General features: G+C 38.6%; 11 protein-coding genes across 25 annotated transcripts; 6 read left to right on the top strand and 5 right to left on the bottom strand.

Annotated features, from left to right (window-relative positions):
* The first annotated feature begins 25,727 nt into the window (after positions 1 to 25,727).
* Positions 25,728 to 35,859, top strand: stc2a (stanniocalcin 2a). The gene is made up of 4 exons (XM_051657585.1): positions 25,728 to 26,129; positions 30,054 to 30,196; positions 31,760 to 31,971; positions 33,992 to 35,859. The coding sequence occupies exons 1-4, from the start codon at positions 25,991 to 25,993 to the stop codon at positions 34,347 to 34,349; spliced, it is 852 nt and encodes a 283-aa protein (XP_051513545.1). The 5' UTR covers positions 25,728 to 25,990; the 3' UTR covers positions 34,350 to 35,859.
* A 13,843-nt stretch (positions 35,860 to 49,702) lies between these two features.
* LOC127417570 (homeobox protein Nkx-2.5-like) lies at positions 49,703 to 52,382 on the top strand. 2 transcript variants are annotated; one of them, XM_051657580.1, is made up of 2 exons: positions 49,703 to 50,117; positions 51,160 to 52,382. In XM_051657580.1, the coding sequence occupies exons 1-2, from the start codon at positions 49,871 to 49,873 to the stop codon at positions 51,759 to 51,761; spliced, it is 849 nt and encodes a 282-aa protein (XP_051513540.1). In that variant the 5' UTR covers positions 49,703 to 49,870; the 3' UTR covers positions 51,762 to 52,382. The 2 variants fall into 2 exon arrangements, with proteins under 2 accessions (XP_051513540.1, XP_051513539.1); XM_051657579.1 differs by having other exon boundaries at positions 49,703 to 50,210.
* Positions 52,383 to 52,619: 237 nt separating this feature from the next.
* On the bottom strand, positions 52,620 to 56,862 carry bnip1a (BCL2 interacting protein 1a). Its single transcript, XM_051657586.1, has 6 exons — positions 56,770 to 56,862; positions 56,260 to 56,352; positions 56,083 to 56,174; positions 55,848 to 55,952; positions 55,634 to 55,752; positions 52,620 to 55,022 (listed from the first exon to the last, which is right to left on the bottom strand). The coding sequence occupies exons 1-6, from the start codon at positions 56,851 to 56,853 to the stop codon at positions 54,826 to 54,828; spliced, it is 690 nt and encodes a 229-aa protein (XP_051513546.1). The 5' UTR covers positions 56,854 to 56,862; the 3' UTR covers positions 52,620 to 54,825.
* A 3,850-nt stretch (positions 56,863 to 60,712) lies between these two features.
* On the top strand, positions 60,713 to 63,129 carry chrm1a (cholinergic receptor, muscarinic 1a). Its single transcript, XM_051658074.1, has 2 exons — positions 60,713 to 61,444; positions 62,452 to 63,129. Exons 1-2 carry the CDS (start codon positions 60,713 to 60,715, stop codon positions 63,127 to 63,129), a joined length of 1,410 nt encoding a protein of 469 aa, XP_051514034.1.
* Positions 63,130 to 67,432: 4,303 nt separating this feature from the next.
* On the bottom strand, positions 67,433 to 77,393 carry dpf2l (D4, zinc and double PHD fingers family 2, like). Its single transcript, XM_051657578.1, has 11 exons — positions 77,276 to 77,393; positions 76,537 to 76,697; positions 76,345 to 76,452; positions 72,300 to 72,496; positions 72,076 to 72,168; positions 71,708 to 71,792; positions 71,406 to 71,540; positions 70,294 to 70,425; positions 70,091 to 70,203; positions 68,599 to 68,680; positions 67,433 to 67,717 (listed from the first exon to the last, which is right to left on the bottom strand). The coding sequence occupies exons 1-11, from the start codon at positions 77,305 to 77,307 to the stop codon at positions 67,635 to 67,637; spliced, it is 1,221 nt and encodes a 406-aa protein (XP_051513538.1). The 5' UTR covers positions 77,308 to 77,393; the 3' UTR covers positions 67,433 to 67,634.
* A 2,032-nt stretch (positions 77,394 to 79,425) lies between these two features.
* hnrnpa0a (heterogeneous nuclear ribonucleoprotein A0a) lies at positions 79,426 to 85,162 on the top strand. 3 transcript variants are annotated; one of them, XM_051657584.1, is made up of 4 exons: positions 79,427 to 80,822; positions 84,326 to 84,456; positions 84,547 to 84,611; positions 85,019 to 85,162. In XM_051657584.1, exons 1-2 carry the CDS (start codon positions 80,000 to 80,002, stop codon positions 84,397 to 84,399), a joined length of 897 nt encoding a protein of 298 aa, XP_051513544.1. In that variant the 5' UTR covers positions 79,427 to 79,999; the 3' UTR covers positions 84,400 to 84,456; positions 84,547 to 84,611; positions 85,019 to 85,162. The 3 variants fall into 3 exon arrangements, with proteins under 3 accessions (XP_051513542.1, XP_051513544.1, XP_051513543.1); XM_051657583.1 differs by having other exon boundaries at positions 79,428 to 80,822; positions 84,550 to 84,611; XM_051657582.1 differs by having other exon boundaries at positions 79,426 to 84,456; positions 84,550 to 84,611.
* Positions 85,163 to 85,422: 260 nt separating this feature from the next.
* klhl3 (kelch-like family member 3) lies at positions 85,423 to 101,050 on the top strand. Of its 5 annotated transcripts, XM_051657573.1 has the most exons (15): positions 85,423 to 85,691; positions 86,208 to 86,330; positions 86,625 to 86,731; positions 87,839 to 87,960; positions 88,849 to 89,011; positions 89,136 to 89,245; positions 90,165 to 90,281; positions 90,416 to 90,565; positions 90,645 to 90,762; positions 90,843 to 91,040; positions 93,039 to 93,140; positions 93,450 to 93,578; positions 93,728 to 93,868; positions 97,925 to 98,068; positions 99,135 to 101,050. In XM_051657573.1, exons 1-15 carry the CDS (start codon positions 85,678 to 85,680, stop codon positions 99,161 to 99,163), a joined length of 1,767 nt encoding a protein of 588 aa, XP_051513533.1. In that variant the 5' UTR covers positions 85,423 to 85,677; the 3' UTR covers positions 99,164 to 101,050. The 5 variants fall into 5 exon arrangements, with proteins under 5 accessions (XP_051513533.1, XP_051513534.1, XP_051513535.1 ...); XM_051657574.1 differs by lacking the exon at positions 86,208 to 86,330; XM_051657575.1 differs by lacking the exons at positions 97,925 to 98,068; positions 99,135 to 101,050 and adding an exon at positions 95,147 to 95,237.
* Positions 101,051 to 102,999: 1,949 nt separating this feature from the next.
* fam13b (family with sequence similarity 13 member B) lies at positions 103,000 to 157,913 on the bottom strand. 4 transcript variants are annotated; one of them, XM_051657568.1, is made up of 24 exons: positions 157,751 to 157,913; positions 147,702 to 147,863; positions 146,945 to 147,125; positions 144,740 to 144,952; positions 143,409 to 143,586; positions 142,836 to 142,983; positions 135,851 to 135,966; positions 120,207 to 120,248; positions 118,405 to 118,524; positions 118,163 to 118,259; positions 117,230 to 117,333; positions 114,747 to 114,801; positions 114,554 to 114,656; positions 113,892 to 113,957; positions 112,238 to 112,448; positions 112,020 to 112,158; positions 111,485 to 111,566; positions 111,010 to 111,159; positions 110,334 to 110,554; positions 109,685 to 109,768; positions 109,503 to 109,598; positions 108,914 to 109,179; positions 107,850 to 107,951; positions 103,000 to 106,391 (listed from the first exon to the last, which is right to left on the bottom strand). In XM_051657568.1, exons 3-24 carry the CDS (start codon positions 147,093 to 147,095, stop codon positions 106,268 to 106,270), a joined length of 2,868 nt encoding a protein of 955 aa, XP_051513528.1. In that variant the 5' UTR covers positions 147,096 to 147,125; positions 147,702 to 147,863; positions 157,751 to 157,913; the 3' UTR covers positions 103,000 to 106,267. The 4 variants fall into 4 exon arrangements, with proteins under 4 accessions (XP_051513528.1, XP_051513529.1, XP_051513530.1 ...); XM_051657569.1 differs by lacking the exon at positions 120,207 to 120,248; XM_051657570.1 differs by lacking the exon at positions 113,892 to 113,957 and having other exon boundaries at positions 157,751 to 157,910.
* A 12,198-nt stretch (positions 157,914 to 170,111) lies between these two features.
* On the bottom strand, positions 170,112 to 175,845 carry LOC127418282 (C-X-C motif chemokine 14-like). Its single transcript, XM_051658799.1, has 4 exons — positions 175,524 to 175,845; positions 174,455 to 174,560; positions 172,294 to 172,407; positions 170,112 to 171,279 (listed from the first exon to the last, which is right to left on the bottom strand). Exons 1-4 carry the CDS (start codon positions 175,585 to 175,587, stop codon positions 171,264 to 171,266), a joined length of 300 nt encoding a protein of 99 aa, XP_051514759.1. The 5' UTR covers positions 175,588 to 175,845; the 3' UTR covers positions 170,112 to 171,263.
* Positions 175,846 to 218,408: 42,563 nt separating this feature from the next.
* On the bottom strand, positions 218,409 to 453,774 carry LOC127418211 (slit homolog 3 protein-like). 2 transcript variants are annotated; one of them, XR_007893387.1, is made up of 38 exons: positions 453,396 to 453,774; positions 452,995 to 453,164; positions 428,351 to 428,422; positions 424,665 to 424,736; positions 418,413 to 418,484; positions 316,981 to 317,052; positions 308,204 to 308,275; positions 297,409 to 297,480; positions 294,955 to 295,118; positions 291,242 to 291,386; positions 289,228 to 289,299; positions 287,443 to 287,514; positions 279,216 to 279,287; positions 276,043 to 276,186; positions 275,561 to 275,724; positions 271,781 to 271,931; positions 268,176 to 268,250; positions 267,481 to 267,624; positions 264,740 to 264,883; positions 259,980 to 260,143; positions 257,321 to 257,456; positions 256,810 to 256,878; positions 256,154 to 256,225; positions 255,913 to 255,984; positions 254,610 to 254,681; positions 252,986 to 253,149; positions 250,046 to 250,170; positions 246,206 to 246,303; positions 243,795 to 243,934; positions 240,928 to 241,021; positions 240,574 to 240,711; positions 238,421 to 238,664; positions 233,213 to 233,343; positions 221,218 to 221,372; positions 220,487 to 220,772; positions 220,104 to 220,309; positions 219,639 to 219,933; positions 218,409 to 219,401 (listed from the first exon to the last, which is right to left on the bottom strand). XR_007893387.1 is itself a non-coding variant. In XM_051658665.1 (37 exons), exons 2-37 carry the CDS (start codon positions 453,153 to 453,155, stop codon positions 219,692 to 219,694), a joined length of 4,548 nt encoding a protein of 1,515 aa, XP_051514625.1. In that variant the 5' UTR covers positions 453,156 to 453,164; positions 453,396 to 453,773; the 3' UTR covers positions 218,409 to 219,691. The 2 variants fall into 2 exon arrangements, 1 of the variants encoding a protein (XP_051514625.1); XM_051658665.1 differs by having other exon boundaries at positions 218,409 to 219,933; positions 453,396 to 453,773.
* A 64,394-nt stretch (positions 453,775 to 518,168) lies between these two features.
* LOC127418312 (rho guanine nucleotide exchange factor 37-like) lies at positions 518,169 to 543,900 on the top strand. 4 transcript variants are annotated; one of them, XM_051658855.1, is made up of 14 exons: positions 518,169 to 518,338; positions 522,700 to 522,932; positions 525,557 to 525,825; positions 526,563 to 526,692; positions 527,083 to 527,230; positions 527,417 to 527,616; positions 528,168 to 528,298; positions 528,508 to 528,612; positions 528,919 to 529,032; positions 531,369 to 531,686; positions 532,396 to 532,527; positions 534,007 to 534,202; positions 535,867 to 536,039; positions 540,289 to 543,900. In XM_051658855.1, exons 3-14 carry the CDS (start codon positions 525,592 to 525,594, stop codon positions 540,496 to 540,498), a joined length of 2,091 nt encoding a protein of 696 aa, XP_051514815.1. In that variant the 5' UTR covers positions 518,169 to 518,338; positions 522,700 to 522,932; positions 525,557 to 525,591; the 3' UTR covers positions 540,499 to 543,900. The 4 variants fall into 4 exon arrangements, with proteins under 4 accessions (XP_051514815.1, XP_051514814.1, XP_051514813.1 ...); XM_051658854.1 differs by having other exon boundaries at positions 525,509 to 525,825; XM_051658853.1 differs by lacking the exons at positions 518,169 to 518,338; positions 522,700 to 522,932 and adding an exon at positions 523,040 to 523,137 and having other exon boundaries at positions 525,509 to 525,825; positions 532,399 to 532,527.
* The last annotated feature ends 32,816 nt before the right edge of the window (positions 543,901 to 576,716 follow it).

Raw genomic sequence — 576,716 nt, 5'->3', positions numbered from 1 at the left:
TCAACCTGAATAACTTGGGTTACACCAAGAAAAGAAATTTTAAAGGTTAGATCAAGTAGAAATAGCTTCTTAAGGTAACAATTTTAGGTTATCACTATTTACAGTGTAAAAAGGTTATGAAGAATTAATAAAATGGAGACGTCACATTAAAATAAATGATCTATGATTCCCTCACAAATATTTACCATAGTAACCATGGTATTTGTAGTAAAATTATTGCAACCACAAAATTAACCATGCTTACAACAGTCATGGTTACTACAATATTCAGGGGCAGGGCCGGAGTGGCAATAGGGAAGATCGGGAGAATTCCCACTGGGCCGGTCAAAAATTGGGCCGGTTAGGTCCGCATGTTGATTGACAAACTTTCATCATATGTCACATAACAATTGCCAACAGTCCATAACATCCGGTATTTAAAGGATCAGTCTGTATTTTATCATCTCACACCCAAACAAATGAGAGAGTAGCCTGTGAGAGACGAAACTGATGTGCTTCACTTGACAGCGCGGGAAGGATCACGGAAGATCCATCGAGAACAGATAGGCTACTAATAGCTGAATGGATGAACGTGCTTCATGTAGCCTACAAGATCATCACAAGTTTAATACTGACTGTATTAATCTCTGAAATCCTCTTCCCTAGCAGTGCAGAATGATAATAGCAAAATTATTTTTTGTCACAAAATAACAGAATACTTAAAGTAAATGAATACAGATGCAACAGCATGACACGGTACGAAAATAATGGGACTTTACAGTTCTCAAAAGATTAAACTCAACGAAAAACAAACTGCACAGAATGCCTTCAATGTTGTATAATGCGATAAAACCCTCTTAAAGAGACAGTAACCATTTTGCCTGTCCTGAACATTTACATTCCAAGTAAAAGAAAAGTACAAATGTGTTATTTTTATTCCTTTATTTCATTCTTATCATTGTAAAATGGCACGTTTTTGAATGGCATGTAAAAAAGTAAAAACAATCATTCAACCTTAATTGTTTCACTGGATCTGTTGCTATTTTAATTATCTAAAATACAAAGCACTGACCATTTAAAGTGTGAGCCTGTACATCTTGAAAGAGTTATAAACATTTACAGTTCTATAGTGTTATGTGCCTAGATAGTCTTTAAAATAAACTTAGTTTACCCAAAAATTTAATTTCTCTCATCATTTACTCACCCTCATGCCATCCCAGATGTGTATGACTTTCTGTCTTCTGCTGAACACAAATTAAGCTTTTTAGAAGAATTTCTCAGTTCTGTTGGTCCTTTCAATGCAAGTGAATGGTGATCAGAACTCATAAGGTATAGAAATCACATAAATGCAGCATAAAAGTAATCCATACAACTCCAGTGGTTTAATCTATGTCTTCAGAAGTGATATGATAGGTGTGGGTGAGAAACAGATCAATATTTAAGTTTTTTTTTTTTTTTTTACTATAAATTCTCCTCCCTGCCCAGTAGGGGGTGATATGCTTATGTAAATCACCAAAAACAGAAGAAGAACTCTTAAGAGAGAAGAGTGCTTATGAAAATGACTTAATTATTGATATGTTTCTCACCGCTTCTCATTTACTTGCATTGAATGGACCAACAGTTCTTCTAAACATCTTCATTCATGTTCTGCAAAAGAAAGTCATACACATCTGGGATGGCATGAGGCTGAGGAAATGATCAAATATCCCTTTAACATTCACTTATTTTTACAACACATACAATGATGTCTTATGACAAAGTGAAAATCTTAGTGAATGCCTTATGTGGTATAATGATATGGAGAGCTTAAATCATTTTCAAGTAATTGCATATATTGCATATTTTTGCTGTGATCTTGTTTTATTGTTATCATCTTCACCTCCAACCCCCCTTTTGGGTGTGGGCTGACTTGAACATGACATCCCGGGCTGAATATGAATCCCACTCTGGCCCTGTTCAGGGGTGTAGCATCAAATATTTGGCCACAGGAACTATTTTAGGGCTGCCTAAATAATTTTAGTGTCGTGGGGGTAATATTTAAACGTTTTTTAGATGGAAATATAACAGTGCTATATTATGTACAAGTAATTCCTCAGGACTTCAGGAAGGTGGTTCTTAAAGGTCAAGGGGGTGGCCGCTTCCAATATCAAGGGGTGATCGACCTTCGGATCCCTGCAGGGTCGGCGCCACAGGGGGCACCAGGGGGCAGTGCCCCCTCAGCCAGACCACTGTGCCCCCTTTGTCAAAATGTTGTATTTGAGCCAATTTTTATAATTTAGTTTTTATCTTTTAAATGTGTTTTACTTTTTTGACAGCCTAAATATTCAACTCAATTGTACAATAAATTAAATAAACAAAGCAAATTAATCCTAAAACTATTTGTGGTCTTTCAGGTTACTGCTCTCTTCTTAAATAGAAAAATGTTGTCTGCCATATAATTCAGTCAGAGCTCAGAGCCTCAATTGCTAAAAGAAGGAAATGGATTTAAGAAAAGGAATTTACCTAGGATAAGGATTTAACTAAAAAGTGCAAGCATAAGTAGAGAGATCCTCAAGACAAGAGGACACTCTGTGCGTTCAGTTGTTCTAATTGTGAGTACAGCGGTTTACTACCTTTTGCTGTGTTTTGTTAATGAATTTACATTAAGTTGTCTAAAACAATTATTTAGGTTGATAAATGGATAGGATTTCATGCACTCAAACAAACAAAAATCATAACAAAATTCCATCAAATTGAATTAAGGTTGATAAAAAAATAAATAAATTATATATATATATATATTGAGGTTTAAATCGTTTAATTTTGTTTCAGATTACTCAAAATTCATGGAATTGTGTTATGAAATGCGTAAATCTTAAATATAGTACATTTTCTGGAGTGTGCGCTCCAGGAGATCATTTGATTAGACATTTATTAGACAAAAAAAATTTAGATTTCGCTTTTTGTTTATTTTGAATATTTGTGCCATTTTTTAAAGTGCTGACATGCCACAATTTCAGACGCATGTATACAGGCGAGGGATAAAGAAGCGTCTTCTGGCTGCAGTGTCTGCTTCACAGCAGTTACCATGAAATGAACATCTGCTTTAGGAGGTGTTTAGGTTAGTGTGGTTTGCAAGCCTCAATCCAGTTTTTTTTCGATGGTATGTGAAACTCTCATTAATAATTTTAGTTACTGTTTGTTTTTTAATTAACATTTGCCTCATACTTATTTTTAAATAATTAATTATTAGGAAAGTGAGAAAATGAGCATACAAGAAATTGTAACTGTTAAAGCTTTTTCATTGTAATAGATTTAATTTATTTAGAACGTTTGGTGATGTTTCATTTGAGCTTATGCATGTATCATAACCATGGCTCGCATTGCCTTTCAGACGGCAATGACAATATTGTGGGGGGGGGGACTTAATTTTCAGCAACGTTACATCTTAGGATAAAGTGGCAAATCTGTGCCCCCTTCGAAATTTCAAATGCCCCCTCGGGTAAATTATCCTGGCTCCGACTCTGGATCCCTGGGACACCTGTTCAGCGTTTCCACTGGAGGGATGCCCCGAGCTTAGTTTTAAATTCTTACAGTATGTCTTATTTTCTTGTTTTTGAGTGATATATCTTTTATTTTCTTTATCATTTCCATGTTAAGCACTTTGAATTACCACTGTGCATGAAACTGCTAAATAAATAAACTTGCCTTGCCTTACCTAATTAACTTTTTATTTTCAAACAAAAATTATACTTTCAATCAAGAAATAAAAAAATAAAAATAAAAAAACACTGCCTACTAACAAAATAAATTATACATGTATACATTTCTGAGTTTTCTTGTTCACAAAATCACCATAAGGTCTTTGAAATGAGAGGAGTGCCAGGTTGCTCAGACTATCCTGATGCATTATTGCTTCAAGGCAATTTTTGCCATTTTTGGTGGCTTAATGTGAGTAATATTCCACATGTATCTAATTGAGTTCTGCTAGGGAAAACAACATCATACTTTAGGCATCATACTATAGATAAACCTCTGATTGTAAATTTTTTACTGAGGTAAAAGATGTTTGAAGATTTGCAGCAGATGTTTCCTTTCACGTCACTTTATTTAACAATGGTCAGATTATTGTTCTCACAGTTTAGTGTAAATCATGTAGTTGCTAATAATGTTGCTGGCCAACTGGTGAATAATTCCATTTTATTTACTTGCCAAAGGCAATTTTTTTCATTGCACTTGGCACATGATGAGTCAGTGTTAATTTCACATTTATCAATATACTGAATATCAATATTGCCTTTCAATGGGCTCCCCTCCAGTTGGGGGGGGGGGGTTGGTGGTACAATACCCCCGTCTGAAACCCTTGACAATTGAATCAAAATAATGGTTTCCGCCCAAACACCATGGTTACTATGGTCAGGGTAACTACAGACATGGTAACTACAATGTTACTATAGTAAAACTATAGTTTCCATCAAAAAAAACTTGGTTACTACAGTTATGGTTGCTAAAATATTACATAGTAAAACCATAGTTTTCATAGGGGTTAAAAAAAATAGGGTGACAACATTACATTGAATATTTATAGCCTACTTAAAGGATTAGTTCACCCAAAAATGAAAATTCAGTCACAGTTTATTCACCCCTGTGTTGTTAAAACTAAATATGACTTTTTTTTTCTTAACACAAAGGGAGAAATTGTGAAAAAAATGTTGTGCTCAGTGATGTCATACAATGGAAGTTTAGTAGTAGTGCCTTCAGCTAACAACTGTTTTAAATCTAAATATGACATTAAACTTGAATGTTCCACTTCAACTCAAAAAGAATGTGCAAAATTATTGACAGGCAGAAAGCACAAAGTCTTCTGATTTGCCGGTCAAAAAATGTGTCTGTGACCTGTGGTCACATTTTTGTTTGCTGTCACAGACACTGGTAAGATATCCCTGGACATTTATTTCAGTGATATTTTTCAGGGAGATAATATTTTTGCATACCATTCCGTTAAAAATAGCTTACAGCACCTCTACTCTACACTTATAAACTAGAAAACACCCTATTTTATAAAACTGAATCGAAATACACTATATTTATATACTATAAAGAGCTGCAATACACTAAATATTTCACTTTAAAAGAAGGCAAAGTACCTTTAAGGCTGTACGGGGCTCAAGTGAATAGTTAATAATTTATGTGAAATAGTTCAGTTACATGAACCGTCCGAAAGAAACAAATTTCTAGTTCCAAACGCTAAATAGAAAGACAATGTTTATTTTAACTGATTCATTTACATTAACTGGCTGATAGAACAGTTTCACATGATTTGGACTTCCCCAGTGCAACATATGAGAGAGAGAGGACAGTTTAGGTGAGTGCAATTGATTTCTCCCTCGGCTTCATTGCTGCATTCACAATACAAATGTAGTATTTATGGTGCTACACCGCTAATCGTCAGAAAATATAGCTTGTTACTGTATTTCATTTATTATTTTTCCTTGCAGAAGTTTGTATTCACAAGTGTAAATTCTCAAAGAAAAAACCTGCATTCTTTATTTTTTTTAAGAAAGATGACTTTGACTATATATATATAAAAAAGAAAAAAAAAAAGAAAATACAAAAGAAATCTGAGTATGCTATTGAAAATTTTAGTTAAGCTAGCATCATTAGTTCATTACTCCCCAACACTGGATATAACAGTAATTGTTTCTACAATAAAATCTGAAAAAAATGTAAAATGTATAACACCTAGTGTAGCAAAGCACCAACTCATAAAACGTAACTTTTCAATAAATCAATAAAACTACATCTTTTCCATGTAAATCTGAGTTTTTGTCCTATCAAGCTACGACAACAACAAATGATGAGCGAGAGGATGTTTGTGCTGTTTAATTTGTGAACAAATCTGTGTTTTTGAATGAATATTTTAAGGTTACAAATCGTTCTCATTCACAACGCATTAACTCAAATGAACTAAAAACTTTTTCATTAACCTCTTGTCCGCTTGATTTTTGTTTGCACTGTTATTTGCACTCTCTGATTGGCCAGCATTCTGTTTGGCTGCTCCCATGACTTTTTAAAAAAAATATGCAGAATCTAGTGCTGTCAGACATAGATGTCATTTCTCAGGACACTTATTGTAGTGATATGATATCAGTCACATATTAGGGACATTTTATAAAAATATATACAATTGCTTACAGCACCTTCAAGCAAGACAAATTAAACCTAAATGTGCAATCAAATATTTAAAAGTGTGCCTTAGTACAGAAGTAGACTGAATGCCTTTCTTTATAGTCTGGACTATAACAAGACTCTGTGACTCAGTGGATTCCTGTCACAAGTGTCAAGCTCAACGAATGACTCAGAAACCTTAAAATAAGGGCTTTACTCCTGTGTCATATCCAGAGTTGACCAATGCCTTTCATTTCAAGCCGCTGGCTTGGCAGACTAATATCAAAATATATTACTCACTTCCAAGGCATTACAAAGTATAGAAAGGCTAATTATACATACACAATTAAGCCAAAACAGCAACTGATAATGCAGTATATCATAAATAATTCTGAGTACATATAATTGGGTCAGAGTAAGTACTTACATTTGGCTAACCAATGCAGAAGAAGAATGTGTCACATGTCTCTATTTAAAACAGTGGTGACATGATCTTAACACTTACTCTGGTGACTCTGGTGACTTTTCCCTGGAAAAAATACAAATAAAAAAAATCACTCTCTCATGTACACACAGACTCACACACAAACTCATCATAGCACCGATGTGCTTTTGGTTTAATGGTCAAGAGCATGCTGCAGCCTGTATAACTCAGAGAGGAGCACTCTGTTGATACTACTATTTTATATGTCAATAAGATATTATTCAGAATCACTGGGCTCTTGTATGACTTGAAAAGCCACACCTGTGGACTAGTGATCCCTCATATGAGGGCGTGGGGAATAGGTTCAAATGCTATGCTGAAGACCCCCATAACTTGAATATCTGAGAAATCTGCTGTTTCTAATGAAACCCTTTGTTAGGTACCCAGATCAATTTTGAAAGAAGCCCTGCTAAACCTGCAAGTTTAGGTTCTGGGTCTAGTAGGGGAAAAAGCAAAGAAAAATTATACATTCTCTACACTATATATTTTTGCAGTACTTTTGAAAATGGCCTCTGATATTGATGTTCAGTTGCATGGATCTGAGTTGTAACCACCATAGACACTGAGGGGGATATATATACCCCCATATTATATGATAAGTGGTATTGGTTTTATAATGACACATTCTTCAAGGTGCACATAGAAATTTTTTCCTCATTAAAAAAAGATTTACTCCCAAAAAAATTGAATACTAATTTTTAAACATGCATTAAATCATGAGCCCTCACATGCGATCAAGACTCCAGTCATATTAACCAAGTACCATAGTAACCTAATAAAAGCTCCTTTATTCTAGATGGAGAGGTTCCCCTCATGGGGGAAGCCATGTTAGGATCACATGAGCAGCTGAATATTAATTTCTATTAATTTCTTAATTTCTGTAACCACCCTGTTATTGGACACAAACACTCATGTATTAAATTAATAATGGCTGGTGAATAGTGAATTTCTACAATGATATTAGTATCTAAAAAGTATTGTGTTTGTATGATGCTGCATCCATCAGTGTAAGTCCCAGACGACATATTAAAAAAGTTACTGAGTGCACATTTTAACTTTTTTTTTTTTTTTTTTAGTCTTGAATATTTGGTTAAATCCATGCATATTGCCTACTAATACATTTTCAACATTAAAAGTTGTATACGATCAGTGTTAGATTGGCCTGGGGACGGATGTTTGGGGTCTAATTAGGGTGACAGGTTTTTCTTTGATGCATTTGTCAGCTTTTTTATATATATATATATATGTATATATATATATATATATATATATATATATATATACAGGTGCATCTCAATAAATTACAATGTCGTGGAAAAGTTCATTTATTTCAGTAATTCAACTCAAATTGTGAAACTCGTGTATTAAAGAAATTCAATGCACACAGACTGAAGTAGTTTAAGTCTTTGGTTCTTTTAATTGTGATGATTTTGGCTCACATTTAACAAAAACCCACCAATTCACTATCTCAAAAAATTAGAATATGGTGACATGCCAATCAGCTAATCAACTCAAAACACCTGCAAAGGTTTCCTGAGCCTTCAAAATGGTCTCTCAGTTTGGTTCACTAGGCTACACAATCATGGGGAAGACTGCTGATCTGACAGTTGTCCAGAAGACAATCATTGACACCCTTCACAAGGAGGGTAAGCCACAAACATTCATTGCCAAAGAAGCTGGCTGTTCACAGAGAGCTGTATCCAAGCATGTTAACAGAAAGTTGAGTGGAAGGAAAAAGTGTGGAAGAAAAAGACGCACAACCAACCGAGAGAACCACAGCCTTATGAGGATTGTCAAGCAAAATCGATTCAAGAATTTGGGAGAACTTCACAAGGAATGGACTGAGGCTGGGGTCAAGGCATCAAGAGCCACCACACACAGACATGTCAAGGAATTTGGCTACAGTTGTCGTATTCCTCTTGTTAAGCCACTCCTGAACCACAGACAACGTCAGAGGCGTCTTACCTGGGCTAAGGAAAAGAAGAACTGGACTGTTGCCCAGTGGTCCAAAGTCCTCTTTTCAGATGAGAGCAAGTTTTATATTTCATTTGGAAACCAAGGTCCTAGAGTCTGGAGGAAGGGTGGAGAAGCTCATTGCCCAAGTTGCTTGAAGTCCAGTGTTAAGTTTCCACAGTCTGTGATGATTTGGGGTGCAATGTCATCTGCTGGTGTTGGTCACTGCACCCGTTTACCAAGAAATTTTGGAGCACTTCATGCTTCCTTCTGCTGACCAGCTTTTTAAAGATGCTGATTTCATTTTCCAGCAGGATTTGGCACCTGCCCACACTGCCAAAAGCACCAAAAGTTGGTTAAATGACCATGGTGTTGGTGTGCTTGACTGGCCAGCAAACTCACCAGACCTGAACCCCATAGAGAATCTATGGGGTATTGTCAAGAGGAAAATGAGAAACAAGAGACCAAAAAATGCAGATGAGCTGAAGGCCACTGTCAAAGAAACCTGGGCTTCCATACCACCTCAGCAGTGCCACAAACTGATCACCTCCATGCCACGCCGAATTGAGGCAGTAATTAAAGCAAAAGGAGCCCCTACCAAGTATTGAGTACATATACAGTAAATGAACATACTTTCCAGAAGGCCAACAATTCACTAAAAATGTTTTTTTTATTGGCCTTATGATGTATTCTAATTTGTTGAGATAGTGAATTGGTGGGTTTTTGTTAAATGTGAGCCAAAATCATCACAATTAAAAGAACCAAAGACTTAAACTACTTCAGTCTGTGTGCATTGAATTTATTTAATACACGAGTTTCACAATTTGAGTTAAATTACTGAAATAAATTAACTTTTCCACGACATTCTTATTTATTGAGATGCACCTGTATATATTGAGAGGCTCTTGGTTTATCTGGACATGTACATGAATGATTGTTTTTATTAATTCAGTGGGTTGTAATGCTGCATTCCAGACAACTTGGACCCCAGAATCTTCCCACCTCTTACTTGAAAATAATCACTGCAAAGCCACTCAAAGTCAGATATCCGACTTTTTAAGTCGGGGTAGATCGATCAGTGAGATGGTGGCAGCCAAAGAGTATAAACTGGAGCTGGGTTTTGTGAAACGTAAAAACAAACTTTTAAGTATTTTCACTGCAATGAAATGTGTGAATATGCAATATACAATAAATATACAAGAGGATATTAAGAAGAATTGGTTGTGAATCAACCAATTCCTTCATTTTTACCTATTTTGCTCTTTAAATAGCTACTAGATAGTCAGCTAGTTAGCATCTGGAAGGCTGTGCATTTGACATACAAATTATGGTGTAAATGAACTGTCAATTTAAGAGGTTTAATTTTTAAATTAAGTCTAAATTAGAATATTTCAATTAAAGTTCAATTAAAACATTTGAATTAAGAAAGCATAATGTAAACAAATAACTGCTGGGGTCCAAATAGGCCTGTGAGTATTGATTAAAACAAATTTGTCTTCTGCATACCATGGATCAGAATCCTGCGGGCACCACAGTTATAGGCAACATATCAAAACAGAAAATTATTCACATGCACAAGGAGTTGTTTTTCAGTATACCTTTTTTTGCCTTCAAGGGATCACACATAATTTGGCTTCTTAAATGGTAATGTCTCAAAATGTGAATAGCATGATATCTGGTGTCTTTTATGTCTTGGTTTATTGCATTTCAACAAAACAGAAGTAATTAGTTTGCTGCTAGAACGGCCAAAACTGATACACATTAGTCTTTATGAGAGAAACACACAAATAAAAAAAAACAGGCTAATAAAACCAGTGCACAGGCATGCAAATATCGAGTCTAATGACATAATTTGTCCTCCAGATAAAATATGAGGTATGGGAAGTTTTCAACTCGTTTTATTTAGGAGCCTTGAAGAATAATGTATGAATGCATGAACTCACGTTTATATCTATGCTAAAACTGAACTTTAAAGTTCATATGAAATTGCATTTGCTCAAATTTTACTTTTGTATTGTGGTGTAATTCTAAGTGAAATGGGATATTTATTGATACAAAAATATTGGGTGGGATTTTTTTATCCATCAGAGATTGATTGGATTCTGAAAAGTAGGCATTCAATAACAGAATGGAGCCAGACCCGAATGCTTGTTTGCAGTTGATTGTGGATGGCTAATCCCATCCTGAAACTTTATAGACATTGGTTATCATTATCCAATAACCAACAGTGGCCTAAGTGATGTCAGCTGGAAAAGGTAAGTTGTTTCGAAGGCAGAGCAAGTTATTACATTTTGATGAAAGATTATAAAGACAAACTTTCTTCGAAATAACGTACACTGATGAAACATGCATAATAAGACCAGGCATATTTATTAAGACACTTTAGTAAAATAAATACATAAAGCCTGCATGGACATTTTCTTTTGATAGTCATGCCACATTGTTTGGACTAAATGCCACTAAGACTCACTTGAATATTGCGTGCTGATTTTGTGGGTGTTAAACATACACTTTGCTTCTTTTAGTGATAGGATAATGTGTTGCAGCTCTTGTAAATGAATCAGACAACAGGAAAAACATGCAAGCTACAAAGCAAAAATACAGAAAGAGGTAGACAATCATTTCTGAGGTTAGACCGTTAGTATGTTTGCCATCACACTCAATGCCCCCACAGACCCACGCACCACCAGCATCGGCCAGGGAAGAGGTGCTGTTGGCCACACCACCATCCTCTAGGCACCAAAAAACAACAGCCTTGAACCCCAATAAATGCTCCATCTCACCAAGCCTCACAGCACTAAGAATGTGGGAGCAGCAAATAGCTGGAGGGGAAGAGATGACAGATGGCCATCCTGAAGATAATAATTACCACATATTTCTCACTGCTATGCATGTCTCTGGCATGTCCCCCCACAACACCAGGAGTCCCACAGAGAAAAAGAGAAGACAGGAAGTAAGAAATAGAGAGCGAGAGAGAGAGGGACAGATAAATTGATGGACACAGGAAGAGTTAATAAAACAAGGAAAGTAACAAGGAAGATACTGAAAATCAACTTACTGTACCTAGTGTTCATTACAAAAGTGATGTGTATCTTTTTTATCCTCAGATTTATATACAGGAGTATAACATATACTTCACACATAAAATTCATGACCACTTGCACCACACTGAAAAATATGGTAACCTAAAAAATGTGCATCACGATCACATGAGACGTCAACACATTGCTACCGAATGTTCCAGTACCCTGACATCGCCGAGTTACTGACAAATGGCATCTCCCATAAGACATTTTTGCATCAGTTCAAATGTGTTTACCTTTTCTTGAGGTGCAACTGATAGAGCGTTTTGACAGCAGCCTCAGAGATATGGGTTCTCGTTCTATGTTGAATTGGACTTACATAATCAGTGTCAAGTGTGATTTGAAGGCTGCATTTTTCCTTTACTCCACTGATGGTTAGGTTTAGGGTTTGGGGATAGAGTTAATAAAATATGCATTCCTCCTCACTGTATTACATCATTCACAGCTAAAAACACCTCTCTTTACAGCTCGCTTTTGCCGCCTCTTTGTTGACATTTCACCCAGATACAGGAGCTCACACATTCAACAAGACTTCCAGTTTCGCCCACTGGGGATAGTGGTTCCAATTTCGGTAAGCAGAATCTAATTTCAGCTTAAGAACTTTCAACCTATGTTTCCAAATTCACTGTGAGATCTGTGCCGCATGTGGTAACATCAACATTTTTGATTCAAGTGTCGCAGGGTGAGCAAGAGACAGACACAGTGGGTGTGGTGTCAAGCATCAGAGAGGCATTTATTAGAAATAATAAACATAAAATGTTCATAAAAGGGGGATAATGTGCCCATTGGGGAATTAGTGTCCAAAATAAAGGGGAATCTGGCGTCCTTGCAGTGAAGGGGGCTTTGTGAAGGATCAGGAGTAACAAAAGGAATGGTCCAGGATGTGGACATGGCATAAGGGGTGGTGGCTTCTCTGGCGGCCTGTCTTCCCAAGGGCCGCGGCGAGTGTGAGGGGAAGGCGGCCCAGCATCTATGCTTGTTGGCCGCGACGCAAGTGGAACTCCCCGGTGACTCATCTAACCTGCGCTGGGGTTCCGAGGGAGCGGGTCTAGCGTGCATCTGGGGCATCTAATTCAGCTGGTAATTAGCCAAGTGACCCTGACATGTCAGTACTTGTTCTGCTTGATTCATGTGGCATCTGATATCAGATTTCTCCTTTATTAAGTCTTCTCTTTCAAAGCTGTGCCATGCACTTAGTAGTGGAAAGATTGCTAGAAACCACTGCATACCGCCTGACCAATAACCCTCATTGCAAAAGAGTGTCAATCTTGATCTGTTTATAACTACCATGTATAAACCACATTTAAGATTCCACACATAAAAAGGTTTCCCCTTTATATGCTGACACCACAAATTGGCAGGCATCTATTGGACCCTACTGGACATGGCGGTACAATGTGGTAAAAATGAGGAGACAGTGTCAAGAGCACCTCAGATGTCCTAATTATGAGGTAGCATTCCCAGAATTCCTCTGGATGTTTGCCTCGCTAGGATCTTTCTATCTGTCTTGATGTCCAAGTTTACTGCCTTCGGAAAAATACGACATGTGCCAACAGACAAAGACGAAAAATAGATAAACAAAGGTCTGGGAGATCAAGATTACAGAGTCAGTTTCCTCAAGCCTTGGTAGAACACTCTGTAAATAACATTACCACCATTATTGCAAGGATGCCATACTTTTTATTGAGCTTTTATATCATTAGGGTGACTTGCAATGCATTTTGGAATCAGGCTGATATGACTGACCTATCATTATACAGAGCCAGTCTGGACTCTTATCAAGATTTTTTGCCCATCATGAATTGGCATACATTTGATAAATTCCTATCCATTGTGAAATTACATCTCTGCGTGGAAAACATTCTGGAAAACCTTCTTCTCTGAGAGCTGATGTGAAATTGAATGCTTGTGCCAGCATAGCTGGAGAACACTTCACTCTTATTTTAAAACTGATGTAACTTTTTCAATGTTAAAAAACTTTCTCCCTCCTTAATATTCAGGGACAACTATAAGTAAGCAATTCGTACGTAGGTTAATTTTTAAAAGATTCTTTGCTTTTTTGTCTAAGCACCCTTGTCGCTCCACAGTAACATTGTCAATGGGGTGAGTTTTAGGCGAGACTGTCTGTTTGTTCGATCAAGAGCAGATGGGGAAGTATTCGGGAAAGCTATTTGACAACAATGTTTATGGTAGCACAGAAATTACACACTTCCAACAAGATCACAGGGGAAGTTGACATGTTGGTACCACATGTTACAGTATCCTGCCATCAACCCAATTCTGCTGAGTTACTGATAAGCGGCATCTTGCATCAGATATTTTTACATCAGTTGAAGTTCAGTTGCTTTAGCAACCTCAATGACTCAAGCTGTGTCTCGTTTTGAAGGCTACGAGCTAGGTAGGATGTGTCCTTTGAAGCCAGCGGTATACCCTGTGTCCTCCTTTAAACAAGCATAATTTAAACGAGATGGCCTTCGTAGGACAAATGGAAACAGAACTTATCATGGTTGCTATGACAGCATGCCACTCTTTAACAAGTGTGAGCACTTTGAGTGAGAAGGAAACAAAGTCCCTTTGGAAGGGAATGTATGAGGTAAATTTAAGGAGAGTTAAACTGATGTGGAGAGAAAAGAAAATAGATTTTACAGGTGTACGTTTAGTCTATAATACTTTATATAAATTATATATTACTATAATTATACATATTACTATATATACTCTGCACCCATCTACTGAGATACTTCAACTTGGGAATTAACATTACTTGCTTTTGAACATTATATTTTCGGGCAAATTGGCATAATTTTTTAGACAAATTATGTTCTTTTCCGTTGAAGCAAAGAATTGTGGGTTGTACACCTCATGCATTCTCCGAATTCCCGTGAAAGAAGTTCACATTCGAAGGCTGCATTCGGAGTGTACTACTCGCTTTTCTGAAACGAGACAGCCTCAATGACGTATGCAGCCGACAAATGCGACCTCCGGAGGACGCAGCCTTCGAAACGAGACACAGCTACAGTCTCTTGCCCCACATTGAAACCAGGAAGTAATCACGTCCACATAATCAATGAGCACGATTTAGAGGTTGCATTTTACCTCATATTGCTTTTTCACTCCAGTGACAGTTAGGTTTAGGGTTGGGGTTTGGTTTGGTTTAGGGTTAATGGATAATAAGATATGCATTCCTCTGTTACATTTACAACTAAAAACAACTCGCTTTACAACTAGCTTTTGGCATGACCAAATGTTCAAAAACACTTCCCTCTTCGGCTACTGGGGGCAGTGATTAGAATTTCAGTGAGTTTAGAGCAAGTTTAGCTGAAAAATCTTTCAACCTAAAGCTGCTGAATTCACAGGGAGATCCCTCTGACACTTCAGCTTTAAGTTTTTGAATAAGAATACTTTATTAAATCTGTGTGTTAAATCTTCCTTTGAAAATTCAGAGGACATGAAGGGACTGGTTTAAAATTGGTTTAAAACAGCATTCAATACAAATCTTCAATAAGTCGTTTTCTTTGGTAGCAAGCCTGGTGTTACACAGTTTTCAAATGATAAAGCCAGTTCTAGTGAGGCACATGAACAACATTTTTTGTTTTTACAAGGAGGCAAACAAGGGTTTGTTTGTTCTGAAAGGGAAGAAAAAAATCTTGAAGTCAGGTTTGGAGTTTCTGGGAATTACAAAATGCTGTATCAGAGGGACAAAAATAGAACTGAACAGTCTTCGCCCACCTTGATTAGAATGAACTGTTGAAATTGTTGAAGCTATTGTTAAAGACCAATAACTGTACAAGAGTTTTAATGGCCTGACCACAATATCAAAGTCTACAATTAAAAGGAAATTTCACCCAAAAACCCACTTTCACTGGTCATGCACATAAACCCACTTTCACTGGAATAAAGATGCAATGAAAGTGAATGGTGACTGAGGCTAACATTCTGCCTTACTTTTCCATGGAATAAAGAAAGTCATGTGGATTTGGTACAGCATGAGGTAAAGTGAAATATTACATGCTTTTCATTTTTGGGTGAACTATCGATTTAGTTTCACATACACTTGCCAGCCATTATTCAGTCATAGTCACTTTCACACATACAGGCTTTTCCAGAGAATTAACTGCAATTTTTAGTTTAGAGGTCATGCATGAACACGCACCATTCGAAAATACTGGTAAATTTCGCAGTGGCTTTTTCCCTGAACAAAAGTTTATAACATTACCTGAAAAGTTCAATTTTGATGCTATGTGTGAACAGAATCGTAAGATTAACGGTTTGAGCACGTACAAGATCAGGAAGCGCTGACAAAAGACGGAGAGGATTCAGTTACTCTGGAGTAAAAAAAAAAAAAAGTAATCAAAAAAGTGAAATTATTTCATTTAGACAGAGGATATAAATATATTTGATATTTAGAGCAGACTGTAGAGGAAATCTCGTAGTGTATGATGCTCCACAACTCAAATACAAAGTCATACAGTGAGCAGGCAGTGGAAATCGGCCACAACAATGGACCACGAAGAAATGGAGAATGCAAACAAGCACTCAGAGTAAGGAAAACATTTAACGGCACTGACTTTCAACTCGCATTGCAGTCTCCACTTTGTTTCTTTTGAGACTCGAAACAGAGTACCAGCCACATAAATGGCAGCACTCCCGTTCTTCCACGACTCCTTGAACATGGTTGTGTTTCCACGTGACTTTGCGATCGGATTAACTTGACAGCCAGAGTGATCCACAGTCGTTAAGTGTGTGATTCCCAATATTTATCCATTACAAAATGGATAAGATTATCCATTTGATTGTATCCATTTACAAGATCGGTGTGTAATACCTAGTATTTTTAGATTATTTTCATATTTTAGAAGTGGTGTAGTGTAATCCAGCCTTAAAGCACAAAGAAATTTGTCAACTGGTAAAATAAATAACTATATCTCAGAGTTTAACAACATTTTGGTGCTGATGTGTGAACGGTCGCAAAACAGAAACAATTGCAAGTGTGAATAGCATATGTGTTACATTTACCAGTAAAGGCAATCCAGCGATTTTACTGCAAATTACCAGGTAGCACGTGTGGAATGGGCTATTGATTAATCAGAAAGATCAATAAAAGAGGACTACATATTTTTTCAAATTGTGGTACGTTACATTAATTTACCTGGTGGTGACGTACAACCGAGCCAAGTTTACTCAAGGTGCACTTTATAAGATTAACCAATCATGACATGGTTGATTGGTTCTAACATAAACTCTCCAATCAAAGGTCACAGATCAATCATTCATTTTTAGAAAAGAGTTGTGAATGGGGGAAGGTGCGGGAGAGAGAATAAACCACACTGCTGCCTAACAAAAGGCCTGTAATTTGATTCAGCCCCCTGTTAAGCCTCCTCTTCAAGGATCCAGGTGGGAAGCAGAGTAAAAAGGGTGTCTGTTGTTTCCCTTCCTGTCCCTCAGGCAGGGTCAGAGACCACCCCCAATTAGGCTTTATACGATCACACACTCCCAGTCACATATACAATGCAGGCAGAGGAGGAGCCATTCATATTGCATTGCCAGCTTGCACATGTCTACTTTTTAGCCATAAAACACACACATAAACAAATAAGCATCATCAAATTCTTGACCCACATCCTCGACACAAAAGTAAGGGAATTAGGGTGTAATCATTTCTTCAAGCAACCTCTATAATGATCTTTATTTAGTAATTTTGTGAATCTGCAAAAGTTGATCATGTTACCGATGCAGCTGTCATGAACATTGTAAATCCTGTTTGAACAAGTTTGGTGAGAAAAAAAAAATCCCAATGACCTACAATATAGCATTTGTTCACCTTTGCATTCACTGGATTTTTGCAAAATGGGTGGAAAATTACAGTATTACTCGACAGCTGTGTTCATTCCAATATGGATTCATATAATTCTCTCAGCCACATGAATGTGAACCAAGCAGAATCCCTGCTCTCAAAAGAGAAAGACTCTTCAGTCTTACTCAACATGCTCTTTCCTGAGCATTGTCAGTTATTTCCCCAACCGGTGGCTACACATAATCGAATGTAGGTCATGAGGAACACAATCTTCTCTTGATTGACAAAGAGTAAATACAGCCTTTGAGGAAAAGGTTTTAATGATCCTCTGAGATCTCAGACCCACCACAATGTGCTATTCATCTCTAATGAGGAGTAAGTGTGTCACAGTGCATTGGCTTGTTGTCTTTGGCCCTCCACAGCGATAAATTTAGCATCCTTTGGGTGCACTGCTGGGATCAAATGAAAAACAGCATAATCCAGGAGAGGCTTCAATTGCCTCCCTGAAATGCAAATCTTTTCTTACATAACAAAAGCTTTCTCCTAATTCATTTCAATGACCCGAATCGCTCCCTCTCGTTTGCCCTCCAGTTCTGCCAGTTCTGTGCTCGTTATGGGCGCCCATTGTGTCGCATCATTGTCCCACCTCCCACACCGAGAGTGTGTCCATCTGTAAAACACTGTAATGAGCTGGAGGGTTGGCTGTAATGTGCCAACACTGCTGCAATATAAATCACAGCATAAAAATACACTCTATAATAGCACATTGTTCGAGGCCAGTAAAAGCTGGGGTTCAAGACACTATTTTCACACGTTTGGAATGAAAGTGCATTTTTGCCACATTGTGCTCGGCTTGTAAAAATGCTCAGAGTCAGGTGAGTTTATGCACCAGAGCATGCTTACATGTTTCAAAGGCAGTGTGTCTCTTTCCAGCATAGTACAGGCAGTGCTATATGACTTGCTGAAACACACGTTGATATGTTGTGAACACACATATACGCGCACACATTTTTCCTCCGCAGTCACAGTTCCTAGAAGAAGCCCTGACGTTCCAAGTGTCCTTTGCTTCAAGCACCCTTCTCTGCTTCCCTCTTGCTCCATCTCCATTTCACTTGCGATCACTCTGAGCCCCCGGTATGTGGGATTAATGGCCCTGCACATAGTGCAGGCGCTTTGGGATATGCGAGATGACTCGTACTCCCCAGCTCCACACAGCATATGCTCCCTTATCAGTAATAGCCAATCAGCATGGTGTCAGGGGCACATTAGGAATTAAGATGACTGAAATCACTGAATACAAACTAATTTTGAAGAAGGACTAGAGAAATCATCAGTGGGGGATCCTGGCACATCGCAATGGGATTAGCAAGGCAAGCAAAACAGAAATTGATGCATTTCATCATGATGTGTCACATTTTTACTGGCACATCACTGTGCCAAGTATGAATTAATAAGCACTCTTGGTAACAACCCTCGTGCAATCTGTGAGCAAGGCTGGCATTTACCAACAACACAGTGAAAGCAAGGCATAAATTGCACATTCTTGCATGATTGAAGACTCTGGTAACACTTTACAATAAGGTTGTGTTCCTTAACATTATTTAACTACATTATTTAATATGAACTAACAGTGAACTATACTGTTACAGAATTTGTTAATCTAGGTTAATAATAATTAACTAATAATCTACTAATGCATTTTTAAAAGTCAAAGTTGTATACATTAACATTGGTTAATGCATTAACCATCAATGAACAAGTGTATTTTCATAAATTAACATTAACCAATATTAATAAATGCTGTAATAACATATATTGTTCTGCAATAAACTAATGCATAAACTAATGTTAACAAATATAAACTTATTGTAAAATGTTACCAAGACTCTCATCAGAGATGTTTGTGTATTTTATGCATGGTTTTGTGTATGATCCCGTAAATCCTCATATGCATTTATATGATTGCCTTTGATATGCAAGATGAGATGACTCGTTTCTTTTAAATTATGATGGACACGTCACGTTGAAACGGCATGAAAATAAATAGGCTATATCATTTTGTTCAGTAATAGCACATTATGGGCTGCCGAGACACGCTTTTTGGGCATCTTAAACGTAAAAAAATATATGGGTAAATCCTCACCAAGTATTTTCGGCGCGCTCCAGTCGTCTGTGTGTGGTGACACGCGTCATAAGATGTTGCGGTGTGTGAACGCGCGCTGATTGGTGGAGGTTGAGGGTGTGTGCGCATTATGGGCTGGCTTTCCTATAGACAGTGATTCAATAGTAGTGCAGTGCAAGCAGTGAGGTAGGCACAACTGCACCAAAACAAGAAAGGTAGACTTTGTTTCAACAGAGAACAAACTCTCCTAATATGCCATATATCCTCAGTATAGTGATATTGACCTTATTCAGACGAGCGCATTTTAATTTTTAATAGGAATGAATTTAGCTGTGAGAGATGGACTTACAGTCTCTTCAATGGCATGGCCTTTATAAAGCTTCTACGTTACATCTAATTTGTGTTATCTGAAGGGTTTTTTGTGTACATAAATTGTATTTTCAGTGTTTAATTAGCTGATCAATCAGCACCAGTTCAACCCATTGAATACACTGCAAGTCAATCCCTCACAGCCTTGTTTTCATTACCATCAAAAATGTATAAAGCACTACCCTGAATAAGGTATATTGGCCGGGCAACAGTGTTGGGCAATTTACTCAAAAAGCTACCAACTACTCAACAGCAAAATTAGATAAACTAAGCTGAAAGCTACAGTGCAAAGTGTAGTAAAATATAGTGCAATACAAAAACTGTATACAGTATGTTGCAATAAAAAAATTAATGTGCATGGTAAATTCATATTTATACATGCAACCTATACAAACCCATGTGTTCATTATGCAAAATCACTATTTTTACATTTTATTTTTCATATTTATACTACTACTTGTACAAACCCATACACATTTGAACATCATTTTCTTTTGCACATTACTCTATATAACACCTGTACTCAGTACATACATACTGTATTCTATTACTGTATACATACTGTATACTATTCATCTTGTTCAGTAATTCTGTGTCTACCTGTTGTATTTCTGTGTACTGAAAGCTTCTGTTCAGAGGCCAAATTTCTTTTGTGTGTGAGCACACCTGGGCAATAACACTGCAATATCAGATGGTAATACTCTGATACTTTGATATACAACTACCATATTTATGTACCATTCTGTATTTACAGTAAATGTTGCTTCAAAGTCATTAAAAAAAATACAACTTTGATATATGGTTCCCATATTTATTCTATTGTATTTACATGGTGCCTTAAGGCAATTCAAAGAATACCATGTACAACCATTGTACATCGACATGTACAATTGTATTTAAATGGTGCTTCAAAATACTTTAAAGAATACCATGATACTATCGTTGTACTTTGATACATGTTTACCAAATTCATATACTACTGTATTTACATGGTGCTCCCAGGAAATGGTACATGTCCTAAATACATGGTAATGCCATCGTACTCTATTGATGTGTTTTCATGTAGGCTACTAAGTGTTTTGATACTATTTTGGTTGGGAAATGTCTTTACCTGCAGTAGTCGTTCACAAGCTGCACACATAAGATTTTTTGGTTAAAAATTAACAAATTGCCATTATTGATTGAGTACATAAACAATAAGTGTTCAAAACTATGTTCTTACCTTACACTGATACACCAAGGTAAGCCTATAAACAATTATTTGTATTTTGAGCTGTCGGGTTCGAATTGGCGCGAAATCGCTAGCTTATGATGTACATCCTTGCGTCATTACGTCATGTCCGTGAACATAGGAAAGAAGAGCCGGCTGTCTCGTTCCCATGTAAACAGTAGATGGCGGTAATGCACTGTTTTGGTTTGCGAGTAGCCGTTAAAAAGAAGAAACTACAGTTCAGTCACACTCTGGATGGATGTTCATCTGTTATCCGTCTGGCAAAGTTAGTTACCTGTTTTAATGCTTGTATATGTTGTCTGACAGGGTTGTTGAAGCTAATATTGCTTGCCATGCTTGTATGAATAGAACAATACTCGTGTGTTAACCGGTCGTGATGTATCTGCGTTATCGGAGGGAGTTACTGTGACATATTTACTAATATTTATGACTTCTGAAATTGACTGTTAGCTGTTAAATTGCATTTTAGGCATATTATTTTCATGTTTAATAAAGTATATTTTATTCCCAAAATTATTTAATCTTCATTTTATGTTTTTAGTTTACTGTGTTATTGTGTGCATTCATAGACATACTATTTTAGTATTATGGTTCACTTGCATTATCAACTGAGGCTGTACAATATAATACCAAAATAATAAAGTCTTCCATTGAACTCGTATCAGCTATATCACAAGTATCACCTCTTAAATTGATGTGTAGTACAACACAAACTTTAATAGTAGATAAAAAACTTGAAAATTATATTAAAATATACTGGTAGTGATTAAGTCCCCTGTTCTCTATGTAAAAGTGCTTTAAGTGCAGTGTCAGAAAAGCGCTAAGTGTGTGAATACCAGTGTTTATTTTCTTCAAAGCAAATAATATTTCAGTTTTAAATGTTTAATTGTATAACATTTTATCAACATGAAAATACTACGTTATGACTCCGGCTCTGAATATCTCCAGTCATGATCACACACAGGCAAAGCTCATATCATGAGATTCATCCGCCAGAAGAGCTGTGCCAAAACACGAATCACATTTAGTGTTCTTCCGCAAATTACTTGCAATATTAAGTTTTATTCACAGATGTCGCTAGAGAGCACAAAGTTACGTAGTGCAGCTTTAATAAAGATTTTCTTCAGCACTGGCAAACGATTGGACGCATTTGCAGGTTTAGTTTCCATTAATTGTATAACCAGCATTATCGTTGTTTTTTGTGTATTCAAGTATTCACTTAGTGTGTTGGCAAGTGATAAAGTGCTCCAAATGATTCAGCAGCGCACATATGAGCTTCCTGAGTCATTTAACCGACTCAAATGAATGATTCATTTGTGAATCAGACATCTTAAGTTCTGATTCAGAACTGGAGACTGTAAACACTCGGTGCATGGCATGATGTAGCGGTGTAGATTTTGTCAATTTTGTATCAAAAATATACAATTGAAGTCAGAAGTTTACATACTTGTCATTAAAACTAATTTTTTTAACAACTCCACAGATTTCATATTAGCAAACTATAGTTTTGGCAAGTGGTTTAGGACATCTACTTTGTGCATTACACAAGTCATTTTTCCAACAATTGTTTACAGACAGTTTGTTTCACTTTTAATTGTCTATATCACAATTCCAGTGGGTCAGAAGATTACATACACTAAGTTAACAAGCCTTTAGGCAATAAGCCAATTTGCTTCTGATAGGCTAACTGGAGTCAATTGGAGGTGTACCTGTGGATGTATTTGAAGGCCTACCTTCAAACTCGGTGCCTCTTTGCTTGACATCATGGGAAAATTAAAAGAAATCAGCCAAGACCTCAGAAAAAAATGCCTGAAGGTACCACGTTCATCTGTACAAAAAATAGTACTTAAGTATAAACACCATGGGACCATGCAGCCATCATACCGCTCGGGAACGAGACGCATTCTGTCTCTTAGAGATGAACATAGTTTGGTGCCAAAAGTGCAAATCAATCCCAGAACAAAAGCAAAGGACCTTGTAAAGATACTGGAGGAAACAGGTAGACAAGTATCTATATCCACAGTAAAATGAGTCCTAGATCGACATAACCTGAAAGGCTGCTCAGCAAGGAAGAAGCCACTGCTCCAAAACCACATAAAAAAAGCCAAAGATGTTACTTTTTGGAGAAATGTCCTCTGGTCTGATGAAACAATAACCAAACTGTTTGGCCATAATGACCATTGTTATGTTTGGAGGAAAAAGGGTGAGCTTACAAGCCGAAGAACATCATCCCAACCGTGAAGCATGAGGGTGGCAGCCTCATGTTGTGGGGATGCTTTGCTGCAGGAGGGACTGGTGCACTTCACAAAATAGATGGCATCATGAGGAAGGAAAATTATGTGGATATATTGAAGCAACATCTCAAGACATCAACCTGGAAGTTAAAGCTTGGTCGCAAATGGGTCTTCCAAATGGACAATGACTCCAAGCATCCCTCCAAAGTTGTGGCAAAATGGCTTAAGGACAACAAAGTCTAGGTATTGGAGTGGCCATCACAAAGCCCTGACCTCAATCCGATAGAAAATTTGTTGGCAGAACTGAAAAAGCGTGTGCCAGCAAGGAGGCCTACAAACCTGACTCAGTTACACCAGTTCTGTCTGGAGGAATGGGCCAAAATTCCAGCAACTTATTGTGAGAAGCTTGTGGAAGGCTATCCAAAACGTTTGACCCAAGTTAAACAATTTAATGGCAATGCTACCAAATACTAACAAAGTGTATGTAATCTTCTGACCCACTGGGAATGTGATGAAAGAAATAAAAGCTGAAATAAATCATTCTCTCTACTATTATTCTGACATTTCACATTCTTAAAACAAAGTAGTGATCCTAACTGACCTAAGACAGGGAATGTTTTCTATGATTAAATGTCAGGAATTGTGAAAAACTGAGTTTTGTATTTGGCTAAGGTGTATGTAAACTTCTGACTTCAACTGTATCTTTGCTAGTTTTTAAATCAAGTAGCTTTTCAGTAGCTAAACATCATTCAGGTAATAGATTCACTATGTGTAGAGAAGTTACTGCCGGTTGAGTGCCTCTCGAAGCCTTGAAATAATTTCTCTGTAATATTTCCTGGAAAGCAATGCTTAGAGAGCTAAATTACCAGATTGTTGTATTTATGGGCTTTCTGTTGTGAATAATTACAACAATAGCATTTGAAGTGCTTAAAGCCTCTAAAACCTTTGACAGTTTTATTCTCTTCTTAGCATGAGAACGTGTTGACCAAATATTTGTCTCCAGCTTCAACACTGTTCATCTGTTTTTTATTTTGTATTTTATTTTGCCTATGAGTGGCTGCACAAGAAACCAATTCAGTTCACAGTTTCTCAGTAGTCTCAGAGCCTTGAGGATGGTCTGCATCCCATTTGAGTTGTATATTTCTCTCATGCGATGGATCTGCACAACTTGAAGTGAATCCCAAGTCAGTAAATCAAGCTGGATACGTTCTGTGTAATTCTCTTCAAATTTCATAATTAGAATGGGTGGTTAGTGAAATCTGACCACAGTTATGGGACAAATTTGCTACATGGACTTCATTGGAGAATTTGCTGGAAACAATATGAAATAAGACTCAACAGAAAGTCTGAAACAGATTGCAAAGAGACCAGAGAGACACCAGACAAATCAAAAATGTTTCAAATGGATACCATGTTTAAACACACTATAAAAGTTAACTTCTCCTGTAACTATATGTAAACTTTTTGGTGAAGGACCCCATATCCTAGCCCCTGTGTCTGTATATTTGTGTGTCAGAGTCAGATGTGCACACATGTCTATGTCTCTATGCTTTTAGTGCTGCTTTGTCTGAGTATGGCAGCTGCCTAGAGGGGGTGGTTTGAATGATGCAATCCCTGCCATCCATTAGCAAATTTGTCCTGATTTCTGCACAGCATGGACATGGCACATTGTGACAGTGGAACTATATAATTAGCTCTGGTGACTGTTTTCAAATATGTAAAAAAATTTAAAAAATCACATTATCAGCAGTGCATTATTCATCAGCTACAGTCACCAATATTCAGGCAACAAGCATAATATTGTCCATGCATTTTTTTTTTTTTTTTTTTTTTGAATGGGTTTGAGTATCTTGTCTCACTGTATTTCCATAAACAATTAATCAACAATATGTTGATGTTGCTATGAATTGTTATAAAAACTGTTAATCAACAATATGGGGGGGGGGGGTGTTAATCAACAATATGGGGGGGGGGGGGGGGTTAGAGAACAGTATTACTATGCACGGAAATACCCCTGTAGACAAAAGGGGACATGAGTCCTCTTTCTGACTCGAGTCCTAGAAATACATGTATTCTAAACGCTCAATATAATTTTCTTCTTGATTTGTGCAATAAATATACATAACATCCGAACAGTCTCCCATCTATTTACTCATTTACAGTGTGAATAGACATGCATGCTGAATTATGACATGCTAAAGACTCTTATCTTCACTCACATGCTGTTGTTCTTAGAGCAGAGCCAGTCTGAAACCTCATACCACGCACTTACAGAGTAAATACCCTCCCACACTAACACATTTTTCAAGCTTAGTTTATGGCAAGTAGGGACAACTTTCGCCAGACACACCCCTAAAACTTGGACGTGGTGGTCTGCGTCTCTGATTGGTCGGGAAGCACGACTAACAACACCTGCTTAACTCCTTCATCCAAATTGACACCCGGACTCTGGGAAATATATCCAGCATCCATCCCGTTGCCATTCTCACTCTTTCTCTCTGAATCACCTCGATCAGTATCAACATCAGATCCCGGGTTGACAGATTACTATTTATTATTTATCGAGACAACTGACTGTTACATCAAGTCTAAAAATGTTGATCAAATTTGTACTAGCCTTGCTGCTTGTCTCGGTCATGGGGGAAGTGGTAGGAACGGAAAATGTTGACGTTCACGAGAGTCACCCCGAGAAACCGGCGAATCAAAAAGGACGTCTCTCCTTGCAGAATACAGGTAAGAAAATGGACGTGCAGAACGCGGTTTTCACACTAATTAGGGGCCGTTCGAATAGAACGCGTTATTGCGCTTTTTGCGTTCTTGCCGGGCGCAGCACAAGGAATCGATCACAACGCAGGTGTCTCGAGGCGCGTTTTTAAAAGTTGAAGTTCTTTTCAACTAGACGCTTAAAAAAATAGCGAAACGCGGCTTAACGGTCAAAGACGTCTGTCCAGCGCGCATGTAATCATTTAAAAACGCGTTCTGTGTGAACGGCCCCTAAGACGCCTTCTGAAGCCCGAACCGAGTCCTGTGTGTGTGTATGTGTGTGGAGTGGCACGTGCTACGCCTATCAGACCTGTCCGCGCGCTCCGCAAGCTATTACAATGCAAAACTTGCCAATTCACATCTTGTTATACGCAGCGCTGCGTTTTTCGATTACAAAGGAAGGTAATATCACGTAAATACGGAACACACGGAGAGAAATTCAGTATCTTCGTAAACTATTAATAGCATGGCATAAGGTAGGCAAAGATTGGTAATGTATACGGTGGCATTTCAGGTTCGTGTGTGCGTACATACGTGTGTGTACATCTTATTTGCGAGCGCAGAGTGGATTTCAGTTTAAATACGACGTCCTCCGCGAGTATACTATAATTAAGTGGAGATTACTCCCCAGCAAAGTGTTTGCATGATAAATATATCCAGAGCATCCATATGCAACATTTGAACGGAAACATTGTGACAAGCAAGTTAAGCATGTAATGTGGATTTTTTTTGAGTAATGCAATGGCTCTTCATGTTGCACTAGAGGTATGTCGACACGAGAGCAAGGTTATTCACTTACATTGCTTATGTATAAAAGATGTTAATATGGCAGTGTATCCATATAATTTTGACTTGTGCTGTTAAGCTTTGTTATGTTACCCTCCATAATTGACAGCTGATAGTGGATTTGTATAGTAGCATGGCTCAGTGGGTCACACCGCTGTGTAATTCCAACTCCATTCCCGCAACAAATGCCAACACAAGCACTGCAGGCAGCAGCTCACTTTACCTTAGCGCCTCCACTGAGTTTCTTTTTTAGAATCTTTAGGAATACTCTAAACTGGAATATTTAGTAATACTATTGAAGTTAGAATCCTTAAGAATACTTTATGAACTGGAATCTTTGTCTGAAATGAAAGTATTCTCATCAATTTAGCATTGCCTTAACCTTTTTCCTGTTGGGGATGTGTTTCAAAAGCTGGGATTCCATCCACTTATTTTTATGTGCATAAAAATGCTGGATGGAAACACCAGGATGCAAATAAAATCTCCATGTGCATAAAAAACCGTATGCGCTCACTTGAGGTGGATACAGTTTCTATTTGATAGGAACACATGCGCATAAACTATGATGGAAAAACACTTACCGAATAAACCCCTGTTAAATTTATTAGGAATACAAGATGCACAAAAAAAGTCATTTGACTGAATAACTCGATTATAATTGGAGTAACCATAAGACCAATCATCGCATCTGAAATGTTGCTCTAGTCATCCTGAAAAACGGTGTACAGAAAATCCACAGCCTTGAGTTTGTAGAACGAATACAAACTTGAACTGTGCCAAAGAGCAGGTTTATTAACACTTTTGAAAAATATCTTAAAGATCTGCAAGATAAGGACATAAGGATGGAGGAACACACACACACACACACACACACACACACACACACACACACACAGTGCTCACAAACTGTGTGACGCGCTGTCGCTCCCAGACATGAGACAAAGCTCTTTAGAGTGTTTTGTCTGTGTGTTCTAAGTCGCGAGTACTTTATTAATAAAAGAGTCACAGTGGCTACAGTTTCTCTGAAAATGATGATTTTGTTCTTTTGAACAGACGGGATGGAAACGCAGCTTTATTCGCACATGGTTTGTGCAATATTATAGTTTTTCACATTAAAGGGTTAGTTCACCCAAAAATGACAATTCTTTCATGATTTACTTAACTTTAAGCCATCCTAGATGTGTATGACTTTCCTTCTTCAGCAGAACCAAAATGAAGATTTTTATAAGCAGATTCCAGCTCAGTTTGTCTATACAATGCATGGTCCAAAAGGCATATTTAGGCAGCATAAAATTAATCCACACGACTCCTGTCATCAATTGATGTCTTATGTAGCAAATTGATCGTTGCTTCCACTCAATGCTGTATTTGTGTTTGAAATGAACTAACTCTCGCGTGACGTTCATTCCTCTGTTGTGTACAAAGTGCATGCTTCCAACTTCTCGCATGAACACGGCATTGCGCTTATGTCACTGATGCGTCGACTGCTGGCAGGAAGTGATTTTTTTTAAAGTTAATAAAGTTTTAATTATCAATGTATTTTTTACACAAACCTATCGATTTGCTTCACAAGACATTAATTGATCGACTGGAGTCGTGTGGATTAATTTTATGCTGCCTAAATATGCCTTTTGGACCACCAAACAGCCAGCAGCCTAACGGCACCCATTTACATGCATTGTATGGACCAACTGAGCTGAAATCTGCTTATAAAATCTTCACTTCGGTTCTGCTGAAGAAGGAAAGTCATATACATCTGGAATGGCTTAAAGGTAAGTAAATCATAAGAGGATTTTCATTTTTGGGTGAACTAACCCTTTAATTAAATTCGCAACTTGGGTGGAAACATGGCTACAGTAAGACTGGCACACAGAATGTAGAGATGGACCAACAATTAGGTTGCATTTAATTTTGATCAGCAAAGTCCTTATAATACCATGAATGGGAAGAGAAAAACTGACTGATGTAAAACTGAAGTAGCCATCGCATGACCCTAGAAACAAGATATGTTTTAAAATGGTGTCATTTGTAATGCAATAGTTCAGAGAGCTGTTTAATTTTTCACAAGCCATTTTGCTGATATAATGGGGTTTAAATATCACATTACATTTTATTAACCATTCGCCATGCATTCAAATAATGTTTTCATTTACCCTCTGGTTGCAAACTAAAATGTTTTATTAATACAGTTCAAATCTGGACTCACCTTGGACAAGCAGGCAACCTTTATCTCACCTTTGTCCTGGTATAGGACATGACTAAAAGACACATGTCAAACTCTTTTGTGATGAGTCCTGAAGTGGCCATAATTAATTTATATAATGTATCTAATGTCTGTCATAGTTCTCATGTTCACTAAATAGAGAAATGCACCTCTGCAGTTTAGCAAATTAGTTTTCATTAATACTTGAAATGCCTTGTGATTAAGTACAACTGATAAATAAGGGTTGCAGTTAAAAGATGATACACTTGAACGTTGCATTCACATATCTCTTCTTTAAAAATGAAAAAGGCCTACAATGAAACCCTTTATACTTATAAGCATAAAGTTACAGTTGAATTTGCAGATACATTTGTATTTGTGGGAGAATGACACTCACTCATATTCAGGTTTTCAACCCTTTCAGCTCTATGGCCCTTGTTAGCAGTTAAAAACTCACTTCTAATCTCTGCAGCAAGGTAAAAGCAATTTCTTTCTGCCCTACAAAAAGTACAGTTAACCTTGCTTTTTCTACATCTAAGGCAGTCACTCCAAGATGCCTCCCAGTTTGATGGACTTTAATAGCATACCTTAATTACCACAGTGCTCTCTCTGCTAAATCCGTCCCCTAAATACAGTTCTTCAGGAGAAAAAATGCTGAAAATAGGTTTTGGCATTCATGTGTGCATGATGTAAAAGGTTGCATCAGTATATTTCTAAACCAACTTAATTTCTTTTTCAAGCTTCGACAGCAGGAATCATATGTGAGAATAGGCCTGCTGCAGAATGGGCCTATTTTGATTTGGAAAGGATATCCGAAACCAAGTACTAATTGGGGTCTGTATTTCAAGAACCATTGCACTCCAAAATTATGTGCATTCTCTTTCTTTCTCTATCTGTGGCTACAGCTGAGATCCAGCACTGTCTTGTGAGTGCAGGAGATGTGGGCTGTGGTGTGTTCGAGTGTTTCGAGAACAACTCCTGTGAAATCCGAGGCTTGCAGGAGATTTGCATGACCTTCCTGCACAATGCTGGCAAGTTCGACTCGCAGGTAAGCACTGCGCCACACATGGCTGCCCCAGTCTCCCACGGGGTTCATGTCCCTTTGATGCAGCCTGAGGATGACCCTGCAGCCTGCTAAACCAGCTGGCACTGCCTCCTATGCAGCTCCTGTTTCACAAGGTGCAGGTGGATTTGGGTTTAAAGCTTGTAACGCAGTCTCAAGATGTGGATCTCTGCAGAATCAGAGAGGTTCCCTTAAGGGGTTAGTTCTGCCAAAAAATGAAAATTCTGTTATTATTAACTCACACTAATGTCATTCCAGACCTGTATGACTTTCTTCGCAGTCGCATATTTTTCATAAGACTGGGCTCAATGAAAGTGAATACTGACTTCCGCTGTCAAGCTCCAAAAAGGGCAGAAAGCACCACTAAATCACTGTGAAAATAATCGATACAATATTCCAAGCACTATATTCCAAGTCTTCTGAAGCCATAGGATTACTTTGAACAGACTAAAATTTGTACTTCACTCTCTCATCAAATTATTGATCAACTCTCAATGGCAGCACATCATTGGTCATAAGAAATGGAAAAAAAAAATGACGTCCAACATTGACATTGACCTCCAACCTGCTCCATAATCGGCATATTTAATTTGGGCACTGCCGAAACAAATACTTTTAACTATTAAAAAACCAAAAAACATATACTGTATAATGACTTATGTTGCACAGACCTTGGCTGCATTTCCCAAAAGCATTGTAAGCCTGAGTAGATCGTAGAAACCATTGGCATCAATTGTCTCTACGATCAACTTAAGTTTGCGATGCTTTTGGGAAATGCAGCCCTTGCTAGTTCATGTTATCTTAAAGGGATATTTCACCCAAAAATGAAAATTCTCATCATTTACTCACCCTTATGCCATCCCATTTGTATATCTCTTTCTTCTGCAGAATACAAATTATGATTTTTAGAAGAATATCTCAGCTCTGTTGGTCCTCACAATGCAACTGAATGGTGACCAGGACTCAGAAGGTCCAAAAATTACATAAAGGAGGCATAAAAGTAATCCGTATGACTCCAGTGGTTAAATCCATATCTTCTGAAGTAATATGATAGGTATGGGTGAGAAACAGGTCAATATTTAAGTCCTTTTGTACTATCAATCTCCACCTTTGACCAGCCCCAACCATTAAGTGGCTGAATGTGAAAGTCACTTTCACACCAGAATGTGGTAGTGAAAGTGTAGATTTACAGTAAAAAATGACTTAAATATTGATCTGTTTCTCACCCACACCTATTATATCAATTCAGAAGATATGGATTTAACCAGTTTAGTCGTATGGATTACTTTTATACTGCCTTTTGTGCCTTCAAAGTTCTGGTCACCATTCACTTGCATTGTGAGGACCAACAGAGCTGAAAAATTCTTAAAATCTTTGTTTGTGTTTTGCAGAAGAAAGAAAACCATACACATCTGAGATGGCATAAGGGTGAGTAAATTAAGAGAAAATTTAAGTTTTGGGGTGAACTATCCCTTTAACAGAGCAGAACAACTGTTTTTTAAGGGTTTGTGGCTGCAGATCTAACAAAACTGTCTTAAATGCTTGCAGGGCAAGTCCTTCATCAAGGATGCACTCAAGTGCATGGCGCATGGTTTAAGGCACAAGTTCAGCTGCATCAGCCGAAAATGCCTGACCATTAAGGAGATGGTCTTCCAGCTTCAACGGGAATGCTACATGAAACACAACCTCTGCTCAGCTGCTAAAGACAATGTCAATGTCATGGTGGAGATGATACACTTCCAAGACTTATTTCCTAAAGGGTAGGTGCCCGCTTTCCGTATTTGTCTCCCTGCTCTTGTTTGCACATACTACTTCAAATGCTATATGTTTCCAGCTTGTGTACTTCAGCATTGTTAGATGTTTTGCAAGTCAGGGGACTGAATAAACAGAGGGTCTGAGTTGCTTTTTAAATACATGCAAATTGGTTACATCAAGTGGACATTCAAGTGATCCCATTGTCTTGTTTTTCGGTTAGCTGCATTTTTTCCGAGCAGTAAATGTACTTTTCCATTCGAAAGTACATTTGGAGGTACGTAAAATTCCCGCAAAGGCACAATGTTAATGTTTGGTGGCATTTATTTATCCAGCCACAGGGATTAAATAAAGTTCAGGTGTGGACTGAGGGCTGTTAAGGGCAGCTATTAAACATGTCTTTGTACAGTCTCCTGAAAGGTTGGTGTGTCCACACCACCACAGTAGAGTGACATAACCTTTCATTGCATTTGCTTGCACCTCTCTTTTCATTTGGCACAGCACAGGCCTATGATGCAGCACATGTTAGCAATAGGTGCTTTTTGGCCAGTGAAACAGGACAACAGGGAATGAAATTAAAGACTGAAGACAGTCAGAGCTCTTAAGTAGAGCAGCAGAGGTCCCTGCTTTAGTACACCACGTATCTAGGGCCTCATGAAATCTGCCTTTAATCAAATGGAAAGATAACAGAACTTACAGTTGCTGTACTCATTTATAGAAACACTTCTGCTCTGATTTAGCAAGTTTGAGTTTTTTCACTAACATTATTAGAGAATGTAGCCCCGTAGCTACCATTCTCCCCCTGACACAAACATTACTCTCCATTCAAAAACAGTCATTGAGGGGCCTGGTTAGCTCAGCGAGTATTGACGCTGACTACCACCCCTGGAGTCACGAGTTCGAATCCAGGGTGTGCTGAGTGACTCCAGCCAGGTCTCCTAAGCAACCAAATTGGCCCAGTAGCTAGAGTCATATGGGGTAACCTCCTCGTGGTTGCGATTAGTGGTTCTAGCTCTCAATGGGGCACGTTGTGCGCAGATCGCGGAGAGTAGGGTGATAAGATGCGTGGATTGACGGTCTCAGAAGCGGAGGCAACTGAGACTTGTGTTCCGCCACCAGGATTGAGGTGAGTAACCACGCCACCACAAGGACCTACTAAGTAGTGGGAATTGGGCATTCCAAATTGGGAGAAAAGGGGATAACTTTGTTAAAAAAAAAAAAAAGTAATTGAATATGACAAGCAGAGAACTGACATTTACAATAATTTATGACGGCTTTTTATTCATTCATCCATGTTTTCCGCATCGCCCAAATCATTGGGCCCTACGCACCAGTACTAGGGACAGGAATTGTGAAGAAATGAATGATTCCAATTCCTCTTAATGATTCCGTTTCCTCAACTCCATTAATGGTTTCCATTATTTGGAAATAAGAAATGCAGTTCTTAAAAAATGTACTGCCCTCATCAGACTGTTACCAAATGATTCCAAATGATCATTTCATATTTTTAACAGAACAGATTCTTGAAAATGGTGTGATTACACAGACCTTTTATTTAAGATATTTTATGCATTCATACATTTTTATAAAATACCACTAATTACAACAAACTCATGTGTATCTTTAACCACACATTGTCATATAGACAGACAACCATCATGTAATTACTCTGAATTCTTTGTTCATTTCATTTCTAAATGAATGACGTTTTAGTAAGTTTTGGTTTGACTAAAAAGAACTGGCTGATAAAAGTCATTTGTTCGGTAGAAAGCGTTAAATGTTTTGCCGTGTAGATTCAGTGGTTGTGCTGTTTACTTTGTGTTGTAGATTCAGTAGCAGCGCAGCGCTGCTGCTGAGTGGTAGTATTTTAGCACAGTGTTGCACGTTCAAGAACCGTTAACGGAACCAAAAGTCATAAAAAACATTCGGTTCTGGTATTTTGAATAAAATTGAACCAGTTCTGAAAAAGAATCTGTTCTCGGTTCCCGACATCTACAATGACTGACTGCTCTTATCCCGTTTTCTTAGGCCGTATGTAGAGTTGGTGAACATCTTGCTGAGCTGTGGAGAGGAGGTGAAGGAAGCCATCACTCGAAGCGTACGTTTGCAGTGTGAGCAGAACTGGGGCGCTCTGTGCGACAGTCTGAGTATCTGTTCATCGATAACCACGGCTCCAGCATCAGGGTCCGCAGGCGGCCTTGAACGACGTCCCTCTCATTCAGAGGGAGACCACCCCAAAGGCACTCGACAAGGAGACAAGGACAAACCTGGCAAGGGTGGGTTCAGTTCCCACACGAGAAGTCGGAGCCAAGGTCCCCATCTTGCCAGTTTAGATTCCGGTGTTGGCGAGCAGGAAGACTCTAAGATCACTGACATTCGGAGGTGAAATAACAGGATCATCTTTCTTGACCATGACACCATTACACCAATCCCCAAATTATCAGACTGAGCATGATGAGAGCAGACCTCCAAGTTCAACCCATCCACTTCTCACATCACTACACACCTTTAACAGTCATTCCAGCACTCCAAGACTGTACATTTTGCAGGGTACATGTGGTGTATCTTTTTTTTGATACTCCAGATTTTATGACAGATTGTTAATTTTATAGATTTAAGAGTACACCATTGCTTATTTTGTGTTTTAATACAGCATCTCTATTTCTCAAATCATATCCTCCTCAAGATTCAATCACTTCTGTTATTTATTTTATGCTATATGCAGTGTTTGAATATAAAACATGTACATATAAATCTGTGTTTATCTATATTTATATAAACATGTCTAAATATAGCCTCCATATTCAGTACTGATATACTATATGTAATATAGTTCCAAGAACGCTTGCTGTTGTATTAGTCACATTATTGCACCAATTATGCATCTCACTGTAGATATGTAAGATATGTTTGTTTGTTTACTCATTTGTTTCAAAATCAGAAATGTTTGTGTGTGATTTTTATTTGAAATACTTTATTAGATACAAGCTGTTCAGGACTGAAGTCTAGGTCTAGCACATATGATGGTTTGTGCTTATTAGAAGAGAAAAAGAAGTGATGTATACAAAAGAATGTCTAGTTACAAGCTTATTGTGCCTTGAGAATATAATATAGAGGATTTTCCCCACATTAGACTAAAGAACCGGAGCAGATAGATAAACCAGCCACCCCAAGGGAATCTATATGTAGTTACATAAGGCATTATATTCAGATTTGCGCTTAGAAATATGTTGAAATATATATATAAGCTGTAGTATGTCCCAGTATGAAATAGTGCCCTGATAATATCACTTAAGTTTAATGTGTATGCTACACATTGTTGGGCTTCGCCCAAACAGATTAGTTCAACACAAGAACAACTTATGATCACAGTGTCTCATGGAAAGCAGGTCTGCCACTGGTGCTTCCAAATAAAAAAATAGCCGTTTTATCCCAGAGCCACTGAGAAGAGCTAGAAGCTGGAGCCCTAGCCGACTGGCCTTAGATCCAGGAACGTGGTTGAGTCTACACAAGAAGCTCAGGGTTTTACTGACAATAATATTGAAATGGTTATGTTTACTATAGCTAGGGATGATTTTGGGGGTCCTTGCCACGTGATTGGTTAATTAATGCAAAGGTTGGAGCTGACTGTTGGTTTGAGAAAAAGGCAATGACCTGTATAGTACTATTCATTAGCCGAAAGATCACAGTAGATTCTTTGACCAATCATATTATTTTAAGTCACTCAGGTATTTCAGTGAGCATGTGGGCAAAACGTGATCAGCTTTGGGTTTAACCCTTGAAAATATATTTAGGAATTGTCACAAGAATGGAAGGAAATGTGTGTAAAACTATTTTAATGGAGTAATGGTTTCCATCTCTGTACAGATAGCATGTGTTCCAATTGTTTTAAAAAAATAAACACTAAAGTTAATTTCTTACTCGGATGTGTCATTTTGGATTATTTTTCCACTGTGTCACTGGGCCATTATTAAGAAATGTTAGAACTTAGATTGTATTTTCAGTAAATATTATTTTATTACCCAATTTAGATGAAATGTAAACATTTAAGACAATAGAGCTGTTCAGTGGTGACTTCAATTTGTAGGCAACACCAAAAGGCTAATTTCCTATGGGTATTTAAAATGGGGTTTTTCCATTTATGAGTAAAATGAGGTCTGTGGTAAATATTACTTGAAGATACTTCAGATTAGGGTTAGGACGTTTTGTTCTACAACATAAATTACACCCTTTCAATGTTGCTAAAACACGGCAACTTCAAAATTCACATTTGAGGTATCACTGTGTAATTGTTTTAGAACAAAATGTCCAAGCATCTTCAAGCAATGGTTACCACAGACATTAATTTACTCATAAATGCAAAACTGCCATTATAAAAACCCACTGGAAAATCCTGAGGGTACCCATGGCTCAAGAATGCAAATTCTCTTCCAGGTTGGGCTACAACCTGAACAGCTCAGTAATGGAGATCTTCCCAATTGCACCACTGTTTCAGTTATTGAATGTTACTAAATACTATAACTCTTTCAAAAATTACTAATATTAAATGCATTTCACATAAAACTACTTTCTGAAGTTGCTTTCAAATGTGTGTACTGTCACACAGTGCTGGGTAGATTACTTCTGAAATGTAATTGGTTACTGATAGCAAACTACACAAATCAAATTGTAATCTTGTGTAATCTTTTAGATTGCATGTTTTACATAATCTAATCTGATTACTTTTGGAATACCCATTGCATATTTTGATGGAAATCTAATCATTATTTTATATGTATTAAGTAACAATTAACAATACTTTCATTAAACATTAGTAAACATCCAATCAAAACTGAAACTAGTTATTTGTCAGTTGCTGAGTAAAAAATGTGTTGTTACAATGTTTCTCAAAATAGAAAATGAGAACATGCTTGTATTTTTTATTTTTAAAAGAAATATTACTTAAGAAATTAGGAACAGGGATTAGGAATAGGAAATTTTTATTATCCATATTTGAAATCATTTATGAGAGAATGTCTGGATATGATGCAGATATGTACAGTTTGTACCTCCTCATAATTATTTAGGAGAAGGTGTGGCCTTACCCTAAAACAGGTACTTTTTCTGCCATCCTGAAGCATGGGCCTATAATGTACATTTGCATGGTGCGAAAGCACAAAGTTTCATTTGACCAGAACATACGTTTGAAGTACATTATTTTCAGTGCAGGGTGCAAATACAAACAGTTTGACATTTATTTGTGCATTAATTTAGAAACTAAATTTTAAACAGAAACCAAGTGTTTGGTGTGTAGATTGTATTAAGCACTTGCAATGCAGTCTTTCAATTCCCATAGCTATACTGTATGCACACATAGCTAGATGTTAATTAAAATATTTTAAATATGGACCGCTCTTATAAAATTTAAATGCATAAATAGTAAATTATGCACTATTGACTTGTAACTATAATCTGAATACACACAATATAAAATTTAATGTAATCCAATCACAAGTATTCAATGTTTGTAATCTGATTACATAATCCAGATTACATTTAATCTGTTACTACCCAGCACTGCTTTCATAGTATGTACTACATGTACTGGCCGTTAAAGAAGTATGTTCTTTAGGTTTGCAGGTGAGTATAAATTCCCAGACATACGTCATATGGGAACGTGAGCAATGTCCCGTGACCTGAATATATGACATAGTAGCAATTGCAAAAATAATTTACTCTGGTTTTGTTAAACAAGTACAGTTTAATCACAAGGTACAACTTTCGTACTATATGTCCAACTTATAGTTGAAAAGCCGCACGACTCGCAGTTCTCCGCCTTTGCTCTCAGCTCCTGTGGGATAATGGGGTAGTAAAGTGTCCTGTGGATGCACGCTTCAGGATCTTGCCTGATGTAGTAGGTCATCCTGGTAGTTCTTGTCTTCTCTTTTATGAATACTGAGGATTCGGACACCCTACTCCATTGGCATACTGTTTTTGGCATACTACAGTATATAATAGGGAATTATTCACATTCGCAGCCATACTACATTTGGCATACTATATATTAGGAAAGTATGCATATTCAGACGCAAAGTAAGAGTTTATTTATAAACATTTAGCTTTATTTATATTGACCTGTAATTAACATAAGCTCAGGTTCCTGTTGCTCAGCTGGTAAAGCATGGTGCTTGCAATGCCAATATAATGGGTTTGATTCCCAGGGAACACAAAAACTAATAAAACGTATACCTTGAATGCACTGTAAGTCACTTTCGATAAAGGTGTCTGCCTAAATGTATAAATGTAAACAACCAAAAAACAGTCTAGACCTTGTCCTTGCAAACAAGAACTTCTGCCTCTTGATTTATACAGTGAAGGTGATGAGTCCACATAATGCTACACAGATATTAATCACAGAAAAACTCAATCCAGACAGCCCTGAATTTCTAAGAATCTGGTTTCTCTAAAAGAAAAAACAGCGTTAATGTTGGTTAGGTCCACGTTGGCTGAAGCCAGCTCTGATGATCTGAAGAGTGTTCCTCTTGACAGACACATAAAGCTGTCAAGGCGTGTGGCATGGGGCTGGCGCCAGGCTGAGCTGCAGCTGCAGCGGGCACCTCCACCAGCCTCCTGCAGAAGCACTCAGCTCATCACAGCAGTGGGAAAAACACTCTCTCCTTCTCGCCCGAGTGGAATGAGACCACCGCACCATAAACAAGCTCCCCTACACTCTGGCTTGGTCTCTCCTGTCATAGGGCTGAAAATCTATAAACAAGCTTTATGAGGCCCTGGTGGCTGCGGTCGAGCAGCAGGCAAACTGGTTCTCAAGCTGGGGCACTACACCTAATATATGAAAGATTCTGAATGCTGATGGATTTACTGAGCTGAGGTGTGGGTGATCTGGTCAAGCAGTCACAGATGAGTAGTCAGGCTTCCAAAGATCTCCGGAGCCCAGTTTCAGAGATGGCTGGAACAGCCATAAACAGTTCATAATGAATAAAGACATCATAACGTCTCTATGCTGTTTCACCGTGAAGATACTGCCAAGTTACCACTACTTTCCATTTAAAAATAAAATAGAGAAAGATGCTAAATATAAAAAATAAAAAATAAAAATAAATATTTTGTTTTTTTAAACAGGTTTTTTTTTCTTCCCTGAAAGTCTTTGGCTCATTTTTTATTGCAATGATGCATCATCATGAAAAAAGACCAATAGCTTGTAGACTCATTCATAACAATGGTAGGAGAATTAAAAACAAGAAATAGTAACTATTAGAAGAATATGATCATCTCCAAATTCTAAATTTGGTTTAACGTGCTTGGATCAGTGTAAAAATCACCATCAGGCTCTGTTCTCGCACAGCCTCGCTCTTTAATGTAAACTATTGCGTTACTGCCCTCTAGCGGAAGAAATATTTTATTTTATTATTTATTTTATTTAATTTTATTGTTATTAATTTAGCAAGAAACATACATAAATATAATGAACATATTAGGGGATGCAAAACAGATCTTCACATTTTGCATAGAATATTAATGTGAATTTAAAAGTGAATTTTTTCTTTATTTACAGTCATACAGTGTAAACATTTTATTAAACAAATTACTGAAATTTACACATTTTCCTTGTTTACAGTCATACAGTGTAAAAAAAAATAAATAATAAAAAATGTTGAGATGTTTTAGTTGATTTTATATTACTGGTCAATGCAATCACCGAGTCATAAAACATTTACAAATCTATGCAAAATAATTTAAAACAAGGTTTAATAGACATTACTTTAACTTTATGCAAATTAAATTTCCCAAGAAGAGTTAATAATTTTTGAGTATCATTAATTATGGGAGAGCCAGTGCATGAAAGAAAATATTTTAGCCAACTAGTACATAATATATATGCCATTCTGTTATATGTCCTGTTTTTTGTATGTTATTTATACTCTTACCTTGTTTTATATTCTGTTTCACTGTAATGTTCTGTGTGCAAAAAATAAAAAAATAAATACAAATACAAATAAAAAAATTCCTTGTGTACGTGAGAACATGGCAATAAAGCTCATTCTATATATAGGCCCTAACCCTATATATGTAGGCCATATACAGTATACTGTATACAGTATATGTCTAGTTTAAGTGATGGGTAATTTTGGTTACCTCTCATGTCAGCATATTAGTTGTGTACTTTCTTCTATTATTAAAGTTGATTCGTTGATTTGCCAATTCCTCGAGCCTCGTTCTGAAGTTACAGTGAGAACAAATGTAAAATAACATTAAGTGCAAACACTGAGCTACACATTTATGGAAATAATTATATGAATAATATTTTCTTGCACACTTCAAAAGAGTAATAAGGCATAACATATGTTAGGCAATTACATTTGCATTGTTCAACTTCTCCCTTATTATTCTTTATTAAAGACGGAGAAACTTTCTCACCTTGGCTACTCTGTTGTAACACAACGCTCAGTACCGTTCAATCAGCCACCAGAGGGCCCTTACCTACTCAGGAAAAATGACAGATTACGAAAACGACTCTTATGTGTGTAAATCTGTGTAGAAATGTAGGCAAAGTCTCATTTAACAGGTGAAATCAACTTATTGGTATTGCCAGGGAAGATCCTGGAAATGATCTAAATGTATGAGCAAAGCAGCATACCGAGGATACTCAACAAATCAGTATTAGACTTATTTATATACCATGCAGACATTGTTTGATCCACTCAGTTTACCACAAAAACGTCTCAAGGTTATGTTATGGGACAAAATGCATGTGGTCTCCATTTACCAACCAGGGAATGGCCCTGACTTTCTCCACAGCCAGCGGCATTTCGAGAGCACAACTGCAGGTCCTCTTTAATTATGATTAATATATATAGCGACAAACGCTTTTTGAAATGTGAGCATAGAACATCGTTTCAATGTGAGCAAGTAGTCAAAACTATACCGAGACATCCACAACAAACAGGTCATCTGGCTCCCATAGGGAGCAATCATGTTACTCTCTGCCCCCGACTAATCCACTGCCAAAGCTCTGAACATGAGTTGACAAAGAAACTTGTTATTCCCTGAGAAATGGATGACAAATGATGTGATGACAAGAGGCACTGGTTTCAAATCACCGTAATGATTTTCCCTTTCTCCCTCGTGCAATGTTTTAGAGATTATCTGATTCTGATCTGTACATAGGCTACTTTATGATCATTTAAACGTATGTCATCGATAATGCAGACAGAAGTTAGTTAATAATTTGTAGTTTTGATTTTGGGTGAATTAAACGCCATGTAATGTACAACAAAAATAGCTGTTTGGTGGGTTTGAAGCTTATTTCTTATTGAATAAATTGTTTTAATTAAATCTGACTTCCAGGTCTTATTTGAACGACTAAATAGCCTATTACCACAAAATGAGCACGAGACTAAAAGAAATACAGAGACAAATCAGTAATGCACTCTTCTTTAAAATAATGCCTCTGAAAAACTTTCCTTTACTTCTTAGCATAGGTGAGTAACTCCTGTATTAAGCCTAAATTAACTAAAAAATAATAATAATTTAATGACTAGATAAAATGGCTATACATCATCACACAACATCAGCTTTTAACCCTAAAAGGTTTTTGTATCCTTTGTACAAACATTTGAGAGGATGTGTGGAGGAGCAATGAGGGAGTTGGCCAAATTTCTGAGACAGTTATTGAAAAGGGTTATCTGAAAATGCTGATGTCATGTGAGTTTGTATAAAATCTCTGGCATGAACTCACAATCTTTACCTAAAAGTAACAAGCTATAAATTTGATGTAAATTTATGAAAATTAAAGCAATAATTTGAAGAAAAGCAAATCTATTATATGGGCTCTTATGTTGTACAATAGCCATGAGTGATATAGCCTATATATTTAGCTTACTGCCCTTTTAAGATATAGTCTATGGGAGGGCTGTATTAACTTATCAAAATAAATTACTGGTGATCAACTAATGCCAGTGTTGCTAAATATCAATTAATGGAAAGTTGGAAACAAATAAGAATGTGACCTTAGCTTTCTTAAAGCGTGATGATCACATAAAAACATTTACATTTATTGCAACTGAAAATATAAGAAGTGTGAGGTGTCCTTGAATTTCAGGTGTTATGTCATTTTAACTGGCATATCAATTTGCTATCTGGAAACAATGTGTTTTTGGACTGTCCCCATTCACTTATATTTTAAGTGCCTTTACCAACTGGAGTCGAATTATTATTATCATTATTTTTATGGTAATTAACATTATGCCACATATTCTGTTGACTGATCTTAAAAATTTTCGCTTTTCTATTGGGAAGGTATTTCTACTTGACCTGACCCTTTAAATTGAGTTTTGTTGACGTAACCTAATGTAGTCAAAAAGATTCAGACATACACTGGAGGCCAAAAGTTTGGAATAATGTACAAATTTTGCTCTTATGGAAAGGAATTAGTACTTGTATTCACCAAAGTGGCATTCAACTGATCACAATGTATAGTCAGGACATTAATAAAGTGAAAATTATTTTTACAATTTGAAAAAAACAAAAATAAATAAATCTGAACTTCTTAAACTACTTCAAAGAGTTCTCATCAAAAAATCCTCCATGTGCAGCAACAACAGCTTTGCAGATCCTTGGCATTCTAACTGTCAGCTTGTCCAGATACTCAGGTGACATTTCACCCCATGCTTCCTGTAGCACTTGCCATAGATGTGACTGTCTTGTCGAGCACTTCTCACGCACCTTACAGTCTAGCTGATCCCACAAAAGCTCAATATGGTTAAGATCCTTAACACTCTTCCAATTATCTGTTGTCCAATGTCTGTGTTTTTTTGGCCACTCTAACCTTTTCTTTTTGTTTTTCTGTTTCAAAAGTGGCTTTTTCTTTGCAACTCTTCCCACAAGGCCTGCACCCCTGAGTCTTCTCTTTACTGTTGTACATGAAACTGGCGTTGAGCGGGTAGAATTCAATGAAGCTGTCAGCTGAGGACATGTGAGGCGTCTATTTCTCAAACTAGAGGCTCTGATGTCATTATCCTCTTGTTTAGTTGTACATCTGGCCTTCCACATCTCTTTCTGTCCTTGTTAGAGCCAGTTGTCCTTTGTCTTTGAAGACTGTAGTGTACACCTTTGTATGAAATCTTCAGTTTATTGGCAATTTCAAGCATTGTATAGCCTTCATTCCTCAAAACAATGACTGACTGATGAATTTCTAGAGAAAGCTGTTTCTTTTTGCCATTTTTTACCTAATATTGACCTTAAGACATGCCAGTCTATTGCATACTGTGGCAACTCAAACACAAAGACAATGTTAAGCTTCATTAAACGAACCAAATAGTTTTGGCAAGTGATTTTCTAGTACCAAATTAGCAATTTAGCATGATTACTCAAGGATAAGGTGTTGGAGTGATGGCTGCTGGAAATGGGGCCTGTCTAGATTTGATAAAAAATTATTTTTTCAAATAGTGATGGTGCTGTTTTTTACATCAGTAATGTCCTGACTATACTTTGTGATCAGTTGAATGCCACTTTGGTGAATTAAAGTTCCAATTTCCTTCCAAAACAGCAAAATCTGTACATTATTCCAAACTTTTGGCTGCCAGTGTATAATAGCCTACTTTTGACTTGAATCAAACCAGTTATTTATTTATTTATTTTCTTGCCAACCAGAGGCGGTTCTAGAGGACATGTGTCCCCCACTCACAGACCCCAGTCAGATGACATAACACTTGAATTATCGTTATGATAAATAATTATAAAACGAATTTTTAGTAGGTAGGCTACACTTGAAAATTAAACATATGTGAATGTTTCAAAAATAACAAGAATTTTTTTATCTTGATATTTAGAAGAAGATGATAAAGAGAAGGAAAAATATAGGCCTATACAGTACATAGATATTGTCTCTGATTGAATGCAGTGAACCAAATAAATCACAACTGCCTTAAATTGTGAATATTAAAAATCCCCAGATCCCCTGACATGAGCTGAATTCCATCAGGGAGGTGTTATACTTGGAAGTGATTGACAGGGATGAAAAGTGGCGGAAAGACCCAGGTCCTGTTTCCAGAATGTGTGTTGGTGTGTGCTCTCATCACTGGAGCAGGAACGAAGGCAGACTCATTTAGATAACACTCATCTCACCCCTTTGCCCCATCATTTCCTAAACAGGTCGGCCTACAGGAAGTTTTCAAGAACACTTATCCAATTCTTTATCTGTTCCAGATGCGCTGTTGAAAGGCAAAACTTCAGATGCAGTTGCTTTGCGATAGATCTGTGACTTTGCCTCTTCTTCTCTAGACCGTGTAGCCTGCCATAATATTTAATTTAGAAATGCATCAAACAAGACAAATTATACTAAACGGGTTCACGTAACAGAAAACATGGATGTGTGTATTAAAAGTTTTCAGCTCTATCCGTCACGAAGATTGTGTCACTAACTCAGAGCAGACATGGACTCCATTTACTCCGCAGCATTAACCGTTCGAGATAAAACAAATGATAATGTCTGTCTCCTCTGCAAAAGCACAACTAATGACTAATAGGCTTCAAGCTCTTTTCTCCATTCAGAGAAGGGCAGGCCTACCAGTCCTTTCCTTATTTACCCCCTTTTGTTGCCCATTAAGTAAAAAAGAAAAAAAGAAAGAAGGAAAGAAAGCTGGACGACACTTAACATTAGTGTTCACGAATGGACAGTGTAAATGGACCTTAAAGTGTTTAGCCTATTATAGTAACTATACACTGAAAAAAGTAAAATGATTTAACTAACAAATTAATCAGAATCAGAATGAGCTATAATGCCAAGTGTGCTCACGTACACAAGGAATGTTTTTTTTTTTTTTTTTTGTTTGGTGATAGGAGAAACAGTGAGACACAGAATATAAAACAAGAGTATAAATAGATATACAAAAAAAAATAGGACATATTACATAGAATGGCATATGTACATGTGCAAGTGGTAATGTATGTGCAAGGTAGGGGTATGTACAGTTATTGAATTAAATATGAGTGAATTTACATACGTACATTACATATTTATACATTATTGCACTATGGGGGAGTTCTGAAGGCAGTTTAATTGTTCATGTGTTAAATGGCCTGAGGGTAAAAACTGTTCTTGTGCCTGGTTGTCCAGGCACTCAGTGCAGGCCAGAGGGCAACAGTTCAAAAAGGGAGTGGGCAGGGTGTGTGGGGTCCAAAGTGATTCTACCTCCACATTTCCTCACTCTGGAGACATACAGGTCTCGGAGGGTGGGCAGGGGGGTACCAGTAATACTCTCAGTAGTCCTGACTGTCTGTTGTAGTTTCCTTCTGATTTGGTGGCTGAACCAAACCAGACAGTTATAGATGTACACAGGACAGACTCATTGACAGCTGAGTAGAACTGAGATGGCAGCTCCAGTGGCAGGTTCCTCAGCTGGCGGATCTGAATCTGAACAGGTCTGAATCAACCTTAGGTTACTACAATAGGTTACCAACAAAACATGCCTCGGGTCTAATTCAAGATAAGCTCAATCATCAGCATTTGTAACATAATGTTGATTAGGGCCCGTTTCGTCCCTGTTTATTTTAAAAAAGCAAAAATTCTACAGCAAGGCACTTACAATGGAAGTGAATCGGGACCGTCCATAAACATGAAAATACACACTGCTTCTAAAGTATAGTCACCAGACATAAACATTACGTGTTTACATGATTTTAGTGTGATAAAATCAGTGATTTACCAGCCTTATGCGGTTACCGGATTTAGCTGTGTTGCTAGATTCTGATTTCCTGCTACCTCATTGGCCCTTATCCTTAAAGCCCACCCCAAACCCTAACCTCATTGGTCCGTACCCCTAAGGCCCATCCCTACACCTACCCCTAAATACTAGGGAGTCAAAATTCGGCACTGCACCAACGTTGGAGTTATTTCGTCATTGCAATGAAGTTGTAAAATTGCATATAACATTACACACAGAAAATGTTAGTAAGTGATTTTATCACACTAAAACCATGTTAACACACACATATTGTTTACATCTTGTAGCTACAGGCCTATTTTGAAAATTAAGTGCCTCACTACCCAGATTTTTTAATTTTTTTATTTAGTCCTATTTTTTATTATTATGATTATTTTTTTTTTTTAGAAAAGGGGCAAGTCTAAATTAATTTTTGTGGTAATCAACATTATGCCACAAATGCTGTGGACTGAGCTTAACTAGCTAACCTGGAACATTCCTTTAATTTTTTTTTATATTTTTTTTTTTTACATTAATTGAATATATATATATATATATATATATTCAATTAATGTAAAAAAATAAATAAATATAAAAAAAAATTAAAGGAATGTTTCAGGTTAGCTAGTTAAGCTCAGTATATATATATATATATATATATATATATATATATATATATATATATATATATATATATATATATATATATATATATATATATGTTCCATGTTTAAATGCTACTAAAACAACGTAAATAAAAAGTTTTTTATGTACAAACATTTATTGCTTCGTTTTTTTTTTCCCCACATGATCTCTCGCTGAAAATTACTGCAAATCATACATGTTTCTAAGTTTTAATGCAGGGATTTTGTGTGTTTGCTGGGATTCTGATTGCCAGTTTACAGTATTAGTCTTGTATATTCAACTGAGCAGGGGTGTGCAATTATTTTGGTACAGTGGCCACATCAGCCGTTAAGTAGAACATGGAAGAGAGAAGATAAAAATGTCTGCATAGTTGTATCTTTTAAGCCAGAAGTATTGCATTCATGCACTCAGTGAATGATGCACAATTTTCTGAAGTGTATACAGACTGATGGGACCGTTCTGGGATTGCTTGAAGTTTTGCTGCTACATTTCTATCATGTGTTAGTAAAACTGAATAAAGGCTGAGTATCATTATTAATTGTTTATTTGACCATACTTCAATGCAGTGGTAATTTAGTATACAATTTAACGCTCTACATCATGAGTCTGGTTTAATAGTAAAAGAAAATATTCGGAAATAATAGATTCTAAAAGCTTATTTTAATGTTGGCCGTAAAGTGGACCAGTTTACTTGTTTTATTCTCAAAACATTATCAACCCGTTTACAGGCTCGTGGGTCATGATGTGGGTCTTGTCAATGTTTTTTTTTTTTTTTTGGCATCCCATTCAGCACACAACTGAATAAAAAACATGTTACAAATAACACAAAGAACAAACGTATTCCTCTCTTGCTTGGTTTTGCTCGGGTGTCCCCTCCGTGTGCGAATGATGCGAAGATCTATTGGGAAGGTTTGCTCTCAGACTTGGCACTAAACATCGCACGCAGCCTCACGAACGGACACGGAGTGGCTTTTTTTTTTAGCATAATATTGCACTATTGAGCGGGGGGTTCGAAGAGGAGAGAGAGAGAGAGAGAGAGAGAGAGAGAGAGAGAGAGAGAGAGAGAGAGAGAGAGAGAGAGAGAGCGCACTCGCATGCATGACTGTCAGACTGCATAAATTAAGTATGACATAAGGCGAAATATTTCCAATTTGTGTAAGTATAAATCTCTGATTGGGGTGTTGCATCTGTTAGCTGGCAACCCTGAGCATATTAAAAGCTTCTGGATGCGCAACAGGTCCCAAAGTCAGATAAATGAAAGATCAAATAAAAAATGTTCATGAAAAATCGACCCGCGGGCAGCAGTTTGCCCTGGTCTGCAACTGAGGGTGCTTAAGGTAAAACATCATATAATGCTTAGTTGTAGTGGTTTCAATATAGGAATGGGGGATTATAATTTACAAATCACTACTTTTTTTTTTATTAGCACTTTTCATACTATCCCAAGTCAAGTAGATTCAGACACTGGCGGCCAAAAGTTTGGAATAATGTACAGATTTTGCTCTTATGGAAAGAAATTGGTACTTTTATTCATCAACGTGGCTTTCAACTGATCACAATGTATAGTCTATTACTATTACAATTTGAAAAAAAAATGTTCAGAACTTCTTAAACTACTTCAAAGAGTTCTCATCAAAAAATCCTCCATGTGCAGCAATGACAGCTTTGCAGATCCTTGGAATTCTAGCTGTCAGTTTGTCCAGATACTCAGGTGACATTTCACCCCATGCTTCCTGTAGCACTTGCCATAGATGTGGCTGTCTTGTCGGGCACTTATCATGCACCTTACAGTCTAGCTGATCCCACAAAAGCTCAATGAGGTTAAGATCCATAACACTCTTTTCCAATTATCTGTTGTATTTCCAATTATCTGTTGTCTGTGTTTCTTTGCCCACTCTAACCATTTCTTTTTGTTTTTCTGTTTCAAATGTGTCTTTTTCTTTGCAACTCTTCCCACAAGGCCTGCACCCCTGAGTCTTCTCTTTACTGTTGTACATGAAACTGGTGTTGGGCGGGTAGAATTCAATGAAGCTGTCAGCTGAGGAGATGTGAGTCATCTATTTCTCAAACTAGAGACTCTGATGTACTTATCCTCTTGTTTAGTTGTACATCTGGCCTTCTACATCTCTTTCTGTTCTTGTTCGAGCCAGTTGTCCTTTGTCTCTGAAGACTATCGTGTACACCTTTGAATGAAATCTTCAATTTTTTTGGCAATTTCAAGCATTGTAAAGCCTTCATTCCTCAAAACAATGATTGACTGATGAGTTTCTAGAGAAAGCTGTTTCTTATTTGCCATTTTTGACCTAATATTGACCTTAAGACATGCCAGTCTATTGCATACTGTGATAACTCAAAAATAAACACAAAGACAATGTTAAGCATCATTTAACGAACCAAATAGTTTTCAACTGTGTTTGATATCCAATTTCTTTCCATAAGAGCTAAATCTGTACATTATTCCAAACTTTTGGCCACTAGTGTATATATGAGAGAGAAAACATTCTTATGCTAATCAACATTATGCCACAGATGCTGTCAATTTAATTTAATTTGTATAAAACCTGGAATACTCCTTTAAGGTAAAAGTTGCACACACTTTTTACACTGGATGTCACTAAAGTAAAAACATTAAGGCTAATTTAATATGCACGCGTTCAACCAATAATTATCGGAGTTATTTTAGCCACACTGCAACTTTTATAGAAGATGTCTATATTTTAGATGAATTGCCATGTGTTCCTCTTCTGGTGCGGCTGTTCGGCGTGGGTGTTTCTGGTTTGTTGTCATCTGTTATCACGTCTTGATAACAAACCCAGTGGCACCAGAATCTTTCAGTGGTTGACAGTTGGGTTTGTCGTTGCAGGTTTCAGGTTCCAGCAGTGGCACTGTCCAGTCCCTTGGAGAAAACTCTTCTTTGGCCTGTAGCTTCCCCTTGGATTAAGCAATTAAGAGGAAAGCAAACAAACTGAGTGCACAATTTTGCGCTCCGTTGTAGACAAAAGGGCCAATTACAGCCTCTTATAATGAAGAGTGGTGATTCAAATTAAACTGAAGAGCTGAGAGAGGGAGAAAGCCTCAGCCTGGATCGCTAATGCAAGCATGAAGACTCATGCAACATAAACACTAATAAGAAATATTTGATTGTTTGAATTATCAGTGTATTAGGACATTTAAAAATAACCTGACGCGTTTCTGAGAACAACAAAGTTATTTACATGTGTTCATAAAGTTGCTATAATTGGTGGATGTTTTTATACATCTACTTGTATGGAGGTCTTAAGAGTGATTTTAATATTTGTCACTGGAACTTGTCTGGCCAATGAAAAGCTCTGAAATGTTTAAGCGGAGCTAACCCCGCCTTTCTGCCTCCCGGCGGCATGCAGTCACTCCGACCTAGACCCCGAAAGTACGTATTGAGGGGTCTATTAGAAAGATGAAAGTGGTTATATACCTCCAAACACTACAGATTATCCCCATTCATTAAACGACTAGACACCCTGATGAATGCCAACTGGATTGTTAAAGGGTGAGAAACTAAAGAGGATTCTCATTAGTCCATGCAATGTTTTCCAGTCAGATGACTTCCACTCCTTTCTCAGTGAGGGACATATTGAACCTGGAGCAGAATCAAGAGGACATGGTCTCTCTGGACATGTCTCAGCGGCTGGACAGTGCCCTTATTCCGACCTCATCCTGCATGCTGTCCACTTTCAAACAAGAGCAGTTCATGGACATGCCATCAGGAGCCTCTCTATTCGGCGAAGACCTTCAGGATGACAAAGCCAACAAAAACAGCTCAATGAACTTCGGTACTGCTGCCTTTTATGGGAAACATTTCTTAGACATTGACTATGTTAAAGACACAAAGACGGATGACACGTTTGAGGAAAAGGAGAAAAAAGGTGATATAACGAGTCTTCCCAAAATAGCTACACTAAATATAATTAGATTTTTATTTTATTTTTCTCCCCCAGGTAACCCAAAATGTGCTTCCAGTGGTAATATCTACATCAGCTGGGTTTTATTCAAGTCAATAATGTTATTTAATCTAACTTAAATTAGTTTACACCAATAGAAGCCATTTTTATAGATAAAATAGAAAAGTAGAAATAGACCCTTGAGTTAGCAACCGCAGATTACACTTTTTTAAGTGTAGTTGGAAATGTACTAAACTAGACGTCAATACGTGTTACTTTTGTGTTACAAATAAGAATTCTTACAACTTTAATTCAGAGTACAAATTTGTTTTAAAAGAACGTTTAAACTTTTGCGTCTTTTCGATAGATTTTGCACTTCTCCGCAATTTCTTACTTAAGAGACTTAATATTTAGGCCTATATGTTATAAAATGTTACGCAAATTGTAAATGCGTCATTTTAGACATGAAAAAAAGAAGAAGAATAAAACAAAGAAAAATATGTAAAAAAAAAATTAAATAAAAATAAAATGTTTCTTGGCTTTGTTCTAAGGAATAAAACTATTAGCTAAAATACATTTTTAAAAAGGTTTATGAGTTCTCAGTTGATCCTGATTTGACAAGTAGCCTATTATATGTACTGTGTTAGACATAAAAATATCTATTTTTATATTAGCACAAAGTAGGTCCTACCCTATGCCATACACTGAAAAACTGTTCATGTGCTTCACATCTAAATTAACTGGTTTTATTCAAGTGAAAAATATTATTTAACCACTGAATCAACCTGAATATATTAGGTTAGCAACAAAACTTGAATTTTAAAGGCTATCAGGTAATCTTTAAGGTAACAGGGTACCACTTTTTACAGTGGAGCCAAGCTATTTCCGATTAGTCCCACTGAATTCTAACTATTTAACCTGTTTTTCTTTTTAGACATCAACTGTTCTCAAGAAGAGCCGAGTGGAGATCTAAAGCTGGATGATCCTGATCGCCCCAAACAGAGAAAGAGGAGGAAGCCTCGCGTTCTTTTCTCTCAAGCACAGGTGTACGAGCTCGAGCGACGCTTCAAACAGCAGAAATACCTTTCTGCACCAGAGAGAGATCATCTAGCCAGCGTTCTTAAACTCACCTCCACGCAGGTGAAAATCTGGTTCCAGAACAGACGATATAAGTGCAAGAGACAGCGTCAGGATCAAACCCTGGAGATGGTCGGCATCGCGCCTCCGAGACGCATCTCGGTGCCGGTTTTGGTTCGTGATGGGAAACCCTGTCTGGGAGACACGTCAACTTATAACACCTCATACAATGTGGGGATCAATCATTTCACCTATAACACTTACCCTGCCTTTAGTAATTTCCCAAGTCAGGGCAACACGAACTACTCATGCAACTACCCATCGAGCATGTCTGCCATCCAATCCTCACAGTCAAACAATAATTACATGAACTTTGGAGTTGGGGAGCTAAATAATGTCCAGGCATCATTTCAGTCCAGCAGTGGGGTATCCTCGTTACATGGCATTCGAGCTTGGTGAAAAAGACACTAAAAGACGAACTCTACTGCATGAATGGTTCAATTGCCAGTTTTTTAACTGATGACTGTAATCTGCTGAAAATCACAGATTCAAGGCTGGGTTTAGATTTGCCTGTGAAATGGTAGATCAGATATAAACTCGTTCATTTTCACGCTTCTTTAGTAACTTTCCGTATGCACTGTTTTCATTAAAAACTGCCTGAATAATTTGCTTGCACTTGAGTTAAATTATGAGAGATTAACAGCACGTGAAATATGCAACATGCAGTTTATTTATGATTTTTCACTAGATGTGTTTTCAGCCCTGTCTATAGCCTACAACTCGGGAAAAGTTAGCAAGCTTTTCTTTCTTTCTTTCTAGATCATTATTTTCTTTCAATTCAAGATCAATCTAATTTTTTTTAACACATTTCACAAGGGAATAGACTGAAACTAAAGGTAGCAAGGAAAAATATGTTAAACATTACTGTCATTAAAGCAATTATTTTCTTTGTGTAAATAACCAGATTGTTTGAGGATGATCGCACAAATAATACGGCAAAATATTTTGTTATTCAGTTGCCTGTGTAGGTTTGATATGTAAACTTTTTGAAAAAAATAATAAAATAAAGGCTTTGCAGAATTGTTTGCAATCATTATTTGTTTTGTATAACAGCATCAGTGAAATAATAGTTAATAAAAATATAAATAATAATAAAAATAATAAAAAGTGCATTCGTAAAAACTACTTTTATAATAATAATAATAATTATTATTATTATTATTCGCCTGTTATTAATATTATTCACTACAGCCAAATAAATCGAAGGCTTTAAATTCCCAAAATTAGAGACAAAATACTTTAAACAAACAAACAAAAAAATATTTTGAGAAAACAAAAACTTTAATTGGAGGATTTTAAACAACAACAACAATAACAACAACAAAACTTACAATACAAGTGTTTATTCTAGTCGTTGTTTACAAACTGTGTCTACGCATGCTTTACCAAAGGTTGAGTTTATTTGTTAAGCTTATCAAAGATTTATCCACTAAAAATCAATATGATGTATTAATACAACATCTAAAAATTTTCTGAAATAACAATATTTAATAGCCTATAAGTTCCGTGTTTTTTTATGTGGAGGAGTAATAGACTATTTTACATTACTTAGACAGGTAAATATTTGCGCTGCAAACGTCAAGAATTAAATATTTGAAGTAATAACATTTTAAAGTTGCAAATATTTCAGGTAAAGTGATCTGTCACCTTGTTGGTGTATCATGTGAATTGATTTGACGGGTTTTCAGAGTAAAACACTCTGACCTTTAAATTAACTTGTTTGGGGTGGGACTTTGTCATCATTGTGATGACTGATTATCCAATTACGTGCAGTTTATCGCCAGCTGGCCTCTATTAAAATGTTACTACACATCCACTTTTCGTGAACTTTTCGTGTTTTGTGTTTATAATACATCCTCATAAGCACTTTGTATGGTTTTTGTATTTTTATATAAGAATTTGTTTCACCCTTGATTGACAACACTAAAGTGCTGTGCTTAGTGTGTAGAATGGCACAACTTGCTTGACATAGAGAGGTAAGGGTGCATGGTTGTGCATGTAAAGACTTGTTTGGAGGAGGGAAGGAGATCTATATTTGCTGCCACTTAAAATGAGTAATAGTTTGTCCTTGGGCATCTCTCTGGCCTCTCCACACATATCTGTAAACACAATTCCCCCTCTCAATAACAAATATCTACCACTGAGCTAACATCTGCTTATAGATAAAACATATGTATTGCATTAACACAGTAGAGTAGTTAGTTACAGTGAAAATGACTATAATTTCACATCAAATGTGGCGACCCTGAGAGGTAGAGAGAAAGGTCACACAGTTGCAATAGTGGTCCACTCTTCAGAGGCGTTGAAAAGAACAAGTCAGATAACATGGATGCACATCTCTAAAAATAACAGACCTTGTCCTCCAGCCACAATGGAAGGAGAATGACAGAGAGATGGAGAGAGCGAGGGAGAGAAAGAGACCAGGGATGGAATAATCAGCCTATCCGGGTCTTATCGGAGGAAAGACAGGGTTGCATGCCTTTTTATCAGTAGTGCTCTGATTATGGCCATAGCTTTTCTGAGCTTTTCCCTCTGTGATACTCCAGTTCTGTCCTGCCCAGCAAAACAGCTGCTAGTTCATCGCAGCCCAGGATGTGAGTTTAACTAACCTAAATTGCCTGTCATACTGTAGGTGTCCAAGTGACAGCATCCAGTGTCTAGCCTGGGCTCAGCTAGAGGCAAGAAACTGAGAAACTGGCAGACTACTTTAGCGCTAACACCATGGGGTTAGATTTTCAGACCTTAATTCAACTTTTTTTTTTTTGCTAAATAAATGTTCCATGGTGTTACCTCTTATTGATTTTTTTTTATTTTTATTATTATTATTGAAAAATAAGACTTAAAATTAAGTCTTAATTTAATGTCTATTTCTTAACTTTTAAATGTAAAGACAATTTTTTACTTTCACTATTTATTTACAAAACCACATCTACTACAACAGCATTTTGATATAGAAGACCGATGTTTTATCACTGGAAACTATAACTGGATCCTGCCTATATTACACATTTAAAACGTAAAACTTAAAATGTTGGTAAAACAGAGACTATTTTCAGGCTTTAGAGGAGCAATAAACATCTATTTACACTTGGGAATGTTTAAAAATGTAGAGATTTTATTGGTAGTACACTACTACATTATTTGTTAAACACTTCTGCTGGAATAAAATAGACTTGCATTTTGATTATTCACAATTTAACTCACTTTAGTTATGTAATAATTTTATCATAAATATTATAAATGTTAAAAGATAAAAAATAAATGTAAGTAATGACACAGAATGACAGCACAAATAAGTTACGGCTTCTCTTCTGCAACAGTATCTCAAAACAGAAACTTGTCATATGCTTTTTCATTCTTTGTGGAAGAATTAACAATCTCACAAAAAGGAGAAATGTCTTCTATTTTGAACAATGTTGACATTTATCCATCATTTTTTTCAAAATTATAGTTTGGTCAATGCTCAAAAGAAAGGGAAGAGTCTTTTCTTTAGAATATACACGACTGTAGCCAAGAAGAGAGCAAGAGCAAGAAAAATAAGAAGCTTATCAGTAAGTTCCCGTCGATTATATTTAACGATGAGTTTTCTACCCAGCTGTATGGTGCCTGACATGGCTTTAAACTCTTCATGGGTTTCCAGCACTGTCCTTGAAGATGTCACTACAGGGAAACAAACAATAATACCTTGCTTTTACAACACTTATTTCCAGTCCTCGAATTTTATTGGTCAAGCAGCATTCCAAGAGTGCTGATATTTAGTATAAGAGCATTTGTATCACTGTTTGCGCCTTTCAAAATAGTTTTCATCAATTCATTGTTCATTATGTTTTCATTCACTGAACATTTCTGCAGATTACATCTTTACACCAGAAGGTGTCAGCAAATAAGTGTATTTCATTTTATGAGTGAGTCATTGAATCATTGACTTAAGTGATTAGTTAAACAACACCAGTTGTTCACGACCAAAACAATGGAAGTGAACAAGAACTATTCGTTCACTTAAAAGATTCGTTCAAAAGCACTGAATTGTTTACAAATTAAACTGATTTTAAAAACTAAAACATAAGATCCATGTGTTATTTCATAGTTTTGACTATTTTACTATTATTCTAAAATATAGAAAATAGTGATTTCAAAGAGTCGTTTTTCTAAACTTTGACTGGTATTACACAGTGTCATGCTTTAATGTAAATAACAAAAGTTAATCAACCAAGTGTACTGGTGCACAGCGTTCTCACTGCACCCTGTCTTTAGCTAAGATCTGAACTCACCAAGTGAGCTCATTGTCTCTTCACTCTGCTGAACCTGCTGTGACACCATCCGGCTGATGCTCATTAGACTCTCTGTTATGTCACTGGAGGTCTGAACCTGGCTCTCTTTCGTCATGTTTCTAATAAAATGGACAGGGAATTCAGTAATTTACCAGTAGCAATAGAAAAGCATCTTAATTTAGCATCAGTGAAGAAATGTTGCAAACAAACTCACCTGTGCCTTACAGACATGCTCTCTGAATTTAATAAATCTTCCTTCTCCAACTTATCAATGGAGAGTTTGCATGCAAGATTTGCCTTCCTCCATGCTGTCTGATCACTGCAAAACGAAAATTCTTTATTTGAGATGCAATGCACGCTTTTCCAAGGCATGTATATAGAAGATCAGCATGCATACCGAACAGAACAATTTAAGTGCATTACTTCAGGTTTGTCAATAGCGGCATTACCTAAGCATCTGTTTCTGATGCCCTTCAACTTTATTGAGAAGGGTCAACTTGTCTGACTCTTTGTCCTGTTCTTTTCCCATTTGTTCTAGATCCTGTTTGGAAAAAGCCATCTCAAGATGGTCATAGAAATGATTACAAGCCATAGAATTGATTTACTATTAACTCATAGTTTCTCACCTGGATCCGTTGTCTAAGATTGTTGAATTTCTCTTTAACTTTACAATTTAAATCTGTGAGTTTGCTTTGTGGTCCTGTGCAGTCATTCACATCCTGCAATGTTTTAAAACATGTACATGTATGGATCAATTTGCAAAAGTTGATACATAAGAAGAACACTAAATCTTGTTATACCAAAAAAAAAAAAAAAAAAAAAAAAATTTTTTTTAAAAAAATGTGGAAAAATATTATATTGTTTATTTTACATAACATATGGTCTACTTGCAAAGTTCACATTTGTAGTCACATACCACAACAATAATATGCTTGGATTACAACATTGACTAACACTAAAATCTTATTCATTTGCATTTTATGGCAACAGGCATCCATTGTAAATCATTCATTTTACCAGCTTAATTTACATTTTATCAAAAATATACACTTCTCCTAAAGCAGCAATATTGACAGCTGGTATAATGTTTTGCTTCACAAATATGAACGCAGTGGCATTTTTTGAATCATTCATACCTGAATGAGAGCTTTTATTTCTAAATCATACTTGATGATTTCTTGTTCACATATTCGTACGTGGACATCTACAGATGCTGCCATCTCTGCATAGTGTACCGATGACTTCCGGGTGCAATCTGAGTGCAAAATTCCAAAATAAAAGTCCAACAGCCAGAGTACAACAGAGGAGCTGATGTTGGACCGTTGCTTCATATATCCTCAACGACATACAATGCATGTTTATTTGCTAGCTTGTTTGCTTAGTTATTTATCTTCAGAGGACTGTATGGTTAAAAAGAAAAGTCTGGGGTCTATTTAACACAGAGAAAGTAGGTCCTACTGAGCTACTACAGAACAATAAATAAACCAGCTTTACGATCCTTTTTGAAAACCACAATGTAATCTTTGACAAACAATGCTGACGAAATCAATGTTTTTGTCGCTAAAAGAATAGGCAAGAAATAATGAACTAAATTGGCACTGCAAGCCAAAATTAACAGATTATAATAGACGATTTGCCTTGTTGTTTAGCGACCCCTGCTGTTTTTATTTAGATCAGTCAAGTAGTGATGTTTAAAGGGATAGTTCACCCAAAAATGAAAAATCTCTCATAATTTACTCACCCTCAGGCCATCCCAGATGTGTATGACTTTCTTTCCTCTGCAGAACGCAAACAAAGATTTTTAAGAAGAATATCTTAGCTCTGTTGGCCCATACAAGGCAAGTGAATGGTGACTAAAACTTTGAAGCCCCAAAAAGTGTCTAAAGTCAGCATAAAAGTAATTCATACAACTCCAGGGGTTAAATCCATGTCCTCATAAGCAATATAATAGGTGTGGGTGAGAAACAGATCAATATTTAAGTCCTTTTTTTTTTTCGTCATTCACTCACCCTCATGTTGTTCAAAACCTGTAGGCCAATGACTTTCTTTTGTGCAATATAAAACAGGATGTTAGCAGTATGATCGTTATCATTTATTTTGAATACATCCTTTTTACAATGAAAGTGAATGGTGACTGAGACTACGCTATAACACTGCCTAACATCTCCTTTTGTGTTCCATGGAAAAAAATGGAGCCATACAGATTTGGACCGACATGAGAGCAAGTAAATGATGACTGAATTAACATTTTTGGGTGAACTATCTCTCTAGTCTTTACACTTAATTTCTCAGGTGTTAATGGTTTGAAGTGAGGTGCATGCAGCCATATTTTATTTAAAAACTTTATTGCAGTTTCAAAATGCTTGCACATCTTTAAATATGAATGAGACCGTGTATGTCTGGGAAGGTAAAAAATCGGGCATTTTGTATTGAAAGTGAGGAGTGGCAGCAGTTGTCCAGCTTCAGAGTTAATCTTTGTACTGTTCAGAACATTGAATATTTCCTGCACTACAGGTGTGGTGGGCAGTTCAGAGACACTTGAAGAGTAGTACCAAGATGATTAAACATCTCTATACCACGGGTAAGTATTCATTTTTTTTAACAGTTTTATGAAGCAATGCATTACAATAACATTATTTTCAGCCTCTGAAATTTAGAAATGACTCGCTAAATAAAAAAAAATTATAAAACAATTTGAACTGATAGGCAAAAACTGTTTTTTAAATAAAGGGAGCTGCTAATGAAAGACAAGATTATCTGTGTACAAGAGATTTTGAGCACTTGAAATAACATGCATTTAACTTAGACAATTTTACCTTTATATGTTTTAATTGTTTTTATGTTTAATCTAATATTTGTGTACAATAAAGTTACTGGTTTTGGACTGCAGTTCACCATCTTTTAATGTGATTTCAAAAGAAAAGGGCCACCTTGACCCTTATATTCTTTGCTACCCTAAAGATATCTGCGAATATTCGGTCTAATATTGTTTTAAGTTGCTGATTGGATGGCAATGACCAACTACTTTGTTCTTGAGACAATCTTGACGCCATGTATTTCCTTTTTCTGTTGAAATAATTATTGGTGCACATTCATATTCATGTATTTACCCTTGGACTGCACTGAAGAGTGGACTGAAGGACTAAGACAAAAACACCACACATTGAAAATGAAATCACAGCAATTAATGTAGATCAATTGTTGCAATAAGTTACCTGTTCTGTGAATGGCTTTGGAAAGATTCAGCTAAATTATCTTCTAATGCATAACTATGCTTGAATTTCCTTTAAGTGATACTTGCATGACTGGTGGCTTCCTGCGCCACGTTTACAGATTTTTTTTCCCCTCAAGATTTGGGGAAATAATTGGCAACATTTTGGAAGTTGTCATTCATTTTAGCAGTAATAAATAATAATTGTGTTTTGGCAAACAGTGTAGGTACAGGATGCTTCACTTTGACCCAGTTTTAGCTCTTTAACACTACTTGTTTTGTTGATCTATACATACTTCTTTGCTGAGGGTGGAGTAAAGATTTTCTTTGGTGTATGATTTTTCATATTGAGGAACCTGTCTAAGGGGATTAGCAACAGCATTCGGAAGAAGGATCTGCATCCGTGGACCAGAAAGTGCTGTTTGTCACGTACTTCAAATATGACGGACAGTAGTAACTATATTATAGTGTAACCCCAGAATGTATATTCTTAATGCCAGTGTTTTTGAGACTCATTTACTTTATTGCCAACATTGCCCTTTCAATAGACTGACTCTTGCAAACAGATACTCAAGTAGAGATTAATTCTTGTTGCTTTTATCCAAAGCGACATACAGCATACTGCACAGTGTTTGCCATACATTGCTATATGTTGTGCCTTCAGTTGCTACAGCACAAGTAAATTAAATACACATAAAGGGTTGATTTCAGGATGAGTATATTGACTTTGCATTGCCGTTTAGCTTGTAGTTCAGGCCAGTCATTTATTAATCAAGCTAACATGATCAAATTCACCCCTTACGTTTGTAACTAAGGCCAGCACTGTTCAGAGATTTTTGCATTATTTTTGAACAGTTATTGTTGCAACTGTAATGAACAATCAAACTCTGTTGAAAATTTTGTAACAGATTATGCACAGTTTCAGCAAGGTCTAAATTGCCTGTTCAAAAATGTATTAATAACCTTATGGCAATTTTTTGGAGGTCTATAGCCTACTTCCAAATGTCCACAAAATGTACTTAGCATCACATGGGCAACCTATTTGGAACCTCTTTAAAGGTGCACTCTTAACTTTTGTGTTCGTGTCACCTTGGACTTACAATGACACCTAGTGGTGTGGATGCAGCATCATTAAAAATCAATAGTTTTCAGTTACAGATGCCATTGCAGAAATTCACTATTCACAATCAGCCATGATTAATTTAATCCAAGAGTAAAAGTGTCCAATAACAAGATGGTTACTGAGATTAAGCGAGTAGTATTCAACTGGCCATGTGATTCTAAAATGGCAGTCCCCATGAGGGCACCCCTGTCCCATGTAGAATAAAACAGCTTTATAAGGTTACTGATATGACTAAAGTCCTCATATCATGTGAGTGGTCATGATTTTATACATATGTTTCAAAATTACAATTAATTTCTTTAGGAGTAAAATTTTTTTAATGAGGAAAATAATTACTGAGTGCACCTTTAATGCACAATGAGTAATACAATACCATGCATACATAAAGACCCCTTAAAAAGGTCATAATACATCATTTAACAAATGTAATTATAAAGTAATCCAACATTGATGAGGGCTTTAAATATGTAGAACATTAATGACAAGTAATAGGTTTACTTATTTTTCACTTTGTCTCTTCGTTTAAGTACACTTTGAGAGTTTTTACCATACTATGTGGTATACCTGCACACAATCTTGAGTTATAACTATACAAAGTAACTCAAAGGCACGTATTAACCAAAATGTCTTATTTGTCTACAGAGATGAAGCAAACATCAGGAATCCTAAAAAATGCCATTGCAAATCATATGTCCGGCTTTTAAAGACAAAGATAATCTCATTTTTCTGCAGTCTTCAGTTCATGATGAACATCACCGCATTCACTCTGAACCTCTCTGTCTCAACTAATGGGACAGATGCACCTGGTCCTGTCACCTGGAAAGTGGCCTTGATTACTCTTGTAACAGTCCCACTCTCCCTCATCACCATCATAAGCAACATCCTGGTCATCATCTCTTTCCAGGTCAACCCACTCCTCAGGACAGTAAGTAACTACTTCCTCTTGAGCTTGGCCGTGGCTGATGTCATTCTGGGAGCCATCTCAATGAACCTCTACACTACTTACATCCTGATTGGCAGATGGACTTTAGGTAACCTAGCCTGTGACATTTGGTTGGCTGTGGACTATGTGGCCAGCAATGCCTCTGTTATGAACCTGCTGGCCATTAGCATTGACCGCTACCTCTCTGTCATGCGACCTCTGACCTATAGGGCCACTAGAACCCCCAGAAGAGCAGCAGTGCTGATTGGCCTAGCATGGGGCATCTCGTTTGTGCTTTGGGCGCCGGCAATTTTGTTCTGGCAATACATAGTAGGTGAAAGAACTGTTCCAGAAGGTCAGTGCTCAATACAGTTCTTATCTGAGCCTGTGATCACATTCGGAACAGCCATCGCTGCATTTTACCTGCCAGTGAGTGTGATGGTTGTGTTGTACTGCCGGGTCTACGGTGAGACCAAGAGACGCTCTCAGCAGCTTGCTGGAATGATAGCATCACAGGGAGCATCACAGGGCAGAGACACTGGAAACACGCATCAGGTGGGGTTTTAATGAACACTTTTAAGTCGTATGCCATTTGTGCCAAAAAACAAACACAAAACTTTTATTTTCAAGCCTCAGGCCCAAAGTACTAATATCCATATTTTTGTCTATAGCCCATTCCTAAACTTTAACACCTAATGCTAAATACTGTATGTGGTTATAGCCTTAACATATCAATAGCTATTTATCGTTACTAACCCTGAAGCACTACATTATTTCAAACCCATCACTGTAAGTTTGGAATATATCATTTGAATAGAAACTTACCCCAGTTTAAATCATATATGGTCAAACATGTATTATGATGTCACTGCCTTAAAGCATGACATTTAAAAAAAAAAAAATAATAATAATTCAAATATCTTTATTCCATAAAACCACATAAAAATGTAATGGTGATCAAAGGGGACATGCAAATTCGTTGATAATCTGATGAAAGTTATTTTGCATTGTACACTAAAAAAAGAGTTAAAGGGTTAGTTCACCCAAAAATGAAAATTCTCTCATCATTTACTCACCTTCATGCCACCCCAGATGTGTATGACTTTCCTCTGCTGAACTCAAACAAAGATTTTTAGAAGAATATCTCAGCTCTGTTGGTCCATTTGTATTCTTTGTGCATGTTGCCACCTACTGGGCAGGGAGGAGAATTTGTAACCAAAATTTAAGTTTTGGTCACCATTCACTTGCATTGTATGGACCTCCAGAGCTGAGACATACTTCTAAAAATCTTAATTTATGTTCTGCAGAAGAAAGAAAATCATACGTACATCTGGGATGGCAAGAGTGTGAGTAAATGATGAACGAATTTTCATTTTTGGGTATCCTGTTAATTATATCAGTTAGTCATTGGGGCACACAAATGGCATTGTTTCGTGAGCATGACCCTAAAATCCTTTCAAATGATGTGAACTGCTAATAGTAACAAAACAAAAATACAAATACATATTTATGTTGATCAAATAAGCAATATTTAGGTTTCTAATATGATTTCTGTCTCCCAGAGTTCTTGTCGTAGCAATTCCAGCAGTGTTGAAGATGTCCAACCACAGACAGAGCAGAACTCGCAGAGGCAGAAGAGACTGAGGACAATCTGTCCCACCATCACCCACCAAAAAGCAGCATGGTGGAAGAAACGAAGGGAGAGGGACAAGACAGCCAACTCACAAACTATTTACAGCACTCCAGAGATGGAGACAGACCACATTTCTCAAAGAACAAATGTGGGTGACAACAAGTACATTCCACTTGTTCGAATGGACCTTCATGTTCACCCTGATGCCACCATGAGGAACTCTCAATTAGGCAGCCAACATTCACTTAACCCATCGATCAGTCCTTTAACCACACAACCCCCTCCACGGAAAGCCCGAACCGTGTGTCTGATCAGGGAGAAGAAAGCGGCCAGGACCCTCAGTGCCATTCTCCTGGCTTTCATTTTAACATGGACACCCTATAACATCATGGTCCTGGTGTCCACTTTCTGTGAGCACTGTGTTCCTGAGGGGCTGTGGCAGCTGGGATATTGGCTCTGTTATGTGAACAGCACAGTCAACCCTGTATGCTATGCACTCTGCAACAAGCACTTCAGGGTTACATTCAGGGCACTGCTGCTCTGTAGGTGGAAAGGGCAAAAGAAGGGGATCAGATGGACCCCAACAGGAAGTGGCTTAGTACAGTAAGTGGCTGAACTAGGGAATGTTTATTAAAACAGTTGGATTCTCTTATCATGAATTATGCTGTCCAATCATGAGTTCAGGTCGAATTACTCATATTTTTTTAAGATGCCAGAGAACATGTGGGGTCTTCGAAATCCAAAAGATCTGAGTCATGCATCCAATGTGGCTCCTCATAAAATCAGGTACCGGCAGTGCATGTAGCAATTTTGAAGTTTGAATTGCCCAGCATATCCTTACTTTGCACGTCAATCAAAGTATTTGAACTTTATTAGTGTAGTTGACATAATTCCAAGCATGAAAGCAATTTCAAGTGATAGCAGAGTGACATGCTTACTTAATCTAAACATTTTTCTAATTCTTGTATAATTCCACATGCTATTTTATGACCTTGTATTAATTGAGAGTCTACATAGAATAATTGTATGTTCAAAAATCATTTGTCACACCTCAGGACTAATTTAAGTGGACTGCAAAAAAGTTAAAAGTGCATTAATAATAGTGAAAAGTTCATATCACCTAAAATATACATTTTAAAGGAATATTCGAGGTTCAATAAAAGTTAAGCATTTGTGGAATAATGTTGATTACCACAAAAATTTATTTAGACTCCATCCTTTTCTTAAAAAAAAAAAATTGAAAATGATTGCTCAATTGGAAAAATTTTAATCTCAGATCACGCCCTGGCGAGTTTAGAGGTGTTGCCACATATGGAGAAAAGGAAATCATATAGTTGGTGCTTTAATGTATCCCTTTTACAAAATCCTGAATTCCAACAAATGTTAAAGGCTGAAATCAGTGTTTATATGGAGGCCAACTGGTCCTCAGTATCCTCTGTGGGCATGGCGTGGGAGGCACTTAAGGGCCAGATCATACAATATGCCTCATTCACCAAAAAATCCAAAGCACAAGAACTTGTGGAGTTGGAAAGGAATATTAAAAGTGCCGAGGCAGAGCTGAAGTGCTTAATGTCATCTGATGGCCTAAGAGAATTGACCGGATTGAAATACAGATATAATACTATTTTGTCACGGAAGGTGGAGTTTTGGCTATTCAGGACAAGACAGTCATACTTTGAGTCGGGGGACAAGGCAGGAAAACGCCTGGCTAGATATATAAAGCAGAGAGAGTCATTTTCTACCATTCTCTGATGGCTGAGCAAAAAAATTCTCTTGATTCTGAGATAACCTTGGAGGAGCTTGGCGAGGTAATTAAGGCCTTACCTACAGGTAAGGCTCCAGGGCCAGATGGCTTTGCCGCTGAGTTTTTTTTTTAGATCTTATGCTACAGAATTGGCTCCACTTTTGCAAGAAGTTTATACGGAATCTTTAAAGAATGGAAAGCCTCCGCCAACCATGACGCAAGCCCGGATCAGTCTGATTCTTAAAAAGGACAAAGATCCAAGTGAGTGTAAGAGTTACCGTCCAATTTCCTTGATCCAGTTAGATGTTAAAATATTGTCAAAAATTTTGGCTAACCGATCAAGTAAGGTTATGACATCTCTTATACATATAGATCAGGTGGTGTTTATTCGAGGTCATAGCTCTTCTGATAACATTAGGTGTTTCATCAATATCATGCGGTCAGTGGCAAATGATCAGTCTCCAGTCGCTGCCAGCTCACTTGACACTGAAAAGGCATTTGATATTGTAGAATGGGATTATCTTTTTAAGATTTTGGAAATGTACGGGTTTGGGAATACTTTTATTGGTTGGACTAAATTACTTAATAGACACCAGGTAGTGGCAGTTCAAACAAATGGATTAATTTCAGATTATTTTACTCTTTCCCCATTATTGTTCTAACTTGCCATTAGCAGCTGTGATAAGAAAGGAGGATGATTTTCCAGGGGTGGTGACAGGAGGTGTGGCGCATACGTTTTTTTTTGCTTTACACAGATGATATTTTATTATTTGTCTCCGACCCCATTAGATATATGCCTTGCCTCCACAAGATTATTAATTCCTTTTGTAAATTCTCAGGATACAGAGTTAATTGGTCTAAATCCAAAGCTTTGGCTCTAACAGCGTACTGCCCGGTAATGGCTTTTCAGCCGGGCGCCTTTCAGTGGCCCAAACAAGGTATTAAGTATTTGGGTATTTTATTCCCAGCAAATTTGGGTGATTTATTTAGTTCATTTAGACCCTTTAATAAAAAGGTTTTCGAGCGATGTGGGCAGGTGGGCTTCATTACATTTATCTTTGATTGGGAAGGTTAATGTTATTAAAATGAATTGTATTCCAAAATTTAACTACCTGCTACAATCTCTCCCTGTTGATGTCCCCCTTTCTTATTTCAAGCAATTTGATAGTATAGCGAAGTCCTCCATTTGGAATGGTAGGCGTCCCAGGTGGGCTAGGCCTACCCAAGATTTTGTTTTATTATTATGCATTCAGTCTCAGACATTTGGCTCATTGTTCGCTTACACCTGAGAGAGTCCCTCCCTGGTTTTGTATTGAACAGGAAGTTCTTGCCCCTATTTCGCCATTGCAAAGCCTTTCTATCAAGCTAATCGGAGTTACACCCCGTTATCTCGTATTTGCACTCAGTATGGACAAAAGTGTCCAGAGTGTTTAATTCAGAAATTTATTTAAATGTAGCCTCAAGCATATGCCTGAACCCAAAATGATGTATTAATAAGTCCCCTTTCTGCTGGTCAGAGTGGATTATGAGTGGGGTTAATACGCTCGGTGACCTGTATGAGAGTGGAGTGTTGAGATCCTTTGAAAATATGGTTCAACATTTTGGGATTCCCAGATCTCAGTTCTTTAGGTATTTACAGCCGCGCCACCAGGAAGGGTTTTAAGTTCATATAATTTGATTCCGTATTTTCTGTCATGTTTATTTAATCTGTGACTGGAATCAATATAAATTGTTAATAACATAAAAAGCAAAAATCAAGGTTACAGTGAGGCATTTACAATGGAATAGGGCCAATTTTTGGAGGGTTTAAAGGCAGAAATGTGAAGCTTATAACTTTATAAAAGCACTTACATCAATTCTTCTGTTAAAACTAAGAGATAAATTTATTATTTATTATTAACTAAGAGATAAATTTATTATTTGAGCTGTTAAGTTGTTTAAATGGTCATTTTAGGGTTTGTTGACAACATCGTCATGGCAACGAAGTTGTAAAATTGGCTATAACTTTACACAGAAAAGGTTAGGAAGTGATTTTATCACACTAAAGTCATGTTTACACAAATATTGTTTATGTCATGTGACTATACTTTTTCAAAAGTGAGTATTTTAATGTTCAAAAATTGGCCCCCATTCACTTCCATTGTAAATGCCTCACTGTAATGCAGATTTTGCTTTTTAAAGAAAAGGATCAGCAAATCAAAATTAATTTTTGTGGTAACAAAATATTATGCCACAAATGCTGTCGGTTAAGCTTAACTTGTATTGAACCCGAAATATTCCTTTAACCTGAATTTTTATGTTGAACAAAAAAATTACATTTGATATACAGTATTTGTCAACTACCCATTATCACAATGCAATGCAAGCATACTCTAATATGTGGATGTGTTTCTAGGACTTTGTGGATCTCAGAGCTATAATACTGTATTTAAACTGAGGAATCTATATTTTATTTACTGGGCTGGCAGCTGTAACAACAACAACAAAAAGTATACACAAAATTAACATTTATCTGTTACATGTATGTTTATTATGGAAAGGCCAATATGAAAAATGTAAATTAAAAAAAAAAGACTGCAAAATACATAATTTACATTCAATACCATATACGAACCGATATGAAATACCAAAACTGATACAGTACTCACAATAATTCAATGTGGCTAGTGAACAATAATAGATATTGAATATATCATATACAAAATTGTACTACAAAAGATAACTCGTCTTGTGAGAGTGTTTTTTGTATGATTAAAACAAATGAGTGAATCCAGAAAATGTAGCAAAAACAGAATAATAAAAATACAGCACCTGCTTCTGGTTTTTGAATCTGGACCTTGGCACAATTACTTCCTGAAAGAACAACTTACAAGTAATAATTATATACGACAAAGATAAACAGAGATACACTTCTCATATTTACTGTAAATCCATAACATCCTTGAATTAAGCCATATGTAAACAAATGTGTCTTAAGTGAGCAAAAACAATAATATATATATGCATAAACAAATGCTGAATCATCATTAAGAAATGTGGAATATATGGCAATGCATAACCAGATGCTGAATCATCATTAAGAAATGTGGAAATGCTGCAAATGATACATGAAGTGTATAGAAGTTCATACTTTCACCTTTGTGTGCTCCGTTCATTCAAGACCCTGTATATGATGTGTAGATATGTGTAACAGTCACAATGACATTATAAACCCAAAACAGTGGGTATGTTAGGGCCAATGATTTCTTTGTCTTTCCATTTCCAACAATTGTATCAACCATGCTGTAAATCTCACGACAGTCTAAATGTGTTTCTGTGTGTACGTGAGAGTTTGTTCTTCAAGCTACGCTGTTGTCATGGTTATTCGGTCACTCCATTGAACTGTTCTGGCTCTGATAAATGGAGGCCTTGTCCTTCAGAAGAGCCAGACATAGGTGACAACTCCAGCTTCCTGTAGACATGATCAAACCACATATGAATCATCAGTGCTAACTACTTACTCTAACTTCAGCTACTACTACACAGGATGTCTCATGTTTTTGGTTATGGTAGATTTTTTGAAAAAAGTTTTTATCTGAAACTATCACTCCATGTTTAAGGACCATTACATTGCTGGAAGTATTAAACAAATAGAACATTCTGATTCTATCCTTCTATCTGACTCCACCTTAATTCATATGTAAAAATATACAGAGAAATGTTTCATGAAGAGCAGGCTTTTAAAACGATTTTAGGGCAGTCATAAATTCATACCATCTGGTCAGTGACGTTGCTTTGGATGACTGCAAAACATGCTGAAGATACTGTATTAAATGCACTCTACTGTGGATGTGCTTTTTTGATTTTTTGAATGTCCAATTCCCAATGTGCTCTTATGTCCTTGTGGTGGCATAGTGACTCGCCTCAATCCAGGTGGCAGAGGACGAATCTCAGTTGCCTCCGTGTCCGAGACTGTCAATCCGCGCATCTTATCAAGTGGCTTGTTGAGCGCGTTACCTCGGAGACATAGCGCGTGTGGAAGCTTCACGCTATTCTCCGCGGCATCCACGCACAACTCACCACTCGCCCCTCCGAGAGTGAGAACCACACATTATAGTGACCACGAGGAGGTTACCCCATGTCACTCTACCTTCCCTAGCAACCGGGCCAATTTGGTTGCTTAGGAGACCTGGCTGGAGTCACTAAGCACGCCCTGGATTCGAACTCGCGACTCCAAGGGTGACAGTCAGCGTCTTTACTCGCTGAGCTACCCAGGCCCCGCAGGATATGGATCATTTAAGAATTCATTATTTACTGTCAAAGAATCACATTATTAGAACTGTCTGTTTGTACCTTCTGGAGGGTCAGACATGGGAGGGCTGAGGCAGTACATGTGGTATCCTCTGTCACAGTCATCACAGAACAGAAGCTGGTCCTAGAGTAGAGGATTTAAATACATTAACAAGTCAGCTACGATAATATTGCACATAGAGAGGTTTTTGTGTTGTAATGGATGCGATAGGCCACATGGTATTCACAGTCTCAGGTAATCCAAAACAACAGCTTTAAACTTTCCCAGTTAGCTCCAGCTTTAAAAGGAAACAAAAATAAGAAAAAAATTAAAAGGCCATACATGCACGAGACTTCACAGAAGATGTTGGATATGCCTGGAATCTACATGCAGTGACAGATAATTCGCTTTGGGCAAAAACATCTGCTGACTGAATAAAAGTAGCTCATGTGAAGCACGTAAATGCAACTGCTTGACTAAGGCCATGTAAACACTTGTCCACATGTTGTCAAGTTTCATAAAGCCACGGTCACATGGACTTTGAGCATGCAAAATTGCTTTGGACCATGCAACAAATGATATGATGTCACACTTGTCGGCTTATGTTTTGATAAATATTCAATTTATCAATCTGTGACATTTCAATCTTCTATTTGTATTGTCATACAAATGCAGTGCAGTGTGAATTTTCATCATATGAGCTTCTGTTTCTCGTCTCCCATGTTTAGACACTGTACGTTTGAATGGAGCAAAGTCTAGTGTGTCCGCACCTTAAAGGGATAGTTCACCCAAAAATGAAAATTCTCTCATCATTTACTCACCCTCATGCTATCCCAGATGTGTGAATTTCTTCTGCAGAATACAAAGATTTTTTGAAAAATAACTCCGCTCTGTTGGCCCATACAATACAAGTCAACAGAGTCCAAAACTTTGAAGATCAAAAAGCACATAAAGGCAGCATAAAAGTAGTCCATCCGAGTTCAGTGGTTAAATCCATGTCTTCAGAAGCGATATGATAGGTGTGGGTGAGAAGTACTTTTTTACTATAAATGTCCACATTCTTTTATTTTTGGCAATTCACTTTCTTCGTGCATATTGCCACCTACTGGGCAGGGAGGAGAATTTATAGTAAAAAAGGACTTAAATATTGATCTGTTTCTCACCCACACCTCTCATATCGCTTCTGAAGACATGGATTTAACCACTGGAGTCGTATGGATTACTTTTATGCTGCCTTAATGTGCTTTTTGGAGCTTCAACGTTTTGAACACTGTTTTGTTGACTTTCATTGAATGGACCAACAAAGCTGAGATTAGATTGTTCTAAAAATCTTTGTTTGCATTCAGCAAAAGAAAGAAAGTCATTCACATCTGGGATGGCATGAGGGTGAGTAAATGATGAGAGAATTTTAATTTTTGGGTGAAATAATCCTTTAACGTCATCGTTTAACAAATCTAGAATGGCAAGTTTTATACATGAGAAACTAATATTAATACCAGATGTAAGCAGGGCCATAGTGGAAGGACAGGGGGATATGTGTGATTCATAACTCACATCATTCTCAGATGTGCCACAAACATTGCAACACTTGCACTCAATGCACTGCCAGCGGTAAGTCTTCACAGCTGCCATCATCACGGCAGTAAACTGCAGGCATGATGGATGTCCTGAGGAGGAATGCAAGATGAAGGGCATGTTTGAGTCATCTGCATTCAAGTGCAGAGATTTTAAATATGGCTGATGTCTCTGTTTCATACCTGAACGTCCACAATCAGAGCAGGAAACCAGCTCTTCAGACTGGCCTGTTTTCTGATTCATGTTTGAGTCACCCAGGCAGAAGTCACAATAGTCATTGGGTAATGCCAGGCCATTTGGCCCTTTCTTAGGGGCTGCACAAAGACAGAAGATCAGATCCTTTGTAAGCTGTTGTCCTGCTTTCATTCATGTAGCAATTTGACTATCTAAAATCAAAGCTGTAATCTATGTGGTTGTGAGAGAGTGTCCAATATTTACCTGGTTGCAATGTCATGTCAGCCCAAAAATGAAAATTCTCTTATCATTTACTCACCCTCATGCCATCCCTGATGTTTATGACTTTCTTTCTTCTGCAGAACACAAATTCTGATTTTTAGAAGAATATCTCAGCTCTGTAGGTCCATACAATGCAAGTGAATGGGTGCCAAAATTTTGACGCTCCAAAAAGCACATAAGGCATCATAAAAGCAATCCATACGACTCTAGTGTTTTAATCCATATTTCTGAAGTGATATGATAGGTGTGGGTGAGAAACAGATCGATATTTAAGTCATTTTTTGCTTGAAAAGTTTCTCCCTGCCCAGTAGGGGGCGGTATGCATGAAGAATGTGAATCATCAAAAACACAAGAATGTGGAAGTGATCTATTTCTCACCCACAGCTATCATATTGCTTCTGAAGATATTGATTTAACCACTGGAGTCTAATTAATTAATTTTATGCTGACTTATGTGATTGTTGGAGCTTCAAAATTTTGGCACCCATTCACTTGCATTGTATAGACCAAAAGAGCTGAGAAATTCTTCTAAAAATCTTCATTTGTGTTCAGCAGATGAAAGAAAGTCATACACATCTTGGATGGCATAAGGGTGAGTAAATGATGAGAGAATCATCCTTTTTGGGCAAACTATTACTTTAAATGTCATAAATACAACAATGTATGGTGTGGTTATTAACCTGAATAATAATGCACAACAGTATCACTGGTGTGTCAAGACTTTGTGTTCGTTTTGCACTTTTCAGTCATTCTTTATACAGTTTTAGATGGTCACACAGCATGAGGACCTTCTCATGAGTCCTACCCTTATGATTGAGTGAATAACATTGAAACTCACTCTTGGTTTCTTCTCGTGGTGCAGGTGTGTGAATCTCAGGTTCTTCTTTGCTGTCCTCTCCTTCCTCATCAGCCAGGTGAGAGTGAGTGTAGTGGTAACTCAAACCTGGTCTGTTCTTATAGCGTTTCCCACAGACTAATAAACAAGACAATTATTTAAAGTTAAAACAGCCTGTTTTATTCTAAGGGTCAGAAAGAGGTCAGAAAAAGGTCACATAGAACTAAATTATGACTGTTTTTCATAAGTGGACTTTACGGAAAAAATAAATTGCCACAAAGGTGTAGAACAAGGCCCGAACTTACTGTCACAAGCATATGGTTTGTCCCGATCTTCCTGAGCAGCTGCAGCGGCTTCCATTTTCTTCTTTCCATTCCCAACTCCTCGACTCTGACAGAAAATGGCATCTTTCACAACATTGTCTCTCTCGACCAGTGACCAGTTAAAGGATAATCTCATCAGGGTAAAACTCAAGTACTGTATGATATCTGGTTTAATACTTTGCTAAATGTATTGCTACACTATTTGAATTCAGGGGTATGATTCTCGCTTGGGGTTGTGAGAGGTCCCGGGTTCAGATCCCAGATGAGCCCCCAATTATGTTTTTTTAAATCAGATAATTATTATATGCACAAGTATCTAGTGTTGGTAATAGCAGACGCTGGCATGTTACCTTCGACTTTCCTTTTCCTCGTCTTTTTGGAGTCTCTTCCTCAAAATCTTCATCGTCCAGATCATCTAAGTAGTCTTCTGGCTCAAGGATTCTCTGAGAATGACACAAAACTATCAGCTTATACGTTCATCTAGGAGCACCCATCTATTATGAACAGAGTCCAAAGTATACAGTACAAAAGTAGATGCAATATTGAAAAAAAAAAACCCTCTACTGCTGTATACCTTCCTGACGCGTGTGGAGCCACTGTGGCTGCTGGCTGCACTGGTTCCAGTGATCTCAGCCAGACTGGTTTCTTCCTCTGGTGGTCTAAGCTCTGTAGGGGCTCTTTTATCCAGGGGCTCTCCTTTCAGTAATGCTTCCAGACTACTACCATCCAATGGGCCCAAGACATCTTTCTTCACTCCCAAGTCAAGCTCAGCTTTGGAAAAACACTTTTTTTACTCATTTAATTTATAGAATTTGATTGATTAGTTCAGATCAAGTCTCGTTTGATTGGTTTATTTTCAAACTGGGGTAAAATTCTCTCTGATTTAAATACCCCTATGTAACAGTTCTAAACTTTTTGATGAGTGAATGTAACACAACAAAAGATAAAGCAGTGTTTCACATTAATTACCTAGAATGTGGCGGGTCAAATTTGTCCCGCCACAGTTTCATAATGAACCGAAAATATTTTTACACTTTTCATAATAACATAAAAGTTCTCTAACGTTGTGTTTTGCAACGTTGCTTCGGCAAAGCATCTCTCACTCCCAGGGAGTCAGCCTCAGCCCCACCACGTGTGCAAGCTCACACACACGTGCACTGGAACCAATTATCTAACGTTAACGTTATTACCAGTGGCTCTGACAACATAACTATTTTCAGCATCTGAGGAGCAAGTTCAACACAGGTAGCCACTTTTGCTTCATTTCTTTGATGGCTCAAAGGGCTCGACATTAACGCTTGTCCAGGACAAGTGGCTTTTTGAAGGGGCAAATGAAAGAGAATTTTATTTGCCTGACCAGATAAGCAGACTGATTAAAACGTCAATGACAAAAAAATAACCAGCTATATTTGTGATAGCCTAGGCCTGTGTCACTTATTAGAAAGTTCATATTCTTATTCTGCTGTTGAAAGTAATCTAGAGCATGTAATATTATAATTTGCAAGTGATCTAGTAACAGCTGCGCCCTGTTTGATTGACAGGCAGTGTATGTGTGTGCTGAACATGCGTGTGTTCCGGAAATGCTCGCGCTAATGCGCACCTGAACAGTCAAATAAATGTCAAAATTCTGCCAAAATGCTTGTCTTGGTGAGATATTCATGTAAACACAGAGAGTGATGTCTAAAGTGAACGTAAACAGCAGAGAAAAAAAAAAGGATTTGTATTAAAATGTCGTACTTGTAAGTATAAATGTAAGCTAACAGACCTGCTGCCGTCTAGTGTGTCATTATAATAAAACAACCATAACAAGAAAACACTCACTGCTCTTGACTGGGTAACTTTAGTAGCTTCAAAAATGATTAATGTATATTAATGTATCATACAGTAAATACAAGTAGCAGTTTTATGTTGCATTTCATTCTGAATGTTTACTTGAATACTTGATAGTCTACTGCTGTTTAAAACTTTTACGCTGTTAAAAAAAAAGCACTGAATTTTCTTAATTTGTATTTGTTGTTCTATTATTTTTAATCTATTTCTATTTATTGATGTTTTTCATTGTTATTTTATTACTGACTGTTTACTAGTCTTGAATAATAACTTAAGAACTTTAAACCATTCTTCCATAATTAACAAATTAGTTAGTGTTATTTGTTGTGGTATTAAAACTGCTATTGAGAATCGTCAAATTTCACTACAGACTACTTAAATTTTGGTATTGTGATAATGTACAGGTGCATCTCAAGAAATTAGAATGTCGTGGAAAAGTTCATTTATTTCAGTAATTCAACTCAAATTGTGAAACTCGTGTATTAAATAAATTCAATGCACACAGACTGAAGTAGTTTAAGTCTTTGGTTCTTTTAATTGTGATGATTTTGGCTCACATTTAACAAAATCCCACCAATTCACTATCTCAACAAATTAGAATACATCATAAGACCAATAAAAAAAAAAAAAACATTTTTAGTGAATTGTTGGCCTTCTGGAAAGTATGTTCATTGACTGTATATGTACTCAATACTTGGTAGGGGCTCCTTTTGCTTTAATTACTGCCTCAATTCGGCGTGGCATGGAGGTGATCAGTTTGTGGCACTGCTGAGGTGGTATGGAAGCCCAGGTTTCTTTGACAGTGGCCTTCAGCTCATCTGCATTTTTTGGTCTCTTGTTTCTCATTTTCCTCTTGACAATACCCCATAGATTCTCTATGGGGTTCAGGTCTGGTGAGTTTGCTGGCCAGTCAAGCACACCAACACCATGGTCATTTAACCAACTTTTGGTGCTTTTGGCAGTGTGGGCAGGTGCCAAATGCTGCTGGAAAATGAAATCAGCATCTTTAAAAAGCTGGTCAGCAGAAGGAAGCATGATTTCTTGGTAAACGGGTGCAGTGACTTTGGTTTTCAAAAAACACAATGGACCAACACCAGCAGATGACATTGCACCCCAAATCATCACAGACTGTGGAAACTTAACACTGGACTTCAAGCAACTTGGGCTATGAGCTTCTCCACCCTTCCTCCAGACTCTAGGACCTTGGTTTCCAAATGAAATACAAAACTTGCTCTCATCTGAAAAGAGGACTTTGGACCACTGGGCAACAGTCCAGTTCTTCTTCTCCTTAGCCCAGGTAAGACGCCTCTGACGTTGTCTGTGGTTCAGGAGTGGCTTAACAAGAGGAATACGACAACTGTAGCCAAATTCCTTGACACGTCTGTGTGTGGTGGCTCTTGATGCCTTGACCCCAGCCTCAGTCCATTCCTTGTGAAGTTCACCCAAATTTTTGAATCGATTTTGCTTGACAATCCTCATAAGGCTGCGGTTCTCTCGGTTGGTTGTGCACCTTTTTCTTCCACACTTTTTCCTTCTACTCAACTTTCTGTTAACATGCTTGGATACAGCACTCTGTGAACAGCCAGCTTCTTTGGCAATGAATGTTTGTGGCTTACCCTCCTTGTGAAGGGTGTCAATGATTATCTTCTGGACAACTGTCAGATCAGCAGTCTTCCCCATGATTGTGTAGCCTAGTGAACCAAACTGAGAGACCATTTTGAAGGCTCAGGAAACCTTTGCAGGTGTTTTGAGTTGATTAGCTGATTGGCATGTCACCATATTCTAATTTGTTGAGATAGTGAATTGGTGGGTTTTTGTTAAATGTGAGCCAAAATCATCACAATTAAAAGAACCAAAGACTTAAACTACTTCAGTCTGTGTGCATTGAATTTATTTAATACACGAGTTTCACAATTTGAGTTGAATTACTGAAATAAATGAACTTTTCCATGACATTCTAATTTATTGAGATGCACCTGTATAGCCTTTATTGTACATGGTAGATCTTGCTGCAATAACATGATGAAAAAGTAGATCTCATTCCATAGAGGTGTGAGCATCCTTGCTGTTAATGGTGGCAGTGGAGGCTTTCCTTTATTTGACTACCATACACAACAAAATAATTACCATTTGACAATAGCCTCCTCCCCTACCCAGTGCAGTTTACATTTCTGTGCAGAGAAATGAGTTGATTGCATAGGTACACTATTAGGTTGGGCATCAGTCATAATTTTAGAAAAATATACAACATAAACTATGACATGTTACTTAAGCATGTAACTTACATGTCCTTTTTTCTCTCAGGGCAAGTAACTTTTTACAGAAGCAGAAGTGAATGACCAATTTACTTGTCCGGAGGACAAGCACATGACAATGCTTAATGTCGAGCCCTGGCTCAAATGTATGCTTTAGTCGATTTTGTGTTTTGAGCTTTTGTGAATTGCGTTAAACTCTGTCTCGTTTATGCTTTGTGGGTGTGACTTTTTTGCCATGTCATCACCATTCATATCTATACAAGCAATGTGTTAATGATTAAATTACTACTAGAGCACAAAAATGCTTCATAGATCTAGCCTCTTAATTTTGCATCAATCTGGTGCACTTTGAGAGCATTTAACTTTAAAATGTACAACATTTTCTTACAGGGGACCATGCCCCCAGACCCCCCAGAGGGTCCGAGGTCCACCCACCACAGTCTCACAAAATCCTGTGGGAATCACTGGATAAAGAGAGTCATTATGACATGATATCTGCTCCAAATGTAATCGAACAATTCTATAATAGAATACCAGCTTTGACAGGAGGAAAAACCAAAGCGGGATCCTCTGGTGGATGAGCTCTTCTTTTCTTCCTCCAACGGCGTGCTGGATATGTGTACAGTTGTCCTGGTGCGGTCCCTAAACGGCAATCATAAATCGGGTATGTTACTAAAAAGAAGTAGACATAAAGTATGGAGTAAGTGCATAAGGTCAGAACTGAACCTGCACTCCTATGTCTCTTCTCCATCCAGATGTAGCAATTGCTTTGAGCCACTCCAGTCTGGGAGTCCAGGAAGGGCATGAGGATGCTTCTCTCTGCGCAAAGTCGGGCATTATAACTGTGACACTGTTCCAAAGCATCTTTATAGTACTGCTCTCCAAGCCTGTTGTCCAGAAACACAAACAAACAGCAAGAGGGAGTAACATTTAATACAAAGTTCTGATACGGACACGTGATTTAGATTACAGACAGACCAGAAAATGTTAAACTTAGTGCACTTATCCACTAGTTATTTGCTAAATCCTTTTCTTCTCTTAGGATCTTAGGAACATGACTGGTAGGCTTTTTGTGTCAGATTTGGTGCGCCACAACGTGCTGATATGCAAACAATGGGCATCAATGTACTATAATGAGTTGCACCAATATTTATTAGTGTTACAAAACACAACTAAAGCATAGACATCCGTCTGCCTTAACAACAGGACAAGGAAAGGGGAACAGAGGAGTAAGAAAACTATCTAGTGATTTTAAAAGAAGTCACGTTGTAGCGCGCTTTGATCTCATGGAAAACAATGAATGAACGCGGTGCAGATCAATACCGCAATTTTCATTATGAGCAAACCAAACACCATCGTTGTAGTTAGGTCCGACCATCGATAACGAAATCGTCCCAATTCATCAATAATTTGAAAGTACCAGAGGGACATTCATTCAACTGGTTAAAAAACTACATGTACTCACACTTTAACGATGTTCTCCACGGCAGTCGCCATTGTTTTTCTGTGGCGAGCTGTTGTTGTCTGTACTGCACATGCGCATTGGTTTTCCGTGGAGCCAGCGTTACCATCTGTCTCTTTAAAAATGAAAGATTTGACCCTAATAGCGCATATGGAATTTAATTAGACTGAGATTTTTTAATATTTTACAAATATGGTACAAAATGTTTTAAATGGAATTTACTTAATGTTGGGCGTGGTTACTTTTGCATGACATCATCGCGCACCGCGAATTTCCGTCAAGTAGGATGGCTAGGGAAGTGGACTCTCCTGTAACATTTTGCGATTTTTAATAAGGACTAAAAAATCCAGTCTGGACACTCTTGTTACCTCCAGCAACTCCAAAGCCCTGAAAACCATTTCACTCCTTAAACTTTATGATGTTTTTACACTTTTATAATAAGAATGTTTTCATGTGCAGAATGTTTCCCCTGGCATTGATTATTTTTTTTATATTTTTTTTGCATTAATAATAATTTTAAAAAAGCGGTCTCTCTCTCTCTCTCTCTCTCTCTCTCTCTCTCTCTCTCTCTCTCTCTCTCTCTCTCTCTCTCTCTCTCTCTCTCAAGGTTAACCCTCTGGCAGCCAAAGTCTCGCGAGAGTCTCATTCGGCGTTATTAGGTTAGGGATAGATTTACGTAAATTATTATTATTATTATTTTATTTTATTTTTTTAAATGCTTTATTTAGTAACAAATCACACAATAACCAAATACACAATAACAATAATTGCAAGAAAATCAGTAAAAATAACATAATACAAATAAATAAATAAAATAAACAACAAAATAATACAAAAATTAAGAACTATATACATAGGGTATTGAAATCAAATCCATATCTCTAACTGCAAAATAAAAAAAAAAAAAAACAAAATTAAAAAAAAACCTTAAAAAGGATCATATTTCAAGGCTTTACAACAATCTATAGTCTTTTTTGCTTTGGTGTTCCTTACACCCTCCAGTGCTTTAAGATACTGACAAAGCTCAAACTTAAATTGTATACTAGGTGTACTTTTTGACCATTTATGAATGTGATATTTCCATAAAATAATAAACAAATTAAGAACAAAACAAATGTTCTTTTCTAAAGGCTTATCGTAAAAAAAATATATATTTTTGTTCTCCAAAGTAATATCAGATCCAGAAATCTCCTTAAAAAAGACCTTAAAATCACACCAGAACAATTTAGTGCAAATACATAAAAAATAAAATAAAAAAAGATGACAAATACTCTCTTCATTCAAATTACAAAACACACATTCCAAATCAATCTCTTTCTTAAATCTTTTTATGACCTGATTTACTGGGTAAATACAATGAATAATTTTAAATGAAACCTCTCGAATCTTATTGATGACATAGTATCTCCTGGAAACAATATAAGCCTCCTCCCACTTAATGTCCTGGAAGCGTGAATTCCAGAAACTTTTAGCTGGGGGTATCCTAAATGACCGACAAATCTGTCTAAGGAAACTACTGTTGCATTTTTTATCAACAATACTTATACCATCTAATTTTAAATTGAGGTCAATAGTTATATTCAAATCAACAATATCAGAAACACGCAACAACTGAAGGAGTCCAGAAGGTATAGCATCAAAAACAACTGCGTAATCCTTTGCAGATATTGGAAGTTTGAATCTATCTAGAAATTCTCCATGTGAAAGTAAGTGACCATCATGGCGAAGCAACTGCGTCACCAACAAAACAACAATTATTTCTAAACCAATATATATATATATATATATAAGAAGTGTTTTATTCTAATATTTAATATTTTTATTATTCCAAATCAAACATTTGTATGGAGAGCAATTGTGTTTGTACACCAGCAACCAGGATAACAGAGCTTGTCTAGATTTAGGTTAATGGGTAAAGGAATTTTTTATTTATTTATTTATTTTTAAACAATTTATAATATCAGTATAGTAAGTATAAATAAATATGGGGGGTGGTTCAATACAAACAGTATTATGTTAAATTATACAAATGAAAGATGTTTACAAATCTTTTGGCTTCACTATTTTTACAGCGTTTAATCATGTTGTAATATCTTTTTAAGTTTATCAAAAATAGGTTCATATTGGGTTTGTTTTCTGACCATTTCAACTTATGTAAAAATAATCATCCATAATTAATTACAAAATTTACAATAAAAGAAAAGTTAACATCTTTGTTATTGTGATGAAAATAAAGTAAAACATTGTTTTCTTCAATGGAAAAAGTACTTTTCGTTTTTCTACACAGAAATTGACCGACATCTTTCCAGAATCTTTTGACAAGATGACAATTCCAAAATAGGTGGGATAATGGGTAGAGGAAGGTGTAGGTTTTTGTGGGACTCCAAATAAATACAATAAACGGTGTGTAAAAGTCGCATGCAGCTCTCGCGAGACATTCGACAACTGGCGGGTTACCTTCGAGACTTGAAGCGTTTTCTAATCCTAACCGATATCTGATTGGACGATTCAGTACTATACATCAGGAAAACGCTACCTTATTGGTCGGAGAAACTATAACCCTTCCCCGAAACCTTACCCTAACCAATCAGGTTTTCTGATAGCTTTCCTCATAAATATGAATGAGCCTTCCCTAGCCATCTTACGTATCGGAAATGCCGCACCGCCGCCATTTATTCACCACCGCCATTTTACAGCAACCATACAAACACAGGTTAGATTACGAAGATGACGGCTCAAATGGAAAACCAACTGTGCAAGCTCTTTGTCGGCGGACTTAACGTGCAGACCACCGACGATGGGCTACGCCAACATTTCGAGCAGTACGGGCAGCTTACGGATTGCGTGGTGGTGCAGAACCAGCAGCTGAAGCGCTCGCGTTGTTTCGGTTTCGTCACCTACTCGAGTCCGGAGGAGGCGGACGCGGCCATGGCGGCCCGTCCTCATATACTGGACGGGAACAACGTCGAGCTGAAGAGAGCCGTGGCACGCGAAGATGCGGGTAAGCCCGAAGCCCTCGCTAAGGTGAAGAAGATATTCATCGGCGGACTGAAAGACGACATCGAGGAAGATCACCTCCGCGACTGCTTCTGCCAGTTCGGCGCGGTGGAGAAAGCTGAGGTGATCACGGACAAAGAGACCGGAAAAAAGCGGGGCTTCGGCTTCGTGTATTTCGAGGACAACGATTCGGCCGACAAAGCTGTGGTACTGAAGTATCACGTTATTAATGGACATAAAGTGGAGGTGAAGAAGGCCCTGACCAAGCAAGAGATGCAGGCTGCCGGTAGTCGTGGTGGCCGCGGAGGCCGAGGTGGCGGACGGGGGATGGGGAGACCGCAGAACGGCTACGGCGGACGAGGCGGTGGATACGGCAACTACGGAGGTGGCTACGGGGGGAATGACGGCTACGGCGGAGGCTATGGAGGCGGATACGGTGGCGGGTATGGGGGAGGCTACGGGGACCAAATGGAGGGCTACGGCGGTGGTAACGGCTACAATGACTTTGGCAGCGGCTATGGACAGCAGTCCTCTGGCTATGGCCCAATGAAAGGTAATTACTCGGGCAGAAGCAACGCTCCTTACTCCCGAGGTGGTGGTGGTGGGTACGGCAGGGGGGGTTACGGAGGCTCATATTAAGAGCGTTTATTAGATATTAAGTCTGATATTAAGAGTAGCCCCTTCCCCAGCCCACATCACAATTCTGACCACACATTATCCTCAGCCAAGTAGCCAGATTGAGCCATTTTAATGTGGCTTGGCCTTGACTGACACACCGAAGCTTCAATTCATGCAGGAGCTCATAACTAAATCAAGCCTAGCAGATCATAGGTAGGGGGTTGCCTATCCAACGTTTCTCTACTACTACTACAACACATCCTTTTGCTCTAAGGCACTCGTCTTTTCCCTAAAGTACTAGGGAGATTTTTCTCAAGACATAAGACTACTGCTCTGGATCTCTACGTATTATCAGACTGACCAGCGGTGGCGGCCTGTTTGCAAAACTGTTTCTTCCACGTTTTTGTGCATTGGAATTAAGTTAAGATTAGTCCTTTTGCTTGTTAGTGTAGGCATGTGTTTTTCTCCTATTAGCACATGTATTGTATCTTTGTCTTTTTTTTTTTTTTTCTCCTTCTGTTCAAAGACGTATTCAAATCTGCCTTTGATTAGAGCCAATCACAGTTAACCCCTGTAGCGATTCAGTCTTTTATTGGCTGGCAGCAGGCTCTTGCAGATCACATGACCTGCTGGTAAATTCTGCTGGTAGTCAGGAAAAGCTTGGACTTTTAAGGTCGTGTCAAGAAGGGATCCGTCTTTTGTCAATCTCGCGAGATTATACACGGCGTTTGAAGTCGCACCGTAACAATGAGCGCTAGTAAAATATTATTTTAAACTGTCTGTTTTGATAAATAGTCATTCTTGATGATCAATTCAAGCTCTAAGATAAATATTTCACATAATATATTTGATAACTTCATCTCTATGTGTGCAGCTGTCGGTCATGCGATATTGTAAGTCAGCGGAGAAGTACATCAATCAGCGCCGGTAGTAGGAGTCTAGTGGTAACTAATTCGCCCCGTGCATAGGAGGCGTATGGTTCTGATCCGCCCATAGACTGTTAATTAAAATATAAAACTAAGATTGCATCCACACCTCAGTGGATGTATATCTTGAGTGGGGACACATTTGTTTGCATTTTCTATGGCATTCGACTGGAAAATAGCGCGAGCTGCGACACTCGCAGCAGCGAGGAGCGCTCGCCGCCCATAATCGATTCCTCAAGTTCATTCACTGCGGCACAAATGTTGCCTTAATGCTGTATAATGAAGATTTAAAAGCAGTTCATGAGCATGCCGTTGTTATTTTGCTTGCCATCTTGACTGATCTTTAACTTTATATGTCGTTCTTTTGATAAACATAGCTAACCGATGAACTGCGCATGTGCGAGAAGAGGGCTCCCTTCTAGACACGCCCTTTGTTTAATTAGGCTCGCTGGCAACAAGAAGCGACAAGGTTTCTGTTCGTCCTGACATAAGAATATTGGAATAACATATTTCTGTTACGTGTCCGTGAAAACGAAGCAAGTTTAAAAGGACTAGTTTAACATTTAAGTGTTAAGGCTCACAAAAAAAAAACAAAAAAAAACGAAATATCCGTTATAGTGACTAGCGTGTAACTCCCAATTAGTATTATTTGTTTAATAGTTCAGACTTCATTATGAAAATATTGTCATTGCTATTACAGTGAACTTTTTACTCGGAACTCTTAAAGGAATAGTTCACCCAAAAATGAATATGCTCTCACCATTAACTCACTCTCAAGCTATCCCATATGTGTATGATTTTTCTAAAAATTTCTCAGATCTGTAGGTCCATTCAGTGCAAGTGAATGGTGGCCAGAACTTTTAAAGCTCTAAAAAGCATAAAGGCAGCATAAAAGTAATCCATACGACTCCAGTGGTAAAATCCATGTCTTTTAGAAGCGACATAAGTGTGGGTGAGAAACGGACCAATATTTAAGTCCTTTTTTTTTTTTTACTATAAATGTCCACTTAAGCAATTGTTCTTTTTCACTTCTGAAGACATAGATTTAACCACTGGAGTCATATGGACTACCTTTTAGAGTTCACTTGCATTAAACTGACCTACAGAACTGAGAGATTTTTCTAAAAATATTTTTGTGTTCAGTATAAAAAAAGAAAGTCATACACATCTGGTATGGCATGAGGGTGGGTAAATGAGGATTTTTATTTTTGGGTGAACTATTCCTTAATACAGCCTTGTTGTTTTAGTTTTATCATTTAGTAGAAGAATTAAATGCAATTGTCTCATTGTATTACTGCTTTAACGGAATAACCTATTGAATATTGTTTATTTCAGATACAACTGAACTGTATGTATTTCTATTAATAAAAGTTATTACTCCGTAGCCATTATGGTTTATGACCAGCTGCGCTTTATTGGGTGGTTTTGACGTATATGGAGGCTCGTTTAGTGATTGTTTGGCCATCTAGGTAAGACTAAAATTGGAGGCACAACAAGCACGGTTCAAGTGCAACATTTTAACAATATTTATTTGCATCAGACGTGTGGGGATGTTTAATATTTTCCCAACCATGCAAGATATGTTGTCTTTATTCTTAAAATATGTTTAGAGCTTTGTTCCAATACTTTTAGTGATCAAATAAGATGGATCTATACCTTAGCTGTGTCCACTACTACGTCATTGGATTCTCCAGGGGTACTCCAGAGATGTAGAAACCCAGCTGAAAATCCATAGGATAATCGCACCAGGTTTCCAGGTTTGTAGAAATACTTTATACACAAGACATTACATCGGGTGTGTCTTAAACATGCTTTGGATCCACCTGGAACAAACTCCTTAAATCAGGTATTTGTGAGTCGACAGTGTAAAGCGTGCATGCAACCTTATTTCAGCATTTCCTAATACCAGCTTAGCGTTAATTGGCGGTGATCATGTAAAATAGGGGAAAATTGGAAATTAGAACATGTTCTGTAGTTCAATGTGTGTGAAGCTGTGGTGATAGTGGTCTATGTAGTTATGTCTTAATCCAGTATTTTAGACAATTTTCAGTTTAAGGTCAAACCGGAGAATGGTGCTTATAAATCCTGTATACTTGATGCATTAGTTCCAGATATTAATGACATCAAATGCAAAGGAGATCAGCATGTATTAAGCAAGGTTTGTGCTTTCCGTTATTTACTTTACATCTTATCAATCCCTTCCCCTCCTCATCATGGTGTTTTGCTCGTGTTTTGTCCTACATTTCTGACACGCTAAGAGAACAGTGGGTGGTTTGTTTGATAATTCAGTGAGTCTAGTGAAAGATGCAACTGTAAACCGCTTCCTTGGTATGTAAATTTGTGTTAAAGAACACATCTACATAAACCTTTCTTTGAGTCAGCCTTTCTTACAGGCAGTCACAAATGTGTAACTAATGGGCTGTATCTAGACTGGCAGTAGATATGTTTCAAGAAACCATCTTTTGTTGACTTGACACTTAAACGCATCTCCATCTGTCTTCTTTTTCCACAGAGCTGACACAATGGAAGTATTTCAATAAAATCTCACTTCATAAGGGCTGCTGCTTGAGCTTCTGCTGCAACTGACAATGCAGTTTAACTGTTGCTCTGATAAATGAAGTGAGAACTCCATCAGTGAGTCTGGTAAGCAGATTTGTAATCGCCTAGTTAGTATACAAACAGCCCGAACAAGTGTTGACATTTTTTTCTGTTTTGAACCTCTTTTGAATCTAGCAGAGATTGCATATGGAACACACATGCTAGCTTCCTGGGGATCTCCAAGAGGCAAGATGCCTTTGGTAAGATTTTTGTCATTTGTAAACTGTTATTGAATGTACTGGATTGCAAGTTTTCAGTCACATTTTAAACTGAGAATTCCTTTTGAATTATCTAGGGCAATGATTTGCAAACTAATCGCTGAGGGAATTAATTGCTTAATGTATGTTTACATTCTGATTGTACTGATGGAATACTTGTCATGATTAACATTTATTAATTCCAAAGAATTTCTCCTGAAAACAATGCAAAAATGCCTTCTGGAGTCATGCATTAATCATGATCCATGCACTTGTCAAATTGAGGGGGTAGGAGATGACAAAGTGTTTCTGCTTGGTTGTACGGGACAAAGGGTTATTTTTTTTATTTTTGCACATTGAAATCTGATAAATCAGAACTGTGTAGAGCTTGGTCTCTTATGTTTTTACAGAGCTGGTGCCAAAATAGGATGCCTGGATGAGGGTCCATTGGCTGGAACAAGCGTGGAATGCCGCGGAGTGAATGGACTCATTTCGCTAGTGCACAAGAATAAATCTGTTGAGTGTTGTTCAATAAAATAAATAAATAAAAATTACTTTGTGTCTGTTATTAATTTTATCAATAACTAGTATCTTAAAGGTTGACAAATAAACAAACTTGTTATTTTAATCATTTTACCTAGATTTACATGCATTCCAGAAATTAAGTCATAGCGATAGGAATGATTAACTTTTCATATAGCTGATAAGGGCCACAACAGCACGTGTTGCAGTGGTGTGGTTCTGTCATGCAGAGTGACATTGGTAATTCTGGAGAGATTGTATCGCTGTTGCCAGGCAACGTGCTGATGATTGAAGACCGTTGCGACGTTTACTGGTGGAAACCCAGCGATAGCCGTGAGCTGCTAACCAGTTAGATAAACAACAGCGACCCTCTCTTGAAAGACAGCTCTGACCACGAAACAGACTGATGTAAACGTTCAGTGTTCGACTCAAAACTATTAAGGACCACAAATGTCAAAAACGGAATAGTTGAGGCGTACAAAAACTGCACGAAAACGATGTAGCAAGCTAACTTTAGCCAACTGCCTCGCGCGATACTCCTCAAACCATGGACTGTGACGGGTAAGAGTGGAGAATATAACTTATAGACGTTTATTAAAAAAAGAAAAGCGATGACGTGACAAGAAACAGTTAAAGCTGATATTTAACCCGTGAAATTGACTGGAGAGCGAGGGTGCTGGTGTAATTCTACCCGCTACATTGCTAAGATGTCTCTTGTATACATTCAGTTAATTTCTCTTATTGTTTGCGAATTGAACATTGATTATTTTGGTGTCACACACCATGTGGTGGTGTTAGTTCTAAACAGTTTGAATAATAAAAAAAAAAATTAAGTACAAATATCGCCTTACTAGCAGGCCAACGGCTCACGAGACATTCAAACTAATCTAGCGCCAAGTGTCTCGTGCAGAAATTTGACTCCTGATTAATTTATGTACAGTATAAACGGGGGTTTATAATCAAAATAATGCAGAATGTTATTAGTTATTTGTCTTAATAGCGAGAGACACGTTATTGGCTAATGGTTTAACATGTTGCTTGTAAAGGTTCTTTAAGTCTATTTGATTCATTCACTAGGTGTCGATTCCCTTGTCCCCTGCCTAGTTTGGGTACGCAGGACGATTCCCAAGATTCAGGCTTTTACACCTTTAGTCACACACACATGACGAAAGCCTTTGGGTTTATGAATGATTTGAGAAGGTGGGTAAACTGATAAAACTGACCCAACACTGTTTTTGATGTTCCCCAGGGCCATAACCCCCATAGACTTAAAAGGCAGCACGTTTTCCCGAATATTTCGATTAGATGTCAACCAAAAATGGGTTTTCCAATAGTCATTTATATTGTTATAGTTCAGTTTTTAAATTTGCACCTCCCAGTGTTGAGTATGTAGTAACAGTTTTGTTGTGAATGTAGGCTGAATGCTCAATAGATAGAGGATATTTCTATCTAAAACTAGATCTTTAGTTTTTCTCATATTCTTTGTAACCAAAGCCGAAGGATGCTTTGTGATGTTCTGCTGGTGGCGGGAGAAGTGGAGGTACCAGCACACAGAATAGTTCTTGCCTCCTGCAGTCCGTACTTCTGCGCTATGTTTACAGGTACTCCTCTTTATATGATGCTATTCCTATATAAAAGGGAGCTGCATGTCCCATGGCCTACTCCGCACTCTGCTATTTTTAAATGCATAGCAAAGAGACATCCAATGGCTTGCTATGTATCTGAAGCTATAGTAGTAAGTGATATAAAGTGTTTATGCAGATGGTTTGTTCTGGCTTATTTAAGTCTCATATGCAACAATTCAACCTTTACATCTTGTGCAAAAACTTGTTTGCTTCAGCTGTTGTGTATAATGATCAGGGCTGTGTTTCCCCAAAACATTGCAAGCTGAATCGGATAGTTCACCCAAATATTAAAATTCGCTCATCATTTACTCACTCTCATTCCTTCCCAGATGTGTATGACTTTCTTTCTTTTGCAGAACACAAACAAAGATTTTTAGAAAAACATCTCATCTCTGTAGGTCCATACAAAGTAAGTGAATGGTGATCAGACAAATGTAGCTCCAAAAGTCACATAAAGGAAACAAATGTAATTCATAAGACTCCAGTGTTTAAATTCATATTTTCAGAAGTTATATAATAGGTGTGGAGGAGAAACAGAACAATATTTAAGTCCTTTTTTACTCTAAATTTCCACTTTAACTTTCAGATGTGAAAGTGAATCTAAACAGGCACCACATGATGTGACATTAAAATGTAAATGTGAAAGTGAAATCTGAGATTTAGGGTGAAAAAGGACTTAGATTTTTATCTGTTTCTCATCAACACCTGTTAAATCACTTCTGAAGATATGGATTTAACCACTGGAGTCTTATGGATTACTTTTATGTTTCTTTAATGTGATTTTTGCAGCTACAAAGGTCTGATCACCATTCACTTGCATTGTATGGACCTACAGAGCTGAAATATTTTTTTAAAAATCTTCATGTGTGTTTAGCTGAAGAAAGAAAGTCATACACATCTGGGATGACATGTGGGTGTTTAAATGATGAGAGAATTTTCATTTTTGGGTGAACTATCCCTTTAAGTTGATTGTAAAGACTTTTGGCGGCAATGGTTTCTACAGTCTACTTTGGCTTACGATGCTTTTGGGAAACGCAGCCCAGGATGTTTAATAAAAGTGTTCATTCTGTTTTGCTTGCCCAGGTGACATGAGTGAGAGCAAAGCTCACCATGTCGAGATCAGGGATGTTGATGGAGAGACACTCATGAAGCTGGTGAATTATATTTACACCGCAGAGATTGAAGTGTCTGAGGATAATGTTCAGGTGAGTCAAGGCACATTTCTGTACTGCCTCAGACTGTACAGGGAGACTGTGTATGCCTTTGCCCCTTTCCTCTAGAGGTCAGCTTTGTTTTGAGTGTGGGAGGCAGGGTATTTCCTCTCATTATTAGCAGAGGAAATGAGCAGAAAGGGAGAAGAAGTCTTCTGTGATGTGCAGGAGCGATACACTTTGCCCTTTATATTGCAGCTCTATTGTCCCAGTGCATTCTGTTTTTGTGTAGGGGCTTATGTTTAGGTGCAAAGAGAGCAGATGATCTAAAAGGCTTCGTGCCATTTGCAACAGAGAGCTGGGAGCAGCATGAGGTTGGTAGAAGGCCTTGTGTTGAAGTCAAGCTGTGGCCTAGTTTTCATCTGGTGAGGAAAGGCAGATGCTCCAGTGGGGGCAGCAGCTGTTTATGGCTTAGTTGGCCATTGGGGCTTTCAACAATGTCATGCAGTGCAGTGATTCACCCTATAACTTCCTATAGTCTGTTTTATTCCTTTCTGATTTTCTAAGAAAGTGGCCCTGTTGTCAGAATTTGCAGATGCTGCTTTGTAATTCATGTTTGCCTAATGAACCATTACTGGAAAGATTTGTTTTTTGTTTTTTGTAACGAATAACAAATTAGAGGAATTAGTCTTGAGGATAAATTAGTAAATCACATTTATAAATTGTAAATATGTGAAGCAACAGCATGGTAGATTTAGATTATTTATAGTGTGTCAGGTAAAACACCACTCTTTTGCATCATTAGTTATAATGCTAGTCAACACTATGTAACCTTTACTATGTTAGTCATCATAAATCTATTCAACTGGCAGTCTGTTTACCACTATGTAAGGTGTGTGATATGTCTTCCATTTGTCTTTGTGGAATTGTTGCTGTGTCCAGGTGCTGCTCCCAGCTGCCAGCCTGCTGCAGTTGATGGATGTTCAGCAGGTTTGCTGTGACTTCCTGCAGGCCCAACTCCATCCCACCAACTGCCTGGGCATCCGAGCATTCGCTGACCTGCACGCCTGCACAGGACTGCTCAGCCTAGCCCATGCTTATGCGGGTGAGCTATCTTGATTCATGTTGAACTACACTGAAATGAGCTGTGGCAACATTATGGTGTGTAATGCAAACTTAGGTTGAGTTTTTTTTTTTTTTTTTTTTTTGTCTATGTGCATTTTGAGCAGAGCAGCACTTCACAGATGTCATCCTGGGTGAGGAGTTCATGGCCCTATCCTTGCAGCAGGTGTGCAGTCTGATCTCCAGTGACAAACTGACCGTGTCCACTGAAGAGAAGGTAACACATCACACCAGCCTTAGGGGCCGTTCACACTGGACACATTCTTGAGGATATTTTGTAATTGTCAAATTATTCACATATATATTTTCTAAATGTCTATGTAAACATGTCACTATGGTCAAAGGCGTCGTTCTAGCACGTGTCTCGCTTTTTTCCAGTTGAATCTTTTTTAAGCATCCTGTGCCTTGAACGCAGTGAATTTTTCCAAAAACAGAGCGTTTTTTCCTGCCAACATCTTGCGCCTGGAACAGGGCGTATATTTTCCGGCATCTTGTGCCATGAACGTAGTGTTTTTTTCCAGCATCTTACGCCATGAACACAGCATTTTCAATGCAACATCAATGCAGGGTTTTCCCTTAATCTTGCGCCATAAGCGCAGCATTTTTTAAATGTTTTGTTATGTTAAAAAAAATAATAATCTCAAGACACCTGCATTTTGTTTCGCTGCACTCTATCTAGCTTTTTAAAAATGCAAGTGTGTGTCCTTTTTCTCATACAGGCCTTTTTGGCACTCCGGATGTACACCCAGTTGTTGTCGTCTCTAACTATAACCATCTGCATGTTGTGCTTCTCAATTTCTGTCCCATCCATCTCATCACTTAAAACCTGCACTTAGCTCAGCCTTGCATGATTTGTAGACAGCAGACGGATGACTGGTTTTTACATTTCTGTGCTTGTGTGTTGCTGAAGGAGACAAGCCATCTGTCAGTCACAATCCATTAGCTGCTCTCTGCTTACCAGTACCTTGTGTCTCAAGTTTGTGCTCACACCCCCTCTTGATGGCAGCTGTCATCTGTCAGATGGCTCTGTGTCATCTGAGCAGTGATGTCACAGGAAGATGTGGCAGCCTTGCCTGCTGCGGCTGTGAGCTGTACTGATACAGTACTGATACAGTTCATGTCTATTACTCCCACAGGTTTTTGAGGCCATGATTGCGTGGATAAAGCACAATAAAGAGGCCCGTTTTGAGTACATGCCAAAGCTAATGGAACATGTTCGACTGCCTCTGCTGTCCAGAGATTACCTTGTTCAGGTATTACTGCTCGTAGTTCTTTTATTTATCCAGTGCCTTAGCAGGAATTTGTTACTGCAGAAAAATGAGAAGTTAGCTGATTTATGTTGTTCCTTTGAGCATTTTTTTAGTATTTAAATGTGTATTTTGGACAGATTGTAGAGGAGGAGCCCTTAATAAAAAACAACAACATTTGTAAGGACTTTCTTATTGAGGCGATGAAGTACCACCTTTTACCTGCAGACCAGCGGCATCTTATAAAGACTGACAGAACACGACCACGCACACCCGTCTGTCTACCAAAGGTATTAACACTGTTTCATCATTGACTGTCTTCTAATGTAAGCACAATGGATAGATTGATTTTTGTGCTCAATCCTTCAGGTGATGATGGTGGTAGGGGGTCAGGCTCCTAAAGCCATCTGCAGTGTGGAGTGTTATGACTTCCAGGAAGATCGCTGGTACCAGGTGGCCAACTTACCCTCCAGACGCTGTCGAGCAGGTTGTCCTCTATTCTGAGCCTCGTGTCTTCCGTTCAGGTGTTCTTTTCTTGGTTTTACCCCCTCTGTGTGTGTAATTTAGGTGTGGTGTATATGGCTGGCAAGGTGTATGCAGTGGGGGGGTTTAATGGCTCTCTGCGTGTGCGGACAGTGGACGTGTATGATGGGTTGAAGGATCAGTGGAGCTCTGTCCCCAACATGCAGGAGCGTCGCAGCACTTTGGGTGCAGCCGTACTGGGTGACCTGCTGTTTGCTGTCGGGGGATTTGATGGAAGTACAGGTATACCTTAACTCACTGTTCTTGTCCTCATCTCCATGTAACAAATATCCTCAGTCCTCAGTCTCCATGAAAAATTAACCCTAAATGTTATTATGTCTTACAAATGACCATTGTGCCAATCAGTGCTGGGAAGAAGACAAGCTGTTATTCTTTAAGACATCATGAAACAGCATTCGCAATAGGGCTGGGTATTGATACAGATTTCCAGATTCAATTCCGATTCACAAGCATTCGATTTGATTCTGATTCATTTGGGTATATTTCTGTTATAATGTCCATTTTGCATACATATGAAAGAAATTCTCTCTCAACTAATGCTGTTAATTATACAGGGGGCCTTCTAACTTGGTACGCCACTTTTTTAAAATTAATTTTACACATTTTATCATTCGTTTTTCATCATTTTGATCACATTTAAAAAAATCACAAATCCATGAATTCCATTAAAAAATATGAAGTCTTGAAGTTGCATGAATTATATAATTGTTTACATGTTTATTGTTTACATGCATAATTTGGACTATTTACAAGTATTGACATTAATTTGTAGAACACATGCTAAACTGATACTGTCTCTTTAAGAATAGCAGCAGTTCAGCAATGATCTGACAGAACAGTGTTTCGGTTCGTTTGATTCACATCTGTGCTATGTGTAATTAGAATGAAATGTTTTTATTTTTGTTACTTTTGGTCAACAACTTACTGTAAAGAACAGAAAGAATACTAAAAGAGACATTATTCAATGACAAATGGACTGCATGGATCTTGTCTTTAACGAGTCAAACCAAACTTTCACTCTCAACACACAGTGAAAGAATCTCGGTACTGAACTTCTTTTCTACTATACTATTCAATCAATGGTGAGTGAAATCTGAAAATTTACGAGCCAGTGACTAATCACAGACATTTTAGCTGCATAGTGCAAAATTTGGTCGCATATGCGAGTGATTTACTTAATCGGAAAATCAATATTTTTTACCCAGCCCTAACTCGCAATGCATTTAACTTCCATAATGTCACTTATTTTTGAGTGAAACAGAATATTCAGTGAGGAATAATGGAGGATTAAACTTTATTTGGTTTATCAGCATTTGATTAGGTCAGTAAAAGTAAAACAAGTTATGATATTACTGGTTAATATTATTATACCCCGACCACACATTCTTGATTACATCAAGAGAAAATTCACTCCAGAAGCAGAAATGTATACAGTTTTCTTTGTAATAACATTCACTAATAAATCATACTCAACAAGGCCTATTAAGTAAATAAATTGGATCAATTTTTATTTCATGCTGTCTTTAATGATCATTCTGCCTAGTTTTAGCACAAATATAAGTACTATCAGTCCTTTTTCTCTGCAACACTCATTTATTGGCTGATGAACATATATGCTTAAAGGAAAGGTTCACCCAAAAATGAAAATTCTCTTATCTTTTACTCACCTTCATGCCATCCCTGATGTGTGTGACTTTTTTCTTCTGCTGGACACAAAAAAGGTTTTTTAGAAGAATATCTTAGCTCTGTAGGTCCGTACAATGCAAGTGAATGGTGGCCAGAACTCTGAAGGTCTAGATGGTGCTATAGGAAGTGTAATCAAGCTAGAAAACATGATCACCAAGGGGAATGCTGTCAAGATTTATAGTGAAAAAGGAATTACATTTTGGTCTGTTCTCACCCAAAACCGATTGGATCACTTAGGAATATATTGTTTCAATTTAAAATGTTGATCGCGGCGAGAAATCACATAGAAAATTCACTTTTGGTGTGAAAAGGCCTTTAGAAGACATCGATTAAACCATCCTTTACACCCTTATATGATATTTGGACCTTCAGAGTTCTGGCCACCATTCACTTGCATTGTATGGGACTACAGAGCTGAAATATTCTTCCAAAAGTCTTTATTTGTGTTTAGCACAAGAAAGTCATATGGCATGAGGGTGAATAAATGATGAGAGAATTTTCATTTTTGGGTGAACTATCCCTTTAATTCTACAGGCTTGTCGTCAGTGGAGGCGTATAACCCCAAGACTAATGAGTGGATGTTTGTTGCTCCCATGAACACCAGGCGCAGCAGTGTTGGGGTGGGCGTTGTTGATGGTAAGCATTTTGAGTTCATGTGTTGTGAAATGTGCTCACCTTATTAAGAAACCAGTTCAAACATGTTAATACAATTATGTGTGACTCAGTAGTGTTTTTATTGGAATGATTATGCAATAATGTATATATGAAAATTTAGCATGTATATTGAAAATGTATGTTTTGCCTCTGCTGCTCTTGTTGTTTTGTTATGTCTTTATATGTGTGTAATTTAGATACATACTGTAAAATGTGTAGCTGTGATTGCTTGGAATTTTTTGTGTGGTAATATTGCATTTTGTGCATGTGTTCTTGTTCTGTGCTGTACAGGGAAGCTCTATGCTGTTGGAGGTTATGATGGAGCATCTCGCCATTGTTTGAGTACTGTAGAAGAGTATAACCCAGCCAGTAATAAATGGTGCGATGTGGCAGACATGAGCACCAGACGGAGTGGAGCAGGTTAGATCCCCTATGTTAAATCTCCTTCATTGTAGTTCAATATGCATTTTTGAGACATTAGCTTGTTTATTCCATTGAAGCAAATAGTTTAGCGCTCCATCTATTCACTAGCTGTGATTTAATAATGTTGTGCTTGTGTGTTTGTGCAGGTGTTGGAGTGCTCAATGGACAGCTCTATGCTGCAGGTGGGCATGATGGTCCTCTGGTGAGAAAAAGTGTGGAGGTCTATGACCCCAACACTAACACCTGGAGACCAGTGTGTGACATGAATATGTGCCGGAGGAACGCAGGTGAGTTTTTTCACTTGAAGAAACAATTTATTTACCAGTGGATCTGGGTAAAAATATAAATTTTCCGATGCATTGCAGTCTTCATTTGAACGATCTCGATATCAATTCTTAAATCCCATGATCGATCTTTTACTCTATGTGCAGTCCTTTACTACAATGAGAGGAAATCACTCATATTTGCCACCAAATTTAGTGCTATGCAACTAAAAATGTCTGTTATTCGCTACTGCCTGGTAAATGTTCAGATTTCACTCACCAGTGATTGGGTAGTATAGTGATGAAGAAGATCAGCACTGTGTTGAGAGTGGTTTGACTCGTTCCATGTGTATGTCCAAAGACGAGATCCATTTGTGAATAATGTCTTTTTTAATAGCCTTTCTGTTCTTTACAGTAAATGTAAATGTAAATACTTATAAATAGTACAAATTATACATGCAAACAATAAACATGGAAATAGGGATTCACAATGTATCGGAGACCAATATATTATTGGCCGATAACCAGGAAAATCAAAATATTATTACCGCCGATATTTTTGCAGATAATTTGTTACAGTTCGCTTGCGGCTGAAATTCTCTGACTGCCAGCAGCTTCTTTCCTTCAGGCAGGGACTTGGGCAGCCACAAGCCACAGTGCGTGTGTGTTCATACACAGCGTGTCTGTGTGAGTAAGGGTGTGTTCACACTTGGCAGGTTTGGTTAGATTAAAACGAACTCTGGTGCGATTGTTCTGTTAGTGCGGTTCATTTGAACCAAGTGTGAACGCTGCCATCCGAACCTTGGTGCACACAAAACAAGCGGACCGAGACCGCCTGAATAGTGGGTCTCGGTCCGCTTCCAAACGAACTCTGGTGCGGTTCGATTGATATATGAACGCAACATGGACCAAAGACGTCTAAACGGACCAAAAACAGGAAGTAATTTGCCTAATACTGACCTCAATCATACCTGGTTCTTCTCATCATAGGAGCTATGTTGCCCATTATAGTTCGGTATAGGTGTCGGAACAGCCGTCCTTGCAGCATATCTTCATTTGTGTGTGCAACGGAGGAATTCCTGGTGCTGTTTTGACTTCTTTACACATTTTATTAGCTCTTTGTTTGTTCTCAGCTAGTAAAAAATACCACCATATATACATATTTAAATCCAACGAGTGCGTTTAGCCCAACAGCCAGCATTGTTTTGGATGTTCGGCAAGTTCCGTTGCAAAATATACGTCATAAAAGCTGTCCAATCAGGTTGTGACTTTTTCCTGATGCCTTTTGCTTCGTATCTTTAGGTTCGGTGTTAAAAATGCCAGTATGAACGCTAAGCGAACCAGGACTAAATGTATCATTTTCTTTTTTTGGTCTGGACCAAGAGAACCGAACTACAAGTGTGAACACACCCTAAGAGATGGTGAGAGCCAAGCTCATGTCACTCTGTGAGGATTATTTCAACATCTCTGCACCTTGTTACGTTGTTTTGGAGCTGGTTTTAAGTCATCTTCTGTAAGTAACGACATGCCATTTCCCATAGTGTTTCAAAAGGCAATATACAAAAATGTGACAAAAACAAGTATGTATGTTATTTGGGGGTAATCATTTTCGCTTATTACTTAATGAAACATAAACAGAATGTGGGAAATAGCACTTTGTTACTTACAGCACAGCATTGTGATTAAAACCAAAGTCCATATACAACCTAACATGGTTCATTTTTGTTGAAACAATTCTTACAGTACAATGTACCATTGAAGACAGAAGTTTACATACACTTAGGTTGAAGTCGTTAAAACTCATTTTTTAACCACTCCACAGATTTCATATTAGCAAACTACAGTTTTGGCAAGTCGTTTAGGACAACTGCTTTGTGCATGACATGAGTAATTTTTCCAACATTTGTTTACAGACAGATTTGTAATTGACTCTATCACAATTCCAGTGGGTCAGAAGTTTACATACACCAAGTGTAACTGTGCCTTTAAACAGCTTGGAAAATTCCAGAAAATTATGTCAAGACTTTAGGCAATTAGCCAATTAGCTTCTGATAGACTAATTGGCTAATTGGTGTCAATTGGAGGTGTATCTGTGGATGTATTTTAAGGCCTACCTTCAAACTCAGTGCCTCTTTGCTTGACATCATCGGAAAATCAAAAGAAATCAGCCTCAGAAAAAAAGAAATTGTGGACCTCCACAAGTCTGGTTAATCCTTGGGAGCAATTTCCAAACGCCTGAAGGTACCACGTTCATCTGTACAAACAATAGTACGCAAATATAAACACCATGGGACCACGCAGCCATCATACCTCTCAGGAAGGAGACCCGTTATGTCTCCTAGACATGAACGTAGTTTGGTGCGAAAAGTGCAGATCAATCCCAGAACAACAGCAAAGGACCTTGTGAAGATGCTGGAGGAAACAGGTAGACAAGTATCTATATCCATAGTAAAACGAGTCCTATATTGAAATAACCTGAAAGGCTGCTCAGCAAGGAAGAAGCCACTGCTCCAAAACTGACATAAAACAGCCAGACTACACTTTGCAAGTGCACATGGGGACAAAAAGCTGTGAGGCTTGCAAGCCGAACTATGAAGCATGGGGGTGGCAGCATCATGTTGTGGGGGTGCTTAGCTGCAGGAGAGACTGGTGCACTTCACAAAATCGATGGCATCATGAGGAAGGATATTTATGTGGATATATTGAAGCAACATCTCAAGACATCAGCCAGGAAGTTAAAGCTCGGTTGCAAATGGGTCTTCCAAATGGACAGTGACCCCAAGCATACCTCCAGAGTTGTGGCAAAATGGCTTAAGGACAACAAAGTCAAGGTATTGGAGTGGCCATCACAAAGCCCTGACCTCAATCCGATAGAAAATTTGTGGGCAGAATTGAAAAAGTGTGTGCAAGCAAGGAGGCCTACAAACCTGACTCAGTTACACCAGTTCTGTTTGGAGGAATGCACCAAAATTCCAGCAACTTATTGTGAGAAGCTTGTGGAAGGCTACCCAAAATGTTTGACCTTAGTTAAACAATTTAAAGGCAATGCTACCAAATACTAACAAAGTGTATGTAAACTTCTGACCCACTGGGAATGTGATGAAAGAAATAAAAGCTGAAATAAATCATTCTCTCTACTATTATTCTGACATTTCACATTCTTAAAATGAAGTAGTGATCCTAACCGACCTAAGACAGGGAATGTTTTCTATGATTAAATGTCAGGAATTGTGAAAAACTGAGTTTAAATGTATTTGGCTAAGGTGTATGTAAACTTCTGACTTCAACTGTACACAAAGTACGTGTGTAGGCTAAACTCTTTTTCTGTTAGTATTAAACTGATTCTTACAGGTCCAAATGAAGTTATAAAAATTAGCTTACAATGTTAATTATAATGCCTGCCTATCACGTCTGTATTTGGCTAAGGTGTGTGTAAACTGACATCAGCTGTACGTTGTTAGAAGGTCCCCTGTATAATTAACAGCATATGCTGGTAGAGAATTTCTTTCAAAAATAAGTAAAATGAACTTTATAACTTAAATATATCCATATAAATCGATATTGAATCGGAATCGAATCGAAAGCTTGTGAATCAGAATAGAATAGAATCAGGAAATTTGTATCAAAACCCAGCCCTATTTACCAGTTTAAGACCATTTATAGAAACTGAGCTGCAAAAAAAAAAAAAAAAGACGTTAGAACCACGACAGGTCAATGACATTTAGAAGTCCAAAAAATACAATCGCAAATACAGCCTGTTAAATTCTAATGGTCAAAGAGAGGGTGGAAAATGGTTGTTTAAAACAAAAATAGTGACTTTTTTCGGTGCAAGAATCCTGGTGGACTACAAGGAAAAATAAAAAGCAAAAGTGTGGAATATCTCTTTTAAAGCAGTCACGTATATGGTTTTACATCTTCATGAAAACAACTTCATAGTGGTTCCTGACTGCCAAAAATGACTCATGTTGGACTTGTTTCAAGACCTTTAAAATCATTATTTATAAAGTCAGAGCAGGAAAAGCCTGTTAAGCTTTGATTTTATTAATAATTTTCAGATAACAGAATTGTTTTTGACTCCAGGGGTGTGTGCCATAAATGGGTTACTGTATGTGATCGGAGGAGACGATGGGTCGTGCAACCTTTCCTCTGTAGAGCACTATGACCCTACAACTGATAAATGGAGTCTCATACCCACTAACATGAGCAATGGCCGCAGCTATGCAGGTTTGTTTCACATGATTACTTGATTACACTGTGTAACAAATGTTTTTTTTTTCTTTTTTTCTGGGTAGTAAGTGTTATTTCCTAATTGTTTATGCCTCAAAAGTATAGAAAATGGCTATTATTCCCCACAAATTTTGCTTTTGTGACCAGGACAGTGATATTTTGAAATTTACCTATTTCCAATGAGAAAACGGGTGAATTTGTGTCTTTTCATTCACATAAAGACAGAAAAAAACAACATATGAATCCAAATTAACATGTATTTATACTAAAGTAATATTCAAAGCCGTGCTGTTCCACAATGGTAACAAGTACCCGTCTCTTCCCCTGGCTCACTCGGTGCACCTCAAAGAGGATTACAACAGCATCAAGACCTTGCTGGACGCCTTGAAGTATGATGAGTACGGCTTGGAGGTCATAGGAGACTTCAAAATGGTGGCATTCCTGATGGGTCTCCAAGGCGGTTTTACCAAGTTTCCCTGCTATCTTTGCCTTTGGGACAGCAGGGACACCAAGGCGCACTACCACAGGCAGGACTGGCCATAGCGGACCGAGTTCTCTGTGGGGAGGATCAACGTCAAGTGGGAGCCACTGGTGGACCCCCGGAAGTGCTGATGCCACCACTGCACATCAAATTGGGCCTTATGAAACAATTTGTCAGAGCTCTAGATAAGGAGTCGGCAGCCTTCAAGTACCTTCAAGACTTTTTCCCTAAGCTGTCTGAGGCAAAGGTCAAAGCTGGTGTCTTCGTTGGACCACAGATAAAGAAGGATTTTGGATTCATATGTTGTTTTTTTCTGACTTTATGTGAATGAAAATACACAAATTCACCCGTTTTCTCATTGGAAATAGGTACATTTAAAAATATTACTGTCCTGGTCACAAAAGCAAAGTTTGTGGAGAATAATAGCCATTTTCTATACTTTTGAGGCATAAGCAATTAGGAAATAACACTTACTACCCAGGAACAAAAATTGTGTTACATAGTGCAGTCCATTTATAGTCCCCAAACTGGATTAAAATCAACTGTAACCTCATTAACTAAATTGGTACCTGTCTGTTTCAGGGGTGTCAGTCATTGACAAACCATTATGACTAAAAGTCCTGGGCAGCAGGTCTCTCCATGCCTGTCGAGGGAGCAGCTGTGACAGACAGACAGAGATTTAAAGCAAAATCCAGATGCTGATGGAGCTCTGTAGGACCTTTCTGCCCTGCTCACTATCCTCTGGATCCAAGTGAAGCTGCTTAAAACTCATCTCAAATCTGACTGCCTCACACAAACAATGAGCCCTGACATCTCCCAGTCTCCAGAAAGTGCAATTTAGCTCTGTTATTTTTTTTTATTTTTATTTTTTTTTAAATGAGCCCTCATATGAAGTGGCCTAGTTGGACTAAATCTGGCTGGACAGAGCGTGTAAGGATGGATTGAGGAAACAGTTCCCTGTGCGGACTGACTGGCGTGGGAAAATTAAGTGGTAGTGTAGGTGCAGGTGAAGACTGTGCCAACAGAGGGCCCCCTGCCTGCTTTACTACTGACTCTGAGCAAAGTCACTGATTTACTTACATTGACAGTTCCATTCACAGGTTAAACATGATCATATAATGCAGTGCCAGTCTTTGGTTATTTTGGCTTTAGCTTGATCTCTTTGAGGAGATGACACAAATGTATATCAAGGCATATCCCTTAAACTGGATCAGGACTTACTCTACACTCTCACAAAGGGATCTTGCTCTGAGTGTATATCACTAACTTCCGATTTTTGGTTACAGGGTAACTTGTTTTAAATTTGTATTAAAAGTATTATGGGAACAAGACTGTAAAAAACTGAACACTAGTTTGAAAGTTGTTTTAACCAGCTGCTTTTGTGCCATAATGTATGTAATATTGATTTTATTTCAACTGGTAAACAGGAACACCATATAAATCTCACAGGGTTATGTGCCAAATGTAACACTTAATCATATGCATAATACTGTATGTTAGTTACTTGTATATAAGCACTTTCCATGATGCAATTTTGTTGTGAAATCATCCACGTTGGACATACAGAGCCTAAACATGTTGATTAACATGTCTTTTAACTAGGGCTAAAATGACAACGTTGACAATAAAGAATTGTCGACAAAAATTTTCATTGTCGAATAGTCGTTTGATCTCGTTTAACGTGACATGAGATCACATTAAACTCTAATGATGACTCGTGAGAGCAGCACTGCAGTTTGCACCTGACAGAGGAGAGGAAGAATTACATAGATGCACTCAGCTTGTGATCTAGATCGCAAAGTATGAGGAAATTATAATGCAAAAATACAAAATAAGTAAATACAGAAGCACTCTCATGGAATAAGCGGAGCCAGAGCTCTTTAAAGGAAACACCCCGGCGTTACATCTTAAATGCAGTTATGTTTAATGCGTTATAGCTTTATTAAAGTTCAAATAATACGGAAGCAGATCATGTAAATAACTACAAACTCTGAAACTGGCATTTCTGTGTGCAGTCAGCGCCTCTTCTATGAGTTGCACGAATGTCCCGATCTAAGGGGGAGAGATTGAACTGTCGCTGGGACATTCATCCCTGGAGCGTGCACGCTTAATGCAGCCAGATTATAACGTGATGGCTCGCGACTTATTGAATCATAATATATGTCACTGTGCATTTCTTATCCTGAAGAAATTTGGCAAAATGCAGCTTTATTAATAAGAGAGAGTTTGCTTTGAGAGTTAAAGATGGATTGAAGTGAACATAAAGGTGAGAGAGGGTAGTCTTCGTCCCATTATACACTGAAACAAAATACATTTTTGATTTGTTTTTGTTTTGGCTTGTTTTCCAATATAAAACTCCTTTAAAACAACATAAATTTTCTATAGCAGCTATACTGCAGAAGAAAAAAATATTATCTGAAAATGTTGAATATAATATTAAAAATACAAATATTTTAAAATATCTAAAAATCCTTTAGAAAAAGATGCATTCACCTGAGAAGCAGTATATAAGATATTTAGACTTGCTTTTAGAGAATAGATCTTGAATATAAGTATATTTTGTCTTTACTGCACTCGCAGAAGTATAACCAAGTGAAAAAATAAACTTAAATACAAAATACACTTATATTTAAGATACATTCTCTTAAAGAAAGTCTAAATATCTTATATGTTGCTTCTCAGATAAACGTATCTTGTTTTAAGGATTTTTAGACAATTTTAAATGGAAAACAAGACAAAACACTTGATAACAATAGGATTTTTTGCAGTGAATTTCTTTACTGAATTAAACAAGTATTTTTTCCCTTCGGTAAATGTCATTTAGAGGTATTTTTAAAAGATGATTTTATCCTCTTTATTGTTAGTAAGCATGTTTAATACAACATATCAAGTCGGGGCACAAGCTGAATAATCGGTTAAAAGCTAATGATTAATCGTTGCAATAATAGCCGAATAATAGTTAGATTAATCGATTATTAAAATAATCGTTAGTTGCATCCCTACTTTTAACATCACAAGTCTCTATAATTTATTAATTTTCATTAAAATAGCACTGGCTTGAATATCTCTCAGCCAAACATAAACAGAATCTTTGGTTAAATGTAACTGTACAATGTACATCTTATTAAACAGAGTGCAGGTAAACAACAAGATGGCACAGGTTAATATTTTTCTAAGCACAATTTATTTGAAGCACACTATCCTATTTTAACCTGGCATGGGCTAGTTCATTGGATATTTGACTCAATTATTCAACAAATCTGGAAATTTGACTTTTATTTCCTAAAGGAATATTCCAGGTGCAATACAAGTTAAGCTCAGTTGACAGCATTTGTGTCATGATGTTGATTACCACAAGAATTAATTTCAACTTGTCCCTCATTTAGCAAAAAAGGAGGTTACAGTGAGGTGCTTACAATGGAAGTGAATAGGGACAATTTCTGGAGAGTTTAAAAGGCAGAACTGTTAAGCTTATAATTTTATAAAAGCACTTGCGTTAGTTCTTCTGTTAAAACTTGTGTATTATCTGAGCTGTAAAGTTTAAATTGTTATATTTGTGGCAGACTTCTGTTCTAGGCGAATGAACTTCTAGTTATCCGTCACTGACATTACGTTTTCATGGCAACGAAGCTATAAAATTGGATATAACTTTACACAGGAAAGGTACGCAATTTTATCACACTAAAATCACGTTAACATGCATATTGTTTACGTCTTGTGGCTTTACATTTAAAAACAGTGAGTTTTTAAATGTTTATGGATTGGCTCCTTTCACTTCCATTGTAAGTGCCTCACTGAAACACAGACTTTTGCAAAAAATAAAAATAAATTGTAAGAAAAGGACGGAGAAGTCAAGATTAATTTTTGAGGTAATCAACATTATGCCACAAATGCTGTTGATTGAGTTTAATGTGTATTAAACCCAGAATATTTATTTAAATAATAGTAAGCCAGTCCTAAACATGTTCATTATCCCTTTTCTCATCTGAGAGTTATAGGCTCATCTGGCTGCAGAACTTTGTTTACAAAATGGATAATTGTAGAGTGAAATGCAAAATGAACTGTGTTGTTGGTAATGAGTAAGATTCTATCATTGACAAAACATCAGTCTGTTTATATTTCAAACACACATATAACAAATTATTTGACATTGACTTGCCTAAACTGCTGCCTCCTTTAATTTATTAATGATATTGATATTACAGTCATACTATGCAGGAAAACATTGCTTTATAAGGTTTTGAATAGACCTGGAAATAATGTTCCCAGCGACTCTGAGCTTATTGTGTGCTATGGCTGGTATAACCGCAACCATTATCATTCATGTCTTTACAAATCAAGATCCACAACTCTAAAACTATTATGACATTCCAATGTGGTGCGTCATCAATGAAGTATGCACAAATGTGGTTTGTGAAAATAAAGTATTACTGTTTTTCTAAACAAATATATTCATGAATTAAACTTTATTAAGAGGATTAATTGTCATTTTGTCTTAATTTGTGAGAGCATGGCTGGTTTTAAAGGGGCCAGGGCCCCCTGGATTTTCCTTGTGCCCCGCCAGTTGAATGGGGAAATGACAAAGGAGGTCCTCCCTGGTCAGACGAAGAGAGACGCCATTGTCCACACTGAAGATAAAAATGCACCCCAAAGACCACATTCTAGTATAGGCCCTGTGTGAGAAGTGACATGTTCTTTGTGAGCTAGTCTATGAACTACAATTGGAGGGCAGCAGTCAGTCATGATGCCTCATAACGATGTGGAAAGTTGAAAGTGAAAATAATTTTGGACCGACTAGTGAACTAGATTGCATAAATGTAAAATATAAATGTTGAGAATTCTGACCAAGGAGCTTCTGTGCCAAATTATATAGGCTATAGAGGGAAAACCTACCTCAAGCGGGATATCAGAGCAGGGCCGTAGCTAATGGGATGAAAGATGGTAATGATTCTAGGGGCCCACAGGTCCAGGGGGGAGGGGTCCCACAACAAATTCTAACCTGTATTTTTTAATAGGAAAGGGGCACTGAACAGTCACAGTCAGGGGGCCCAAAATACCTTGCTACGGCCTTGTACCAGAGCATAATGTAACTAGATTATCACATTTTCTGAGGAAAGCCCATGCAAAGCTTTTCAGTAATGCTTCTCCAGGGCCCTCCTTTAATGTAAATCAATTATTAACACAACATCGATTGCATAGAAAAAAAATTACAGTTTTGTAAATCATCCATGGTCCTATCTGAAAAGATCTGTGACCCAAAAGGGTCGTGACTCACCAGTTAAGAACCACTGATCTATGTGATTTCTTCCCCCCACCCATTTCTTCATCCATCACTAGGTGAAAATTCGGAGGGCTTAGAAAAAACCCACCTCACACCTTGAAGAGTCCATATCATTAATTATGAGGGGCTAGTTACACGCCAATGTTTAAAAGGTTAGTTTAAAGCAGTTAACACAAAATGAGACGATAAGCAGAATGTTTACGCTGCTCTTTTCTGTCCAATAAATGTGACACCTATTACAGTAAATCTGTCAGGTATTAAAAAAAGAACAACAACGCTTAAAGCAGATTTAACACACACACAAGCATCAAAGACAAAGTAATTAATACTCACAAGCTGTTTATTGAAAATGCACATACTGGATACAGGAGGCCTCTCATTCCATCGATACAGGCCTCGGGTGCTAATTTATTGCTTAATTTTCATGGCACAAAAAGAGAAATACAAATTTCTGCCATGCAAACCAACTACTGACAAGCTTATACAAAACAGAGCAAAGCAGGAACCACACTGTAAAGATGTACTGCAGAAAGTGAGATGAGATATATATATATATATATATATATATATATATATAAAACCAGAGTAGAAAATGATGGTCATAAAAAAAGGACATTACACCGCACTGACACCACACAGTGATAGATGGAAGTAAACGTGTAAAATAACTTAACCTGCACTCACATTCTTCACGAGCAAGTAGTGCTTGAATAAACAACAAACAATTCGAACAAACAAAACAGATTGCATTCTCCGAATGCTGTGCAAATCATCTCTATCGCCTCCTTCGGCTGTCAGGAACTCACCCTCTCTGTGCATGCTGTTTATCTGAAACCTGTAACCTTTCCGACCATGACATTTCATGCAATCCAAGTGATCCTGTTAACCGCCAGAGATCTCTTATCTTTTTGATAAGACTTTGATAGTGTACTGCAAGACCAATTGCATAACAAAGCAATTATGCTCAATGCCAGCAGCATCGTTACTGGATTGTAAAAACTGATACTGTATGAAACGAGTTGCCATCTGAAAACTGATCGTGACTCATCAGATGATATGTTGAAGAGTGATGCTTGAAGCATGACTCCTGATGCCACAGAAGCCTCAACCGATCCTAAAGACACATGACTTGTGATATAAGACACACTCAGTGGTCACAGTGATGCTGCATTTTCTTAAAGTTTAAGTAAACCTAACAGAAGAGGTCTGAAGTTAAGCAATTACATAGTCATTTAATGCCCTTTAACCATGATGATGATTTCTTCTGTTTTGCAGCATTTTTGTCACGAATGGATGCTATCAGAGATTAACATTGTTTGATGATTGTGGATGCACTGGAAAACGAGTCTGGAGGTGGCGAGAAACAGATATGGACACATTTACTCTACAAAACACTCCAACAAAAGTGGGTCTATTTATACTACCTGCTACAGCATCAGAAATTAGTGACCTTCCTCTCTGAAAACCTCATTGATATCTGACATTGAATTTTTACCCGTTACCTAACACTGACAAACCAACTACATCCCAGTTTGGCAAATATATTCACTTTCATTACATCATCCATTAGTCAAATGCATATTATAGATGAAAGCCAAGAACACAGTAAAGTTACATGTAGAGTACACATACAGTTATGCATCATTTACATTTGAATCAGTAATGTGGCCAGACAACAAGGTTTACAGCAAAAGAATGTGACAGTCCAACTGGTTTGTTGGAGTTGATTTGTCAGTCTGATCAGCTTTAGGTGATCCATGTGTCATTACAAAAAAAAAAAAACCCAAACAAAAATAGCACCACCTTGATACAAGAGTCCTCTGATTTGTAACAGAAAAACTGAGTGGTGAAAAAAACATTATTTAATTCACTGTGCCGACAAATCTTCATCAAGATAAAACACAAATACTTTTGCCTACATATGTATAGATCTATTCAAGTTTACACACACAGAAACGTCTGACCCAAATCACACCCTCAAATAGTGTAAAGAACTCCTAGAATTCGGGAAGAGGAGGAATATGACATGGGTGCTTGAAATGATGACCATCTCTGTGGTCTGAGGAAGAGTTCAGTGCCAAATGTCAATATACAAGTAAAACTGATATGATTACTCAACTCAGCACATCCCCTTTGCAGATTTCTCAGTATGAGAAAGCTAGGTCAATGTGGGGGAAAAAAGAAAGAAAAACAAAAAGGAAAGAGAAACAAAATTCTGAATATCAAACTCAGAGAAGGGGACAGAATGTTTTTCCACTTTTAGATGACAAAGAACAAGAGCTTTTCTTAATTCTCAATGGTTGGAGAAGGCAGTGCAGGAGTCGATGGAAGTTGACCAGCTAACGTTGAGGCATTAAGTTGAAAGGGGTTTTGGTCGGGCTTTCGAGATGCTACAAGCCCCGTCTGATCTGATTAGCTCCCAGCCCTGGGAGCTCTAGATGGACTTGGATGAATCCTGCTTGCTGATGAGGACCTCCAGAAGTCGCAGTTTGGCTTTAATACGCTTGTACTCCTTGTATTCGTCCATCATGGGTGTGCGGTCTTCCTTCTGAACATTCCTGTGAGGAAAAACACCACTTTGAGCGAGAAGAGAGGGTTGATTTGATGCTGTCGTCTATCATTTAATCTAAAGAGTTTGAGCAGCACGCTTTAATTCTCCTCACTAAGGGGCTGTTCGGACCGAAAGCGTACTTATGGTAAAAAAGCTAGACGCAGCGCAACGAATGGAACAGAATGCATGCATCTCAAAATTAGTTTTTAAAAGTTAAAGGTTTTTAACCCTTCCGTGTTCTTGCAGAACTTATGGACCTATTTAGAACCATTTTAAAAATGGGTCAAAATGACCCACAAGACCACAGGAGGCTTCAATCGACATGCCGTCTTAAAAACGTGGCACTCGTGTGAGACACTAAAAAAAAACAAAAAACAGCGAGATGTGATGGAACGATTAAAGACGTCCTTTTAGTGCATGTTTACATAGAAAAGCAATAAAAAAAAACAGCACAGACGGACACAAAAATGCATATGTTGTGAACGGCTCCTAAGGGGGTGTACACACAGGATGTGTTATTACATTCAAAAGCACCTTGATGGAGCAACACAGTTGAAGACAAAAAAGGGCTCTCGAGCATTTTTGACAGGCAAGCTTGTAATGCCTCTCAGAGATATACAGTATATCTCCAAGCATTTTCTTAAAAAAAAAAAAAAAAAAAAAAAAAGGTTGAGGTAGTTTAGGTGTAGGATGATTTTAGTCATATGAAACTTTAACTGACATTGATATGCTGTGCTGCGTAACAGAAGTTTAACTATTAACTCAACATGGCATCTTGAAAAAGAAATGCTCATGGCTCGAGACACGAAGCAGCGGTCAAAGTCGCCTATCTAACTGGGGGCCTGGGTAGCTCAGCGAGTAAAGATGCTGACTACCACCCCTGGAGTCGCGAGTTCGAATCCAGTGTGCTGAGTGACTCCAGCCAGGTCTCCTAAGAAACCAAATTAGCCCGGTTGCTAGGGAGGGTAGAGTCACATGGGGTAACCTCCTCGTGGTCGCAATTAGGGGTTCTCGCTCTCAATGGGGCATGTGGTAAGTTGTGCGTGGATCACGGAGAATAGCATGAGCCTGCAGTGCTGTGAGTCTCCACGTGTCATGCACAGCGAGCCACATGATAAGATGCGCAGATTGAGCATCTCAGAAGTGGAGGCAACTGAAACTTGTCCTCAGCCACTCGGACTGAGGTGAGTAACTGCGCCACCACGAGGACCTACTAAGTAATGGGAATTGAGCATTCCAAATTGGGAGAAAGGGGGATTAAAAAAAAAAAAAAAAAACATTAAAAAAAGACGCCTGTTTGATGCGTATACATAGACCAAAAATAAAAAGACATACTAGAGTTAGAATGCAAGGGACGCTTCCTGTGTGTATGCCCCATTCTGAAAAACATATTAGCTTTGATCACCTACAGTATATGCACGACTTTTGTTAGCCAGTTCACATTAAACAAATGCGAGTGGCTTACCTGCCATTCTGCTGGTAGAATTCATCTTCAAACTCTCTGATGGTCCTCCTCAGTTTCTTCTTCTCTGCTCTGGCCTTCCATAGCTGTTCCAAGAGCTCAGGCCTGTATGATATAGGTGGCGTTAAACTTCTGGATCTCCATATATGGAGCTGTAACTCTAAAGATATTCAATACTATAGCAACGAAAAACGGTGTACTTGGGAAACTGCCCAGGGTTTCTCTGAGCAGGAAACTACCGTTGTGTAGAGTGTGACATACAGAGGTCAACTTGGGTCAATAAAGCCGATGGTGACATGGAAGTCTGTGGCACCCAATACATTTAACTCGACTTAGACCTGGGCTGCCTTGCCTCTGCCAAGCTCTATAAATAGACCTCATATGACGGGAGTGTGAGCTGATTGCTGCTCCTACCTGGTAAACTGCGGGACTACGTGCGCAGTCATGCATGCATATAAATCAAGGTGTAGAAATCAAAGTCTCATTAATTCTGCTAATGTAGGCTGTGACATATTTCCAAGTGAAACAGAATTTTCAATGAGAACAAAAAAATATTTTATCCATCAGGAATTGATTGGATTGTGAAAAGTGGGCGTTCATACCAGAATGGAGCAGACCTAAAAGCAATGTTTGCAATGGATTGTGAAGCACTACTCCCCACCTGAAACACTGCCAGCACCCGCTTTTAATGCAGCCTTTGACCTTTTTTTCAACCTCAACTGCATATTGTCATTGCAAATGTGGGCTTCTCTTTTAAATGTATCATTATTTGCTATTATTGCCATAAACATTATTACATTAACCTTAAGCGGCATTAAATTACTTAATCAGCTATTGGCAAGAGGCCAAATAGCTATTTGGTTATTGGTTAACATTAACCAATAGCCTGCACGTTGAAGGTGACATCAGCCAAAAAGGAAATTTGCTTCAGAGGCGAGATGAAGACAAACATTTCTGTCTTTGGAACAACATGCACTGATGAATCGTGCACAATAAGACAAGGAATGGGTATTAAGAAATTCCATTTTTACTTCATGTTGACTTCATGCAGGCTGGTGTAGACTTACATGGAGGAGGCGTTTGAACTGGACAGACGCAGATCAAGAGTGAGCTTCCCAGAGCTCAGGATGTTCTCTTGGGAAAGCTGCTGGGAGCTGGGCTGGGCCACTGGGTCCATGATGATTTCTGACCCCTCGCTCTGCATCTCTACATTTTCCTGCAGTCCCCTGCTTTCTTCCTCCTCCTCTTCTTCGATCTCACCACAGAAGTGGGCAGTTTCGCCCTCTATGATGGGCTGTAAAATCTGATTGCGGCGTTTGCTGGAAGGAGAGGCCTGTGAGAGAAATGAGGGCCTGGTTATTCTGGTTTCTCTGGCCCAATGTCAAACATGCACAAATGTCTCACCAACGTACCATACAATCCTAAAACAACACAAGCTCCTATTTCTGCTCGACAAAACATCATCGTCGTTAGCCTATCAGATTTCAGCCACTTAAATGTGTCAATCAACTCTATCACTCTTAAAATAAACACTTATTAAAAACTTCAGACATGGTTTCAGATTGCATACACTAATTATCCATTATTTATTTCTTCTAATCAAAAAGGCTAATGCTGATTCAGGTAAGGTAAAAAAATAGGAACTGAGAGTCTTACTATGATGGGGGTAATGCTGACACGGGTGAGCATCTGTTTGACCAGCCGATATCTGTCATACAAGGGCTTCACAATCAAGCGTTCCTCTCGGGTGACCTGCAGGAAAGCACATTTGTCAGAGCACTGAACAACAGAGCATCAAGTAGAGTTCTTGTGTGTTTCTCTGTGTGCGAGACACCTACAGGGCGCCCATGGAGTCCCTCATAATACAGAAGGTTCTTCTGTAGCACTGTTTTCTCACAGGAAAGCTGCTCCTTGGTCATTTTCTGAACAGAGGGACAAATGAATGATTCTAACCTCTTGAGAACTGTTTAGATTGTATACGTTTGAAGCCTCTGGATAAAAGGACTGTACACATAAAATTTTTTATTGAAAACAATGGATCTCTATGAACCCCTTCGGTTCAAGTCTGCAATATTGTACTGCGGCAAAGTCATTTTCAGATAGATGTTTGTTGTTCAGATGCCAAGCTTAACTACCATTCAATGGCATTCAAAGAGAAAGACGATAATTCTGCATCAAATTAGTTTGGGTGCGAGAAATTGTTTTTGATTTGGCATTAACGGACCTTAAGGCCCTTTAACATGATGTGTGTCAGGACTTTAATGCACCTTTCAACACAAGTGTCATGCACTGATTTGACTTTGAATAGGTCTGCTGCAAATTGGGTCAAAGTTTAAATGGTTTTGTGTTTATGTCAATTATGTATTTGAACTTCAAGCTTTGTATTACAAAGATTGATCAATAGCTTGACCCCTTGCTCTTTATGTAAAAGGGCCTTTAAGTTGCTGCAGTGTTGAGATGAGAAATCAATGAAAAATTGGAACTTACTCTAATATCCTCGGGCCAGCCTTCCTCTTCTCTCTTAGCTTTGATGCGGTGCAGAATGAGCTCCAACGTCTCCTCTCGGGTGGGCCGGTGACCCCGTGCCTCACTCTCTACAGGGCCTTCATGGGTCGACTGCTCCAGCGTGGATCCAAAGCTCTTGGGCAGAGTGTTACTGCGTGGACGGGTTTGTGGAGTCAGCTCACTCTCCGCCTTGTGTTTGGCATCTGGTTGAGAGAGAGTAAGAGAGATTCAGGAACGCTGAGAATGTTTAAGATTTGTGGAATTGGCCACACCAACCAAAAGAAATAAAACGTGATTGAACTCACTCGATATCACCAAAATCTGTGAAAGAGTGCATCAGTAGTGTACTGATAATCTCAAAAAGGAAATTATCAGAGGACCAATGAAGATGTGACCCATGCAAACACTGCAGAAGAGTGCGAGCATGGTGACTGGGAACGGCGTTATGCCTGTGGGCTCTAAAACCTTGAACACCAGCATTTTTCAAAATGACATTCTTAAAAACAAAAAACAAAAAACAAACATTTTTAGATGACAAAAGAAGCTGAGAGCGTCCCGTAGAGCAAATAAGTCTTCGAGACCACGGTCAGAGAGAGGAGAGAAGAGAGGGTCAAACTCAAGTGTTGAAGGCTACTTACTGCTCCTTATGTGTACTTACAGAAGTGAGGTGCCTGTCTAGAGGCACTGAGGGGGCGTGACAGAGTAAAATGGGGTGTGTTCGGGATGAAGGAAGAGGACAGGTAGCGTCTGTGTGACTGAAGCACAGCCTGGTGCCTCAGGGAACCTTTGGGTAAGAGGTGCTGTCGTCCTGCCGATGTGGGCCATCCGAGTAGATTTAGTTAAAGAGAGAGAGAGACTTTTTTTACGACACTGCACCTCTGATGGGGGGCATTAAATGGAAATGGATGATGGGGGGGTGGTGGAGGGGGCTTTAGTAGAGTATGAGGGTGGTCCCATGAGAGAGCCTCAGAGCCTCTACAAACATGCAGTGAAGTGTGCACTTCCCCTTTGTCTAATAGTGGACAGGGGTAGCTGTCCAGGACCAGGCTGCCCGATAACGGCAAGACACTGACCATCAAAAACCCCAGACGTGCTCACACGTCCACTCGGTGCCTATATACGGTGGCTCTTACCTCTGAGCTGTTTGCGGATTTTGGTGAGGTCAGTCATCCACTTCAGCACCTTTGGATCAGCTGCCTTATCAGCGTGAGATGGCTGCAATTAACAAACATTTATGCAATTTAGTGTTTATTGTCTTTTTGTGTAATTTTGTATTGAAATTCTTAAATGCATAAAGGGGTGTTCACAATAAAAGCTTAAATAGCTGGAGGTTGTCAGGTTGCTGGACAGTTGTTTGCTAGCAGGTGTTCCTATTTGACTGCAGTATCCAACTGCATCATGAGGCAGACCACGTGAGCTTCACTGTCTGCACTCCCATCGGTAGTCACCACATCGTTACACAGTGCATTTGCAAAACGTTGAATTATGCTCAAATTTCTTGCATCACTGCTCTCCATCACTTAAAACTGTCAACTCTCTTTGAAAATAAATGACTTCCAATTTCCTTGAAGCTGCCACTTGCTATCTGTGTGAATGCCCCTTAATGTGTATAATTATGCAATTATGAGTTTGTAAGGTGCTTTGAAGAGACTGATTAAAACCTCTAACCTTGTAGTTTCTCTCTTTTTCAAAGTGTTCCTCAAACTGCTTGATTTTCTTCTTGAGGTTCTGGAGTTTCTTGGTGAGCTGTTGGGAGATGGTGTCCCCCTTTAGACTGTCTTTGGAAGAGAGGGAGGCACGGCGAGGCCTGAAATAAAACACAACCGAGAGAGTTAATTGGGATTAAAGAGTTAAGTATTATAAGCTACTTTGATTTCTTTGCCCACCTCCCACAGGACAGAGTTTTGGTGGAGGATGTGGCATCGTGGTCCTGCTGAAGGAACCGTTGACTGTGGCCAAAGTCGAGGAAACGTCGGGCAAGTAAGGGTTGAGCATCCTCCTCTAGGGGCAGAGGCACCATGCGGCCTGCCAATGGGGATAGCTGGGCTTCTCCTGACTCGGTCTCCTCTTGCCATGACATGAACACTGGCACAGGGTCTGAAAAAGATACACAAATGCGTGCTGTTATAAAACCAATAACATCATAATGACAACAAAACCAATATCCAAAACCAACATTCATCCGACCCTCTTAATCACCGAGACCTTTAACACAGAGAGTTAAATGGTCAAAATAGCTCTGGGTTACTTGGATAGAATGACAGGATATAAACCTCTGGACTAGGAGATTGGTAATTGAGGGTCCAAGGGGTTAAGTGAGGTCAGGCGCACACAGAGGGGGCTTGATACACTACACTGAGGTCCTGGTGAGTGAGCTGGACAAAACATAAACCCAAGTTCTGCTGTTACTGGGGGTGACTTCACTGGGCAACAGTTACAGAACACAGTGTAATTCGGAACCCATTCAGGCAAACATTCACAAACACCCGGCACACACATTTTGGAGACAACGTTTTTAGAGAGCTTCACTGCTGCTAAATCAGCAATGGCACCAGCCGTTGTCTATCATCCCTGATACAGGGAAAATGCTTAAGAGTAGAAGTCACGTTGCGGGCACGAGGTATTTACAGCTTGCATTGAAGAGACGGGAAGAGAATGTACTGGACTGAGGCCAGTCACGGACACTTAGCTGATCAAATTTGCACTGCCTAGATGTCTGGCAAGGCAGTTGATTGTGAGAAAGCTGATGCATTGGCTGATGGCAGATGACAGAGTGGGAGTCAGCAACTGGGTTTATGTGAGGAGCTGAAGAGTATGCTTAGGTTAGTCAGAGTACCAGAGAGGGGTTTGAGGACCAGTGACTGAAGCCATTTTCACACTAGAGCTTTTAGTGCAGACCTGAGTCAGAGTTTGGTTTGTCTGGTTGGTGCAATAGATGTACTTCGAGCTCAGGTGTTCACCCAAGTCCACTGGAAAATGGGGATCTTGGGTAAAAATTACGTGCATTCCAAGTTTCGCTTTTTGTATGAAAGCAAGCCAGCCTAATTTGTGGATCTAAACCACTACTGTAATTATACAATATACAATAAATAATAATAAACACCATAAGTAGTACTTGTCTATTATAGTATAATGTATCTTAAGAGTATAAGCGTTCCTATTGCTGCCTGTCACAGGCTCAGCAGATATTGCTTTTGGTGAGCAGCTTACACCATTTGCATCTCTCACATCCACAAGTGCTGTTTTGTGTGTTATGTTTTTGTAGTAAAACCAAAAAAAAAAAAATTTTAAAAATAACAATTCTTTCCTTTTTTGGTGCCTTGTCCTCATTACCTAGCTATTGCTGCAGCTAAGACACTTGTTTAGACAATGCAAACGTACCGTGATTCTGATTCAAATAAAACTACGTGAAAAGAAAATTGTGGAATTGAACTTTGGTTCAAACCAAGCAATTGAGTGAAAACAGAAGTGTGAAAACAGCCTGAGAGGAGCAGCAAGTGATGGATGAGCAGGTGCGGGTGCTATAGAGATGCAACTTACCACTCCCTTCTCTCTGCAGGTGCATACATGTGAAGTCAATGAGTGGGAAAGTGATGGGGCATGATGCTGTCCAGGCATGGGCAGAGAGAGAGAAAGATAGCAAAGAAGAGTGCGATGAGCTGTGAGCCTCTTGCTCTCTCACACACATAACCACACACGCACGCACACACACATCTCGGATTTCTTTTAAATAAAATCAGTAAAAACTAGCAAACCATCAGTCTGATCACATGAAAACCATAACCATAAGCCTTATGTAATTCAAGCTGCAACAAAAACAAGGAAACAGAACAGAGTATGCTTGTGGTTTATGAATAATCCATTATAGCTCTATTCACCACATTGAACTAGTGCAATAGTTGATCTATTAAATTCCTTAACCTATATTATTAAGTTTCAGGGTCAAAAAGTCAATAAGCCACTGTTTACGCACCCAGACAGATCCACTGAGTCTTATATTAACTTAAACTACATACTGACGTGCCCTTTTCAGGATGTGCCGTTTTTTTTTTTTTTTCAAAGTGCTTCGCATAGGGCTAGTTTTTGCATAGGAATATCTCATGGTATTCTGTCTTCTCCACAGGATTTTCCACATTAAATATAAGCAGCTAATACACAATGAGGCTTAAGACCCTAAATAAAGATAGAACTGAGAGATTTACCTTCCTGCTCACAGTCCGTGAACATGCTTCTGGTCAAAGACTGAGGGTTGCTGGATGACGCAGTGGGCTCAGTATTAGCATTCAGGTCAAATTCGCCGCACTCCTGTAGGTTATTGGTAGGGTTTGGTTAGAAACTTCTGTCTCGCAATATAGAAAAACTGACAGACTGGTGGTATTAATCAAATATACTCACACAGGTGATAACATTAGCCTCGACCATCTGCTCACAGTCTGGATAGTTCTCCAGTCTGCGTGAAGATGGGAAAAAAAGAAAATTCCACCCGATGACAATTGTGTGACCTAGCTCCACCAGTCAATTAATAAACTATTCCATGCAAGTTCTTTAAATGCCTGGCTTGGAAAATATTCATGTTTGGTCATATGAAAAGGTAAAACAAGCAAAGCTGGCTTTAAACTAGATTTCTGTGCAGCATGACAAACTGTGGCAAGTTTAAAGTGTATCCAAATTTTACTAGTCTAACTGCACATACTATAGTGGCTTAAAGGCTAGTGGTCGACGATATATCGGCAAGGCCGATAAATCGACTGATATTCAGAATTTTTTAATTATCAGCTTCGGTCAATACATTTCTGCATTTGGCCGATTAGTTTCTCAAGCTGCGAGGATGCCCAGAATTGCCTGCTTGCATGTGAAGGAGCCATCTGAGAAATGCAAACAACCACAGATGTTTTTGACGTTTAAAGTGCTTATGTGTTTCATTCTCTCTTTCTACTCAATAGTTCCCTGTAAATTTGAACTTTCTAATGATATAAAAGCAAATATCAATAAAACTTCTGTCAAATACAGTTGAAGTCAGAAGTTTACATACACCTTGGCCAAATACATTTAATCTCAGTTTTTCACAATTCCTGACATTTAATCGTAGAAAACATTCTTAGGTCAGTTAGCATCACTACTTCATTTTAAGAATGTGAAATGTCCGAATAATAATAGAGAGAATTATTTATTTCAGTTTTTAGAAGTTTACAAACACTTTGTTAGTATTAGGTAGCATTGCCTTTAAATGTTTAACTTGGATCAAACATTTTGGGTAGCCTTCCACAAGCTTCTCACAATAAGTTGCTGGAATTCTGGTGCATTTCTCCAGACAAAACTTGTGTAACCGCATCAGGTTTGTAGGCCTCCTTGCTCGCACACACTTTTTCAGTTCTGCCCACAAATTTTCTATCGGACTGAGGTCAGTGCTTTGTGATGGCCACTCCAATACCTTGACTTTGTTGTCCTTAAGCCATTTTGCCACAAATCTGGAAGTATACTTGGGGTCACTGTCCATTTGGAAGACCCATTTGCGACCGAGCTTTAACTTCCTGGCTGATGTCTTGAGATGTTGCTTCAATATATCCACATACATTTCCTTCCTCATGATGCCATCTATTTTGTGAAGTGCACCAATCCCTCCTGCAGCAAAGCACCCCCACAACATGATGCTGCCACCCCCCCATGCTTCATGTTGGGATGGTGTTCTTTGGCTTGCAAGCCTCACCCTTTTCCCTCCAAACACAACGATGGGTATTATGGCCAAACAGTTACATTTTTGTTTTATCAGACTAGAGAACATTTGTCCAAAAAGTACAATCTTTGTCCCCATGTGCACTTGCAAACTGCAGTCTGGCTTTTTTATGGCAGTTCTTCCTTGATGAGCAGCCTTTCAGGTTATGTCGATATAGGACTTGTTTTACTGTGGATATAGATACTTGTCTACCTGTTTCATCCAGCATCTTCACAAGGTCCTTTGCTGTTGTTCTGGGATTGATTTGCACTTTTTCCACCAAACTACGTTCATGTCTAGGAGACATAATGCATCTCCTTCCTGAGCGGTATGATGGCTGCGTGGTCCCATGGTGTTTATACTTGCGTACAATTGTTTGTACAGATGAACGTGGTACCTTAAGGCATTTGGAAATTGCTCCAAAGGATTAACCAAACTTGTGGAGGTCCACATTTTTTTTTTCTGAGGCTGATTTCTTTTGATTTTCCAGGCCTTAAAATACATCCACTGGTACACCTCCAATTGACTCCAATAAGAATCAGAAGCTAATTGGCTAATTGCCTAAAAGCTTGACATCATTTTCTGGAATTTTCCAAGCAGCTTAAAGGCACAGTTAACTTCGTGTATGTAAACTTCTGACCCACTGGAATTGTGATATAGTCAATTTAAAGTGAAACAATCTGTCTGTAAACAATTGTTGTAAAAATGGCTCGTGTCATGCACAAAGTAGATGTCCTAAACGACTTGCCAAAACTGTAGTTTGCTAATAGGAAATCTGTGGAGTTGTTAAAAAATGAGTTTTAATGACTTCAACCTAAGTGTATGTTAACCTCTGACTTCAACTGTACAATCTACAAATAAGCAGATACCTCAATTAAACAGATGTCATTTATGAACCTCACAAAACTTGAGCAAATCCAGAGTTTTCTTCCTGTGAAGCGCTCATATATCTTACTTTGAAGTGTATATTCTATCAGCCTTGATCAAAACTCTGTTCCTCTGACTCACAAATGTTGCATGACAGTCAGTCTGTGACACTCCAAGCAGGTGATCCAGGCCATGTAAACTGAAAGCTGACAATGATGCGTGAAATTGTGCTTACATAGCTACAAGCTGTTTGTGTTCACGTTAAAGTATGTTTCAGACCTAACACTTCAAAGCTGACCTTTCTGTGTTGAGATTCTCTGCATCTATGATAGCCTCCATGTCAAGGTCCATTCCAGAACTTTCCTCTGTGATGGGGCTGCTGAGCTGAGAAGCTTCAGATTCCTGGGGGCAAAAAAGGGTTATACCATAACTGCGTTTAAGAAGAGAAAAACAACCAATATGTTTTGGCATTACATTGCAAAGTATTCTTGAATACTTTGCAATGTATTCTATTGTGTTTTAATACACAATACTCAAATGTATCAGGACAAGAGCCTTGAGTGTGTTTACTCATTATTGTATCTCAAGGTCGGCAACTGATAAGATCAAGTATGGGGATGGCTATCCAAGGGAGGGTGTTTTTACATTGCCCAGGTGCTGCTGTCATTCCTCAGAGTAGGCTATTAAAAGAAGGTGACCCAATTCATACGTCCATAACTTGTGGCCAGGCCACAAAAACTCTGGCTACGTGTGGAGGGAAGAGAAGCTTTCCAATGAGGAAAACAGGACCCAAGACAACACTAATCAATTTACCACACCTCACAGCACAGTGGCTAAAGTGAGACATGAGACAAACACATTTATCTTCAGCCCTGGCAGTGGTTCTTCTGAACACAGCCACTGAAAAGGCCTCATCTTGTTACTTAATTAGCTACTTGAGGAAAGTCCTTTATCAGAAATTTTTTTCTCACCGAGGCACGGTGTTAAACGGAGGCAAGATTGCTTGTGTATGCTGAGAACAGTGGATAGTCTGTTTATTTGATAGGAAGGCCCTTGTTTCTCACTCTTCTGAGGAGGAGTGGCTCTGCTGTGTATGAAATAACAGACCTTGCTGATAGCAGAGATAGCAAATATCTTTATGGCCATCAAAGTTTCTTGACAAAACCTGTTCCTCTGGCTAGCTTTGTTCTGATGTGGAGATCCAGGCAAGTTTAACCCCCTAACCACTTACCTCTGTAAGTTTCTCTGGAAGAGTCTCTGCTTCAGCTTCTGATTCAGACTGCACATCTTCATGGTCCTCAGGCCCTGGTGTCTGAGTAGGGCTGTTTCTATGAAGACAAACATGCACTGATTTGCATCAACAGAACAAGCCAAACATTCATATTCAAACTTCTCTCCAAAGACCTGCCAAGTTAAGATATAAACAAATTCTGTCTGTCTTTATGTAACCATTACATATATTGTCAAACTCACCCCTGGATGGGTTTGGAGTCCAAAACCTGACTCTCATAGCTGCTGAGCTCCTTGTCAATAGAAGTCTGTAATTCCAGAAAATGCTGTTCCACTGCGGCACGGATGGTCCTCTGGATTAAACTGCAAACAAACACATCCCAGATTTCAAGACAGTTGACATAAGTATAAAACAAAACTGCTTCCAATTGAGGCTGGAACAAACAGTACCCATGTTTATCACTGTCTGATCTATTTGCAACCCAGCAACGCAACTTAAGGTCAGCCAAGGAGCTTTCACCGCAAGCTCAAAGTTCTAACAAATAACCCTCCATACGGAGCACCACGGATTCTCATGTTTGAAAATAGATGTGTTTTGAGCTTACTAGACCTTCACTATGAAAATAGCCAAGTCTCTGATGTTGACACGGCAGTGTCTGGCACAACTGAGGCTCTGGCTTTGGCAGTCATAGGTTTCTTTACTTTTATGTGAAACAATGGAACCCCAGCATGCCTTCCTAACTAACCCCCATGTGCCCATCTGGGCCAAAGGCTTGTTGGGTCACGCCACCAATGCGTGCGCTACATTTCCGACAACAAATCATTAGAGTACAGCTTTGTGCTCTACACTGAACTGCTGCAGCGTCTATGTTTAGATCTGCATGTAAATTGCGGTCACATTTACCTCTGAATGGCGAAATTCCGCAAGCGAAGGAGGCATGGGTGGATGTTGAGCGTGTGTGAAACCAGCAAAAAAGAACTACCAAGTAGCCTCTTTTTAATGCTGCACTTTATACTCCGTGTGAGTGAAGTTAAAAAGAAACTTACCGCTAAAATGATATCCTTATCCATTGTAGCAGTGTACGAAGTACTGCCCACACAGAGGTCACTGCCAAACCAAGCAACTTCCTATTGGTCAACATGGTGAATTCGCCTGTCAAAGTTCGCGTGAAATTCATGATCGTGCATATTCCCATTGAGCTGACTGTATTCTGCCCACGGAATTCTGCTTTGCAAAGTTAAATGTGACTGCACCTTAATGCGGCATTGCAGTGTTTCAGGGCCAGATGAACAAGCCTTGCATGAAGCTATTCAGCTGAAGATATATTAATGCATTTGTCTGCTCTGAGTCCATTTATAAATGGGATAATATTCTCCCTGTTGGGATAATTAACAGTTAATGGTGAACATTTCAGTTGAAAAGCCATTCCCCAGTATGAAACTGAAAGCCATATGCCAAAAGAGGCTAACTGTCCACTAAAACCTCAATTGAAGCATTAGTCACAACTTTTTTGTTACAATGATGTCATTTTTTAAAACCGAACATTCTGTTCTTTTCATCACCACAACAGATGGTGGGTTTTGTTTGCTTTTATTACGAACAAATCCCCTTTCAGCGACACACCCCATTCAAAATAACAAAAATTTCAGCTATGGGTAACAGTTTGGCGACATTCCATTTTCAATTCTCTCATTTTGAAAGCCACTGTCTCAAAGTCAAGACTGTCTCTCTGTCAGGAAGACAACATCAAGTTTTATTAACTTTATGATCATAATCACATTTGTTCAGCCAAATTTTACCTTCTGCCCACCTAAAAGATCTGTTTATTGCATTCGTTCGCCCTTTGAGACTACAAATCTGATTCAGACCAAAGGATAATTTCATAGAGTCCAAAGTAATGGACTTTCAATGAGATTTGACTTATTGGTCAAAGACAGGCCTTGTTTGCTGTTGCTCTCAAAAGGTTTCAGAAGAGCAAACCATCAATGATTTTAAAAGATATTTGCCATAGTGTCTGTTAAAAAAATGATAAGTAGACACTTACTCTGCAGATCCTGGAAGAATACTGATGGAAGAAATGTGCGCACTAAAAAAGGAAAGAGAGGAAAAGCAAGGCAACATTAGGACAATGTCAAATCAGACAAGCACTGTGCAAGATGTTTGAACTTATCTAGCAATGATTTTGAACAGCGATCTTACACTATAACCCCAACATGAATCATTAGGGAAAAGAAACAATATTTAGTGTACATTTTTAAGTCATGTACACTGTACAAAAACATGGTTTTTCATGAGGAGGGTCAGGAAGTGGGGATCTTAGAGGAATTGGGGGCAGGGTGACTTGGCAGTCCAATAAACAAATTCAGGCATGTTAGGAACGCTTGCTTACGTAACACTTGCTGCCCGCTGCTTATCACTGTTGTTAGCACCCATGTCAGATTCTGGGTTAGGAACAAATAAGGGCCTGATAGACACAACAGGTGCTCTGCTATATGTTCTAACAGGGCAGGACACCTCAGCACGCAAACAGCCATGCAAATAAACGGACACAGAAACAGGACGGGCGTGAGTTTCATATCAACTATGAAAGTCCTCTGTGTCATTTGGCTGCAGCTGTGTGGTCTATGGTGCAATGTTCTGACCTCTGGGCTGATAAGAAAGCTTGTGTCCAACCAGTCATCCATTGAAAAAGGAAAGACACGACACATGTCACGGTCTAGAAACTTCAGACTATTTCGCCCACAAAAGCCTAAGTGGGTATTAAAAGGCAACTCTAAGAGGGCAGAAGAGGTACGTGGTCCTTCAAAGCTGTAAGAGGTAAAAACAGCAGGCGATTTCCAAAATTTGAGCATCTCCAAACAGAGATGGCCTCTTAATCAGACCTCAGTTTAGACTTTAAGGCTATTTCACACCAAACCTGATGTGATAATGAGAGGCGAATGGCACTTTCCCATAGAAAGCGAAGCGAATTACCGCCGCTAGCATATTCACACCTTTCCAATCCACCTTTTTCCTGACTTCTTCATGGGTGGCGCCATTAAGGTGAGCTACATCCTCTCGGATGCTCCACACTTCCGTTTAGTTGTTGTTATTGTATGCTAGAGCTAGACAAACGTTATTGGTGATGCTGATCATCGTAGACTCTTGAGGAATATGTGCTGTTAGAGGATGTTATAGCAACTACAGGTGGCTTAAAAAATTACTGGAAAATGAATGTTACAACAATAAACCCACCCAAAAGCTGTTAATGCCTGAAACTTTGAGTCGCACCAGATGCAATAAGCAGAGGTTGCATTAACATAATTCTCCATCATTTGCCTATTTTTTAAAACACTGACGGATAATTCCAATCCTCCAATCTGCTGATTTTTAAATGAAACCTAGGGAGACCAAACGTCCTCTTTTCATGTACACGTCCTCTTTTCTGGACCTTAAAAAGTGTCCGGTCGGATTCAGATTCCCAGATTTGTCTGTTTTCAAATTGAAGTGCTTTCTATCATCATCAACATACATTGTGTGTGCAATAAGAAACCCAGTGAAATATAGCGCACCATAAATGTGAATTCTCTCTCTGCGCGCTGAATGTCTGTGTCTCTCTCTCTCTTTTACACACACACACACACACACACACACACACACACACAGGGCGTGTGCAGAAAGCGTGAGAGCCCAGTGTAGTAATGTTACCATGTAAATGTGTGTGATTGTGTACTTATTTATTCAGCGATTGCCGTCGAAAGCGTCCATACGCAGATTTTAATGAGAAAAGGATTTACGTTAAGTAAACTGAGAGTGTTCCATCATTTTTGATTGTTGTTAGTGATTATTTCAATGCTTGGTAATGTGAGTAAGTTGCGAACCGGAAGTCTGTAGCATCCGCGTTGGGAGAACACGCCCATATTGGGCGATTACCATAATGGGTAATTTCGCCACCCGTGAAAATCGTGGATAGGTGGCGCTAATCGACAACCAATTTTACCCCGGTATGGTAGGTGGCTCAGTGCACCTTTGAGCTGGTCTGCCCTCTGCCCATGATGGTCCAAGAGAAGAAGAGGTACTTCACAAGCAGATCGAAATAAGAAAACTGATTTCTCTACAAGCTGCAGAAGTCATGAAGAGTTTGTTGAGTTGCTCAATGAGAGAGAAAACATTCGAGGCACTTCACCTGCTGGATGAGTTGACTGGCAGTATTATCATGTGTACACAGTCTAAGGGGTGATTACAAAAACTTTGAGTGTAAAAAATTATAGTAATGGTTAAAAGATGTCATCATTTGAAATAAGAGTGATTATATGCCACTGCCACGCATGTATGTTAAGTAAAAACATTATTCACTGCGTAATGCACACATATAATGACTGTTGTAACAGCTGTTGTCAATTTGAACTATACAGATTGTATCTTATTGCATGTGTATCGAAACACATTTGCTCAAAACATGTTACTAATTAAACGTGACTGCATTAAAATGGCCAAAGTGTCTAAACAATGCAAGAAATACAACACCTCACCCAACAAAACCATCTTCAGTCTGACCCATTATTAGATACTAATACTTGTCAATGACAGCTGTTAATGACTATTAACAATTGCACAGAAATAACGATTTTGAGGAGACAATACCACGTTTTTGGTATACATAGGCATTTTGATACAAAGACATACAGTGCACTGCAAGTCACAGCATTAATTTTATTAATATTTGGCGAATAAAAACACTTAAGATTCGTACAGTTGTTTCTTTAAAAAGGTGATACAAAGACAAATATGCCGTGATATGTTTTATATTAGAGATATAAGAGAACTCACGCAAGATTAAATGCAAAGAAACAAATGCAGCAATATATGAAGACAATCCATGTAAGATCAGAGAGCTTTTTAAAGGGGTTGCAAGGCAACGATGTGGAAATATCATTTACATGTTAGGAGAACCCATAGGAGAAAAAACTGTTTCCATTTTTAAGGCATTTGATGCAAATGAAACACACATCCTCACTACTTTAGTGTTTAATATCGTTGGTCTTTCTGTGCAAACAGCTTTCTATGCTTTAGCGCCACCTGTTTTGCTGGTTTTGGGAACTGCAGCAGGTCCAGAAACGTGATTCACAGTTCAAATTCTATTGGTCGGGTCAATCGACACACCGTAAAAAGCTTCGCTTTGTTGGTGCGCGATTCGGTGCGAACGTTCGTTCCAGGTGTGAAGAGCTCGTTAGGAATTAATTATTTCCATAAACAATGTTAATCGTGGCAAGAAATCGTGGTGAAGGTTCATGTTTGGTGTGAAAAGGCCTTTAGAATTCTGTAGCTTAACTACATCAGTCTGAATTGTGCTATGTAACAGACTAAGATTTCACAGTTGGCCTCTTTTCACATTATATGATTTATAAACCACCCCTAAATATCTGAATTTCACTTTTGACAAATCTGGTAAAAGAGTCATTGACAATTAAACTTTTGAAAAAACATTCATAGCATTTTCTACAAAAAGAAAATATTTAAAGACTTTAAAAATGTCATGTGGTATAAAAAGGTATTAAAATACGTTTTTTGCACCTCGAATACACGAGTGTCTACGCAACTTAATCATTAATTTAAAAACAATTACACACTATACAAGTTTGAGTTTTTGAGTCATGAATATCAAGAATTTTTCTCAGGGTTACACCAAATTACCTAAACAAAATGTGCCTTTTCATGAAGATCTCAAAATATTGATATTTAATGATATGAAAATATACTTTTTAAAAAAAAAAATTTTTTTTTTATTTTTTTTTAACTTCACACAGTCTTGAGGGTTTAAAGGGGACCTCTCTGTTTTATATATATATATATGTAGAATATTGATAAGATTCACTGCTTATTTTTGCAAGAAATAATAATAATAAAAAAAGATTGTTCTGGACTACTCATGCCAACATTTCTTTTTTCAAGAATTTCACCATTTCATGAGACAATCTTTTTTAACTGTCTCAGTTACACCATATGACATTTTAAACTTTAAGTCCCAGAAGAATATCAATATGACTTTGAACTCAGTAATAGTGTATTAAACTCTCAACTCAGTGTATTCAAGAAATTGTTTTGTGTAAATTGCATTTGTAATGTTTATTAAATCTGAATAATTTAGGCATCATAAAATTGAATAAGAGCATAACGCCATTGGCCCTAAAATGACGCACATGGATTAAGATTCCATATCAGTGGCCTAGAAAATGCATTTAGCCATGTTGAGATCACATGACAAGCCCAATACTAATAACGTTATCTCCGTAATTTCTCTATTATTGGGCTGCGGAACAAAGTTATCACGGGTGACACCTCTGAATAGGGGTCATTCTACCATGGCATCAGTAACAAAAACTGTTGCTTTTGCATGATGTTGCATCCACGCCGATAGCTGTTTGCATAAGTAAAAAAAATAATAATAATAATAAAAAAAATGTTTTTTGTATCAGCCAGTGAAACAACAAAAAATTACTTGGTTAATTATTTTAACCTGTTATGAGCCATATATGCATCGAGAATTTGCTAAAAAGGTAAAATTATGTTACATGGAAACAAAAATAATTCAGATTCATTTAGAGCAAGCACACATGAAAATGATGTTACCTATTTTTAAATAGTAAAGCCATTAAAAGAGGAAGTGTCATGGAGGAAGAGGACTGTTACAGGGGAAAACAGACTAGAGAAGCACTTTTTTGAAAAATGTCCCTATGCTGTTTTTTTTTCTCTTCTAGTCAGCACTGAAAGGTGCATCATTCTATATTACAAGCGAGAACAAAATGAGCCCTGTTTTAAGACATATTCAGTATCTTCCCACACACACAAGGACTGAGGCAGTACGGAGAGATCAGTTACTGTAATGCATCCACATTGGCCAGGCATAACTCAGCAAGAACAACTCTAATAAAGAACCTACTGTACCAACTTGTTTCCACTAATTTCCTCTGCAAGCCATTTTCCCCCCAAACCAATCTTACCCAACTCTTATGTCACTGATTCTGAAACACTGGAGAGTTACAGAATTTTCATACACAGTCTGAGAAAGAAATTGAACCTAGGGATGCACTATATAAACATTTTGGTAGATAATAATAGATAATTCTTATATGTTATGGCCGATATTTTAAATCTATACAATCAAATTACATTAATAATGTAAAATATAACTGTATAAATATATAAAAATAAAACACACTAAGTGAAACCACATTCTTCAAAAAATATTTGGCATCAAATTTTGGCATAAATTATAATTTACAGTGGAATAAATAGTACATTGTTTAGTTAATTGTTCCAATATTATCTACTCCCAATATCGGCATATGATGCTATACTTTAAAAAAAACTCACACTAGTTATTAAAGCTACACTAACTTTTTTTTTGTTAAAAAATAACAAAATGTTATTAATGAGAGAGTGCAACAAAAATCCATCTTCCAAACCATGTCTTTACTCAAATACACTTTGATAAACCTATAATAATGATTTCTATTTTAGAGCTGTCGTATGGATTTCGCGGGAAATTGCATACACACGTCATTCGCCCGTGCGTGTTGATGTCATATCCATACACAGAGAAAATAAGCTCCGGCTACTGTAGCTCATGTATGGTGTGGGAGCAGCGTGAAGCTGAAAGTTTGCGGTCACAACAAATGAGAAAAATTGACCATGGATCATTCAAAACCACAAACCTCCGGCAAACATCTGTGTGTGTGTAGTGAAATACAATAATTATACTGTTATCGGTGCAGAACTTTTCACTTGCTAGCACACGTTTATTTTTCTTTATAAATGGCAATAATTTATATAAATAAATCCTTTAGTCCTAGGCTTGCCAAGGACATGTGAGTCTTGAAATGATGTTGACCACTGGTTGGTAACAATGGCAATCTATAAATTAGTTACTACCGTGGTCTATTTGGCCAGAATATCCTGCAGTTATAAAAACGTTACAACGTTTGACCTTATCAGATCATTGTGTCTAATGTTAACAAACGTTGCCTAACTTTTGTAACGTCATTTATTTCAAAACATCAATGTTTCCAATAAGTCAAAACAACAGCATAAGCTATGGCACTTATCTGCTCAGATGACATGTTTTCGGATATCCGTCTTCTTTCTTTTGTTATTTATTTGTCCATTCGCTCTGATAAGACGTCCTGTATCCTTGTGTACACCGGTGCCTCGAACCACATTCATCCGCGTAGAGAACAATGTTCTTCCGCAAGACACATACAGTTTTATTTAACCGCTAGAGGGCCAAAAGTTACTTAGTGTAGCTTTAATATATCGGTGCTTTCTTAATCAAAACGAACTAATTTAGGCAAGTAATATTAAATGCCAATTTGTCATATGATGACAGCTCTTTTTAAAGACAACACAAGTTCAAATCAACCTTATTTATTTTCTAAATAAACATTTCTGGTCTTGTTGTGCACAATTCATTAGTGCACATCGTTCTAAAAAATTGCTTTCATAAACTTTTAACAAAATGTAATAACTTTCCCAGTCCCTGAAATAATATTAACCAATTACATCATAGCCCAACATCTTTCATGTTGTCTTTAAAGAACAATAATTCATACAGGACTGAATTGTGAATAATAAAGCAGCCAAGCATAAAGAGTATGTAACTATTGTAGGTCTCCCTTGTAATAGTTTAATACGCTGTTTCACTATGAGATAACAAAGGCTTTAAGAGGAATAAAAGCAGCTTCCTCTGACTTGGCACTTTTAAGAGTGGCCAAAACGCAAGCACTCTGTCCCTCCCCCCACACAGAAATGGCACACAGTGTGTAAATAAAATGCAGCATCATGCTGAGATTCAGCCATTTATAGTCTACTTCTCTCTAATTCGCAAAAGCATCATATTTCAGATCTTTAGCAGTGTTACACGATTTATTAAGGCTTTCCAAAATACTGTGTTTACAAAGATCTGAGAGGCGGCAAGTAATCAGCCCACAGCCTCACTTAAATGCCACACGCAGCTTTGCCCAGACAAATTAAACCCTTGAGACCATGAACAAGACATATAAACAGCCACAAATCAACATCCCTTCTGATCATCTTACATCCATGAAACGCAATCTTTAGCAATTTTCTTCTCTGGTACATTACCTGTGGAGAAGGACTTGACAAGCCATTTTCTTTACGTCAGTGAGCTGCTTTGGTTCTTTCTGTAGTTGGGCGTGTGGTTATCCTGACTGGGCACTTTGTGGTGCTAAAGTCTGGATGAGCAGGTCAAAGAGCAAACACAGGCTGTCGGTGCTCATTCTGCAGAGTCCTGTATGTGCTGTCTGCCTGCGTGTGGGACTCGGCACTCTGCTAAAAAAGTGCTGCAGTGGATGTACTGGACCCGCGCTTAAATACACGGCTGTATGACGCAGCCTCGTTGCTAGTGCTCTGGGCCAATCGCCACTCCAAACATACACAGCGCACCCCTTCCCTCCCTCAACTCAAAGCCAAGCCTGCACAGCCAAACACCTGTTAGACTTTTATATAACCTAGTCACTATCCACACATCAGTCACATTTTACCACTTACTGGACTCTGTATTTACAGTTGGGCACCTTGCACTGCTGGTCCATTATCTAGCATCACAAAATTATATATAATCACATGAATACTGAATACCATTTTAAGTGCAATATGCTGTAAACTAACTCTCCCAGACAGGTCACAGGCTGGTTTAATCTGGCTGGGGTAGATCTCACACTACCTGGCAATTAAAGAACGTGCAAGTGTATCAATTATCAGGAAACAAAATAAGAAACCACTGCAGGAACTAGTGCAATGACCCAATTGTCATTAATGTAACATTGGTGAGCTAAAATGAATCCTGATGAATGAAGAAACCGACGGAGCATGGGAGATACAGAGAGTGGTGGAATGAGACATTGTACTCATGGAAGGTGCCTTGATAGCAAAGTCACAAGCAATATCAAATTCCACAGCATGTTATGCATGCTATTTGACATAATCAGGTGGTAGGATGATGAAAGAATGGTGGACGGGGGAGGAAATGAAACCCAAGAAAAGTAGATGGATGCCTGAACTAACGCTTAAAATGAGGAGTGGAAATGAGTTATGGCACTTTCCATGTGTGGCTGACCTAACAGGCCAAGAGTTCATGTTGAGTCAACAGAGCACTTGTTTCGATGGCTCAGTAGAAGAGCACGTGGGAAAACGGGGGGAATTGATCCTGCGCTTCTGTTTGCAGTGATGACAAATGTGTTGACACAGATCAGTGGAGGGGGATTGTGTGTCTTCGCACTGGTTCCAGCATTTCTCATAGCACCTGAATTATCTAGTCCTCAAACTGAGTTGTGCTGTAGTGTTTAAAGATGTGATAGGGACCAAGCAGTCACAAGGAGAATCAAACCAGAGAGAAGGAATGGTGTTCCAAAAATGTTTATTTTTGAAGATGTTTATTCCATCAGAGGTGCAAATAAATAGTGTTTAAAAGCAATCATAAAAACAAGGTTCAGCTTTAGTGTGTCAATAGGAAAAATACATTTTAGACTCCCAAACATTACTTTTGCAAATAGAAAAGATTAGAATAGAAGAACAGGGCACTCTGCAAGAGATGGCATTGCCCCCACAAAGCCCCCCAATGAACATCAAGTCAGTCTGGGATTACATGAAGAGACAGAAGCAATTAAAACAGCCTAAATAGATAGAAGAAACGTGGCGAATTCTCCAAGAAGCTTGGTACATCCTATCTGCCAACAACCCAGAAAAACTGAGTCCAGGTGTACCTAGGAGAATTGGGGCTGTTTTAAAGTCAAAGGTGGCCACACCAAATATTGATTTAGCTTTTTTAAGTTTACTGGACTTTGTATGACATTAAGTGATAAATGAAAACTATTTATGGCATTATTTTTGAAGACATCCTCACAGCAACATTTTTCACAAGTGCCTAAAACTTTTGCACAGTATTGTATGTACTGATGAAAAAACTGTATAGTTTGAATGAACTGTAAATCGCTTTAGATAAAATCAATTGCCAAATGCGTAAATGTACATGTACTGTAAGTCACTATGGATAAAATGACTGCTATCTGCTAAATGACTATCTACTTTAAAGTGCACCTATTATGGTTTTTAAATGTGCCTAATTTTGTTTTAAGGGTCTCATACAATAGATTTACCTGCATCCAAGGTTAAAAACACTTTAATTTGCTCATAATTTAAATTGCAGCATTACCTTTTTTTCCCCAGTGTCAAAAACGACTCCTACAATGATCCGTTCTAAAGGATTAATTCTAAACTCCTCCTTTCAGAGAGCCTACTCTGCTCTGATTGGTCAGATCCCCAGTCTGTTGTGACTGGTCTACTGCTTACAGCGCATGTCGGAAAGGAAACGCCCCCACTACCATATCCAAGTTTCAGCTCCGTCTGAAAAAATGTCTGTTTTACCTTACCAATTTGAGCATGAGTCCGACAACGATGCATCGGAAGATAAACCCGAACCACCATTGCGACGAGAACAGGATTTTTCTCAGTGGTAAGTTTATATGTAGTTTGACAATAACGTGAGTTAGCCTGTTAACAGAGGTTAACAGCTAACAGCGTGCACTGGCTGTACATGTAAACAGACCAGAGGCGGGTTTTTTGTTACCAAATTACATGTTAGTACAGGAAGTCTGGAATTACTAACGACTCGTTTCAGGTGTTCAGAATCGGTTCTTTCTTTTGGGTATCAATAACTCCATATTTCGGATCTAATCGCACTTTGATTTTTGAAACTTTGCAGAATTTTTTGCATTCACAAACAGCTATATAACACATTACATGAAAGGTAATATTTGAAAAACCATAATAGGTGCTCTTTAACATTTCTTTTCATTTGGGCACTTTGGTTGTGTTCTTCTCAGAACACAGGTGAGTAGTATTAATCCATTCCTAGACAAACTTCATCCAGGAAAGTGAGCTCTGTCTCATTACCAGAGTATACAGTATGATGTACTAACAATAACTGTGAAAATAATCACATTTACATTTTACATTTATGCATTTGGCAGACGCTTTTATCCAAAGCGACTTACAGTGTACTTATTACAGGGACAATCCCCCTGGAGCAACCTGGAGTTAAGTGCCTTGCTCAAGGACACAATGGTGGTGGCTGTGGGGATTGAACCGGCAGCCTTCTGATTACCAGTTATGTGCTTTAGTCCACTACGCCACCACCACTCCTGTCAACAAGTGGTTAAATTTTTGTACCAAAGTTTCTTTGTACTGTATATATAGCACTTGCAGTTGAAATGACTCCTGACACGCAGTTCTCAGCGGTTTATTTTTTTATCCAGCATTTTAAATGTGACATCTCCGCAGCTCCTATGGCATTATGTGATGGTAAAGTGCCCAGTGGATGTGTACTTCAGAATCTCGCCAGATGTAGTAGGCCATCCGGGTATTTCTTGTCTGCTGTTTCATGAATACGGAGGATTCTGAGACCCTACTCCATTGACATACTGCTTTTGGCATACTATATAGTAGGGAAGGATGCATATTCAGATGCAGTCTTTTATTTATAGGGACAGAGGAGACAAGACTAGCAATAATGGGGAGAAGATGGCGGAATCAGATCAGGAAATGTTGTCGCTTTTTGCAAGGTGGCGGATCACTCTCTACACTCTCATTGGTCGTTGTTGCATCTTGTTGCAACACATTTACTGTAAATTAATTTGAACTCGGTTCAGCTTAGTTGTATTGCCAACTTTAAACCCAACTTGAACTGGCAACTTTATTTGTCGCTCATGTAACCTAAAACGGTCAATTCTCAATGAAAATAAATAACTTGCAGCCATTTTGTCATTGCACGTCGTTGTCAGTGTGAACGCCCTTAACTCAAACTAAAGTCTTAAATATGGCTATCTGTGAGGAACTTTAAGTGGTGATGAAAGTGTGATGGGAGATCCACTCCAACTATAATATGAAAGTGCACTGCACTGATCAGGCAGTGTGCTCATTAAGAGCTATAATAGTGATTCAAAAGCTGACCCTTCCACCTACAGCAGACTGACACAGCGTCAAAATCTGTTCACACATTCCAACACCGGCACAACATGTCTCAAGAACTGCTGCTTATTTTAGGGCTGCATGAAAAGTATTTTCCATAGCTGGAGAAGGATATATTTCAGGGCTTATATTTAGCTTTATGTTCGACAACCTTTCAGATTCCACAAAGAGGGCAAGTAAAATAACTGCTTCAAGAATCCGACGTAAACAAGTCCTGCTGCTCTTAAAACACCACTCAATACTGCAGATGTGACCTTTTTTCCCCATTCTCACATCTAAATCATCCACGCTTTCATGTTAACCTGTTATGATTCTAAGTGTATGGGGCCATAAATCCACTGAGGATTTGATAAACATGCTGAAATTACATGGCAATAAAGCAATTTTACAAAACATGAAAATTTTATATAATTAGAAACTTAAAACAGCCTCAACTATCAGAAGGTATTTATAGCACATTGTTCTGGGTAAATTGCATTCTTTTAAAGTTAATAATTGACCACTTTCTATCCTGACAGGGCAAGAATGCAACTTGATTTCCTTATAACATATAAAAGCCATAAAATGAAATCTGTATCTGCTGTGAATGGCCATTAGAGATTGTATAACAGCATAAAAAAAAATAAATAAAAAAAACGACATTCCTTTGTCGTGACACTGCCCATGTCTTTGAGATTGATTTATGATTTAAAAGTCATTTTGGCCTTAAGACTGTTAACAAAATAGGGGCACAATCAACTCTAAATAGGGCTGTCCCAGTAACACAGATAACAACCCTTTTCAAAATTGTGCCTGTTTTGCATGGTGATTAGGAAAGCAAATTCATTTCCTAATGGTTTCAAATATTTGCTGAAGCTAGAGGAAATAAAAGGCTTCATACTAATTAGAACTGTGGACAAATCTAGTAACTGCCTGGCACTGGTGAAGAGCATATTAGATCCAGAGCAGGCATTCAATGCGCTTTTATTAATTTGCAGGTTTACTCCTCCCATTTCCCTGCAGATCATGGTATTTAATACTGAGTGCTTGAGCTGGTCTTTGCCTTAATGTAGCAGCTGTCATCCAAAGCTGTTCATGCAGAGACTAAACACTTCAAAGTGGGTAGGATTAGCAAAGTTTAACTAAGATAATTACACTGCTAGACAGACAGGGAGTCTGGGGCTTTGTCTCACACTAAAGAGAGATGGTTTGTATGTTTTAGTGAGGATACAATAGCTCCGTTTCAAAACCTAGTATGCTGCCTACCTAGACAGCATCATAGGTGCATTCCTGAAGGAAAAGCTGATACAAACAGTAGGCAGCAAAATTTATGCTGCCTTCTAAAGGCCAAAATATTCTTTAGTCTTCGGTGTTGCCGACTGCAACGTGCACAGTATGCGTGACGCAAATTTCGTCATCAGCAAAGTCTACGTGGACTGTCCGGGTGTGGCCCAGATTTCTCGACATATGGACAGTTCTCTTCTGTGCACATTTTCGGCGCATGTGCCTGTCATTGACTGTACTAAAAGAGTATCACAAAGCAGTAAAAGTGCACATGCATCAAACGCATTCGTATTAGCTTGCGGTCATTAGTTTACTTTAAAAAGGCACCGTGGCTGACCGGGCGCGATCCGATCCGGAACATGTAAAAATTAAGAATACCCGGGCCTTAAGGCCAAAATCACACTTAGACGTTTTCGTTTGAAAACGCATTATTTCGCTACGTTTATGTCTCTCATCCATAATGGAACGCCGTTTTCCTCCACCAAAAATTAAGCGTTTTGAAAATGCTCTCCATTACCGAATACTTTGGAAATCTATGACGTTAGCAAACTGAAAACAGTTTTGAAATGAAAATTTCTAAGACAGCATTCCAAGCATCCTTCACAGAAAGGGCCATTTCAAAATGCATTGCGACAAGCACAGTGGAAAAAAAACAACCATGATGGCAGACTCAGTTGACACAAAAGTTGACTAAAGATATGCATTTTATTTTCTAATTTAAAAGTTACTACTTCAACCATTGTTTTTGTGTGCTATACATATGCTCAGAGTAATGCACTGTTAGCTTAATGGCATGCTAATGTCTTAATCTACTGGAATCGAGTCTTGTGCGCGTCATGTAAGGAGCGCTTTTTTTGTAGTGTGCAAAGGATGTGCGTTTCAAATAATTCATTTACGAGTTTCCACTTCGGTAGACAGAGCTAGTGACAGCAGCTATAGCATTCTTTTAGAAAGAATGCAAGAAAATAATTAAATAGAGTTATTACTCGCTTCAGTAACGTCAAAGATTTTAACCATGGATGTTGCTTTGACATGTGCCAACTCTCATGGCTGTCTGTTTATTAGGATTAGAGGTCAAACCATTTAATTAACTAAAACACAGGCCAAACATTGGTACCTTAACATCACTAATTTGAGTCACAAATGTTTCACATTCTCTCCATTTAGTCTCGATCCAAAACTCAGTTAAAACATTTTCAATTTAGCTTGTGTCTGACAGAAACAGGGTAGACACCTCTAAGAAGACTGCCCTATGTCTAATGGGAAGAGTTACATGCTAATGACAGCCATTAATCATACTGTCCACACCCTAACTTACCATGTTTAAAATGTGGAGCACATCTAAAAAAAAAAAAACAGCCCCACATAAAAAAAAAATCATGTTACAGGCATTGACTTGATATGGCTCTAAAGTACCAGCTTTAATGTGGCATCAAGGCAAAGAGGCATGACATTTAGGACACCGAAGTTTGAAGCTGCCCTCTGAAAGTGTGTACCTATTAACTTGAAGGCAGGTGCAGAGGAACAAAAGCCAAGTGAAATCATGGCTCAGAAGGCTAACAGATCGGTTATGGTCTAGACCTCGAAAGCGCAACCCAATTCCTCTTCAAACAGGATATTGTCCTTTAAGCTCAGCGGGAAACCATGGAATCAGAGAGGCTTGGAAAGAGAGGGGACACCAGTCCAGCCATGCCATAAACTCCTCACATAGGAATTCACTTTTAATGTGTTAGGCTCTACATTTTCTGACTTGCTGACTGCATATTAACAGAATCAAATAAATGGAGAAATACACACACACACACACACACACACAAAATCACACACAATACATATTTGGAAACTTTAAAATGAATGAACGTCATTGCACAGGTTGCACAGGTAATGGAAAAAAACTTGGGTGAAGAACTAACTTCACTTTTCTTTGAAATTTGCAATGTCATTTTAGTGGATCAATGAAGTACATTTCTTTCAAGTTCACAGTCTTAGTAGAGTAACCGCAGTAGTAATTCATTATATCAACTATGGACATATTCAACCAAGTCTGACTTCCAGAAAGTGTCCAAATACTTTTCATCATAATTTTGAAAGGCATTTCTATTGCTTTATAATTCAAAGCCTTACAACTTTCTTCTTGTTAAATGTTTTGCTTGAAATGTATGCCTGTTCTAACTTTAAATAAATGCTGTTTGATTTTATATATTTGTCATCTAATGCAAAAACATTCATACATTTTTAAGTGTGGCTTCAGTGTCCAAATACTTTTTGGGGGCACTGTATATTTACAGTTGAAGTCAGAAGTTTACATACACCTTAGCCAAATACATTTAAACTCAGTTTTTCACAATTCCTGACATTTAATCATAGAAAACATTCCCTGTCTTAGGTCAGTTAGGATCTCTACTTTATTTTAAGAATGTGAAAAGTCAGAATAATAGTAGAGAGAATGATTTATTTCAGCTTTTATTTCTTTCATCACATTCCCAGTGGGTCAGAAGTTTACATACACTTTGTCAGTATTTAGTAGCATTGCCTTTAAATTGTTTAACTTGGGTCAAACAATTTGGGTAGCCTTCCACAAGCTTCTCACAATAAGTTGCTGGAATTTTGGCCCATTCCTCCAGACAGAACTGGTGTAACTGAGTCAGGTCTGAAGGCCTCCTTGCTCGCACACACTTTTTCAATTCTGCCCACAAATGTTCGATCAGACTGAGGTCAGTGCTTTGTAATGGCCACTCCAATACCTTGACTTTGTTGTCCTTAAGCCATTTTGCCACAACTTTGAAGGTATGCTTGGGGTCACTGTCCATTTGGAAGACCCATTTGCGACCAAGCTTTAACTTCCTGGCTGATGTCTTGAGATGTTGCTTCAATTTATCCACATAAAACCTGAGGTCTTGGCTGATTTCTTTTCATTTTCCCATGATGTCAAGCAAAGAGGCACTGAGTTTGAAGGTAGGCCTTAAAATACATCCACAGGTACACCTCCAATTCAGTACACCTCCTATCAGAAGCTAATTGTCTAATTGTCTAAAGGCTTGACATAATTTTCTGGAATTTTTCAAGCTGCTTAAAGGCACATTTAACTAAGTGTGACCCATTGGAATTGTGATATAGTCAATTAAAAGTGAAACAATCTGTCTGTAAACAATTGTTGGAAAAAATTACTCGTGTCATGCACAAAGTAGATGTCCTAAACGACTTGCCAAAACTATAGTTTGCTAATATTAAATCTGTGGAGTGGTTAAAAAATTAGTTTTAATGACTTCAACCTAAGAGTATGTAAACTTCTGACTTCAACTGTACATGCTCATATTGGAATGTACAAGGAGATGCCTGAGACGGCCCCAAACTGGGCAAGAGCAGATTATAGAGAAGTTCTAAAACTGGGGCTGCTTTTACCTGGAGGAGGGGGTGACGTCGGCATGTTTGGGTGACAGTGAGGAAGGACCGTCCTCGCAGTCTCGTGGGAGCTCCTCGCAAGCCTCCAACTTTTCTTCCTCCAGAAGCTCAGTGATCTGAAGGGGAGATGGGGAGAGACTTTAATATTACAGGGCAGTTGCCATCACTTTACCAACATTTAATTCCACTCATCAGTATTATTTATCATCAGTATTGCACTACACGTCAACATCATTCGCCCCCTAGTGAGAGGCACAAACTATGCAATGCTCTGCACCTATGCAGTTTATCCACAGGGAGCCAGAATTTTGCCTAATTTACACGCTTGCATATGAGATCACACACACACATTGTGGGTGCAATTAGTGACTCATGACATCACAGGTACATTGGTGATGACTTTGGGATGTTATATAATGCTGCTATCTTGATGTAACATATGAAGTGGATAAAACCTTTTCTTTGGACTACTTTTTGTACCATATTTTTACTATAATTATTACTTGGCAAAACAATGTAATATAAGAAACAATCTACATTAGGACTACACATATATTTCATAACATGAGGTAATATAATTGCTGCATCTGACATAACGTCTATTTAAATCATATCACTCTGATTCATATCTTCTTTTATGTATCATCGAGTGCTTGTTTGTATTACTAACTGTGGTTTTCCTGAAGACACTGTTAAGAGAGACTGGGTTACATAACACAAGCATCTACAGCACATATGAAAATTAAGCCCGTTTTGTCTAAAATTTTGCAAACAGTCAGCCAGCCAGTGGAATTCAAACTATGGAACATGCTGCTTTGGGCTACAAATCAATGTGTAAATCTATCTTACAGTATTTTATTTCAGACAAACTTTGGCACCAACACAAGTCTAAATGCACTCTGCATCTGCTGCAGTATTGGTGCCATGTTGCTATGGCAACCACTTCTCTCAGTGTCTGATTGGCCAAGTGTGGTTGCTGTTCCTTGTGAATGCAGATATGAGTCATACACAGTGGGCAAAATGGCTGCTGAGGACTCGGAGGATGACTGTATTTTCACACATCTCAATGAGCTTACAATCATTTATCTTGTAGACACAGGAGCCCCAGACTCTTCAGTTTAATAACATCTTATTTCTGGATCATTTTTACACAGGAAGGCATGCAAAAATATAAAAATAAGTCACCTTTCATACTATATTGCTTCAGAATAGGGGACATGTCAATTAAAGAATCATGCCAGAAGCAAATCGGTATTGGTCATATAATATTGTGAATGTACAGTTCAGTTTGTATGCAATTTGTGAGCTGTTGATGAAGACCTGCTATCGAGCATTTCATAAAATAGGCTAACACTCATTTAGCGGGTTTATGGGGCGACAGGGTTCCACCACAACACCATTTCCCATAACTCTTTGAGGCAGCACAAGAACGATAAAATACTTAAGCCCCGTTCACACATGCATCCAGGTAAATTACAAGAAAATCGCTGGGTACTGGGTATCACACATACTGTCAATATGGAAATTTATGGGTAATGATACAACTTCTCATTAAAGTAAATTGCCAGAGCAAAATTTACCAGTGTTTTCAAAAAAGGTTGTGTTCATACATGAGATCCAAGCTGAAACATGCAGTAAATTTCCTGGAAAAGGCTGTATTTGTGAAAGGGGCTATAGATAAGGCATCAATTACATTCTTAATGTGTATCACTTGCTCTTCATTATGTTGCACCAGCACTAAAAAAGCTCCCTGTCTTTGTCGGGAAGTGTTTTTTTTTTGTTCTGACCAAAATGACTTGAATGCAAATCATGCCATAATAACTAGGACTGCGGAAAAAATTTAATTCTGTTACAAATCGCGATTCTTGAGCCAAACGATTTTAAAATCATCTTCCTGATGACAAACAGGAAACCGTCCCCCACGCATCTTATCACGTGGCTTGTTGAGCGCATTACCGTGGAGACATAGCGCGTGTGGAGGCTTCACGCCATCCACCGCGGCATCCACGCACAACTCACCACGCGCCCCACCGAGAGCGAACCACATTATAGCGACCATGAGGAGGTTACCCCATGTGACTCTACCCTCCCTAGCAACCAGGCCAATTTGGTTGCTTAGGAGACCTGGCTGGAGTCACTCAGCATGCACTGGTATTCGAACTCCAGGGATGCTAGTCAGTGTCTTTACTTGTTGAGCTACCCAGGCCCCCATTAGTCATTAATCTTAAAGTTCATAAACATTTTTTATTTTTATTTTTTTAACACTGAACCTTAATGCTTACTTAATATACAAATTTTAAAACTATGACCTGCACTGCACATAAATAACTCATATTGGCATTATATTCATGCTGGTTAGCCAGAGGGGAACTGGCCCCCTCAGTGAGCCTGGTTTCTCCCAAGGTTATTTTTCTCCATTAACCAACATCATATGGAGTTTTGTGTTCTTTGCCACAGTCATCTTCAGCTTGCTCACAGGGGTTCTAAATACAATTATTAATTATTTAATTTTTATACACAATTTACAATCATATTTAATAAAACTACACAATGATCACTCTAAGACTTTATAGATATTACAGTTTCATATTTTTGTTAATGCATGATTTCCTGTAAAGCTGCTTTGAAAAGATTAAAATTACTTGACTGGTCGATTGGTAGTTTTAAATTGGTAGTTTTGCACATCCCTACCTTTTACCTGCAAATTATATATTACAGAGTGTAAACAATTGTCATTTCAGACACAACTGTTCTTCAATAGTCATTTATTTCTTAGAAAGAGGAGTTAACAAAGTTTCCCTTTTGTAGGACAAGTTTTTAAAAAAAATCTTTTTAAGAAGTTTTACATCAAAACATCAAATCATAATACTTGCAGAATCACAATACATATCGAATCGGCTAGGAAATATCATTGTAATATCGAATCGGGAGGTCTGTGGCAATTCCCAGCCCTAATAATAATGATTTCCGAACTCTTAAATAGTAACTTCCCAGCAGGACTTGAAAGCATCATAATATGATCAGCACAACAAAATCTAACAGCTGTGGTTTCTATCAGTCCAGCGGATGAAAGATGGAGATGATTCCAAAGTCACTGTCTGACTCAAACAGTCCTTGCCTCTTCATGGGACTTGCTTTCAAAACATCAGTACAGTACAGACACTGCAGCCAGGGTGGTGAAAACATCTTCAAGGGTTCATCTGTGATGTTTTAATTCCTCCAAGAGGCTAAAGAACACACAGCCTCAGAGGTTTTGTTAATGTGTGGTCTCCTGATTATACAACAACATCTGCATACAAAAACCAACTGCAGAGAACTGACCGAGACTCTAATTAAAAGCGCACTTCATTAATTAGTTAAAAAAAAATAATTATCAAGCATGTGCACACAAACCAAATAGGCAAAAACAACCCATACGACTGCAGAAAACATCTCACACCCTCCAAGCACCAGAGCGTGTGCTGAAAAATCTGCAGCCTTTGCAGGATGACCATTTTTGTTTTTTGGGCAGAAACAGGGATTTGAACAAAAGGGCACAACCTTATTACATTTGCTTGAGTTTGAATGAGAACACATAACAACCTAGTGTTGCTAAGGAAATAAGGGCCTGGGCAGCTGCCAGTCATAGTTTGTCATAATGAGTTGCTTTCCTTAGATGGGCAGGACACAGCCTTCAGGTTTCTGAACAGAAGATTATGTCACTGTTAACAAATCAGTGCCTTAGAGAGAGGGCAGGTATGCCAGACAGGTGTTACACCTACATAACTGTGACCATTCCTTTCTAGGAAGAAACTAAAATATTTATATAAAAAGCATTGCAACTGGATGGGCAATTTGTTATTTAGATATGGACGAGCTCCTCGTCCAAATCTACATCATGTGCGAGTAATTTTGATCATCAACCCGCAACAGGCGGGCGACCTGTAGGACGTCTTGGAGTGACACATGACAAGAAATGCTGTTAGTCACAAAGACATGCGCTTGAAGAAACACACTTTATTATATTTTTAAAAACAGACAAAGGAAAAGCCGTCAATGCTCGTGTCTGAGTCGCTGTTTGTTCAGAGGCATGCAGCGCAAGCCTCTCCTGTGGAACATGTGCATGTAAAGAGTTTTCACTCTTTTTTCTCTGTTTCATTCGTCTGAAAACTGTTTGCAAGAATAATGTTGTCTATAAGAAAGCTGCAAATAATCTCCGATCGAGGTGCTTAGTGTGAGTTTAGTTTGCTTTAGTTCCACGGACCAGTTCGCAGTTAACATGCATTGTGAACGCAACTCTGCAGGTTCAGTAATATATATCTTTGTATTTAAGAAACAAAGACAAAAGTGATTAAATCATAAAATAATACAAGACACGTTCACCTTGAACCTAAAATTGAGTTCTATTTTCTTTTCTTTAGACAGCATCAACTGTATTACCAAAACACAAGGGAATTTATTAGACTTTATTATTATCTTTACGTTTATAATTGTTTTAGTTCTTAATCTGTAGGCTATTAGTCATTTTCCACCTGTTGTCATTGATGGATGCTTGCGTGATGGCAAATGGAGCCGTTGGAGACAGTAAATGTTTGGATTTGGGGAGGTGGTTAAATACGATTTTTTGATCACTTCGTTGTTTTAATTGCTTTTTTGTTTAGTTTAAAGTGCAATTTGAATTTAGAAATGTCTTATGTTTTTCATGTTTCAATAAATGAATTACATTTTTAAAGCAAAATCAATAAAGCAAAAATATTCACGACCCTCGGCAGCGGGGTTGACGATATAATCGTATCCTTATTCAGTGCAATTCTACGATACATTCTTAATCATGTTATTGTCCGCTTGGCAAAAATCAAAAGTCTGATCACATAGAAAAGCGATTATCAAATTTGTTTATCTTTGGGATGGAACAAAGGACTTTAAAACACATCATAATATCACCCTTATTTATGCAACAAAACCTACCAAGACCAAACACTTAATTCAGGCCAAAAAGCGGGCCATTTGTCACATGTCAACCCATCAACTCTATCTCTTCATTTCAAATGAGCCTTGAGTAAGACATAGAACCATAACGTGGGAAAGTCTCCATAAGCAGGAGCTGCTGAGAAAGGAATCTGTGATTTATGCCCATATTCATTTCAGCATTTGCAAGCTCCTTATGCACTGGCCAACATCCAGATAGGTCACCCTAGACCCTTCCGCCCACTGCTTAAATTTGTATCGTCCCACTCTGTCATTGTGCACTACGCAAGCGGTCTCTTTCAAGTATGATGCAAGACCTTCTCAGCAGTGGGAGCTCCAAAACTTCCAGTATCTCCAAGTTTAGTGTGTTCCAAAACCTAGTGAGCTGCCTGACATGAAGGCTGTTTCAAAAAGGTAAGACATCTTATTTTGGCCAAATTCAAAGGCAACATTGCATGCCTTTGCAGCACATTCCAATGCATTACGGTGGATAAAGCTGAGAGAAATAAATATATGCATATTTAATTCAATATTGAAAACTGTCAATTCAAAAAATGCACTTTTCTACCCAACATTTGTGTGTGCTTGGTATTTTTTTTTTTTTTATCCACATCAGAGTATCAAGTCAGTAGCTTGGTAACATGCTAGCATCAAACTCTATTAGAATCCACTGTGAGTCACATCTCGTGAACTTCATGCAAGTAGAGTTGCTATTGCAGAGCATTCCAAATCAGTCACTTATGACGTTCAATTATGTTTATAAGGCAGCTCACAGCAAGGTAGCTGAATTAGCTATGGAACAGAGCTTTCAGTTAACTTGGGATGTCTGTATAATTCTGCTTGTTGTCCATTATGAAAACGAGACAACCCTGGAGAGAAGGGCAGGTGCTAGTACATAACTTACATCAGTCAGTTATGTAACTGTGGTTAGTGGTTAGTATTTTGTCATTACAAAAGATCTGTTTCCTTTTTTGGCCATTGTGACACAAGGGACTGCAAGAGAAGGCACATGGAAAGAATTTATGCCTTATTATTGGCTATTTCCAGTGTATGTGAGAGAAGCAGATATTTCAAGTCTGAAACCGGGATTGTGGACCAACTTTTTTCACAATGGGTTATTTATGTGCTGGAATTGTGAAGAAGCAAAAACTGTGAGGTCCTTAAAAGGATGCAGAGCGTCATACATGTAGACAACCTGCACTTTCAGTGAAAAAAATAAATCACTGTCATTTCTTTGGTGTGAGTAAATCTCTCAAAGACACACTGAAATGAGTAGACACGCCTTTGGATGGATTTCAGTGCATTACATAACACTGCAGACATAATAACCTTCTAGCACTGCTTCTCTTTTCTCTGTGTTTAACATCTGCTTATGTAAAGCTCTGCCTCTGACTAGAACTGGGATGGGCGGTTCACATTTTGAAAGCTTTAAACAAACACCAAACAAAAGCATATAATCGCCTTACAAAACTCAATCGCAATATTACTTTGATTTGGGCGAATGTTGCACGAGGCACACAAAGCTAATACCATCTAACACTAATCAAATGAATCTCTTACACAAACATACAAATGCCCCCATCTGTAACCGTAGCCACAACAATAAGGGCACACAATAAGGAAATCTTTGGACAATACTAGTAACCAGTGTTTTCAAAGAGACCATTTTATCACCCTTTTACAAGTGAAAATTCACTACACTGTTTATGTTAAAATTACAGACAACCATTCACATTTTGTGGAATGTCAATATTTATGTTAATATTAATATGAACAGTTCTCTTGTCACTGATGGTGGTGTTCATTACAAGTGCTCCACATGTGTAAATTCTTACAAGCAGCTATTTAAAATATCTGCCCTGAATTGAAGCATAATGCCTGTCTATGATTGCAGGTTTAAGGCGTACTAACAATCAAAAACTTTTGAGGATTTTGAATGAATAAGATTCTCTCAAAATCCTGTGAGAATATAGAAAAGCAGCACTAATTCTGATGACAGCATCATCAAATCAGAGGAAAGAAAGAGTGAACTGGTCACCTGGTCATTAATGGAGCTATAGTCATTGGTGTTGGAGATGTCCTCCTCCTCCTCCGAGTCAAAAAACTCCTCCTGGTTCTCCAGCAGTTCTGCGAGGATACGGCTGACAAACTCCTGCTCTTTTAGATCTTCTACATCAGTGTCTAAACTGCAGTAAGCAGAGAAGGGAAATGGATTTAATAAACCTTACCAAGTACTATGTCACGACTAAACCTGCATGGAATATGCGCCCAAGGAATTCCGTAGAAAGATCTGCAGATTCCCACAGTATTGGAACTCCTGCCATTCAAAAAGTTAAACATATTCGCAGACCCTTGTGTGTTTGTTTATTCGATATTTTGAACAATTGAATATTTTGAGCAAAAAGCAATTGCCATCACTTGAAAACCTTCTGGAGATTCTGCTCCAAAAAACAAACAAAAAAAAAAAAGTGTAGATTGTTGGGCCTAGGCGTGGCAAAAAAAGTATTTTACTGGGAAAAAATTACAAGGTGATTATTTGTATACTAATTATATGCAAACTGCAAGCAAGATATCAAAAATGTTATTTGGTAGAACTGGATAAGTGTCTTACTGGAAAATGTCTGGCCCAAAGACGGCAGCGAGAGCTCCTATGCTCCAGCTCTCCTCCTGAAGAGATGCCACACCAGACAGAAATCGGCACAGGAAGCGGAGCAAGCTGTAGTTGACCTGCGGCAGCTGCTGAAGGAAGTATTTCATGTTTCTTCCCAACTCCTCCTCACTGCTGTAGTCTACAGGAGAGCAAACATTTCAGCGGTCAGAATGAGGAGAAAGTTCAGAGCCACTCATAATTATCACTGTTATGCAGAGGTGGGAGGGGGGAGGTGAACTGGCTGATGCAAAGGCGTGAAAGAATAGGCATGCCTGAAGATGATGTAATTACATTACTGCGTGCAAAAGTTCAAGAAAAAGTTGTGAGAATGTTTATGCAGTTTATGAACTCTACAGTCACAGTCTAAAAATTACAATCGCTAAGCGCAAGTAAAAAGGGGCTTTGATGAGTAAATAAAACCTAGTTTCTAGCCAGGTGGCTGTTAACCTTTTTAGGAATTGCAAAATAATTATGACCTGTCTGTCAGTCTGATGTTTGATGCAAATATGTGAGAAAAAATAAAATAAAACAGCAAAATGATTCTTTTGCAATATTTGTTTGTCATATTCAAGAAATTCTGTTACATGGCTGGCAAGAAAATTAATGGTCGGTAAATTTTCTCAATTTATCCGCCATTGGCAGGTGTGGTCAAATGTTCATTTTGGACACTGCACATTAGGTTATTTAAGTGGGCTTTCACACTGGCAGTTTAGTGCAAAGTGGACTGTTTTGCAGACCGGGGAGCAGACTGTGGTACCGAATCCGAGAACACCTGTAGAAGTTAGTCTAAACTTGGTCGCAATGGAATTGTGGCACGGTTTGCATGAGTGAGAGAGTAACCTGTACTCAGGTCCGCAGTTGTTCAGGAAGTAAAATAACTTGTGCGTTTTTACCGATTTAAGTATGACGACATAATCAGTTGCACAAAAATACATACACATGTGCACCATGAGTGGCAGAGGAACATGAGCAGCGCTGCAAATACATTGCTTGCAACCAGCTGTCTCCTCAAAAAAAGCATCAGATATAGTCACCTTCTCCTGGACATGCATATCTGCTGAATTATGGCATGCGAAGCACAGAGGCGCAAGTGTAGTTCACTGTGGTGCGCATAATGCCAACAAATTAATAAAAAACACAAAAATATAGCGACCCACGTTGTGTTCTTGGTGCACCGGGAACAATCGGATTCGAACAGCAGTAAACGTGCCCGGTATAAAAACCACCTAATATAAGGAGAACTGGTAGAATAATAGACTGCCAGATGAAAGCGGTGCAAAAGGTTCACCGACCCTGATAAAGCTGCAGTATTTGTGCCTGTAAGCCTGCAGGGATGATGGGCTCTGGGAGCTCCTGCAGGAAGAGGCGTAGCAGGCTGATGGCAGATGCAAGGTCGGCCTCCTTCTCCAGATCCACTTCCACACCGTTGTCATAGCGCTGCCTGAGCCATTCCACGCGTTCTGCGTTACCGTTCACAAGAAACAAGCCCTCCAGGTTCAGCCCTCCTACAACACACATAAACACACCTCACAAACACTGTGTGGCCAGAGACTTTTAAAAATAGTTGAAGAACAACATATTTAAAAAATTTCAGAGAGCAGAATCTAATCTAGCACCCAATGACGGCATGGAGCAGCTGACTATGCAGAGGAGTTGCTTACTAAACTCTTAATCCCTTTTATCAGATCTGTTAGTATGATAACATCGGCTACACTCCCTCCGCCTGCCGTCTCAGAGCTATTGAAATGTTTTTTTGTTTTTTTAAATAACCCTGGCATACTTTTATTGAAAGCCACCTCAAGCTAAATATGAAGTTTACATTTTTCAACCAGAATTACAAAAAAAAAAAAAAAAAACAATTGACATTTCTTTTACGTCTGACTTCCTGTTAAATATCTTGATTACAATACTTACAAAAACTCTCGTCCTACTGCTGGTTTGAACAACATTTTTTCCAGAGCAAAATCAGAAGATTCCTAAAAGCATAATTCAGTTGGCAAATCAGCAGCACTAATTGGTCTGTCTCTGTTGCCATTCCTGGTGTTCTGTGTGTGTGTGTGTGTGTGTATACATAAGACCTCTCTACTGCAGGATGGGAAGCCGCCATGTCGCTCGCTGTTATGTCTAAATTGGCCTCAGTACAAAAACATCCTTCCATATTAAGCAGGGAAGACGACGTGCCAGTGAGCAGAACTCACAGAGGAAGAGCTGGTGTTTAGAGATGACAACACCAGCTAAACCCCTTTCAAGGACTTAACAGCTCTGCCAACATATTTTCAACATCCTGCCCTTCCTGGAGTTCAAACATTGGGCTGTAGTCACAGCATCTTTTTAAAGGGCAAGCAGGGAAATTAAAATATTTGAACTGTCTGCATGGTGTGCTGGTGAGAGTTCAGTAATTTACAAATACCAGTAACTGAAAAGAATAAAAAGTGCTTAGCATTTATGAATCTATATGTGGCAGTTAATTATTAGGTATGCGTCTTATAGTAAAAATACTCTGTCATTACAAAAGCCTCCGGATGAGTTATGTTCCTCTTTTCAGCTTTTAATTCACCAGCTTTTGTAATGTTACACAATAGAGGAAGTACATCATTGATCTGAGAGTACGGAAGGACTTGCTTCTCATACAATCAGATCAAACAACATTTTTGGTTTATTATCATTCCAACCTATTTCTTAAAATAGTTAAAATGCTATTTTTGATCACCTTTAATTGCACAACTTTGCCGCAAGTTTACTTTGAGAAATGTAATGTGAAATAAACTACTTAAATAACCATTGTAAAGATAAGCTTACTATTAATTTTAACCCCATCTTTATTAAAATGCTATTTTTGATCATTCATAATTGCACAACCTTACTGCAAGTTTATGGTTTATATAAAGAAGACTTTTATGGGGCTTTGAAGTAATTAAAATGTAACGTTTATGACATTCAATCTCAGTCCAAGAATGAAAAAGAACAATATCCTTCTCGATACTACAGTTTTCTGTGAGAATTTGCTTGGGCAATTATATGAAAAATGCAGTTTGATTCAGTAACTATAACACTAGAATACAGTAGTTAACTCCAGTTAAAACCCTTAAATTATTGTAATTTAAAAAATTTCAATAGCATACCTTTTTGACTCCACTTCTCTGGATACTATCGTCTTCATTTAACATCACGGCTGGACAAGTTTACATTCATTGACCCTAAATGCTTTGTTTGAAAAAATTATGGATATTTTCATGTCTGACTTCCTGTTGAATATTGAAACACGTTCCTCTTCCCACTGCTGTTTTGAACTGCCACTTTTTCGCCTAGGCAGGTTAGATCTTCCCAAAAGCATGATTCAGTTGGCTAATAAGCACAAGCTGGTTTGTCTGCTTTCGCATTCCTGGTGTTGTTTCAGTAGCTAACGCTACAATAGTTGACTATACTGTAGTTAAAATAAAGACATCAAAGACTGAAACATGCATCTTCAGGGTCCACCTCATGCAGAAGTTACTCACCATGCTCTTCAATGTACTCCACAATGCTCCTGACCAGCAGAGGGACCTCATGTCCTGGCTGTCCGCTGTGCTGCACCTCCTCCAGGGGGATCCCGAACACTCTGGCCGTGCTGAGGGAGTCGCTGAGGGAAGTAGAGAGGCCCTTCCTCATCGCCTCCACAGCCTAGCTGCTTCAGTCCGTCTGCACACAGAGACGCCGAGAACAAGGTCAAGTTGGCCGACCGACTCGACACCTCCCTGCACAGACACGCTATCATGGGTGGGGCGGGAGCTCAAACGACAAACTCCGGACAAAAAGAACAAAACAAGCTGAGCGGGACCTCTCCCATCTTGGAAGCTGTGGTTTTTCTTATTATGCGTGAGCATAGAGATGAGAGCTTACATAAGTGAAGCGACAGTCATGTGCAAAGACCAAGACAGCCGTCAGATGCGGCACACCGATTCTGATGATGGTAGCAGGTGTCTCACTCAACATATAAATTCCAATAAAGACAAACTTCCCATCACAAATAACACATTACAGTGACTATCAGCTGCAGTGCACAAGCTGTTAATGTTGTAAAGGAAAAATCAGCGACTAGATCTGATTAGCATGAAGCATGCCCAGAAATGCACATGATCGGCACTTGAACTGTCAAGATAGCTGATGCTTTGGTGACAACTTGCAGCTGGTCTCATGAATCTTATTTGAGTTTCAATTCTTACAGCATAGAGAATGTTTGTGTGATATTTTGTGATATTTCACTGCAGAACTCACCTTGTTATACTTCAAAAACCCAGAAGTTCACTTTATATCCTGCTCCACTCACTAGTAGTAAATGAAATGGTCATCTATGGTTGCTTCAGGTTATGGCAGAAGATGAGCCTGTAGTTCCTCATTGACAGACCGCAAATCCTATTCAGGACCTTAGTGGTTAAGCTGCAGGAAAAACAAAACAAAAAAACAGAGGCATCAGCAAATGCAATGCATTTCATAGCTATAATAACTCTTCTGATTAATATTAGCATGGGCAAAAATACAATCCACTTATCCAGTAATTGGTCATCTGCAGGCTGAATTAAGTATCTGATGAAGTTTAAATCTCAACATTTCAATCTGTTGATTAGGAACAAAAACTGCTCGCTGCGCTTCATACTGCATCACATGCACAGCATTTAATACAAACGTAAAAATTTTTAATCCAAATAAGGTTCCTAATAATCATGTTACTGAAAAGCCTGACAGTACATTTCTCAGAAAATAAATGTTAATAAAAATGTTCAAGAATTTATACAAGGAAATAAGAATACTTATGAATAAAAAATGAAAAAGTTTATATGACAAATCCAAGTAATAGCTTAAAATCCAACATTTATCAAGGTTAAACTACCTCTATCCCAACAGTTGAACCTTGGTGTAGCCTGTACTACTTCGGCTTTCAAAATAATGTTTTTTTCTAAATAAACTGTTATAGTTCATTACATCTACTCCATTACATGGACTATACCTTACACAAATGACTTTTTAAGAGCATTTTATGGTGTTTGAACCACTGCCAAATTACAGACCACTTTACCATTTTAGGCATGACAAGCCCAACATTAGGCATGTGGAACGGGAACAAAATATCCCCAAAACTGAGAGGAATGATGTGTGAATTGACCCCTATTAGCAGATGCCTTGGTTTGCAGACTATGGTATGATGACCTTTCACACAATATTCACCATTGTAAGTGAAGACACACAAAAAAAAAAACAACAAAAAAAAAAAGCTGTCTACCACAACACTGAGATGCCTTGTGTTTTTCTCCTGATTACCTAAGAGCACCATGACAATTCCATTACTGCCCAATTCTTCAGTGCTTCCACTGTTAGCAAAGAGCACAGTATGACCTCTACCTGTTCACGAACGCTCTGGAGGATAAAGTGTATATACTGGAATTTTCTGCAGCCAAATCTCTCAGCATCACTTTGGTGACATCCTGTTTGTAAAGCTTAGATGTCTCACTATGGTTACCATGCAATTAGTGTCAAGGGGTCAATTTGTAGATACAGTCAACAAGCTGAGTCAGAGAGAATGGTATGCCATAGATACACAAAGAGCTGCTTCAAACATTCCAGAAAATTCCAGGGGACAAGGACCTTTTATTAGTTACAGTATACAGGCCAAATCTTAAATGTGAATGATTAACTAATAACTCAAGATTTCTTTAGGGAGGTCTTTAAAAGTAATTTATTATTATATTTATTTATTCCCACTACTTAGTAGGTCCTCGTGGAGGTGCGGATACTCACCTCAATCTGGGTGGCGAAGGACAAGTCTCAGCTGCCTCCGCTTCCAAGACCGCCAATCCGCGCATTTTATCACGTGGCTCGCTGTGCATGACACCGCATGTGGAGGCTCATGCTACTCTTCGCGATCCATGCACAACATACCACGCGCCCCATTGAGAGCGAGAATCACTAATTATGACCACGAAGAGGTTACCCCATGTGAATCTACCCTCCCTAGCAACCGGGCCAATTTGGTTGCTTAAGAGACCTGGCTGGAGTCACTCAGCATGCCCTGGATGCGACTCCAGGGGTGGTAGTCAGCGTCAAAACTTGTTGAGCTACCCAGGCCCCCTTTAAAAAGATACACAATTAAGAGAAGGTCATAGTTAGACAAGATCCGAGTGTTCTCCCTGTAATTATGACAAAACACGCCATTTATTATTGTAGGTGGCATCTGAGTTTATTTACACACTCCGAATACAACTCAAACAAAAATATCGCTTTTCAGCGGCCGACATAAAAACTGCTGCTTTTCAGCCAGACAGTGAAGCTTCCATAATACACACACTGTACTCAGGTTCAGCTCTCTCTCTTTCAGAGGATTGGGCCATCTTTTATCTCCCCTGACTCTCACTGTGAACACAGAAATGGTAATTAGCCACAATTCATCTCAGGTGGATGTCATTACCGCTTTCTCTCTCCCCAGACAGGCGCTCGACCATGCCCTCACCTCCACAGAGCTCAAACTGCTAAAATGTGCAAAGTACAAACTCAAAGTACAAGTGTGCTATATATGTTATATATATATATATATATATATATATATATATATATATATATATATATATATATATATATATAAAATTAATACTTTTAGAAATTTAAGATTAAAGTTTGAAATTCTCCCTGCGATTTACACTGAATGTATTCCATCCAAAATATGGCTACCAGTGACATCTTTAATATCTGCATACACAGCTGCAACTGGTCCTCTTTCGTGCATTTATTTGCATATGAAATTGCAATATTTTCTTCCTTGTATAGGCTATATTTAACCATATAGCTGCCTTTACACAAAGATGCAAAGACGGTTGCATTATGTGTTTTTACATGCACAGCCGACAAAAAAAAAACCCAACAAAAACAAGATGCATGCATATCTGAAATCTCAGTATCGGCCGATACCGATCCGATACCAGTGTTGTTTTTTCATAATCAGTTTAGAATATCTATACCTCACTGAGTGATGCTAATTATATGTAAAGAAACACAAACTTTTAACTACACATTATTTCAATATAAATGTACAAACTATTAAGAAAATCGTTATTGTTAACTAGTCTACTGGATAATGCTGCAGCCAAATTAACAGTAATTCCAGTCTAAGTGTTCACTAGAAAAGAAGGCAGTTGTTTTTTTTTGTTTTTGTTTTTTGCAAAAAAAACATTAAACTTGTATCTGGACTTTAAAAGGATTCAATCTCTTTTTTTCTTCTTCTTTTTTTTAATTTAGTTGTAAGATATCATCAGTTCACTTTCATTCACAGTTATTTTTTGGAACCCATTAAACTTAAATATTGTTATAATTTGTAAACAAATAATAATAATACATTATTATTATTGACTTTTAGAATTTTAAATACAACAGTAATATATTTCAATCGTACACCTTTAACTTTAAAACCTTCTGGCTTTTATTTTGACATTCTGAACTCTCCAGGAAGTTCTTTACGTGTCTGTTTGTTAGCAAGTTCACAGTAGTTTAATTCACTTCTTATTCAAATTCTGGTAAAATGCACCTCCGGCACCATTCTAGATGCATGAGTGAACCGAACTATTGAGCATCTACATCCGAGATGTTGTTTGCGAGTAGCGCTCAAATGTTGCGCAACACTTGAAGGCTAAAAAAAGGCATGAGTGTTTCAACAGAGCAGCGCCATTCAATAACGCGCTGGCGCTGCACGTGCATATTATATATTTACTTATTAAACACAGCCTTTTGTGATTCACAGAGCTATCGCACGTCTTCAAGTGGCTTTGAATAAAATGCACGAGTCATATGAACTACTTTAATTGTGTTTTTATGGTTCTTTTATGTCATTTTTGGAACTTGACAGGAACGAACATGACTAACACACAGTATCGGATTTGGAGCGGGCTCGTCGGAGCGATACCCGATCCATCTAAAAACATCAGTATCAGAGCCAATACCGATCCAGGTATCGGATCGGTGCATCCCTACCCCCAATCAGGCTAATCAGCTGAGGAGAGGGATAAATGCAGTGGGACGCGGCAGTTCGGGAAAGAGAGAGAGCCACATGCAGCTGTAGTGTGTGCGTTTGTGTTTTGTCTTTATGTTTTAATTTCTCATTAAACATTATTTTGATGGTTTGTCCGGTTCCCGCCGCCTCCTTTCCCATTCTTAACCTTGTTACAATGGATTATTTAAGTTTCATTGGAGCCAAAGAAACAAATGCAGAAAAAAGTGAGAAAAGGTGTTGAACAGGTCTCATTGCATGGATGAGCCAGATTAGTTTGTAAGTCTGCATTTAGCCATCACAACAGACTTAACACCTCTGATCTGAAATAGATTGAATGCAAGGAAAAGAGAAATAATGGAAACTAAAACAAGAATCAAAACAGGGCAAACAACACAGAATGCAACTCAAATTATTAGGACGCAAACAAGAGAAACTGCAAATTTAACTAATCAGATGCTGACAATGTTCGGAAGGGACCTCGAGAAAGAGCAACAGAGGTAAGAGCGCAGATTAACTGCTTAAGAAAACAACTTCATAAAGCCTACATCTATCTATTAAACTAATATCATATACCATCTGCAAATATGCATATATCTTGTTTAAACAGGTGTAATAAACAAACCTCACAAAACTTGAAGATCCAGCATCCTGTGGAACGCTCATTTATTTACCGATAAAGCACGTATTGTATCAGCCTCTCCTCAGCAGTTCACTGTCACCTTTAACTTTTCTAATGATAAAAGGCAAATATCCGTAAAACTTCTATTACATACAGTTTGCAAATATGCAGATATCTCGTTAAACAGATGTAATTTATGAACCTCACGAAATCCACCATTTTTTTTCCCGTCGAGCGCTCATCTAATATCTTCCTCTGAAGCGCATATTCTATCAGCCAGAATCAAAACTTCAGGATCAGGATCAAAAGTCTGATTCACAAATCATGACGGTCACTCAGTGAAAATCCATGCAGGCGATCCAGGCCGTTTAAACTGTCAGAAGAATGCTGCTCGCGCTGGATCCGCACGAGCATGTGAGTGCAACTTCAAAGTAAATGTGCTTCACGTGTGCTGTAGGCAAATGTCTTATTCACTATGCACTGTAAGTACAATTGATTTGATTCGGTATTTTTTGAGAAAATGCAATTGCTAACATGGACATGCTATCCATGGTTGCTGGACTACTGTGTGTATTGTTATTTCCTTTTTCCTAATATATTAACAATTTCTTCATGTGCAAATAAATTACATAAATTTGATGACTAAACAGAAATCAGAAGAAACTGCTATCTACCATTTAAAAATACATGACAATTTTTTTTCAAAGTTTTATGTGAAATTGAGTAAATATAGTGTCTAAATTATTTTTTTTTTAGCAGTTTTTTATTTTATTTTATTTACTATATTAAATTGTGTGATATATCAGCATTGTATCGGCCAACCTGCTCTCTGGATATCGGCCATTAAAAAACCCATATCAGTCGACCATTACATGTCAAAGTCAAATGTCAAAACAAAAGTACATTTTAACATTGTCCAGAGAAAATTTGAGTGGCGTTTGCCCATGCGCATTGCTAGGATGTTATGGGTGGTTGCAAGGGTATTGCTATGAGGTTGCTATTAGGGATGTGCCAGGGTGGTTGACTAATCAACAAGTCGTCCAACAACCGACTAGTCAGTAAGTGGGTCGACTACTATCATTAATATTTTGGTGGTGGTTTTATTGGGAGATGCAATTAGCAAATTAATTGAGAGCCATGCAATTTTTTTAAAGAGCTTTTCTGTGTGAAGACAGCTTGCTGTGCTTAACAGTGAATAATAGTCAGCACGGTAAAACCTTCTGCAAGAAGGTTTTTCCTCTTTAATACTTTAGGTTTAGTCTTTTTATGTGCTGTTACAGCAACAATGCGCCGCATCAACAATACATTTCAAGAAGATCACTGTCGTCAAATCCTCTGCTTTGGGTAATATTCCCGTATTTGACCCCATTTACACCTGGTATTAGAATGTGTCTCAGGTGATCCGATCACATGTGGTCAGGTGAGACACATCGCTTAAATGCATCTACTGTGATCACTTGAGGAGAGGGACTCTGTTTCATGACGACATCAATCACTTTGTCAGTGTGAGAATGTCAGAAAAGAAAAATGCCGCACTATTTCTCCCTGTTGCATCTGAAATTTAATCTAAGCACAAAAGCAACATTTCGAGTAGAAATGTCCCTTATTTTAGTGGATTACCTGTATTAACCTGAGATGCAGATGTTCGTGCTTCTAATAAGTGACCATGTTGATATCAGACACAATGAAGAAGATCTGTGAAGTTCTCATGCTTGTTCATGTATCCGCTTTTCTTTTCAGAATCAGAATCAGCTTTATTGCCAAGTATGCTTACACATACAAGGAATTTGTCTTGGTGACAGGAGCTTCCAGTGTACAACAATACAAAAACAATACAAAAACAGCAGCAAGACATAGATAATAATAAAAAAATAAAACTAATTATACACATATGTACAGACATACACATACATACATACACATGGGTAGTGCAAATCTAATACAATCTGTTATGTACAGTGCAAATACAAATCTGTTATGTACAGTGCAAATGTATTTTTTTTTTTTTTTTCCCAGAGGAATGAAATGACAGAAGAGGTTGGATGTGTTGGATAAATGTAAAAAAGACTAAACTGTGTATTGCACATAGTTATTGCTCAATGGGGCAATTTAACTGTTCATGAGATGGATAGCCTGAGGGCAAAAAAACTGTTCCTGTGCCTGACAGTTCTGGTGCTCAGAGCTCTGAAGTGTCGGCCAGAAGGCAACAGTTCAAAAAGGTAGTGGGCAGGGTGAGTGGGGTCCAGAGTGATTTTTCCAGCCTTTTTCTTCACTCTGGAAGTGTATAGTTCTTGAAGGGGGGGCAACCAATAATCCTCTCAGCAGTCCGAACTGTCCTTTTTAGTCTTCTGATCTCCCGAATTTGGAATGTCCAATTCCCAATGTGCACTAATGTGCACTAAGTACTCACGGTGGCGTAGTGGCGGAGGACAAATCTCAGTTGCCTCTGCGCCTGAGACCGTCAATCCGTGCATCTTATCATGTGGCTTGTTGAGTGTGTTACCATGGAGATACAGCGCATGTGGAGGCTTCACGCCACCCACCGCGGCATCCACGCACAACTCACCACGCGCCCCACCGAGAGCCAACCACATTATAGCGTTCATGAGAAGGTTACCCCATGTGACTCTACCCTCCCTAGCAACCGGGCCAATTTGGCTGCTTAGGAGACCTGACTGGAGTCACTCAGCACGCCCTGGGATTTGAACTCGCGAACTCCAGGGGTGGTAGTCAGTGTCTTTACTCGCTGAGCTACCCAGGCCCCTGGCCTATTTATTTGTTAAATATCCTCTAGTTACCATGTTGAAGTGCTGTGCTTAGCATCCGTATATCCCTCTGAAATGCATCTGATATACATCATTTCAGTCTAGTTAAACATTATTATCCTTAACACCGACTAGGCTAGTCGTTCAAACAACCAAACCGTCCGACTATTTGATTATGAAAATTGGTAGTTTTGCACATCTCTAGTTGCTATGGTGTTCTTGGTGACTGCTTACTGGCCCAAGTCAAAAGAGCCCGCTCCACAAGATTTCCTTGCCCATTTTTATATCAACCAGGTGAGAAATCTTAAGCCGGTCACTCCTCAACAGGCAACATTATTTGAGAGATCACTCATGTCTGCTGCAAGTAGAGTGGAACAAGTTATGCATTCAAGTTAAGCACTTAGCATAATTCAGTCTTTTTCAACTAGCGTGTATAAAACCTCCAATCACAAAGCTTTGACGTGGGGTGATAAGGCGAGTTCAAGAGAGAAACAAGTTGAACTTGTTAGTAGATGTTTTGCCATATCAGCTATAAACTTGGGCTGAAAAATAGACCAAACAAAAGGTTGTGTAGATTTGTTTAACCTTCCCAAGGGAGTCCCATTTGAATAACCTAAATTTGCAAATATTAATTAATACTGACCAAAAAGACAAATGAGGTGGACGTACCACTGCACCATGATGCATCACTTCTGTCACGACAACCAGATGACTATTATGCAACATGTTCAGGAGCTCTAAAGTTGTAGGCTATTTAAACAGAAATTGGTCCCGCACATCAGGCTTTTTTACAATATGCAAATACTTAGAATGTTTCAGTTGGTGCATTGGTTTGGTTATTGTGGTTTCTACTATTCACACCACCACCATGGAATGAAACCGAGCTGTTTTCTGCTTAGATCTTATCTCATAGCTCTTCTTCGGCTACACTTCACACCCATCTTAAAATAAGAACCCATTTTCTTAACAAAGGCAACAGGAAGCAAACACAAACTTTCACTTTCACTATCTGAATGAAATTCAAACCAGTTTCACATGATATGACTGTCATCACTATAGCAATAATCACTAAGTTCAAGGTTCAAGACCTGATTTCCAGCATGGATAATTCTGTTGTTCAGTACAAACTGACATACTGCAGTACATATTACAATACTGAAGCACAGAGTTACAAATGAAAGCATTTAACCATAATCTAGCTTACAGAACACATGGCGCTCCAACTGTTTTCATGACATGCTATTGGATGAATCTGAAAAAAGGTCTGTCAGCCAAGCAGCAGTGAAATCTCCTCAAGGACAGGTGGGTTTAGCTGTAATCTCAACAAGACACATTCAGCATGTTTTAAAGGGCAGGTCACCTTATCGCTGTATCCACTGCAGGTATGGGGGGGGTAACAACCCCATGGTTACAGAAGGCTATAAGTTATTCAAGTGCCCACTTTACTGTTTTGGGACGCTGCTAGCAGCCTGGTTTAACTCTGGTGTGAACGTAAGGGTTTGTCAAGTTTTTCAGACAACCTGTCCATGGCTCGTCTTGTTTTTGCTTGGCCTCGATGCACTACAAAAACATATATCACAACAATCTAATAGGAGGGACATAGTCATTGACTTCATATTTCGGTATCACACACGTAGGCCTGGGAAATGTGGTAAAAATCTAACATTATCTCAAAAGAAATAAGATGTCTTTTAGAGATCAGGACACCAGAATTAGCTTTTTTTTTCTTCTTTCTTATCTTAGTGTGTGGTACAACAATACACTGCCAAAACCATAAACATGTTCACAATAATTTGGGCAAAACCAAATTAGGGACTGTTCAAGTTAGGACAGGACACATACTAATCTTGCAAGACCAAAACGCACCAACTGAATGGTCTTTTGTGTTTAAGTGTAGATACATGAAATAGCATATGCTTACACAAAGTATAGCATTACAGTCTATTATTCAATGAATGAATAGTTGCCACAAATCTAAACACAAACGAATATAAAAGTACTAGTTTTAATGTTATATCCATTCTAGATAGAAAATGAAATACATTTGCTTCACTTCTGTTTATACAATTCAAATAAAACAAGGTCAACGAATCATTTAAATCATTAAATTATTTAACAGGCACAATTCCCCCTCAGCTGCTGTTCCAGAAACAGCTACATACAGGAATCAAGTTTCACATCCCAATTAAACGAAACTGAAGCTATTTTAAGAAACCAACGAACAAGAGGACACACATTTATTTAAAAAAATGATTGGACAGCTCGAACCCCATTAAAACACCGACTTACTATTATTTGCAGTGAATATACTGACAGGTTAGGGTGCATGTTGAACCTTCAACTGTACAGGATTTAACCCAACATAAAGCTTACAGCATCTTAAAGCGAAAATACACACATACACACATACACATATACACACACACACACACACACACACACACACACACACACACACACACAAATCCCATTGCAAATGAAATGAACCTATTAATAGATGATGCATCTGTTTTTGTGCTTAATACAAGACCCAAGTACACACACACATTAAATATTTAATACCTTCATAAACCACCTCATTAATAAGAAATACGTGTATTTCTACGCTATCGTGTTAGCTTGATAGCTTAGCACTGTCAACATCTATTCCTGCTGCCGTACACATCAGTCGACGCACAAAACAGCTTTGAATCCAGAATGAAAACAATTTATTCTCATTAAATACAAGCAGAAAGGAATTAAATGTGTAAAGCATCCACTAAAAATATTATACGACCGCAAAAGCGATGCACAATTAATAACATATTGTTTTAAATATAGGTTGAGTCTCTCTTATGTGATCCCTCAGCTGGCTAACCAGACAACTAGCATCCGCTAAAGTCACTCAATCGAAACAATCCGCACTTACCAGGTCAAATCAGACGATAACCGACACCAAACCGACTGATTTCACAAGCCGTTGGTCCAAAGCGAGGCGATATTAACGATGACAGCAACGGAGACTAGCTACAGTACAGTGTTGAACTGTCTGTAGATTTAGAGGAATGGAGACAGAGTGATAGTTACACACCCACAGCGGTGCCAAAAACACACTGACCACGCCCCTAAATTCAAATTCAAATTCAAATTCAAATTGGCTTTATTGGCATGACTGTATACCATGTTGCCAAAGCACTGATTAATAAACATATTACAAACATAAAAAAAAACATGTATATACAATAATAAATAATAATAATAATAAAATAAAATACACAAATGACAAAGTAAAATACAGAGAGCAATGAGAAAGGGAAGAAAAAAGGAAATTAAAATAGTAGTTTCAATAGAGCTGTAAGCTGTAAGTGCAGCTCATCCTCCACGACTCCTTCAGTGCAGTGTGAACACAGTCTGACCTCTCTGAATCTCCAGTTCTGTCTGTGTTGGCCCGTCTCTACAGACAGACTGTGCTCACTCAGACAAGACAGTAGCTTTCTTTGTTGATAGTCTTTAATATTGATCAGATATGGTGACAATTTATAATCAGTCTTGATTCTGTGGAAGCAGCTTAATTTATGTACCTGTGTGACTTCGTGCTGCCATGAATGTATTCATGCTGGGTTATTCTTTCTGTCTGTTTCAGTTTTGCCATTCTTAACTAGATGGATGAATTTAGTTGATATTTTTCTACTAAACAGTGCAAAGGGTCACTCTCTGGGTGTCCTGTCCTGTGTGTAAAGGCACAGTGATGGTAGTTATCTGGAGGTGTGTCTGACAAATGGAACCAGAACTTAGCTGGTCTCTTCTGGATTTCATTGAGGAGAGGGAACCGGCCCAGTTCTGCTCTACAACCCAGACTTGAAGCGTTTCTGTGAATTCCCAGGATGTTTTTGCAGAATTCTAGCTGGAAAATTTAAACAGGGCTTTTATCCCAGGATTCATAATTACATTTATATTTGGGGCCCCAGATTTCACAGCCATATAGAAGTATAGGTTTGATGATGCTGTCGAAGACTTTCAGCCACAGTTTCAGTGGCGGGTTTAGGCATGGGCAACATGGGCAGTTGCCAAGGGTGGCATCTTGTGGGGGAGCGGCACGAGGCACCCACACAGACCCCCAACCTCAAAAACTTTTGGGGGCGTCTTGAAGCAGGTTTCACCCAGGGCGCCATACAAGCTATAACCGCTACTGCACAGTTTAATGGGAGGGTTGAATTTAAATAATGATTTTCTTATACTGTAATATGTCTATGGGCTTCGTCAGTCAGATCTTTTATTGCCAAATCAAATTGTCCTGAAGCAGAGATTGTAAGACCCAAATAATTATAGCAGTTGGCGTGATGAAGGATTGTTCTCTTTCTCTCTTTCTCAGTTAAATTAAAATCAGCTTTATTGGCATGACAGTTGGAGTATAGTATTGCCAAAGCATTATAAGTTTATGTAAATACAAACTGTTTTAAAAAAGATAATAATACAACAATTAGTAGTAATAAAAAAAGACAATTTAAACATTTAAATACTAGGAATGATTAAATAGAATAAAAATATATATAGTATATGCAAAATAGGAGAATATATACAATATGAATGAAATGTATACAGTGAATTAGTCATGTCTAACAGTGTGAATGGCAGACACATATTTAGCAGCTAGTGCGGCTGTGCTGTCGTCCTCTCCAAGTATATAGGGGATTTTCTCTGTATCACAGAGTATAAGGGATGATGGATTCAGTGTTTCAAATTTGGGGAAAAACATTCCTCTCACAGTGTGGTACTTGGGACAGATGAGAAGAAAGTATTTCTCATCCTCTATTTGCTTTAGGTCACAGTGTCTGCATATTCTCTGCTCTCTTGGTGTCCATGCTTTCTTATGTCTTCCTCTCTCTATTTCTAGATCATGATCACTTAAACTGTATTTTGAGAGGAGTTTTCTCTCTTTAAATTGTTTAATTGATAAGTAGTTTGCCAATTTTGTGGTTCTGTTTAGGGCTGAATAACACTGGAGTTTGTTTTGGAGGTCAAATTGAGTTTTTAATGTTTTATCATGAGTATCTTTTAGATTTTTCTCAGTGTCTTTAATAATGATTTTTGGAGTCAATCACGGGTTGATTTTCATTAACTATTTTAAGAGCCAGTGCATTTAGAGGATGATTTTTTTTGATGTAATGCAGCACAGTTGTGTTTATTAAGTGCCATTTTAATATCTTAATAGGATTAAAAAATAAACTGATTTACAATTTAAATAATACAATTCTCAGTGTTTTAAAGGGGAAAACTTTGTGTCAAAACAGTCAACTAATTTATGTTAGACTAGAGCGCCACCCAGTGTTTGCTCACACACTTGCAAATAAACTGAAACTTGCATTTATTTTTGCTATTCTATTCTGCCTCTTTGTTGAATTTCTATTTTTTATTTGATCTAATTTTCTTCTTCTTCTTATTCAAAGTACATTTCTCCCCTTTTCCCATCTGCATGTACCCTGTTGTTTACCGCTAGGCCTATGGCTATTTTTAGGCCAAAAAAAGGTGTTCAGATTAAACTTAATCTTGACTATAAATTGCATGTTTTTCAGAAGTACGGTTGAGTAGTATATAAGTATTAGTCTATATCCTGTATGCCATGTGACAGATCTTCAGAGCATGTTGAATTTATTCTTCACCCTGTCTTCCTGCCCCTGAAATGCTGTCGATTGAGCTTAACTTGTACTGAACATGAAATATTCCTTTAATGTTACTTACATGGTAGTGTGGTTGACCATGTCTTGAAAATTTCTTCCCGTTGGTGTTCTGGGCCTGGATCTCATTTCCCAAAAGCATTGTAACTTAAGTAGTACTTGAAAATGCTCGTAGATTTACAAGTGCTCTGGAGTAATCGTACAGCGCTAAGAGTATCGTAAGCACACAGACTTATGCAGACACCTGCAGGACAAAATTACACTTTATACAATTTAAATACCTATAGCTATACTTTATGCTAAAACTTTAATATCAGGATACCTTTGTTTTATTAATTTTAATAATATTTATAAATAATAATAATTTAATAATAATAATAAAGTCTAATAATAATAATAATAATAATAATAATAATAATGAAATGCATAAAATAGATAGTCTATAGAAATAGATGAATAGCTTAATTGGTAACAGCAACGTGGTGGCATGATTGTTGCAGACAACTGTTAAAATTAAAATCAGAGAGAGAAGAGTCAATAACTGCATGAAAATTGTCAGTATATATTGGCTAATCATCCTTGTCTCCTCTTCATATCTGACACCCAAAGGCCCTCTGGCCAGCACTACAAGTTGTGTAGCACCACACATGCATCATTGCTGTCACCATTATCAATTTTGGGAGTTGGTGAATGGCCCTAAAGCACATCTTCTAAACATCTCCTTATTTGCACTGCATGATAACACAGTGAACCTCGTAATATTCAATGAATGCTTGTAATTAGCAGGATCATACATTTACATTTATGCATTTGGCAGACACTTTTTGTCCAAAGGGACAAAACCCCTGGAGCAACCTGGAGTTAAGTGCCTTGCACAATGGTGGTGGTGGTGGTGGCTGTGGGGATCGACCAGCAACTTTCTGATTACCAGTTATGTGCTTTAGCCCACTATGCCACCACCACTCCATTGCATTGGATTTACCAATCCTGGAAGCTTTCGAGAGAAATGTGTGAAAACAAAATATTACACATGCACTCCTGGTTATGGAAGCAGACTGTGTAAAATAAATGTACTCAAAATTCTGCACAAAATTATTGTATAACAATATGTTAATATGTAGTAAATTAGGTCGAATATTTAAGATTTTTTTTTTAAACAGATATTAGCGAGGAAAATTAATTAAGTTACAATGACGAGCAGCACTATACATTCACATTTCAGCACTGTCGCACGGACAGCGACTCTCTTAAGAAGCACATAAAGTGCGTCCTCGCACTTAAGTGTTTCGTTACGGGAGCTGTCCAGTCCAGTATGTCCAGGTGTTTGTCTTCTCAAAATAAAAATAAGGTGGAAATACTAACAAACATGGACGTTGTTTGTAACCTTGTCGAGGCGCTGAAATGTATTACCTAACTATTACAGAATTTAATGAAAGAAATCATTATGTTTATTATGTTTATTACTTATTTAGTAAGACAGTTTCAGATGCATTGATGCTCAAACATAGAGATTAATGAAAGTGACGCAAAAAAAATGCATGTAACGTGAATGTACGCTATGTGAATCATAAGGGGCTCACAGGTAGCCTAAAGTTTTGTTACTTTGGCTGGAAACTGAACAAATGCACATAGAATATAATTAAAATGACGGGCATCAGTACTGAACTACTCATAGACTAAATATTAATAGATCATCTGGTTAGTTGAAGGTACTGTGTACTTAGCCTTACTGCCATTGTGCACCATGCAATTTGTTACTGCCTTGTAAAAAGACTATAGGCGAGCCGAACTGAACCAGCCACTGGAGGAAGAAAGAAGAGGAGGATGAAGAGAGAGAGAGAGAGAGAGGGAATCTCTCATTGCACACTCTCACTCTAATATGTTAACCATATATGTATATATATATGTATATATATATATATATATATATATTTTTTTTTTTGATTTTCTCCCCTTTTTCTCCACAATTTGGAATGCCCAATTCCCAATGCACACCAGGTCAGATAATTCTGAAAGAAACTTACATACCACATTCCATGACAGAAGGATCTAAAGTTCTATTTTCATTTTTCAAATGAGTCTTTGTGTGTGCTTACATACTGTATATACATACAAAGACTTAATTCATGCCTTTCTATTTTTTCATATTATTTTATTATTCACACATATATCTTTTTTATATAATAATTTTTTTTAACTCATTTTTCATATTGTTTTTTGTCAAATTGTTAATTTTATGTTGTGTGCTATATTGTCTCTTCAGTTGTTTCAATTTCAAGGTCTTCAATATCATGGGACGATGTTGTGAAGAAGTAATTGTCCATTGACTTTGTATGATACAGTAACAATTGTTGAATTTGTGCTGGTCAGTCAAAGTCAGACTGATTATTCAATAAACTCTCATTTTTACCATCACTTCATCTCCTGCCTTCTTCTGTATTCCCCCTGCTGACTCTTGGGCTGGCAGGAGAGTAAGTTAACATAACAAGCTGTTGATGTTGACTGGTTTTGGGTAACAGACAGAACACTGATATATGGACATCTGACAGAGAGAGAGGTCTTGTGTACACTAGATCTAACATGCATTTTCACTGCCTCTCGTGTTTTCATATTCTAAGCATATCATTGAATACTGTACATGGCATCACATCTCTATAGGCTATATACATAGGCAGTGGGTGAATGAATTGCAGGGTAAGGGTACATAAAATAAAGTAAATAAATAACATTGAAAATACAAATACATTTTTCCCATCTGAATCCATATCTTAATTGCAAAATTTTCAAATTGCAGGTACTGCCTACTGTACAATGTTCACACTCCATACAAAACACTCCAAATTAATAAATTGATTATTGTTATTTGCACAGACACCAATTTTCATACTGATAATTATACATCTCAAATTGATGCCTAGCAATCCATCATTCTTTATATATTCAGTCTCTTTATTAGGGCTGGGTATCGCCAGGCACCTCACGATACAATACGTATGACCATACATGTCACGATTCCATATTTCATGATACATCACAATATCATGGTTCAATTCAGTTACGATTCACAAGCTCTTGATTCAGTTCCAATTAATTTAGGTATATTTCAGATATAATGTCAATATTTGCTCATATATGAAAGAAATGAGGAACCCCACTCTTATTTAAACAATCTGCTTCATCTTTATTGAACTGTTGGACATAATATAAATTAAAAATAAATAAATAAATAAATAAATAAATAAAAATATATAAAAATATTGATACTGGGATTGATACAATAGCATGAGAAAAAGTATCACGATATATTGATATTTGATTGTATCGGCACAACCCTACTCTAGATATCCTGGAAGGAGGGATAAAGAGAATCTCCAGATGATGTCATGTGCAGCTTAAGAGAGACTTTAGAGCCTTCTTTCACAGTTTCTTGGCCAGACGACCTTCTCCTGGATCTTTTTCTTCTGAGCCTTTTGTCTGTAAAACATATTCATCCATTCCCCCATTGTCTGTTGTATATTTATATTTACGACATGTTTCCATCATTGGTAACATTTCTGTTAAACATTTCTAATCTACGTATATATTTTTATATTCTAAAACAGGTATATAATAAACAGTTTAAAGCATTCCAAACACTGTTTACTATTTTATCTTATGGGATTACACACAAAAAAAGCTGTATAAGGAACTATCTTGTATCACCAACAAAGGCTCACTTTTCAAGGTTAGGTCTCAGTTTCAGTATTATTCTACAAATTAACAAATTTACGCCATCTTCTGGACACTCAGAGGTACTATATTATAAGTATTTCAATTAAGGAAAACTACATCAAACTTGTAAGTCATAAATGGTATAATATCATAAGATAAAATATTATAAACTTGTCATTTTATGTATAAGGAAAACATTTGAAGCTTATATTAAACCAAATCTTATATTATTGCCTACTTAGGATAAATTGGTTTTGCAAAGTTCCTCACTTTTAAGTTGCTTTAATTTACAAGTAAATGTAAAAAAACAAAACAAAAAACAAAAAACATGGTCCTTGCATTTTTAATTATTCTGTATATATATATATATATATATATATATATATATATATATATATATATATATACACACAGTTGTGCTCAAAAGTTTGCATACCCTTGGAGAACTGGTAATATATGTACCATTTTTAAAGAAAACATGAGTGAGCAGGCAAAACACATTTCTTTTATTTCTTATGGGATTCATATTCAACTGTAGGTTATAACAGAATGGCACAATCATAAAACAAAACATGGTAACAAAGAAAAAAATGACCCGTTCAAAAGTCTGCATACCCTTAGTTCTTAATACTGTGTATTGCCCCCTTTAGAATCAATGACAGTGTGCAGTCTTTTGTAATAGTTGTCTATGAGGCCCCAAATTCTTTCAGGTAGTATAGCTGCCCATTTGTCTTGGCAAAATGCCTCCAGGTCATGCAAAATCTTTGGTCGTCTTGCATGAACTTGCATGAGTGGCTCAATGATATTAAGGTCAGGAGACTGTGATGGCCACTCCAGAACCTTCACCTTTTCCTGCTGTAACCACTGGAGGGTCAAATTGGCCTTGTGCTTAGGGTCATTGTCATGCTGGAAAGTCCAAGAGCATCCCATGCGCAGCTTTCGTGCAGAAGAATGCAAATTGTCTGCCAGTATTTTCTGATAACATGCTGCATTAATCTTGCCAACAATTTTCACAAGATTCCCCGTGACTTTAGAGCTCACACCCCCCCAAAACAATAGTGAGCCACCATTATACTTCACAGTGGGGATGTTATTCTTTTCACTATAGGACTTGTTGACCCCTCTCCAAACATAGCGCTTATGGTTGTGATCATAAAGCTCTATTTTGGTCTCGTCACTCCAAATGACAGTGTGCCAGAAGCTGTGAGGCGTGTCAAGGTGTTGTCGGGCATATTGTAACCGGGTCTTTTTGTGGCATTGCCGCAGTAAAGGCTTCTTTCTGGCAACTCGACCATTCAGCTCATTTTTGTTCAAGTATCGTCGTATTGTGCTTCTTGAAACAACCACACCGTCTTTTTCCAGAGCAGCCTGTATTTCTCCTGAGGTTACCTGTGGGTTTTTCTTTGTATCCTGTACAATTCTTCTGGCAGTTGTGGCTGAAATCTTTCTTGGTCTACCTGACCTTGACTTGGTATCAAGAGATCCCCAAATTTTCCACTTCTTAATAAGTGATTGAACAGTACTGACTGGCATTTTCAAGGCTTTGGATATCTTTTTATATCCTTTTCCATCTTTATAAAGTTCCATTACCTTGTTACGCAGGTCTTTTGACAGTTCTTTTCTGCTCCCCATGCCTCATTATCTAGCCTGCTCAGTGCATCCATGTGAGAGCTAACAAACTCATTGACTATTTATACATAGACACTAATTGCGATTTTGAAATCCACAGGTGTGGGAAATTAACCTTTACTTGCCATTTCAACCTGTGTGTGTCACCTTGTGTGTCTGTAACAAGACCAAACATTCAAGGGTATGTAAACTTTTGATCAGGGCCATTTGGGTGATTTCTGTTGTCATTATGATTTAAAAAGGAGCCAAACAACTATGTGATAATAAATGGCTTCATATGATCACTATCCTTAAATAAAAGACAGTTTTTTTTTTCAGTCATATTTTCAAAATCAGTGCCAAAATTTCACAATTTCTGCCAGAGTATGCAAACTTTTGAGCACAACTGTATATATATAATATACATATACATATATATATATACACATAAATACACACATATATGTACAGTATATATATATGTGTGTATATATATACACACACACACACACACACACACACACACACATATATATATATATATATATATATATATATATATATATATATATATATATATATATATATATTCATGGAATGTGGTAGGTAAGTTTCTTTCAAAATTATTTATCAGAGAAAGACATGATAGGCAGGTGGTAGCTTTTTTTTTATAGCTATCAGTTTATCACTTATAATGTCTTAGAATAACCTACAACACCTTTCTCTAAATGCTTATTAAGGGAAGTACAGCAGGACGCAGGAAAAATGGTTGAGTATTGTTTTAGGTATAAAATATCTACATCTAGTGCCTGTATTGTCTATTTATAGTCTTTAAACAACAGCTTGGCTCCTTACCTAGTTAAAAACCAGCTAATTTTGAGACGTTGACATCACGTCAGGACGACACGTCCAGTGAGACGTTCAGTGAGACGCAAAAGGACATGTTCTGTGACACGTTCAGTGAGTTGCAAACGACACGTCCAGTGAGACGTTCAGTGAGACGCAAACGACACGTCCAGGGAGACGTTCAGTGAAACGCAAATGACACGTCCAGTGAGTCATTCAGTGAGACTTTCAGTGAGATGCAAAGACATGTCCAGCGAGACGTTCAGTGAGATGCAAATGACAAGTCCAGCGAGACATTCAGTGGGACGCAAACGACACGTCCAGTGAGACGTTCAGTGAGATGCAAACGACACGTCCAGTGAGTCATTCAGTGAGACGTTCAGTGAGATGCAAAGATTTGTCCAGCGAGACGTTCAGTGAGACGCAAACGACACGTCCAATGAGACGCAAACGACACATCCAGTGAGACGTTCAGTGAGACGCAAATGTCACGTCCAGTGAGTCATTCAGTGAGACGTTCAGTGAGATGCAAAGACATGTCCAGCGAGACGTTCAGTGAGATGCAAACGACACGTCCAGCGAGACATTCAGTGGGACGCAAACAACACGTCCAGCGAGACATTCAGTGGGACGCAAACGACACGTCCAATGAGTCATTCAGTGAGACGTTCAGTGAGATGCAAAGACTTGTTCAGTGAGACACAAACGACACATCCAGTGAGATGCAAACGACACATCCAGTGAGATGTTCAGTGAGACGCAAATGACACATCCAGTGAGTCATTCAGTGAGACGTTCAATGAGATGCAAAGACTTGTCCAGCGAGATGTTCAGTGAGACGCAAACGACACGTCCAGTGAGACGCAAACGACACATCCAGTGAGACGTTCAGTGAGATGCAAAGACATGTCCAGCGAGACGTTCAGTGGGATGCAAACGACACATCCAGTGAGACATTCAGTGGGATGCAAACGACACATCCAGTGAGACGTTCAGTGAGATGCAAACGACACATCCAGTGAGACATTCAGTGGGATGCAAACGACACATCCAGTGAGACGTTCAGTGAGATGCAAACGACACGTCCAGTGAGTCATTCAGTGAGATGTTCAGTGAGATGCAAAAACTTGTCCAGCGAGACGTTCAGTGAGACGCAAACGACACATCCAGTGAGACGTTCAGTGAGACACAAACGACACATACAGTGAGACGTTCAGTGAGACGCAAACGACACGTCCAATGAGACGTTCAGTGAGATGCAAATGACACGTCCAGTGAGTCATTCAGTGAGACATTCAGTGAGATGCAAAGACTTGTCCAGCGAGACGTTCAGTGAGACGCAAACGACACATCCATTGAAATATTCAGTGGGATGCAAACGACACATCCAGTGAGACGTTCGGTGAGATGCAAATGACACGTCCAGTGAGTCATTCAGTGAGACATTCAGTGAGATGCAAAAACTTGTCCAGCGAGACGTTCAGTGAGACGCAAACGACACATCCAGTGAGACGTTCAGTGAGACACAAACGACACATACAGTGAGACGTTCAGTGAGACGCAAACGACACGTCCAATGAGACGTTCAGTGAGATGCAAATGACAAGTCCAGTGAGTCATTCAGTGAGACATTCAGTGAGATGCAAAGACTTGTCCAGCAAGACGTTCAGTGAGACGCAAACGACACATCCATTGAAATATTCAGTGAGACGCAAACGACGCGTTCAGTGAGACGTTCAGTGAGATGCAAACGACACGTCCAGTGAGTCATTCAGTGAGACGTTCAGTGAGATGCAAAGACTTGTCCAGCGAGACATCCAGTGAGATGCAAACGACCCGTCCAGTGAGACGTTCAGTGAGATGCAAACGACACGTCCAGTGAGTCATTCAGTGAGACGTTCAGTGAGATGCAAAGACTTGTCCAGCGAGACATCCAGTGAGATGCAAACGACCCGTCCAGTGAGACGCAAACGACACATCCAGTGAGATGTTCAGTGAGATGCAAATGACAAGTCCAGTGAGTCATTCAGTGAGACGTTCAGTGAGATGCAAAGACTTGTCCAGCGAGACATCCAGTGAGATGCAAACGACCCGTCCAGTGAGACGCAAACGACACATCCAGTGAGATGTTCAGTGAGATGCAAATGACACGTCCAGTGAGTCATTCAGTGAGACGTTCAGTGAGATGCAAAGACTTGTCCAGCGAGACATCCAGTGAGATGCAAACGACCCGTCCAGTGAGACGCAAACGACACATCCAGTGAGATATTCAGTGAGATGCAAATGACAAGTCCAGTGAGTCATTCAGTGAGACATTCAGTGAGATGCAAAGACTTGTCCAGCGAGACGTTCAGTGAGACGCAAACGACACATCCATTGAAATATTCAGTGAGACGCAAACGACACGTTCAGTGAGACGTTCAGTGAGATGCAAACGACACGTCCAGTGAGTCATTCAGTGAGACGTTCAGTGAGATGCAAAGACTTGTCCAGCGAGACATCCAGTGAGATGCAAACGACCCGTCCAGTGAGACGTTCAGTGAGATGCAAACGACACGTCCAGTGAGTCATTCAGTGAGACGTTCAGTGAGATGCAAAGACTTGTCCAGCGAGACATCCAGTGAGATGCAAACGACCCGTCCAGTGAGACGCAAACGACACATCCAGTGAGACGTTCAGTGAGATGCAAATGACAAGTCCAGTGAGTCATTCAGTGAGACATTTAGTGAGATGCAAAGATATGTCCAGCGAGACATTCAGTGAGATGCAAACGACACGTCCAGCGAGTCATTCAGTGAGACGTTCAGTGAGATGCAAAGTCTTGTCTAGCGAGACGTTCAGTGAGACACAAACGACACGTCCAGTGAGACGCAAGACACATCCAGTGAGACGTTCAGTGAGACGCAAATGACACGTCCAGTGAGTCATTCAGTGAGACGTTCAGTGAGATGCAAAGACATGTCTAGCGAGACATTCAGTGAGATGCAAACGACAAGTCCAGCGAGACACTCAGTGGGACGCAAACGACATGTCCAGTGAGACGTTCAGTGAGATGTAAACGACACGTCCAGTGAGTTATTCAGTGAGACATTCAGTGAGATGCAAAGACTTGTCCAGCGAGACGTTCAATGAGACGCAAACGACACGTCCAGTGAGTTATTCAGTGAGATGTTCAGTGAGATGCAAAGACATGTCCAGCGAGACGTTCAGTGAGATGCAAACGACACGTCCAGTGAGATGTTCAGTGAGATGCAAACAACATGTCCTGTGAGATGTTCAGTGAGATGCAAACGACACGTCCAGTGAGACGTAGACAACACGTTCAGTGAGATGCAAACGACACGATCAGTGAGATGTTCGGAGGGAAAGGAAAGCCATTTTCTTATATTCTAGGATTTCAGTGAATGCTCCTTGAGTCTATAATTTTAACCAAAACACAAAACATAAATAACAGACACCCTTTGATTTACTTAAATGTTTATTGCTGTGCTTTAAGATTACACTCCTTTAAAAAGTTGTGTTTGGTGGGTCAGTCCAAAGACCCAAACATTTCTATGATTTATTACTTAAATAGTAAACCAACAATTCTGTGATACAATACATAGGCTCCACTAATAAATTCTGAACAAGCTAGACTAGGCAAGGTGGTCTTTACACAAGAACCTATTTTCTGTGCTTATACATACAATTTGATGTACAAGAAGCGACAAGAAACATTCCATTTAAAAAATAAAAATAGTCATACCAAACAAATTAAAATAATAGCTTAAGAAACTCCACAACTCATAGAGGAGACACATGTAGTTCATAATGTGCTTATAGAAGGGTGAGTATTAAATAAAAAACCTCTTGTTAAACATGATCCACTGTAAGCTCCAAAGTTCATGTGCTTGTAGTTTGCCAGTACATTTCCACAGCGGAGTAAAGTATATGTGTAAATTAAGTAAAGGTATGCATTTTAATGGTTTATTTTATTTTATGCTGCACTTGTTCACTTCACCATATTGCATTACCAAAATCCAGGGTAATAACTGGACAAGTAAAAAAAAAAATCCTCTGACACATTTGGGCATGGTCAAAAGCCTATGTGAACACCTTTTGAAAACCAAAATGACTGTGAAGAAAAACACGTTGCCTCCTTTTACCAGTTGAATGTTGGAATGATAGCACACATTTCTCTGGAGATATTATTTACACATCAACTACATTTTTTTTGTGTGTGTGCTGTGAGAACCCTAAGTTCCAAATGACCCCTTTTATATGCGACAACACAATTTATCAGACCAAGAACTGATACTTTAGAAAACATTACACAAAAATGTAATGATCACGTCTTACAGATGGCACTGATCCACAGGGAATATTCGCTGCCATAACTGACACATTTGGCTTATGATTACACTGTATAATAAACATTTTGTAGGACTATAAATTATTCCACTTTAATATAAATAAGAAAATGGACTGATGTGCTTTATTACAAGCTTGTATGGGTAAATGCCTTGTCATGCTCTAAAAATATTGGTCCTCTGGTCATCCACAGTACACTAGTAGTGTTGCGCATCCCACATTGTTTTCAGCCTTGTGCATAACGTACAACATTTAGGCCTCATACACCCTAAGGGAAAAGAAACAAGCACATACATTTGTGAGAAGTGTGCTATTTAGCAGTATTGTATAGCCATATAGTAGTATTGTAGCATACACAAGTATAGAAAAACTGTGGTGTAGGCAATTTGATATATTAGTCTTTATCAAAGTCAGCATACCATCAAAATTGACCGTCTTTACTTTCTTAATACACTTTTTAAGTCTTATTATGCATGATTCATTGGTGTACGGTATGCCAAAAAAAAAAAAAAAAAAAAAAAAAAAAGAAAAGTGTTAATCTTTTATTTTGAAAATAACAACACCTTAGATTCAGAGGTGCAAGTTATGGAAAAAAGTGTTTTGAAAAAAGAAAGTATAACTGCACAACTCAAAATAAAGGCTCTTTCATGTATCTTTCTCTTTTTCTTGCCTTGATTGCTGAAACGTTGGTAAGAAAAATAAAAGATCCTTTATTTTGAGTTGTGCAGTTATACTTTCTTTTTTCAATAGTCTTTTATTAAAATGTAACTTGCCCTGCATCTGAAACGACTTTCGCTATTGGCTGACGTTACAAATCTCTCTTACTTTTTCACCCCCTCCCCTCCAACCATCCTTTTACAATCCAATTAATTCCTGATTACTGAAGTCAAGCTCTACATTTTTTCTCATTTAATTTTCTGTTTTATAAGGGGGCGTGTTACTGTGCCTCTAGTAGTACCAAATGGAACTGCAAAACTAATGACAGTCTTCCTGTCCTCCATTAGTGAGCACAACTAATATTCCGACCCCACTCTCACACTATTGATTAAGTCTATGTGGCTGTGTCGGGCCAGTACAATAGCGCCACAGAGTTACAGTGTTTACACTTTTCAGGGAAATCAACCGACAAATGGATTACTTATATTGGTTTCTGTTTACAATACTCAGATAGGAGCATTTAAACATTGAAAAAATGATACACTTCACTTCACTTTAAGACACTTGCAGGCAGACGAGAACATTTAGCAACGTACAACCCATGTTTTGTTTGACAGAAGCCTACCTGTGCTTGTCCTTCCAGATTTTGAACCACTTGACAAGGTTTTTAGTGCTCTGGAGTCTGGGATGCAGGCAATACTCCTGACCTTTGAAACGGGACACATTCTCCATGGTGACACTATAAACACATGTAGAAAAATCACAGATGAGTGGATGGGAAAAGGGTAAAAAAAAATTTTTTCAAAAACATATGGTAATTGTATTACTATTATGAAGATTCTCTTACCATTTGTTACCAGATATACCTCTGTTTACTAATAAGGGTTTTAAATAATTACTCCGAGTGATTATGAGGTGACTGACAATGACCACACAATGCTATGGTAAATACTAGACTGTTCAACAAATAGAAATCCAAAGCAGAAGATTTTTCATTTTTTGCCTATTCAGAAGTTGTTTTCCAGATGCATTTGTTGGAATTATGTGATGTAGTCAGTGATGTGACTCTGAACTCTTTGCTGGACTCATAAAATAGAGCAGGAACTGTTGCAAGACTGGAGAAGCTTCTAGAATGTTAAACTCGCAGACGGATTCCAGTGCCATGTGCTGGAGAGAAGGAACATTTAGGGTTTGTTTTTCTCCAAGGCCAGAGCTCACAAATATAGCAAAATAGATGCTGAAGGATTAACCAAAATGCTGAGTTGAAAAGACATTCGATTGAACCACAGGCTAATAAATTGAGAGAAAAAATGATGGTTATATGTGTTTACTATAAGAGTTAATGATATACTAATATGCATTTCAGTTATTCATAATATGTGTGATATCCAACATACTCAATATAACTACAAACATCAACACAATGGCAATTATATTATCTTTAAATTAACACATGTACAGCACCTGAATCGAGGAGGTCTGTGCTCTTGCGATATTTTTTTAAGTGACTAACCGTTTAAATAAGGAACAAGTTTCATATATGAACGTGATTTTAGCACATTTCAGAGAAAAACAGGAGTAGAAGTTCTGCTTCTAAATGTGTAATGGAACTGCACAAAAGATCTGTGTCAGATCCATTTCTAATTGAAAAGAATGGATTTTTCTTATATATATTTCATACTATTCCCACCATAGCGACTGAATCTAAAAATCTCCGGCTCTTTACACAGTCTTGAGCACATAAATTCAGCTGCAATTTCTACAATGTCCAGCAGATGGCATATTATGGTATTGTTCATGTCTGCTATTAAAGTGGAAAAAACCTTCATCACCAGCACAAGTTTTCTATACTCCAGAGAAAACACTTTTGGATCTTATTTGGGCTTCATAAACAGAACACAATGTTGTAACATAACCACGCTGAGACATGTATCTTGCCTATTCTAAATTTAAATCAGAATCCTGCTGGAAAATCCAAATAAAACCAGCTTCTGATGGCAGTTTTACAGGGTTTCCAGCTGCTCGAAGCTAGTCATTTATGATCACTAGCTGGTTCAAGCTGGTTTAGGTAGTTGATCAGCTGGACTATAAGCCGGGGGACCAAGGTCAACATGGTTAGGGCTGGTAGACTACCTTAACTAAGCTGGTGGGGACTGGAATGAACTGGATGACCATGCCAAACCACCTCAGGCTGTTATGACCTGTTTTTTCCAGCTTGCACCAGTGGTCCATGCTTTTATGAACTGCACTGACATTTACACAATGAGGAAATCTTAAAACGAACACAACTATCATGTCTAAAATATATACTCATACTCATTTGAAAATGGTTCATTTATTGACTTTGTAAGTTCTTTAATACAAGCTTTACATTTCTGCTTCAGAACCTTGAATACCTTTGTTCTATAGATTCCCGTTGTACATGCATTACTGAAAACATGATTTTCATTTGTTTTTGCAAGCTGAGGGTTAAGTTGAAATCATTTTCAGTGGTATTCAAGAGCATACCACATGTACTGTCAATAGATCATAATTTATATTGAACCCGGAATACTCCCTTAAACCCCTTTTGGAAATATTACTGTTCATAGAGTACCAAAGATTATCCAGTGCAATAACCTACAGTGCGATGGAAAGTCATCAACACATTCATGTACTGTAAAACAAACACACTTTACAGCTCCAAACTATTAGTCACAACTATAGAATCTCAATGCAATAATTTCCACAAAAATGGTTTTTGATACGAGGAAGTGCGACAAAAAGAAATCAGTTCTGGAACTCACAATATCATCTTTTCTTGGCAGTATGGATGTTTAGGCTTGATCTCCAGCTTCTGCACATCTTTATATCGAATCTTCGGGCCTTTTCTCGTGCATCTGCACTTATAGGCTGAGAAAACAATAAAAAGCATGGTTTAGTCTTTCCAACATCCTGCAGCAGATGGATACATTTTAAGAAAACTGTCAAGAAATGTTGAGTTATTCACTCCAAACTCAAAAGAAAGAAAGAAATCAGAGGAAAGTATATTTGCATTAAAGATATACAGCTTATTTCTACTACCATAAAGACTTTTTGCATCATTTTCATGTCAATTAAACTGTCAATTGTAATGATAAAACATCTCATTCTCATTACTAAAATGCAAGAAGAACAAATCATATATTTGTCATATTCTAAGATATAAAAGACACATTTGAATCTTAATGGCCCTAAAATAGGCAAAACACAAAACACTTCCATTTTGTTGTATATGTGCGCACAGAATCTCAAAACTAACATGAAGATGGCGTAAAATAACACACAAGCCAAGCCGGTTACTAGCATGGTGATTTAACTGGATTTTACTGTTTTCACTCTCTTCCAGCATGCTGGCTATGAGGCAGGTGAGCCACTGAAAAGACGTGTGACCTACATCTAATCCCTCATCAATCTTCTCCTGCTCCATTCAGCATCATCTCTAAACAGCCTCTCAGAAGGTCAGAAGCCAATAAGAACTCATCCAGCAAGCAAGACAAAGAGCCACTATTTACTATCACTTGCCAAGTTTAGCAGAATGAACTAGACTGAATGGGGAGAAGGAGAGAGAGATATGTTGGACAGTTGGACCAGCATACGGTGCTATTATTCTGCTGGAAATAGGTAAACATTTGATCAAGCAGAAGGTTTAAATGTTTGCCAGACTCGAGAAAAAAAAAAAAAAAAATATTCTGCATTCCTCTCTCCTTTGGATGCGACTGCAATATAACAAGTGTGAAATAGTTCAAATCAATAAATCCACTACACTGGGAAACACTAAAGAGCGAAATTGTTTCTATATTTATAGTTTTAACATTAAACACCTTCGCAACTTACCCTCTGTGTTCAGTGAATAAACGACGATGACCAGCAAGAGTAAAGCGACTGTACAGCGATTCATCCCCAATAGTTTGATAAGAACCTCCAGCAGCAGCCTCAGATCTGTTTGTAATCCTTAAATCCAATAGTTTTCAAACAGTGTCCGTCTTATGTGATAAAACCTGGTAAAACAATGTAAACAATCTCTTCTTTTTCTTCCAGTCTCTGGCAGTAGCGTGAGAAATCGGCAGGTTGAATACACTCCGCGACACGTCACGCGCACCGTTCTCGAGCTGAGGAGACGCTCTCGAGAGCTGCTGTGAGCTTCTATAAACACGCTCAGTTGCGCCTCGTTGATATGCAGAACCCGCCGACGAATTAACAAGGGCGGTGACTCAAAACCTTGTGAGTCAACTAGCTAGACAGCATTTTTTGGGCCACACAGATGGTGTCGAGGCTCTGACATGCTGTCTAGGTAGACAGCTCACTAGGTTTTGAGACAGCTTTTATCTATCGTCAATGAGAGGTCCAGGTTAAGTACAGAAAAAGATGAAATTGAGTTAAAAAAGTTTATTAAGGGAGTCTGTACGTTGTCAGGGGAGATAATTACATTGGCTTTCAGAACCTTTTGTTAAACTCTTCTCTTAATTTGTTCTCTTGAGTTTATCCGTGAATAAAGACTCAATTGAACAAACTCTGTCCTTTTTTTCTTTTTGGGATTCAATTAAGTAATTAAATCTATAAACTATTTTAACGGAGGACATCATGAAAGTCTTTAGAAGAAAAATCATGTCCTCAGAACATTTTTATTTATTTATTTATTTATTTTTACAATATGACTTTAAATAAAAGCCTGTAAAATCTAATAACTGCATAACTAAATGAAGTAGGGTACAATAGGGCCAAAGGCCCCCCCGGGATAGAAAACACATTTGAATTTATTTCTCCCCAAACACTAAATAGCAAAAAACAACAACTACCACAGTACTTTCCTAAACACCTGCCACTATACATTGCAAAGTATTCCTGATCCATCAGATTATTGCGTGTAATGTCTAAAGGTTGAATTTGAGGGCATTTTATCTAATATGTTATCATTTTTAAAACACTGCAAATTTATGTAGCTAATGAAAATCCCTGATTTTCACATTATCACATTTATTTTGAGACAAAACACTTACTTGCTATTTTCAGTTTTGTTCAAGTTTACACATGATTTTCTTAAGCGGGGCGAATAGATTTGTTATGAAATATGTTTAAAGTGGGCTCACATTGACTGATCCAATCACAATAGAGATTAATTTGTTTATAGAATACTTGAGATATTATGAAATGCAAAATGTGATTGAAATGAACATGAAATGGTGCGCCCTTTTCTGAAGTGGTTATTTTGAATGAGCATTATCTTAATTTGTTACTTAAAAAGCATCTTGCTGTCTCAAAAGTATTTGCATTAGTTGACACATTTCCCCCTATAACTATTGCCCCTGTATATATACAATATCACTATAAACCCCCCTGTGGGCCTTTTACCCCAAGTGTCACCAAAAAAATCACCTTTATTATAAACTGAATTAGAATAAAATCAACCTTCTGTTATTATTTCTTTTCACACAAATTATGTTGTTCCAGCAATAATCAATTAGAAGATTTTGTGTGTGTGAGTGTGTGTGTGTGTGTGTGTGTGTGTGTATGTGATCTTGACACATTTTGTAACCAGAATTTTTAATTTTCCTTAAGGTGTGCCTTTAGCCCCGTTGTACCCTACAAAATTTTGTGGAAATTATTGGGAAATTTCTAGAAATAAACTGGCCAAACCAACACAAAATTTTTTAAATGACCTATGAACCCACTTATTTACATTTTATTACCTGATTTTTTTAACTCTTTCAGGATTCTCACGTTTTAAAATAGCTTTCATCAGATTGGTTATAATGGTGTAATGCATTGCATTATTTACTTTGGGATGTCCTTTATGTAACATGCACAACAAAAATGTGTTATGCTTCAGTTTCGCCATAAGCTGCACCTGACGAATAAGGTTTCTGTCAGGTGAGTGCTATTCTGGGCTTATAACTGTTGCTCATCTAAAGCACTGAGCCTACACACAATTGCACCATGGTGACAACTGCTCGGAGTTAACATTATTATCCACCCTTATATTGAGTCATCACTGGCATTTTCAGCATATATACATTTTTTGATAACTATTTACAATTACGTTGCACTCGTTTACAATAGTTAATGCATTAGGTATCATGAACTAACAATTAACAATATCAATCAACAATGAACAGTTTTAAATCTTTGTTAATGTTAGTGTACAAAAATACAATTGTTCATTGTTAGTTCATGTTAGTTCATAGTGTATTAACTAATGTTAACATTTACAACTTTTGATTTAAAGAAATTATTAGTATATGTTGAAATTAACATCAACCAAGATTAATAAATGCTGTAAAATTACTGTTCATTGTTAGTTCATGTTGAGTAATGTAGTTGATTAATAAGTGTAAAGTGTTACATTTTTTTAATTACCATCATAGTTACAAACAAAACAACCATTAATAGGGCATGCATTATATAACCTAATTTTGGGCAGCCTGGAATCATCTTTAAAAAATGTGTAGGACTGTAATTTTTGTGCAATCTGTAAGGTTTAGAACACATAGTCAGTTACTTATAGTATTTACCAAATATAATACAAATATTGGATGACATAAGATTGGCATCACAGAATTTTTATTTTATTTGTTTCAACAAAAAATAGTTAGCCACCAGTGACTTTATATGCTTGTCAAACAAAAAACAAATAATAATAATAATAATAATAATAATAATAGTAAATACACTGAGTAAGCAGTGCATGATCAACTACAGATTTACAGGACAGAACCTGTAGAATGGCCTATACTATACTTTGCAGACATACTATATCCTTCCATAAATACTTAATTAACTTTTCATTAATGTTACATCTTCAGTGATGAAGCAAAATGTCTCGATAAAAGGATACAATTGTGTTTTTATACTCTTTTTTTTTGTTTTTATTCCTTTTTCGAATTTTGTATGGCACAGGGATAAAACTACCTACTGTTCTGTTCACTGGCACCGTACTGTGTTTGGGTCTGTAAACGATACTCCTGAGAAGGCTGTTTCTGGTTTCCACCTCAGGTCTGGATGATTGGAGGGCATGAAGTGAATCATCTGAATTGCTTTGTCTGTGGACATGAGCCTCATCCCAGCTGTCATCAGTCATGCCCCAGTCCATTTCATGTCTGTCTGTGGCCAATCCAAAAGTCTGGGGGAACTGGAAAGCATACAAATCATATGACAAGCTGCTCCATTTTATACTGGATGTTAGAGACTTAACAGTAACGGACTATACCAATGCCCCTATTTAACCCAAATCAACTAAAATTGTCAGTTGCAGTTAATGTTATGAGTCATACCAAAAACTCAGGCTGTAATCTTTAGCTTTTTATTATTAAAGCTGAGACTGTTCACTGATAACTGCACAAAGGGATGAATGGAATAAGAATTGCAGAAGCAGTATGGAATTTTTTGATCAAACAAACAAGTGTCCACAAAGAAAGTGCACCGTGCTTTCAATACAAATTTACTGAAAAATCTTGTTTTGTCAAACTATGCTCTATACCTGTGTATTTGAACATTCAGAGGTGCTAAAGAATTTGCATTTGATTAGTAAAAAAAAAAAAAAGAAAAAAAAAATTAAACCGAGTGGCATCTGCAAATAAATGCTATACCAGTATATTGAATAGTATATATATATATATATATCTTTCTTCAAATTAATGCCACTTGAAATTATATTTTGACATCTAATGCAATGACATTCCTACATTTTTAAGTGTGGCTTAAGTGTCCCCACCAATGAAATGTTTATTGGTGAATATGTATATATTAAGAATACTACAACAAGCAGGTTACCTAAATAAGGAGCCAAAGTGCACATAGAAGGCCTTGGTCTAGAATAAACATTCCCAGTTCTAGAGACCGCTTTAATGAATCAAATCTGCTACTTTCCTCTGCTCCAGCCACCTGCTGACAACAGTACAAAGCATTCTCCATTGATCACTGGCTCACCTTCCTTCAGCGAAAGCACCCAACTGACCCTTCAAAATATGCAGCTCATTCCAGACAAGCATATTGGAGCAATTACTCTTGGTATGTATATAAGACATGTCTAGACCAAATGCCATTTTTGGCATACAGTCCTTCTTTCTTCTCTTTAAAAATATATATTTGGTTTCTACAATGATCAAATGAGAGAATATCCTATCACTGAAATCTGCTGCAAGATTTACCGCAGCTGACGTTGGCATGGATGGAACAGTATCTCTGCCGTTTTATAATTGTCTGGAAAGGGAGAACTAAAGATAATCTTGTGTTATAATTAAATAACAGGGCCTTTGACTGTGTGCGATAGCGTGACTGTATGTGAAAGTGTTTTATTTCTGTTTAGGAAGAAGCCATTTTTCCACCCACACATTCTCATTTTAACATAATGTTGTTGTTGTTGCATTAACTAATGCATTCAGCCCAAACCTTACCTCTGTGTTGCATGATGACATAGGCTATCAGTCTATCATGATGAGCAATATTTTCTGTATTGTACTATATTCAATGCACTGCTTATTATTAGCACTAATCTCTGCTATTAAAAGGGAAGCACCATAATACAACAAAGCATAAATCTGTAAGTCAATGAGCATCAAAGCGGCTCCCTCTTTCCTGAGCAGACATGTCTGTGCAAACTGCAGCCACAGAAGGGTGGTGTTTGTAACTGCTCGTAATGATTTTACAGTAAGTCAGGTTAGCCAGTAGCCTGCGGGTTCTCGAATTCTTCATGTTTACTTGGTCTGTGAACTGCTCCGTGAGAGAACATGCTGGATAATCGCAGTGTAGAATTCCAGCATACAGTACTAGTTTGAATGTGCTGAAAGAATCAAACAAATGTCTGACTCAAACAACATGCAAAGGGAGGCATTCTTAGCTGCTTAAACTAAGACAGAAAAGAAGACACAGAAGATCCCTAAACTTCTCTTCCAAGGCATATATTATGACTTGCAATGTCACAAGTCATTTGGTTTCATTAAAGTTTATTTTAGCAAACACAGTTAAGAGCAGCCTGATCTCACATAAAATTCGGCAAGTGTGTGCCGACTTTTCTTTAGCCAAAATATGGTATACGTTGACCGAGTTTAAAAACACTGCCTCCAGAGGTGGTGATCCTAGGGTACTGGAACTTTCGGAAACAGCATGCCGACTTCCCGTGTGATCATGTTGTTTAGAGTTTGGTTGCAGAATGTTGTCTCCATATTTGAAATAACAAAATGAGCATTAGCACATACTGTACCAGAATCCTGCAGAGTTTATCTGTTCTGCGTTGTACAAGCAGAGAGGCCAGACCCATCCAGCCAAGTTTTGTGTATACCTCCATCCATCTCTATATTACTCTCTAAGAGTCTTGTTCTGGCTGTGTTTCAGCAAGTAGATAAATATGTGATGAGAACACTAATCGCTGATAATGTTACATAACACCATTATTTGGTGTTGCTGCGGATTTATTCTTCACCTGTCTGTGGTGGATTTGACATCTTCTTGGTCTGGGACATTTGCATGTTATTCAGGGCAGGTTAGTTGTTGTGCTTATGTAAGTTTCTTCACCACAGAACTAATGCTCGTTTGAGACAAGATAAACAGCTAGTATGTATACAACAGCATTTACAAAGTGCTTTAAAAAAAGACATGCAGACAAAACAAGTGGTATCTGCAAACAAAATTTCTAGACCGTTTTTTCTTAGAACAACTTCACTTTTCTGAGTCATTTCTGCAATACTTTAAACCAACTGGTCCCAAGGTCATTTTTAATGGATGTATGAAATCGGTTCCCCTGAAATTCACACAGGTCCTGGCTGAGTAACCACAGGTATAGTTCATACATTCACTATGGACATGCTCCACGAAGTTTGACAACCAAAAATTGTCCAAATGTGTTTTGTCTTCAATTTCAGCAGTACAATATTTGCGTGAAAATATAAAAAAATACAAACTTCTTAATGTATATTTTTTTGTTTGAAGTGTATTTGCGCTGTCTTTAAAAAAAATAAATAAATAAAAAAAAAAAGAAAAAATGCCACATGGTTTTATGTTTTATGTAATGCAAGGACATTCAAACATTTTAGGAGTGGCTAAAGTTTCCAATAATTTTTTGGGTAGATGTTAAGAATCAGAAGAATCAGAATCAGAATCATCTTTATTGCCAAGTATGCTTACACAGACAAGGAATTTGTCTTGGTGACAGGAGCTTCCAGTGTACAACAATACAAAAACAATACAAAAACAGCAGCAAGACATAGATAATAATAAAAAATAAAAAATAAAACTAATTATACACATACATACAGACACACACATACATACATACACACATACACATGGGTAGTGCAAATCTAATACAATCTGTTATGTACAGTGCAAATACAAATCTGTTATGTACAGTGCAAATGTTTTTTTTTTTTTTTTTCAGAGGAATGAAATGGCAGAAGAGGTTGGATGTGTTGGATAAATATAAGAAAGACTAAACTGTGTATTGCACATAGTTATTGCTCAATGGGGCAATTTAACTGTTCATGAGATGGATAGCCTGGGGTAAAAAACTGTTCCTGTGCCTGACGGTTCTGGTGCTCAGTGCTCTGAAGCGTCGGCCAGAAGGCAACAGGGAGCCACCAATAATCCTCTCAGCAGTCCGAACTGTCCTTTTTAGTCTTCTGATGTCTGATTTCATAGCTGAACCAAACCAGACGGTTACTGAAGTGCAGAGGACAGACTCAATGACTGCTGAGTAAAACTGTATTAGCAGCTCCTGTGGCAGGTTGAATTTCCTCAGCTGGCGAAGGAAGTACAACCTCTTCTGGGCCTTTTTCACAATGGAGTAAATGTGGGTCTCCCACTTCAGGTCCTGTGAGATGGTAGTGCCCATGAACATTCCCGTAACCACAAGAAAAATAAGAGAGGACAAAGAATAAGAAAGTAAAATGCTAAAATTTAAGAGAATAAATAGAAATAATAAAAAAAGCTAAATACGAATAGAAGTGTTTGTGGTCCTTGTATTAGCAGTTGTCAGTTGTAGTCTAATACCGCTTGTGGTCCTTTTAGTATCAGATTTTGTTCACAAAGCCTGCCTTTTCAAAATGTATAGCACAAAATAAATCTTTAGACAATATAGTTCATTATAGCACAAGTCAATCAGGTTTCATTAATCTTGTAATGTAGAAGAGGCAGCAAAGGGGGACAACAATAATCATTTGAATCAGCCTACCGTATCTGCTGTCATCAGTCACATAGAAAACCACGTATCTGGGGATCCAGAAGCTTTGATTTTGCCCACTTCTCTGGAGTGAGCTTTCTTGATATTTCATACAGGTCAAGTGATTTCTATTTATTCAGCACATTTGAACACAAAAAATGTTGACCAAAGCGCTGAACAGTGTTGGTTGTAACAAATTACTTTTTCCTTGAAAAAGTGAAGTAAGGGATTACTCTTAATTTTTTAGTAATTTAAGTACAGTTACTTATGATGTACTTGCATTACATCCTGTATATAAAATTTGTTTTCTAATTCAATGTGGCCCCTTTGTATGCATTGGCAATGTGCCTGCCGGTGTGAGCTGTACCACTATGTTGAGAAATCGCTCAACTGAAAAGATGTCAGAAGACAACAATGGCTGTTTTGCTAAATGGAAAAATCCCCATTACTATGAGTTTACGAAAAATGCAGATAAGAAGACAAATGCAGATCAGAAGCACAAGTACCTACTAAAGCACTTGACAAGGCAAAATAGATATAAACGTTTGAGAGATCGAAGGGGCTGTTCACATCGAACGTGTTTTTGCACACGTCTGCACTGTTTAAATTGTTTTCTGATGTAATCATGTGCTAGACGGAAGTATTTGACTGCTGCAGTGCTTCTTTCTGTTTCTTTCGAGTCTCGTGCAGGACAGACGGATTTTAGACACCGTGTCACGTTAAAAAGAGCTTCAATATTTAAAAATACTCCTCAAGACTCCTGCGTTCTGTTCCATGTGTCGCGCTGCATCTAGCTTGTTTTTAGCACAGGTGTCACTGAATTTCAGTGTTCTGAAGAAGTTCAGGTGTCAAAGAGGACTTCATGTGACTGATGCATCATTACACATGAGTCCAGATTGTAAAGTTTCAGTCCAAATAAAGTTTCACTGTGTGATAAACGGTAAGGCAATATTTTTTCCCTTCTGCTCTGGTTTGCTGAGGGGTCGCTGTAACTTGTTTAAACTGTTAACTGTAACTATACTGTTACGATGCTTACTTGAAATACAGCCTTTTGCAACAAATGTACTGTTTTTGGGAAGAAGTTATATAGAGAGTGATCGATTTTGAGTTACAGATTTGTATTAACCATTTAGGAACTGTTCAAGAATAATTTATTTGATGTTATAGGATTTATTTGAAAGAATTAAAATAATAATTTGATGTCTATCCTTTTATTGTCCATCGGTCAATGTTTAGAAAAGTAAATAGTAATGAGTATTTAACTACTTTTCAGACAGAGTAATAAGTACAGTAATCTAATTCCAATGTAGAAGATGTAATTAGTAGTTAGTAATTAATTACTTTTTTTGAAGTAACTTACCCAACACTGTTCTGAACAGTGGTATAAATCAAAATTACAATACTAAATTAGACAAAACACTATTACACAACAAATAAATGATTCAACACAACAATTCAGACAGTCTAAAAAGGAAATCTAAAGACAGTATTTGAACATATACAGTAATAGCAAAGTATCAAATGCACACTGGTACACTACTCTGGGAATCTACTCACCTCTGGGAAGCAATAGAGACACTTTTAAACTTTAATCAGGACTTTGAGGTGGACAGAAGTAATTTGTTTTGAGGATTTAATCTGCCTGGAGGTTTAAATGAAGGTTAAGGAGGATGGATATTTAAAGTGGTGCCAAACATTTTAGAGTTCTAAAGACAAATCAACTGAAATCTACACTGAACTGATAGCCAGTAAAGATAGGCCAGAATTAGGGAAATATTTTCCCTCTTGGTTATTTCCAGTCAAGAGCCAATAGCAGCTGCATGTTTGACTGTCTACAGGCCACAGTGAGATGAATGACAGATTCCCATTTGCAGAAATCATTAAATGAAATCAAAGTATTTCATTTAGCAATAGCCCTGAGCTGAAAGAATCTTCTTTTACCACCACACTTATTTGTCATATTTTAAAGCTGAATCAAAGACAAACACAAAGATAACACAGGTTTGTATAAATGTGTTCATTTGATGGCCGAGTCTTGTTCACTGATAAAGACAGGGCCAAATAAAATATTAGTGTCAGTAGTTTTTAGCCAAGGAATATTACTGTAAAAAGATAAGTATTCAGAGTTTCAGTGAAAGATACAACTGTGCACTATTATTGGGGCAGTGATGGCTCAGTGGTTAAGGCTCTGGATTACTGATCAGAAGGTTGGGGGTTCAAGCCCAAGCACCACCAAGATACCACTGTTGGGCCCTTGAGCAAGGCCCTTGACCCTGTCTGCTCCAGGGGTGCTGTATCATGGCTGACCCTGCACTCTGGCCCCAGCTTGGCTGGGATATGTGAAAAAAAAGAACTTCACTGTATATGTATAATATGTGATAAATAAATATAATTAATTATTATGATACAAAAAGTATTATAAATTAGGCCCCTATGCAAGAAAAAAAAAGAAAAGAAATACAGACAGAACATTCTATCTGTAGCTGATACATGCCAAAGTAGAGATTTACAATCATAACAGAAAATGATCCAACTTTAAGGTAGGAAGTAAACCACTTTAGTGCTTGCTTGAGATGATCCAGGAGATTGGAAAATTGGAAATCACTGTCTGGAGCCAACAGTAAATCACTGGAAAGCTTGAGCTGAGTATGCTATGATGTGCGCTGACAGCCCAACACAGTAACAACAACTTGTAATAATTTGTACAAGACAGTGCAATTTTCTCCCCAATTTGGAATGCCCAATTCCCAATGTGCTCTAAGTCCTCATGGTGGTGTAGTGACTCACCTCAATCCAGGTGGCAGAGGACAAATCTCAGTTGCCTCCCCGTCTGAGACTGTCAATCCACACATCTTATCACGTGGCTTGTTGAGCATGTTACCGCAGAGACATAGCGCGTGTGGAGGCTTCAAGCTATTCTCCATGGCATCCATGCACAACTCACCACGCGCCCCACCGAGAGCGACAACCACATTATAGTGACCACGAGGAGGTTACCCCATGTGACTATATCCTCCCTAGCAACCGGGCCAATTTGGTTGCTTAGGAGACCTGGCTGGAGTCACTCAGCACGCCCTGGATTCAAACTCACAACTCCAGGGGTGGTAGTCAGCGTCTTTACTTGCTGAGTTACCCATGTCCCCAAGACGGTGCATTATTAATACGACTTGGCTTGTACGAAAAGGTACATCTTTTACTCTCATAGAGACCAACCAATCAACAAGCAGAATTACAAATTGAAACAATAAAAACATCTAATGTTAGCTTGCATCCTATCCAAGACTTTTTTTGGAAAGGAAAGGTCAGTGAACAAATTTGTATTTCTCATTTCATTCATTTTTGCACAACAAATAACCGATGTGTGTCAATAACCTGAAAAATTCTTCCCTTGTCCAGCCCACTCATTTCCTGTGTTGGGGGTAACGTGCTAAAAGTAATGTGCATTACGTAATCAGATTAATTTTTTCGAGTAACGAGTAAAGTAACGCAATATTTTTTATTTTTGACCATAATATCGCAATTATTTTTTAAAATAAGTAACGCGTTGCTTTTGTACACCTCTCCTTTCCACATATTGTGATAAATCAGGAGTAAAAGTGTGCAAACTTTTAGGAGGGGCATGATGGGCATTGTAGTTCTAGAGAGTGGGAGGCTTACTAGAGATGTTCAGTGAAGTTGTAATATGTGTGTGCATGAAGGGTATTGTAGTTCTATAGAGTATGAGCCATGCTTATCAGCGATGGGCAGAGCACAACAAGTCTTCTTTTAGCCCACCCTGAGATTTATGTTTTAAAAATGGCAAAATATTACTGGTAAAGGAATATAAATCTGAACGCTTCAGTGGAATCCAGTTGTACTCATCATTTGCAGCGGTGGATTTTTTTGTGCCCTGGAGCTTAAATGAGCAGCTGTCATAAACATTGCCGTTGTCATGACAGTCACAGCAAGAGTTATGAAATGTGTTCTCATATGGCAACATTTTGTCAAAAATTTAACATTCGGGTAAGTGTAACTTCTCATGATTGATTCATGTAGGCTGCATTTAAAACTGTATAAACACATTTTCTTGGTATAATATAGCACAGGCAGAAGCCGGAGAAGTGATTATATAGATACATACAACGTGGAATGATCGCTGACTGTTTGTGCATCTGAATTGCTTTGTTTTAAATGCCCGTAACTACTTCTCTAGGATCAGTTTACATCCAAACTTCTCTGTGTCAAAGCATTTAACATTCAACATTCAGTTGTTAAACGCGATTGATTCATGTGTAAATACACGCTGCATTCAAAAAGTCAGTAAACGCTTTTAGGCAGAAGGAGTATAAGACTAGTCTTCCACTGGCTACGGCGTGATATACAGGGTGAAATGCTCGCTCAGTTCACTGACTTATGCAGCCGAACTGCTCTGTGTTAGAGCTCCCTGTAACTGGGAGAATGGGATGAGAAAAGCTGTCTCTGGATCGCAACTGCAAGCAACGACATCGATTGTGTATGCAGAGAAAATTTCTCAATTTCTTAAAATATTCGACATTTTTGTTCCATAATAAACAAGTAATTTGATTCGTGGAACATAAAAGTTTTGAAGACATTTTGGTAGCATTAAAAACGATTCCATTCAAGTTGTATCAACATCAACATGTTTGCAGTTGTATGCGATCAACCAGTGGCATCTGTACACACTGTGGATCAGCTCAAAACAATTGTGCACTGAGATGACTTAAATGAAAAATATTCATTTATTCATCAGACTTATTCCTTGAACATGTTAGGTTGGCATTCCCCACTGAATCTTATCCTGACTTCTGAAAAACATCTCAAGTTGACTCTGGCATTGTCGATGGGCACCGCACATTATGACATATATGATGCAGGTTCAAGTGTTGGACTTTGCTGCTTTAGGTAAGACTAGGTTATTTTTCATTATTCATATTGGCTAACATGTCGATGGAAAAACAAATCATGCATATTCCAGTTATTGAGCCTTTATTATAAATATGACATGAAGACCTACTGATTGTAGACTTTATAAATATATGTTTGTTTAGTATGTTGTTTTGACATGAATATTGTACAGTATCACTTGTATTTGTATTGAATACACAGCAGAAGAGAGAGTGGCGGTGAGAAAAAATAACGCAAAAGTAACGTAACGCTTTACTTTCCCTAAAAAGTAACTTTTTAGAATTTATTTAGTTACTTTTTTAAGGAGTAACGCAATATTCTATCAAGTTACTTTTAAAAGTAATGTTACCCAACACTGCTAATTTCTAAACCTCATTATACCTGTGGTAGCTAACTCAAAAGTTATTTTAATATTATTTGAATCATTGTAAGGTTTAAGGTTTGGCTAAGGGGCTAGACTATATGGTTAGGTTTAGGTTTGGTTTAGGGGTTACACTTAGGAAAAAAAGTAGTGACATCCTTTATTGGTTCGTTTATTTTTCTCTATGGGAGTAAAGGTCGTACGTTTTTGTATGAGCCAATTTGTACGATTATTAAGACTTCTAATGAGATTGGATTAGACAGTCAGTTGAAATTTCCATAATATGTTGTTTTCTTTCTCACTGATGGACCTCTAGACCTTTAGACAGACCAAATAAGGTGACACTTTGGGAGAAACATGTCTTTTGTACAAACTTGGCCCAAAAGTCAAGCCCACCCTTCTTACTGAGACCTCACTGTTGTTTTTCCAAGGATGATTGCTGTGTCGGAGCCAGCAGGATTATTTGAGCTGGGTGAGAGTGATGTAATACACCTGTAATAAACTCATGTCCATTAAAAACCTTCTGTCCAAACATCACATGCTGTACTTGTCAAAGCTGCCAAAGCAAGGAAAAAAATGGATGGTAGTGAAGAAAACTACCTGTACAGCACTGATGTTTGCTTGAGAGAGGCCTACAATAATCCAGATTGCATGTGTCATGAGTTTAGTGAAGTTCCTGGGAAAATAAAAGCCTGGCAGATTTGAGCTGTCAGAGAGTGTGGCCCAGATCATCATCCAACTTCAGTGTAAATAAACAGCAATTAAATAACCTGATTAATCCCACTTAAATTGGTTATAAATTACAAAATAAAATAAAATTAATAAAAAATAAAATAAAAAACAATAATAAATAATAAACAATAAATAATATATTATAAAATAAATGTAATTCTTTATAAAACATTTGGATTCTCACATGTTAGGGCGTCATGTTTGAACTTTTACACTATTACAAATACATGTCATTTTTTCCAACATTTGCTCATCTGAAACACAATATTGGTTGTTTATATCAGGCAAACAATGGCACTGAGCACATGCACATATTTTAGAGAGCTGTTAGCTGTAAATAGAATATAGGTCACTCTGACATTTTGTTTTAAAGCCAGTATAACACAACAAAGGAATAACGTGACTAAAGTCTTAAATAGTTAAAGTGACATGTAAATGAATATCTCCCTCAGTTTGAAGATGCCTATGTAATGTATACAACCCAAACAAAATGTGCTGCCATCCAAATAAATAGCTTTTGGCTGTGTACCAACTCATTGCAATGGGGTATTAATGTGTATGGTGAATATTTAAAATCTTCCCATCTTCTCATGAGATGTTTCTGTCAACACAGTGATCGGAAACACAACAACTTTTATTGGTTTTCTAACAAGTCTCAACTTCTCTGCCGTGACATATCCAAGCAGAAGATAAGTACTGTCTATTACATATGTCTATTACAGTAAATACGTTGTAAATCCTATTATTATCTTCCTGAATTTTGTTGACATGTTTCAACTCTATAGATACTTTTATCACAGAACTGCTGCAGCAGGTAAAAACTGTGCAAGTCCCAGAGGAGTGGATTTTTGCTCAGGCAGAAGAAGCAGGCACCTTCCTTTAAACTCAGGGCTCAACCTTGGCTGGGAAGTTGAACTGGTAATGGGCAGCCAACCAAGCATCTTAGCAACTGCCATTGACCTGCTGCGGAAACTATGTGTGAATGAGGCACAAGTCCTGAGACAAGTTTGCACCCAGGGTATAGGGCCATTTTTTCATGGGCCATAATAGTGGCTTTGTGCACACATTATCTGCTAGCCTGGAGCACCCTACTTGGGATGAGAAGCACGGGAGACAAAGCAGATGCCTGCTGGTGTAATTGCATCAACAGCGGCATACCATAATCCACCAGAGCTCTTGTGTAATGGAAGACATGACAAGGATAATTATTTTTCTTTGGAAAGTGATATTCCCACTTGAAAACACTTGAGCCTGTTTTAAGGGATAGGAAATAAGGCAGAATGTAAGCCTCAGTCACCATTCACTTTCACTGCATCTTTTTCCAGCCTGACCTCCTGAAAATAATGAGACTGTGGGGACGTTTTTGCAAAATGATTTTACGTGGTTCCTTATACGCATCAGCATTTCAGAGGTGAAATGTCCACTGTGTGGTGCTAAAATCGAGTTCTACCAAACAGTAAGAGTAATGCTCTATTAAGTTTTAAATCAACAAAACCAACCTCCCTACCCTAAACCTTAAACCTAAACCTAACCGATAGTGTCATAAAAAGCTAATTTGACATGAAAAATGTAATTGCTAAAGCAACCACATTATTTTGTGGTGCTTCTACATTGCAAAAATGTAGGTATGGTAACGTGAGTCTATGAGACCAGGTTGTCTTTTTCCCACACAATGAATAACAATGGTGACTGAAGCTGTCAGTCCCCAACATTTTGCTTAACACCTCCTTTTGTGTCATATAGGTTTATGACATGACTCATGAGGGTACTGTAAATGATTACAAAGTTTTTGGGTGAACTAACTCTTTAAAAGTCAGCCCTCTTTACCCTCTGGGTTGGTTATGAACAGCACTAATCACCATGAGGCATCTTTTAAAACATTAAAAGACACTGTTCAACATCCACTGACAAATCAGCCCCCTTCTCTGTGTAATCCATGTTGGGTTATGACAGAAAAATGAGATAAATCCAAGACAATGGTCCTATTGTACTGATTGAGGAGGCGGTGGCATATTCTGAGTCACAAATCATCCCGGTTATTACGTGCAGAGGCGCATGACATGGTTACAATATGAATAATAAACGGCACATTTGAATAGTGACATTGGAAACTCTTCTAGAACAAACTTCTGAATTAACTTACTGTGGCTTTCCACTAGAAAATGATGGCAGATGCTAGTATTTTGACCGAACAAGTTCTGGTCATTATACTCTAAATCACTGAATAGAATGTGAGATATTCACTGGAGCTTTAGTAGCTTCTAGATAACTCCTTGAAATCCTCTTAGTGATGACATCAGGATTCATTTGCACGTGGTTATGGGAAATGTGCAGAGGTTCTTATTTTCTGAATCAAGAAAAACAAACAAACAAATAAAGCTTCACCACAGCTTGGTAACTGAAACACAATGCCATAAGGGGGAGAGATCACGGAGGAGAAACACAACTGATAGACTGTTGAGATTTCTAGTTTTGAAGATCTGTTCTTAATCTGTATGTCTCTTGGGAGAACAATGCAAAACAGAGATATTTCATAAGTCACTTCAAGCATCATTGTTCTAAAGAGACAGTGCGTCACAGCTTGCCGGAAGCCGTTAACCCAGTCAACCCACATATTTGATAAAGTAGCATAACATATTGGCAATTTCATTGCAAAAAAAATAATAATATATTTTTCTTCTATTCTGTTACCATTAGGGAAAGCATGCATTAAAGGGGTAGTTCATCCAGAATGAAAATTCTGCTGTCATTTACTCACATAATTTACTTATGTTGTCATCAAAAAGGAGAGTTTAGGCAGAATGTTAGCTTCAGTCACCATTCACTTTCATTGCTTTTTCCATACAATGACAGTGATTGGCGACTGAGGCTAACATTCTTCCTTACATCTCCTTTTGTGTTCGACACTGTAAAATTGTTTTGTAATATTAACGGAAAAAGAATGTAAAAATGCTACAGTGAAAACCTGTTAATTGGTTAACTGGTAGCATATACAGTGAAAAATGATATCGATTTGTATACTCAAAACATGTAATTTAACATTAAATAAAAAATAAAAAAACTTTTTTAGAAGTAAAAAGTTTGATTTATCTTATATTCAGCAGTGAAATATTATATTATGTTTTAAGTTGTTTAGTTAATGTTTATTGCAATATTTTAGTGTCATCTACACACACTCACCGTATGATGTTTTGTGTTTATGAGGGTGACTCTGTGCAGCATCTTCTGTACATGATTATTACCAGTGCTCCTGAAAAGGTCTCTCTTGATGACCTTAGTCATCATGTGACTTTCTGTTGTTACATTGATTAACAAATCATTTTAAAGTACAAAGCAGATTTATTGTAGTTTCAGTTGGTTGGTAAATTAAAATTGTATAATTTGATGATATATACGGCCGTGAACTGTAAAATATACAATCAATCATTCAATTGAAAATATACAACACCACAATGATGTCCCGTAATGCCTGAAACATGGTCACTGTATTTTTACAGTGAATTTCTGCCAACCACAGCTAGCAGTTTTTGTACCATCAATTTTCTTCAGTGCATGTAAAAAAAAAAGACTTGTGGGTTTGAAAGAACATGAGGGTGAGTAAATGATAACAGACATTTTATTTTGGGTGAACTATCACTTTAGGAGTATCAAACAAAGTTAGGTTTTTATTACGTTAGAAAATATAAATAAAATAAAAAATCCTTTAAAACACCAGTTCAGAAATTTCCAATGAAAAGGGATAAATGATGTCTCTGCAAACATATACCATGTGCGGTAAATCACTCAGAAGGTAAAAATAGGACTCGCCACACCTTTAATCAACCCATGTTTCCACGCATCATCACAACACAAACAGAGCAGACCACATTTTTCCCTGGTGGAGATTATGTTACATCAGCAGGGAAAGGGCATTGTTCCCTGAGTCTTTGGCAAATCACACTAAAATGTCCATCAGTGAGAGGAACAGGTGGAAAAATCACAAATGACAAGGCAGGTTTGACACAGAAAGTTTCCCCATCCATCTACCAGAAGGTCTTTTGTATTGACGCCATTTTTCGGAGATGAATCATACATGATAATTCTCATAAAATCCTCAAAAGAGACTCCCAGGACAATAAGTGTCATCAAGAATCCTCTGGAATGTTATGTAACCAAGCATGATGTATCAGAAAAGGTACTGCAAACAGGAACAATATGCCTCAATTTCCACAAATGTAATTTTTCTACATACACAGGATGTTTTGTTTGCTGTTAGATACAATTCTGACAGTAAAGATATGGGAATGAGGTCCTATGGTACAGCAGAGGTCTGTCCATCTGACCATGTGTGTTAGGGTGAGGCTGGTGGCAGGGTGTCTATACCCTCTTGCACACAGCAAGGGAGGCTCACACAAAGGTGCCAGCCTCAGCAGGAGGCTAATTACTGTCTCTTTGCCCAGCATGGCAGGGGGTGTGAAAGAAATGTGCCTCCAGAGGCACTGCAGAAAGTAGAGCAGCGGAGATGGAATGGCTGTCCTCTCAAGCATGGGAACCTGATTCACATGTACACGCATAGGCCTCTCTCCAATCTAAAAGGTCCCCTAGAGGCCCATATCATTTACAAACACATGCATCCTCCTAAAATTCTCTATATCTTGCTGCTTTAATATGCCATCATTGCACCCTTGTGCAACATTTATATTGTGGAGAATTCAGGTGAATCATGTTTTCCGCAGTTTTGTGGATTCAATCCGTTACACTGGAATTACAAAGCAAACATGGTAATGGCACATTTGGTCAGCCGATAACCATTTGAGTCCGCTGACATTAGTTTGTATACTTCTTAGGAAGTCAAATTGTGCCTCTGGTGTGAGTTCTGTAGGCCTAAGATAAATGTAAAGCGGTGAGCAAATCTTTACCATCACCGCTTTCATTGCACCTAAAAGTGACACAAACTTACTAGTAGTTTTTACTAACTAGTTTTAAACATGTTGCTTTTAAGTTGCTAGGCTGTTCTGGGCCATTGCTAGGTGTTTGACTTCAAAAGAGCCCAACCCCGTGTCTCTATGATATTCTGGTCCCTAGATATGGCTCAAGTCCCTCCTTCAATGTAAGTCTATGGTGGTTTTTTTTTGGTGCCAGTTTTGTTGTCTACCAGGAGATTATCATAAGTCTTATTTCTTAAAATAGTAATAGCACAGCTCCCCATTACAAACCGCACAATTTTAGGTATTATTCATTGACATAAATGCTACAGAAGAGTTACAAGCTGAAGTTTAATACTTAGGGATAGGGACCCTAACTCTAAGTATTTGTTTGCGTATGAGCAATAGTAATAGTGATGCCTGTCTTAATATGCCTGGGGATGCCTGGGAATATGAAAATAAATTAATAAATATCAAAGGGAATATCCCTTTAGTTTGGCTTAATTGACAGCATTTGTGGCATAATGTTGATTACCACAACATTTTTTTGACTCTTCCCTCCATTTCTTAAAAAAAAAGAAAAGAAGCAAAACTCGAGGTTACAGTGAGGCACTTATGACCCCCACAGTGAATGGGGCCAATTATCTGGAGGGTTTAAAGCAGAAATGTGAAACTTATTATTTTATAAAACCACTTACATTAATTCTTCTGTTAAAACCTGTGTATTTTTTTATTTTTTTTGAGCTGTAAATTATCATCACGCTCAAATCATGTTAACACACATATTGTTTACGTCTTGTGGCTATACTTTTGAAACAGTGAGCTTTTTAATGTTTACAGACTGGTCACATTCACTTTTATTGTAAGTGTCTCACTGTCACCCAGATTTCTGAAAGAAAAGGACAGACAAGTTCAAATTAATTGCTGTCGATTGAGCTTACTGTAACTTGCATTGAACCTGGAATATTCCTTTAACAAGCAGCAGTAATTATCACATATTTGCAATAAATAAATAAATAAAAAACCTAAAATTCTATCAACAAAAATCATCCTAATCAAGGTCAAGGGGTGTCATTGCTGTTGCCATGTGATTGGAAGGTTGTGTTGTGCAGTAAAACAGTTGCACAACATGCCGTGCAAAAGAGACTGTGAGTCAGGATGCTTTAGAAAGTATTTGTGCCAGCGGTGAATGAGAGGTTGGAATGTTAATTTTTTTTTGTGAATGGTGTGCTGAATATTGTGTGAAAAACACTGGGTAGGGCTGTTGTGTACCCTTAGACAACGCCCCCACCAACTGGAGCTCAGCAGTATTGGCAAAATACTTCCTCTCTTTGCTTTCAGGTACTTTAGGTGTAGGGATCTAATAATGAATGACCATTATTCAGTGGTGCTTACTAAAGCAAGCATCACTATTTCTATTGCTCATACTTAGGGACAGGGATTTAAACAAACCTCTAAACATCAGTACTGCACTCTGGCATATCACTTGATGCACTGTTTGTGTTATGGACATGAATGATACCTAAAATAATGTGCTAAATAAAGGAGAGATGAAGTAAAGGAGAGATGTGCTATTAAGTTTCTAAGCAATCATACATACAATATTTGTCTGAAAGATGACAAAATGGGCAAACCCAAAGGTGGACTCTTTTCACTTGGGCCAGTAAGCAGCCACCCAGAACAGCCTAGCAACCATATAGCAAAACACTATAAAATAATAACACCTTAGTAACCACGTGGCAGTGCCCTGGAAACCACCCACATCTCCCTTGTGGCGGCAACTTATGCATGGTCAAGCATCACTTACTTAAAAAAAAGAAAAAATGTAAGGCTGCAGGACAGGTTAAGATAATATCTCAGTGAGTGTGAAATATCTGGAGAGTAAATAGATAATTAGTGCTTTACTCTGATAATCTCTGCAAGCATCTATGATTCAAAAACTCTCTGTGGGTGTAAAAAGAAGAACAGTTATGTCTGCCCTACCCATGAACTGAGATTTGTTGCACATCATTAGAGGCAGAGGCCAGTCTGGCACTGGAAAGACTGACATTTACTGCAGTACCTTATCATGACTGGAACATTCCTTCTTGGCTTCAACATATGTGCTGGCTGGTTAGGGGCTGTCCATTTACAAGGATCAAGGACAAGGTATTGCCCATCAATCCAAACCTAGATTGCTTTGAATAGACTGTAAAACTGGTTTCAAACTGGTTAGCAATGAGATTTGTAATGAGAAGCGTCTCCTTACACATGTTCTGGAGCATCTGTTATTTTTCAGGGTTCTGGTGTACATCAAACCCATACCATTCTATTCTTGCATGAAATAATACAGTTTCAATGTAAAACAGTGGTTACAGTGCACTGAATTACATGCAGAGCGGTGTAGTTAAAAGGAGAGTTTATATGCTGTAGCAGGTTCCAAGAAATCCAATATCAACAGACGCATTCCAAGACAAACATGTTAAATGTTGAGTATTATCACATCATATCTTATCTCATCTGGAATATCCTGTTTCAAAGACCACCTAAATGCAATCACAGTGTAATGCTTGCTACATTCCCAATGCTTTCTCTTCCTTTCATATCTCCTCTCATGTCAGTGTTCTCTTCAGACAACACACAGCTGTCACTGCACATTCAGCCATGACCATGAAACATGTCCGATTATGCCCGAGGCTGTTGTAGATAAATTTTTCTGTGCTGTATGCCCAACGCATTTTCATGAAATTAGCCTTAGTCTGTTACACTCCCTGACCATTCTCAGTGATTTACCATCAAATGTCTGGCAGACTTGCTGGACAAAGTTTATATAAAAAAATAAATAACATGATTTGTAGTGTTTAAAAAAAAAAAAAGAAAATCTCCAGAGGAATGTAGGGCAAATGAGGAGCCACAGGAAGAGATCAAAGAGTTATGCAATCTGACTCTGTGATGATAAAACCATGGAAAAGACCCAAACCAGCTGTTATACTCTCCCAAAGTGATCATCAGCTGCTGTGTCCTCACAAGTTCAGCACTGCAATCATAACTGATAAATGGCCCCACAGTGACCAAAATCTGAACCAGAATTGAATTGAGGCCAAGAATTTTGGCACTTAAATCCATATCTTGCTCCCAAGGTCACAATTTACATAGCCTACATGTACAGTGAACCTACAAGAACTTATGGAAAAAGAGGAAGCACATTGTATATTATAAAACACATTGTATATACTGTATATTGCAGAGTATTGTTTTGGCAATTGTATGATGTACAGTACATGCCATTTGGAACCTGCAACAGAATGAAAATAAATAAAAGAAAAATATCCAACATAAAAAGCTAAATATATACAAAGAATTCAATTACATAGATCATATGGAGTTTCATAACAAAGTTCTGGAGGAGCATGTTCATTTAATCCAACCAATCACATCACCAGAGTTAGCGTATATAAACAGCTGCTTACATCCATGCTGCGACAATTCCTCCAGCATTTGGCTCCACCCACTTACACACAACAGATCCATGCGACAGTTTTGGATGACACACTACTCTGCGCAAAGCATTTGCCCTCATCAGATAAGCTCTTCCACCGCAGTCGTTACGTTATTCACCAAGCTGCCGCAGCAGCCACTATTCATATTTCGTGGCAACGCTGGCTGCCAATTTAACCGTTCTTTTTGCACTGTCTTTCTTTTATTCTCATCTTTCCTCACCGAAGCAGACCTGGCATTTAGGCTGCCTCCTCACAGGCCACTGCTTCGCTATAAACATGTCATACATCCCCCTATGGCTGTACACAGGTCCTCTCATCCTATTTTTCCACCCGGAGCGGTCCATATAGTGTGAGGCTGCCTCCGCGAATGGGCGCTGCTCCGGCTTCATGACACTTGAGCTCTATTACAGCTTTAATTTAAAAAGATTAACAATTTTATTGTTCTCCCTTCAAAGTGCCCTTCAGAGTGTGATTTTTTCCCATTTGGAACACAGGGGCAATCATGCAAAAGCGAACTTCCTTTCAAGCGACCACTCTAATTTCAAACATATTTCCAAATCAGTGCAGACATTTTAGCGTGAGCTCGCTGCCGCAGCAGCATCCCCACTGACCATGCTACAGCTCACTACGAACAGACATGAGCCAAGTTCGTGCTCCGCGTCACAACTCGTTCATGAATCATTCCACAAACGTGTCTCGCCTCCTCGCAGCATTCGAGCTCTGATAACTATGAAGCAAGCGCTTCTACAAACTTCTATTCATCTCTAGACTATAACATGACTTTCTCTCCTCCTGCCCAGGACAAATGTTTCACGCAGGTGAAACCAATCCATCATTTTAATTTTACAGACATGTCTTCTCTACTTTTGCCCAAATCTTTGGATTACAAACTCTTAACAAGCTTGACCATAGAACCTATCACCTCTACCTATCCTGTAGCTTTCAGTTTTCTATCCCCCATGCAGACCCTAGCGTGAGGCTGCCTCAGCAAGCGGCAACTGATTGTTCTATCATCTGTGGCACTTCTGCCCATCTCACACACAGGAAAGCCTGCATTATCAGGTCAAGTCTCGAGCCTCAAGCCCTCCTTCAGGGACAGCAAACCTTACACGTTTACACTATCCTCATGGCATGATTACATTAACTTGCGAACTGCTGAAATGGAGTTTCATAACAAAGCTCGGGAGGAGCATGTTAATTTAATCTGACCAATCACATCACCAGAGTAAGCCTATATAAACAGCTGCTTACATCCATGCTGCGATGATTCCTCCAGTATCCCTCCACCACCCAAACTCCTCCCATCAATTAATTAATAACATATCATATATAAACAGCTGCTTACATCCATGCTGCGACGAGTCCTCCAGCATCCCTCCACCATCCAAACTCCTCCCATCTATTCATTAATAACTCAACAAGTTCAGGTGGGGTTTTCGAGCTCGAGTCAAGTCTTGAGCCACGAGTCCTCCTCCAGGGACAGTGAGCCAAACACGTTTACACTATCCTCATAGTAGGATTACATTAACTTGCAAACTACTAAAACAGTTTATGAGTTTTAGAGACCACATGAAATCAAAATGAAAGTTTTGTTACTTTTAGCCCATGTCCATTAGCTTTAAGCTCTAAACATCAACAAAATTTTCTTTCAGCAGATATACGCATTAAAAAAATATGCAATCTCTCTCACAGTAAAATTTTTGATGTCACAAAGAAGCTGAGAAATCAAATGCTTTCTAGAACAAGAACACACTCTACCCCTACATCTGTTTAGCGTGCCTGTCTGTGTTCAACATGATCACACGGGAAGTTGGCATGTTGTTTCTGAGAGTTCTAATAATGTACAATCTGCCAAATTATGCCGACTCACTAAAAAGCGGCATCTCCTATCAGACATTTTTAATTGGCTCCAGCATGTTTACCTTCCCTTGTGGTGTGACCGGAAGTGCGTTTCTTCAGCAGTGTGGGAGATCCGTGTTTGGATCCCAGGTTGAAACCATGAAGAAATCACATTCACATTATCAGTGTGGAGTGCGATTTGGAGGTTGTATTTTTCCCTCTAACATTTTTACTCCACTAATGGTTAGGTTTAGGTTTGGGGTTTGGGTTGGGGTGGGTACAGTTTTTTTTTTAAATAAGCATTCCTCTTCACTGCCTGTACAGCTGAGAAAAAAAAATCGCTTCACAACTCACTTTTGGTGCCCCTCTGTGGATATTACACCTGGGAAATGGAGCTCACACGTGCCCATATGCCCAATCACCCTTGCTGCTTTGGTCACTGGTGGCAGAGTTTCGAATTTATGTAAGTACAGACCAATTTTAGCTATAGAAATGTCAACCTACTATTTCCTGTTTCATTGTGAGATCAGTCTGTGTTCTAGTCGCTGATGATGATGCCTTCACAGGGCACTTCGAACGAAGCTCAGTCCATGCTGTAGGGATGTTCCAGACAGAATTTCCAATAAGAATCACTTAAAAAGTGAGAAATAACCATTATCACTCTTCAGGCCTTTGAAGCTCTCACAGTGGAGAGTAACTGTCTTCGAAGGGAATAAGGCATAGGAATTATCACTTTTGAATCGAAGCAGGAATTAGATGCCACAAAAGTGGCTGGAGTTTATTCTTATTTTCCCCCCTTTTTTTTCTCCCCAATTTGGAATGCCCAATTCCCAATGCACTCTAAGTCCTCGTGGTGGCATAGTGACTCGCCTCAATCCAGGTGGCGGAGGACGAATCTCAGTTTCCTCCGCATCTGAGACTGTCAACCCGCGCATCTTATCACATGGCTTGTTGAGTGCGTTACCGCAGAGACATAGCACGTGTGGAGGCTTCACGTCATCCACAAATCACCACGTGCCCCACCGAGAGCGAACCACATTATAACGACCACGAGGAGGTTACCCCATATGACTCTACCCTCCCAAGCAACCGGGCCAATTTGTTTGCTTAGGAGACCTGGCTTGAGTCACTCAGCACGCCCTGGGATTCGAACTCGCGAACTCCAGAGGTGGTAGTCAGCATGTTTACTCGCTGAGCTACTCGGGCACCTGTTTATTCATATTTTAATGCAAGCGTATTTCAGAAGTTTTTTGGGATGTACAGCATGTGTATTAAATTGAGGGCCAGTTGAATATGTTTGTACTACCACCTAGTGGCAATGTAACAGTATAACATCCTTATTAGGATTTTTGATTAGGCAGTCAGTCACTTACCTATAACTAGGACCTATCATATGCTAAGGACCCAGTAGTGATGATGCAATTCTGTTGTACCTCATGTGCCATTGCTTTTGATACTGTGGATAATCCCAGTTCATCAAAGATGTTCTTTGCAAATATTGTTAACTGGTATCAGGTGTGCGTGCATCAAATAAACCACACACCTACATACCTTGAAGCTACTCCACTGAATATCTACATTTAACTATCAACCTGTGAAGAATAAAGAAGGTTCATTTTTCTATAAAGAGTGGTCTGTGAGTGGTGCACTAATATATCTCCTCTTCAATCGGACATAAATAATTTGTTCTAACCGGACATTCTCTGGTGGTGGCAAACTGATAGTAATCAGCACCTAAGTCAAATCAAATCAAATCAAATCAAATCAAATCACTTTATTGTCACACAGCCATATACACAAGTGCAATGGTGTGTGAAATTCTTGGGTGCAGTTCCGATCAACATAGCAGTCGTGACAGTGATGAGACATAGGTGAGACATATACCAATTTACAATAACATCAAATTAACACAGCACAATTTAAACATCTGATATACACATAATTACACACAACAATATACAAATAATAACATACACTGTACAGTATACAATACGCACAATATAGATACAAATTATTCAATACAAATAAAAAATATATAAAAAAGTATATATAGTAGTATAAATAGAATGTACAGTAGGTTGTATTGTACTGTATTGACATTCAGGCTGTCGGTTGATAGTCAGTTGTTAAGAGAAAATATAATATAATAATAATATAATTTATGACAGTCCGGTGTGAGATATAAGAGTAAGAGTAGTAATAATAATAAAGTGCGGTGCTGATGTATTTTGATCATGGGAGATCAAGAGTTCAAAAGTCTGATTGCTTGGGGGAAGAAGCTATCATGGAGTCGGCTGGTGCGGGTCCTGATGCTGCGATACCGCCTGCCTGATGGTAGCAGTGAGAACAGCCCATGGCTCGGGTGGCTGGAGTCTCTGATGATCCTCCGAGCTTTTTTCACACACCGCCTGGTATATATTTCCTGGAGGGAGGGAAGCTCACCTCCGATGACGTGTCTGGCAGTTCGCACCACCCTTTGCATTGCTTTGCGGTTGTGGGCGGTGCTATTGCCGTACCAGGCGGAGATGCAGCCAGTCAGGATGCTCTCTACAGTGCAGGTGTAGAACCGTGAGGGTGTGGCGGTTCATTCCAAACTCCTCAGCCGTCTCAGGAAGAAGAGGCGCTGATGAGCCTCTTCACAACGACTTCAGTGTGGATGGACCATGTGAGTTCCTCAGTGATGTGGACACCCAGGAACTTGAAGCTGCTGACTCTCTCCACTGGTGCTCCATTGATGGTGATGGGACTGTGTTCTCTGTCTTTTCTTCTGAAGTCCACCACCAGCTCCTTTGTCTTGCTGACATTGAGGGAGAGGTTGTGCTACTGACGCCAGTGTGTCAGAGTGTGCACCTCCTCTCTGTAGGCTGTTTCATGCAGCTAAAGTGCCTTTATAGTATAGCTCAAACACTACAATCTACCACAGCATGAGTAAATGTTCTTTATTCTTTGTTTATTCTTTATGACACACACATGTCCCGATGTTCGATGTTCGACATGTCCCACCACAACTTCACGTTTCAGTAGGAAATACATCAACAGACAAAAGAAAACTTTTAGAAAACGCTTGTCAAATCACTTCACGTTGTGAAGTGCAAGGTGCTCAATGCCTGGTTAAAGTTTTATGGTACATTGGCGGTACAACAAAAATTTTTAAATGGTACAATACAATGGTACATAATTTTGCAAATATCAGAACCACTAGCCAACATACTGTTTATGAAGTGATAGAAATAATTCAAAATATGTAGTTTGCTGCTTTTAACTCATTGAGAAGTAGGGTTGTAGAAGTGAAACATGGCATTACATTTTCTGTTTAATTTCATCAGTAGTCTGATTGTTTATTTGTTGCCTAAGGTATCAATTTAGTATTAATAACAAGGTACTGTACTAGAGCTGGTCTTGTAACAGAGCCAAACTTTTGCCAACCCTAGTAGTATGATGTTGTTCATTTGTTAAGGATGGCTTGATTCAGAATTTCTTCTTTGAAGTTAGAGAAGATGACCAAGGTATGAGGGACTGCTGATGGTCTAAAATGCTTTCTTTTATCAGCAATTCCTAACAGCCTGCATCACTACCAGACCCACATACAAACAAATCATAGCCTAACCACCTAGGGGATAGAAAGAGATAGCAAGTACCTTTTAACCGGACTGTCAATGATGGTTAAAGATAAGGGATGTGTTGCAGGACATGATGGCTGTCTTTGGTATAGAGACCAATTCCTCAATGCCTGGAAGCAAAGGACATGGAAAACTCATTAATACATTTACACCCTGATAAATACCCCCTAAATAAATGCCATCTGGTGGGACAGAAAGAGGTCAGGATGAAGAAAACAGGGAGAGGGGAAAAGATTGGTGTGTTCTCTTAGCATGAGTTTGAAAAGAATACATGATACACGTATAAGACAGATTGCAACTATCACAGAAAACCTCTCAGAATGCAACGGCACATGTATGCCAATTTAAAAAGCTGAAAAAGGTGAGACCTAAAAGTATACGTCAAACAAACAGAGGCCCCATACTGTGTGGCCCTCGCCTCCCTAAATGCACTGCACACTCTTTCTCCTTCCGTTCTACAAGCATTCCTGCCTCTGCCTTGGCCAACATCCTAACAACCAGCAACCAATATAACTTTTTTAACTTTAATCTGCTCTCGTTTGGAGTTCTCGCCTGGCTAATTATCCCATAGCATGGAGTTTATTAGGTGCTTTGTGCCTTCCTGATAAATGCACTTGAGTGGGTTTCAGTGGCTGGGCCAGATGGCTATGCCTCAGAGGTAACGTGGAATCACTGTGCCCCTTTCTCTCCAAATCCAGCTATAGCTCAGAGCAATATCAGAAACACATTCACAGTGTCTCGCACTACACACACATTTACATGCACACAAACATACACATGCATGCAAGCATGCCTGTAAATCTGTTCCTTTCAACACCTGTGGAGAAAGCAGGGCTTTCAGTCTTTCAAACTTATCATTGAGGATTTTAATGAATGCTTGGAAAATATACAAAAAATGTATTGGCATTTGAAATGCTTTAGTGCATCAAGATATTGAGCATGTCTGGAAACGTTCCGTATCAAAGACGATTAATATAACCAGAGGGTTTTTAGCCTCGATGCTGACAGATCAAATACTTGTCCTGACAACTAAAAAAACAAAATAGATTGGGAGTCTGTAACAACAAAACTTTTACTATTGCCTTCTGCACATTTGTATATTAACATTCTGAATATCTGAAAACTAAAGAAAAATTGTAGGTAACTTTTTGCACTCTTTGGGGATTTGTGAAAGTTTGTCTCAGCTAGCACATCAGCTGCACACCACACATGTATTTAATCACATACTTGCACAGTGGGGATAAAAACAGGTAAAGTGGGATGGACAGTTTCTGATTATTTGGCATTGATGTTGTTTTAAATGATTCAAATGTCAAAGTCCCTCACATAATACTATTATAAATAGCAAAAATAAATAAAAATTAAAAATTAAATAATAAAAAATACAAATATAAGGAAAAAGGAAGAAATATTGAATACAAAATGTTGAAATGTTTCCCCAAACAAATAGACCCCATATTACAATTTTACACGGATTAAAATTCCTTGTAAAGTGGAACAGCTCAAGAACATTCAGAACTTCCCCTGTGAAAGTATTTAAAAATAGCTTATTTAAAAATATTTAAAAATAGCTTAATGTGATTTTAAGAAACTCTCAGAAGTCTTTGTCATTGTACTTCACATAGGTTTCATTGCTCTCTATAGAAAGTATGGTGGGTATTTTTAGAACGTCTTAAATGTTTTGTGATATAATTGTGCTATGAAAATCTGTAATAAAGTTCTAAATAACAACAGTAATTTAATTATTTAGTCAGTGTATCATCCAAATTGATTATAATAATGGAAAACGCTCACGCAGCAACTGTTTTTATGGTAACCTCCTCAGGGGAACGTGACCTCTGTTCGTGAGTGTCAGTTTGGCGCCAGGTAAAAATGCATGCTCTCACTGACATGTTATTAACATTTGCGGTTAGCTTGGTTTATACTTTGGAAGAAGCCAAACATTTTCTTCTGGATGAACTAAAGCAACCTAGGCGAACGAAGCGGCGTTTATACTTCAAGCGACGTTGTTTTAAAATTAGTTCATTTAGGGTGATGTCACGGTGTTTAACGTACTGTTCCAGGCTTCCAGCCACAAGTAAAGGCAATAATTCAGGTTTTTCTCTCCGTGGACTGCCGCTTTTAGTGCTGTGTCGCTTCTTTGCTTTATTAAACTTGTCACGGCCCCTTCCACTTTTAAAAACTCCAATCACGGGGCCTGGGTAGCTCAGCGAGTATCGACGCTGACTACCACCCCTGGAGTCGCAAGTTCGAATCCAGGGCATGCTGAGTGACTCCAGCCAGGTCTCCTAAGCAACCAAATTGGCCCAGTTGCTAGGGAGGGTAGAGTCACATGGGGTAACCTCCTCGTGGTCACTATAATACAGTATGTGGTTCTCGCTCTCAGTAGGGCACGTGGAGAGTTGTGCGTGGATGCCACGGAGAATAGCGTGGGCCTCAACACACGCTATGTCTCTGTGGTAACGCACTCAACAAGCCATGTGATAAGATGTGCGGATTGATGGTCTCAGACGCGGAGGCAACTGAGATTCGTCCCCCACCACCCGGATTGAGGCGAGTCACTATGCCACCACGAGGACTTAGAGTGCATTGGGAATTGGGCATTCCAAATTGGGTAGAAAACAAATAAAAAAAAAAATTTAAAAAAAGTGTCACGTCAAAACCACACCCACGAATAGTTTTTTTAACCAATCATCAGCACTCTTCAACGAGCTGAGTTCTCCTAGGTCAAGAATTTTGAGAAGGGTATAGCAGCAGGCATTGCTCCAAAAAGAAGGGCATTCACCTTATTCAGCCCCGCCCCTTATTCGCGCTCCACTCTTCTGAATTTTGTCATCTAACTTCCTGTTTAAATTGAAGATACTAAGAAGAGTCGACCAAAATGGATTACGTGTAGGAGTACAGAAAGTATTTTTCACCAAGAGTTGATGGTGTGAGTCTACAGCAACCCTTTACTACGTAAAAATGCTGGTGAGGTGTTTTTTCTGTCACTCTAAATGTTCATTTTGCAGGTAAATTGGACCTGGCAGATCATGTTCAGACAGCTATGACACACTGCACTTTTTCATAATACAAGCGTTTAATTGTTATACGAATAATTCTCCTTCATTTTTAGGTTTCAGCTTGTGTTAAAATGTGTAGTTGATATGAAATGTCCAACTGTGACAGCTCGTATTATTACAGATGCAAGAAAATTACAATTGTACTTTTTAAAATTAATTTGTCAGCCTACATTTTTATAGAGGCTTAAATGTGATTTAAATTGTTGTAAACGGAATGTAAAATAAAAAACACTTTCATGCATGTGTGTGTGTGTGTGTGTATTAGTATAGTTGCACCCCTTCTCCCGTCCCTTAACTATAATGTGATGGGTGAATGACATGAGAAGATGGTCAGAGGTGTCATACGAGATATTTTTAATGACTTTGAGTTTAATGAGCACAGATGCACACCAGTAGGCTATGTCCACAGCTTGAAGGTAGGATCTTGTGTATTTATGAATGAAGAACTCTTGTTTTAAAATCTCCCCACTCTGCTTCCAGTTGTTATGACATCCGCTGAACACTTTAAATTACTCATGATAGCTTATGACATCTCTAAACAGTAAGCCCACTTCGCTAGCTAATTACACTTTGACATCAACACCATAGATATCTATATAGACCTGATAGAACGGAAGTTCTGAGACACAGTTTTCAAAATGGCTGTGCGCTAGTTTCTCTGGCGCATAAGGTGAATAGTTGCAGGCATTGCTCCAAAAAGGAGCGGTCGCTCCAAACCGCCATTGAAAATATAGGGAGCTCCTTACCTAACCCTTTCCCTAACCTTAACCGTGAGTGGAAGTGACACCTCCTTTTGGAGTTGGCGCAACCCCCTTTTTGAGTAACCACGCCCCCTTTTGGAGATTCCGCCCCCATATAGCCTGCAAATATATCTACTTGCCAGCTTCCACAGAAATTATCTTGGAAAGCTGGTTATGATGCATGCAGGTATCCTGAAGGTTGCATGACAAGTTTTGTTTAGTCAAAGTTGTGCATGCTTTTCAACATGCTGACATGTATTTTTTTCCCCCAGATGTTTAAAAGAGCATAGTGGCTTCTGCAAGGTTACAATGCATTGATCAAAGTACTTAGTTAAAACAATTAAAATTTTCCACACAAATAATTGCTGTATATCTATGTATTTTAGCTAGCAACTTAACTTAACTCACTCAGATCACATGGTTGCTTGTCATATGGGGATACTATCATCCAGTATGACTTGTACTGTGATCTGTAAGCCCTGTGGGTCATGAACCTTGTAAGTCATGATAATTTAGAAGATGCATGTAAAACAAGATCACTTTATTTTCACCTGCACAAATCAGGAATGAACATATACTCAACAAGCACAGAGAGCAAATTACCTTCTTGCACAATATGTTGTTTAAACTTCATGATGCATGTTTTTTCTCAAGTGCACTTGATGGGCTGTCATAAGTTAATAAAACAGGTCTCCTCTCCATGCCAATTCCCTAAGAGAAAAAGTGGAATCAGGCCAACAAATCAAACAGAGCAGAGCCCTGCGGTGGTGACGTGACTGGACCTAACAACCCAAACTGTGTGCCATGTTTTCAAAGTTGTTTTGCGGTTATGTCAGGTAACTTTTGGAATAGAAAAGTCAATCACAGAAAATTAGATGAATTGCAACCCTAAAAGCCTTATTGGACCACACTCTGGAGCACAGATTTAAAACCTGGAAAGATATCTGAATCCCCAGTATCTTAATTCATTACGAGCATGAAATGCAAACACTGTGGAACATGACTCTGCATGTTCGGTCGTTACATCATTAAAACAAATTATTTGAATATTTGTTTAAATAATGTAAACCTGAAATTTGTTTTAGTGTATACTAACATGTACAGTTGCAATTGATGTGGCTTATAGAAATTTGACATTTGAGCCAAAAAAATTTGTTGCAACTAACAAGTGATAATCAAAGAAATGTGTGAGCAATTCTGCTTCTCTCTTTGAGAAAACTTTCTTTTATATCCCTAAAATGAGCCATGACAACCTCTTTTCTTGGTATGTTAGAGCAGCTGGATGGATGCCTGACAGCCAGCTAAAAGGATTAGAGGGTCAATCAGAAAAACGACGAGGGGTAACTAATAATCAGCAAAGGGGATGTGTGCCTCGAGGTCACGCACAAAGAGAGGGTATTGTATCCTTGAGTAAGGGTCATACCTGTTGCCAAACGTTCCTCAGATCTCCTCTAACTACTGACAGCCAGCACCCTACGGCTCAGTCAAGATGATAATGTCAGCAAAAGGTCAGTTGAAGAAAGGGTTGCCCTTTATTCATTAGAGAAAATTAGAGACCTGCATTTTTCAAACACGAACGCAATGTTAAATAGAATTTTTTTAATCAGAATGTTTTTTTTTCTCACACTGATCTATACAATTGTAGCAGATTTAGGCATGGGCGACATGTGCAGTTGCCCAGGGCGTCAACAACTTTGGGGGCATGTTGAAGCGGGTTTTGCCCAAGGCACCATACAACCTAGATCTCCACACTGCAGTGGTCATTAAGACAAATATTCAAGGACCTGAACTCCTGTAATTACATCTAGATGCATTATGCTGTGTCATGTGACATGGATTGAAACCCTTTACTGTGTTAAAGTTCTCATGCATGTGACCTTCAAAAGAAGCAGAATATTTCTAATTAAGTGGATGTTTTCTACACTTCTTTCACCAACAGCTATACAGTTAAGAAAGGTAATGAGAGATGAAGCAGCTATATGTCTTTCAGCAAATACTGTAGTATTTTGGCATTAGGACTGTTAATATCATCAGCCTGTTGGGGATATGTCCACACAGGCTGTGGTGATGGGGGCGTGGTCGTGTGTCTGTCTGCCGGTGAGAGAGAGCGGTAAGGATGGTCACCTGGGTTATCATTATCTCTAACACCTGTTTCTTTTTGTAGTGATGGCGGAGGGAGACAAAAAGGCACTCAGTGGCTAAGTAGTCTCTCTCTCTCTCACTCACTCATACACAAACACAAGCCTTACCGCTCTCTCTCTCCCGCAGACAGACACACGGCCACGCCCCCATCACCACACAGGCTTTTACAGGTATTGTGGTGATGTATGAATGCCTTGATGAATAGATCTGCTCGGTGAGTATTAATGATCTGCTATATTTGGTCAGAGATTTTAAATGGCTTATCTGGTTTGTGCTATACTGCACATAACCATAGTTCAATTCGCCAAAATATAGGCCAAGTAACAAATGTGTGCACAGGGTTTCAAAAGAGAAGATGAGCTTCTTGTGGGCAGAGTAGAAGGCGTCTCTCTCTCTTTCATAGTTAATAGTTACTTATCAGTATTGACACTCAGACCCTATAAGTGCTACATTTCAACTGTCACAATAAGTTTGGAATGTACATTTGTATAATTTGAGTAATTAACTGACTAGGGCTGCAACTAACGATTATTTTGATAATCGACTAATCTAACGATTATTAGAACGATTATTCGACTATTCAGGCGATTATTGCAACGATTAATAAGCTCTAAAACGACTATTCAGCTTGTGCCCCGACTTAAAGGTTGTATTAAACGTGCTTGCTAACAATAAAGAGGACAAAATCTACCTCTAAATGACATTCACTGAATTAAAGGGAAAAAATACTTTTTATTATGTTTAATTCAGTAAAAATTTCACTACAAAAAATCCTATTGTTATCAAGTGTTTTTGTCTTTTTTCTATTTAAAATTGTCTAAAAATCCTTAAAACAAGATACATTTACTTGAGAAGTAACATATAAGATATTTAGACTTGCTTTAAGAGAATGTATCTTAAATATAAGTGTATTTTGTATATAAGTGTATTTTTTCACTTGGTTATACTTCTGTGAGTGCAGTAAAGACAAAATATACTTATATTCAAGATCTGTTCTCTAAAAGCAAGTCTAAATATCTTATATACTGCTTCTCAGGTGAGAAGCAGCATATAAGATAGAGAGATTGTAGAATATATATATATATATATATATATATATATATATATATATATATATATATATATTCTACAATATAGCTGCTGAAGTAAATGTATGTTGTTTTAAAGGAGTTTTAGATATTTATATTGGAAAACAAGCCAAAACAAAAACAAATAAAACATTTATTTTTTTGCAGTGTATAATGGGGCGAAGACTACCCTCTCACCTTTCTGTTCACTTCAATCCATCTTTAACTCACAAAAAAACAAATTCTGTCTTATTAATAAAGCTGTATTTTGCCAATTTTCTTCACGATAAGAAATGCACAGTGACATATATTATGATTCAATAAGTTGCCATCACGTTATAATCTAGCTGCATTAAGCGCGCGCACTCGAGGGATGAGCTTCCCCACAACAGAGTGTACCTCAGCCGGGTGCAGTTTCGATAACATCGACTAATCGTTTCAGCCCTATAACTGACTGAATAGTAGTATCATCCAGTTCCGGTGTGCCTTATACTGTTATAAATCACACATTATAACTGAAAAAAAAGAAATAACTCATGACATTTCTCTTTTAAAGCCCTGTTACATACAAAATATTTAGCAAAAATGTTTAATAATAGCCTTAGCTTATTATTACAGGGGGATATCATGCAAATTCCATACAGAAAGGCCCAGTTGAGCCAGGACTCGAACCCGGGACCTTCTTGCTGTGATGGACAAATACTGTTGACTGATCTTAACTAGTACTGAACCTGGAATATTAATAAGTTAATTTATAATATTAATTTATATGTTGTGACCGATCAGCCACAACATTAAAACCACCTGCCTAATATTGTTTAGGTTGCACTCTTGCGGCCAAAACAGCGCCAACCCGCATCTCAGAATAGCATTCCGAGATGCTATCCTTCTCACCACAATTGTACATTGTGGTTATCTGAGTTACCATAGACTTTGTCAGTTCGAACCAGTCTGGCCATTCTCTATTGACCTCTCTCATCAACAAGGCATTTCCATCCACAGAACTGCTGCTCACTGGATGTTTTTTGTTTTAGGCACCATTCAGAGTAAATTCTAGAGACTGTTGTGCATGAAAATCCCAGGAGATCAGAAGTTACAGAAATACTCAAACCAGCCCGTCTGGCACCAACAATCATGCCACGGTCCAAATCACTGAGATCACATTTTTTCCCCATTCTGATGGATGATGTGAACATTAACTGAAGCTCCTGACCCTTATCTTCATGATTTTATGCACTGCACTGCTGCCACACGATTGGCTGATTAGATAATCACATGGATGATTGTTGGTGCCAGATGTGCTGGTTTGAATATTTCTGTAACTGCTGATCTCTTGGGATTTTCACACAAAACATTTTAGACAGAAACTGCCTAAACGAAATTCCTGGTGCTTTTTCCATAGTTCATTACAGGTTGTGAGAAGGACTGGCTGTTTACAATGGCATCAAATGACCCAATAGATCACATGCTCAAATTGTCTATTATATCACTGTGGGATTTCCTCCTTAAACAAAGAATTCTCCCCATGACCTCTCACTGACTTTGAACACCAACTCAAGTGTTTCATCACTGACCGGGAGCTGTGAATGAATGATGAATTGCCCAGAACAAAGTGCTGTCATCCAGCACAATCAGACTGTTGAAAAGTACTCTCTGCTGACATGTTTACTTTGCAGTCAAGGACGTTACTTCTTCCCAGACCCAAATCTCCAGGAAAATTAAGCTTGCGTTGCACAGTGATGCCCAGGCGTTGTGCGCTGGACTGTGAGATTGACGGACAGCAGGTGGGTTGGTGACTGAGGAGCAGAAAAGGGCAGATGGTGTTCTGTGGGGATGTGATTAGGTGTCTTCACAGCAAACTGTCTGCAGGCAGGTGAGCTTAACTCCGCTGGGACAGCTCGGTCTTACTTGGGTTTCAATTAGAAAACTTTGAGGCCCACTTTCCAAGTTCATGTCCATCAAGACAATTTGTCTGATTGTTTTTCACAAGTACAGTGCATCCGGAAAGTATTCACAGCGCTTCACTTTTTCCACATTTTGTTATGTTATAGCCTTATTCCAAAATTGATTAAATTCATTATTTTCCTCAAAATTCTACAAACAATACCCCATAATTACAATGTGAAAGAAGTTTGTTTGAAATCTTTGCAAATTTATTAAAAAAAAAAAATCAAAAAAAAAAAAAAATCACATGTACATAAGTATTCACAGCCTTTGCCATGACACACAAAATTGAGCTCAGGTGCATCCTGTTTCCACTGATCATCCTTGAGATGTTTCTACAACTTGATTTGGAGTCCACTTGTGATAAATTCAGTTGATTGGACATGATTTGGAAAGGCACACACCTATCTATATAAGGTCCCACAGTTAACAGTGCATGTCAGAGCACAAACCAAGCCATGAAGTCCAAGGAATTGTCTGTAGATCTCTGAGACAGGATTGTATCGAGGCACAGATCTGGGGAAGAGTACATAAAAATTTCTGCAGCATTGAAGGTCCCAATGAGCACAGTGGCCTCCATCATCCGTAAATGGAAGAAGTTTGGAACCACCAGGACTCTTCCTAGAGCTGGCCGCCTGGGCAAACTGAGCGATCGGGGGAGAAGGGCCTTAGTCAGGGAGGTGACCAAGAACCTGATGGTCACTCTGACAGCGCTCCAGCATTTCTTTGTGGAGAGAGGAGAACCTTCCAGAAGAACAACCATCTCTGCAGCACTCCACCAATCAGGCCTGTATGGTAGAGTGGCCAGACAGAAACCACTCCTCAGTAAAAGGCACATGACAGCCCGCCTGGAGGACTCTCAGACCATGAGAAACAAAATTCTCTGGTCTGATGAAACAAAGATTGAACTCTTTGGCCTGAACAGCAAGCGTAATGTCTGGAGGAAACCAGGCACTGCTCGTCACCTGGCCAATACCATCCCTTCAGTGAAGCATGGTGGTGGCAGCATCATGCTGTGGGGATGTTTTTCAGCGGCAGGAACTGGGAGACTAGTCAGGATCGAGGGAAAGATGAATGCAGCAATATACAGAGACATCCTTGATGAAAACCTGCTCCAGAGCGCTCTGGACCTCATACTGGGGCGAAGGTTCATCTTCCAACAGGACAACGACCCTAAGCACACAGCCAAGATAACAAAGGAGTGGCTCCGGGACAACTCTGTAAATGTCCTTGAGTGGCCCAGCCAGAGTCAAGACTTGAACCCGATTGAACATCTCTGGCGAGATCTGAAAATGGCTGGGCACTGACGCTCCCCATCCAACCAGATGGAGCTTGAGAGGTCCTGCAAAGAAGAATGGGAGAAACTGCCCAAAAAATAGGTGTGCCAAGCTTGTAGCATCACACTCAAAAAGACTTGAGGCTGTAATTGGTGCCAAAGGTGCTTCAACAAAGTATTGAGCAAAGGCTGTGAATACTTATGTACATGTGATTTTTTTTCGTTTTTTATTTTTAATAAATTTGCAAAGATTTCAAACAAACTTCTTTCACGTTGTCATTATGGGGTATTGTTTGTAGAATTTTGAGGAAAATAATGAATTTAATCCATTTTGGAATAAGGCTGTAACATAACAAAATGTGGAAAAAGTGAAGCGCTGTGAATACTTTCAGGATGCACTGTAACTCCACACAAGAAGTCTAAATCACTTCCATTTTCGCATTCTTGCAGTCTAAGCAATTTCTAAACCGTCTAAATCTCTCAAGTGGCGGGTCATTCAATCTCATGAACAGATAAAACTGCCCCTTTGAGCAATAATTAATGTGCAATACACAGCTTAGTCTTTTTATATTATTCAATACATCCTACCTCTTCTGCCATTACATTCCCTTGCACTGTATATAACTGATTTGTATTTAGATTTGCACTACGTATGTGTGTGCATATTCATATATATGTATGCGTGTGTGTGTGTGTATGTATATGTATGTATATATATGTGTATGTGTGTGTATATACACTACCGGTCAAAAGTTTTGAAACACGTGACTGAAATGTTTCTCATGATATTAAAAATCTTTTGATTTGAAGGCATATGATTAAATGTTTGAAATTCGTTTTGTAGACAAAAATATAATTGTGCCACCATATTAATTTATTTCATTATAAAACTAAAATGTAATAATAAAAAAAAGTTTTTGAAATTGATGACTTGGACCAAATAATAAAGAAAAGCAGCTAATAAGTGCCCAACATAGATGGGAACTCCTTCAATACTGTTTAAAAAGCATCACAGGGTGATACCTCAAGATGTTGGTTCAGAAAATGTCAAGAGTACATGTCTGCAAATTCTAGGTAAAGGGTGACTACTTTGATGTTGCTAAAATATAACACAGTTTTGATTTATTTTGGATTTTGTTTGGTCACAACATAATTCCCATAGTTCCATTTATGTTATTCCATAGTTTTAATGACTTTACTATTATTCTAAAATGTAAAAAAAATAAATAAATAAATAAATAAATAAAAAATTATAATAAAGAATGAGTGTTTCAAAACTTTTGACCAGTAGTGTATGTGTATATATATATATATATATATATATATATATATATATATATATATATATATATATATATATTGTCTATTGTGTATTCTATATATACTTTTTTCTTTTCAATATTTATTTTTTATTCAATTGTAATTATTTTTTAAATGTCTTGTTGCTGTTTTTGTATTGTTGTGTACTGGAAGCTCCTGTCACCATGACAAATTCCTTGTATGTGTAAGCATACTTGGCAATAAAGCTCATTCTGATTCTGATGACCCAAAAATGAGACAGTCATGTTTTAATAGGGTTTCAGATAGAGAAAAACAATGCTAAATGCAAATGCTAAAATGCAACTCACCAAATAATCCTGATTAGGAAAGCAAAATAAACAGCCTTATCAACTTTCATAAGGGTGGAAAAAAAACAAACACTTATTTTGTCAATGATGTGAAAGGCTGTATGTCCAGTCATATTTTATGGTATGTTGCTGCAAATTCATCAGTCACTTGGTAAAAGCTAGACAAATTACACAGATGCCAACAAGGACAGGTGGCATGACATCCCCTCATCGTTGAAAACCATGAACAAAACTATTCAAGCTACAGTAAAAGAAAATAAGACCCATAAGGGTTCATCAGCAAGAAAAACCATGGTTTGTGCCAACCACAATGTGTTTAATTTGCTAAATTATTGGCCAAAGAGAACTTAAAACCATACAAATTTTGTATGATATGCAATTTTGATATGGTGTTGGGTCACCACTTGACGTCTAATGTAAAATCTAGGTCCTGAAGCAAAACAGTTTAGAACAACTAGTCTAAATTACTCTTGTAGCTGGTGGTTGTAAAGAAACAACACAGGAGACAAAAATATATTTTGGGGTTTTATTATGATGGCTGTTTATTAAAAAAGGACAGCGGTTGATGGGGCTGTATTGAAAAAGGGAATACTGCCTTTCCAGGAGACCTGTTCATATAAAAGTCAATCACACGCATTCACATTTTACATTTAACCAAGGTGCGATGTGTATGAATAATTACTGTACCAGCGCTCATGAAAATGTCCAACAATATTTATTTTTATATTTTATGAAGATGTGAATGGTCTTTGCCTGAGCAAAACTAGTTTTCTGGTGGTTGCTAAAGTGTTATATTTGCTTTATACTACAGTATGTGGTAACTAGGATTTTCTGGATAATTTTTCTAATAATTTTCTCACCCTCATTCGATCCAAGATGTGTATGACTTTCTTTTTTTTTTTTCCTTCTGCAGAACACAAACGATTTTCAGAAGAATATTGCTGTTATGTAGGTCAGTTCAATGCAAGTGAATGGTGGCCAGACCTTTGAAGCTCCAAAATGCACATAAATGCAGCATAAGAGTAATCCATAAGACTCCAGTGGTTTCACCAATATCTTCTGAACGGATCCAATTTGCTTTGGGTGACAATAGACCAAAAACTCCTTTTTGGACTATAAATCTTGACATTAGCAGTCTCCTTGGTGATCAGGATTTCAAGCTTGATTACACTTCCTATAGTGCCATCTAGGGCTCTGCGCATGCGTCAAGCACTAGAAAGTGAAATCAAGCTTGAAATCATGATCGTGCCTTGAGATTGCAATGGCAAGTTCTCACCCATAACCAACTGAATCACTTCAGAAGACATGGATTTAACCACTGTAGTAGTATGGATAACTTTATGCTCTCTTAATGTGCTTTTTGTAGCTTGAAATATCTGGCCACCATTCACTTGCATTGAATTGACATACAGAGCTGAAATATTCTTCTAAAAATCAGAATCTGAAAGAAAGTCATACACATCTGGGATGACATGAGGGTAAAAAAAGTAAATGATGAGCACCACCAATCAAATAAACTGCCATGGGTTTAATGAACTGTTCAGTAATTTATGCAATTTACTTGTACTTTTGATACTTGTAAATTTAATATCAGTTACTTTAATACTTTTACTTAAGTCGTTTTCTCATGAGCTACTTTAACTTTTACTTGAGTCCATTTCCATAAAGGTATCTTTACTTTTACTCAAGTATGACATATGGATACTTTATACAACACTGTAAAGTATATTCTGTTTGACAGTGCAAAACGTTCTGGCAGGTAGCTGCCCTGCAATTGGGCACCATCTGTCTGTTATATCAGCAGGATTATAAGCAGCTGTGTGTTGGGAACTTTCTTTCACACAGTGTCATGCTATCTGTCAATGCCATACTGCACTATCACATCCAATGTGGTCAAGATAGCCTCATCTTATGAAAAAATGTCATTTCCTCGGAAAAATGAAAAATATGACAGTTATTTTGAAATTTAACTCAACAATAAGTAAATATCAGAAGAAAAACAGCTAGGAATTTCAGGATGTATGCAAACAGGCCTGGAGTTAGTTCTTGGCACATCTTTAAAAGTATTTCCATTCATTTCCTACAGTACATCTGTGTTTGAACTATGAGGCAATTTCCACCCTTCTTCTGCCTATGCAGCTCTTCCTCATATAACCGCAATGTGTGGCTAATGCGGAGGAATTGTAAGCATTATACTGCCTCAATAATGTGACATGCCCCAACAGTTTACCTCTTCAAACTGTTACTCTTACTTTACTCTTCCACTCACAGGAGGAAGAGCTGCATGTGAGGGAATCAGGGTTAAGAGGCAAGCTACTGAACATAATGACTGTGCACTTGAAAGGATTTGAATGGCATGAAAGAGGCGCAGATCCATCCTTTTGTAAACACAGACTCTCACGGGGACTAGACTTATGGAAAGATTAGCCCCTTCAATAAATAAGTGGATGTATCACGCCGCAAGCGCTCAATGCAGCTGGGTATTACTGCTACATTGTTCTGGGTAATTTGGGATGCTTTCCATTTAATCTGAATGCTATTAAAATCACTCTTTTCCTGTGGATTACTAAGAGAGATAACAGAACTAGTAGGTCATCCTGACCTTCACTTTAACTGTGATTTCCCAGAGCTCTGCATAGAGTGATTTGCAGTTTACCCGTTTTCATTAACCTTGAGAGAAAAGATGTGGATCAAGTTATTCAAAAAGGTCACACATGTTTTGTGGTTGGTGTGCTATGATAAAAACATCTCAGTTCACTAAATGCATAGAAATAGTAATTAAAAACATAAGTATGGAAAGAATCACCTATTGTGGCTCAAGAACATGGCTGTTATTGGAGCCTTCCATTGTATGCTTATCAGACAAGGCCAAACCCTAACCAAAATGATGAATGGTATCCAGGCAAAAACCCCTTAGTGCCTGTATGAGTCATTGACATTAAAAACAAACTACTGTCATCTAGTGGACTACACTACTAAATGCATCTTCTCTTTACACAGATTATAAAGGGCTAGTTCACCCAAAAGAGTGAATTCTGTCATGATTTACTTAAAGTTATTGTTCACCCAAAAATGAATATTCTATCACCATTTACTCACAAAAGAAGATATTATGAAGAATGTTTCTACTGTTTTTGTCCATACAATGAAAGTCAGTGGGGTCTAAAACCACACTGGACCCCACTGACTTTCAGTGTGTGGACAAAAAAAACAAAAAACACTGGGACACTTTCAAAATATCTTCTTTTGTGTTCCACAGAAGAACAAAATCCATACAGGTTTGGAGTGACATGAGGGTGAGTAAATTATGACAGAATATTCATTTTTGGCTGAACTATCCCTTTAAGGATTGGCCTCAGAAACATTACAGTCATCTCAATGGAAATCTGCATGATCCTGCTGGAGGTCCAGCAGCAAAGAATTTCCAACACACTCTCATGGTGAAATCATCAGGATTCGAACGACTTTTCTGAATTTGGCTAATTCGTATGATATCGTGCGACTGCACTCGTTTGAATTCCTATGACTTTCACTACAGCCAATAACATCGCTGGACATCCTTTCCATATAATACGCCCCCCCCGGCCATGTTTGTAACCTATATTACTTTCTTCCATAGAACACAAAGAGAGATGCTTGGCAGAATCATAGCTTCTGTTACCATTTACTTTCATTGTTTCTTGGAGAAAAAACAAACAAACAAACAAACAAAAAAGATGCAATGAAAGTGAATGATGACTGGGGCTGTTTGGGTGAACTATCACTTTAAAGGTGCCTGTATGATAGACTTCATTCTTTAAAGGTGTAATTTTATCCAAGTTTCATATTGGGGCACAAAAAAGAATCACACACAAAAAAAATCCATCCCGTATTTCATTACAAGTTTAATTCAACATTCACTGTAAGTAATTATCACTCTCTAATTCATATTTAACTAAATATTATTCGAAAACACAACTTAAAACCACCAATCTTCTGATTAGAGGTGCTAACATAACATCTTGCACTGGGGATTCCTATTTCTGCTTGTACCTTATTTAACAGTATGTGACGAAACGAGGTGAGACAAAATGAGGCTGAATATTCATTAACACTGCTTAATTTCTTTTGGAAATCCTATAGACCTCTTGCTCTCTCTATCTCTCTCTCTATTGCTTTAAGACATCTATAAAGTGTTACTTCTCGAAAATAAAAATAACAGCAACAAAACAAATAAACAAAACAATGGGTATATATAAAACAATACAGTAGTAATGGGTGTAATATATTTGCATTTAATATTTTAGTAAAGGCCGGTTATGAATGGAATACTATGTCAGTATGAAGTGCTTTGCACTAGAGATGCGGTCACATGTATCACCTGCCGACACTGTAATCATGGGAAATGCATTTGGATTTTGCAACTGTACAAGTTAAAACAGGTAGACAGCAGGTGAACTATCATAGTTCCTACAATAGCTTTACTGCCTTTACTTACAAGTTCACATTTCACTTTTCCATGCAGTCATGCAAAAAGATTCAAACTCAGAGTTGCAGCCTTTAAACCAGTAGCTTCTCCTCTCTGGGATGGGCAAAAGCAAACAACAACCACAAAAAAACACTAAAGTGATCCGTAGAGCACATAAGTAACACCGCATTCCACTGGAAGCTTTGTGGATTACGGCTCAAATCCTTGGATTCTGCAGGTAAACTCATTGAGGTCCATTACAAGGCAGGTGGGTTAGGAAGCAGATCATATGTCACCGCCAGGGCACAGGAAGTAGGCTCACCAGAGTCTATGGTTTTTCCTCCCCTGATTGGCTTCATGGGCTCATTTCAGTCTTGTGCCCACCTGCTTGTGCCCAAGTGTCTCTCCGCTCTCTCACTTCACAATAGACATGCAACACAAATACCAAATAAATTCTGAAGGTTAGTTCTTATATAGATTTATACATATTTATATAATTCATATATTTTCAGGAATGTTAATCTGTGTGGTTTTTGTTCAATGATACAAAATTACTTTTCATATGACACATAAGCAACATCATAAAAACAGTCTCTTCCTTAAAAAAGCACCCCTTAATAAAAATAAGTTCTATTTGTGTTTTGTTTATTTTACAATATATTTTCTTTTCCGCTCCATCTTCTTGTGGTTTGGGATTGAGGCTATTATTACAATGGGCACTTTGTGCAGCCGCACTCCACGGTGGTCTCCATCTCTTCGGAAAAGGAAGATCCATCCGAGCACTTGAAGCCGATCTTCCGTCTCCGGCTTTTGGTGGGGGCGCAGCAGAGGCCCGAGTGGCAGGCATGAGGACACTCCACCCGTGGGATTTTACTGGTGGAGGTGCAGCTTTTATGACCCATTTGACGCTTGAGTAGCTCTCGAACCATCTCCCCTTGGCACGTCAGCTCTGTGAGGAACAGAGGACAAGGCAACAGATAAAGCATCAATATAATACATTAATACAGATGTTGACATTACTGATTTACTGTTCTGGAACGTATGCCAAGTAACAGGTGTTCCATTCGTTATATGCAATCATAATAAGTATTATATTATTAAAATGTTAAGCTGTCTCACCTGTTTCACAGGTCAGCCCGGTATATCCAGGCTGGCAGTGGCACACCGGTTCTCCACTCTCCGTCACTCTGCACTGCCCATTCGCACAGTGCTGCCCTCTGCAGGCAGCTGGCTCTTCTCGCTTCTCACAGTACTGACCTGAGTATCCTTCTGCGCATGTACAACTGTAGGAGGAGCCCTTTGGTACACACACACCATGCAAACACCTGCAAAGGAGAAAGAGAGCCTTACTCTGTGCTAAATGTTCAGGTATAACAGTTATAACACAGAGTGTTTCAGTTCAATTTTAAAGTGAATGGGTGTTATATTTGGAATATAGTGTATATAGTACTGTATATATTTTGTGTCAATAGAGCTGTTTTTGTGTGTGTTTGTTTGTGTACCTGTTGCTCTGGCAGGGTCTCTGAGAATTCCTCTGTTCACACAGTGGGCCGCTGTGGCCAGTGGGACACTCGCAGGTCACGCCTGCTTCTCTCTGTCTGCAGGCACCTTGAGCACAAACTCTACAGGAGTGACAGCCTGGGAGGATGCCCTCTACCCCTGCCAGTCCACTACCCAGGTCCTGCAGCTCCCCGTTGAGCCGTACATTATTGATGCAGCCATTAAAGGACTGGAACGGACGATCTGGACCCAGTCGCAGACCTGCAGTGCCAATTATAGAGGGCACACCTAAAAAATAAACAAATATACATGTATTATATTCAAGTGTAGAAAAATAACATATAATACAATTACAATCAATATGCAGTCTTTACTTTGCAATCATCATCAATTCAAACGCATTTTATACAGACACCTATACACCTTTACACAGTCGGTAAGGGGATTTGAGCTTCTTCATTATGAAATTAATATAAAATACTATTAGTAGGATCTCTTTTATTGAGAGCATTATCATATTTTATATCTTTATTTGTTTGGTAGTCTCTTTCATTCAAAGATGCTTAAAGCGCAATTAATGTTTTCATTTTATCAGAATGTATGTTCCCTGGGAATCAAACCAATAACTGTGGTGTTGCTAGAGCCATGATCCACAGGAATAGCTTTGAAATGCTTTGAAACTTCTGAAATTCAGTTTAGTTTAGATACACATTAAGAGGATCTTTGACCTTACCACCAATATAAAGCTGTGTATTGAGATCCACTGAAGGAGGGCGAGGGAGTTTCCCCAGGCTTTTAGGTGCCCCTTGATCCACCACCAAGCTCAGGGTCTGATTCTGGATCAGCACCTCCACCATATGGAAAAGTCCATCATTCACTGACTCCACACTGAGAGAAAACAAAGAGACAGTACAGGTTTACCACTTATAAAACAACAGTTCACTGGAACAACACAAGGAGACTTACCATCTCCTTTAGTGTTCCAGGAAATAAAATAATACGAGTTTGGAGGTTAAATGATGACAGTTAAAATTTTTGGATAACCATCCCATTTAAATTCACATTTAACCTCGTGAGACCCCGCGTCCACATGCGTGGACATTACGTTTTGGCTTTGCTATAGACCAGGGGATGGCAACCTTTGGCACACGTGCCAGCATTGGCATGCAGAAGGGTAATCACTGGCACGCCAGCAATGGCGAGAGAGGAGTAGACTATTTTATTTATATAAATTCCGCACCTGCATTCCAATCTACATCTTGATGTAATCCTTCCTCATGATCATGCAGCGTGTTTTCATGAGCTGAATGGGAGGCTAAACAAAAAGCTAAAATGTGATGAGACTCATCACTTTTGGTTAATTGCGTGAGAAAACGCACATACTTTGCTCCGGTCAGTCTGCACGGATGACATACATTCCATGTTTAATTTGTTTCTTTTTGCTTTCAGAACAACACGTCATGTAATAAGGAAAACACCACTATTAATCCTTGAGATTTCCAAACCAGCATACAGGTACACCCTCCTTAAACCATGGTCACACTGAAATTACATTAAACGATTAAAAGAGAAAACATAAACGCACATCGTGGGATTCAAAAAACACACATGGCAAAATATAAATTATTCAAAATATAAATTAAACCTGGAAATAAAGTTTTAGGATTTTGCAGGTGCGATTCACCATAAAGGGCTGAATAGTTGATCGGCTTGTGATGCGCAAATGGCTTGCACGTGCAGCGTGAGTCTCGTCACACTTTAATAGTGTTTAAGCTCCCATTCAGCTGATGAAATCACGCTGCGTGATCATGCAGAAGGATTACATCAAGATGTAGATTGGAATGCAGGTGCTTCATATAAAATAGCCTGCTCCTTTGTCGCTGTTGCTTGCATGCTAGTGATAACCCATCTGTGCCCTGCTATAGACTATGCTTAATTAAATTTTTTTAAAACCAAATGATCAGGAGATTTTAGGCTGTCATTAAAGGGTTAAGGTTTTAGCGCACCGAGTCATGTGACAAAACAACATGGTGCCAATCTCAGCCGAGTTTGTCTTTCAGAGAAATGGCAACAAAACTACATCTGGTAAGAAACCATCTTAAGTTTTCACATTAAAACCTGTTTGAGTCAAAAGAGTAGAGTCTCTAGTTCCATCCGATATGCCATTTTAAAACTTGCAGCAATTTATCGCAAAACTATATGCTGTTAAACACAATGTCTACTTACGTGGACGATAGGACTAACATTCCATAAACAATCCTACATTCACTGTGCATTATCACACTGAGAATGAATGGGTTCATCCAAAATGTTGCTTTCAGAGGCTGTATACAGAGTTATGTTCTGAGACTGTTCTGAGACCAGTGAAGACAGACAGCACACTGGAGGTTAAGTCATTCACTAATTAGGGAGCAAGGGAGCATCCTATAGCATTCCTATGCAGCCTAGTGCATTCACTTCTAACATCTAGTCAAAAGTTTAGCTTCATGCTGTAGATGACGTTTGGACCACTCAACATGATTGGCAGACATGGGACATTGATAATCAGTACATAGATTTTATAATGCTAAATTTTATTTTAACATGGTTGGCAGTGATTTGATGATGCTCGCTATTACTTTTAATCAGAATTATTTATTCAGCTTCATAGAAAATCAGCTGTAATGTCTATAATGTCTCAAAAACATTATTAACCAACACTCCTGGACACATAATAAACTGTTTGATGAAAAAAAATCTGACTTTCTATATCTTGAAATTACTTAACATTTAACAACTTAATCCCGCTGTCCACATTTGTGGACATACATTTTTAGGAAAACTATTTGCTCAAGAATGTAATTTTTTTTTTTTTTTTTGCTTGTTAATTAGGTGCTATTAGTCAAATCAAAAAGGGAAATGGAAAATGGACAGCAGTCACGCGGGGGTTTTAGGAGGTTAGAAGGTAACATGCTTTCGACCACTCAGCCATTCTGGGTAAATATAGTGCAGGTTGGTTGGTTAATGACTATTTTGACTGATTGCAAAAATGCCACTGCTGAGGTAAATGGACTTTTACAAGTTACATTTTAAGAGTAAACAAAAAGCCTTAATGTGCCGTATAAAATCTCCACACTGCTTAAAAATGACATGGTTTCCACATTAGCCTCTGTCAGGTGTATTTTCAGTGAGCCGTAGTCTGGCACCGATGTGGGTAGAGCTGAAGTTGTGGGAAAAGAGAACGCTTGTGTTGGCCATGAGTTCTCTCTTTCTTCGAGTTAGCGCACTCAAATCACATCCTGCTGAGCTTGGCACAGTGACTGTGTGAACTCCTGAGAGCGATTCCGTTTCACGTGCTCATTTTTAAACCATTGAAGAGTGCTATTTGTTCACCGCTCCCCAAAACTTCTATGACACATCTCGTTGACTGTGACAGTGTGCTCTCACCGGCAGCCAGATGATTTTCGCCCATTTCTTCCTTAGTTTCTTGCATTGCACTGCATGCAGCATGATGATTGGCCCCGACTCTGCTGACTTCTGGAATTGTGAGTTGTTTAAATGTGATTCTGCAGTTGTTAGGGTTATGAACTTATCAGTATCCGCTGAACTAACTCCAGATCATGAGAAAGCTGTCCTGTCAGGCTGTAGAAACCCCCGTTCTGTATTGTAGTAGTTATTGCTGGATGGAACACAAGCAGTTACAGACAGCTAGAGACAGTGGTTTGGCAAAGGAGGACAGAGACCAATAGGGACAGGGAGAGAAGGGGGGAAGAGGGTGAGAGAAATGATATTGTGGCGGGTAGAGTGTATCTTAATCTTCACCTCAGCCTAAATAAGGTTTTCTTTGGTAGAGTAGAAAAAACACATACATCCGAAAAACAGATCAAGTAATTCCTTCACTCTAAGAAGGGAGGAGACTAGGTTCAATGACAACATGCTGTCAAAATGTGTAAAACTCTCTCTCTGAGGTGTGAATGTAATATTTACCCAGTGGAAGCTTGACTCAACCATATAACCTCATTACTTAAAAGGATAGTTCAACATGAGGGTAAGTAAATGAGCACAGAATTTTTATTTTCGGGTAAACTATCTTTTCAATTAAAAACTCAAAATACTATAGGACACTGAAAGAAACAGGCATCTAAATAGGGAAAACTCTATAGGTCACATTAGGTAAACAGTGAAATCCCCTTTTTTCATTCGCTTCAAACATCCACCAGATGAACATATCTATACAGAAAGGTAAAGCAAACAAACAGACTAACATTAAAAAGTTCTTGTGGGTAGTGAGTTAATATTTGCGCTGGCTCACAACTGTATTTTCCATTGCAAAAAAGCTGAGGCCAAGGTGCGGATAGAGATCAGTGTCCCCATATATAGGGGGTACAGTTCATTGAGGTCTTGGCAAAACAAAGACCCAACACAGTCACATGTGTGGTTTGCATTACAGGCCCATAATTCAATTCCTGTTTTAAAACAGGCTTTTGCAACAAACACTGCAGTCTGTTGGCTAGACCCCCCAAACATCTCCCACCCGTCCATTTGATACATCAGTACCACCATGGACGACAGGCTTTATTATAATATAAGGACATTTTCATCCACTGTCTCTGGTTTTGACAGCCGTCTTTCATTAAGTCGGTCTGAGGGCCTACTTGCTGGCTGGGAATGAAAATGGGAAGAGTATTTTGCGGAGAAGGTGGCGATGGTGGGAATATAATGGAACAAAAAATAAGGCTGTATTATCAGAATGAAAACAGACAAAATCAAAACATAAATCTTACCACGGGGGAGAGCAGAAATCACTGGAATTGACAACATTTTCTCGAATGTCGTGCTAGCACCACTAAGGGGCGCCAGAGATCAGCATAGCATTTGCAACCATTGGTCTTTTGTCTGTATTTTGACAGACAGAAAATGACCTAAGGCCATAATATTTTTAAAATGGGGGGTGAGAAGGTGGAGTGTCTTTGATGTGCACCTAGCCTACATATTAGATTCAAGTCGCCTATTCTGGAACTCAATAAAAACAAACAGAAACCTGTGGAAGATTTCAGCAACCTCAAGTCACCATCTTGCATGAGGGGAAGTCAATTTCCTGTCAGCTGAAAATAAAATACTCTGTTTTTCCTTGAGCGAAACTGCATTATAAATGACACATACACAAAGTTAGGAACTATTACCCGTTCCTTCATCTTGGAGAGTTATCTAGATCAGCAAACCTGTAGACATATTTATGTTTTACAGATTCAATTACGTGGCACAATCATGTGCTTACAAGAGTGATATTGCACAGGCAGCATGACGGAGTTACAAACTGCAGCTGTAAAGTCAATTATGCATCTTTGGAACATGAATAACTAAGAGAGATTTTGAGGCTGAATTTCCCTAAGATTAAATTTTTACTCCACTGATGGTTATGTTTAGGGTATACAGTACTGTGTCATAGTCACATAATATTTTTCACAAAAACATTTGTCTTAAGATGGTTATATATATCTTCAGCTTTAGTGTGTCAATAGGAAATATACATTTTAAACTCCCGAACATTCCTTTTGCAAATAGAATAGAATAGAATAGAATAGAATAGAAGAACAGGGAGCTCTGCAACAGATAGCATGGCCCCCACAGAGCCCCCCACTGAATATAGAGTCAGTCTGGGATTACATGAAGAGACAGAAGCAGTTGAAATAGCCTAAATTGATAGAAGAACTGTTGCGAATTCTCCAAGAAGCTTGGAACATCCTATATGCCAGCAATCAAGAAAAACTGTGTCCAGGTGACCTAGGAGAATTCGTGCTGATTTTGAAGGCAAAGGTGGTCTTTGTATGACGTTAATTGATAAATGAAAACTTTTTATGGCATTATTTTTGAAGACATCCTCACTATGCAACATTTTTCACAAGTGCCTAAAACTTTTGCACAGTACTGTATGTTTAGTCAAAAATGCATTCCTGTTGACTACATTACATCATTAACAACTTAAAACAACTTCCTTTACAACTCGCTTTTGCCACCACTCTGTGGATATTTCACCCGGAAACTGGAGCTCACACTTGGCCATGTGTAGTGCTGGGCGGATTACTGTAATCCTCTACTGATTACAAATGATATGTCTAAAAATGCAAACAGTAAAGTAATCTCATAGATTATATTTTTGGGGTAATCTAATCTGATTACTTTTGGATTACTTTCAACCTAATTCTATTTTACTTTGTCACATGCATTTGAGTAGGATAGTCATTTTAACATAAAAGTACAAAGAGAAAGAATATGTATTGCATTCTTCATTACCAACAAAAAGCCTCACAAAAAGAGCTCCTTATGACATTTTTAAAAAGTGCATTAAACATTACATAAACATTAAATCTAACAGCAATGACAGTGCATAGCGAAAGTTTATAATTCAAAACACTGAGATATTAAATTCATTTTAAGTGCATAAAACAATAGCAACATTAAGAACAGTAATGACCATAAAATCAACAGCAACAACGGTGCTAGGTCAAAGCTTTCATCTAAAAACACTGAAACACTTTTAACCCTTACTGCTTACTGGTAGTTCATCACCTTTCCAAAGCTGAGGTGCAAGATATAATCTTTTGAACAGCAAGAATAATCAAAAAGAGCAGAATATTATAAAACAGCAGAGTTCCACCGAGCCACACAAGGAACAATTGCATCAAGTTTCATGCAGTGGACTCTACTGCATCAGTAGCAACAGCAGAGCGATGGGCTTTGTTTCTTATTGCTGCACATTTTGCAGTTGAACTATTGTGTGCCCTTAGAGATGGCATCCACTAGATCCTTTGAAGCAACTAATTTCAATGTGTGAGCTGCACACCATTGGTGTAATTTCATTCTTAAAAATGAAATTATCTCTGTACATCCAGTGGTTAAATGCTGAGGTGGACCATACCATCTTCACCTGGTGAGTATCAGTTCTGTGTGTAATACACACAACCCCCCTGAAAATACTCAAAGACTTACCGAACGTATATCAGTGGTGTGCTGATTTAGAAAGAAAAATGTAAAAGATTGAAAAAAGAGAATGATTAGGATGATCAATAAATTATAAACAATTTACTGCCGTTGCCTTATTAATATGTAATCATGTAATCTATAAAAAAATAACTGCAGTCCAATGACAAGTATTTTAAAATGTAATGTAATCCAATTACAAGTACCTGATTTTTGTAATCTGATTATATAATCCAGATTACATGCAATCAGTTACTACCCAGAACTGGTCATGTGTTCAACAACACTTCCAGTTTAGGCCACTGGGGGCAGTGGTTTGAATATTAGTAAGAACAAGTGGTGGGCCGTGCATTTACAGTCTAGGCCATCAGTGTGATTCATGCCATTAAGAAAACACAGTTTCACAATAAATAAGACACCCTATGCCTTTGGGCATCATACATTATGTTGCAGCTAACTAGTAATACCAATTGACATTTTAAATACAGGTCCACAAACGAAAGCCAGAACTTGAAACGACACTTAATGCTCAAGCAAGCCTAATTTTAACTGCAGCATGACTGTTTTGTGAAATGAACATCTCCCGAACAGATGTTCAAAAATCATAATTTTTCATATGAATCTACCAAGGAGGTCTATAATACCTGGAAAAATCTATCTAATAATATTTGCGATTTAAATGTTGCTTGCAATAAATTTCATTTCGTCAGGGTACACGGTTATGTTACGTTCCATTCAAGTTGGATGTGGGATATTCCTACTTGATATCTCCGACCATAAATGCATTCCATTCAGAAGATGAAGTTTAAGGAAACAAAACTGCAATGCTCCCGTTAGCTTAGCAGGGGTTTGACTCTCTTTAGAGATGTCTCCTAGCAACCCAACTGATAAACAATGCTGCAGCGCTAGCATTTGTGCTTCAGGTATACGATTATCAAAAGAGATTGTAATTTACCATGTTTTATACACCTGTTTCTGCAGGCGTTTGTTAAACAAGGTTTAATATCATGTAATGTGGAAACAAACTTATTTATCGATATTATTTAATAAAGTGAATGCTTATCACTTACTTTGTATATCTCCCTGAGTGTCGACATGTTTGTGTGACATCATGCACCTGCATCTCGGCGAAATCGGAGTTGAGAATTTCTGCATGAGCCTACAAGTTGTAATTCTGACTTCAAGATGCATTCCATTGCACTTTTCCTAGTAGGAAGTTGTAAAATCTGACTTGAGTTGAATGGAACATAGCACTACTTTTCAAAACTTGATCCAATACTGAATGCTCAAGCAGCCTAATTTACACTTAGAAAACTCCTGATGTTGCTATAACAATGCAAAAAGCACTTACCAATTTACTTGATGTGAAAATCAGTCCTCCTTTCCTGTTTAATAAATTAAGCAATCACATGGTCATGCAGAACATCTCGTATTTTTAAATCCATAAGGATCTCTTTCTCAACGGCAATAACAGCAGTGATGACAGCCGACTCGTCAGACAGCTTGATTTTATGCTTTTCGCTCTTGAATAACGTACATCACTTAAAGCTTGACTGCGTCACTCAAGGCCAGCTTGAAGGCCTCAACCGGGACATATCCTAAAGATCACACCCACCAAGAACAAATAAATCAATCTGATTGGCTGATGAATTTGACAATCTGACTTTAGTTGCCCATTCATTTGCACTGTTGAGGGATTCTGAAGAAATTCTGAAGGCCTGAGGGGGTGGAGCTCAGATTCCCATGCTGCTTTGGATTCGGGCATGTGATTTGTGAAACAGCTGTTAAACTTTGTTTGTAAGCATCAAAGAATAAATTCTGACTGGATAAACTTTTCATTTTTCTCTATTTGTTTGTAGATTAATTAAGAGTGGAAAGCGATTAAAAATACATAGGCAAAAAGGTGATTAAGAATGAAAGGATGAAAAATATTTATTTTTTGGCATGTTAGGCCAGCAGAGAAGGCTTTGCTGGCCCTGAGAATTCGCCACTGGTAAGAACAGACCGATTTCAGCAGAAAAATTCAGTGGCACAGAATTCACAGTGAGATCAGTCTGGGTGATAATAATTTTTGAGTGAATTGTCCTTTAAAATCTATCCTTACAGCATCACTTCCTTTTTTCTACATTCAAATGCTTTACTCACTCAGGGACTGCGAGGGAACGAAAACAGGCCGTAAAATCATACCCTGACCTCTCTTCCCTCACCCTAGTGCTGCTCAGCATTAAACCCAGTTAACATGCCAAACATTAGCTGCTTTTGGAAGGCTGTGGTTAGGCGTGGTGCAGGATGGTGAGTCCACACTGAGCAGGACAGAGAAGGAGGAGGGGCGGGCGGGGGAAAACGTCAATTCGAACATTCTCATTAAATTTCCTGCAATGTTTCCTCAAACCACTGTTTCTGCCGAGGAGCTGCCCACGCGGCTGCTTAAACTAATACTCAGATTAGCATGACATTTAGTAAAGGGCAGCGCATTAACACGCTGCATGGGCCCAAGCATTCGTCTCATGGTAATAAGGCATTACTGCTAGTGAAGAGCCTCTTCTGCTCTCCTCCCCAGTGCATCTTTCTCTTGCTCCATCCCTCCCCTCACCTCACCCACACCTTCCATTGAGGCATGATCACATTGCAGAGATAAGTGTCCTGCACTCTACTTTGGCATCTTCATCTCTCTGGGGTCTGATCTGTCTTTTTTCCCAGTCTTCTGTGACCTCACTGCTTTTCTCTCATGTTTCTGCTCTCTTATCACTCCATCCTTCATCACCACTTCCACATGACCACATTATCTCTCCTTGTTTTCCCTGGTAGGGATCCCTTCTCTCACTGAAGTTCAGCAGAGACAACATGTAAGACTTGTAGACAGTGTGGGAATCTAGCAAGTTTTTCCCTCTGATCTTCGCCCCACAGAGTCTTTATGACCCAGTTCCACATTTGAAGTCAAGCACCCACAGAGAACCACTGAACCAAACCAAGCCTAGGAATGCTCCAACCACAGTCTCAAAACTCCAGCTTCAATGGTGGGAAAACTCAAGCAAGTGAGCTGCCCAGATGCTGCACCAATGTCCAAGCATTGTGGCATGGGTACAGGTTACAAATTGAGCACCAGGCTCTGTAGGAGCTCAGTCCATTTTGGTTCCACACAGTTAGTGCTAACAATGACATAGTGACCTCAGGAGTATTTTCGCCAGACTTGGGTGTGCCGTGCAGTGCCATGGCCAAAATCAGCTAAAAGAATGGCAATCTTCCTTCCTTCTCCCTCACACTTGCTCTGGCAATGTGAACTGCATTCTTAGCCCAAAAACAATGGGATTCAGGCATGCCAAAGCCACACAGCACAATGTCATTAGAGGAGAAAGAAGCTAATGAGAGGGTGACTATCAGGCCACATCCACACCACTCAGTTTCAGTTTTCAAATGTCATTGTGTTCCAAAATGTTTCTAAATGGAATGTTTTCGTAACACTCAGTTTTCAGTTACAGATGCCATTGTAGAAATTCACTATTCACAATCAGCCATGATTCATTTAATCCAAGAGTAAAAGTATCTGTAGAGCCGAGGAGGGCAGGGCCGGGCTGGAATGACGCACGGTCACCAATCAGCCTGATGGGGCACGTGCGGCCGGGGACGTCAATTCGAGAGAGAGAGAGAATTACAGGCAGCTGCCCTGTGTGTGGTTATGTTTGTGTGTTCTTGGTTAAGTTGTTCATTAAATTATTATTTAAGTTGTCAAGCCGGTTCTCGCCTCCTCCTTTCCACTGAACCCCCTTACAGTATCCAATAATAAGACTAAGAATAAGATTAAGTGAGTAGTATACAGCAGGTCATGTGATTCTAAAATGGCAGCCCCCATTTCTGCCTAAAAACTTTGGCCCCGTTCACTTCCATTGAAAGTGCATCACTGTAAACTCGACTTTTGCTTTTTTTGATTTATTTATTTTTTAAAAAATGAAAATTAGAGTCGAAATTATGCCACAAATGCAGTACACATAGGAGTTTGCAAGTACAGTAGGAGTCATGGCCTAGCAGTTAGAGCAATATCAGTTGTTGAAGCATCACATTATAGATGGTCTAGGGAATACACAGTCATTAAAACAGAGCCAGGTTATCAGAGCCATGGTTTAGTGGTAGTCATACATGCTCCAAACATGTTGAGTCATGGTGCTCATGTGGGAAATGCAGGTTCGAATCTAGCCTGCATTGTGTCCTGATCCTGTTCCCCCTTTACTAATAAAAAAGTGTTTAAAGGCCAAACAGTCTGTTCAAGTACTCTGAATGGACTCTTAATTGATTGGGCCCTTGCTGCAGGCAGAAGGGAATAGGGGAGCTCTGAAGCGGGAATGAGATGAACTTGATCAATACAAAGTCATCAAGCAAGCAGGCAGGCAGGGCTTGAGCACCCAGCACACTGCTGTTCACCTTTCCTGCCTGCTAAAACAGCTGCCAATCACGAATGTTTACGCTTTAATTCTACAGACCCAGATGAAACAGAGGCTCAAGGGGAACCCTGCTTAACACCACATTCCCTTTCCAACCAAACATGTGGATGGACACAGATCTCTATCTAAAATCCTTTGAAACTAGGTTATCATTAGGTCTAAAAGCCTGAATCTGGGCTCTTGAAACCCATTACAGAGAAGTCTGTGCTAGATTAATGACATCCGCATTGACCCACTAGGCCGGAGTCAGGCACCATCTGCTCCAGACTCAACAAGCTTGTTGTCTGCTGGAATGGCAGGGGGTGATGGCAAAGAGCTCTGTGTTTATGGGGGCTCCAATGAGCATTGAAATCACGCCGGCTGCAACGCAGAAGTGTTCGCATGAGAACCAAGCAAGAGACGCAAACCATCGCCTGAGGCAGACTCAAGCAGGTCATGTAAACCCAGGGCTCCTTTATGGTTTTATGATGTGCCATGAGCTTACATGGATTAAACTTTCCTGAGAATGGGGAGAAAACGTACCCGCAAACACCCCTGTTTCACCCTGACCTATTTTGAGCAAAGGTACGGGGCTCCTTTGAAAACACAGACATTTTTAAAAAAGATGAATGAGTTTCTATGTTTGAAGGTTTAAAATAATTTAGTTGGTATCTGCGTGTTTAGATTATGCTGCAGCTAAAACGGCACACTTTATGTTTACTGTGAAAACAGAGGTGTGATTGTGTTTGTGGCTCTGTTCCAGAACCTAATGAGCTGAATTGCTGCCTACTGCCTTCCAAGGCAGCATCCTTACTCAGGGCATGCCCAAGTTTGAAACCTCCATTTTCAGTTTCCTAACATCACTGTTTTTCAAAGTATTCGATTTTGGAGAGTGTTTCCGAAAGTCTGCATTTCATACAACTCATATAAATAGAGCTCGTCACACAAAGTTCACAGGAGATTCAGTTTACAATTGATTTCAAGACAGTTAGCATGTTGCTAAGGCTAAGCTAATGACATGATAGCCAACTTTAACAAGCATAAATGTACACAGCACAGTGATATTGGGTAAAATAGTCCATGTTTAACAGTATTAAAATATTTTTCTGAATGAAGTATACAGTCCTTATAATTGACATTTCGCTTGAGTCCGCCATTTTGGATTTTTTTTTTTTCGCAGCATGAAATATACAATGCTTTAAATATAGCCAAAACTAGGTGTCTTAAAGGGTAGCATAATTATGCTGTCTACCTTTTGGAAGAGTATTCATGTTGAAAGTGTGCCTATGATGCCGACTGAGGCAGCATTTTAAGGTTTTGGAACTAAGCAAGTGTGTATGTCTGTATCCTCACCTGTACACAGTAGTAGGAGGGTACTTGGCAATGTCATAGATCAGACGGATATGTCCCTGGTACAGCTCCAGGGCAAGTGGGTCATGGTCCTCCTTATACAACAAAATGCCATTGTCTTTATCTGTGGCTACCTGAAAAAAGAAAGAGAGAGAGAGCGAGATAAGGAGAGAAATATCAGTCGAGGATAACTGCAAAAGGAGTTTTGACAATACCCAAAACAAACAAGAGTACATGATAGCAATCCGTTCCTTTCTCATATACTCAGCATGATACACACACTAAAAGAGAGAATGGCTGTAGGACCAGCATTTAGCTCTCTTTTTAGTCGAGAGTATCAAACGGTACGTCTGCGAGCAAATTGTGACAGGAAACAGCTCACATTTATAGAAAAGCACTGGGATAGGACGAGAAAGAAAAGGAGCAATTGATGGGTTATCCTGCACATCAGTTGGGAAAAGATTTGACTGCTTTCTTGTGTTGAATTGCCTGGAGGCATATGTGCATTCAGCACATACACAAGTCCCTGTTTCTGTCAGTGGGAATTAAATGGGAGGGCCAAATCATTAGTGCTATTAAGCACAGTTTTACTGAGAACGCTGGAAATGAACCTAATTTGATTGCTTTACTAATCTTGCCATTTCCCAGGTGCCAGTTCTCTGTGCCTTGCCTTTTAAGACCTGTCTACTGACACCAAGTCTGATGTGGCTAAACGACATGAAAATGTAGGGGCGGGGTTACGATTTGCAGGGCCCCAAGCAGCCGTCCAGCCGGGGCCCCCCTTTTGACATACAATCGGGGGAAATTACATAAAAGTGATTTTATGTTATAATTATACAACCATTTATAACAGCCATTGTAGCCAAGACCATTCAAATGTTTAATCATATTTAATTCTATATAAAGAATTAATGCATGTTTTCCACAGATTTTCCACTAAATGAACACAAGGAAGAAAGGTATTTAAATTTATAATATAATAAATATATTTTATATGCACCAATAGAGTAATAAAAAAAATGTAGTTCTAGAAATCATTTATTTATTTTTTGTAAATAAACAGGGTGTGTATAAAGAAGACTTGAAATTAAGCAGGTCTAACTGACAACTCTTATGTTTTTTATTTGTTGTTGTCATTTTTAGTACAATTATAGCACTTTATTTATATTAAAGTTCCCATTCCCTGGTGTCTGTTCTATGTGTCTTGCCTTTAAATGCCTGTTCACACCAAGTCTGATGTGACTAAAATGTGTAATGTGCACAGGAGAATCAACTCATTTCAATAGTTTAATAGACATTATCATGTAGCCAAGTTAATGACATGACAGCTTACATGACTAAGTGTAAATATTAGGGTTGTCAATTTAAAAAGTAACTAAATTAATCATGCCCACTGATGCAGACATAAATTCCATATAAAAGTACAGATTCTCCTACCATATGAGCACTTCAAGCTTGAAGTTCATCTGTTCTTACGAGCCACGTCTATGGACCCTTTTCACATATCCGGGTTGGAGAGCGGATGTAGACGCATGGCAGGGTAAACTTGAATGGCGGTGAATGGGAGACCACAGCCAATTACATTTTTGCTTACCCGTTTGCTCCAACAGCAAAATAAAAAAATCAACTATTATGCTTTCACAGCTTTGCAAACGAAGATAAAAATATACAGTGCTGGATAGCAGCAGTAAGACGAGAGAAATAGGCCACATTTCTGTCACTCCCTCAGCAGCTGTGTTAGACAACCCATCGCAGCTGTGGTAACTGATTGTTTAAAATGTATTCCAGGGTAATATAATACACAGTACAATGTTATAAATTTACACTAAATATTTCTAAAATTAGAAATATAAAAAAGTTTGCTACAGTTACTTAGTTAAAGAAGGTGGAAACGCATCATAACAGGTCTGTGAAAAGGGCCCATAGGTGGCAGCGTGCCTCAACAAACCTCACAAACAGCGCAGCTACAGAATGAGGACCACTGAATACAAGAAAGAAGCTCCAAATGCATCCTTCTGATGCATGCGCATGTACATAGAACGACAATTAAAAAAAGTGCAGAGGGAACGCAAGAACGCGTACTGTGAGAACTGGACACATTGACAAACTCAGTGCTGACAGATTGCAGTCATCTGTAGGCAGGGTTCCTTTGAAATGTATTCCACTACAGATTACAGAATACATGCTGTAAAATGTCATTTGTAACGTATTCCGTGAGATTACTCAAGGTCAGTAACGTATTCTAAATACTTTGGATTACTTCTTCAGCACTGGTAGATTTTTTCACTTGTTTTGACTATAAAAACTCTGCCAGTACAGTAAGACAAAATACACATGTTAAAAATACATTCTCTGAAAAACCTAAATATCTTATGCTGTGTTGTTTCTAAAACACGATTGATCAAATTGATCTTGTTTTAAGGATTTTTAGATATTTTTACAGGAAAACAATACAATTTTTTTTATCAAGAATATGATTTTTGCCCTAATATCAAAGGTCTTACTAGAAAAAAAGAAATTATGATCCAACGTGAATTTTCTTGATAAAAAATATGATCGTGCCTGGTAACGTGCATGTAAAATGGCTAGAAATAGCATTTTAGCTTAGCGTAAAGCTGACAATTTACACAAGGTTTATTTCTATTTCTTCTGCTCCAGACTTACTTCAAACTTACTTCTCTGTCTGCTCGTATGAATGTAACACATCATAAGAAAGTGTTTCACCGCTGTTCAAATGCACTTTGGATCGCATCATTTATATGTATAAATGTTTTCCATCTGAAAGGACTAAATATTAAATGAAACAAATGACAATAAAATGCAAAGTAATCTCTTCAGTAATCAAAATACTTTTTGAATGTAACTGTATTCTAATTACCAATGATTTAAATTGTAACTGTAGTGGAATACAGTTACTTATCTTTTGTATTTTAAATACGTAATCCCGTTACATGTATTCCGTTACTCCCCAACCCTGTCTGTAGGCTTGTTCAATGATATGAAAATAAAACAAACAATATATTGAGTTCTTTTTGTATTGTCTAATCAATGCTTTATCCATCTGCCAGAATAATGCAATTTATTTCAAACTGAATTTTAATCTGTATGATATATTTATTATAGGCCCTAACTATTATATGTATAAATATTTGAATTATTATGCATTTATATGAATTTTCTTTATTTTGGGGGCCTTTCTCAGCCAAAAAAATAAAAAAAGATGCTTGCGATTAATTGCGATTAATTTGATTAATTAACAGCATATCCTGTAATTAATTTGATTAAAGAATTTAATCGATTGACAGCCCTAATAAATATACATAGCATACAAATATTGGGTAAAATAGTTGTCGTTTCGTTGTGCCTGTTCTACGTGTCTTACATTTAAGGCCCGTTCACACAACTAGCATTGATTTCAAAAGACTTTGAATTTAGCATGTAGCTAAGCTAATGACATGATAGTCTACTAAATCGACATGAAATTGTAGTCATAATTTTGTACACCAAAAATATTCACACAAATTCTGGTGCCAAAATGTTGTCATTCTATAAATGGTCGGTGAGTATATTTCATTACCCAAACAATAAAATGAAATCGACCTAGTCTCTGGAAAAAAAACAAAAAAACAACAACATATCATTGCTGTACATTTTGAACTTGGTGTGAAGAACTATTTATTTCATGTTTTTTTATGTAAAAATAAAAATAAAAATCAAAATTAGTTTAAACAAGCATTTAGAAAGCTGAATACTACCATTCCTAGAGCTTGTAGACTCATTACAACCGTCATTTAACTCTGAAAGGCCTCTCAGTCTACAGATGTGCTGCACTGGCATGCAGTGTTGGGTAAGTTACTCTAAAAAAGTAATTAATTATTAACTACTAATTACATCTTCTAAAGTGTAATTAGATTACTGTACTAATTACTCTGTCTGAAAAGTAACTGCATTACTTATTACTAAAACCCTTATAGGGGGGCCTGGGTAGCTCAACGAGTAAAGACACTGACCACCACCCCTGGAGTCACAAGTTCGAATCCAGGGCATGCTGAGTGACTTACATGGGGTAACCTCCTCATGGTCACTATAATGTGGTTCTCACTCTCAGTGGGGCACGTGGTGGGTTGTGCATGGATACCATGGAGAATAGCGTGAAGTCTCCACATGCACTATGTCTCCACAGTAACGTGCTCAACAAGCCATGTGATAAAATGCACACATTGACAGTCTCAGACACGGAGGCAACTGAGATTCATCCTCTGCCACCCGGATTAAGGTGAGCCACTACGCCACCACAAGGACTTAGAGTGCACTGGGAATCGGGCATTTCAAATGAAAAGGGGAGGAAAAAAAAAAAACCTTATCAACCTCAACCAGATGAAAAATACAAGGATAGACATGAAATTGTTCTTTTAATTCTTTCAAATAAATCATATAAAATCAAATAAATTATTCATGAACTGGCCAAAGAATTTAAGGGGCCTGCATTAAATTAGAAAACATACATTTTAACATTAGATATTCAAATTCATTATTGTTTTATATAGAATTGTTCTATAGTCTATACAGTATTTAACACAATTACATCAGAAGTAACTGTAATTAAATTACTGAAAAATTAAGAGTAATCCCTTACTTTACCTTTTTCAATGAAAACGTAGTTTAATTACAGTAATTAACTACTTAGTAATACATTACACCCAACACTGCTGGTATGAGATGCAGAAAGACATTTGCTCCTTGCTTACTTTCACAGACAGATAAATAGTTACTGAGCAATTTTTAATTTCTCCTACTTTAATTAACATTAGTGTGCCCTCCAGACAGCGAGCCGATGGGCTCATTTCTAGCAGATCTAGCAGTGACGCAGGGCCCTGATTGCAACGGATAACATCCCGGCTCAACCTCTATTACCATAATATATGTCCTCAGGAGAGGCATTATTCATATTGCTGGACAAGAGGTGACATTCTCATAATGTCAGTGAGGCCAGAGCTGGCTTGGATTGTGCACCGCAGATGAAAAAAGATGTTACAGGGGTAGATCACTTTTCATAGCTTCGGTATATATAGTTTTTTAGGGGGCTATTGTGAATGTGAATTTGGGTGATATGCTGACATGAGGCTAGTGACATGTGAAGTCTATATTTCAGTTAGAAGAAACTGATCTGGGATCCATTGTTAAGCATATAGAAAGCGGTTGCAGGAGTACCTGGAGGGATATGTGCATGGGTGGTCGGATCTTGGCGCCGGAGAGTTCCATGTAGGTATCTTTTCCAAGGAAGTGTACAGTGACTATTTTATGGCACTTGTTGCCAAAGAAGCCAGGCAGACAACGGCACACAGGCTCCCCCTCCATGACCAGACACTGTGCTCCATTCTGGCAGTCAGAATGATCACATGGACTTGTCTTCTGGAGCAATATCATTGGTGGAGTGTGCTCACAGAACAGCCCACTAAGGAAGGACGGGAAGAGAAAGAGATTGAGAGGTCACTTTCATTGCAATACATACATATACATCAAATTTTTATATTTTAAAGATTGTTTTTATGTTTTTTTTTTTTCAGTAAAACTATCTAAACATCCTTAAAATAAGATACATTTACTTGGGAAGCAAAACTGTGTTAGATAAAGATTTGTTTTCCTTAAATTACCTTTTTATTTTTCTTATCCCAGTGACCAATTGTTTCTTTTTGTAACATTTTAAGCATAAACCTCAATAAATTTTGTTAGATTTGTGCTCTTTCTTTTTTTCTTTCTTTCTTTCTTTAATAAAGGTACGTCACACAAAAGGTGGAGATAGAGTCACAATATTGATAGAGTGTCTGAGGTTAGATGGTAAGCCAGATTAATGCTGGGCTCAAGACACCATCAGGTCCTTAATTAGTAGCTGTGGTGGGGTGAGGAATGCTGTGTAGAGAGCTATTGTTCTGTTCAATGCCACACACACACACACACACACACACACACACACACACACACACACACACACACACACACACACACACACACACACACACAGAGAAAGTGTTATAATTAGCCATATGGAGATTCATCTCCTGTGCCTCTCAGATGTAACGGTACACTGACAAATAATTAAGCATGCCAACAGTGGCTCTGAAGCTTGGGGTGTAAGTGTGTATGTGTGTTGGCTCAATTTATCAAGCACTTCATAATCATAATGAAAACAGATGTGCATGTATCCTGGTTATCTGAAAAATATGCGTTTTCTTAGGTCTATCCCTAAAACAAAAAATAAAAATATAGAAATATAGAACAGTGTTAAAGACCCCATGAAGTCAAAATAGGAGTTTTGTCCATGTCTGTATACCTTTGAGACTATATGCTAGTGTTCTCGTAAAAGATTGACAAAATAACTTTAATCAGATATTTACTTTTAATTTTCCCTTCCTCCTAATACCACCTGCAACTGACTAGCAACAACAAGTAACAAATCAATAACTTCCTGTTTCAATAGGAATATGGACAAAAAACAAACAAACAAACAAAAAACAAAACAAAACAAAAACACGGTTAGGGTTAGCCTATTTTATTGTAAAATTATATATACTGTGTATAAAATATATAATAATACGTTTATTTTATATAGCACCTTTCTTGAACCCTAGGTCGCTTTACATGAGAGCAAATACATGAAATACAGCAAAAGGACAGATAACACATTCACTCATAAAAAAACAAAAAAAACAAAAAACTGCCTAACAAGCAGCCGAGAGATAATACTGATTGAAGAGATGAGTTTTTAGATGTGATTTAAAGGAGGAGAAAGTGGTGAGTTCCCGAAGGGGTTGTGGGAGAGCATACAAAGTCTAGGAGCAACAGTTATAAATGACCTGCCTCCCATTAAAAACAACCTGAACTTCGGGACAAACAAGAAATTTGCACCAGTAGACCATAGAGTGCGAGTGGGAAAATAAGGGCGAAGCAACTCAGTGATGTACTGAGGAGCAAGTGTGTAAAGAGCCTTGAAAGTTATCAACAATATCTTGTACTGAATGCGATAGGTAATTGGTAGAATGGGAATGATGTGTGCAGACTTTTTACTGGAAGTAAGCTGCAGAATTTTGGATGTATTGTAGGTGATTTAGGGTCTTAGTCGGTAAACCAAAGAAGGGTGAATTACAATAATCCAATCTAGAGGAAATTAATGCATTCGTATTGAGTACTGGACGGAGACGGGCAATATTGCGTGAATGAAAAAATTACGTCTTTATAATAGTAATATAATTAGCCTAAATGAACAACAATAGAGTTCAATTGGAAGTACCCAGTTAAATAGTTATTTAAAGATGTGTGTGTGTGTGTGTGTGTGTGTGTGTATCTGTGAACAATGCGTGTCTTACCTAAATCCTTCCTTGCAAACACATGTGTAACCATTGATGGCATCAACACACTCTGCCCCATGTTGGCATTTGTTCTCCAGACAGTCATTGTAATCCTGCTCACAGTGCTGGCCAACATAACCTGGTAAACACTCACACCTGACAAGAACACAACAAGAACACAGTTTAGACATTGAAAAAGGCCAAAGGTAACTTCTACTATTGCTACAACTGGCAGAACAACAACTTCTACTGTATGAAAAATTATTTTGCTATGGTGTCAAGGAGGTCATGCTTGTCTTTCCAGTAAAGTTCTCAAATGTTCTGACATATATACCAGGCTCTCCCATTTCCCAATGGAGCTCACACACTCACCTGTAGCCCTTACTGAGGGGAACACACTTGGAGTCATGTTGGCAAAGGTCAAAACCAGGCAGGCAGGGGTCAACCACCTCTTCGCACAGATCGCCTAAGACACACACAAAATGAAAGAACACACACTGTCAAATTGCTCCAACAGTTGCCCTCTCACAGCCGTCAGAGGCTGATCCCATGCTGAAATACTCAAAACCTTGACTGTCTGAGGGTGAAGCTCACAGTTGCAAAGCTAAAGGAAAATCTTTGATAGAACATACAGCATGTGTGTCACAACCCCCCTTGCGATCCACTGGTGTTTACGCTGCTCTTCCCATCTGCCAGTGTTTAGACTGTGTGTGGCTTTTACTGAAAACACATCTTTGTGTGATGGAAAAGCCCTTGTAGAACTTGCAGCTCAGCGGGGTCCATATGAAGGCACTAAATCACTGCCAGCCAGACTCTTCAATACATTCCCTGTTCCTGTCCACCTGCTGTAGAATGTCCGGCTCTGCAACAGGCCATACTGGGTCTGATTCAACCTTATCCACCCCCAACCCCCCCAAATATACACACATCTCACACCCATTCACCCAATTTTCAGTACTTCCTGAACAGGGACCAAGTGAGCTTTTTTGTTTTGGTCTAGTTCGCTGTATGGCACAACAGCAGCTCAGAAACAGATGTACCCTCTCCATGCTCTGGCCCTTGAGACTGGGTTTAGGCAATGGCTGCCAGGCCAATTTCCTCTGGAACCTTCCTGGAGCAACTGTGTTTGTTTGTGTGTCCTAGGGGAATCAGTGCAATCGGGTTTCTACTGCTCATTCAGGACTGCTGCACCTCACAAGATTTGTCTGGGGTCTGGCAAAGAGCTTAGGCTGTGGGTTTTTAAATAAAAAATGGATGTTGGTAGTAAGACTAGTACTGATCAAACTGAATACGGAACAATCCTCAGTAGAACATTCAACAGAAACATAGGGTTTTAAGGTTTTAAAGTACATAAAGTACAAAAGTAAAGTTTACGAGAGTTTGACCTTTGTCACAGTGTTATTTGTGATGATTTGACACTGAAGGAGGGCTAAAATTTAAATCTTTCTGAGATGGTGCACGGTGGCACTTCACAAATGCATATGGCAGACTTAATTTCAAGCCATACATTTTCTTAGTATGTGCACTTCATGGGAATCAAAAGCATGACATTTTTGTTGCAATAATCTACCAATTGAGCTAGTTGGAAAAATGCATGTGCAGACGACACAAGTTTAAATCTGGTTCGGGTCATGTCCCGATCCCATGATTCGCTCTCAGACATAAGCCATCTGCCGCTGAACGCTAGAAAAAATAACACACAGTGAACCACACAATGGTTTCAGCTTCCATTTTCATCTCTATTTTGCATAAATTTCCCCAGAGGTGACAATTTTGTTCTCTCAAACACATGGGATGGAAACGCTGCTTTATTTGCAATTTTTTTGCGATATTCCAATTTTGCTCATAAATTAAATTTGCTACTTGGATGAAAACATGACTAATGACATTTTGAAAAATGTTCACTGTCCAAGGATGAAGCTCAGCCACCCTGTCTTCACACAGCTGGAGATCACATACTGGACATCTCCAGCCAAATACATGAATCTCAGTGTAACTCATAAATTAGCAGTGAACTATGGCCACCCTAAAAATACAAGTCCCGGTGTGCCTAGGGGTACTAAGTTAAAATAGGAGAGATAAAAAAACATTAGTCTGCTGGAAATGTAAGCGCAGTGTAGTTCTAGCAGGAAGACAAGCAGTTGTACATCATCACACCATTAGCTAGGTAACTCCTAGCCAATCACATATAAGCCATCGCTTATAAATCTGCTCACAATCTATCACATTGCTGTTTCAGCGTGCTAACACAGCAACCTCCACCACCCCACCGACACCAGTTGAGTCTTGTCCTGCACAGGGGTAGGCTCCTCGCCCCTGCCTCCTATTTCTGGCAGGATCTGATGGTTCCGAGTACAACTTCTTTGGACCGCCAGATGGGGCTTATGCGAAAGAGAGACATTACATTCCTGTTTTATATTCATCAAATAAATGTAATCTAAAATTTTACTCAAATCTGCGAGTCTTCCTGATAGAACTCCTTTTCTTTATTTCATCTAAAGCTAGCCCCATTCACTTACATTTTAAATGTCGAAATTACTTTTTGTGATAATCAACATAATGCCACAAATGCTGTTAATTGAGCTTAACTTGTAATGAATCCAGAACATTCCTTTTAGAGTAACCTCTGAGCAATGCATTTTTTCCCACTGGGATGGTTTAAGACTTGGCAACTAGATACTGTGAATTTAAGGATGTGGCCCAAAATGTCAAGCTTTTATCACAGCAAGTACACACACAGTCTACACCAACTGTACCCACGTCAAGGGAGGTGGCAAGGGAGCATGCAGCTTTAATGACAGGGCCTGCTAGGAACACTTGCACTTCCTGTCTTCCTAAGAAGAAGAAGGAATGTAGAGAGGACAAGAGCAGTGGTATCACCAGGCGGCACTTGGCTAAGGCGAAGTGGAAAGGAGCAGACGGTTTTAACAACAGCTGTGCTGAGTCAGGAATGATGTCAAAAGCTGGTTTGTTTAGTAAAACTGCCCACTACCAGCCTTAAGATGTATATTATTTTGGTTTCCTAATGTTTACTTAGCCACCTCAGTTGTGGCTAGTGGACATAAATGCAATTGGCATAAGCGGACAAGTATAATGACCTCATTGCGGTACAACTGAGAAAGACAAAGAGGGCAATATAACTAAGGAAATGGAAAGAAAGCATCTGAAGCACTCTGAATGTGTTTAGAGACTCAACAACTGTTAGTTTTATTATTTTTTTTTAAAAGTTGGATTGGTACCTTTGTAGTTAGGCGGGCAGACGCAGGTGTAGTTGTTGATGCCGTCCACACAGGTGGAGTTATTCTCACAGTCATTGTCTTCACAGTCATCAGGATTCACTTCACACTGCTGGCCCTCAAACCCAGGCGGACACACACAGCTAGAGGAATGGGAAGGAGGAAGGCAATGATCAATACTTCAAATGTTAGAACAAAAGGAAAGACAATGCACATGGTTTTCAGTTATTCAGCTCTGCTGGTTGACACCCTGATACAGAGAGAGAGTGATTTTCATTAGATCCACAGCCAGAACAATGTCATTTGTCTATTTCATCGTTCATTGTTTAGTCTCTAAATCTCAAACCAACACCCGTCATTAGCGCGCTGCTCATTTGAGCTAACAGGTCGAAACATTGATTTCTGCTTTTAACACACAAAACAACAATGTTAACACCACATTAAAGGTATTGTTCACCTGAAAAAAGAAAAGTCTGTTATCTAATCAAACTGTTTGGTCTCACACAAAGCTACCGTATGGCCAGGGTTTGGAGGGTTACTTTTGAAATATATTCCACTACAGATTACAGAATACATGCTGTAAAATGTCATTTGTAACGTATTTCATTAGATTACTCAAGGTCAGTAACGTATTCTAAATACTTTGGATTACTTCTTCAGCACTGGTAGATTTTTTCACTTGTTTTGACTATAAAAACTCTGCCAGTACAGTAAGACAAAATACACATGTTAAAAATACATTCTCTGAAAAACCTAAATATCTTATGCAGTGTTGTTTCTAAAACAAGATAAATCAAATTGATCTTGTTTTAAGGATTTTTAGATATTTTTACAGGAAAACAATACAAACATTATTATCAAGAATATGATTTTTGCCCTAATATCAAAGATCTTACTTGAAAAAAAAAGAAATTATGATCTAACGTGAATTTTCTTGTTAAAAAAATATGATTGTGCCTGGTAACATGTGCATGTAAAATGGCTAGAAATAGCATTTTAGCTTAGCATAAAACTGACGATTTACACGAGGTTTATTTCTATTTCTTCTGCTCCAAACTTACTTCTCTGTCTGCTCGTATGAATGTAACACATCATAAGAAAGTGTTTCACCGCTGTTCAAATGCACTTTGGATCGCATCATTTAATATGTATAAATGTTTTCCATCTGAAAGGACTAAATATTAAATGAAACAAATGACAATAAAATGCAAAGTAATCTCTTCAGCAAACAAAATACTTTTTGAATGTAACTGTATTTTAATTACCAGTGATTTAAACTGTAACTGTAGTGGAATACAGTTACTTATATTTTGTATTTTAAATACGTACTTCCGTTACACATATTCACGTTACTCCCCAACCTTGCGTATGGCTGTAGAAGAATGGAAATACAGTGCACACAAGTACTATGGACTTTTATGATACTTTTATGTTCTTTTTTGAGCTAATTATTGGTCTTTTAGAGTAAATTATCTCAGAATTTAGATTTTTGGGTAAAGGATCCCTTAAAACTGAAGGCAGAAGTGGGACAGAGGCGATCATGTGATGCTATACTGATATTCATAGTTTCTATTTTCATTTCCACTCCTCTCTGTTTTTCTCTTTCTCTCTCAATCCTTTAAATTCTCACAGATTGGCGAAAGCCCAGTGTTTGATAAACCTCCATCTCCATGGCTACTACATGATTGAGAAAAGGCAGTAACACTTATCTCACACTGTAGAAAGACCTACGCCCGGCTCTACCCATCCACCCTGTTCCTGCCCACTGCCTGCCATTTCTCAGGGGCTGTGCCAGAACCAATCAATATCACCCCCGCATACATAAAAACACACAAACCTCGACAATAACACGCACACAACATCACTTCTCCAGGCCAGCCCAGTCAAATCTCTGGACTCATTTGCTGTTTTTTTTTTTGTAATGTAATTGGGATCCATTCCTGCTGCACAGCATGTGAAGCGGCTGCCTTCAATTACAATAGAGGCTTAAAGTGACAAAAGTTGCCGGGTTATATATAAGACACAGGGGATGTTTACTGTTCCCTTACTATGGTCTGTTTGTTTCTTGCTTGTTTCAAATGGCCCTGGGTAATACAAGCTTTGACATTTTAATTTACAGATTTTCTCAAGATGTGCATTTTAAAACTAAACTAAATCAAATTAACAGGCAATTATTTTGGCCTGTTAGCTACTTTTACTGATGGGGATAGCAGAGACAGGACAGGAAATGAAGGGGAGAAGAGTGGAAGATGGGAACTGATGTAAGCTGGACTCAAACCCACATCACTGGCATAAGCAACATGGCCTTTTAGATATTTTTTCAATATTTTGAAGCATGCACGCTAGCCACTTTCTCGCGGGTCCAACAAATGTATTTATTTTTTATGGCTGACAGAATATAACAGATACTCTACCTGTACTGGCCCTCATGTCCAGGTGTGAGGTGGCATGTTCCTCCGTTACTACAGGGCAAACTGATGCAGGCGTTAATGGGGATCTCACAGTTACGGCCCTGAGAATAAAGAAAGAAAGAAAGAAAGAAAGAAAAAAAGCGGCAATGAGCATGAACTGAGAGAAAAAAATAGGTCAGGTTTAAAGGGATAGTTCACCCAAAAATGAAAATTTTCTTATCATTTACTCACCCTCATGCCATCCCAGATGTATATGACTTTCTTTCTTCTGCAGAACACAAACAAAGATTTTTATAAAAATGTCTCAGCTCTGTAGGTCCATACAGTGCAAGTGAAAGGTGATCAGACTTTTGTAGCACCAAAAATCACATAAAGTTAGCATAAAAGTAATCCATATGACTTCAGAGTTTGAATCCATGTCTTCAGAAGCGATATAATAGGTGTGGGTGAGAAACAGATAAAAATGTAAGTCCTTTTTTACTCTAAATCTCCACTTTCACTTTCAAATGTGAAAGTGAAACTAAACAGGCACAACATGTGACTTTCAGATGTAAAAGTGAAAGTGGAGAGTAAAAAAGGACTTAAATATTGTTCTGTTTCTCCCATACCTATTATATCATTTCTGAAGATATGGATTTAAACACTGGAGTCTTATGGATTACTTCTATGTTTCCTTTTTGTGATTTTTGGAGCTACAAATGTCTGGTCACCATTCACTTGCATTGTATGGACCTACAGAACTGAGAAATTATTATAAAAATCTTTGTTTGTGATCTGCTGAAGAAAGAAAGTTATATAGATCTGGGATGGCATTAGGGTGAATAAATGGTGAGAGAATTTTCATTTTTGGGAGAACTATCCCTTTAACACAGGCTAGGTACTGACTACTGTATACTGCTTACTATAAAAAAAAAAGATTAAGTATAGTAGTGGGTGTAACTCCACGATAAATCATTCAAACTACGTTTGTCACATCATGACCTCATCGCATTACATGTTTAATTCAGTGAGTGTTTTAATACATTTTTGCATAAAAAGTCCACATTTGGTAGTCTGATCAAAAAATGAGTCACAAAAAAGATAACACTTGATTTTACTTTCAGTTCATCTATCACATTGGAAAAGGAAGGTCAAGTCAAGCGCATTGCATAGTGAGAGTTAATTTTGTTTTTATGTAATATGCACTTTTGTACTGTTTGTTTTAGCAAAAGTAGAAAATTTACATGCAGACAGTATATAGACTATCTTAATTCTGCAGCAATAGTAAGAGTAGTAAGCTAGTATGCTATTCCAAACAAAGCCACAGACTGCTCCTATCAGACTTTACATCATGAGTCAAAGGTCACAATCACAATGGTTACCACAGATGTCAGAAATGGAGTTTTAAAATGAATAAAATGCCCATAATCTACAATTTAACATGATGAATTGTAAACACAATGACAACTCAAATGTTAATTGCAATTTACCTTTCAAACAAGGTTAAACATTGGCTATTAATGCTGGTGATTTGTTTTCTGTTGCTATATTGCAGTCCAAAGAAGACTTTAGTGTAATATCGAGGTTTATAGAAGTACCCATATTCTTTTTGCACTGGGCTGGATTTCTATGACTAACATTTCAAACACTTCCATGACTAACACTTCAATTTCAAACAAAGGATTTTGCCACCGATATGCCTGTTTCTTGTGCTCTTCCCAAAGCCCCCATATGTCTCAACTTTGTCTCTTTCTGTCCCTCTGTTTTATCTCTCTCTCACCCTCCAACTTCAGTACTCTTGAACATTCTAATTAATCTTCACTTTGAGGACAGACTTGTACACAAACACACCTGCACTGACCTTGGGAGCAGAGATTTTAATTAAAAGACAGACCATTGGTTTCATCTTGTAGAGGGCAAAGGGTCAAGCTCTTATCTGTTCTTCAACAGAACAACTCTGACAGGAATCCCATAACCAAACAAAAGGTTAATGATTGCATGCTGCAGCCAGGACACACACCACACCACGCACACACACACACGCACACAAGCACACAAGCACACACACGCACATGTGCACCCTCATGTACAGTATGGAGAACTAACCGTGAAAGCTGTGATATACTTAGAGTAGCTCAGGAAGATGGATGAGTGGGGCTGTCTTGCATATAATGATGTGCATAACTCAGAGGAACATTGTGTACAGGTGCATCTCAATAAATTAGAATGTCGTGGAAAAGTTCATTTATTTCAGTAATTCAACTCAAATTGTGAAACTCGTGTATTAAATAAATTCAATGCACACAGACTGAAGTAGTTTAAGTCTTTGGTTCTTTTAATTGTGATGATTTTGGCTCACATTTAACAAAAACCCACCAATTCACTATCTCAAAAAATTAGAATACATCATAAGACCTATAAAAAAAACATTTTTAGTGAATTGTTGGCCTTCTGGAAAGTATGTTCATTTACTGTATATGTACTCAACACTTGGTAGGGGCTCCTTTTGCTTTAATTACTGCCTCAATTCGGCGTGGCATGGAGGTGATCAGTTTGTGGCACTGCTGAGGTGGTATGGAAGCCCAGGTTTCTTTGACAGTGGCCTTCAGCTCATCTGCATTTTTTGGTCTCTTGTTTCTCATTTTCCTCTTGACAATACCCCATAGATTCTCTATGGGGTTCAGGTCTGGTGAGTTTGCTGGCCAGTCAAGCACACCAACACCATGGTCATTTAACCAACTTTTGGTGCTTTTGGCAGTGTGGGCAGGTGCCAAATCCTGCTGGAAAATGAAATCAGCATCTTTAAAAAGCTGGTCAGCAGAAGGAAGCATGAAGTGCTCCAAAATGTCCTGGTAAACGGGTGCAGTGACTTTGGTTTTCAAAAAACACAATGGACCAACACCAGCAGATGACATTGCACACCAAATCATCACAGACTGTGGAAACTTAACACTGGACTTCAAGCAACTTGGGCTATGAGCTTCTCCACCCTTCCTCCAGACTCTAGGACCTTGGTTTCCAAATGAAATACAAAACTTGCTCTCATCTGAAAAGAGGACTTTTGAACACTGGGCAACAGTCCAGTTCTTCTTTTCCTTAGCCCAGGTAAGATGCCTCTGATGTTGTCTTTGGTTCAGGAGTGGCTTAACAAGAGGAATACGACAACTGTAGCCAAATTCCTTGACATGTCTGTGTGTGGTGGCTCTTGATGCCTTGACCCCAGCCTCAGTCCATTCCTTGTGAAGTTCACCCAAATTCTTGAATCGATTTTGCTTGACAATCATAAGGCTGCGGTTCTCTCGGTTGGTTGTGCATCTTTTTCTTCCACACTTTTTCCTTCCACTCAACTTTCTGTTAACATGCTTGGATATAGCACTCTGTGAACAGCCAGCTTCTTTGGCAATGAATGTTTGTGGCTTACCCTCCTTGTGAAGGGTGTCAATGATTGTCTTCTGGACAACTGTCAGATCAGCAGTCTTCCCCATGATTGTGTAGCCTAGTGAACCAAACTGAGAGACCATTTTGAAGGCTCAGGAAACCTTTGCAGGTGTTTTGAGTTGATTAGCTGATTGGCATGTCACCATATTCTAATTTGTTGAGATAGTGAATTGGTGGGTTTTTGTTAAATGTGAGCCAAAATCATCACAATTAAAAGAACCAAAGACTTAAACTACTTCAGTCTGTGTGCATTGAATTTATTTAATACACGAGTTTCACAATTTGAGTTGAATTACTGAAATAAATGAACTTTTCCACGACATTCTAATTTATTGAGATGCACCTGTATTTGCATGCAGGAAGATAGGCAAGCCTTTAAACAGCTGATATCCCAGGATGCTTCTGGGGAAAGAAAAATGTATTCACCTTGTTGCCAAATGGGCAGGTGCAGTGGTATGAGCCAGTGACATCACTAACACACGTCCCGTTGTTCTGACAAGGGGCTGCCAAACAGGGGGCGCACTTGGACATCAGATTCAAATCTGCAGGACCTGTATGACAAACACCACAGATGTAGTGAAATATAAAGGTGTGAATGTTTTTGCTGTTTCAAAGGGGGTGTGACCAAAAAATAAAACATTTGAGAACCACTGCCTCAATTCATCACACAACTTCCATAATGCAACATATATTTTGAGTGAAATAGAATATTCTGTTGGAAGAAACAAAGGATGGGACTATTTTTTCTCTATCCACTTGGCCTTGGTACATCATCAGAAAACAAAAGTTGTTTCAGAGGTGGAGAAAGTTATAAAATGTAGATTTTTTTTTTTCTCCTTTTGGAACAACCTGGATTGAATTATGCACAATAGAGCACAACAATGCCCGCTCACTTTTTTCTGCTATCTTGGTTCCAGAAGTATTACATTTTTTCCATAAGGATTTCATAAAATCCTTAATAAAAGAGTTATAAGCAGTAATTCGAACCAACCAGCTCCGAGGAGAATCACAAGATTACAATTTTGTTTTTAAATTATTTATTTGAAGAAAAAATATTTGAAAATCGGACAGAAAAGGTACAAAAAGGTACAACTGTGGGCATGAACTATTATTCATTATCAGGGGCGGGTTTACGATTTCTGAGGCCCCAAGCAACCAACCAACACGGGGCCCCGTTTCGAAAAATTTTGCTAAAATATGACAAAATTAATTTAAATCATCATTTTAAATTCTTCCTATCAGCCGTTGTAGCCAAGTATATTCAAAATATTTAATGAAATACAAATCTATTTAAAGATAATTAATGCATGTTTTCCAGTTTTTCCACAATACAGTGATTAAAAAAGCAAAATGTACCTACATATATGTTTACAAAACACTTTGTGTGTGTGTGTGGACAGGTTTAAGTGGTTTATGAAGACTTTTAATTAGGTTACAAACTGGTAATTACAAGGGTATTATGCTATAAATATGGTTTATGAGCATATTTCTAGTGTCCCCATAATTCAAATCGCTTAAAAAAACATACTAAATGATGTTTTATTGAAAATGTAAAAAATGCAGAATGTTTTTTGTGAGGGTTAGGTTTAGGGGTAGGGTTAGGGTTAGGTTTAGGGGATATAATCTATAGTTCGTACAGTATAAAATTCATTATGTCTATGGAGAGTCCTCATAATGATAGCTGCACCAACATATGTGTGTGTGTGTGTGTGTGTGTGTGTGAGTGTGTGTTGTGTGTGTGTGTGTGTGTGTGTGTGTGCGTGTGCGTGTGAACAAGGTGTGCAAAACACTACTTCACCCAGTAACATTTTGAAATTCAGTTGTTACACTATATATTAATATTATATCCCAACAATTATTTATTGTTGTCCAGACTGTCATTATAATATGATATAGTATTATTATTATTACTTTAAGGATTTGTTGTATACAATAGTACTATAGTTCTGTCTTATATACTTTCACCTGGATCTTATATTCCGATGCTGCAGTGTATTGTTCATCATGTTGCAAAAGGCTGTATTTTATGTAGGCTAAGCATCGTAGGCAACATTCGTTACAGTACTGTAACAGTAAACATACAAGCCACGGTGACCCCTCAGCACACTACAGCATAAAAAAAAAAAAAAAAATTGCCGTTTATTAAGAGCTGAAACTTTGCTTGGTTCAGAATAATCTGGAATAATGTTAAAAATTGTAACAGTCACTTCTTTGCAGCCTGAACTTGTTCAGAACGTTAAATCTTTGTGACACCTGCGCTAAAAACAGTGTAGACGCAGCACACCTACTGAAACAGAACGCAGGTGTCTCGACATGCGTTTTTGAAATCTGAAGTTATTTTTAACTTGACACGGTGTCTAAAAATGTGCCGGTCCTACATGAGACACTGAAGAAACAGTGAGACGCGGTACAGCAGTCAAGGACGTTCGTCCAGTGTGTGTTTACATACAAAAACAATGAAAAAACAGAGTAGAAGCACGCAAAACGGCCCCTCATCCGTTTGTGCGTATCTGTGTGAATGAGCGCACGTGGGCGAAACAAGTTTGGAAGGCCTGTATATTTTTTTTCATAAATTACAAACCCGAACCCAAAGTCCTACTGACCCGAACCCGGTGGCTTCGTGAACCGCTCTGAGACTGCAGACAACAGCGTATTCGCGTGTGTACCCAGAACAACATGTCACCCCTCAAGTGGTTTTTGCAGAGATTTCCTACTCCGGCTAGTGGGCCGCCACGCAATTGCGTGGTTTGCATGGTGGTTAAAACCGCTACTGTTCATTATATTCCTATATTGTTTGAGAATGTATGGAGACTTGATTGTATAATTTGCAGTGCTTTGTTTGCTGCGATTCTCTGGTTGATCTTTCTTTGCAGGATCATGGGTTGATTAGTTGATAACCAGAAATTCTGCTATTACACACATATTTTTTTTTTAAAACTAAGTTGAATTATTGCAGGCTGATGGATTCAGCAGAAGCACATACCATCGATTAACAACCTCAGAGCTCATGGTGGGTCTGTCTTCAAAGGTGTATAAATTATTGTTAAAAATCAGTTAATCTATGGAGAAAATGAATATGATTTTTATATCTGGGACCAGACTTTTGCACTCTATTAGACCAGTGGCATTTAGTAAGGAAGTAAATAAGGTCAATTTTGATTTCATGTTGTAGAAGAACTACTAAGAGTGGCAAGTCTCATTGAAGCCATGTTCGCTCTCACTCTCTCTTTAAACGGACTCCATTTTAAGGATTTTTTCTAACCTGACATGATCTTTAATCAGTCTCTGCTGATTGGCTACTGAAGAGACAGAGGTGTAAAATATCTAGCTACTCCAGTCCATAGAAGACAAGGTGGACAGAGTCACCTTTGCACTGGAAGCGGTTAAGGGGGGTGGTGAGCAGCAGTCGGTCCGCCATATCAGGTGGTCCAGTGCAGCGGGCGATTCCAGGCTCTTTAAACCCAGCCTTCACCCACTGAGACAACCAGCGTAGCTCACAATCACAGTATAGAGGGTTAGCACCCAGAGCCCTGCATGGCAAGAGATGAGTGTCACACACAAACACACACATTCAGGATACAATGCCAACCTCTTCAGTTTATAAAGACTTAATATAGGCTACCTTTTTATTTGCCAGTGTTGAACTCCAGTGAGCAAGGTGGGTATAAATCCACCATGTATAACATAATTTAATAATAGCAAATAAGATGTACACAGAATTTTACTCCTAAAGAAATGAATTGTAATTTTGAAACATTCTTCATAAAATCATGACCACTAACATGAGATGAGGAGTCTTGTCATATCAGTGGCCTTATAAAAGCTGTTTTATTCTACATGGGGCAGGGGCACCCTCATGGGGGCTGCCATTTTAGAATCACATGACCTGCTGAATACTACTCGCTTAATCTCAGTAACTTGTCTTGTTATTGGACTTTCACATGGGTGATTGTGAATAGTGAATTTCTACAATGGCATCTGTAAATTAAAACTATTGATTTTGAATGATGCTGCATTCACACCACTAGGTGTCACTCACTGTAAGTCAAAGATGACACAAACAAAAAGTTACTGAGTGCACCTTTAACTCGCCCTCATGTTGTTTAAAACCCATGTGACTTTCTTTTTTCTGTGGAATTCAAAATGATATTTTAGGCAGTATGTTAGTCTCAGTCACCATTCATTTTTATTGCATTTTTTTCATACAATGACTGTGAATAGTGACCAATGCATTCTGCCTAACATCTCCTTTTGTGTTTCACAGAAAAAAGAAAGTCATATGGGATTGGAACAACATGAGGGTTAGTAAACGATGACAGAATTTTCATTTTTGGGTGAACTATCCCTTTAAATCATCACTTCTTTTACACAGTATTAACTCTAATTTCACTAAAATATTTTAAAACAGAAAATGCTTACTACTCATTGACAAAGTTCGATAATCTTAAAATGACCAAATATCAGCTAATTAATCACTTTTAAAGATAACCCAAATGCATTTTCCTTCAGTTCTGTCTGTAATGAAACACAGAGCCCTTATTTCTCAATGGTGATTTTTTTCCCTTAAAGCTTTCTTCTTCTTCAATGAAATAACAAGGGACTACAGTAGCTCCACTCTGGAATGGCAGCAAGAACTACAGCCAGAGGGGAAAAAAACAACACAGCCATAAGCCTCTATAATAGATGCCTTTTAGCAGTAATAAAATTTACAAAGATTTCCTGTGGGCCTTGGTCTCAGAGCGCAGAGCACAAGCCTGCTCTATAGCAAAGCTGCATTCTCTCTACAGGTTGCACCTGGTAATGAGGTAAACGTACATTGAGTCTAAAGACCTGAGCTGGTCTCTTAGGCTGAGGCTGGGAGTCCATCATTAATAGAGGCAGCGAGACCACACTCTTACACTGGCACACACACACACACACACACACACACACTCTCTCACACACACACACACACACACACACACACACACACACACACACACACACTTACAGATGAGACAGAGATGTCAAGTGGCTGAAGGCTCCCTCCGGAATGGTTGAAAGGTCATTTCCGTGGAGGGTTCTTAAAGAAAAGACAGAAAAGATATTGAAAAAAGCATGAAGCATGGGGAGTTGGCTTCATTGTTTTCCACACTATAAATGATGAGAGAGAGAGAGAGAGAGAGAGAGAGAGAGAGAGAGAGAGAGAGAGAGAGAGAGAGTCATTCACGGCATTTAGCATGGATTATAAAAAAGTGCTGCTGTTTTGTGAAACACCAATGGGGATGCTAGATTTGCATTGAGATTTTATTGCATTTTGTGTCATTTCTGTTTAATAATTTCTCCTGTTCTTTTATGGGGAGCTCAACCCACACATATACTGTACACTCAAGCAGCAATCTGAGCCCCTGGTTGGACAGCTGCGTCCCTTTGAGGCCCTGGCAGGGACAGCCCTGGGGCATTCTTGGAAATTAAAAAGTGACAATGACTGCATAGCAGACCTGGCTTAAATGGGGCTGGAATAAGGTGGGTGTAATTTCGTCTATTTAACAAATATATGCACGTAGGGTGTTGATAACCTACCCTGGAGCCGCAGAGTACACGATCCAGCTTTATACAAAGGAACTGTATATCTACTGCTTTTTTCCTTCAGAACTGGCTGACGCCATGAACATGGTGTTCTTTTTAGCATAAGTTGCTCTGTTCAAGCAGTAATCTTTTGAATTTAAGTTCAAAAGGTTAAAGGTTTTTGGCTTGCTCTATTGGTAGAGCAAGACTACACATTTTCAAAATCAAGTTAGCAGTGGGTTGTCTACACAACTAGTCGAGTAATCATCTAAAGAAAGCACAAAATAATTAGGCTGGTTCACCTAACCCAATCAGACAAGTTTCTTAGTGGGCGGTCAAATGAGACACATTTTTGTGTTCAAAAACAGCTTGATAGAAAGCAACAGAATGGAAAACAACACATGGAGAACTACTTTTAACTTAATACATCCTCTTAAAAAGGTCACTTTCATGTCACCAAACTGTCCAAGGGGCTGTTCAAGATGAAAACTTTTTTTCATCCGTATGCACTGTTTTTTTTTCTATGTAAGCATGCTATGTGGATGTCTTTGAATCAACATGTAATATAAATGAAATAAGTGAAAAAACAAAACTAACTGACATCAATAATCGATTATTTGACCATCGTGACTCATCTCAGAGAGGTGTTGGGAGCATTGGGAGTTTCTTTGTGTGTGTGATGTGTGATTTATATGGCTGTGCAGCAGATCATTTGTCCATCAGGTAAAAACAAAAGGGAGTCTTACAGCAGGCGGAGAGACCGCAAGCCATCAAATGCATGAACCGGGATGCAGCGGATTTGATTATAACTCAGGATACTGCAAAAAAGAAAGAACAGACAGAGGGAACAAACAGTCATTTTAATGTCAACAGTTCTCCAAATAAATTTGGTATTTTTAGTCACGTTCACATGACAACACTGACAAACATACATCTGCATACAAACTCGTGCCAGTGTTAAATTGTTGGGTTATCAAGTTAACTTACAGAGTGGCAAGCTGTGTCATGTTGTTGAAGGTGAGAGGGGCAAGAACATTGATGCTGTTGTTACTGAGATCTCTGCAGAACAGAGGAAACACACATAAACAAAGTATATTTGATTTGATACTCGACATATGGCAACAAAATTCCTTTACAATTGCAGCAAACACAACTAAACACAGTCTTGAGATTTGTACACAGGTGGTAATTATTTCCTGATTTATGAACATTCCTAACATTTACGTGTTCCAGACCCTCACCAAGTTTGAAATCTTTAAAGGAGAAGAAACTTTATTCAAATGTATTGATCTTTTAGTTGCTGATTTGTTTGTTAATTTACCAATTCTGTTGAAAAAACATCTAAAACCAGACTAAGCTGGTCAGGCTGGTCTGTTGGCTGGTTTTAGAGGGGTTTGGGGCACTTTTTAGCTGGTCAGGCTACTTCAGCAAAAATGGTTAAGCTAGTTTGAACTGTTTTAACCAGCAGGGTGATGTGCTTCTGTAGCTCAACTGACAGACCAAGGTTTTGCAACACCAAGATCATGAATTTGATTGCCAGGGATCACACATTAAACTGTATACTTTGAAAGCAATCTAAGTAACTTTGAGAAAAAGCATCTGCCAAATGAATAAATGTAAATGCAAATAGGAAAAATACAAACAGCAGTGATAGTTGTTTTAGATTAGCCAGCTCTTTGGGCACGGATATGAGGAGGTTTCCTTCCAAATATCTGAAACAACAAGGCATAACCTGTTTACAGACAAATAGTCAAGTTTTCAATCCTTAGACATGTTAAAAAGCAAAACAAAACTTCATTCCTAATTTCATTTTATTCTAAAACCAAAATTTGGGGTCTAAACCAGCCAAATTGACTTTCAACTGACAAGTGGACACTCAACTCGCAATCCAATCCAATAGAGTTTAACGTTAGCTTAGCATGTTGCTAAGCAAATAATACTATATGCAATGACATTAAACAACGAAACTATTGAAATAAAGTCAAAAATCCTTTTTTTGGAGTGAGGTGAATTTTTAACAGCACTGGTTGTGCAGAGATAAAAAAGATTTCACTCTAAATGGAATAAGATAAAACAGTATGAGTTATCCATAACAGGTTTACAGTGACGGACAAGAAGAGAGTCAGAAAAAAGCATCTAGAAGGAAAAACTCACAATTCAGTAGTGTCTTTCGGGATACCCTTGGGCAGAGAATGCAGCCCCCGGTTACTACAGCGCACCACTGTATCTGAGCATGTGCAGGAATCCGGACAGCGAGGGGCTGACGGCAGACAGCCATTCTCTTCAATACCTGAGAGAGAGATATTTAAATATTTTATGCTCCTTTACATCATGCAAGAGAAAAATTTAATATGTGTTGCTAACAGCTCTAATATAGAAACTCATCAATTCTTCAGAAGGAAGTAATAGACGACAGAGGAAAAGAGTCAGAATGGATGAAAAAGCACAGGTGCTCTGTGCACCCTGCAAAAATGAACCAAATTTCACTATTGCATTGGACCTTTTCCAATTGTATGAACAAGCCGGGTATCATTATTGCAGCACACACTTGCTCATAATAAGTGATACAGTGCACAGGAATTTTAAATCAGCATCTAAATATTGCTTTTGGCCCCACTTGGACCCCATTTCCTGCAAGCAATACTTGTAGCATTCCTCCCGAGATGCTTTCATTCAAGCTCTGTAAAATGCTATCTGTAAGAGGCTGAATTACTCTGCAGATTAAAAAGAAACAGCAAATTAAGCCATAAATGGGAGGTAATGGAGATCGTGATATGCTCCGACAATAACACACAGACCAAGTCTGGCAAGGAGAAAACTGGACCTGAAATTGCAAACATAGAATAGCCAGGGGAGCCGTGGGTTTGTTTTACAATAACTGGACTTCTTCAAACTACAAAAAATATCTTCCCGTAAATCAATTTAGCTTTACTTTGTTAGTCTTAAGTGTAATTGCAGAGTGCTGAAAATAGCTGAATGTTGTGGTGGTGAGATTTTTGGAACTGAAGTGTTGATGCCCTCAACCCTGCTCAAGAAGGAAGAAAGCAAACTAAGCTTTGCCTCGCTCAATGAAATAACAGCGCATGAGCCCTGACTGACAGGCTCCTCTAACTATTGCACCTCAAGCTAGGGTGATTTCTCACACTTTGAACCTCTGTATTTCAAAGTGCTTTGCTGTCTACAGTTGAGCAGGCTCTCTTAAAAAGAGCAAAAGAGCTGTTTCTACCCACAGCACCATAGTATTGACAGGGAGGACTTTCCCTGGCCAGAAAGAAGCCAAACCGCAGTTCCTGTTTCTCTGTAAAACTTTTTGTCAGTCTCAAGGGGTTCTGTTTCCAACTTTGCCTTTATGGACACAAGTTCTTCTCTATGAAAACCAAAGTGAGGGGACATTGAGGCCTCTTCGCTCAGCATTTAATTTGCCCTAATGGTGCCATCTCATTGCGACCTTGTGCAAAGTTGGCCCGGTGTGATTTACACTGATGCTTGAAGCAGGGAGAGTGGGATGAAGGTATGGGAAATCCGAGGAGTTGGAGCATTGAGCAAGCCTCAATCTGGAATTTGTGGCCTGATCTGAACAGTGTGATTTCATGGGAACAGGAGATGGATGTGGTGTAAATGGCACAGGCTATAGAGAAAAAAGTAGCTGAGGTCTGCAAACCCTTATTAATACACAGGCAATGGTCCTCTGCTTTAAATGTGTGTTTATAACCTTAGGTCAGTATCAACAGAGGAGTGGAACAGTGTGGAAGAGAATGAACACTAGAAAGTTGGACAAATGGGAGAATGGATGGATGACAAAATGGGTAGAGAGATGGGTAGATTGGCCTGTAAATAATGTCATATTTGCATTAAATATAAGGATATTTTAAAACTCATTGGATAAGCCAGACATTTTAAAATAGCTGATATACACTGTAAAAAGTGTAAAGGAATAGTTCACCCAAAAATTTAAATTCTCTATTCATTTACTCACCCTCATGCCATCCCAGATGCGTATGATTTTTTTCTGCTGCTGAACACAAAGATTTTGGTCCAGTTAATGCAAGTGAATGGTGACCACAACTTTGAAGCTCCAAAAAGCACATAAAGGCAGCATAAAAATTAATATGACTCTATTGGTTAAATCAATGTTATTAGAAGCGATATGACTTGTGTGAAGGAGAAACAGACCAATATTTAAGTATTTTCTACTATAAATTCTCCTCCCTGCCCAGGAGGTGGAGATATGCACGAAGAATGTGAATCACCAAAAAACAAAAACAAAACAAGAAGAACTCTTAGGATAGAAGAAAGTACTTAGGAGGGCAGGGGAAAGTGGTGATTTATAGTAAAAAAAAGACTTAAATATTGATCTGTTTCTCACCCAGACCTACAATTTAACTTCTGAAGACATGGATTTAACCACTGGAGCTTTTTGGAGCTTCAAAGTTCTGGCCACCATTCACTTGCACTGTATGGACCTACAGAGTTGATGTGTTCTTCTAAAAATCTTCGCTTGTGCTTAGCAAAAAAAAAAGTGAAAAGTAAAAGTGAAAGGTGACCGAGGTTAATATTCTGCCCTTTGTGTACAGTTGTACAGGTTTAGAACAACATGAGGGTGGGTAAAAAATAATTTTTTAGTGAATTATCGCTTTTAGGTAACAACTACACACTTTCAAATTTTACAGTGTGCGATGCACAACCTGTCATGGCTTACTGTTTTACAATACTCTCTTTGATGCAGGCACTTACAGAGTTACTGAGCCATCAACAGAGCGAACTCATGCATAAGATATTGCGCAGGAGGAAGTGGCATAAAAAAGTGTCATACCATCACAGGTGAAATCAGGCATGGCCACATCCTGTATGGGGATCTCCTTCAGGAAGGCAGGTTTCTGACAGCGTGGGTTGCCACTAACCACCCTGGTCTTCTTCAGCCAGACTCCCAGCCAGGCTAAGTGACAGTCACACATGTAGGGATTAGACAGCAGGTTACTGTACACAAACAGAGAGAAAACACAAACCTCATTATAATATAATTACACTGGAAAGCAACCAGCAGGGTAAAATTACCACATAAACTATTGAACCCTTGTGTGTCAATTTAAAAAAGTTACTCAGTGACAAAAAACTGACATAATAATATTAGATATTAATATTATTTTCCACTTTCAATGAGTTAATTTTTTTAACCAACATCAGTCCTGAACATAACTACCAAATATTCATTCATTTTCAGGATTTTAACCCTTTAAACACCAGTTTGTTTATATAATGTCACTGTTGTTTTATATGAAAAAAAAAAAAAAAAAGAATTATTTTTCCATGTACTAAATGCAAAGGGGATTTTTTTTTATTTATTTGTATTATCACAGTCTGGGATATGTCAATGATTAGCAACAACATAGATTTTGATGCATTATTATTTTTGGTGCAGTGTCAGATTTAAAACAAAAACAGTACCTTAGAGGACAAAATGTCTGCGTCAAAAAACTGCCATAAAAATATTATATATTAATATTATTTTCCACTTTCACTGACTTATATTTTTTAACCAACATCAGTCCTGATCATAACTACCAAATATTCATTCATTTTCAGAATTTTAACCCTTTAAATGCCAGTTTGTTTGTCACTGTTGTTTTTACACACACACACACACACACACACACACACACACACACACGCACACACACACACACACACACACACACACACACACACACACACACACACACACACACACACACAATTCTCAATACACACATACAAAACACACTGACATCCATACCAACACACCCACACAATTTTAGCTGCATCATTTATTCAGTTGGCCTGCAGTGCTCTACAACACAGCAAACAGAAAATAGGAAAAAAGCATGTATTTGCTCCATAAGCTAAACATGAGAAAAATGGCACCATCTGATGGAAAATATTAAAAATTAAAATTTTGAAGCCAGGGCTCCAGAATGAAAGCATAATATTATAGAATTCATGATTTTATGCTTTAATGGCACTGGGATCAAATATTGCAGTTTTAATGGGTTTCAATGGGGACATTTTTGTCCTTAAGGCCCTGAGTGTAACTATTATGTGTACACAGTGTATTATAGATGTATTACAGGAACTGAGGTTGAAATTTCACCTTTGGCAAAATTGATGCTGTTGGCATTAACACAAATTCGAAAAACAAAAATGTCCCAAAGGTCGCACAAGGGTTAACATCCATCAATTTAACACAGCAGGAAAAACGGCATGGTTGGATTTGCATTTAAACAGCAATATAATTACATATTACGACTGCAATGCAACCTGCTGACAATCTTTGCTGAAATCTCTGCAACTTTTTGTTGTAGTTAACATGTAATAACGTGGTTATAACAGCCACTTAAAGCAAAGTGCTTCAAAAATAAGATGAGGGCTGAGGAATCAGACACAGACACATTTTCGTCAAGTTTGGGTACAGAGTAATCCATCAACCGAGGGCTATAGGGACCGCTGGAGTAGAGGCTTCGAAACCCACTTATTGTTCCATTTTTCATGCGTCCTCCCTGAGCTCTGAATGTTCAGGCAGTGGAGCAAGGTCCTAAATCGTAAAAGTTTAGCCTTGAGATGTAGACGCCACCAGCAATGACTCTAGAAGGCCCACCAGGGAAGCAGTTGACGGCCCACTCAGATGCCCGTCTGACTGATACATTGCCGAAACACATTAGATATAAAGGCACATAAGAGCTCTTTAATACAGTGTAGGAAATAGAGTGGCTGAGAGTTTCTGCTATACTATAGCCTGTGGGATAAATTAATGATGTATGCTGACCTTCCGCTGCTTTGTCAATAGATGCTTTTCAGCTTAAGAGCATGGGTACATGTTAACACCACCCTCTATCTGACTCCAGCAATGTGTTTACCTTTAATTATTACTACACCACTTTCTTAATACATGACTGCATTTAAAGGGCAAAACAGCAAGACAGTGACTGAGAGAAATAATTTCTGTAGCAGTCAGTACTACTGCCAAACGTAGGGCCATTTTTGGATTTCAGCCGAAAAGGGATAGCTCACCCAAAAGTCTTTATTTACTTACCCTCTTGTTCCAAACCCATATGACTTAAAAAAAAAAAAAAAGAGATTTGCACCTACAAGCATGCTAGTATCAGTTCTATTCACTTTGATTGCATCCTTTTTCCATACAATGAAAGTGGTGACATTCTGTGTTTGGACATTCTGCCAAACATCTGCTTTTGTGTTCCAGTGATGGAAGAAAGCCATATAGGTTTAGAATAGAATGAGGGTGAGTAAATGATGACAGAACTACTAGTTTGGGGTCTATCTATATCTTTAAGTGCAAGAGGTCACAAGTTTGAATGTTGTTTGACTGACAATTTTTATGAATAAATTGCAGGTGGTAAGATTTATGCATCTAAAATGAATAAACGGGATGCAGCCGTAAAAATAAACAGCTATTTGTATGGTGATAATCACAAATCTCAGCCACAAAAGTATCCTCTGTCCCAACTGCCCACTCCAGCCCTGCAAACTCTCTGCCTCCTGGAAACACTCATCCACTCTGCTCTAATTTCAGCAGAGGTGGAGGGATGAATGATGGAGTGAGACAAAGAAAAGGGGAATGTGTGCTCAGCGCTCCTGCTGCACTAATACGGGAAAAGAACAGCTGGGAAGGGTCTCTCTCTCTCTCTCTCTCTCTCTCTCTCTCTCTCTCTCTCTCTATCTCTGGATATTTTTAGCTGCCCTGTTCTGTAGTGGACATGGCTGTGTCAGCCGCTGGATAATTAGAGAGTTGGCAGAGCAAAAGGAGAATAAAAAAGAAGAAGTGAATAAGTCTCAAAGCAAAAACACAACAGATTGATGGGAAAAGTTGTCTTTTGGCGGAAGAGAGTTCTACAATTTTCCACACTGTTATAAATTTCCATACAGATTTCTTATCAATCATTTAATGAAAAAAGAAACCAGAGGTATACAAATGAAGCAAATTAATTTTGTGTTGTATAGGGTGATGTCATTTGTTCAATGGGGAATTTAGAACATTTAAAACATTACAGCATGATTTTCTGTAAAGCTGCTTTAAAACAATGTGTATTGTGAAAAGAGCTATACAAATAAAAATGTCTTGACTTGATATGTAAACTGCAACTTTGTTGGAGCTGTGGTCTAACATGCTAACATGTAACATGCTCTGACACATTGAGGCACAGCGCTCATGCGGGTGACACTTTCACATTTTGGCTTGTGACATTTTTGTTCACCTCTTTTCTCCCTACCATTATTCCAAAAAAAAAAAAAAAAAAACTCTACTGACTACTAAGCTGTTCTATAGCCATTAGCTACAAAAAGGACGTGTAGGTTGTGAGAATTTGAAGATATTTATGCCTTAATTAAAAGGGAAATGTACTTTATGCTGGTTATATGTTTTCATTGTGTAAATCCTCCCTGTTATTTATGCGTGTTAAACCTGATTAGGTGCACAGAACGAAAACCTCATGCAAATAAGAACAAGCCTCAGAATCTGCTCACCTATTTCGGTTAGTAGGGAGGGTTCACTGAATAAAAAAGTGAACAAACCATGTGAATTGGTGCACGTTGTGATGTGTGCCATGAATGCATATGATATGATAATTCAACTGGTTACAGATGCTCACTCTGTTGGCAGTCATCATTTCCATTATTTTTTTAAATTATGATTCCACTTGGTTATTTTGAATGCTTAACAGCATCTGTTTCTCTATGAACATCTGTGAGATCTCTTTCAATTTTCCCTGTTGATCTTTCTCTTTCTTGTCATTTCCCCAAGGCTGTAATAGACTCTTATGATTAGGATTAATTTCTGTTTAGCAGTTCTTTGTTTACTTCCCCTGCAAAATGCTATGCCGGTATTAATCTGACTTAAAAATGTATTGCACAACATTCTGTCCAGCTGTTCCCAATTTTTTTTTTTTTTTTTTTTTTTTACAGCATATAATCAAAAACAAAAATGTGATGGCAGTAGAGTGTATTCAGTAAATTTGCCTTTGGATGGACATTATCATTGTTCAGAATATTTTGTCAGTGCAGCAATTTTCTTTTTTAGCCATTTTTGAATAATTCTCCCTGCCCTCAGGGGCAAGCCAAAGCTTTCTCATCTGAAGTTCAAGAACAACCGTTTTCAACCAAGACAAGAAAACATAACCTCATAATTTTGAAAAACATCTGCAAACAATAACGCATTAGAAAAAAATGGATTCTTTTGCTTGAACCACTTCCTCATCCGTATTGCATATGGAGAAATAATATGCAACTGATTGATGGTGATAAGCTGTGTTTGACTTCCTGCGTGTTTGTGCACAAATTAATTGAATTTTTAACCAAAGCTTGTGGGTTTGGTAAAGACACTGCAACTTTGATGAATAGTTTTATCAGGCAGTGATTGTTTCGCTATAAATTCTTCATAATTAAGTACTATTATTTCCATTTTTTTAACACTAAAGAATTTCAGTTGGTTATGGGTGCATAACTGATGGACTGAGCCCATTATTCCGAGGAGCATGAAATTACCCAATTTCTTAGTACATCTGTGTGTGTGCTTGTAGGACTCACATGGTAGAGAGGGAATGCAGGGTGTTGAAAGCTCCTGGGGCGATAGTGGAGATCCGGTTATCGTAGAGGGAAAGCAGGCGCACGGAGCTCAGGCCGGTGAAGGTGGCGTTATCCACACAACTGATCTGATTACTCCTCAGCATCCTGACAGGAACACAGAGGCAGGTCAGAACACATTCACTTTGACAGAGAGCCACACTGAGCTTGTATGGAGGGGGGAAATGGAGAGTTTATTAAGCTATATATGGCTGCTGTAATGCATTCAGTAAATAGTGGTTTTAGGGTATGATTGCTAACATACCTGTTCAGAAGCATTATTTTGAGAGAATGTGGAAAGCATGCAGAGTGTGAGCGCATGTGCGCACACACATACACACCGTTGTTGCATATGGGGGGAAAGTACAGTATATACATACAGAGACAGGGGTCTAGAATGAGATTACATGATGGACTGGCAGTGTGTGGTCAAATAACAGGAGGGAAATTTAATGGACTGTTAGCAGATGGCCATTCTGGAAAGAATGTGTATTCACTGTGTGTTACTGTGTATTCACATGAACTATTGGTTAACTACAAACTATATTAAAGGGACATTCCACCCAAAAATGAAAATTCTCTCAGCATTTACTCACCCTCATGCCATTCCAGATATGTATGACTTTCTTTCTTCAGCAGAACATAAAGGAAGATTTTTAGAAAAATATCTCAGCTCTGTACGTACTGTAGGTACATACAGTGCAAGTGAATGGTGATCAGACTTTTGTAGCTCCAAATATCATATAAAGGAAAAATAAAAGTAATCCATATGACTCTAGTGTTTCCATATCCATATATGGATCCATATCTTTAGAAGCAATATAATAGGTGTGGGTGAGAAACAGAACAATATTTAAGTCCTTTTTTAACTCTAAATCTCCACTTTAACTTTTACTTTCAGATGTGTAAGTGAAGCTAAACAGGCACCACATGTGAGTGAAAGAAAGCGAAAGAGAAGATTTGGAGTAAAAAAGGACATATATTTTTTATCTGTTTCTCACCCACACCTATTATATCTCTTCTGAAGATATGGATTTAAACATTGTAGTCTTATGGATTATTTTTATGTTTCCTTTATGTGATTTTTTTTGGAGCTACAAAGTTTTGGTCCCTATTCACTTGCATTGTATGGATCTACTTGTTCTAAAAATCTTTGTATGTGTTCTGCTGAATAAAGAAAGTCATACACAGCTGGGATCCATGAAGGTAAGTAATAGATGAGAGAATTTTCATTTTTGGGTGAACTATTCCTTTAATAACATTTTGTGTGCATGTGGGACAAATTTATTCTCGAAATTGAGCAAAATCTAACATTTCCTACGGTAAGGTTAGGGTGTGGGTTATGGTCAGTCATAATTATAATTACGTACTGTACAGTATGTCTAAAAATTAAAAAAGGTTTCTGTAAGGGATAGATTAAGGGATAAGGGCAGGGTTAGGGTATAACCTAAAAAAGTCAATGGAAAGTCCCCAAATGAAATAAAAACTGTTTGTGCATTTCTAATCAAATGATCCTTGGAGAACAAAATTGCTAAAAATGTCTTTAATAAATAAATTGTGATTTTTATTAAAAAAAAAAAAAAAAAAAAACATTTTATACAAAAAGGTTTTTTTTAATGCTAGGGTCTACGTAGTGTTAGTGTGTAGTAATTATAATCAGCTTTATTTACAAACAATAGAAGTCTTTTGTTTAGTCTATGGTTTTCTAGTCAATCAGACAGTTAGGTAAATGTGTTTGTTTGTTTGTTTGTGAATGATGTCATTGGAGAGTGGTCTGTGCTCTAACCATGTACATCTGCTCTCTGAGATTCTGTCTGCAAAGCAGACACAGGCCGCTGAGGCAGCTCGCTGCTTGACATGAGATACGATTAGAAGAGTTTATGTGTGTGTGTGGTTGGGGAGGGGTGAGGTGCCCAAAACAATCAGGGTCTCCTAAAGGCCCTCAGCAGCACAAACGAGCTAAACGCAAACCAGAGCCTGCTGATGAAAACCTGAAAGCAGCAAATTCGGCAGTAAACTCTGACAAACAGGGATATGAGAAGAGCAAACTCAATTTGGACACATACTCCTGGGATTTGAAAGCCACTAAATCCAATATTGCAGGACCATGATTTCATTCATTTGCTCCTATGCACTCCTCTCTCTACAATTAAGCTAATTAGAGAAAGAGCAGACCTTAGGAAACCTCTTTCGAAACCACCAGTCTTCGGAATATGCATTGTATTATCATCTTTGGGCCTGATAGCACACCATCATAGAGGACATTCATGCGGTCAACATCTTGATTTTTTTTGTTTTGTTTGGAAAACATTTACAATGCTTTAGAGGAATAGTTCACCCAAAAATTTTAATTCTGAAATTTACTCACTCCCATGTCTTCCCAAACCCATAGACTTTCTTCTGTGGAACACTAATGGCAATAATTAGGCACGTTAGCCTCGGTCACCATTCACTTTCATTGTATGGAAAAACTATGAAAGTGAATAGTGACTGAGGATGAAATTTTGCTTAACATCTTTTATGCTTCATGGAAGAGAGAAAGTCATTAATGTTTAGAACAATATGAGTAAATGGACACATAATCTTAATTTTGGGGTGAACTATCCCTGTCAACTCAGTGTTTGTGGGTTTATATTCAGAATCCAACAGTAACATGCTTTTCTTTTTTGAAAAAGGCTCAAAGGTGAAATGGTGGTGATACTCACAGTGTTTTGAGGCCGCTCAAACCCTTGAACATACGTCCGTTGACTGACTGCAGTTTGTTTCCTGTCAACAGCAGTTCCAAAACCCCTCCGGCCCCATCAAACGCCCCTTCATGGATGTCCCGCAGTTTATTGTTACTCAGGTTTCTGCAAAGATGGAATTGAAAAAGACGTCAACTCCCCTTGAGCTCTGGTACACATGCACTTCTTATAAACCAAGTAAGACACATACTATTTATTACTTTGACAAATGACAGAAAGCTGCAGGGCATTGCTACAGTGTGCAAATATCTTTGTTTCATTATCAGAAATGAATATGTTGTCATTGAATCCTAAACACACATTTATGATGATTCACGGCTACATTTTAAATCGTGGTTCAGTAAAATGTAAGGTCAGACTTTTAGATCTGCCCAATTTATAACTGTGCTTGATAGTAAGCAATTTCATGCATGCTAAATCACTGGCTCTCTTCCTTAGCGAACACAGCTTTTTCCATTCTTGGAGTGGGCCGCAAATATTGTCTGACAATAAATCACTACATGTTTTTGCATTAAAATTGAATATTCCAGAGCCTGTTCTGTCCTTGCTGTCCATTGCATTCACTGCATACAAAACTGTTGACCTGAATATCCCAAATACACAAATTTAATTCAGCAGTCCAACTTTTTTTTAGGAGCAAATAAACAAATTTGTACATCTTGCGCAGGTTTGGGAGCTTTTTGAAGGCTCCTGTAGTTTCCAGGATGGAGATTTCATTGTCGTTCAGCCGTCTGGTGTAGAAAAAGAGAGACAGAGAGAGGTTAATAGTTCAGCAGTAAGAAGAGTACTCCCAAAGCATAATAAGGACAAACCTCACTGAAGCATGTAAGAGTGAGATGAAGACAAGACAAGAGCTGTGAATAATGGTAAATGATTGTCATTCAGACTCTGTGTTTCATTCCCAACCATATCTTTTATGAAGAGACGGTGTATAATCAACACTGTGATGTCATAATAACAAATCAGTATCGGTCTCAAAGTGTGAGCCGTTGATATGTGACTAATACACATTCATCTCTGGAACTCATCACCAGTCATATCGACATGCAAAGAATAGCAATGGATGTGGAAGCGGGGATAATGATCAGTGAAGAATAATTGAAGTGGAGAGTCAGGCCTAAAAAAGAAAAGAACATGACAGCATAAAAAAAGAGGGTATGTTTTAGGAATGGTAAAACACTATAATACTCATACAACACGGTATGTATACTATGTATGCAAACTGCATGGAATGCCCAAATTGTGTAATGTATTTGCCAAAAAGTGCAGTACATAACCAGAGCACACTGCACCGTATAGCGTATCCCGCAACCAGTGTTGGGTAGAAATGGATTTAATGCATTCTGGACTATGTAATCAAATGACAAAATCAAACACTTAGATTATATATATATATAAAAAAATAGATTATACTTTAAAATGCAGGTAATCAGATTAATCCAAAGTTAATTACCATACAGTATGTGTAATACAAAAGATTATGTTACTGATTACAATTTAGTTATGTAATTTGTAATTAGTACCAAATTAAATTTGAAAAGTAATCTACACAACACTGCCCACAACATAATGCCAGAAGTGATTTCAACTAAAATTTTTAACATATTTTTCTTGACTCATGGACAATGTTGGGCAAGTTACTCAATGAAAGTAATTAACAAGTAATTCACTGCAAATTACAAATTACCTCTTAGATTATATTACTGATTACTTAATTAAAAATTAATCACATTACTAATTAATTTATAATTTAGTTACTTTCGAAAACATTCAAATTATATCTATATTTCCTGGTCGCTCTCTGTTGCACGCAAGCCACACACTTTTTTCTCACTTACAATGACTAGTTAGGGGGCACACACCCTTCAGCTGTCAAACGGATGTACATATTAAAACGTTTTAAATGTGTTTTACATAAATAATATTTTTAGACATTTGTGTTAACAAGTAATGTACTTAAAAGTAATTTAATTAATTGAAAGTCTGTAACTGAAAACTGATTACAAGAATTTAAAATGTAATGTTACACTACTTTTTGAATAAACTGTATTGTACTGTACTGTACTGTAAATAATTAATTTGTAATCAGATTACACCCAACACTGCCCTTGGACTTCCAAAGATTAAGATATTTTCACACCATTGGTTAAAAAAATGCAAATAACTGGATAATACTTGCAGACACTTGCAGAGGTGAGGTAATGTGACAACAGTAGTCGTAGCATAATACTGTTTGAAACATTTATCATTGCATAGTGTTTCATATACTGTTTTTTAAAATTATTATTATTATTTTTTTTTTTTGTCTTTATTGGGACAGGTAGAAGTATAGAATTGACAGGAAGCGATGGGAGAGGGATTGGAGAAAAAAATGCTGTATTCAAACTCTAGTTGCCCATCACCTCAGAATGTGTTGGAGCATGTGCATTGGCTGCCTGGCCATGTTTTCAATGTCCTTTTTTTAATTAAATGTAAGAACCAATAAATTTTTTTTGTACTAATTAATCTCATATTTGTTTCTGTGATTCATCACGATTAAATTATGGTACAAGATACATTACAACAAACATAAAAAAAAAAAAATCATCATAAATATATTTACTTTATACTTTGTTTAAAAGAACTTTGGAGAAATTGGTTAGCACTGTTTATTTTAATTATATAAATATGTACATGTTAATAAATGTGTGTGTTTTTTGCTTTTGCTTTTTGCGGATTTGCTTTTGCGGATTAATATTTGTATATGTATACATGCTATAAAATCAGTGGATATGCTGTAATTACAATTTGGGCAAAATCTGCTGCCATTTTCCAGGGGACATTTATAATAATAGGATGAAATGGGCAGATTCAATTCATATAAAACTTTATTGGCAAGAGAAACTTAAGTGTACATTGCCAATGCATTATTAGACATTGTACATAGAGATATAAAACATACTGAATGCTAAACTTTAATTTGCTTTAATCAGAACTATTATTTTCTCTGGCTGCCGTTCAGGCAGTAGCTTGCTGAGAGGCCACGTCCTTCTCAGTCTCTATTGCACACACACTGGGTCTCATGCGGGCAGTTTCGCTTTTGAAATGGGTTCAGATGAAAGTCAGTGAGCGTTTTCGTGCAATGTGAAGAGATACAGCAGCTTGCCCATATCACTCGTCCGTTTATGGGTGAAATCTCCATTCTCTGTACAGTAAATGCACTCCTGTATTTATTATGGCATGCATCATGCGCAATGAATAAGCGTGTACTGCTTCACACAATTAGTTTCTATGCGAGGATGTGCAGTTGAGTCAGCTGTATATATGCCAGTGTTAGCCACAGAAAATGGGAGAAAACATTGCCTATTGTACAAAAGTGCTTGGGTTTGTTCCTAGCAGGCAGCAGATGTCCAGCAGCCTGCCAGGAACAACTCAGGACACCTTGCTCCTATCACGCATAGTTTCAGGAAGTAAAAAAAAAAAATGGATACTGCATGAATTGTGTAAAAAAAAAAATTTAAATCGTGAAACAAAAAATATTAATCACAGAAATTAACGAGTTAAATTTCCCAGCCCTCATTAAAAGTAGAAGAGAGTATCCAGCAGTAAGAGGCATGCTAGCATTCCATTGCGAACACAGCTGGAGTGACACAGGCTGGTGCAGATAAGGTCTAGATAAGGTTGAGAGCAACTCTTCAAACATTAGGAAGAGAAGAGTGTGGTACAGTAAATGCACCATGGCTGTCATTTTGCTTCCCCCCAGGGCTGGTTTCCCCAGCGGGGCCTGCCATGGGAAAGCACATGAGACATAAAGTGCTGGTTCCTGGTTGCTAGCGTTTCCGCAAGGGCTCTATAAATAAGCAGCTGTGCTAGTGGGTGCAAGCTGTAGTCACTGAGTAAAAGAAAGAGAGAGAGAGACAAAGTCTGAATGTGACAGATGACTTGAGTTGATGGGACAGCAGAGGGAACACCATGATGTGTCCTCTACAGATGAACACAAGGCAAATGCATTGTCACCCTGACTAACACTGCCCAGGGAACAAAGCGGCTGAGTGGCTAATGGTCTGGGAGAGGCCCCTGACATTCCTTCACCACAGCTCAGCCGGGGATGGAACCTTGATAATCAGAGGACAGAAAAGAGAGGGATGAGGCCTCTGAGACAGAGGGACATAGAAGAAAGAGTGTAAGGCCACGTCCTTACAGGCTGTAACAATGGATTTTTTCAGGAATGATCGATGGGGACAGTAGGTGCATTTGTAAGTTGTAGTGAGTGTGTTCTTACAGGTCGGTGGTGTGTTCAGGCAGGTGAGGGGGAATTTTGGTGAGTTTGAGGTTCGAGCAGTCCACAACCGTCCCTTCACACCGGCAGCGCTCGGGACAAACCAGATCCTGGAAACACTCGCTGCTAAGACGGCTGCGGTAGTCCTCTGAACCTAACAAACATGTCAAGAGAATGAAAACCTATCAAACAGCTTATTTAGACATCATAACATTTGTAAATAGCAAGAAACCTTGTCACAGACATGTCTAGATCATATTCCCCCCCCAAATAATAAATTCTGTTGTAATAATTATATTTTATATTGGCATAAATAATTATTGCATTAAGAAAAAAGTTTTTTTGTATTTCTTTTTTGTACTTTTTATTTTTTTTAGAACCAATAAGTTTTGTTGCATTGTGACATTATTTTCATGGCAGTTAAGCACATTTCCCCCAATTATCATCACTGTAATGCAAGAAAAATCTAATACTCATTACCTTAAAGTGAATTATAATGTTTATAACATTAATGTTAAATTTTAACGTTTTTCTTTATCAGTTGTAAAGTTATTTATACATCATAAGAGCATTTGTTGTACTGCCTTTAATTTATGCTCATTTAAATAAATAAATAAAAAAAATCATTGTAATACAGTAATTTTTTTTGTTTTTTGTACAGTATTATGGGAATAACAAAAAATTCAAAATTAAAACAAAAATTATGGTAATTATTGTTTTTTGATTTTCTCCCCTTTTTCTCCCAGTTTGGAATGCCCAAATCCCAATGTGCTTTTAAGTCCTCGTGGTTGCATAGTGATTCGCCTCAGTCCGGGTGGCGGAGGACAAATCCCAGTTGCCTCCACATCTGAGACCGTCAACCCATGCATCTTATCACGTGGCTTGTTGAGCACATTGCCACGGAGACATAGCATGTGTGGAGGCTTCATGCCATCCACCACGTGCCCCACCGAGAACGAACCGCATTATAATGACCATGAGGAGATTACCCCATGTGACTCTACCCTCCCTAGCAACCAGGCCAATTTGGCTGCTTAGGAGACCTGGCTGGAGTCACTCAGCACACCTTGGGATTCAAACTAGCAAACTAGCGAACTCCAGGGGTGGTAGCGTCTTTACCACTGAGCTACCCAGGCCCCCATGGTGTCACAATGCAAAAAACTAAAATTGTCCTAAAAATAGGTTTAATTTTCCTCATGTAAAATATAATATCTTCTTTTTTTTTCTTCATTTTGCAGAAAAATATGACCCTGGAATGTTTTTTGTGAGATTCACCCACACAGTCTCATACACATAAAATAAACAGACATTTTATATTGGTAATGAAAATTATATTTGGTTTAAAGAAATGAAGCCCATTTAGAACTAATACAACTGGCTGTATTAAGACATTATTTTCATCTAATTCTCATTACAGTAATTAGAAAAAACAAAACAAAACTGTATATAATTTAAATTGTAATTTGTAAAATAATGTCACAATGCAAAAGATCTAAAATGGTCCTAAAAAACAGACTTCATTTTCTTCATACAAAATATAATTTCTTATATTTTCTGTTCATTCTTTGTGAAATTCACCATAAGCATAAAATAAACAGATTCACACAGCAAAATCTTTTACAATAATGAGCTCAAAATCATTGTGCTGTGCACCAAACACAAACACAAATACAGGCACTCATGTCTGCTTGTTTACACACTCGTCATATTTCTTTGAAGACAACGGCGCCATTTAGCGAGAGGTCATGTACTGGAGGTCTGGCGCTAAGATGTGTTTTAACAGGAAATCACAGGCAGTTTCTGCGTAACACAAGGGTTCTGGCCGCCTGTGATAAGTCTGCTTCCCATCAGCCATCACCTGCATGCAACTGTTTATCTTATTGCCAACATCTCTGTTTGGACGCTCTGATGCCGCCAGCCAAATATCCACAGACTACAGGAGCACCACAGATTGAACTTAAGCCCCTTGAAACACACAGACGCAGGTGGGGGAACATAGCTAGAGCTCTTCAAAAACGTTCCATTGTTCCTGGGTTAAAGAACGCCACCTTCTCTCCTCATGGTGGCAAAGAGAATGCCATGCTGTGTGCGAGTGTGTCCAGCGGTCCATGGTGCTTGACGGAACCATGTGAGGCTTGTGTAGGCGGCGGCACATGGTTAGATCAAGCACAAGAGACAGCTGCACCAGAGGCCAGAGTGGAGGAGCGGAGCGGGATGGAGAGGCGGGGAGGAGGAGGAGGAGGGAGCAGCCGGGACACAGCAGCCAGGAAGCTACCCATAACACTGGGCCACCATGCACAAGGGCGGGCCTGCCCCTTTCCCTTGTCCCAGCATGGTCATTGGGACAGCAGCCCCACCGGGAACACAGGGCCAGAAAATACAGACAGACAGACAGACAGACAGACACAAACAGAGACGAAAAGGAGTGGAGCAAAGCCCTCTGCACAACACGTACACACATACACACATAAAACACAGATTTTTGAGTGCAAACACTTGTTTTGCTGGTGGAACCACACACTAGGGACCAGTAGCATGTCTGTGTGCTCTTGTTGTGCACTTATTATTGTGCTGCTACACTGACTGAACTTTAATGAGAAAAACCTGTGGCTTAATATCAAAGCAAACATCAACTGCAGACTTCATGCACTTCTCCCACCAAATAATTTCCCTCTGGGGCCCCTGCTTTTGAATGCGTGTGGGGGCCCTGGTTCACACTCGTAAAGCTTCCTCTACAAAGCATCTTCATTCTGGTCCAGAACAGTCAACATTGTCCTATTAGCACTCTGAAACCTGGCAGTGTGTGAGAAGAACTGCTCCAGGCCAGACTATGCCACACACACACACACACACACACACACACACACACACACACACATAAGAAGTGGAGAGGAATGCCTTTGAGTGTGAAGCAGCGTGTGCTGTGGAGAGCAGCTTTTGGTGGACCGGAACTCTAAGACATCGAAGTCACAGTGTATTAGATCAAACTGCTTCAGGCTCACTGTGGACGAGATGGGTGGGTGACAGTGGCTGAGCTTTGATTCTTTCACTTGATTAACATTCTTTCTCATTGTGTAATGAGTTTGTTTGACACCTACAGGTGTCTGTGATCACCTGAGCTGACTGAGCATTTTAAAATTATTGTACATTGTTCTTGCATTATTTTTCCTCTTGAATTCCACGTAAAATGTCAGACAAAGTTCCTCGCACCAAAAAGTTATAATTTAGTTTTCCAATTTCTACACTCACTCTGATGCATTATATAAAGCTGTTTTCGATACAGTCCCTGCTGAAAAGACCAGCATAGCAGATGACAAACTTTGTGTTGTAACAAATGTTATGTTTTAGATAATGGTGTGCTAGAGTCACAAAAAAAATCCAAAAAAAAAAAAAACAAAAAAAACAAATATGATTGTTGACTAGCTTCATCAGTTACATTTTGCTGGTCCACTAAAAAAACAGTGCCAAACCAACATAAACTGGTCTAAGCTGGTCTTTTTTTTTGCAGAAGGAGTACCTTTAAGACATTTTTGGTAAAATTGTTTGTAATGGCTAACAAACCTGCCAAGTTGCTGAATACTGAATGGGTGTTGATATGTAAACATGAGCAGCTTAGTTTCCATAAATGTTTGTGTGGATTGGTGAGGGAATTTTGCGGTGTGAAAATGACCGTATATAATTTTTTTTAACTGATTTATTTAAAAAGAGTAAGGAAAATCCTGTTTTGCAAGATATGTCCCCTTTAAAAAGTTTGCAAATGTGTGTGTGTGTGATAAACTCTACCTGTGCAGCGGAATTTCTTGCCCTTGACCTGACTGATGCGCTTGTTGGCGAGGCGCCGTGGGTGGCTGCATCGAGCTCCGCTGGTCTCAATCGGGTTGTCAAACAGGTAGTCGGCCAGCCACTTCAGATGGCAGTCACACATGAAGGGATTTTGAGCGAGATGCCTGCGGAGGGCAAAAACAATGATAAATAACAACTCTTAATTAGAGTCAAGAGAGGCTACATAATCAAGCAGTAATATTCTGTGATAACAATATAATTGCCATGCATTAATAAAGGTCTTCTATTTTCAGTGCAAGCTTTTCATTTGTTTAGTTCCCATTTATCTCACTGCCATTAATGGTGTTGTTGTTTTGCCTTCTACTTGCAGCTAATTAATTACGAGGTGAAGTCAGCTCTGCTCAACAGTTGCTTAGAGACTGAAGTCTGGACTGAGTGTGGGTTTGAAGGATGTAGCATTTGTTTGTGTGTGTGCAACTCACAGTGTTTTGATGGAGCGCAGAGGAGTGAACAAGCCTTTACTGATGGTCTGGAGCTTGTTGTCATATAGGGAGAGCAAGTTGAGGTTCTGCAGGTCTTTGAACGTGTTCACTCGCAAACAATTGATCTTGTTGGCATTGAGCAGTCTGGAAGATCAAACAGAGGTTTATTCTAATTGCACAACCCACTCCTTGTATTAATTCTGATACAGGGAACAACATATCACATACCGTCTAAGGCCACACCCACACTGATATGTTTTCAGTTGAAAACTCCATTTTCCATTCCCTAACATCACTGATTTTCAAAGTATCGAGTGCTAGAGAGTGTTTTCATAAGTCTATGTTTTTGGTGGAGGAAAATGCTGTTACAGTGTGAATGAGAGGCATAAATGTAGCAACTTAAACATGTTTTCAATCAAAAACATATTAGTGTGGACAAGGCAAAATTACTAAAAAAAAAGGCTCAAGGTTACACTTCAAAAACCAAAGAAAAAAAGAATACGAGAATCCTAGATCATGTGAAAATAATGTTGATACTGTCAAAATTATGCAAACGAAACAAAACAAAGCAAAGCAAAAAAAAAAACAACAACAAAAAAACAAATCAAAACATCAAAACAAAAACAAGACAACAAAACCAAAACAAAACAAAAAATTGAAGTGAAATAAAACAAAAACTGTACATACTGTAATTACTGTCATTTTGCCATCGTGTCATGTATGGTATTCTCGTAAACCTGTTTGGACTTTTGATTTATTACATTTGCCACTTCTGATGTAATCTGTAAGTTCAATGGGTTCTGCTGAGTTGTGTGTGGCTGTTATACAGAGATAGGCCATTTTCTTCCACCCTATAAAACCTTCTTTTCTGTAAGGCAGTGCAGCATGTCCAAGGGCACATTTCCTTCCTTAAGAGACAACAAGGACTCTTTTTATTTTCACTCTGCCTGACTGAGCAAAAAGCTGCTCTGTTTGAAAACTTTCATGTTTTGGTTTAGAGTCTCATGGGGACAGCATGATGGTTGCAGTAAATTCAGTATCAGTAAGATTTCACAATGCCACAAAAGGCAATAGGTAAAGTGGTGTTATACTGTATAACAAAATATTAAACCAAGTAGTATTTTTAAGAAGGATAGCACAGGCACACTTAGGCAAAACATAAAAAAAAGAAGTTTGATTGGTTTCAAATGATAAAACAACAGATATATTGTACAAAAGACTAAAGTATTAGGGCACTTTCTGGTTGTCAAGCATAGTGAAACATGAATTTTGTACAACTGTGGTTACTCTGCTAGAACTCTGCTAGGACTTGAGTAAGAACTTGAGCCGAGCTGGCTTCAAACCAGTAGTGTATTCTAGGGTATAAGCAGGCATATGCCGTATGCCCACCTATCTTTCTTAGGATTTTGCATATGCCCACCTAAAATAAGTGATGATACGTATGACCGCCAGTACAACGAGTAGACTTTTGACCCGGAACTTTTTCAGTCTAATAAGGCGATGCTGCATCACCGTTGAGTGAATTGTGTGTTTTTAATATTATTATTTTAAAAAGTGTATAGAGATTCTCTCTAAACACGCATGGAGCAGCGGGAGCGCAACTGATGGCACTGGCAAGACAGACAGTTTGAATAAGCTGATCCACCAATCAGAACGTTCATTTCAGACACGATTGGATATTTGCTAACCAACCATATTTTAAGTTTCAGTAAGGGGCGGGACATTTCCAGCGTCTAATGCTGATGAACAAGCAATCCTGGAGTAACCATATTTGCGCTGTAAATTCATAAATTTACAGTATGCCCACCTCTTCAGACACTACTACACCACTGCTTTAAACATCTTACATAACTCAAACATCATTCAAATGACCTTGGTGCAAGACGGTTAAAGGTAATGGTAAAAATGACGAATCATTGCATAATTTGTACAATTTGACATTATGTTATCTAATACAATGACATTTGTAAGTTTGATTTAAGTGAACAAAAGTGTCCAAATTCTTTTTGGGGCTACTGTAACAAATAGAATGGGATTCGAGTTCAAGGTGTTCAGAAGTCATTCATATAATCATTAAACTGTCCCACACATTCAAATCTATAGATGTAATTTACTCAGTTTACAGCTCTGCAATAAATGTTTTTCCTGTTGATGCATTGCTGTAGTATTCAGCTGCTGAGTTAGATCCATCACTTCTGTTATGTCATGAGTTCCTCCCTGACTTCCTGCCACCTCTGCCTCTCTCCTGTTCAGCCCGCCTGACAATTGACTAACGCAGTCATGTGCTTAATTACTGAAAGCCATTGTAATCAGGTTTTGTCTTGGAGAAAACACATTCATCGTTAGTCTACTCACAGGGTGAAATAATTAGATCTGAGGATCTCCAAAAAAATAAAAAATAACAAAATATACAGAAAGTAGAAAATAACAAAGAGTGAATTAAATCCATACACAACAAAAACATGCAGAAACCCCCAAATAGTTTTGCAGAATAGCTGGAATTCTCTTACAGTAGGTGTTTCTTTGAAGAGGCTTTATTAAGAAAATCCATTAGCGATGAAGAACTCTAACTGCCGAAAACATAGATAATTTGTGTCATTATGGCAGTTGGCAGCAGAAACATGAGCTTGGCCACTCCAGTGAATCTATGGTTTAAGAACCATAATAACTGATGATGTAAGCTTATTTATACGCTTCCACCATTCGTACATGAGAAAGAGCGCAAGCCATTGGAATTTCTCAAAATCATTAGAGTAAGCCCAAACAGGCCCATTAGAGCCAACAGACTCACCTCAATTTAGCCCATTAAATACGGAAATTATGTTCCCATGTCTGCACAAACATAAGTAGGTGAGAGGGATATGTTTAGCACTCAGGTCCAATTTACATGCTAATGATGTTAAGAGTGCTCCCCAGAGGAACCCAGAATAAACTTGGTACCACTTTGTCCTAAAACAGAACACACCCACCTCGCTTCATTTTGAGCTTGATTTCCTTTTACAAGGAAAGAGGGAATTGTTCTACCTCCCACAGCCCAAAGTGCCCAACTGTACTGCAAACACTTATTCTCATTGTGGGGGGCACACACCCTGCACACACACACATTTAGTCACACACAGAGGGCTTTATCTTCTTGACATTGCAGGCTAGTGAGCCCTGTATGCGGTACTCACAGCAGTTGCAGAGAGACCAGGCCATCAAATAGGTCTTTTGGGATCTCAGCAATCTTGTTTCCATACAGGACCCTGCAAATACAGAGATACAATGTTAAAGGATTAATTCACACAAACAGGATTCTGTTTCTGTCATTATTTAATCATTTTGGAATAATCTTTAGGTGTCTCTTTCCATACGGTTCATAGTGACCACATCTGTCAAGCCCCAAAAAAGGACAAGAAACACTTAAAAGATGTCTATGTGCTTTATTTCAGGTCATCTGGGTAGGGCTGCACCAGCTGTGCGTAAGGTCTCACTTAAGTTGAGACGTAAAGTTCACACTAATGGCTTAGTAACTACTAGTTTGTTTTTAACTAAGTCAGAGCTTAATTTGGTTGCACCACCTGTTCTTTTTTTTTTTTTTTTTCAATTTGGAATGCCCAAATCCCAATGTGCTCTAAGTCCTCGTAGTGGCGTAGTGTCTTGCCTCAATCAGGGTGGCGGAGGATGAATCTCAGTTGCCTCCGTGTCTGAGACCGTCAATCCACGCATCTTATCACGTGGCTTTTTGAGCACATTACCACTGAGACATAGCACGAGTGGAGGCTTCACGCTATCCTCCGCGGCATCCTTGCACAACTCACCATGCGCCCCACCGAGAGCGAGAACCACATTATAGCGATCACGAGGAGGTTACCCCACGTGACTCTACCCTCCCTAGCAACTAGGCAAATTTGGTTGCTTAGGAGACATGGCTGGATTCACTCAGCACGTCCTGGATTCGAACTCGCGACTCCAGGGGTGGTAGTCAACGTCTTTACTCGCTGAGCTACCCAGGCCCCACACCACCTGTTCTTAAGGCAAGACTTAACTAGTAGGTTGTAAGCTCTCCGTAAAGTGATGCGTAGTCACTTAATATGATGTTTACCTGTATTTATCCAATAAGCAGCCTTGAAATTTGTACACAAAAGTGTTAAAAAGCAGCAAATTTCAATTTGATCTTGTTTAAACCTTGTTTGCTCACGTAACTGTCATCTGTAATAAATTATATCCCCATTGAAATACAATACGTAATAAAACAATATTTAATTTATTATATATTTAGCTTATGTAAATAACAATATTCAATAACTGTATCTAAAATGAATAAGGTACAATAAATAAATAAATACTAATACAACAGGCTGGAAAAATAGACATTTATTAATTTTAATATCTATTTCGTAAATGTTGAAACACCGGGCGGTGTAGGCTATATAGGAAAGTGCACCATGAGATTGGTTTCATGCTGAAGAAGTAAGTTTTTTACATAATGTTTTCTCCTGTAAATGTAAACATGTGTTATGCAACATCATCATATACGTCAAAAGGACTGAAGCCTGTCAACCAAAAACATGAGCTCATTGATGCCATTAAGTGAGTCTGCTTTTTTATTCCATCCGTTACTCCTGGTCGGAGGCTTCTGTAAATATTTAGTTTATACGTAGGTTTATACCTACGTTCTACCTAAGTTTAATGGTGCAATGCTCAAATATTTAGTAGTGCATAAATTGTGACTTAGTGCCCATTTACGCCACAACTAGGCTAAGCTGTAACTTACGTATAGCTGGTGCAACCGGCCCCTGAAGTCTAACAATGGATTTTGTGAGGAACAAGCAAAACTTTTGGATTAACTCTGCACTTCTGACAAAGCTTACACCTATCCTGCATTTATGTCTAGATTCAAAACTGCCACGTTGACGCCATTGGTACCAGAACAGCATTGGTTCTTGCATGGGTAGTGACCGAACATTACACTGCAAAAAATCATTTTCTTAATTACTGTAGTATTTTTGTATTTCCTGTAAAAATATTGAAACACCTAAAACAAGATAAATTTACTTGACAAGTAAAAATGGCATAATATATATACAGTATATATATATATTATGCCATTTATGGCATTACGAGCCACTGGTAGAGAAGCCCCCTGCATTTCTCCTTTCTAGGAACATTTTATTTTTGCAGTCAATTACAACAGCGATGGTCAAAAAACTTTTCCAAAACAGGCACTGTTTGCAGACATCGATCGACACGAGTGCCGTATACTGGTAATTTATGTCAATAATGTGTGTGAGGGTTTATTTAAAACATGCAGGCAAGTTCTTCCTGCTTCCTCGTGCAGCTGTAATCTATAGCTAGCCTCAAAAATGTGCTTTGATTAATGGCATTAAGATGCCGTTCTAGTAATACTACATTGATACATGATTAATTTTTACACCAACATCACCCAGGGAAAGAGCCGCAGGTGAGCCGAAATGGCACACACTCCCTTCCAGTGCTAAATCGGACAGACATGAAACAATAACTAAAGCACTATTAAGTTAAAATGTTTATTTTGTAATTAGAGAAAATGTTTTTTTAGTTAAGGATCCTGATGAAAATGAACCATGGTTTTACTAAAGTAATATTGTGGTAACCATGACTGCTGTCACCATGGTTTCTGAACAGAAATCATGGTTTTGATACAATTAACCATGGTTAAGGTATTAGGTATTAGGGAGGCCAGCAAGGGGTGCTCACCCTGCAGTCTGTGCGGGTCCTAATGCCCCAGTATAGTGATGGGGACACTATACTGTGAAAACAAAAAAAGGCACTGTCCTTTGGATGAGATGTTAAACTGAGATCCTGAATCTCTGTGGTCATTAAAATCCCAGGGCACTTCTCATAAAGAGTAGGGGTGTAACCCTGGTGTCCTGGCCAAATTCCCCCCATTAGCTCTTCTCAATCATGGTCTCCTAATAATCCCCATCCATTAATTGGCTCTATATACTTTCTCCTCTCCACCAGTAGCTGGTTTGTGGTGAGCATACTGGCATACTATGGCTGCCGTTGCATCATCCAGGTGGATGCTGCACACTGGTGGTGGCTGAGGATAGTCCCCTCTTCATTGTGTAAAGTGCTTTGAGTGTAGTGTCAGAAAAAGCGCTATATAAATGTAACATTCATTCAACATTCATTATAACAGTAATACTAGTAGTTAATAAGAGTAGTTTCTATATAGTAACCATGATTTTACTATATATTGTAACCATGACAGTAACCATGTTTATATTGTGGTTACTATTATTTTACTACAAATGTCATGGTTAAACTATGGTCAATGTTGCAAAACACTGTTGCAAAACAATGATTATTATTCAAGGGCAAACTTGCTGAAGTGTTTACCAATTAGATTATTCTTTGGATTTGGCAGTAATATTTTTTTTCTGAATTAAGCAAATACCAAACCGTACCGAAAACGTGACCCTAAAACCGTGATACAAACCGAACCATGAGAAATTCGAACCGTTACACCCCAAATATATATACAGTGCATCCTGAAAGTATTCACAGTGCTTCACTTTTTCCACATTTTGTTATGTTAAAGCCTTATTCCAAAATGGATTAAATTCATTATTTTCCTCAAAATTCTACAAACAATATCCCATAATGACAACATGAAAAAAGTTTGTTTGAAATCTTTGCAAATTTATTAAAAATAAAAAACGAAAAAAATAAATAAAAATAAAATCACATGTACATAAGTATTCACAGCCTTTGCTCAATACTTTGTTGAAGCACCTTTGGCACCAATTACAGCCTCAAGTCTTTTTGAGTATGATGCTACAAGCTTGGCACACCTATTTTTGGGCAGTTTCTCCCATTCTTCTATGCAGGACCTTTCAAGCTCCATCAGGTTGGATGGGGAGCGTCGGAGCACAGCCATTTTCAGATCTCTCCAGAGATGTTCAATCGGGTTCAAGTCTGGGCTCTGGCTGGGCCACTCAAGGACATTCACAGAGTTGTCCCGGAGCCACTCCTTTGTTATCTTGGCTGTGTGCTTAGGGTCGTTGTCCTGTTGGAAGATGAACCTTCGCCCCAGTCTGAGGTCCAGAGCGCTCTGGAGCAGGTTTTCATCAAGGATGTCTCTGTACATTGCTGCATTCATCTTTCCCTCCATCCTGACTAGTCTCCCAGTTCCTGCCGCTGAAAAACATCCCCACAGCATGATGCTGCCACCACCATGCTTCACTGTAGGGATGGTATTGGCCAGGTGATGAGCGGTGCCTGGTTTTCTCCAGACATGACGCTTGCCATTCAGGCCAAAGAGACCAGAGAATTTTGTTTCTCATGGTCTGAGAGTACTTCAGGTGCCTTTTGGCAACCTCCAGGCGGGCTGTCATGTGCCTTTTACTGAAGAGTGGCTTCCGTCTGGCCACTCTACCATACAGGCCTGATTGGTGGAGTGCTGCAAAGATGGTTGTTCTTCTGGAAGTTTGTCCTCTCTCCACAGAGAAATGCTGGAGCTCTGTCAGAGTGACCATCGGGTTCTTGGTCACCTTCCTGACTAAGGCCCTTCTCCCCCGATCGCTCAGTTTGGCCGGGCGGCCAGCTCTAAGAAGAGTCCTGGTGGTTCCAAACTTCTTCCATTTACAGATGATGGAGGCCACTGTGCTCATTGGGACCTTCAATGCTGCAGAAATTTTTCTGTACCCTTCCCCAGATCTGTGCCTCGATACAATCCTGTCTCGGAGGTCTACAGACAACTCTTTGGACTTCATGGCTTGGTTTGTGCTCTGACATGCACTGTTAACTGTGGGACCTTATATAGACAGGTGTGTGCCTTTCCAAATCATGTCCAGTCAACTGAATTTACCACAGGTGGACTCCAATCAAGTTGTAGAAACATCTCAAGGATGATCAGTGGAAACAGGATGCACCTGAGCTCAATTTTGAGTGTCATGGCAAAGGCTGTGAATACTTATGTACATGTGATTTTTTTTCGTTTTTTATTTTTAATAAATTTGCAAAGATTTCAAACAAACTCCTTTCATGTTGTCATTATGAGGTATTATTTGTAGAATTTTGAGGAAAATAATGAATTTAATCCATTTTGGAATAAGGCTGTAACATAACAAAATGTGGAAAAAGTGAAGCGCTGTGAATACTTTCTGGATGCACTGTATATATATATATATATATATATATATATATATATATATATATATATATTAGGCTAAATTTAGTGAGGTTTATGCTTAAAACAAGAAAAAACTATTTGCCAATATATAGTAAGAAAAATAAATTTATTTCAAAGGGAAAACAAGTTTATTTTTCTTACCCAATGGCAGATTATTTTTTCTTGTTTTAGTTTACTAAATTTTGTCAGATTTCTCTGAAAATAAGACTTAATATCTTATGCCATTTTTCTTGTCAAGTAAATATATCTTGTTTTAAAAATACTTATTTTTACTAGAAAACAAGACAAAAATACAAATGTAGAAAATTATTATTATTTTTTTATTTTTTTATTTTTTATTTTTTTAACAGTGTGGTAAACAGGATTTTTGAACTGTGGACGTCAATGCGGGCTGGAAATAAGCTTGGGGGTCTCAAGAATCATATGGACTACTTTTATTATATTATTATTATGTTTACTTTAGAGCTTGAAAACAGAACAGTTGTTGTATGAAAAAGAGCTGCGCAAAGATCCTTCAAAAATATTAATAACAGCATATGGGTTTGGACACCATGAGGGTGAGTAAATAATGACAGAAATGTCTTTATTTGGGTGAACTATCCCTAAAATAGAGTTCAGTGAATCAAACCATGATGTCTCCATATGTGTGATCGATGTGGAACTCATCAAGCATTTTAATATTCTCTTTTTTTTCTGAGCAAATGTGTGTTTGTGTTTATGTGTCTTCTTGTGTGTCCTTTTCACTTTATTCCTATTCCCTGTGAGAATGCAGCCCATCTTTCCTCAGTGTGTCTTTAATCATGCAGTGTTTGTAAATGAGCTGGCGGCGGGCTGAGCTCTGTCTCGTGTACAGCTGTGTAGGCCGTCCGCAGCGAGATAGATCTGACCAAATTCATATGCGCACGCTGAGTCTTCTGTCTTTTTCTGGCTTGTTAAGGTGATTTAAATGAAAGCCCTCCCTTGTGTTCACACTGCTGCGGATGTCAGCAAACACACACACACACAAACACACACACACACACACACACACACACACACACACACACACACACACACACACACACACACAAAGAGACACGCGCTCGCAGGCAGACAGTGGGTGTCTCGTCTCCATTCTGTCAGTCTCCTGTCAGCTGATTTATTTGACACATGTCCTGTCACCTGACTGTCTACATTTACGCACATCCTTTATCGTTAGCACTGCATACAAATTTGAAATGTATTACTATGCATCTCAGGAGTGTGAATTTTTATATCTCTGTATCATTTGAGAAATATTTCCCTGCTGAAAAGACCTCCCCCCCTCCCCCCACTATATAATTATTAGAGAGTATTACTTTTTACACAAAAAAGTACAAATTAACATATAATACATCCTAATGTGTATAAACCCAAACTAGCAAAACATTAATTATAACAATGTAGGGAAGAAATATGCAAGTGCATGTTATGGCTTCTTAAGTAGGCATCATAAATGGGTATCACTACATATAGGAATAACTTTAATGTAAAGTGCAAGTAAACCAAGTCAAGTGGTCTAAGATGTTAAAAAAAAGGCACATTGCCCTAAAGATCTTTGCACATTGTACAGTATATTTCACAGCTGACACATTTATAGGCTTTCACCATTACTGGGGAGTCTGGGGCCCATCAAGTACACAATATATTGTATTATGATGTTGTAGTGGGGTTTAAAATTATTTATTTTATTTATTCATTTTGCAAAAACAGCAGCAAAGCATTAATTTCTGGTGATTTTAGGAGCATCATTTGAACATTTTCTTTAGTAGCCTATATATATTGTGTAGCATTAATGAATGGACTAAAAACATATTGTCACCTTTACACATTACACAGCACAAGATGGAAGTTTATAAAATGTACCTTCCTCAAAAGCCTGCTGTGGCAGTATCATGGTACAGTGATGGTACAATATGGTAAAACCTTGGTATTTTTATTACATACAGTAGGGCTATATCATGGTATTTATATGGAAGGCTCCAAGGCGTAGATTCCGGGAACCAAATAATCAAAACAAGCAAGTACAACCCCACCAATATTTATATGATGGAATCATGTAAATGCTTCAAGTAAATTCAAGTATGCTTTAAGTAAATATTCACTTTACTTCACAGCATTGTTTTTGTTCTGTGTCTTCTAAAGCATCCCGTTACTGTTTTACTGCATGACAAAGAGCTTCAAACGATTCAGCCCGTACATTAGACAAATTCTTTGAGAAGAACCGACACAAAAGACTGATTAATTCACGCATCGGGTATCACTTCGATTCACGAGCCCCGCACTCGTGAGTCTATGGCCGTGTTCACAATGGCAGTGGCAATGGTAGTATGGCATTTAGTACACGTCTATTTGTTCCGCGGGGGGCACCACAACACGTCATCGGAACACACAGGGTGCATTCTGTTTGACACAGATTGAACACATACTTATTGGCTTGGTAGATCGGCACCCCAGAAGCGATGTCGCCCTAGGCGCTCGCCTATGTCACCTAATGGGTTGACCAGCCCTGCTCAACAGTTAAGTTTTGCTGGTAAACAGCATTGTTATGGTGGTCCACCAGCAGCATGATCACATGGGAGTCGGCATGTTGTTTCCGAGAGTTCCAGTACCTTACGATCGGTCACATTATGCCGACTCACCGAAAAACGCCATCTCTGATCTGACATTTTTGCACCAGCTCCAGCATGTTTACCTTCCCCTGTGGCGCGACTGGAAGCGTGTTGCATCAGCAGTGTGGTAGCGTCAGTGACGAGCATGATTCGGAGGTAGAATTTTTCCCTCTAACTTTACATATTTTATTCCAATAATGATTAGGTTTATTGGGGGGTACAGTTTATAAAATAAGCATTCCTCTTCAGTCTATTATATCCTGTCCAGCTGAAAACAACTCCCTTCACAACTTGCTTTTGGCGCCCCTCTGTGGACATTAGATCCAAAAAATAGAGCTCATACGTGCCCATACGCTCAACAACACTTACCGCTTTGGCCACTGGGGGCAGTGTTTCACATTTCGGTAAGCACAGACCGATTTTAGCTAAAGAAAATTTAATCTACTATTTCTAATTTCACTGTGAGATCAGTCTGCCACCAGCTAGACTAGCACCAAGCCAGCACTAACGAGCATAAACCAACCTTGACCAGCATGGAAATCCATGCTAGTCTAAGCTGGTCTTTTCAGCAGGGATATGTGTGTGTGCATGTGTAACAGATTGAACACTTACAGAGATGTGAGGGAGCGCAGGCCACTAAATGCATCTTCTGCAATCTCGGAAATCTGATTTTTGCTCAGGTCTCTGCAATAGAATTAAATACATACAAAAAGAGATATTACAGCAGACTGTTAGACCAACAAATGGAAAGTTTGCACATTTGTCTGACAGGATGTCAATATTCCATAAATACCTACCAAGGAAAAAGAACAAAAGAAACTGACTGACGGCCACCATTAGCATCTAATCTTTAAAGCTGAAGTACGTAATTTCTGTGACATTAGTGCCACCGAACAGAATTGCAAAAATAAACAATGTTTTTAAAACAGCTTTCCGAATACGCCCCTCGTCTGCTGTTGTTCGAAACGTCAGATAGTGCTGCCTCCAACTCAAGCCATTGGTTGAGTAACGTTGTTGGAGTAAGTCTAAGCGGGACGCTCTAAACAAATACAGGAATTTTAGAGTGCCACAGAAACAAAGTGTTTACAGTTTTCGAGAAAATGAACCTCTGAATGACTTACTTGTAGTTGTCTCTGCATAATAAGCTAGGATAGAAGGAAGTATTTTAAAACTGACTGCAGATTTAAGGTCTTCTGTTATGGAAGTTAGATATTAGTGTTTTCCAGTTTTGGGTTGGATCGAGTTTCAGTGGTGTGGGGGCTCATTTCGAAATGATTTACTAAAGGATTCACTGTACAAAAAAAAAAATCAATGCGAAAAATATCCAAACTTCCTTTATAAATCCACTTTAAAATATTATGTTATAATGTATTAAATAGGTTTTGTATGCTTAAAGGGGTAGTTTACCCAAAAATTAAAATTCTCTCTCATGCCAGCTCAGATGTGTATGACATTCTTTCTTCAGCAGAACACAAAAGAAGATTTTTAGAAGAATATCTCTGTAGGTCCATACAACGCAAGTGAATGGGTGTCAAATTTTGAAGTTCCAAAATGCACATTAACACAGCATAAAAGTAATCCATATAACTCAGTGGTTAAATACATATCTTTAATATTTAAGTCAGTTTTTAACATAAATTCTCATTCCTGCCCAGCAGATGGCAATATGCACGAAGAATGCACATCATCAAAAACAAAAGAAGAAGAATGTAATAGTGAAAGTGGAGTGTCAGAAAAAAGCATTTAATATTGAACTGTTTCTCACCCACACCTATCATTTTACTTCAGAAGATATGGATTTAACCACTGGAGACTTATGGATTACTTCTATGCTGTGATTATGTGCATTTTGGAACTTCACAATTTTTACACCCATTCACTTGTATTGTATGGACCTACAGAGCTGAAATATTCTTCTAAAAATCTTCATTTGTGTTCTGCAGAAGACAGAAAGTCATACACATCTGGGATGGCATGAGGGTGAGTAAATTTTTGGATGATCTATCTCTTTAGTTAAACTGCTTTAGAGAAGCAGTTTTTCTTATCAGGTACACAAATGAATTCATCTGCATCAATGCAGGTGTGTTTTCTTCAGGAAGCCTAGTTTTGTTAGAGTATATGCCTCAAAATCCTGAGCCGCTTATGTCAAGGCATAGGTTCTGACATGAAATTTGAGAAGTTCTTCATACATGTCTGAATTCATGTCTAAAATACAGATTCTCTGGGCATCCTTGTGCAGGGTGACATCCCTCTAGAAACCGCAGTGCATGTTGTGATTTTCTGCTACTTATTTGGCAGGAGACCACTTGTAGCTAGTACAGAGTTCACAAACAAGGTGAAAATTCTAAAAGTATAAAACACACTAGGCTTATGTTGTGTGCAGAAATTCATGCTTACATTCTCTTCAGTTTCTTGTAGGTGGAGAACGCTCCAGCTGGGATATTCTTGATCATGTTCTGCTCCAGACGGCTGCATGGGAACAGACAGATATGTTTTGTTACACAATGCTGACTTTTCCATTACATTAGTAATTGTACATTACATTTTAATGTACATAACATTACAAAACAAATATGGCACAGCACAGAAAAGAAAACTATTTAATATTACTGTATGTGTTTTGCAAATGCACATGAAGCATATCAGATTTATGTCACTCACAACAGATCATCTGGCAGTTTCATGTCTCTGTGTATATCCATTCTAACAAGCACAAACACTCATCTTTGTGCTGAGAGTAGACCTGCACACTTAAAATAAAGATTCCTGTCTGAGATACGGCCTGGCAGGTAATGTGCATACTCTGAAAGTTAATGCTCCTTTAGGAGGGCTACACAGAAAACCAATGGTTTATGGCTAGTCTGTACATTGAGTGTTCAATTTGTGTTTTGGCTCTGGGATCAGACCGCACTCTGCCTAAGAAATAAGCACAACCCTACTGCATGCTCCAGGTTATACATCATTTCATTAGCCCAGTTTGTTTTTGACCATGGACTCGGTTGAGCTAATGTGTCCTAGCCTGCATATAAATTTATTATGCAAAGGTCATACACTATTGACATAACAACAGTGCAGTGGAACAGCACATATCAGGGCAATTACCTACCTGTCCTTTAGTGCAAACAAGGATCTCGGAATCAATATGGATACCAAATAGTCTGACCAAGACGATATGGACGCTCTCCAATGCAAGAGAACATTCAATCTGCCTGAGGCAATACCCACAAAGCACATACACAAACTCAAGTGTTTTCTTTGTAACAGTACGCATAGATACGAGTGTGTTGGTGCATTGCTATATGATCATTAAACACAATGTCCCAGTCCAGATTCACAATGGAAATGTCATTCTAGATTTGTTTTCCCATGCACAACCATAACGTCTCTCAATGGATTTTTTAACCTTGTTTCAGAGGACTCTGTAATGTTTATAATGTAAACATGTAACACAGAACTAACTCGAACGATTATAAGGTCAGACATTTGAAGTGCCTACAGTATGAATTATATTAGTATATTTGTTGTTTACTCACATTTACTTAAAATAAACCTTAGCAATATGTAAGCTAGCATACTGTACATTACACAATGCAACAAAACTCATAAATAAAAGTTTACACACTGTAAAAAGCTAAACTGTGCAACTGTTACCTTAAAGAGCTATTTATGCATGATCTAAATCTTAAAAATTGCTTTTCTTGGTGTAACCTGATGTAATCAGGTTGATTAAGTCATATTAAATTATATTTTTGACTTAAATAAAAGCAGATAATTCAGATGTTACCACATAAAGCATTACTAATTAACCTGACAAAATATTTTTTACAATGCAAACTGAGGTTTGCACTTAAAAAATGAAACCAAATCACATAAAAAGCCACAGCCGTCAAAATCATCCATAGATAACCAAGGCTTTATGGAATCCTTTGAAACGTGGTTAAAATGCCCATTTCGCTAGATTGACATTTTGTTGTGAGACTATGTAGCATTGTCGTTTTAAGTATTTCATATCAAATCACAGAAGACATCAGTTGAGCAAGCCTGAATCTGTAACTGAATAAGCTTAGGACACACTGCTGGATTTTTAGATCCGACTCAATGTAACTTGCCTCATTCTGATCCATTGTCTGGCTGTCTAATTGCCTAAACCCTGAAGACAGATCGCTAGACCAGCGGCACTCAGATATATCTTAAACCACGGCACAGCGTTAACATGGTCGCTAATGAGGCTGCTCCACTGCACTGCTAATGGCCTTTGTTACATGGCAGAAGAAAAAGTCAGATCACTGCACTGAGGAAACCAGCAGTAAGTACTTATCACACAGGCAGATTTTACACAAATAAAGAGCGGAAAAGAAACAGAGAGGGGGAAATTGCTTGAGGGAGTGATTTTGAGGAGTGGAATCCATACATTTCCACAATTCCTTCAGGCAGGTTGGCAGGAATCTCAGTCAGGCCTTTTCTTCGGCAGTCTATGATGTTGTTGTTGCAGGTGCAAGCGGCAGGACAAATTGATGCCTGAGGGGCGCATGACCTGGGCTCTGTCTGAGCAGGACCTGGAAATGAGGAGGTAAATTGACTAAAGGCAGCAAAAGATTTGATGGAACAAAAAAACAAAAAAACACTTAAGCTAGTTTGCTGGTCTTAGCTGGTCTTCCAGCCTGGTCTGGCTTGTGTGTTTGATGATTGTAGAAGGGTTTGGGGACTCGTCAGCTTGGCCACGCTGGGACAGCTAGAGAGCTTAAAGCAGCTAAGACCTTCTAAGGCCAGCAAACCAGCTTAGGCTGGTTTAAGCACAGGGTTGGGGAGTAACGAAATACAAGTAATGGGAATACGTATTTAAAATGCAAAATATAAGTAACTGTATTCCACTACAGTTACAATTTCAATCATTAGTAATTAGAATACAGTTACATTCAAAAGTACTTAAGTATTTTGATTACTGAAGAGATTACTTTGCATTTTATTGTCATTTGTTTCATTTAATATTTAGTCATTTCAGATGGAAAACATTTATACATATAAATGATGCGATCCAAAGTGCATTTGAACAGCGGTGAAACACTTTCTTATGTTGCGTTACATTCATACGAGCAGACAGAGAAGTAAGTTTGAAGTAAGTTTGGAGCAGAAGAAATAGAAATAAACCTTGTGCAAATTGTCAGCTTTACGCTAAGCTAAAATGCTATTTCTAGCCATTTTACATGCACATGTTACCAGGCACAATCATATTTTTTATCAAGAAAATTCACGTTGGATCATAATTTCTTTTTTTCTAGTAAGAACTTTGATATTAGGGCACAAATCGTATTCTTGATAATAATTTTTGTATTATTTTCCTGTAAAAATATCTAAAAATCCTGAAAAACCTAAATATCTTATGCAGTGTTGTTTCTAAAACAAGATAAATCAAATTGATCTTGTTTTAGAAACAACACTGCATAAGATATTTAGGTTTTTCAGAGAATGTATTTTTAACATGTGTATTTTGTCTTACTGTACTGGCAGAGTTTTTATAGTCAAAACAAGTGAAAAAAATCTACCAGTGCTGAAGAAGTAATCCAAAGTATTTAGAATACGTTACTGACCTTGAGTAATCTAATGAAATACGTTACAAATGACATTTTACAGCATGTATTCTGTAATCTGAAGTGGAATACATTTCAAAAGTAACCCTCCCAACCCCGTAAAAGCAGTTTTTATTTATTTTTATTTTTTTTTACCAGGGAAGAAAGCAATTAGAGAATATGGGGAACATTGACATAGATTTGATACCATTTTCAGTCAAATAAGAACTGAATATAATCCTTTAGTCCTTATAACTACTGTATTATGCAGCTTTCATTCAGGACTATGAAAATTAACTCGGGTCCTAATAACAGCATGACTCAAGACTGGTGAAAATAGTTTTTAATAAGTACATAATCAGCAAGAACAGACTCCCTGCTGTTTTATTGTCTTCCTGCATGTGCAGCTTAATTAAGATACGCTTTCTCTTGCAGCGTGTTTAGTATTTGTGTGGCAGTATATTCATTCAACAGTTGATTTATCAGAGGGGGAGGCAGAAGGGCCTTAATTAACAAGAACTGAATGTGAACTTTTTCACCAATGAAACTCAAAGATCCATTAAGAAGCAGTGTATTTAATGGGCTTCTACATAAAACAACAAAATGAAAAGGCCCTCTGTGTTTACTTGTTTTAAAAAGCAAATATTGGCACATTAATTATTAGTACATCTGAGAATATAGAGGCACGGCAGACTGAAAATTCTCATAAAAACTGTCAAGAAATGTCCAGGTCATCTTCCACACCAAAATCGAAAGAAGAAATTATATTTTGCATTAAGGAAATTGAGCCTTTTTGAAAGACCATTCATATATTTTGCAACATGACATTCTTTTAATGACAATTATGCACATGTAAATGTACTTCACAGTTAATTATACATTAACAATATATTAATATAAACAATAAAAATATATATCTATATATAATCAAATTAATTGCAATTAATCACATACACTGATCAGCCACAACATTAAAACCACCAGCCTATTATAGAAATCCTAGACACTGTTGTGTGTGAAAATCCCAGGAAATCATTAGTTACAGAAATATTCAAACCAGCTCGTCTGGCACCAACAATCATCCATGCAATTATCTAATCAGCCAATCGTGTGGCAGCAGTGCAGTGCATAAAATCATGCAGATACTGGTCAGGAGCTTCAGTTAATGTTCACATCAACCATCAGAATGGGGGAAAAAAATGTGATCTCAGTGATTTGGAGCGTGGCATGATTGTTGGTGCCAGATGGGCTGGTTTGAGTATTCCTGTAACTGTTGATCTCCTGGGATTTTCACGCACAACAGTCTCTAGAATTTACTCCGAAACATGTAAAAAACAAAAAACATCCGGTGAGCGACAGTTCTGTGGACTGGTTTGAACTGACAAATTCAACGGTAACTCAGATAACTGCTCTGTACAATTGTGGTGAGAAGAATATCATCGCGGGTTGGTGCTGTTTTGGCGGCACGGGGTGGACCTACACAATATTAGGCAGGTGGTTTTAATGTTGTGGCTGATCGGTGTACATCATTATTGGCCTACAGTCCACAGCATTCCATATTGTACTGTAATTGACTTTGTTTTATATTGTAAGGGCTTTTTATGTACACGTGTATTTACATTTTGGTTGTGTTGTGTCATAAACACAGCATTTTAGGGTGCTGTGCCAAGTAAAACATAGTTTGAAACATAGAAAACACATCTCGAGACCCCTGCATTTTTACTTGCGTTCCGTCCAGCTGTGGTTGAATGCAAAAATGCATCTTCACCTTGTACTGTCTGCTGTCATGAAGTGTGGTTTGTTGCCTGTACAGCTGCAGTTGCGCTTACTGCCCCCTGCTGACTGGGAATTGTAAAAACATAAAGGTGGTACAGTCCTTCAAGCTTGAATTGCTCTGATGGTAGGAAAATCCCTTATTACGGTCAGGGGGAATGATTCATTGTTATTTTTATTAACATATAAAGTGTATTTAGAAAGTGAAATTGTAAGTATACATCATGGTAGAATTTTGTGTACTGATTTTTAAATTATGCTGATTTAAATTTTAAAAAAAAATAATTATTGGGCCTAATTCATGAAGCATGAGCAGAACGCATTTCTGTGTAAATTATTTGTAAAAATATTCTTGCGAAAATTGTTGCATTTACTTGAATTAATGATTTAAATGAATTCTGCTGGTGTTTCATGAATGAGGCCCATTGCATCCAGAGAGGATGATTTTCATAACTGTATTACAGTATTAAAAAACTGATATTTTCCCATTCCAGTGATAACTTGAAGAAAAAAGTGCTTAATTGTCATGAAATAATGTCACAATGCCAAAAATTCTCAGTGGAACTAAAACAGTCCTCATTTTCATCATACAAATTATTATTTCTTATTTTTTACTTTTGATTTTGAGCTGAATTATTTCATATTTCTTCATTCACCAAGACAGGCACAGAAACTGACAAAGAATGCTATTTAGCAAAGAAAGAGGGTGAGAAAGAGCATTGGAGAAAATAAGAGAGCAATAGAGAGAAACGGAATGGCACTGAATGGCAATTCTGCTCCATACCTGTGCAGACAAATTCTCTCTTCTGAACATCAGGGACATTGAGACCTCTCATATGGGCGGGGGCCATGCACTGCGTGAAAGGAGCCAGCCCCCTTCTCTGCCGCAGCCAATCAGAGAGCCAGGACAGGTGGCAGTCGCAGTGCAGGTTGTTGGAGTGCAGACGACTGGACAAGGGAGAGAGAAGTAGAAAAGATAAGGAGGGACAGATAGTGAAATAGTATCTGATAAAGGTCAGAGGCAGTTTGTATATGTGTATATGTCATATATGTATATGGCATGTACCATTTAAATGCATAGGGCGAAGGAAATAGCTGCCGAGATCAAGTAAATATTCATACAGAGAATCTCTATAAAACTTTAGTAATGCAGACTCTGAATAACACATCTAAATTAAAGTGGCAATATGAGCGATACTGTGTCATTCTATTGTACAGCATCGCCACCTCCGAGACCATCGTAAACCATCACAATTCCCTCGAGCTTTAACCCTCATTTCATCAAGGTCTTCAAGAATATGGCACAATTCCCAATAACACCTTTCACATCATAATATAAATCTCTCAAGGGCCATTACACGAAGGGTAGGAGAGACACCGCTCAAAGGAAGAGTAGTGTCATCAAATCAAAAGGTGGAGCTATATGGTCACTGATGTCTGTAAATGAAATAACAGTCCAAATCCTGTTAAGGCGACAAAAACGCTCATTGACAACTGCAGCAGGGAGTGATGGTTTAATAGAGCTTTTCCCATTACAAATCCAGTATCTGGCCCCCTGTCTTTGTGGATTAATTACAGTTGAGTGGGATTACAGAGATGGATGACATGCGGAAAAGGGTCACGGCTGCCTCAGGTGTGGATGGGCACAATGGGGCACACCCGCATACACACCACCTATCGACCGTGATGCACAGAAAATTACTACTTGTCTAGCTGTGGGAGTCTTTTTGTGCTTTTCATTTATTTGAGTTATTGAATGACAAGCACCATGGGGGTGATATCATTTGATCTAATTGAATGCACAAAGATAGAAACTCAGAAAAAACGGGGGAGGGGATAGGAAAGGTGAGTTAAACTGGACTATTTCATCAGGAACCTGGACCATCCCCCATACTCCTACAATAAATGGATTACCGACATCTCTAAACATTTGATTTAATAAGTTGTTTTTCTATGAGCAACAAATTCAATACAGATATATCAGGGATATTACACACAGAAAATTCAATCCAAAGGAAGTGGGTAGCAATGAGAGTCTCGCTGTGGATAATTCAATACTGCCCAGGGAGCAACGCACTCGGCCATCCGAGCATCAGCAAATTCAATCCCACATGAGGGGGCTGGACTGTCTGATGGGCTGACTGATGGGAGGGAGACCAGACTGCTCGGCTGTGGAGCTTGTGCTATGCATGACTCCAGGGAGAACGCTTGGCAGCCATGACAGAAAAAGGAGCATTAGATGGAAAGACAAATGACTGATTGGAGGAGGAAGCTCCTAACATCTGCAACAGGGTCACAATAACCCCAAACCCTTGTGATTCAACAAAAAATCAAGCTGTTTTTGGCTTTCCACAATCCAGACTCTAAAATCAAGCATAACTAGTCTTAACTGCTGCCATTTTTCTTTATTTATGTGGCCTATGCTAGACCCAAAGTTCTGACAAGAATGACCACACTCAAATAATAACAAAAGCATCTCTTAGTTTGTATTAATACCATAGGTCAGCCACAGATGGGAGCCATTCAGGCGAGGTTTAGGAGCTGTGTAATTATTTGTATCAATTGTGGTTTTGGTCCGACAGTGCAAACAGAGCGCAGCTAACCTACAGCCTCTAGCATCAGATGCTAGTGCGCCTCTTGAGGCCAGGGGAGTGAGGTTTACATACTGCACAGCTACCTACAAGCAGGCTACTGTTACACTCACTCCCCTAATCCTCACTCCCATCGGGGTCACGGCACCACTGTAACTGGTCATACTCGACCCGCTCCAAGCGGGATTCGAACCGGCGTCTCTGGCATGGGAGGCAGGTGCGCTAACGAGGCTAAAGGCCACAGCCTCTAGCGTCAGTCGCTAGTGCGCCTCTTGAGGCCAGGGGAGTGAGGTTTACACACTGCACATCTACTTACCAGCTGGCTACCATTATACAGTGACACAGGCTATATGTAAGAGAGCCATCACTCCATCTTCAACCAAGACATTGTCTGCTGCGCAAACAGACCGCTGCTTTTAAAACTGGCACTGCGTCAACACAGAGCCTGGAAAGGGGCTCACATGAAGGAGAAAATCCCCACAATAAGACTTAAGGTTTAGCGTTAACGTCACTGAATGTGGATGTGTGAATGTCTGAGTGTGTAAGTCCATGTGAAAAATGGTGGGCTAACCTCTTTTGACAATCCCCTTATGTATTATGAAGTACTGTAAAAGCATGCAATGGAAAAGAATGTTCTTATTACTCACAGTGTCCGCAGCTTTGGCATGTGGTTGAAACTTGACAGCGGGATAAGGGTGATGTTGTTGTTATTGAGAGTGCTAGGGAAAAAGAGATGCACATATAAAAAATTTAAAAACGGCATTTACCTCATTTCACAATATGTTAAAGGGATAGTTCACCCAAAAAATTCAAATTCTCTCATCACTTGCCATCCCAGATGTGTATGAATTTCTTCTGCAGAACACAAATTAAGATTTTTAGAAGAATATTTCAGCTCTGGAGGTCCATACAATGCAAGTGAGTGGGTGCCAAAATTTTGACGCTCCAAAAAGCACATAAAAGCATCATAAAAGTAATCCATATGACTCCAGTGTTTTAATCCATATCTTTAGAATTGATATGATAGGTGTGGGTGAGAAACAGATCAATATTTATGTTGTTTTTTGCTAGAAATTATTCTCCCTGCCCAGCAGGGGGTGGTATGCATGAAGAATATATATCAACAAAAACAAAAGAAGAAGAATGTGAAAGTGATCTGTTTCTCACCCACACCAATGATATCGTTTCTGAAGACATTGATTAAACCATTGGAGTCTTCGGGATTACTTTTATGCTGATTTATGTGATTTTTGGAGCTTCAAAACTTTGGCACCCATTCACTTGCATTGTATAGACCAAAAGAGCTGAAATATTCTTCTAAAAATCTTCATTTGAGTTCAGCAGATGAAATAAATTCATACACATCTGGGATGGCATTAGGGTGAGTAAATGATGAGAGAATTTTTATTTTTAGGTGAACTATTCCTTTAAAGGGATAGTTACCCCCAAAATGAAATTCTGTTATCAGAATGTTAGCCTCAGTCACCATTCACTTTCATTGTATGGAAAAAATATCCAATGAATGTGAATGGTGACTGAGACTAACATACTGCCAAACATCTCCTTTTGTGTTCTATGGAAGAAAGAAAGTCAGGTTTGGAAAAAAATAAAATAAAATGCAGACAGAATTTTCACTTTTGGGTGAACTTCTTTTTGAATAACCACAGAAAAAAATTTGTGGTTTGTGTTCATAGAAATGTGTAATATGCTTTAAAAGTATGATTTCATCAATGATGTGCACATTTGTAGTTATTGACGACAGACCTCTCTGTTTCCTGTCAAACCGGCCACAGTTCTGATTAGCGCCACTTAGCAGACCTAATCTTGCAATCAATCCACCCCACCCTGTATCACACACATACACATCTCCACCTCCTGGAAAAATAAAGCAGGTCTGGAATTTCTCAATTAAGGACTTTAATGGTTCCTGCCTGGTGAGGAGAAACTGCTGAATCTTGCCGACTATGCCAGCTCAGTTTTACAGCGTAGGTTAGGGGTGTTCCTCCTTATGAAAAGTTTAATGACATTTTTAGAGTGAACCCTCTAAAAGGCTCTTTAGGTTTTAGAGTGCATCCACATTTAACCAAACGTTGCGAAAACATTTGCGCTGATCGCAACCCATGCTGACACAGTATTGGGCCAAATATTGGCCTTGCTTTTAACTCCTGGCCAGCAAATTCAATCTAAACATTCTGGTAAACAAACAAGGAAAACAGTTATGATCATTCAGTTTACCATGTATGTGATTAAATTCATAATTCCAACAATGGAAACTTCCTCAGCCGAGGTCCATTTCTTGAAGGGTGCAATAAAATTGCACAAATCAGTGAAAAACGAATCCCTCTAGCATTCTTGTGGAACTTTAAATGATATCCGAATATTGATATTGGCGTAGATCTCTGGTGGATGCTTTATTACGAGTGCGGGAAAGAAGAAAACGAACTAAATGGAATGGAAAATTATTGTTATTCTACACATACACACACAGAAAATTACACACAGGGTGAAGGAATCACCCTTGTGAGCCATTGACCAAATCCGCACCAGAAAGTGATCCTCTTGTCAAGGCCACTGTGGCTCAGAGGTTGCATTGCTTTTCTCTTATGCACTATGGAGATGTAAATAGATGAAGCTCTAAGGGAGGAACGCCCTGGTAAAAGCCTGTAATACCAAACCATTACTAAACGAAAATGCAATTTGGCTAGGAAGGACTTACTCCTGTCTGTAACCCCATGTTGTCCTGTGGGAGTGTCCTCCAAAGTTAGGATATGTGGTAATGTAAGCAAAGAACAGAATGAAAATGTTCACCACACTGAGAATAGGAAAATAAATAGGGAAGGCATGTATACAGCCTGACTATTAAAGGGATAGTTCACCCAAAAAAAGAAAATTCTGTCATCATGTACTTACTTCCATTTTAGGGTGAACTATTTACAGCTTGTGTTTGATGTGTTAGTGCATGTCTTGCTCATTCATATTTCAGCCATTCGGTTTCCAGGATTAGAAGCCCATATAGTCAAAATAATCTCATATAGATTTCATTCATGCAATCGTAATTTGAACAAGCTGGAACTGGATTGCACGTTGCAGTAATGTTAAGTCGGCTTAAAACTGACGTGTTCCCTGCTAAGAGCAATGACCTTCAGTGTCAGGTGGATAGACCACACCTGTTAATACTGGCCATTCTCTGGCTTGATTTAAAGAGATAGTTCACCCCAAAAAATGAAAGGTCTGTAATCATTCACTTCCCCTCATGTTGTTGCATACTTGATTTTATTTCTTCCGTTGGACACATAACGAGATGTTAGGGAAAATATGAGCCTTAAGCACAATTCACTCTCAATGTATGTAAAAAAAAAAAAAAAAAAAAAAGATTCTATCAAACATCTCCTTTTGTGTTCCACGAAGAAGAAAAAAAATCATATGGGTTTGGAACAACATGAGCAGTGGCGTAACTTGGGTCTTTTGGAATTCAGGCAACCTTTTTTCTTCCGGGGGGGGGGTGGTTGTCCCATCATTTATTTGATTATCTTTGGATCGACCATCATGGGTCCCCTTTCACCCCAGGCCCTAGGGTGGCTGCCCACCCTGACCTCCCTGTAGTTATGCCACTGAACATGATGAGTAAATGATGAGAGAATTTTCATTTTAGGGTGAAATATCCCTTTAAGCCTTGCCATAGAAAGGAAGGTAAAACATTGGAGCAAGGGTCTTTCAACATGAGCCCACCGGAGAAATACTATCTTACATAAAGTTAGCCCAAGACTGTCAGTCTTCCCTTTATCTGGCACTGCAGAAGGTTGCGTACTGCTGCAGCGTGGGATCTCAGCAAATAAAAGCACGGCATGACTGGCCCTGGTTAAAGCCACTCGTGATAATTGAAGATCACCTTGTGTCGTTTTAATTCCTTTGTCTTCATTGCAGGCAATATTAAGTTATTCTGCCTGTGTTGCCTTATAGCTGAACATAAATCAAAAATGTGTTAAGAAAAATCAACCACTGTAGGAGGAGGACCGCATCCATAGTGTCTCCCGAGAAAAGTGCATCCAAGCTGAAACAAAATTAAATCAGTGCTGGATCCTGACAACTACCATGCTGTAAAGCTTGACTGTGTAACTTTATGATTTTATTTAAGGCTCTATTGATGCAGGAGTCAATAGAATTGGGCAGCTGTTAATTGCTCATAACGGTTAGCCTTTAGATTGCACAGAAACACTTTTTCTTTTTAGCTACTTTTACTTTTTCCGACCATGTCAAGAAAGGTTTCCCACAGTCATAAAAAGCTCGACAGTGGGGTCTTGAGTGCTCTTAGGCTTTCTTTAGGCCCTAATTAGGGGGACTTGTAGAGGGTCTGTGGATACTTCACTCAAAGATGGCTGAGTTTTCAGAGGCATGGCATTTTGAAATAAGAGAACAGTTGTTTTGGTGGATGCAGGGAGAAGGAGGGAAATGGCTAAAGTGCTCCCGGCATCTGACTTAGTGTCATACACTAACACAAGTGAGAAATCGGGGGGCACAGACACTGTTATTTGAGATGACATGCTCAAGGAAGAGCATTGCTTTTCATCGTGAAACCTCTCGGGTACTTTGAACTTTATTCTACTTTATTCTAAATCACTTTGGTAAAAAAAGAAAAAACATCTGCTAATAACATAGATGAGAATGTGTAAATGCAATATACGTGTGTGCGTGGGCCCCATGTTTCTCACTTGCAGCCATTAAGAACCTTTTACTCTCCTCAAAGAAAAAGGTTGGGAGTGATGTGGTATTGGCACCTTCTGTAGGGGTGACGTTTCCCACGGTCTTGTACCATGCCAGTACTCTTAATCAACATGGACAGGTGCTCGTGTGTGTGTGTGTGTGTGTGTGTGTTTGTGTGTTTATTGAAGTAGGGGTAAGTGAGTACACTAAAGATTCTTCACATTGGCAAATATAAAAAAAATATAATTTTCTTTAGTGTTATCCTCTCAATCTGACAGTTGGGGTGTGTGGAGTATTGGGGGAGGGGGGTTGTCCCCCTAAAATACTGGACACTAAGCATTTACAGGACAGTTGGCAACCCTACTTCCAACGCTACATACAAGTTAATCTGTGAATCGTTTCTATTAACTGATTCACTAGGAACTGTCAAAACAAACCAATTCACTACTTATGTTTTAGACATTACATATTGTATGAGAAAGGTATGTTTAGGTGAGCATGTTTGATTATTGCTTCGCAAAGCTACATTGCTGCATGAGCGGATCAGTGTGACACAAATGTGTGATGTGGCACTGCTACTCTTTGGAAAAAGTAGCTTGTTACTGGAAACGCTTTAGTGAATAGCTGAACTACTGTCATGCAACTGAAAAAATATAGTTAGGTTAGTAGCATCAATACTTGTTAGTTACTCCACAACACTGACGTGTTCTACAGTTCCCTTGCTGTCTTTTGATGTGAGGACACTTGTAGATGTTGCCATGGTTCCATGGGAAATTATTTCCGCTCTTGAAGTACAATAGTGAATTTGCGTTGCAAGCGTCCATCCGAGCAACTGTAAGTTTACAGGCAGTCCCGCATCAGGCCCTTGAGTTAAAATAAATGAGCAAAGTGCCTCAAGATGGGGCTTAATTTCATTATGAGTGCTCAGACTCCTCCACTTGTTGCAGTGTAATGGAATTCATGCAAGTGGGAAGGAAATGTTTGCCTTTGTTTTGCTTAGCGCCGAGAGTTCAGGTACAGCACAAAGCCACAATCAGATGCTACTCTGCTATTTCAAATAAACCCAGCGAGGATAAACAGAGAAATAACATGATCTGCCACACAATATCCCGTCCATATGGTTTGCGTCTTATTAGAAAGAGATAAAAAAAAGACTACACTAGCGCTTGGCATTTGAGAGTGAAAAAAGGTTTTCAACAAATGGAGAGAAGCTTAACGTCTGTACAAACCTCCAACGAGAGTACAGAGAGGATGCAGAGTCAGGATGGGAGGAATGGAGAGGTAAAAGAAACAGGTACTACTCCAAATACAGACACATGCCCCTTGTCATTGATGAGGCCATTATGGCGCAAATGAGGACAGATTGAACCTAAGCTATTCCGTCATTCTCCCTCCTCTCTCTGACCATCGAAGAGTGAATGATTAATTGCATGGGTCCGGACTGCTGAACCACATGATTTCCACCCCCCACCTCCCCACCCCCTTCTCCCTTCACCTGCCTGTTGTCTGTCACATAAAGACTCGTCTATTGACTAAGGACAACCTTTCAATCAGGCCTTGCAGAAGTAAGACTAATTTGTCCAGAGGCCAAGCCGTGTTAGAAATTGAAGATGCATGGAATATCTGATTCAAGGGAATGTGCTCTCCCACAGTGGGACTGCCGATGCATACTCTAGTTATAATTCTAGAGGACATTTGTTAAACCTGAAAAGAACTAATGTTTTTTACGTGAGCACAGGGGTTAGAAATGATTAGGATAAGGGGTGGCAGGGGCCGAAAAAGAGCAAAGCTCAGTTTTATTGTTGCCAAGAGGAACATTCAAAAGGCTTTGCTTTGAGAAAATGACATTCTGAAGGTAGAAAACAGCCAAACCAAAAGCCCAGAGAAGCAGAAATTACACTTTTTGACCCTTCCATATGAAATACATGACATTTCATTTTTAATACTTTTAGGTTTCAAACACCCACTTCGACATCAACGTAACCACAGAAATGTGATAGCCTCTCACAATCAGCATGTTTCCAACTTCTTCAGTCTGACGGCCTGCATTTTCTAACCAGGATTAATATTCCTGCCTCTTCATGCTTCTTTACACAATCAACATTGAGTCTAACAATACATTGCAAATCTCAAGAAGGTCTGCCATTACGGCCCCCTAGTTGGTATTTTATGGTATGCCACTGAACTACAAATGAAAGAGTCTAAATATAAGCGTGAAAACATCATTAAACTGCAGTTTGGGTTAGGAGTACATCTGTGAAATCAAAAGGAGAAGAATGCCTTTGGTGAGACTCAAGTATGGAGTGGTTCATATCGACAACGCCTGGTGAACCGCAAAGACATCCCCTCTGGGGCGCAAGCCCGTGCTATCATGGTAAACTTGCTTTAGTTCGATCAGAGCTGCCTGTGCCAAGCTGTCGAGAAAAATGTGCAGCACCCACATTGACAAATGACAGCGTTAGGCAGGAGGGGAGGATGGAGCTAATGTGAAAATTTGGGCCTTCTTATCAAGGCATAGTGGAGAGGAAAGTCACCTTCAGGAGATGGCATGGAAATGTCTCTGCGCTTTCCTGGTCATAAAAAATGACACAGCGGGGCAAAAAATTTCACATGATTTGACATTTGATTCAAAGCCAGAATTTTCTGTACAAAAGTGGTTATAAAATATGCAGAGGCACCAGAGCTTGAGAGAGTGCTATGTGTGTGTGTAAGTGTGCGTAAAGACAGGGTTGAGCAGGGTATGGGGATTTTCCGAAACGCTGTTTCTCACAACACTAAAAACTACCATGTCACATTTAAACCACATTTAGCAAAATAGCCCCAAAAGACAATTTGAAATATTTTTTAACAATCCCACAAAAAAGCCAGCAAGAAGCATGAAATACATACATATTTGTCTTTGGGCAATTTGCAAAAGAGTGACTTTTGCACTTTCTTTTTGTGTTTATTACAGACTTTAACACATATATCAGATCAAAATGTGCTCTGAAACTGCTGAAAAATAAATTTACTCAAATACATGACCAGTTGGACAGTTTTTATGCTCTCTTTGGCCATAGAAGTATTTATATATTATTTGGCCTTAGAACTGTAGTCTGAACATTAAGATTTTGAATTATACTGTTAGCTTTTTGCTCTCCTTATAGGTTAAAAAGTTTAAAAGTAAGAAGTTCCTCTTGCATTAATGTCCCCTTCCCCTATTTTTATGCAGGAATATCGTCTTTCTCCTGAATTTATGTGGCTTTCCAATTTTATTATTAACTACATTTTTTAACTCACTTAACCAAATAAAAGGTGTTCTTTATATTTAACGGTGATGTGTGTGTGAGGCACATACCTTTTAAATTATTCAGTTATTCTCACAATACTTGAAATCTCATGTATATATTATTTTTGAAATTTGATTAGATTTGTCTTTGGAAATTAGAAAGGGAAAACACCGCCAATGTTCTCAGTTATTAAAACCACCAACTTGAATTTCATGAATATAATCAAACAAAAGATAAGGCCTCATAAAGTTATTATTATAACCTTATAATGAACAATTCCAAAAAACTTGTGCTGTCAATCTCAGATAACATTTAAAGCATGAATGAAGAGACGAGAGGGCCTGCTTATCTTTTACAAAGCGATCCATATTTTAAAAAATTAGAGCAAACGCTCAGCGCTACCTTCTCATTTCATTTGTCCTAAGTATTAAATGTAAAATAATCAAAGAGGGTGCTCCCTATTAGGCAGATTTATGTGCTCTGCAGATGGAGAGCTCATCAGTGTGCTGCTTACAGCACTTCCTTCAGCTCATTGGGATGCAAGTCACGTCCTATGTGAGAAAATGTCCGAGATAGCTTTGAAGTCATTAGTTCAGTCATTAGAACAGTTATGTTAAATATAAATTACAATTCATCAGCAGAAAGGGCCGATCATTAATTCTGTGTAGTTTGGCAGGCATTAAATCACTGGCAGTCATTAAGTAGTGGAGGAGGGTTAGCCAGGAATCGCTCAGTCTGGTCTTCACTCTGATCACCAATTCCAAATATGATGGAAGTGTTTAAAAAGCTCTCTGCTTTGGTATTTTGCTAGTTGTTATTTACAGTGATCACTGATATATACCACAATGTGCATGGAAAAGGACACTCAAATTTCTCAATTATGCTGCAGTGCACCATCTATTTGAATAGGCCTTTAACGATCATTGTGATGAAAGGAATTGGTTGGCCTTTGGAGATGCTTACCAAACCACACTCCCCAATGCATTAAACATGACCTTTTAATTTTGGATTGCATAAGGCTTTTAAAAGAAACACATATTAACATCACATTTTTTAAATGTTTCTCATTCATTTTCCAGTTATGACTCAAGTATCACATTATACTAATCAACATTTTAAAAAAAGTCACACGCTCAGTTTTCTATTATAAAACACTGTTCTTAGATGAATGTTACAGGTTCAATACATTAAACTCAATTAACAGCATTTGTGGCATAATGATAATTTCCACAACAATAATAACAATAATTTCATCTTGTCCTTCTTTTATTTTTTATTTTTTTTATAAAACAATCATTGCGGTTACAGTAAGGCACTTACAAATGGAAGTGAATGGGGCCAGTGCAGACACGCTAAAATACGTTTAGAAAATATTCAAAGTAATAAACTCTGAACATGTTAATATGATTTTATTGTGATAAAATCAAGGATTCACCAGCGATAAGGCTTTTACCAGATTACAAGGTTTACCGGTGTTATGGTGTCATGGCAACAAAGTTGTAATTTTGACTAAAAATTACACCAGTTAGGTTAGTAAGCAATTTCATTACACTAAAATCATGTTAACATGGAAAATGTTTACGTCTTGTGGCTATACTTTTGAAACAGTATGTACTTTAATGTTTATGGACTGGCCCCATTCACTTCCATTGCAATGATTTTTACTGTTTTTTAAATAAATGAGGGAGGAGTAAAAAAATTTTTTTTTTTTTTTTTTTTGTGGTAATCAACATTTTGCAACAAAAGCAATCAATTGAGCTTGTATTGAACCTGGAACATGTATTAAATCTGAACCCTTGAAAATTCTTGAATGGAAATAAACATAAAACTGTATTTTTTTCCCTTTCCATTATGACATCCCTTTTACCATTATGACATGATTGACTGTCATTATATTTTTTGCCGATACTATGCATGAGATGGATCTTCATCTGCTGTGCGGCCGTTCAGATTGAGGTTGGGCTGATAAAACAGTCATAGATAAAGGTTAACCCAGGCTGCAATACACCTCATGCCGTAAAACAGTGGAAATCATTACACTCGCATTGAGACTCACCGAAGCATTAATACTGGTGAAATCGCTAAAAGGCTGGACTAAAGTGCAATCCATACCCTAATTTCGCCAATCAATTACCTAGATGTGTCATATTCTTACAAACTGGCCCTGAGCACTATAGCACAACTGCCTGTGACATTCAATTAGCTATATGTTAAATCTGATAGCCCCTTTCAGACTGGATGTGAGTAGTACATTGAGCTTGTTTACTGTGCAGTGGGTTATTTGGTGATACAGTCTCATTTGCAGACATGTGTGTTGGAGCCTCTCCATTGTGGTGGAGAGATGGCTCAATGAGCAGGAAAGTGATGTGTATTCATGTTCTGCTGCTCTCCTTGGCTCGTTGGCTCCGAAAGATCTTTGGTAGGATCTGGGTATGTTCTGTATTATTAATGAAAATTGATTCCCGACTTACAGTACTCACACTTTCCCGTGTCCGCGACTCTGATTTATAAGGTCATTTTATGCCATATGAACAGTGTAGGAGAGGGCACAGGACACAAAATGAAAGGTGTCTCTTTCCTTCTCTTTATCTCTCTTTCACACTAATCCTATCTCTAATTCTTCAGTCTCTCCATTCACCTCTCACATACCCTACTAACACTGGTGGAAACTTCTCCCTGCCTAACGACAATGTAACACTGTGTTCCCGTGTCCTCCAGAATCAGGAATTAATGGAGGAGGTGGCTTGGCTCTGAGTATCTAGTGAGCAGTGCTCATTTGGAGGATGAGTTTGACACTTAGCGCTCTGCCAATTGGCTTGATGGAGATGTGATGGTTAGACCCCCCCGCATGCCATGCACTTCCAGTTTTACATGGTTTACAGTTTAGACTGGGACAGTTTACCATTAGTAGACTGGGTCAACCAATGAACACTCACAAAAATATCAAATCTCTCTTATGCTATCAAAGCATTTGCTTTGGATTGACTAAACCTGCTGTTGAATCTTTATACACTCTGAGCTCAGAGAGAAGCTACTGGCTTATAAATGTTAGTGTTGAAGGAGAACGCAGAGCACCAAAGACTTCACAGCAGGTGACAGAGGAGAGATCTGCATGCCTAAGTGGGTCTAACACCAGGATTAATGTAGGAAACATGAATCTGCACACATCATAAGACGTTCTAGACAGATACTTTAAACAGTGAGGCGCACTAAAGGCGGAAAATTCAAGACACTTTTTGAAGCGGCAATAATGCACCACACAGTGACAAACAAGCAAGTTTCACACATGCATGCTCACACACATAGGCAGCAGTGACCGGACAGGCTATGCGCCACAGGTCCAGTTTTTCCTTCACAAACAATCAAGTAACACTCAGACAGAGACAGAGTTAGAGAAAGAGACAGCATTGGAGTGAAGAGAGACAGAGAGGTGAGGAGAGGACCCCGCAGAGGAGGTGGGAGTGGGACTCACAGTATTTCCAGATCGCGCAGGGCTCGGAAGGCTCCATCTTCGATGCAGCTGATGTGGTTGCTGTCCAGTTGCCTGCAGATGAGAGACAGGAGTCAGCAGCAGGTCTGCAGACGAACGGGTGGGGGCTGAAGGGAGGGGTGGATGGGTGGGGGGAGCGGAGGGGGCTGCGGAGGGGAGGTAGACATCTCATATCTGATCCCCTCTCCTCACCGCATTCAGGATAAAGGACCAGCTGGCTAAAAGTGGCCTGGGTGGCTATAACCTCTCTCTCTCTCTCCTTCTATCTTGCCTCATTTTCACAGGCTCTCTCTCTCTCCACACTGCTGAATGTGGGGGCAAAGAGAGGTAAGAGAGAAAGAGAGGCAGAAGGAGGCTGGCTATAGTGCACAGCCCACCCCGTCTGTCAGTTCTCTGTAAATATTAATTGCATTTTCTACCCCACCCCAACACCCACCCTCCCGTTCACCCCCCTCTCCTTTTTTAAAGTCAGAAAGGGAGTAATTTCATTACATTAGAGCAGCCAATCCATTACAAGCTTTTACCGGCTCTGTCACAGAAACAATTTCATTAAAGGAAGGGGGTTCATAAATCAGCCGGGGTCACAGAGCTGGGGGAGCAGACGTGAGGGGCGCTTCTTCCTTTTTCAGTCTTTTCCCTTTTACTCTAATTTGCAGACTATGGTATCCACCCCTCCTTTTCTCTAGTTACCACTCCCTTTCTCTGTGTTCTTTAGATTTAAAAGAGGCTTGAATAAAGAACAAGGATTCTGAATGCTTTTCTTAAGTCATTTGTTCGGCACACAGGGCTCCGGTGACATCTGACCCCCGACAGACACGATGTCTTCGCATCTTTAGAGATGGGTAATAAAGAAGAACTGGGCATCTCTGCCGCCCCTTTCTTATTTCTCTCCCTCCCTCCGTTTTAAATGACTTGCATCTGTCTTCATAAGAGGCTAAATGGGAGCCACCCATTGCGGATGCAATATCAATTAATGTGTAAATTAAATAACCTGTATGTGCACAACTTAATCGCCAGTCTTTTATGATGTTTGCATTGTTTTTTCATTTAAGATATAACAAGACTTTTAAGAAACCACTCCTCTTGAGAACAAAACAGTCAATGGATGCAAGGAATCTGTTGCAGGATAATAAAAGTGCACTGCAGTGTGGAGCATTATGTCGAAGTGTGAGTTGATCTCTAGGGTAAATCAGTTTGATCTTGTGCAAGAGACTCTTAACAAAGATAATAATTATCATAGTCAAGGATGAATAGCTGCCTTAAAATACGTAAACGAGTGTACAGTGTGTGTCCATATATGTGTGTCTGGTGAGTGTTTTGCGAGGTGGGACACAGCAGTAGTGGGTAATGGAAGTCCCAGTTTTAATTTCCCTGCTCTAATTACATTGGCCTTTAATCAACTCAGTCATGAGACGTATTGGCACTTTAGAGTTCCCGTCCTGCCAGTGTCCCATCTGAAGAAAAAGTGACATGACCAGAAACAGATAGAGTATGTCTTCCTTCCCTTTACCAGACTATTAAACTGTCATAGTCAGTCTGCTAACCAGCAGCCACACGGCTGTATTTTATTTACACTCGATAGCTAATGCAACAAATGACTCAGAACTGAGTATCAGTACAGCCAAGGCGATGCATGATCAGAGCTGTTCAAAATATGAATCTGTGATGTCCAGATCTGCCAGTCTTGATAGGCTGTTGTGGGGTCAGCTTTTCCTCACTGCTCTAAGCATGAGGTGTACTGCGTTTCAACACCAGCAGGGCACATCAAAAGCTGAGCTCTGCCGTCTACATAGCCCCGTCTGCTAGGTGCAGGAGCTCGTAAAGCAGCCAGCGTCTGCTCCTTGCCCTTTTGCCCATAATTCAAAACCATGCACAGACAGTGCGACATTCTGCATAGAGAAGCATGAAGCAGGACAGGTTTTTTATTAGCACCCAGATGAGTGCCTCCCACAAAGGCAAAAAATGAAACTGTGCATGAATCTGTACTCAAAGATGGTTTATCGAATTGTATGCACTGCAGCCAGAGTTATGTTCTTGTATCCTTTTGACAACAAGCCACTGAGCTCTTTTAATTATACCTTGGCTTCCGGTGATATAGTATTGTGTACTCTACATGTGCCGACAAGTAGAGCAGTCCGGCCTTTTCATCCGCTATGAATAACAATGTCAACGGAATGAATGTGTGTAAGCCTCAATTCCCATGAATTTGTCGCTCATACAGAACCTCATATAATGAGATCCATAACCTGCTGGCATAGAGATCATCAGGCAAGAGTCTGTGTGCTTTCATCAAAGGACTCACGGTGTCTATGATGAGCGAATCTACAACAACACCTGCACCTGATGGTAACATGGCCAGCATAGCATGTCTGGCAAACAGTAGGAGGGAACAGCTAAGGCCATAAACTCAGACAGAGATATTATGTCTGGTTTAATAAGGTGCAACATAGACTCTCGTTAGCTGGAGGACCCATCTTGACCATATTAACCAGATGGCCCTTCTGTAAAAGGTTGAGGCTGGTTGCTGAAGAGGGGATGTTGACTCCAACATGCTGTAGCCAGTAAAACTAGCTTTGTTTCCATCCACGTATTTTGAGATATTGCACAAAACTGCTCGATGGAAACACTAAGATGCAAATAAAATCCACCTATACGCTCGCTTGAGGTGGATTCACTTTTTATTTGATAAAAGAAATGCGCATAAACTATGATGGAAACACATTTACAGAATAAACCCCTTTTTAATTTATCAGGAATACAAGATGCACATCAAAAAAGTAATGTGACTGAATAACTCATTAATAACTGGACTAACCAGCGGACCAATCATCGCATCTGAAATGTTGCTCTGGTCATCCTGAAATAATAGTGTCTAGAAAATCCAAAGCCTGCAAAGAGTTTTCAGTGCAAATAAATCAAATACAAACTTGAACTGTGATGAAGAGCAGGTTTATTGACACTTTTGAAAAATATATTATAGATCCGCACGGTGAAGTCATAAGGATGGAGGAATGCACACACACATAGTACTCCCAGAACAGTGAGATGCGCTGTCACTCCCAGACATGAGACAAAGTTGTTAAGTGTTTTGTCAACGTGTTCTAAACTGCAAGTATTATATTAATAAAAGAGCCACAGTGGCTACAATTTTTCCGAAAGTGACGATTTTGTTCTTTCGAACACATGGGATGGAAAAGCGGCTTTATTTGCACATTGTTTTTGAGATATTATGGTTTTCTGTACAGATTAAATTAGCAACTTGGATGGAAACATAGCTATTGTTGAGAAGTAAGGACAATTTAAGAGATGGAGAAAAGAGACTCAACTTGCCTCAAAGCGTGTATAGCCATTTTTAAACAGAGGACATTAAGGTAGAAAAAACATATGAGAAAATCAATTCATTCCTGGAACAGTTTTTCTCTCTCCTTCTATGCCGTTTAAACACTGAGGGCTGGACTATTTCAGAAATTAAATCAAGAGTCACCTTGCAGAGAAATGGGGAGGCAGTGCAACTGCTTTTTTTCTCTCTCAATCCTTGTTAGTACTTTTCTCTTAAAACCTCTGGCTGAAGAAATGAGTCTTGCCTACCTGTGCCTATCATTCATCCATTGGAGTGTGACGGTACACATGACAGTGATGTGATAGGTGCTTAAACACTGTATAACAGCATAGACATCACTGCAATAATGTCTGGGGAAAACATGCTTCACCAAAAAGGTGTATATGTGCATTAAGAATTTGAAAGCACAAGTTTGTACAGTATGTATACGTTACATGTGATTGCAGGGACCCAACGACCTGCATAGATGAGCGACGGTATGTCTGCAGCCTGGGATTCATTTGACAGGGGTCAGTGAGGTCAGAGTCGGTACTGACACTCAGTTAACTCAATCTAAATGGGTGGGTGGCAGAAGCACACATTAGTAAAACATCCATCCATCCACCCATCCATCCATCCATCCATCCAGCCATCCATCCATCCATCTACCTACTGTATCTTATCTATATGTCCATCTGTCTATCAATATCTACCTATCTATCTTCATATCTGTCTGTCTGTCTGTCTGTCTGTCTATCTATCTTTCTATCTATATACCTAGTGCCTTAAAAAAAGAATTAAAAAATGATTCTGATGATATATAAACACCTAATGAGATGCATTGCAATGGTTAAATATCTGGGTTTGTAACTGAAAGGTTGAGGGTTCGAATCCCACAACGGGGAATTATGACCCACATTACCATTGTCAGCATTTAACCCAGTTTACTCATGAGGATTTGGATACATTGTAAACTTACTGTGCCTTGCATTGGAAAAAAAGTGTTTGCTTCTTATTTGCATACTATGATATCAGAAAAACTACTGCTTGAAATATTTTGGCCTCTCAAAATCTCACCTCTCTGCACTTAACAACTTTGCTTATATTTTCCCCCTTTCTTCTTCTTTCTCTCTGGCTAAAAGGCACAAATCTGTCTTCAAACAAAAGCCAACTATATTTCCATAACTCTTAGAGATAGTCTACATGATTGTCACAGGTAAGTCGTGTCTAGGTGTCGTGAGGAGGATGTTCTAGCACACTCAGAGGCATGGAGACAGGATTTCATCAAAGATGGGATTTTTATTTGTTTCCCAAATTAGGCCAAAAGCAGGATAAAGTGTAATAAATAAACTGAAATAATGAAACTATTTACAAAACAGAAAACAATATGACATGAAAGTCAAAAAAAGAAAACAAGATGAAATTCAAAACAACAATATTCTGAACTGACTTCTTTCTAGCCATCAGTAGTTTTAACCTCACATGACTGAGGGAGAGCAATATACAGACATCTGCATTCAACCACATCTCTCGAGCAACTTTCCTCCTGCCTATGTTAAATAGGTACATTTCCATCAGCACTGGTTGGACCAAACCATTTACATAAGCACTGCGGGAGTGTTCAAATTCACATCACAAGAAAAACGCTAATAAATCAGCAAAACAAGAATATAAACTTCTCAAACAATTTGCAGGGTTTCTCCCATAAAACGCTTTTGTATGTAGAACAACTTTTTGCACCACTGTTTAAGCACCCTTCACTCGGTGTGTGACAGTGAGCGAACGATCTAGGCCAAACCTTTTTCATGGTCATAAAATGGATTCTTTTCACAAAATTAATCATAAAATACATTAACAGAGGGTAACAGGTGCATATTATGGCCACGTGTAAGGGTCAATGACGTAAGACTAATTTCTTTTGTCCAGATATATTACATTAAAAATACATAAAAAAATGCAAAACATTTACTTGAATACACCTCTTCTATGATGAGCATATTTTCAATTTCTGAGTTTTAAGTCATATTGATATTTTTTCTGAGACTTAATGAAGGCTTGCTATGAAGGTTTTTCAAACATTTATGAAACAAAATTGGACACAGAGATTAAAAATAATAATAATAATATTAATAATAAGTTTAATTTATATAGTGCTTTTCCCGAGCTCAAAGTGCTTTACAAGCAACAACAAGCATAAATACATCAAAACAAAACAATAAAACAATACAGTATACACAAAGCAAGGCAAGTTTACAAGCACAACACAACGAACCAGGAGTCAAACGTATAGTTCGGAGTGAAAATGTGGATTTGCACATATCCGACCAAACAGTTAAATGAGGGTAAAACCGTTGGGTAAAAAATTACATGACCAGAGTAGTCCCTTGTTGAGTGGGGGCACCAAGCAACCCGCATCGACCGAAACGAGACGAAACGAGCATAAACTCCAGGACACCAAATGCCGAAAGGGAACACTCGATGATGACCGGCACCACAGCATGAAACCTCTCCATCAGAGAATGCAACCGCACCATCCGCAGCAATCACGGCACATGGCAGGCAGGCCTGTGGAATCAGATAGGCTTGGCGAGACACCACAGAAGGCCGGCGGAATCAGGTAGGCCGGGAGAGACACCGCAACAGGCCGATGGAATCAGGCAGGCCGGAAGAGACACCACAGCAGGCTGGTGGAGTCAGGTAGGCCAGGTGAGACATCGCAGCAGGCCGGTGGAATCAGGTAGGCCAGGCGAGACACCGCAGCAGGCCGGTGGAATCAGGTAGGCCGAGTAAGACACCGCAGCAGGCCGGTGGACTCAGGTAGGCTGGGCGAGACACCGCAGCAGGCCGGTGGAATCAGGTAGGCCAGGCGAGACACTGCAGCAGGCCGGTGGAATCAGGTAGGCCGGGCAAGACACTGCAGCAGTAGCGAAGCAGCCCGCTCCCGCGCACCAGTGGGAAATCACGAAAACAGGCAAAAAACCATTGGAATGAAATCCAATAATGTCAATTTTATGGGTGTATGAAATGAAAAGTAACATACACTGGTGGCCAAAAGTTTGGAATAATGTACATATTTAGCTCTTATAGAAAGAAATTGGTACTTTTGTGAAGTGGCATTCACAATGTATGGTATAGTCAGGACATTAATAACGTGAAAAATTACTATTACAATTTGAAAAAAAAAAAAAAAATGCTCAGAACTTCTTAAACTACTTCAAAGAGTTCTCATCAAAAAATCCTCCATGTGCAGCAATGACAGCTTTGCAGATCCTTGGCATTCTAACTGTCAGTTTGTCCAGATACTCAAGTAACATTTCACCTCACGCTTCCTGTAGCACTTGCCATATATGTGGCTGTCTTGTCGGACACTTCTCATGCACCTTACAGTCTAGCTGATCCCACAAAAGCTCAATGAGGTTAAGATCCATAACACTCTTTTCCAATTATCTGTTGTCCAATGTTTGTGTTTCTTTGTCCACTCTAACCGTTTCTTTTTGTTTTTCTGTTTCAAAAGTGGCTTTTTCTTTGCAATTCTTCCCATAAGGTCTGCACCCCTGAGTCTTCTCTTTACTGTTGTACATAAAACTGGTGTTGGGCGGGTAGAATTCAATGAAGCTGTCAGCAGAGGATATCTGAGGCATCTATTTCTCAAACTAGAGGCTCTGATGTCATTATCCTCTTGTTTAGTTGTACATCTGGCCTTCCACATCTCTTTATGTCCTTGTTAGAGCCAGTTGTCCTTTGTCTTTGAAGACTGTAGTGTATACCTTTGTAAGAAATCTTCAGTTTTTTGGCAATTTCAAGCACTGTATAGCCTTCATTCCTCAAAACAATGATTGACTGATGAGTTTCTAGCTAAAGCTGTTTCTTTTTTGTCATTTTTTACCTAATATTGACCTTAAGACATGCCAGTCTATTGCATACTGTGGCAACTCAAACACAAAGACAATGTTAAGCTTCATTTAACAAACCAAATAGCTTTCAACTGTGTTTGATATAATGGCAAGTGATTTTCTAGTACCAAATTAGCAATTTAGCATGATTACTCAAAGATAAGGTGATGGAGTGATGGCTGCTGGATATGGGGCCTGTCTACATTTGATCAAAAATGATAGTCAAATAGTGATGGTGGTGTTTTTTTACATCAGTAATGTCCTGACTATACTTTGTGATCAGTTAAATGCCACTTTGGTGAATAAAAGTACCAATTCCCTTCCGAAACAGCCAAATCTGTACATTATTCCAAACTTTTGGCCGCCAGTGTACATTTAAATGTACATTCTATCTACAACGAGATGGAACAAAACAAAGACAAACAAACAGCTCCGATGTGAAGTGGCAGCCAAACGCGCACAGCGTACTCACACTGGATTACAACTTGACACAAGTGTTTTAAACTAGAATTTTAAAAGACTCTTATTTTTAACACCTCAGACAACCTAATTTGTCAATGACCCATAAGCATTAGCAACCCCCCCCTCCACAAAAAAACAAACAGACGTTTGACACCACCATCCCCATTGGAATTTTTTTACGAATCGACCACTGCATACAATAGGTTTTGGTGAGAAATGACCCAAAAATCTGTTGCGAGTGCATGAGAGAAGTTCGTTCACAGGGGCATGCTTATTCAAGTGAGATTTATTTATTTATGCAGTTTTTAGAGCTAAAGAACTCAAATCTTGCATGAACACAACTGGGATATTAATGAAAAATTCTACTTTTGTGTTCTGCATAAGAAAGAAAGTTGTGCAGGTTTGGAATGACATGAGGGTGAGTAAATTACAACAGAATTTTACATTTTGGGTGAAATATTCCTTTAAAGCTTTAACCCAGAGGAACCAAGAAATTTGGGTGATGTTTCAAATTCATTGGACATTGATTTATTGATCGGTTTCTTGTAAAAATTAAATTTTTCATGAGGAATCAGACTCTAATTCGTAGACCACAGTTGTGAGATCAGCCCCTGAATCTGTTACAGAGATTTATCAAAAGCCATTACTGTAATTGCAAATGGCTGTGGAACATTCCTCACTGGCAATATCCTGAAGATATTCATCTTATTGAACCATACTGATTAATTGAATTTTCATCAGTGCTAAGCTTATTAACTGTTATGACAAATGAATCAAGGGGCATAGATGTAGGACACCAAACACATTTATTTTGAACATTTACCTCTTTCACCAAGAGAGATTATTATCTTTCATTTCAGTTATCCGTCCTTCAAATAAAATGTAAAACTCATTAAATGCAAAGGACAACTTTCTCGTTTGCAGTTTAATGTGGGAGTACAACACCATATCTTAGTAGTTCAGGGAAAAGGAAAGTTTACCGAAGCCTTTAGCGTTTGTACTAACGTACGTAAAATCATGCAAACCAATGACATACTGGCTATTAACATAATGGTTGCCAGGGGAAATGTGGGAGGAACACTTACAGGTTCTTGACAGCGGTGATCCCTCGAAAAGCCTTACGAGGAATAGCCTGAATCTGATTTTCGCTCAGGTCCCTGGAGAGAAAGAGAAAGAGAGAGAGATGAGGATTTTGTTTGAAGCCACTTCACATTTACTATAGGATGAAAAAAGCATCTCAGAGAAGATAGATAGTTTGCTGCCACCTTTCTGGAATGATACGCCTCAGCTTTGAAGTCAAAGACCAAATTGTTCTACTGACCATAAATGTCACATCCTCCTTTATTTGTCTGGCCTTTTATCACTCTGTGTGTGTGCTGTGTGTCTCTAATGAAAAACATTTCTATACCAGTACTTTGCAATTAAAGGTTCCATAGAAGTGTACCCCACCAGTCTTGCTTTACTCCTGTAGAAAACAACGTAATCATATGCACTTTAAGTAACCTGAGAAAGCAAAAAGAACCCCTACACACAAAAGCATGGAATTAATGCATGGTTTCTTTAATGCATGCTTATGAGTCAAATGATTTTTGACATGTCAATGGTTTTGCTTAACTTTATTAAGCTTGTTTGTTTGTAGACTCACGCTGGCAAACATAATTTGAAAACCAGAATGCAATTACTGGCCAAGAAGGAAACAAATGAGATATGGAATATCTGCCCAGCTAATCAGAGTGTCTGCTTTAGAGTCATGCCTGCTTCACATAACATGAAGAGACCACCATGTGGGTTAACCCCCCTGACCTTGCTACAACCAATTTCACTGATAAACAATCAGGCATGGATCCAAACACAGCGAGGAATTCTGCCCGAGCTCGTGCGTGGGACGTAATGATGTTTCAGCTGCAGTATTGCCAGCAATTTCCTCTTAGGGACATTAAAAACTGCTGTTATTGGGCTCTCCTCTCAGTAAGCCCCTCTTCCAAAACTGGATATGTGTGTTTTCTTTTTTCTTAAACCAATCAAGTTTTATTATGGCAAAAAATCTTAATAACTATGTTGAATTGCATTGCAATAACGAGATATGTTATTTCATCTAACTACTCTTAAAGGTTTTAGACATGTTCTGCAATCATGCGTTTTTTTTTTTTTTTTTTTCCTTTCTTTTCTTTATAGCACTCTGGGTGCTTGGCTAGCTTGATGTTAACATGAAGTTATTTTGTGTATCCTTCAAGTCAAACTATGCAGTGCATGCACAGAGGAGGGCAAACATTGGTACAGCAAAACTCATAACATCCCATGATCATATGCCACAGAGTGGGAAAATAGAGCCACTGTTTATACTATCATCATGCTGGGCAAGAGCGAATGTATCTCGAAGTTACCTCCCCGCCGTTAACAGGACACGTTTGATGATTTAAATGTGAAACAGATAAAATGCAGTGAGAGTTATGAGAGTTCACGTGGGCTTTGCATTTTAATTCTTCATGAATGGCAAAGCACTGTCCTCATACGTCCTCAGCATTCACAAAAAGCTCAATGGTGCTCTTATGGAAAAGTGACAGAGAAAAACTCCATACCTGAAGAAATCAAGGCCCCATGGGTATTGTGTCGAATTATTAGATGATTTCTAATGAAGAATTACTTGCAACTATGAAGAGGTTTATGAAATATGAGAATCATAGTGCTAGGTTAAGTTGCAATGGACATATTCCATCTGCATTGGTGACATTTCAGTTATGTCTACATAATATAGCTCTGCAAAGAATCTACAAAATACAGGTCAATTGTTCAATTTAGATAATTGTAGGGATGCAGTGCCATTCAATTCACTGTATAAATTCATCCTTTTCTAAGGCACTTGGATGAGTATATTGACTTTCACAGCTAAATTGAATTGAATTCCTTCCTGGTATATACTGCTATCATTAGAGTCAAATTGACCATCTTAACAGACACGGGAATGAGCACCTTTAGTTAAAGATACAGATTCAAACCAGACAGGCACCTAAATAGTGTTTGTTAAAGCAGAGAGCTGCACTGGTCCCCCTCCTCTCACAATCTGCTTGCAAATTTCATTAATTTCATTTGGCTTTGGCCCTGCACTCTCTGGCTGTCAGGATGCCTGCCATAAATCTCCCTTTGATTCCATTACGGCTCCCATGTCCAGACAACCTGGCAACGCCAAAACATATTACAGATGAACACTCAGCAACACACAAGGATATGGGTGCAGAGCAGCAAGGAGGATCTATCCTCAAACACACACAAATGTAGACTCACATAAGCGCACAGACTCTCACGCTCACACACAAATGTTAGAGAAGCATTCCGGGTATGTTTGTCAATTCTATTTCTTCTCATGCTTTTCGAATGCCACTCTTATCTATGTGCTGAAAAATGGAATTGTGCAGTTTTACAAGAGGGTTAGTTTGTTTGCTCTGCTTTTGTTGCTTTCACTATCTGCCTAAAGCACAAAGGAAAAGTGTGACTGCTTAAGTCAAGGAAACTAAACATCACTTTGCAGTAACCTACAGGAAAATGTTATTGCTTTGAAATTGTTCCTTGACAGCTCAGGAGACAAGTTCTTAGTTATGCTTTTTGCAAGTACCAACTTCGTCTTTGATGTTTCTTCAACAATTCCTTAGGAGAATCAAAAATAGACACAAATGAGACAATTGCTGACATGTCTATTAGTATAGAGCTACAAATTGAATGCAGTTAGCAGAGCTCAGATACAGAATATTGTAATCTCTGACTTTGGCAAATCTGAGCAGAGTTTGAGACATACTGAGATCTCTTCTGAAATTCTAGAAGAAACAATTGTGAGATTACTGGGGTCTTTCTCTTAAATATACACCGATCAGCCACAACATTAAAACCACCTGCCTAATATTGTGTAGGCCCCCTCGTGCCGCCAAAACAGCACCAACTCGCATTTCAGAATAGCATTCTGAGATGCTATTCTTCTCACCACAATTGTACAGAGTGGTTATCTGAGTTACCGTAGACTTTGTCAGTTCGAACCAGTCTGGCCATTCTCTGTTGACTTCTCTCATCAACAAGGTATTTTCCACCCACAGAACTGCCCCTCACTGGATGTTTTTTGATTTTGCACCATTCAGAGTAAATTCTAGAGACTGTTGTGTGTGAAAATCCCAGGAGATCAGCAGTTACAGAAATACTCAAACCAGTCCGTCTGGCACCAGTAATTATCCATGCGATTATCTAATCAGCCAATCGTGTGGAAGCAGTGCAGTGGATAAAATCATGCAGATATGGGTCAGGAGCTTCAGTTAATGTTCACATCAACCATCAGAATGGGGAAAAATGTGATCTCAGTGATTTGGACCGTGGCATGATTGTTGGTGCCAGACGAGCTGGTTTGAGTCTAGAATTTACTCCAAATGGTGCCAAAAACAAAAAACATCCAGTGAGCAGCAGCTCTGTGGACAGAAACACCTTGTTGATGAGAGAGGTCAACAGAGAATGGCCAGACTGTTTCGAACTGACAAAGTCTACGGTAACTCAGATAAACGCTTTCTACACTGCACACTGTTGAATGATGATATGAAACGAAAGGAAACACACATAAATACATTCACATACTCACAGTGACGTTACCATTTAGCAGTAAAACAAAGACTGTTTGTGAGTGTGTGTGCACAATGGAGAAGCAGGATAACCGACAAATTCACCATGGGATTGCTCATAAATTTAATTATCCCTGGATGTTCCACATTCATAATGCGGGAAATTCCTACACACTTTTAGTCACTTAAACATTTAGCTGAGAATCGGTAAACCAATCAAAACAGATGAAAAAATTAAATCAATAGTCTTGTCTTTGTATCAATCTGTAATTCCAGAATGTGCGCAAGTAAATCAGCTCTACCGCATCCATCTATCCATCTCTCGTGCACCTCAATGAAAGCTTGTTGAGTATCATGTAAGTGCATCATGTAAGTGCACGCAGAAAGGCACAAGTAAGTTTGTTGCACGCTTATCTCCTGAACTTAATATCTGACATGCGAATGGTGTTGTCTCGGCAAGCAATGTGATAATCACTCCTGTTTATAATCAACAAAGCAAAGCTGTTAACAAATAAGCATGCTACGTTGGAGCTATCTAGTTTTTGCACCTTTCATAACGCCGCATTTTCATGTTGCTCCCACATATTACAGCACCTTGACAAAAAAGGCAGAAACAGCGAAAATGCTTTGTGTAAAATGCTACCAGAACTACTCTGGGTTAAGAAAACCTACTGCAGGGAGAAGAGAAACACTTAAACACCTGTTACATCTGTCATCTCCATATTGAAGTGCCACCTGACATGTAGACGTTTTCTCTGGCATGTGAATCACTCAGTTTGGTAAATATGAATATTTATATATTTTAAGTATGTAAAAATATGTATAAATAATATAGTAATTTAAATACTATAATATTAAGAATATACATAATATGAAAATATATTGATATCAATCTTTAATATATATAGGCCTCTATATTTTATATATAATTATATGCACTGTAATTATATTTTATAAGCAAGTTCTCTCTCAGAATTTCATCTGTTAACATTTTCAGTACACTTTGTCAACATTAAAAGGCCATTTCATGTATCTGGTGAGTACTGAATTGTACACTTAAAGTGATAGTTGATAGTGAAAACTTTTATGACATTCTTTCTTCTATGGAACACAAAAGGAGATGTTAGGAAGAGTATAAGTTTCAGTCACCATTCACTTTCATTGTAAAGAAAATAAATAAATATGCAGTAGGGCTGCAACTAACGATTATTTTAATAATCGACTAATCTAACGATTATTAGAATGATTATTCGACTATTCGGGCGATTATTGCAATGATTAATCATTAGCTCTTAACTGATTACTCAGCTTGTGCACCGACTTAAAAGGTTGTATTAAACGTGCTAACTAACAATAAAGAGGACAAAATCATCTTTTAATAACCCCTCTAAATGACATTCACTGAATTACAAGGGGAAAAAAAATATTTGGATTTTTATTGTTTAATTCATTAAAAAATTCACTGCAAAAAATCCTATTGTTATCAAGTGCTTTTGTCTTGTTTTCCATTTAAAATGATCTAAAAATCCTTAAAACAAGATTCATTTACTTGAGAAGCAACATATTAAATATTTAGACTTACTTTAAGAGAATGTATCTTAAATATAAGTGTATTTTGTATATAAGTGTATTTTTTCACTTGTTTATACTTCAGCCAGTGCAGTAAAGACAAAATATACTTATATTCAAGATACAGTACATTCTCTGAAAACAAGTCTAAATATCTTATATGCTGCTTCTCAGGTAGATGTATCTTTTTTTAAGGATTTTTAGATATTTTAAAATATTTAAATATTAAATATTATATTCAACATTCTCCAATAACATTTGTCTTCTGCAGTATAGCTCCTTTTTTTTTTTTTTTTTTTTTTGCATTATATAATGGGCTAAGACTACACCCTCTCACCTTTTTGTTCACTTGATTTCGATTTATCTTTAACTCACAAAAAACAACTCTCTCTTAATAAAGCTCGAATTGCAGATTTTCACGATAAGATACACACCGTGACATATATTATGATTCACTATGCCATCACGTTATAATCTAACTGTAGCAAGTGCGCACGTGTGACGAGCGTCTCCGCGCGAGACAGTGTGTCACACATGACAAGAAGAACATGAATAACCCATTTCTAATGATTCAAAAATCATTTTAAGCCATTACTCTACCAAGTGTAAATACACTGAAAAAAATTCTAGGGGAAACATTGAGCTTCCTTCCTTCCATCAAACCATCCATCCATACTTTCTTTCTTTGAAAGTAAATTCTATAAAGTCAAAACAGACATCTGTCTCCTTCCATGTACCTTTTAAAGAACAAACCACAGCTGGGTGACTGGACCGCTGATATTTCTCCTACCATGCCCATGCCTCTCTCACTATCTATCAACTGCTTTCTTGCTTTCGCTCTCACTCTTGGCAGGGCCGTTATCTGCATGCCAGATTGAATCTGGAGTGTAAGATCCTTGCAGCGGCACTGATGCCTGTCAGTGGGTTCCTTCTTGCTTGTGTTAAGCCCTGCCAGAAGTGAATGATCTGCACTGAACACGCTTGTATGATCACAAACACATGGGCCGAATACTGTACGTTTGCTCATACACACCTGATCACAAAGAGTCAGGTGAAAGGTTATTAAAACCCTTAGGCTGATCTCGCCATATATATTACATTACTTTATTAATTTAAAGCATGCACTCATAACTGGGGCCAATCACATCACTTTCATATTACTGTACAACTGACCAGACTGCTTCAGGGATGACCAATTACAAAAGGTGTGTGTTGATGTGTGTGTGAGGGGCTACATCCAGAGATCTGTTAAGCACGTCCGGTGACTGTTTTGAAGTAAAACCCTCAAGTCTACACTCAAGGGGAAAGAATTACAATATGTCCTTGGCTTGAGGTTTCAGAGTCATATTCACAGGCATATTTGTTTTTCATTTGAGTGTCATGGTGAATCAGGCCCTAACTGTGACTCCATAAGCTCAAAGGGTTAAGACAGCAACCTGGCCAGGTCGGATGCCGTTTTCTCAGGTTATGAGAAGCACATTTCTGATTTCTTTCATTTAAGACACAGCCAGAAACGGGGAGAAAGAATACCCCCTTTGGGGTCTCCATAAGCATTTTGTTTTATGAAATCTGAGATGTTCTCAGTCCATGTCCATTTGAGCAATGCTCTCACATGATGAGCTGCATCTAGACTAAGAAAACTGATAGTGCTGGGACCTTGACCCTACACTGTAAAAAACGTTATGTCAAATAACATTAAAATATTCAGTCATTTTGTCTGAATTAACTGGTTTAATTCCAGTCAAAAATATTATTAAATTCAACTGATTCAACCTGAATATACAGAATTAGCTTACACTAACATAAAAAGTAATTTTTTTTATAGGTAAGGTCAGGTAGAAATAGCTCACAATTGCACAACCACTTTTAACAGTCAATGTGGGGGCCCCCTCACAGCGTCATGAGCCAGTTTTATTATGTCTATATTTTCTGAACAAGAGCTGTTTTACACTGGATAGAAGCTGCATCTTAACTGCAAACATTACACAGATGCACTTAGCAGGCATACATTTATTGATACAGACATACAATAGTGGTAAACAGGACTGATTCACATGCACAGTGGACAGAAAATAAGACACATGCTGAGTGTTGTGACAGAGTTGCCGTAGTTTGTCTTTGTAAAGATGCTATTGGAGCAGATTTGAAGGAGTGTTCTGGGTTCAAGTCTAACCAAGTTTAGCTTAATTTTCAGCATTTGTGGCATAAAGTTGATTTCCACAAAACTAATTTCAACTCATCCCTCATTTATAAAAAAAAAAAAAAAAAGGAAAAAATGACATTTAAAAAAGACACTTGCAATGGAAATGAATGGGGCCAGTCCATAAACATTAAAATACACTCAGAAGAATAGCCACAAGTCGTAACCATTATACATGTTAACAAGATTTTAGAATATTGGATATGATTTTTACAGATATGATTATAAGCAATTTTAATTACATGAAAATCATGTTAACATGTATAATATTTAAGTCTTGTTGCTATACTTCTAAAACAGTGTGTATTCTGATGTTTATGGACTGGCCCCATTCACTTCCATTGTGAGTGCCATTCTGTAACCCCAGTTTTTGCTTTTTTTGTTTCTAAATAAACAAGTGACAGGTCTGAATTATATGCTGCTGACTGAGCTTAACTTGTATTGAACCTGGAACATTCCTTTAAATCTTGACTGCAAAACCGCTGTAGACTTGCTAAATTACAGAATTCTAGAAAGATGAACTGAAGACATTTCAGCACAGAAAAAGGCAAACCCCCCCCCCCCCCCCCAAAAAAAAAGTATTCAAGAAAGAGAGTGCTAAATTGTTTCCATTCGCAATACATTCAACTCCGATACAAACACTTGTGGGTGGGACCCGATATGGTTAACAGGAAGGTCTCCAAAGATTTGTGGTAGACCACTACGCATGCACTCTTTTCCCATTTCTTTGCCTTATTAATTTTTTTTTTCCCCCACTGGACCAACAATTCATGTAACACTTATTCTGTAAAGATATATAGAATTGTGCATAACAAGTACTGACCCCCTTGCAGCCTCATATTTCATTCTTTTACAGCCACAGTTATAGCTGTGATGGGCGGCCTTCTCTTACTGCTGGCTGGTGTCTCTTTGCTGCTTTATGGCCACTTTTAAAAATGGAGGCAAATTAAAACACTACGGATTTCTGGCCTTGAAAGACTGCATAGTGTAATTGGCCTTAATGATGACAGTAGTTCTTAATTACACTGACTATAGGAGCTTTTTCATTTGATCTAGGCTGTGCAGGGGGAGGGAGTACATGCTCTCTCTTTCTATTTCCCCCTCTCCCTTTCGTTAACTCAATCTCATTCTGTGTGAACTAGTATACTGTACACTTTCCTAGCTTTCCATTAATTGAAATTATGATTGCGGTTTTCAAGCTGAAATATATCTCTTGAACAGAGAAGAGCGGAGGTGAATATTGCATTCTGGCAGGTGGCACAGAGCCAGCACTGAATCACATGCTGGCTGTAAATGTGAAACTCCGTTCTTCACAGAAATCGTGGTGGATCTTTCGACCATCACATTACCACTCTTTAGATGGAGGTTCCACCTGCTGTGTGGAGGATGGGGGAGGGCAAACGGTTGTGAAGGTTAATACTTGCCTGCTAGTTAAATCAAATCATACATCATCTTCTGGAGTGTACCAACAAAGGCTGGTGGTACAATTTAAAGCTGATATGTGTAATTTTGTCAGTGTTCAAATACTTTCTCCTATCCCATCTTAATATGTAAAGATAACTCTACATAACTCTACTCTACATAAGCCATTAGCAGGTTGATTTCTCTGAAAAGTGTAAACACTGTGGCACTACAGTGCTTTCAAAATTGGTTTGTTTGAGTGGCCTGTCCAGCCCCATACAGCAACATTGACTCAACCAATGGAGTGAGTTTGGGGCAGGATTACATTATTTTTGCAATTCTTTTTGGTGATGCTAGTGTCGCAGAAATTACACACTTCTGCTTTAAGGTAGTTAAACAGTCAAGCTACCCAAGTACAGTCAAGCTAAAAAGTAGTTACCTACACTATAAGTTTCTAACAAAAATCATTAAAGTATATTGAAGCTATTAATCAGAATCAGAGTCAGAATCAGCTTTATTGCCAAGTATGCTTACACATACAAGGAATTTGTCTTGGTGACAGGAGCTTCCAGTGTACAACAATACAAAAACAACACAAAAACAGCAGCAAGACATAGATAATAATAAAAAATAAAAAATAATTATACACATAAGTACATACACACACATACATACATACATACACACATACTTAGTGCAAATCTAATACAAATCTGTTATCTGTTATATACAGTGCAAAATACAAATCTGTTATGTACAGTGCAAATGTTTTTTTTTTTTTCAGAGGAATGAAATGGCAGAAAGGGGTAATATCATTTTTAGTTAAATATACTGTATAACTATCATTATGAGATTATATAATTTAATATTGCAATCAAAGCAGTATTTATCTAGCATAAAAATAATGGAGATCTCAAGCAGGGTAACAACATTAAATTGAACAGATAAATTTACTTTTCACTCTTCCTTCCTTTTCTTTAAAAAAAAAAAAAAAAAAAAAAAAATGGGGCCAATTTTTGGAGGGTTTAAAGACCGAAATATGAAGCTTATAATTTTATAAAAGCTCAAACATGAATTCTTCTCTTAAATCTCATGCATTATTTGAACTGTAAAGTTTTTTAAATTGCACTTTTACAGTCATTTAGGGTTTTAGGGTTTGTTGACAACATTGTCATGGCAATAAAGTTGTAAAATTGGCTATAATTGTACACAGAAAAGATTAGTAAACGATTTTATCACATTAAAATTCATGTTAGCACACATAGTGTTACATATTGTGGCTATACTTTTGAAATAGTTAGTATTTTAACATTCAAAAATTGGCCCCAATTCACTTCCATTGTAAGTGCCTCACTGGAACCCAGATTTGTGCTTTTCTTAATTTTTTTTAAAGAAAAAGAGGGGCAAGTCAAAATATTTTTTGTGGTAATCAATATTATGCCACATATGCTGTTAATTGAGCTTAACTTGTACTGAACCCGGAATATACCTTTAACCGAATCCAAAGCTTATGTAATGAACAGCAGTATTTAACTGGGGTCAGGGAAGTCGAACTGGTAAATGGTTTATTTGATCTGTTTCATTTCTATGATTCACTAAAATGATATGGACATCCCAATGCGACAAATGAGAAAAAGAGGACATTTTAGTGAACATCAGGACTAGTGAACATCAGGACACTAATGTCAGACTTTGTAGGAAGAAAGGGAGCATGAAAAATGAAAAAATGAAAAATGAAAGAGAGAAGTAGAAGGACATGAACATAGCGCACTTGTGTGCTGATCAGTGTCTAGCAGCGTCAGCTTTGTATTCCTCTCCAGTCCTATAACTGCCCTTGCTTAGTGTCTTACATGTAGCCCAAAGACTCCTTGATTTAATTAACTCAGTGCTTTATGAATAAAAATATTTCACTATTGATCATCTTGAGAGCTGACGCAGGCTAAACTGGGACAGCGCTCGCTTCATTACACTGTCCTGTACTTGTTTTTTTGATGGCAAGGGAGGAGGTGAGGTTGAAGTCTCTATGGGGGGGGGGGGGGGCTTCTAAATCAAAGTAAATGAGCTCAAATGCTCCCTTGGGTGTCTAATGCTTTGCTTAGGCTTCTACATTCCTCTGCTGCCTCCAAGAAGGAATCTGTGTATGGATATTATAAATAGAAAACACCCCCCCCCCCCCCCCCCATTGCGTCAGTATCTATTATATTTTGTCAATGCTTTAATTAAATTGGGTCGCATAATGTAATTTATCCCGATCCATACACTTTATGGTTCTAAAAGCCTTTTTGGCTCATGGCCCAAAAAATGTCAAACAAATTTAGATGAGTTAGTGAGCAAAAAAAAAAAAAAAGAGGAAAAGGGGAGAGGCTGGGCACAGAGGGTGATTTGTTATTGGCTAATTCACTTTTATTCATTGTGTGCCATTTGGCTTAATTCTCTTTCTTCTGCATTGCCTTACCCTGAACTGGGCCAGAGATGTATGGCAAGCTTTTAGAATCATTAATAGTTGCAATAAAATGTCAGTTATAGAGATGAGAAGAACGCGTGCAGACGGCAGACCTATCGCTCTGTCTGATTTTGAGATGGGGCATCTTTAGAGACACAGATTCTCTAATGTCCTTTACCAAGTCCTCATAAAAGGCTTGAGAGCAAAAGCTGTGTAAAAATGAGAGGGGAAATGTTGAAGAAAGGATGAAGCTGCTAATCAGACAATAGGATTTAAGAGCTTTTAAAGTGAGTGGTTTGGAGGTAACAGCTGACTCGTCTCTTCTATCTCCATCTATGGTTGGGGACCTCTATGAACACATAAATAAAACTAGGAGATAAGCAGATTGGCTGGGGACGGGTGTGTTTTTTGAGCAATGGCAGGTATGGGGGCTTTCTAGGCAAATGTTTCCATCCATCTTTCAGCAGGTCACTGTTACCACAGAGACTAGGAGCCATGCTGTCCAATTAACTCTGGGGCCAGTGGTGCAGGTGCCTTAGTGGTGGTGATAAAGGGCATTGAGAGCAAAGCTTTGTATGTGTATGTCCACATAAATATATGAGAGCTCAGAGAAATACGCACTCCACAGCGATGCAGTCTCTTAGTGGCAAGATACAAGTCACTAAGGGGGTGGACGGATGAAGAGAGACAGTGTAATTACCAAACAGCTGTACACCACTTTCCTCTTTGATGAAAACACAGGTGAGGGGGTACTTTGTGTGTGTGTTTTGACCATAAAACTTCCTTCCTTCCTTCCTTCCTTCCTTCCTTCCATCCATCCATCCATCCATCCATCTTCACATGTGAAAAGGATTACTTCCTATCCTATGCTAAAAAGGTGTTTATATATTTTTGTAAATCAAAAACACAGCTAAGCCATCTCCAGAATTACATAAAAAATCCATCCATCCATCCATACCACTTGTTTCTGTTTCTGGGCAAAAGAGCTCAGGTAAGTGCAAAAGCTTTGAAGTATAAAACAAACAATTTGGTGTTCTTCTAAGACAACAAGAGAATCACACGGTATAGCTGGGAACAAACAAAAATCAAAAATGTAATCCACCTGCACACCTTCCTCACAGCAACTCATGACAAAATTATCACCCAGATCAGATTTGTCTGCAAGTTACCAGAATGCGTTGGGTTGTAGCTAAATAGATAGACGTGTGACTGCTCGCTTTTGGTGAGCTAATAAGCCTAAGCTCTTTAAAATGAGACTAATCCAGTTAGGGTCGGTAAATGGCTAATGTCTGGTTAATTGAATAAGCAGCAAAACTGGTTTAGTCGGCCATCTCTGGCCAACTTCAACCTGCAATCCTCCTAACAGTCGCAGATGACTGATAATAAATGCGCGACCTGCATAGCGTTCAATTTCTACATCTGATTGATGACTTAGGAGCTCTCAATCATGTGACCACACCTGTGACAAAGTGGTGGATGAGTGAATATATACAGAGGGATGACATTCACCGATATTCAATTAAAGAAATGAACAGAATTCTCATATGCAATAACACAACATCACAAATCATGTGCCTGGCCATTTGTAGCTGCAGGGAGGAATGAATGATTATGTGGTATAAATGGGGGGTTGTTAAGTCTATTGGGCCCAGGAGGTTTCCTCCTAAATCTAATAATGGGAAACATGGAAATGGAAAGCGTGGAATATTTTGAGGGGTTACGGGGGCAAGTAGGACACTGTAGATTCCATGTGAAAACCTCCATGTTTCAAATGAACACAGATCTGAATAGTGAAAAAGCAGAGCTCTGTTGTCAAATAGGCTTTCGTGCTCTGTAATTACTCAACATATGAGTCTAAGAAGGTCAACACAGCATGGTAATTAACATGTAACCTGACCTGAGAAAAATGTAATTGTGTCCATAGAGAGGAAAAGAGCCTGAGAGAACAACATGGAGAGAGTACATGAGGCCAGGCCCCTCGAGGCCCCAATCAGCATACGTTTCTTTTAACATGTTAAAAAAAATATATATGTCCTGCTTTCCAACAATGGTCACCCAGCAGAAAATGATAAACAAAGGTTTCCAGGTCTCCAAAGTGAGAGAAAAGAGCCAGATCATGGCTTAAGCTCTTAGTTCAAAATTTTCATGATAAATACTGGAGAAGAAATGTATTTACAGTTCTTTTTTCTGTGAAGGTTTAATTAATACACATTGTGCAGGTCAGAGTTGTTCCATTTATCTGAACTCTCAGTATATTTGAATCTGTCTCTCAATTATTACTCTCTCTGCAAAGCTCATTGAAAGTAACATGAAAATGTGTGTCCGACAGAGGGGGAGGGGGGAAGAGAAACAGACAGAGAGAGAAGCAAAAGATGCAGATTCCTTATCTACCACAAGATGGAGCCCCCAGGCTTCTCTGCACCCTTCACCCAACCAATCAATAAATTAATCTCTGGAAAAGGGTGCCACAGGCAGCCATAACCTTACCCCACATGTTTTGATGTGAACACATTAGTACATGAAGTCTGAAAGTTCCTAACCACAGCAGTCAAGAAAAACCAGGATACGCTAGCTGCGGCAAACAGGCAAAAATAATAGCGAATATCTCACAATGAGTTCTAAAGCAAGAGAACCTCTGAAAACACCTTTGCCGATGGAAATTTCCACATGGGAAATGACTTTGTCCCACACTGACATTCAGGTGTATGCAGGCACTGTAGTTCAAAGGCATTTCCTTCCAGTTTTATATAGTATTTACATTTTATTTCTATAACTCAACTGTCTGTGCTTCATTTGCCCTGCCGCTGAGCGCAAAGCATTCCCTCTCATTTTCCCTCCAATTTGACGATAAACAAAGATCTGAGGTTCTGTTCACTATCTGGCCACTAAAAACAAGAAATCAGCGGGGGAGAGCAGATTGCTGCCCACCTATGCAGTAGGCTCTTTAGCATGGACTGCCCATGTGAACCACTAAGTTTCCTCATAAGGAATAAGCATTTCATAAAAAGGTGTACTGAAATTTCCATTTTATAAGGAAGCTGGTGAGCGCTATTGGCAGCACTTTCCTTTATTCACAGCGGGACAAATGTACTTTGGGGGAATGGGTGACATAAATGTCTATTGTCAATAGTGCCTCCATTATGGAGACAGTGACAACTGCTTTCTGAGATCAGTGTCGAAACTCAGTTTATCCAACTTCCTATTAAAATCAGCCTAGCTGCCACATGCTGACCAAGCAACCGTCTCCTAACTGGGTGCTCTCTGTGACACTGAACATCTCTAATATGTCCCAATGCCATCTCCCACACCAACCATCATGTTTCCAACAAAGTCCTGCACTAAGCAAGGAGATGAAATGACAATTCAACCTAATCATGGGGTATTCTATTTGTATTCTGTCTATTTGCTCTATGCCAGTTTCTATTTGGGCCTCATATATGTCTATATGTTATAGTTCTGGTACACTAGGATCGGCAACATTATGCTGACTCACGGACTGCCATCGTCTTCTATCAAATATGTTTGCATTGGCTCAGGTTCCATTGATTACCCCTGTGGCACACCCAGAAGCGTGTTGCATCAGCAGCAGGGGGAGACAAGGGTTCAAATCCTGCATCAAGACCAGGGAGTAATCACAATTGCATAATCAGTGACAAGTGTGATTCAGATGTTGCATTTTCTCCTCTAACATTAAATTTTTACTCCACTAATGGTTAAGGTTAGGCATAGGTTTAGGTAGGGTGGTATACTTTATAAAACAGACATTTCTCTTCACTGTATTAATGCCTGTACAGCTGAAAACAACTCGCTTCACTTCTTGCTTTTAGCGCCCCTACGTGGACAGTGCACCCGAAAAACATGCCCATACACCCAACAACACTTACTGCTTTGGCCATGGGGGGCAGTGTTATGAATTTCGGTACGTATACACCAATTTTAGCTAAAGAAAAGTCGACCCACTCTTTCCGATCTCACTGTGAGATCAGTCTGGTCTCACTGTGAGATCAAACTGACCATATTTCCTGTGCTTTAACCGCTATCCTGAAGAGCTCTGCAGTTACTACCCCCTTATTTATGTAAAACACCTTCTACGTACATAAACACAAGATTTCCTGTGCTGCCATCTTGGCTTCCTCTTTCACCGCCTTTAGCTCCTGTCTGTCCAGTGTAGGTGATACGCTATCATCCGTCCCTCATGGTTATTGTTTGTTTTCTAAGCGTCACTCAAGGGCCAAAGCTATCCCTTCCAATGCAACACATTCCAATAATAACTGGTCTGCTTTGGTTTGTGTCTCTCTAAGAGCCAAGAATCTAAAGCCTACAGGATGGTTAGGTCCTACACACAAGCCCTCCAGCTGCTAAATGTATAAACCATAAGAAAATACACATGGAACCTTGGACCTTTAGAGCTGATCAAATATAAGGCTGTGTGATGATAATTTCCCTAGAGAACCCTGAGCTTCTGCCAGCACCTCAGACTGTGAGGCCCAGCTCTTCTTGTCCTCCCTGCAAGGCTAAAGGAAACCTTCTATTATGGCTCTGATGAGCAAGAAATTGGGCTCTAAGTACACAGAGAAATATAAATGGTCATTTGAATTTTAAAAGCAACTGATGAAAACCCTTTGTTTCATGACTTGGAAATTGGAAATTGTTAGTGTATAAACTAATCACAAAGTTACGAATTCTTTGTTGCGCCTAACGGGCGTATTGTGGTACAATGAGGTAATGTGCAGCCAAAAAAAGCTTGGTGCCTTCCATCCACAGGGGCACGGTTGGTTAACATGACATTTGACTGTGGCAGAATTCATTTGTAATGGTCTGATTTCACCATACGCCAGTTTGATCTGTGTGTGGCTCTGTGGATGCTCCCCAGGGCTGTAAGTGAACCCCATCTGTGTTTGAGCCTAAATGGAATGTTCCATAGATGGCAAATTTTACCTCTACACAGGGGATGATATCAGCGATTATGACATCATGAAGGCAGGTTGATTTGTTAAGTATTTAAATAAACATCAGCATCCTTTCCAAAGTTAAAGATATTGTTCCCCTGGTGTTAAGGAGGAAGTCAAGTCGATTCATTTTAGCGAGAAAGGAGTCAATGACTTTAACACTTTGCCCCTGTTCGAACTTATCTGCCCCAAGACGATCTCAACCAGGTGTCGGTACTGGCATGTGGGGTAGGGGGTGGGGGGAGGGTACTGGGGGTTCTCGAATCACCAATGCAGATTACTGTAAGAACAACAGCCCGTGGTGGTGTTAAACCTCTGCTAAATAGCATGTCTACCCTTGTTAACACCCAGGCCCAGGCTGAAATTGAGTTCAGCTGTGGTGTGGCATTACTGAGCATTTTATGTGCTGGATCATAAATCAGGGCCCCCTCACACTGGCTGCAGCCCCTCAGGCCTCATTTCCACCTTCCTTAGACCCCATTAGCTCCTACATATTCTGCCTTTCTGGGGCAGGGGGCTGAGCAATCGGGACCTACCATCGGTATGTAGCAACAAGTGTCCCAATTGCCCAACCTCAGAAAAGCGACTATATTTTATTGTGCTTCCATTTTTTTCCAATGACATCTGGTAATGCTGTGGGTACATCTCGCTGGTGGGGGTTGCCATGCTTTGACTACTATGAGTGTGAGCTTTTTATATAGGCGTTCTCACGGTGAGTGAATATGGGAATTAAATTAATCATAGCTTAAGGTCCAGACATTTACAGAGAAGAGAGCAAGAGCCAGTGATTACATCACTCAGGGAATTGAGATCTGAGTACTGAGGTTATGGGGCCTGCTCACCTGCAGTCTAGTTGCAGATGCGCCGCCATTGCATTTGAATAACGAACCTGAGGGGAATATGGCGTTTTTGTGAGTATAAATAATGACAAAGGAGGGAGGATTTTTTGTGTGTGTGCATAATGAAAGTGTAGAAGGAATATATTAGTATGATTGTGTGGTGTGTGTGTGTGTGTGTGCATTATGTCGAGTGGCATATGCTTGTGTTTTTATTCATAGAAAAAACTTTATGATCAAAGATGTGGTTTATTGAAGTGTTTGCCCAAAGAGAGTTAAATTAGGTGATGGAGTAGAAGTAAACTTCACAGGTTAAAGGGGTAGTCTGCCCCAAAATTAAAACTCTGTCATCATTTACACGGCCTTATGACTTTCTTCCTTTAATGGAACACAAAAGGAGATGTTAGGCAGAATGACAGCCTCAGTCACCATTTACTTGCATTGTATCTTTTTTCTATACAATAAAAGTGAATGGTGACTGAGGCTAATATTCTTCCTAACAACCCCTATTGTGTTCCACAGATCTAAAGAAACCCATGAGGGTGAGTAAATTATGACAGAAATCTTAATTTTGGGCGAACTATTCCTTTAAACTCTAAGAAATTTGCTGGACTTCTTAAGCGCCATTTAAGTTTTGTAGCAGCTGGAAAATTAGATTTGCTATTAGCACTATTGGTGGCTAAAGTCAGCAGTCAAGGTTATCCATGATCACAACACCAGCATCCAGCCTCCTGCTGTTTTAGTAGGTCACATGCTTTCTCTTCCAGCTAGAGAACTCAGTCCCACCTGGACATCTATGAACTCCGCTGGTTCACCAGACTAGTAACCCACTATACAGTATATATTCTACTATTCTATCGCTGTCAATAAAAATAAATTAATTAACAAAAAATAAATAAAAAAAACCCCGTCAGTTTGGCTGAAGAGAGAGAAAAACACAAATCTGCTTGCCTTTCAATAATAGAGACATTTTACATACAACTTACAGCAACAGTTCACACAAAGATGACAACTGTGTCATCATTTCCTCATCATTTACACACCTATGTATGACTACATTTCTTCCGTGGAACACTAAAGGAGATGTTAGAGAGAATGATATCCTTAGTCACCATTTACTTGCAATGCTTTTTTTTTTTTTTCATTTAATAAAAGTGACTGGTGACTGAGGCTAACATTCTGCCTAACATCTCCTTTTGTGTTCCCCAGAAGAAACAAAGTCATATGGGATTGGAACAACATGGCAGTAAATAAATCATGACAGAATTTAAATTTTTGGATGAACCATCCCTTTAAATATTTGCCACTTTAAAGTGTGTAATTGACTCAATGGTGTGAGTTTGTGATGGGACTATAGTCATTATTTTTACAATTCTGTTTAATGCCACTAGTGGTGCAGAATTTACACACTTCTCCTTTGTGTATGATCACAACTGAAAAGAGCTTAGTTCTTGAGCCTTTAAACGTTTGCTTTAGTGTGAAACTAAAGAGGTTTTAGTATGTCTAGACACATGTACAGGCACAGGGACAAACCTCCTCAGTACTGCCTCCAGGGCCTGGTGCCCTTTACCAGATGGCCTTGCAGAGTTTTGCTAACAAAGTCATTAAAATGCCTAATTTAATTTAAATTTCATCCAAGACAAATCTCCCACCAGTCCAAACCTCACACATACAACTGCCCACACACACCCGGTGACTCGCACCCACACACAATTTTCAAGTGTCCACTTTTCTAACCCTTGAAGAGTGGGCCCTTTCAAATTTCTTGGGATCAAATTAGCTGTCTTGGTCCTTTTTTGGAAGCAAAACGAGGATCTGTTAGCACTTATAGGGATGACAGACAGCTACCCATGTCTTCTGACCAAAGTGAAAAGGAGAGGGTCTTTCTCTCCCAGTTCCCCCTTCTGTCACTTAACCACAGCACTGCAAGCTAATGTCAATTTTAGCCAAGAAGATTTCGCCACAGTATTCGCATTGCCTGACCAATTCACCTAAACCCCCCAACTACAGCCTTCAATAGCAACTGTAGTTTTACAAAAGACTAAAAGGGCCCATCTCTCACATGACAAAACATGAGCTGTTACAAAAAGGGCCTCCAGTCACATTCACTTATGGATTCCCTTGATCGGAATGACTGATGAATGTAATTAAACAAATTCACTGCAAGGTCTTCCTGTTTTTTAAATTGCTTAAATTATATTGTAATTCTCAGAAACAATGCTATATTCAAAACCTCTCATCAAGACCAACAACACCACCAAAAAAAAAAAAAAAAAAAAAAAAAAAAAGCAAGTCCAAGTGTCAACATTGGGCAAACTTTTTTAATCATATTGCCACATCAATGAGGTTATGCAATTAAAAACAAAACACACAATTCTATCATCATTTACTCATTAGCATGTTGTCTCAAACCTGTAAGACTTTCTTTCTTCTGTAGAACACAAAAAGAGATGATAGGAAGAATGTTAGCCTCAGTCACCATTCATTTTTATTGCATTCATTTCCCCATGCAATGACAGTGAATGGAGACTGAGGCTGTCATAATGCCTAAACATATCCTTTTGTGTAAAATGTGAGTAAATGATAACAACATTTTAATTTTGGGTGAAGTATCCCTTTAAACATTATTGGTTGTGCGTAAAATTTAGAATGGTCTGTAAAAATCGATTTATATTTATATGTGTAATAAACACATAAAAAAAAAATAAAATAAATAAAAACCAAAAGCATTTAAACACAAAGTAGTGTGAGTCTGGCACACAATCACACTGATTGAAGAACATCAACTTTAGATTCACCACACACAATTTTAAACAAAATAAGGAAGTTTGCTTTAGTCAGGCAATGGCTGTCTGGTTGGTCCTTCCTTTGTAGTGCTCTCACACCACACAATTTGTTAAAAACACTTTCCAGCAAGTTAACTGTGGCAGGTTTTAAACAGACACCGAACCCTTGAGATCGCCTTTTTGATTGTCTTCTGAAAGATCTCAAAGCTCCACCCTGTGAATTTGAGTCTGTTTTGAATTTCAGATCCTTGTGTGTTTAGCCATTCAGTTTAGGAAATGTGAAGCAGCTGATTCTTATAAATAAAAGAACAAAATTCGAGTTTTGATATGATTTTCACAAAGTATCTCATTCACCTTTGAGTCTGTTCTGCTCTCATTTTTAATACATAAGCATAAATACACTTGTTTATGACTGCGGTAACCATTCCCTCCAACGCCATAGGGTCCAATTCACTACTGGTAATTGGAATGATGATATAAATAAACTCTCCAGGTTTACTCCCTGCCCTCCTGGTTGCTGCTGCGCCAACCTGTGCATGAGTGCATGTGGGATTTTGTTTGGAAGCCAATAATTACAATATCAGCTGCTTAACTCTGCGGTAATTGAGGTCGTCGGATCGTTTAACTCTGTTCCCACTTGGCGGCAGGATTGGGCCAGAGGCTTAATTTTTCAAACACCTTTGAAATGATAATGAAACACACAAGATGTATGGTGGGATTATGCACTGCAGTGCCTCATTGATGTGGTCAATGAGAAAGATTGTTTTCTTTTAGCTGGAGACAACAGCAAATGCACAAACCTGCCCAAACATCAATGCAAACCATTAGGAGTTACTAGAATCATAACAGTCCAAACAGAAATCACATCCAAATGACTCTTGTTTTTCCTCGCAAAACTGGACATATTTATAGGAAATTACAGGCAAGCTCCTAATAAATTGGTGAGGTAAGCATAGGAAAAGACACATTTGCTCATTTGTGCTAAAGCCGGCATGGCTGGTATAATGAAGTTGATCCGTGTATATTGTGCAGTGCTAACCCCAGGCCATGTGTTCCTGATCATCAGCTCTTATGGGAACAATAGGTGCAGTTTCAATGGCAATAGTTTCAGTTACTAACCCTCTGCTTTGCCAGCGCTGTAATTCAGAGGTGATGTACAAGGGCATACAGTACATGATAACAGGGGCCTGGGAAAACTGTCCATGCTAATAAACCAGCAGATAGCTGCAAGATGTGCAGGGGAGACTGTGAAAGTCCATGGGAGCAGTGAAGTCTCCCTGGCTCTAATGTTTTTGACACCGTTAATCGGTTAAGGAGAGCTCCGTAAGGGGATCACATCCATAATAACCCCCAAACCAGAGCTCTGCCCGATGCACTTAGCCTCCAACTTCATCACAATAGCACAGGTTTCTTTTATCCTGCCGTGTTTGCCAACCGCAGCTTTGAAAGCATTTTAATAGTTTCCACCACATCGATTTACAGCTGAGAGATGTCATACTGAAGACTTCTTTACCCTGTTCTTTATCGCTTTGGCTACTCTCACGAGGCAGCCATCATGCCAGCCCAAACGCTTTCGCCCACAACACTGCAGAGAATTGCTACTTTGAGATGACCCCTTCCTTTCCCCCTTATTCTTCTCCTCATGCTCATCACATGGTTGCACTTTTCCAAGATATGGATTTCTGGCATCTGCTTAGCGTTAAAGAACTCCTTCCTTTATGCATACCCAGCAGGGTGCAACTTTTTCCGCTTCACAATGAGCTCCATATCCTAAAAAACCGCCATAAACCCTCAATTTATTTTCAATTATTTTTCAAGGGTATCCTGGATTTCCGAGAGACTAAAACAGGGCATTTTCTAGTGCTCTGAGGATAAACACAAATCCTAGACAGTCTCACAAGACTTAAGCATGTTTGACAAATAAGGAATGATACATTTCATTAGAAATGTCTGAAGTTCTGCACTGCTGAATGTACAAAGCATATACATATCTATTCTTCTTACAAGTGTTGTGGGAGTTAAGCTTGATAAGCTTTCACCAGCGGTATTATATATTGGTATTGTGATTATTTAATTGGTTTTGCATCAAGTAGCACTGAGACCATATGTGAATAAATAGTAGTGTGCATGTCAATGCTAGTGTGGGTGTTAATATACGAGCGGGTGAAAGTCTGTGTGGGTCTGTGGGGGATAATGGACTAAGAGACTGTCTGCACTGTAAATATTATCTACCCTTAAATCAAAATGTGATGAAACTGGATGGGGGAGACCCTCTCACAGCTCATGGCCATCTGATAGACAGATGTACCACAAAACAGCTTCTCACAGTTCTATCCACTATCAATGCTCATTATACTCAGTACTGCTCTGCAGTTACAACTGTTATACAATGATGGTAAGGTTACGCTAGAATAACGGAAACTTGGAATACGAGTTTTTACTAAAAAACTTGAGAATGTGCACATAAGTCCAGAACATAGCTTGGGTTGAAACTCAAGAACCAGCCAAGGACCAAGCAGAGAAATATGCTAAAAATGTCAAGACAGAATGGTCCAAACAAATGCAAATGTAATGTCAATATTATAATAGCAATTGTGCAGCAAATATGTAATGTAGATTACCCATGGTAGGTACAGTGATAGTATCAGATGTTAATACCATGCTATTTTGATACATTCCAAGGTTCTACTGAATGATTACCATATTCTCATGGTACAAACATGGTTTTCCAAGGTACCATGGAATTACCATTGTACATCCCTCCCCAAAAAAACATGGTAATACCGTGGAACTTTTTGGTATAATTTGTAAGTGTAGATCACAATAAGTAAGTGAAATCAATAAATGTAGTACTAGGCTCGAAGCTCAGTACGCTGGTATCAAGCACAGTATATAGGTCTAGGGATAAACATATTAGCAATGCAATGGGGCTTTTCCACTGCACGGTACGGCTTGACTCGTCTCGACTCGACTCTGCTCGCTTTTTGGGGGTTTTCCGCTGTGGATAGTTCCTGGTACCTGGTAATTTTTTTAGTACCACCTCGGTTGAGGTTCCAAGTGAGCCGAGCCGATACTAAATGTGACGTCAAAACCCTGCAGATCACTGATTGGTCAGAGAGAATCGTCACTACCAGCGTCACTGGATTTGCGACAAGGGACATCAACCTGCTAGTTTTCAATTTAGCAACAGCGATAGCAGTATCATTTGAACACGCGACTTTCAAATTGTAAAAGGAAATGGCTGTGCGCAAAACCACGCCGTGGTCAATAAACGAGGTGCAGACGTTCCTCTCATTAGTAGCCGAGGAGAGGATCCAACGAGAGCTGGATGGGACGATGCGAAAAGAAAAAGTCTTTCAGGAAGTGTCTCAGCAGCTGTTGGCCGCACATGGCTACCACCGTACCTACCAACAGTGTAGGGAAAAGTTAAAAAAAAATTAAAAGTGACTACAGAACCATCAAGGACCACAACAGCCGGAGTGGTTCAAACAGAAGAAAGTGGAAGTGGTTCGACCAAATGGACGCTATCTCTTGCAATAAACTGGTGAGCAATGGGAGGGAGAGTTCCCTGGACTTGGCCATGGCGTTGTTGGAGTCCACGATGGAGGATGGTACGGTTTGTTATGTTAACTCTATATTCTGCTTGAAAGCTTCACTTTATTTAGTTGACCAGCTACTGGAAAGCTTGCTTCTAAAACAACCAGGCCAATTTAACTGTTACACTTGAGTAAAATCACTATGCAACAACTGCTTTATGCAGCACAATGAGCTAGTAGCTAACAGCTAGCAGTCGTTCTATTGTTTATGGTCAGTAATGTTCTTGAGTTGTTATTGCTAGTTTGATTTGTGTCGCAGTAATTCGTGCAATACAAGCAAATTGTAAAAACTTTCTGTTTCAGTTTCAGATGTGTTTGTGTCGCGTTTAAGATGATGTCACGGCAGTAGAGGTGGCGCAACTATGAGGATCAGCCTATAATCCCACCCACATTGAGGCTGCACTAAACTGCAGTGGAAAAGCAAGCTCAGAAAAGTAAAGCGAGCAGAGTCGATTCGAGTCGAACTGTAACATGCAGTTGAAAAGCCCCACAAGTAAACCAGGTGTTGTCTGACATTTGACTTTTTGTATAGGCAAAAATTAATTTGAGCTAAGTTGAATTTTAAATCTTGACCTGGTCTGATTAGGGAACACATGAACCATATTCACTGTGCTGAGCTCTGACTATAAGCAGGAGATAATATGTAATGACTCCTAACAGTGCCACAGAGACCGCTGATTAAGCCAGACCAAAAGGTAGGGTGACCATACGTCCTCTTTTTCCCGGATATGTCCTTTTTTTCTGACCTTAAAAAAGCATCCGGCCTGGATTTCTAAATTTGCGAAAATGTCTGGGATTCGGCTTTAGTTGCATTATGATGTGCATCTGGTCCAATACTTCATTGTGTGTGCACACATATTTGCATTGCTTTAACCCCTCTTTGTAAGTCCCGCCTTCTCGCACACCAATTATTACAACTATTGGCCAAATTCCTGCCTGTCAATCTCTCCGCGAACGTGCGAAGCGCTGTTGTGTTCGGCATCAAACAGTTGTTTGACAGTAGCAGCAAATGACAGCTGAGTGGAAACAATGCCCAAACGAAAGTGCAAATTTACAGAAGATTTGTTCAAAAAATTCCCATGCTTTCGTCCAGGTCGAGATCCGTGGGAAGCAGATTGTATGACATGTAAAGCTGGCACTTATGTGTCAGTTGCTAATGAAGGTGCAATGATAGAAGCACACATTAGCTCTGCGAAGCATAAAGGGTCAGCAAAAGGTGAAAGTTCATCAGGTAAATTAATGGACTACTTTTTGCGACCAGGTAAAATTGTTATCACATTGCTTCATTTTCCATGGCCAAAAAGGAAAAGGTGTCCTCTTTTTGGAAAACCAGAATATGGTCACCCTACCAAAGGATTAACCCTGATATTTCCTCACATAAGAGTGAATTTCCTTTCTTGGCTTGATGCCTCTACAGGATTGTTTTGTCTCTGAATTTGCTGAGAGCTAAATAAGCCTGGCCCATAATGGCAAAATTAATTGATATTATAGAGCATGTAATCTTATTTAAACAGGAGATCAGAATACATTGGCCACAAAAAGTATTTGGATACTTAAGTTGCACAAACAAATACAGCACATTGTAATTTGTCACTGTGCAAATTAACCAAATATCAAACCAAGTTACATTTCTTTTAAAGACGGATAGTAGAAACACAATTTTCAAGCAAAGCATTTCACAAAAAGAGGTTTGTTAGGTTTTAAAGGATAAAATTATAAATATATTCAAAATTAAAACAGTATTTGGATGCTTTATGCTTTCTTTCCAGAATTAATGTAAAGAAGTACACCTGTGGTTACTCAGCATGGACACCTGTGTAAACTGACTTTCATATGTCTGTTAAAAAGAACCAGCTTATTAAAAGTAATTACAAAAATAGCTAAAAGTAGTGAAGTTAAGCAAAACATAATCTCTTAACAGATGAGACTTAGTTTGACATTTTGTTATCTAATGCAATGAAATGTATACATTTAAAGTGTGGCTTAAGTGCCCAAATAATTTTGGGGCCACTACATATCAGAATCAGTACAAATACAGTCTGTATAGACACTGTATGTCTGCAAAATGTCACTCTAATGTGGGTCTGTGTGTGCTTTGTTTAACATGAACATGATATAGCATGTAGTGGTATAAAGTAAAGCTTTCCTATTGTGCCTAATATGCAACTGTCCTGCACAAATAAACACATAGCATGAGGTTGCCAAACACATGATGATGCATTTTTTTTAATGCTTAGAAGTCACCAGTTCACTGGGCTTACTGAGCAAATCCAAAATATACAAACTACAAAATATACAGTCCTTATGTTTCACCATAGACACAGACTACACTAATAAGGTTGTGTTTGAATATGGCTGAGGTGGACAATGTGCTGATTATAGATGCCTTATGCTCATGGCCATATCAATTATGAAAGTGTGTCTGTTTTTTTGTTGGAGACATTATATTCACGGAGAAATGAAGCATGACAGGACGTGATTAAAATACCAGCATGGTAACAGGCTTGCTGTTGGGCTGTCCCTGGAAGGCAGTACTGTCCTCTCTCTCTCTCTCTCTCTCTCTCTCTCTCTCTCTCTCTCTCTCTCTCCTCCTCCTCCTCCTCGTCCTCTTGAGCAGACATAATGAGAGTCTGTGCCAAGGAAACACTCTGCTCATTTTCAGAGGCTTTCCAGGCCATTGGAAAATTGAGCCATTCTGCCATGTCTCATTAGGACTGAGATTAGAGTCAGTGGGTCTCCAATGATTGGGATGATTTGTGCTGTAAGGTGCCTTCTGTTTGACACATTTGTATGTGTATGTGTATGTGAGTGTGTGTTCAAAATTATTCATAACACTTAGCACTTGTGGTGTACTATACAGTATGTATGTTTTTGTATTTGTGGAAAACTAGTTAACATACCACAGTTTCTTCTGTTTATACAACAATTTCCCCACTGATAACACCAAAGACATGCTTTCATGACCAAACTGATTTTACCCAGGGCCAAATCCTGCCTCAATGGCTGATTCCGAGGTCACTCCTACCCTTGAGCTACACATTAGCCAAATTACACCACCTGACAGTGGGACGATTATTTTATGGAGCAGAACAAGCTAAGAAAAATGTAAGTTGAGTGTGGGGTGAAGTGTGTGTATGTATAGAGCTCTAAACATGGTGCTATTATCCTGTTAGTGCAGTCTGCCGGGTCTCTAAATACCTCCCAACTACAGCTGAAACCCCAAGCTTTCTCGCCGCCTCTATTGTCCAGTTCTCTCCACCCCATCAATAACACACCCCGTCAATCCATTCACACACTCCTCCTGGAACAGACGTTCACAGGTTGTTTCATTTCCAAAAGATGAGTAATCAGCCCTGGACATAGACCTGAGTGCTGGGGGTGCCAATCAAAACATCACAAAGGCTTTTACTGGAAACCGAAATAAATAAATCTGTGCCCTGTTAGTTGAACTCCAAGTCTCCAGCTGTGCCTGGAGGGTGTAAACATCCAGTTGGTTCACACTGTCTATGCAGTGGCACAGGGTAACATGTTTCCAGATTTGGGTGTCTAACTGATTTCACTGTGAATTCGGCAACAGTAGGTTAAAAGTTCTTCATCTTAAATTGGTTAGTGTTACCGAAATTTTAACCACTGCCCCCAGTGGACGAAGCTGACTGTTCTCTAGTTTCCATGGGAATTGTCCACAGAGGGGCACCAAAAGCGAGTTGTACTTTATGTAACACAGTCAACAGGAATTAAATTTTCATTAACCATATACCCTAATACAACTCCCAACCCTAAACCTAAATGTCAGTGAAATAAAAATGTAATCATAGAGGGAAAATTCAAGCTCCAAATTATACTCATTACTGATTATGTGAGTAAGATTACTTTCTGTTTTCCATAGGACCAATACCCATGTCTATGAGGCTGCTCACATAACGTGCTATCAGTAGCACCACAGGAGAAGGTAAACACATTTGCATCATTGCAAAGATGTCTGATGGGAGATGGCACTAGTCAGTAACTCCACAAAATGGGGTTGATGTCAGGGTACCGAAACATTCGGTAGCAACATGTTGAGATTCCATGTTGTGGGTGGTGCATCTTAGTGGAGTTTTCAGGTGCTGTGGACTACATGTGGGTGGGTGTTTCCCATCATTGGGATGGTTGAAAGATTTATACTCCCTCCTCCTCCACAAATAAGACTCTGCCCATGGGCCATCGTGGAATCTGGTGTCTCTGTGTACCAACACTGTGGCGATTGCACTGCATGAACGCAAAAGCAGGAGGTTTTTGTGGCCATGGCCACTGGCCGGAGGAAGGCACCTCCTGCTTGGAGCTCAGGACAAACACTTTAATGAGCTCAGGGCAGTGTGCTTGTTTGTTTGAGTGGAACAGAGACCTGAAGTGTATGTGTTAAATGGTGCCCTTGCTCTAGTATTGGTCTGTGGCGACACCACCACTTAACCTGTTCAACATAAGTCGGTCAGACCTCTGCAAAGTGCCTCTTAAGCCATTAAAGCCCCACATTCCATCTGTCTAAGGGCTGCCCCGTGAGCCCAGAGACCTGGAGCCCCAATCACAGAGCTTCTGCTCACATCATTTATCCTTTCCCAGGGACTGCGTGGTCCCAGAGTAATGTGTAGAGCAATAAGCCAAAAGCTGCCAAGCTGTTTGATGGATGACACCAGTAAGAATAGCACAGCATTCCACGAGGCAGCATCCCCAGTGGATATGACTTTGGTAAATGATAGCGATTGTACATAAAGGCCTAGTCATTAGTCTTTCTCTGGACATATTAAAGGGTTGAGAGGAGGGCAGTGGCAGAATGAGAGGTTGTACCTACAACATTTTCAAAATATGGTTTTGCAGAGAGGAAGTTGAGGCAAGGAAGGAGGCATTTGAGCTGGAGAGGCTCCAAATGATGCTATCAGAGCTGGTGATTGAAAAAAAAAAAAACACCTAACACAACAAAATCAGTGGCTGCATTTAGAAAACAAAGAGACGCTTCAGCTTTCAGTTTCAGCCCCTGTTTCCCCTAGCAAAAACCAGTCAAGGTGTTCCATTCCAGACAGCTGGAAGGTTGTTCTGTGGTTGTCTCTGGTGGAGATGGTGGCGCCCTAGTCTCCTGCCATAGGCACATAGTCTGGTCCCACTTTTAATACTGGCATTACCCCTATTATCCTAACTACTTCTATCTCTCTTAATAGACAGTTAAAGCTGGTTTAACTTAGCAGCAGTGAGAGATGGGGTTAGTGTGGCAAGACGCTATCTACGATCCCAACCCGCAGGGGCTGTAGGCATCCGGGAATCGATAGCTGGGCTAAGTGAGGCATGAACAGTGTGAAATCAAGAAGAAAAGGGGTTACCTCTGGCCTCTAACAACCAAAGAGCTGATTGGGACCTGAAGATTTGTGTTAACTCAGGCCCTGAGTCTAGACACAAGTGCATCAACATAATGAAATGGGGCTCACGGTGCTGAAGCACGTTCAGTGATTTGAGTGACTCTCAGGACAATGTCAAAAAGACAAAGCACTCTATGTAATTCCTCCTGATTCACTAAACAAAAGAAGCTTACAATGAGCAACAAGCTTCCCTCAGGCAGTAAGACACTCACAAAGAAACACGTGAGAGCTCTAAAGCCACGGTTACACATGGAGTCAGATCTGGGCAGGGGAGTCAGCTTCTCTATGGTTCAGACCCTGCAGGTAATGATACTATGGCACAACCCTAATGAAAACCAAGGCCCTTGATTTAGCTGCATCGTCAAATGGGCTAGAAGTCTCAGGAAATCTGCCTAGAATGAAACCTAATAAAATCCAATCATAAATCAGCTGGTCCATTGAACAAATTAACTGGTCTCAAGAACCAGTTTGCCCCTGTTTCAGTCTAAATAGCAAATCTTATAATAGTCATTGTATCTCCATTATTTCCATTGGTAATATCTGTGTATACACTGTAAACCCTAAAGTTGTCATTACTGTAAAGATCAAATTGTCTTAAGTATTACTTGAAATGTCATGTTTTGGAATCATATTTCAAATATTTAAGTTCATTGAACTTATTTTTCTTAAAAATCCATCGACTTAAGAAATAACTCAAACTATTGAGTACAAAATTGAGGCTACGGGGAATACCCGCAATCTTTTGCTGCTTGAATTATGTTTCCTTGGTCAGAGCTCTTTTGTTGTATTATTTATTCTTTGTTGCAAATAGATGTTTGGTGTAATGTCACCATTAGGGTGATCTGTGTCTCTTTGGTCAAGTTGGACCCTGGTCACACTATCTCAGTTCTCTTTGTGCATGTGCAGCTGAAGTGCATATATGCATTTCTGTAAATAATTATTTAATAACTGACCTAGAATCAGTTATCATCTTTATTTGAGCTGTGCTGTTGTTTGATCTAAAATTGAATCAATTCAATTAAAATGTACAACAGTAGAAACAACTATATTTAAATTCAAATCCAAGTTAAGTCTACTTGCAAGTAGTTAACTCAACTTAAATAGTTAAGTTCACTCTACTTGAAAACCAAGTTAATTGAACTTAAATACTCAAGTTTTGGGAGAACCCATTACTCAGTGGAATTGAGGGAACGAGTTTACTCAATCAAATGAGTGCAATGAACTTATTAGGGTTTTCAGTGTAGAAAAGTTTCTCAGCGCCTAAGACACAAACACATCTTTTGACTATTTTCCAACATTTCTGTTTGAAGTGTGCATTTATATTCCATACAGTTACACTGAAAGGTGAGTGAGGCTAATATTCTGCCTAACACCACCAGAACTAACACTTTACATAATCATCTGACTCTGTTGGACTTTCTCCAATTACACATTATACTGTGTATTAATTTCTTTAATTTAACTTGTGCTAGTGATTACACCTGATTAAAAATCTAGTCATCTTCCACCTTCAGGTATTAATCATCTAAGCCTCTACATGACAATGTGTGTTAATGGGTCAGTCTTTTTAAGAAAGCTAATGCTGCTGATTGTGGCTCAGAGCAGTTGACAATACTAAAGCTTGACAGGATGCATAATCTAATATTAGCGGGGCTCCAAAGGCCAGAAAAGGCTCAGACACTTAAAATAGTATTGCTCTTGTCAGACGTCACGTGAAGCTCTGTGTTCAAAACAGGCTGGCTGCAAAGAGCTATTCCAAACACATTTGACAGTGTGGCATCTCTACTTGCAGCATTATGTGTGATTTTGAAAGCCTTCTGTGATGTGTTCCAAAGAGCTCTAGGCATATAAAAATGCCCCCTTTATGAAAAAGGATGTTAAAAAAGAGAGAGCTTTTGCTATTGATGGCTTTTAGGTGATAAACCTGAACTAAGGGGGAACACTTGGGCTGTCTTAATTTATAATTGTTTAATTAATAAATAATTATGTTCAATAACATCATTTGGTAACACTTTACAATAAAGTTATATTTATTATTTAATTCTATAGATTAGTTTACAGCATTAGTTAACATGAATTAACAATGAACAATACTTTTACAGCACTTATCAATCTTGGTTAATGTTAATGTAATGTGAGAATATTTTAAAAATTAAAAGATGTATACATTAACATTAGAAAATGCATTTTGAACTAACAATGAACATTTGTATTCTCATAAATGAATACTAAACAAGATAAATAAATTCTGTAAAATATTGTTCATTGTTATATGTTTATTGTTATTTATTGTTATATCAAATATAACCTTATTGTAAAGTGTTACCAATAATATTAATAAATAATACTCTTATATAAACATGGCTGATTAGGGGCTGGGTAGGGTGGTACTTTCAGTACCCTACTATGGTTTCACTCACAAATGGAAAAGAAAAAGAAAAAAGAAAAGAAAATGTGCTTGGCTTTTTTGGCTTTTACCTGAGGCATCACAGGTTGGCTCTTTAGTTCTGAACTGCAATTTTCCAGTAGAACCTGATAGTGTGCAAAGGGGAATCTTGGAGCAATTTATTCATATTCCCACTCTTTATGATGCTGACTGCTAATTTGAGTTGTCATGCACCTGCAGCAATTACGACTCGTGGCTCGTTTCACGTTTGATGCCGACCAATTGCTGGAGTAGCTCTTTAATGCCAAACAATTTTTCAGTGATGAGAAACTGGAAGAATGTGGCCTGCCTTGGCCAGCTGATTTATCTACTGCCGAGATGGTTTTATACACTCACAAGGGAAAAGAAAGGGACATGCGTGCTGGATTAGGTGAGGTTCTGCCCAGTTTAATATCAGCTCCGCCATCTGTCACTGGTCAATTTCATATTGATTCAATCAGCATGCCTTGCTTTAAAACTTTTAATATAAAAAAGGGATCCGCGGCATGCTTCTAAGGGCATGACGGAAAGCTGCAGTATCCCCGGACCCCAGGTTCTGAGAATATGCCTTTCTCAGAGGTCCTGAGATATGTATATATGTATATATTTAAGCCTTGTAACAAAAAGAGATGAAAAATATACAGTATATTGTTGGGCTTGCAAAGGAGCCCGCAACAAAATATGAAATTCATGAGAGACAGATTTCAATGTCATGCAGGACGTAATCTGCCATGCATCTTGAAAATACATGGTTAAAAAACAGACATGAGGGAAAAAAGACAGAATGAAAAGGAGAAAGAAGACAGCTTGAGAGCCACAAATATGTTGACTAAGATGTATTCAACAATTACCAAACCAAATAAGCCCCTGTTTTTCAGAACATATTTTGTAAGGCACGGCAGTTTGACGCTGGGTCTGTATAATATTAAACATGTTGCTACAGCAGGCCTTTGTCTGCAGAGCAAAAGCACATTTGCTTAATTAACTGCTGCGGTATTAGTCTACAGCATTATTTTCCATCTTTACTGCTGTTCTAGGGGATCCATATTACCCAGATTTAGGAGTAACATTCATTTTGTTTGGCTCCAGAGAAAGAAAGAAAGCAAAAACAATGCGAGCTTCCATGTAATGATTTCAGCATTGTCTTGGGCCAACAGATCTGTTAGCCCCAGATCCCTAACATCCACACACACACACACATAATTAGACATTAAGCAGACATTAAAGCTTCATACAGTTCTAAAAAAACTCATGCTGAATGAGTATCCCGAAAAAGCACATTCCCCCTCCACTTCAATCAATTCGGATCTTTCACAGGACATCCCTTGTCTCTCAATATCTCAGAGTGAGACTTAAACACTTTAAATATCCCATCTTGCTCTAGTCTATTTCCCAGATGTGCACCCTGTGCCCCATGTCTTAGTGCACTGGTTGCCTTGAAATGAAAATGTTTGTCTGAAGCCACCTGGTTCTCATCAGTGCTGGTGTCCCAACAGAACCTCTCATCTTGACCTGTCCAACACCTTCCCTCCAGACCTCGTCCCACACACAGAGAGAAAGAGAGAAGCAGTGCATAGCAAAATATAATTTTCTTAATCAACATTTGGTCTTGTTTTATGGAGAAAAAAAAATATCTAATCATTAAAAACAAAACCTTATACAAAGCCAAATTTACTTGAGATGCAAAATATAATAAAATATTAAGACTTAAGAGATATTTTTAATTTAATTTAATATCAAATAGGTTTTTTTTTCTTGTTTTAAGCCTAATTCTAAAAAAGTGACAGAGGTTTATGCTTAGAACAAAAAAAAAATATGTTTCCATGGGGTAAGAAAAATCAATTCAAGATATCTTCCCTAAAACAAATAAATAAATAAATAAATAAATAAAATTCTTTATTTGTTTATTGTACGCTTATCTTGTAAAAGCTAAAATACTGATTAAGAAAATTACTGTATGTCATCAATAGACAGGAAAAAGAGTTGCCAACTGTCCCATATTTTGGCTAAAATGATGATGTACAGGATGCCTATTGTCCCTCGAGGGGGACCCCACCCCTGCTCAAATGATGAAACGCTTGAGGAGGACCTCTGTCCCATACTGAAGAGCTCAAAATGCTCAAGCATCCAGGATAAAGCTTTTATAACTTCAGATCACGTGTCAGTCTTTTATACCCTATTTGTCCTACATTAATTTTTCCTCTTTTTAGTCAAAGGTCATAACATGGAAAAGTTATCTTTTTACAGAAGAAAATGTGAATGGTGCTTTCCTATGCAAAACAAGCCATCATAATGCTACACTGATGTTTAAAACAACCCTTAGCAACCAGCCCTAACAAATACTCCTCCCATAAAAAATAAATAAATAAATAAATAAATAAAAAATTAATAAAACTGATTAAGAAAATTTTTTTTATTGGAAACTGTCATCAATGGACAGGAAGTGACATACTAAGCTTTTATAAAAGTACTTCAGATTACGTCTCAGTCTTTTACACCCTATTCATCCTACTGCATTATTTTTATTTTAATAAAAGTCATAACATGGGAAATTTGATTCGTACATTTTCTAAAGAAAATGCGAGCATTGCTTTCCTATGCAAAACTAGATGTCATGATGCTATAGTTAGCCACATTGCTGTTTAAACAACCCTTAGTAAGCACTGCTAAAAAATACTTCTCACATAGATGCTTAGGCTGTTTCAAGTCAACCACTGATGTACAAAATGAAAGATGTTTTATAGGGAAAAATATTGCAAAAATGTAGCAGTTATCAAATAATGTGTTCCTTTGTTTAGCAATTGTTTTTAAAATCTTCCTTTAAAGGAATTGTTCACCCAAAAAATTTCTCATCATTTACTCACCTTTATGTCATCTCAGATGTGTGTGACTTTCTTTCTTCAGTCAATGCAATGCAAGTGAATGGGTGCCAAAATTTTGAAGCTCCAAAAATCACACAAGTCATCATAAAAGTAATCCATATGACTCCAGTTGTTAAATCAATGTCTCCAGAAGCGATTTCATAGGTGTGGGTGAGAAACAGATCAATATTTCAGTCAATTTTTACTATAAATTCTCCTCCCTGCTCAGTCAGGCTGCATTTTAATTTTTTAATTTTCTCCCCCTTTCTCCCCAAGTCCTCATGGTGGCGTAGTGACTTTCATTAATCCGGGTGGCGGAGGATGAATCTCAGTTGCCTCCACATCTGAGACCATCAATCCTCGCATCTTATCACGTGGCTTGTTGAGCGCGTTACCGCGGAGACATAGCGCGTGTTGAAGCTTCACGCTATTCTCCGCAGCATCCATGCACAAACTCACCACACACCCCACTGAGAGCGAGAACCACATTATAGCGACCATGAGGAGGTTACCCCATGTGACTCTACCCTCCCTAGCAACTGGGCCAATTTGGTTGCTTAGGAGACCTGGCTGGAGTCACTCAGCACACCCTGGATTCGAACTCGAGACTCCAGGGGTGGTAGTCAGTGTCTTTACTTGCTGAGCTACCCAGGCCCCCTCTTCTTGCATTTTTGGTGATTCACATACATCATGCACACACTCCCTACTGGGCAGCAGCGGCCAACCCTAACCAACCCATACCCCCGTCCATCCGTCTGTCTGCCTGCAGCACCCCCTGTTCAAAATCCGTTCCCGCGGCCTTGTTCCTCACCCACACCTATCATATCACTTCTGAAAATATGGATTAAAACACTGGAGTTGTATGGATTACTTTTATGATGCCTGTATGTGCATTTTGGAGCATCAAAACTTTGGCACCCATTCACTTGCATTGTACGGACATACTGAGCTGAAATTCTCTTCTAAAAATCTTAATTTGTGTTCTGCAGAAGAAAGAAAGTCATACACAACTAGGATGGCATGAGGGTGAGTAAATGATGAGTGAATTTTCATTTTTGGGTGAACTATTCTTTTAACTCAACAAAGCTGCTGAAGATTACGTTCAGCTTTCTGTTCCGAATAACATTTCATAAACAATTATCCTCACTAAGCTGGCAGCTGCCAAATTTAAACCAAAGATTAGTGATTACAATAAAATGGAGGATTTACAGTTGTGTCCACAATGTGTACACCATGTCGGGCCTGTGTAACAGGATGGTTTGTAATCTGCCAATTAGACACTTGGGGTAGGAATAACTTTCACCAAAGCTCTACATGAGAAGAAACAAGCCTAGACACCCTATATCAGCAATTTGCCAATATTTTCAATTTGCTGGCCACAACCATGGACTCTCCTTTACCCCGGGGGCAGGGCTACAATACTCACAAGTAATTCCACATTGATAAACTAACAAAATGTAACAATATAGTTGCTCCCTAGTGTTTAGGGAAACCCTGTTGTAATAATTCTCCCAGAAAGACACTCATTAAAGACTGCTGGGGCAAAGGCTGAACAAACGACCAATCTGGGTATAACGACTGGAAAATCTGAAAAACGCCATATATGCAATAGCAGTTCTAATGTTGTCTTGGCTTCTTTTTTGAGTTATAGAGACTGATGCGCCTTAATATTGATCAATAAATTCAGACGTCTACTTTTGGTGATACACTATGACATTCTGCAGGTACGACTCCCTGATGTCCGGATAGGGCCAGTTTAATTGGCCAGGTTCTTGAGAGCTTCTGGATCAAGGTTTAGCATAATGACTTTCACTGAAGATCTCTAAAGCTTTGGACCAGTGGTCCTTGCTAACAGGCTCTCTAAGGAGCTCCTACTCCTTTTCATTCTTGTATGATCTTAATAAATTGGCTGAGACAAGTGAAGCTTCAGCCTTCTTATGGAAACAAATCACCTGACTGTAAGATTATTAGAAAACCTGGAGGATGATGGGAAAGCCATGCCTAATAGTAAAATATATGTTATAACTGTCTCCTTTCTGTTGGACATGGTAGCTTTGAACTGGACAGGGCACAAGGTGAAATAAATCATCTGACTGTGGATCATCCTTTGTAATCTGGCACCACAGATTATTAAAATTTGTCCCACGCCGAGCTAGCCCAGAATGCTGGATTTGGCCTTAAGCTCAGCTCATCAAAATGTCCTGGGTGAATTATTGTTTCTGAACATCAAGAAACACAGGAAAACGTTTCTGCTTTTGCTTAGGCCCAGATGAGATGCCATGTTTCAGTCAAGTTTGCTTTTAAAAACATCAATAACATGGCTGCCTTGTGTCTCTGACAACACCCTCTCGAACCCTCTGTGTCAGGGTCTCCAAGGGTCTCTTCTATTTGCTAGCACATCAAAAGCATCAGGATCATGCCTGAATAATTACATCTTTTTACAGCCTTGAAATGGGTTCTTCCTCCCCTTTTGAGAGACTGCAGATCATCAATAGTGGGCTTGCACTGACAATGTATGTCTTTATATAATTGAATCTCCTCACCATATGTTTGTTCACAATTTAAGAAAGGGACAGTATTTGGTGTCAACAGGGGCCTTTGCAACATCTGTGAGTAATTACATCTGCCCAATCCAGCAGGCAGGTTAATTAAGATGCGACAGGTAATCAAGCTCCCGGAAGCCAATTAAAGCTGCCTGAGCTGGGACACTGTCTATGCTCGACCCACCTGGCCCACATCTTCAGCTGTGGGCCATCTCAAAGATTTCAAAGAGGTCAGACAATGAACTGAAACTACTAGATATCGTCACCAACATCACTGACTAGCTTTACACCATGTGTAAAGGGAATATTATGGGATTAAATGTTGTAATGTAGGTTGGAAGATGGCAGAACAGTGGCAAGAAAAAAGTCCCCTGCACATCTGTGAGTCATCCCCCGTGGCCACTTGGCTCGCTCACAATTGAAAGACTGGAAAAAAAATCAGTGGCATCTGTGTCCATGGTCCCAAAAGATTTATGCTGACAGCACATTTGAATATGTGGTGACTCAGAGGCATGCACGTGACTCAAAGGGTCAGATTAGCAGGTGAGGAGAGGGGTTCATGGAGGGGGAGAGAGTCTTTGTGTATGGCTGAAGAGGTAGGGAGGTAATGTTGCTGTCAAATGCAGGAATTTTTTAATCACATTCAAAATGCACTAGAGAAAATACAAAAAAATTTTAACTTTAAAATAACTAGAGCAACTATTTTTGATCCATAAAATGTAATATTACTATTATCCAGGTGCTTGATGCCAGGACTCTGAAACGGGAATATCTATCTATCTATCTATCTATCTATCTATCTATATATATATATACACACAGTACTGTGCAAGATGGTTATTTGTATCTTCAGCTTTAGTGTGTCAATAGGAAAAATACATTCTAGACTCCCAGACATTGCTTTTGCAAACAGAAAAGATTAGAATAGAAGAACAGGGCGCTCTTCAACAGATAGCATGGCCCCCACAAAGCCCCCCACATCGAGTCAGTCTGGGATTACATGAAGAGACAGAAGCAATTGAGACAGCCTAAATAGATAGAAGAACTGTGAATTCTCTAAGAAGCTTGGTACATCTTATCTGCCAACAACCAAGAAAAACTGAATCCAGGTGTACCTAGGAGAATTGGGGCTGTTTTAAAGGCAAAGGTGCCCACACCAAATATTGATTTAGCTTTTTTATGTTTACTGGACTTTGTATGATGTTAATTGATAAATGAAAACTATTTATGGCATTTTTTTTGAAGACATCCTCACTATGCAACATTTTTCACAAGTGCCTAAAACTTTTGCACAGTACTGTATATATATATATATATATATATATATATATATATATATATATATATATATATATATAATCACGATTGCATTATGGTACATGATCCATTACAACAAACATAAAAAAATCATCATATACACTGGCGGCCAAAAGTTTGGAATAATGTTCAGATTTTGCTCTTTTGGAAAGAAATGGGTACTTTTATTCACCAAAGTAGCATTCAGCTGTTCACAATGTATAGTCAGGACATTAATAATGTGAAAAATTACTTTTACAATTTCATTTTTTTTTTTTTTTCTTAAACTACTTAATAGAGTTATTATCAAAAAAATCCTCCACGTGCAGCAATGACAGCTTTGTAGATCCTTAGCATTCTAGCTGTCACTTTGTCCAGATACTCAGATGACATTTCACCCCAAGCTTCCTGTAGCACTTGCCATTGATGTGGCTGTCTTGTTGGGCACTTCTCATGCACCTTACAGTCTAGCTGATCCCACAAATGCTCAAAGGGGTTAAGATCCATAACACTCTTTTCCAATGATCTCTTGTCCAATGTCTGTGTTTCTTTGCCCACTCTAACCTTTTCTTTTTGTTTTTCTGTTTCAAAAGTGGCTTTTTCTTTGCAATTCCTCCCATAAGGCCTGCACCCCTGAGTCTTCTCTTTACTGTTGTACATGAAACTGGTGTTGAGCGGGTAGAATTCAATGAAGCTGTCAGCTGAGGACATGTGAGGCATTTATTTCTCAAACTAGAGACTCTGATGTCATTATCCTCTTGTTTAGTTGTACATCTGGCCTTCCACATCTCTTTCTGTCCTTGTTAGAGCCAGTTGTCCATTGTCTTTGAAGACTGTAGTGTTCACCTTTGTATGAAATCTTCAATTTCAAGCACTGTATAGTCTTCATTCCTCAAAATAATGATTGTTTTAGAGAAAGCTGTTAATTTTTTTTGCCATTTTTGACCTAATATTGACCTTAAGACATGCCAGTCTATTGCATACTGTGGCAACTCAAATACAAACACAAAGACAATGTTAAGCTTCATTTATCGAACCAAATAGCTTTCAGCTGTGTTTGATATAATGGCAAGTGATTTTCTAGTACCAAATTATCAATTTAGCATGATCACTCAAGGATAAGATGTTGGAGTGATGGCTGCTGGAAATGGGGCCTGTCTAGATTTTATAAAAAAAAAAAAAGACTTTTTTCAAATAGTGATGGTGCTGTTTTTTACATCAGTAATGTCCTGACTATAATTTGTTAACAGCTGAATGCCACTTTGGTGAATTAAAGTACTAATTTCCTTCCGAAATAGCAAAATCTGTACATTATTCAAAACGTTTGGCCACCAGTGTATATATATTCACTTTAAACTTTGTCTCAAAGAATTTGCAAGAAATTGGTAAGTCATTCGTTTTAATTATTTAAATATGTATGTGTTAAAATATACCTTTTTTTTTTTTTTGCGGATAGAGTTAATTAGACACATTTTTACAGGCATTAATCTTTGATGCAAGTATATGTATACATGCCATAAAATCAGTGGGCATGTTGTAATTAAAAGTTGGGCAAAATCTTGTGTTTTACAGCAGATGATTTCTTTTAATAATAGGATCAAATGGGCAGATTAAATTCATATCAAACTTTATTGGCAAGAGAAACTTAAGTGTACATAGTCAATGCATTATTAGACAATCTACGTAGAGATATATAACATATTGAATGCTGAAGTTTAATTTGCTGAAATTTAAAATCTCAAAACTATTATTTTCTCTGGCTGCCGTTCAGTCTCTGCAAGTATCCCTGGCTTCAGCTTTCTGAATGGCCGGGTCCTTCCTTCTGTCTATACCATGCACATGCCGGGTCTCTCTTTCGTGGTTTCGCTTTTGACAGTGGTTCAGACGAAAGTCAGTGATCACTTTCGGGCAATGCGAAGAGATTCGGCCTGTATCTCTCGCATGCCTGGTTTACCACTTGCGGGTGAAATCTCCAGTCTCCGTTCAGTAAATCCGCTCCCATGTTTATTTTGCATGGGACATGTGTCGCGTATAATGAATAAGTGTGCACTGCTCCACACCATCAGTTTCTGTGCCAGGATGTGCAGTTGAGTTAAGCATGTACCTCCTGAAAATTTATTCATATATATATATATATATATATATATATATATATATATATATATATATATATGCGCCACATTTTGCCACAGAAAGTGGGGAAAAACATTAATGAAGTTACGTCCATTGTTCAAAGGTGCCTGGGTTTGTTCCTGGCAGGCAGCAGATGCCCTAACACCGCCCGCCTCCACCCTAATTGGAGCCTGTAAGGCTGAGTAACCTGCAAAGAAAAACACGGGACACCTTTCTCCTATTGCGTGAAGTTTCAGAAAGTAAAAAAGAAACGGACAATTACATTTCTCAACCCTAAAGTGTGTGTGTATATATATATATATATATATATATATATATATATATATATATATATATATATATATATATTGTATATACACCTTTATATATTGTGTAAATATATTGTAAAGCAGTGGTTCTCAACTTGTTTTACATTGGACATCATGTGGCGACCCACCATAGTAAAAATTGTAACCTGTATGTATTAGTTTTGTTCATAGTTTTCAAGTATAAGCTTTAATCGCACCAGGAAAACGTTGCAGTGCAAATGAAAAGCCTTTAGCTGAATGCAAGATTATCATTAAATTTACATCAGGAGCCCTAAATTTCACTTGGGTGGCCGCCAAGATATTTTCAATGGGAGAACCTTGGCATTGTTCTCTCCCTGCTATCTGCGTCCCAGTCCCAATATACCTGCGACCCACTTTTGGGTCGCGACCCACCAGTTGAGAAACACTGCTGTAAAGTACATATATTTATATATACTGTATATACATTTTCACACCTATATTTATACCACAGGTCTGCTGAATGTTTGATTCTGATTGGTTGACAGTTGTTCTAAGGCAGGGGTGCTCACACTTTTATGTTTCATTTATATTCACGAGGACAGTGATACCTGACTGGACGAGTCAGTAATATTTATCAGGAAAGCGCTACCTGATGGGACGGAGGAACTATAGCCCTATCCCTAATCGTAATCGTAATCAAACTGGTAGAGCTTTCCTCATAAATATTAATGAGTTTTCTCCTGCGATACTAAGTTTTGGAAATCCACCCACACAGGAGCCGAAGTTGTAAAGTTCTTACATTGGCGACTGTCAGGTTGTGTGCGTTCATTTGCGGTTTCGTCAGATATCATCTTGTGAGTTTTTGAATACATCTTTAGAGCGCGCACTGTCTCGCGCCGCTTTTCATCTGTTCTGTTGTGACGAACTCGCTGCACTGCACGCAACAACGAACCCAGCGCGAGAGAGTCGTGACCAAATGACTCTTTTGAACCGGGTCTTTTTCATGAATCACTTGAAAAGAACTGAGGGTTTGAACTCAGGAGCTCAGATTAGCAGTTTGTATCAGATTCACTTTCTCAGCGAATCAGCCATTAGTGAGCTCACAACTGAGAGCGCAGACATTTTAAAATAAGAGTCCCATGTATATTTCGGGGTTCTTTATAATTAAAAGTCCCGTATTGTGTAACACTTTTTTCTTCTGGTAATTATTGTTTGGGATTGGAGTAGCACAATAAACTGCATCTGGGATTTCATTCAATATGCACTCTTGTAGTCTCTGGCCATCCAGTGACAGTAAAGAAAGACTAAGGCAATATATTAAAACAATTTAAATTTTATATATATATATATATATATATATATATATATATATATATATATATATATATATATATATATCTCAAACTTTTGACACTTAGGACAATTGAGGGACTTGTACACAACTATTACACAAGGTACAAACATTCATTTGTCCTAACATTGGTAGATGGTGAATTGTTAGTAACTAAGCAGTTTGATCCAAAATAATTGGATGAGGCTGGAAATATTTGTGTAGTGTTTTGAGCACTGGATTACAGTGAGCTATCTCAACAAGCCCCTGACATGATAGTGGATGGCCAACAGAGCAACAAGCCTATGGTGTATCATGTACCTTGGCACACTGTCTTGGTCTAAACAAACTCCAGAGAGGTCCTGGATTAGATTTACTCAAGTAATATTTCTAAATTTGACAGAAGTGTAGAGATTACGCCAACCTCCAACCTCATGTTTATCAGAAAGGCTCAGACGGCAAGTCACAATCTACTCTCTCCAAGGACTACCTGCCGGAGGTCTGGCACCATTCCTCAGCTCGTGGCAGTCACCCCAGGGGGCAGAAAACAGAGTAGCAAAACAAGCCATCCAATCCAAGAGAAGTGCTATGTAAGCAACTGGGAATAAGGGAACACACTAGCCAAGCCTCATTAAAGGAACACATTAGTCCTTTTAGAACGCAAGGTTGCAAAACAAGCAGAAAGGCAAAACCTGTCAATCTGAGAGAGTTTGCTGGTAAAAACAAACTTTGATTGGTCTGATTCTGAGGTGAGGGACTGGCAGAAGTTCTGCCTTAGTAAATTGGAGCCCGGAGAGGCAGGCGGACTCATGAATCACATCGGTGGCTGACTTCTCCTTCCTGGATATTTTCCTATGCACATAAGTTGAGTGTATCCTCCGATCCCATGCTTTTTTAATGCCGGAAGGATGTGTTAAGCTGGCAGGAAAGACCTGTTTCTTTGGCATACAGCACTCAGTGGTCTAGCAATAAAGATTGCACAACGAGACCATAAACTCTGCGAACAAGATGGTTAGATTTAGTAACCACATTGAGGATTTAGCATTTACACATTCATTAAAGGAATAGATCACCAAAAAAATTATTTACACTCATGTACCCTCACTGAACACAAAAGGAGGAATTTTAAAAAATGTTATGTTCACAAAATAACATGGCAGTTGAAACTCTTCAAGTAAAAAAAAAAAAGAACCCATAAGTGTACTTAAAGTACTCTATGCCAAATTTTGCATACAATAGGTTTTGATGAGAAACAACCCAATTTAAGTTAATTGTAAAAATCTTGACTTCTGCCATAGCTCCTCTTTACACATTCAAGGTTGAAAAGCTAAAGCAAAAACAAAAAGCATTTTGTTTTCATAATTTGCTTTTTACTCAAGTTTTTCTCAGTTAAATAACTTAAAAAAAAAAAAAAAACATTTGTCAATTAAACTTGCTATATCTGCAGAAGACTTGGAATATGGAGCATGAGTCGCATTGACTACTTTGACACTTTTTGGTCCTTTTTAATCTTTAAAATTACCATTCTGTTGAAATTACCAAATGGGACATCCTTTAAAATTCCTCCTTTTGTGTTCCGCAGAACATACAGACATACGGCTTTGGAACGTCAACGGAGGGTAAATAATGACAGAATTGTCCTTTTTGGGTGAAATATCCCTTTAAGTTTACATACAGCTTGGTTGGTATGGAGCGAGTAGTATGCAACTGTAACCAATTTGGAGACTGCACACATTTGCTGGGAAAACAAGTGTGAAACGTGTCAAAAGATCATTTGAAATTTCCATTCCAAACAAGCCTTTATCAAGATACTGACATCAAAGGGACACAATTTCTGCACAATCTAATGCACATAGTGCAGTTTTAATGACCTGTAAATTATGCAAACATAGTAGCAAACAAATGAGAGCCTCATTAGCACAGCTAATTGTCCCAAATGGAAATTTCCATGCCTTTCCTTCATAGAAGCTTTATTTGTCTTTGAGTGAGGGGTAAAAGGAAAGTGGAGCACACATTTTTTTTTCTTCTGTCAGAATCATTCCTTTGATGGCGCAACTTCTGATTTTACTTAAGATGTACAATTGATGTAAAAGTTCTAGTTTAATCAGAGTGGTGATGTACATATTAGTGGACTGCTGTGCATTGAACAAGCACTACATGGACGCCTTTAACTGTTGCTCACTGTTACCATGTCAACAACCGCATCTCCCGCTGAAAGCATTTAAATGCGCTCCTCCAGCTGGGCCCCATGGGAGTTGTAGGTCGGGCCCCATGGGAGTTGTAGGCCCCTGGGCTTCAATCCGTATAAGCCTGTGCCTTAATGCGCCCCTGGGTTTGGCACCTGACTTATTTATGAAAACTTGCCTTTAAGAGTGTACTACCACTAGGGAACCCCTCAGAAGCAACAAATCACTGATCGGCTTTCTGACTGTCTTACAGACCAGAACTGGAGGTTTTCATAAGGCTGGAAATGACAGAGGAGGAATCTGGAAATGCTCCCATGACAGCTGATATGTTGCAAATATTGCCAATGGATGGATCCCACCAGAGGTTGGTTTTGATGAGCGATCCTCTGGGCTTTGAGACCACAGCTAGGCATTGGGTGAGCAGGAAGTGGCAGGCAAATTCGAGAGACCAACAAGTGAATGACATGATCTAGTGCTTTAATCATCGGCCTAAGCTGACTTTCTATGAAGAAACGACAGGACCGTATTTGAATGATGGGATTGTGCACCAGAATCAATGAAAAAGCCACTTTGTTGACAATGCGTGATGTGAATATTACTGCTTGTTGCACAAGAAGCACAGAATAAAACCGCTTACCTACAATGCCAGTGTACCACACAAGGGCTGCAGTAAACACAGCAGGACATGGGCAATTTCACCAGGACAGTAAATCAGTCCTGACAGATTTTAGCAGTAGCAGTCTAGTGTTTCAGTGAAAAGGAAGCCGAATTGCAATGAAAAGTGAGGGGCTTGTAATAGCAGGATTTGAATGAACATAGTCCTTTATTAATTTAAAGCTGTTTACACAGAGCTGCTCAAAGGCCTATCTAGCAATTAATAAATCAGAATCAGGGGATTCAGGAGGGAGGGGGTGGGCGGTTGAGAGGTTGGCAGGGAGTATGTTTACTGATGAAAAGTAATAAGCCTCAGTATTTAAAAACCACTGGTAATTAAATCTCAGAAAAACTTCTAAAACACCAGGCCTGGTTTATTTTTTTACTAGGTTTGCTGCTTTTCGATGTCTTGCATGCACAGCCTGTCAGTATTGGATGATAGATATCATTTCAAGTGCTGAACAGTTCTGAAACATTCTGCTAACCCAGATCTCTAAAAAGGCTATGTGAACCAGGGGCGAGGCCTCATTGACCCCATTTGAATGAAGTTGTGTTTTTCAAGCGATCCATTTGAAACGGGACAATGCTAAAGACAGGTGTAAGCAGGTTCCAAATTGTTTTAAAATTTGTCCACTTCAACCACATTCGGAGGTGTTGAATGTGGTCGAAAACTAGGGTTGCCACCCATCTTGTGAAATATGGAATAATCTCATATTTAAAAATGAAATAATTATTTGCATAACAAATCTTTAAGCTGGGCAGACAGCGAAACAGTTCAAGGGGGACTTCTCTTTTGAATGCATTCGAACAGCAATGAAGCGGTACCAACTCGTGTCAATCGACTGCTGTGCTAAAACAATACATATACAATACATTCTAAACTTTGGTGGTTAAGTGTGATTTTGAAAGTAAATAATCATCTGATCAGAAAATAAATGCATTTAAACATCCATTTATCTTCAGTGTACCTAATATCAATATGCAGGGAGACAGGTAAGAAGCATGCATATCTGAAGCTCAGTTAATACAGGCATTCCGCTAAAATAACTAATAATTCTGCTCTAAATGTCATGATTGTGCTTGGAATAAATGCAAGGATAATTAAGAGAAACGTTACACTGGTTTGTAGCACTATCTTTTTCTTCTTTTACCATTTTCTGCTTGATAATCATGTAGTAACGCACTGATGTAATGATTGATGTATGTTGTCAGAAAATAAAGACCCTCCCCTTGAACTCTGAACACAAGTGGTCAAAAGAAATGCATTTACAACCCAGTGTAAGTGATGGTGTCTCGCTTGTGATCAGACTGCCCAAAAATCCATAAAGATTAAGGAAAGATCTACATCTAATAAAATTAATAATTAAATTTGAGAATAGGCACAGAGCAGAGGCCCATCCTTTTTACCAATGCCCTTTCACTTGGAGACCTCTGGCCTTGCCACTGATGTGAAATAGTTGTATGTTAAACAATTGTTATACCTTGTTATACTGATACACTAATGCCCTTGTCATGTTTTGTGGTTCCATTCAGTACACTTTGTAAGACCCACACAGACACTGCTTTGATTTGTGTTATCTGGGAAAGAGAGAGTATATATTGTGCGAACACAGGGATCTCCAGCCCATAAATCACTCTACCAGCCCTGTATCATGTTGATGTTCTATCAAGCTTTAGCTTGGCAGTGGAGGGTTCTCCATTTTCTCAGGTTGCTCCCCAACACCTGCTACTAATCACCATCAAAAGAATATCTTAGACGGGGTGATGTGTTAATATTTTAGTATACAATATTCCCTCCTGTTGGCTTCAATCTCACAAGAATTTCTAATCCGGATTTAAGAAATAAGTTTTGCGGTGGATGTTAAGTTGTCATTTAAAATGTACTCAGTTCCCCTGTGAAAGCTGAGAACCAGTCTTATTGTAGGCCATTGTCGAACCTTCATCTTTTGACCCAGCTTACAGTGAAATATACAGACCAATCAGGAAGACTGTGAATGAAAGGGCCATTGGCGTGATTCAAATCAAACCACAACACTGAAGTAATTGAGATGGGGTGAATGGCGAGGTCTGCATCAAAACCATCAAAGGATTTCAAGAAAGGATAAATTGAGGCATTTGGGGAAACATGCAAATCTATAAAGCCACCACTCTGAGCAGGCCTTTGAACTATTGCTACTCTAAACTCTCGAAAGAGTATTTAGAATGAAGTGTAATACTAGTTTCTCAGATAGACGTGATGCACTGTATTTCTAATCCCTGTTGGACTGAACAGACTGCCAAAGAAGAATGTACATCTTTGTAATGCAACACATTGAAAAACTTCATTAAACAGTTAGAGGGAATTGCAAAATAGCAACCGCTCCAAAGGAAACAGATCTGGGCCTCCTCCCATTATTTCAAAATATTTGTATCAAACGTCTTTTCCATTGAGAGATCCATAATGAGGGGAGTCATTGTTTCTGAACTGCTTAATGTTTCCACAAGACCTCGATATGACTTAAATCTGTTATCTCTTTCAATTCCATACATCACATACCATTGTTTAAGCATAATGATGTTTGGAGGCAAAAACAAAGATTAAACAAAAGGGTGGTGATCTTTGTGGGAGGGATGGAGTGCTGGTGGAGGATTAGGTGGGGTTGGGGGTGTTTGAATGCGTTTCACCCTAGCCACAGATGTTCTGCATTGTACATGAAATGAGAACCACCTGCTCAATCAAAATGCACGAATGTTCTGCTTTTCAGTACCTCCCAATCATTGAAATATTTGATTAATTTCTTTCATGTCTGAAATAAATCAGCAAGCAAAACACATCACTTTCTGATGGCACTTAAAGTATGTCTCTTTTTGTCAAGGAATGGATCGCTGATCGACCTGGTGTGCATTAGTTTGAGTCATTTTGAAATGATCAGCCTGCATTGTCTACACCAGTCTATCTCTGATGAGCATTGCAGATTCAGAAAGGGGAGATTTGTGCAGGAAGTGACAGTCATTCCATCTGCCTTGTCCAGCCCAATATATCTTGTTTACTGACAAACTAATATGGCCCAATTCAGCATGAAGGTGAGCTAATTTGGGTCTTGATTGCTTTTTAGAGGAAGGGGAATTCATTTGCCTTCACTCAGGGTAACTGCAGTGCAACAAATATAACACAACTCAGGTGTCTCGATACACGTCTTTTCAAAAGCTCCTGCATGAGATGCTGCAAAAATACCAAGACACAGTGCAATGGTCAAAGATGTCCATCTACTGCATGTTTACATTGAATAACAATTGAAAAAAAAAAAAGGGGTTCGGTGTGAACAGCCCCTAAGGAGAGATGCCACTACTTTGTTGCTAGACAAGGATAGTGCCCTCTATCAAAAAATGACTAATAGAATATGTCATATGCATTTATCTAGGGAACATCTGGGCCCCAGCTGCCGACAACCATATATTGTTCCCATTCAGAGTGCCTACACCAAAGAACACCCCCTGAGGTGGAGGGAGAGAGCGAGACGGGCAGAGCAGTAGAGTCTGGGATTGCCCAGCTTGAGTTATCAGAAGTGACAGGGCCAGTAAACCTCCAAGGTCTCTCAATTAAGCATGAGGCGGGGATCAGAGCTCTCAGTTTCTCACTCTGGGCACTGAATCGGGGAGATATGTCTGTACAGTAGCCAGTGTAGCTGGCTATGGAAAGACCAAACTACAATGTCCAGAGATAGTTGGGGCGTAACCTAAAGAATGAAAAGCATCCTTTACCTTCACTAATCTGAGTGTTTTAAAGGAGTCTGGACATTCTGGTCACTGGACCAGGGACATACGTCTGTACCACTGATAATATATATATATATATACGCAACGTTAAACTGCCAGCAGGAGGTTGGTCAAGTGTTCAAGCGGCCATCTTGGTATGCCCAAACTGTCATAGCGCGTCAATGACTGATAGGAGAAAACACCCCCGTTTCACCGTCTCCGAACTCCGGATATGACAGTTGTATTTTGCCCTGTAGTGACAATCATGATTAATGTTTAATTTGCTCGTTATGGATAATATTCGTTACGAGGGACCATCGGATCACGATGTCAGAGCATTCACTTGCCCCGGTGTTCAGTCTATCAGTGCAGCACAACGATCACCAAAGGAAGCGGGAAAACTGCCCACAAGTTGTAATGTAAGTAGGAAAAGCTGTAATATCTGCTTGTTTAGGGTGACAATACGTCCTTACCCCAATAAAGGGGAAGTTGTTTACATGTTGTCGGCTTATTAAACATAATCGGCATAAGAATGTGCACATAAACGCACTCATTTTCTTGACAGGTTCCGTCTTGGAGGTTTTAGATTGATTCCAGTACCTTGCGTTCTACTACCTTTAATACATTAATAAAGGTAAAGGGGGCTTTTCATACTTTTACCGATTTTATATCTGAAATCTGCATGTACATTCTTACAACACAAACATCTCACACGTGTAGCCATAGCAATGCTGCAGCGTCTCGCGCCTGTGAAATATGAATGCCACCAGTTTAACCAGTTTTTTGTTCGCTGTTTTTGAGCAAAGAGATTATCCACCACAGATTTATTATTATCTGGCAATGTTTCGTTAGCTGTCGTCGACAGAATCGCTGTGTTTTGTTTATGCACGAATAAATGGCGTGCACGTTCTGGACTGTGATGTTCGTGTACCCTGAGACCGCAGGACTGATGAGAGAAACTACAGCAGAGAGAGGCAGACTGGAACATATGAATGAATGAAGACACATTCCTCTGTAAGTGCGATTTACACCAGGAGAAGACAGACACATCTCACACGTGGCATCACGTCCTTAACAACTAGTTGTTCAGTTCGGTTCCGTAGACAGTAGACACTGCGTGGAATTTTTTTAAATGTGGTAGTCAATTCGTTGGAAGAATGCGGTTGTCACTCCCGTATTTTACCGAACTGTTTGTGTACATAACAGGATTAAAGGAATAGTTCATCCAAAAATGAAAATTCCCTCATCGTTTACTCACCCTCATGCCACCCCAGATGTGTATGACTTTCTTTCGTCTGCAGAACACAAATTATGATTTTTAGAAGAATATCTCAGCTCTGTAGGTCAATACAATGCAAGTGAATGGGTGCCAACATTTTGACGCTCCAAAAAGCACATAAAGGCATCATAAAAGTAATCCATATGACTCCATATTTTCAGAAGTAATATAATAGGTGTGGGTGAGAGACAGATCAATATTTAAGTCATTTTTTTGCTTGAAATTATTCTCCCTGCCCAGTAGGGGGCGATATGCATGAATAATGTGAATCACCAAAAACACAATAAGAAGAATGTAAAAGTGATCTGTTTCTCACCCAGACCTTTCATATCGCTTCTGAAGATATAGATTTAACCACTAGATTAAGGGTGTACTGTCATAAATAATCTCACAATGTACAAACTCTTAATTACCCTAAAATAGGTTTTATTTTCTATGTTCAAAATATTTAATTTGTATAGGGCTGTTTTATATGAACTGTGGCTGCATCGGCAAACGTAGACTGCTGCCTAATCAGTGAATGGTTTAAACAACTGTGTTTTTGGATGAATGGAACTATCTGAACAGTTTAAAAAGCACCTTATTTCATCCTACATTCATCCATCCTTATACAGCCTCCGCAGGCAGCATTTACCAGTTTTCGGACGCAGCTTGTGTCTTCAGGTTACAGTTTAAACTGGGCTCGCAAGGCATGTATGCAGTGCTTTATGCTGCAGCTGGAGAGATGAGACGAGGCGGCGGAGATGGAGGCGCTCTTTAACCACGCAGAACACACTTAACTCAGCGGACAACATGTTGAAAATGCACTATAAACCTATTTATCAACACGATAATTTACAATGAAGGCTTTTATGACTCAGCATAAATTACTGTACCGATATACTCACTCACTGACTTAAAAAAGACGTCTTGATGCAAGTTAACCACACTGTAACAGGCACACAATACTTCCCTCATGTGAACTAGATTTAATGACGGTTTAGGTAAGGAATAATTGATGACGGACCATTGAATGGTAATGCACCTCGGGTGTCCATTATTTTTCAACAATTCAATGGGCCAGAGTCAATTATTCATCTTATACCATGGTTACCACACCTGAAGACATCGTTCAGGGTTTTGTCTCAAGACATTTTCTGGTTCTTGTGAGTGGAACCAAGCGTCTTACTTTAATACAGCTCTAGCCTTCGTTGTTAATTCAAAAACGTCATGTTAGAACTAGCAACGGAGGGTTGCGCTGCTTTACTCGAGGTCTTACTGGAGTAATAAGGTAGTGTGTTTGTGCATGTATGTGTATTTGAGGGATTGAAAGAGAGAAACTCAGAAAATGAGAGAGATCGCTTCTGGGATTACCTTTTTTGTTGCAGCTCTCATCAGGAGAAACATTGCTTCAAAATCACCAAGCTATATGTCGCTATAATCCCGTTATAAGCCTTAACAACTTTTTTTTTCATCCCCACTGAGATGCAGGAGTGTGCTAACATGACAACATAATGTGTGTCCACGAGTGTGTGTGTGTGAGAGGGGGAGCATGAGGGTTTTTCCCAGAGATATTTCAGATAATATAGAAACTGTTGTATTGATCAAGTGTATCTAGCTTTGATACAGCTCAAGCCTTCATTGCTAATTCGAAAATGTCATGTTAGAACTAGCAACAGAGGATACACTGCTTTTCTGTGTGTGTGTGTGTGTGTGTGTGAACGCGAAACAGGGGGTGAGGGGTAGCGCGGTGCTTTCCACTACAGCTATGTGAGGCTGATTAGGTTAAAATACACTGAAACATTAAAAGTTATTTTGGATAATAGAAATTGTTGTATTGATCAAGTCGCTGGGGTGTGGCTCTATTTGACGGTCGCAACTCGAGTCTCAGTGTTTGTGTGTGAGCGTGTGTAAGTGCGGGGGAGACGAGGGAGTGCAAGGGATTTTTTTAACCGAATTGAAATAAATTTAGGATATTTTACATTGTTTTGACGTTCTTAACCGATTTACTTTAACCAATTGCTTTGTTTATATGGTTATTTTGTTGTAGTAGCCTGTAGGGCTCTTTGAAATAACTGAAATAATTTGGCAAAGTGATATGGAACCCTTATGCGGTCAAGATCTGGAACTACTTCACAGCCGTGCATTTGCTTGAAAAATAATTGCACACCTTAGAATGTCCGTGAACCAATGAGAATCAAGTATTCAACAGACCCATTGTATAATGTATAATAAAGTTAAATTACCCACTCTCGATAAACATCTGATTATTTATATCCATCATCCAAGGAAAAATGTATGTAGTAATCCAGAAATCACTTTATTTTCTGAATAGTCACACAGTACAGATGCTAAAATAGTGTCTCCTGATGAAGTCACACACACATCATGTGAAACAAGTGATTCTCTTTGGATACTTTGTTTTATTATATGTTATTTCTGTTAAAGGAATTGTAAAATTAGTGCAATCCTCTGAGTAGCAGGCTAGCAGCTAGATTGTATACTAAGGTGGCTATGGAGCTCCTCTCCTTTCTCAATGCATGTTTTTGACCAATCACAGGCTGCAGCACCTCCCACAGTCCCTATATGCCCCAAAAGTATCTACCCCAAAGTAGGAGCTAAAATTGTCCACTAAAACAGCTTCAAGAAACTATAGTTTCTTTGGTGCGAAAGCGACAAAAAGCACTAGACTCAGGGAAAAGTACCTAAAACGGGCTTTAGTACCACCAGTTGGAAAGGCCCTTTTGATACATACAACACAAATGAACTACAGAGACTGACAGACAATTTTGCTGGTATGAAGCATGGCTAAGCTTGTTGACCACCTAGAAAAGCATTAAACCAGCACTAATAAGCATAAACCAGCATGAACTAGCATGGGAATTCATGCTGGCCAATGCTGGTTTTATAAGTATGGCTGAGGGTAAAAGAGAAATACTGAACATTCAAATGTAACAAAGCCGTGAACAGAGGCATTAGTTTACCCCCTTCATCCTTGTCCCTTTATCATGACCCTAGGGGCTCCACGTAGTTTGGGAACGTGTCGTTTTTAGCAGAGCTCCCAAACACATGTTTCTCACTAAGTGGGTGAGGTGTCCCAAGGTTTTCTTTTAGGGGCAACAGAGTTATGGTCTTGCATTAAAGCTGTATACCCTCAACATGATAATCCATGGGCTCATACGAAATACAACTGTTAAAAGCTCTAGGTAAGAGAAAGACAGTTGACACATTAAATCTGATGAATGTGTAAGTACGGTGCTCAAGGGGGTAAAGATCTTCCAGCATGGCAATTATTTCAGCTGCAATTCATTTCAAAAATACTGTATATCCAGTACAATTTCATAATTTTCCTGAAACCATCGGAGAAATAATATGTAGACTTTCTTTCAGCGCTTATAATGCAGCTGTTTCCAATAAAGTCAACACCTTTACAAATTATGCAATAAGCATTCTGTTCACAAAAGACTTTCATTTGGATTAACCCTTTAAGTGATGGGATTCAGAAATTCCTCTGGCTGAAAAATGTATATAAATCAGTTAGAATTAATGAATGATAACAGCTAATCAGAGTTGTTGTCTTCATCAATAACTGCATGGAAGAATTGCTCTTTTATGGCATTTCCAAAATCGCATCGTTGAAGTAATACTCATTCTTTTGATGTTCGCCTCACATATGTGGACTGTAAACTCCACCATATGTGTCAATCGCAAATGGCGTCGTAAACATCACTTATATTTTTCATATTTTGAGCCTTCTTTGATATGATCTCATTGTAAACACAGACTCGGTGGCAACATTTAAACAGGCACTAATAAAACACAAATAATATTCAAAGAGACTGAAGCTCTCAGGCGTCCCTCAGCCTCCTACTGTTGTGTGATACTTCTGGAATACGTGAGGAGCTTTGATGAGATCCACCTTTTAACACAATGCATTCAGATCAAAGGCCGAAACAGAGCAGCTGTGAGTTTTCTTAACCCTGCACGCTCAGGCCTGACCCATCTGCATTGACAATTGACTCCGCCATCCATTCTCTGGGAATGAGATGCCTCCTGGAAGACCATTTAAAACCTCTACCCTTGAGGTCATAGGTCAATGATACATGGAGTTGGAAGCAATCAACGGCAGTCTCCTTTTGCAGGAGTCTTGCTTTGATTGGTTCAATCAGATTCTCTATCTGGATGGAATTAGGTGGCATGGGGTTGCAGGAAACATCTCATGTTCAAAGGGGATTGAAGGAACATATGTCTGGATCAGTTAAAGAAGGACACAGGAGATCTAACAGTGGAGGTGTTTGACAAGACAAAGTGGCTACTCCAGGTACTCTATGATCTGACCTGTGCAAGTACCTTGATACAGGTGGGGTTCTGCCGCTGGGTGGTCCTCTACTTCACCTTTATAAATTCCGTCCCTGTTGCCTCAAGTGCTATCGTGAGTTATTTTAGTAAGAAATGCCAGATATTAGCACCCAGCTCCCATTATTTTGTAAATTATTACCCCATAAACAGTACCCATAAAGGTACCCAGTGACAGCTGAAAGCGAACATTTGTTTTTGACTACGTTTTAGGGGCCATATGTTTCTCATTCGATGATACACTCTCAAGAGCATTTCGACATTAAAAAAAAAAAAGTCCCAAAACAAATATTTCATCATGGACCTGGCATGTTTTGCAACAGACGTAGAACAGTGACTAATGCCAGCATACCAGAAAAAACCTCACAAAACATGCGGAGCCTGAAGGAGTGAGAGAAAAAATAAAAATGGAACCATCCGTTGAAAAAGTTGAATTATATATCCATTTTAGAAACAGTGGTCCCACAAGGCTTACTAGAGTGCCATTCAGGGCAAAGTATTTTCATTACCGTAACGCATCTGGACGTTGTACTTTTACTATACCCATTGGTTTCAGTGATGATTCTCAGAGATTATTTTCTGTATTACAGTAAAAAAAAAAAAAAAAAAAAAATAGGCTGTACAATGATTTTTTTTATTTTATTTATTATTATTTAAATCAGTAAAAATAAATGGCAGTACCAAGGGAGTACTACTATGATGTACTGTATATGGGTTATTGACAAATAAGGTTGACCAAGATGATAACAATTTGAAATATAAAAAAATAAATCGTAATCAAGTTCGTAGAAATTTTTAGAAGTGTTTATGTTGGTTTCATACATTTTTCAGAAACATTAATAGCATTTACTAACATTTTTTTTATAACTTTAACAATGTCATGTGGTGTATCCACCAAGAAAAGGTAATAAAGAACTTTGCGCCTTGAATACATGAGAGTGAACACAAATTAATCATTAAAAAAAAAAAAAAAAAACAGAAATTCAGAACATGTTATGTTGCTTATTTGTTTGTATGCTTTTTCTTTGTTTCTTTTGATTTTTGAGTAAAATAGGACCAGGACATTTTCTCGACAGGTTCCAGAATGTGAATACTGAGAATGGCTCTCTATATCGCTCAAGGAAATGGGCTGTCTCCATCTTTGCACTCACACCTAACAAATCAACCGCCCTCTGTGGGTTATCCTGTTCTGCTCTGACCGATGTACAGATGTGGCGTCATGGACAGGATTTAGGGAGGTCACACACTCAGCCACAGCGTGGTGCGAACAAGCGGCAGCTGCTTCAACATGAGTGATGCCGGGAGCTTCTGGACAAGGTGTTTAGGACTCAATGTCGCCTGCTCGCACTCAAAACGCCTCTGAATGAAACATTAAGCAATCCCTGTGCTGAAAGGGGATTTCAGGACTTTTGAGTGAGGTAGACACTGTCTCTATTTGATACATACAACACAAATGAACTGCAGAGACTGACAGACATATATGTTCCCAACAGTCTGCGGGTGAGACTACCCAAAATGATCCTAAAATGGTAAAGAAAGAAAACAATTTGGCTTGATTACAAGAAAGGAAATACACACTGCATAATTGAGCAATCATAGTCTATGTGTCAAAATAGGTCACAGATTTTGTTCATTTTTTTACTCTCATTTCCATGGCATGCGGAATGGAGAATGTTGAAAAGGAATTTAGGTGTTGCTTGCATTCTTTTCTCCTTGTTCTGCTGAATGACTTCTTGAAAGATCAATACATTTAATTACAGATACGTAAAACACAGAAAAAGAGTTGTTTGGCTTTTCTTCTTTTTTTCTTGAGCAAACACCTGCCAATTAAATTTACTAGTATCATTTATTAAATTACTCTGGATTTATCTCAGTCTTATTAAGTCCTTTTGAGGGCAAAAAGCACCTTCTGATCTATTAAAAACCCACTCACCATGCAGAATAAAAGTGGCAAGTGGCACAGCCAAGTAATTATCACAACAATAATAATCTGCTTAATACTCCATACAGTGAGAGGAGATGAATCAGTTTCCATGTCTTATTTCCTTATTAAGGAGATAAAAGATGTAGGAAGAATTAGCCGTGTAGAGGCTGGGTCGGAGTGATTAGGAGGGATTTAATGGGAGCCGGGAAGAGTAAGGGGAGCCACACAATTCCAAGAACATCTGATTAAGGTCATTAAAATTCTAATTATGATGAGGATGTAGTCACACAGGAAGCTTCCAGTTGTTTTTCCCTAGACAATGTTTTGATCGGCACGAGCTGGTAGTAGGTAGAGCTGTACAAAAGGCCATCTACTGGACAACCGGAAATAGGAGCTTAGAGTAAACATGAAATGACCCATTATACTTCCATTATATGATGCATTTTAAATGGATAGTTTGCCAAAAATGAAAATCCTGTCACTGTTGACTCAACCTCATATTGTTCCAAACCAGTATGACTTTCATTTTTCTGTGGAACACAAAAGATGATGTTATGCAAAATGTTATCCACAGTCACCATTAACTTTAATTGCATCTTTTGTCCATGCAATGAAAGTGAATGGTGACTGAAGGTCTTGATATACAATACTTCCTACGAAATCGAAGAACGAATGGGTGTGACGCCATCTAGAACAAAATCTGGCCAAAAAGAAGGTGTTTTTGCATTTGTTTCGGTGATTTGTAACAGCTCGCTGGGGCTAATTTTAGAGAAAATTCTTATCGGCTGCTAAACACCTTACTGCCATTGGTCCACATCATCGGTAGGTGTGACCTGGAGCTCCACCTACCTTGAGGCCGATGGCTAATTTTGTTGTTCAGTGAGTCAAAATCAGTCAACATGAACATATCGATGTGCAGATTTATTAGCGAGCTGGTGCAAATATACCTACATCTGTATGATCGTTCGCTTGGAGATATTTTCCAAGACCAAATCATGTGGTTTTTTTTTAGTTTTTTTTTTAGTCTACTAAAGGAATCAAATCTTCTCAAATACTCTCAAGTGCCCATTCACTCATATGCCATCTGCAGCAAAAGCCATTCACACATCTGTCTAAAGTAAGATATGCCTCTATCATCATTGTTTTATCTTTCTGCACATTAACACTTTTATACACTCATCTTTGCAATAGTATCAGTGTCAATAATTTACAATAACAGAGTGTAACCGGCGCATATTATGGCCGTGTGTAGCATGTTAGCGCATTAGCGTCATGAATTCATAATGTAAACAAGACAAATAAAAAATGTTCTACTGCATACTGTATATATTAATATAAATCATCATCGAGTGGTTAAAACAGATTCTTTTACTGACCTCATGTGAATGCTACTCATAGAATGAGGCATAAAGTCATTGATAGCACATTTTTAATGTTTTACATGTAGCATCCTCATATTTAAATGCACTTCTAAATGCCTCCCACATCGGTGTGGCGGGTGTCTGAATGTTCGGAAACAGAATACCATTGCTTGGCCTTTTTAGAACTTCTTTTTACCCCTGAATGAAGAAGAACTTCTACGGAAGTATATAGAGGCTTTGAGCCTAACATTCTGCCTAAAATCTCCTTTCGTGTTCCATGTAAGAAAAGAAAGACATACGGGTCTGGGACATTATGGGGGTTAATAAATAATGACAGGATTTTCATTTTTGGCGAGCTATCCCTTTAAGAAATCCCTTCCTATTCCCTTGGATCTGAAAAGCTAATTATTTAAAACTACCTGTCTTTAAAATCATGTCTGCTTGTCAGAGATGGGCGCACAAGCCCCTAAGGCACTGTGATGCTCAGAGACCAACAGTATCTCTGCTGCTGTAATTGAGTTGGATGTGAGCTCAAAAAAATCTTAAAGGTTGTCACCTGGAGAAGTAAGCAGCAAGAGCAGGGGAGAAGGGAAGTAAATTGTTATTCCAGAGGCAAAACAGGGGGAACATGATGCAAGCGAGGCCGCCGGAGTTGCTGATCGGATGTGGCTGTTAGCTGTCAGCTAGTCGGCAGCTGGTATGTGGCGGAATCCCCAAACTATCTAAGCTGTGTGTGTCACCACAATGTCAAACAATTTCATCACATCTCAGAATCTCTGCACATGGCGGAGTGTCAGAGAAAGCAGATGACAGAGCTTGTTCAATTTATCAGGCTGCAAAACTATAATGCTAAAGCTAACAGACAGAAAAAAAGCTGTTCAGTATTAAGTTTTTATATATTGGAAAGTTTTATATATATATATATAATATTTATTGCTTTAATTATTATTTATTATCTATACTTTTATTTATTTTATTTATTACAGTGTGAGCAGAATATGGTTCTGAACATTGCCACTGTTAGATTGAAACCAGGGACCAAAAATGAAATGTTTTTCATTTTGGTTCGTTCAGAGCAAAAACTGTATTTTTTCGTTCCGGTTCAAACGTTCCTTTCCAAAAGGTTACCGTTTAGAACAAAATAAAAGAACGGCTGATAACGTTCTTTTTTTTAAAATGACAGTACTTTAAGCTAAGGGGTGGGTGAAATACCAATTGCAGTGTTGCCAAATCTCCCAAGAGAAACAAGCAACCTGGTCTGGAAAAACAAGCCCAAAATAAGATACTTGCCTCACCAAAATAAGCAAATATATATATATATATATATATATATTTCCTGTGTGGTGGATTTATCAGCATAGAAATCATAACAAGCAGGTAATTAACAGTTAAGTATAATTTTATTTACAGATCTGCTTCTCAGTCAAAACCCGGCAGCATCAAGTCTGTATTAATGCATCATATCTAACAATAATTCAGTGAAGACTTGGAAACATCTGAGAAATATACTTTTTACTTCTAATAATGTGTTCCTTGTATCTGGATAAGCTGTGTATGTATATGTAGTAATTATACATAGTTGTTAAAAAAAGGTCTTCATTCACAGAATGCAACATCCACAATGGGCAATTAGACAAAGAAATGTGAAAATTAGAAAAATGTACTTTGATAAACACTTTGGCCTTTAGTTTCATGAAAAAATGACTGGAACAAAATTAACCAGTTATAACCAGTTATCTGCATTTAAAAATAACGTTTTCACTCCGGAACAATTGAAAATCACTTTGTTCCGGTTTTTGGTTGTGTTCTGCTAAAAATTTCGTTCGTATTCGGTTTTCGTTCCTTGAACCGTTTTTAGTCTCTGATTGGAACTCTTTTTAACAAATTAGGAAGCAAATGCTCTATTGTCAAATAGCATTTTATTTCGTGAAAATATTCAAGAATGTTTTTTGGAGTGTAACTCTTTAAATATAAGACAAATACAGTCTTATTAACTTATTATACTAACAGTATACTTATTAACAAATAAGATAGCAAAGACTGTATGGTTAAATTGAATTTGAACTATTGTGGAAATCCACCTCTATCTTTATCTAAAAGAAAGGCCAAATCCACACTAATCCGTTTTCTGTTTCCTAACGGCATAGATTTTAAAATGTGGTAATAGAGAGCGTTTTCAAAAGGCGATGAAAAGCCATTCCAGTGTGGATGAAAGGCATAAATGTTGCAAAATCAATGCACTTTCAAACAAAAACATATTAGTGTGGACGTGGCCTAAGTAAAGAATAATGTACAGTCAGCTAGTAATTACTGCAAAAATTAAACCCAGAAGGAGGGATCAGGTGATCTTATATCATCCTCGAGGGGTTTATCTTGGGATTAATAATCGGCTTACTACATGATCCATCTAGTTAGATGGCTTCGTAACAAATAAATAAATACAATATTTATTTTAAATTAATTTGAGTTGAAATTATTCACTTAAGATGAAAGAGACAGATATGAGTAATATAAGAGACATCAAACTAGCACAGCTATTTACAAAATTGGTTACCAATTATAGAGTTTAACAGTAACTATTTGAAAATATTTTAATATTTGAAGAAAACCTTTCCATTTAGAGTTTGCATTAGTACTGCTCCACTTGTTTGTTCTCATGGGTGCAAATACTAGAGGTCGCTAGTTACAGGTCGCCTGGTGACGCTCAGCTATGCCTGTGCTTCGGCTGAGAGGTCAAAGGTCACCTAGCTCACTCACAGAGTACCCAGGCGCTCGTCAGGCAGCCCTCAGCAGAGCTTCAAAGCTCCCCCTGCCCCATTATCTCCTTGTGTCAGTCAAGTGTCAGTTTCAGCATTTCTCATTAAGGCGAGAGGCTGATTTACTCACAGTATAAAAACACAAAGAGCTAAATTATCTCTGCTTACAGCCTAAACTCATGCTGGGTACAACAGATAAAAACCCACTAAAAAAACAAAACTCACAAAAAGGAAACTCACAAATCATTCATAGATTATAAAAAGTAGCAGAATTCCTCCAAAATTCTCATTAATGCAATGTGTCTGGGCGGCTTTTGAACTATTGTGTCATTTTCACTTTTAACTATTTGGTGATTCTCATATGATTATTATAAGAGTAATACAGTAATTTAACTGTATTACATTAAAAAACACTGAACAGTAATACAAGTAATACCATACATACTCTTCACATATTTTTTTTTTTTAGATTCACCCACTTATGGACTACACAGTACATCCAAAGCAAATGCAATGATGCAAAGGTAATTTCTCTTCTGAAATCCTGTGATATTTCCCCTATAGGAATTCAAGCTTCTGCATTGTATACATTAAGCTTTTATTTTGCCTGTAGAGGTATTTAGTGTCTTAACAGTGGCCATATACACTCACCGATCACTTTATTAGGAACACTAGCGTCATAATAAACTGCACAGCGTGATCCTCTGCTGTTGTAGCCCATCTGCTTCGAGCTTCGACGTGTTGTGCATGCTGAGATGCTATTCTGCTCACTACAATTGTACAGAGGGGTTATCTGAGTTACCGTAGTCTTTCTATCAGCTCGAACCAGTCTGACCATTCTCTGTTATCCTCTCTCATTAACAAGGTATTTCCGTCCACAGAACTGCCGCTCACTGGATGTTTTTTGTTTTTGGCACCATTCTGAGTAAACTAGAGAGACTGTTGTGCATGAAAATCCCAGGAGATCAGCAGTTACAGAAATACTCAAACCAGCCCATCTGGCACCAACAATCATGCCACAGTCGAAATCACTGAGATCACATTTTTTTTTACCCATTCTGATGGTTGATGTGAACATTAAATGAAGCTCCTGATCTGAATCTGCATGAATTTATGCATTGCACTGCTGCCACTCGATTGGCTGATTAGACAATCACATGAATAAGTAGGTGTACAGGTGTTCCTAAGTGCTCGGTGAGTGTACAGTATTTGCTGACCCTGAGCAAGACCAACACAACCAATCTGGTATATTATCAGTGTGGAAGAGAAGTTAACAGGTAGGTGTTGATTGGAGAGGATCTAGCGTATTCATGCCGACACCAAAGCAGAAAACAATCCAAATCCATCTTACACACACACACACACACACACACACACAGGAATCATTCATGCACTAGATTACAACACCATGCAGCATGAGCACAGGAGACATAATTCCATCAAAACTCTTTACTAAATGTTTAAAGACACGTACTGTCTGGAAAACACAGTCTGTTGTAAAACTATGCAACCTCTTGCACTCTATTTTGACTGAATCAGCTGTCTTTTACAGATAATTCACTCAAGGCTTTCGCAGCATCCCTATGAGGGCTGTAGATCTCATCTAAGCAAACCCCATTAAATTCAGATTGCTGTATTTATGAGAACTGAGTATCATCTGTACTCTATTGTGAAGTTCAAAAGGCTGATAAACTATGATATTCATATTGATGTTTTATGCTCTTCAGTGTTGGGGAAGATGCTTTGAATACATGCTGCTTATGATTTAAAGTAGTTCATCTATATCTACCCTTTAGAAGAAATAGTTAGTTACACTACAAGCTACTACCGCTAATAAAAAAGCAGCTAAATACATAGAAGGCATAAGTGGACAATATCTTTTGAAACACATTACTAAATGTAAACTGTGTGTGCAACACAATCTGATCTACAAACCAGATAAATTAATATAGCCTGAAGCTAATCCAGTGAGCTAATAATTAACTTGTAACTTTAGTTAACAGCAGGAATGCAACATCTCATTTGAAATGAAGCCCCATGCAACCAAACCTCCAGAAAAATAGTAAATAGAAGTTCTTCACTGATTTCCTCATTTTGTTGGCTCCCTATAAAGGTTATACTGCAAAAATTAAACATTTATCAAATTATAATTTATTTTTTCCAGATGGAGATATTATCAATCTGATTTAGAGCACTGATGTAATTAAATGATGTATTTGCAGTGTGGCCTCCAACTCCAAGTGCTATGGAAACAGGCCAATCCAGTGAAAAGGACAGTCTGCTGAGAAAGAAAATATTAATACACACTTGTGTTTGTGAAAGAGATCGTAAAACCCTGAAACTCCATTTAGTGTCCTGAAATATGGAAGTGCATTGTAATAGATGTTTATGCCTGGGTTTTAATGTGACTCTTCAAATTGGGCAAGGATATACATATGACCATTTGACCATGGTGTAACATTTCTTTTAAAAAGTTACATCTGTGTATCTAGTCTCACCAAGAGGATAGAAACATCTTTCAGCACAGACACTCAACTCTATTATTTCTCGCCGCAGTTGAAAACAAATGTACTAGCCGAGAAAATAAATGAAAAAGTCAACACTAGCTGACAAAAATGTCCTAGCGACTATTACTCTGGCATGCATACATTGACACCAGTGAGATTTGCAAAAATGGTGATTTTTAGTAAAACATGTTTATTTTAGGAAACAGAAATGACTGAGGTGTTTATGTAGCACAAACTTTTGGAAATAAGGAACTTTTGAAATCGAACTTGAGTGGTTTAGCCTGGTTAATTATCTGGTTAATTATGGTAACCAGAAGATTGCAGGTTCAAACAGACATGGGCTGATCCAAGAACAATCACAATATTTGCCCATGAGCAACAAGATTCTGAAAGTAAACACTAAACGCACCTATATAATGTGTCATATTTCTAATTGAAATAGAATTCTCATATTAAATGAAAAATTGGATTTGGTTGATTGGATAGTGAGAAATGGGCAATACAAACTAAAAAGCTAGCAGGGTGTAACAGATAGTTGGAGGGGAGGGGTAGAAAAAAAAATTGTTTTACTGGTTTCAGTCATCTTGCACAATAAATAGAGCTCTTATTGTGTACTACTGACAAGTAATGTGCATTAAAGGTTTAGTTCACCCATATATGAAAATTCTGTCATCATTTACTCACCCTTATGTCATTCCAAAGTTATGACTTACTGTTGACGCTGCTGTCCCATACAATGAAAGTGAATAGGGACTCAGGCCGTCACTCAGCATTCATTCTGCCTATCATCTCCTTTTGTGTTCCACAGAAGAACAAAATAGTAATATGGGTTTTAAATGTCATCAGAATGAGTAAATGATAACAGAAGTTACATTTTTGTGTGAACTATCTATTTATAAATGTAAATAAGAGTACATTTTCATTATCCTAAATTTTCATTTCAATCATTCTCACACAAATGTACACAATTGCATTGAAAATATCTGCAAATGTAACACTTTTATAGGTTCCATTTGCCTGTTAGCATTTAATAGAAAGGCTCAAGTGGTTATGTGATTCAAAACAGTCCTCCAGGTCAAGCCAGAGTCTCATACTCTTCTCCCACCCCTGAAGTAATGAAAAACCCTTGTAGCATTTTTGTTCCAATTCTGTCGACTGCCAACACTCTTTACTCAGGACCATTCACCGTAGCAACACCACACAGTGTTTGTATTCTCACAGGAAAATAAACCGTTGGTGAAAATGTTTGTGTCTTTGCACCCCTGATCAAAATTTCTGTTGCTGTGAATAGCTAAGCGAGCAAAAGATGGCCTGATTTCCAAAAGGTTTAAAGTTAAAGATGACACATTTCTTTAATATTTTAAGCAATATTACTTTTTTTATTCATCTTTTACAGTTTCAAAATAACAAAAAAGGAAAAGGGCCCGAAGCAAAAGTTTGGGCACCCTGCATGGTCAGTACTTAGTAACACCCCCTGGCAAGTATCACAGCTTGTAAAAGCTTTTTGTAGCCAGCTAAGTGTCTTTCAATTTTTGTTTGGGGGATTTTCGCCCATTCTTCCTTGCAAAAGGCTTCTAGTTCTGTGAGATTCTTGGGCCGTCTTGCATGCACTGCTCTTTTGAGGTCTATCCACAGATTTTCAATGATATTTAGGTCGGGGGACTGTGAGGGCCATGGCAAAACCTTCAGCTTGTGCCTCTTGAGGTAGTCCATTGTGGATTTTGAGGTGTGTTTAGGATCATTATCCTGTTGTGAAGCAATCCTCTTTTCATCTTCAGCTTTCTTACAGATGGTGTGATGTTTGCTTCCAGAATTTACTGGTATTTAATTTAATCCATTCTTTCCTCTACCAGTGAAATGTTTCCCTGCGCCACTGGCATCAACACAAGCCCAAAGCATGATCGATCCACCCCGTGCTTAACAGTTGGAGAGGTGTTCTTTTCATGAAATTCTGCACCCTTTTTTCTCCAAACATACCTTTGCTCATTGCGGCCAAAAAGTTATATTTTAACTTCATCAGTCCGCAGGACTTGTTTCCAAAATGCATCAGGCTTGTTTAGATGTTCATCTGCAAATTTCGGATGCTGAAATTTGTGGTGAGAATGCAGGAAAGGTTTTCTTCTCATGACTCTTCCATGAAGGTCATATTTGTGCAGGTGTCGCTGCACAGTAGAACAGTGCACCACTACTCCAGAGTCTGCTAAATCTTCCTTAAGGTCTTTTGCAGTCAAACAGTGGTTTTGATTTGCCTTTCTAGCAATCCTACAAGGAGTTCTCTCTGAAAGTTTTCTTGGTCATCCAGACCTCAACTTGAACTCCACCATTCCTGTTAACTGCCATTTCTTAATTACATTATGAACTGAGGAAACGGCTACCAGAAAATGCTTTGCTATCTTCTTATAGCCTTCTCCAGCTTTGTGGGCATCAGTTATTTTAATTTTCAGAGTGCTAGGCAGCTGCTTAGAGGAGCCCATGGCTGCTGATTGTTGGGCCAAGATTTGAGGAGTCAGAGTATGTATAAAGCTTTGAAATTTGCATCACCTAGCCTTTCCAAATGATGACTGTCAACAAGCCATAGCCCTAACAAGCTAATTAAGGTCTGAGACCTTGGTAAAAGTTATCTGAGAGCTCAAATCTCTTGGGGTGCCCGAACTTTTGCATGGTGCTCCTTTCCCTTTTTTCACGCTAAAATTGTACAAAATAAAAATAATACACTAATATTGCTTAAAATGTTGAAAAGAATGTTTCATCTTTATGCCTTTTGGAGATCAGTTCATCTTCTACTCACTTAACTATTCACAGCAACAGAAATTTTGACCAGGGGTGCCCAAATTTTTGATTGCCACTGTATCTCTTACATGCAACGCACAAATCCATTCTTATTGCAAATGTTTACATTTCCACCAAAATAAGACAATCTGGCGATATGATGCTGCAGTTTCTTGTGAATGATCTTTTAGTCTTTCTGGCTGGAGAAAATAATTTTTTCTTTTAACACAGTTCCTCAGTCCAACTGTCAGTTTTATGATACACCACATGTGCTTTGAGAGATGGAGTGAGGTCTATTTATTATTTATGATTTTTATGTCTTCACAATTGTGAGTGTGCTTCACAAATATGTGATGGTTTATTCATTAACATTATGAATGTGTGGCTGTTTTCATTCCTTTCAACTACATCACTGCTTTTTCCACAACAATGGGGAATTGTAGGAGAACGGGCTGTAAACCACAGCATAACCCACATTGCTCGCATTCTTTTGAACTCTTTTGTTTTTCGAGGTGATGTGTTTTGGTGTCACAGCAGGTAATCTAAACACTCTTGGCTAATTTTAACAAGCCTTCCGCCAATACCTCAGGGCTTAAATACGAGACAAAAAGATCTGGAACAGCGTCGGTTCAATTCATTCAAACTGAAACAGTCTAACACAGACCGTGCCGTTGTTGCAGGTGTGACCTGCATTTTGAAAGCACAGATGAATAATGTAAGTTTTGAAATTAGCTTGTTTGGCTTTGCTGAATAAAATCAGAAGTAAATCAGTTTAAAATATTGTGTAGAAGACGATTTAAATCCGATGTTATCAGCCTCATATGAGCAAAACCCAAAGATTTCTGACCTCTGTGAGAACCTGTGAGGTCTTGTGCAGAGGAAGTGAGAAGATTAGGTAATAGGCTAATCCAATGCCAGAGATTTTGTGGCAGTTAACCTAAATCCCTCATCATTGTTTAAAAGAAGAATTAATGTTTCGAGGGCAACTAGTTCTTTTGCGAAACATTGCAGCCCATAATTCTAACAAGAGGACACTTAGGCGGTCCAAGACATAAATCAGGTGTAGTTCGCTTCATGACCTAGTGAATTTGTTATCAGATGATTTGCAAATTATGAGGTATTGTCTCCACTTAATGGGATAGTTCAGTCAAAAATGAAAATTTGGTCGTCATTTACTCTTTACTCTTAATTTTTGTTGTTCCAAAGCAGTCACCATTCATTTTCGTTGCAGTTTTTCAATACAATAAAAGTGAATGGTGACTGAAGCTGTCATTCTGCCTAACATCTCTTTTAGCATTCTAAGGAAGACAGAAATTCATCTGGGTTTGGAGCGAAATGACATAACTTTCCATTGTACTTCCTTTCATGTCTGTGCTGTTGAGAGAACACAGAAAGAGGTCACAGAAAACAAGTTTTACAGATGCCAAACTGCACCTTTTTAAACTTGAAAGAATACACCTGTTTCCACTTGATGCGTTTTGGAAACAATGCTTTGGAAAAGCACCTCCCATCTACCCCCAAGTAGACCAAAGATCTACAGTTAGTCGTGGTGTGTTGGGGGCTTCAGTGAGGTGCACTATCACAGAAGAGCCCCTTTGTCCCCTCCCCATCTCAGGAATGCCGTGCTGATGGGAATCTCTCAGCGTGAGGCCACATTCCAGTCAATTTGTCCCCAGCACACCTGCGAGGCACCTGGGGTCAGCTGCCTTTACCATGCATCACTGGGCACAGGAACTGGGATCTACACAAACTCTACCCCAAATTTTTCCAACTCCAGATATTCCCAAGCCTATCAAAACTTAGAACAGCAAGGTGAAATCCTTTCAGACCGATTTAAGCTTGGTGTCTGGAATTACACAGAAACACAAATTTTTTTATTATATTACTTAATAATATAATTTATTTCTGTTGAAGTAAACAAGGAATATGAGTGTATAAGAAATAATAACTAACTAGACAGGTAAAGTTTATCAAGGCAAACTTTGATGTTGGTTTGACAAAGCCTTGTCTGAAAGTTTAAAATAGTTTGAAACTTTTGAAGGTTATGCAGACCTTACAGTCTTAAACCATTTGAACATTGTCAAATGTCAGTCTATCGGATTTTTGGGATTTTCAATTGTCTGCGATGTAAAAACTATAAGTCCTATCAGTAAGAAAAGACACAGCACACCAAGTCAGAACAATCTGATAGTCTGTGCTGAGTTTGGTGGATGTAGCTTTAAAGCTCAAGGAGGAGTTGCAATTGAGAATTTGTTGTCTTGGTTAAGGGATTTCAGAAAAAAACACTAAACCAACTCTTAATAATAATTATTATGTTGACTTTATCAAGCCAAAATAATACAACCCCAATTCTGGAAAAAGTTGGGACAGTATGAAAAATGCTAATAAAAACAAAAAGGAGTGATTTGTAAATTATATATTCACCCTTTGCTATATTGAAAACACTACAACTACACATTACATTCCCTTGTGAATTTCCTTGTTTTTTGAAAATGTACAGTAATTTAAAATCAGATGATGCAACATGCTCCAAAAAAGTTGAGACAGGGGCAATTTAAGACTAATAACAATTTGACGAGTTGAAATAACAAGGCGATGTGAAACAGGAGATGTTAAACAGGTGATGCAGTCGTGTCATAGTATATAGGGAGCCTCCAAAAACAGCCTAGTCCTTCAAGAGCAAAGATCATTCAAGACTTGTCAATTTGCCAACAGATGCTTCAGCAAGTAATCCAGCACTTTGAGAACAATGTTCCCCAAAGACAATTTGGAAGGATTTTGGGCATTTCACCCTCTACAGTGCACAATATAGTTAAAAGTTTCAAGGAATCTGGTCAAATCTCGGTGTGTAAAGGGCAAGACGAAAACCATTTCTGAATATGCGTAATCTCTAATCCCTCAGACGTCACTGTCTTAAAAAATGGCATTCATCTGTAATGGATATCATGAACATGGGCTTGGGATAACTTTAGTTTGTTATTTAACACCATTTGCCACTGCATCCACAGATGCAAATTAAGACTTTACTATGCAAAGCAGAAGCCCTACATTAACACTGTCCAGAAGCACTGCTGACTTCTCTGGGCTCGGTCTCATTTTAGATGAAAGTAGAACAGTGGAACTGTGTTTTTTGGTCTGAAGAGTCCACATTTCAAAAGGTTTTTGAAAAACAAAGCCGTCGTGTTCTCCGGGCCAAATAGGAATAGGGCCATCCAAGCTGTTATTAGTGTCAGGTCCAAAAGCCAGTGTCTGTATGGGCCAGGGGTGTGTCAGTGCCCATGGCATGGGTAACTCGCACTTCTGTGAGAACACCATGAATGCAGACAGATATGTAAAAATTTTGAGGCAACATATACTGCCATCCAGCACTGTCTTTTCCAGGGACGTCCCTGCATTTTCCAGCAGGACAACTTCAAACCACATACTGCCTGGATTTTAAGTGCATGTAGAGTGTGGGTGCTAGACTGGCCTGCCTGCAGCCCTGACCTCTCTCCAACTGAGAATGTGTGGCGCATTATGAAGCACATCATACGACAATGAAGACCCTGTACAACTGTGTAGCTAAAGACCTACATAATGGATGAACGGGGGAAAATTCAATTTTCTAAGCTTAACAAACTTTTGTCTTCAGTGCCCAAATGCTTAATAAGTGTTATTAGAAGAAATGGTGATGTTTCACAGTGGTAAACACTCAACTGTCCCAACTTTTTTGGAGCATGTTACAATCATCTGATTTGAAATTACTGAACATTTTCAAAAAACAATGAAATTCACAAGAAAAAACATTATATAATATGTAGTTGTAATGCTTTCATTATAGCAAAGGGTGAATATAATTTACAAATCACTCCTTTTTGTTTTTATTAGCATTTTTCATACTGTCCCAACTTTTTCAGAATTGGGGTTGTAATAACAAAGCCTAAAATCTAGGATTCAATCAAATTCGGATGGAAAAAATGAAGTCCCATCCCAAATTTTCATAAGATTAACATTCTGTTTCACTTAAAAAAATACATCACATTACCCAGTTTAAATGCTTTATGAATGCCATTTCATTTTTTCTTTACAGATGTTTTACTCTCAATCAAGGTGTCATGGTACTGTCATCCTGTCAGGCTGGGTTTTGGCGTGACAGGACCATGACATCATCATCCTATGTCTGTCTTGTGTTTCGTTGTCTGTCTTCGTGTGAGCGCACAGCTTCGGTTTTTATTTCCCTGCCATGCGCTCTTCGGTCTGTCTTGTTTCATGTCCGGAGCATGGTGTCTGGATCCTGACTTCCCTGTCTGGTCCGGTTTTGGTCTGTGTCGGGATCCGGACACTCATGCTCCATGTTCTGTCTGTTATTGATGTGAGTGCACTGCGCTTATGTCATCTTGGCGGCATGCACTCACGTCTATAGTTTACGTCTGTCTCTCGTGAACATGGGTGCGCCTCGTGTTGCGCTGCGCGCGTGGGTTGTGAGCTGTCTTCACGTTTTGCTGAGGTTTGGTCACTTCGGTCTGTGTCGGGTTCGTGTGCTGCCAAACTCTCGCACAGGTGTCCTGTCTTGTTTTGTCACCTGTTGCGTGCATCGCGTGGCGTTTGCCTCACGATGTACGCTCAGGCATTGTCTAGTGTGGGAATGCGTGGCATTGCTTTGTTTGGCATTGCTACGTATTCTCTCATCTTGTCTGTCGGTTGGCATGAGCGTATATTGCCTTATTGCCTTGGCGATGTGCACTCATGCCATTCGGGTGTTTGTGTCCTGTGAGAGCATGTGGCTTTGTTTTTGTTTCTGTGTTGCCGCGTGTCTCTCAGTCTCGCGTCATACCCCACCCCTTGAAAATTCATGTTAGATCATAATTTCTTTTTTTCTAGTAAGACGTTTTATATTAGGGCAAAAATCATATTCTTGATAATTGTTTTACTGTTTTCCTGTAAAAATATATAAAACCCTAACACAAGATCAATTTGATTTATCTTGTTTTAGAAACAACATTGCATAGATATTTAGGTTTTTCAGAGAATGTATTTTTAAGATGTGTATTTTGTCTTACTGTACTGGCAGAGTTTTTATAGTCAAAACAAGTGAAAAAATCTACCAGTGCTGAAAATGTAATCCGAAGTATTTAGAATACGTTACTGACCTTGAGTAATCTAATGGAATAAGTTACAAATTACATTTTACAGCATGTATTCTGTAATCTGTAGTGGAATACATTTCAAAAGTAACCCTCCGAACCTTGATCATGGAGAGAAGCAAAGCAGGTAGAAAACGCGCTAGTTGTGTCTGAATGTATGTGGCACATACACTACCAGTCAAATGTTTTGAAACACTTACTCATTCTTTATTATAATTTGTTTCACATTTTAGAATAATAGTAAAGTCATCAAAACTATGGAATAACATAAATGGGACTATGGGAATTATGTTGTGACTAAACAAAATCCAAAATAAATCAAAACTGTGTTATATTTTAGCATCTTCAAAGTAGTCACCCTTTGCCTAGAATTTGCAGACATGTACTCTTGACATTTTCTCAACCAACTTCTTGAGGTATCACCCTGGGATGTTTTTTAAACAGTACTGAAGGAGTTCCCATCTATGTTGGGCACTTATTGGCTGCTTTTCTTTATTATTTGGTCCAAGTCATCAATTTCAAAAGATTTAATTAAATTAAATTTTAGTTTTATAATGAAATAAATGAAATGTTGGCACAATTATATTTTTGTCTACAAAACTAATTTCAAACATTTAATCATACGCCTTCAGATCAAAAGATTTTTAAGATCATGAGAAACATTTCAGTTCGGTAGTGTATATCAAAGCAAAAAAATCCAAAGTACTGTACACTTACATACCATGCATAAAGAGGCCTATAAAAAACGTGTTTTGTTTTACTCTTATATCAGTGATGAAATTCAGTTGGTCTTATTTAAATGAAGATTTTTTTATTATTATTATTTACAAATTTGACATTGGGGAGACCAGTCACACAACCCACATGACACAAATGCCTGCTTCCCCCATTCTACATTAAACTAAAAATACAAATTACAACTAAAATAAAAACTAAAAGTACAAAAAACCTTAAACTAAACTTAGAATAGAAAATAAAAAATAAAAAAATAAAAACTGAACTAAAACTAACACAGAACTAACAAACAAAACAAAAACTAGTCTAAATTGGAGTAACAAACTGAAAATAAAATTTAAATAGAAACAAAATAAAAAATGTTAAAACAATTATAACCTTAGTCTCGATTCCTTGACATGCATTTTAGATAACTGTGTGTTCAAGTAAATTTCACATTTACTCTAAATTCTTCAGGACTTTTACTGATCAACGTTAGGGTTTGCTGGGAGCACCAGCCAGTTAACCTGTGGTCATGACCCATGACCTCTCAAAACTCCTTTTTCAGAATGTCACAGCAGTACATCTCAAGATGTTTTTTTTAACATGCTACAGAACAGGTTTTCTCATCACATCCTGGTCTCTGCTTGAGATTTTGGTTGAATGATTGGTTAATGATGTTATACACTGATCTAAGGCTATGTCTACATTAATGCGGATACATGCGAAAATGGAGTTTTCGTTTTCGAAACATTCTCCGTCCACGCTGCCGTTTTCAAGCGTTTTCCAAAAGTTGTTCATCCACACTGAAACGTATGAAAACATTTAAATCCCCTTACTGCGCATGCGAAAACTCACCTTTGCATGTACCATGTGAAACTCAACTGTCCTTGTGTTCCGTCGCCGGACACCTATTACAAGAAAAATTCCTGTCGCCTTTGTAGGAATGCAATGTGACTGTTGTAAAAGTAACATCTATCGATAGCAATGCTAACAAAGAGAATATCAGGCACAACATCGCCACTATAACATGGTTCACGGACTGTCTTAGTTGAATTGATTACGTGATTGCGTCACATGACAACAAAATACGTCATCATTTTCTCAGTCCACGCTACAATGTGAAGATGGAATTTCAAATTTATCCACTTGGGAGAGTGTTTTCAAAAAGCTCTGTTTTCACTGACAAAAACACCATCTCAGTGTGGACGGAAGGCCAAAATGTAGAGAAAAAGATGCGTTTTCAAACAAAAACATATTAGTGTGGACGTGGCCTAATATAACTACATCTTCCCCTGTAGACTGATAGCTAAGATACAGTATAGTGTGAGTCTGAGATCACACACACACACACACACACACACACACACCTCAATCTCTTTAAACAGTTTTTGAGAAGTTCCTTAAATAGTACCATTTCAGCTTGAGTGAAAGTACATGACTAATGAAACACAAAGATGGCTGCCCTTATTTTTCCTCCCACATTAGGGCTAATACAAATGAGGGTGTGCAGTGCACAGTAATGTGCAACAGATCATGTGTCAGACAAGCACTTCGTGCCATCATCTCTCACACAAGCTGCTCCGTTTTTGTGGCCTAACCGCACTAGTAAGCATGCTTTTGTGCAAGGCCAATCGATACTAGCACAAAACAACTGTCTCTTACCATACAAGCTTACGGGCACAATGAACACTCCTGGACTGTCCTGATTCAGTATTTATGAAGTCCGGACAATCACTGTTGAGACATGCCCACCTAAATGAGGCTTGACAGTCTGGAGGACCTGCAAACAAGGGTGTGCTCTCTCTTTTCTCTCTTTCCATCCTCTAGAAAATAATTTGAAGGAGGAGGTTTGCTCCCATATTGAAAACCCCAAGCCACTGAGAGTTGGATGCTTTCAGAGCAAAGAGGAACAATGGGCATTTTTGCAGGGGTTGAGTAGCAAGGTGAACAAATCTCTGTCTTCTACACAGAAACAGCCTCCTTTCCTGCTCATTAGAGTGGAGAAAACTCAAACAGTCCTGCCAGGGCCTTATAGCCCCAGAGCCCAAAAACAAACAAGTGGTGAGAAAAAAAAATAAATAAAAAAAGCCACTCAGTCCTTTGACAAGCAGTTTGTTTTCCCTCTTTAGAAGAGACTGAGGATTCCCAATCAGGTCTCCGTACGGACACAGCTGCAGAGATGGGCTCTACGCAAAGCAGTCTAACCTCTTGTGTGTGGATTTGTGCTCTAGCTGTGTAACTAGCACCCTACTGTCATGGGAGGAACTCAAACAAAAGGGTTTTAATGCTTAAGGTAAATGGAACGCCTTTGTAAGGCATCCAATAACTCTCCTTCACAGCAAGGAAGGTTTTGCTCTAGATGTTATTGGCTGTTTGCATGCTAATCCCATGGTTTGCTCTTTAGCGTGATATGCGAACACAATCTGCAGGATGCAGGTAAAACCTGAACGGGTATTAACATTCCTGCCGTAGTTTTGGAAATAAGAACTGCTGGTTTATGTAACCTTCATCACCCCTCATCTTGAAAACAACAGAGTCTCACATTCCGCCTTTTGGTAAACGGACTGATCAGTTTTTTAGTTGCAGAAAATGATGAGAAAAGGAATTTGTCAATTACTTTTAAAGGAATGTTCCGGGTTCAATACAAGCAAAGCTCAAATGAAAGCATTATATTGATTACCACAAAAAAAATTATTGGCACGTCTCTTTTTTATTTAAAAACAAAAAAGCCAAAATCGTGGTTACAATGAGGCACTTACAATGGAAGTGAATGGGGCCAGTCCATAAAAATGTAAATACACACTATTTCAGAAGAATAGCTACAAGACGTAAACATTATACAAGTTACCATGATTTTACTGTGATAAAATAGTTTACTAACTGTATCTGTTTAGAGTTATATGAAATATTACAACTTCATTGTCTTCAGGAACACATAACACAGGGAAGTCCTGTAATATGGTAAATGTCATAATGCCATTTGAAATGTTAATATGTATACATTTTTTTTTGGGTTAATCACCATTACGCCACAAATTCTGTTGATTGAGATAAACTTTAAGATGGAAGATCTAAAGACATTATATGGCCATTCTCCAATAGTCTGATTAGTACAAGGTGGAGAAGTAGTCATGCTGACCAATTTAAACCCCAGCTCAGGGGCGGGGCCAGAAGGGTGGCACGGGGTGGCAGCTGCCACCCTAAAAATGACACTAAAAGTGAATGGAAACTGAGGTTTTTAGTCCTTAACATTCTGCCTTAAATATACTGTTGTGTTCCACATACAGTAAGCTGTCGTCTACATTAGCGCTGGGTGTTTAGTGAATCCTCGTGTGTGTGTGTGTGTGTGTGTGTGTGTGTGTGTGTGTGTGTGTGTGTGTGTGTGTGCGTGTGTGTGTACGTGTTGGCTGACAGTGTGCCTCTGCCAAGGCTTGTGTTTGTGTTTAGATGCATATGTGTTTAGAGCTTGCGAGACTAAGTGAGCATTACGAGGCCGGCCGAGGAGTCCAGCAAAGGGACCACAAGCTTGCGTGCTCTCTCCCAACCCCTCCATTTAGCCCTGTGCAGAGCTGTGATTACTGCAGCAAGACAGAGAGCAGAAATGAGCCAGGGAGGATGTGCTGGCAAACACAGACAGCTGTTTAAAGCCTGAAAGGAGAGCCCAGATTGCAGTGGGTTAACTTTCTCCATGTGGGCCAGTGGAGCAGCCAGCACACGTACACATACTCTCACACACTTTCAGATGTAAAGAAACTTGTTTTTTTTTTTTAGATTAAATAAATATTGGCTGAGTAGTTAATATAATATGATTTAAAAAATGACCAAGAATTAATTTTAGTTAAAAAAATAAATAAAAAACAAAAATAAAAATGTTAAAACATTAAAAACCTTTACAACCCACCTTGTCCTGAGAAATTTAACAGTGCTTAACATATTTAAATGATATCAATTAACATGTTAACTTTGAAAATAATAAAACTAAATACTAAAACTAAAATAAACACTAAATAAACTAAACTAAACTGAAACCAGAAAACGCTGACAATTAAACTAAACTAAAGCTAACTATCATAAAACCAGCGTGATCTCATGAAAATGGACCCTTTTTACAAACCCTGAAGTAAACCACTGCAGGGTAAACATGACTTTGGCAAAATATTTGCAAAATGCTATTCCGTGGCTCTTTACATCAAAAGTCCACTGAGTGCCGCTAAATCGAGTAACCAACGAAAACAAAACTAAATTGCAAAGACAAATTGAAAATAAAATAAAAATTACAAATAATACTTCAAAACTACAATAACCTTACATTTCTCCGTATATTTATCAATCCTGATCACATCGAACACGCACATATACATGCTGAGCCTAACAACAATAGTGGTGTCTTTGTGGTAAACATGCAGCTTTTTTGTCTGTATCATCCAGACAGAGGCCTTTGTCTTTCTTCAAAGCCACAAGGCTTCATATTTCAGCGGCTGCAGCTTGCTGGGCTGTCAGCCACCCTGAAGCCCACACGCTGATTGTGAAATGGGGAGGAGAGAGGCAGGCCTCCAACCAAGCCTTGTTTAGCGCCTCAGATCTTTGTCCTCCTCTGGATCACCGCCACCCTAATGCCCTCAGAGCCCAAAAAAACAAAAAAGACCCTGTTCTTCAGGCTCAATAACAAAACAAGGACACAATCAACATGGGATTTAGCTCTTAAAAGGCAGTCAAACAAGCTGGCCATTCTAGAGGGCATACATTTGTGAAAACAAGCCATGGTGCTTAAAATGAGCAATGAAGTCCTATTATTCAGCAGTTGGCAACAACGAAAATATAAAAATGTTCAACTAACAACAACTCCATGGAGTGTCAGATTAATCGCCCTTGGCAGTTATACTTCAGAAAGAAATTAATTGCTGAGGTATGATTTCATTTAGCAAAATTTATATTCATCCAAAGGCATGCATTTGGCCCACAAGTGTCCCATTCACACGGTACGCTTGGCCGTTAAGTTATTGAAATAATTAAAGATATCTTTCTTTGTGAGCCATTTCATACTTTTCAATGAATGAAAATGCCAAACCAGTACCAGGTTACTCAGTCTTGAAAAGAAATTCCCAGAGCAATTAAAGAAATGTTCTGGGTTCAATAAAAGTTAAGATCAACTGACAGCATTTTTTGCATAATATTGATTACCACAAAAAAATTTTAGTGCGATAAAATTGCTTAATAACCTCATCTTTGTAAAGTTAAATTCAATATTTAACTTTGTTGTCATGACGATGTGGTGATGGTAAATCTCGTGAATGGCATAATGCTGGTAAACACTTGATTTGTTTACACTACAATCATGTTAACATGTATAATGTTTAGGTTTTGTGGCAATACTTTTGATCACTTCCATTGTAAGTGTCTTACTTTAACGGCATTTCATTTTTTATTTTTTTTATTTTTTTGTAACCAAGAACGATTTTTGGATTTTTTTGTGTTGTAGAGAGAGCTTAACTTGTACTGAACCTAGAACATTCCTTTAATCTTTTAAAACGGAAAACTAACAGAGCTTCAATCGGAAATTACTTCTAAGATCTAACAAAGCACGTCCATCTACATGCTTCTTCTGGGACTGTGTTTGCAATTTGAACAGCATAATTGGAGGACAATAACATCACTTGTTAAAGAGAGGGTCCAGGAGAGGCACAAAGCGAAGGAGAGGACTGGAAGAATGCCCTTCAACGATAATTACCTAAGCTCAGAGCTGAGTAAATTGGTTACCACAGGCTGGTGTTAGGTATGGTTCAGCATTAAGCCAGTGCCTCAGAGTGAGCGAAGAACAGCTCAAAGGTTAACTCTATTATTGCAGGTTTCTGAACTGAAAAAAAAGGGGGAACTGGAGTTTTGATTGGACACAAATGTCAGGGGAGATGGTCTTAGCGAGGAAGAGGTTGGGTTCCCTTGCAACCAGAGAAAGTGTTTGAAATAAGTGTGTGTATGTACTAGCACTCACCTGCTATAATACACTGAAGCAATGACAAACAAAAAAAGAGCTTATTTAACCCAAATTTTAAAACGTTACACAACCACGGGTAGTTTCTTTTACTACTTAGCACTCACAGACAAATGTCTCCACAGGTCACATCAGGCAGAGAGCTTGATGGGCCTCCTATTTTACTTCCTGTCAAATCCCCCAACACCCGTGCTTGACCTCGCTCCTAAAACAGTACTCAAGCCTTTCCGCATGGCTGACCTGCCGGGCCCTCACCCTCATGGAAATCCACCTCCCGGACCATTTTTGCAACTCTGTCGCCCTCATTGCTACTTTTGAGGAGAAGTAAAGGAGACTCATTTCCCGGGCCTCCCTCAGCTTTCAACACAGCCAGCTTATCAGCCAGTTTGGCGGAACGGTCACGCTTCAAATAAGGGAGGAAGAGATGTTTTGTCATTCCTCTGTTGAGTAACATACACAGAACAGGGCTCTGTATCTCTCTCATGGAGACCCCTATTAATACATTTCATGATCAATTGCTGACAACATACAGTAGCTGTTTAGACCAACTAAAGCGTAAGAGCCTCATACTGTTAAGGTCTGGTGCGAGTTTCCGTCCTGGCAGTCTCACTGGAGTGTATATAACTCTCACATTTGTACAACATTAGGCACTGCTGGTCTTTTGAGAATAAACCACAATACCTTCCAAACAGTGCAAGGACACGCTAAGCTAATGTTGACCTTTTTGGAAAATTCGCACATTAGAGTGTTTCAGTGTTAAAAAAACTATCATGAATTGTGCATGGCACGAAGAGGGAGCTGTCAGGGAGTTTCAAAACAGTTCAGGGTATTTTGTGTCTCTCAATAAATGAAAAAATAATAACAAAATTAGCATTGCTGCAGCTGGGACCATGCATCACATAACAACTGTAGCAACTGGCATGACAACAAACTGCAAGATGTGATTTGGATAATTAGGTTTCCAGGGTAATCGGCCTTTCTGATTATAGGATTTATTTATAACCGAATGCAAGGAGTGCCTTTTACAAACTCAAACTGCTAGAGCGGCGTGCGACCGAAATCTAGTTTTTGCTTTTGAAAGTTTGAAGTATCCAAAGAGACTGTGAGTGTATGAATAGAATTAGCAAGCGAAACAGAGATAATGGCAAGTTAAGGTGCAGTAACACTAGACTTTAAGCTTGCAAAATTACTTCCCGCTTACTTTAAAATCACACTTCTATGAATATCAGCAAGAGGACAGGATCTCATGCTCTAGGGCTTCTGTTTTTAATAAATACGATCCTATTACAAATAATAAATAATAGCCCTGCTGAAAAGAATAATAATAATAAAAAAAGAAACATCTTAAACCAGCTGGTTTGATGGTCTTAGCCATTCTCTCAGCCTAGTCGAGCTATTCTGTTTGCTGGTTTTAGAAGGCATTTGGGCACTTTTCAGCTGGTCGGGCTGGGAGACCAGCTGGCCGCCCAGCTAAACCAGCTTGGTCAGGCTGGAAGAATGTCTTAAACCAGCTAAAAAAAAAGTTTAGGGAATACGTTTACGATGCTAAAATATATAAAACCCCACTACTTCACTTCCTGGCAACAATTCAAACCATTCAGCTATGAAATTTATATTGTTTATATTGAGTCAAGAGGTCAATCGGTGAGATTTGGATTCTCTATATTAATGTTTTTGTTATGTGAATTTGCTAATCAGAGACCACCAAACTTTGGTAAGCTGTGAAAAACTTCTTTGCATGTGCTTTAGTTCTGTGCTCCTGCATTCATGTGTATAAATGGAAGTGAAAGGAGCATGAAGACTAGTGTGAGCACACTTTAAAAGGCTAGGTTGCTCTGGAAATATGTATAATTGGGTACAATCCCCAGTGATATTAACAAGCATTAATATTAGATCAAATATCAGCACAAACCATATTTTCAGTGTAACAACACAAGTGGATGTCCTTTTTCCAGTCTGTTTGGAAGACTGGAATTGGATTAACTTTTGATGAACGTGTGTGTGTATTGTGTCTCTGAGGATGGGATGAATTGTTGTCAGGGCTCCAGTTCTGTGACCTTGGGCCAGGAGCGAGTGTAACCAGGTGAGGGCCTGGCAGGGCCCAGCCTGGCAGCTCAGTTTTCACTCAGCAAATTTCATTAATACGGGCTCCCCAAAGAGCCTTTCATCTCCACAGTCAAAAGCTCTTCCGGACTGAGTGGACTTATTTATTGAGAAGTGGGGCTGTGCTACTTAAGAATGGTGTTCCATTATTACTGGAACCCAAGGCATTTTTCAGGTGATTAATATGTGTGTGTGTGTGTGTGTGTGTGTGTGTGTGTGTGTGTGTGTGTGTGTGTGTGTGTGTGTGTGTGTGACTGTGGGATTGAAAGACTGCATCAGTGAGTAGAATTCTTGTAAATAAGAACTTATAGTCAGTCTGAGTTTGCTAATGGGTTCTGAAAGTGAGAAATTGTTGCTGCCCTGATACAAGTGTGTTTAAGTACTATTATGTGTCTTTTGAGGTCAGGACACTCTCATTGCTAATTGAAGGCAATGAGACCTTGTGGCCCGTAACAAGGGCTGCCAATCTAAAAACAAACGCTGCTACATTAGAGCCGTTTACATAGAGAAAGCACAGATGGCAATCAAACGACTAGGCGCTGCACTTTATCTCATTATCAGGAAACGCTCTGGGACAAATATGTAAAGTATCCTTCAAAGTAGCGAAAACATCCAAAAGTAACAAAAACTTGGCACGGCCCCTTGAACTTGCACACCCTGAGTATCAAATCATTCAAACAAATGACAAAGTAATACTTAAGGCTAAGATAAACAAATATCGGCTCACACTGTCAAAGTCACTCATGTCGTCCTAAAGCAGCAGTTGTTCCAAAGTCATTTTATGAATGTTCCCTCAAAGATGGTTTGCTGGAGACTTTAAAAAATGATCCAGATTGGAGTAACCTTCTTGGAGCCGTCTGTGTGCCGAAGGAATGTTCCAGCAAATCATCAAACATGTGAGTCATCATAAAACGAGGTGACAGTTTTGCCACCCGAGCCAATGTCAAGCATTCTGTAGGGTTTCCTTAGCAACCATGTTTGGGTATCCTAGAGGCAAGGGAGGTTCTTCAAGAAACTGAGTTTGCAGAAATGTATGGTTTGGCAGATTTGTAGTGATTTAAAAAATCTTCTTGAGATTTATGAAAGTGTTTCTGGTGTTGTTCTAAACAATGGTTTAGCCACAATATAGTGGGGGTAACAGTTTAGTTGAGGGTTGTTGGAGTGCTAATGTTCTGTGCAAATTTAGGAAGGTGACCAAAATTTCCCCTATCTAAACATCATTCAACAAGATATATTTATTTGGGAAGCAAATTATATCTATTTTCATTTTAAAGACATTAAGTCTTGTTTAAAAAATAATAAAAATTAAGAAAAATAAGTGAGGGTTATGCTTAAAACAAGAAAAAAGAAAAAAAAAAGAAGAACAATATTCCAATGGGGTAACAAAAATAAGCGTTTTCCTTAAGTTTATCTTTATAACCCCATTGGCAAATAGTTTATTCTTATTTTAAGCATCCACTTCATTAATGTTTGTTACATTTCATTTCAGTACCCAACTTTTGAACATAAATTCAATAAATGACATACCCCAACTAAAATGTTTGCAGTTCATGAAGACTGTGGACTACAAGAATAATTGTGGTCTATTTTGAGAGAAGACATTTAAGAGTTTGATCCTGAATTTATTGAAGTCATAAAGAAAATTATTAGATAAGCTAAAATATTTGGAAATGGTCTTTTATCACTTTGCTTCTCAAGTAAATGTATCTTGTTTTAAACATGTTTTGATATTTGTACTGGAAAACAAGACAGTAAGAGTAAGTAAGAGAAAGAAAATTATTTTTTACAATGTATGGGAGCCAAATGTCTCTCCGTTATTGTTGTTGGTTTAATTAAACTACTAAACACTTGTAAATTACTGCATTTACTTTTAATTACAAATATCAATCACAGAAAATAAATTCTTCCTACTAATATTTGTTCCAAATTATTTAAATGGTAAATCCATACATTATGGGTAGGGAGGGTCTTTTAATGTTGTGTAATTACCAGAGACACTAACATTGTAAGGATTTGGAAACAGGAACCACACTAGTCTACTAAGAAAGGGCTCCCCATTCCAGACCTGGCCACAGAATTAAAACTGCTTTGGGGGCCGTGTTAGGATTAAAGTCCTTGTTCCAGGAATCTTGGCATTAATGAATGTCATAACTAGAATCAGAGAGGCCTTTGCCGAGTGAGGTTCACAGTCCCACCATGTAATTTGACTTGTTTATCCAAAGGAGACCTGGCAACATCCCATAGTGGCTTTCACTGCAGTTAGCCAACAGAAAAGGACGCCTCCTGCCTTTGTGACTTTCGCTGCTGTGACATCACAATGGCACATTCCACTCCCCCCTACAAATTTTTGCCTCAGTTGTTCTTGCTCGCAGGAAAAGCTCCCCTGGGTTGTAGCTGGCACCGGGGAGAGATGAGATCTCCAAGTGTGGCACCAAACTGCTCTCTTCCCTTGGGAATCCAGGCAGAAAGCAAACAGGATTAAAAAATCTGGGATTAGAATGTGTGTCTGATTTTCAAGGGAGAGAACAGAGGCCCCAAACCAGAGGTCTGTCAACTTCTCCGTTGACACGTCGTAAAAAAAAAAAAAAAAAAAAAAAAAAGAACAGCGTCTGCCACTTTGCGCGGGCCTCCTTTTGGAGCTCATAACTCTCTCCAGTCACATGAAAAAGTAGGCCAGTCACTTTGAGCCCTGGAAGTGAATCAAATGCACGTGCATTACTGGGCTCTCAGGCGCCTTGATTAGGGTTTGTTAAAAGAGTGTTATAGGTGGAACATGGACTCAATTAGCATGTCGAGAATATTGGGGGTTAATTGTGGGGGCCACAGGAAATGGTGAAGATTTAAGTGTTATTATGCGGCCATGCATTGAGATAAGCATGGGGCCCGGTCCAGTCTTGGAGCAGAGTACATCCCAAATGACACATGGTTTGTGCCAATCACCCGCAATTATTAAGACTTACAGAAACAAATGCATGAAACCTAATGAGATGTTGAGATTTGTTTCTATATAGATAGACGAGGTCAGCTGAACCGCACTAAATAAAAACACTTTACCAGTCAGGGTCAGTGGTAATTACGGAGCCTGTGGCCCAGATATGTCCCCCCCTCCATGGACCATTAAAGCCACATCGACTGTGCTCTCGTGGCTCCTTACTTTTATAAGAGGTCTTCACACAAACTCACACTCATATACACAAAGAAAAACATTCACCAAAATGACAGTGCCCAGACACCTTTCATAAAACAGTCTGACCATGTGAGGGTGCATCACCTGGAGACTTTGCAGCACCTTGTGCACAGTGACTACAAAAGAGCTTAATCAACCTCACATGCTCTCATATGTGAGGGAGAGTTGCTGCATCCCTGGAAAAAAATGGAAGCAATGCAAACTATGCTTTTGTCCTTTGAGTACCACTCTCTGAGGTCACTATGTTCACACTAGATCACTGCAAAACACTAACGTCATGTTCAGCTTTGGTTAACTCTTCTGGAATAGGAGACGAAAGCAAACAGACAGAGATTTACCTCCCTGTTTGCCTCACCTTGTAAATATGTACACAAATCTGTCTAGTGACACACATGATGTAAAGTCAAGGGACACCCTATCAACAGAGCGTCTCAGCTGAACCTCCCCAACATTTCCTCAGCCAACAGCTAATCTACATTGGGGCACACCTAGTAAAAAGCTGACATATGTACTCCTCAGTGCTGGAAGAGTCTTAAGAGGGAGATAAGAGTGACGCGGCTTAAATCTGTGATGTGTACTACCATTTTTCTTCATTCGCAAGTCACCTCTCATTTTACTCGCCCTGATCTTTCTAGCTTCCATGTGCCTTTGAGAAACTCTCGACTACCCTGCTAAAGAAATCATCTTCAACCGTCCTAAACTGGTTTACTGATTTACTGATTTTCCAGTTGGGTCAGGCCTATTTTTATGATGGCTTTAGAAGGGTTTGGGTCACTTATCAGTCGAGCACTAGCTTGGCCAGGTTGGGAGAACATGCAAGACCAGCTAAAATCATCAAAACTGCTTAGGCTGGTTTAGAATGCTTTTTTCTTCAGCTGAATTGTTGGGGTTTTGGGGACTAGTAAGCTGGTCAGGCTGGGAGACCAGTCAGACAACCAGCTAAACAAGTTGAAGACCAGCTTGACCAGGCTGGGAGACCAGCCAGACCAATTTAAACCAGCAAACCATGTTAGACTGGTTTATTTTTTTCCCCTTCCGCAGTGTACTGCTGCAATGTGGGTTTTTTTTCTAACCAGACTCATGTGGTCTATCCTCCCCTCTTGACTATCCTGCTGAAAACACATCTTAAACCAGTCTAAACTGGTATGCTACACTTAGCTGGTCTTCCAGCCAGCACAGACTGGACTGTTCAGTGATTTTAGAAGGTTTGGATGTACTTATCAGTTGGTCAGTCTGTATGATCAGCTGGCCAACCAGCTAAACCAGTCGAAGACCAGCTTGTTCAGGCTAGAAGACCAGCCTGAATATCTTCAATCAGGAAAACCAACAGGGTATTGCTGCAATCTGTATTTTTTTCTAACCAAGGCAAGGCAAGTTTATTTATATAGCACATTTCATACACAATGGCAATTCAAAGTGCTTTACATAAAAATGATAAAGAAAATACAAGATATAATTAATTTTAAAACCAATTAAGAACAAGAAATGAGATTAAAAAGTAATACATTTAATTTAAAAAATAAGTAAAAATCATTAAAATGAATAAAAAAGAAAAATAATACAGAAATAAAATGCTGCAGTGCAATCAGTAAGTGCAGCACAGTGCACATTCAGTAAATGCACAGTTAAACAGATGTGTTTTCAGTCTGGATTTGAATGTGGCTACTGTTGGAGCACATCTGACCTCTTCTGGAAGCTGGTTCCAGCTGCGGGTGGCAAAATAGTTCAACGCTGTCTCACCTGGTTTTGAGTGAACCCACCGTATGTCTAACTGACTTGATCCTAATGATCTGAGATGTCTGTTAGGTTTATATTCAACAAGCATATCTGAAATATATTTAGGTCCTAGGCTATTGAGTGATTTTTAAACGAGTAATAGTACTTTAAAATCAATTCTAAATGTAACTGGAAGCCAGTGTAAAGACCTGAGAACTGGAGTAATATGCGCTGATATTTTGGTTCGGGTGAGAATCCTGGCAGCGGCATTCTGAATGAGCTGCTAGTGTCTAATGGTCTTTTTGGGAAGGCCAGTGAGGAGTCCATTGCAGTAGTCCACCCGAATGGTGATGAATGCATGAACAAGTTTCTCTAAGTCTTGACTGTGTACAAAACATCTAATTCTGGCTATATTTTTTTAGATGATAGTAGGCTTATTTAGTTATTGCTTTGATGTGAATACTGAAACTAAGGTCTGACTCCAAAATGACACCAGATTCCTAACTTGATTTTTTGTCTTTAGAACTTGGAGGTCAAGATATGTATTCACCTTGGGAATTTCGCCTTTGTTGCCAAATACAATGACCTCTGTCTTGTTGTTGTTTAACTGATGGAAGTTTTGGCACATCCAACTGTTACTTTCATCAATGCACTGGCACAGAGAGTCTATGGGGCTGTAGTCATTTGGCAGGGACTGAGAACCAGACTATGGTTCTCAGTCCCCGCTCTTAACTCATGACTGCACTACTGAAAGAAAAACAGCTTAAACCAGCCTAAGAAAGTTTGCTGGTCTTAGCTGCTCTCCCGGTCTGGAAAGGTTGGTCTGTTGGGGCTGGACAGATTGGAAGACCAGCAGTGTGAAGCTACAGACCAGCTTGGCCAGGCAACGAGACCACCTGAGGAAAGCTTAAACCAGTAAATCAAGTAAGGTTGGTTTAAGCCGTTTTTTTTTTTTTTTTTTTAAGCAAAATATTGATGCACTATGTATTTTTTTCCAATAAGACTCTGTTGCTCTCTCCCCCTCTTCTTGGCTGCCTTAAAAGTGGACAGATTCATGCCTGAAGAGAGCCCAATTCACTTTCAGTGTAATGTCACACACTGACTGCTCTTCCAATTACACCAAAAAAACAAAACAAAAAAAAGTGGCAAATCTGTGGCAGTGAGCTCACAGCCAAATACTTTTCTGCGGCTTACAGAAGAATGAAAAAAACAAAAGCTTAACTTTAATTTTCTTTGGTTTGCAAGGTTGCAACACTGTCATCAAGACCCTGGGAATTAGGAATTAGGGATCTCAGTTTTCACTTCGCATTACTCTTCTTTTTCCATGATTAATAGGTGCAAGTAAATATATTTTTCTGAAATTGAGAAAACAGAGAGGAAAAATGATGTGGTGGTTTGTGCCTAAAACAAACAAGAAACAAGTTGTTCTGGAATCATCTCCCTCTGGTTACCTCAACATCCCCTCACCCCAGCCCACCCTTTGGGTGCAAAGGAATCAGCTGAACCTCTTCTTTAACTTGTGTTGCTGTGTTTTTCCCATCAGCCCTTTACAATGATTTTTCTTTTTTTTTTTTTTTTTGCTCTTTGTAAATAAGATGTCTACTTTATTAGATCGGGTGCTGGCATACCCGCTCCTTCCATCATGAGGGTGAGTAAATAATGATACAATTTTTTATTATGGGTTAAACTGTCCTGTTAAACACACATCTTTGTAAGAAATCATCTTCCCTTCTTTTTCCTTTCAAGCTCATGCAACTTCTGTAGAGGGAATAAGCCACTTCAATGCAGACTTTATTTGTTTTCATTTTGTTTGTGTGTTTCTTGTTCAGGTTATTTGTATATTGTTCTAAACCACTGTTGATAAAGACTCCCAAGGCTAATAGGGGCCCATGCTTTTCCATCTCTGTTATTTTCATCTTGGAAAGTGAAGTGAAGTTTGCCGTCTCCACGACACATGGCATAATGATCTACTTATGATTGCGGGCCCTCTTGGGGCACGTGGCTGTCACCCCATAGTGTGTCTTGTATTGTTTGCTTGCCAAGCATGTAGGAAGGTAGTGAATCATTTACAATCCTCGAGTGTTTTTGACCATAGGAGGAAAGTAGGCTCTCGTTTTGTTTTCCTAGGCACAGATCTGCATTGTGATGAAGGTCACCAGAGAATGGCTGGGTGGACAGCTCTTTTGGTGTTAATTTACATAAATGATTTGATAAAATGGATAGAATTTTCATTTTTAGGTGTACTATCACTTATGCTCATTTTGTTCCAGACTTGTTTGGCTTAACTCTGTTCAGATTCATGGAAAACTGCAAATTTCAATAACTACAAAATCCACACTAAAATTTGATAATTCTTCAATAAATTCTCAGTTTAAGTGTTAACTTAATTACTGCATTTTGCCCTTGTTGAGCAGATAAGTCCCCTCAATTCTATAAATTTCACATCCATCCCCCTACTTTTTGGGTGATAATCACTGCTTTTCCCTAATGTGCTGCCCCTAACTTTTCAAATCATTCCACACCCTGGTACAATAAGTCTTCAGACTGTAGCGTTTATTATCGTTTCGATGCAGCCAGTCCTGTTGAATCCTGGACTAAAATGTCTCTACATTGCATTTGATTAAACCAGTACTTATTCAGCCATGGGTAAACAGTACAACACGTCACAGACACACACATTCAACCATACACAAGCATCATCAGAACCCCTGCCAGAAACAACACAAAGCATACCACACGCACAAACATGTACAAACATCATAATCTAGGATGAACTCCTTCTGGGGCCCAGTTTATGTTGGCGTGCCGAGTAAAACAGAGCCAACACAGACAAAGCAGGAGGAAAAAAATGGCATAATGTAACAATTTATCAGCGCATTTTTCTCAGATTTGATGTCCAGAGACATTTTGTTCCAGAGTTCCCCAAGCATGTTGTATATATAGCAATGAGGCATGCATATTCAGCGAGCAGCATAGAACTGCCGAACTGTGCATTTTGGGTGCGTAATGACCAACCACACGCATTTGGGTTCAGCCAAGTAACTCCTCATGATGTGGTGGCCAGAATGACTAATGGAGGTTTGAATATCTGTACTCACTTTCTGGAGTCGCACAGGAAGATAAAAGAGAAAACAACAACGACAAAGTCGAGGAGTCTGTTTTCACTTAGGTCCCTATGCTCCACAGACCTTCCCATTGTTGCCTGAAAGAAGCTAGCTGCAAGCATGGCCTCGGATCATAAAAAGAAGATGTAATTAGCTAAGTGACAATTGAGTCCATAATAAAAGAAGGGCAGCCTGGAAGTGAACCCAAACAGTTAGCTTTCTTTTCACTCTCATAAAGTGACCAGAGCATTTTGTTTAGCATGCTGCTCTCACTGTAAACCAGCCACTGAGTGTATGAAAGCGGGCAAGCTGCATGTCCCGTTCCGGATGGCCGGGTCAATGACTAACTTGCCTGTAATCACCCATTCTCCCACTTAACTTCCCACTGACTGTGCCACTTTATTCCAGCTCAGGCAAGTCAAAGAGAAAACTGACATTTGACCAGAATGCTGGGTGCTTGACATATCCACAAGACAAGTGCTTCTATGCAAGAACAGAAGCTAGGGTTGTGTTGCTGTTGATTCAGATGTTCTTATAAACACAGCAGAATGGCAAAAATGTACTGGCCTGTCAGAAATCTTTTTCCAGCCTTGTGTTAAGGGCAACAGTACTGCTGGCAGCTGGAGGAATCCAATCAACATGAGCACTGCTGCATTAATAGGGTTTTGTTTGTTTTCTTTTTCACCCTGGCTTTTCCAAGATGCGCACTTTCGTATGAAAAACATTCCTTGGGCGCATTGTGTGCTTTGTTCACACATGTAAAAAGCGGCATGGCTAATACTTCCAGTAAGTTTGCCGTCTAGTGTACCAGGATGGGTTCAACAGTTTAACAACCCTGAGGAAAGTTTAAACCTAAATAAAACCATTAAGTCTAATGTACACAATTACTCTAATGCCTCTAAATGCACCGGGATGCCTGACACAGGGCTTAGTGTTGGTTTAATATTACACTTGATACGCAAAGCTTGCATTCAATCTGTTCAACTCTTTCTACCCTGCTGAAAATATTTAGGCTTAAACCAGCCTAAGATTGTTTTCTGATCTATCTGGTCTCAGAGCCTGGCAAAGCTAGTACTCAGCTGGTTTAGCAAACAGACCAGCCTGTTCAAACCAACTAAGACCAGCAAACCATTTTAGGCTGGTTTAATCTGGGTTTTTCTTTTTTTGTCAGCTAGGTATCTAGTAGTGGCAGAAGATGTAATTTACCTCTCTAACATGCACATATGCGTCAGATCAGCATGAATAGTTACAAAATAAATAAATATTGTAACTTTAAGCCTTGCCAGTTAGTAAGTAGTGTAATATATTAGTGATCTCTGCCAAAAAGGTTAAATCTACACAGTGAAGGTGTCTTAACTTGTGTCTGGGTGATGTTAATGGAACTCTAAGAATGATCGAGTGGCAGGCTCTTTAATTTTTCAGTCACAGGAAGAGACTAAAGATTCATTTGGAGGCTGTGCTGCTAGAGAAGGAAAGTTTGAGTGCGTGGTCACTGCAGTGCATTCGAACATGTGCAAGCAGTTCTGCCCATTTAAATCCAATTACGATCTCAACCGGTTGTCATGGGAACCACCTGTGATAAACACCCCAGTACATAATGGCCCCAAACTATTTCCCAAATAATAGGCGCCCTCAATCAACACAGCGTATTAGGCCTATTCCCCTCTCTTGTGCTTCTGTAGAGAAGTATACTCTAACTTAGTGCTATTTCTCCTAAGATCCATCTTGGCTGGGTACAGTCCAGAGTACAGATCACTGTAAAGACTTAAGACGAAAGCACTGCGTGAATGAAGTACCAATAAACAGATCTCACATTTTGCATGTTAGCAATTACTGACACACAGGTCTTGAACTGAAATGAACTGAGCTTTTCAACGGAATTTCTCTCTCTCTCTCTCTCTCTCTCTCTCTCTCTCTCTCTCTATGCTGTTTCTGCAAGTGCTGTCACTTTTTCTTTCTTGAAACAAGATGCCTTAAAGCAGCATGTGAAAGAACTTTTCTTTGACCTGCAATTATTCTTAAAAGCCAACATGAAACAGCATTCACAACCCAATTTACTTCCATATTTGAATATGAAATAACCCATTTTACTTCTTTATTCTGAATATATAATGTATTGAAACATTATATACAATAAAAATTTTTTTTAAAAAAATCCATTTTTTTTATCCAATTATTTTAGAAAGTGGATGTTTCATTCCTAGAGCTAGAGGTGTTTGAGGGAAGAGATTGCAAAGTACAAAACAAAACAAAAGAACACAACACAACACAACACAAAAAAGCACAAAACAAAACAAGACAAAACAAAACAGTTTAGCTGGTTGGCCTGACTAGACAAGCCTGACCAGTTCGGGAGACCAGCTAAGACCAGCAAACCAACCTAGGCTGGTTTAGGCCATTTTTTTTCCCCAGCAGGAAACATTGACAAACATTTTTGTCTTCAGAATAATTCACTGATGATTTGTGCACAATAAAACAAGGAAAATGTATTAAAAAACTAAATGGGGTCAATTGTGATTTCATGTTGACATTTATGGGTCTCCAAGTGGTTGAGATGTCACTGGGCTTTTAAATTAATCGCAGAGGTGTATAGTAACGAAGTACGTACTTAAGTACAGTTTTTTTCATATTTGTACTTTACTTGATTATAAATATTTCTTTGGACTTTTACTTTCATTGCACTACATTTTGAAGAGAAAACTGATACTTTTACTCCAATAAATTTCTCCAGACTCTTTGATTACTTTAGCGACATAACACCGCAAAAAAAATAATAGCTATATGTGCAAAAATGCGTGCAGATCGGCGATAGTTATGTGTGATTCGTTGAAAGAATCATTTGAGTTGAATCTTTTAAAATGTATTCTTTTGAACTGAACAAAAAGATTCAAAAAGCCGTCTGAATGATTTGGTTTGCGAATCATGAATCTGAATCAAAATCACAATTGAAGCGCATGCCAGATTATGCGTTCCGTTTCCACTGGGGAAGACAAGAAACTGTCAAATTTGTTTTTTGACTAATTAGTTTGATAAGTTAAGGCTTAAACATTATGAAAGCTGTGAAATAATGAAGTTATGCATAATCAGTCTCCAACCTTTCCAGGAGACCTGTTCATATAAAAGTCAATCACGTGTTCACATTTGACATTTAACCAAGGTGCGATGTGTATGAATAATTACTGTACCAATGCTCATGAAATTGTCAAGCAATATTTATTTTTATATTTTATGAAGATGTGAATGGTCTTTGCCTAAGCAAAACTAGTTTTCTTGTGGTTGCTAAAGTGTTATATTTGCTTTGTAGCACATTTATGCTACAGTATGTGCTTACAAGGGTTTTCTGGATGGTTGCCAGGGCATGCTATGCAGCTGTAAAGGTGATCTCTGCTGTGTGTTTTAGCGCATTGCTACATTATGTGGTTGCCAGGTTGTTACTGTTCTGTTGCTAAGTTGTTTTCTGTGTTTTTAGCACATTGCTCTGCAGTTACCATGGAGTTCTAGGAGGTTGTCAGGTTGTTGCTATACTGTTGTTTTAACTCTGTTTTTAGCACATTGCTATGCAGTTGCCAGGGTGTTCTGTGTGGTTGCTGGGTGGTTGCTTATTGGCCCAAATTAAAAGAGCCCACCCCAACAAGTCTCTGTTCTGGTCACTAATATGACTCAACTCTCTCCTTCAGTGTTCAAATTTTTATAGACTGTGGTGTTCATTTACACTCATCCCATAAATATAATCATTCTGGTGTGACTTGAATGCGCCATTAAAGGGATAGTTTATTTAAAAATTAAAATTCTCTAATAATTTTCTCACCCTCATTCGATCCAAGATGTGTATGACTTTCTTTTTTTTTTTTGCAGAACACAAACGATTTTCAGAAGAATATTGCTGTTATGTAGGTCAATTCAATGCAAGTGAATGGTGGCCAGACCTTTGAAGGTCCAAAAAGCACATAAATGCAGCATAAAAGTAATCTATAAGACTCCAGTGGTTTCATCAATATCTTCTGAATGGATCCAATTGGTTTTGGGTGACAATAGACCAAAATATAACTCCTTTTTTTTTTTTTTTCGATTATAAATCTTGACATTAGCAGTCTCCTTGGCGATCAGGATTTCAAGCTTGATTACACTTCCTATAGCACCATCTAGGGCTCTGCGTATGTGTCAAGCACTAGAAAGTTAAATCGAGCTTGACATCATGATCGTGCCAAGAGATTGCATGGCAAGATATACCTTGAAAATGAGTTACGATTTGGTTTGTTCTCACCCAAAACCAACTGAATCGCTTCAGAACACATGGATTTAACCACTGTAGTAGAATGGATAACTTTATGCTCCCTTAATTTGCTTTTAGTATCTTGAAATATCTGGCCACCAATCGTCACTTGCATTGAATTGACCTATAAAGCTGAAATATTCTTCTAAAAATCTTTGTTTGTGTTCTGCAGATGAAAGAAAGTCATACACATCTAGGATGGCATGAGGGTGAATAAATGATGAGCACCACCAATCAAATAAGTTGCCATGGGTTTAATGAACTGTTCCGTAATTTATGCGATTTACTTGTACTTTTGATACTAATGGATTAATGTGTAATGTATTAAAATCAGTTACTTTAATACTTTTACTTAAGTTGTTTTCTCATGAGCTACTTTAACTTTTACTTGAGTCAATTTCCATGAAGGTATCTTTACTTTTTCTCAAGTATAACAAATGGATACTTTATACAACACTGATTAATCGTCATTACATGCATTTCCCTCCAGGTTTCCTCTCACATTCTTCAGCAGCCAAACAGCTGATTAATAGAGTTATGAAGAGTACGAATCAGATAACCAAGAAGTCACACAATCTTTAAACATTAATACTGCTGTACAACACCATTTTCTACAACGATCTTTGACACTGTATAGATTTATCTTATAATACTTAGTATTAAAACATCTGGTATTGCAATAATGAAGCAGCACAGATTGCAAGGTTAATTTTTTAAAATAAATCACTCATTTATCTACATTACTCATTGACCCATAACTCTCTCTCGCATTCTCTCTCTGGTGGGGCTGTGTAGGTGTACAGCAGACTTCACAGGCTTGTATGAGTGACAAAGGGCTGCTCTGCACCAATAGTAGAAGACGTTAGAAGAATCCCTTCAGTGCAACACTCACAGCAGTGCAGTTTTTGGAACACTGGGTGGCTCTGTGGACCCCACACAATGTTGGAGATTTATTCATGCTACAGACCAACCCCATCTCTTCCATAAATACAGCACACAGTGTTCCCACAGGCCACCAATTCTCTGACTTTAGTCAACTTGTCATTCAGGCCTTTTAGAAAACCATCCCCTCCACCTGGTCTCATGTGTCTGATTGAGGCACCAAAGAGTGCGGGGAGAAGATAGGATTTCAAAACATGCTGTGAAATATATTACATTATATAATAAATATATTATAAAAAGACTACAAGCCAACAGTCTTCTGTAAAATTCAATGATTTTTTTTTTTTTTTTACCTTGCAGATTTAGCAATGAAAGTCTGATATTAAATTACCATGGTTTCACAACGGCAAACATACTGCCACTGGATTTTACATGGTATCCAGAGATTGTGCTTTTAACAAGCCACAGAGGAAACTAAACAAACTTCTCAAAATCGTTTTCACGCGTTTGCTAACATATTTATTTGTAATCTCTTGCAACAATGTGCAAAGGAGGCCTAAACTGTATCTAAATTTTAACAACTAAACGTTCCCTCTAACGCAAATATTTTTTCCTTTATTTGGACGCTAAATTGCTTACACATGTAATGGGATATTTCAGTGCACACAACAAACACATAAACCTCCTGTCCAAAAAAATATATAGCCAGCATTTTAGATTTTGCCTTCAGCTGAAAACTACAAATTGCAGTTGAGGTGAGAATCTGGCTGCTGACTTACATAGCACATCTGCATACAGATCCTCATGTGGACAATTTTCCGAAGTTTGATAAACTTATTGAGGCTGTGTGAGCTTCCAAATTTGAATCGAGTAACAAATCAGCATTTTGGACGAATTTCTGAACTAAATCTCAGCAAGTCAGTTTACTCAGCAGCCATCTTGGCAACACCCTCTGGCAGTTATTTTCAGCCATACAGCTCTTATCTACTTGAATGGTTAAAAATTTCCAAAGCTGTTGGTCAAGTTACATTCCAATAACTTATTTTAAATCAGGAATAAAATATGACAACAATGGTATCATAAATTGCGCTAATTTTAGCTAAACTAACACAATAGGTAGTCCAGCTAATGCACATATGCATAGAAGAGTAAAAAAGGGCAATTTCTCCATCGAAAAAGTGATTGGCTTTTTTAAATGAAAGGCAGGACTTCAGCCACCATATTGAGAGTTACGATTCTCCCATTCATTTTTACATGAATGGACATTCTCCTCCGCTTTCAAGCTTCTTTAAAGTCACAACCAAGTTTTCAACTTGGTCTTTTCTCAGGTGTACATGTATTTACATATAAAACATATTCAAAATATTAAATGACGGTACATTTTACACTTTCCGTACTTGACATTCTCTATACAGCAGATCCACAAGACAAAGCAAAGCAACTCCAAAACAGTGCAAACAGGTTTATTTATTCATTTATATAATGAATAAATTGTCATCTTTTTTTTTTTTGACCAACATGATCTTGATTTCCTCACATCTGACAAGGAAGCTACAGGCTATGCCACTGATTCTAAGAACAGCACTCAGGTATATGATGAGTAATTCATGGTTTTCAGATTAGCTGAAATTAGTTGGGAATATTAGCCTTGTCTGATTCATTTTCTTCAGGGGGTTACTTCATCTATTACCATCTACCAAGTCCAAACTGTGAATTTCAAATTCCCCTGATGTACATCAATCAGCTAACAACCCTTGGAAACCAGCACCATTCAAGAAAAAAACATTAAGTTTTTAGTTGAGCTTTCTGTATGTAGTTGGCTTTCTGTCAGGACTCCAAAGTCTTTGTAGCTTGTATTTATCTAAATATGTCTTTGGAGTAAATCACAAAGCTGTCTAACTTTTTGAAACCGGCTGAGCACAGCCCTATTTTGGAAGACGCTTGGCTGGAATCTGTGAGGGTTTATTTCTCTGAAAACAATTAGTAGGCCACTTCTGAAAGCTCTGAGCCATAGCTCTATGGTTTATGTGCTTGGGGCATGTTGAATTATTAGTCAGCTATTGTGGGTAGAAAAACTATGCATTGCTTTGCACAGCAATATAATGGCATTGAGTTACAGTATGATCCTAATTACCTGCTAATAACCATTTATATTGTACAGCAGCACTAGAGCAACTTTCTTTTCTTAGCTCAAATTCTTAAATAAGTTCATTAGGTGAAGCTACAACTAGGGTTAATAAGCCATTAATCAATCTTTAACTCTGCCTTAAGTCATTACAAGGCATTAACAATACACTCGGTAAAAACACGTTGAAAAGCATTATGAAGAGCTCATTATTGGAACCAATGAGCTGAATGGTTTGAGAGTGGCTGCAGACTTCTGGATTCATGTTCGTGATCTAGGCTGGAGTTGAGACATGGTTTGTGTTTGTAAGAATGAAAGGGCCAGACCCCCGCCCATCTGTTGCACTGAACTTCACCACTTAGGGCCAACAGGAGCGGGGCAAAGCATGAGGGGAGCGAGCTTGATGTATGGGATAGTGATTTGTTTCACGTAAATAAAAGAAAACAACTTCTCAAAATTAAAAACTTGTCAGAGAAAAAGGAAAAAAATGGAAGAAACAAGAAGTCCTTCGTGATACAAAAACTGTGGGCAAACAAAACTGTGTTCTCAGAGGGAGGAAAACATACTGGACTGGACCCAACTTAAGAACTCACATGTGTATCAGGCTAGGAATATGCAAAACTACTTATTTTCAAAATTGACAAGTCAGTGGGTTTTCTGAACGACTATTCGACTTATCAGACTTAAAGAAGTCATGTATAACCAGGCTGGGTTTGGACTGATCAGGCCCTGATCAGACATGTTTCTTATGGTGTGCTAACAGAGTGCAGGGCTCTCAACATGCATTATAAAAAGTTAGACTGTTTTTAATTTGACGTGCCATTTTAAGACTGAAATTTGTCATTTGTTTCAATGTTAAAATACAACGAAGAAAATATAAGCCATTCGTAGGTTGATTTCCGAGAAAAGTGTAAACACTGTAGCTTTGTGATGCTATCAAACACAGCTCTATTGGTGCATTCAAGTCATGTCGGAATGATCGTATTTACGAGTTGATCGCACATGAACGACATCACAAAATCGTAATTACAAGACTCAGGATTTTCTTTGAGCCCTGATTTTCCAAGTTGGTGTCAATTTAAGAATCATGGCAGAAGCAAATTGCTATCGGTAATAATTCCACAAGCGAAAAACTAGCGAAATCGGGGTAATGGGCAAAAACATCTACCACTGTTGATCTTAAACCATTTATGACCTAACACTAATAAAGGAAAGACAATTAAGGCATTAACATGAACACACTCATTGTTGGCTTATTAAGTATAATGTAAGATTGTGCAAGATTTTGTTTGGTGACACAAGTGGCTCAAAAATTACACACTTCAGCTTTAAAAAAGTAATGCTTATGCCTAGACGCACAAAAAACAGTGCGAGATGCAACACATTCGCAAAAGTTGTCTGTCTGAATGTGTATAGCTGAAGTAGCAGTGTTTTAAAGTGGATGAATTTAAAGACGCAACATTTCCGAGAGGGTTTTACCATGCAAACCTTCTAACAGCTAAACCACAGCACTCTGTCAGCATGCTAATTAATGTACTTAAAATTACAGTGCTAAAAATATTAAAAACAAGGCATCAGAAAAACTCAAGATCCAGTCAGTCTATGACTGTTGTTCTGAGGGGCCTTCACTGATATCCACTGGTCATTTCATGCAGACTAACTGTTCACCTCTGTGGAGATAATTGCACCTGGAAGATTAAAGAGCTAGAAAGCTTCAAACTGGCTAAGGGGAAGGGGACATAAGACAAGATGATGCATTCAGATTCCCTATTTGTCTTAATGCACCAATCATTGCAACCTGAGCTTGGAGAAATGGCAGGGAGTGGCCGGGTCTCATGGGTATCACTGACTGAAATATCCTGCATTACCAACACTGGGGCCCGACTCTGCACAGGAACTGAAGTTAATATAGGGGCCCATTTAGCTACACCATTAATAAATAGAAGCAGGCATGCCTTCCAATTCTGCATTCGCTTTTCATTATCCATCAACGAGGAGGTTTAAATGGCTAGACAGAATGATCTATCCTTCTTAGAACAGGGCAAGGAAGGGCAAATTTTAAGAGTTGAGCTGGACCAAACCACAGATTAAGTAAGCACGCTTGTGTGTGTTTGCATTTAGTGTGAGGTACATTTCTAAGCCCAAACAGTGAAATCTGTAACTGTAACCACAATCTTTCCAGGCTACCGACCACAAATGGCTTCTGCCAGTCGTTACCATGGTAGCTCCGCACATGGCTCTGCAGGGATTTATCCTGTGGCTCACAGACCTCTCTGTCCGTCCCAGCCTCCATCGCACAACACCCAGCCACGCTCAGCTCCCATCCTCACTCTTTCCTCCATTATTCATCCGTAACGCCCTCTGCTCCCATTTCATTCCACTACTTCCTCTGTCTTACTCAGAGTTAAAATGTGCTCTTTACCTTTCCCTGACCCCTGACAGTGTTTCCAAGCCTGCTGGCCACAGTTGGCCCCAGCCTCGCTCTGCCTAACCCTTCCCGTGTGTGACACGGTTGGCTTACTCTCCCCAGCTGGTCGGGTTTGTGGTTTTTAATGGGAAGGTTATGGGTGAGGCCATTCATACCACTAACGTCAACCAGCCTAACGAACCCTGACAAGGCAAAGTTACAAGCCCCGCCATAAACCACTCCTGCCCTGGACAACCTTCATTAGCATACTCCAGTTTACATTTAGAAAACAGTAAAAAAAAAGAGAGGGAACAAACATCATAAACTGTAATTTATAATGTTTTAGTGTAAATATTTAGTGTAAACTTTTGGAATTTCGCCTCAACCTGTTCACTCCTGCACCAATACGTGGATCTGTGATATCCGAATATCATTGCTAGAGATATTTATTTTTTATTTCTTTCTTTTTTACCAATGTTCACACTTTTCCACTTTTCTATAGGTTATTTGTTAATATCAGATCAATGATAATTTGGATGCTTTGATGAATGTCTAAAGAAGAGCACCCAATAATAGCATTACATCAATTTGTATTCAACCAGAAACAACAACATTCATCTGTGCTCACCTTTTTTTAAATTTTGCAAAACTTTGTATAACTATAATAATAATAATAATAATAATAATAATAATAATAATAATAATAATAATAATTATTATTATTAATAATAATATAATGACTTGAAATTACTAATAATAATAATAATAATAATAATAATAATAATAATAATTATTATTATTATTATTATTATTATTATAGCTGCAAGAAGCGTTATGGGCCCAAGCACCGTGGGTCCATTTCCACCCTGTGGCTTTCGGAAAACAATGCGAGGTGGACAATGCATTTGGTATTTGACATTATTCTAAACAATTTTTAAGCAATTTGGGTAAAAATAAGAGAACTATTTTAAAGTCTGTTGTAAGAGCCACACATCCTGCTGCCAGGTGGAGGCGCTATGATCACGACCCAAAATAGTCACATCCATGTGATTAGCCCCCATGACTAAACATACAGCTCAATTTTGATCTAAATCACACATTGCATGCAGAAGATATGAGACACTTTCTGTTTCCCATTTTCGCAATGAATTTAATGCCTCACAATCGCAACACCATTCGATATATCAAAAATCTGTTCACAATTTAGCATCTTCAATGTCTTGGCATAATATTTTCTAAATGTGGTGACAGTCTCATGAATCCCCTAGGAGGAGTATTTAAAAACTCAGAGACTGCAATATTTAATAATTCAAAATGGCCGACATCCTGTTGGGATGCAAATCCAAAATTTAATGACATTTTAAAGGTGCAGTGTATAAGATTCAGAAACCCTTGTTATTAATGACACCTATGGCCATTAAGTGAACTGCAGCCAGCTACCTGTTGCTCGTGCTCGTGCTCGTGCTCGTGCACACACTCCATAGGGATGCGAGCGAGCATCGGCCAAAACAATGATGTAACATATAAAGAGACTGAATGTGATCCACCGGCATCATGCTGACAGATTAGCTACATAATTAAAATTACACAGTTATGATTGTTTTACTACAAACTTTGAGACTAAACTAAAACTACTTATCAGCTAACATAGCATACTGATACACATACAGCAACATACTACCGAACTATACCAGACAGTTTACTGTTGCACTGCAATGTTATGTTGCACTATTGTATGTTTTGTATGTCATATGTTGTACTACAATCAAGAAACCAGCATATTTGCTTACATTTATCCTGTATACCTGACATTTAGTATTAAGAGAAGATTGTTGAAATTATTTGAAAGTTACGAAGCAAGGTAGCATGCAATTCATAAGCATTAGCAGGCAAGATCAAGTCAGCTAAAATTACACAGATCAATCCTTGTGGCACTATATTTCACATGCTTTGCAGTTATGTAAGCTTACAAGTCCAATAAGAAAAATGCCAATTCAGGGTCAGTTTTGATCCCCAAAACCGAATGAAGGTCCCTCCATGAATCAAATGCCCTGCCAATGTTCACTCTAGTTTTTGCTTGACCACGATCACGTTCCCGCTTAGCCAGATGGGATTCAATAGATAATCTTTTTTCTTTTCTTTTTCTTTTTTTTTTGGCTTACTCTGAGTTTGTGTAGGAGTCAGTGTTGTGCTGGGAGCCGAACGTTTGCTGGACTCCATCTCTAAGATAACGTTATCTAGTGTTGTAGTTTGTTGTCGCTGTTGAATAGCGGAAGAGAAGCACTGAGGCAAGGCTCTCGGGAGCGTGCATAAACATCACATCCTTTTGATTTTCACGGCAAAACCGACCCGCTCCTTTCGCATGAAAATCAGTCTATAGGCTTTAATAGGGCTCATTTTTTACGTTTCGTTACAAGCCGTTCACACATTGGCAGAAAAAAAAAGAGTGCAGGGCTCTCTCTCAAAAAAAAAAATGCCAATTGCCTGTAAGGAATAATTACAATTAATGTGTTGCCAGAGCACTATTTAAGATATCAAATATCCCTTGACAATTTTACATCAGCAGTGTCTTGACATTATTCTAAAGTATTTTGAAACAATTCAAGTAAACATAAGAGGGCTATTTCAAAGTCTGTTGAAAGTTCCATACTTCCTGCTACCAGTTGGTGGCGCTATGACCGTGACCCATAATAGCAGCATCAATGTGATCAGCTCACATTACCAAATATACAGCTGAATTTTCATCAAAACCACACAATGCACACAGAAGATATAAGGCACTTCCTGTTTCCCATTTTTCACCATAAATGTATTGCTTCGTCATGGTGACAGCGTTCAAAATATGAAAAATCAATTTGCAATTTAGCATCTACAATGTCTTGGCATGATGTTGCACAAATTTGGTACCAGTCACATGAATTCCATAGGAGGAGTATTTAAAAGTTCAATCATGCGTTTTTCAGAAAATCTAAAATGGCTGACTTCCTGTTGGGTGGAGCTAAGGACTGTGAGTATGATAGTTGTTCGGCTTGATGAGAACTGTACCAATTATGGTGACTGTAGGTGAAACAACACCAACCCGTAACTTCGCCCAGCCCTAATGACTGACAACTCTGATGTGTGTGTAAAATGTCAAGAGTTTTCACATGTTAAGTACCCCAAAAGTACCGAAAACCTTAAAAAGAAGAAGAATTCTTAGAAGAACAATAGGGTCTCTGCACTTTCAGTGCTTTGGCCCTACTAATGTAAAATATGTATAATAAATGTTACATTTTTTGTTGTAATAGTCTAATCATCTTTATTATTTTATTTTATTGGTCAAAAAGAAGAAATAGAACAATTATTAAAAAGCTGTCAATATTGGATGATCTCTATTCGAAGCCAATTTTTTTTTATTTTTTACTGCCAGCTTTGGAGCACAAAAGAGACTGTAATTTCTTTAACTCGTCCAATAAAGTCTCTAATATCCAGCTTGGAAAGGCAAGTGGCTGTTCTGTGAGCTGTGACTATTGTAAAAGAGAATCTAATTTCTGTAAACAAAGTCCCAGTTGCTGTGATCAGCCATGTGTCATAAATAGCTGCATCAGTGTTGGGTGTAATGCATTATTAAGTAACTAATTACTGTAATTAAATAACTTTTTCATTGAAAAAAGTAAAGGATTACTCTTGATTTTTCAGTAATTTAATTACAGTTACTTCTGATGTAATTGCGTTAAATACTGTACAGACTATAGAGCAATTCTATATAAAACAACAGTGAATTTAAAATAGAAATATAATGTCTAATGTTAAAATATACATTTTCTAATTTAACCATGCCCCTTAAATTCTTTGGCTAGTTCATGAATAATTTATTAATTTATTAATTTGATATGATTTATTTGAAAGAATTAAAAGAACATTTTCAAGTCTACCCTTGTATTTTTCATCTGGTCGAGGTTGATAAGGGTTTGAGAAAGTAATTAGTAATAAGTAATGCAATTACTTTTCAGACAGAGTAATTAGTACAGTAATCTAATTACAGTGTAGATGTAATTAGTAGTTAGTAATTAATTACTTTTTTAGAGTAACTTACCCAACACTGAGCTGCATACAGCGACTGTTGCAGTTTGTGAATGAAGACTGAAGAAGCTTGTGTCTGTGTATTCTTTCAAACAACTTTAAATGACGATATCAGGGCTAGCCAATCTAATCTTAGCAGCATCATGGAAACGTTTCAGAAACATTTAACTGCTCAATTTAATGGCGCCCTAAAGTGACTCTCGTGTCACATTACCTTTCACTTGTAAGGAGCACCCCAAAATAAACACTTGTAAAGCTTAACCCCTGGCCCAGCTCGGACCTAACCTTAGCACGCGTTTCATTGATGATTGTAAATTCATAAATTAAGTCTTCCCTGACTGCTAGGCCAAAGAGTGTAGCGTAGCCTTGTCTGTGATTCAAAGCAGAGCAGGAAAATATTCAAGAATAAGAATGTAGTTTGTCCAAGCAAAACATTCCCTCCAGTACACTTTCACCTTTCCATCAAGAGCAGAGAACTAGGATCTGTCGCATTAAGTTCAGTCCAGACCCCCGGGCCATTTAAAAGAGTCACATCTGGAATAACACAGAAAATATCCCTACGCTGACAGCATCCTCTTTAAACAGTGTTTGGGAAAGGCAAATATTTAAGCAAGATCCTTTCCAGTACAATGATCAAAATTAAAACAGTGGGAAGTTTGACCGCAAGCTTTTCCAGGCATTGATATCAAAGGAAAGCGGTGACTTACAGGCGGCCCAGCTTGGGTGTGGATTGAAACAGCAGCTCCGGCAGAACCTGCAGCCGGTTCCGGTTCAGGCGGCTGTGAGGGAGAGAGGACAGGGGAAGGGCAAGAGATAGTGTGGTCAGAAAGACAGTCAGGAAGAACACTGAAATGTAAGACATACATAAAAAGTGTAGGGCAGCACCAAGGGTATAACCTTAATGGAATAGTTCACCCACAAATGAATTCGGTCATTTTTACTCACCATTATATGGTGCCAAACCTGTATGACATACAGTACTTTCTTCTATGGAACACAAAATGTGAATTTTCCAAATAATATTCCTGCAACTTTCTTTCCCATATAATGACAGTGAATAGGGACTAGGGCTGTCATGCTCCAAAATGACAAAAAAGCACTATACGGTATAATAAAAATGGTCAATATGATTTGTGCACTATATCCCAAGTCATTTGAAGCCATTCAATAGACAGACTGTCATTATTCACTGAGAATCTTTTCTGCAAGTTGGCTGTTAACCACTGCGACTGGATAATAAAAGGAATTGTTCACCCCAAAATTTTAATTATCATCATTTATTCACCCTTATGCCATCCAAGATGTGCATAAAGAGCTGAGAAGCATATCTCAGCTCTCTAGGTCCATACAATGCAAGTGAATGGTGACCAAAACCTTGAAGCGCCAAAAAGCATATAAAGGAAGCATAAGGTCAAGGTCAATTTATTTATAAAGTACATTTAAAAACAACAAGTGTATACCAAAGTGCTGTACATAAACAATAAAAAAACAAAGAACATAGACATAGAATAATACAGTACAAGATACAAGGACAAGCAATAAAACAAATCGCTATCACTCAAAAGTCAAGGAATACAGATAAGGAGCTGACTTAATGTCCAAAGGTAAATTTCAATAATCTGGGGCCGACTACAGAGAAAGCACAGTCTCCTCTGAACCTCATGTGAGAGCGTGGTATCTGTAGGAGAAGTTTGTCAGACAATCTGAGACTCCAGGAGGAGCGATGGTGAATAAGGAGGTCCGAGAGATAAAGTGGGGCCAAGCCATTTATAACTTTAAAAGCATATAATAATACCTTAAAATCAATTCTGTATTTGACTGGTAACCAGGCCTGGCTCCAGCTTTAAGATGTAAGGTGGGCCAGTTGGAGGGGTGGGTTTAGGTGTAGTTCTCAAGGTGGGCCAAGTTCATGATTGGGTGGGTCAGGCCCACCCAGGCCCCCCTGTGGAGCCGGGCCTGCTGGTATCCAGTGAAGAGAAGCTAGAACAGGTGTAATACTTTCTTTCTTCCTAGTTCCAGAGAGTAAACTCATGGCTGCATTCTGAACTAACTGTAGGCAATGTAAAGATGATTGACTAAGACTTGTATACAAAACATTACAATAATCAAGCCGGGATGAGATGAAAGCATGGATAACTATCTCCAAGTCTTTAAATGAGAGCAAAGGTTTTAATTTAGCAATTAATCTAAGTTGGTAAAAGCTGGTTTTCACCACAGCACTAATTTGTTTTTCAATATTTAAGCCTGAGTCAAAAAATCACACCCAGGTTTTTTAAAAAGGGCTACATATTTAAGGACAGAGTCGCTAGGTTGCAAGTGACACCAGAGACAGCACTAGGGGGGCCGAAAACAACAATTTCTGTCTTGCTCTCATTTAACTGGAGAACTTTTCTGTCATCCAGCATTAAATGTCCTCAAGACACTTATTATTAGAAAGATAAAAATTTACATTAGAACTAAGAGGGACAGCAGACAATTTACATTAGAACTAAGAGGGACATACTATACATAAAACTAATCCATATGACTCCAGTGGTTTAATCCATGTATTCTGAAGAGTTCTAATTGATTTTGGGTTAAAACAGACCAAAATATAACTCCCGTTCACTGTTAATCTTGCCACTGCAGTCTCCTCGTTTTTGATGCATGCGTGGAGCGCTAGATGGTGCTAGGAAGTGTAATCGAGCTTGAAATCACGATCTCCAAGGAGACTGCTGATGTCAAGATTTAAACTGAAAAAGGAGTTACGTTTTGGTCTGTTCTCACCCAAAACTGACTGGATCGCTTCAGAATACATTAATTAAACCAATGCAGTTGTATGTTTTCCTTTTACGCTTCCTTTAAATGCTTTTAGGAGCTTCAAAGTTTTGGTCACCATTCACTTGCATTGTATGGACCTACAGAGCTGAGATATTCTTCTAAAAATCTTTGTTTGTGTTCTGCAGAAGAAATAAAGTCATACACATCTAGGATGGCATGATGGTGGGTAAATAATAAAATAATTGTCATTTTTGGGTGAACTATTCCTTTAAGTCAGGGAGTTGAACTCTAGAACCAAAACAGTTTGATTCATGAATAATTCAGACCAGTTTTGTAAACTTTATTAATTGATTAATGGAAAAGATCTGACTCAAAAGAATAATTTACAAACTGGACCGCACTACTGCCCTCATTAACTCTCACAAAAGTGGATGGCGGATGTCAAGATTTTCATAAATAATAACTTCTGTCTGTATCTCACTCTACCTATTGAATTACTTCAGAAGACATCAGAATAGAGCACACAAATCCACTTTACAGTGCTTTTTTGTAATTTGGGAGCCTGACAGCCCCAACACTCATTCACTTTCATTATATGCAAAAAAGTGACCAGGATATTCTTCAACAAATGCAATTTTGTGTTCCAAAGAATAAAGAAAAGTCATAAGGGTTTGGAATGACATGAAGATAAGTTAATGATGTATGGGTATGAGTTTGTGTGCAACTGTCTCCATGTGGGTGGTTAGATTGGAGTATCTGAGGCAGAAAGCAAGAGTGCAAACCAACAAAGGGAAACAAAGATGGAAAGGCTGTTTGACTTGGACATCAACAGAGGGCTGACACACACGCAAGCATCTGAACTGGCACGGAGCACCTAGATGAATGAGACAACAAGGCAAACAAAAAAAACACAAATGCAGACCATTCCATCTTTCTGATTAGAGCAATGAGGTGGGTAAGCATTGCTATCATGATTGGCAGTATCAAGACTGGCCAGTAGCTACATCCTGGGGTCAGAGGTCACAGCTGTGCCGGGCCTGATGGTAAAAAAGTGCACTTCCTCTGAAGATGACCTAGGTTATCTCCAGCAGAGCACATGAGACTGGCCAGACGGACTGTGGGCTTTCATAGGATGACCATTATCACGGGAGTAGGGGTTTTAATAGTAGTACGCAGGGTCTTTTATGGAGCAAACCAAAGGTATGCGTAGGAGGAACATGGCTATTTCTGAAGATCTCCATCCCATGACATTTATTTCCTTGCTCTACTAGTCTTAAAGTAAGTTGTTCTACAAGAGAAAGGGTTCTCATTGCAGTATACTGTATTGTCTTTCTCAGCACTATCAGTTAAAGCGGAGGACTCAGCTCCAGACTTGATCCTTCTAGACACAACATAACCACGGCCATCCATTCTGTATGACTTTGTAGCTGTGGAATCTTGTAAAGACACTACACAAATCTGTACACATGCTTTGATGTTAGAGTTTGAGGGACCGAGAGGAAGTTTTACCTCAAAACTCGACCCTTGTTGAACCATAGTTAATAAACTTTAGAGGCCTTCCTGTTATAAGCATATGACAAGGAGGAGGGTGGATAAGTGCAGCGGTATTGGAGCCCCAATCGGGCTAATCAGCCGAGGAGAGGGATAAGTGCAGCGGGACACGGCAGTTCGAGAGCAAGAAAGCCACATGCAGCTGCCGTGTGTGTATTTGTGTTTGTGTCTTTTTGTTTAAATTAAATATTATTTTGAGTGTTCAGCCGGATCCCGCCTCCTCCTTTCCCAACATTAACCTTTGTTACATTGGTGCCGAAGCCTGGGAAGGAGGAGGGATGCGCTGTCATGGAGTTCTCGCCACTACCAGCCAACCAAGGAGCAGCCGCGGCCATCCGTCCGGGGATGGAGACGTCACTGCCAGCCGCCGAGGATCTGAGGCATGCTGCCGTTTCCCCCCCAGAAAATAGAATAGAGAAAAAATAAAGAAAAGAGAGAAAAGAGGGGGAGGAGCGTGACCGTCTGCCTGGGGTCGGAGGACCTACTACCATCCACCGGGGGAGGAGCGAGCTGTCTTCTGCCAGAGGTTAGAGAGTGGCTGAGGGCCGGGCGACAGCGTATCTGGGCACTGGCGAACCAGGTTATTCCTCTCTCTCCTCTTTCTCTCTCTCGCTGTCGCTCTGCTTTGCCCTTTCCGTCTCCTTTTTTTTTTTTCTCCTCCCGTCCCCCTCCCCAGCCGTGGAGAGGTGGGGAAAAGCCTACCGGCAGGCGGGGCCAGTGGGCCCCCAATCGGGCTAAACAACCGAGGAGAGGGATAAGTGCAGCAGGAAGCGGCAGTTCGAGAGAGAGAGAGAGCCACATGCAGGTGCCGTGTGTGTATTTGTGTTTGTGTCTTTTTGTTTAAATTAAATATTATTTTGACTGTTCAGCTGGTTCCCACCTCCTCCTTTCCCAACATTAACTTTTGTTACAAAGCATTACGTAAAGTCACATGTAGCATGAAAACTTCATGCCATTACTGTTCTTGTATCATTAATTCTAAAGCAATTTGCTCTGGAAGTGGGGTCAGACAAGCTACTTATGTTTATGTGTCTGCTGGAATATAACAACAAAGAAAAGTCACACTGGGGTGTCGGATGGAGGAAATGTAACTGGACGTACTAGACATCTCACTTTTAAAAGTGGGTCAATGAGGTGAACTCTGTGAAATTCCTAATTCAAGTGACAACGAGGAATGCCAATCTTACAACTCGGATAAACCAAAACTATAAACCCATAAACCCATAAACCTGCAAAACCCGCGATGGGAACAGACTTTTCAGTCATGGTAAACAGACAACAAACATTGGTCTGCTACACAATGGTGGCTAATTCTGATGTGGTTTGTCACCAACACGTGGCGGGAGCTGCCAACAGATTCGTTTAAAAAAAACGATGCAAACATTTACAAAGAAAGAAACATTTTGAGACATTCACACATAAACAATCTCAGGGCTGCTAACATAGCCAAACCATGGTCCAGACAGTCCTTGACCTTGTCCAACTGCAGTAATAGCTTGCATGTTTGGTCTGACTCAATGGTCAGTTTCACTGGGAAATGTGAAGATTCTCACCAGAAAAGAGCAAATGGCTTCTCTGCAGATGTTACGGGGCAAACAAGCATGTAAAAAAACCATTGGGCTTGAGATGAAAGTTATGAAAGTCACCTTCAAATTCTCAGAGTTCCATTCGGATTTGCGAAGGCATTTTAGACTGAAAGTGACAAGGTCAATAGGGTGCTCATAAAAATTCAGTCTCTTTATCATATACACATACACACAGAGAAACTTGAAGGATATGTACTGTATTGTGAGGGCATGCAAGTTAGCCCTGCTGAAAAGACCAGCATTTTTGTCATAACTAGATCTTTGTCATAAACAGTAGCATAGCTAATTGGGTGCCAGGGTGTACAAATGCCACCCAAAATGTCAGCTTGCACACCCAAATGAAAATAGTTTTTTTTTTTTACAATATGCATCCAGTTGATGGTGTACATTTGACACATCGATTATAGAATTTAATAATCAATTATAATAGCTATAATAATACTCAATGTGTTACAGAGACGTCTCAGATTACATGCACACTTTTGCAACAGATGCTGACGCAGCTTTCTTCGTCATTTTTCATTACAGCAAATAGTGCATTTTTACAATTGCATTGGTAACTTTGCACTTGCGTGATGCTGCATTTTTGCAATTTCATTTTGTAGGTGTCAGTGCAACACACATAAAAACACTGAGTGAACCTGTAACTGCTTCCATACTAGCAAAATTAGTTAGTTGTTGTTCTTTTTTTCCTCAATTACAATATATGCAGGCTAAGGAATATTTGAAGAATACTCTTGGAAATGTAGGCTACTGCAACGTGCTGGCGCCACTATAGTCATTAAACGGTTTAGAACATTGGTGTTGATGCACCCGGTATAGACAGGGTGTTAGAAAAACATTCTTAGAAGTCTTTTCCAGAATACAAAATAATGAAAAAATCTAGAAAATAATATTATTAATAATAATAATAATAATAATAATAATAATAATAAAAAATGGAAATAGGAAGAATGTTTCAAAAATCCAGCCCCAGCATTCAAAACACAACATATGCCAAGTCTTTTCAACAGGGAGTTGTTCGGACAATCATTTCTTCTATCTTTATGAACAGATACTTACATTCTCTCCAGCTGTTTGAGATCCTGAAATGCTCCTCTCTCAATCACACTGATTTGATTGTTCTCCAGATGCCTGTGAGAGAAAAAGAACAACTTTATTATCCAGTCAGCTCCCTCAATTCAGCTTCAACTGATATTGATTAGCCTCTCTGATTGATTGAAATGACAGTTGAAAGAGAACCAGAGGACTTTAGCATGACTTCACTGTGTCACAACAGTAAATGATAAGCAAACAGCCTTTCCTCATGTAAACCAGAACAGATTTCTCACTGTGTGCGGTTGCCTCAGCAGACATGCATTTGTGTCCAGCTTGCCTGCGACGAAGTTCCTCTACTCTTAGGACTTTGTCATATTTCGGGGCCCTTGAAATTTTCCAGATGCATTACAAAGAGAGCACATGTCCAGGCTATTTCTTGTTTATATTTCTGTCTCTTTGAATTAGTGCAAATGTGCAGTGACGTGTATGGGACGGACACTAACTGATACTCGGCACCAGATAATACAAGCAACCCTCTGAAAAAGAGGCGAACACAGTCCAAAAAGCATCCAGTGCCTCTAAAGCGGAATTTGCCTTTGGCAGTCCCACAGGAGTTATGAATAATCTTTTTAAAGCAAATGTTTAGACATGTAACGTTTTTTTTTACAGCAATTAATCTATGTTTTTGTCATATTATATTGTCAGGAAGGGATGTTAAGCGAGGCACTAGATGGAGGTGGTTTTATGAATACCACTGCTTTGAGGCATGATCCAGCCTGGTGAGGCCACCAGATTTGTTCGTAATAACTGCATTCTTTGCTCATTACAAACATATCATATAGCCTGTGCCTCACATACTGAGCACAAGTAAATATCTGGTTCATTCATACAACTGGGGGATCAACTCCACCAAGGTTTATGTATTTGCATTAAAAGTAATCCCGCACAATCCCAACCAGATGGGTTTCGGTGTGTGCTGAGGAATAATAATGGTTCTTGTTCTTCATTTTTCAACATCTCTCCCTCTTCTCTGTTCTTCATCTCTCTCATCTTTATAGAAATGTTTTGAAGTTTTTCATAGAAACATATGGGACACAGGCAAATACCTATGTTTTCACAGGGGCTGACAAGGAGAGCAGAAGACCTCTCAATTGAAGGGGTGAGGCAATACACGGTACTGCTGGAATAGTCTTTGTTATTCTTGCCTTAAGCACTGACCAAGTGTTGGTTTTTAGGCAGTGCTCAGGTCACTGCAGCAAGCATTTCCCTGTGGATTTCCATAGAGTGGGTAAGACAGTATCTTTCTGGGTCAGTCCAGTTATGCAGTACATTTTCATGTCCCCATCATATAGGCCCACTGTATGTATTAATACTGTACATTGGATGAGGTACTTAACTCATATATATACTGTATATATATATATATATATATATATATATATATATATATATATATATTTTTTATTTTTTTTTATTAGTTTTAAATTGTCAGAATATGAAAATAAAGTGCATATGGGGTGAATTTTAAATAATTTCACTACTTTGGTTTAAGTGGATGTTGCCATTTTTGTCAAGTCCAAGTGCTATGCACTAACTTCTAACAAGAAAAACTGGCAATTTGTTAAGAAATATTCCGGGTGTTCCTTTTTTGTCTTTTCTCTAATCAAAATGTTTCAACAAAACATGTTTTCTTGGGAATATTGTTTTAATTGGCAATCAGTCTACAGGTTTTGTCCCCAGTATCACTTTCCATACTTTTAGTCTTTACCAATGTCCATTTAACTAACAAAAGCCAGTTCTTTAATGACATTGTCCTCCAGGAAGTGACATAATTTTTGGTGGTAAAACAACAGCAAAAATGTTTGCTGTTGTTAAATAGATTTTATGAGTTCTGCAATGTATTGCAGTATCAGTTGGCTCTAAATAATTAATAACAACTCTAAAATAATCCATCAATTTATATAAAATTACAAAAACTGTATGATATTATCAACATTTCAAATGTTGGTTACAGGGTTCCCATAATTTTTGACAAATGAATTTCCAAGACCTTTCCAGGTGTCTGTGATTTCTTTATACAGATTTGTGAACCTTTTCTAATCTAATTCACCGAAAAACAGTGACTCAAAAGTATGATTCGCTGACAAATCGGAAATAACAATGAAGTTTTCCACTGCAAATTAATTATTTTAGACCAGAGAAAAACTAGAGAAATTGATATTCACCATATTTGGATATTCACGATATTCACCCATTCACATTTAAGATTTTTATAATTTTATATCACTTTTCCTGGCCAGGAAAACACAATTTTAAAATCCCCTAATATTAACAGGTTTTCCATGACCATGGGAACCCTGCTGGTTAAAAACGATAAAAAATGAATTTACCTTATTTGTTAATGAACTCATTAAAGATAACTCTTTATCCCTCACTGAGCAATGGCTGAGTGCTGTTAATTTTCCTGCCTGTTAATTTCATTGCTACTTTATAAAAAATCAGGTTACAAATAATAAACTGCGTGAGCTTGTCCAGAGCATATTTCTAGAAATTTTGAATACCCTTTTTAGAAATTCTTGTTTAAATTACAACACAAACATATTTATTTTTAAAAGTTGCAGAGTTCAAAAGGTTCTGCATTACAGGAATAACCTCCCTGGGTGAAGCCCCTTTATGGGAGAGTCCAGAGGTGTGATTGGAGGCTTGTTCTGTGCTATCAGATTTAGGGGATCACGATCCAAGTCTTCCAGAGAGATAAGGGGCTGCAGAGGCTATTCACGAGGCCCAGGGAGAGGCTGGTTTTGGTGCATGCCATGGCCGTTAATCACAAACCACATTAAACTGCCTAAGCGCTGCCCACCAGCCACTGCCACTGCTTACTACTACTCTCTTGGGCGTTTATATTTTTTCTTCTTTTTTTTCACTTGTTTATTTTTATCTCCATTCCTCTCTCTTTACAGGCTCTCATTCAGGAAGAAAACAGCACAGAGAAATACATGATTACTGTCATTAAGTGGCTAGCACACTTTCTCTCTAGAAGAGCACAGATTATGGCTGCCCTGCACCGCTCAGAGCAGTCATCCGTCGTTGGTTTATTTGAGAGGTTTGGTAATGCATTTCTGGTATCGAATATACAAATGCTTAATAGAAATACATCATTAGTAATATGTTGGTCTCAGTCACCATTCACTTTCTTTGCATCTTTTTTCCATACAGTGAAAGTGAATGGTGACTGAGGCTGTCGATCTGCCTAACATCTCTTTTTGTGTTCCACAAAAAAACTTTTAAAGACATTTTAAAAAAGGAAGTTGTCATAGCCAAACCTCAACAATCTGACATCAGATCATGGCTGCTCTTCACCTTTCAGAGCAGTCATCCATCATCTGTTTATTTTAGGATTTGGTAATGTATTTCTAGTATGGAATATACAGTTACATTTTCTTCAAACTTGAGAACAAGTTTAAAGTTTGAGTCTAAGCCAATGACTTCATGCAAGGTTCAGTAAAAAGGGTCGAGTTAAATGTGTCGGTTTTACTTGCCTAAAACATCAGTTTGTTTTATTATGACTTGTGCTGTAATCCTCCCTGCTTTTAGCCTTGAATGCTTTAATGGATTTGACTGTAAAGACAACATGGAAGAGGAGGGGCACTTGGGAGTTAAAGGCAGGATTTTCCGTGTGTGAGAGTGAAAGATACAGAATGATATCTTACAGCACGCGGAGGTTCTTGAGGCCAGAGAAGTCCACCTTGGTGATACGGCTGATGTTATTCCTGTCTAGATCCCTAGAAAACGAAAGAGAGACAGAGAAAAATAAGTTAAAGGGATAGTTCATCCTGAAAATTCTGTCATCATTGACTCTTGTGTTGCACAGAAGAGAGAATGTCATATGGGTTTAGGAACAAAATGAGGGTAAGCAAATGATGACCCAAATGTTCATTTGTGGGAAAGTTTTCATTTTGCTTAATTTTTCAAACATCATTTTTAAAGTCTCATTTCACAGTTGCTGTAAGCAGACTCAGTAAACAGAGTTTAAATACACAGACTGCCTGGCAGTCCTCATTGGCCTCAACTCAGTGCCTGCACCAGATGCCCACGGGGCAACACTGTTCAAAGCTGGCGACTGCCAGGGAGACATAGTGCCATGCTGCGGAGTACTGCATATGAGAAGCCAACTTCAGATCTACCTCTTTTCCTCTGCCTTGAATTAATTGTTCTGGAAGCGACTCCCATTCAGCAAGCTGCTATTGAGCTGCCTTGATTCTAAACGTTCCCATGCACACACACACATGTTGGTGCAGCTATCATTATGAGGACTCTCCATAGATATAATGATTTTTATACTGTACAAACTATAGATTCTACCCCCTAACCCTACCCCTAAACCTAACCTTCACAAAAAACTTTCTGCATTTTTACATTTTCAATAAAACATCGTTTAGTACAAGCGATTTAAATTATGGGGACACTAGAAATGTCCTCATAAACCACATTTATAGCATAATACCCTTGTAATTACCAGTTTGTAACCTAAAAAAAGTCCTCATAAACCACTTAAACCTGCCCACACACACACACACACACACACACACACACATTGGTGTACACCTGCCCCTTTCTGTCTGTTGTACAATAACTGTATCCAATCCAATTATTTTCTTTTGATTCGTTTGTCTGGGACATTTTTGTCCCCATCGAAAAACAAGACTGCTAAATGCTCAAAATTTCAAAGTGGCATGTTTACCCAAGGCCTGATATTGTGTTCTGTGCATAAGCAAAGTGAACTAGTCTGTAAGAATAAACTGTCTGAGGGAGACAGTTTGCATGGAAACATTTCTGTTTGGGAAACATCTCTCCTGGCATCTGAATACATTTTACCCAACTAAGTATTTTTCCACGCAACTCTTGTCTTTTTCCCAGACTGTTACCTTATCAGTTTCAACCGTGTGTATAAATGTATACATTTCACAATAATTTGTGTACATGCCTATGGAAATGAACCAACTTCCTTGTTGGGTGCCATTTACAGAAGCTCCGCCACACTGAAAAAATTAACGCTGAGGAATATACACAGAAAAATAATGACACACACATACACTTATGCACTAACATCGACATGTCTCAATGCGTTTGTCATAATATACATATACATCTATAAATCTGATTTAAATTTGTATTGGATTTAAAAAGATTTTGCCAGAACCACAAAACACACATCAAGCATACTAATATGAGCCATAGTAGAAAACTTACTACAGGGGAAAGGCCATTTACAAATGCTGGATTCTTACATTATCCTCTCCTACTCTTCAGTACTGTTCAGCTGTTTCAAAACCTAGACACCATTTTAGGCATCAAAGACACATAAAAAGATGATATCCAAAAAAAATGCTTTCTTAATAGGGATCTCACTAATTTGTGAAAGTTGCACATGATGCCCAAAAAATCTATCTAGGTAGGCAGCTCACTAAAGCCATGCACACACTATTATGTAGTTCCTTTTTGTGGCAGTTCTGACGTGAATGTCCACAGTAATGCTAAAAGTCTCTCAAGCTAATAAAATTAAGATTAATACTTTATTGAGTTTCAAATCAACAAAACCAACCTCCCTACCCTAAACCCTCAAACCTAAACCTAACCAACAGTGTCATAAAAGGCAAACGTAGCATGAAAAACGTAAATGCGTCATATGTTATAGCAGTGGCAGTTCTAGCTTACTTAGTGCCTTAGACGAGATCCGATGTGGCGCCCCCCCTTAACTTCCCAACTCAACTTCCCAATCCCAACATTCTTTCTTCTGCTGAACACAAATGAAAACATTTTCAGAAGAATATCTCAGCTTTGTAGGTCCATACAACGCAAGTAAATGTTGGTTAGAACTTTGAAGCTACAAAAATCACATAAAGGCAGCATAAATGTAGTCCATAAGACTACAGTGGTTAAATCCATGTCTTCAGAAGTTACATAATAGGTGTGGGTGAGAAACAGATAAATATTTAAGTTTTTTTTTTTACTCTATATCTCCACTTTCACATCTTAAAGTCACATGTGATGCCTGTTTAGTTTCACTTTCAGATCTGAAAATATAAATGCAGATTTAGAGTAAAAAGGGATTATCTATCTATTTCTCACCCACACCTATCATATCACTTCTAAAGACATAGATTTAACCACTTGAGTCGTATGGATTACTTTTATGCTGCCTTTATGTGCTTTTTGGAGCTTCAAGGTTCTAGCCAACATTCACTTGCATTGTATGGACCTACAGAGCTGAAATATTCTTATAAAAATCTTCATTTGCATTCTGCAAAAGAAAGACAGCCATGTTTCTGGAACGGCATGAATATATATATATATATATATATATATATATATATATATATATATATATATATATATATATATATATATATATATGTTTCTCATGATCTTAAAAATCATATGCTTAAATGTTTGAAATTAGTTTTGTAGACAAAAATATAATTGTGCCAACATATTTATTTCATTATAAAACTAAAATTTAATTTAATTAAATCTTTTTAATTGATGACTTGGACCAAATAATAAAGAAAAGCAGCCAATAAGTGCCCAACATAGATGGGAACTCCTTCAATACTGTTTAAAAAGCATCCCAGGGTGATACCTCAAGAAGTTAGTTGAGAAAATGTCAAGAGTATATGTCTGCAAATTCTTGGCAAAGGGTGACTACTTTGAAGATGCTAAAATATAACACAGTTTTGATTTATTTAGGATTTTGTTTAGTCACAGCATAATTCCCATAGTCCCATTTATGTTATTCCATAGTTTTGATGACTTTACTATTATTGTAAAATGTGAAGACATTTTTTTAATAATAAATAATGAGTGTGTATATATATATATATATATATATGTATATATATATATATATATATATATATATATATATATATATATATATATACACACAGGGTTGGGAGGGTTACTTTTGAAATGCATTCCACTACAAATTACAGAATACCTGCTGTAAAATGTAATTTGTAATGTATTCTGTTAGGTTACTTAAGGTCAGTAACGTATTCTAAATACTTTGGATTACTTCTTCAGCACTGGTAGATTTTTTTCACTTATTTTGACTATAAAAACTCTGCCAGTAGAGTAAGAAAAAATACACACGTTAAAAATACATTCTCTGAAAAATATCTTATGCTGTGTTGTTTCTAAAACAAGATAAATCAAATTGATCTTGTTTTAAGGATTTTTAGATATTTTTACAGGAAAACAATACAAAAATGATTATCAAGAATAAGATTTTTGCCCTAATATCAAAGGTCTTACTAGAAAAAAAGAAATTATGAGCTAACGTAAATTTTCTTGATAAAACAAATATGATCGTGCCTTGTAACATGTGAATGTAAAATGGCTAGAAATAGCATTTTAGCTTAGCGTAAAGCTGACAATTTACACAAGGTGTATGGTTCTGTTACTTCTGCTCCAAACTTACTTCAAACTTATTTCTCTGTCTGCTCGTATGAATGTAACACATCATAAGAAAGTGTTTCACTGCTGTTCAAATGCACTTTGGATCGCATCATTTATATCTGAAAGGACTAAATATTAAATGACAATAAAATGCAAAGTAATCTCTTCAGTAATCAAAATACTTTTTGAATGTAACTGTATTCTAAATAATGATTTAAATTGTAACTGTAGTGGAATACAGTTACTTATATTTTGTATTTTAAATACGTATTTCCGTTACATATATTTCGTTACTCCCCAACCCTGTATATATATATATATATATATATATATATATATATATATATATATATATATATATATATATATATATATATATATATTTATTTATTTATTTATTTATTTATTTATTTTTTTTCTGACTTCTCCATGGGCGGTGCCATTGTGGCAAGAGACTTCATCTCGGATGCTCTACACTTTCGCTTGGTTGTTGTTATCTGCTAGACTAACTGGTGATGGAGCAGCTAAGGGTCTGGATAATTATGCAGTGTTATAGGGTGTTATAACAACTACAGGTGACTTAAAAACTACTGGAAAATGAATGTCTCTACGATAAGCCCACAAAAAGCTGTCCATGCTGAAACATTCCATGTCGAACCAGATGTAATAATCAGAGGTTGCATTAAACTAATTCTCCGTCACTTGCATTTTTTTTAAAACATTGACAGATTTCAAAATTCCAAATATTGTCCATCATTTTGGTAGATAACAAAGATGAAAACCATTTAAACCAAGCCCTTGTTTTATTTTCTCCCCAATTTGGAATGCCCAGTTTCCAGTGTGCTCTAAGTCCTCATGGTGGTGTAGTGTCTCACCTCAATCTGGGTGGTGAATGATGAATCTCAGTTGCCTCCATGTCTCAGACATCAATCTGTGCATTTTATCACATGGCTTGTTGAGTGTGTTACTGTGGAGAATAGCGTGAGGCCTCCACGTGCGCATCCATGCACAACTCACCACATGCCCCACCGAGAGCAAGAACCACATTATAGCGACCACAAGGAAGTTACCCTATGTGACTCTACCCTCCCTATCAACTGGGACAATTTGGTTCCTTAGGAGACCTGGCTCTAGTCACTCAGCATGCCCTGGATTAGAACTCACGACTCCAGTGGTGGTAGTCAGTGTCTTTACTCGCTGAGCTACCCAGGCCCCCAAGACTTTGTTTTATTAATAATTTTACAATGTTCATATCTCATGTCGCGCTTTGAGTATATGTGAATGAGGGAGAGACCAAGTTGTTCTCGGCAGAGTGCGTGAGAAGGCAGCACTTGTTAATGCAAAGGTACATGCCTCAATTACGATTTTTAAATGGAACCTATTATGACCATACGTCCTCTTTTCACGTAAGTTTCCTCTTTTTTCAAACCTTAAAAATTGATCAGTTGGGATTTCTAGATTCCCTAAATGTCCGCGATTTTGAATCTGTTCAACAAAAAACATAATTAAATCTAGCACATCATATACCTGAATTCTCTCTCTCTCTGCATGCTGTATGTCTGTCTCTCTCTCTTTCTTTCACACACACACATACAGGGCATGTGCAGAGAGCGCAAGAGCCCAGTAACTTTAAAATGTGTGTGATTGTGTACTTATCTGTTCAGGGATTGCCATCGAAACCAATTGTCCACACGCGGCCTTTAGTGAGAAAGGGATTTACGTTAAGGAAATACAGACTGTTCACTCGTTCACTGCTGTTAGTGATATTTCAGTGCTTGGTAATTGGAATAAGCTACAAATCGGAAGTCTGTTGCATCCGCACTGGAAGGACATGCTAAAAATAATGGGTAATTTCGCAGCTTGTGAAAAAGGTGTATATTATATATATATATATATATGGCAAATTATATTAACATGTACATTATATATACAGAACTTAAATTGCACAATTAAATTATAGTCAGTAAATAAAGAAAACTGCAGAATACTTACAGATTGCTGCTTGTGCTACTACACAATTCCTAATTTCAAATTTAACCCATACCTCCTAGTTTTCATTGATGCAAAATCATCAGTGACTTTGTCAAATCTTTGTCAAATGGTTGATACTTATTTTCTCAAGAGTCAATCCTGTGTCACGGTGTACATATACTGTTGATTATGGTTATCTTATGTTTGTTCAGAATGTAAGAATGCATTATGAACATCTATAATCCTAAACATGTAGAGTATTTTAGACTGAGTAACCTATTAGGAACAACTAGGGGGACCTTTCCCCCATCGCAGTCTGGTGAGCTCTGTGCGGGGTGGTATGATTTGTGCACCTCTCTCCCATCGCAAGCCAGGGGTGGGATGGCACAATTTGGGGCACCTTTCTCCCATCGCAATCTTGCGAGCTCTGTGCAGTGCTCAGAACCATCTGCAGATCATAGGAACCGCTATTGTTTGAGCCCAAGTCATCAGAAAAACAGAAAGGTTCATATTTAGTTTCTTTAGATGCCACAACCTTCTGATTCACTTTCGGCTGCTGCTGCTGCTCCAGTTTCTTGTCCTCCACCTCCTTGAACTTTGACCTCAAGGAAACCATCTTCTCTTGAAATTCAGCAGTGCACAGCTCATAGACATCCAGCATTAGAGGAAATTTAACATCCATAAGGACTTTGGCATTCACAGACTCTTTTTCTTTGTAGTAGAAGTGGACCATCTGAACCACCAGGTATGGCTGATTTTGGACGATTTGATATAGAGGGCATTTCTTTGTAAGGAAGGAGATAACTTTGTGATGTCCTCCTGTAGCCTCAGTCGCGAGTCCAGTGGTGAGATATTTGACTTCCTGGTTGATTTTATTTTATTTGTTTCCCTGTCTCAACCTCGGGACTCCTATCCTGAGGTCACCAGAACCAGCCAGATCCAGCTCCGTTCCTGCTCGGTGTTGGACTCCACTGTTATGTGTCGCTGTGTGATGATGACTAATACCAGCCGGTGCCAGCCAAACATCACTTCAGTCTATTACGATGGACTTCAGAGGATGAACTGATGCCAACTCCAACCATAAGACATGGGATACTTCATATGCCATTGCCTGAACCTTGGACTTAGGATAGACTTCACCGAAATTACCGGCCAGGTTGAACTGCAATGCACCTAACTGATCTCTGCCTACATCACCTCAGTCTAACGATGGACTATAAACACTGGAGTGGAACAAACGCTGGAGTAGAACAAACGATAAAGCTAAACATCACAAAATAACAAAACAACAAAACACTTCATCGACACAATGTAACACTTCAAGGACTGACAATCGAATGAACAAAACTAGGGGGTATTTATACACAAGGAGCTAAATGAGGGAATGAAATACAAGTGAGGATGTTGAGGAACAAATGGAAGTGATGAGGGCAGTGAACTATGGGAGATGTAGTCTGGGGGAAAACTTCAAAATAAGAGTCCTAGGAAGACATCCCCCCCTTAAAGGGTGACTCCTGGCGCCCCAAAGACGGATGATGAGGGTAGGGTGACACAGAAGGTGAGGAAGAATCCAAAGAAGAAGATCAGGAGGCCTGTGGGGCAGCCACAGGGCAAAGACTAATTTAATTCAATTATATTTATTTATCACACATTATATGTTTGCACATATACAGTGAAATTCTTTTTTTCACATATCCCAGTTAAGCTGGGGTCAGAGTGCAGGGTCAGCCATGATACAGCACCCCTGGAGCAGTTAGGGTCAAGGGCCTTGCTCAAGGGCCCAACAGTGGCATCTTGGCAGTGCTGGGGCTTGAACCCCTGACCTTCTGATCAGTAACCCAGAGCCTTAACCGCTGAGCCACCACTGCCCAACTGCTGGGTCAGGAGGCGGAACCGCTGGAGAAGGAGACTCTGGGGAAGCAGGTGGATCCATGGAAGACTCTGAGGGCGGAGCTGTGGAAGAGTCTGAGGGGCGGAGCCATGGAAGAGTCTGAGGGGCGGAGCCGTTGAAGGTGGAGCCGTTGGAGGTGGAGCCGTTGGAGGTGGAGCCGTTGGAGGCTCGAGAGGCGGAGCCAGGGAACTTGGTGCCCGGAGAGTAGCTGATGGCTCAAAGGGCCAGGGTTGAACCAGAGGTTTGGAGGACCGAGGTAGCGCCGGAGGCACGGAGGACTGAGGTGGAGCCGGTGGGACTGAAGACCAAGGTGGAGCCGTAGGGAAGGAGGGCCCCGGTGAAGCCAAAGGCTCAGAGTGACAAGGCATAGCTGGAGGATCGGAGAGCCAAGGCTGAGCCAGGTGACCAACTGACCAAGGCGGAGCTGGAGGGACAAGGGACCCCAGAGAAGCCGATTGGCTGAAGGACCACAGTGGAGCCGAAGGGACATAGAGCAGAGGTGAGACTGAGGGAATGAGGGACCAAGGCGGAGTCCAGGCCTTGGAGGTCTAGGCAGAGTCGGAGGATATGAGGTTCCTCCTGTCAGAGAAATCGCAGGTGGCGATGGTCTAGCTGGTGACTTGGGAGGAGCTGGCAGACCAGGAGGAGGAAGAAGGGGAGCAAATGTCTTGAGTGGAGCCAGTGGAGGAGGAAGGGACTGGGCACTGTACGGAACAAGGGTGTCCATTATGCTGGCTGGAACCAGCAGAGGATGAAGGGTAGTCAGGGTGGGAACCAGGGTGGGGAGCAAGTCCAGGTCTATTAACTTGGAGAGAGCTGGCTCTGGGACGGTCGAGGCTACAGGTGTGGGCGCTGGCTCGTTAACCATGGAAGGCATGGGCGCTGGCTCGTTAACCGTTGCAGGCTTGGAGGGAGGAGCCATTGAAGGCTTGGAGGGAGGAGCCGTGGAAGGCTTGGAGGGAGGAGCAGTGGAAGGCTTGGAGGGAGGAGCCGTGGAGGGCTTGGAGGGAGGAGCCGTGGAAGGCTGGAGGGCTGAAGTCCTCATCCTCTGCACCCACAGTGAAAGGTGAGCTGCAGAGCTAAAGAGCCACCTCCACATAGTCGGCGATCATCCAGTGAGGACCCGACGGAGGCATCAGCTCCTTCAATGCACTATTCAGGCCAGCCCTGAAGAAACTCACCAGAGCGTGGTCATCATAGTGCACCAAATTGGCAAGATGGAGAAACTCATGCATGTGATCCTCAACTGGATGATCTCCTTGTTCGAGGAGGAGGATTGCTACTGCAGGCGGTAGATCCATTTAGTTCGGACAGTCCTTCTGTAATGCTGGGTCGTGGAGAGGAAGAGGAAGAGATGCGGGAGTAGATACTTTCAATCTTTTAATTATAAACACTGGAGTGGAACAAATGCTGGAGTGGAAGAAACGATAAAGCTAAACATCACAAAATAACAAAACAATGAAACACTTCAAGGACTGACAATCGAATGAACATAACTAGAGGGTATTTACACACAAGGAGCTAAATGAGGGAATGGAATACAGGTGAGGATGATGAGGAGAAGATGGAAGTGATAATGGCAGTGAACTATGGGAGATGTAGTCTGGGGGAAAACTTCAAAATAAGAGTCCTCGGAAGACATGAGGGAGAATGACTGTGACATAGGTACAGTAACGTCACTGCATAATACCAGGTTGGTTTTCGCTTGAAAATACATTGATTTTGCAGTTTTTCCACAATGGAACACATGCTCTCTAGTACAACATGCTTTGATGTTAGCAAACAGAAAACAGTAAATGTATTAGTATGGATATGGCTTAAGTTTTGAGACTCAACCTTCATTTACTCTCCAAATTAAATGTTACAGAATTTTTCTCACCCACTTTTTATGCCCTTCCCACAAATTCTCTCTCTTTTTCATTCTCCAGCCACTTGTCCTTATCTCTAAGTATCTCACTCTCTCTCTCTCTCTCTCTCTCATTTTCTCATCTCATATCCTCTCACTTGCTTGCAATGTAATAACACTGCACATTTCCTCTTCTCTCTATCCTGCACTTCATTCTACACATCTTTCACCCTGCCAGTTTTTCAAGTCTAGTCAAGTCATTTTTTTTTATTATTATTATTATTATTATTATTATTATTATTATTTGTATAGCGCTTTTCACAACAGATATTGTTTCAAAGCAGCTTTACAGGAAATTATGCTACAACAGAAAATAAAGCTGTAATGTCTCAGTCATCATTGTTCTGTTTGATAAAAATTTTATTTTATATTCTGCCTTAAAAGTAAATAATATTTGTATTTAGACCCCCAATGAGCAAGCCAAAGGCCACTTTGGCAAGAAAAAACCACTAAAAGATGGTGGTTAATGGAAAAAAATAAATAACCTTGGGATAATAAAGGCTCACTTTGGGAGCCCTTTGGCTAAACAACTTTTACAGTTTGTGTTAATAGCCTGGAGAGCTAACTATGTCCTGCTTCCTCTAGAAACTCAATCAAACCTCCGGTAACACAGACAAGGTGGAGTTCACAGATATGGCAGCCCCCTGCTGGCTATATTTTGTTTTAATTTGCTGAGGGGATAAGGTGGCCATTCAAACGGCAGGTGTTCTGTGCTAACAATGTGCCCCCTCGGGGGCCCACCCCACCCACAAATGGCATTAGACTGCTCAGCCCGACTCATCCAGGTCATAAGCCTGCAGACCACTCTGCCAAATTGCACTTTTTCTTCTAACAGAAGCACTTCAGAGCGGCACCAGACAAAGAGAAAAATCTTTGCGATTTTGGCTGGAGGATATTTTAACTGTGTAGTGATGCAAAATCTCGAAATTGTGACACAACAGGTGACAGAGGTGCCCTTAACCTTCAAAGCGGTTTATGAAAATCAAAGAGTTGCTTCTTCTTTTCCCATTTGATGCTCTTCTTCACAGTGCATTTCCTGTCGTAATCTTCTGCTATTTTCCTTAAAGCCACGCTAGTCTAGTCCACAAAAGCTGATAGGTATGCTCCATTTCCTTTTGAAAGCCTCTCATCGCTGTTTGGAATCTTAAATGAGCTTCTTCCTCTTGGAACTCTGGTTAGGAGTTCTTTCATGGGTGTTTTTCATTACTGAAGCACTTTAGGAACTTTGACACTACCCACACATTAATATTCACCTCAAACAATGCACAAATTATCATCAGAACAGATACAGGATACATCAATAAGAGCAAATGTTTCTCATCTTGATTGATTAATTACAGCTAAATGACTCACGGATATCAAAGCACATCATGAAATTATCCTTGTATTCGCATTTAAATTAACAAGTTCGCTGTCATAACTGTCAACGGCACAACACTGTAATTTCTCCCTCCTATTATCTCTTCATTAAATTATTGTGTTAATTATGATTTCTCCATCACTGAGGTAATTCACTAAGGCATCAGAATATCAATGAATATTATGAGACAGATGTTAAACCCTAGATTCAAATGGGGAGATTTTAATCAAGGAAAGATTGGGGGACCAAATCTAAAAGTCTAAGAATCAGTTCTTGAAACCCCCATATTGATCAACCAATCACTATTTAAAAATGTTTGGGGGGCATTTCTCTTGTATCTCAACTGGTACATCATGACAATAGTTGATAGCACTTTCTACTTTGTTTGAAAAGTAAGTTCCTTAGGTTCATTCCCAAGGAACACATAAACTGATAAAGTGTGTATTTTAAATACACTGTAAGTCAGTTTGAATGAAAGCATCTGCTAAATGCATAAAACAGAGCGCTAATACATTTGATCATTTTGTTTTGTGTATATCAAATGCAACGATGTCTCATTTGGGGGTTTGGGATTATTACCGCTCACTTGTCTTTCATCTCTCATGAGCCATGAAACCAACAGCCATGCGGCTACCACACATCTCCACTGGACACATGCAGTCTTGTTCAAGAATTTTTGAGGGGTACCCTCTGGCACACTGAACTACCACCTCAAAAATTCTTATCAATTCCGTACACTAGTTCTGTGATGTCCAGCATAACTGAAACTGTCACAAAGGTTTGATACAGAAACTAATTTTCCCTCTTTTTGGCAAGTAACCTAGCAATACTGAACATATTTCGGGGTTTGTAATAAAACTCAGAATGTTAGTAATTAAAAGCACAAAAATTCAATTTCTTACCCTTATTACCTTGGCTTGGATTTAGCTAGTGATGATGGTATATTATCTCTGGTAAATGGCATTTGTGATTAAAAACAAAAAGAAAAATGTCACAGAATGAATGCAAGGAAAGATTGGATTTTGGGGTTAGTATGGGGTTTGACTGGATTAGCATGAGGATAAAGGCAAACACCAGTGATGAGTTTGCCTTTATCCCCATGCAAATCTGGGGGGGTGGGGGGTATGACTTTGTGTTCCCCTCCATTGTTTATGAGCAATGTTGGCAGTTTCTATCTCAGGGAGTGTTCATTTAGTAAATATTTTCATTACACCCATGTCTGGATGCATTCCCTGCTGAAGGGCTCTCACTTCACAGAAAGCAGAGCGGACAAAAATAAATTATTTCATATTTCTTTTCTGACTGTGCACCCCCTCGATTGTTTATTTTCAAAGCCTGACAGCTAATAGCACAGACAGTCTGGTGTTCTTGCACAGTTTATGACTTCTTAAATTACTAGAGTAACGCTTGGCTGAGAGGTGACAAGGGCATCTTCATCACTTCAGTGTGAAAGTCAATATGACAGCCAGGCTACAAAAGGCTCATCCATAACACACTCATCTTGGACTTCAGGGGTAACCAAGGATAACCCTCCACCCAACACGTCTTTCTGTAGACGTCATTACCAGGAAAAACAGTCAAATATGAGTGTCCCAACTGAATGTTGACCATATCTAACAATAGAAATCTGTGCCCGGCCACCATGGGTTTATTTGTTTGGATGTGTTTAAACCTGTGCCGCTCTATTTACACTGTGGCATATACATATTTTAAATTCAAAGGGAATCTTTTTTTGTCATAACTGAAGCTGAGGCCTAATAGAGCAAAAAACTATTTTGAAAGCGTAGTTTCCTAATCTACAAGCTACTCATAATTTCAAGTAGTTAAAATAGTAAAGCTACCCTTTAAATTTAACAAACAAATAGTAGTTTTTTGTTATTAACATTTTTATTGATTAATAAATTAACACAAAAAAACAACAACATATATATATTGAATCAATCACTTTAAACATTAAACCCCCACTATATCCCCTCCCCCTACCAAACTCCCACCCCACCCTGACCCCCCCCCCCCCCCCCCCCACGAACACCCCTGTGGTCAATAGAATAGACACACACACACACACACACACACACACACAAAAATAAATAAAATACAATAATCAAGTATAATTATAAAAAACAAAAACAAAAAAACTCTAAATTACTCCCTCCACCGCCCCTCCTTGAGATTCCCCCAAAAATGCTAAGTAATTGCTCCATTTCTTATTGTAAGAATCCCTAACTCCCATCCTTATGCTCGACCCCTTCTTGAAGGCAGCCACCCTCCCCATCTCCGTGCACCACTCCGGGAACAAGGGTACTCCATCCGACTTCCAACTTCTCAAAAAACCTTCCTACCAATCATCACACTGGTCAAAACCCAGTCCTTCATGTACTTATCCTCCAAATCCATGACCTCCCCATCTCCCAAAATACAGAGTCTGGTGCAGAACGAGACCTGAGTGCCCAACACATCACACACAAAACTTTGCACCTTCAGCCAAAATTCTTGGATCTTACGACACCCCCAAAAACATGGGTGGTGTCTCCATCTTCAGAATGGCATCGCCAGCAGATGGGTGTGTCCTTAAGACCAAGCCTATACAATTTAGAGGGGGTCCAATAAAATCTATGTAAAATCTTAAATTGCATAAGGTGAACCCTTGCATCTCTTGATGTAGACTTGACATTTTTTAGAATCCTAGCCCACACTCCCTCCTCCAATAACAAATTTAAATGTTCCTCCCATAATCTTTTGAGAGAATTTAAATCTCCGTCCCCCAGACACTGAATTAGCAGGGAGTAATACACCGATGCCTCATGACCCTTCCCAAAAGCAGCAATCACCACTTCCAGAGTATCTGCCTTTCTATGTGGGTGCGTGCTACTCCCAAAAACAGTGCAGAGCAGGTGGCGCAGCTGTAAATACTTATAAAATTGAGATCTGGGAATCCCAAATTGTTGAATCAAATTTTCAAAAGATCTCAATACTTCACTCTCATATAGGTCACTAAGTGTATTAACCCCCCTCACAATCCAATCTGAACAACAGAAAGGGGACTTATTAATACATAGTTTAGGGTTCAGCCATATGCTCGAGGCAACGTTTAAATAAATATCCGAGTTAAACACTCTGGACACCTTTGTCCATATCGAGTGTAAATTCGAGATAATGGGGTGTGACTTAACTTCTCCAAATAGTTTGATAGAAGGGCTTTGCAGTGGCGAAATAGGGTCAATAACTTCTTTTTCAATACAAAACTAGGGAGGAGCTCTCTCAGGTGGTAGCGACCAATGAGCCAAATGTCTGAGACCGAATGCGTAATATTAAAACAAAATCTTGGGTAGGCCAAGCCCACCTTTGTCAATCAACCTATGTAACTTGTTAAAATGTAACCTGGGATGCTTTCCATTCCAAACGAAGGACTTCGCTATGCTATCAAATTGCTTGAAATAAGAGAGGGGGACATATACAGGGAGAGATTGTAGTAGGTTGTTGAATTTTGGAATAAAATTCATTTTAATAACATTAACCTTTCAATCAATAAACGTAATGAAGCCCACCTATCCACATCACTCGAAAAAATTTTTATTAAAGGATCAAAATTAACTCTAACTAAATCACATAAATTTGCTGGGAATAAAATACCCAAATACTTAATGCCCTATTTGGGCCATTGAAAGGCACCCGGTTGAAAAGCCATTACTGGGCAGTACGCAGTCAGAGCTAAATCTTCAATTTAGACCAATTAACACGAAAATTTTGAAAAGGAATTGATAATTCTGTGGAGGCAAGGCATAGATCTATTGGGGTCGGAAACGAATAACAAAATATCATCTGCGTAAAGCAGAAGCTTATGCGCCACACCTCCCGCCGTCACCCCTGGAAAATCATCCTCCTTTCTTATCGCGGCTGCTAAAGGTTCCAGGGCAAGACAGAACAATAATGGGGAAAGAGGGCAACACTGCTGAGTGCCCTTATCCAGAGTAAAATAATCTGAAATTAATCCATTTGTTTGTACCGCCACTACAGGGTGTCTATAAAGTAACTTAATCCATCCAATAAAAGTATTTCCGAACCCATATATTTCCAAAATCGTAAAAAGATAATCCCATTCTACCATATCAAATGCCTTTTCAGCGTCAAGTGCGATGGCAGCGACTGGAGTCTGATCATTCACCACTGACCACATGATATTAATGAAACGCCTAATGTTATCAGAAGAGCTATGGCCCCAAATAAACCCCACCTGATCTATATGTATAAGAGATGTCATAACTTTACTCAATCGGTTAGCCAGAATTTTTGCCAAAATATTTACATCTAGCTGGATCAGGGAAATTGGACGGTAACTCTTACACTCGCCTGGATCTTTGTCCTTTTTAAGAATCAGACTGATCCGGGGTTGTGTCATGGTTGGCGGAAGCTTTCCATTCTTTAATGATTCCGTATAAACTTCTAACAAAAGTGGAGCCAGTTCTGTAGCATAAGATCTAAAAAATTCAGCGGAAAAGCCATCTGGCCCCGGAGCCATGCCTGTTGGCAGGGCCTTAATTACCTCGTCAAGCTCCTCCAAGTTTATCTCAGAATCAAGAGAATTTTTTTGCTCAGTTGTCAGTTTAGGGAGATCTAATGGTTCCATAAAATTTCTAATATCTTCATCAGTAGACGAAGATGTGGAACTATAAAGATCAAAATAGAATTCTTTAAAAGCATTATTAATATCAATGGCCGAGGTAAATATTTCACCACCAGCAGATTTCACTGAGGGAATGGTAGAAAAAGACTCTCTCTGCTTTATATATCTAGCCAAAAGCTTCCCTGCTTTGTCATCCGACTCAAAGTATGACTGTCTTGCCCTGAACAACCAAAACTCCACTTTCTGCGACAAAAATTATATCTGTATTTTAAACGGGTCAATTCTCTGAGGCCATCAGACGACATTTGGTGCTTCAGCTCTGCCTCTGCACTTTTAATATTCCCTTCCAACTCCACGAGTTCTCGTGCTTTGGATTTTTTGGTGAATGAGGCATACTGTATGATCCGACCCCTAAGAACCACCTTAAGTGCCTCCCAAGCAATGCCCACAGAGGATACTGAGGACCAGTTGGTCTCCATATAAACACTGATTTCAGTCTTTAACATTTGTTGGAAATCGGGATTTTGCAAAAGGGATACATTAAGGTGCCAACTATATGATTTCTTTTTCTCCGTGTGTGGCAACACCTCTAAACTCACCAGGGCATGATCTGAGACCAAGATATTTCCAATTGAGCAGTCAACAACAGATGAAATGAGGGACTTAGATATAAAAAAAAAATCTATTCTAGAATAAATCTTATGGACTGATGAAAAAAAATTATAGTCCCTACCAGATGGGTTCAAAAGTCTCCAAATATTTGCAAGACCAAGATATTTACACATCCTGTGAAGCGTCAATGTTGCTCTAGGGGGCTTACACACTTTTGCTTCAAATATTAGCCAAAATCAACCTTTTCCCCTGAATTTCTCCTAAAACAATAATGATTCTCCCTAATTTATCTTTAATCTGTTTAAGACATTTGAATTGTAGATGTTTACTAATCAATGTATTGACTCCCCTGCTCTTACTTGAGCCAGCACTAAAGAAAACATGTCCACCCCATATCTTCCCAAATTTTTCCGCTTCCTGCGGGGAAAGATGTTTCTTGAAGAAACACTATATCATATTTTTTATTTTTTTTAAATTAATTGTGTCAAAAACAAGATTATAAAGACCACATTCCACATTATAGCAACAGTAAAACCCAGAACTTCCCCCCGAACAAAACAAACCTCACGCAAGACATCGCCAAACTGCGTCGATCCCTTAAAACTCAAAAGGTCCATGTACGCATGCGAGAGTCCCTGCGACAACTTTGCCGTCGGACTGCTCAAGTCTGGTGCTTCTGCACAAATTTTGTGAGGCAAAATTACACAACAGAAAATACTTCGTAAAACAGACTCCAGCCAACAGGCAGAATAAACACAAAGAACATGTAGATTCATTCACAGAACTGTCTTGAAGGTGTGTTCCTCCACAAAACACACTCCAGCTGATATAAAGCTGTTCAGTTTCCTCGGACATACAAACAGTTGTTCAGTGAGCTGGCTGTTATGAGTGCAGCAGATGACATAATCATTCTAATGTCCCTTAAAAATACTCCACAAAAACAAACTCCAGCCGCTAGGCGGAACCAGCACGAAAAGAAACAACACAGGCATCCCAGTTCCTCGGATGATCAAGAGCCAAACTCACTCGGAGGCCACATAAAAAAGTACATCATGACTTACTCAGCCTGTCAACTTTATAAAAGACATCCATTATGTGAGCATGTAGATATTTTGCGGTTATCCATAGTGTTCATTCTCAATCTGGCCAGGAACTTCAGTGTAAAAGCGATCTTCCGCCAATGCAAAAGTTTCTTGAAGGAGTCATGCCACAAAACAAACTCCAGCAGCTAGGCAGAGCCAATGCAAAAAAAAAAAAAAAAAAAAAATGTCACCCAGCTTCCTCAGACAATCGAGTCACTGCAAAAGCGATCTTCCGTTGATGTAAGAGTTTCTAGACCTTTATCGGATGATCTCAGAAATATGGCCAGAATTGATCAGGGCCTGTCTCCCTCAGCCGATCTCCGAGCCGGGGCTCTGTAAGCTCGCTCGATTTCCAGCCTGTTATGTCGAGCAGACTTGGGAAGAGCTCGTCCTGGAATTTCACCATATCTCTGCCTTCTTAATGCTCAGGAATTCCAAAAATTCATATGTTATTCCTTCAGCTTATATTTTTATAAGCTTAAGCTTAATATATTTTATATATTAGCAGATAATTCCCTTTCTGACGACTCCAGGTAATCAATTTGTTTCTCAACATCTGCGACTCTTGTGACCAATTCAGAGAATTTTGTTTCCATCGCCGTAATCGATCGACGTATTACAGCGAGATCCTCCAAGTCAGCAACAACCTTCGTCAGCATCACCGAGATGCTGGACAGTTGACGCTGAATATCTTCTCCCGACGCGCCATCCATATGGAGTCCCTGGCTCACAGTCCCATCAGAGGCCTCAGCTTGAACACGTAAGTGTCTTTTAATGTCTCCAGAGTATGAGGATTTTGACTTTTTTGCCATGTTTACCTCAAAGAGCAAATATGTAACGGGGTGTATCGAATCTCACCAGATTATAACATGAAAATATTTAAAAAACTAGCAAAGTGAGCAGAGCCAGTCGCTCACACGTCTGCTTCTCGCATGGCGTCACGTGTCCCCAGTTCTAGCAAACAAATAGTTGTTTGAAGTAGTTTGAAAACTTCTTTGAGGCTATCTAAGGGTGTTATCTATCAGAAAATGTCTGACAGCATTAAACAGCATTTGAACAGATAAATTTGCACATAATAAAACTATAAAACATCATTATGACAAGGAGGAGGGAGTGGCCAAGCCGTGAGGGTGCACACCTGGCACTGAGTTGCCCCAATCAGCGGGAGAGAGAGATAAGGAGGAGCCGGGGACGCTAGAGAGAGAGAGAGAGAGAGAGGGAGAGAGAGAGAGAGAGAGAGAGAGAGACACGTGGCAGTGTGTGTGTCTACGTGTCAGCGTGAAGCAGTGTGTTATTGTGTACGACTGAAAAGTGCAACAATAAATGTCTGTGTACTGTTCAACCCAGTCCCAACTTCCTCCTTCCCACACACCAACGAAACCTGTTAAATTGGTGCCGAAACCCGGGAAGGAGGAAGGATGTGCTTTCAGGGAGTCCTCGCCACTGCCGTCTGCCTGGAGGTGGAGGAGCCCTCTGCCGTCCGCCAGGAGGCAGTGCAGCTGGCTGAGGACCATGTGACAGTGTGTTCGGGGGCCGGCGAACTGGAGTGTTTTTCTTTTTTCCCTCTCTCTTACCTCTCTCTCTCTCGGGCTCTCCTGCTCTCTCTCCCCTCTCCCTCCCCTCATCCTACTCATTTTCCCAGGAGGCGGGGAAGGCCAGTCAGCAGAGTAGGTCAGGGGGAGGGAGAGCGAAGAGAGAAAGAGAGCGGGAGAGCCCGAGAGAGAGGGGGGGGGGAGTAGGTCAGGCTGGTTGGTTCCCTGGCCTGAATTGGGTGTTGGGGGTATGTGACGAGGAGGAGGGAGTGGCCGGGCTGGGAGGGTGCATGCCTGGCGCTGAGTTGCCCCAATCAGCAGGAAAGAGAGATAAGGAAGAGCCGGGGATGCCAGAGAGAGAGAGAGAGACACGCGGCAGCGTGAAGAAGTGTGCAATTGTGTGCAACTGAAAAGTGCAACAATAAATGTCCATGTGTACTGTTCAACCCGGTCCCAGCTTCCTCCTTCCCACACAACAACGAAACCTTTTACAATCATACTTCATATAAATCACCCAAAAACATTGTGAATGCAGCATTTAATTAAATGTTTTACTATAAAAAAAAAATTGTAAAACCCAGTGCAGAGACTCAATTCATCATTTTTTTTTTTTTTTTTTTTAGTTCTATTTACATAAACCATCCAAACAAACCGATTCACTAAAATGTAACTGACTTCCCAATGCTTCATATGAAAAAGAAGACACAGAGGCCACTGCCAAACCAAGCAACTTCCTATTGGTCAACACTGCAAATACGTGTGTCAAAGGTCACCAACCTTAATCGCTAAGGTTAAAAAAGGCGCTAAATATGTGCAGACCATTTACATTTACCATTTAAACACCATGCAGAACGCCACCAGAAGTCAATCAGGCAAAATGTTTGTTTGTGCAGATACCTATAGAGATTACTGTTTTTTGCCCAAGAGTAAATGTTATCGATTTTTTTACTCTTTTACTCCACTTTACTTCTGTATGTGCAAACCGAAGGCCTAGCAAAATCTCGATCAAATCATTCATAACTCTGGCTCAATTCTTTTGTTTATCGGTTGCTAACTACAACCCAGTGTTTGGGTTCCTGACATGGATTACATCACAGTCACAAAAGCATAAAACCATGCACAGTTTTATTCATATTTGTTAGCTTAGGATAAACACTGTCACTTTCAGCTACATTCAGCTGTAACTAACAAGATGTGCCGATGAGAAGCCCTTGATGTGTTGCTTTGGTGACAAAGCCCCCAAAACAAGAGCCCTCGTTAACTTTAAACGACTCTTGAGGCGTGCATATTGTCAAATCCAGCCTACCATAGAAGCATGACACAAACTTGGAAGATTTGTGGACTTCTGTGTCCCTGTCCTAGAAGTGACCTCTTCGAGACATTTGTGACGAGAGGTCTTCTGGCACCCAGACTCCCCAAAGACAGTGCATGTCCGTCTCTGCCAGCTTTACGCTTTGATGTACTGGCTGAAATGAGGCAGATTAAATATTTTCCAACATTTTTTTTTTTAAGGTTGGGTGGCGGATCTTTTCCTGAAGTCTTTGCCCACAAGCAGTGCCAACAGCTGTCTGGCAGGCTGCAGTGTGTGAACGCTTGCTGAGTGAGAGGCTTCACATATGCTCCTCATATGCCCTGCGAGGTCAACAGGGCACTGGAGACCACAAACCCACCTCCCGACTCGCTCCAACACCAACACAACAAACACACACACAGTCCCGCTGAGTCTCTGCAAGAATTATGCATAATAAAAACAGGCTAAACTTCTGACAGAGGATCAGCAGATGCTGATAAAAGAATATTCAAACATGAGGGTAGCATCCAGTTCTTTCTTGTGTTATTGTGGTAGAATTAGCTGTAAAATTAACGGTATCTTGGTGTGGCTTGCTTCTGTTTCACAAAATTGTTCTGTTTTATTAACTGATTAGTTCATTGACCCTTTCTGGAGATGCCACTAGGTCAGTGGCGGTTCTGGCTTACTTGGTGCCCTAGGCGAGATCCGACGTGGTGCACCCCTTAACATCCCCAACCTCCTTAAATTGCTCAATTAAATTTTAGAGTCAATAAATAAAGAAAATGGCAGAATACTTACAGATTGCTTCTTGTGCTATTACACCTAATGAGTAGCCTGTAAGTTACAACTCTGGGCACCTTTCCCCCATTGCTATCTTGCGAGCTCTATGCGGGGGCAGGGTGGCACAATTTGGGGCACCTCTCTCCCATCGCAGTCTTGTGAGATCGGGACGGGGTGGCACGATTTGGGGCACCTTTCTCCCATCACGAGCCAGGGTCGGGGCGGCACAATTCGGGGCATCTTTGTTCCATCGCGATCTTGTGAGCCATGTGCAGGGGCGGCCGATCATGTTGTTCAGGTACCCTGTCATGCCAGCATAAAGAGTGTTGGCACCCTAGGCACTTGCCTATATTGGCTATGCCAGGATCCGCTAGTGCACTATGTGGCTACAAATAAGCGTGTTATGTGCTATGAGTGAGTCAGTGAATCATTTTGAGTCATTCATGACCGCAATTTGCCAAGAGATTTATAGTGTTGTAAGCATTATAAGAACAAAGCATTTTCCTTCAGTTTGTGAACTTCTGAGCAAGAAGTTTATGAGTTTCAATGATGTCCTTACCTTATCATTTATTAAAATGTGCATGTGTTCAAATCTACTGACTTCAGTAGAATGTTTAAGTATTATAAGAACAAAGCATTTTCATATAGTATTTAAACTGCTGAACATGACTGCATTCCTGTCAGATGCAGAATCACTGTGCATGTGCTGCTATAGCCAAGACTGGCCGTAGCTGTAATCAATCAAGCAATCTGCCTCGGTGGGACTGCGTTTGCCAAGCACGTGATTGGCCACTGCTGTAGTCAAACACGTGGGAGTCTTCGGATCTGCACGAATTGGCATCAAATAAAAAAGTGACCAAATAGGGCAAATTTCACAGAAAGTTGAGGAGTTTTTATCCCTGTAAAATTCAGTTCACTACCTGCTTTCCATGGGCGGTTTTTGTACAGCATTAATTGCAGCAGGCTAGTATTGATGCCTTTTGTGAATAAAGCGCACACTAATAAGCCTCTTTTACTTGGAAAGGATGTGTGATTGTGATGAACCACTGCAGATGCTGCTTAGTTATACTGGATTGTGGGTGATTAGTAAATAAAGCGCAGGTTTTTGTTAGAGTTTTCCTATTAAGACAAACTTAGAGGAAGGAAATGCTGCCATTCTCTATCCTGATCCAGTGCTTGATGAGAACCATCAGACAGAACATGCTACGTCTGTTCCTGAAGTGTTAACTGCGAGAGGGCCTTGGCGCTATGAAGACGCCGGCGGACAGAATTTGCTATTAAACACTACAGTGTGTGTGTGTGTGTGTGTGTGTGTGTGTGTGTGCGTGCGTAACTACCACAAATTAGAGTTAGAGAGATGAAAGAGTGAAAGAGAGAGAGAGAGAGAGTAACTGAAAGGGGATATTACAGTTGCAACAGGAGCAACTAATGAGTTCAAAATGAAATAAGCTTTCAAAGAAAGAAAAGCCTTTCAAATAAAGAGGGAATTTATTAGAGGGAAATGGGCCTGGACTCTGGAATTGTGGGTAAATGGGCCTTGCTTAGGGCAGAGGTGCATTCATTACAGTTAAATCAATACCTTAAATCAATACTCCAGGGTGCTCTGGGAATGCAGGTGGTGTGTTAATCGTACCCAGGAGACTTGGAGACACTTCCACCTGGATTTCAAGCAGTTGCGAAAAACTGTTGTTATAATATGGATGCTGCAACTTCAGATAGAACTTCACTTGGTTGTCAGTGAAGAAATCTGTCACTCCATCTTCAAAGCAATTTAACTATTAATGAAATACTTGAAACATTTAAAGGCTAGCAGCTATGCCTAGTTTAAACAGGATAGAACCTGACATAGTATATTTTAAAACAAATTCAATATGCCGAGGGACATGATCCTTATTTAATTTTCTTTCCACATGAAAGATCCCACTGAAAATCCCACTAGGATTCAAAGGTTATAAGGTTTAACCAGACCTCTGGCCAGTGGTGTAGTAGTGTCTGATGAGGTGGGCATACTGTGAATTTATTAAAGTTTAATGGTTATTTATAAAAATTAATGGTTATTTGTTTTATTTGTGTACTATTATGCGCTTTTCTGTGTATAGTGAAACTGTTTTCCTATTTAGAAATATAAACTGAAATGATCTGATATCATGAGAAAAAGGCACCACATACAGTAAAAGACAAAAAAAAAAAAAGCATTATAAACTATCAGGTGCGCAATAACATGCAGAATTTTCACAAAGTTTAATTGCATAAGTTAAATTTAAATGTATATATATATATATATATACATATATATATATATATATATATATACACACACACATTATATTGGTGTACACTTATATATACACAATTCACTTGTGTACTAACCCGATGCTGTGAAAAATTTCAAGGTCAAAAGACTACTCGTTGTTCTGGCAGCCATACGTATCATCAATTATTTCAGGTGGGCATACGCAAAATTCTAAGAAAGATAGGTGGGCATACGGCGTATTCCTGTGTATGCCCTAGACTACACTACTGCCTCTGGCTATTGAACAGAGTGGGTCGTTTTCATAACAAGTCCAAGGAAATTATTATATTTGCTTTTCTTTTTCTTAAGCCAGATGGAAGTGTTATTTTAAGAACTGTCATGGCTTATTGTGACAGATGTGCTGCAGGTAGAAACAAGGACATTAAGAACATCTTCACAGAGAAATCCACCAATGGTACGTAATCTAAGCACTTAAGAGAGTGCAGTTGCGCTTCAGCTGCAGTGCGCCCCTCAATGGATTTGTAGTTCCCCAACTAATGCAGACAAGGTATACACACACACACTAACACCATATGGCCATTATTCATGTCAATGTTTGTGTACACTTATTAAATCAGTATTGCAATGCAGTGTATAATATCAAGAGGCATTAACAACTGAACACAATCATTTGTGATAATCAGAGAAATGTTATTTCATGTGAAAGCATTCACTTCAAACTCTCAAATTCTCAACTCAATACAAAATGCAGAATGTAAACAAGGAAAAAATAAGAAATTCCTGCATGAGACTATTTATTATATCAATTATATATGCAAAACAAAAAAGCAATGTTACATGACTATAAACTCTTTAAACTCTCAAATTAATACAAATTACTGAATCTAGGAAATAAGAAAACTCTTTATGTATCAGACAATATGATATTAATTAAGTTATTGTAAGTTTAAAAAAGCAGCATTACTTGACTTCAAACATATAAAACTTTACAATTATTACAAAATATTGAATCTAATCTATGAAATAGGAAAATTATTTGTGTATGAGATATGAACAATTGCAAATTCAAAAAAAATTATTTATAATGTAATAACTTTGCAGAATAATATGAATAATGTCCCATACTAAAACATTTTGAACACCTGCTTTAATCTACATTTGTCTACTCTAAAGACTTTAACAACCTAAATGATTGCATCTCACAAGTGTAATCAAAGATACAGAAAACCTAATTAATTAATATGGTAGCATGAAAATTACAAATTTTGTAATTTCGTCCTATCACCTTCACACTAAAGAACTATAGAATACTATAATCCTAAAGCACTAGCCTATGTGTAATTACCGTGTAATTAACTTGTAATTGCTTGTAACTACATTGTTATTATGAATGCAATATTCATTCATAGTAGAATGCAATATGTTCAACATGAATAATGAAGTGTTACCAAGTTCAGGAGCACATAGTCCCTGGAATAAACTTCATTCTCTCGCTCACAGAATGTAAAATATCGACTATGTGTCACTGCATGAACACTGCTGCTGTCATTTCTGTTACCGGTGGTAAGATAAGACAATAACCGGGGTACTTACAGTCTTTCGGCATTCCTCGGGATTCCCCTGGGAACAGTCCTGAAGCTTTGACCCTGACAATCCACATGAGAGCCCGAACAACTGCACTTATGCGGGCATCCATTCACAGAGACGCAGAACAGCAACACAGCCAATATTCCCCAAGACTTCACCCACAGCATGATATATATCTATATATATATATATATATATATATATATATATATATATATATATATATATATATAGATAGATAGATAGATAGATAGATATATAGATATCTATATATATATATATATATATATATATATATATATATATATAGATAGATAGATAGATAGATAGATAGATAGATAGATAGATAGATATCCTTTGATGCTGCTAGCAGCCTTATTTTAATTAAAAATAATAATAAAACAAACCAATGCTTAAGCTATATGAAGAACAAAAGTAATCCGCGTCTTATCCGGAGCCAATGAGGTCGCGAGCGCAAAATTCTCCAGGTGAGACGTGGAAAATATGAAACAGTGCGAACACAAAGTATTAAATAGATAGTTCCAACTTTGAAAACTTCTCAAAATACATCGGAGGCAAGCGTTGCTCATTCAAATCTAGAGTTGCATGTCTCCACACCACTGAAGCATTCAGATGCGCAAAAGTTAAGAACACACATCACTAATTTGACGAACATGAAAGTCTCAGAGAAATCCTCCAAAAAGCCATTAAATGTCAAAAGGGATTCGCCCTCATTCTTCTGCAATTCCGCTTTTTTAGGTCCAGCATGCAAATCCTCATTGATAGTGATTGAGAAACTTCAGCGGAGCTCGTACCTATTTGATTTCCAGCCCCCAAACTCTGCGCTCCGCACTCCTACTGGTTCATCCTAGTGATGTCATTCAGGGATATTTGGAGTCTCCAGAAGTTTTTGGGACTGCTTAAAAAAAAAAAAAAAAAAAAAAAAAACTCCGCTCAAGCCCACACAAAATGCTCGTTAAGTCTGAGGGATGAACACAAAGTTATGAATTAGAAACCGCAGTGCTAAAAGAGGAGACACGCATGCCATGGGCACTTTGAGACGGCTTTTTAAGACGAGATAACATAAAACTAATGCTTATTGATTTTATAATGTGGCAGTGACGATTTTTATTCATATGAATGGTTTTAAAGTGATTGTTGAAAAAAAAATTAAATAAAAATAAATCTAACGAATAAAAAAAGAATTCTAAGTGTTAAATGAGCAAAGTTGCCTACATTAGCCTATGTGTATAGTTGTGTATTCTATGTGTATCCCAGTGTATAGTTAAATTGTAGTATTGTAATATTTTTATTCTGTTGATTATAGTTATAGGCTATACCTAACCTATTTCGAAGGCTGCAACAAACTACGTTTAAATAAAAAATCTTTATTGTGACTTTGATCCATGCTGACGCATTTCCTATTGACACTATATTAAAATATAGCATCGAATGATTCACAGGCTATAGAAATGTCCTCTAAGTATCTATTTCTGTGTGGATAATGTGTGTCCTGACACTTTCATATGACTTTTTCTTTTTTCTCCATGATTTTTGGTCCCCATTTTGCAGTCGTGGTGCCCCCGTCTGGTGAGAAATGTATTCTAACTTTAATCTTAATTCCAAGAATATTTCCCTATGATGAGAGACCACCAGTATTGTTAGGGTTTAATTAGGTTAAGCTATGGTTTATTTTTCATGCCAAAGACTTTTCTTTGCATATTCATGCATAATATTACGTTTGCATGTTTTAAGAAAATACAAACAACAAGGCTTTTTATAAAGAAGGCAACAAAGACATGAAACTGTATGACAAGCCAGAGACTATTTAGCAGAGATGGAGCACTTCTATTTAAATGAATGGGAGAAATTGTAAATCCCAATGGATGTTGAAATGTAAGTCCCATTAAGCGCTGAGATGCCGCTTGCATGCCGCTTGTTCACATAGAAAAATAGCTGCCCAGACTGCCCTGGAGTCCAAAGATGGCCGCCATATGGACTGACTTCCCTTGCAAAAGGGACTTTGGACAAGCACGGTTTTCTTTCTGTGTTGTTGTATTTCCTATGGAAACAGAAGGTTTGTTGATTGTATTAAAGGGAGGGAAATTCACATTCTAGAGAGCATTTGATTGGACAAAAATCTGTGTAATGCAACATGAGCTGTCAATATTTGGTCCATTCTAGCAGTAGAGAAAGGCTCTAAATTTTAAATGCGTATATCTGCTAAAGATTAGTTTTGTCAAGTTTTAGAAGTACACTAGCACATTATGGCTTTAAAGCTAACATACATGAACTTAAAGCCAAAAGTCTCCAATTCTGATTTGAAGTTTAAGTAAAGCAAGTGTTAAATAATGTGACAAGGAAAATTAGATTTTGAAGCTCTGCAAGCTTGATAAACAGCCAATAGAAGACAACAGATGTGAAAATGTGGGCCTTCACTCGATAATGTTGTTTAACGCTGTGTCTGGACCCTCATAGCACACGCAGAATCTTTGTTTAACACTCTGAGTAGATTGAATCAACTCCCATCTGCCAGGGTAATTCACTTACATTATTCCTCCTGAAAGCAAAGTGAGGTGCATTAACACCGGCTGGAAGACAGCAGGTACGTGCGTGAGGTTAAGCTGCAAAACATATTTACATTTATACATTTGGCAGACGCTTTTATCCAAACCGACTTACAGTGTACTTATTACAGGGACAATCCCCCCCAGAGTAACCTGGAGTTAAGTGCCTTGCTCAAGGACACAGTGGTGGTGGCTGTGGGGATTGAACGGCAACCATCTGCTTACCAGTTCTGTGCTTTAGCCCACTACGCCACCACCACTCATATGCTTTACACTTAATTTAATGCACACACACATGGCCATGAGTCCAGAAATCTGTGATTTGTGTCAATAAGGGTGATGTGCCAGATTTAAAGACTGCTTTATTCTTTTCGCTTGTTTATGTCGGGAGTGAGGAATGTCCAGAGGGCTTCCACCTGTGGAACACTGTGGAGAATGAGCATGCTAGGGAGAGCAATACTCTGCATGTGTCTGAGCTGTTTATCAGTTCCTCTAGGGTCAGACCTTTAAGCAAAGAACTCTTACCGACAGAGTGACACTTAAACAGTGTACGGCACTCTAGAGCATGATCAGGCAATATAGCAGCAGAAGCATTTCTGTCTTTGACACTCAGATGAATGTCTTTATTAAGGTAGGGCATCATGTTGTATTCTTTTAATTTTCTGATGCTCTATGAGTTAGACTGTAGACAGAATCCTTGGAGCCTTTTAAAGGAATAGTTCTACCAAAACTGACAATTATATAATAATTCTTCAATAATTTACTCACCCTCATGTTGTTTCAAAACCATATTACTTTATTTCTTAAGTGGAACACGCGAGGAGATATTAGATAAAATGTTAGTCTCAGTCACCATTCACTTTCAATGAATCAGAAAAAAAATGAAGCAGTGAATGGTGACTGAGACTAACATACTGCCTAACATCTCCTTTTGTGTTCCATGGATGAAAGAAAGTCATTTAGAACAACATGTGGGTGAGTAAATTATTTTTGGGTAACCTATTCCTTTAGAGTTGAGAAGAAACATGCCGCCCTTATGCATAAAATTTTTAGAAAAACAAACAGTCATTACATGTTAAAAAAAACAAAAACAGCCCATAACACATTACTAATACGTCATAATGCGTTAGAAAATATATTGTGACTGCAATCTTCATTACCACTTGGCTGTGCTGAAAAACACCGAAACAAGTTAAAAGGTTACTATTCAAATCGAATTGACCTGCAATTTCATTGAACTACAAATAGCAGTGAAATATGCACTATAAATGTCAAAACAAAGGATCTTATTTGTAAAACGATATGAGTTTTGTGAGTTAAGGCTGGTCAGTTGACATTATACTGACCTTTCCATTTTATGTATTGCACCCAATGGAAATCGAACGGCCAGATTACAGAGAAACTTGGCATGGATTGTGTAGACCAGCGCCTCTGGCAGTGAAGGGATGGGAAAGGGCTCGCCAAAGACCTGTCAGAGGAAAAAACCCATTAGCATACCATGAGACATGATACTTCTTTTTAATGGAACAATTGAACATAAAGAGAAATCCAAACGTTTCAGCAATTACGTAAATCTCCCAGCCTATCCTTTTGACGTTTTTTTTTCTTTTTCAAATTGTATGCATTTTACATTGTCGTCCTACTCAGTAGCTTTGTAACCAAGAAGAGCAGAGAAGGATTTCTCATCTTCCTGGGTGGAAATTTCCTCACTTACTTACACACAGGACTGAGAAAAACAGTCAAACATTTAATTCCACAGCAAAATTTACTTTATGGGTCACAGATTCCCACTTTTGTCCTGTTTGTAGCTAAGCAAACAGCTGTTAACCCACATTATGGATCTTAATTCTTTCCCACAAGTGATGGGCAAATGGAACATGAATGGGAAGTTGCTTAAGTCTCTCAGGCATCAGTTTGCATTGTTGTCTGGCACCTCTGTGAATTGGTGCTGAGTGATAATTGGAATGAGGGCCTACCCTGTAGAATCCTGCTGTCTGCACAGTGGCCAATTCAATCAGAGGACCATTTTTAATATGTGTAAGACTCTAGAGCTGGCTCTACATGTGCCCATAAGGCAGCAAGACCTGCTTCTGCCACATAGAACTGCTAATTACATGCACATTGTCCTATCTTGTAGAAACCGGAGCGGTAAGGAGAGATCTTTGGAGGTGGAGAGTTGTGACAGGGGCCTGCCAGCAACAACAGCCTGGGTTCCCCCAGACACACGCTGTGTCCCTGTGTGTTTCTGAGTGCCAGAAATGCTCAGTTCAGGCCGTGCATTAAATCCACAGAACAGTAAATGATCTTCATCAGTGTGTACATCCTTTGAATTTAGTAAACAAACACATGGAAAAACTATCGCCAGATGTTGACATAGCCTTTTCGAATGATTTGTTTGTAATTCTACAAGCTCACATTCCATGGGAAGAGCTAAATACCTGCAGATATCATTGGTTATGCCAATCCTGAGGCATTTTTTAACAAGAGTTGATCTTTGACCTGGCTCTGATGTCAGAATTTGCTACATATGATGTCAAGATTCTCACTCCTTCCTTTTCAATTACTCATGGCTGGCAGGCAAAAGAATGTTTAAAACTGTGTGTGTCCTGCGTAATGCTGCTCAACAGAAACTGTGGAAATGGAAATCAATGGAAGAATTCCAACAATAACATCCAAGCTCAGAATTCCTCCTCATTCCAGTTGTAGGAAGTGCACAATTAGAAGGGCTTAGCGCTACAATCAGAAAGGTTTTATAATTTGGAAGTGGTTAATATGGCTGATCTTATTCAGAGAATGGGATGAGGAATGGACGGGTGGGAGGTGGGATCTATCTTGTGCCCTTCCGCTCCTCGTGCTTCTATCAGGATTAGCCGATAAACAGTTCCATATGTAGGGCTAACCCTGACGCTACAATGTAAGACTTTTTCCCCTGGTATGACTGGAAGATTGATGATACAATTTACTAGGGAGTTATCATGGACCCAAATACTCAAATGAGCCATGCGGAGCAGCCAGCTGTTGGCTCTTCTGCTTCGATTTTTCCTTCGGCCGGAGTTTCATCTGCATACAGGGAGATAGAGAAGTAATGTTGGTGTGGTCAGGCACGTCTCTCGGTGCAATTAATAAACTTTACACTCCTCCCTGTGACTGTTCCCAGAGCCTCACTCAGGGCTAGACCAATATCCATCCAAGGGAATATGGATTTAGTGATGGAATGATTATAGGGTGAACTTGTGTGGAAGTCTTAGCAAGATGCTAATGTTCTCACTCATCACAAGGTTCTTTAATCTAATCAAATGCAAAAACAACACCCCACAAAAAAATAATAAATAAATACAAATGAAATAAAAATATATATTTTTTTCTGGATATTTCCAACTGTGACTTCATAGCCCTAAGACTCACACATAGCAGAGCTGTCACTCATTATTATGATTTCTTCCTGGACAAACTGCACTGCCCAAGCAGCTTTTGTGGTTCACTAATAATCTGCAATTAACACCAGCTTCAGAGATCACCCATCCCGATTAAGTCCAGCACATGTGGGCCAGATGCACTGACCTCCACCTCCTCCAGCACTTCAGCTCTGAACTGTTTACAAATGGATGTCCTACTAGCATTCATCAGGCTCTCTATAGGGAGGGTTTAGAACATTTTTGGTTGAAGATGTTGAGTTGAAAAATTTTACCAGGAACAACCGTTAGCGATTGGCCATTAGAGAGCTATTTGTAGACATCACAGCCAGGCCCACAGAAAATGCAGCCTTCAGTCTTCATGAGACTGTGTTCGGCAGAGCTAACCTTGCACTGGCCAGCATCCATCTCTCACAGCAATGTGATTGCCTGACAGTCTGTTTTTTTATTCTCTCTAGAAAATCTGTACAACCAGAAATTTGTATTAATTGTCACATCTTTGCTAAGTCTATCACTTTCCTCTTTGGCTGGCCTCACCATTTCCTCCCCAACTGGCTTTTTTGTTTTTTGTTTTCAGAGAACTGATATGAAGCCAACTGCAACACAAGTGGACCTTTAGAGGGTTTCACAGATTTAAATCAAAGAAACAACTTTTTCAGTAAGGCAGAATGTGTGTGGAACAAACCATTGAGAAAGAGTAAGGTTTGAAATCCCCAGCAAGGCATTTTAATCAACCCGACCTGAAAAAAGTGATTTTTGTCCGTGAGAGAATGGCAACAGGACAGAGGGCTAAGAGGTCTCTGTTGGTAGCAATGAGAGGTTGGTTAAAAAAGCTTCACAGTTCAAAGAGGGTGAAATCACACAAAAACTCAACAAGACTGAACAATGACCTCCTTTTCTCACTCAGACTTTTGTCAACATGAGAAAATTAGAAATACTGTGCATTATGAGGAGAACCCTGGAAGTTGGAGGTCAAATGCCAAGAACTTTTTCATTGACAGGAAAGTTTAGCAGCTGTGTTGCTGTTTACTTTGAATGGGCTGGAAATGCCTCGAGTGGCCCGGGCCCAAGGAAAACAATGTTCAGCTCTGAACTGGCAGTGGGAACTCAATCCCTCAGCAAGCAAGCGGGCCACAGTCACCAACATAGGCACCGAAGCTCTGGCTAAATCAAGCCTGATATTATGTTTACAGCAGCTCCACTGTACAAATAGGGGGGAAAACAGATGAGAAAAAGGCTGAGCTGAGCAAACGCAACACTGTGTGGTGAATAAAATGACTGGGGAAGGATTCCAGACCATAAAACCGCAATTGTGCGCCACTGAAGCAATAGTCTTGAGGCTGATTGAACCAGATTGCCTGGCCTACTTCGGGAAACTGTGTGTGGATCTCAGTGCTTTTGCAACTTTCTTTGGAAACTTTGGCGAACACTGCGCTTTAGCAATGGCACTAGTGTTGTGAGACATATGTGGAAACAGGAATTTGACAAGATTCCATAGGATGTTAAATGTGCCAATTCGCTGTGGATGTTCCGAGTGTGGCTTATAAATGGAGCCCCATTGCTCTGAAAGGGCTAGATATGCTTTTGATTATTGGTGGTGTGATCTACAGGGCTGATTTCATAAATGTACTCCACTTGCATAAATATATTTGCAGTAAGATGTGTGCTGCTACTGCATTGGTCAGATGTGATAGCTTTGCTATTCTCTCTTTCTCACTGTCTTTTTCTCTCTCGAGTGAGGGCTTGTGTGCATTTTGGATGTGGCAGCGAGGTGAAGGAGATTATTATCAACGGCAGTCTCAAATTGTCGGGATGTGTTTTAGCTGAATTTTAACTTGATTACTACTCAGTATCATCACTATGAGTGGGGACACCCTCTCTGTTGTGCCATGCCCGTCCCATGCTTTGATTAATCCAAAGAGTGTGTAAATAACCACTGTCAACCAACATGGATGATTATAATAAAAATAAATAATCTTCTTAGAATTCATGGACTGGTTTAACTTGGATTGGTAAGAGATGCTCAGGAAAAGAGTTAGGTGTAAGGGGTCGCATTTCAACATGACAACTATGAGTAGCGGCATACCCTATCATCTGTCTGCCTATCTATCTAGATAGAATTTTTTATTTATTTTTTATTTTTTGGCCTTTGTGCCATTTGTATTTATAGTACAGTATAGAGAGAAGAAATGAAGAGGGAGAAATAAGGACATTTTGTGTGTCAAATTTCAACGCATTGAGGTGTCACCGTGGCAAGTTTTTGAAGGTATCATGAAAACGTGTGTGTCATACCATTCTCACATTTGTTCAGAGAATTTGTTCAAAAATTTTAGATCATCTAACCCAATCCTTTTTATAAACCACAGCACTTATCAGCAATATAAGGCAGATTCATTTCACGATAATTTAAGCTGCATTATTACACTATTATATTGTAGACATTTCTGAACACCTAACCCTACCCTTACACCTAAACCTAACCAACTGTCAACAAATATCAAAAGACTTAACAAGCAGATAAAACTTCAATCACAATTTAAAACTTTAGATCTGTCTTAGACTTAGACATAGTCCTCACTCAAAGCCATCCCACATGACCTCAAAATATCCAGACTACAATGCATGAATAGCACAGATTACTGTTATGATCATTTTCATGGTGCTTTTCTCATTTTTTGAGCCTCAGCTTGGTTATTCTGAAAAAAAAAAAAAAACACCCTATGTTTCCCAGAAACAAAATTAAATTAAAATAATTAAGCAATTAGTAAATGGTGGGTAAACTATTGCAAAACTGCAACATAGTGACATTTAAGGGTGACAGTTTGGTGGTGCAGGCAAAAAGAAATGCTGTGACGTAATGTGAGCAGCACAGCTCAATGTGTCGGACCATGTGCACCAACCTCTCAGCCAGGGTTCCAACAGCTTGCTGGCATTTGATCCCTTTCTCAATGCAGAGAAGGAAATAGCCACAGTAAGAAATGGAGGCTCTGTAACCACATTTCCACATGTCACTTTGTCCAAGTTGAAAGAGGGGCCAGCACAAAATTGCTCTTTCCATGTTTGTACCGCCAGTTCCACTCAGGTCCTCTGTAGTCTGATGGCAGAACCGCAGAGGGATATGGAGCTTCCAGAGATCCTTGTTTAACGCCCAGCTGTCATTCACTAGTTCCTGAAATAACAGTGTCTTTCCTTTTCCGCAGAGTGCCCCTAATATGTATGCTATTCCCAAAAGCATTGCTTTGAGTGATGGATGTGACTTACAAGAGGAAGAAACACATTCACTGGGTGCAAACTCCACAGAGAGAGATAAGTATTATAGTCAACAGTGTATTATAGCCATATTTAGCTTACAAATGTTTCTCGGAACGTATGTAAAAGATTCAAAGTGCTGTTCCAACAGAAAGCTGAGTGAAATCTATGCGGATTGAGGTGAAGTTGTCCATATTCTTTGTCAAAGTGTTGCTTGAATGAAGAACAGTGTACCATGTCCATGGTAATTTAAAGGGATAGTTCACCCAACAAACAAAAAATTCATTTTAATTAAATCACAATTTAAGTAATTAAATCACCCTTATGTTGAACTAAAACTGTGCGACTTTCTTTCTTCCATGGAACATATATTTATAACAAAGAGAGTTTAAGAGAAGTTAAAAGAATGTTAGCCTTAGTCACCATTCATTTTTATATTATTTTTTGCAAAAAGATGCAATAAAAGTGAATGGTGACTGAGGCTGTCATTCTGTCTAACATCTCCTCTTGTGTTCCACATAAAAAAGAAAGACATACAGGTGTGGACTGGAACAACATGAGGGTAAGTAAATGGTTACATAATTTTCATTGTTGGGTGAACTATCCTTTTAATACCACACTGAAAACCCTAATAAGTTCATTGCACTCATTTGATTGAGTAAACTCATTCCCTCAATTCCATTGAGTAATGGGGTCTCCCAAAACTTGAGTATTTAAGTTCAATTAACTTGGTTTTCAAGTAAAGTGAACTTAACTATTTAAGTTGAGTTAACTACATGCAAGTAGACTTAACTCAGATTTGAATTTAAATATTGTTGTTTCTACTGTTGTACATTTTAATTGAATTGATTCAATTTTAGATCAAACAACTGCACAGCTCAAAAAAAGATGATAACTGATTGCACTTCAGCTGCACATGCACAAAGAGAAGTGAGATAGAATCAGAATCAGAATCAGAATCAGCTTTATTGCCAAGTATGCTTACACATACAAGGAATTTGTCTTGGTGACAGGAGCTTCCAGTGTACAACAATACAAAAACAATACAAAAACAGCAGCAAGACATAGATAATAATAAAAAATAAAAAATAAAACTAATTATACACATACGTACAGACACACACATACATACATACACACATACAAATGTGTAGTGCAAATCTAATACAATCTGTTATGTACAGTGCAAATACAAATCTGTTATGTACAGTGCAAACATTTATTTTATTTTTTATTTTATTTTTTTTCAGAGGAATGAAATGGCAAAAGAGATTGAATGTGTTGGATAAATAAAAAAAGACTAAACTGTGTATTGCACATAGTTATTGCTCAATGGGGCAATTTAACTGTTCATGAGATGGATAGCCTGAGGGGAAAAAAAATGTTCCTGTGCCTGACAGTTCTGGTGCTCAGAGCTCTGAAGCGTCGGCCAGAAGGCAACATTTCAAAAAGGTAGTGGGCAGGGTGAGTGGAGTCCAGAGCCTTTTTCCTCACTCTGGAAGTGTATAGTTCTTGAAGGGGGGGCAGGGGGCAACCAATAATCCTCTCAGCAGTCCGAACTGTCCTTTGTAGTCTTCTGATGTCTGATTTCGTAGCTGAACCAAGCCAGACGGTTATTGAAGTGCAGAGGACAGTCTCAATGAGTAAAACTGTATCAGCAGTGCCTGTGGCAGGTTGAATTTCCTCAGCTGGTGAAGGATGTACAACCTCTGCTGGGCCTTTTTCACAATAGAGTCAATGTGGGTCTCCCACTTCAGGTCCTGTGAGATGGTAGTGCCCAGGAACCTGAATGACTCCACTGCTGCCACAGTGCTCTTTAGAATGGTGGGGGGTGGGGGGGGGGGGGTCAGTGTTGGGGTGTTTCTCCTAAAGTCCATAATGATCTCCACTGTTTTGAGTGTGTTTAGCTCAAGGTTGTTTTGACTGCATCAGACAGCCAGCTGTTCAACCTCCCTTCTGTATGCAGACTCATCGTCATCTCGGATGAGGCCGATGACAGTGGTGTCGTCTGCAAACTTCAGGAGCTTGACAGAGGGGTCCTTGGCAATGCAGTCACTGAGGGAGAAGAGTAGTGGGGAGAGCACACATCCCTGGGGGGCACCAGTGCTGACTGTACAGGTGCTGGAAGTGAATTTCCCCTGTCTCACAAGCTGCTGCCTGTCTGTCAGAAAGCTGGTAATCCACTGACAGATAGACGTGGGAACAGAGAGCTGGTGTAATTTATTCTGGAGTATAGCTGGGATGATTGTGTTGAAAGCTGAACTGAAGTCCACAAAAAGGATCCTTGCATATGTCCCTGGTCTGTCCAGATGTTGCAGGATATGATGCAATCCTATGTTGACTGCATTATCCACAGACCTGTTTGCTCGATAAGCAAATTGAAGGGGATCTAGAGATGGTCCAGTGATGTTCTTCAGGTGGGCCAACACCAGTCTCTCAAATGATTTCATGACCACAGATGTCAGGGCGACAGGTCTGTAGTCATTAATTCCTGTGATTTTTGGTTTCTTTGGGAAAGGAATAATGATTGAGCATTTGAAGCAGCATGGGACTTCACACTGCTCCAGTGATCTATTGAAGATCTGTGTGAAGATGGGGGCCAGCTGGTTAGCACAGGATCGAAGACACGCTGGTGAGACGCCATCTGGGCCTGAAGCCTTCCTCGTCTTTTGTTTCCGAAAGACGCGGCTCACATCATCTTCACAGATCTTAAGTGCAGGTTGAGTAGCAGGAGGGGGGAGGAGGGGGGTTGCAGGAGGTGTTGGTGTTTGTGTGAAGTGAAGGTCAGAGTGGGTGTGGGGTGTGAGATTGGGCCTTTCAAATCTGCAGTAGAACACAATCAGGTCGTCAGCCAGTTGTTGGTTCCCTACAGGGTTGGGGGTAGGAGTCCTGTAATTTGTGAGTTGTTTCATGCCACTCCACACTGATGCAGGGTCGTTAGCTGAAAACATATTTTTCAGCTTCTCAGAGTATCTTCTTTTAGCCACTCTGATTTCCCTGTTTAGTGTGTTCCTGGCCTGATTGTACACGACTTTATCCTTACCCCTGTAAGCATCCTCTTTGGCCTGAAAAAGCTGCCTAAGCTCTGCTGTAAACCACGGTTTGTCGTTGTTGAACTTTAAATAAGTCCTAGTAGGAATGCACATATACTCACAGAAACTGATATATGATGTAACAGTATCTGTGAGCTCATCCAGGTCTGTGGCTGCAGCCTCAAAAACACTCCAATCTGTGCAATCGAAGCAGGCTTGTAGTTCCCGCTCTGCTTCATTGGTCCATCTCTTTACAGTCCTTACTACTGACTAGGTTGATTTTAATTTCTGCCTGTAGGTTGGAAGAAGATGAACCAGACAGTGATCAGAGAGTCCCAAAGCTGTTCTAGGGACAAAGCGATATGCATCCTTTATTGTTGTGTAACAATGATCCAGTATGTTCCTGTCTCTGGTGGGGCATGTGATGTGCTGTTTGTATTTGGGCAGTTCACGTGTGAGATTTGCTTTGTTAAAATCCCCAAGAATAATAATAACTGAATCCGGGTATTGTTGTTCCATGTCTGTGATCTGATCAGCCAGCTGTTGCAGCGCTGTGTTCAAACACGTGTTTGGTGCGATATACACATTCACCAGAATAAACGAGGAAAACTACCGTGGCGAGTAGAAAGGCTTACAGTTAATAAAAAGTGCTTCCAAATTAGGACAGCACATCCTCTTTAACGTTGTTACATCTGTACATCAACTTTCACTGATATAAAAGCATGTTCCACCGCCTCTCATTTTCCCTGTTAACTCCGCAATGCGATCCGCTCTGAACGGCTGGAAGCCCAGCAGATGTAATGCGCTGTCCGGAATGGCTTCACTCAGCCAGGTTTCTGTGAAGCACAAGGCAGCAGAGGTTGAAAAGTCCTTGTTTGTGCGGATGAGGAGATGTAGTTCATCCGTTTTGTTAGGAAGAGAGCGGGGATTCGCTAAGTGAATACTCGGCAGCGCTGTTCGAAATCCGCACCAACGGAGTTTGACCAGCACACCGGCTCATCTCCCTCGCCTGCGTCTCCTGAACAACAAAGCCGCGCCTCCAACTAAAATGTCTAGCAAAATGTCTGAATATTTAAAAACTGGGAAAAGATTGTCTGGAATATGCTGTCGAATGTTCAGCAGTTCGTCTCTATTAAAACTGACTGGAAAAAGATTACTAAACACAGGACAAACAAACAAAAACAACAAAAGAACTGAGGAGCTCCACACCGAGGCAGCCATCCATGGCGCCATCATGATGATCATATAGTGTGACCAAAGAGACACAGATCACCCTAATGGTGACATTACACCAAACAACTATTTGCAACAATGCATAAATATTACAAAAAAGAGCTTAAAACATCTATGAATTCTTAATAACAATTATTTAAATTTCCCAATCTGTTCCCTCTGACCAAGCAAACATAATTCAAGCAGCAAGGGATTGTGGGAATTCCCCATAGCCTCAATTTTGTACTCAGTAGTTTGAGTTATTAACACTTCAAATCTTAAGTCTATGGATTTTTAAGAAAAATAAGTTCAATAAACTTAAATATTTGAGTTATGAGTTCAAAACTTGACATTTCAAGTAATATTTAATTAAGACAACTTGATTTTTACAGTAATGACAACTTTAGGGTTTACAGTGCAGAGTTACGGCTATTTCATGACCCCAAGTTAAAATGACTCTAGAAGTTGCTGTCATGTGGCTCCACATTACCAGGTACTTAGCTCTTAACCTGTTATGCTAGCGTGTTAGTGTTGTGTGTAGCGGGCAGTGATGGAGTGTGGGACTTTATACAGCACACATACCAAGGAGTGAAACTAGCCCATCTACTCACACTCTGGCAGAGTGACAGACCACAGCAATTAGCCTCCTTCACTTATCAGGGAGGCTACGGAAACAAAGGCCACAATGGTAGCACCCAAAGTGGGTCAGGTGTAGTTGGAGGTTGCATGGTGGTGAATGATAGCTTACCTCTGATCTGCACCAAACTGAGGTGGTTTATCAGTAACCATTGAGAAGACTGCTGAAAAGACAAGCATAGCTGGTTACCAGTTTATTTTGTCTTTTAGATACTGATGTAACTTTTTTCAGTAAAATGCCTAAACCGCCACTGCCTTTGTGACACTCTTCATAATATGCAAAGTCTTTAAATCAAATGTTATTCATTTGGTGTGACTACAGCTAGTAAATTAAATGACAGTAAATAACTTTTTTAATGCATAGTTCACCCAAAAAAGAAAATTCGGTAGCACTTTATAATAAGGTTACATTTGTTAACATTAGTAAATGCATTAGGTATTATGAACTAACAATAAACAATACATTTTTACAGTAATTATTAATCTTTAATGTTAGTTAGTAAAAATACAATTGTTCATTGTTAGTTCATGCTAGTTCATAGTGCATAAACTAATGTTAACATATACAACTTTTGATTTAAAAATGTTTATATTAGTTGAAATTAGCATTAACAAAGATTAAGAAATGCTGTAAAAGTATTCTTCATTGTTAGTTCATGTTAACTAATATTCACAAATGTAACCTTTTTTACTGTTACTGAAAATTCTATTATTTACTCACCCTCATGTTGTTCTAAATATGTAGAACACAAAAGGTGAATTTCTAATGAACATCTTGGTCACTCTTTTTCCATTTAATGACAGCACTGCCTAAAATTAAATAAATTTTTGAATGGGGAGAAAAATATATCTTTTTTGAATGAACTAAATGAGAAAACAAGTTTATTTTTCTTAGCCCACTCCCATAGCCAATTTCTTGTATATATATATATATATATATATATATATATATATATATATATATATACTGTATATGTTTTTATATATTTATTATAAAAGTCTATTATAAGAGTATAAAAGTCTTATAAGTCTTCTGAAGCCATTCGCTAGCTTTGCGTGAGGAACAGAATGAAATTTAAAGGGTGGGTTTAGAATAATTTTAGTGGGTTTAGAATGACACGAGGGCAAGTAAATAATGAGAGAATTTTAATTTTTGGGTGAATGATCCCTTTAACTGCTCAGGAACTCCTGGCCACTTCAGCACAGATCTTCAATTACATTCTGGATCCCCACATGATGACATCAGTGATTTAGAGTTGCAGCCTGGTCAAGGTTACAGTCTTGTTAATTATACTTGGCCGTATCACTGCGAGTGTGGTCTGTGAATGGGATACTGCCCATAAAGTCATGAAGTAGAGTCGGATGTAACGACTGTTTCTGGGGTTCGCCATCACTCCAAATTTTGTAAATGATAAATCAGTGACAAACCCGGAGACAGCTGCACAACCAGACAGCGTGCTTACAAACCTCAAACTAAAATTCTAAATAAATCGTGCTGTATTACGGCATGAGGTTTAATGATCTTCAAAGGATCAAGGTTAATTGTGCACCGACTATTCAGTTTTTCAACATTTCAAAGTCAAAGTCTTATCCTATGTGTATGTTCAAGGTTTTGTAGCTGTAGCTTTGTGTGATGCTGTGAGCAGAGATGTAATGAGATGGCAATGGCCAGTGTTTCATTGGATTCACAACCAGTGGAGCATTTTACATTATTGCATAACTCCCTAACAGAAGTGATGAAATATGTTACGTTGTTGCATTATTCACCTTCTTTATGCTTAACTTAATGCATTCATTTTTATTGGAGCATTGTTATATAGCATTGTAGGGCTTTACTGTTTGTTTAGATCAGTGTTGCTATCAGAAATAATGGGTAATTATTTCTTTAGTTATTAATTAATATTTAAATTAATTAATTGAATCTAACTCATTAAAACCTCATATGGGGCTCCAGTAAATGTAGTGCGCTACGTTTAGGAGCGGGTTTGGTTATCAGCAATAATTAATCATTATCAAAGATAATGATTAATTATTAAAATTAATAGAACATTGATGAGAATCAATGTTAGCTTTTTCTAATCCTTTAAATCAACAATTATCAAAGATAATCGTTAATTGTTAACATCGATGAAACATTAATTAAAATTAACACTAGCTTATTGATCATTCAAATTCAACAATCATCAAAGATAATTATCAATTATCAAAAATCAATAGAATATTAATAAGGATTTATTTTGACGGGGCACCACCCTGGAATCAGGGACTAATAACAAGATAGTATAACAGTCTCAATATTAGATTGTTTTCTTAGGAAAATCGACATCCGAAGAAAATATCGATTTTCGGGAAAAAAAACAATGAATGAAGGCTTGAATCCAAGCACTGACATCCCGTCAGCATGACACAGGTGTATGCAAAACAAACCAAAACACTTCTCTTTGTAATATAACAAAGTTTATTTATGCAGTAATATCAATTAATAATTAATACAATGCAGTCAATAAACTTCCAACTTCCAACTACAAACTAAACAGTGATATGATTAGATATGGAAATCAAAATAATCCTATAGCAAATGAAGGTGTGTGTGTGTGTGTCTGTGAGAGCGAGTGTGTGTGTGTGTGTGTGTGTGTGTGTGTGTGTGTGTGTAAGGAGGGACGCGCACAAAATGGCAGACGTGACTCTCATGGAGAGTATGTCACGTGAGACTTCTGGCCAGAGAATACGGCCGCAAATGTGGGCGGAGAGAAACCAGTCAATGGCGTCTACCAGTTACCGTGTGTATCCGCTTGTACGATAGCTTAGGGACAAAGCTGAGCTTTATCACGAAGCTATCTACTAGCCAAAAATGTGTCCGAGAATGTTTGTGAGGGATCGCGCGCGTGTGTGTGTGTGTGGTTAGTACGAGAGCGAGAGAGAGAATAAAGTGATGGCCCCAAAGCCGGTTTCATGATCGTGGGAGAGGAAGCAGCTGTTAGTTTATCACTCTGAGACGCGGTGGATGGCTCGTAAACCGTCCCGCGGTCTTTGATTCTTTAATGGATAAACTCAGTTTGCCGGTCTCACCTGCGATGGCGGAAATGCACAAAAGTCCAATGTGGTTGGACCACAATACAGCAAATAAAATTTGTGATAATCAATACCCTGAGTATTAATAATGAGTGGACATGGCGGTCCGTAAACTGTACAAGCAATAACCTTGGTACACAAGAATAACACACTATAATATTCTATCTCTGCCCAGACGTAAACCTCTTACTTGAATCGCATGAGGATGCAGAATGTGTGTTCATCCGTCCTTTAACTCAGACTCGGTTCCTTGAGGCTCGGGTGATGACGGGAGGCCGTTTCCTCGCTCTGTCGGCGGGCGGTACAGCTGCTGATTCTCGGCAGGCTGGCGGAGAAATCAGCGACGTTGACTTGATTGAAGAGGGAAGAGAAATCTTTTCTCTTCACTTCTGCAGGCAAACGGATGAAGATGCGGATTGCTCGGCGGTCTCCTTCGGATCCGTTAGAGTGTTCGGTGGAACACAGAGTAATCTCAACTTGTCCAGCGAGATGGAGATTGTATGGCCACAGTTTCAAGTCAGATGTTACTTCCTTGTGTCACGAGGCTGCACCTGAGAGCAGCGATGAGCTGCGTCTACACACGGCAAGCAAAGTTGCTGGAAGCAAATCCCGGAAGCATTTCAGAGGTATTTCTACTCCTGATGATGTCATGGTTGAGGTGCGTTCTGTTGTGTACCTCATCCAATAGGAGTTGAGAGTTCGATCCTTTAGTGAGCAAGGCTTCATGGGATTTGTAGTCTGTTTTGGACTCCCTTTGTTTGATTTTGGCGTGGTTTTTATCAGTAAGATTTACGACTTGTTATGTGGGGGCCTGAGTTTGGTTTTACGACTGTGTTAGGCCTGCCTTTGTCTTCTATCTGACTACATGAGGCCCAACATTCCCCCCTTTGGTCTGAAGTGTTGTTGGTGCAGGCTGAGCTTTTCCCTGTGCACCGCTTGGTAGCTGCTCTGCAGCTGGGCAAGCTAGGTCTGGTGCTCTGCGGTTTGCAGTTGGGTTTTGCGGTGATGAAGGAGGAACATTTGGCCCACTAGGTCCGGGATTGTGCGCTTTGGCTTCCCGACCGGGTTGTTGACATAATCAACTAGTTCCTGCAATGCTTCCTCACAACGACTAATATTGTAGCCGTTTACAGTTTCTATAATGCTGACACGAACGCACAGGTGAGAGGCTTCGACCTGTGGCTTACGGGCTACTGTTAAGTAATGTGCAAATTTCACTGCATTCTCTCTTTGGTGGACGTCAATGAAGTGACTTGGCACCTCTCTGTAACATCTAGGTGAAAGCATTAGGAGTTAAATAACAACAACAGCAGGTTTTAAGCAGACTATAGTAAATTTACCAACCCCTAGTTCACTCTTAAGAGCACTTTCACACCACACTGGCTTATGTTTGGCAAATTGTGAGAAGTCAATTGTCAAACGGAATCAAACTTTAAAGTAATGATTCAAGTTATTACTTTGGATTCCTATGCATACACACTGTGACAAAGTAGGATTCCTCACACGGGGCACCATTTATTATGTAGGGCTTTACTGGTTGTTTAGATCAGTGTTACTATCAGAAATAATTGGTAATTATTTCTTTAGTTATTAATAAATATTTAAATTAATTAAATTGAATCTAACTCATTAAAGCCTCATATGGGGCTCCAGTAAATGTAGTGCGCTATGTTTAGGAGCGGGTTTGGTTATCAGCAATAATTAATAATTATCAAAGATAATTATTAATTATTAAAATCAATAGAACATTGATGAGAATCAATGTTAGCTTTTTCTAATCCTTTAAATCAACAATTATCAAAGATAATCGTTAATTGTTAACATCGATGAAACATTAATTAAAATTAACACTAGCTTATTGATCATTCAAATTCAACAATCATCAAAGATAATTATCAATTATCAAAAATCAATAGAATATTAATAAGGATTAATTTTGACAGGGCACCACCCTGGAATCAGGGACTAATAACCAGCATCATGTCACATGCACTCTGTTGACCTATATGACGAAGTTATAGGTATGGAGAGGTTGTCTTGTATTTATAAAAAAAAATTTTTTTATATATATATATATATATATATATATATATATATATATATATATATATATATATATATATATATATATATATACATTGTAACCTTAAAAAATAATGTGTTACTTTAATTTTTACTTCCAAAAATTAATTTTTTGGAAAAAAATTACCCAAACACACACATGCTACTACCTACGCTTTCTTTTTATCTCTAGTTTTGTTTCCATATATACTCTCTTTCCCTCCAGAATGTCAAATAACAATTTGAGCGCCATATAATCTCCACATATCCTCATTTCCATCAGCTTAGGTGTGTATTGACATTTTGAATTTTATGTTATGAATGTTTTTATCCCATTGAATCTAGTGCTATGAATATTATAATAAATATGCTGAAATCCCCTCATTATTTAGAGTCCACCTCATGATAACTGTCTGAAGAAAAGAAAATGCAGGGATTGACAGGCAAAGTTGTTTTTTATTACTGTGGTACATCTAAAGACAATGGATCATCAGTTAATAGCGAACACCCCTCGCAGGCTGAGCAGAGGAAGATGAAAGTGGCTCAGTAGGTGTCTGAACCCAGACTAATCTAATGTGAGCAGGGCATTCTAATGTGTGCAAGGTCTCCGCCAGACCTCCACTGAGCCTCTGCCGAGCCAAGGCGTCTTTGGCCTTCCTGCTTTCGCCGTGCATCTCCCCGGCTTCTTGATCACCGCTGAGCTCAGTTAAAGCTCCTGCTTTTCTGCATTTCCTGTCCTTTATCTCAATCTGCACATTTTACTAAAAAAATTCCCCAGGCCGCCTGGTGCAGGTGCTTCTCATTACGTGCCTTTGAAGTGGGAGTGGCATGGGAGGGGAGATGATGGGTCAGTGATAAGCTGTCATTCTCCTGTCACGGACCTATTCCCACTGATCCCCATTACTGGCCTGGCCCTACGTAAAAAGGAGGGAACACGGGCCTGCAGCTTGATATTCAGACCCCTTCATGCTGATGGATATAACTGCATATCAAAGAGTCTGAACAGAATGAAAACACATCTGTTGAACAATGACAAATTGGCAGCGTATTAATTCCAAATAAACCAGATCATCAGTCATAGTGACCATGTGGAAGATTTCAAAAAGAGTTCAAGAGGCTGAGTCGGGCTCATTTCTAATCTACATTCTGGAGCAGTGATAGTCCTACAATAATCGTAGTGACAGTTCCTTGTCATTTAGGAAGTAGACAGGCTGAGCAGTAGTCATTGAGAAGACAGGATGTCTGTTTCAAAGTCTTTTGAGCTGCTTCGCCACCTACTGCCTACACAGGCAGCTGCTTTCTATGACAGCATCCTAACTGAAATGGAGCCTCATAAGTGAGCATTTTTAAACACTTTTCATAGGCAGCAACTCTGAGCGTCATAGCGCTCATCACGTGCAGTGCACGGCAGACTCGACTTGCAACCTATTTCAATACAGTTGAAGCAAGAGGAATAGCTCAATACTCTTCTGAGTATAAACATACAGTACATAGCACAAACATTCTGGGGAGAAGAGTCAGTTTTATATTATTTTTAACTATTTTTATCAAAACTTTAATTAATGTTCTGGGTTCAGTACAAGTTAAGCTTAATCGCATTTGTAGCATATTGTTAATTTAAACAGAAAATGTATTTTGAGACATCCATAATTTTATATAAATTTTTTTTTTTTTTTTTTTTTTTTAAAGCAAAAATCAAGGCAGTTTTTGGATGGTTTAAAGGCAAACATGTGAAGCTTGTAATTTTATAAAAGCACTTACATTAATTCCTTTGTAAAAAATTGTGGATTATTTGAGCTGTAATGGTTAAATCTGCATTTTTACAGTCATTTTATGGTTTACGCCGTTATTTCGTCATGGCAACGAAGTTGTAAAATTGGATATAAATTTACAAAGAAATGGTTAGTAAGTGATTTTATAGCACTAAAATCATGTTTACACACATATTGTTTATTTCTTGTGGCTGTACTCTTAAAACAATTTCTTTTTCTATGTTTTTGGACTGGCCCTGTTAACTTCCATTGTATGTGCCTTACTGTAAACACAATTATTATTATTTTTATTATTAATATATTGTGGTAATCAACATTATGACACAAATGCTGTTGATTGAGCTTAACTTGTATAGAACCAGGAACATTCCTTGAAGTATTGAATGGATAAAAAGTTCATTTTATCGTGGATTTATTTTTCACTAAACCCATCAATGCATTCTGGGACTGCCTTCCTGGCAAAGGATACATAGTGGTACCTTACAATTTTGCCAAAGTGATGCACTTTTTGAAACAGTCTTCACATCAGGAGTGTGCTTATGGTGCCTTAAAATGCTCCCTCTGGAGGCAGCTCACTAGGTTTAGGAAACAGACCTGGGGAGGACCTTCCAGTAACCCAGCCAGGGTTTAGAAATGGCACATTGTGACAAAGACCCAAGAAAACACAGTCAGTGAAGCTGAAATGGCCCCAGTCGAGGGTATTACAGGCATTAAGCGGTGCCAGTGAAAGTATTTGTTTGAAGTCTCAATGCTTTAGTTAGCTGCTCTTTATATCCGGCACGATTTATCGCTGTTTTGATTGTCCTTTCTGTTATCAGACAGGCAGTGTTTTCACTGGCTGTGAGTAATGTGTAGGAATGTGTTGATGTTACTGTAAAGCTCAACACGCATCTCCTACTCAGCACCTCCATCTCAGACCAATAAGAGCCTGTATAAGATTGAAAAGAATGTAACTAGCATGACCCGCCAGATGCCTTGCAGAAGCCCACTCCCTTTTCATTAGACTGGAGCCCCTAATACACACACTAACACAGATACACACAAGCACAGGAACCGAAACAAATGTCGGACACAATCCCTGTCAGTGATACGGACACTCACAGCAGTAATCAAACCATCAGACAGGAACTTGTACTGGATTCTAAGGTTGGAGGGAATGATGAAAAATGGATGTGAACTTCTCAGCTGACTCTAATGCACTATGTCAAGAGGGGCTTTCAGACAAACTCTGGACTGATATTGAACATGTGGTGCTGGGTGGGATTGAGTACAGAGCACCTGCAGTAGTCTGGGAGTGAGGGATATCTGGAAAGAGCTGCTGAAGCACGATAAAGCTTATTTCTGTAGCACCCTTGTAAACACCCACACTGACACATCCAAACAGACATGCAGACAACACACACGTGCAATGCTCTGTTACAACATCTAATGAGGAAGCATTTTAAAGAGATAGTTTACAACAAAAAAATAAAAATTCTGTCATAATTTAATCACTCGCATGTATACATTCTCAGCACACACCCTGTCAAACACCCACCTCCTATATGCAGCTCTTCTGTCTCTATGTTCTCTCCTTTGACTGACACTGAGGTCTCTAAACTCCTCCTCTCCAACCAACCCACCACCTGTTTCCTTGACCCCATTCCTTCCCACCTTCTCCAGGCCATCTCTCCAGCCATCCTACCTGCACTCAAACACATAATTAACACATCTCTACTTACAGGCATTTTTCCCACTTCATTTAAGCAGGCTCGAGTAAGCCCACTGCTGAAAAAAACCTGCACTTAACCCCATACAAGTAGAACACTACAGACCAGTCTCTCTCATACCATTCATGGTGAAAATATTTGAAAGGGCAGTTTTCAATCAGATCTCTGCCTATCTCTTGTAGAACAAGCTGCTGGATGACAATCAATCAGGCTTCAAAACTTGACACTCCACCAAGACTACCCTGCTTTCTGTCACTGAGTCACTGAGACAGGCAAAAGCTGGATCCAGATCATCCGTCCTGATTCTAATGGATCTTTCTGCAGCATTTGACACAGTCAACCATCAGATCCTACTCTCCACCCTCTCTACTCTGGTCATCACTGGAACTGTGCTTGACTGGTTTAATTCCTATCTCTCAGGTAGGTCCTTCAAGGTAGCCTGGAGAGGTGAGGTGTCCAAGTCACATCAGCTATTTACTGGGGTACCTCAGGGCTCAGAGCTTGGGCCACTTCTCTTCTCTATATACACAACATCAGTGGGACCCATCATTCAGGCACATGGTTTCTCTTACCACTGCTATGCCGATGACACACAGCTCTACTGGTCTTTCCAGCCCAACATGGTGACTGTTTAAATCTCTGCCTGTTTGCCAGACATCTTGGACTGGATGAAGGAACATCACCTGCAACTTAACCCAGCCAAGATTGAGCTCCTTGTCTTTCCAGCCAACCCTGCTGTTGAACACAACATCACTTTGCAGCTGGGTTCAACTACAGTAACGCCTTCCAAAATGGTCAGAAATCTAGGGGTAAGCATCGATAACCAACTAAAATTTACAGACTACATCTTAAAGACAGCACGATCATGTAGATTTACACTCTACAGTATCAGGAAGATAAGACCCTTCCTCTCTGAACCTGCCACACAACTTCTTGTTCAGTCACTTGTCATAACTAGACTGGACTATTGTAATGCTCTCATTGCAGGCCTCCCTGCATGAGCAATTAGACCCCTGCAAATGATCTAGAATGCAGCAGCAAGTCTGGTCTTTAATGAACCAAAGAGAGTGCATACCACACCACTCCTTGTCTCTCTTCACTGTCTGCTGGATGATGCACGTATCAAATTCAAGGCTCTGATGCTGGCATACAGAACAGTCACTGGGTCTGCTCCAGCATACCTAAAATCATTTCTGCAGAGCTATGTTCCCACCAGAAGCCTGCAGTCGGCTAAGGAACGGCGTCTTGTTGTACCTACACAAAGAGGCACCAAAACACTTTCCTGGACTTTTGGTTTCATCATACCACGCTGGTGGTATGACCTTCCCAACTCCACCCGTGAAGCTGACTCGCTTTATGTCTTCAAAAAATGGCTAAAAACATATCTTTTCCATGAGCACTTAACCAGTCACTAAAAAAAAACAACAACAACAAAAAAAAAATCTTATTGCACTTGAATCTGTCTTGAATATTACTATTCTGATGCTAGTGAAACTTTGTAATACAGCACTTTTCATACCACTGTCACCTTAAGATGATTCGCTTATAATGTATTCCTCTTTTGTAAGTCGCTTTGGATAAAAGTGTCTGCCAAATGAATAAATGTAAATGTTCCAAACCATGACTTTCTATGTGGAACACAAAAGGAGATGTTAGTCAGAATGACAGAGACTGACAGACGCAGTCACCATTCATGTTCACTGTATTTTTTTTTCCATACAATGAAAGTGAATTGTGAATATACAGTATAGAAGAAGTGAACTTTGCAGTAACAGTGACCTCATCTCTGCAGTCCAATATTTGAGAGCATGGCGCCTTATTTCGAATGCATCCAGGCTCGGGGAGAAGAGAAATGACATTCCAATTCCTCAGCAGGTTATTTGTCATGCTGCCACCTCAGCCTACAGAAATCAGGACCTGCCACAGGAGGATCTCTATTCAGGTCCCTTTAATCTCCAACCCCTTTTATCAAATGAAACCGTCCCCTTTCATAACAGTGAGTGGTCCCAGCACTGGGCTACTGCATCTCACCACCTGCTTTAAGTTACAGCAGAAGTCTGGCCACTGAGAGAACTAAACTCTTACAGGCCGAGGGGGGAAACCAGGGCTATAGTGTCAGGTGTCTCCATGCAGTCTCAGCCCCAGTTTTGACTTTTTTTACATTTTTATTGGGGCCTCCTCTTTTCTTCTCTCAAATGTTTGCTCCTTCCCTCTCTGTCTAAAGATGGGGTGCCTCTGGAGTGGTGTTTGTCTTGAGGTCACGGTACAAGCTGTTGTCTCCAAATGAGGCCGTAAAGCACATGATGTAAAACATTCATCCTGTGTATCGCTCTGTCTCTACTCCTGCCAAGCCTGGGTGATCTGTATCATAAAACATCAGTGCTGTTGTCTGACTCATAGCCACATAAGACCATTGAGAAAACACACACACAAGTGATCACAGCCATATGTGTCTGTCTGAGTGTGTCACTGAAAACATATCCGACAATTACACACACGCCATCTTAAAGGCTTGATAAATTATGTTGTGTTTGAAAAGCAGTTTTTAATATTTTACTGAAGTAACATTAAACAGGGAATTGTTGGGGCAAAATTATATGTTTGAATGTACAGTTAGCGAAATTTGTGTGACACAGAAAAATTAAATGCATCTATCTTGATATTACAGAGGGGAAAGTAGTCATTTTAAATATAAATCTATGTAATTATCTGGTTTCATGGGTAGAATGTAAACGAAATTGCTGGTTGTAATAGAATGCTTGATGTGTGCTGATAACTGGGGCAGTTAAGCAGTGGTAATTCCTAATACTTGATTTTGGCCCTAACTTCAGTTTAAGTTTTTAATTATTTAGCAAAGTTTATTGAATTAAAATCTGAGTGGAATGCCTATAGCATTAACACATGGGGTTATATTAAGAACCCACATATACCTTCATAATCTTTCAGATTTCATTTCCCAGGATAATAATGAGGAAATCACACAAGCTTGTAAAAAGATATGTGGTGGGATAACCAGGATCAGTCCCGTGATTAATGCCACTTGACTAACTCCGCCGGGAATTCAATCAAAAGGCCAGCGATTGTTTAATTGCCGTCCCTTTTTTCCCAACGCTTTACCTCCCTTCCTCTCTGCCTATGAGGGGGTCTTGCTGGAATCTAGCAGCCCCCCCACACACAGACCTGGAATTGCTTTCAGATGTGAATATCGGGCTCAGGAGAGCGGGATGCCAGCGTACCTAGTGAGGTTTAGGACCAGGGCATCTGGGTTAAAGAGCCATGCCAGGGGCTAGAGAATGCGAATGTAATGGTCCTGGGGAGCAGACTTTTGCATTCGTCCCATGTCCCAGTGCTGCTTCGATCTGATCAAAGAGCCAACGCAAACTGCAGATAAGACGTACGGATTTCATTTCAGATTTTCTTCAAAAGCCAGGTTTTATCATGAGACCCGAACCCCTTGCAGTGCTTCACCTCCCATTGCTTTCATCTGGTCTGCGTTACAGAAAAAGCAAATTTTGGGGGTGGGATAACATCTTGTTTGTTGATATTTGTAAACAGGCTTTCAGTGGCAACGCAACTGGCGGGGGAGTATGAAATACCCGGACATCAAACTCCAGAGGCATGATAAGATATTTAGCTTGCTTTTCCCTTCTCCCAGATTTCAAAGTGAAGAAAATGACATTGTGGATGAAAGGTTGCTCCTGTGCTGCCATAGATTGGGTGTTACTGCAAAACATTATCCATAGACTGACAACAGGGAGATGTCAAAAGCTGGTACGATGGGGGAGGATAATCTGTATGACAGTTAAATATGACTTTAGTTAAGTTTTTTCTTAATTTAGTTTTCTTTTTTTAATGAACATCTTGTAACACTCATGACTGGGTAACTTTACCAACTAGCATAAACAGAAAAACAGAAACAGAAACAGAAACAGAAACAGAAAAGATAAACAGAAAAGATTAGGCAAATCCTTTGTCTCAGACTGTACAAACAAAAAGAAGCTGGTTAAATTCCTTCTTACAGCACCACCTGTGGCAGACAACTGCAGAAAGTTCATGTGTGTTCAGGAAGCTAACGCTTCCTGTGTGTTAGCTGAAATGGCTATAGCAGAGTATGGTACAATTCTTGTTATTTAAAACTGAGGTGTCAGATCATAATCAGCACCACACCTGCTGAGCTTTTCCAGAAGCCCCTCTGCTTGGGGCCTTAAATCCATCTAACAGTCAGTTTCCAAGCGAGATTGGATGCTAGTCCACCCTCTGATTAATCTACGTGCTCCTATTGGACACATTTTGGGCAAATAAGCTTATTATTTAACAAGCATACATTTAGTAACAGGCTTTTAATCTGCTTGTCTCTTAGAAGTCATAAAATAAATTGTTCACATTGAAAAAGAGCTTAGACCAGAAGCTGGCTCTGCTGCTGGTTTGGTTGTTTACCATTGTTAAACAGCACCTCAGGAATCCATTCAAGCAGTCCATATTGTGACTCCCACCTAGCACTGTTTGCGCCCACAAGAGCCCAAAAATGATTGTTTTGCACATTTTATTGCCAAATGGTGTTGCAGGAGCACAGTTGGCCAAAAACACATTTGGCAGTGGAAAACACGTACTCTCTAAAATGACAATAAAAATGTTTTAAAATACTCCTGAGGATCATTTTAAAACTCTCTTCCTGTAGTATCCATGACCGCCAGCTCTTTGGGTCCAAAGGGAAATAACCAACCCCACAAAACCACTCTTTTGGCAACCAAATCTAGATTAGTTTGAGTTAAGGAAGAAGTGGCGTGAAAAACAAACGCATACTGCTTCCTCACACAATTAAGCAGGCATGGATGCCACAGCACTTATGGCCTGTAAGTAGACAGTAGAAAGCAACAGCATATTCTCCTTTGCAGTAGCTTTGTACTTCTCTTTTTTTTAAATGAATGCACTAGCCTATAGGCGTCTGTGGTCAGCAAATAGCTGCATGCCTCAAGCCAAATTTCACATTTGTTTTTCCACCTATTCTCCCGAGTTTATAAATAATAAATGGTGAAATAAACTAAGTCAAAACTTTTCCTTGCAACATACATAACATAAATGTATTACTTATATAGAGCACAATCAGCAGACTAAATAGACTGGTACAGAGAGAGAGAGAGCTAGAGAAAGACCCTTACAAAAAAACAAAACAAAAAAAAAACAGTGGCATTAGCATGGTACAGCAATAGTATCAGATGGTAATACCATGGTACTCTGATCAGTGCCGAATTCTCAGGGCCAGCAAAGCCTTCTCTGCTGGACTAACATGCCAAATAAATAAATATTTCTCATCCTTTCATTCTCAATCACCTTTCTGCCTATGTATTTTTAACCGCTTTCCATGCTTAATTAATCTACAAACAAATAGAGAAAAACAAAAAGTTTATCCAGTCAGAATTTATTTCTTGATGCTTACAATCAAAGTGTGACAACTGTTTCACAAATCGCATGCCCGAAGCAGTGTGTGAGTCTGAGCTCCACCCCCTCAGGCCTTCAGAATTTCTTCAGAATCCTTCAACAGTGCAAATGAATGGGCAACTAAAGTCAGCTTATCAGATTCATCAGCCAATCAGATTGATTTATTTGTTCTTGGTGGGTGTGATCTTTAGGATATGTCCCAGTCGAGGCCTTCTAGCTGGCCTTGAGTGACGCAATCATACTTTAAGTGATGTACATAATTCAAAAGCGAAAAGCGCGAGATCTTGCTGAGGAGTAGGCTGTCACTGCCACATCACCACTGAGAAAAAGATCCTTATGGATTTAAAAACACGAGATGTTCTGCATGACCGTGTGATTGCTTAATTTATTAAACAGGAAAAGAGGACTGATTTTCACTTCAAGCAAATTGGTAAGTGTTTTTTGCATTGTTATAGCAACATCAGGAGCTTTCTAAGTGTAAATTAGGCTGCTTGAGCATTCAGTGTCTGATTAAGTTTTGAAAAGTAGTGCTGCATTCCATTCAACTCGGAAAGTCGGATTTTACAACTTCCTACTAGGAGAAGTGCAATGGAATGCATCTTGAATTACAACTTGTAGGCTCATGCAGAAATTCTCAGCTCAAGCCGAGATGCAGATGCATGATGTTACACAAACATGTCGACACTCAGGGAGATATACAAAGTAAGTGATAAACATTCACTTTATTAAGTAATATCGATAAATGAGTTAATTTCCACATTACATGATATTAAAGCTTGTTTAACAAACACCTGCAGAAACAGGTGTATACAACTTTATAATCTCTTTTGATAATCATACACCTGTAGCACAAATGCTAGCGCTGAAGCATTGTTTAACAGTTGGGTTGCTAGGAGACATCTCTAATGAGAGTCAAACACCTGCTAAGCTAACGGGAGCATTGCAGTTCCGAATATCAGGGAATTTAATGCATTTATGGTCAGAGATATCAAGTAGGAATATCCCACGTCCAACTTGAATGGAACGCAGCATAACCGTGTACCCTGACGAAACAAAATTTATTGCAAGCAACATTTAAATCGCAAATATTATTAGACAGATTTTTCCAGGTATTATAGACCTCCTGTAAGGAGTCAGAGGCAGACACAGAGTGAAGATCCATGTGCAGAGTTTAATAGCAATCGTAGTTAAACAGGCAAAGGTCAAAACCAGGTAAGCAGTCCAAACAAAGTAAACAAATCTAAGACGGTAAACAAAGGCTTAAACCAAGGGACAGGCAATAATCAACACAGGCAGGCAGTAGATAAAGATAACACTCAGAAATTCAAGACAACAGGTGAATTGGCAAGACTTCGCAATGAAGTGCAGTGAGAGCAGAGGCTAAATACACTGGGAGTAGATTAGTGAATGAGATTCAGGTGTGAGAGTCAATGGCGGGAAGAAGGGGATTCTGGGAAGTGTAGTCCGGATAGAGGTTAATACTCAGGGGAAGGGGATCTTGTGTGAACAGACAGAGAGGATGTGTACTCCAACTTTGAGGACCCCATTTGGTGCATTCAGGGGGTCTGCACCGGGGCCTGGGAGCCGGACGGTCAGGATGGGCTAGGTGAAATTCCAAGATGAGAGAAGGGTCCAGAATGTCCTCCGAAGAGACCCAAGATTGCTCCTCAGATCCATAGCCCTCTGAGTCTACCAGATATTGTAGAACTCTGCCCCGACATTGAGAGTCAAGGAGAGAGTTGACTCAGTAGGCGATCTTCACATCGGGGTCAAGAGGAGGAGGGGGAAGGTTGTTGGTTGAGGCACTGGAAGACTCAGCCACCGGTTTGAGGAGAGACACATGGAAAGTAGGAGAGATGCGGTAGTGAGGAGGCAGTTGAAGTTTGTAACATACAGGGTTAACTTGTTTAATGATATTGAATGGGCCCACATACCTGGGGGAGAGTTTTTTGCAGGGTAGCCGCAGACGAAGGTTTCGGGTGGACAGCCACACTCATTGGCCTAGGCAGAGAGGTGGGAAGGGTCGACAATGGTGGTTATCTGCTGATGGACGTCTCTCTGCAGGTGAACATGGGCAGACTCCCAGACTTGGTTGCTGCGCTGCATCCAGTGGTTAACTGCAGGTAACACCAATGGTTCTCCCGACCAAGGAAAGAGCGGAGGTTGGTATCCCAGGATACACTGAAAAGGGGTCAACCAGTTGAGGAACTGCGAAGAGAGTTTCTGGCATACTCTGCCCAAGGAAGAAATCGACACCAATCATACTGGTTAGAGAGACAGAAGGCGCGGAGATAGTGACCTACTTCTTGGTTGATGCGTTCAGTCTGGCCATTTGACTGACCGGAAGTCAAGCTGATGTTGACATTCAGAAGTTTGCAGAACTCCCTCCAAATCTGAGAGGTAAACTGAGGTCCTCTGTCAGAGATGATGTCGTCAGATAAACCATAGAGCCAAAGCACTTGATGGAAGATGGTCTCAGCCGTCTCTAGAGCAGAAGGTAGTTTCTTGAGAGGGACGAGATGGCAGGATTTGGAGAACCTATCCACCAACACCTTGATGGTTGTGTTCCCCTGAGATTCTGGTAAATCAGTAAGGAAGTCTATGGCAATGTGAGACCAGGGACGTTGTGGGATGGGTAAAGGGTGGAGGAGTCCCGCTGGAAGAAGTCTGGAAGATTTAGTTTGGGCACAGATAGAACACCCCTTTACATGCTGAGCCAGGGATATCCAAGGATGAGAGGGTTCTTAGGAGTGTTGGTGATGAGGAGTTGTAGTGTTTCATGATGAAGAGCCCCCACTTGTACAGAGACGGGTTGAGTGATGTGAAGCTCTATGTCAGCATGAAGAGGGTGACCATCTAGTGCTGTAACAGAGAGAGAAGGCATACAAGGGGCAGTATCCAGAGATAACAGATTGCAGAGATCAGAGTCAATAAAGTTGCCTGCAGCCCCAGAGTCGATAAGAGCTTTGACAGAAATGGAATTCTGAGTGGAACAGCGTTTTACCTCAACTAGTAAATTTCTATTTTCCAACAAATAAGACTCGTCAGTACTCATCGAATTATTAGTGGGTAGGAAGGAACGTGAGGGACAGGAGGAGAGAAAATGGCCGGGTTCTCCGCAATACAGACACAGTTTGTGTTGGATGCGTCTTTGGCGTTCCTCTCTCGACAGACGAAAGCAACCTAACTGCATGGGCTCGTGTTGTGGCGTAGTTATGGCAGGTAGTTGAGGAGGTAAAGACAGGCTAGCTGGAATGCAGCTCCGCTTCAAATTGTCCAGTTTAATGGAGAGAGTAATAAACTGGTCGAGAGTGAGGTTCTCGTCTCAGTTGGCCATCTCTACCTGAAGTTGAAGCGTGAGTCCTTTGTGGTAGATGGTTTTGAGTGGTGCATCAGCCCATCCGGTTTGCACTGCAAGAGTACGAAATGCGAGTGCGTAGTCTGCTGCCTTTGAACTCCCTTGTGTAAAGCGAATGATGCGATCACACACGTCTTCGCCACCCACTGGATTCTGGAAAACACTCTTGAACTGGGAAAAGAAAGCTTCAGCGGAAACAACTTAAAATACTCCGTCATTTTTGGGCATACAGATAAGTGTAAGACATCATTAGAAACTATAAAGGGTCTACTTTTATTTGTGTACACTCACAATAACAACAAAATCTTGTGCTTTTGTAAAATAAAGAAAATAAACAGGGTGCGCTTTCAGCCGTCTCTGTCTCAGTGAGCATCTTTCTGAAACACGTCACAAAAATGAACTGAAACTCAGCAAATACTTATCACACAAACATGAAACATATGTCTAAAGAAACCTTAAAATGTCTACTTTTAAACAGAATAATTCAAAATTAAAACAAATATTCTCCTGCAATGTAATCTGTATGAAACAAAGCAATGTACAGTTTCTCCTGGCTCAGCTAATTATCCCTAATGTGATCATACCCACGCACAGAGGGCGCTATTCATACGGTAATGTGCCGAGGCAATCAATGCAAATGGTAAACGCCCCTGAGGCAAATATATATATATATATATATATACATATTAAATGCAATTTATTCCTGTGATGTAAAACATTTATCTGAAATAGAAAGCTTTTGTAACATTATACACTACTATTCAAAAGTTTGGGGTCTGTAAGAATATTTTTTTATTATTATTATTTATTTTTTTTAAAGAAATTAATACTTTTATTCAGCAAGCATGCATTATATTGATCAAAAATGACATTAAAGACATTTATAATGTTACAAAAGCTTTCTATTTCAGATAAATGCTGTTATTTTGAACTTTCTATTCATCAAAGAATCCTGAAAAAAAAAAAATGTTTATTGTGTATATGCCCTATATCAGATATTAAATTTTATTCTGTTCCCAGCGGAGGGGTCTCTGTCTCCTCAGGTGTGAATCACATCAATATTCACGATCATTCATGCCTCTTCGCATATGGCCTTTAACACTAAAAGTGTCTTACAAAAGTTAAATAGCTATATTGTTTTGTATGAATGAGTGATCAGGATGGTTTTCACATCATTTTGTAGCAAAAACTCAAAAGTCTTGTGAACAAATGTTTAGTATGTGTTATATGGCCTTATTTCAGTGACTTAATTTTTGTTTTTTCAAAAACCATGCATAAACATTATTTTCTCAAAAATACAAACATGTACATACATGTTGCTCACATATTATTGTAGCCCAGTTTGTGCTGAATACAGTGTTATCAGACTTTAGCCATTAATATGTTTTTAAGCAACTGAAAAAAAGCACAAATGTCAAGGCATGTCAAAACTTCTCCAGGGCCCAAAAATACCCTCAGACCCCAGAGGGTTAACACCTCTTCCATGGCAGATGAAAGCTGCCCCAGTTGACGGTTGTGAGCTGCCAGCTTGAAACATGAAAGCAGCTTGAAGAGAGGAAAACTCCGCCAATGTCAGATCCAGCTAAGTCTTCTGTATGGAGTCAGAGGCAGACACAGAGTGAAGATCCATGTGCAGAGTTTAATAGCAATTGTAGTTAAACAGGCAAAGGTCAAAACCAGGTAAGCAGTCCAAACAAAGTAAACAAATGGGTAATCCAAGGGACAGGCAATAATCAATGCAGGCAGTAGATAAAGATAACTGTTCAGAAATGCAAGACAACAGGTGAATTGGCAAGACTTCATAGTGAAGTGCAGTGAGAGCAGAGACTAAATATACTGTGAGTTGAATAGTGAATGAGATTCAGGTGTGAGAGTCAATGGCGGGAAGAAGGGGATTCTGGGAAGTGTAGTCCGGGTAGAGGTTAATACTCAGAGGAAGGGGATCTTGTGTTAACAGACAGAGAGGATGTGACACCTCCTTGGTAGATTCATATGAAAACTTATGATTATTGAATGTCTGTTTGGGAGACGTTCATTTCACAAAACAGACATGCTGCAGTTAAAATTAGGCTTGCTTGAGCATTAAGTGTCGTTTCAAGTTCTGGCTTTCGTGCATGGATGTGTTTTTAAAATGTCAATTGGTATGACTAGATAGCTGTGACATAATGTATGATGCCCAAAGGCATAGGGTGTCTTATTCATTGTGAAACTGTGTTTTCTTAATGGCATGAATCACACTGAAGGCCTAGACTTTAAATGGACGGCCCGCCACTGACTCTGATACATACCATGGTACTGAATGATTATAATATTAACATGGTTCTGCAAATTACTTAAAAAATACCATTGTATATGGTCAAGAAATGGGGCAGTGGTGGCTCAGCAGTTAAGGCTCTGGGTTACTGATCAGAAGGTTGGGGGTTCAAGATGCCACTGTTGGGCCCTTGAGCAAAGCCCTTGACCCTATCTGCTCCAGGGGCGCCGTATCATGGCTGACCCTGTGCTCTGACTCCAGCATAGCTGGGATATGTGAAAAAAGGAATTTCACTGTATATGTGCAAATGTACAGTATGTGTAATAAATACAATTATAAATTATTATAATTATAATTATAATTATTATAAAAAATGTATTGCCATGGTTTTCCATTCTGACTTCATTTACAAACCATTTACTAATATGGCAGCTATGTCACAATGAGAAACAATTTAGGCTTGATGTTATCGGTGTGGCATGTCATATTTAGTTTCAGGGCTTTACGTTATTATGATGATTTGATTTGAGAGTGTATAACAACTTAAATTTCATTTTGTTCATCACACAAAGTGATCACATCACTTCAAAAGACTTGGAATTTAATGCATGAGTCGTATCGATTAATTTTACATTGGTTTTATGGTCTTTTTAAGGGCTTTACTTTATGATGATTTGATTTGAAAGTGAAGAACGACTTAAATTTTATTCTGTTCATCACAAAAAGTGATCGTATCACTTCAAAATCTTGAAATATAATGCACAAGTTGTATAGATTCATTTTATGGTTGTTTTTCCGATCTTGACAGACCAGAGTCATTATTCACTGTTTTTATGGCTAAAAAAATCCTTTGATTTTTTTTAAATTCACAATTGTGTTTCACAGAAGCAAAGGGTATACTGGTTTCAACATGGGCGAGTAATGACAATTAAAATTTTTTGGTGAATCAGTCCTTTAAGATTTCGAATGCATTTTATATGCTTTAATTAAGGATTTATTCATTAATCATTCTGAAATAAAGTTTCATTTCCAGCCATAATCATGCATAAGATGACTTTATTGACAATGGTGAAGACAACCATACCTGCTGTACATTTTACAAGCATACTCCAAAGCATCCTGGTTACTTTCGTAACCTCTATTCCCTGATGGAGGGAACGAGACGTTGTGTCGATGTAGTGACACTAGGAGTCACTCTTGGGAGCCCCAAACACCCCAAACAATGGGAATTGGCAAGTGGAATTTGCATGCCACTCCCATGGACATACGGGTATAAAAGGAGCTGGCTCGCAACAACTCATTTAGGTTTTGTGCTGAGGAGCCGAGACAAGGTCCCGGCCATTTCAGCGGGTAGTTCAGTTTTGTGGCAAGAGGGACACAATGTCCCGTTCCCTCCATCAGGGAATGGAGGTTACAAAAGTAACCAGGATGTTCCCTATCTGTCACTCACTTGACGTTGTGTCAATGTAGTGACACTAGGGGTCCCTATACAAAATGCCACAATAAGCTGAACTGTGTTACGTGGACTGGCGGTGCGAGATGGGCAGACCGCTGTGTGCCTCGTAGCCAGCGCACCAGGCCATCACGTAACCTCCCCCAATGCTCTTATGAGCATTGAATGGTCCTTTGGGAACAAGTCGACTTGCCCAACAAATAGGGTCAGGCTAGCCCAGCCATTTCTTTTCTCCCCAAAAAGAGTGGAATTTTGTTTACCGGCTGGGGGCCATAAGTGTCTCCATTGGGGGGGGGTGTCACTCCCAAGGGGAAGAGATTATTTTTGAGTGGAAATACGTCACATGGTCTTACCGAGTCTTGTCGGTAGTATGTCATGTGGAGAAGCCCCATGGTAGGTCCTACCCAAAGGGGGAGGAGCTCTACAAACACAGTGACTGGGGGCAGAGGAACCTCTGCCTAAGGAAGACGCAGTTGACTGACAGGGAAATGATTTCGCGGAAGATATATCACATGGGGTCACCTATGGGGAACCAGCACATGTGGAGCACCTACCCCAGTACAGGGCTTAGTTAGCACATGTACTGGGCCAGCAGTGAGTTTCTCCGCAAACTCGTCTGCCACAGGGCTAATGAGGAAAGTCATCCAGGGATCACAACTTGTGAACACGACTGGGAGTCAAAAGTGCACGTCTTCACCTCAGGGGAGGGGAAAGGTGTTATGTGCAAGCGGTACACCTGGCCAGCTGTCCCGGAACTTACCTGCTCATACCTGACAATATACGGGATGAGACCGGCTCAACCCAGAGATTGAAGAACCTCGCAAAGCTGTTGGGTGTTGCCCAGCCCGCTGCTCTGCAGATGTCTGCCAAAGAGGCGCCATTGGTCAGGGCCCAGGAGTCCTTCTAGCAGAGTGGGCTCGTAGCCCCACAGGGGGCGGCATGTCCTGAGCATGATATGCCATCACAATTGTGTCAATGACCCAAAGGGCGATCCTCTTTTTGGAGACAGCGCTCCCTTTCCGCTGTCCACTAAAGCAGACAAAGAGCTGCTCGGAACTTCTAAAGCTCTGCGTGCAATCCAAATAGATGCGTAAAGCACGCACCGGTCACAGCAATGCCAAGGCTGGGTCTGCCTCCTCCCGGGGCAGCGCTTGCAGGTTCACCACCTGATCCCTAAACGGGGTCGTGGGAACCTTGGGCACATAGCCCGGTCGGGGTGTCAGGATCACGTGAGAGTAGCCCGGACCGAACTCCAGGCACGTTTCGCTGACAGAGAATACCCTCTTGATGGAAGTGAGCACAGTCAGGAGGGCAGTCTTCAAAGAGAGTGCCTTAAGCTCAACTGACTCCAGTTGACGGGGGTCTCAGGTAGCCCTGCCAGGTGGCTGCATTTTGCGGGCACAGGTGCACCGCAACCACCTTATCCACCTGGGGAATCGCCGAGTACCCCATGGCAGCCCCACCATCAAGGGTAGTGAGAGCGGAGGAGCTCAGAGACCGGGTCCGGGCAGTGAAAGGTGCCCGCCACGACCTCGTGGGCTCCTCATGCACCTCCGGGAAGAAGGAGACCGGGGCGGGGCGCGGCCGTGAGTGGTGCTCTGGGCCCAGGAACCAATCGTCAGGCTGCGAGGGTTCGGGGGGGTGGAGGGTTCCACTCCAGCCTGACACACGCAGCCGCCCGGGCAAGCATGGCTGCCAGCTGCACGTCAGGCTGCGACTGGGTGACAGCACCCCAAAGGTGGGAGCCCAGTCGAGTCCTCAGCATCAGACTGGACAGGCCGCTCTCCAATGCTGCAATCAAGAGCTCATCCACTCCACTTCACATCCACTTTCCGACGTGGCCTCAAACCTGTAGGTAGAAGGACTGAGGCGGGGAGCAGCTGGGGTGGTCTTTCCCTCTAACGAAGGAAAAACTGCGACCGCAACGTTGCCATGGTCACGCTCTTGCAGTGAGAACATGACCCATCCACGAATGCAGTCTCCACGTGGGCAGCGCCCAAGCACGTAAGACCGCGATCGTGGCCATCGGAAGCAGCGAGGTAATGACCGCAACCTGGAAATACACACAAACGGAGAGGCATCTTTAAAAAGATGCTCTCCATTAATGCCACTCTTTTATAAGGGAAAATATACTCTTTCAGTAGGAAGAATATACTCTTTTAGCTGCTGAAGTGCCCAGGGGCATTCTCTGCTTTTCACCAGTGCAAGAGGGGGAGAAGCCGCTGTAATGTGCCGTAAATCCAACAGCTTTTCAATGTGAATGGATCGGCAGAGTAATTCAGCTCGCTGAACACTGAACGCTTGGCTCCGAAGGGAAAATCTGAATTGGCGAGCAAGCTCCTTTTATACCAGTATGTCCGGGGGAGTGGCATGCAAATTCCACTCACCAATTCCCATTGGCCTTTTTTCAAAATCAGAGGTGTTTGGGGCTCCCAAGAGTGACCCCTAGTGTCACTACATCGACACAACGTCGAGTGAGTGACAGATAGGGAACAGTAGATTTCTGGTGATCTGGGTGTTTTAGAGTGGATTTCTTCCACACCAGTGAACACGTAAGGTCAGAAAGATGAAGAAAAACATCATTGAGGGTTGTGTTTGGTCTGACATTTCATCCTCTGATTGGCTGAAAGATTTCAGAAGAATTCAAAATGTAGTGTATAGTTTGAGCCAGCTGTTGTCTCTTTTCAATAACAAGGCAAGATAACAAAACTGAGTGATGGATCGCACAACCACAAACCACTAAATTGTGAAGGGAGAAAGACAGGTCAACAGAGCAAATAGGCAGAGAAATTGTTCTGTTGTAGTCAGTAAGCTGTGCATTTAGATCTTGCATGTCATTTTAGCTACACCTTCATTTTAGCAACAGTTTATGAGTTCAGTACAGTTATATAGGCTACATACATATCACTATATATATTCTATAATACGTTACACAGCACTCCCGCACGGATAGTTTTCTAGCACTGCGGAAAGCCTTTAGTAATAAATGATCAATGTAGACATGCTGACCTGGTCAACAGATATCAGACATTTTATTGGGTGGAGAGAAATTGAGTCTCACTCCAGCACCTCTAAAGGCAACATCTGGACCTTGTCAAGGATGAGAGTTTAGCATTAGTGAGAAAAAAATATGGGCGTAGAGAGACCAAAAAGGTTTCAATAGTTTATATCAAAACATGTCATTCAGGTTTACCCCAAGGCTCTTTTCATATAATTGTGCCAAGATCCTCATCCTGAAACATTTGACCAAAATCAAGAGGTGCTGAACTGGTTGTAGCTGAGATGAATGGAAAAAGAAATGTGGCTTATGTTAAGGGCTCTCTGTAGACAAAATTCTATTGTTTAAACATTGCTCCCCTGGACCATGGCCTCTTCTATAGCTCATCTCAGTGAAGAAGCAAGTCTAGGGCTAAAGATTCTGAGAAAATTAGGCTTTGTTTAAACAGAATGGAGTTGGCGTAATTGCCTGGAGGCATAAATGCAACCGCAAACCACCACATAATGGTATAGCATGACTTGCAATGAAAGCCATCGCTATAAATCCACTAAAGAGTAGCTGACATGATTTTGTCATTTTTGGATCCCCCAAATATATTTGGATCACATTGTTATTTTGTAAACAGCGTTTATTTGCCTTAGTGTGCGATCCGATGCCCGTGATTTGTTTGCCCTCGTTCATGTTCCACAGCTCGGATTTCACAAGAATGCTCAGACGCTTAGTAGAAATCCACTCTAAACCTGTGATTCCAGAATGAACTCTCTTCTCACAATAATCCTTATTTTATTACTCATTCCAGTCTCGTAATATGGATATAACTTGTAGATGGATCTATATGATAAACAGGAAAAAGAGGGGAGTTATGAGCTTGATTGTTCAAAATCTATGCCTGGAATGGAAAACTATCGTACTGCCTATGCAAAATGCTCGAGACTATTCAGCCCGAGACAGAGCACTTGTATTAAAATGAATGGGAGAAATAGTAACACCCAATATGGCAGATGTATAAATGGAAGTACTTCCTACAAGTCAAAGAGCCAATCACCTTTTAGAAACAGACATTGCTTGTCAGTCAGTTCCAGAATATGCATATTCAGTAACTGGACCAGTCTGAAAAATAGCGTTTTTAAGCATGATCTAAGCTAAAGAAGCACAGTTTATGACACTATTGCTGTCAGATTTTCCTGCTGATTTTAAATACAGTGAGTTAAATTGAGAGAGTCTGAGACATTACACGAACGAGAACAGTAATAAGTGATATTTTTGTGTAATGTATAGGTTTTTAGTACCCATATAAAAGCCTGGTGCTGTCTTAGTGTGCAGTGACCATGTGGCTGCTGTTAATGTATCACAGGCTCTTTTTGTTTATTGTTTGTCATTGCCTTTTAATTTTTGCCATGAAAATAACCTTTGGTGCTTACATGGCATTACTTTCCATCCATACATACATCCAAATTCCTGTGTTCCCTAAATTACTTTACACATATAGTTTTGCTGGTAAAAAAATATCAATATTGCTACTCAACAAAGGCCATACTCATTAATTAACATTGAAACTGAGAAAAATGGTTTGAATTATTTTGATGTGGATTTTGTTGTTAGTGCATTTTCACACAATGGTTTCTCTGAATTTCAGTGTATTAGACAAACTCATCTGTCACTGGACAAATCATAAGAGACCTGTTTCAGTCAGAACTCAATTTTGCGTTTTGCCTTTGTAGGGTAGTATCATTGCTTATTTCATTTCTTTCAAACAGAAACAATTGTCATTATTTAATATTAAATAATTGCTTCTTTAAGCAGTTCCCATTTGTGTCAAATTTTAGGATCTTAATCTCATATGTTATTGATCTCTCCATCTAATATATTTCCTTTCACTCCATCCTTATTTTCATACTTGATATTATTTCTCTCCACTCCATCCTTGCATTCGTGGGGTCTCTAATTTGTCTTTGTAATTTGCTTTAAGGCTGTAATTCTAATTTATATAAAAGTATGTTGCTTTATTTTGTTTCTTAGTAATGGAGGTAGTATACTACCTCCATTACTTCAATCTTATGAGTCAAGTCAAGTCAAGTTAAATTTATTTGTATAGCGCTTTTCACAACAGCCATTGTGAAAAGCTGCTGTATATGAAATTATGCTATAACAGAAAATGAATGAATATAATGCTAATATTAAGTTATTTTCAGAACTATTAGTGGTTAAAATTAGTAAACTAAGTAAGTGCTGTTTATCAGTTTATTTATTTCAATATATTTTTTTAATATGGGGGAAAAGTGTCAAATATAGTTATATTTGGTTTTATGATCTTGAAAATTACGCCATGTTACGCCAATTAAAGACATTAAATTAGTAGTCTGAGTAACCCCTCCCCCATCCCAAATGCCCACCTATGATATCCCCCAGCCCACCCTAGCATAGCTGTCAGAAGCCGGGCCTGCACATCAGTCTACACACCATTCCCCATAATGACAAATCAAAAACCAGATTTTTAACGTATTAAAAAGAAAAAACTGAAATATCACAATGACATAAGTATTCAGACCCTTTGCTATGACACTTGAAATTTAGCTCAGGTGAATCCCATTTCTCTGGATCATCTTTGAGAAGTGTCTACACTTTGATCCACCTGTGGCAAATTCAGTTGATTGGACATGATTTGGAAAGGCACACACCTGTCTATATAAGGTCTCACAGCTGAAAATGAATATCAGAGCAAAAACCAAGCCATGAGGTCAAAGGAACTGCCTGCAGAGATCGGAGACAGGATTGTGTTGAGGCACAGATCTGGGAAAGGCTAAGAAAACATTTCGGCTGCATTGGAGGTTCCCAAGAACACAGTGGCCTCCATAATTATTAAATGGAAGAAGTTTGGAACAACCAGGACTCTTCGATGAAAATCGGGGGAGAAGGGCCTTGGTAAGAGAGGTGACTAAGAACCCGATGGTCACTCTGGTTGAGCTCCAGAGATCATGTGTGGAGATGGGTGAAACCCATCGCCCTTTCAGTCCATCATTAAAATCCCATTGCAAACCTTTGTTGGGATTTCGAGGAAGCAGTGGCAACACAGAAACCAAAGAATGTCAATGAGCTGGAAGCTTTTGCTCATGAGAAATGTGTGAAAATTCTAATAAAGAGGTGTCCGAAGCCTGAGAACACTTACCTAAAACATTTATTTGCTGTTATTAAGGATAAAGGATGCTCCACAAATGATTGACTTTGGGGGTTGAATATTTTTGACATGACATTTGTGGAGAGAATTAGTTATTTTTTATTTTATAATTTGGGTAAACTGAACTCTTTGTTCTCAAAATCACTCAAATGTGTATTAAAAACTTACTCTGACTGTTTACTGAGGTTTTAGTTGATGTGTTTTAATTCACATCACCAGAATGTATTGCTGGTCACGGGGGTTGAATAATTTTGATTGCAACTGTATAAATTCACGTAAATGTCAACCTTATGTGAAATACTATTTGTTCGGCCAAATGCGTGCTGTCTGACAGCAGCGGGAGCACAGGCACTCGAGTGCGCGTTCGGGAAATCTGCATCTCACAGGTGCAGCACGTTTATTTGAAGGACTACAGAGAACATCATCTGATTAACATATGCTTCCAAACACAAAGATAAGTTGCCGTTTACCCTGGCTGTGTACAAAGTTGATGGTTTAAATTCATATAAGTGACAGAATCCATACAACAGTGTAGAGTACTTTAAAATATTTATGTCCTGCACACATTTAATGATTAATGATAATGCAAAAGATGCCTTAATACCCTAAATATGTGCACGGTAACCTTTTGTAATATTTGGTTAACCGCGAGAGTTCACGAAAGTTTATTGTGTTATTTGTCGGGAGTCTGGACTCGGGAATAAAGAACATTTATTGCCATTGATGTGTCAAACTCAATCTCAAATAGCAGGAAATAAAGTGCACAGTGAGCTATAAGCCTAAATAGCACAATACATAGATCTTCAAATAATAAAATCACATTAAAGTCAAACAAAAATAATCTCGTCACTGCCTGCAACACAGTAGGCCTATTCTGAATAAATGAAAAATTTGTAATTCTGCCTGGGCAGGTTCACTTTCCATGAGGCAGTGAACGCTACAGTTTATAGGACATATTTGGGATGCTTTGATTTTTAAATGATTCAGCATTTTACTTGTGTAATTATTGTCTGCACACCAGAGCAAAAGGAGGAAAAAACATTGGCTCACCTTTTATCAAGCGCTGAAACTTTACCAGGTGAAAAACAATCTGGAATCATGTGTAACGGTCACATTAAGTCCTCTTTGCAACCTGAACTTCATCAGAATGTTGATTTGTGATACCAGCGCTGAAAAAGCTTGATGCAGTGCAACAAATGGTGAAACAGAATACAGGTGTCTCGAGATGCGTTAATAAATATTGAAATTATTTTTAAGTTTATAGTGTCTAAACAAATTTGATGGTCCTGCACAACGAACTGTAAAATAGAAAGCAGGTGTCTTGAGATGCATTTATAAATATTCAAGTTATTTTAAACTTAACAGTGAGTTGTGGCACAACGATCATAGATGTCTGTCCAGTGCGTGTTTACATGGCCTCATAACTTGCCCTATAGCCTACTTGAAGAACTGATCCGAAACCTGGCCCAAAAGCTGTAGGTTTGTTGGGTACGGTTAGACTCAGATCGCGTTGAAGACCTCTAAACACATACTGAATAACCAAATAGTGATTTTGGTATTTGAATACCATACACATCCCTATTAATAACACATGATTTTGGATTGGTTCATAATTAAAAAGTACATATAACTGGCCATGTAAGACATTGCTCCAAACTTTTCTTCTGTCAATTTGAAAAATAAAACCAAATCTGCCAAGCGTCCTGTAGAGCATAAAAGTGAAAGTAGTGACGTGACACGTCATGGAGGGCCTCCATGGTATACCGGCCCATGGGCCTCTCAGTTCTTAATCCATCCTTGAATCCCAATGATTTATTTTATTTATTTTGCAAACTTCGGAAAATAAATTGTGGTCGTAGGTCATCTGGATATTCCATGCATACAGAAAATGTCAATACTATGCACATGTATTCATACAGTTAACTAGAAATATTAAGAGTATTAAGGTAGTATGCTACTCCAAACATAGTCAAAGAAGCTCCAAAAAAAGACTGTATAAATAAATTTCCCCAAATGGCCACTCTTTTACTCTCTGATTTCTGATATTCTGACAAATACAAATGTGCAAAGAAACATGTTGTATTGAAAAAAAAGTCTTTTCACAGTGAAATGTTATGAATGGATCCAAATACATATATAGAGTGAAGTTAACTCATCAAAAAACTAAAAGTGGGGATAACACTGCACATTTCTTAGTAGAACGATTTCCTTTCAAAATTGAACATACAATATACACATTACCAAATTTTGTAGCCAAGGATTTTGTTGAGAAATTCCTGTTCACCTTTGTGTGGGCCTCAACGCTGCCTATGTTTGATCATACTGCCTCCTTGTGGTCTAAAATAAATGATCCTCCTCAAAATCATCATAGCATTCAATTTGGCAACTGACCAGAAATTTCTGAGCCTTGCAGGCACATTAACATTGTTTGGTCAGAAATCCACCACAACCTCCTGCGGCAACACAGTTCAGAATACTTTCACTGCATGCCTAGACACTTGCCATTTGCCACACTGTTGTTTCGTTAAAGGCGCTCAGTTCTGCTTAAATGCTTCCCTTAAATCACAATGGGCAGAAGTGAAATGAAGATAAAGACTGTGGAAACAGTCATCTAGACTGCAGGAGGGATGCACAGGGACCAGGATGTCACCTCTCCCAGCCCCCTGCTCAGCATTTTTATAGGCCATGGAGTAATGGAAAGGCTTGGAAAGCTTGGCCATCAATCACTCTCACCACTCTGGAATGGAGCCTTGATTTGTTAAAGAGCTCAGCTTGACAAAGGCATTTTGGTATTGTGTAATTCCAACACTTTTGTGTAAATTCTGGTTTTGATTTACTGTATGCATAATTACTTGTCACTTTTAGTATATGAATCAATCAGAATTAATCAAGCCATAAAAGTAATCAGAAATTCACATAAGAGCATGTTTTGAATGTGTCTCCGATATTTTTGTTGGATCTTCACAAAAAGAATTGCATTCTATGATGTCATTACATCTGTCATATTAAATGTGGACAATGACTGGATTTAATTAACAACTTGTAATTGACTGGCATAACTCACTTTGCAGAATGCAGACAATTTTCTGGCAGCAACAGCCTGAACTATTACGAAGGAGTTGCTCATTACCAAAAACATTTCTCAGCTAGAAAAACAGGAAAGCTGTTATGGCTATAATCATTTTCTCAATGGTTTTTAGAGGACTTTATGGAATGCGAGCCTGTTAAACATTTAGTCTTTTCCTGAGATTGATTATATTAAAATATAACATGCTTCTGAAGTTTTATGACATGAAACATTTCTGCCTCATGTGTGGCTACATTTTTCAGAGATTCCTATTTCAGGGATAACTGAGTACTGAGTTTCCTGTGTGGGGGGGGGGGGGGGGGTAATAATTGCCATATAATTTCTGGGAATGCCAAAGTGAAATGCATATTTGGCACACAATCAATTATGTAACTCAAGCAAATTGCTTATCTCTGTATAAGCAGATTACTGAATGTTTCAAGAATTAAAGGTGAGAAATTAAGTGCTTGTCATAATATTTGCAAACTGTGTGAAAAATATTATTCCATTTTATATTTTTTTAGTTTACTGCAAGGAAAACCTGGTTGAAATATCACATTTTTTTGGATTATTGATTAAAAAGGCTGGTAACAGCTTAGTACAAGATTATATACTGTGACAATGTGTACATTGTCCTTGAAGGAAAACTAAAATGGATTTAAAATCGCCTGTACAGCCATAATTCAGATTTAATCCTATTTATTTAATACCCATGTGTTGAAACAGGCATGGAAAACTCAAGCATGAAAAGGCTAGACTTTTACAAAGACCTATTTTTATGCTTTAATGGGGCCTTTTAAATAAACACATCATTAAATGGATAAATGTAAAATGTAGTCAAACAACCTAACAATTTATTTTGTATGGTAACATTTAAATTAATAGGTTTAATTCAAGTCATGCGTGTTATTTAATATAACTGAACCAGCCTGACTACATTGGGTCAAACCAATAACAGCAATATTAAGGGTCAGATCAGGTAGAAATATCACCTTAAAGTAACAACTCTACATGTTCACATATTACATTGTATAAATTGAGGGTAATAGCATTTATGGACTAATGCTTCTACTGTAAATTGCATTCAGCAACACATTGTTTGTTATTTGGTGTTGCACAGGTTAGATTTGCGTGAACGACCAATAGTAGTTTATTTAGTAGAACTCACAAACTTGTTAATGGGATCAAACTGTAAAAACTTGATATTAACCTTCTGAAGGTATTGTTAATCACCATAAAAATGACAGAGGACCACATGATGACATGAAGTTCATCAATGGCTCTTCCAGGAGCAAACATGTAGAGACAGTGCTCAGTTGCACTCACACAAACACTAAACACCATCAGTGTAACACATGTGAAATTTAAATAATCCAGTAAACATTAACTAAACTACATTAAATATAAAACAGAACACCCCAATGTACGTAACTGATATTAAAAATAAGAAGAAACATAACTATTTCCATAAAATATTATGAAATATGATGGGTTATGCAGGGAATTGTGGGAATGCCCGATTGTTGTTTTTTACTGTAACTTTAACAATAATTTACTGTAAAAAGTACATGTACTCTCTTGTTAAACAATGTAAATTTTTACCATTAATTATATAGGAAAATCATACTTTTTAATTCTAAAAGATTTAATTTTTACAACATTTTATTGTAAAAACTACTGTTTTGTCTTTTAAAATATATTACTGTATATTTTACAGTTAATACTTGTAATCAATTAACTTTTTTTCTGTAGCATTTTTACAGTCTTTTACCATTAAAATTACAGATATTTTTTACAGTGTACATTTGTTTCAGGCTTTGGTTAACAGTTGGATTGTTTTTCATTATCTCTTTGTCTTCAGCTTATCACACTGCTTGATTACATTGGTCTGTCACCAGCTGGTCTAAATAAATGGAGGTCTAAAGTGAGTTGGAGGCATTTAGCACAAAAGCACTACAAGGTTGTCTGGAAAACATCTAAATGAGGGAGAGGAGGAGTTGTGTTTTTTCTTGAGAGGACTGATAGATGGATAAAAAAATCTGAAAAAAAAAAATAAACAGTGGGCTGGACCTGGACAGTATAAAATATTTTCACTCGCATCAGCATATGTTTTAGATATTGGTAAATGTGATTTAGGTGTTGGATAATGTGATGTTTAGCATATTTAGTAAATAAAAAAAATGATAAAAGACCATGTGGCTTCATAGTGCTGATACTTTGCAGACTCACGATGACCGTCTTTTGACAGTGCCTCGCCCGTCAAAGTTTAAGGAGTGGATAAATGACATGAAGCGATGGCCCAGGGCTAGTTACACCGATATCATTAACTACTTTGAGTTGTTATGACAGCCACAAACTTTACTAGTTGAGCCTGAACAAATTTATACTCCAACTAACACTTAAAATGGTTATTGTTCTCAATCAAGATTGCTTGTTTCGGTATTTTTACATTGCTTCTTATGGAGACCAGAACCAGAAAACAGTCTAGCGGCAATCAGTTTCATCATGGCACTGTCCAGTTGTTGGTCAGGAAAACTGGATATTCATTGCACTGTGTCTAGCTTTTTTAGCACAAAAATATGTTCAGTCTGAACGGCCCCTTATAGGTTGCGCAAGACAGACCTCAACAGATTTCCCTCCAAAAAGTTATAAAGTTTATGAAGTAAAAAAAATAAAATAATATATATACAGGTGCATCTCAATAAATTAGAATGTCATGCAAAAGTTCATTTATTTCAGTAATTCAACTCAAATTGTGAAACTCGTGTATTAAATAAATTCAATGCACACAGACTGAAGTAGTTTAAGTCTTTGGTTCTTTTAATTGTGATGATTTTGGCTCACATTTAACAAAAACCCACCAATTCACTATCTCAAAAAATTAGAATATGGTGACATGCCAATCAGCTAATCAACTCAAAACACCTGCAAAGATTTCCTGAGCCTTCTGAAATAACTGATTACTGAAATAAATGAACTTTTCCACGACATTCTAATTTATTGAGATGCACCTGTATATATATATATATATATATATATATATATATATATATATATATATATATATATATATATATATATAATCGCACAAACACTCATCATGCAATACTGAATCTAGCATTTCACTAAATGGTGAACTTTTTCATGTTTTCCACTATTATTATTCCCATAAGAAACAATAAAGATATCACACCCCCCATAATGGGGCCTGGATTCTGTGAATTAGTCTGAAATGCTGAAGTGATTCATGCCAGGACTGGAAATCTTTTAAAAATCTTCTGAAGCATTCCCCCTTCTCATTAAAGAGCTCTTAAAATGCAGGGACACAACAACAACATAGGCAGCAATAGCAACAGGGTAAACAGCAGTGACTGGGTGACTACACAGATGAATGGGCTTGGAGTGCAAAAACAGACACAGCAGATCAAAGAAACGGGGTGCATGGCAACAGCAACAAACATCTGTTTGGGTGTGTTATCAGCTATTTAAGGGGGCTCTCCCAGAACTTATCTTCCTATTTTCTGTTAATCTCCTCCATCAGCAGGTAGATTGCACTCATCACCCTGCTTGCACTTCAAAGGGTGTATTTTGCTATAGCAACACTCACCATTGTGAAAAGCACTAATTGTTGGAGGTGTTGTGCAGAGAAAATGCCCTTTTACTGACTTGACTCATGTCAGTGTTGGAGATCTGACCACAAGAGAGCAAGTTATCCTGCGGTGGGATCAAGATCGGCCCGCCACGCTGAGTCCTGTGTAGTTCAGCCAGGGGGAACTGGCCTGACATCCTGAAAGGGAAAGGAAGAGGAAAGCTTGCAATGATAGTCACCTTCCCACCCATGATTATCTTCCTTGATAGAGGTAACGTGACTAGCTGCAGTCGGCACAGCCATACAAGCTCAACAGTGGAATGAATTTTTAATGATTCTTCACAAAAAGTGCTTTTGTCTCATACGTGTTGTCAGGAAAAAACAGGGTGTTGGAGATATGGTTAAACAAGCACAAAACATTCACACACTCCATCCTGGCCGGCGGCGAGTTTACGTGCAACAATACTGGCTGAGAAACATGCTGGCTAAGGAAACTGACGGGGTTTTGCAGCCAAAGGTTTAATATCATTTGTAATTCCAGGTAAGAGACTGAATATTATGTACTGTGGGGCTAAGCTGTTTGCTTAAATTAGCCCATAAAGTAATAAAATGAGGAAAATAATCTCACATAAAGGGGCACAAAAGTATCTTTAAAATAAGAGGGCTTTAAATCACACTAGGCATATAGGAAAATAAAGAATTTTTAATTGTACTGCCTTATAATTTACTGCAACGACATCACTGTGGAATGCTTTTGCGGGGCTTAAAGCTAATACATTTTTCACACTGGACTGATAAGTATGGATCATGACAGATGATTTACAGGTAGGCAAACAAATATGGAGCAAAGACTGGGTGCATAGAAGAGAGTTTTTTTTTAGGTTATTTACTTCTGATAATGCTGGCACCTTGTAGCACGAACAGTGGGTGTGTTAAGTTTTCTGTTTTTTCTTCTCATAAATGCAGCAACATGCATCCTACCAGCCTGATGGGTGTGACTGGGTAACAGCACGGCTATAAATCTTCAATCCACCCTCTCGGCAACAATCTTTTAGACCGCTGTTCACAAAACACTGCCAGCCCTGTGCAGTTTGACCCTGCTGCACATAACAAAAATATTTAGGTGGATTTTTCTATTTTTGTCTCTTCCATTTTTACACATTTACTTGTGTAAATACTTAAGCGGCAGGCCTATATGTTTGTATAATTAATGAACTGTGTGCTTACTTGTATGGAGTGTTGCGGTTATCATAATCTTAATGAGTGTGGTGGTAGAAATGTTCTGACACATTCTGGCAGGCCCTAAAAAGGATTGGCCAGATTGCATTGAGAAGACAAAAAGGGTACATTATGATGTCATAACTTTGATGTTAAAATCTTTCAACACTCTTAAAACAAAGAGGTCAGTTTGAGTGACCTTAGTGCTCTGCGTAGGTTGGTATAATGGTTTTGTTTGGCGATTGCTGAAAGTATCTTGTAGTATATGATACAAGTTTGACGAGGTTGATAACCATCACCAACAATCTCCAGGCCCTGAATATCCATGCTGGTCCAGGCTGGTTTATGCTGGTGGAACAGCATAGCCAAGATGTTCACCAGAAAATCTTTGCTTGTATTTCTGTTAAAGCTGGTCGACTTTGCTAGTCAAGCTAGTTTGAGTTAGAGGTGGGTGATATAAGCAATTATTTATATTGCAATATTCTTGAAAGTTTTTGTTGATTATGAGATATATCAGGATAAACCATTTTTTTTATGGAAAGTGATTCAAAAACTTCTTAAAAATTAATAAAGATCCTTTTTTTTTTATCTACAATGAAGTAATGATATACCTGTCATGTCCATTGCAAAGAAACAACTTTATCAATAAATAATATAATATAAAAAAAATAACGTAAACAAACCTACATTATATTATATATATACAGTTATACAGTTATATACATAACTCTGCATGGCTGCATGTACTCATTTCAGGGTCGGCTTATGTATTCTACGGCTAGGTTGAGTACAATTTAATGCTTTTACAACCTGGCCCATTACATTCTGATACAGGTTTGTTTCCTTAGCTCATGTTAAATCTCTCCCTTTTCCTTAACCCAGATGTTCTGGAGAAAGAGCACTATGGCTGACCGATGAATGCTTATGCATTCTGTTCTCTGTCTGCTTCCTCTGTATGGTTTCTGCAAGAAAGCAAAGGTCAAATGAACTCACTGAGAAACTCTTAAAAGGGACCTAAAAATTGTGCTGCCCAGATGCTTTCGATTATTTGTGCCCTAAAAATCATGTATAGGGAACAGGGCTCAAACCACAGCAGAAATTACGGAATTCTTACATAAATGCTCAAATTAATTATTGCCTACCTCGCTACACAATAGTGGCTTGGCCAGTGTACACCTCGTCTCTTTACACTGCAGAGCATCCATTTCCATATTCAAATTAAGAAATTGCATAGCAACTGAGCAGGCTGTATTTAAGCACAATTAGAATAGATCCAATTTAGATTGAATTTTGCTCTTTATTAGAATTAAATGGAATATTTTACTGCACAAAATCACTTTCTTAATCAGAATTTTTAAAAATAATGAAACATCCTTTAAAATAGATACATTTATTTTAAATGGTGTAAGACAACTGGTAAGATCGATTGCTTGGTTTCAGAGAATTTATCTTGAATTACTGCAAGTTTATTTTTCTTACCTCATTGGCAAATGGATTTTTCTTGTTTTAAGCACAAATCAAACTAAACATAGTAAAAATTTGTGCTTAAAGCAAGAAAAAAAAACTTAATTTAAGACATATTCTTAGAAAACAATAACCAATTTAGCTTCAAGTCAACGTATCTTGTTTTAATTAGGTTGGGATACTTTTACTTGAAAACAAGAGAAAATGCTAATTAAGAAATAGTTTGCAGTGTTGCCCATTTGTATGGCTGGTAAAACATTTTATTTAAACTCTGCTTCTAAAAAAATACATTTATTTATTTAAGATTCATTTATTTTTTGTTCATTCTTTTCACCCCTATATCTTGCTTTCTCCGGTTTAATTAGAGAGAACATGTTTGTTTACACTGCCGAACCAAGGTGTGGCATGATATGCACGGCTGTGTTTCCCTCCAAAATATATTTGGACTATGAGACAGAGTGTTGCGTAGAATCTTGAGCATTCAGTTAGACACAGCAATAAATGTTAGACTTATATAAGCAAAAACCATGGGCAACATACCAATGATATTTTATTTGATATGGATACCCCTTTATAGCAAACAAACCACAATAGCCTCACATCAGCCCAAAGTGGTTGTTCTCATCACTCAACCATTATTCCTGGAAAACAACCAATTAACAACTAATGGGACACATCTATGCAAATGCAGTCCGACTGGGCTGAGACTTCAATCAATGCTGGGTTGATCCAAAATCAATGACACAGCTGACGTGTATTAAAAGGCTCTGGGTGAAGCCCTGGGCTTTTGTACCAGCCAACAGATTATTTTTTCTCATGGCGAAGTGACATGGAGCCTCACTAACAAACCCAATAACCCCTTTCCCATTTTTGCAGTTTTTTTCAGTTATGACCTATTTGTCTGACCACCACCTTGTCTGAATATGCATACTTCTCTACTACGCAGTATGCAAAAAGCAGTATGTTAAATGAGAAAGATGTCTGAAATTATATACAATAGGTGAACAATACCTGGATTACCTGCTACATCTGCAGAGACTCTGAAGTGTGCAACCACTGGATACTTTACTCTCCTATAAGGCTGTATTAGATTCAAAAAGTAAAAATAGAAAAATAGAACTGCGAGGCAGGTGGCTATAGGTACCACAATGTAAAATAATAATAATAATAATTTTCTTAATCATTTTTATCTTGTTGGAGTAAAGATATCCAATCAATTACAGTAAGTTAATAAAAAAAAAAAATATCAAAAATTATTAAAATGCATTACATTTTAAATTCTTCAGATTACAGTTGCTGACTTTTAATTAAGTTACAGGGCTTGAGTTGACAATAAGGCCTGCCTGATGGCATGGGGTCACTGTGTGAGAGATTCGGGACAGTTGCTAGAACTGTCACTTGCCCGATCGGGCCAGTACTGCAAGTTAGTGCAAGCAGACAACCAGCAAGAGAGCACTAACAATCTGGCTTTAGATATGACGTGCTGGATGAAAAGTAATAAACTTTGTTAAACCCCAGTTATACATGTGGCTGGAAATCTGAGCTGTGCATTAAATCACAATCAGAATCAGAATAAGCTTTATTGCCAAGTGTTCTCACGTAAACAAGGAATTTTTTTTTTGGTGATAGGAGAAACAAGTGCACACAGAACATTAGAGTGAGACACAGAATATAAAACAAGGTAAGAGTATAAACAGACATACAAATAATAGGACATATACTGTAACAGAATGGGTTATGTACATGTGCAAGTGGAAATGTATGTGCAAGGTTGGGGTATGTACAGTTATTGAATTAAATATTGAATTTACATATGTACATAAGATATGTATTTACATTCTTGCACTATGGGGGAGTCCTGAGGCAGTTTAATTGTTCATGAGGTAAATGGCCTGAGGGTAAAAACTGTTCTTGTGCTTGGATGACCTGGCGCTCAGTGCTCTGTAGCACCGGCCAAAGGGCAACAGTTCAAAGGAGAGGGCACGGTGTGTGGGGTCCAGAGTGATTCTACCTGCACGTTTCCTCGCTCTGGAGACATACAGGTCTCGGAGGGTGGGCAGGGGGGCACCAATAATCCTCTCAGCAGTCCTGACTGTTCGTTGAAGTTTCCTTCTGTCTGATTTGGTGGCTGAACCCAACCATGTACACAGGACAGACTCAATGACAGCCGAGTAGAACTGTGTCAGCAGCTCCTGTGGCAGGTTGAACTTCCTCAGCTGGCGAAGGAAGTACAACCTCTGCTGAGCCTTCTTCACAATGGAGTCTATGTGGGTGTCCCACTTCAGGTCCTGAGAGATGGCAGAGCCCAGGGGCCGGATTCACAAAATGTTCTTAAGAAAACATTTACTTTTTAACTACCATTTTCTTCTTAATTTGTAACATAAGAAAAAAGTTACGAATATTTTGTATTCCTGATTAAACTTCTTAAGAAAGTTCTTATCTTTTTAAGATTGTTCTTAAGAAAAAACTTAAGAAGCATTCAAATTCTCGAAAAAACAAATGTTCTTAAATATCATTGCAAATAACATCTTAAAGATAGGATAACCTAACAGTTCTCTTAAATCCTAAAAGGTAAGATGTTTAATTAATTTATTGGGTTTTTCATGTTGAGTCTGAAGTTGCAGTGGGCTGTTTACGTAGAAATGTGATTTTAGACCAAAAAAAACCCCAAACATTTTTGACTGTTTTGTGTTTAATTATATTTTTATTTTCAGCTTGTAAACCATGTAAATGTTATCACCAAATTCAAACAATAAATGTTGTTTTGAAGCTTTTTAACGTGGTGACTAATAATGCTATGCGCTGCATATAGCGCTTTCTCTCTCCATGATCTTTAGAGTTCATAGAAACATAATAAATCTAACATTAGAAAGCTGAGACTTTCTTTTTCAAGCAAAATCACGATGACAATATTAATATTATTATTATTATTATCAAAGCTGTTCAGCTTTGACATGACATTTAAAACAGTCTTCTTTATATCATCCTTATAAAACACCTGTTACATGTCTCATTTCTGGACTGTACAGTTATTTTCTTTCTGTGCTTTGTGCATCAGTCAGTTTTTGTCTTGTTATGTTGTCTAATTTTATGTTTATATCCATATTTTTAATTCAAAGATTAGGCCTTATATCTACCTACCCTATGTATGTTACACGTCACAACCAATTTAGTAGCAAGGTATCCTCTCTCAGGAATTCAAATGTTTATTACATTCAGCAAATAATTAAATCTTTAACTCAGAGACTAAATCCTGCTTGTGAAAACACGTGTGACTGAAAACCCATCATTCGTGCCACTGAACTCCTCGCTGAAAAACACGTTTAAATGGCAGGAAGGCTAAGGTATATCATGCAATTATGAATTCATGTCTGTAAAGCGCTTATATAGAGTTACGTTAGGCAAAAAGCTGTAATTTACAGCTATCTTGAACTATAAATGTGATAAAATTTTGGGGGAAATGATCTTAAAAAATAAATATTAAAAATATCTAACTTCAGACACATTTTTTTAAGCCATGCATGATGGTAAAAACAGCTATTTTTTATTTTTGTGTTGAGGCCAGTGACAATTTTGGCAGGGCAAGTATAAGTCTGAACCACTAGCTAGCCTGGCCATGCCAGTAGAAAATATCCTTAGTATTGAGCGCTGAGTTAATTACTTTTCAGTACATTACTTGGGTTACATACATTTCTAAAAAAGACAAAAAAAAGTCTATTTGCATTTCTGTGACAGCTGAAGGGTGTGCACCCTCTAACTAGTCACTGTAAGGGAGAAACGAGTGTATGACTTGCGTGTGACAATGAACAAGGAGGAAATATAGACATTATATTTGAATTTGTTGTGCAGAAAAAGATTTGATGAAAAGTGTTTTAGAAAGTAACCTATAAGTGAAGTAATTAGTAATGTGATTACTTTTTCATGATGAAGTAATCAGTAATCTTATAACAATTTTTAAGAGAAGTAATTAGTCATTTGTAGTGGATTACTTCCTTTGAGTAACAATGTCCAACAATGTGAAATCATAAATACTACACACCTGCATACTGGAGTCTTATGGAATACTTTTATGCTGCCTTTATTTGCTTTTTAAAGGTTAAAAGTTCTGGCCACAATTCACTTGCATTGTATGGACCTACAGAGCTGAGATATTTTTCTAAAAATCATCGTTTGTGTCAAGCAGAAGAAAGGATGTCAGACACATCTGGGATAGCATGAGGGTAAATGATGAAACATTTTCATTTTTGGGTGAACTATTCCTTTAAAGACCATACTTCATCAACAGTTTAGAAGTTTTTCATCAGTACATACTCTGAAAGTATAGGAATTTGGATGCAGCCCAAGTTTTTCTCTGTACAAACTAGAGAAATCACTCAGGTGAGAAAACTGTGAGCCAGGAATCCTCATTTTACCAAACTGTCTTTCACTCTCTATCTTTCAATTCAAGCACATCTGCACAGGAATTGAGACAGGAGAAGGATGTGGACCATGCCTCTGTCTGGCAGGCAAATAAAAGGCTGTCATGATGTATGGTCCTATATTGCAGTACCAATCAATCTGCCCACCTCTTTGAGGAATGAGCTCAATGTTTACTTACTATGCATTTCCAGCTAAGTGCTAGTCAGCCAGGCCACATTAATGTTCTCATGCACTTGTATTTATGTGTGTGGGCACATATTATGACAAAATCTGACAGAAGCAAATATGAAGTGGAAACATCCATATTAACAATGACAACCCGCCCAATACGAGGCTCTGACTCTGTGAAGGGCATTATTGTTGGGTATTTGGAGGGACTGTCTGTACCACAAATTTATATGATTGTGTGTGTGTGTGTGTGTGTGTGTGTGTGTGTGTGTGTGTGTGTATGTTTGTGTGTGTGTTGATATGTGGTTTAGTGTAGTACAGGAGGTGAAAAAAACATGTGGGAGAGTTGGAACCAGCTCTGGAGTGCATTAGTCCAGGTTCCCTCATTTTTTAAATTCAATTTCAAAGGAAGCCGAGTCTTTCTTGACTTACTGGACCTTGCTTACCCTCACACAATATTAAAAAAAAGAATACGTTTCAGTCTATTGGCTGTCACAGAGTATGAAAATCAATGGAGCATATGAAAAGCAATTGAGAAACATATTTCTGAAAATGTTTCATAAGCTGAGACTAACTGATAAAATGAAACGCATCTATAGCCTCGTTGGTTTAGTTGCTTAAGTGGTTGAGAAAGAATTGTAGCTTCATTTTACTTGCCCATATTGCCCCCTCCTGGTGAATACAGGAACCATAGAAAACATGTTTATTTTCAATCATCTGTCAGAGTGAGACTACTTACTCAAATTGACCCCCTGATGAGAAACTAATTTCCCAGTCCTCCCAGGACATAATGGGCAACACTTAACATGAATGACAAATGTGACACATGCTGTTGGCTATCACACTACAAATGATGAGTACTAAGGAGACTAAATACCCTTTCTGGTGTCTTTGTTAATACAACCTACCCACCCACCTTCAGCCAAACTATATATTGAATCAAGGCTGGAAATTATGATTACTATACAACAGATACATAAATAGATAAACACCACAGACAGACAGACAGACAGACAGACAGACAGGCAGACAGACAGTTAGATAGATAGATAGATAGATGTGGCTATATCATTGCAGAAAGAAAAAAGTAGTAGACCTAATTTCCAACAGGCCTGTTGTTTGGTGTGCAAAGTATTATTGTGATTAAACTGTATATACATTATAGTCTAGTCTTGTTTAGTGTTTACTACAGTTGTGGTTTAAGAGAACTGTGAGGACAGAATGGCTGGTGTTTCTGTGCGCTGTAGTTTGTTTTATTGGGTTGGGCTCTTATCCGTTGCTATAGCAACTTAAAGCTGAATTATAACACCTGTACTGCCTCCATTCTCTCGTGTCAAACTGAATGTTTTTGTGTTTTTCTATGAAGGAGCCGCAATTTACCTCTCCAACATCAATAACTGAGAAACAACAGTGGGCGAAATCAAAGTTGGAGTTAAGCATGCACTCTTGGAAGAGTTATGCATGAACCGCAATAGGTGTCAAAAAGAAAATGTGTGCATAGTAGTAAATATGTTACCATATTTTTTAGTTTCTCAATTGCTTGCACGTTATTTATAGGCATGTCATGGGTACTCGGCTGTATGAGGAAAAATAGACATTTCTAAGAATAGTTTAGGATGATTTGTGATGCTATATGAAATGTGGCAATGAAAATGTTACATCCAAAGTAGCATGTACATGGTACATTTCTTCTTCAGCTATTTTCTATGCCTTGGTTTAAAAGAAACATACAGCTATAAGCCTACTATAAACAATTAGCAAGAAATATGGTCAAAGAGCTATACAGAAACATCTATATTTGTGTATCCAAATATTTGGACTGTAACAAAATTCAAAACCTAAAATCAACAAAATCTACTTATTAAAATTATGGCCACAAATTACAAGCAATATTATTAATTAAATGCAACTATGTTTAGAATTGAGTATCAATCAGGTCAGCTCCTTAAAAATGAATCACTCAAAAAAGTAACTGCAAACAGTTAATTGGAATGAAAAAAGGCACCATGCTTATGAATACAGTAGTACTAAATGACAATTTGTAATTGTAACAATTACCTGTTTAGATTAACTTAAATATTTCTCAATTTGTGTCAACAAAACAAAGAGTTATTCCAGTTGTTTTTTTTATTTACATGCTTTTGATCTTATGTTGTTCAATATTATGTGCTTTATCTCATGTTGGTTTTATACTTGATGAATCATTATCTTTTAAGTCTCATGTAAATCAGTTAGGGACAAAACTCAAGGTAAAGCTAAGATTTTATTTTAGAAATAGGTCCTGTTTTTCATTTGATGCAAAAAAGAAACTAGTCTGCTACTTTTGTGCCTGTGCTTGATTATGGAGATGTTTTGTATAAATCGGCACCCTCCTATCTTTTATGTTCGTTAGACACTATTTATCATGGTGCACTTTTTTATAACAAATTGTAACTTTGCTACTCATCATTGTGAGCTGTATAATAGGGTCACTTGGCACTCATTGTCCACACGTAGACTTAAGCATTGGTATCTGTTCATCTATAAATCTATTTTAGGCTTATTGCCATCATATCTCTGTTTTTTTACCCAACAGAAATTTACTGTGATGTATTCCTTACGCTCTCATAAGTTTTATACCCTTTCGGTTCCATTTGTTCGAACAGAATTAGGGAAACATGCTTCTTGGTATGCTAACCCCTGTGTTGGGAAAACTCTACAAAATGATTTAAAGATTAAAAAGCCTGGTGTCAATGTGTTCTTTTAAATCTCTTATTTGAGAATTTGAGAAAGATGTATGAATTTGCAAATGTTCTTAAATATTATTTTTAACTCTTTTGAACATTTTTGAAAATGTATTTTGTATTTGTATTTGTATTGTTATATGTTATTTAAGACTTATCTGCGGCTGCCTGTCTTGGCCAGGACACTTCTTTAAAGGAGATTCTTAATCTCAGTGAGTTTTATTTCCTGGTTAAATAAAGGACAAATAAATAAATAAATAAATAAATAAACATTTCTATGAAAGATGCAGAGAAAAGTGTTTGCTGTCTTAATGCTATGAATGGTGCACTCAGTACTTTTTGTGTTTGTCATATTGCACATATTGGCATCATTCAAATGCATTAGTTTTCAGTTAGCGATGCCAAGGTAGAAAGTCACTATTCACAGTCAGCAATGAAACACTTAAACCATAACTGAAAGTGTCCAATAACAGAACGGTTACTGAGATTAAGTGAGTTGTGTTCGGCTGGTCATGTAATCCTAACATGGCAGCCCCCATGAGTGGACCCATGTAGAATAAAACAGCTTTTAAAAGCCTACTTATATAGTTGGAGTCTTCATCTCATGTGAGTGGTCATGATTTTATACATACGTTTCAAACGTACAATTCATTTAAGTAAAACTTTTTAAATGAGGAAAAAATTACTGAGTGCACCTTTAACTAAATCGAAAACTCATAGCATGAACTCACAGAAAAACACTTTGGTAATACTTATGAACTTCACAAAGAAGACCTCAACACTTGGTACACGAAACAAGACAGCGTAAAAGACAAGGGTAACAGAGGACTAATTGATCACTTTAAGTAGAGGTACAAACACATCCTGACATCACAAGACAATACGTTACTGAGCATGACAACAAAATCAACAATAGTGTAAATAAGTCTGTCTAAATATTTTACTGGTGGATATACAGGTGCATCTCAATAAATTAGAATGTCGTGGAAAAGTTCATTTATTTCAGTAATTCAACTCAAATTGTGAAACTCGTGTATTAAATAAATTCAATGCACACAGACTGAAGTAGTTTAAGTCTTTGGTTCTTTTAATTGTGATGATTTTGGCTCACATTTAACAAAAACCCACCAATTCACTAATCTCAAAAAATTAGAATATGGTGACATGCCAATCAGCTAATCAACTCAAAACACCTGCAAAGGTTTCCTGAGCCTTCAAAATGGTCTCTCAGTTTGGTTCACTAGGCTACACAATCATGGGGAAGACTGCTGATCTGACAGTTGTCCAGAAGACAATCATTGACACCCTTCACAAGGAGGGTAAGCCACAAACATTCATTGCCAAAGAAGCTGGCTGTTCACAGAGTGCTATATCCAAGCATGTTAACAGAAAGTTGAGTGGAAGGAAAAAGTGTGGAAGAAAAAGATGCACAACCAACCGAGAGAACCGCAGCCTTATGATTGTCAAGCAAAATCGATTCAAGAATTTGGGTGAACTTCACAAGGAATGGACTGAGGCTGGGGTCAAGGCATCAAGAGCCAGCACACACAGACGTGTCAAGGAATTTGGCTACAGTTGTCGTATTCCTCTTGTTAAGCCACTCCTGAACCACAGACAACGTCAGAGGCATCTTACCTGGGCTAAGGAGAAGAAGAACTGGACTGTTGCCCAGTGATCCAAAGTCCTCTTTTCAGATGAGAGCAAGTTTTGTATTTCATTTGGAAACCAAGGTCCTAGAGTCTGGAGGAAGGGTGGAGAAGCTCATAGCCCAAGTTGCTTGAAGTCCAGTGTTAAGTTTCCACAGTCTGTGATGATTTGGGGTGCAATGTCATCTGCTGGTGTAGGTCCATTGTGTTTTTTGAAAACCAAAGTCACTGCACCCGTTTACCAAGAAATTTTGGAGCACTTCATGCTTCCTTCTGCTGACCAGCTTTTTAAAGATGCTGATTTCATTTTCCAGCAGGATTTGGCACCTGCCCACACTGCCAAAAGCACCAAAAGTTGGTTAAATGACCATGGTGTTGGTGTGCTTGACTGGCCAGTAAACTCACCAGACCTGAACCCCATAGAGAATCTATGGGGTATTGTCAAGAGGAAAATGAGAAACAAGAGACCAAAAAATGCAGATGAGCTGAAGGACACTGTCAAAGAAACCTGGGCTTCCATACCACCTCAGCAGTGCCACAAACTGATCACCTCCATGCCACGCCGAATTGAGGCAGTAATTAAAGCAAAAGGAGCCCCTACCAAGTATTGAGTACATATACAGTAAATGAACATACTTTCCAGAAGGCCAACCATTCACTAAAAATGTTTTTTTTATTGGTCTTATGATGTATTCTAATTTGTTGAGATAGTGAATTGGTGGGTTTTTGTTAAATGTGAGCCAAAATCATCACAATTAAAAGAACCAAAGACTTAAACTACTTCAGTCTGTGTGCATTGAATTTATTTAATACAGGAGTTTCACAATTTGAGTTGAATTACTGAAATAAATGAACTTTTCCACGACATTCTAATTTATTGAGATGCACCTGTACATGGTGTTTGTTTATAGCTACACGTACTGTAACATCATTCAAATGGAACAGATTACATGCTATACGTAAATATTACATGGAATTTTCAAAAACAGAACCTAAATAATACCTAATTATATTCAAGCTCAGTCAGCGTTTGCATTGCTTACTACTTGTTCTTGTACAACAGCAACATTTCACAACCACAGGGCTCTATACCAGGATACCGCAAGATATCTCTGTTTCCCAGCTGATCCTCAAGCTCGTGCGCAGCACGTGGCTTTACCTTGACAACGTGTTGTCCTCTGATTTATCCAACGCTGCTAACTGTGAATACATGTTGCTGTTTATAAGACTTGGAAATTAGTGTAAAGCCTCTCAAATTCCACTGTGCAGCATTTATCTGGGCAAATAGGAGGATGCGAAAAAACATACTTATGTAACCTCGGTTTCCTGAGACGAAGGGAACAAGACATTGCGTGCTAACGCATATGGGGATTTGTACTTCCACACAACCCAGTTGAGACCTCTCTACAATAATGGCAGTATACTAATATCGGCTATGGTGTTTGAGCCCCACCCTTTTAGGCGCAAAGCTGCCCGCTATAAAAGCAGGTGCACAAACACCATTCCTCAGAATTTTCTGACTGAGGGACAAGGAGCATATCGCTCGTACCTCAGAAGAACTCTGAGTCTTGTAGTGTGGCCAGCATTTGCAATGTCTCGCTCCCTTCATCTCAGGGAACCGAGGTTATGTACGTAACCGAGACGTTTCCTTACGACTCAGTACACTTGACCTTGTGTGCTAACGCATATGGGGAACAGAATCCCATCACGCCACACTACACGACATAACCTTCCAGAGAGGAAACATGATGCTGCAGTCCCGCGGGATGTTGACCGATCTGAGTATGCCGCAAGTGAGTGACCCTCATGTTGGGCCAGGAGGGGAGCACTCAGAATGAATATATGTTCTATAGTAATTTAGTATGAATTAACCCCTTCACGAACCAAGTCGGAAAGGGAGTTATTTATAATGAAAGTGCTTGTGACTTTATGGTAAATTACAACAGCCTGATGCAGGCGGTTGTGTAAAATGATGGGAAGCCCATCATTTTACACCATGCCTCTAGTTGAGTGTGCTTTAACACCAAATGGGCAGACCTTATGTGCAACTCGTAATCTAGGGCAATCGCATCAACGATCCGGTGAGAAAGTTTTGCTTGGAGATGGACATTCCTTTCGTGCATCCTCCATAGCACACAAAGAGCTGATCAGACAGTCTGAACTGGCAGGTTCGCTCAATGTATACGTGTAGCACCCGCACAGGGCACAACAAATGCAAGGACTGTTCCTCATCCGAAATAAATGAAGGAGGGAAGAAAGCTTGAAGGTGAACCACCTGTGCTCTGAAGGGCCTGGTTAGAACCTTTCTGGGTTTGACAGTGACTTCTGAAAAACCAGAGCCAAACTCCAGACATGAATTGTCAGTTGATAGTAGTAGTTGATAGTCAGTGCATGTAAGTCACCGACCCGTTTTACTGAGGCCAGAGCCAGCAGTAGTGCGGTCCTAATGGAGAGCATGCGCAAATCAGCAGGGGGGCCCTGCAAGCGCTTTTAGGACCAAAGTTAGGTCTCAAGTCGGGACTGTAGCTGGCCGAGGTGGATTTAATTGTTTTGCCCCTCTAAGGAACTTTATGATTAAATAATGCTTGCTTATAGTGGCGCTGGCTTCAGGTGCGTGATATACTCATCACATAAACTTTGAGCGTTGATGGAGTGGGTCCTGCGTCTAATTGCTCTTGAAGAAATATGATAATTTCATGTATAGGGCAGTTTACTGGGTCTTTGCCATGTGAAAGACACCAATCAGTGAACACAATCCATTTTAGCGTGTAGAGGCATTTCGTGGACAGTGCTCTGGCATGTAAAATGGTGTTCATGACTGAATGAGTCAGTTCTGACACTTTTAGTGTGCTCCGCTCAGGGGCCACACATGCAGGTTCCACAGCTTGGGCTGGGGATGCCAGATTGTGCCTTGTGAGCTGATTTTCCCATGGTGAGCTGTATAACATTTCTATCATTTCCAGAAACCATGGCTGATTGAGTCATTTCGGCACAATTAACAGAACTGTTTTCATGTCCACCCGGACTTTGCTGATGACAGAATGAAGGAGGCACACCGGGGAAGCGCACACTTGCGTTTCGCTGGCCATACGTGGGCCAGCGTGTCATGGCAACATATATACGCCACTACTGTTGTGTTGTCCGAACGAATCAGAATGTGGTGATTCACAATATCGGAATGAAAAGCTCTCAAAGCTAGAAAGACAGCCAGTAGCTCTAGGTGGTTGACTTCAGTGGTAATGTTTTTTCAGTTTGAACTGAAACAGACACCAAAGAATGGTCTGTACGTGCTCGTTCATTAGGTGTGCATGCATGAACTCCTAAAAAGGAGATTTACTGGCTGGGGAAAAGTGTACTTTTCGCCAGTTGACATTAGACCAGATTTTCCATATGCAAAGCAGTAAGTCTCTGTGTTCACTCAGTAGTGCCTCTGATTGACTAGTAATAACCAATCGCTGAGGTAATTCAAAACACACACATCGATACATTTCGTGAACATGTGGGGAGCCAGAGTTAGACTGAAATGAAGGACTTTAAATTAATACGTAGTTCCCTCGAATGCGAATCTAAATTGCTGCCTGTAACTCGGTGCAATTGGTACATCATGAAGGGTGGATGTGCGATAAGATCTGTTTCTGAGTTAACATTATGAATTGGCGCGTCGCGAGCACGTGATTCAAGCGTCTTAGAACTAGAATGGGCCGAAGCCTGCCTTCCTTCTCCAGAACGAGGAATTAACGGCTGTAAATCCTGCTGTGTGTGTCGCAGTCTGTGCACGCAACACCGGCATATCGTGTGGTCAGACCACAGATTGTGCTCGATTGCTGTAAACACCAGCTCTGACACGTCCGTGAGGACAGCAGGCTTATTAACTCATATGAAACAACCTCTATCACGCTCTTTGCGAGAAGATTATGTATTTAGGCTCCTAACACTGGCGCGTCTTCGGTCGGAACTATGGAAGACAGAACACCGTTGAAACGGGGCGGCCGATATGCAAAGTGGGTCATATAGACATGTTCGATTGTTTTTTAGCACTCAGTCGGAATGGCAGTAAAAGCTCGCCACACGTCCACGTAACGGGACAGAGGGCAATTTGGTATGTTCATAATATGATATAATGTGGCGCTCACCATTGGGAAAAGGTTGTGCATAATGTGAGGCTTTGAAGTGGGAAAGCCCTTTATTGAAAAGTGTGAACGTCTCGCGCATGTGTAACAAGCGCTGTAATCTTTTTTCAATCTTTGTAATTCATTACAAGATATAATGCGCCGCTCACCATTGGGAAGTGGTTGTGCAAAATATGTGGGCTTTGAAGTGGGAAAGCCCTTTATTGAAAAAGTGTGAGCATCTCGTGCGAGCACTGTACTCTTTTACAATTTTTGTATGTTCATACATGATATAATGCGCTGCTCACCGCCGCAAACTTTATTGCATGTGATTAATGTGAAACATAGAAAACAACATGTTGAACAAAATTTTAAACAACATTCCTTTCCCGACAAACAGCAGTGGGGAAAAGGGGAACAGTATTGTGTGTCAGGAGCGCTTTGCTGCGTGGGCTGCCTACGTTTGGGCCACGGCTTGCGTGGCTTGACCAGCGGCTCAGCGGCAACATCTGGTTGCGCTGAGGCAGCTGGTGTGGGGTTTTTAGCCAGGCGCTGGACCGAGACAGAGTGGGAGCGAGCCGGCTGTGATGAAGTACTGCTCTGTTTTGGCATAAAATGTCTCATAGCCTGTGAATGTTGCTGAGTTGTGTCAGCAATTCTATTCACAGAGCCTCCGAAAAGGCCGGCTGGAGACCCCGGAGCATCAGTTAGTACGGCTTTTCCCTTGTCATGCATTTCCGTGAGGGTCAGCCAGATGTGATCCAAAAACACCAGGTTGCTCATTGATTTTCCAGTGGCCTGTGCTGTGACTATCGTGGCTCACAGCACTAATATATTTTATATATATATACATTTATATTTAACACAATATGCAATTGCTTTGTAAGGATACACAACACCTGCCGAAGCACTGCGGGGAATCGGGATTCTGAAGCGGCCCGTTCACCAGCGAAGCGTCAAGTGGCGAAGCGGGGTGATATTCGCCAGAACACTGCAGGGGAGCGGAGAGTCTTCTCGTTGCCGTGAAGTTTCCGTCCGCTAACTCATGTAGTCGATGGCAAAGCAGTAGAGGGATTCTAGACGAGAGATGAACCACTGTCTTGAAGGAAGAAATTTCTGAGGAATGGTGTTTGTGCACCTGCTTTTATAGCGGACATCTAAAGGGCGGGGCTCAAACACCATCGCCATTATTAGATAATTGGCGTTATGGTAGAGAGGTTTCAGCTAGGTCGTGTGGAAGGACAACTCTCCATATGCGTTAGCACGCAATGTCAAGTGTACTGAGTCATAAGGTATCTATGATATCATACTTCACATGAATGCAGCTCACCTCGCGCGGCATGATCAGAATGCGTGACGCAGGGCCTGTTAGTGAAACTGTTCTTGAGCGCGAGAGCCGTAAGATCAGGTGATACTGGGTCTTTCAAAGCCGACATCAGCCAATATCGCTTTAGATTCTAGTTATTTGGCTTTTACAAGGTTAACGATGCTCATACTTGCGATGTTTAATTGCTCTGCGTCTACGGGAACTCTTTAGATACAAACAGGTGAGATACAAACATATCGTTGACTTATTTAGTCCTACATTAGACTTTACGATAAGTGATAACATTAACAACACTGATCTTTTGCAATTTAATTGTAATTTTTTTCTTTCCTTTACGTGTTGACTTGTGTACATTTATTGTCAGTTAGAAAGTAAACACGAATGTCATGAATGGTTTTGATAAAATACGGAGGGCTTGTTTTATTTTATGAGTTAGTGCAAATTTATTTACTAATATTGTTTATGTGCTGTCCATTACTTTTATATAAGTGGTTGGTGTTTCATTAGGACTATTTGTAGTTATTCACAATCATTTTTTCTTCTTCATATTTGTTAGCGAGTCAAAGTTATTTTTAAGTTCGATATTCGTTGGATAATCAGTTTCTCTTACCCGCGCTCTCGGCAGGCGACAATCTTACAAAGATATCACTAGCACAGTTGGGTTAAAGGGTATATAACACTACTATACGTGCATAAATCATTGCACACAAAACAGTCAACGCTTGGTGTGGCTGGAGAATTATGCTTGCGAACGCTCCGATGCGTTTTTATTGCCTAGCGTAAGTAAGGGACCATCTGCAAGTTCCACCCACTACGCTAAGACATACATGTAGGTGGTGTCCAATCCATCATTCCGTTGACGTGCAAGTTATGCATATAAACCCAGTAAAGCACATATTCACATTCCAAAGGTTGTAGTAAGCTACTATTGGGCAGACTGACTTACTACAGATTAAATAATTACAGTATGCCTTATGATATGAGTATAGTTATAAATTATTTTTTAGAAATAAATTCATAAAAATTCAACAAAATAATATTTTCACATTCTAAAGGTTGTAGTAAGCTGCAATTGCACAGACTGACTTACTAAAGATGAAATTATTACAGTATTCCTTATGATATGAATACAGTAATCTATTATTTTAGAAATAAAATCATAAAAATTCAACAAAATTGTATTTTCACATTATAAAGGTTGTAGTAGGCTGCTGTTGGAGAGAATGATATACTACAGGTCAAATTATTACAGTATTTTCTATCAAGACAAGTTAAGTTTAATTGACAGCATTTGTGGCATTATGTTAATAAGCACAAACATTGATTTTCACTTGTTACTGTGGGCCATTTACAATGGAAGTGAATGGGGCCAGTGTAAAAATTTGAAGATTGAATATTTATGAAAGCACTTACAATTGTAAAGTTGTTTAAACAGTCATTGTTTGGGTAATTTCATGGTTTTAGTGTTTACGGCATGAAGCCCTTATGGCAACAACATTGTTCAACTGGATATTGCTTTACACGAGAAAAAAAAAAAAAAAAGATTAGTAAGTGATCACTAAAATCTTGTTAACATTCATATTCTTTACATATAAATGGCTATAACTTTGAAACAGTGAGTTTTTAATGTTTGCCAATTGGCCCCCTTTCACTTCCATTTTAAGTGGCTCGCTATGACCCAGATTTTATGCATTTTTTAAAGGAAATGAGTGCCAAGTCACAATAATGTTTTATGGTAATCAGCAATATGCCACAAATGCTGTTGATAAAGCTTAATGTGTATTCAAAATTCCCTAACATCTTGTCATGATTTCAGTCTGTGATCTCCCATTTTGTGACACTTGCTATGGTTTACTTACCCCGATTTCATCATTTCACCTGCTGATTGGACTTTCACTACAAATTCATGTACTTAATTGGCAATCCTACCCTCTCCATGAACCCAGACTCTTGAGTTAAATGAAGTGTCAACATATGATAAAAAATAAATAAATAAAATAATGTACATAAATGCAAATGAAACAATCTGTACCATGTTGTAATATGAATCTGCTGGATCTGTTCTGTTACCCTTGGGGGTGGAGACAGACAGGTTGTTCTCCTCACACAGACCATGCATGGCTGCATGTATGGACCGGGAAAGCCAGGGACAGAACCATAAATCCAACAGACTGCTTCAGCTGTCAATAAAGTTATACAGTTGATGGAAGTGGTCCTAACTGAAACAACCATCTATTTAAACAGCCATTGTATTTCTTCAATAACCCCCTTAAATAGTGTCACTAAAATAACGTTAATTTGTAACAATTTATTCTGTTATTTACTCTAACAAAACTACTTACAACAACAAACGGGTCCCAAACATTCTTTGAAGAAGACCTCAAATTAATTTAAAATAGTAATACAATTATATTCATTGTGACAAGCCATGTTGGTAGAAATTTTTTACATTTTATTAAGAGAAGAGTAGAGCATTTCTGAAACAATTTATGACAGTATTAACATGATAACTTCAATCATTTTACAAGTTATTGTATACAAACATTAACATAACTGTGATATTGCTGATTTATTACTAGGCATTATCACAGTAAAATAATTTTTATGTGAAATCTTACTTGAAATAAAATTAAATGTCCTGTGAAATAGATACTACTAGTACAACAACACTTATTTGTTATATTGAAGAGTAAGCTCTTGTATAAATTTCTTGTATTAATATTATTCTTCAAAAGGATGCATGATTGAAAATGGAGCTGATTCTGAAAACAAAAAGGAGGTAGATAGATTACTATGTCTATTGTTTTAGTATGAACCACCAGTAGCTGAATATCACAAACATAAAAGTGCTGGTGGTGGATTTTGAAGGGAAAAGGACAGCCTGAGTCAGATTATTAGCCAGGCACAGGAGGCAACAGTACACCAGAGCAGATGACTCAGAAAGTGGAAGAACATGATGAGGAAAGACAAATGTACAACTGGACTTTTAAATTAAGTGGAGTCGGTGGCAGTTAAGAGGTTGTTACAGCATCCTCTGCACAACAGCGTTTCTTAGAGCACATTGCTCTAGTGATACTTGAGATTTTCCTGTCCACTTCCTGTTATAACTGTTTCTTATCTTTTTCCTGAATTTTTATGATTTTATTTCTAAAATAATTGATTACTGTACTCATATCATAAGGCATACTGTAATAATTTCATCTGTAGTAAGTCAGTCTGTCCAATAGCAGCTTACTACAACCTTTATAATGTGAAAATAACATATAATTGAATTTTATGAATTTATTTCTAGAATAATTGATTACTGTACTCATATCATAAGGAATACTGTAATAATTCCATCTTTAGTAAGTCAGTCTGTCCAATAGCAGCTTACTACAACCTTTGAAATGTGAAAATATCATTTTGTTGAGTTTTTGTGATTTGTTTCTAAAATAATTGAATACTGTACTCATATGATAAGGCATACTGTAATAATTTCATCTGTAGTAAGTCAGTCTGTCCAACAGCAGTGTTTTTCCACGATAGAACATGCAAGTCAGTTGAATGAATGCTCAGACGCCCGTGACGTTTTAACGCAGTGTGTGGAGTTTTCAGACGGTCCCTTAAACACCATAGGCGAATATCTAACGAACATCGAATTTGCAGCAAACTTTACCTCGCTATATTAGTTTCGTGTTATCACTTAAGGTGTGCCACTGAACTAAACATATAGTGTGTAGTGTTTACTTTTCTCAGTGTTATGGTTCTAAATGTACTGAAAAAACACTGGAAATCCCCACATTTCACATAAAGACAGTAGTCTGAGAGGAATTTGGTAGATTCACAACAAGATATATCAAGCATTGGCAGTAGTGTCCTGCAGTGTGACATCCTATACTACATCTAATATTTTAAACAACATTTTCGAACACTTGTATAATTGTTATGCATGCTGTTTTTATGACCACGTTTGAATTTGTGTTTTTTTTTTATTAATTTGTCACACTGCAGGACTGTTGAGGTGACCTGCAAAAAAGATAAAAGGTGTTGGTTAAAAAATGGTTAAAGAATTTAGTGTCTAGTTACAGTACCTAGAAATAATGCACAGAACTCTGGAAATATTTCCAAATTGTGATTTTAAGAACTGTACATTGAAAAAGGGGATAATAATAAAATGCTTAATAAATAAAATTGACTATACTTTATAAATTATATATATATATATATATATATATAAGGTGTGAGAACCCTGCGTTATACGTACATATATCAAATTCTAATCTAAAATCTACAAAGTACATGTTGTTTATTTGTCAACATATTTACATTATTGCTACTTAAGAATGTTAATGTGGAATGGCTTTTGCCATTGTAAAACTTTTAGTAACTCTTTGACTATAAAGTCGCCTACTTATTTCCTGACCACATGAGGCTTTTGTTTACTGCAGCTGAGTGTGTCAGTGAGCATGTGTTGTGCACTCTGGCTCAGTTCTGATCCGATGCCAGCCAATCAGCTTCAACTTGAGCAGGCGTTACTTCTTCCCAATGGCTAGTGCAGTCAGTCTGTGTATTCATCAATGTGAGTCTTTGTATTTCCAGAGGTCCTATCCGGATTCCCGCTGCTAAAATCCCACCTCCCCCCTGGCTCAGTCCACCCATCTGACCCACTCATCCCCCCTCTCACTCACACATCTGTGCCACATGAGGCCCTGCAGTGTGACTCAGTAGACAAACTTACACCAGTCTGAGTGTGTGTCAGGCTTTCCTCAACAGTGCACCTCACTGTTCCAGCACAAGGGAGACCCAGTGTTAGTCCATCTCAGTCTAGAAAGGTAATGATGCACTTTAATTGTTGTCATTTCTGTATTCTTTCTTAAATAGGTTTTTTTTCATACTGCAGTGCACCACTGTTAGGGCTCTCAGTCTGCAAATGTAAGTGCTGCACTACATGCTGAGTTTGTGGTTTTCTGTTTGAATGTGCTGGCCTTGAGCACTTGTTACAAATGCACTGTTGCCTTAATAATGGTTGCAGATGTGGTGAGTGTTTTTTGCTTACAGCTGTTTATCTAGATGTTGATATTACAGTTTTATGCACGTTGGTGCAGTTAGAATTGTACAGGTGCATCTCAATAAATTAGAATGTCGTGGAAAAGTTCATTTATTTCAGTAATTCAACTCAAATTGTGAAACTCGTGTATTAAATAAATTCAATGCACACAGACTGAAGTAGTTTAAGTCTTTGGTTCTTTTAATTGTGATGATTTTGGCTCACATTTAACAAAAACCCACCAATTCACTATCTCAAAAAATTAGAATACATCATAAGACCAATAAAAAAACATTTTTAGCGAATTGTTGGCCTTCTGGAAAGTATGTTCATTTACTGTATATGTACTCAATACTTGGTAGGGGCTCCTTTTGCTTTAATTACTGCCTCAATTCGGCGTGGCATGGAGGTGATCAGTTCGTGGCACTGCTGAGGTGGTATGGAAGCCCAGGTTTCTTTGACAGTGGCCTTCAGCTCATCTGCATTTTTTGGTCTCTTGTTTCTCATTTTCCTCTTGATAATACCCCATAGATTCTCTATGGGGTTCAGGTCTGGTGAGTTTGCTGGCCAGTCAAGCACACCAACACCATGGTCATTTAACCAACTTTTGGTGCTTTTGGCAGTGTGGGCAGGTGCCAAATCCTGCTGGAAAATGAAATCAGCATCTTTAAAAAGCTGGTCAGCAGAAGGAAGCATGAAGTGCTCCAAAATTTCTTGGTAAACGGGTACAGTGACTTTGGTTTTCAAAAAACACAATAGACCAACACCAGCAGATGACATTGCACCCCAAATCATCACAGACTGTGGAAACTTAACACTGGACTTCAAGCAACTTGGGCTATGAGCTTCTCCACCCTTCCTCCAGACTCTAGGACCTTGGTTTCCAAATGAAATACAAAACTTGCTCTCATCTGAAAAGAGGACTTTGGACCACTGGGCAACAGTCCAGTTCTTCTTCTCCTTAGCCCAGGTAAGATGCCTCTGACGTTGTCTGTGGTTCAGGAGTGGCTTAACAAGAGGAATACGACAACTGTAGCCAAATTCCTTGACATGTCTGTGTGTGGTGGCTCTTGATGCCTTGACCCAGCCTCAGTCCATTCCTTGTGAAGTTCACCCAAATTCTTGAATCGATTTTGCTTGACAATCATAAGGCTGCGGTTCTCTCGGTTGGTTGTGCATCTTTTTCTTCCACACTTTTTCCTTCCACTCAACTTTCTGTTAACATGCTTGGATATAGCACTCTGTGAACAGCCAGCTTCTTTGGCAATGAATGTTTGTGGCTTACCCTCCTCGTGAAGGGTGTCAATGATTGTCTTCTGGACAACTGTCAGATCAGCAGTCTTCCCCATGATTGTGTAGCCTAGTGAACCAAACTGAGAGACCATTTTGAAGGCTCAGGAAACCTTTGCAGGTGTTTTGAGTTGATTAGCTGATTGGCATGTCACCATATTCTAATTTTTTGAGATAGTGAATTGGTGGGTTTTTGTTAAATGTGAGCCAAAATCATCACAATTAAAAGAACCAAAGACTTAAACTACTTCAGTCTGTGTGCATTGAATTTATTTAATACACGAGTTTCACAATTTGAGTTGAATTACTGAAATAAATGAACTTTTCCACGACATTCTAATTTATTGAGATGCACCTGTATATGGTAAAAGCGCTGATAATGTATTATAAATATTTCATTGTCATCAATGTCTGAATAAATGTTATAATCTGTTTGTTTAGGCAGATTTTGACCTCGGTTGCACTAATTTGTGTTTCACAGATAATCTATAAGTAAATTATGTTTGAAGGAACTGAATATGTATTCACAATCAAGTGTAAACACTGGCTTTGATAACATCTTTTGGAAAGTCTAAGGGTCTGTTTAGACACATGGTGTTCCACCCCTCGAGCAAACAACAATACAGAGTACACAGCACTTTAGGACCATTACCCTTCCTTTATGGGTGGTCCTTATAATGTGTGACAGCAGAGTTTAATATATGTGTTAAAACTCTTAGAGTTTGAATGAGGATCAGTATTAACCTTTTGCTGATGAATGGCTTCATCAAAGGTGAGTTCATCCACTGAGTTGATCCATTATCATAAGTCATTCATTTTAAATGAGAATTTGTGATTTGAGGCGATATAGGCAACAGAGACTGTTACCAATGCACCAAAGTTTAGTTCTTTTTCAGTACAGCAACTTGCCGACCTCCAATGTTTAATCACTATCAGTGTGAATGCTCTTTAGATTTTACAGTATTTTTTGGAAATGGGTCCTGGTTCTGCCACAACTCCTGTGGTGGAGTTATGTCTGTGTTCAGTCTTGCTGGTGTTCCGGTATTGCAATCTCTTCTATTGGTATCTTAGAAATCCCTACTCTGGCCAATTCCCTGAAGGCGATTTTGCCTCCAACAGTGAGAGTGACAGCAGAGGAGGAGATAGCTGGGGAGATGGGAGAGCAGAAAGGAGGTAAAGAGATGGATGGCACCATGGAAGAGCCCACAGAGGAGGAGGATGAAGAGGAGAAGAAGGCACAGGCTGCTGCAGAGGAGGCAGCAGCCAGAGAGAGGACAGCTCAGAGGCAGGTCATGGCCATCGAGGAGATGGTGCAAACAGAGCGGAACTACCTTAAACATCTGCAGCTCTGCACAGTCACTGTCCACAACAACCTGCAAAAATTACAGGTATTCATGTTCTCCAGATAATAACCACTTACACACATGAAACTTGTAAAATTGCCATAAAAATGCCGGACAATCTGTTCTGCGTAAAGTCAACCAACAGCTTTCAATGTTTTTAATAGATATCACTATTATTCACACCACCTTCAAAATGACGTACTGTACGTAAATGCTCTCTGATGTCATTCTCCCAACAGAGCATCCTAACCTGTTCTAAACTGTGAATGTTACCACTTCGTTCACACATACCATCAATACAGAACTTTTCTGGTGATTTTACCACCCCATTTCTCAACTCATTTCATGACCAAGTAAATCTGGGAATAATTTTTATTTTATGATCCAGCAAAAACATGACATGATATACCAATCTGTTATGCTTTTTTTTGACATGTCGCAAACTCTACCCACAGCAATTACATCAGTAACTTCTAAACAGAAATTCATCCACCCAGAAAAGTAGTCCCACTTCAAAAAGGACAATTAAGACACCTTAACAGTTCAAATATAAGAACTTTTTTTACAGTCGTTTTCATGTAAATGCTTTAACCAAAATATGAGCTCTCCTGTTCACTTGCCCCATAAACTTCCATTGTAAGTGCATTATTGCATTCGGCAAAAAAAAAAAATATATATATATATATATATATATATATATATATATATATATATATATATATATATTTGAGAAGTATAATCATTGTAGGTAAATTACTTTATTGGGTGTTTTCCCCCTGCAGCATCCTCCACCAAACCTGAACAATATGTTCCAGCACATAGATGAAGTGATGGATGTTTCCAGCAGACTCCTGAACCTTCTAGATCAAGCAAAGATACAGCTTAGCAACCCAAAATACCTAGAAACACTCTGTGAGTATGACTGGTCGGACTGGAAAATCAGGTTCACTTTCAGTTTTCTTACATCAGCTCTAGATTCTGTTCATGTGACACGCCAACTGATCAGTTTGACATAAAAATATTTTTACCCTTGATCTCATGGATGAAGAATCCAGAACTTGAATTGCAAGAATTTCAGGATACTTGTAATAGTAATGAATGAGACTAGAGGGGTAGAATGTTTTGTGTAAATTCAAGATTGGTCTGAGCATGTTGGTTTAAATGAATATTATTTGTGTTGTCTTTGGCAAAAAAAAAAGAAAAAGAAAAAAAGTATGTCTTTTTAACTCATGTATGATTTGGTTTTGTAATTTTTCAAATATCATTTATACCATCTAAATCAGAGCTTATACTGTCTCTTAGGTGACTCTTTCCTGAGTCTGTCTCAAGACATAGAAATGGCTTATAAGGAGTACCTGGCCAATTACAATAACATCACCGCTCTGGAGAACAGCTACAAACAGAAAGAGACCCTTTGGATTGAGATGGTTAAAATCATCAAGTCATCAGCGTAAGTTTATATATCAACATTTTATATTGCACAGCCTGAAGTATAATTTTTACATTTCTGACAATTAATTTGTCATACCCTGTCTGACCAACTGTTAAACGAATTCAACACTGGTGAGAGAGTTTCTAAACTAAACACCAGTGTAATAACCAACATTTTTGACCCCTGATCTCACCTGTCTTGCAGTCCTGATGTGAATGCATCTACTCTGAGTTTCTTCCTGGTGATGCCGGTTCAGAGAATCGCCCGTTACCCCCTGCTGCTTCAGACCATCCAGAAACACACAGACCCAGAGCACCCTGCCTACTCCATACTGGAGCACACCGCGCACACTGCAGTCCAGATCAACTGCAGGATCAATGAATACAAACGCTTCCGTGAAGTCGGTAAGAATGTATACTTCTACACATTTCTTAGGTGCAAAGCAGTACCATTACAAAAAACTGTTGTTACTATGTACATGCCGTTAGATAACTAGATGTTATATAAATATCTGTTCAGTAATTACATTGATTTAAGTCTCACAAGTTTTAAGTACACATAACACGGTAAGATCATGGTTCATTGAAAGTCAGACATGACTAAAGTAATGATGACTTGTAGTTCAGCAAGTGAGTCAGATGTTAATTCAGTAACTGCCCTGATGGATTCAGTCAAGGATTTGTTAGAATGATTTAAACTGATTACACAGGAGTTTAAGAGTATTTTTGACTGTTTCATTTAAAGAACCTGCCTGTAAGAGTCTTACAACAATGCTATGGAAAGATGTGTTGTTATTTATTGTCTTTGTTTTATTTCATATATCCGACCCTTTCAAATCATCATATTCAATTCAGACTGCAAGCTCAAAACTTGATTCAGCAAGAAACACTTGACTTGAACTTGACTGAATCACGTCTTGATTTGCTTTATTATTCTCATTCTCTGACTGTCAAAGCTGACAAGTATAAGAAGATAGAGAACCTGACCATCAAGGATAAGATCAATCGTCTGAGTGGCCACAGCATTGCCAAGAAGACAGCTCGGCTAAGCCAGTACATAAAGCACGAGACAGGAATGGTACCAAAGGTAACTGTGCCATGAAGCATGACTACATCCAAGAACAATGCTTAGAGTAGACAATGGAACAGGTTGACGTGTTGAAGAACAGCGTTGTTTCCATACTGTCTCAGACACCATTGTCAACATTGTAATCACATTTGTGCAATTGTGCAATCGTGTATTGCTTTAAAAATCAACACACTTAAGTCACGCTTTGTAATTTAATCATGTCATAGCTGAAGGATGAAGAATTTGATGCCCTTGCCGGCTTCTTCTTTGTGCTGGAGAGGGGTGTCTCAGAACTCCACAGTAACATGGAGGCCTATCTCCACCATTTGCAGGTTTGTATTGATTTCCTTCCTGGATTTACCATTCATCACCTTAATGACTATAGTTGTATACTAACAAAGAGCTGATGTTTTCATTTGTTTTGGTGTTCACTCAACGTGAAGCCAGTACTACCAGGGATCAACCTCTTAAACATTGTACATTGTTATTGCAGCTGGTAAATGAAAGGAAAAGCTGTAGGAGGTTGATCCCAGGGCAGGTGGATGGGGTTTCATAAGGTTGTGAAGTTCATATGATGGCTGTGTGCTTTGGAGATTTCTTAAAGATTTATTTAAGCATCTAAGCTCTTGTGTTTTCAGAGATTCCTCAGCTGCAGACCAGAAGAAGCAGATCTTGATCTGGAAGGCGAGAAAGCTGCACTGTTCTCTAAAGAAATCACAGTGGCACTCAGACAGTGGATATACCCTGCATATGTAAGCCCTTTAAATAGAGTACAATTCACATGCTAAAGAGACATTCACTATTGTTGTTGAGAAATATTCAGTTCTATTGGCTGATAAAATCTCTCTTGGAAAAATAAAAAATCTGCAGTGATGATTAAGTACAGCTCCATGCTTCTCATCTTTTTCAACAAAAATACTTAACAAAATCATTCACAGAAGTTGATAAAACACCATGTCATTTCTAACAAGAAATTGAGTATTTCCTGAACTTTATATTTAGATGCTCCATCAAGCCTGTCTTGAAAGCATTATAAAAAAGGCAACTTTTAAAAGAAATGCGATTGCAAAATAGATTTTAATAATGGTCATATCTAGATGGTAACCCTCTTACTGCGAAAAGTCTCGCAAGAGTTGCTTGCATCATTCATACACAGTGTTTTGTGTTTAATTAGAGTCCCACGACTACCCTTAAACCTAACCCTAACCTTAACCCTACCTACTGTATAAACCTAAACACTCACAAGACTTTCTAAGTAGGAGTGTTACCATATACAGTTGAAGTCAGAAGTTTACATACACCTTAGCCAAATACATTTAAACTCAGTTTTTCACAAGTCCTGAAATTTAATCATAGAAAACATTGCTTGTCTTAGGTCAGTTAGGATCACTGCTTTATTTTCAGAATGTGAAATGTCAGGATAATAGTAGAGAGAATGATTTATTTCAGCTTTATTTTCTTTCATCACATTCTCAGTGGGTAAGAAGTTTAGATACACTTTGTTAGTATTTGGTAGCATTGCCTTTAAATTGTTTAACTTGGGTCAAACTTTTTGAGTAGCCTTCCACAAGCTTCTCACAATAAGTTGCTGGAATTTTGGCCCATTCCTCCAGACCAAACTGGTGTAACTGAGTCAGGTTTGTAGGCCTCCTTGCTTGCACATGCTTTTTCAGTTCTGCCCACAGTCTATCGAATTGAGGTCAGGGCTTTGTGATGGCCACTCCAATATCTTGACTTTGTTGTCCTTAAGCCATTTTGCCACAAGTTTAAGGTTTGCTTGGGGTCATTGTCCATTTGGAAGACCCATTTGCGACCGAGTTTTAACTCCATGGCTGGTGTCTTGAGATGTTTCTTCAATATATCCACATAATTTTCCTTCCTCATGATGCCATATATTTTGTGAAGTGCACTAGTCCCTCCTGAAGCAAAGCACCCCCACAACATGATGCTGCCACTCTCATGCATCACGGATGGGATGGTGATCTTCGACTTGCAAGCCTCACCCTTTTTCCACCAAACATAATGATGGTCATCATGGCCAAAAAGTTAAATTTTTGTTTCATCAGACCAGAGGAAATTTCTCCAAAAAAGTAAGATCTTTGTCCCCATGTGCACTTGCAAACTGTAGTCTGGCTTTTTTATGATGGCTTTGGAGCATTGGCTTCTTCCTTGCTGAACAGCCTTTCAGGTTATGTCGATATAGTACTCGTTTTACTGTAGATATAGATTCTTGTCTACCTGTTTCCTCCAGCATCTTCACCAGTTCCTTTGCTATTGTTCATTTACATTCATCTCTAGGAGACAGAATATGTCTCCTTCCTGAGCAGTATGACGGCTGCGTGGTCCCATGGTGTTTATACTAGCATACTATTGTTTGTACAGATGAACGTGGTGCCTTAAGGCATTTGGAAATTGCTTCCAAGGATGAACCAGACTTGTGGAGGTCCACAAATGTTTTTTTTTTCTGAGGTCTTGGCTGATTTCTTTTGATTTTTCCCATGATGTCAAGCAAAGAGGCACTGAGTTTGAAGGTAGGCATTAAAATACATTCATAGGTACACCTCCAGTTGACTCCAATTAGCCAATTAGCCTATCAGAAGCTAATTGGCTAATTGCCTGTAACACTCTCAATGGAGAGGAGGAGGCGAGAACCATCTTGGTAATATAAATAATAGTTTGATTATAAACTGAACCAAAAGACACACACACAGGTGTCGGGCAGCTGCCTGTAACTCTCTCTCTGTCGCACTGCCGTCTCCAGTTGCCTTTATCCCTCTCGGACTTTATCAGCCTAATTAGGGGCCGAGTGTGTGGAATCACGACCCGGCCCCGCCCTCCACCCTGCCACATTGCCTAAAGGCTTTACATAATTTTCTGGAATTTTCCAAGCTGCTTAAAGGCACAGTTAATGTAAAAGCACAGTTAGTGAATGAAAACATCTGACCCACTGGAAGTTTGATATAGTCAATTCAAAGTGAAACAATCTGTCTGTAAACAATTGTTGAAAAAAATTACTCATGTCATGCACAAAGTAGCTGTGTCTGTTTTGTCCCCCCCCATTTTTTCTTCCACCAATATTGTTTCTTAGGAGACGCGTTTGAAAACTTTAGTCTTTAAGCCCTTGAGCTCATTGCGGGAGCTGATGGCGGGACCACGAAATCTCATTTGCAAGCGTCAGGACAAGCTACTTGACTACGAGCTGATTGAGGAAAAGAGCAACCTGAGCTTTGAGGAACAAGCCATAGCCAACACCTACAAGACAATGAACATACTGCTGTTGACTGAGCTGCCGCAGTTCAATGGGAAAGCCCTGCAGCTCCTGTGGGCCACGCTAGAGGCCTTCAGCTGTCTGCAGAGAGACCTGGCGGCTGATATGGAGCAGCTGGTCACTAGCTTTACCCATCAGGTACTGAGTGGAGTAAAGAAGGAGGAAAAAAGTTATATTTTTTATATGATGGTATTTCTGAATGAAACAGGTTTCATTCAGACCAGGTTTCAAGTTAAAATTAAATCATGCAATTTTTCTAGAACAAATTACATTTAGATTTAGAGATAGCCAAGTGAATAGCTGATGAAACAGGTGCGAAATATTCCCTAGACTTCCATTGAAGGTTGGACCTGAGCCATATCTAGGGACAGGAATATCATAGAGACTTGGGGCTCAATATATAGGCAGTGAAAGATATGTATACACTGCTTTAAAAAATGGACCAGATTAAGGGAATTTCCGTATACATGGTGTTACACAAACATTGTATTCGGACTTGCCTTGATGCATTCCTTAGAGGCATACCAGGAAGATGCTACCAGGCAGCATTTCGGATGCACCCTGTATTTCAGAATTAGCTTTAGCTAGCTATTTCTGCTTGCTAATTGAGGATGAACATCCAGGATTATTCACATGGTCTTTTCCAGGTCTATTCATGTCAGTCTTGTCTTTCACGATTCTAAACATTCTCATGATTTTAGTTACACTTGAATATCTATCAGTTTTAGGATATTGTTGAACATTCAGTGCAATTGTCCAGAGGATGCCAGACAGCAAACGTGGTTGGAAAATTAAATTTAGATTTTTGCAGGCTGGCAGTGTTTATGAATCCCTCTTTGTCGCCCAGCAGCTCCCACACAGTTATTTGGAGGATGGTGAGTTTTGGAAGTGGGCGGAGTGTTCAGTGCAGGAGGGTTGGAGGAGGATGGAGAGTCTGTGTCAGAGTGCTCAAGATGAGCTCAATGCTTCCATTGTGCAGGTCAGTTCCAACATAGAGACATACTATTGTCTGTTGCTGGGTGGAGGCTTGTTTCTAAGGAACAGTTTGCCCTGGTGCCTGTGGACAGTAGTGGAATTAAACCATAGCTAAATGCAACCATTCATTTAACTTGATATACATAATTTAGCATCATGTGTTTTGCATCAGTGCAGCTGTTTATTCTAAGCATGCCTTGGTCAAATATGTCCTGGAATTACTGTATTATAGCTGACCATAAACACTAATATAGAACATAAAATAAGGCAGGCTTGGGTTTAACTTCTGGGATTGGATTGTGAAAATCCAAAAGGGTTATGATGTTATGTGTTAATATTAATATTCCCCATTGAGATGTGGAGAAAGTTATTACATTTTGAAGAAAGATTATAAAGACAAACATTTTTTTTTCTGTAGACCAGCTTCCCATCGTCATGGAAATATCAGGAATTTTTTAAACTGTAATTTCGAGGCCTGAAAAAAGTAATAGAAATTAATAGAAGCTAAATGATAATTCTCTCATCAAAAATTATATATATATATATATATGACTCTCCATTTACTCACCCTATCGCTGTCACAAGCTTGTATGAAAACAAACAAAGATAATTTGAAGGAAGTATCATGTGTGTTTGCCCAGACAATGTAAGTCAATGGGATCCTAAAAAGAACATAAAGGCAGCATAAAAGTAATCCATATGACATGTGTGGTTTAATCCATGTCTTCTGAAGAAATACAATCGCTTTGGGTAAGAAACAGACCAAACTCTGAGAGGATAGGGTGAGTAAATGAAGAGAATTATCCAGTGGCATTTTATAAAGAAAAAGTAAAGAAAGACAAATAAAAAGAGAAAGTAAATAGGATGGATTTAAATTTCTTATTCGTCTAAAAATGTCAATCTCTTTTTCTTTTAACAGCATAAGTAGCAGCTCAGTTGTCATGTTTCATATTTCAGAGCTACATTGTTATTCTGCATTGTCAATATGTCACTGTCGCTGATGTCATGTCAAAGCCACTAGACCATCATTACAGCTAATGAAATAAACAGTCATTATTATCCAGAGTCTGCTGGGTGTCTCTCAGCATTCAAATCGATACTATGTGTCTCTTTTTTCTATGTTCTGATGAGCTTAGAAAAAAGGCAGGATGATGAAACAGCCGTCTGTAATCTTCAAAAGTACTACGTGTTTGCAGACAGGGATCAAAATGTTATCACAAATGTAAATCCTAGGAGGGTCTTCCTCTCATGCTCATTTCCTGTCTTAGTTCCTTACAGTTGCAGTATCTTTTCAAAAATCAAATAGCGGTAAATGCTCATTTATTTGTGGTAAACATCAAAGTGAGCTTTCTAATTATTGCACTTTGTAGCTCCTAAGTATTTTTTATAATGTGTACAAGCAGTAATCAAAAGTGTAACAAATTTGTAAATGCAATTTATGGCTTTTGGGTGATAACATTTTTCTCTCTCTTTGACATCTCAGGCACTCAGTCCCAGGTCTGAACGCCGTCTGAAGACTCTGCTTGCCAAGCACAGCTCGGACAAGATCTACCAGCTGGCAGGCCCAGTGGTGGGCACTCGTGACCTGGACCTGACCCTCAACAAGGGCGAGCTGGTAGCTGTTGTCAGTGAGATGGACACCCGAGGAGACCGTCGCCGCTGGCTGGTGGATGCAGGAGGTAAAGTTGACACATGAACACCTTGAGAAAAGGGCTCATGAAGTAGATAAAGAGCACTGAGCTGGAGCCAGGTCATACGAGTAGTACTTTTGATGAGTGTTCTTTTGTGGACAGGATGCGGCTGATCCTAGATCATCATTAAGGGGCCGACATTCAAAGTCTTTATCAAATCACTCATAAGGTCATTAAAAAATATCAAGAAATGAAAAATAATAATAATAATAATATTTTATATATTTGTTTAGTACCAAATAAACACATTTTATATTATGTGTCCAACTTACAGAACTATCTCACATCTACTCTTGAAGGAAAGAACAGATTGTGTTTGATACTCAGCAGGTCTCTCTCAACCATTGTTATTTCGTTCTGATGTTTTATGTAACTTGTTTACTGTTCTTTTTCTAGTTTAGAGCTGTGTTTCCCAAATGCATCGTAAGCCTAAGTAGATCGCAGAAACCATTGGCGCCAATGGTCTCTACGATCAACTTAATCTTGTTACGCTTTTGGGAAACGCTGCCCAGTGTGTTTCTGTCTTTTAAATTCAAAACACATCAGTTCTCTTAAGCCTCTGTCTTCTGGCTCACTTTAGGTTTATGTATAGGGTTATGCTTTAAAAATATAAATATTAATGCTTGCCTTCTTGAAAAAGATGCCTATTCAATTTGTACTTAATGATCAAGACTGCACTCAATTTGTTTAGTGGATGCAATTGTTGCTTAAAGGGATAGTTCTCCCAAAAATGAAAATCATCTCATCATTTACTCACCCTCATGCCATCTCAGATTTGTATGACTTTCTTTCTTCAGCAGAACACAAACAAAGATTTTTAGAAGAATATTTAATCTCTGTAGTTCCATACAATGCAAGTGAATGGTGATCAGTCCTTTGTACTGTAGCTCCAAAAATCATATATAGGAAACTATCTTCTATAAAACTATATGAAACTATCTTAAATCCATATCTTCAGAAGTGATATAATAGGTGTGGGTGAGAAAAAGATCAAAATGTAAGTCCTTTTTTTACTCAAATCTCCACTTTTTCGTCTGAAAGTCAAGTGGTGCCTGTTTAGTTTCACTTTCACATCTAAAGTGGAGATTTAGAGTAAAAAAGGACTTAAATATTGTTCTGTTTCTCATCCACACCTATTATATTGCTTCTGAAGATATGGATTTAACCACTGGAGTCATATGGATTACTTTTATGGTTCCTTTGTGATTTTTGGCACTACAAAGTCACCAAAATCACCATTCACCTGCATTGTATGGACCTACAGAGCTGAGATATTTTTCAAAAAATATTCGGGTTCTGCTGAAGAAAGTCATACACATTTGGGATGGCATGAGGGTGAGTAAATGATAAGAGAATTTTCATTTTTGGGTGAACTATCTTTAATTGTTGTAAAACATTTAATCTCGAAAGCATTTACCATGACTGACATCTGCTGGTCAAGCACTGTTATATCACTCCCTCAACAGAAGATATAACTCCATGCTAAGGCGTATTGTTGTATAGACACTCGTTTTTCATATTTAATTACCTGTGTGTGAAATGGAAAGGATTTTTTTGTAAGAGTAAGAAAAAGTATTTTACCTAGTTGCATTTCAGAAGAATGTGCAGATTTGTGTAACTTGATAGGACCTCTTCTGTTTTATATTCTTCAGGACCCAGAGGATATGTGCATGCCTCAAAGCTGACTCGCTACCACCAGGTGACTGTAGACCCGCCTCCATCTCCTCATCTGAATGTCACTCCCACTGGTCCAGGACCCCGAAGACACTCCTACACTCCCGGAGCCCAGCCGCTCCTCACCACCACGACCACGCCCTGTTTTCAGGTGAGTGGCACACATAAGCAGAGGTGTGACAGGGCCATAAAGGGCACCTAGTTACTTTGTCTGATTTGCGTGTCAAACAGAATGAGACCTGTGGAGATTGATGGCAGGTCTGCTGTATCTCGTGATCATCAATCACATACACACACTTCAGCATTTTTGAATTCAGTAATGAAAGAAAAGAAATGATCTGCCTCTGCTTGTCAGTCGAAGTGACATGCTCTATCAAGACCACCCACGCACACACACACGGCACACACACACATACACTAATTTATTCATCTGTGTGATCTGGCTGTCAAATGGCTCCATATCATCTTGGCTTCATGTTTAGGAAAGCGGAAATGTTCGAGGCAGATTTTGACTGTGGATGTGTGAGTAGGAGATATACGGTTATTGTGACTGTAAAACTGTGACTGATTTTGCTAAACACCCTTTATAGGTTATTTATCATTTTGACAGTGCAGCAATTTCCATGCAGCTGATGAGAAAACAGACCAGCTGACAAGACTAACAGATTTATTTAAATATTACAGTAAATGAATTATGTGTATTAAATGTCCAATGTTTCAGGGCTCAAGTGGAATAGACCTTTTTCACACTCTGGGTTTTGGAACGTGGAAGTAAAAGTTTGAAGGGTAAACTTCGACAGTGGTGAATGGGAGTGAACGGGAGATCATAGCATATATTATTTTCACTTACCCATTTGCTCCAAGACCAAAAGAAAAAAATCCACTATTACATTTGAATGACTTTCCAGAAGAGGATAAAAAATAGATTGCGGTGTATTTAGCAAGTCATTTGGGAGAACATGACAAATTTACTGTCACTCTCTCAACAGCTGTCATAGAAACCCCCTCACAGCTGTGATCATTCGTTTTTTTAAAACTAAATCCAGGGTAATATAACAATAAGCATAATGTTATAAATGTATAATATAAAAAAGATTGCGAGATATACACTGATAAATAAGGCAGAAACGCGTCATCACAGTCTGTGAAAAAGGTCTATATATCTTAGCACTCGGTTTACAAAGCAGTACATTTCAGTTTAGAACTAGATTTTTCAAATTTTGTTGTGGGTGCTTGCCATTGTGTTGCTATGCAGTTGCTATGATATTCTGAGTGTTTTTTCACGTACAGTATTGCTATGCATTTGCTAGGGTGTTGCGGGTGATTGCAAAGTGGTTACTCACTAGCCCAAGTTAAAAGAGCCCACCACAAGTCTTGATTATAATCCGGTCTCCATATATGAATCAGTTCCCTCCTTTATGTAAGTCTATGAGATTTTCATGTATTTTTTTGCCCATTTTATCATAAATATCCCAAGGCAAAAATAAGTCTGATAGCTTAGATGGGAAATATCCTGTCTTCAAATAACTGCACAATTTGAGGAGAATATTTGATGTCCATGGCACAAACCATGCACAATAATATACACACTGAAAACTAATCCTAAGAAGGGGCAATACATATAGAAAATTACAGTAATAGCGTTTGCATGTACCTCTAACGAATGTGATTTATAAGGCATTACTGTTATTGGCCACAAGAGGGGACAGTTCTTCTAATTATCCTTTCAAATAAGCCTTCTAGCTCTTTTTCAGTTCTTAAGACCTGTTGAGCATAAGATTTCTTTCCCTTCTTAAATTTAACAAAGAAACAGCCCACTCTTCACACTTGAAAATGTCTCAAGCACATTGTATAACAGTTAAGACCACTTCACATTCAAATCTAAAAAAGATATTGCAAGTGCTCTCTTAAGAATGGAAACAAATGAGCTTTAAAAGAAAAAAAAAGGCCTAAATCTGTTTTTTTTGTTGTTGTTGTTTTTTTTTGTGACCACAGTATGTTTTTAGAACGGCACCTGTTATCCTAGGTACACTTGCGTACAGTTTTTTCAGGGTTGTTGGCAGATAGGTTATTCCAAGCAACTTGAAGAACTTGCAAGAGGTTTGTGTATTTGGGCTAATAATATCAACTTTACAATATATACAGTATAAATCAGGGACTAAAAACTAAATGTTTTTCATTTCGGTTCATTCTGAGCAAAAACTGTATTTTTTCGTTCCAGTTCAGAAGTTCCGCAGCCTTCTTTCCAAAAGGTTACCGGTTAGAATAAAATAAAATAACGTTTAATAACTTTAAGTTCTTTTTAAAATGACAGTACTCTGTGCTAAGGGGTGGGTGAAATACCAATTGCAGTGTTGCCAGATCTCGCAAGAGAAACAAGTGATCTGGTCTGGAATAACAAGCCCAAAATAAGTTACGTGCCTCGCCAATATAGGCAAAAATAAGCAATTAATTTTTGTCCTGTGTGGTGGATTTATCAGCATAGAAATCATAACAAGCAGATAATTAACAGTTAAGTATAATTTTATTTACAGGTCTGCTTCTGAGTCAAAGCCCAGCAGCATCAAGTCTGTATTAATGCATCATATCTAACAATAATTCAGTGAAGACTTGGAAACAACTGAGGAATTAACGTTTTGCCTCTAATAACGTTTTCCTTGTATCTGGATTATCCATTCATGTATACTGTATGTATTAATTACACATAGTTGTTAAAAAGGTCTTTATTCAGAGAATGCAACATCCACAATGGGTGATTAGGCAAAGAAATGTGTGATGCAGCAGTTTCCCTCAGGATCAAAGCACTTTCATTTTTGGGCAACATGAAGTGGTGTAGTACCAAAAATTTACTGTGATAAACCCTTTGGCCTTTGGTTTCATGATAAAATTATCGGAACAAAATTAACCAGTTATAACCGGTTACCCACATTTAAAATAATGTTTTCACTCTGGAACAATTGAAAATCACTTTGTTCCAGTTTTTGGTTACGTTCTGCTAAAAATTTCGTTCGTTTACGGTTTTCGTATTCGTTCCTTGAACCGTTTTAGTCCCTGTACAGTATATACTGTACTGTATAGATGCTATATAATTAGCTGATTCTTATGAAACCTGTCAAGAAAAGGTTTTACTTTACACCCTAAAAAATAATTATGTATGTTTTGCATGTAGAAAATTAAGTCTATTTTTGGGACCATTAAAATGATTTACATGGGGACATTATTTTTATGACAGTTACGCAAAAAATTGAAATGCAACACTTTAGGCCTATATGAAAAAATTATATATACAGTTGTGCTCAAAAGTTTGCATATCCTGGCAGAAATTGTGAAATTTTGGCATTGATTTTGAAAATATGACTGATCATGCAAAAAAACTGTCTTTTATTTAAGGATAGTGATCATATGAAGCCATTTATTATCACATAGTTGTTTGGCTCCTTTTTAAATCATAATGATAACAGAAATCACCCAAATGGCCCTGATCAAAAGTTTACATACCCTTGAATGTTTGGCCTTGTTACAGACACACAAGGTGACACACACAGGTTTAAATGGCAATTAAAGGTTAATTTCCCACACCTGTGGCTTTTTAAAATGCAATTAGTGTCTGTGTATAAATAGTCAGTGAGTTTGTTAGCTCTCACGTGGATGCACTGAGCAGGCTAGATACTGAGCCATGGGGAGCAGAAAAGAACTGTCAAAAGACCTGTGTAACAAGGTAATGGAACTTTATAAAGATGGAAAAGGATATAAAAAGATATCCAAAGCCTTGAAAATGCCAGTCAGTACTGTTCAATCACTTATTAAGAAGTGGAAAATTTGGGGATTGCAAAGTATTTAAACATCATAGTTGTACTCCCTTGATACTGCCTTTTATTTTCGCTGATTTTAATTTTAGAAACTGTTTGTACAACTACATCTATTCTGTTATATAGTGGGGAAAAAATGACTGCGTTATGATAATGAAAATCATCGTTGAAAACATTGGGAATAGTAAAAGTAAAACATCTGGACTCGATACGGTAATGAGAATTAGGGGTACAATGTGCTTAAGTGTCTTGAAAATAACATCACATAGCAAAAAATAAATAAAATGAATCTTAATGGTCTTAAATGTAGACTTATTGATTTATTATTGATTTAGGTTTAAATATGACAAGGCCATTTTAACCGGTTCCATAAGAATCGCCCAACTGCATTACTAGAGCATGATGCTAGTTTCACCAAGGTCAAACCACACGTACTGATAAAATGTGTTTCTTGAATGTACTGTCCGTTTGGATAAAATAAAGTCATAAATAGATCATATAAAGTCTGGTTACCATCACATTAGTGGAAACTTCTGAGGAACTCTGTTTCCTTGTTACCAACCAGACTCAAACTCTCCCCTCCATCTGCAGGTTTATGCAGGCTACGACTTCACTGCAAGGAGCAGTCACGAGCTCTCTCTGAGGGCCGGAGAGCCCGTGAAGGTGGTGGAACCTCACGATAAGCGTGGAAACAAGGAATGGAGTCTGGTGGAGGCGCGGGGCCAGAGAGGCTATGTCCCCTCCAACTACCTTACCGTCCTACCTTCTATAATCTCATCACCCAGCTTTCCTTATTGCTAACGAGCATTACTGTAGAGATAAAACCTCTGCTGCTGATATTTGGTTTGGTAGCCAGCATCCAAACACACAGACCATGAGAAGCACTCTCACTGAAGAGCTCTTGTTTCGGCTGCTGTTTGATGCTTCATTTGACTGGTGTATGGACTCGAGTGGTGCTTGGGCCCTGCTGTGTAGTGGTCACCCATATACTTGTTCTACGCTTTGCTGTTACCAGAGAAGATTGTTTTATCCAATGAGGAAAGAGCTGTAGGGGCAGGCAGACATGCTGTTGTGTGGAAAGCACATGGACTGTATTGATGGAGCATGCAGTTACCTGTGATTAACCAACACTCATTAATGGGTATTAAACTGCTTGGATCCGCTCCTCAAATGTACAAAAATGTGCTCTGGGCTGCCCTGGGACTACTTGTTTTTTGTTGTTTTTTTTAAGATGGTTCAACTTAATCACTCTACTGTCTTACAATTGAAGGAACTGATAATAATAGTGCTTTACTGCTGAACATAGTAGATACAAACTAGATCATAGTTTATAAGTCAGGCCTAGGGCTGGGTGATACATCGAATACCCACTATGTAATCGTGATGATTTTGCTGACGATATAAAATTCAACAATATTGTAAATATCACAATGATTTTAATGAGCCTTTTATGTGGCCATTAAGTTTCATAGAGAGCATCAGTAGACTAATTTCACAATCAAAATAATAAATCAAAATAACATCAAAATGGAGATATGATCTTATGTGATTGTTTAACTGCCAAAGGCTGTGATTAAAGACAGATATACATGGTCTGTATGCGCTTCAGAATGAACCGGCGACGCGCTGATCTGTGTGCACGCGCAGGGGCGTGGGCTCGTGTTTTTAGCGCAGTTCACCTGCATTGTGAAGTACTGGTACTGCAGGTTCAAGCATTTACGCAATTCCAAATATTAGTAACCACTATAAAGTTATTATAAAAATCTACAAATGCGGAACAGTAAAGGAGAGTTTGACAGCGGTTCACAAGATGCAAAACTCCTGGTGAAGGTGAAATAAACACGACTGCACTTGCAATGTCAAAATAATAACTCCAGTTTAGGGTGAAGTAAATAGGACAGAAATATATTAATTTATCTTTAACAAATCTTATCCTGAAAATAATAATAATTCAGTATTTTATTATAATAATAAACTTGACTGGGTTTCACATTAATAATTTAGTACGATTCAATATTCATCTGGTTTCCAAAAAATAAGTGAAGAAGTTTTTGCACACCTTGTTCATTCACAAAGAAATTTTTTTTAGTAAAAATATATGAAGGTAAATACAATTTTTGTTAAGCTTCCATATATAATTGTTTGTTAAATATAAGTCTAAACGTGCAAATCAATGAAAATGATTACATTTTACTCTCCCTTGTGTTAATTTAGTGGAAAAACTGTGGGAAACATGCCTTCATCATTTTTAAATAGATTTTTATTTAATGCCTTTGAAATATTAATTCTACATGGCTACAGTGGGTGTTTAGATGAAATGTTGGTTCCTCTGATCCTCTGAAAAAAGAACAACTTTTATGCTATCTTAGAGCAAAAACATAATTATTGTGATGTATATAGAATATCGTAAATTTGCAGAAAAATATTGAGATATAATTTCTGAAGCCATATTGCCCAGCCCTAGTCAGGCCTCTTTTGCTTTCATTTCCGAATCACTTAAAATGAATGTCTAATATTCACACTTCAAGAAAGTATCAGCCACTATAAATTATTTTATTAATACTTGATGGAAACTTTTGAAATATTTTTTTAATGTCAGTTATACTGTATATACTAGTGGCCCTAAAATGTATTTGGACACTTAAAGGGATAGTTTGCCCAAAAATGAAAATTCTGTCATCATTTAATTATTCTCATGTTGTTCTAAACACATATGACCTAAAGGTGCATTCAGTAATTTATGTATATTGTCTTGAACTTACAATGACACCTAGGGGCATGGATGCTGCATCATTTAAACGCTATAGTTTTCAGTTACCAGTGCCATTGTTGTAATTCATTATTTACAGTCAGCCATGAATAATTTAATTCAGTAGTTAAAGTGTCCAATAACTGGGCGGTTACTGAGATAAAGTAATTAGTATTAAGCTGGTCACGTGATTCCAACATGGAAGCCCCCATAAGAGGACCCTCTACATGTAGAATAAAAGACCTTTTATAAGGCTACTGATACGACTGGGGTCTTTATCTTATGTGAGTGTTCATGATTGTATACATTTATTTCAAAATTACAATTTATTACTCAGTGCAACTTTAAGAGATGTTAGGCAGAATGTTCAATCTCCGTCATCATTCACTTTCACTGTATGGAGAAAAGTTGCAAGGAAAGTGGATGCCGACTTAGGCTGTGTTCCAAGAAAGAAAGAAAGAACATGATGACAGAATTGTAATTTTTGGATGAACAATCCATTTAAGCCACACTTAAAAATGTGATTCATTGAATAAGATGGCAAGGCCATTTATAAAACCAAGTGCCATTTATTTTAAAGAAAATAGCACAAGCACAGTTAATTTCAGCAAAACATTCAGAAAAAAAGTTTGTTAGACTTTATTCATATTATAAAATAGATAGTAGATATATTTGTTCCAAATGAGTTTTTTTGTGTGTGTGCATCACTTTGTTAAATGTCATACATTCACTAATATATCATTGGGACCAGTTGCTTTAAAGTAATTGCAGGAAGTGAAGTGAAGTTTTGAGAAAATGTCTAGCATCATTTTGTTGCAGATACAACTTACAGTAGTTTGATATTTTGCTCTTAAATGCAAAGATATTCATACATTTTCAAGTGTGGCTTAAGTACTTTTGACTTAAGTACAAAAACTTGTTGTGACTATTGGATACTGAAGACACCGTAATGATGTGAAATGATTAAGCTATTCTTTTTGTTTGCATGCAGATCAGTTCAGGCTACTGCATTGTTCTTGTGTTGCTTACCTCATACAGTAACCTCTATGATGAAGGACTTAGCCCACATTTCAAGGTTCAGCTGCAGATAAGCCTTTGTTTCTGCTGTACCTGTCATTATAAACAGTCTGCCTGCAGTTCCATCTGCTGTCCAATTGAGGCATCAGAGCATCTTGTGTGGAGCTTGACATGGTTATTTTAGTGTTGTGCTAATCTCTCTCCACCCCCCCAAACATAATCATATATTATTCATCTGATCCTCACAATCGCCTTAACAGGGATCCTGGGAGAGACAGTTCACCTCATACGCCTGCTGTCCTCCTGGTGATACTAACTTCGGCATGTGGCATCTTCTGTGCATAATGTTTTGAAGAAATATGTATTGTTATTTATTTCACATAAAATAAAAAATAAAATAAATAGTTGATTTAATCTCAGATTAAATCAATGTCATCACCAAAATCATCACATTTCTGCATTTTATTATTAACTGATGTGTCAAAAATTGGTATCTATCAAAAGCTGAAAGAGGCTTTGGATGAAGTCTTACAGCTGACCTCTGAGCGCTCTGTTTATGCCCAGCAGATTAGAACCGTGACGTGAATGAGGCTGAGTATTTGTGTCTGCTGCAGAGGTTTATTTTGGAGCAATCCATTAGATTTTTTTTGGAGGCTGCTTTCAGCCCAAGCACAGTTATTCCTCTGAGAATGTGTAAATGTCAGGGTTGATGATGACTGTTTTTTCGTGCTACAGTCAGAGCAGAGATGCTGCGGTCCACTGTGCGTGAGCGCTGCCTGTCAGTTGCTCCCTATGTTAAGAGCTGGTTGTCAGCAGAGCTTTGATGCACTGAACCCTTACAGCTACAGAGTCTTCTGTGCAACAGCTCTAAAAATAAATTTCTCTATTCAATGGTCTAAAAATAGCCTCCTTCTACAGCTCCCCCTGTTGGTGAGTATTGGGACTATGGCTGCAATTCCTCACCCTCTTCTGGGAGATGATGTCTGTCACATTACAGCAAACAGTGCCCCCCCTGGACCCGCTCTCCATCTCAGCTGAAGAGTCACGGGGAAATGCTATGGAAATTAGATATATTATGTATCCCTTACAACATTACATACTATGGAGCTTTTCCTAGTGGGAGAGCAAACAAACCTACCACACTCCTATTCTTTCCTCCAGCCTTAGATGTCTTTTTGTGTGTGTGAAAGAGAGAGAGATAGGCCAAGCAGTAGGGTATTATAGGTCAACCGTTATCCTTATTATTATTATTATTATTATTATCATCATTTAATATTTCAGCTATTTTGGCGATGCATTGATTTGGAAACCGTTACATTTATCAGTTTTGCAGACACTTTCATTCAAAGCGACTTTGGCCACATCCACACTAATCCTTTTTTTCTTTTTTTCTTTTAATTTTTCTTTTTTGAAAACTCAGTTTTTAGTTTCCTGGTGTCATAGTTTCCCAAAGTATAAGGTAGAGGAAAACACCATTCTAGTGTGAGTGAGAGATATAAACATACCGAAATCAATGCGTTTTCAATAGGGCTGTCAATCCAATTAAATTTATCAAATTAATTACATATTCTGTTTAATTAATCAGATTAATCACAATTAATTGCATTAATAAATATTTGCTGAGAAAGGCCCTCAAAAAACAATAATTCAATATATAATGATTAAATTGTTATAAATGGTTATATTTAAATAGTTTAAATCTAATATACAGTATATTATAAATATAATAATTCAGATAATTAAAATGCATTACATTATTGTGGCAGATAAGTAAAGCATTGATGAGACAATGCAAAAATTGGCTTTAGAAGTAAATTTATTATTTATTTCCAAATTATTGATAAGCCTGTTATTGGCCTACAGTCCACAGCAATGCATTTTGCAATTGAATTCATCATTCTGGCAGAGATACATTTATTAAAATGGCTTTTCTAAGTCAGTGTACACATGCATCAGACGGACACTTTTGGAGCGTCTCGCTTTGGTTGTGTTGCGTCATAATCACTGCGCTTTTGTGTCACTGTGTCACGTTAAACGTGATTAAAACACGCCTTGAGATCCCTGCATTAGTGTTTGAATGCAAGAAAGCATCTAATCTTGTGCTGTGACTAGTGTTATGCAAGCCTGCGTGTGGTTTGTTGTCTGTACAGCTGTGGGTTGTTTTTACAGCTGGAGTTTTGCTTTCTGCCCCCTGCTGAAAACAGGTGGTACCTTTGCATTTTATTTTTATTTTACTTGTATTTTTTTTTATTTTATTTAATTATTCACACTGAATTAACGCGTTAAATTGACAGCCATAGTTTTCAAATTAAAACATTGATGTGAATGTGGAGTGCATTCAAGGTGTAGGTTACAAGTTTGTCAGTGGCGGCACAAATCACCACTCAGGCCACATCCACACTAATCCATTTTCATTTAGAAACTCAGTTTTCTGTTTCCTAATGTTATTGTTTAACAAAGTATGTGGTATTGGAGAGTGTTTTGGAAATGCTCCATTTTCGGTGGATTAAAACGGTGTACTAGTATGAATAAGAGGCGTAAACAGTGAAATGAACAAGTTTTCAAATGAAAACGTATTGTGAATGTGGCCCTTTAAACAGTGACATTTTGTAACAAAAATAATTAGCAATGCTCAAAAATGTGTTTGCAATAAAACAGGCAAAATATTTGATTGAATTTGATGAAATAAATGTGTTATGGCAGATTGCAAATAACTGTCTGTACCTTTGAGCTGCCGAACACTTTGATTATGTATTTCATACGCTGTCAATCACGGACAACACCATTTCAATCATAGGTCATTTGTTGTGAAGTCCCATCCATTTGAAAGCTCAGGTATTCATTGTGTATAGAATGTGGGCTTTCAAACGAGTAAAAAATACATTGTTTGAAAGCCCAACGTCCAATAGGCAACAGATATAGATCCAATGCAAATAGCAGGACCCAAAATGACATGTTTAGAGACTCTATTCCAATGAATATTGATCTTGTCTCCCCTGAAATCTAATGGTACAGGTGTCTGCCATTGACTCCCATTAGGGCTGCATGGACCGTGTGTCTATGACTTCTATGGTTATATTATTGTAGAAAAAAAGTGGTTTGCGTTACTTGAACAAACATTGCAATTGTGATGTGTGATATATTTTATACTTATTCGCTAAAATATTGAAATGCACAAAGTAAAAGTATGTACTTTATAAAGATTATTTAAACAGACTGTATATTAAAATCATCATTGCCACATTTCCAGCCTGGTCTCATGAACATTATTTGACCGTGGCAACATTTTTAAAAACAAAATTACGTGCCTTTTACATGTTTCCCTGTGAAATGTCTAGTGGGGGGCACCAAAAGCAAGTGAAATGGTGTCATAATCAGACAAGTTTTTTAAGGTGAAGATTAGATGGAAGTTTTAATGAGTGATACGAACCTCCCTAACCTAAAATTTTAATCTGAAACTAACCAATAGTGATCTAAAATCAAATTAGAGGTAGACACAAAACAGACATCCTTACCCTTAACCAATACCTTAACCTAACCGATGGAGTTCACATACAAAATCAGAAATGAAAAGCAAATTTTTGGAAGCAACCACATCATCTATTGTCACTTTTATGACACTCTCGTCTCACGTGTCAGCTTGTGTGCTTTATTGGGTTTGAATTCAGAGTTCAGAGTTCAAAGTCCAACACTGTATCAGGTGAGCTACCACAGAAGCTAATTACATTGGAATAAGTGTGTAAATGTAGGTGAGTATGTAATACAAGCATTAAAATGTATCATTTCTCAAATGATGCATTATAGTAAAAGTGTTTAGATGTCATAACATAGCAGTGTGTGAGTAACAGTGCGAAAAATAAGTGTTAATAAAGTCATAATCAGCCATTTTTTGTGATTTGTGTGAAAGTGAATAAAACACACCAGTGTTGTAGCGCTTCTAGTGTTAATTTCACCATGAAACTGCAATGAAACAGAATTCGGCATGTAAAAGTCAGTTTGCATTTACGTTTTATCAGCTTGTGCTAGGACCATGCTCTACCATTTGAGCTACAGGAACCAGTATGTAGGATCTATATTCAATAGCCAGGATTGAGTTCTTCTAGGTTCAATCAGGAACTGTCGTGCTCCCGAGGATAGCACAGCTGATCTGTTAAAAGCCGCCCTGCAGAAATACACACCATGGCCTTGTCCGGCTAAATGCTGGGCTTGTACTTAGTAAACTTTTGGCACTTGTGTCATGGTTGCTGTAGGGCTGTCTGCTGATATTCTGCACAACCAACTTTAACTTTAATAAAAGCTTGTCTTGGCAGGGAAGTAGACCCAGCTGAAGCCCCTCAAAACAGGGTAATTATGTCCAAGCTTGGGTACCAAGCATGCATGTGAGCTGCTCTCCCTATGCGTCCCACCCTGGAATACAGCTATACTCCTCAGAAACCTCCTTGACTGACCTCTGAGCACGTGTGTATATGTAATATAGAGAATGTAGAATCAACCTATCACGCAGCTGTTTATAGGATTAAACTTTAAGCTTATTAAGTTTAGAGATCATGGATTGAGGTTTCATGCTAAGACTGACATGCCAATCGGACATGGTTTGGGTGTTTATAGAGCAAGCGATTGTAAATGTTTGGGCATTTTTACATAGAGATTAATTCTGCCCTACGAAGGGAAAATGCAGTAACTACACATTTTGTTAAAATTGTGAGAAAACTCCTGTGACAGATGATTTGACTCAACTATGCTTAGATTGAGAGAAAAGAGAGTGCGAAAGTGAAGTGTGTAATTTCTGCACCACTAGCGCCACCAAACGGAATTTCAAAAATAATCACTGTTTTTAACCAGATACCTGAAAACTCCAACCCATTCCTCCACCCACCCCCCGTCTCCCATTGGTTGTATAAACAGAAAGTCCCACACCATACTCACACAATTGGTCAAGCAGATGTTGCTGTGTTGGGCTGGATGGGCCCATCAAACAAACAAATTTTTTCTTTAGTGCCACAGTGTTACACTTTTAGGTCAATATATTTACAGTAACTTACCTGAAAAGTAGTACATACAGTTTAATAGCACAGACTTTTGAATGTAACTCCTTGAATCGCCCTCTTGTAAACAGAGGTTTCTCACCCTCACGGTGAGGTAACTTTAAACCAATCAACTATGAACCATTTTTTTCTCCGTTTTAGTTTTGGCATAGTTACTGCGTTTCGCCTTGTGTAGTACAGATTTTGAAACTCTGCCAAATCATAAAGTGCATTAATACATTGTTTTGTCAAATAGATCATCTTAATGTTTTTAAATGACTTTTGTTGACTTTGTGACCTGTCATGGATTGTTTACGTGTTGAACTACATGCACACTGGGACGTTGAACTTTTGCTTCAATAAATCCTTTTGGCCTTTCAGTTCTGAACCCGGTAGTCATGGAGCCCATCCAGCACAAGCACATGAAAAAAGGCTCAGTAGATCAGCTCTGTGGGGCCACAATCCTGAAAGTCTTCCTTCTGTGGTTGGCTCTATGTTGTGATTGCAGATTTATTTGTTATGTCTTGCTGAGTGGCTTTTCCCAAAGAGGTTGGCACAATGTTTCCTCTGGATACCGGAACACATAGTCCCTCTTATCCCTCATTCTGTGAAATGTAGCATCTGAATGCCATTTTCCTCTTGTTTTTGTATGTGCTATTACATTGAGTGCTTGGAGAAGTGGAGGGGCACCACGTTTGGTGGAGCAACCATTCGATTCTGCCACAGTGGGCTACTCGAGGCCTGGCTCATTTTGCAGCATGCAAAAGTAATCTTTATAAGTAATCTTATATAAGTAATCTTTCTCCCTCAATCATACTATATAGGTTCCCAGATCTCTCCACCTTCCCTTGCTCTTCTCTTTTAAGTTCTTGTAAACAGTGCTGGCCCAGAATGTCAATGATATAAGATGTTAACATGAGGCTGGAGAACTTTGAGCTTTAGAGTAGTGGCTGGTGTTGAGGGTGGGGAGGAGTTTATGTATGTGTCATGTTTAGGGATCATGTTCATGAGTGTTCTAGTTTGCAGCACTGGAAATTTGATAAGACACTTTATAGCTCTCACCCGATGCTCAACTTACAGGCTCTTGCTTATTTTGCCATGTGAAGTTCAAATGCATTGCGGCTAAACACTTTGAACTGGAACGAAGTGTATATTTACTTGTCACTGTTGCTGCTTTTATTTTGTTTTACATCAGGCTGCCATCTAATTTTAGTCTTGCAAAGGCATGCAAAAAAAAAAAAAAAAGAAGAGAAATATGTAGTATTGTTAGAGCCTGTACAAGGTTGTTTTCTGATTGCATTAATCTTCAAACTTTTTATATTGTGTCTTAGTTTTGGACTCTCAGGCATTGCTGTGTGAACACTTGGTAAGGCTCGGCACATCTTAAAGGCCAATAGCATTGTTTGAAGGGGCTACTCAGCTTCCTAGACACTATCTGTGCTGCATGATAATGCAGCTTGGATAGAGAACCCTATCCTATCTATCTGATAACACATAAGGCAGATCATAGCCATAAAGAAAGCTATAGTCACAAATGGAGACCTTAATGGCAATGGGAATGAAGTGACCCAAACGCTCACCAATGTAGGTATGACCTGTTGACCTTTTACTTTCTATTCCAAACCCTCTTATCCAACATTATTTAAGGATGTCATGTAATACGGATGCTTGTCCTTCCTTTGATCACCATAAAAGGAACACTTGATGTGTCTTTGAGAAGAAATTACTCTTATATCCATTTCATTGCAGCTGTCAATGTTCTTTAGATGCTTTTAGTCCAACATTTCTGCCATGTTCTGTTCATATCAGAAATGTTCAGACTAATTTATGCTGCCCTAAACTTAAAAGGACTTTTCACTGTTCAGTAAATTTGTCAGATCATTACTTATTTAACTATCATTTGTGCAGATCTCTTGAGGAGAAACCTTTAATTTATTCCGAAGTATTTACACCACATATTTATTAAGATTCCTCAGAATCTTCGTAAGATTAAATTGTGTGGTGCCTATCTCTGTTTTTTTAGGACTATCTACCCTCAGGTTGTTATTACTGGCAGTTTGGACTCCAGCACCCATCATTCTTTTGAAAACTGACAAGTGCAGTCTTTGCATACAAGTGTGAGGAAAATAGCCCTGCCATTCACCTTCCCAAAGGCGGGCTGCAGAAAGCATACAGGCAAGATATGGGAGAGGGTGAGGAATGCTGCTGCGGATCCGGTGTCTTCACCCAGCACCCTAATCCTGATCTCACGGCTTGTTTGTTTTGAGATCCAGTGGCCATGTGCTCGACTCCTGTCTTCCCAAATCCATCACCTTCTTGCTCTTTAGTTAGCAGCTTTTCCCATCCTCACCTTAATGGGCCTGCTGGGAAAATAGTAGAGGCATCATTAAGTTTCAGCTGTTTTTGCTTGACTCTGTGTTTTGTTTAGAGACACGGGGCAGTGTTTTGATAACTTGCTCAGAGGAACTTTGAGAATGTTCAGTGGAAGAAAGAACAGAGTCCAAACTCTTAACTGTCTACCATGGAAACTCTGCAACACTGGTTTCATTAAACAATATCATAGAAAATGTTAGTAAAGCTGCCTTCCGAGAACCTGTTAATCATTTTTTATAAAATTTAATTGTGGTGCTTGCCTGCATAAAACTTGAGATGATGCTAAGGTTTTATCAGGTGGTTGCCAGGGTGTTGCTCTATGGTTGCTAGAGTGTTCTGTGTGGTTTCTATGAGGTTGCTTATTGGCCCAAGCAGTGTTAATTTTCACACAGGTTTTTATTTTAGTCATATATATACATATTTTATTTTTGTTTTGTCTTTTTATGAAATGTACTGTAAATTTAGTCAATGTTTCATCATGTCATATTCATTCATTTAAGTCAGTTTTACTCTGACTTAAAGTGAGGAATTCACAACAGATTAACTTTTAAAAAGTAGCTAATTCTTCAGTATAATGCTACTATAATATGCTATTATTATAGGAGCTCAGGTTTTCAGGACAGTTTTCTCATGTTGTTTAATCTCACATACATCAAGGAAATGTTGTGTTCACAATGCAAGTTGCGCATTCTAACTAGTGTGTAAGTTCATTTGCTGCTTTGTGCAGTTGCAAGTTGTAATATTGCACTTATGTTGTGGCTATAGCAGATTAATCTCACACATACAGGTGTATGATGTGTTTTACCACCTCTGGAGTTGCAAGTTTGAATCCAGGGTGTTCTGAGTGACTCTAGCCAGGTTTCCTAAGCAACCAATCAGCCCGGATAAATGCAACCTCTGAATCATGCTCATCACTGATTTTGCATACGTGATTACTTCCTGGCTTCAACACGAGATCCGAACCCGGGTCTCCCACGCTGCTGAAGCAACTTGCTTCAGGTCGCGCCACAAGGTAAGGTAAATATGCTGGAGCCGATACAAAAACTAATAGGAGATGCCGCTTTGTGAGTCAGCATAATGATCCCAGGGTACTGGAACTCTCAGAAATAACATGCCAACTTCCCCATGTGATCATGTTGACTGGTGTTCAGCTATTGCAAGCAGGAACATACTATGACTGGATACTTTAATCAATTCTTTCTAGATTTTTCTTTTTTAAAAAGAAAAAAGAAAAGAAAGCATTAATAGCAGTGTAATTTTTCTCATAAAATGTTCGTCAACAGTATGTTTTTTTTATTTTTTTTTATTTTTTGTCATGAATGCACCTTTGTTACGTCTTCATTACCGCTAAAAAAAAAAAAAAAATTATTTAAAAAATTAAATGTTTTTTTAACAAACAATTTGGTTGACATGATTTACACAGGTCCCAAGTCAGGAGAGCCCATCACCCCCCAAGTGTATATATTGTAACATTCTGACAAGGGTGTAGCAGCTGCGGGGGACGAGGGGAACACGTCTCGAGCACTCTTTAACAAGGTGATTTGGTCCCCCACACTTTTTCAAGCTAAACCCATATCGAGTCCAAATGGTGGATTTGTATACAATTTTCTTTGCGTTTTGTAACTTTAGGCATATTGTATGACCATCTAGCCAATCAGTAGGTTACTCACCTCAATCCAGGTGGCAGAGGACAAGTCTTAGTTGCCTCTGCTTCTGAGACCGTCAATCATCTTATCACATGGCTCGTTGTGCAAGACTCTGCATGTGGAGGCTCATGCTACTCTCCGCGATCCATGCACAACTTACCACGTGCCCCATTGAGAGCGAGAACCACTAATCGTGACCACGAGGAGATTACCCCATGTGACTCTACCCTCCCTAGCAACCGGGCCAGTTTGTTTGCTTAGGAGACCTGGAGTCACTCAGTACACCCTGGATTCGAACTCATGACTCCAGGGGTGGTAGTCAGCGTCAGTACTTGCTGAGCTACCCAGACCCCCGATCTGCTGTGTTCTTAAAACACTAGGCATTTTACTGAAGTCAATAGATTTGTAGACACACTTTTTATACATGAAAACATACGGACGTTATTGAAACTCTTATGATAAGACTGTTATTGTTGTCTTTTGATAAAAGTCATGCAGCTCACAAACTGTAGGGAAATGATAGATTTGTTTTGTTCTTATAATGCTTAAAACTTCTAAAGTCTCTTTGTAGGTCTGTAGACATACAAATGTTAAAGGATTAAAATTTTATTTTGATTGTTGATTCAGTGACTAACTCATTTCACACAAGACACTCATTTGTCACCACCTTCCGGCATCACCAGAAATGGTCACTGAACGAATCATTAAATGGATCTGAACGAATTTTGGTGAACATAGTCAAAATACTGGAGTCACTTGGATATATTTAAATTGTAAATTGTGCACATGCACAATTGTCATTATTGTAATTTATTAAATAATTTATTCAGGAGCAGCTTGTGCTCAGTCTTTTATTGTCATGTGTGAAACAAAAGCAAGTGCTCCACAAGATGCCCTTTATTTTTGCAGCTAATTTTGCATAATTTTGCAATTAATTTGCAATACTTGAATCTTTAAAATATTACTCATATTAAATGTATATAATACATATACACTATATTGCCAAAAGTATTCGCTCACCCATCCAAATAATTGAATTCAGGTGTTCCAATCACTTCCATGGCCACAGGTGTATAAAATGAAGCACCTAGGCATGCAGACTGCTTCTACAAACATTTGTGAAAGAATGGGCCGCTCTCAGGAGCTCAGTGAATTCCAGCGTGGTACTGTGATAGGATGCCACCTGTGCAACAAGTCCAGTCGTGAAATTTCCTCGCTACTAAATATTCCACAGTCAACTGTCAGTGGTATTATAACAAAGTGGAAGCGATTGGGAATGACAGCAAGTCAGCCACGAAGTGGTAGGCCATGTAAAATGACAGAGCGGGGTCAGCGGATGCTGAGGCGCATAGTGCGCAGAGGTCGCCAACTTTCTTCAGAGTCAGTCGCTACAGACCTCCAAAGTTCATGTGGCCTTCAGATTAGCTCAAGAACAGTGCGTAAAGAGCTTCATGGAATGGGTTTCCATAGCCGAGCAGCTGCATCCAAGCCATACATCACCAAGTGCAATGCAAAGCGTCGGATGCAGTGGTGTAAAGCGCACCGCCACTGGACTCTAGAGCAGTGGAGACGCGTTCTCTGGAGTGACAAATCACGCTTCTCATCTGGCAATCTGATGGATGAGTCTGGGTTTGGCGGTTGCCAGGAGAACGGTACTTGTCTAACTGCATTGTGCCAACTGTGAAGTTTGGTGGAGGGGGGATTATGGTGTGGGGTTGTTTTTCAGGAGCTGGGCTTGGCCCCTTAGTTCCAGTGAAAGGAACTCTGAATGCTTCAGCATACCAAGAGATTTTGGACAATTCCATGCTCCCAACTTTGTGGGAACAGCTTGGGGATGGCCCCTTCCTGTTCCAACATGACTGCGCACCAGTGCACAAAGCAAGGTCCATAAAGACATGGATGAGCGAGTTTGGTGTGGAAGAACCTGACTGGCCTGCACAGAGTCTTGACCTCAACCCGATAGAGCACCTTTGGGATGAATTAGAGCGAAGACTGCGAGCCAGGCCTTCTCGTCCAATATCAGTGTCTGACCTCACAAATGCACTTCTGGAAGAATGGTCAAAAATTCCCATAAACACACTCCTAAACCTTGTGGAAAGCCTTCCCAGAAGAGTTGAAGCTGTTATAGCTGCAAAGGGTGGGCCGACATCATATTAAACCCTATGGATTAAGAATGGGATGTCACTTAAGTTCATATGCGTCTAAAGGCAGATGAGCGAATACTTTTGGCAATATAGTGTATATTAATATAATACTTATATCATACTTATTAATATATACTTTAATATATTAATACTGCACTGTAAGTGTTGGGTCTGTGTGAGCATGTTTTGCTCTTATGGAAAGAAATTGGTACTTTTATTCACCAAAGTGGCATTCAACTGAGCACAATGTATAGTCAGGACATTAATAACGTGAAAAATTACTATTACAATTGAAAAAAAAAATCAGAACTTCTTAAACTACTTCAAAGAGTTATCATCAAAAAATCCTCCATGTGCAGCAATGACAGCTTTGCAGATCCTTGGCATTCTAGCTGTCAGTTTTTCCAGATACTCAGGTGACATTCCAACCCACGCTTCCTGTAGCACTTGCCATAGATGTGGCTTGTCTTGTCGGGCACTTCTCATGCACCTTCTTCTTGGCTTGACTTCGCTTGCAAAGATTTAGGAAGGGGGATGTCCATGTCTATTACACGCACGCTGGTGGCTGAAAAGCCCAATACGTGACAGGCACATCCATCCACAGAACTGCAGGAGAATGTCTGTGTTGTGGTGGGTGCTGCTGATGGTTCCCGGTTTTTTTCTTTGCCATCTTTTTTCCTCCAAGCTGGCCTGTCTGTTTTGTTCAAAAGTGGCAGTGGCCCAGTGAACTGTACTTCGCCAGCTTTCATGGTCAGCAGCTTGTGATGCCCATTGGCGGTGATCAATGCCACAGGTGGTGAGGGTCTTTTTCAAGGAGTCTTTATATCTCTTTTGAGGTGCCCCTCTATCACGGTGGCCAGTGGACAGCTCACCATACAATGCGATCTTTGGCAGGCGATGATCCTCCATCCCGGAGACGTGCCCTGACCAGCATAGCTGTATCTTCATGAGCATGGCCTCAATGTTGGTGATCCCTGCTTGTTTGAGGACTTCAGTGTTGGTGAGAAAGTCACTCCAGTGGATGTTTAGGATGGTGCGGAGGCAGCGCTGATGGAAGCGTTCAAGGAGGCGGAGGTGGCAGCTGTTGGTGACCCAGGATTCGGCGCCATATAGGAGGGTGGTCAGTACGACAGCTCTGTAGACGCTGATCTTTGTAACACTCTTTGTTGTACCACACTCATTTATAGAGTCTGCCAAAGGTACTCTTTGCCTTGGCCAGTCTGTTGTCTATTTCTTTGTCGATCTTGGAATCAGGGGAGATCACACAGCCCAAATAGGTGAACTGGTGAAATACGTTCAGCTCTGTCTGGTCAATGAAGATGCTTGATAGCCGGTACTCTTTCTTAGGTGCAGGCTGGTGAAGTTTTATTTAGGCTGACCTCAAGACCAAAGAGCTGGCAAGCTTCTGCAAGCTTCTCATGCACCTTACAGTCTAGCTGATCCCACAAAAGCTAAATGGGTTTAAGATCCATAACACTCTTTTCCAATTATCTGTTGTCCAGTGTCTTTCTTTGCCCAGTCTAACCTTTTCTTTTTGTTTTTCTGTTTCAAAAGTGGCTTTTTCTTTGCAATTCTTCCCATAAGGCCTGCACCTCTGAGTCTTCTCTTTACTGTTGTACATGAAACTGGTGTTGAGCAGGTGGAATTAAATGAAGCCGTCAGGACATGTGAGGTGTCTATTTCTCAAACTAGAGACTCTGATGTGCTTCCACATCTCTTTCTGTCCTTGTTAGACCTTTGTATGAAATCTTCAGTTATTTTTTGTTTTGTTTTTTTGGCAATTTCAAGCATTGTATAGTCTTCATTCCTCACAACAATGATTGACTGAGGAGTTTCTAGAGAAAGCTGTTTCTTTTTTGCCATTTTTGACCTAATATTGACCATAAGACCTTAAGATATATATATTTATATACAGTATATGTAACTAAAGTTAAATTATTAGCTTTAATTTACCTTGGAGTAAATCTAGGTGTCGTTGCAGATACATTTTAAGTGAAAAATAATGTCAAAAATGCTACAGTAAAAAAACTGGTAATTGGTTAACTGGTAACCTGGTAAGTAACCTTACCATGTATGCTAAACAATTATATACAATACATATAGACAATACATGTAATTTTATGGTAAAATATATTAAAAGATATGATTTTCCTTGGTGGAATTTTATATTGTTTAACAAGACAATACATCACTTTTACGATAAATATTGTTAAAATTATGGCGAAAAACAGTAAATGGGCGTTCTCAGACGTTTCTGCGTGATCTATCACATTTGATTACATTTTTTTTTGTGTGTGTGTGTGTGTTTCTTCTCATTTTTGATAATGGTTATGTATGTTGGAGTGTTTAATTTTTCATTTGGTGTTGTTTAGTTAATGTTTATAGAATTATTTTGGTGTGGAGTGTATTTACCCCTATGGTGTTTTGTGGTGCAATGGTGAATTTCTGGCGACCACAGCTCCTTTTTTGTTATTGTTTTTTTTACCATAAATGTAAAAGATATTTAGTTATTTTTTTACTACAGTGTAGATATGGCTCTGATCCCTCTATGGAATTGTTTTGCTTGCATTTGATCACTTAGAAAAGTAATCACCCATAGTTGTATGCAACAAAGTTGAAATCCCTAACCCAAAGTATGAGCAATGGCAATAGAGATGCCTTTGCAAGCACCTAGTTTTTATTCATACCAAGAACAGCTTTCGCACTTAGCACATTTGTTAAATCATCTCATTCTTCCCTGTAGGCCTGCTTTCTGTCTTCCATAACTCTCTTTGTCCATCTCATTAAGTAATTCTCTATCACACTCACTCTTCCATCTGCCCCTCTGCTTCTCAGTCAAGGTTGTTCAGGGGCTCCCACACAATAGCACTGACAGTCCGGGAATGCCACTGCGATAAAAATGTCGTTGGTCACAGGCATGAGGGCAGAGCTCTGTACAGCCTGCAGCCCAGAGAGATTAGTGCTCGTTGGGCAGCATGTGATAACTGCAACCCAGAAGTGGGGGGGGGGCACTGGAGCTCTTTCATGTGTCTCCGTTTATACTCAAGGGGCCGATGGAAGACCAGGGGTCACCTCTGGCTCATAGTGCAGTAATCAAGCTTGCTGGAAACACCTGTTTTAACTTGCTAGCATAATCTTTAGCACAGATGAAGGGATTTTGTAGACTAATCCTGCCAGTTACTGGCTTTTTGCTTTTTTGATATATTTGACTTAAAAGTAAACATCTATTGTGCACTAATATAAGTATTGCAATGTCTCGCCTGTTTAATAACTACTTGGTCTTCGAGCTAAAGTAGAATTGTGAATTCCATGAGACTACATTCTCATCCTACATCAAGTTAATGATGGCTACCATTGCTTTCTGGAGCTGTGTTTATGGATTACTCTAGTGAAATGCAACCACTAGGGGGAGTTTCATGCTATTCTGTATGCCATTGCTCCAAAACAAATAAATATAACCCCTTTTATGTCTCTCATCTGTATTAATCTGCCAGCAAATCACAACAAACAGAAAATGCTTTCCATAGTGGCAGTAATATAATGCTCCACACATTTGCTGAGGCAGCACTCCATATTTGAAGGTTAAAGTGTCTGCCACTTTCTGCCTGTGGAGAACAGATTTAAATAAACCAGTCATTTTCTCAACAGTTCTTTGATATTGAATGGGGAAAAATGAAGAGGCAAAGAAATGAAAAATCAGGGTTGATATCCGTGAGCAGAACTCTGAAATATGTTCATTTCCAGGAGAACAGTGTCACTAAAACCCAGGAACCTCTGAAAAAAAAAAGACATTTTATCAGCACAAAATGAAATCAAGCGGCAACCGGCTTCAGTTTACTGTTATTGCTGTCAATATAGAAACACAGGCATGGAAGGGCAGGTCAATGTGAGCACAGTCATGAAGTGCTGGAGAGTTTTCATAAACTGAGATTCTAAACTAAGGATAATTTTAGTGCTTGACCTCTGTTTTCTTTTCGCCCTGCTGGGATTTGCAGATGATGGCTTGCAAGAAAACTGTTTTTCTCCTGGTCTGAGCAGTGTTACAGATGTATGCGGCTAGGTCTGCTCTCTCAATGGCAAAGCCCTCTTTCAAAAGCCTCAAGTAAGAGTTTTACGCCTAATTTGATTGCATCATGATTGACAGCAATCACGTCCGCCAAACTTTTAAATTTTCCCACCCTCAGTGCTAACCGTTCCATTGAAACATTAACACAGTGAAGTTGTGATGAAATGTTTCAGTAGTCAATTCCGTGAGGCTTTCCGTAATGACTTCACAAGTTTTTATTTTATTTTATATTTTAACGAATTTCCCATGGAGGTCAGGGGAAATAAACATTACTTTTTTTGGTCATTTGTTCATGTGTTCCCTAAATAGACGGTAGCATAATGCAAACCCTTTTGACATTTAATCTGCAGAAAGTGAATTCTAGATTTTTATAATTACATTTTCACTAATTAAAATGCTTATTTTTCATATCAGCAATGGAATTGCTAGCAGTGAAAATGCACATTTTTGATGTCAGTAATTAGGTAGTAAACATGTTCATTATTAATATGAAAAATGATGTCATTACTCGAAGTACCCATTCTTGAAAAAAATTGAATTTCAGCTGGTAAAAGCCATAATGATCTGAAACTGCATTTTCACTATTTCACAATGATCTGTCATTCACTCCTATTCAAAATACAATTAGATATATCAATAATAATTTTTTTACACTTAAAATTCCAAATACACATATCAGCTATGCACTTTTTGCATTTAAGAATTATAATATTTGATATCTACAATTGCATTGTTAATAGTGCAAATGTCCATTCCTGATATCAACAGTTGAATTACAACTTGTATAAATGCTAATTTCTGATGTCTAGATTTGGCATTCACTGGTGGTACTGTTAATTTTAGATAACTGGAAATGGATTTTAGATCAATCACTAAACTGAAGAGTAAATAAAGATACGTAATTAAATTTTCTTGTTACAATCACATTACAGATATCTGAAATTAAAATTGCGTGACTACTACTAGTTTGCTACACAAAAAAAATGCATTAATACTACCACCCTATTTTGTATGTATGTAAGGAATACTCAGATGATTAAATTTATTTGCCAAACATTTGTGGGCATACAAGCAGAGCACAGAGCGTAACTGTATTTTTTTCTCAATTTCTCAATCAAGGCATTTAAGATAAAATGGTTCTAAAAATGCTTCACTGCATCCACTCATTGAATAAATGCAACAGTGAGATCATGTGACGTCTGAAATATTTTCCTTTACATATACAATAGTATTCTATTCCACAGCCAATGATGTGTAACCTTCATAAATTTTGTACAAACCACAACTGTTTGCTATGCCAAACGGCAATGACGAACTAACTGTCTAAATATAAAATTAGATTTATATAGCATATGCTGCTGCCTGGGACCTTTGAAAGCCCACTCCACATCTGCCCATGAGATGAGTGATGCGGAGATGCCATGAATAGAATAATTTCCAGGAACACCTGTAGGCTGGGCCTTAATGTAACAGATGGCAGTTCTGACCAGAACTTGTGTTGAATACACTAAAGGTTGAGGGTTCTATGGGTTGTTCGATATTTTCACAAAGATGTTGCATGGCATTTGTTCTTAATGATTTTATTACTGATTATGGAACATTATCTGTTTTATATTGTCGTGTAAATCAATAGATTCTCACAAAACTTTAAACCTCCATTAAACTATTTCTAAGGTGGAACAAAGTTGATTTTGCTGATGCAGTAAACGCATTTGTGCTGATTTCTCAAAACTCTATCTTAGGAGGTAACATGATGCTCAAAGCCACATCTTTCCTGACTAAGCAGGAAGAGTCAATTAATAAGTAATAATTTATTTGATATTTTGGCCAGAAACATACTAAGTATTTGACGCTAACGCTAACGCTTCAATGCGTCGTCACATTCCGAAATTTGTAAGCAAGTATGCATTGCATTCTATAATGTGTAGGATGTATTACTGTATTCTTCTATGGTCAGTTTTCTCTTTTAGTTTTAAGAGAATCTGGGGGAGCAAGTAAGTTAATGTTAGTTCAACTGTTAACATACAGCTCTGGAAAGAATTAAGAGACCACTGCAAAAGTGTCAGTTTCTCTGGATTTATGTTTTGAGTAAAATGAACATTTTAGTTTTATTCTATAAAGTACTGACAATATTTCTCCCAAATTCCAAATAAAAATATTGTCATTTAGAGCATTTATTTACAGAAAATGGCAACTGGTCAAAATAACAAAAAAGATGCATTGTTTTCAGACCTCGAATAATGCAAAGAAAACAAGTTCATATTCATTTTTAAACAACACGATACTAATTTTTTAACTTAGGAAGAGTTCAGAAATCAATATTTGGTGGAATAACCTTGATTTTCAATCACAGCTTTCATGCGTCTTGGTATACTCTCTACCAGTCTTTCACATTGCTGTTGGGTTACTTTATGCCACTCCTGGTGCAAAAATTCAAGCAGCTCGGCTTTGTTTGATGGCTTGTGACCATCCACATTCCAGAGGTTTTCAGTGGGGTTCAGGTCTGGAGATTGGGCTGGCCATGACAGGGTCTTGATCCGGTGGTCCTCCATCCACACCTTGATTGGTCTGGCTGTGTGGCATGGAGCATTGTCCTGCTGGAAAAAACAATCCTCAGAGTTGGGGAACATTGTCAGAGCAGAAGGAAGCAAGTTTTCTTTTCAAGGATAACCTTGTACGTGGCTTGAGTCATGCGTCCTTCACAAAGACAAATCTGCCTGATTCCAGCCTTGCTGAAGCACCCCCAGATCATCACCAATCCTCCACCTGGTCGTCTAATGGTTAAACAGAGACCTAGAGAGGCCTTCAAGCCACAGAGTCTCGCACCCACTGTGAAATTTGGTGGAGGATCGGTGATGATCTGGGGGTGCTTCAGCAAAGTAAAATTATACAATAACATTTATATTGTTACTGATATTTAAAATTACTGATATTTCATTTGTATTTATTGAATTCAAGCAACATGTGTAAAAAATTTCATAAAAAATTATTATTTCATATGTTAGGCTTTATATGGTTAAGCTTTATTCTTTGTATAAAAGGGCTGTCGAACAAAAACGTTTAGAAAAAGTGGTTGAGAAAAAGAGAATATTGATATTTTACTTTGTGTGGTTCAAAAGTACTGATTAAACTAGAAACGTAAAGTTTGTCGAGACAAACCATAATGCTGGTCTGAAAAAAACTTGTCTGAAAGTTTAAAATAGTTTTAAATGCTTGAAGTTAGAAATTTTTACAGGTTTTACAGTAAGAAAGAAAGAACAAAAAGAAGAAAGAAAGAAAGAAGAGAGCATCTTAAAGCAGATTAAAGGTCTTGAGTGTAAGTTTTAACATCTGATGTTTGAAATTACAAACATTCTAAAACAGACTCGTAGCTCAATTAAACATTCTGTCAATGTAATGTTGTCTAGGGGATTTTTGGACACTTAAATTATGCTTTTGCAGGGCTTTTCGATGGAAGAATGATAATGGTAGCCAAGCTGTAGGGTCGTTCCAAACAGAATTTGCCCCAAAATTTCAGCCCTTCAAAGCTCACACAATGGAGGGTAAAGTCTTTGAAGGAAATAGGGTGTAGGGATGATCACTTCTGAATGGAATGCACCCCATCATTCAGATGAGTTGAAAAGATATAGCAGTGCAAGCTAGAACTGCCTGAACTCTTTGCCAAATTTCAACAAACCCTTGCATATATACTGTAGGAGCCTACAGTATTTGTTAAATTCATCAATATTTAAAGTGTTTGAAGTTAAATATTTAATCATTTACTGTGGCCCCTTTAAATATATGCATTTTGTATGCATAATTTGTAGTATTTACATTGAGTTTACAGATGTATAACAAACGATAAAATAGTACTGTCTCTTTAAGAACAGTGGCTGTTCAGCAAACATGTTTCGGTTGAGCGGATTCTTCGCCACATCCGTGCTGTGTGTTTGAATTAATCTGACAATAAATAACAGAACAGTTATGAAAAGAGACTTAAATCAATGAAAATAGATTGCATAGATCTCAACTTTAAAAGAAAATTGGCCCCAGGGCCCTTGCCAGTCATAATCGGCCCCTGATGGAACCACATGCTTGCAATGCATTGGTAAATCATTTGTGTCTGCATTTGTGTGCAATTTGTGTCATGAATAGTTTGTACAGTATAGAGAGTACACCTAAAGATATGGCTAAGGTTTACAGTAGATGCTCTGATCCAGGTATCCAACCTTCCACTCATTCTAGCAGACATGAACTTGTGAGGAGGAGGTGTGTGTTTTCCATGTCCCTGGCTCCCTAGAGCGCTGAATGTGTGTGTGTGTGTGTGTGTGTGTGTGTGTGTGTGTGTGTTTGTGTGTGTGTGTGTGCGCGTGCATGTGTGGGTGGGTGCATCAGTGGTGAGCGTGATGTGCTCATCAGAGCTGAGTTCTTAATCCCGGTATATGGAGCTGCCCATCCCCGAGAGCTGAATAATGGATGCCCGCTTTAGCGGCCCGCAATCCACAGCTCAGCAAAGGCAGGACAAGAGAGGACTCTTTTCCTTGTGCTTCCCATCTCCATCCACACAGGTCACAGCTAGGAAAAATCCTGACAGTGCAAACCAGCTCACGAAACCTTATGCGCTACAAGGCACAGCGCTTATCTGAATTGAATGCACTGCTGTCCTGTGGTTCTGATCTAATGCTGACTGAGTGTGCAGATCTGTGAAATACCCACTCTTGAGGTGTTATGGTTGAGTTAATAGCAGCCATGATAGAAAAAAAATATATTTGAAATACAGTAAATCCAAATGCACACTTAAAAAATTTTAAGGCTCTTTGCCCTTTTATGTTTTAAAGATTATTATGTCTTCTTTTACACGCCCTCATGTTGAATGAGACAGAATGTTGGCCTTAGTAACCATTCACTTTCATTGTATGAAAAAAAAAACATGCAATGAAAGTGAATGGTGACTGAGGCTAGCATTCTGCCTATCAATCCCTTTTGTGCTCCATGGGAAGGAAAAAAGTCATAGGGTTTTGAAACAATATAAGGGTAAGTGCATGATGTCAGAATTTTCATTTTTGGGTGTACTGTCTCTTTAAGTTTACAACAAATCTGCCACAAAAAGCCCCAGATCGTAGCCAACACAAAGTGCGTGTCCGTTGCTGACTCTTTTCTATTGACTCTACTCTATGAGATGCGCTACAACTAGTCACAGACACTACGATACATTTCAAACTGGTTTGAAATATGGCCCTATTCACTAACCGTATGTGGAGACATACTGTATTTGTGCTTGAAACCTGTGTGAGAAGATTTTAATGCAGAAATAAAATGTATGTGCGCACGCACCTGTTTAAACACGTTTAGACTTTCTGCGCACACATAAATACTAGGGCAGCAACTAACGATTATTTTGATAATCGACTAATCTTTTATTTGTGATCAAATTTGATAATCGACTAATCTAACTAATATTAGAATGATTATTCAACTATTCGGCCGATTATTGCAATGATTAATCATTAGCTCTTAACCGACTATTCAGCTTGTGCCCTGACTTAAAAGCTTGTATTAAACATGCTTGCTAACTATAAAGCGGACAGAATAATCTTTTAAAAATACCTCTGAATGACATTCATTGAATTAAAGGGAAAAAATACTTTTTTATTAAGTTTAATTCAGTAACAAAAACCACTGCAAGTGTTTTTGTCTTGCTTTCCATTTAAAATTGTCTAAAAATCCTTAAAACAAGATACATTTACTTGAGAAGCAACATATAAAATATTTAGACTTGCTTTAAGAAACAAATATATGTGTATTTTGTATATAAGTTTATTTTTTCACTTGGTTATACTTCTGCGAGTACAGTAAAGACAAAATATACTTATATTCAAGATCTATTCTCTAAAAGCAAGTCTAAATATCTTATGTGCTTCTTCTCGGGTGAATGCATCTTTTTTTCAAAGGATTTTTAGATATTTTTAAATATTTGTATTTTTAATATTATTAATTATTATTGTTTCAGTGTGTAATGGGGTGAAGACTACCCTCTCTCACCTTTATGTTTACTTCAATCCATCTTTAACTCTAAAACTAATTTTCTCTTATTAATAAAGCTGCGTATTGCCAATTTTCTTCACGATAAGAAATGCACAGTGACACATTTACTGTATTATGATACAATAAGTTACGAGCCATCACGTTATAATCTGGCTGCATTAAGCGTGCACGCTCGAGGGATGAGCATCCCCATGACAGAGTGTGCATCAGCTGGGTGCAGTTTCAATCTCTCCCCCTTAGATCGAGACATTTCGCGCAACTCAGAGAAGGGGCACTTACTGCACTGAGAAATGCCAGTTTCAGAGTTTGTATTTTAACTTTAATAAAGCTATAACACATTAAATAGACTGCATTAAAGATGTAACGCCGGGGTTTTTCCTTTATAGACACTCAACACGCAAGTTTTGCTTCAGTGGAGTGGCAGCTCCGGCTCCGCTTATTCCACAATGAGAGTGCTTCTGTATTTAATTTTTTGGTGTTTTTGTATAATTCCCTCATACTTTGCGATCTACATCACCTGAAGCTGTGAAAGTTTAGAGTGTGTCTGGACTGTGAGCTGTGTTTTCTTTCTCTCCTCAGTCAGGCGTGAGCTGCAGTGCTGCTCTCACGCATCATCATTAGAGTTTCGTATGATCTCATGTTATGTTAAATTACATTAAATGACTATTCGACAACGGAAAAACATTTCAGTAACATCTGCTAATCAATTCAGCCCTAATCAATTCACAACTTGTAAGGAATTTGTTGTGAATGAGACCCAGTGCTTTAGAATGTGTGCAGAGTGACGAGCTTCAGCCTTATAACCAGAACATTAATGCTACCCCTTCTAAATATTTCTGAACCGTCCCTCCATCACTGCCATATAATCTGATAAGCAGGCAGGCAGATGTTTATCCTGCCTAATTCTTGCTTCCAGCTAATGTACGGTGTAATCCCACCAGGACCCATCAGACACTGTCTCGTGTCATGTGTTATGTGCAAGGATAGAGCAAGGATGATTTTCATTTTTCCTCACTTGAGCTAGCGTTGCACATAACGTTATTATGACAGCAAGGCCTCCAGCGAGAGAACGTTTGCTTGGACTGTAATTCCAGGAAGAGTCAAAGTTAATGTGTACAAGTTCTATTTTTCTGACTCTCTTGCCTTCCATGACCTCTTTATCAGCTGCTTGCCTTTCATGCTAACGTCAATCAGCAAACTATGTAGTTAATTTAAAGCAAACTATTAAGTGAACATTGTCTTAGCAAGACAAAGGTGAACCTGCAGCTGCCAGCAGAATCTGTAAATGATTACATATCCCAGGTAAGACTGACCTCTAGTTATTAAAATCACATGCATAGGAAGTTTACAGTTAGCATGTGCATGATTACTTTGGCTGCCAGTGCAATCTAGTGAAGACAGGTGCTAGTTGTAACACTGGGAATTTGTCACATGGCCTGTACCTCAGTAATTATAAGGTTTTTAATTTTGAATCAAAATTCTAGTAACACAAATGCTTTTTTTTTTTTCTAGAAGTAATTTTGTATATTTTTTTCAATCACCTTGTTCAAAATCATCAGAAATTGCAATATTTTTGTGAATGCTGTGCTCTGAAATAAAATTCCAATACCATATTTTCTTTTTTGTAATAGCAACAAGAGAACACTTTAAAACCACTCTGGCATATACAGGTATGTTCAAGCGAGGGTTACAGTAGTCTCAGGACTATGGAGTTATATGTGTGCCACAATTCTGTGTACACAAAATTATATTCTGAGCGAGCAATATGATATTTTGAGAGCACAAAAATTTTCTGTGTGCGAAAAATTAAACTTTGAGCTTGCAAGGTTTTATTTTGAGCACACAAAAATGTTCTGCCCTCGCAAGATGATATTTTGATCGCACAAAAAGGTATTCTGCATGTGCGTGAACTCAGTTTTGTAAAGCAATTTATCTCCTTGCAAAGAAGAATTCACTTTTAGGGAACAAAAATACATTTTGCACATGAATAAAGTTTATTTGAATGTGCATTCTGAAATTTCCGTAACTCCACTGTTTGTTGCGCGTGCAAGATCTCACTTGCTCTCTCCTCCTACCCACTCTGCATGCGCTCATAGCTTTGATTGCTTGTTTGCTCAACAAGGTCACAGCATTATAATGTGCCAGAATTTCAGCCAATCATAGATGAGGTGGTACATTTTGATTGGCTGGCTAGACCACAGATCATACTGCTAATAAAAACAAGAGGAAGAGAAGGGGATAGTTTGTTTTCAAGAAAGGAAATGTGTAACACACTATAACCACATGAAAGCAGCTCTTTTGTTGACTTAACTGTTTTTATTTAACCTTTATGAAATAAATTTTTTAGTCTGTACACTCCCAATAGGCTTACTAGCTAGCTAAATATCTGGCTAGCTCTCTTAGTATGGTTCTCTTGGCTTTTATTTGGTTATCTAGGTTACCAAGCTACACTTACGTAGCTACCACTTTCATCTGAAATTATATTAATTTAATCTCTTCCATGTGTAAAACTCTTTAAGACTAACTTAATAGTGTAATTTTGGGGGAACTTAATTTGACTTCTATCTATCCCAAAGGATATTCTGAGAGAGCAGTTTAGTCAAATAAATGTGACCAGATTACAGTCTACCACGGATCAGCAACCACTGAACCTTCTTCTTTTTGTTATTATTATATGATATATTATTGTCCTTAATAAACATGTTATTTTGTCCACCTTCTTTGGTGTATCCTCTCTTATTTTTCAACAGCCTTGCATTTTATAAATATTATGAATATTATAAATATTGAATAAATTAAAATTCTATTCTTAAAATAAATTTGAATAGCTGTTTGCATGTTTGCATTTCAAAGCTGTGGGGTATCTTGAAATGTTCAGTATTCAGATTTAATGCATTCTATCACAACCCTTCTGGCAAAACTGACTAATGAGGAGAAATGGAAGAAAAGGAAAAGAGGCTAATTATGTCTCCTGTCATAGCTTGGGGTAAATTAAATGTACAGTATATAGAACCTCATCTGTTTGAGGCTGCAAAAAGTTGTAAAAAATAGAAAGGAATCCTTGTCATTGCAGTTGAGATGTTTATGGTTGCTGTAGCTACCTCAACTGTCCATTTGCAGAGTGTTTGTAAGCAGCTTCTAATAGCCAGTCCTGACATAGGAGGTGGGACTTGTCAGTATACGGTTGGAAAAGCAAGCAAGCAGTCTAAAGTTCTGAGCACACACAGATGGCATACAAGGAGAGAGAACGAGTGAGATTTTGCAAAAAAATGTATTAATCTTAGCAAGAAGATACATTGCTTTACAAAACTGAGTTCAAGAGCGTACAAAAAACTTTTTATGCGCTCAAAATATCATCTTGTGCACGCAAAACATTTTTGTGTGCTCAAAATATCAACTTGCACACTCAAAATATAATCTTGTGCACACAAAACATTTTTGTGCGCACAAAATATCATTTTGCACGCTCAAAATACAATTTAGCACTTGCATAATTTTGGCACATATGTAACTCCATACAGGACAAAGGTATTTATCATAAATGTCAGGTTGGGGCAAGTTACATTTATATATTGTAATTCAATTCCAAAGATCAGAAAAAAATCCTATAAACACACAGCCAAACACTTTTACTACAATGAGCTTGAGAGAAAATAAATCCCTCTTTGACTCTATAGTAGGAAACGCCCTAGTAATAAACAATGTCTATGGCTCTGATACCAAATAGGCTGCCCCATCCATATACTGGATAAATGCACATTGTCCATAGCAGTCAGTGTGACACTACTCCGGTTTACATTTAAATTTCACATTCTTAAAAAAGTACTTCGGCCCAAACAGAATATGCTATTTTAATGCTAGCTTTATTTAGAGAGCAGTTTTTATGCAGCCAACATGACTCTTAGGGATATTCTAATTAAGAGAGACTGTGTTTCTGAGCTGAGTGAACATGGTGCGCATGTGAATGTTTGTACACTCTGTCTGCTGGCTATTTCAGCTGACTGCATTGAAGTGGTGACCCTTATGTGCGGGCCGGAACTGTGCTGCTCAATAATACATTGCCATGTTCTTATGAGAAATGCAGAAGTTGAGGTAAAGCAGGCAGTGTAGGGTTTGGGGTACATGCATTTTTCATAGCCCACCTCTTCTTCTAGTTCTCTCTTTCCTTTTTTTTTTTTTTTTTAAAAAAAGGCCCCAAGCTTCTCTCTCCATTAGTCATCAGCGTTTTGGCTGTTCTTGGTCTCCTTTGCTATAGTGAGTCAGTGTAGCCTTCCCACCCACGCACCACATAAACACATACTCACGTCCATATGCATCTACAGTATAATCACACAATGGAAGAGAGAGACAAAGAGATAGTCACTCCTTTATTGAAGAAGTAGGGAGATGTATGATTCACTATCAAAACCCCCATATACACTTGAACTTTGTCTTGCCTAAGTTCTTACCACAAACTGTAGTGTACTAGAATATATTTCTTGATTTTCCAGTTATGTTGGATTTGGTGATGAGTCATGCGATCTGTAAGGAGGAAGGAACATATTCAAATGTGTTTTACTGTGAAAGAAAGTTACGCGTCTGTATGCCATATATAAGCTGTCATGCTAAAGGATTTATCATGACACATGTCGGTGGCACTGCATGATAATCATGTTGCCATTAGTAAATTAGGTAAAGGCTACATGTACATGTTGTATGCTGTCAGAGACATAAACTTAATTTCTCACGTATGTAAATTTGAGTTGACATGAAATACCTCTGGAAAGTTGATATGTCCAGCAATGTGACATGCTATACTCCATCTAAAACTTTAATCGTTGATTCTCCTCCAGTTTTGACATATATACTGTTGAAACAGGGTTTGGGGACAAAGGGGATATAGTGTAGGCATTGGCTTAAAAACCAACAGGCTTTAGTTTACGTCACAGCCATGAACAATGATTGGCTAGTGGCTACTTGCTAGTCAGTGGCAGCAGCTATTTGGGGGAGGGACAGTCTCATTCTAGAAAAAATTTTTCAGAAAGAGAAAGACTGCAAATTTGAGATTTGTACTCACGCTTAAAGGGTTAGTTCACCCAAAAATGAAAATTCTCTCATCATTTACTCACCCTCATGCCATCCCAGACGTAGGGCTGTCACGATTATGAAATTTGGCTGACGATTACTTCAATTCAATTGACAAACAAATAATTGCGATTATGACTTTTAATTGTCTGTTTTAGAGCTATGATGATTAATTGTCTCTTTAAGGGTTTTCATGATTAATTGTCATATAATTGTCATATTTCTTAAGGTGTGCATTTTTCAGCATGTGTGCTTCATACACCTTAAGAAGTCATTTTTACACATTTAACTTGAAAATAATAATAATAATAATAATAATAAAATAGGGATATGTGATTTCCTTTTAAGGCTTTAAAAACGTATGAATGCTCTGATCAAACCCTCGAGCCCTTGTTTCTCATGAAGCAAAACCTTGGAGATTTCGTTTCATCATTTCATCACTGCACAGAAATAAAGCGTGCGTCTATTCCTCTGTGTTACTGCGTGTATGAACCAGGATCATTTGCCATTACACAAAGTCAAACCGGAGAGCTTTGTGTTCACTATCACAGTTTATACTTGTTCATTTATGTTTTCGCGGGAGTCAGAGCACTTGAGAAGCTTTTCGTGCTCTTCCAGGCAGGAGCTGGTTGACATCTGCGGTGCAGTTCAGTGACACTCGGACTCGGAGTTAAACTGAATGACACACAAACGCGCCGTTCATATCATTTATACAGTATACTCGCTTAAAATGATATAAGGATATATATGATAAAAATGACTTAAAAATTGATCTGTTTCTCACCCACACCTATCATATCATGTCTGAACACATGGATTTAACCACTGGAGTCATATGGATTACTTTTATGCTCCCTTTATTTGGATTTTGGAGCTTCAAAATTTTGGCACCCATTCACTTGTATTGTGAGGACCTCAGACCTGAAATATTCTTCAAAAAATCTTAATTTGTATTCTGCAGAAGAAAGAAAGTCACACATCTGGAATGCCAGGAGGGTGAGTAAATGATAAGAGAATTTTCATTTTTGGGTGAAATATCCCTTTGAGGATAATTTTTGTCAACTTTAAGGAATACACTAGCATATTGGCTTCAAAGCTAATAGACTGAAATTGAAAGCAAAAAAACTCCAATGGGGAAAAACTTGCTTAATGGGGAAAAAATGCTCAAATAGTGACTAGTTGCAGTTTGGTATACATTTCTCCTTTCATATGTAACCTGATCATGTGCGCTTTGTGGTTTCCATGAGACCAGAACACAGTTCAATGTGCTATCAGTAGCAGCATAGGAAAAGGTAAAAAAATAAATAAATAAATAAAAAATAAAAAATTTTTTTTTTTAAATTGATGCAAAAATGTCTGCTGGGAGATGGTGCTTGCCAGTCTTGGCGGAATGTAGTTGATTTTAGGGTACTGGAAAATTCGGTAGCAACATGTCGATTTGTGTGATCATGTTATACATCAACTGAAGTGGTGGCGGTGTAGTGGACTAAAGCACTAAACTGGTAAGTAGAAGGTTGTTGGTTCAATCCCCACAGCCACCAACATTGTGTCCTTGAGCAAGGCACTTAACTCCAGGTTGCTCCAGGGGGATTGTCCCTGTAATCAGGGCATTGTAAGTCACTTTGGATAAAAGCGTTAGCCAAATGCATAAATGTAAACTACAGATGTATAGTAGTCTTTTACTACATGAGTACATTCTGTGTCTATGTGTCCTAAATAAGCTGCAGTAGGGTGACCAGATGTCCCAGTTTACCCGGGACAGTCCCGGGTTTGAAGAGGTGTGTCCCGGTGTCCCGACAATTCTCTAAAAAATTTAATTATGTCCCTGTTTCAGCTGGTAGGCCCACTGAATTTTTTTCTAATTACATTTAATATACTCATTGCCCTTCTAGCTGTTGTCTCTGGTATTGTTTGCAGAGAGGAGAACCAATTTCGTTGCGTCACATGTTGATTTGAGGATACTTTCTGAAATGTATCTGGTTACCATGGCAATGGCGTCATGCGCTTGGTGCTCGCGCTCTTTGTCAGCCTGTCAGTCAGCGCAAGTTAGAAATGGCCAAATAAAAATGTGTTTTCAACAACGAGCTAAAAGAAGCCAATCCATTTCTTCCCGCGACACGTGAAAATGTAAGCGATGTGTTTTGCTGTCACTGTGAATGTTTATTTCCCCTCGTGCACGGAGGTAAATCAGACAATGTCACATTCAGGCAGCTACACTGCACTTTTTACGTAGTACAATCACTTAAATGTTGAGATGTGGGGATTGTATTTTGAATTTTAGTCTTCAATGTTGTTAATTTTGGGTTAAAATGAGAACCAGACATGACAAGCCATTTCATAATTACACATGCAATATGACACCATATGGATGGGTTTTGTACATTAAAAAAGCTTAAATGTGGTTAAATCGAGAACAATTAAATATACATTTTCACAAACTATATAAACAGTTAAGTGCAGAGGTTTTGGTTTTATAAGTTTTCACACTCCTTTTAGAACGTATACAAATATAAGAAATAAAAGATAATTTTTTTTTATGTAGTACTGCCCTTCAAAAGCTACATAACACCAAATTTACTCTAATATACACAAATCATCCTGTTCAAAAGTTTGCATCTCTTTGGTTCTTGTGTTGCCTGCTTGAGCATCAATGAATGTTTGCACCTTTTGTAATAGTTGTGTATGAGTCCATCAATTGTCCTAAGTGTCATAAGCTGGATGTCAATATCATAAAGCCACATCATATTAAGAACCAAGGCAATGTAAACTTTTGAATGGGATCATTTGTGTAAATGCAGTTACTATTTTGTCTTGTGGCATATACGGAATGTGAGTATCTGTTATGTCAAAGATAGCTTCTTCAGGGCAGTACTAAATAAAAAACAAAATGCATTTTTTTTTTTTCTAATTAAAAATTGGGTATATATACAGTACATAGGCTAAAGTTACATGGTTATGTGTCATCCCAGACTTAAATTTAATGTCTTCGCTTCACTGATTCTTGTGACACAGATGCACCTTTAATCAAACCTCTGTCAAAATTAGTGTATGTCTATGGCTGTGTCTCATTTAGAAGGCTGTGTGCTAGGTAGGACGCATCCTTTGAAGGCTGCAGTATACCGAGCATCCTCCTTTAAACCAGTCTCGTTTAAACGAGACGGCCTTCGTAGGACAAACAGAAACGGAACATATCATGGTTGCTATGACAGCACGCCACACTTTAACAAGCGCGGGCGTATCGAGTGAGAAGGTAACAAAGTCCCTTTGGAAGGGAATGTATGAGGTAAAATTTAGGAGATTTATAAAGATGTAGAGAGAAAAGAAAATAGATTTTACAGGTGTAGTTTTAGTCTAACACTTTATTTTAATTATATATTAATATAATTATACATATTATATACTCTGCACCCATCTACTGAGGTACTTCAACTTGGGAATTAACATTACTTGCATTTGAACATCATATTTACGGGCAAATTGGCGTCATTTTTTTAGACATTTCCGTTGAAGCAAAGAATTGTGGGTTGTGAGTGCCAACGAAGGATACACCTCATGCATCCTCCGAATTCCCGTGAAAGAAGGTCACATTCAAAGGTCGCATTCGGAGTGTCCTACTCACTTTTCTGAAACAAGACAGCCTCGATGACGTATGCGGCCGACAAATGCGACCTCCGGAGGACGCATTCTTCTAAACGAGACATAGCCTATCTGTGTAAGCTATCAAAATGGCCCTCCAGCAACCGTTCCCTCCTGATTTACAGGTGCATGGCATGAACTGCTCCTAATGAGAAGCCTACAGGTGTTTGGGTGACTGGAGTTGCCTGGGCTACACTGTGCACCTCGCTGAGCTAGCTTGAAGCATAGAGCAGTGTGCTAATGCAAAACAGTTCCACAGGGAGGGCAGGGGAAAAGATGGAGACGCTCTCTCCCTCCCTCTCTCACACAATCTTCTGAAATTCACTTTTCACCCACAGTCTATCTGGCTCATCATTGCTCCAGCTGCTCGCCTGCAAAGTCATAGTATTGAATCTAGCAGGTTGAAAACTTAGAGGAGTGTTAACAAGATGCTGACTTTTGAGTTTCCTTGCAGTAGCTGGTGAGCCACAAGTGGATGATTTCATCATATATGAAAAATACTGATAGCGCGGTTTGCAACCTTTTATTTGAAGTGACATTTCTTATATTTCTTGTTAATCACTGTTACATCACCCCATCCCCCTTCTAATTTTATATAAAAACTAAATATGATATAATTTTCCATGATATTATAAAATTTGTTGATGTTATGAACATGCCAGGCTAGGTTCTTTTCTGCATTCGGGTCAGTTTAGGAGTGTCATCTGTTTAGACCAGTGTCTAAAATGGGCCAGATTCAAAGGAATTGTTAACCCAAAAAGAAAATTATGTCATTATTTACTCACAGTTGTCACAGTCTGTCTCCCTCATGTTTTCCTAAGGACTCTTATTTTGAAGTTTTCCCTTGGACTACATCTCCCAGAATGCACTGCCCTCATCACTTCCAGCTGTTCCTCATCATCCTCACCTGTCTTCCATCCCCTCATTGGTTCCTTTGTGTATAAATACCCTCCAGGTTTGTTCACTGATTGTTAGTCCTTGAAGTGTTACGTTGTGTTGTGATGGTAAGCTTTATAGTTTGTTCCACTCCTGCATTTACTATTGAAAGGTATCAACTCCTGTGTTTCCTCTCCAAGTCCCCAATGTTACAACAATCATGTAGCTCCTTCCAAGGAACACAAAAGGTGCATTCTTGTCCATATAATAAAAGTGAATGAGGACTTGGACAGTCCAGCTCCAAAGTCTCAAAAAAAGAAAAAAACACCCTGAAAGTATCTGAAAAGTAGACCACACAACTAGTGCATTATTTTTCAGGTCTTCTGAAGCCACACGATAGCTTTAGGTGAGAAACAGACTGGAATTTATGTAATTCGTCACTGATCTTGACATCTGCCCTAGCTCTCTTTTGTGCATTCATTAGAGAAGAATCGATGTCTTATTTGTAAATTACTCATGCTTTTGAGTTGAATCTTTTCAATGAATCAATTAATCCAATTCATTAAACCCATCTGAATGATTTGTTAATGAATCGGTGTTATCTGGATCTCGTGTTCCACTCATTGACTCAATGATCCAGTTGTTGCAAGCTCACTGAAGGGAAGATTTTCTATTAAATTACTTTGTAAAATGAATTTCAGTCTGTTCCTAACTCAACTTTCGTATGCCATCAGGAGACTAATTTCAGAGGAATGAACCACTTTTATAGTGTTCTTGTGCCCTATTTTTAAACTTGAAAGCCTCAGACCCATTTATTATAATTGTATTAAAAAAGGGAGACCAGTACAATTGTTTCAGTTTTCTACTATTGAGTTACATGGAAGAAAGAGAGAGACAAAGGGGTTTGGAAAGGCATGAGTAAATGTTGAAATCATTTTCATTTTTGGGTAAACTATTCATTTAAAAGGCAATGTGAACAACCTCACACAATAATAGTCAGATTTGAATAGAAATTCAGAATTGGGTACTTTGCTTGTAGCGTGAGCGTAGCCAGTGTTATGCTCAGGTTTGATGTATATGTTCACTTGTCTCTTGAGGTTTAGTCTACCCACCTTAAAAAATTACATCTGCACATGTTTGCAGGTGTACACAGCAAGCGTACATGCAGTAGAGTAGGACTATGTTCCCTCTACCTCCCTTCAATCTGCTACATCAGAGCACTACTGAATCATTCAAGGCCTGAATCTGTTCTCATGCACTGAAACCAAAGCCGAAACGTATCGCTCACACCATCTCACTGAATTTCCTCTCGCACTCTTTCCCACACATAACTCACCCACTTGCCCCACCATCCTTTTTCTTTCTCTGTATCACTGTTTTGCAGGACAGTGATATTGCATGGGTTATTTTAGGACCAGAGGAATGGGGTGAAGTAAGGGGGGGGGGGGGGTCCTGAGGTTCACCTTTGAGAGTTGTATTTCCACCATGCCAGAGAGGGCACACGAATCCATTCCTGCTTTGTGACAGGCAGCTATTTCCAGAGTAGATCACATGACATGACAATAGGCACGCCTGCATGTCCCAGCTGACACCCCTCGATTCCACTTTATGTTTAATAACAGCCAGACTGGAGCCAATCTACATGCACTTGGATGTGTTTAAACTTTAAAGGCATCCTGAAGCGTGATATGCTCTTACTCACCAAACACCCAGCTGCTCAGACCGCTCTATTCTCGTGTTAAATGCACTTGAGTGTTTTCCACTCTTCACATGCATGCAACCGTCCCCGCCTGGCCTGGCTGCTGTTTCACAACACACATGAAAGTGGTGCATATGTATTTCGGCACCAGGTTAACAGGTTACAGTATTCACAGTGGCTATTTATGAAGAGCAATGCTATATAGAAGGAGCATAGCTGAAGTGCAAATGAAAGTAGTCTCAGCGCAGAACCTATAGAGAGCACTAGTCTAGTCCCGGAAGTAAAACTCCCGTTCAGTTTTTTTTTTCCATTGGGGAATTGATTTTAACGATAACTTATAAACCTTTAAAGACAGACTTACCGTGAGCTCAGAAGTTGTTAATCAATGGTAGATGCTTCTACTAAAGCTAAGATTCAATGTTATTTCAACATCAATTAAAAAAAAAAAAAAATTATGGTGGAATTAACTCTGCTAGTGGATGAAGCTGGTGTCGACAGCACAGAATGCACCAGTGGAGACGATGGAGGCCAAATTCTGTTCTGTTCCTAAAATAATAGGGCCAGACTTTGGACACCCCTGCTTTACTCCGACTGTAATCGTACTAGTCGAAATGCGACAGCTTGGCTTCATCCAGCATGTATACACGTCAGATCACAGTTGGCCTCAGCGTTGTGATGTGCTTTGGAAGCAGAGCTAATGT

The sequence above is a fragment of the Myxocyprinus asiaticus genome, chromosome 27 (genome assembly GCF_019703515.2).
Source record: "Myxocyprinus asiaticus isolate MX2 ecotype Aquarium Trade chromosome 27, UBuf_Myxa_2, whole genome shotgun sequence".
Classification (NCBI taxonomy): Eukaryota; Metazoa; Chordata; class Actinopteri; order Cypriniformes; family Catostomidae; genus Myxocyprinus; species Myxocyprinus asiaticus.
Note: the sequence above shows the minus strand (reverse complement) of the source record. Positions and strands in the feature narration are given on the sequence as shown.

Coding starts and splice junctions, on each gene's coding strand:
- stc2a (XM_051657585.1), top strand. CDS start 25,991: ATGTTGATCAAATTTGTACTAGCCTTGCTGCTTGTCTCGGTCATGGGG. Junction 26,130..30,053: donor TCTCTCCTTGCAGAATACAG/GTAAGAAAATGG, acceptor CTGTGGCTACAG/CTGAGATCCAGCACTGTCTT. Junction 30,197..31,759: donor CTGGCAAGTTCGACTCGCAG/GTAAGCACTGCG, acceptor AAATGCTTGCAG/GGCAAGTCCTTCATCAAGGA.
- LOC127417570 (XM_051657579.1), top strand. CDS start 49,871: ATGTTTTCCAGTCAGATGACTTCCACTCCTTTCTCAGTGAGGGACATA. Junction 50,211..51,159: donor TGAGGAAAAGGAGAAAAAAG/GTGATATAACGA, acceptor TTTTCTTTTTAG/ACATCAACTGTTCTCAAGAA.
- bnip1a (XM_051657586.1), bottom strand. CDS start 56,853: ATGGCAGCATCTGTAGATGTCCACGTACGAATATGTGAACAAGAAATC. Junction 56,175..56,259: donor ATCTTAGACAACGGATCCAG/GTGAGAAACTAT, acceptor TTTTCCAAACAG/GATCTAGAACAAATGGGAAA. Junction 55,023..55,633: donor AGAGACAATGAGCTCACTTG/GTGAGTTCAGAT, acceptor GTTTCCCTGTAG/TGACATCTTCAAGGACAGTG.
- chrm1a (XM_051658074.1), top strand. CDS start 60,713: ATGAACATCACCGCATTCACTCTGAACCTCTCTGTCTCAACTAATGGG. Junction 61,445..62,451: donor ACACTGGAAACACGCATCAG/GTGGGGTTTTAA, acceptor TCTGTCTCCCAG/AGTTCTTGTCGTAGCAATTC.
- dpf2l (XM_051657578.1), bottom strand. CDS start 77,307: ATGGCGACTGCCGTGGAGAACATCGTTAAAGT. Junction 76,698..77,275: donor GTGGAGAACATCGTTAAAGT/GTGAGTACATGT, acceptor TCTGGACAACAG/GCTTGGAGAGCAGTACTATA. Junction 71,541..71,707: donor CAAACCATATGCTTGTGACA/GTAAGTTCGGGC, acceptor CTTGTTTATTAG/TCTGTGGGAAACGCTATAAG.
- hnrnpa0a (XM_051657582.1), top strand. CDS start 80,000: ATGACGGCTCAAATGGAAAACCAACTGTGCAAGCTCTTTGTCGGCGGA.
- klhl3 (XM_051657573.1), top strand. Junction 86,732..87,838: donor CTTCTGCGCTATGTTTACAG/GTACTCCTCTTT, acceptor TTGCTTGCCCAG/GTGACATGAGTGAGAGCAAA. Junction 93,869..97,924: donor TATGTGCCGGAGGAACGCAG/GTGAGTTTTTTC, acceptor TTTTGACTCCAG/GGGTGTGTGCCATAAATGGG.
- fam13b (XM_051657568.1), bottom strand. CDS start 147,095: ATGAGGAAGGGCCTCTCTACTTCCCTCAGCGACTCCCTCAGCACGGCC. Junction 114,657..114,746: donor AGGCTAATGTTATCACCTGT/GTGAGTATATTT, acceptor AATAACCTACAG/GAGTGCGGCGAATTTGACCT. Junction 109,599..109,684: donor AGGGACTCCATGGGCGCCCT/GTAGGTGTCTCG, acceptor GCTTTCCTGCAG/GTCACCCGAGAGGAACGCTT.
- LOC127418282 (XM_051658799.1), bottom strand. CDS start 175,587: ATGAATCGCTGTACAGTCGCTTTACTCTTGCTGGTCATCGTCGTTTAT. Junction 174,561..175,523: donor TTATTCACTGAACACAGAGG/GTAAGTTGCGAA, acceptor TTGTTTTCTCAG/CCTATAAGTGCAGATGCACG. Junction 172,408..174,454: donor TGCCAAGAAAAGATGATATT/GTGAGTTCCAGA, acceptor ATGTGTTTATAG/TGTCACCATGGAGAATGTGT.
- LOC127418211 (XM_051658665.1), bottom strand. CDS start 453,155: ATGCTGTGGGTGAAGTCTTGGGGAATATTGGCTGTGTTGCTGTTCTGC. Junction 424,737..428,350: donor CTCAAGAACCTCCGCGTGCT/GTAAGATATCAT, acceptor TTTCTCTCACAG/GCATCTGGAGAACAATCAAA. Junction 240,712..240,927: donor CCCCTCAGTAAGGGCTACAG/GTGAGTGTGTGA, acceptor TGTTCTTGTCAG/GTGTGAGTGTTTACCAGGTT.
- LOC127418312 (XM_051658852.1), top strand. CDS start 523,104: ATGCACTGTTGCCTTAATAATGGTTGCAGATGTG. Junction 527,231..527,416: donor AAAATCATCAAGTCATCAGC/GTAAGTTTATAT, acceptor CCTGTCTTGCAG/TCCTGATGTGAATGCATCTA. Junction 532,528..534,006: donor TCAATGCTTCCATTGTGCAG/GTCAGTTCCAAC, acceptor TTGACATCTCAG/GCACTCAGTCCCAGGTCTGA.